Source organism: Schistocerca americana, chromosome 3 (assembly GCF_021461395.2).
Source record: "Schistocerca americana isolate TAMUIC-IGC-003095 chromosome 3, iqSchAmer2.1, whole genome shotgun sequence".
NCBI classification, from domain to species: domain Eukaryota; kingdom Metazoa; phylum Arthropoda; class Insecta; order Orthoptera; family Acrididae; genus Schistocerca; species Schistocerca americana.
The window spans coordinates 526,317,173-526,893,888 of NC_060121.1; the positions used below are offsets into that span (position 1 = coordinate 526,317,173).

Genomic DNA, 576,716 nt, shown 5'->3' on the forward strand with positions numbered 1-576,716 from the left:
TTTTTGGGAGGTGGAGGAGAGTAGTACCAAACAGAAATGTCATAACTTCCATCAGATTAGGTAAGGATGAGGAAGGAAATCAATTGAGCCCTTTCAAAGGAAATCTTGGGAAACTTAAATCAGGATGGCTGGATGCGAGTTTGAACCGCCGTAGTCCTGAATGTGAGTCCAGTGTGCTAACCACTGCAACAATTCACAAATGTTCTTGTGATACAATGGATATTTGTTATACTTGATTATGCATAATGTGCCTCCTGCATATTATCTACGATGTACTCACTATTAGGTACTATATAGAAGGGAGGACCAGCTTGATTTTAATGTTTTTTACTTTTGTCTGTGATAACACTTAAAAGAAACATTTTTTCAAGATACATTCCAAATGCAAATATTATTTATCAGTACATATGAAAATAAAAATAAATATGATTTTTTTTGAAATGGTGCTATGTTCCAACATCTGTTTGGTTCACAATATATAGAAGCCAGGGAATGCCATTTTGAAAATTTTTGATGCACTTTTATCAGCTGAAGACACTGTCAGTTATTACTGTCAACTGATAATTGTTCACAGGTTATGTGCTATTGTGAGATGTATAATTCATTTGTGGACAGGTGTTTATACTACATTTTTTTTTAAAGGAACCCATCCCAAAAGATTGACCAAGTGTTTTTTTTTTGTTTTTTTTTTTGGTACACCATATTCATATAAGTAGTTCAATAAACATAACCTGTTTATGCATTATCCATGAAATAATTAAGATATTATTTTTTTAATGCTCATTTAAAGATTGCCTGCAATAGTAAATTATGTATATTTGATAGCATGTGCTAGTAGAAACAAAGTTGGTTACAGATAACTGGTGTTTTTTTACATCCTCCTGCATTGGGCTGCTAAAGCTATACACCGATATTGTTCAGTTTACGGTTTATGTTGGTAGTCAACTGAACCAATCTCCATGAGAAATGTTCTCAAAAATTACTGAACCATTTAGGTGTGTGAGTATCTGCATTATAAGTCTATTTTCCCTTTGATTTTGGACCCTTGACACTTGTATGCCAAATTGCCCTTCACAGGGAAGAGTCCTACAGAAATAAGAAACCATACTGGAAAAAATACCTTTGTTTGCAATACTCCCCACAATTTTGGATACAAGGGAAAAAACTAAAGCAAAAAGAAGTCAAAGTAGGTTACTTTTTATGTAATGTACAGTTTTGACTTTCTTTTACAATTTGATGCTTTTTATACTGATGGAAAACTTATGTTTAATCTAATGTGACTATAATATTTACAACTTCAAACCTGCACCCCCTTGACTTTATGAATGTGACTTTTCTATAAATTGTGTAGAATCAGCATTTCAATATGTGATTTACATTTGTTTTCTAACTATGTCCAAAATATAATATATATTTTTCCTAATTTTCAGATTTCATTTCACTTCCTTTGTTCCAAAGGATAACAGATACAGCCAAAATAGCTGGAAAGAGAGGAAGCTAATGATTACAGTCTCTGAAAATTTCCAGATACAGTTCAGAACTTCAATTTATAAATGAATTTCTTTATTCTTACAGTTGAATCTGAAATGTGGGGATGTGCAGTTAAATTTAGCTTCATAAAGTGACTGCTTTTGACATCATTTTGAGACCTGCACTCTCCTTGGTCTTTGATTTTTAAATTCCTATACACATAATTACATTTATTAGGAATACATTGTGCGAGCTGTGACACACATTGAATATAATATTCTCTATACAACACATTTGTTCACACCAATGAAGCGATACTCATTTTCCAAATGTGTTAAAATTTAAGTCAGATGGTGATATTTGTACAAGAATGTTTATCTTTTTGCGAAGTGCAATAATACAGGAGTAATTCCCACTTTGGAACTAGCCTTTGTATTATTGCCCCAAGATATTTGCATCATAGAATCACTGATGGTGTAAATCAGTTAAGTGTTACCAGATATCTCAGCCTTTTCTAACTTTTACTATGAATTCTACAGTGTGTTAAAATGTTTGTACATGAAGTTTCTTGCAATGGAGAGAACAAAAAAAAAAAAAAAAAAAAAAAAAAAAAAAAAAAAAAAAAAAAAAAAAAAAAAAAAAAGAATTTGTATGATAATAACAGATCTGCTTATTGATCTACCTGAGAGAGTGCCACATGACAACAGCCCTCAGGGAAAATACATATTTGCTGATCCAGTGAGAAATCATATGTTGAAGGTAGATATCCTGTCTTGATATATCTATCTGAGAGTGTGCCACATTGCCACAGCCTTTCGTGGACTTTGGGTCATATCTCTCCAATGATCTTGCTCAGGACCCTCTTCTTGTGGACCAATTACACAACATCCCAGAAGTGGAGTGTGTCCAATGAGATCATTGCCTTGGTCCATCACACATACCTAGTTGAAAATAAAGAAACAAACTTAAGAACCAATTATTGTTCTACACTGATAAAATCTTAATGGTTCATGCTTACCTTAATAATTTTGCTTCTATTGTCTGTGCTATTCTGTACTGTTACATATTTACAGGAAAATGTATTATAAAGAAACATAAAGTATGGCAATAGTGTCATAGCCATAAATAAAATGTGGTTGAATATTAAGCTGAGGGGTCTTATTTTCAGTGGTGGTGAGCACATTAAACACATAAAAAATCTATCTGGAAGAGATGCAAAAACTTAGAGTATGCTGGAAATCAACAATGAAGTGTAATATGTAACACAGTGAAGTCTGATACACAGTGAAATACTGTAAGAGAGTACGGCCAAAAGACAGGGGAAGATATTAGGTAAAGAGTTGTAACCACACAAAACAAATATCAAAGAGTTAGTATAAACAATAAGGATGAGGAAAATAAAAATTCAAAGCAAAGTAGAAAATAAATTAAAAGGACACAATAAAAAAAGTAACAAGATTAATTACCAAGAAGAACCAAGGGAAAAAGATGACGACACAAGACCATGACCCTTTATGACCCTTTTACCTATAAAAGAAAGCTAAACTATTACACACTGACAGTCTAATGGTCGCGTGGGATCTCCCAGATACAAAGCTATGTATTCTTGTAATAGGCAGCCTATGCATGTGCAGACCAAGCTGCCCCCTTTTATATTCCTCTACCTAGTTGCAAGACTAGTGCCAGTCATGCGGTGATGTTGCCCACTTCAGGTTGACTGTGTGAGGCCATTTTGTATCTCAGGTATGTCAGGTGGCCATATTATCACTTAAGTCCATAGTGTCTGCTTATTGATTTTGATGCTTCATACAGGTCTTTTATGTAGGAATGTCTTTCACTTGTAGTTACTTACTTACCACTAAAATAGCATTGGCAAATACACATGCATATCCCACAAATGCAATGCAACTACATATATTACACCTGATATGTGGACTGTCTTTATGGATATCTGTGAATGTTTGTGGATAATAGTATACTATCATCATCTTATTACAGGTCAGTACGGGCACAAGAAAGAAATATGATTTCCATAAGTCTACTGACACAGAAAATATACATGAACTTGTATTTGATGGATGTAACACGAGTCCCAATAACATTTCTGGTGTGTTGGGTTCCTCATCAGGTCCTTCAGATGTAGTGCCAAGCGTACCACAAACAGTTGACAATGTAACAGAAGAAGACTGGGAAACGTATGCAGTGGAAATAATCGAGGAACATCAGGACAGTTCAGAAATGGAAGAAAGCATCATGGTGTTTCATCTGATGGCGAAGAGGATGATGAATTCTATGTTTGCCTTAAAGAGAAAGGCATGAAAGTAATTGACTCCATTTCCTGGAAAAAAACTCCTTATCATTCATTGCAAAGGAGGAAACATAACCTAATTAGGAAAATTCTAAGCCCAATTGGCAGAGCTCAGGTCATAAATACAATTTTAGACATGTGAGCTTGTTTATTTGATGGATATATGTTGGTCATCATTGTACGAGGGCAGTTCGATAAGTAATGCAACACATTTTTTTTCTGAAACAGGGGTTGTTTTATTCAGCATTGAAATACACCAGGTTATTCCCCAATCTTTTAGCTACACAACACTATTTTTCAACGTAATCTCCATTCAATGCTATGGCCTTACGCCACCTTGAAATGAGGGCCTGTATGCCTGCACGGTACCATTCCACTAGTCGATGTCAGAGCCAACGTCGTACTGCATCAATAACTTCTTCATCATCCGCGTAGTGCCTCCCACGTATTGCGTCCTTCATTGGGCCAAACATATGGAAATCCGACAGTGCGAGATCGGAGCTGTAGGGTGCATGAGAAAGAACAGTCCACTGAAGTTTTGTGACCTCCTCTTGGGTGCAAAGACTTGTGTGAGGTCTTGCGTTGTCATGAAGAAGGAGAAGTTCATTCAGATTTTTGTGCCTACGAACACGCTGAAGTCGTTTCTTCAATTTATGAAGAGTTGCACAATACACTTCAGAGTTGATCGTTTGACCATGGGGAAGGACATCAAACAGAATACCCTTCAGCGTCCCAGAAGACTGTAACCATGACTTTACCGGCTGAGGGTATGCCTTTAAACTTTTTCTTGGTAGGGGAGTGGGTGTGGTGCCACTCCATTGATTGCCGTTTTGTTTCAGGTTCGAAGTGGTGAACCCATGTTTCATCGCCTTTAACAATCTTTGACAAGAAATTGTCACCCTCAGCCACATGACGAGCAAGCAATTCCGCACAGATGGTTCTCCTTTGCTCTTTATGGTGTTCGTTTAGACAACGAGGGACCCAGCGGGAACAAACCTTTGAATATCCCAACTGGTGAACAATTGTGACAGCACTACCAACAGAGATGTCAAGTTGAGCACTGAGTTGTTTGATGGTGATCCGTCGATCATCTGGAACGAGTGTGTTCGCACGCTCAGCCATTGCAGAAGTCACAGCTGTGCACGGCCGGCCCGCACGCGGGAGATCAGACAGTCTTGCTTGACCTTGCGGCGATGATGACACACGCTTTGCCCAACGACTCACCATGCTTTTGTCCACTGCCAGATCACCGTAGACATTCTGCAAGCGCATATGAATATCTGAGATGCCCTGGTTTTCCGCCAAAAGAAACTCGATCACTGCCCGTTGTTTGCAACGCACATCCGTTACAGACGCCATTTTAACAGCTCCGTACAGCGCTGCCACCTGTCGGAAGTCAATGAAACTATACGAGACAAAGCGGGAATGTTTGAAAATATTTCACAAGAAATTTCCGATTTTTTCAACCAAAATTGGCCGAGAGAAAAAATGTGTTGCATTACTTATTGAACTGCCCTCGTACATTCCACAAACCAATATACTGGTACCATGTTGTTGTTGTTGTTGTTGTTGTTGTTGTTGTTGTGGTCTTCAGTCCTGAGACTGGTTTGATGCAGCTCCCCATGCTACTCTATCCTGTGCAAGCTTCTTCATCTCCCAGTACCTACTGCAACCTACATCCTTCTGAATCTGCTTAGCGTATTCATCTCTTGGTCTCCCTCTGTGATTTTTATCCTCCACGCTGCCCTTCAATACTAAATTGGTGATCCCTTGATGCCTCAACACATGTCCTACCAACCGATACCTTCTTCTAGTCAAGTTGTGCCACAAACTTCTCTTCTCCCCATTCCTATTCAGTACTTCCTCATTAGTTATGTGATCTATGCATCAAATCTTCAGCATTCTTCTGTAGCACCACATTTCTAAAGCTTCTATTCTCTTCTTGTCCAAACTATTTATCGTCCATGTTTCACTTCCATACATGGCTACACTCCATACAAATACTTTCAGAAACGACTTCCTGACACTTAAATCTATACTCGATGTTAACAAATTTCTCTTCTTCAGAAACGCTTTCCTTGCCATTGCCAGTCTACATTTTATATCCTCTCTACTTCGAACTGTGAATAATTATACTGGTACCATAAAATATAATTATTCCCAGGAGAGAGGTGTCAAACCCATTGTTGAAACAGAGTTGGCTTCTGTATATTAGTGAACACTGTAAAGCTCTCTCTGTCAGGGGTCATTTCCTCACTTGTTAAAAGTCACTGAAATAAGACCAGTGCATAAAAAGGGAATAACTATCGATATACAAAATTATAGGTCTATTTCATTGACATCAATACTTAGTAAATTGTTGGAAAGGTTACTTCCTGATCAACTTGAATCATTTTTCTATAAGTACAATCTATTAAAAAGCTCTCAGCATTGTTTCAGGAAAGGCAAGTCTACAATAACAACTGCAGCTACAGTTTTCAGTATTGAATAAACTTGATGATGGAAACAAAGTTATTGTCACCTTTTTAGACCCATCCAAGGCATTTGCCTTTGTAAATCATTCTGTTCTTGTATACAAATTAGAAGCTTATGGGGGACAGGAGACAATGTGTTAACCTGTATCATACAACTGGGGGACATAACAAACAGTAAAATCATCTTATAAAATTCTTAACTGTGGTGTCCCTCAGGGAAGCACTATCGGGCCTTTTATGTTTATTGTACATCAAAGATATAGTAATTTCTCAAAATTCAAACCTAGTAAATTATGCCAATGATGCCTCCTTCATAAGTTAGGACTCTACAAAACAGTTAGCAGTACAAAATAACACAGAACATTAGCCGCATCACAGAATATCTCACAAAAAACAAATTGGCACTAAATAAGGACAAGACAATTCTGATGGAGTTTCTACTAAATTATAAATCAAGACAAGTGTATACTGAGCTAGTTGTCAATTGAAACAATTGAAAAACATAAATTCCTGGGTATTGTAGTAGATGAACATCTTACATGGAATGAGTACACAGCTACAAGTGTAAAAGAAGTCTCCTGTAACACCTACCTGCTAAAATGCCATTCTAGCATAATAGTGCCACTTGCCTTAAGACAAGTCTATTTTGGAATTATACACTCCCATCTACAATATGGTATCGAGATTTGGGGTGGGGCACCAACAGTATACATTGAGAGACTTTCAGAGCCCAGAAAGGAGCAATTAGGACACTAGCTAGTATTAGTAAACATCAGTCCTGCAGAAAAGTATAACATACTAACAGTATACACATTGTATATTCTCAGAACTTTACTGTTTGTAAAAGAAAATATGACGCATAAAGTAATCAATAGTTAAACGTCTGCCCCGATAGCTGAATGGTCAGTGTGACGGACTGCCATCCTAAGGGGCCTGGGTTTGATTCCCGGCTAGCTTGGGGATTTTCTTCACTCAGGGACTGGGTGTTGTGTTGTCTTCATCATCATTTCATCCCCATCCGGCACGCAGGTTGCCCAGAATGTAATAAGACCTGCACCATGGCAGCCAGACCTGCCGCGTAAGGGGCCTCCCAGCCAATGACGCTAAATGCTCATTTCATTTCCGATAGTGAAATCCATAATTATAATACAAGAAAAAGAGAACATTACCACATAAAATTTAGTAATAAAAGAGCAACAGATCATTGTCCATTTTCTGCTGGAAGACATTTTTATAACAGACTGTTAAATAATATAAAACTGTTAAATGGAAAAATATTTCAGACAAAATTAAAGCAATTGTTAATTGATAAATGTTTTTACTCCATCAAGGATTTTTAATGTTGTTGCATATAATGCATCTTTATTTCTAAACTCTTGGTAACATTTGTATGTTTGTATATGGACTATGTCCACAACTGTAAAAGTCATTATTAGGCAAATAAACTATTTGTTATTATTATTAATAATAATTATGTTGTACTCAGTGACAAACTATAATGTATTTAAAGTGTAATCTGTGCATGTGTGATCATTCATCCTTAGATTTTACGTTATGGTCATCATTTGATGTAGGGAGCTGAACAGCAAATCTACAAGTCAGGTCTTACTAGAGCTGTTTTCTCTGATGAAGGAAGTTTTAATCTTTGATAGGATCATAGACATCATATAAGAGTAATTTTTTAGGAAGAGAAATCACAAAAATAGAAACTATGCCAAGAAAATGGATGACAGAATCTTGTAATATCCAATGCAGAGTGGATGGGTAACAGAAACCCGAAGCAATTGAGGCATGAATAATATTGCACCTCCTGATTCACGTTGAAGGACATAATTTAGTAATACATTTGACTGAGAATATGGCTGATGTCTACAAAATGAGGGTACCACAAGATTCATTCTCCCAAAATATTATTGTCATTAACTGTTTCATTACTAACATTTCCACATGTACATTTTATTTGTGAAAAAATTACATTTCTGGTGCAACAGAATATGGAATAGGTGTTGGTATACTTTTCAATCAGTTAGGACATTTCAATTCTCTCATCTCTGATCAAAAAAGAGGGCAATACATTTCATTGTGGTTTACGCTGTGCTGTGAAAGTATATAATTATTTTCTATATTTTGTTTATATCATTAGTGTTGTGTAAAGCCATTGTTCATAATAGGAATAAAGGTACACTTCTAACCAGGAATTTAGATTTTTGTAATAAAGGCTGAGATATGAGTTGGCTGCTTGATGTTAGTGAAAGCACAATATGACCATAGTATGACTCTTACTAATGGTACAGAATGACAAAAATATTCTGATTCTGATATCAGAATGGTGTTAAACTTCATTTGATCAAAGGTGCTTAAAATACCATTGTGCACCACTAAGGTAACTATTCATTTATATAAGTAATCTGTTCTTCAATAATACAAAACAAGATTTTATAACTATTCTTTACTTTTTATAAACTTATTTAGTTTTGCTGCCTGCAAATCTAAAGTTGTGTTACTTCTCAGTTGCTAATATCTTGTGGTGGGAAGCTCTCTAGCTATGTTTTGTGTTTTCTTGAACAATAAATGTACAATATTATGTTATAAGGATACTGCCATGAAGAATGTGCTTACAGTGACTTCATCGAAAAGTAACCATAAATGCATGTAACTTTTAGTAAGACAATAATTTTTTATGTAAACTTGTCATTTATTTAAGGCCAATCAGTGTTTAATCCCCCTCTCTAAAGACCATCATATATTCATTCTATGTTACATGCTTGAAAGCCAGAAAAATTGTTAACTTTTAGTGTGTTCCGTCTCCCTACAGGTTGACTTTTTCCACCGTGTGCAAACTCTAGGCATTGATCAATGAAGGATATGCAACAAAAAGGGTCTAATGAACTTATGTCTCGAAATGTGTGGTTTCCTTGCTAGAGACTATTTTTCCAGTCATGCATTGTTACAGAGACTGTGATCTAATATGTGGTGTACCATGCAGCCACAGTTACAGTATTTGTTGAAAATGGCTTCCATGTGCCTCAACACATGTGTGTATGCACTGTAGCATGTTCTGTTTCAAACTTTCACATCAGCGAGGCTGCATCCGAACAGTGTTGAAGGCAGCATGAATACACTGCTCCATTGTCTACACATCTGGAATGGGCTCTGCATACACAATACTTCTAAGATAGCCCCATAACCAGAAATCATATGGGTTGAGATCTGCTGAAAGAGCAGGCTGTGCAACTGGACCCCCTTGTCCAATCTATTGACCAGGGAAGATATGACTGAGATGTGTCCAGACATTAATGGTGAAGTGGGCTGGAGCTTTGTCATGTAGCAGCCACATAACCCTTTGAATCATCAATGGCACTTCTTTGAGCAGGGGAGGCAAAGTCACCAACAAGAAAAATTGATACGAGGGTGGTTTGAAAAGTTCTCGGAATCACCACGGGAGGTCAGTGATAGTGCAATGAGTTGTTCACGTGATATTCGTTGGACTGTTGCCTGTAAACACATGCCATGTCAATGCTCTTGGAAGAGAACTGTGGTGGTGACATGGCTCTGTTGTTGTTCCTGCATAGTGATTTGCAAAGGAGGAAAAAATTGAGATTTGAGCAGTGATTAAGTACTTCATAAAGAAAGCTATGAAAGCAAAGTACATTCATGCCACTTTCCAGAATACATTGGGGGACTCTGCTCCTTCATATTCAACTGTTGTCAAGTGGACAAATGAATTTAGATTTGGTAGAGAGAGTTTAGATGATTATCAATACAGTGGTCGGCCAAGATGTGTCACTACTCCAGAAATCATTGCAAAAGTGCACAAAATGGTCATGGAGTATCATCGATTGAAAGTGCGTGAAATTCCTCATGCTTGCCAGATGTCATCTGAAGGGGTATATCACATTTTAGCTGAAGAATTAGAAATGAAAAAATTATCTGCAAGATGGGTGCTGCTACTCTTGATGCTGGATCAAAAACGCATGAGAATGGACATATCGGAACAATATTTCGCCCATTGTAGGAGAAACGATCAAGATTTTTTGTGCCAGTTTGTGACCAAAGATGAAACTTGGGTGGACTACTATACCCCAGACACAAAACAACAGTCAAAGCAGTGGAAACATGCTGATTCTCTGCCACCAAAGAAAGCAAAGACAATTCCTTCGGCGGGAAAGATCATGTCTTCAGCATTCTGGGATGCGAAGGGGATTCTGTTTGTAGATTACCTCCCCACTGGGGTAACAATTACTGGAGAATACTATGCTAACGTCCTGGACAAATTGCAACAAAAGGTATGTGAAAAAAGGCCAGGTTTAATAAGGAAGAAAGTCATCTTCCATCAAGACAATGTGCATCCCCATACGTGCTGTCACTATGGAAAAATTACACAAACTAAGGTATGAATTGTTGCCACACCCACATTATCACCTGATATGGCTCCATTAGACTTCCATCTCTTCCCAAAACTGAAAATTTTTCTTGATGGATGAAGATTCACTTCAAATGAAGAACTGATAGCCGGAGTTGACAACTATTTTGTAGACATGGAGGAAACTCATTTTTGAGATGGGATGAAGGCACTGGAACATCATTGGACCAAGTACAATTATCTACAAGGGGACTACATTGAAAAATAAAAAAAAAAATGTTTCAGTGACGTAAGTACTTCTTTTCTACTCTGTTCTGAGAACTCTCCAAACCAGCCTCATAGTTCCTGTTTGTTAGGTGACATGGAAAGCGGACTGGTCCAATACAGTTGCCAATTATCCCAGCCCACACATTCCGGCTGTACAGATACTGATGATTTGCTGTCACCATACCATGAGAGTTCTGTGTACTATCCCATAGATGACTGTTATGAAAATTGAAGATACCACTCTTCTTGACCGAGCGGGGTGGCGCAGTGGTTAGACACTGGACTCGCATTCGGGAGGACGACGGTTCAATACCGCGTCCGGCCATCCTGATTTAGGTTTTCCGTGATTTCCCTAAATCACTCCAGGCAAATGCCGGGATGGTTCCTCTGAAAGGGCACGGCCGACTTCCTTCCCAATCCTTCCCTAATCTGATGAGACCGATGACCACGCTGTCGGGTCTCCTTCCCCAAACCAACCAACCAACCAACTCTTCTTGAAGATGACCTCATCTCTGAAAAGGATGGGTGACACAAATCCCAGAACTGTGGTTGCCTGGTGAAGAGACCAGTGACAAAACTGCTCCTGATGCAGAAAACCTGTTGCTAGTAAGTCCTGCACATGCTGTAAATGATAAGGATAGTAACAATTGTCACAGAGCATGTTCCACACTGTCATCTGGCTCACTCTGTACTGGGAGACCAACTGCCTGATACTGACACAGCAGTTGCCTTCTACAGTTTTAATCAGATTTTACTCCAAGTGTGGTGTCCGAACATTTCGGGTATGTGCTTCATGATTTCCTTCTTCCTGAAATGACCCTGTCTCAGAAAAATGGTGGAACACTATAGCAAACTCTGAATGCTGTAGTTGTTGTCAGCTGGGATAGGTCTCCTGATACAACCTTGCTGCCCACTGCTCATAGCCATTTGCCTTTCTGTAAGTAAACACGATGTCAGCAAGCTCTCAATTCAAAAACGAAACCATTGTGCACAATGATGTATAACATCCACTACAAGATGAGTCCGCAAGAGAAGGGAATCAGACATACTGACAATTACTATGGCAGGAGAGGGCACTAGGGCATGACATATGAGGAACAGTACCACCCTCTAGGAGGGAGCTATGCGCACTGTAACTGTGGCTGCATGGTACACTCCCTGTCACAAAGTATGTTTGAATAAATGGTCTACAGCATGGAAACCATGCATTTCTGGATGTAAGATCATTACACCTTTTTTGTTCCATACCCTCTCATTGACCAATCCCTAGAGTTTGTACGCAGTGGAAGAAATCATCCTGTATACAATACGAATACAGTTGATGACAACCTGGAGCTTTCTCAATGCTTCAAAGGTTGAGCATAATAGGACTGAGACTTTTTATGACTTATGTATGCCACAAGTAAATATTGGAGTAGTGTGGATATTTTGATAAGTTATGAATGCAACTGCAAGATCTTTCAAGAAAATCATGGGCTAGTGGAAGTTTGCTTTACAAACAAAATATCCAGTGACTAAACAAGAAAGATATTGTAGCCACCACAATGAATTACAGAGTACTCATTCACAAGAAGCTTTAGTTTAAACCAAAATGGTTCATCCTGTTAAGCTTGTACATTTTTAACATGTGTGAATAATTAGGTACTGTCAGTCACTATGAGAAAGTTGAGATCTCATTTGTACAGACATATATTTTTTGACTTTAAGTCAAGTGGAGATATTTTGAAATGTCAAGAAGGTGAAAGGCCTGCTTGCAAAGATACAATGAACTCATGTCAATAGGTTTCCAGAAATAATTACATTTTCCATTTAAAAAAATGACACAGTGCTATTCAAAGACATCAAGTTCATATTTCATATGATTTTGATTCAAATCCAACAGTGGCCTATGTGATTCAGAAATAACTGATTTCTCTAGATATTTCCAAGTAAGTTATGATGGCTCCTTTATTGGTCTTTGGGCTGTTCTTTGCTTGCCCTTTTACATTTGAGCTATAGATTAATTTCCAAAGATGACAGTGTGTTAAACCTTATGAGCGAATAAAAACAAATTCCATCCATCTCTCCCATCACAAGTCTCTGAATCTCTAACCATTTATTTGATTTTTGTGTATTATTGATTTAACAATGATTAACTTTGATAATTTCTTTGACAGTTAACATTGCTTGTCTAGGCAGTAATCCCACATTTTAGTGACCATTCCTAAGAGCCTGGTTTGGTATCTCTGGCTCTGCAGATATTAAATGTATAAAGAACAAATACTGTGGGCAGTTAGTTGTAAAGCTATGAGTTAAAAATTCAATTTTATATACAAACAGTATTTGTTTGTGGGACACATATTGATAATTAATTATCAGCTAAATTGTGGAAATAGGTGTGTATTAGACTTTCAGGTAATCAGCTTTCTTCAGGGTGATCAATCGTTAATGCAACCACTTTCATGGCATGCGACCAGCATGTGAGGCTGGGCTGCTGCATCCATGATGCAGCTGACAGGAGGTCAACAGTAAACACAGTACAGTTTGTCGTATAAGCTATTTCTAACATATGTAACATAAACACATAAAAAGAGATGTAAATTACTGATGTATATTAAGCAAGAAGATAACAGAACTGCTTCGCCTCATTGTCCCAGCATTTATGACACCTGATTAGGAAATTGTTCATTACATTCTGCAGTTTCCTCTGAAAAATGGCAGCAATTTCTTGATGAATGTTAGTTTTAAGTTTGTATAAAGTGTGTGGATTTGCTATGCACATTTTCTCGTTTAATGTCACCAGAGGTAAAAACTGCAGGCAGTTAAATTGGGGGAACAAGGGAGCCATATGATGTTAGTGACAACTCTAACTTGAAAAAGTCAAACCATTTCCTGTAATGAAAAGTTGGCTGTATGTGCAGTTGCAAAGTCATACTGAGGGCTCGTGAAAAAATGTTCTCTAATTAGTCACAAAAGGCTGCAAACAGTTTGCAACATACCTCTAAATGTTAACTGGTTCCTGGAAAAAAGGGCCTGTTGTTCTCTCAATGCTAATAGCACACTGTACTCCTCTTTACTGATCATGCGGAGATTACTTGTGTAATATATTAGGCATATCAGAACTCCAATAATGGTTATTTTGTGAATTAACATACCCATTTAGGTGGAATTGTGATTCATACGAAAACAAGGGTAGGTTAGGGTCATTTTCTCCATCATGCACCCTATTCAAAATCCTATCACAAAACCACAACTTTTTTCAGTGTCACCCAATTCAAGTTCTTGCGCTAGAGTACTTTATAGGGATCTAATATCAGTAACTCCACAGCCATTTGAACAGAGCTGTAGGAAATCCCCATGTGCTGAAAAAGATGTCAATCTGATTTTCTATGAGACCTTTCCAGAGTACGTGCTATGTTATCCAGAGATTCTTCTGTGAGTCCTATACATGATTGTTTATGTTTCCTATCAGGAACACATCCCATTTCATGAAATTTATTTATCAGTTGATGAACTGGATTCTAATTAAAAATGTGAACATCAGGATATTCCTCTTGAAATAACCTCCTTACAGCACAGGCTGATTCTGTGCACATGTGTGAATAATACATGAATACTCTTTGGTGAACAGAATACCTGTATTTCCCCATTTTACATGAAGTGCTTTCACTCAATACACTTTATTGCATTGCCTGACAAACATGTGCTACTTGGGCAAGATTTCAACTCACAATAAATCCTCACAGTTGGCGGGAAAAAAATTCCCCATCAGCTGGTTGCAATAAGGATTGATCACTGTGTATATATCCTGTGTTAACTATTTTAAAGTCTAAAACTTGCACATTCATGTATTTTGCCTCTGCAGCAAACATTGTTTATACAAGGGGCAATCAAAAAGTTTCTGTTCAAAGGCCATACAATCCAGAATTGGTATGCCAAGTAGGCAAAATGACTTTGAGCATTGAGGCAATCACCTTACCAATGCACCAGGTTGAAGTTACCCATTTGGCAAGACGGCTGCTGGATTGGTTGTATCTTGACATCGGCTCCATGTTCAAATGGTATTTTTGTGTGTCAAGTGGTTCCTGTACTCACAAGTAGTGGAAGTGTGAATTATTCAAGCGTGCATTTATGTTATGTTATGTGTAAACAGGGCAAGGTGAGTGAATTAAAGTTATAAGTGGGATCGATCACTGCCAGCATGGAGAGATCGTCACTCTCATTGGTGCAGAATGCACACCGGCACTTGTGCTGCGCCAGCCGAGGAGAGGCAAGTGGACCACAGCGCAGTGTCAGTTACACGCTGCTGCTACCAGCTGCTCTGCGGGCCCAATGAGCGACGACTGGTGTGAGGCAAGGCAAAACAAGCCACATCCAGTGTGTATGACGCTGGTTCTGGCGACTCAGCAGAAAGCGATGTAAGTAAGTCAGTGGTGCAGCGTAATGTGGAGAGGCCATGCACTACAGTGTGGCACTACAGGATAGCTACACAGAAAGGAACAATGGCGACTGACACAGCTAATTTAAATGGTAATGCCAAAGTGAAAACTGCAATATGAATTTAATGGGTAAAAGATGACACAGGCAACAGCAAGTGAATTGAAAGTGGAATTAAAGAAGAAAATATCACAGTGGGCAATACAGCAGATGTTTTTAATTGGCAGGTTGGAACAATTACAAAAAGAAAACAAAAGTTGTAGAGAAAATTCACAAAAACCAGGAAAAACGTAAGCAGGAGCAGTACTAAAGACGCCACGTAGTAGAAATGTAACGGAAACAGCTTCTGCAGCTAAAATAGTGGCAGCACAAACAATGCAGCAAAATACACTGTTCATAAAGTCAAGAACAAATGAAGAGGCAAAAATAGTGCAACAAAAACTAATGACTTTAATAAACCACAGCAAAGAGAAAATTTGTATAAGGAAGATCAAGCAAACCATTAATGTAGTCATTGTGGAAACTGCTACACAAAGTGACGCGGGAAAGATAATGAACAACAAAAAGGTGCAAGAGACACTGATTTGTGAACAACCTAGGAGAAAGAGTCCTTTAGGGATACTGTATGACATCCCAGAGGACACAGATGCAAAGACACTCAGAATGACAATGTACATGCAGAGCCTTGAAGATGAACTGACGAAGGAAAGCTTCTAAAGTGGCTTTACAGTACATCCAGAAGGGGAATATATTACTTTTCCTGTACCTGATTTCATAGATAGAATCCATTTCAGAGTGAAAAATCTGCAAATCTGCCAACAAAAGTGGAAAAAACTGGAGAAGTTGTTGAAGCAGGTTTCTACCAGAAGAAATGAATCATTCTTCTTAGATACTTTGTACAACCACTTTGTGATGACACATGGTCATATATTCTATAGTTACAGGCAAGTGGGGCAAGACAGTTGGATGTATACCCATCACCTCTAATGGAGATAAAGATAGAAAAGCTTAATGCAATGAGAAGTGTCAGCGTATTGCATGAGGCTAGAAGTGTGGCAGAACAGTTGCAGTTAGATGTATTATAAATCCAAGAGCCATACACGAAGGCAGGAAAGATCCCCATTATGCCAATAACTGCCCATGAAGTCACACAAGGGAAAGTCCTATGGCAGCAAGTTGCATCCAGGTGTCCAGTGTTTTCAATTTAGTGATAAGATCAATGACTATCTGCTAACACTAAAGGATATTAATTACCAAGGATGAACTAAGCCTCTTGTGTATTATGTTGATGCACATGCAAGGTCAATATTTTGACATAGCCAACTGACTGACAACTAGAAGAAGCTGTTGTGGAACTCAACCTACAGGTATTGAATGCATCTGACAATCTGCCAGCCTATGAAGGAGGGTCGGAGCAATGTCAATGTCAATATCAACATCACCGTAGCAAATATGGCAGTGGCATGCCATATGAAGGGCTGGAAAGTTGCAAGTTGAATGACAATGAGTGACCACAATATCGTACACTACACCATCACTGGAAGGGAAATCCAAGATGCCACAGCAAAAATGTGTGTAAGGTCCAAATATAAGATCAAGAATGCTAACAGGGAAGAACTAAGAAGAGTGTTTTAGTGTCCAACAATTCCATTGTTGGGTGGTGATGTAGATGTTAAAACACAAGAACTGACAGTGGCTATACTTAGAGCAATGGAGGAATCAATATCTATCGGCAGGTGTCATTCTAAAGGAGGACCTTGCATCTGGACTGAGGTACTGCAGAAATTAAGATGTGAAACAAGAAGAGCCAGGAAGCTACAACAGAGCAGCATGACTCAAGAAGAAAGAGTCTGAATGTTGCATAGATACAGGTATGTTAAACAATGTAAGAGTTGTGGAAAACAAAAATGGAATGATGGAAGAAATTCATGGAGGCTAACTTAGAAACCTATCTCTGTGGTGTACCATATAAAATAGTCTGCGAGAAAATACGGTCACCAACAGTGTTACCCATGCACAAAAGGAATGATGGGACAGTAACAGAAAGCTGGGAACAGTCAGCTGCCCTGCTAATGGAAAATTCCTGATGATGGAGAGGAAGGTGAGATGGATGATTGGTATAGGTTATGGGAAATGTTATGGGAAGAATATGGGAACAATAAATTTGTACACCCCTTCACACAAGAATAAATTAGGCAAACAATTTTAAGGCTGAAAAAGAAAAAATCTCCAGGAGTGGACGGAATCCCTGCCAAAGTAATACAAGTCTTATGTGATCAACTAGATAGTTACTTGTGTGATCTGTGCAATGGGTATCTCTTGCAAGGAATGGTGCCTGCACTGTGGAAGAAAGCTGAACTGGTAATAATTAATAAAGGACAAGATAAGGATCCAATGATAACCAGATTCTACAGACCAATTTGTCTTTTGAGACTTCTCGGCAAGCTATTTGAAAAACTATTATGCAAAAGATTACAAGATCACAGACTGCTACATGGGGTGAGCCCTCACCAGTATGGGTTTAGAAAAGGAAGGTCAACTGAAGACACAATTAATAAAGCTTTTGCTCGCAACAGATACTCATTCTAAGTACACTCTAACAGTGATGATTAATATTGCTGCCTGAGAGATTATTGCCACAGGTGACATGCTTCTTTAACATTCCCAGGAAAGAAAATAATGAAGACAATAACAAAAGGCTGTCTGCAGGGATCAGTATGTGGTCCAGAGTTTTAGGATGTGGCACTGGATTCCATACTACAGAAGTTACATGAAAGCAGGCTGATGGCATCTGCAGCTTACATGCTGTTCATCGCAAGTGGTTGAAGACAAATGTAATGCGGCCATCCATGAACTTGAGGGCTGGTTTTGAAGTGTTAAATTGTCTCTAGCAACTCGTAAAACAATGTACCTCCTGCTGAAAAGGAACCTAATAAGAAACCCTAAAATAAAATTAAATGATGTTACAATTAGGAGAAGCATAGTAACAAGATATCTAGGAGTATTTCAGGATGAATGTCATAACTTTGCATGTAGAGGAAGCAGTCAGTAAAGGAACAAATGTGATGAATAAAATTATAACCATTGCAAATAGACAATTTCAGCTTCCCTTGAATACATTCAGAGGATACTGCCAAACTATATTAGCACCAGTCATAGGATATGGTGCGAATGTCTGGGCTCATAGATTGCATCTAATGAAGCCAGCCTTAGCAGTGAGAAGAGTTGAACAATGCATGCTACTAATATTAATGGGCCCCTACTGCACTACCTTGAATGATACTTTGTTAGTATTTCTAGGAATATGCTCAGTGGACTTGGAAATTAGGAAAAAGGGTGGACTTGGAAATTAGGAAAAATTAAGCCTTTTACTGATTAAAGAAAGGAAATCAAATGGAAGTACAAAGGGTGCTTGGAACTGAGGCAAATTCGAAAAAGGCAATAAAAGATTGCACGTTATAAATGTGGAAAATGTATGGGACACTTCAGGTACTGGCAGGATAACATATGAATTTCTCTCTAACATAAAAGAGAGATTAAAAGTGAGATTCTTAACCCATCAAGTGGACTGATACCTTACCTGACTGGCCTTGGCCCTTACACCACTTATCTATACAAAATCAGAAGACAGATGAATGATAGCAGTGTGGGCACACTAGAACATACATTGTGGGACTGCAAACTCTATGAAGATGCAGCAGGTAATGAACACCAGGTATTTAGGAGATTGGATTCTAAAGCAGCACTAAGGAGCAAGCTGACCTGGTGCATCTTGGACAATATTGCAGCAACAGTATGAAGGAAGGTAAACATAATGAGGCATTTAACCATAAATCGACATGCTGCCATCCAGGCTAGACAACATACTCTGCAGATGAAGAGAAGATAACTGAGGTTAGCAACCACTGAATGAAATACTGTCCCAAGAATCTACATTGCATTGGTACAGATGATCATGGAAGTGTGGACTTTAAGAAATAGCAGTGATAGCTGGAATTACTTGCTACAGTGGAAATGCTGCTGATGTGCTGCCTGATGCCCAAGGAATCCAGCAGACTATGGCTGTTGACTGGGGTAGTATAAGGGTGGATCCAGTAATGAAAACAACTGTCTCCAAGTTAAATGCACCAAAATAAATGTACAAACAGAGAAGAAAATTCTGTAGTGTATGTAGTAGATTAGTAGGAGGGTAATTGATTCAGAGTTTTAATGCAGTTTTGTAGTAGTAGAAGCAGTTGTAGTTTTTTTTTAAAAATTAAGTATCAGAAATAAATAATTAATACATAATTTATTACTATCCAGTGAAATGTGAATTGTATGGCCTATTTTAGATTTTCAGATAATAGGCTGTAATTGTGAAAAATAAATAAAAAATAAATACCTGTTTGGTAAAACACTGTCCTGCTGTCTGAAGAAGACTGTAAGTGCTTGCTGCACATGTTTGTCCAACAGGAATCATCAGCTTTCTTAATGGACTGAAGGAATGGTAATTGCATGGAGAAAGATCAGGACCGTAGGGCTGGTGTTCAAGTGTCTCCCATTTGAGTTGGCATAAATTCTGTGTTACAAAATTTGTGATACAGGGACATGCATTGTTATGAAGCAGCATGGAACTTGGTGCACTATTCCACTGGTTTTTGACAGACAAGCTGCCTTGTACACAATCTTCATTCTCTGATGTATGTCTACCGGTGTTTGTCCTTTGACATCCAAGAAAAGAATAAGAGCATGTTGGTCCTGTTTGGACGCAATTGGTAATGTCACTACCATAGTTCATGTTTCTGCATTTACTGCATTCATGTCAGGAAGACACAAATGTCATACTAATCCCTTGCCTATGTGGTGGTGCTTGTATATCAGCATCAGAGTTACACTGTGTTGCACATACACTGCAGCAATGTCCTCAAACAGAAACTTTTTATTTTTTTATTTTTTTTATACTGTTTCTTCATATAAGTTAAAAGAAAAGAATTAATAACAAAATTTACTCACTTCTACAGCAGTCTGTGGTAAAATGCTTGATGCCACATTGAAAGTTAGAGCTTCATTCCATACTGGATTGCAGTTTGATTTTCTTGCTGCAGTCTTCTTTTTCTTCACTCTTTTACCACCATTTAGCAAGTACACCTTCACAAATGGATCTGAAAATGAAACAAGAAGTTTTTGCTACCAATTAAAATTAGAATATTATATTACTGCTCAACATTTTATAACACCCTTTACATATGTGAAAGTAGTTGTAAGTCATAAAGTGCAAGAAAAGTTTGTTCCTAACATCTGTAGTTCTTTGTTAATGCATAACTTGACTTGTGCCATATCCCTTAATGTCAGGTTCTACAACACATGATGATTGAGCAAATGAATGACTGAATAAAATTGTAGCTTCTAAGCAGTACAAAATCAAGTAAATGTACACAGTCTGTCAAGCAACATCATACATAATACACACAGTTGTAAAGAGAAGCTAATCATATGTGATAGATGTGTCTCCCGGTTTGAGATGCAGTGGTCACAACAGAGCTGCCTCGCAACATGGGCATAAGAGGTCATACGTTGTCATATAAGGGATTATATGCCCTCCATTCAAGAGTTTCATTTGTTGAAACCTATTGCAGTTTGAAGCAAGAGAAGTACCAAAATTCATTGTAAGTTGATTTCTAATGACAGGGCATGATGATAACTGTTTTTCTTTGATTAATATCGATGAGACCATGTAAATACCAGTACATAAATAGGAGGTAGAAACAGTCACAGAATAAAATGATGAAGCAGTAGCTCCTTCTTTCCCAAATTAAAAGGTTTCCTGTTAATTTAATACTTTAAATGTAGCCTGTGTACACATAAATAATGTGTACCAGAATAGAGTACTTTTTATTGTAAGAATGTAGTTAGTTTGACAATGAAAATAATCAGTTATTGACAATGTAAGTGGATAGATAAAAAATCTACTCACCAAGCAGTGGCAGGGGAACACACACACACAAGGATTTAACTTTTACAAGGTTTCAGAGCCAGAGGCTCCTTCTTCTGGGAGAAGAGTTGAAGGGTAAGGAAGAGGGGTGAAGGAAAAGGACTGAAGAGGTTTAGGGAAATGGGTACAGTTCAGAAAAGTCACCCAGAACCCTGTGTCAGGGGAGACTTACTGGATGGGATGAGAAGGAAAGACTGTTGGGGACTGCACTGGATGAGATTTGAAAACCTGAGAGCTGATAGGTGGAAGACAGGGTAATATGCTAGAAGGAGATTACTACTAAAACATCATGCACGAGTTAATGACAGTGCATGAATTAATAACACTGAAAAGCTAAATGCATTGTATGTAACGGAGGTTGGAGGGTGGACAGTGAAAAATAGACAAGGCAGAAAATGAAAGATGTAGAAAACTAAAATGGAGTGAAGAAAGGAGTGGTTACTGTGAACAAATGCTGTGACAGAAAGAATTAATGTAAATTAAGGCCAGGTGGATGTTGAAAACCAAGCACCACCCAGTTATCAGTCAGGATGAATGGGCATAGGCAGAGGGTGTATACAGGACACACAACTGTACGTTGCAGAGCATGCTTTACAACATGACAATCATGACCTCAGTGCCTGTTCCACCACATGTGCCATCTGGATTCTTCCCTCAGACACCAGTTTCTTAGAACTCCGCAGGTGGGAACTAGTGCTATAACATGTCCTTGGTTCTCGCCACCCTCCTGGCCTTAATTTACTTTGATTCCTTGTGCCTCAGCATTTATTCCCAGTAACTACTCCTTTCTTCACTCCATTGTAGTTTCCTACATCCTTCATTTTTTGACTTGTCTATTTTTTGCCATCCCCCCCTCCCACTCTGTTACACACAATGCACTTAGCTTTTCAGTGTTATTAATTCATGCACAACGTTTTAGTGATAATCTCTGTTTTGCGTATTACCTTGTCTTCCATCTTTAACTCTTAGGTTTTCAAATCTCATCTGGCGCAGTCCCCAACAGTCAGTCTTTCCTTCTTATCCCATGTGATAAGTCTCCCTTGACCCAGGATTCTGGGTGACTTTTCTGAATTGTACCCCTTTCCCTAAATCTCTCCAGGTATTTTCTTTCTCACCTCTTCCTTCCCCTCCAACTCTTCTGCCAGAAAAAAGAGCCACTGGCTCCAAACGTTTGTAAAAGTTAAGCCTTTTGTGTGTGTGTTATCCTGCCGCCACTTGGTGAGTAGATTTTTTCATCTACCCGTTTATATTATATTATCAACAATTGATTATTTTTGTTGTTAGATTAGCCCATGTGGCCATCATTCCTTCTTATGTGACCCTCCTGACAGTCTTTATTGTCATCTGTATTCTTGAAAGTATCATCGGTTTTCTGCCGATTGTGCTAGTATTCTGATCATTTATTTATCTGAACCACCCAGTTTTATCAATGCTTTGCCCCCTACATCTTTTCTCATAGTACTGGTTTCCATGCATATAGATGAGCCCATTGTTATTTGTGGATTTGCATATAAGAATTCTATGGTTATTTACAAATTTGTCCACAATTCACTACGGTACGCTATGGGCATTCTCCCGAACGTCTCTCACCGATTTATTTTCAAATTTGACCGCTACTTTCCTTCCTGTCCTCCACTTACTCTGTATATACACAATTCTTTCACATTTTTGTGCGTTTTTTTTTTCACCATACTTTTCTGATCGACTTTTACTACAGTCTCCTACATCACAGTCTCCTGTGACTTTCTCTTATGTCTGGCCAGTTTTTAAAATTTCTTCGCCTTTCACAACTTTGCCTATCACTTTTTTTTCTATTCATTTTTCGGAATCATATAGACCACTCTTGTGGCAAGAAGTACTTGCCCACTCACTGGCTCTTGTTAACCATTGTCTGTCTTCACGATTTACGTTCGTATTTTTCTGATTTTCCAAAATTTTCCATGCATTTCTTCCATTTTTCTATTTTGTTTCACCCTCTGCCTCTCGTTTTTGCCACTCTCACCATGTATGACACTCCAAACCGTCCTCTCTTGCTGTGATGAATCACATCACATATTGTTGTTGTTGTTGTTGTTGCGGTCTTCAGTCCTGAGACTGGTTTGATGCAGCTCTCCATGCTACTCTATCCTGTGCAAGCTTCTTCATCTCCCAGTACTTACTGCAACCTACATCCTTCTGAATCTGCTTAGTGTATTCATCTCTTGGTCTCCCTCTACGATTTTTACCCTCCACATTGCCCTCCAATGCTTAATTTGTGATCCCTTGATGCATCAGAACATGCCCTACCAACCGGTCCCTTCTTCTTGTCAAGTTGTGCCACAAACTCCTCTTCTCCCCTATTCTGTTCAATACCTCCTCATTAATTACGTGATCTACCCATCTAATCTTCAGCATTCTCCTGTAGCACCACATTTCGAAAGCTTCTATTCTCTTCTTGTCCAAACTATTTATCGTCCATGTTTCACTTCCATACATGGCTACACTCCATACAAATACTTTCAGAATGACTTCCTGACACTTAAATGTATACTTGATGTTAACAAATTTCTCTTCTTCAGAAACGCTTTCCTTGCCATTGCCAGTCTACATTTTATATCCTCTCTACTTCGACTATTATCAGTTATTTTGCTCCCCAAATAGCAAAACTCCTTTACTACTTTAAGTGTCTCATTTCCTAATCTAATTCCCTCAGCATCACCCAATTTAATTCGACTACATTCCATTATCCTTGTTTTGCCTCTGTTGATGTTCATCTTATATCCTCCTTTCAAGACACTGTCCATCCAGTTCAACTGCTCTTCCAAGTCCTTTGCTGTCTCTGACAGAATTACAATGTCATCGGCAAACCTCAAAGTTTTTATTTCTTCTCCATGGATTTTAATACCTACTCTGAATTTTTCTTTCGTTTCCTTTACTGCTTGCTCAATATACAGATTGAATAACATTGAGGAGAGGCTACAACCCTGTCTCACTCCCTTCCCAACCACTGCTTCCCTTTCATGCCCCTCGACTCTTATAACTGCCATCTGGTTTCTGTACAAATTGTAAATAGCCTTTCGCTCCCTGTATTTTACCCCTGCCACCTATAGAATTTGAAAGAGAGGATTCCAGTCAACATTGTCAAAAGCTTTATCTAAGTCTACAAGTGCTTGAAATGTAGGTTTGCCTTTTCTTAATCTTTCTTCTAAGATAAGTCGTAAGGTCAGTATTGCCTCACGTGTTCCAACATTTCTAAGGAATCCAAACTGATCTTCCCCAAGGTCAACTTCTACCAGTTTTTCCATTCGTCTGTAAAGAATTCGCGTTAGTATTTTGCAGCTGTCACGTATTAAACTGATAGTTCAGTAATTTTCACATCTGTCAACACCTGCTTCCTTTGGGATTGGGATTATTATATTCTTCTTGAAGTCTGAGGGTATTTCACCTGTCTCATACATCTTGCTCACCAGATGGTAGAGTTTTGTCATGACGGGCTCTCCCAAGGCCGTCAGTAGTTCTAATGGATGATGTCTACTCCCGGGGCTTTGTTTCAACTCAGGTCTTACAGTGCTCTGTCAAACTCTTCACGCAGTATCGTATCTCCCATTTCATCTTCATCTACATCCTCTTCCATTTCCATAATATTGTCCTCAAGTACATTGCCCTTGTATAGACTCTCTATATACTCCTTCCAACTTTCCCTCCTTTGCTTACAACTGGGTTTCCATCTGAGCTCTTGATATTCATACAAGTGGTTCTCTTTTCTCCAAAGGTCTCTTTAATTTTCCTGTAGGCAATATCTATCTTACCTCTAGTGAGATAAGCCTCTACATCCTTACATTTGTCTTCTAGCCATCCCTGCTTAGCAGTTTTGCACTTCCTGTTGATCTCATTTTTGAGGCGTTTTTATTCATTTTTGCCTGCTTAATTGACTGCATTTTTATATTTCTCCTTTCATCAATTAAATTCAATATTTCTTCTGTTCCCCAAGGATTTCTACCAGCCTTCATCTTTTTACCTACTTGATCGTCTGCTGCCTTTACTACTTCATCCCTCAAAGCTACCCATTCTTCTTCTACTGTATTTCTTTCTCCCATTCCAGCCAATTGTTCCCTTATGCTCTCCCTGAAACTCTCTACAACCTCTGGTTTAGTCAGTTTATTCAGGTCCCATCTCCTTAAATTCCCACCTTTTTGCAGTTTCTTCAGTTTTAATCTACAGTTCATAACCAATAGATTGTGGTCAGAGTCCACATCTGCCCCTGGAAATGTCTTACAATTTAAAACCTTGTTCCTAAATCTCTGTCTTACCATTATATAATCTATCTGATACCTTTTAGTATCTCCAGGATTCTTCCAGGTATACAACCTTCCTTTATGATTCTTGAACCAAGTGTTAGCTATGATTAATTTATGCTCTGTGCAAAATTCTACCAGACGGCTTCCACTTTCATTTCTTACCCCAATCCGTATTCACCTACTATGTTTCCTTCTCTCCCTTTTCCTACTCTCGAATTACAGTCACCCATGACTATTAAATTTTCATCTCCCTTCACTACCTGAATAATTTCTTTTATCTCATCATACATTTCATCAATCTCTTCATCATCTGCGGAGCTAGTTGGCATATAAACTTGTACTACTGTAGTAGGCGTGGGATTCGTGTCTATTTTGGCCACAATAATGCGTTCACTATGCTGTTTGGAGTAGCTTACCTGCACTCCTATTTTTTTATTCATTATTAAACCTACTCCTGCATTACCCCTATTTGATTTTGTATTTATAACCCCGTATTCACGTGACCAAAAGTCTTGTTCCTCCTGCCACCGAACTTCACTAATTCCCACTATATCTAACTTGAACCTATCCATTTCCCTTTTCAAATTATCTAACCTACCTGCTCGATTAAGGGATCTGACATTCCACGCTCCGATCCGTAGAACGCCAGTTTTCTTTCTCCTGATAACGACGTCCTCCTGAGTAGTCCCCGCCCGGAGATCCGAATGGGGGACTATTTTACCTCCGGAATATTTTACCCAAGAGGACGCCATCATCATTTAATCATACAGTAAAGCTGCATGCCATCAGGAAAAATTACAGCTGTAGTTTCCCCTTGCTTTCAGCCGTTCACAGTACCAGCACAGCAAGGCCGTTTTGGTTAGTGCTACAAGGCCAGATCAGTTAATCATTCAGACTGTTGCTCCTGCAACTACTGAAAAGGCTGGTGCCCCTCTTCAGGAGCCACATGTTTGTCTGGCCTCTCAACAGATACCCCTCTGTTGTGGTTGCACCTACAGTACGGCCATCTGTATCGCTCAGGCACGCAAGCCTCCCCACCAACGGCAAGGTCCATGGTTTGTGGGAAGGGGGGGGACATCACATATTATAGCTGTCATTTTCGAAAACATACTTTTGCACTATCAAAATTGAGGTCCCACATTGTATTTCTTGAAACCTGCTTGTCCCTTGGAGTTACTCCCAAAGGCCTAAAATTGGAAGTCCCTGTTTCTCGATGTAATCCTATTCTATACTAACCTCTTTTACAGTTTCAAATACAGCAATCTCTTGACTTACCTGACTAATCTGTGACCTATATACCTCATCTGCCAGTTTCCACTCCATCAGACTTCTCTCCTTCTACAAAATCATGCAGTTATCTGCCTCTTATGTTTCCGTGGATAGTATCATCCACCAAACCAACAGCAATCCAGACTCACCTCAAAAAGCTATCCCACCTTCTCCTAAACTACCTCAACAATGGCGTTTCCCTTCCTGCTGCTCTGCAGCTCCCAAACAGCCACACCAGCAACCACCACTCCTCTTCTACAAAAAGAGCTTGGCCCACCTCATTAACATCACAGAGCCTTTACCACTGGCTCACAGACCTGTAATAACGCATAATTACAAGAACCAGTCACAACAGTTCAGAGTTCTCAACCTCTCATCCAAAGCACTTGTCCTGTTGCATTTCTTAACTCATGTTTAAGGCACTCTAATGTTGAAAAAGAACATTCTCTGCAGTAGCCACCAGAAAGATCGTGGGAGGCACACATCGGCATGGCGTGTCAACGACAGTAGTTGCCACAAGTAAAGTCCCGTCCACCAGAGGACACGCAAGAATTCAGCCACACCCTCTGCCGTCAGACAGTTCCCGGTCTACAACATGTGAAGTGCGATGGGAAACGTGAACCGTGTTACTACACAATTGGCGACGAGTAGGGTTGTTCTTTCACGTGTTGCGTTGTTGTTCCGGTTTCGCAGCTTATCCACGGCATGGAGGATTTAGTGCGGGTTTTGGTTGAGCAGCAGACACAGCTCATGGCCACCATGAAACAAGTCCTTCCGGCGTTGCTCTCCACGTGGTCTGCTCCAGCGCCGTTCCCTCCTCCTTTTCCCCCGTATGATGAGACGGCAGAGGATTGGGACGCATATGAACATCGCCTTCGGCAGCATTTCTGGGCATTTCATGTTGCTGATGCGGAGGTATGTCATCCTCTTTTCTTGTCTTTGATATCTCCCTCGCTGTATCAAGTTTTGCGGCAGCTAGCGCCGTTGCAGGAACCCTCGTCCTTGTCGTTTGACGCATTGTGTTCATTACTGTCTTCCTATTATTGCCGCCGCACACATGTTGTGGCGGCTAGAGTCGAGTTCTATCAATGCAAGAAACAGCCCCATCAGTCTTACTGGGCATGGGCCGCTACCCTGCACGGTCTTAGTCGCAAGTGTCATTTTGTCACGGAGCAGTTGCGAGAATCGTAAGCCCACGTTATGGTGCGAGACGTCATTGTTCATTCGGCCCCTGATAGGGAGCTCCAGCAATGGGCCCTGCAGTTGGAAGACCCTTCCCTTGAGGAAGTCCTGTCCATTGCTCAATCGTATGAAGTCTCTAACACCGCAGGTCAACAGTTGGAAGCGTGGTGCGACATCGTGGCAGTTCAGGGTGGCACGGCTGCATCCACTGTATTGGGGGTGGACAAAGTGCAAGCGGTTCAATCTGGCCATTGCAGCCGCTCCCGCACATCGCGTAAACAGAGTTCCGGCCACTGGCCCCTGTTACTGTCCTGTGCGTCGTGTTATGTACATCACGATTGGTCAGAGTGCCCCCAGCGTTGGGCCATTTGTCGCAAATGTAATAAAAAAGGACACATTGCTAAAGTTTGCCGCTCAGCCTCAAAGGAATTGAAGGAAGCAGGTACAGAGGACATGGACGTGGACATTCAGGAAGTTTCATCGGGCCAGGCTCCCGATGTATCGACACAAACTCTTTATCAATGCGTCAGTTCGGTCGCGCCGATTACAACTGCAAGTAGAAATGGGTGCGGCAGCTTGCTTGTTGAATGCACAAACTTACTCCGACCTTGGGTCGCCCCCATTGGCGCCAGTTTACTGGCATCTACGTGGTTATGGTAAACAGTTCATTCCCCTACTGTGTCAATTCACTACCGACGTTACTTACAAATCAGTCACTCAGCTTCTTACTTTTATTGTTGTCAGTGATGCGAGCTCCGCTAACCTTTTTGGATTGGATGCCTTTCAAGCTTTCGGTTTTTCTATTGCTGACACCATACAGTTGGTCTCCGAAGATGTTCCCTATCAATCATTGGAATCTTTGATCTCTAACTTTACGGATATCTTTGAGGAGGGCCTGGGGCGTGTTTCAGACTTTGAAGCTCACTCAGCATTGAAGGTGATGGCTTGCCTGCGTTTTCTACGCGCGAGGCAGATCCCCTTGCCTCTCCACCCTCTGGTAAAAGCAGAGCTAGACCGGCTGACAGCCCTCAGGGTCATTTTCCCATTTCTTCTAGTGAGTGGCCTTCGCCCCTCGTTATTGTCAGGAAGCCCTTGGGAAAATTACGTCTTTGTGGTGATTTGAAGGCCACCATTAATTCCCAGTTGGTGGTAGACACCTATCCCTTGCCTCGTTCTGATGAATTGTTTTCCGCCGTGGCGGGAGGCCAATATTTTTCGAAAATTGATCTTTCGGAGGCTTATCATCAGATACCACTTGATGAGGACTCCAAAAGGATGGCGGTCATCAACACCCCGTTTGGCCTTTACCAATACCAGCACTTGGCCTTCGGAATCTCCAGTGCTCTGGCGATATTTCAGTGTTATCTTGAGCATGTCATGTCAACAATCCCTCATTGTATTAATTACCTGGACGACATAATTGTCGCAGGCCACAGAACAGAGGTCCACTTGCACAACCTTTGCACCCTCTTTCTCAAATTCAGGTCCGTGGGCCTCCATTGCAACCTGCGTAAGTCGAACTTCTTCCAACCGTCCATTGAGTATGTGGGCTACACCATCTCTCGGCACGACGTCCAGCCGCTAGGAAGTTTGATCCAAGGTATTGTCAACCTTCTGTGGCCTGCTTCGCTGAAGGAGTTACAAGCTTTTTTAGGCAAGATTACCTATTACCACTGGTTCATTCCCAGGGCTTCCACCATAGCCCACCCCCTGTACTGCCTTCTGCGCAAGGGGGTTCCTTTTGATTGGTCGCCTGCATGTGAGCGAGCATTCACCTCGTTGAAGGGCCTCCTCATGTCAGCGCCTTGTTTGGCTACTTTTTACCCCAATAAGCCGTTGGTCCTGGCTACAGATGCTTCGCAGTATGGGATGTGGGTGGTCCTGGCCCATCGCAACATGGATGGCTCCGAGCAGCCACTGGCGTTTGCGTCTAAAACTCTTAGTCCCACGCAGGCCCATTACTCCCAAGTGGAAAAGGAGGCTTTGGCCATTGTCTACGCTGTTACCAAGTTTCACTCTTTCTTGTATAGCACAAAGTTTCAGTTAATCACTGACCATAAGCCATTAATATCGTTATTTGGCCCTGCCTCTCAGATTCCGGATAGGGTGGCACACAGACTGCAGTGCTGGGCCTCATTCCTCTCTAAGTACCATTATGACATTCATTTTCGCCCTACTGGACAGCATGAGATTATGTGTTTTCAGTTGGATGTGGCGTCCCGCCAAGCGGTTGATGGCTTCCCAATCACTAGTTCTAGAGTCGCCAGGGAAACGGCAGCTGACCCAGTTCTCCAGCAAGTAGTTCACCTCGTTTAGCAGGCGTGGTCGTCGCGACCTCCAGGTCGGGCCTTGGACCCTCTTCGTAATTATTTTGTTCTACGAGACCACCTCTCAGTCTTGGAAGGAGTTCTCCTTCTGGCTACCGATGATACAGCTCCTCGCGTGGTTGTTCCTGCAAGTTTGCGAAGGGAGGTCCTCACGTTATTACATGAGGGACACTGGGGTGTTTCCCATACTAAAACCTTGGCTCACAGACATGTGTACTGGCCCGGTATTGACAGAGAAATTGAGCACATGGTGGCTGCCTGTTCTCAGTGTGCGAGCCAACAGGCATCTCTGAGGTCAGCATTCTCTTCATGGCTGCCTGTAACCCAGGCATGGGAACATGTTCTCATAGATTTTGCGGGCCCGTTTCTCAATGGATTTTGGCTCATTGTCATTGATGCTTATTTCCGATTCCCATATGTGGTTCACTGCTCCTCAACCACTTCAGAAGTTGCAATCCACGCAATAGCAAAAATCTTTTCTGTGGAAGGTCTGCCAGTCACCCTGGTATTGGACAATGGACCTCAGTTTATTTCGCAAACCTTCCAGGATTTTTGTAGGCATTTCAGTATTCGGCACGTTTTCTCTGCCCCCTTTCATCCACAATCGAATGGGGAAGCCGAGCGCATGGTGCGAACATTTAAGACGCAGATGAAAAAGTATGTGCATGAATTTCCTGCTGAGGAGGTGTTGACGTTTTTCCTGACGGCATACTGGACCACACTGATGGGAGAACGCAGCCCTGCAGAGCTCCTCCACGCACGCCAACCCAGGACTCTGCTGCACCTCCTCCGGCCTGGTCCTTGCCAGTCTCCGCAAAATGGGGTACCTGGCTTTCCACCGGGTATGTCGGTCTGGGCACGTGGGTTTGGTCGCAATCCACATTGGATACCGGCAGTGGTCCTACGCCACAATGGCCGCTGGCTCTATACCTTGCAGGCGGGGGACCAGGAGGTACGTCGTCACCAAAATCAGCTGCGTCCTCGTTTGGGCACCCACCCTCCGATCCCTTGGGCACCAGCCTCCCCATTGGCAGCACCCATGTTGTTTTCTCAGGGGACGGTACTGCCCCTCCCACCTGTGACTCCGCCACACTGCGATGGTTCTCCGCTTTGGCGGCCTCCAGTAGCTCCAGCACCAGCATCACCATCGTTAGAGATGCCCCGGCGAGAGCTGGCCCCCCTCGCAGGCCCGGTTTCTCAGGAGGCTGGTTCACCTGTGATTGTCCCTTCCCCATCGTCCCCGCCACTGGGTCTTGCCCCTCCCGAGGTGGACCGGGATCCGGAGTTTGATGGCTTGTCACCCGTTCTGTCCTGGGCTCCGGTGGTGGGACAAAGGGGGCCTCTTTGTGTAGGTCACTTCCAACCTTATTTGAAGGTTCCGGCTCGAGGGTTGGCAGATCCCTCTGACTCCAGCCTTCCAATGGATGTGGAGGTCATCGCTACTGCATGACGCTTCACCTTCCGATGCAGTGGATCACAGTGGTTTCACCCCCAGAGGGAGGAGGAGTGCAGCAGCCACCAGAAAGATCGTGGGAGGCGCACATTGGCACGGCATTTGTCAAGGACAGTAGTTGCTGCAAGTAAAGTCCCGTCCACCAGAGAATAAGCGAGAATTCAGCCGTGCCCTCTGCCGGCGGAACAACAACTCAAGCAGCACGGGCTGTGACCAGTCAGTTTACATCGGGCATGCCTAGCGGATAGTTCCCGGTCTACAACATGTGAAGTGCGACAGACTTCGTGAATCATGTTACTACATTCTCCACTGCAACTGGTGATCACAAAGACAAGTAAACATACAAGACTATTTCTGTGTTTGAGAGACACAATTACAATGAATTTTCCATTAAAAGTTTAAAACTGCACTTGTCTGGGTGGTTACTGTTGAGAACTGGAATTTTTTCAAGATCTCTTCTGCTGTTAAAGACTTAAATTGCTGAAGTATTCCAAATAGACTAGTCGTTTGATGGTATGCTTCCAAGCATTTAATTAAAGCAAACAGCACGTTATCAGTTATGACAATAAAAACCTGAATTTCAAAATGTTGATCAGGTGGTTGATTTTCTCCAACTTTTCCAGTGTAGCAGATCTGCTGAAATGCTCATACTTTGTATTTCACTTGTGCCAGCTTGAAGTCTGCTGCTTATATTCTTCACAGGCGGTCAACATTTAGTATTTTGCTGCAGCAAAGTGCTTGTCTCTTTCAAGCATTCCAGGCTTTCTTTCCAAGCCATAGTCATTATTGGCATTTGCAACTTACTGATTTTTGAAACTAGCCCATAAGCCTGGTTATGACATTCTGTCTTTGATCCATATTATTATATGTCATCCAGTTTGCTTGATCGTGGTACAGCCACACAGAATTGTTTTTGTAGCATCTGCTCCACCCAACAACCTTATGTCCAACGACCTTTTCAAAATTAGAGTTTTTGAACTAGTTTTTGCAGTGCCCTCAAATGAAGATGCCATCAATAAGAAGAAGTGTAAAAAAATGTACAGAGGCTTTCAGTCACAGCAATCTGCAGCACACTTGGCAGCCAAATTTAATGAATGTGAAAAGCAGGGAATGTAGTCTGTGTATTTACTTATCATCTTAATTCATGTTTCTAAACCACTGTACTTCCCACTCATGTTGTTGGCATTGTCATAGCTTCACCCATGACAATCTGTGATATCATTGTCATTCTCATACAAGAAATCTAGTAAGCTTTGGGTGAGTTGCTCAGCGGTATGGCCTTCCATGTCCAAGAACCTTACAAATCTGCCACTATTCCAGATGGCAGATATAGCACACTATCAGAGTCAGCTGGTCTGCATATGACATGTCTGGAGTGGAATCCAATGGAATAGAACAATATTTGTACCTCTTAGTTTCACACATAGTATGAACCTGTATGCTTGATGCAATTAGATGGATAAATTCTTCGTATGTTGTCTTTGATAAATATGAGACATATCCCTTTTCTTTATTAGGGTGAATAATTTATGTTGGACAAGAAAAATGTCAAATTTGGTTATTAATGCTAATAAACCTAAATAATTTCCACTGTGAAGTGATCCAACAATTTCATCTTTACCTCAAAATGCAAGACCTTTTTCTGCTAGAAAAAGCTATGACTGCAATAATTTGTTCTAAGAATATCCACCAGTTTGGTCTCACAAGGGACCCCTTGAGTGTGAGGTTGCAAAAGGCCAATGATGTTTATAGCATTCGATGCACTGCATATTGGCTACCATACAACCACAATTTTGGCTGCTAATGGCAACAAGGGGCAAGACTGGAGGTATTGAATGGTGAGTACAGCATGAGGATATAGAGCATAGTTGAACTGCTTATTCAATGAACTTACAACAGGGCTACAGTGTTAGTCATGTTGATACAAAGCAAAGCACTGGGAGCAATAAACAAAGCGAACATTGCATTATATCACAACAACAGTTGCCAATGTTGTCATTTTGTCAGAAAGGTACAAAAGGAATTTTGTAGAGTGAGAAAGAAGTGGCAAATCAAATATTAATGTTTCTGCAAGATGAGTCAGTGGAATGTGCAGTGTTGTATATGCTTGACTTGCAGATAATGTAGATGACGGGTATGATGATGATGATACATGCTTAACAAGTGAAAGTGATATTGAAACAAGTGTCAAGTCATTTAGTTTATCATCCTTGTCAAACAGAGTGCCAAATATCCCATCTGCAGTGAAATGTAGTAAGGACAACAATTGGCCAAGGAGCAAGTACAAACATAATTATATACATGGAGGATCATCTGCAGCATAGTAAGAAACAGTTATGAACAGACCTTGAGTAAGTCTGCAGATATATGACTGTGTAGTGCATAAGAAAAACTACAGATATTCAAGGGAGGACAAGGCGCACTTATTACAAAAACTGGTTTATGCGCTTCAAGGATTCTGCGTACAATTTACAGGATGTGCATGGTAGTGACCTAATACATTATGCCCATCAAATTGCACACAATATAGATTACAGTGACTTTAAGGGAAGCAGGGGATGACTGCATAACTTCAAACAGTACTACAGAATTGGAAGATGTAAGATAATGAAATTCCAAACAAAGCCTCAACTTGATGATGTGTGGCAAACTGCAGAATCAACCTGAAAATTTGTAGATGAGGTAAACCAACTTATCCCACCATTCAGTAAGAAAATTGTTTTCAACTCTGACCAACTGAGATTTGAAGAAGAAATATATATGGAAGGTACCAGGAGAGTTGTATCAATATCAACTAATATCAGTGTCTTAACACATTCATATACAAGTATGCCAACTGTTAGTCTGGATGGTGAATTGGCTGGGAAATTAGTTGTTCTGCTGTGAAAAGTTGGAGATCCTCTGCCCCCCTCTGATTCTTTCTTATGTGCATGATCTTGCAAGGACAGCAGGGAATATTTATTAAGCAGCAAGCAAGAGTGGGAAAATGGGCGTAAGATAACTACGTAACTACAACTATGGTATGTGCACTGCTATTGGCCAATAGGTAGTCAAAATAACTTGCTTTTGGTTGATTTCTGTTCTGCATATAAAAATCATACTTCTTTAGAGCAAACTATCCCTCCTGAAAAGTAATTTGTATCACCTGGAATCACTGGACAAATCCAGCCTCCGGGTGTTTGTTTTTTTCCATGCCTATAAAACATATTATCACACTATCTGCAGCTGCACCTTAAAGGATAGCCAGTTTCATGATAATCTCCATTACAGTCTGTTTTGCACTTGGTTGCATACCATCTGTTCTCATCATCTCATTGCACCAATATGATTCTATGTGCATTCTTTAAGTGTGAATACCTAGCTGAACATCCTGGTTTGTAACTCCCAAGGAGTTCATCTTCAACCTTGATAGTGTGAATCTTTGAGATCACTGTGGTGCCCCATTTTTCATTAGGTGTTCATGGTCCAAGTTAATAGTTTGTTTTGTACATTTCTTGAATGTTGCTGATGTCTGTTATGTGAAGTGTAGTACATATAGCCCATAGAAGGTTGATCTTGCACCTCACAACAATCATTTTCTGTCGCTGTCCTGATGCACATGATGACTAATTAGCAGCTAATACACTCCTGGAAATGGAAAAAAGAACACATTGACACCGGTGTGCCAGACCCACCATACTTGCTCCGGACACTGCGAGAGGGCTGTACAAGCAATGATCACACGCACGGCACAGCGGACACACCAGGAACCGCGGTGTTGGCCGTCGAATGGCGCTAGCTGCGCTGCATTTGTGCACCGCCGCCGTCAGTGTCAGCCAGTTTGCCGTGGCATACGGAGCTCCATCGCAGTCTTTAACACTGGTAGCATGCCGCGACAGTGTGGACATGAACCGTATGTGCAGTTGACGGACTTTGACCGAGGGCGTATAGTGGGCATGCGGGAGGCCGGGTGGACGTACCGCCGAATTGCTCAACACGTGTGGCGTGAGGTCTCCACAGTACATCGATGTTGTCGCCAGTGGTTGGCGGAAGGTGCACGTGCCCGTCGACCTGGGACCGGACCGCAGCGACGCACGGATGCACGCCAAGACAGTAGGATCCTACGCAGTGCCGTAGGGGACCGCACCGCCACTTCCCAGCAAATTAGGGACACTGTTGCTCCTGGGGTATCGGCGAGGACCATTCGCAACCATCTCCATGAAGCTGGGCTACGGTCCCGCACACCGTTAGGCCGTCTTCTGCTCACACCCCAACATCGTGCAGCCCGCCTCCAGTGGTGTCGCGACAGGCGTGAATGGAGGAACGAATGGAGACGTGTTGTCTTCAGCGATGAGAGTCGCTTCTGCCTTGGTGCCAATGATGGTCGTATGCGTGTTTGGCGCCGTGCAGGTGAGCGCCACAATCAGGACTGCATACGACCGAGGCACACAGGGCCAACACCCGGCATCATAGTGTGGGGAGCGATCTCCTACTCTGGCCGTACACCACTGGTGATCGTCGAGGGGACACTGAATAGTGCACGGTACATCCAAACCGTCATCGAACCCATCGTTCTACCATTCCTAGACCGGCAAGGGAACTTGCTGTTCCAACAGGACAATGCACATCCGCATGTATCCCGTGCCACCCAACGTGCTCTAGAAGGTGTAAGTCAACTACCCTGGCCAGCAAGATCTCCGGATCTGTCCCCCATTGAGCATGTTTGGGACTGGATGAAGCGTCGTCTCATGCGGTCTGCACGTCCAGCACGAACGCTGGTCCAACTGAGGCGCCAGGTGGAAATGGCATGCCAAGCCGTTCCACAGGACTACATCCAGCATCTCTACGATCGTCTCCATGGGAGAATAGCAGCCTGCATTGCTGCGAAAGGTGGATATACACTGTACTAGTGCCGACATTGTGCATGCTCTGTTGCCTGTGTCTATGTGCCTGTGGTTCTGTCAGTGTGATCATGTGATGTATCTGACCCCAGGAATGTGTCAATAAAGTCTCCCCTTCCTGGGACAATGAATTCACGGTGTTCTTATTTCAATTTCCAGGAGTGTATTTTTCCTGTCATAACTGTTAACACAACACTTTTAAATGACCCTCACTAAAGACTGAATTAGCAACCTCGCAGTCAAGGGATTCTGTGTCACTTTGACTCGAAACTTGAGAACTGAAATGCACATCCTTGTTTTTGCAAAATAACAATGAAATTATTGCTTGTCTATGTGAAGTGCTTTCTTTGTGCCTTTTCAACAAAATATTCATGCTCTTTCAGTCATCTAATCCATCTTTCATAAACTGTGATGAACCCTCTGAATACATAACTTTGCTAACAAATCAAAAAAGTTCCCATTTAGATTCTGGACAACACAACCAATACCCTACACAAGTTTTATACAGTAGTTTATGTGTATATGTGAAAAATGACTTTTGAGTGACTTGTGGTTTATTTTCTTTGTTGTACATTTTCTTTGAAGGCAAAAAATTATTGTCCGTTGCACTTCACTATTTGCATCAACAATCCAGTAATCTTGATCAAAGTTGCTCAGCCATTCACCAATATTGTTGGAGTACAATTTACTTTCTTTTTGTTTTTGGCTTGTAGAATATGTAATAACATCAGAAGCATGTAATGTACACTGTTCAAAAGAATTAGGGGAACATGTATATCAATATCCAGTATGTTAAATCGGTTTTGATGTGGGTGGTACCCATGGTCTTTTTGCATGTCTTGAGGTCTTTGCTTTCAATGCAGGCAACAAGTAATATCATTTAACATCTACTCACTGCATTGTGCATTACTACAGTGTCAGGTGACTCCTCAGAAGGAAGTGAGTACCAGTGTCCCAGTGTTTTCTAGTGAGGTATACAGATGGCAGATATCATTTGTGAATGTCTAGTCAACCAAGAATATGCAATGTTACACCTTAATGAAGTGTAAGGTGCAATGGCAGTCTGTTTGATCCAAAAAGGATGGTCTTTTGGTTATGTTGCTGCAGATGCCAATGCCTCTCTGCGTGTCATCCACAGACTGTGGACACACTACAGGGAGACAGGTCAGTACACAAGGCGAGTTGGACAAGGTTGCTAATGCATTACAGCCCAACACGAAGACCAGTATCTGGCCACCTCTGCATTTTGGCATCATATGGATACCACCAGAGCACTGCAAGATTATTTAGGAGGTCCGCTGGGGGAGCTGTGTCCAATCAGACTGTAATAAGCAGGTTACAAGAAAGAGCCTTATGACCCAGACATCCCATTTGAATACTCTGCTTGACACAACATCTTGTAGCTTGCCTTCAGCTATGCCATTCCCATGTCAACCAGCAACATCATCACTGGTGAAACATGTTATTCACAGATGAGTCCAGGTATCCTCTGATGCAAGGTGGTGGCTGTGATCGTCTGTGGAGACCAGTGGCGAGTGGTATCAGCCAAATGTTGTTAAGGAAATTGACAGATTTCCAAGGTTCTGTGATGTTCTGGAGAAGTTTCAGTGTTCATAGCCATACAGATCTTGTTGTTGTCCATGGTCACCTTACCACAAGGCAGCACACTGAACAGATCCTGTTTATCCATGTGATGACCCTGAATTCCTTCTAATGCCAGGGGATATGTAGTGGGCACCAGTGTGAAGTCACGTAAATTAAGTAATGGAATGGATAGCAGTGAGTCATGACCTGAATTCCATCATGCATGTGTGTAAAGTGCTTGTAAGAATTGTTGTTGTTCATCTCCTTCCACTACAGACTCTCATGAGCTCTCCATGGGGAATGGGAAGGAATACCACAAAGTGACCTCCATAGACTTACACAGATGATGCCATGTAGGTGTCAGGTTGTGATAAAAACTCACAGAGGGCATACATACAATTGAAGCTCTTGAAGTCTAATGAAAAGCACACAGAATGATGGGATGAGTGATTGTTTCCAATTTGTTTTCGACACCTGCTGGACATTCAGTTCATTTTATGTAAAAAATTGTGGATTCAATGATGTTTTGTTTTGTACTTAATTTGTGAAGGGTAAAGGCATAATTTGATAGCATATCCAGTGCTCATCTATTGCCCAATGAAGTATGGCAGATGCCCAAAGTCATGTTGCCTTAATTCTTTTGAGCAATGTACTTTCCACCTCTCGTTGGCTTGAAAACATCTCAGACATGAGAGGGCTTCCTGTGCTTCTAACTTCTCTTTAGTTGGAAGATGATGTAGCTGAAATGGGAGGAATTGCTGTCAGTTTGACTACAGTATCACTTGTAGAAAATGTGGCTGCATCAGGAAGAGTTGTAGTTTTGCATCACCACAGTTCCCAGAACTCCTGAAGATAGGCATTGATTGTGGATATTGTATCACAGACACAGTCTCTTTGACTGTTCAGACTTGTCACTAAACCCACCCCAAGATGTAAACAACCATGCATGAGCAGTACCTATTAGGCGGAGGGGGTTCGACAGCCAATTAATTCCAGTCATTCCACCAGGAAGGAGGTACGAGGTGGAATCCAAAATTTTCAGGACCGGTGCTGCCATCTGGAAAGTAGGAGTGGTAGATCTTTGCACCGCTAGGTGTAGGTGGCGAGAGCTGCATATCTGATCAGTCAGTGTGCGGAGTGGCTTTCAGCTGGGAGGATGTGTCGTGTGTCCACAGTGATTTCTGTAATGCTCTGTGTTTTGATTACAAGACACAGCATGTTGAAGTGTGCACAGACCCTCATCAGAACGCATCTGATGATCCAACCTTCTTGTCACAGGTTGCCACCGGCGATGGGAGCTAAATTTACGGTTATGACCCAGAGACAAAGCAACAATCGTCCCAGTGGAAGAGCCCAGGCTCTCCAAGACCCAAAAAATCGAGACTGATGAAGAGCATAATCATCATTTTCTTTGATACCAAAGGAATTGTGCACAAAGAATTCATTCCACCCAACCAAACAGTGAATTCCGCGTACTGCTGTGACAGGTGAAAAGCAAAGTGAAGAGCATGATCATCGTTTTCTTTGATACCAAGGGAATTGTGCACAAAGAATTCATCCCACCCAACCAAACAGCAAATTCTGCATACTACTATGATGTTTTGCGATGGCTCTGTGAAAACGTGTGGCAACGACGGCACAAAATTTGGCGTCAAGGGAACTGGTTGCTGCATCACGACAATGCGTCCTGTCACACGTCCTTGCTCACCAAAACCTTTCTGGCAAGAAACAACATGGTGGTTGTACCCCACCCACTCACCAGATTTGGAACCTTGCGGCTTTGCGCTATTCCCAAAACCGAAACTCAAGTTGAAAGGCTGTCAATTTCACACTAGAGAGAGGATTCAGGAAGCATCACTGGTGGAGATAAACTCCCTCAAAGAACAGGACTTCCAGAAAACGTCTGACCAGTGGCAGAAGTGCTGGGACCAGTGTGTACGTGTGGATGGGAACTACTTCAAGGGTGAAGGTGGTCATTAGTCCAAGGTAAGGTTTTCAACAGATGGCAGCACCAGTCCCAAAAATTTTGGATAGCACCTCGTACATGGCTCAACCATGCCTAGACGGTCAATACTGTGGTTTGATCATGTCTGCATTGTTACTTTGTACCAGGAAGGGCTCTCAACAAGGGAAGTGTCCAGGTGTCTCAGAGTGAACTAAAGTGATGTTGCTCGGACATGGAGGAGATACAGAGAGACTCAGGCTGCCCAAGGGCTACTACTACACCGGATGACCGCTACCTATGGATTATGGCTTGGAGGGACTCTGACAGCAATGCTACCATGTTGAGTAATGGTCTTTGTGCAGCCACAGGCTGTTGTGTTATGACTCAAACTGTGTGCAATAGGCTGCATGATGTGCAACTTCACCCCCAATGACCATGACGAGATTCATCTTTGCAACCATGACACCATTCAGTGCAATACAGATGGGCCCAATAACATGCTGAATGGATCGTTCAGGATCGGTTTCACATTCTGTTCACTGATAAGTGTCACATATGCCTTCAACCAGACAGTCATTGGAGATGTGTCTGGAGGCAACCTGGTCAGGCTGAACACCTTATACCTGTCCAGCGAGTGCAGCAAGGTGGAGGATCCCGGATGTTTTGGGGTGGCATTATGTGGGGCTGACATACACCTCTAGTGCTCATGGAAGGTGCCATAATGGCTGTATGATATGTGAATGCCATCCTCAACTAATAGTGCAACCACATTGGCAGGGCATTCGTCTTCATGGCTGAAAATTCATGCTCCCATTATGCACATTGTGTGAATGACTTCCTTCTGGATAACATCACTCGGCTAGAGTGGCCAAAATGTTGTCCAGACATGAACCCTATTGAACATGCCTGGGTAGATTCAAAAGGGCTGTTTATGGAGGACGTGACCCACCAACCACTCTGAAGGACCTATGCTGAATTGCCACTGAGGAGTGGAACAATCTGGACCAACAGTGCCTTGATGAACTTGTGGATAGTATGCCATGATGTTTACAGGCATGCATCAATGCAAGAGGATGTGCTACTGGTATTAGAGGTACCGGTGTGTACAGCAGTCTGGACCACCACCTTTGAAGGTCTTGCTGTGTGGTGGTACAACATGCAGTGTGTGGTTTTCATGACCAATGAAAAGGGTGGAAATGATATTTATGTTGATCTCTAACTCTATTCCAGTTTTCTGTACAGGTTCCGGAACTCTCGATACCAAGGTGATGCAAACCCTTTTTGATGTGTGTAGTTTATAGTGGGCCTATGGCAATCATCTGTACAATGAGGTGCAACTTCTGTGTTCTATACTTCAATTTCTTTAGATTCAGAAACATTAATTTGCGCATTTGAAAACCCAGACAGCTCATCTGTTTTCAATATAACAGGCTTTTTCTCCTTTTGTCCTTTGCTTTATGCTTTGCACTTCCAGGCCTGCTGCTCATGTTGCCTACCTCAATCTGCATAGAAGGGAAAATAAATTATGAAATAAAACAGAATTCTACCACTTAATGTGATGGCATTGCACATCGGTATTGTATTTTGTATCCATTTTGTGCTGAAGCCATGTCAGTTGGCTGCATCAGATGCAAGTTCTCAGAGGGTGAGACAACCTACACACTGGTGGAAGGTTAGATCTCAGGTTTCACAGCATTCAATTGTTCACCTTGGTGGGCCCATGTCTCAGAAAAATTTACAAAAATATTTTCTTGTGGTACAGTAGTCCTTTGAAAATATAGTCAATTTCGTAGGTACTTCCATAATGTTGATATACGCAGGCAGTAATGTTACTGAAAAATTTGAACATGCTGCCAGCAGGATAGGACAAAGGCCAGATCCAGTCAGATGTGAATGCAGTCATATGTGTGCACATGCCTGTACTCATTCATTCCGAACCAACGATGGAGTGCAACCAAATTGTGCAAAAATTATGTTCATTGAACAAAGTCCTTGCAAAGAAAGCATATATGCCCAGTCACTAAAAGGTACAAATATCGATTAAATTCTTGTTGGGAGAAAAAAGCACCTGCAGTTATAGGGAACAAATATCAATAATTTTTTAAAAATCAAGAAGAAAATCTTTTAAAAATTAATTTGTTTTCTTTTATGTGTGAAAATAAAGATATCACTCTTTGGAATATTCTAGTGGAGTGATGCCTATGCTGACAAATACCCAAAAAATATATAATTCATAAAACACTGTGATAGGATTTGTTTATATTTTACAGTTTACCCACAGTCACCATTTTCAACATTTGAAATCATTGTGCACAGTGAATAGAAAACAATAAGCTCGTGATAACAGACACACACACACACACACACATACATACACACACACACAAACAGGCACACTTATGCATAAGCAAGGATACAAGCAACAGACATATATTTTTGCAGATAGTCATGGGAGAGGAGTTACGGAAATTATGAGAAGAAATCACCCACACCTTAATGTAACAGGCATCATCAAACCAGGCACGCCATTACGCAAAATTCTGAAAAACAGTGACAACATATTAACGACGGGTAACAGCTGCATCATAATAGGAGGCGCAAATGATGTTTACTGTAATGAAACTTGGCGTGCAACGAGAATCCTAAAGGAAACAATCAAAAGGATGCCTCGAGTGCATTTCTACATTGTTAGTATCCCCAGGAGGCACGATCTGATGGAAAACTCGTGCGTAAACTTCGAGATTGTTGCAGCAAACAGGCTATTTGAGAAAATATGTAGAGGTTTCCAGAATATGACTTTCGTAGAGATAAACAGTGTTCAAAGAGAGCACTTCACAAGACATGGTCTCCACATGAATGTAAAAGGGAAAAAGATTATTAGTGCCGAAATACTTCAATTTATTAATGAGTCATCTGTAATGGAAGTGTCTCCAATCCCAATTTCGCCAAAGCAAGAGTTGTCTGTAACAGTGGAACCATCATTATCTGCAGTAGAGCTACAACAAACACCAGTAGCAGCAGCAAAGGCTCAGATATTCTCACCAGCAGTGTCAGATAAACCAATAGCAGCAGAATCACCACAATCATCAGCAGAGCTGTCGTCATCAGCAACAGCATCCAGAACAGCACACCCCATAATACTACCTCAAGGCAATGAAAATGCATGTGAAGAAAATATACAAAGGTCATTAGCCGCAGCAGCTAACAAAGAAGGGCAGTCACCAAGTCGGGGAGCACAGGAGCCACCAGCAACAGCAACCACACAGAATAGGTGCCTGAGGCCTGGGAGATCAACAGCAGAAGCAGCTTCCAATCAAGACAGATGCCTGAGAACTAGGAGACCTGCTACACTAAGTGAGGATTTTTTATGGTACCGAGTAAGCAGAAAGAGAACATGGAAAAAGATGTAAGTAAAACTGTCCATCTTAAATACCAGTGTGACAATAGTGAGAGGAATATAAACACTGGACAAAGATACGATCCAGGTTTAATGACACAAACTGAAAAAAATCACTGCATAGTACCAGAAGCAAAGGGATCAAGTGAAGTGCTTAGTATATTACAGGAAGGGGAACTATTACATTTAAAGCCAACTGCTAGAATACTTCACCAAAATGTTCAATACATAAACAATAAAACAGAGGAACTAGAGGTAATATTACAGGAGTATAGGCCAAACATTCTAGTAGTTACAGAACATGGGCTAAAAGAAAATCACATAGGAATTTACAACTTGAAGAATTATGTGAAAGTAGCTAGTTTTTGCAGAACTTCCTATAAAGGTGGTGGGGTTGCCATTTTTTCTAACTATAAATCAACTAAAGCCATAAATATAACAAAATATGCCATAGAATTGAGCTTTGAAGCTACAGCACTGGAAACTAAAATTGCTGGGAATTTATGTTGTGTATTAGGTTTGTATCGATCACCAAATGGTATAATTAAAACCTTCTTTGAACAGCTGGAAGATATAATCCAACACTTCTCAAAAACATATGCTTATTTGATCATTATAGGAGATCTGAACATAGACACGAGTAAAAATACAGACAATACTAAGACCCTACTGGACTTATTGTGCATATACAATCTAAAAATTAAAATAGATAAACCAACCAGAGTAACAAAGCATAGTGAAACTATTATTGATCATGTAATAACAAATATTCCTACATGCTATTGTGACACACAGGTAATAAACTCCACATTAGCAGACCATTTTGCAATCATGATAGACATAAATATAAAGACTAGTGATTCAGTGCAGAAGATATAGGAGATGAGAAGACAAAACTACCCACATAACATAAATCTGCTAAAAAAGATGTTAGAGGCAGAAAACTGGGAAACAATATATGCAGCTAAAGATGCAAACACCAAATGGAACCAGTTTTATTCTTTATTCAATTACACTACTGGAAATGGAAAAAAGAACACATTGACACCGGTGTGTCAGACCCACCATACTTGCTCCGGACACTGCGAGAGGGCTGTACAAGCAATGATCACACGCACGGCACAGCGGACACACCAGGAACCGCGGTGTTGGCCGTCGAATGGTGCTAGCTGCGCAGCATTTGTGCACCGCTGCCGTCAGTGTCAGCCAGTTTGCCGTGGCATACGGAGCTCCATCGCAGTCTTTAACACTGGTAGCATGCCGCGACAGCGTGGACGTGAACCATACGTGCAGTTGACGGACTTTGAGCGAGGGCGTATAGTGGGCATGCGGGAGGCTGGGTGGACATACCGCCGAATTGCTCAACACGTGGGGTGTGAGGTCTCCACAGTACATCGATGTTGTCGCCAGTGGTCGGCGGAAGGTGCACGTGCCCGTCGACCTGGGACTGGACCGCAGCGACACACGGATGCACGCCAAGACCGTAGGATCCTACGCAGTGCCGTAGGGGACCGCACCGCCACTTCCCAGCAAATTAGGGACACTGTTGCTCCTGGGGTATCGGCGAGGACCATTCGCAACCGTCTCCATGAAGCTGGGCTACGGTCCCGCACACCGTTAGGCCGTCTTCCGCTCACGCCCCAACATCGTGCAGCCCGCCTCCAGTTGTGTCCCGACAGGCGTGAATGGAGGGACGAATGGAGACGTGTCGTCTTCAGCGATGAGAGTCGCTTCTGCCTTGGTGCCAATGTTGGTCGTATGCGTGTTTGGCGCCGTGCAGGTGAGTGCCACAATCAGGACTGCATACGACCGAGGCACACAGGGCCAACACCCGGCATCATGGTGTGGGGAGCGATCTCCTACACTGGCCGTACACCACTGGTGATCGTCGAGGGGACACTGAATAGTGCACGGTACATCCAAACCGTCATCGAACCCATCGTTCTACCATTCCTAGACTGGCAAGGGAACCTGCTGTTCCAACAGGACAATGCACGTCCGCATGTATCCCGTGCCACCCAACGTGCTCTAGAAGGTGTAAGTCAACTACCCTGGCCAGCAAGATCTCCGGATCTGTCCCCCATTGAGCATGTTTGGGACTGGATGAAGCGTCGTCTCACGCGGTCTGCACGTCCAGCACGAACGCTGGTCCAACTGAGGCACCAGGTGGAAATGGCATGGCAAGCCGTTCCACAGGACTACATCCAGCACCTCTACGATCGTCTCCATGGGAGAATAGCAGCCTGCATTGCTGCGAAAGGTGGATATACACTGTACTAGTGCCGACATTGTGCATGCTCTGTTGCCTGTGTCTATGTGCCTGTGGTTCTGTCAGTGTGATCATGTGATGTATCTGACCCCAGGAATGTGTCAATAAAGTCTCCCCTTCCTGGGACAATGAATTCACGGTGTTCTTATTTCAATTTCCAGGAGTGTATTATTATGATGTTACATGTCCTGTTAGTAAAAGGCTTGTCAAACAGCAACAAAAAAAGAAAAGCTGGGTGACTGGAGAAGTAATCCATGCCAGAAATAATCTGAGAGTGTATTATGACCTCTCCAAACAAAAAAATAATGAAGCCTACAACACACTGTATAAAATAAAAAAGAAAGAGTACTGTAGTTTTATCAGAGAAACTAAAGCATCATTCATCAGGATGTCTATAGATAAGAGAAAGAACTACTCAAAAGGTTTATGGTCTTTCATTAATGGAGAGAGAGGAAAAGTAACAAATCGGGCAGAGGACATCTGCCCACTGATGAGTGGGAAAAGCAACGCAAACCCTCTAGAAGTAGCCAATACTTTTAACAGATATTATATTACTGTAGCAGACGAATTAATAAGTCAAAATAAAACAAATGCAGTAAGTAAATTGTTAAACCCCCCACATACAAATCATACTATGGTTTTCATACCTACAACAGATGCAGAAGTGTCAAACCTAATAAAACAACTTAAAATTAAACACTCTTCTGGCTTGGATGGTGTTACATCACATCTCATAAAGGAATGCAGAGAATGTATATAAAAACCATTGACACACATGCTGAATGCTGCGATAGAAGAAGGTATATTTCCAGATTCACTGAAAGTAAGTAAAGTGAAGCCAATATTTAAGAAAGGGAACAGGGATGAATTAGGAAATTACAGGCCAATATCATTGATCTCAACATTTGCTAAAATCTATGAAATGATAATAAAGAACAGAATTGTAAGTTTTATAACAAAGTACAGTATACTGCATTCATCACAACATGGTTTCAGAGAAGGGAAGTCAACAAAAACAGCATCAACAGATATAATTGAGCACATTCTTAATTTACTTGACAGACAGCAAAAGACTTGTGGGATTTTTATGGACCTATCTAAGGCATTTGATTGTGTGAACCACTCAAAATTAATTATGAAATTATATCAGTATGGAATTAGAGGAAAATGCTATGACATACTTAAATCATACATTACAAGTAGGAAACAATGCACAGAAATCAGACATACTAGTGGGGGAAATATAACAAACTACATATCAGAATTACAAGCAGTTAAACACGGTGTGCCGCAAGGATCTGTGCTTGGGCCAATACTATTTATACTCTACGTAAATGACTTCCCTAGCTATATAAATCAGAAACTTATAACGTATGCTGATGACACAACAATCATTTGCACAGCTGACACAAAGGAGGAGCTTGAGAAGGAAGCACTCCTGACTATTGAAAATGCAAATAAATATTTAACACAAAACAACCTGTTTATGAATCAGTCTAAAACAATGAATGTAGTATTTCAGACCAAGCATAGTGAAAATTATAATATAAATGTTAATATAAATGGAAAGACTATTAAAGAAGTAACCAGCACAAATTTTCTAGGAACTATAATAGACAAACATTTGGCATGGGGGGAGCACATAGATGCACTGTGTAAAAAGATAAACAAACAGATCTTCATCATGCATAAAACAGCTAAGACTGTGGATGATAAAGTCCTCAGATCAATGTATTATGGACTTGTCTTCCCACATTTGTCTTATTCAGTTCATATATGGGGAAATGCACAAGCTGGCTACCTAAAAAGAATATTCACAATTCAGAAAAGGGCAGTGAGATGCATTGCAAAAATACCACCAAGACAGACCTGTAGGCAAGCTTTTGTACACTATAATATTATGACAGTGTATTCACTGTATATATACCAAAGCATAATGGTGGTAAGGTCAAGTGATAAACACCTCCTAAATAAAGATGTACACAAACACGGTACAAGAGGAAATGAAAATTACTACATGATAAACAGAAATCTAAAACTGTCTATGACTGCCCCAGAAGAAGCAGGCAAAAGGTTTTTTAATAATCTCCCCAAAATCATTAAAAAAGAAACAGATCTAAAATGTTTTAAAAATCATTTGAAACTATATCTCACAGAGAAATGTATATATAGTTTGAGTGAATACTAAGATGGTGTTTAAATATATCATTACTGAAATGTACCTGTAAAAATTATCATTTCTGTATGTTTTTTGATTTGTGTGTACGTATAATGTGAAACATGTAAAATCTTTGTATGATTATGGACTATTTCTGTTTAATCATTTGTTTCATTTATATATATATATTAAAATCAAGTTTGATGTTAATAGGCTATTGTATGACACACCCAATACTCTCAGCTGGATTTTCAGCTGGAGTCCATGGGCAAAGAATAAATAAATAAATAAATAAATAAATGCAACTCACACACATGTGACCCCATTCTCAGGCTGCCAAGGTCAGACTGTGGGCAACAGTGCATGATGGGAGAAGCAACTGGGTGGTGGGAGTAAGGTAGAGGCTGGGCAGGGTGGAGGAGGGATTACAGGGTAGCGTATCAGTCCTTTCCAGAGGCCTCACATTCTGCCCCACTCCAAAATTCAATCATGCACAACTCGTTAAAGACCTTCTCTCCTTCTCCTGGTCCCTAAAAGGGAAATTCTTTTTTCTACATCTACATCTACATGATTATTCTGCTATTCACAATAAAGTACCTGGCAGAGGGTTCAATGAACCACCTTCATGCTGTCTCTCTACCGTTCCACTCTCAAATGGCACACGGGAACAACAAGCACTTAAATTTTTCTGTGCGAGTCCTGATTTCTCTTATTTTATTGTGATGATCATTTCTCCCTACCAATCAGACACAGTCAAAGGCCAATGTCAAACTCTGCTTTACTCAGTTCACTCCTCCATCCAACCATGATCCACTCCCACTGCCCTCAAATCGCACCGTGTGTGTGTGTGTGTGTGGGGGGGGGGGGGTTTGAAAGCTTTGTTTGACAGTCCTTTTGTTGTGCCTATCTGCGACTTGGCATCTCCACTATAAGGTTAGTAGCAACTATCCTTTTCATAATATTTTTATTATTCCCTCTTGGATTTTCTGTTGTTTGATTTATCAATACATAATTATGATGTAACTGTTAGGTTTCAGCCAACATATTGTAATATAGTGTTCAGGCTCCAAAAGTTTCTCTAAATTTAATTATTTATGTCAGTACGGCTTATGTGTGGTGTCCCTAAGGTACTGAATTATATATTAAATTGTAGATCTTAAGAAGATCTGTACAGGTGGTCAAACACAGACTGAAAAACTTATAAGTGTGTTGCAGAGTAGATTGTCCTGAGAAATAACAGTTAAGGAAAAGATCCAATACTTTGCACTGTTTCTGAGTTAGTTAGCAATGAAGTTAGCCAATCAGTCCACTGTGCATGCTAGTTCAAGCAGCCTGCCAGAGACTGTGTCACCAAACACATTCTTCATTTGTTATCCTAAAATTGGACAGGAGAGAAATACAAAAATTGGACATGAAACAGTAGGGAGGATCAAACCTGAGCAGTTTTGTGTGCTGTCATCTGCACTATGAGAACAACTGACACTAGTTGTATATCTGGTGGGCTGCTTGAATTTGCACATGCACCAACCTGATTGGTTAACTTCAATGCTTATTAATTCACAATCGCCGGCCGTGGTGGCCATGCTGTTCTAGGTGCTGCAGTCCGGAACCGCGGGACTGCAACGGTCGCAGATTCGAATCCTGCCTCGGGCATGGATGTGTGTGATGTCCTTAGGTTAGTTAGGTTTAAGTAGTTCTAAGTTCTAGGGGACTGATGACCTAAGATGTTAAGTCCCATAGTGCTCAGAGCCAATTCACAATCAACACAACATATCATATTTTTTTCGTAACAATTATTTCTCAGCACAATCAACCCTGCAACAGCCTTACAAGCTCTTCAGACTGTTTCTGACCACACTGTATAACAGTCCATGGCAGCATATATTAACTTTGATGGTTTATACACAGTCACCATTTTTTTGTTTGGTAGTTATGCGACCCACCTGACGTGTAATGTGTGTGATGCAAAATATAACAACTTTGAAATTTTACATGTACCCAAAGAAGTTTCTCTTCAAAAACAGATGAAAGCTTTAGGATTGTAAACGACAGGTCATTGGTTCAACTCCAGCAATGTGCTAATTTTTTTTATGATCTTAATTGAAATGTCTGTAGTCTTTATTTTTAACCATGTGATTTGGTTTTAAATATGATAATTATTTTATTTCATTTTGAATTCTTGCCCACATCATTTTAATCATGATATGAAATCTTTTATTTTGCTCTAACTTGTAGTTCCTTTTATCCATACTTTGTTTGAAAAATTATCTTTTATGCCATCATAATTACTACATTAAAATTAATCTACCACAATATTTAAATTTTAAAGGATTACCAGTATATTGATTAAAAATAGCAGATGAAACATTCTGTTTACAGTCTGTAAAAGTTTTAGTAAGCCTTGCCCAAAGGGGTACATGTGGAGAGTAAGAGGAGTACATAAATTTTCATGAGTGATGAGCACTGTGGGTTGAAAGCAGCTGCATCACAGCTGACAACATATGTTTCTTGATGATCCTCTGCTATGGCAGAAATGTCACAAGGAAGTTACAAAGTTTTGTGAAAGCTGATTATAAAGACACTCACATTCATATGTGGCACTTATTTGTAGTAATGAATATGAAATTAAACTGAACATGTCTACACTTCAGTTACTCAAAGACTGGTGGCAGTGAGAAGTAACAAAATGTGTATCAAATTATTCTGACATCTACCAAACAGAACTAGGATGGATAGGATCACTACAAGTTTTACAGACTGTATGTTTGAAAACAAAGTCTTTCTCAGTGGCACTATTGCATGAAACATTCTCAGACTCCTTGCTGTGTCATTTCAGGGTAAAACCTTGAACTTTCGATAATTACGCCCATTATCTCCAGCTGACTGTCAAAACTGCTGCTGTGATGGCCTTATATAACCCATAGATGGCATCCAGTTGGTTGGTAATTATGTAATACTGTTGCAGATGGTGTCGCTGTCAGCACTGGTGGTGCCACCACTCATATCATAGCATAGACCTCGAAATGGATATATCCAGCTCTTCTCTTCATTGAGAGCTCGCTTCCATGCACCACTAAGATTTACCTGCTGTCACTGTTGATGTTCTTCTGTCACACTCTTATTTATACAGCCTCCTTAAACAGAATCTCAGTATGTAGGAGCCTGGGATGAAACTTTTGCTACATCGAACAATATTTTGTGTTTGTGAGGAGGTGCTCAGCAACTGCACATTTCTTCATGCCTCGATTTTTAATTTGCAATTGATGTTGTGTGTAGCAGTCAGAAACAGCTTGGATGGACTGGCCAATGTAATTGCTTGTGCACTCACAAGGGATGTTATAAATCCCAAGTATCCTGAGGCCGAGACTGTCCTTAACAGTGTGTAACATGTCCTTCATTTTCTCAGGAAGTCAGAAAATTGATCTGATACCTCGTCTTCCCAGGACTCTGCTTATTTTTCTGGATGTAGAATAACAGAAAGGAAGGAATGTAGTCAACAGCTCATCATGTGAACATTCTACATGTTCAAATTTCCTTTCTTACAGAATGCTGGCATAGTGTCATGACCCATGTTGTAAAACCATTCTTTTGGAAAACATAGTTCAGATGAGTAATTTCAGAACCCCAGTGGTCCTCATCAGAAACAGTTCAGAAACAATTTTTGCTATGTGTGCCAGTGTATTCAAAACTGCTCTCTTCTGGACTGGATGGTGCACTGATATGTAAATCAATGTCCATCGACTTGATGAACACTGGGTGGCTGAGAAATCCATCCACACTTTCAATGTATCAAAACATCTACAAGTGGCAGCCTTCCTTCTTTCTATGTCACAACAGTGAACTGCATATTTTGGAGCATCCTGTTCATACATTCATGGAACTGCTCAAGAGCTTCTGTGCCATGTGGCCAGACAATAAATGTGTCATCAGCATAAAGATAAAATCCAGAAGGATGAAGAAGAGCCAAATTTAAGGTGCATTTTTCATAATACTCTATAAAAGATTACTGCTGGAGACAGCAGAGAACTTATAGCCATTCTGCCCATCATTTCATAAAATTTAGCACCATACAACAAGTAGGTGGTCATCATAATATGTCAGAACAACTTTATTGTTTCAGGAGGAAAATGCTCTGTCAGTAGTTTCAATGTATCCTTCAGAGGAACTTTTGTAAATAATGAGACTACATCCAGGCTGACTAAGATACCAATTGGGCCAACTGTAATCTGTTTAATTTTCTTAGTGAACATCTGAGAGGGTCTAATGTGATGTTCACTGTGGCCAACTATCAGAGTCATCAACTTAGTTAAATATTTGGCCAACCTGTTGGTAAGGGAATCAATAGCACTAACAAATGGTCTTAATGGAACACCTATCTTGTGGACTTTAGGTAATTCAAACAGCCTAGGAGGTCTAGGAGCTCGTGCTTTTGATGATGAGATCCAACTCTGTCATACAGGAGAAAAGCTATGGAGTTCCTGAAGAATTTTGGTCTACCACAGGATGTCATCATCCTACATCTACATCTACATTTATACTCTGCAAACCAGCATGGGGTGCATGGCAGAGAGTACATTGCACTGTACCAGTTAGTAGGGTTTCTGCACATTCCATTCACATTTGGATTGTGAGAAGAATGATTGTCTTACCCTCCAGATCCCTATGTGAGCAATATGTAGGGGATTTTAGTATATTCCTAGAGTCATCATCTAAAGATGGTTCTTGAAACTTTGTTAATAGACTTTATCAGTATATTATTCTTGCAGTTTCTTGAAGTTTTCCCGGTACACTGATTGTTCGATGAGGTTTCAGGATTGAAGCCGTATCATGTTGACTTTTTGCCATGATATTTCAGCTGGCAATCATCCAGCCTTCTTCAGGTGAGTGTCCATCACTGGAGACTGCAAGTTTCCAGTGTTGACTTTACAGCAAAAATTGGGTGTGGAAATGCATGCGCATTGGCGGCTGTCACAGGACCATCCTCTATCAAAATCTGTGCCATCTGGAAATACTGCTCTATCTGTGGTGCACAGATGTGTGCATAAAGGTGAAAACTACATGTCTGCCAGACTAGTCATTGTGAATAAACTGTCTTCTCTCAGAAGAAATTAGAGAGATCACTGCGTCCAAGCCTTGTCCAGTTGATAACCGCTGTCATGATTTATAAGATTTTGTGCTTGGCATATTTCCACAGATTCTTTAATTATTGAATCCCAAAAAGTTCTCACTGGAGCCAAGATTTTTGTGGCAGAAGAATCCATAGCGTGTCCTGTGGTAATACAATGCTCAGCTACGGCTGACTTACTGGGCTGTGAAAGGTGAGTGTGGCATTCATGTTCAATGCACCTTTCATGTCATGTGCATGTTGTCTGACTGATGTAAGCTATGCCACACTGACAAGGAATATTGTAGATCCACTTAAGTGAGTGAGACTGTAAAGTTCTCTGTGGTTTTTACTGAAGTGTTGGGACAATGGCCTTGTTCTGAAGTTTGCCAGAGTGACACATTTTATCCAAACCGCTGCTGCAAAATTGATTACACGAAAGGCAAGTTTAGCACTTTTAGCACTACAGAAGGAGAGGAGCCGGTTTACTTGCCGTGAACCAGATGTCATATCAAAACAACTGTTTCATCTGCATATGGGGATTGCATCCAGCTTACCATCACTTTCCTAGCCAAGGGTCAAGGTGTGACACGGGCAAAATTGGCGGCTGTCAGTAACGTTACTGCAAGATGATACTTTTCGATGCTCCATGGTCAATTTAATGGTTAAGGTTTTTGACAATGTAATATTGTTTGCACTTGGGAAAGGCTTGAACTTTGCACCTAGGCTGAGAACCATGCCTCTGACTGATTTTATTAGTGCTGTTGAGGAAGCTGTTAGGCCTCTTCCTAGTGATGCTGCAGAAGAAATAAGATGTGAAACAAGTTGTGCACTCACTAACGCTCCACCTCAGAAAAGTAACATTTCTTCCATGGAAAGGGCTGCACTACGAAAGCTACAAGAAGATCTTCATATGGTGGTCCTAGCAGCAGATAAGGGAAATGCCACAGTGCTGTTGCCAAGTGAGGTTTCAAAACAGAAGATTTATATCTTGAGGAGTGAACCAATGTGTTGTAAGATTGACAAAGATCCCACAGCAAAAGTGGAAAGGAAAAACATCAGCACTGCTGAATTCTTCTTCTGCTCCACAAGAAGTGTCCAAAAGACTAAGACCTCATAGTTCCGTGCCACTCAGGTTACATGGTCTTCTGAAGACCCATAAAAAGATGTTCTGTTATGGCTGGTCATCAGTAATATCGGCACCCCCATGTATGATATGGCAATACATCTCGCCTCTCTACTGAGACCCTTTTGTGGTGTAGTGTTCACAACTGATCTGGCTTTATCAATAGACTGAAGTCACTTCAACTCAGTGAAATTGACTTACTACTGAGCTACAATGTTATCTCACTCTTCACTAAGGTTCCTCCTATGGACTCTTTGTCACTCATCAGCAATAAGTTCACACCCTCCATAACAGCACTATTATGTCACGTCCTTTCCTCAACCTACTTTTTATTTAACAATGAATATTTTGAGCAGACTGTCGGTGTTGCCATGGGTAGTCCTCTCTCTCCTTTGGTAGCAAACTTTTTTATGGAAGACATTGAGGAAAGGGCACTTTATTTGGCAGAACTTAAACTGAGAGTCTTCTGGCAATATGTAGATGACACTTTTGTATTGTGGCCCCATGGTGAAGAAGAACTATGACGTTTCTTGCAACATCTGAATGCAATCCACAAGAACTTCCAGTTTACGATGGAAATAGAGAAGGATGGCTGCTTGCCATTTTTGGGCATCTAGGTTTCTAGGAGAGTGGATGGGTCATTAGGGCATTCTGTCTACCATAAGCCCACACATACAGACCTTTACCTGCAAGTGCCGAGCTGCCATCACCCTTCACAAACTACCAGCATCCTTAGAATGTTGGTGCACCAAGCTTATGTTGATTCTGATGGAGATAACCTTACAAAGGAGCTAGAACATCTACAGTCAGTGTTCAGAGGTATTGGTTACTCTCCACTTCAGATTAGCACACGGTAAGAAGGAAGAAACAGGACCACCCACAAAATGAAGAAGATAAGGACTTGTTCAAGTCCAGGGCATTCCTTCCATATGTAGGCAACCTTTCATGAAAAGTAGTCAGGATGCTAAGGAAACATCAAGTTAAAGTAGTCTTCCAGCCACCAGTGAAGATTAGTGGCCTTCTTGGTTTGGTAAAAGATGATCTGGGTCTGCAGAAGGCCGGTATCTACAAAATTCCTTGTCAGTGTGGCAAAGCTTGCATTGGTCAGATGACATGCACAGTACATGAAAGGTGAGCTGAACATGAGCGCCACACTCACCTCTTGCTGCCCAGTAATTCAGCCATAGCTGAGGATTGTATTACCACAGGACATGTTATGGATTTTTCTGCCACAAAAATCTTGGCCCCAGCGAGAACTTTTTGGGATTCAATAATTAAAGAATCTGTGGAAATACGACTAGCACAAAATCTTATAAATCGTGATGGCAGTTTTTAACTGGACAAGGCTTGGGACCCAGTGAACACTCTAATTTCTTCTGAGAGAAGACAATTTATTCATAATGACATGTCTGACGACATCTGATGTCTGGTTTTTAGCAATGTGCATTCTGTCAGAGAGTGGACATGTAGTTTTCACCTTTATACATGCATCTGCATGCCACAGATAGTACAGTATTTCCAGATGGCACGGATTTTGATAGAGGATGCTCCTGTGACGGCCACCAATGCACATGCATATCCGCGCCAATTTTTGCTACGTAGTCGACAATGGGAACTTGCAGTCTCCAGTGACAGATCCTCATCTGAAGATGGCTGGAAGATCACCACCTGAAATTCCATGGCAAGAAGTCAACATGATCTAGTTGAAATCCTGAAACCTCAGGATAGTTTATGTCTATCTTCAAAAGTGTTCCAGTTCAGTTCATTCAGTATCTATTTGACAATCTCCTATGATATAAATAAACATGGCAATTCATGCCATCCTTCTCTCTGTACTTTCAATATTACTTGTTAGTCCCATTTGGTATGGGTCCCACACACTTGGGCAGTAGTCTAGAACCAGGTGCACGAGTAATGTGTAAGCAATCTCTTTTGTAGACTGATTGCACTTCTCCAGTATTCTACCAATGAGCCAAAGTGTACCACCTGCTTTACCCACAACTAAGCCTATGTGATCATTTCATTTCATATTGCTACAAAGTGTTACACCCAGGTATTTGTATGATTTGGCTGTTTCCAACAGTGGCTCGTTGGTATTATGGTCATAGGAGACTACATTTTTTCGTTTTCTGACTTTCACAATTTTACATTTCTTAACATTTAAAAAGAAGTAGCCAATCTTTGCACCATTTTGAAATCTTATTGAGATCTGACTGAATATTTATGCAGCTTCTTTCAGATAGTGCTTCATTGCAGATAACTGCATCATCTGCAAAAACTCTGAGGTTACCATTAATATTGTCTGCAGGGTCATTAATATACAACACACTTCTCTGGGACACACCTGAAATTACTTCTACATTTGATGATGACTCTCCATCCAAGACTACATACTGCTGCTTCTCTACCAAAAAGTCCTCGGTCCAGTCACAATTTCTCTTGATAACCCATATGGTCATACTTTTGACAATAAGCATAGCTGTGGTACTGAGTCAAATGCTTTACAGAAATCAAGATATACTGCATCTACCTGACTGCCTGGGTCCAAAACTTTCAGTATGTTATGTGAGAAAAGTGTGAGTTGGGTTTCATGTGATGGATGTTTTCCGAATCTGTGCTGGTTGGCATCGAGGAGGTCATTCTGTTCAAGACACTTCATTGTATTTGAGCTCAGAATATGCTCTAAGATTCTACAACAAATGTCAAGGATATTGAATGGTTGTTTTGTAGATCACTTCTACTACCCTTCTTGTACCCAGGTGTGACTTGTGCTTTTTTTTTTCAAGAACTGGGCACAGTTTTTTGTTCAATGGATCGACATTACAGAGTCTGCAAGAAAAATGTATACACTCTTTGTCAGGCACCAACGAGATATCAATATTGTCATTCAATTTGAGTTATGAGTGTGTTGTAGTATGGTCTTTGGCTCAACAGATGTTAGTACAAGGTGTACAACTTTGCTTCCGCCGTTTCCCAATAGGTGGTGACAACGGTAAGTAGCGGTCGAAAGAAACAGATCGCAGACATCTAGCGGTTAGCTTGGACCTTGATCAATGTAACCTCAGTCAAACATTAGCCAATTTGTGTCTGCATCATAAAGTTGTTGTAGATTGAAAATGTCAGTTTACAAGCCTAATTCTCGTCATGTGTTACTGTTTTGTTTCAGTATGAAGAAAACAGCGGCTGAGTCTCATCAAATGCTCTCAAGTACATATGGTAAGGATGCTATTAGTGAAAGAATGTGTCATGGGTGGTTTCAATGCTTCAAGAATGGTAGTTGTAACGTCGTAGACTGGCATAATGGTGGAAGAGAGTATGTTTTCAAAGATGCAGAATTGGAGACATTCTGAGTGAAGACTGACGTCAAACTCAAGAAGAATTGGCACAATTAGTGGGAGTGACACAGAAAGCTATTTCAAAATGTCTCAAGGCTGTGGGCATGATTCAAAAAGAAGAAACTTGGGTGCCGTGTGAGCTGAAACCAAGAGACGTTGAACAGCATTTGTGTGTTTGTGAACAGTTGCTACAGAGGCAAAAACGGAGGGGATTTCTGCATCATGTTCTGAGTTGGGGAAGAAAAATGAATTCATTACAATAATGCTAAACACAAAAAATCATGGGGATATCCCAGCCATGCTTCCACGTTGACGGCCAAACCGCCTATTCACGACTCCAAGATCATGCTCTGCATTTGGTGGGACCAGCTCGGCGTCATGTACTATGAGGTGTTAAAACCAAGTGAAACAATCACAGGTGCTTGTTATTAAATACAATTAATGCATTTAGCAGAGCATTAAAAGACAAATGGCCACAATACAGTAAGAGGCACGATATAGTGATTTTTCAGCAAGACAACGCTTGACCCCACGTTGCAAAAGAGGTCAAAACGTACATGGAAATTTTAAAATGGGAAGTCCTACCCCACCCACCATATTATCCAGACATTGCTCCCTCTGACTATCACCTGTTTAGATCAATGGCGCGTGGCCTGGCTGACCAACACATCTGATCTCATGAAGAAGTCACAAATTGGATCGATTCGTGGATCGCTTCAAAAGATGAACAACTTTTTTGACGTGGGATTCATACACTGCCCAAAAGATGGGAGAAAGTAGTGGCCAGTGATGGAAAACACTTTGAATGATACATGTGTAACCAATTTGTTTCATTAAAGCCTCAAATGTTGGGGGAAAAACAGCAGAAGCATAGTTGTACACTTTGTAATTTCGTCTTGGTACTGAGAAAACAGGATGGCTGGAGCATGCTTGGCCTTCAAGCAATGAAAATGTATTGTGAAGTGATTTTTCAAGTTTGAAAGGCCACTGAAGTGCAGTGTCTGTGGAGGCTGGAGTTTGAAATAGAACTGACAACCCACCTAACAATTAAATGCATAATTGACAAGTTTGAATTGCATGGAATGATTAGTGATATTCACAAAAAAGATCAGGAAGACAATGTTCAGCTACAAGTCCTGCTTCATCGGCTCTCATGTTGGAAACATTTGTTAACTCTCCATAGAAGTGTGCTACACAATGTGCACATGAAGTGGGGGTTAGCAGTACAAGTGTACAAAGAATTCCCGAAAGCTAAATAGTGGAAAGTTTACATTCCGCAATTACTGCATGGGATTAATGGTGATAATCCTGATTGCCAAATGCAGTTTTACAAAAGGTATCAGAAAATGGTAACTAATGATGAACAATTTGTGACAAAGGTAGTGTGGAGTGATAAAGCACAATTTAAACTTAATGGGACAGTGAATCGGCATAACAGTGTGTACTGGGTATCAGAAAATCAACAATTTTATGTGGATAAAGCAGTCAATCTACTACGGGTTCATGTGTGGTGTGGACTATCATCTAGGGGCTTAGTGGACCCTTTTTCTTTGATGCTACCATCACTGGAGAAGTGTACCTGGAACTGTTATGCACATCAATTTTGCCAGGTATACATGCACTTTATGGAGCTGATGAAGAGGTCTTCTATCAGAAGGATGGGCCGCCACCACACTACCACATGCCCATACGAGCTTTCCTGGATGATAATTTTCTGGGGCATTGGATTGGACAAAGAGGGCCCATTGAGTTCCCTCCACAGTTGCCAGATCTAACACCTATGGACTTTTACTTGTGGGGAACTGTGAAAGATAATGTCTATTGATGTAAGCCATGCATGCTGGAGGAACTTCACCAGGAGATCACAGCAACATGTGCAGCGATCTCGAGTGTAACATCAACTGGCATAGTTGCGGTGACCGCTCATCATTCTGTTATGTGTATAGCCACCAATGGTGGTTATATTGAACATTTTAAGCAACCATGTGCTAAACTGAAGGTTGTACAACATGTGTGATCAATTCTTAAATGTAAAATAAACACATAAGTAGTACTTTTCATTCCGTAAATTGTGTATAGATTTTTCTGGCAGACCCTGTAGAATATGGTTAGAAGGGGGGCTAACTTGGCCACAAATTCAGTACAGAATCTGTAGCGATTCCATCAATTTTAATGATTTTATTTGTTTCCCAACACCACTGACACTAATACTTATTTCATCTAACCTTTAAATGGAACAATGATTAAATTTGGGCAATTCTCCTTTATTTTCCTTTGTAGAGGAACATTTGAAAACAGAATTAAGCATTTCTGCTTTTGATTTGCTACCCTCAGTTTTACTTCCTGCCTCATTTGCTGCAGACTGGACACTAACTTTGGTGCCTTTACATATGACCAGAATTTCTTGGGATTTTGTGAAAGATCATTTGACAATATTCTGCTGTGGAAGTTATTGAAGGCATCATGCATTGTTCTCTTGACAGCCAAATGCATTTCATTCAGCATCTCTTTATCTATAGCCCTATGCTTTGTTTTACACCTTTCATGCAGTAATCTATGCCTCTTTAGAAGTTTCTTTACAGTGACTATATACCATGGAGGTAATGTTTCACTATAAAAACTGTAATTTTTTTCTCTAAAGTTTTCTCTTATATCCGGAGATGAGTGTTGGTGGGTAGTAGAAGGATCAAGTTATCATTTTGAGCCCGCCCCTGATACTGAGCCTTGTCCAAGCAGTCTGACATGCAGCTCCAATTTCTATCTTGGTGGATCTGAGTTTCACGTATATGTGACAAATACACAAACAACAACCACTTCCAATTAGCCTGTCCTTTCAATATTATTTAAATTTTCCCCAAAAATATCACTGCTAGACCCACTATACTGTTCAAGGGATCGACATTACAGAGTCTGCAAGAAAAATGTATACACTCTTTGTCAGGCACCAACGAGATATCAATATTGTCATTCAATTTGAGTTATGAGTGTGTTGTAGTATGGTCTTTGGCTCAACAGATGTTAGTACAAGGTGTACAACTTTGCTTCCGCCGTTTCCCAATAGGTGGTGACAACGGTAAGTAGCGGTCGAAAGAAACAGATCGCAGACATCTAGCGGTTAGCTTGGACCTTGATCAATGTAACCTCAGTCAAACATTAGCCAATTTGTGTCTGCATCATAAAGTTGTTGTAGATTGAAAATGTCAGTTTACAAGCCTAATTCTCGTCATGTGTTACTGTTTTGTTTCAGTATGAAGAAAACAGCGGCTGAGTCTCATCAAATGCTCTCAAGTACATATGGTAAGGATGCTATTAGTGAAAGAATGTGTCATGGGTGGTTTCAATGCTTCAAGAATGGTAGTTGTAACGTCGTAGACTGGCATAATGGTGGAAGAGAGTATGTTTTCAAAGATGCAGAATTGGAGACATTCTGAGTGAAGACTGACGTCAAACTCAAGAAGAATTGGCACAATTAGTGGGAGTGACACAGAAAGCTATTTCAAAATGTCTCAAGGCTGTGGGCATGATTCAAAAAGAAGAAACTTGGGTGCCGTGTGAGCTGAAACCAAGAGACGTTGAACAGCATTTGTGTGTTTGTGAACAGTTGCTACAGAGGCAAAAACGGAGGGGATTTCTGCATCATGTTCTGAGTTGGGGAAGAAAAATGAATTCATTACAATAATGCTAAACACAAAAAATCATGGGGATATCCCAGCCATGCTTCCACGTTGACGGCCAAACCGCCTATTCACGACTCCAAGATCATGCTCTGCATTTGGTGGGACCAGCTCGGCGTCATGTACTATGAGGTGTTAAAACCAAGTGAAACAATCACAGGTGCTTGTTATTAAATACAATTAATGCATTTAGCAGAGCATTAAAAGACAAATGGCCACAATACAGTAAGAGGCACGATATAGTGATTTTTCAGCAAGACAACGCTTGACCCCACGTTGCAAAAGAGGTCAAAACGTACATGGAAATTTTAAAATGGGAAGTCCTACCCCACCCACCATATTATCCAGACATTGCTCCCTCTGACTATCACCTGTTTAGATCAATGGCGCGTGGCCTGGCTGACCAACACATCTGATCTCATGAAGAAGTCACAAATTGGATCGATTCGTGGATCGCTTCAAAAGATGAACAACTTTTTTGACGTGGGATTCATACACTGCCCAAAAGATGGGAGAAAGTAGTGGCCAGTGATGGAAAACACTTTGAATGATACATGTGTAACCAATTTGTTTCATTAAAGCCTCAAATGTTGGGGGAAAAACAGCAGAAGCATAGTTGTACACTTTGTAATTTCGTCTTGGTACTGAGAAAACAGGATGGCTGGAGCATGCTTGGCCTTCAAGCAATGAAAATGTATTGTGAAGTGATTTTTCAAGTTTGAAAGGCCACTGAAGTGCAGTGTCTGTGGAGGCTGGAGTTTGAAATAGAACTGACAACCCACCTAACAATTAAATGCATAATTGACAAGTTTGAATTGCATGGAATGATTAGTGATATTCACAAAAAAGATCAGGAAGACAGTGTTCAGCTACAAGTCCTGCTTCATCGGCTCTCATGTTGGAAACATTTGTTAACTCTCCATAGAAGTGTGCTACACAATGTGCACATGAAGTGGGGGTTAGCAGTACAAGTGTACAAAGAATTCCCGAAAGCTAAATAGTGGAAAGTTTACATTCCGCAATTACTGCATGGGATTAATGGTGATAATCCTGATTGCCAAATGCAGTTTTACAAAAGGTATCAGAAAATGGTAACTAATGATGAACAATTTGTGACAAAGGTAGTGTGGAGTGATAAAGCACAATTTAAACTTAATGGGACAGTGAATCGGCATAACAGTGTGTACTGGGTATCAGAAAATCAACAATTTTATGTGGATAAAGCAGTCAATCTACTACGGGTTCATGTGTGGTGTGGACTATCATCTAGGGGCTTAGTGGACCCTTTTTCTTTGATGCTACCATCACTGGAGAAGTGTACCTGGAACTGTTATGCACATCAATTTTGCCAGGTATACATGCACTTTATGGAGCTGATGAAGAGGTCTTCTATCAGAAGGATGGGCCGCCACCACACTACCACATGCCCATACGAGCTTTCCTGGATGATAATTTTCTGGGGCATTGGATTGGACAAAGAGGGCCCATTGAGTTCCCTCCACAGTTGCCAGATCTAACACCTATGGACTTTTACTTGTGGGGAACTGTGAAAGATAATGTCTATTGATGTAAGCCATGCATGCTGGAGGAACTTCACCAGGAGATCACAGCAACATGTGCAGCGATCTCGAGTGTAACATCAACTGGCATAGTTGCGGTGACCGCTCATCATTCTGTTATGTGTATAGCCACCAATGGTGGTTATATTGAACATTTTAAGCAACCATGTGCTAAACTGAAGGTTGTACAACATGTGTGATCAATTCTTAAATGTAAAATAAACACATAAGTAGTACTTTTCATTCCGTAAATTGTGTATAGATTTTTCTGGCAGACCCTGTAGAATATGGTTAGAAGGGGGGCTAACTTGGCCACAAATTCAGTACAGAATCTGTAGCGATTCCATCAATTTTAATGATTTTATTTGTTTCCCAACACCACTGACACTAATACTTATTTCATCTAACCTTTAAATGGAACAATGATTAAATTTGGGCAATTCTCCTTTATTTTCCTTTGTAGAGGAACATTTGAAAACAGAATTAAGCATTTCTGCTTTTGATTTGCTACCCTCAGTTTTACTTCCTGCCTCATTTGCTGCAGACTGGACACTAACTTTGGTGCCTTTACATATGACCAGAATTTCTTGGGATTTTGTGAAAGATCATTTGACAATATTCTGCTGTGGAAGTTATTGAAGGCATCATGCATTGTTCTCTTGACAGCCAAATGCATTTCATTCAGCATCTCTTTATCTATAGCCCTATGCTTTGTTTTACACCTTTCATGCAGTAATCTATGCCTCTTTAGAAGTTTCTTTACAGTGACTATATACCATGGAGGTAATGTTTCACTATAAAAACTGTAATTTTTTTCTCTAAAGTTTTCTCTTATATCCGGAGATGAGTGTTGGTGGGTAGTAGAAGGATCAAGTTATCATTTTGAGCCCGCCCCTGATACTGAGCCTTGTCCAAGCAGTCTGACATGCAGCTCCAATTTCTATCTTGGTGGATCTGAGTTTCACGTATATGTGACAAATACACAAACAACAACCACTTCCAATTAGCCTGTCCTTTCAATATTATTTAAATTTTCCCCAAAAATATCACTGCTAGACCCACTATACTGTTCAAGGGATCGACATTACAGAGTCTGCAAGAAAAATGTATACACTCTTTGTCAGGCACCAACGATATATCAATATTGTCATTCAATTTAAGTTATGAGTGTGTTGTAGTATGGTCTTTGGCTCAACAGATGTTAGTACAAGGTGTACAACTTTGCTTCTGCCGTTTGCCGATAGGTGGTGACAATGGTAAGTAGCGGTCGAAAGAAACAGATCGCAGACATCTAGCAGTTAGCTTGGACCTTGATCAACGTAACCTCAGTCAAACATTTGCCGATTTGTGTCTGCATCATAAAGTTGTTGTTGATTGAAAATGTCAGTTTACAAACCTAATTCTCATCAGGTGTTACTGTTTTGTTTCAGTATGAAGAAAACAGCGGCTGAGTCTTATCAAATGCTCTCAAGTACATATGGTAAGGATGCTATTAGTGAAAGAATGTGTCATGAGTGGTTTCAACGCTTCAAGAATGGTAGTTGTAATGTCGTAGACTGGCATAATGGTGGAAGAGAGTATGTTTTCAAAGATGCAGGTTTCCAAAACAGGGAGGTGGCGCCGCCCTTAGTGAAACACTGCTGGCAACGATATATCACAATCAAGGCCACACCGAAGAACATTCAGTTTTGATGTGAGATAATACAGGATTCCATGTTTTACTAAGAGGAAACCCATTGTCTCTGTTGATTAAATTATTTTTGGAATAGTGTCTATAAAGAGGCGATTGAAATTAGGTTGGCTGATAATTTAATCAACTGAGACAATGGGTTTCCTCTTAGTAAAACGTGGAATCCTGTATTATCTCGCATCAAAGCTGAACGTTCTTCGCTGTGGCCTTGATTTCAATATATAGTTGCCAGCAGTGTTTCACTAAGGGCGGCATCACCTCCCTGTTTTGGAAGCCAGAAACCGTGATGGGTGGTGCATGTGCCGTGTACTGAATGGTGTCCTATATAGGACACTGAATTGCAATCTTGCGTCAGTTCTCAGCGGGACTCATCAGTAGAAGCAGCATTTCCTGAAGATGACGAACAGTTGGATCGCCGAAATATCGAGTCAAGTTGATTTTAGGATCCGGCAGCAAACCCGAAGAGACTTTCAAGAATTACATTCATTCCTTTCTGTTGTTCTACATCCAAGAAAATATGCAGGGACCTGGGAAGATGAGATGCAAGATCAGTTTTCTGGCTTCCTAAGAAAATAAAAGAAGAAAAGGAGGTAAGGTCAGTCTCAACCTCAGGATCCCTGAGACTTATAACATCCCTTGTGAGCGCAAAAGCAATTACATTGGTCCGTCCATCTGTACCATTTCCAACCACCGTGCAGAACATCAATGACATGTTAACTATTGAGGAGTGGAGAAACCTGCAGTTTCTGAGCACACCCTCAACAAAAAACACAATATATTGTTTGATAAAGCAGAAGTTTTGTCCCAGACTCCTACATACCGGGATTCTTTAATTAAAGAGGTTGTAGAAATAAGAATGTGTGAGAAGAATTTCAACAGTGACAGGGGTATACTCTTATCGGTGCATGGAAGCGAGCTCTCGATGCAGAGAAAATTCAGAGATATTCTCCTCAATGTTTATGCTATGACAGGTTTGGTGGCACCATTAGCACTGATACTGACACCATTTGAGACAGCATGGTGCATGGTCATCTATGCAGTATATAAGGCCACCACAGCAGCAGTTTTAACTGTCAATTGCACCTGACAAAGATGATTGAGGTACTCATTGAAAAGTCGAGGTTTTACCCTGAACTGATGTGTCAAGAAGATCAACAGTGCTGTTACAAAAGACTTTGTTCTCATATAACTTCCCTTTAGGAGGAGGACACTGTGTGCCAGGTTTGTCAACTGAAGAAGCTGCACGTGAAATATGTGAAGTTGTAAAGTAATTTGGCATTTCCGTGATGCTGCTGGGACAAGGAGATGATATCCAAGCTTGATGTGGTTAAACATAATGTAAGATCAGCAGGCGTGAATAATATTTTACCGAAGACCAGACTGGCCATCTTGTAAGAACTGATACAACATGTGAGATACAAACTGGATGCTAATGCACGCAGTTTATATAATTGCCACCTCTTTTTATCTGAAGTTGTCTCATCTCTCAAATGTTAGTGAGTCAGTATTTTGATCATCAATGAGCTCATCAATAAGCTCACCAGGGCAAAACAACAGTTAAACAAACAAAGAAATTTGAGTGACTTACAATGATGCAAAGATTGGTGCCACTTCCTGGAATGTCTTGCACTGTCATCAACCTTTTGGAAAAGAACCTGGATGAAGGAGCCATCTTAGTCCTTAAAAAAGGACTGAATTTCACTCCTACAGAATCACTGTAATTATCATGAAGTTTATTAGTGGAGTGGAACAGGCAGTGCAGAATCTATCACATGACGATAGCCAATGAAGTTAGACTTAACACCACTCACATTTTAGCCTCAGCCAAGCTGCCCAAATCTATCATCAGCAGAGCAGAGAGATGTGGGCTCTGTGCATTGCAGAGAGATGAAGATCTTGTGGTACTTACAGCTGACAAGGGAAATCATCAGTTGCTCTGAATATCACTGAATATTACAACAAAGTGGCATCACTGTTGGAAGATAGAATGTGCAGATGCCTAAAACAGACCCAACTCTGTCGTACAACTGAAAAAAGGTGGAGCTCCTGAAGAATTCTGGTCTACTAAAGGATGTCATCAAAAGTCTTAAAACATGAGCTCATAGGCTTCCTAGGCTGTTTAGATTACCATAAGTCCACAAGGAAGGTATTATATTAAGCCCATGTGTTAGGACTATTGGTTCTACTACCTACAGGCTGGCCAAATATTTAATTACCTGCTGATTCCAATAGTTGGAACTCACAGATGTTCATTGAGAAAATTAAATAGATTACAGTTGGGCCAAACAAAGTCTTAGTCAGTCTGGATGTGGTCTCAATATTCACAAAAATTCCTGCAGTGGACACATTGAAATGTTGGTAGAGCACTTTTCTCCTGAAACAATAAAATTGTTCCAACATATTATAACAACCACTTACTTCTTGTATGGTGGTAAATTTTATGAAATAATGGACAGAATGATTACAGGTTGCCTACTGTTGTGAGCAGTGGCCAAATATTTTACCAACTATTTTATGAAACATCTTGAGAAATGTGCATTAAATTTGGCTCCTCTTCAGCCATCTTCATTATATCATTATGTTAACAACATGTTTATGGTCTGGCTGCATGGTGTAGAAGCTCTTGAGCACTTGCATGAACATATGAACACAATGTCCCCAAACATTTAGTTCACTATCATGACAGAGAAGGAAGGAAGACTACCATTTTCAGTTGTTTTGGTACATTGAAATTCAGATAATGTCTCAGCCACTCGATGTACTGCAGGCTGACACACACTGATTTATATCTTAATGCCCAGAGTTTTCACCATCCAGTCCAGAAGAGAGCAATTTTAAATACACTGATACACAGTGCAAAAACTGTTTCTGACAAGGACCACTGAAATTACGTGGATTACGTGTTCCCAAAGAATGGCTTTGGGTCACATGACATGAAGTCAGTGTTTTGCAAGAAAAGGAAACATGAAAATGTTGAATGTTCGCATGATGAGGCAGCAATTGCATTCCTTCCTTTCTGTGATAGTGCATACCATAAAATAGGCAGAGTCCTGGGAAGATGAGATATAAGATAATAGTGCATACCACAAAATAGGCAGAGTCCTGAGAAGATGAGATATAAGATAAATCTTCCAGCCTCCTAAGAAAATGAAATAGATGTTACACCTAGTTAAGTACAGGTTTTCAGAAATTACCACAACCAGTCACCTTTTTAAATAGATGCATTTCAGTATACCATGACTGGTTTTGAGCTGCCTAGCAGCTCATCACCTGGTGGTATACACATACATTCAGAGCTTCTTTGTTGTAGCTTTGTGATCCTTTTTGTGTATAGTTAATAGATTGTGTAGATATATATTTGTTATGTTTACCACTTTGGAAAACATTATTCACGTTTTTGAATTGCTTTCACACACTACAGTTAACAGACTTTGCCACAGATACCAACTTCCACGTTTCATAAATTGTAATCAAACCAAAGAGTGGTTTGTTTACAATTTATGAAATGTATACGATGACATCAGGCATATTGCTGAGAGTGCTTCTCACATTAATGTGAAGATTGTGTCACTGTTTGAGTGTTGCAACTAGTCCTGGATGAAGTGTTTTGCCAAATGTGTAAATGCTGACCTTCAGGATCTGCTTAGCATTGTATTAGTGACATGGGATCCCTCACCTGCTTGCACCACACCCAGCATGGTGTATTGAATGTTTCCAATAAAAGGTTATTTGTATGACTAATTTTCATGGACCCGATGACCTCACTGTTTGGCTCACTTCCCTGGAATCAACCAACCAACCAACTAATTTTCAGAAGCATTCAATGTAGTGGAGCATGCAGATCTGTTTGTACAGCCTCTGTGATTTTCATCATTTTTACTCAACCTTTTTGGAAAATTCTGCCAAATAACTATAGACACAGTAGCAACAGGAGCAACAAAAAATGGCAATTTAAACAGCACCAGAGTAAATATCAAAATACACTAGTGGCCATTAAAATTCCAACACCAGGAAGGAGAGTAAATATCAAAATTTTAATTATTGCACCTATACAGTATTGTAGGAAGCACACTTGATTAAATGTGTAGATGATTTGGGGTTATACAGAGTGCAAAATCTAAAACATAGATGTGTGCTCAATGTGCCTGCAAGTGGTTCACAGTTAACAGCATAAGTCTTCATCTCATAAGGGTCATATTATGAATTTCAAGCAAGCAAAAATAGAGCACCAGAAGTACACTTCAGTGGTCATACTGTGAATGAAAGTGTGTAAATTCCTCGGGATCGAGCTGAATAACAAGTTAAAATGAAATCAACACATGGATAAACAATGAAGAAGCTTATGTTCATTGGGTAATGCTCTTAGAAGCATCTCCCATTGTGTTGCCCCAATGACAAGACTGTTGGCTTATTTTGCATACTTTCAGGCCTTTTTGTCTTATGGAGGATCTTTTTTAAAGATCCTGAAATTCATTGATAATACAAGTGAGTTTCAACTGGACTATGATAGACAGAGTCACAATACAAGATTCAAAAATAATTTTCACGTAGACATTGCCTCCTTGTCCAAGTTTCAGAATGGAGTTAGATACTCCAGTGGTAAGCTCCTATCTAACGCAAACAACAGATTCAGAGTCCTTATCAATTCAAAAGAAAATTAAAAATTTAACTCAACAGCCACTCTTTCTACAAACTGTCCAAATAGCTACATTCATGGATTGAAATTTCCTGTTAGTTACATGAAAGTAACAGTGTAAACTCATATTACAAGTAATAATCTACTACAATGGTGTTTATTATAAACTTGTATGACAAGCAATAAAGTACTATAAATAGGACTCAGTATTAATACATGTAAAAAGAGTTTCTTTGAAACATACCATTGTAACCAAGTAAAAATTGAGCTACTAATTACAGACAAACAACAGTTATGCAGCATAATAGAGAAAGCAGTATCTCTTTTCAAAGTAGCAGTTTACTTATTAATTTATTCAAAAATTTAGATGACATAAATGTGACAGGCAGTAAGCAGTATAATGGTAGTTTATTGTTAATACAATTTACACATTAAATCTCTCTGATGCTTTAGTCTTATGTTAATGTATGTATTAACTTGTCACAAATCCCAGAAGGCTCTAATTCTTGATGGAATCTACAAAATGCAATGAATGAATGAATGAATGAATCAATGAATGAATGAGCAATTAATGAATTATGCTGACCAGACATCCCAGTTTTGCTGGAACAGTCTTGCTTTTCACATAAATGTCCAGGTTTTTAATTGAGAAACAAAATGCAAGCAATAATAGTTCTCATATAATCACATATATATGTAAAACCAATTTCCTAGAAGTAAGATGTTGTATGAATACATTTTCACAATATATACCACATCTGGTTTAACTTGTCTTATGCCTAAAGAATGAGTAAGAGATATGTTGAAAAGAAAGCAGGTATTACCTACCCTCCACCTCTAACTTGCCGGCCTTCCACTTTATGGCCCTCGAGACAAGTAAAACCAAAACAGGCATAAAGGAGCATCACTTGAACCATTTCTTCCAATGGGAAAGTTAATTTTGTGAATAATGTGAACAAGGGCACCCATACCGGGGGCAAGGTCTGCGGCTCTTTCCGACCCTGTTAAAAACCTACATAATACTGACTTTTAAATCATTTTTTGAAAGAAAACACCTGACTATGCTACATTTTTCCCTTTCTGTGAGATCTAGGGGTGGTTTGTGGCCAGATTTCAGGGAAAGGGAAAAATATAGTGTAGTCAGGTGTTTTTATTTCAAGAAATGATTTAAAATTCAGCATTATGCTGCTTTTTAACAGGTTTGGAAGTAGAGCTTTATTATGATTTCTTACAAATTGCCTTTTATCTTCCAAAATATTAAAAATACTTCACCCTGGTTTGGCCCCCCTCCCCCTTAAAAACTATCATATGGGAGCTCTTGAATGTGAGTGACACAGCATGTGTTAACAGTGCTTATTGAAGATTGTTGGACATGTATGCATGCTTGCACTGACAGTCAGCAGTCAAACAAAAGGATGGTGCCTTGCTGACAGATTTCACTTACAAAGCTTCAAGTCTGTCAGTTTTTGGATCAACTGACAACAATTCTGATTTTAGAAGTAAAAATCAACTGTATGGACAAAGTTCCTACCTACTATTGTTAGTAGTCAGTGAATGTGAATATTAAACTGAGAAAGTGTGGTGTCTGGTGCAAATGCCCAAGTGGAAAGATTCATTTAATGAAATGTTAAAAAAAGATTTTCCATTTTTTAAGAAAGTGACATAAATGATAAGTTCAGTGTGTGGTGTACAGATTGGTGTTTTCAATAGATCACACTGGGAGAAGCAGCGCAAAAGATCAGCTACAAAAGAAGAAGCACAAGAAAGCATCATCAGCATCCGCAAGAAGATGAATTCGTTTTTTAAGAGAAACAGTACAGGATGCCTGATTTAAATATGGCTGCTGAAAAAGGTATGTTTGCATATCATGCTGTCCATCACCATCATAACTTTCAATCAAATGCTTGCACTTCTTCTTTGACCCACAAGCTTTCTGACAGGCTGAAATATTGTTGTACTAGAACTAGAAACTGGAGAAAGAAAATTGGCATTCTACGGGTGGGAGCATGGAATGTCAGATCCCTTAATCGGGCAGGTAGGTTAGAAAATTTAAAAAGGGAAATGGATAGGTTAAAGTTAGATATAGTGGGAATTAGTGAAGTTCGGTGGCAGGAGGAACAAGACGTTTGGTCAGGTGAATACAGGGTTATAAATACAAAATCAAATAGGGGTAATGCAGTAGTGCAGGTAAGCTACTACAAACAGCATAGTGAACACATTATTGTGGCCAAGATAGACATGAAGCCCATGCCTACTACAGTAGTACAAGTTTATATGCTAACTAGCTCTGCAGATGATGAAGAAATAGATGAAACGTATGATGAGATAAAAGAAATTATTCAGGTAGTGAAGGGAGATAAAAATTTAATAGTCATAGGTGACTGGAATTCGAGAGTAGGAAAAGGGAGAGAAGAAAACACAGTAGGTGAACATGGATTGGAGGTAAGAAATGAAAGAGGAAGCCATATGGTAGAGTTTTGCACAGAGCATAACTTAATCATAGCTAATGCTTGGTTCAAGATACATAAAAGAAGGTTGTATACATGGAAGAATCCTGGAGATACTAGAAGGTATCAGATAGATTATATAATGGTAAGACAGAGATTTAGGAACCAGGTTTTAAATTGTAAGATATTTCCAGGGGCGGATGTGGACTCTGACCACAATCTATTGGTTATGAACTGCAGATTAAAACTGAAGAAACTGTGAAAAGATGGGAATTTAAGGAGATGGGACCTGGATAAACTGACTAAACCAGAGGTTGTACAGAGTTTCAGGGAGAGCATAAGGGAACAATTGACAGGAATGGGGGAAAGAAATACAGTAGAAGAAGAATGGGTACCTTTGAGGGATGAAGTAGTGAAGGCAGCAGACAATCGAGTAGGTAAAAAGACAAGGGCTAGTAGAAATCCTTGGGTAACAGAAGAAATATTGAATTTAATTTTGAAAGGAGAAAATATAAAAATGCAGTAAATGAAGCAGGCAAAAAGGAATGCAAACATCTCAAAAATGAGATTGACAGGAAGTGCAAAATGGCTAAGCAGGGATGGCTTGAGTACAAATATAAGAATGTAGAGGCTTATGTCACTAGGGGTAAGATAGATACTGCCTACAGGAAAATTAAAGAGACCTTTGGAGGAAAGAGAACCATTTGTACGTATATCAAGAGCTCAGATGGAAACCCAGTTCTAAGCAAAGAAGTGAAAGCAGGAAGGTGGAAGGAGTATATAGAGGGTCTATAGAAGGGCGATGTACTTGAGGACAATATTATGGAAATGGAAGAGGATGTAGATGAAGATGAAATGGGAGATAAGATACTGCGTGAAGAGTTTGACAGAGCACTGAAAGACCTGAGTCAAAACAAGGCCCCGGGAGTAGACAACATTCCATTAGAACTACTGACGGCCTTGGGAGAACCAGTCATGACAAAACTCTACCATCTGGTGAGCAAGATGTATGAGACAGGTGAAATACCCTCGGACATCAAGAAGAATATAATAATCCCAATACCAAAGAAAGCAGGTGTTGACAGATGTGAAAATTACTGAACTATCAGTTTAATAAGTCACAGCTGCAAAATACTAACATGAATTCTTTACAGATGAATGGAAAAACTGGTAGAAGCTGACCTCGGGGAAGATCAGTTTGGATTCCGTAGAAATGTTGGAACATGTGAGCCAATACTGACCTTATGATTTATCTTAGAAAAAAGATTAAGGAAAGGCAAACCTACGTTTCTAGCATTTCTAGACTTAGAGAAAGCTTTTGACAATGTTGACTGGAATACTCTGTTTCAAATTCTGAAGGTGGCAGGGGTAAAATACAGAGGGTGAAAGGCTATTTACAATTTGTACAGAAACCAGATGGCAGTTATAAGAGTTGAGGGGCATGAAAGGGAAGCAGTGGTTGGGAAGGGAGTGAGACAGAGTTGTAGCCTCTCCCCGATGTTATTCAATCTGTAAATTGAAAGGAAACAAAAGAAAAATTCGGAGTAGGTATTAAACTCCATGGAGAAGAAATAAAAACTTTAAGGTTCACCGCTGACATTGTAATTCTGTCAGAGACAGCAAAGGACTTGGAAGAGCAGTTGATCGGAATGGACAGTGTCTGAAAGGAGGATATAAGATGAACATCAACAAAAGTAGAACAAGGATAAATGAATGTAGTCGAATGAAGTTGGGTGATGCTGAGGGAATTAGATTAGGAAATGAGACACATTAAGTAGTAAAGGGGTTTTGCTATTTGGGGAGCAAAATAACTGATAATGGTCAAAGTAGAGAGGATATAAAATGTAGACTGGCAATGGCAAGGAAAGCATTTCTGAAGAAGAGAAATTTGTTAACATTGAGTATAGATTTAAATGTCAGGAAGTCATTTCTGAAAGTATTTGTATGGAGTGTAGCCATGTATGGAAGTGAAACATGGACGATAAATAGTTTGGACAAGAAGAGAATAGAAGCTTTCGAAATGTGGTGCTACAGAAGAATGCTGAAGATTAGACAGGTAGACCATGTAACTAATGAGGAGGTATTGAATAGAATAGGAGAGAAGAGGAGTTTATGGCACAACTTGACAATAAGAAGGGACTGGTTGGTAGGACATGTTCTGAGGCATCAAGGGATCACAAATTTAGCATTGGAGGGCAGCGTGGAGGGTAAAAATCGTAGAGGGAGACCAAGAGATGAATACACTAAGCAGATTCAGAAGGATGTAGGTTGCAGTAAGTACTGGGAGATGAAGAAGCTTGCACAGGATAGAGTAGCATGGAGAGCTGCATCAAACCAGTCTCAGGACTGAAGACCACAACAACAACAACAACAACAACAACAACAATAATGGCTTTTCCTTTTGGGGCTTCATTGAGGATGCAGTGTTTGTTCTAACCTTACCAGATTCTCCACCAGAGCTCAGACTTAGACACTACCTTGTAACCGAATGAGACACGCATGTCATGCTGTGGCGAATTTGGCAAGAAATCGATTTCAGATGGGATGTGTGCTACATAACCAAAGGAAGTCATATTGAAGCTGTTTAAGTAAAAGATGAAAAGTTGATGTATTTTGTTACAAAATTACATGAAAAACATGTCTGTAAGTTAAACAAATAAATCGATATGAATTTTCAAACTTTTCAAGTACTTTTTGATACATCTGTTATACAGTTACTGTGAACTTAGAGTTTGTTGCACAAACTGATAGTGCATGACAGTACATATGAACTGCAATTAAAATTAACGTAGAAAGTGAATAATAGACAGTGCATAATGTAGGAACAGCAGAAATGATTTTTTTTAGTAGTGGTATGGATTGTTGGGATAAAACATTCAAGTGGAAGCTGACAACAGGGAATCCACTTGCCAGCATGTGAGTTTAACTAATGTCACACCCCAGAACACAGCAGCCAATCAGTGTGGAGCACATCTGAATGTAAACAACATAGCGAGCTGAGATGATGCAGGAATATGTACAATGTCTCTGGTAGATGATATGATGGCAGCTGCAACTGATGCAAAAACTTATAAAGGTAAATTTATATTGTATTTGATTGTCAGTAGCTATTTGCAAAATGAGTGACAGTGAGGTTAAGAACAGTGTGTTAGGTAATAAACTTTCAGCTTTGAGGAGGTCCAGATTAATGCTACAGAGCATGAGACTGCAAAATCCAGGTCAGTTCTGTTGCATGATCTAGATTTTTGGGACATTTGAATGTGATGGTGGCCCATTGTTGGACTGCATGGGAATGTGAGTGTAAGCATACTCATTGAAAAGGTTCTTGTTGACTACGTCTGACCACCACAAAAGAGGATCACTGTATTGTGCAGCAAGCACATCAAAACTCCTTCACATCTGTGCCTGCCTTATGAGAACAAATGATGGACTTCCTCCATCATTCTATTACCCCACATGACAGGTCATAGACTACAGAGACTAGTAGTAGCTGGAATAGAGAATTACTGTCCCATGTGTGAGTTTCTGAGACTGGGAAGAATGAACTGCTAATGAATAATACACATTGTGTTCAGAAATGAATCACAGTTTTGCATTACCCCTTATTACCCACCGTTGACAAGTATGGTTGTGACCTGGGACAATGTACTGGAGAAGCAAAGTGGTGTTACTCCTAGCATTACAGTGTGTGGAGCCATCAGGTATAAATTTAGGTCATGGTTGATAGTGACAGAAGGAACTCTGATGGCACTATGGCACATTACAGACATCCTGCATCTTTGTGTGTTACGGCTCATGCTACATGGGGGTACCCAAAAAAGAAAACCAGAATAGCATTGCCATGGGTGGACCCTGTGTAGTATGCAATTTTGCTGCTAGGCGTGACCTGCGCAACTGATTACCATTTCAGTGCAACCTGTGTTGTTGACCTGGCTTCTTCTCTTCATCTGTAGTGATTGTTTTTGCTAGTGCTGTTTTGTTTTTTATTATGGAAAGCTTAAGTGAACATGTGCAGCTATGAAATTTTGTTTTCTACTCAGTAAAAACGATGCTGAAACTGTTTTAAATTTGAAAACAGCTTACCAAGATGACAGTATGGGGAAAACTCAAGTGTGCAAGTAGTCTGCTTGATTTAAAAATGGTGACATGTTGATTGATGACAAAACTTGTTCTGAACGCCTATCAGCTACCCAAATTGATGGAAATATTGAAAAAATTCGAGAGCTTGTGCACACAGACTGTCAACAGACAATTGATCAACTGTCAGAGATTAGTGGGTTATCTTGGAGCTCAGTTCAGCGAATTTGTGGCAGACAGGAGACCGCTTCTTCCACCATGACAACCCTCCTGCACACTACCATCTCTGTTAGGCAGTTTTTGGCTAAAAGTGACATGGTTCCACTGCCCCATGCACCTTACTTGCCCAACCTGGCTCTGTGCGACTTTTTCTTATTTCCATGCATGAAAAGGGGCATGACAGGACATCAATTTGAAAACATTGGAGCAGTCAAGGAAAAAGTGAGGGAGGAGCTGTCAGCCACTTCTAAAGATAATTACAAAAAAAATGTTCTGAACAGTATAAGCATGGGTGGGACAATTGTATTAGTTGTAATGGAGAGTATTTTGAAGAGGATGAGATTGATTTGTAAACAATTTGAAAATACAGTATACAGCATTTTTAGAAATTCCCTCTTTTTTTTGGTACGCCCTTGAATAGTATACTGGGGCAGTTTTTCAAAAGGACAATTCTTGTCTACACATCACATGGGTCTGTATAAACTGGTTGTGTGGTCATGGGATACTCCTGTGGCTAGCAGGATCCCCACATCTGTCCCCAATAGAACAAGTGTGTGATCAGCTAAGATGGCAACTCTTTCCCAGAGCCAGTATGCCAGATGTCCAGCACCAGTGACAAAAGCTGTGACCCAGTTTGTCTCAGGAGAGGGTACAATGGCTTTATGACATCCTTCCTATCTGAATCAGTGCATGCATCCAGGCCATAGAAGAGCAACATCATACTAAGTGGGCTTAACTACCAAATTCTTTGTAAATTTGTCTCTATTTAGTAATCACTGAAATAACACCACACACTCACACATGAAGTTTCATTTCGTTTCTTCCTTCCCTGTTGGGTGTTTCAATTTTTTGTTGCACAGTTTATAAAGCTTCCAAATCATGAAACAGAATACTGTTAAATATAATCTTAATTAAATCTTCTAATTGGAAATCAACATCGGGAAAGGCATCGAGACTAAAAATGTCAGTAGCTACTGGTGAAGACAGTACACAAAATTCAAATGGTCTGCATACGTGTTTACTGATAATATTGACTGTAATGGAGGTAAGACATTCACAGAAATGGTTCTAACCCTTAGTATAGGATGAGAATCTACAGTACGTTAGTTTTTTATGCGTTCTGAGAAGGCTTTGAAGCTTGTGCTAATATGTGGCCCCAGTGGTAGAATTGATGGAAACTGGCCGAAAGGCAGTTGGTGGGGTGGGATTGGGGGGATTGGGAAGGGGGGGGGGGGGGGGGAGTTGTGGGGAGGTGGGAGATAGTGTTTAACACTCACAACTATGTTGCTCTGTAGTTGTATTCCTGTTTACACAGTAAAGCATCTGATGAGGACAGTTGTGCCAGTACTAAGATATCATCCATTATACAACAAGCAAATCACAAACTAATCAGCAAGAATTTTCTAGGAGGTTTACTACCATGCACAATATTCATATGGGCACCTGCCAGACATCTTCAGGTGAGTCCGCAAAGACAGACATCTGCTATCCCCATTGCACAATTTATCAGTGCACTGTATGCATTTCACATGTGTGCCATGATCACAATTACAAGACCAATGTCACTGTCAGCAGGCAGCGCCCTTGATGGCAGAAACACAAAATTAGCTGTACAGGGGATTGCCTCTTGCCATACCCCTCCATGTTCTTTGTTGCTTCTAGTGGGAGAAAATAAATAAATAATTGGATTCCAGGTATTACTGGATTGATAGCCATTGTCCCAGTTAACAGTTACCTCCACAGACATTTTAGCAATGGAAACCCAACAAGAATTAGCAGCAGCAAAAAATATTGTTTTGTTGTATTCCACTGTATGCCCAGTGAATATACATGGCTCAGCAATGGCACACTTTATGGGTAGCAAAAGACAAATGCATCATTTATGTTCTGTGCGATGTTCTTCCAAGGAACATGTGGTCTGATTTACCATATTGGCAAGTTATTTTTTTAACTCTTCCAGGACTTCATGTGTAAGGTCTTGTGTGGCTTCTAGCATGAGACACAGTTAACAACTAGCATGAGACACAGTTAACAAGCTCTCCTCTGAAGAATGATTCACTGTTCTCTCATTCGGCAGTTTTACAAAAAACTTTTGAAAAGATCAGAAGGAGTGAAATGAGGTTATAATAAGAGGCAGTTGGTTTATCTTCAGTTTTATAAATGTGCATTACTACAGCATGTTTAAGTTTGTGGTTGACTGATTACAAACTTAGCTCAAGCATATTCTGCTAGAAACACCACCATAGCCATCAGAATTGCTACTTATTAATGAAGTGATGGATTTCGTACTCTACTTAGGACTTGTATTTTCAAACAGGAATGTTTATTGGTCTTGTTTGTTAGTGGCTGCAATATCTGCTGCCACTGTGAGGAGGTAATAATTGAATTTGGTTACTAATGATCTCAGTGTATCCTTATTTATACCACATCTACTTTTTAGGGCCTGAGTTTCATTTGCATTACTATTTTTGTTTAGTAGTATCATCCTTTGATTTGGGTAGAGGTCTGCCTTCATAACACAAGACATTTTAATTCCAAGACTCACCCATTCTTCGTCCTTGCTTCTAATCAGTTTTACCTTAAAGATGACTCAAAGTGCTATAGATATGCTAAGAAAGTTACATTTTCTCTCTAGCCTACTACAATTTCTTACAAATCTCTTCTCAGAATTTTTGTCCTAACTTATTTCTAGACTGTGCAGTCAGGTCATTGTTTATAATTCTATGATACATATATTTCTTTGAAGATCTGAACATAATTGGTCAGCATATTTTACTGTCAACATTTGAGCATTAATAGATAATCAGTGACTGCTGCTGTTACACACAAATCACTGAAGATAGTTGGGTGCAAGAACAAATTACCAATATTGTTTTTGGTATAGATGCCACAATCCTCAAAGGCAATTCTACTGTGGCGAATAATCCAAAGCAAGGCTGAATACCAAAAATTCAAGGCGTCCTTGATCAGTACTGTTTGACGGAAAATCAGCATTAAAATCTTGACAAACAATTAATTCCATATAAACCTACTTAAAATTGTTAAAAGTGTCTCTGTGTGTTTTGTGAAGCCTAAGATCCTTTCTGCTCATTGTCTTAAACTGTCAGCACTGCTAGCTTGTGTATAGCTCACTATTGTCAAATAGCATTCAGTGAATTATTGAACACAATTTTATTAACATGAAGGCCCTGGGAGTTAACTGCATTTTTAAAAATAAAGTAGCTTGTTCCCTCTTTCCACTTGTTGCCTCTAAAGTAATACAATATTAGACTGCTTCCATCAAAATACATCTGTTCCTTTTAAGTAATTTCCCTGTGGTGTTCAGGTTAGCACACAACAGCTTCTGACATTGGATCTGCCCTTTCATTTCCTCTATGAATATCCAAAAGTAAGTGTTGACAGACAATACATCTCCAGTTCAGTGCATATATATTAATTAATAATCTTTTTCAGTACTTGAAGAATCTTTATATGCATTTCATTGGCAGACTGTAAACTGTCAGTAGCCACCATATTTCCATATCAAATAATGGGCACAGTATTCATATAGATGTTGAGCTCAATATTTGTTATCCTGTAGTTTTCCAAATAGAAATTATTGTCTGATGAACAGAGGCGTACACATTTACTGTTCATAAAACATAAATAATTTTTTATTGACCTGATTTGGTTGCCAAGTGCACAGAAGGAACTCATCAATCTGGTACAAAAATTATTAATAAAATATGTAGATGTATGAGTCAAGACTTGGAGATTGTAGTTCTCTACCTTAGCATGAAAAATTTGGAATGCTTATTTTAAATGGGCTTTCCTTCTTGTAGAATGTAAATATCCCATCCTCAGTAATCAGTTACTCATGTGTCTATAATGTATTCATTAGTGGATCAGCAACAGTTGAAAAATGTAAACTGAAAACCTGCAACTTTTTTCAGGACACCAGTAGTTATTTTTCTCCGATTATATGAGATGTTCAATTATAACCATTTAAATCACAAGTAGAATGTAGCAGATGATTATTCCATACAAGTAATTGTTAATAACTAAACTACTGAAGGTATGGATTTACATTTCTGTTCCTTTCACCTCCCTGAAATTTTTCTTTTGAGAGAAGTTACACAAAATATGACGAGTGGCTGTGCTATATTTTATTCAGGTGTACATCAAGTAAAAGTGTAAACATCATATGATATTGTTGGCTGGTGTATAGTGTATGGGTTCAGCCAACTAAATAAAAAGGCACTCATGAGACACCATGGACCACATTAGGGGGTACTTGCAATGCATCAAGAAGTGCCCTCAAGAACAGCACATTGCCAGTATATAAGGATAGGCATCGAATATGCAAGCACACTTTGGATCATCAAGCAGCTAATAACATTGCCTGAACTGAACAAGGAAAACTGTCATTGTATGTTGACTTGAATGCATTTCTGATTACTACATTGGAGGACTTTGCTGTTATATATAATGGCTTTGGGCCCTTGGATATTCTGGTTAATCTCTCTTGTTCTGTTTTGCATGCTAGTGGTCTTTGACTTGGCATAAGCAGGTTATGAATTATTTCAGTTGTTTTACTTTGACTGTGTTGAATGAATCAGTGTATTCATCAAATACCAGCACATTGTATTGGTTCCACCTGCTTTTTTTTCTTCGTTTGTTGCCCCCAATGTTGTACTGCATTCCTAAATCAGCTGAAAAATGAAGTTCGTAATTTAGACACTGACTACTCTAAAGGGTCAACCTTCTCTATTATGAAAATACAGACTATATCCATATATACTAATGGTAAATAGTTAAAAGTAACAAAACAAATTTAAGGAGGCGGATGGAAAAACAAGAGGGGAATTAAAATTATCCCAGCTTGCTTCATCACATCATGGCTGCCAACTCTAAAATCCTACCATAGGGACTAATAAGCTTAACCTACCCCATTGATGGACAGACCACCATCAACAGTATTTTATGTTCTCATTTCATGAGGCACATTTCAAAGCTTTGGAACTTAATCCAGGATATTGTTGCAAAAGCTGGTAACCATGAGCATTATGCTACCAAATCTCCCCTCCCTTTCTAGCAAAATATTATTGGTGAAAATTCATTATTCTCTTTGTTTTCTCCAGTAATCTGTCAGTTGTTCACTGTGTTTTTTTTCCATCCTGTCTTCTGACTATGTCAGACCAATTTTTTTTTTTATTCTCCTATCTTGGATTCCTTCCATATTCAATATGCTTTCCCAAGCACTTCTCTGTCATTTGTTTTCTCAGCTTTTATATGATTTTTTTCTATATATTCTTTTATTTTGTGAATACAATTTGTTGACTTCCTATCCCTCAAATATTTGAAGATCTTTTTGGTTAATCTACTGCCTTGCATTTCATACAAATATCTTTAAGACACCAGCCTTCTTTTTCATATTACTTCTGAGACGTTGATTTAATTTCATTTTCATATCATTTATTTGGTCCTTCTTGATTCATCACATACCTAAATAGTATATTGAATACAGGACAAGTCAGACAGGTATTTTTCATTGTAAAAGTTTTTAGTTGTGCCATATGTCCTTCCCATTTCGTGTATCCTTTCCTCTATAACAACTGTTTCCAAAACATTTTCTTGGATTATCTCTCCAAGATATTTAAACTCTTTTACATATTTCATCTGGCAGATATCTGTTTTCAGAAATTAAGGTGCATCTTCAACATTTGTAAAAGTCTTGTTTTTATACTGCAGAAATTCTTAAGCTGGCCTTCCTGGCTGTTACAGCAGATAGTATAACAAAATCATATGCAAATGTAAGAAATTTTATTCCAAAATTATTGTTATCTCTTTCCAAAATTATTGTGGGAGTGTCAAGGGATGAAGTGGAGAGAGGGTAGGCAGCTAGGTGCAGTCGGGAGGTTAGGTGGAGGGTGGAGGAGGAGGGAGGAGTAATGAAAAAGGAGAGAAGTAAAAGGACTAACAGTGCGTTGGTGGATTAGAAGGCTGTGTGTAGTGCTGGAATGGGAATAGGGATGGGGCTAGATGGGGAAGGACCATAACTAATGAAGGTTAAGGTCAGGAGGGTTATGAGAATCTAGGATATATTTGCAGGGAGACTACCTGCCTGCACAGTTCATAAAAGCTGGTGTTGGTGAGAAGGATCCAGATGGCACAGACTGTGAAGCAGTCACTGAAATGAGGAATGTCATTTTGGGCAGCATCCTCAGCAGCAGTGTGGTCCAGCTGTTCCTTGGCCACAGTTTGTAGGTGGCCATTCATGCAGACTGAAAGCCTGTTGGTTGTGATGCCCATGTAAAACGTAGCACAGTGGTTGCAACTTAGCTTGTAAATCACGTGGCTGGTTTCATAGATAGCCCTGCCTTTGATGGGATAGGTGATGTCTGTTACCAGACTGAAGTAGGTGGTGGTGGGAGGATGCATCAGAGAGGTCTTGCACCCAGGTCTATTATAGGGATATGAGCCATAAGGCAAAGGGGTTGGGAGGAGGGATTGTGTAGAGATGGACAAGCACATTGTGTAGGTTTGATGGGTGGTGGAATACCACTATGGAAGGGTGGAAAGGATAGTGAGTAGGACATTTCTCATTCCATGACATGATGAGAGATAACTGAAACCCTGGTGGACAGTGTAATTCAGCTGCTCCAGTCCTGGGTGGTACTGAGTCACAAGGGGAATGCTCCTCTGTGGCCAGATGGTGGGAATTGGGAATCGGTGGGTGACAAAAGATATGGTGCAGAAGACATGTTTTTGTACAAGGCTAGATAGCAATTACAGTCTATGAAGGCCTCAGTGAGACCCTCAGTATATTTTGCGAGGGCTGTTCATAACTACAGATGTGACAGCAAGGATTATTAGGCCATGTGGAAGGGACTTCTTGGTATGGAATGGGTGGCAGCTGTCAAAGTGGAGATATACTGCTAGTTGGTGGTTTGATATGGACAGAGGTACTAGTGTAGCCATATTTGAGGTGGAGGTCAACATTGAGGAAGGTGGCCTGTTGGGCTGAATAGAACCAGGTGAAGCAAATGGAGGAGAAGGTTTTGAGGTTCTGGAGGAATGTGGAGAAGGTGTCCTCACTCTCAATCTAGATCACAAAGATGTCATCAGTGAATCTGAACCAGGTGAGGGATTTGGGATTCTGGGTGTTTAGGAAGGATTCCTCTAGATGGCCCACAAATAGGTAGGCATAGGATGTGCCCATAACCATACCCTGGGTTTTTGCAGGTAATGCCTTCAAAGGAGAAGTAATTGTGGGTGAGGATATAGTTGGTCATGGCAACTAGGAAGGAGGTTGTAGATTTGGAATTCATTGGGTGTTGGGAAGGGTAGTGTTCCACAGTGGTAAGGCCATGGGCATTAGGGATGTTAGTGCATAGGGAGGTGGCATCAGTAGTGATGAGCAGGGCACCATGTGATAAAGGAATAGGAACTGTGGAGAGTAAGTGGAGGAAATGGTCAGTATCTTTTATACAGGAGGGTAATGTGAAGGTAATGGACTAAAGGTGTTGCTCTATGAGAGCAGAGATTCTCTCAGTGGGGGCACAATAACTGGCCACAATGGGACTTCATGGGTGGTTGCACTTATGGACTTTAGGAAGCATCTAGAAGGTAGGAGTGTGGAAAGTGGTAGGGGCGAAAGAGTGATGGACTCAGGGGAGAGGTTCTGGGATGAGGCTAAGGATTTGAGGAGAGACTGGACATCTTGCTGGAATGGGGTCACTGTGGAAGGGTGTGGATGAATCTGACAGATGCTAGTGCCCTTCTATCAGGTAATCATTAGGGTCCAAACAACAGTGGTGGAGCCTTTGTCAGCAGGTGGGATCATAAGGTTGGGATCAAGTTTTTGGTTGTGGATTGCAATTCTTTCCATGGATGTAAGGTTCTTTGTTTTTTCTTTGGTCTCATTGTGTCTTCACACCAATTTCAGTTGGTTTTTGCCTTCCAATATCAGCCTACTCCCTCAGATTTCATCTTGTTTTGCCTTACTTCATCCATATCATTACTTTCATGTTTTTTCCCATGTTTTTGGGTGTTTTTCTACGAATTTTTTCGTCCATAGTTCTACATTATTTATGTATTTTTACGTGTTTTTATTCACCACCATGGAACCTTGCTCCTTCCATCCATGTCAGGGTACAATTTTTTTTTCTTGTTTTCACAGCAGGACCCATTTGGTTGTCATCCTTTGCACACTTACAGCATAGAGGTACATTGACGTTTTGTTGGAAAGTCATCCTGAATTTACATTTCAGCAACAAAATGCCCACCAGAGTTTTTTCTGCTTGTCTTTGTGCTCGCCAAATCCTACCTTGGCCAGCAACATCACTGGACCTTTCTCCAATTGAAAATGTTTGGAGCATTATGGGCAGAGCTCTCCAACCAGCTTGGGATTTTGATGATCTAACATGCCAGTTGGACAGAATTTGGCATGATATCCCCCAGTAGGACACCCAACAACACTGTCAATTAATACCAAGCTGAATAACTGCTTGCATAAGGGCCAAAAGTGAACTAACACATTATTGTCTTGCTCAGCTTTTGAAGCTGTTTATCTTGAATTAAAAATATAATTTTTGTGAAACTGTATTTATTTGTCTGTACACGTGCATCACTACCAATTTCTGTTCCTTCCTTTTGGATAATTCCTTCATGGTGCATCATTTTTGAGTGTTTATCATAGATTTAAGTTGGAGTGAGCTATACTTCTTTTTAATTGTTGTGCAGCATGCAGATTGTTTCTTTGCTTTGCATTCAGGGGATAGATGCTGCTGGATTTCAAAGTCTCTTTATTTTTCATAAAATTGCCTTCAAATTCCAGCAGTACTCAAAATCACAGTTCTGAATTATTTGCTACAGAAACAACAGTTATATAATTGTAGGACTCAAATTAAGACTCATTGAATATACACTCCTGGAAATTGAAATAAGAACACCGTGAATTCATTGTCCCAGGAAGGGGAAACTTTATTGACACATTCCTGGGGTCAGATACATCACATGATCACACTGACAGAACCACAGGCACATAGACACAGGCAACAGAGCATGCACAATGTCGGCACTAGTACAGTGTATATCCACCTTTCGCAGCAATGCAGGCTGCTATTCTCCCATGGAGACGATCGTAGAGATGCTGGATGTAGTCCTGTGGAACGGCTTGCCATGCCATTTCCACCTGGCGCCTCAGTTGGACCAGCGTTCGTGCTGGACGTGCAGACCACGTGAGACGACGCTTCATCCAGTCCCAAACATGCTCAATGGGGGACAGATCCGGAGATCTTGCTGGCCAGGGTAGTTGACTTACACCTTCTAGAGCACGTTGGGTGGCACGGGATACATGCGGACGTGCATTGTCCTGTTGGAACAGCAAGTTCCCTTGCCGGTCTAGGAATGGTAGAACGATGGGTTAGATGACGGTTTGGATGTACCGTGCACTATTCAGTGTCCCCTCGACGATCACCAGTGGTGTACGCCAGTGTAGGAGATCGCTCCCCACACCATGATGCCGGGTGTTGGCCCTGTGTGCCTCGGTCGTATGCAGTCCTGATTGTGGCGCTCACCTGCACGGCGCCAAACACGCATACGACCATCATTGGCACCAAGGCAGAAGCGACTCTCATTGCTGAAGACGACACGTCTCCATTCGTCCCTCCATTCACGCCTGTCGCGACACCACTGGAGGCGGGCTGCACGATGTTGGGGCGTGAGCGGAAGACAGCCTAACGGTGTGCGGGACCGTAGCCCAGCTTCATGGAGACGGTTGCGAATGGTCCTCGCCGATACCCCAGGAGCAACAGTGTCCCTAATTTGCTAGGAAGTGGCGGTGCGGTCCCCTACAGCACTGCGTAGGATCCTACGGTCTTGGCGTGCATCCGTGTGTCGCTGCGGTCCGGTCCCAGGTCGACGGGCACGTGCACCTTCCGCCGACCACTGGCGACAACATCGATGTACTGTGGAGACCTCGCGCCCCACGTGTTGAGCTATTCGGCGGTACGTCCACCCGGCCTCCCGCATGCCCACTATACGCCCTCGCTCAAAGTCCGTCAACTGCACATACGGTTCACGTCCACGCTGTCGTGGCATGCTACCAGTGTTAAAGACTGCGATGGAGCTCCGTATGCCACGGCAAACTGGCTGACACTGACGGTGGCGGTGCACAAATGCTGCGCAGCTAGCGCCATTCGACGGCCAACACCGCGGTTCCTGGTGTGTCCGCTGTGCCGTGCGTGTGATCATTGCTTGTACAGCCCTCTCGCAGTGTCCGGAGCAAGTATGGTGGGTCTGACACACCAGTGTCAATGTGTTCTTTTTTCCATTTCCAGGAGTGTATTAGCCAAGAAAATAATTGTTTCATTAAATTTAATGTAGAAATTTTCTTCCTCAGTTGTTTTGAATTATCAGTTTACTAAATTTTGTATTAAAAATATGTGTTTGCAGCAATTTGATTTATACAAAACATGTCAGTACTCATTTATGAACCAAACTGTGTATCCAAATTTTTATAAAGTTGTAAATGTTAACTGTAAATACATTTTCTCAGTCATGTAAATACTGTTACAAGAAATTATCATGTCCTCTGTTATATATAGATGGGTACCTAATCCTACAAAGCATGGAAGATTTGTTTTTGTACAAGGTCGTGAAGATAATTACGGTCAGTGAAGGCTTCAGTGAGACATAGTTAATTATTAATTATCCTCCCAACCTTGTACAAAAACAAATCTCCCGTGTGTTATCTTTCCAGTCCCCCGCCACCTCCCAAAGTCCCACTGTCCAGCTCAGTATCACCCAGGACTGGAACAAATGAATTACATTCTCCGCAAGGGTTTAGATTATCTCTTGTCAGGCCCTGAAATAAGAAATGTCCTTCTCACTATCCTTCCCACCCCTCCCATCCTCCATCCTCTGAATCTGCACAATATACTCGTCCATCCTCCCTGTAATAGACCTAGATGCAAGACCTGTCCCGTACATCCTCCCACCACCACCAACTCCAATCCGGTCACTAACATCACCTATCCCATCAAAGGTAGGACTACCTGTGAAACCAGTCATGTGGTCTACAAGCTAAGCTGCAATTACAGTGCAGCATTCTATGTAGGCATGACAACCAACAAGCCGTCTGTCTGCACGAATGGCCACCGATAAACTTTGGCCAAGAAACAACTGGACCATCCTGTTGCTGAAAACACTGCCAAACATGATATCCTTCACTTAAATGGCTGCTTCACAGTCTGTGCCATATGGATGCTTCCCACCAACACCAGCTTTTCTGAATTGCGCAGGTGGGAATTTTCCCTGCAATACATTCTACATTCTCATAACCCTCCTGGCCACAACCGCCATTAGTCACTGTCCTCATCCATCCAGTCACTTCCCTGTTCCCATTCCAGCACTACACATCCATCATTCCACCACCACACCAGTCTTTCTATTTCCCCCCTTTTCCACTTCTCCTTCCCCCCCTCCCCCCACTCTGCCCCCACCTCTCATCATCTCTCCCCTGCCCTCCATCTAACCTGCCGCACTTCACTGTCAGCCACCCCCATCACACTATCTCTCCCCCTCCCCACCCCAGCCTCCTCTTTACCCCAACTCAGTTGCCAATCCCATCATGCACTGGTGCTGCTGCTTGCAGTGTGGTTTCAGTTGCCTGGGTCTGCATTCGCGTGTGTGAGTTGCATTTGCATATGTGTGTGTGTGTGTGTGTGTGTGTGTGTGTGTGTGTGTGTGTATCTATTGTTGATGAAGGCCTAAGGCCTTTATGACCAAAAGCTTTAATAGTGACAGTCATTTTGTTGGCCTATCTGCGACTCAGCTTCTCTGCTATATGGTGAGTAGCGACTTCCCTTTTCTTAATATTGTCACTTGAAAATGGTGTTACAAACCAGAACTCAACTATTATCATTATCTACATTCAGAGTGACCACGATACATTACTTTGCTAAGTTAACATTTGCACCTTTCAGTTTCTTTACTACAAACCTGATATTTGAGAAGACAGTCCCTTGTGCTATAGTTTGCTAGATCACTAACAAAGGGGAAAAATAGGACATAATGACTGTGTATGGATTATGAAAGACAACTGAATTTTTATTGATTTTTAACAGGTTGGAAAATTTTAGTATATTACCAACAGTGTCCTTATCTGGAGGTAGGAAAAGATTTCTGGCCTTCAGCAAAACAACAGTTAGGCGTTCGGCAGATGGAAGGTAACTGAGCGACAGCAGAACTTCTTGTAATTCTTCAGGAGGCTGAAATGATATTGCATTCATAACTAACTATACAACTGACACACAAGTTATTAAAATGCTGGTATTTCGAGATGAAATATGTGTACAAGCCCATGTATTCCTGCTTAGTATTAAAAGTAATACAGAAAAATGGTAACCTTCTCAGTTCCTTATAGAAAATTATTTTTGATATTAACTTCCTTTCTTTCAGCAATCTAAATATAACTGCAAGTAAAGTTATACTGTTTTGATAATTGTAGCATTTATTTATAGCTAAATTGTGTTTTAAACACTAAACACACTTATTATACATATTTATAAGCATTATATTATATATTAAATACAAAAGGAATGTCCACTTGTTGGGTGACATATTCCAAACAGTTGAATTGTGTTAAATGTTCTGATTCAAAAGGTATCACAAAAAACTTGAGTTACTGGTATCACAGGGCTTCATCAGCTGTAGCACTTATATTTGATAATGATCTAAAGCAGGGTTATGTTGAAAAATTACCATCATTGTAGTTCACCAGGTGGCTAACTAGTGTGGTTGGTGGTCTCATGGCATAATTACTGCTACTTGTGGCAGAGCCACTAAACCAGTGATGCCCACGGCCTCTGCCGACAATGTGTCATCATCCATTGATATGAAAGATGTAAGTGTATAGATGCCATGATTGGACACTCACCTGCCTTGAGATGACTGGGTGTTTGTGCTGTCCTCATCATTTCATCATCATTCATAAAAGTGGTGAGATTGGACTGAGCAAAGGTTGGAAATTTGTATGGGCACTGATAACTGCATAGTTGAGTGCCCCAGAAACCAAATATCATCATCATCATGATTGGACACATGTTCAGTAGGCCTTATTATTTTGGAGCAATGAATGACAGGACACAATTATTTGGTTTTCTACAAAATTTGTTGGTTCAACAACTAGGAGACATTTCAGTGGTCACATGTCATGCAAGGTACTTCCACTGTAGCGGATCTCCTTTATATTCCACCTCAAGTGTGAGGCCAACATCTACTTCACTCCTTCTTTGACTGTTGATAGCTCTTGGTAGTTGTGTTATCTGGCCACAAAGATCTTCAGATCTAACACCATTATATTTTTGCTTATAGTGTTAATTAAGGAACAAGAAACAGAAGAAAATTTGGGAACATTCCCAAGTGTTTATCTCAGGAACTATTCAAATAGAGACAAAGCTTTATGAACATTTTACTTTGCCTACTGGCACAAGTGTAATCCAAGTTACTGTACCAGTGAAAATTTGAGTACTAGCAATTTCTAATGAGACAGATGTTAACAAACAATGTGGGAACTCTGCTCACCCAAGCATTAGTCTTATTGCTACATTATGGCACTACATGAAAACACTAATATTTTTCTCTGTTCTCTTTTTAATAACTGGTCTTCTCCTGTCCTCCCATCTACTTATGTTTTATGTAACTTTTGTATGCTGCTGTCACTACTAGATGAATCTAATTAATCATTTGTTTCTATGTTTATTCCATCAGTGATATTTTTTTCTTTCTGTCCTTTTTGAGTAACTTTATGATCACTCTCCACAGTGTCATTTTATACATACTGAAGAATAAGCCAGATGAACTTCATTATATGTGAGTAATTTACTTTCATAGATATTCATTTTTGCATTTCATAATTCTTCAGTTTTCTGATGTTTCTTAGAACTATTTAGCAAATTTTTCATTTTTGCTTAAATGTGTACTTCTTTGATTGGAACTGTTAGATTTGACTTATGTACTACAATTCTGTAACTGGCTCAATGAAATTAATATTTTGTGGCTTTCCCATAAGTTAGTATTATTTCTGAAGCATTTATCTTTGCGCAGAAACAGCCTGTAATCACCTTTTCTGGTTTCTCTTTAATGCTGATCACATCAATTTTAATGTTCATCATTCTTGATATTCAGGTGATTTGTTTGTGGAGAGGGAGTGAAAAACTTGAAGTTTTACTGTGAATGATCTCATATTAAAGTTCAAATGTTATTATTCATACTTAATATGTCATTTTCCATTGTCTCCTTCACCCTATTAAAAGATCTTTGTTTGTACAGCGCTACTTGTGATTTTCCAGTTGCCAACATTCTGAACCACATACTACTGGTGATTTAATTGCCAATCTGCACACATTCCCTTACACTTTCAAGAGATAATTATTATGTCTTGGAATTCACTACAATTCATTCATTCCCCTGTGCTCTCATTATACATTTCTTGTTTGTTACTTATTAATAATATTAGCACCATAAAGGAATCATTAGAGGGAATGGAATTTAGTCTGGATGTAACCTATAGTGATACAAAGAAATGATTACATTACAAATCAATAAAACAAAATTAAACAGTATTTGGTGAAGGTTCCACATGTTGCAATAAGAGAGAACCTTTTGTAAATAAGCATCTGGGAAATAAGTAGTATGTTTTATGCAGAAAATAAATTTTGACTATCTCTTGCAACACATAGCCAAGCATTAATTACTCTGTTGGTATCCTTCAGGAGTGCTCTGAAGATAGGGTACCAGTTTTGGTAGTATGACTTACCTGATATAGTGGTTTCTGTTGACTTGCGTTTCAGAACAGCTGGGCTCACTTATCATATCGAAAGATTCTGTCTACCATTTCATCACACATTTATATAACTATGTGAGACTGTATTCACAATCTGACATATTTCTATGACTGTAATCCAAATCATTATATTTGTGCTCTGTCCTGTGTCCCTATAGAAATTTAGATGGCAGGAGGGGAGCCAGTGAGTAAGCTATTGAGGTATATAACAGTAAAATATGCAGATGATAACAGGAACATAAGTGTAATGTGAAGATATAGCTGTTGTTCATCTACATCAAGAATATGGTGAATAACATTATAATTTTCTCACCAGCATTTTTCAAATAAGCTTTTGTAACAGTTCATGTTCTAACTATGTATTACTTCCAGGTAGCTAATATACACCATCAGAAAAAAATTAATACACCCTTTTAGAGGTTTCCAATTGTAAAGTGTTATTTTTCCTCAACAGAAATAGTCGATACCAAAAATATTTTTGACTTTTTAAACAGGTTATGTCAGCTGTTTTTCTAAAAGAATTTCACATGATCTCGTACACAATCTGGTGTAATTCAAGCTAAAATCTGCAAAAAGAAGTTACTTTATTTTTGTTATTACAGTTGATGTGTACAAGCTTTCAATGTACAGTTGAAATTATTTTCTTTTAGGAACATTTGAAATTACGAAATATTTGGTACACTTAAAATTTCTATTATTAATTACGCAATTTAGTGCAATTTATTACATTTATTTCTGAATTCATTTATAAAATAATTATAGAAATTAATATAAAAACATTTGTCAAGAAAATTTATAATACTGCAGAGTGGAGGGGTAGTGGGCACCCCTCTGATGTGATTGGATGTGTTTTTATTTTTGGGAATAACATTGTAATTTTAGGCTTTGTTGAAGTGGAAATTGTAAAGACAGTGTGATATAGAAAAATGTGGGAGAATAAAAGTAACATGAAAACAGAAATTACATAGCTGCTTACTTAAAAATTTATTATGTCACTTGGAACCATGAGAACCCATATTGTCAAAAATTTCAGCTTCAAGAATCAGATACTAGACCGAAGAACTGGAGCCAACTACAAGAAAAGAAGATAAGTATAAAGTTTATTGTAAATCCTACTCCTCCCAAAGCTTAATAGTTAATTATAAAGACAGAGAAATCAACAAATGATCTGAGGGAAGGATAGATTACACAATTCACTCAAGAGTTATTGCTGCAATGTTGCACGTGAAGTACATGAAATGATGATATTTACAGATCAATATCCAAAGTGCTTCTGAGGTACCAGGTATTGACCCATGCTGAAACACCGGAATTAGTATGTGGTGCAGCCTCCACAGGTGGCAATGCAGGCACTTACTCTGGCATCCAGTTGATCATACAGATGGTGAATACTGTGCTGGCATACAGTATGCCATGCCTGGTTAACCTATTAATGTAATTCTGCAAGTGTTGTTGGTTGACAAATCACATGTGTCACTTCTCATCCCATCAAATCCCATACAAGCTCGACCAGATACAAGTCCAGAGATTGTGCTGACCAGGTAAGTTGCTGCACATCTTGCAGAGCATGTTGAGATTCATGGGCAGTGTATGGATGAGTATTATCCTGTTGGAACAGCACATCACCTTCTTGTTGCAAGAACAGCAGAAGAATGGGTCTAACAGCATTCTGCACATACCAAGCACTCATTAGCATCCTCTTCCAGAAGCACCAAAGGTTAATAATAGTTGTAGCTTTTCACACCCCAGACCATCCCGGGTGACAGTGTGTCTGGAACAAAGCACTCTACAAGTCAGCCCTCACCAGATCTATGCTGTACATGCAAATGACCATCAATTGCATGCAGGCAGAATCCACTTTAATTGCTGAAGGCGACAGTGCATCATTCCATTTTCCATATGATCCTCTGACATCACCAGTTGATCCATGTACACACATCAAAACAAGCTTTGCAGCACCCTCATTCCCAGAACTCCCGAAGATATACGTTGACTGCAGATATTGTATCACAGATACAGTCCCTTTGAGTGTTCAGAGACGTCACTAATCCTGCCCAAAGATGTAAACAATGATGCATGAGCAGCGCCTATTAGACAAAGGGGGTCTGACAGCCAATCAGTTACAGCCATTCCACAAGGAAGGAGGTACACAGCTCATGTTGTCTGTAGTTCAAACATGCCTAAACAGTCAATACCACAGTTTGATCACGTCTGCATTGTTACTTTGTGCCAGGAAGGGCTCTCAACAAGGAAAGTGTCCAGGCGTTTTGAACTGAACCAAAGCGATATTGTTCAGACATGGATGAGATACAGAGAGATAGAAACTGTCAATAATGTGACTCACTCAGACCGCCCAAGGGTTACTACTGAGGTGCATGACCACTACCTGCAGATTATGGCTCAGAGGAACCCTGACAACAATGCCACCATGTTGAATAACGCTTTTTGTGCAGCCACAGGACATCATGTTGACTCAAACTGTGCGCAATGGGCTGCATGATGCGCAACTTCATTCCTGACGTCCATGGCGAAGTCCATCTTTGCAACCATGCAGCACAGTACAGATGGGCCCAACAACGTGCTGAATGGGCCACTTAGGATTGGCATCATGTTCTCTTAGAAAGCTGGTGCTACAGTGCCATGTTAGGAAGCAGGAAATTCATGTGGTGTGAAATGATTATCAGGAGTTTCAAGTCTGCATTCAGTAGAAGCCAAGGGTTTCAAGAGAAATTGTATCCACTGTGATTGTGACATTAAACTGAAATAGCAGAAAGAATTTGATGTCTACCTGTTTTCTTGTTTGAGACAAAGCTAGCCAGTATAAAAGTGCAGTTGAATGGTGGTTAGAAGAGGTTTTGGCAAACAAAAGCTATTTGTAGAAAATATATGTTTATTAATGCAGTCTCATTTGATCTTTATCTCATAGTAGACTTGGTAGCTCAACTATTGTCTGGAAAGTTTTCCAGCTATGAATGCCACAGGACTGTGATTTATGCAAGAAAATATGGGATTCTTAGTTAGTTTCATGCTGTATGGATCATCTGAATGATAAATTGTAATAATGTGGAATGAATCATTTTACATCCTCATCACAAATTAATTTGTAAATATGGTTACATGCTGAACATTTATAAGGTTTTCTTTTTTATCATCATCATCATAATCATAATCATAATCATTATTATTATTATTATTATTATTATTATTATTAAATATACAGACCTGAATTAGTAATTCCTATCCACCACCTTTTACACATTACAACAGTAAAATTGCTTCTACAGAATAAAAACTTTTTCAGTTTGTTTTCAAATTTTTATTTTCATCTGTCAGACATTTTACATCTTTGGGTAACTGATCAAAAATTTTAGCTGCAGTATTGTGATCACCTTTCTGTGCTAAAGACAACTTAAAGTGGAGTTATGAATGTAATTTTTCCCTCTAGTATTGTAGTTATGTGCATCATTGTTCCTTTTGAAATGAGTGGATTATTTACAACAAACTTCATGAGGGAATGAATATACAGGGATGCAATAGTCAGAATGCCAAACTCTTTAAAAAGATGTCTACAAGATGATCATGTGAGAGCACCACATATTATTCTTATAGTATGTTTTTTAGCAATGAAGACTTTCTTTCTTAAAGATGAGTTTTCTCAAAACATTATTCCATATGACATCATTGAATGAAAATACGCACAATATATCAACTTACTGATTTGTCTCTCTCCAAGATTTGTAATGGTTCTAAGTGCAAATGTGGCTGAACTAAGCTGTTTTAGGAGTTCTAAAATGTGCTTTTTCCAATTTAAATTCTCATCAGTATGGACACCTAAAATTTCTGAAGTGTCTATCCTATTTATTGCTTCCTCTCTGTGTGTTACACTTACCTCTAGATGTGCAGAACTGAATATGTCGTGTCCTTGTAAAACTGAGACCAGTCACAGAAAACCGGTAAATGACACTGTTAAGAGCATTTTTTTCATTTCTTATGTTTCTGCAATTATGCTTTGATTAATTACAGCACTAGTGTCATCTGCAAAAAGAACTAATGCTGTTTGTTGTATATTAGATGGAAGATTGTTTGCATATACCATATTTTATCGACTATAAAACATTATGGCCTATAAGACACGCCTTAATTTTAAGCATTTTTTTTTTAAATAAAATTTTTACCATTTTTATTATTAGATTGAAGCTACACTAAAAAAATTCTTAGTTGGTAAAACCAAATTGACATTAAAAATCCCTGAAAATTGTCATCTCAACATTCTTCTTCTACTTTGTCTTTGTCTTCTTGTTGTTCTCTTCATCATCATCATCATCATTGTTCTCTTTATTTGTAAGATGGTCTTCACTGCTATTGAGAGCATTGCTTATGCCACACTTCTTGAAAGATTTAACAATAATGTCTTCTGTCACTCTAGACCACAACTGTTTTATCCACTGACACACTTGTTTGATAGTAGAACAACAAAAACAATCATTTTCTGAATCAGTTTTTGAAAACAATCAATTTTGACTTTTTTATTTTTTTACCTTTCACCTTTACCTTTTTTACCTTCTTTTGTTTGATTGTAGGTCATTGCAATTGTGAAGTAAGTGCTCCCAGAATAACAGCAAGCTCTGTATTTCCCTGTCTCAGTTTCTCTTTCACAGAATTTTTCAAATGACTACTAAACTGATATAGTACAAGAAGAGAACTCCTCTTCAATAAAGCACCTTTCATTCTCTCCCACACTTTGTTAATGCATAATTTCATACCAGCTTTGGCCACAAAACCCTTGTCATGTATGTGAACAACACCAGCTGGTAGTATCTCAGAAAGTTTTGCATTGTTTTGTGCTTGGAAAAAGATTATTGGATTAAGTTTAGTTCCATCAGCACAACATGAAAGGACAACAGTGTAGTTTTTTATATCCACTAGTTTTTATAATCACAGTTTTAGCACCTTTCATGGCAACAGTTTTGTCACTTGGCACATCAAATGTCAGACAAGTTTCATCCATATTCGCTATTTAGCTTAGTTCCACACTGGTTTTCTTTTGATGTTGAATAAGAAAGCAATGGAGAAATAATATTTTCTTTTCATACTCTTGTGACATTCTTTGAGATATTTTGATTTTGGTTCACATGCTAAGTCCATGACACTTCATAAACTTGTAGCACCAACTACTCCACCCCTAAAGTCTGTTAAGTTCCACTGTAGTGCTAGCTTACACACATGTATTTGAATCATTTTTGTACTAATTCCAATGCCATTTTGTTGGTGTCTTTGAATCTATTTAAATACATTATCTTCTAGTTTTGGTCATTTTGCATTCAGTCCTCTATTTGCACTTTAAGTAATGCTCATTTTTTTCAGTCCTTCTTTACTAGCCGACCAATCATGAATGGTTTTTCTTGTTGGTGGAGGGCCAAAATGCTGCTCAGCTGATCTGTTTTGATGTTCATCTACATATGCCTTTACTTTCAATTTATAACTATTAACAAAAATATTGTACTGTTACTGATAACACAAATCACTTTTATTTCAATTTCAGTGGAACTATAGTCTGCAATATATCATAGGCAAGACAGTGTTCTGGGTTTGTGATGGTGGGGCAGGAGGGAGACATGTGAGTCTCCACAACTCATGTTGGTAGCATTGGTACACTGCTGCTTGTCAGTTGAATCCAATATTACCACATAGAGACAGGTTTCCTGTGGCCTTGAATACATAGCCATTTTTAAGACTGGCAGGTATTTTAAATCAAACACTGGACATTTTTATATTAATTTTGAGTATGAGATGCACCTGAATTTTGGAGGCAATTTTTTGAAGAAAAATGTGTGTCTTATAGTCGGTAAAATACTGTATGACGAACAATAGCTGAACTATGACTGTGCCTTGGGGAACTTCTTATGCAATTTCTCCCCAGTCAGAGGAATCTGCCCTGTTTAACTGGTTGAATTACTAAGTACAGTATCCTGCATTCTTTTGATTATACACTGTTCAGTCACATTAACGTGACCACCTGTCAAAAGCCTGAATAACCATGTTTTGCAGTGTAGACCACTATGAGACATCTACATCTACATCTACATCTACATTTATACTCCGCAAGCCACCCAACGGTGTGTGGCGGAGGGCACTTTACGTGCCACTGTCATTACCTCCCTTTCCTGTTCCAGTCGCGTATGGTTCACGGGAAGAACGACTGTCTGAAAGCCTCCATACGTGCTCTAATCTCTCTAATTTTACATTCGTGTTCTCCTCGGGAGGTATAAGTAGGGGGAAGCAATATATTCGATACCTCATCCAGAAACGCACCCTCTCGAAACCTGGCGAGCAAGCTACACCGCGATGCAGAGCGCCTCTCTTGCAGAGTCTGCCACTTGAGTTTATTAAACATCTCCGTAACGCTATCACGGTTACCAAATAACCCTGTGACGAAACGTGCCGCTCTTCTTTGGATCTTCTATATCTCCTCCATCAAACCGATCTGGTACGGATCCCACACTGATGAGCAATACTCAAGTATAGGTCGAACGAGTGTTTTGTAAGCCACCTCCTTTGTTGATGGACTACATTTTCTAAGCACTCTCCCAATGAATCTCAACCTGGTACCCGCCTTACCAACAATTAATTTTATATGATCATTCCACTTCAAATCGTTCCGCACGCATACTCCCAGATATTTTACAGAAGTAACTGCTACCAGTGTTTGTTCCGCTATCATATAATCATACAATAAAGGATCCTTCTTTCTATGTATTCGCAATACATTACATTTGTCTATGTTAAGGGTCAGTTGCCACTCCCTGCACTAAGTGCCTATCCGCTGCAGATCTTCCTGCATTTCGCTACAATTTTCTAATGCTGCAACTTCTCTGTATACTACAGCATCATCCGCGAAAAGCCACATGGAACTTCCGACACTATCTACTAGGTCATTTATATACATTGTGAAAAGCAATAGTCCCATAACACTCCGCTGCGGTATGCCAGAGGTTACTTTAACGTCTGTAGACGTCTCTCCATTGATAACAACATGCTGTGTTCTGTTTGCTAAAAACTCTTCAATCCAGCCACACAGCTGGTCTGATATTCCGTAGGCTCTTACTTTGTTTATCAGGTGACAGTGCGGAACTGTATCGAACGCCTTCCGGAAGTCAAGAAAAATAGCATCTACGTGGGAGCCTGTATCTAATATTTTCTGGGTCTCATGAACAAATAAAGTGAGTTGGGTCTCACACGATCGCTGTTTCCGGAATCCATGTTGATTCCTACATAGTAGATTCTGGGTTTCCAAAAACGGCATGATACTCGAGCAAAAAACATGTTCTAAAATTCTACAACAGATCAATGTCAGAGATATAGGTCTATAGTTTTGCGCATCTGCTCGATGACCCTTCTTGAAGACTGGGACTATCTGTGCTCTTTTCCAATCATTTGGAACCCTCCGTTCCTCTAGAGACTTGCGGTACACTGCTGTTAGAAGGGGGGCAAGTTCATTCGCGTACTCTGTGTAGAATCGAATTGGTATCCCGTCAGGTCCAGTGGACTTTCCTCTATTGAGTGATTCCAGTTACTTTTCTATTCCTTGGACACTTATTTCGATGTCAGCCATTTTTCATTTGTGCGAGGATTTAGAGAAGGAACTGCAGTGCGGTCTTCCTCTGTGAAACAGCTATGGAAAAAGGTGTTTAGTATTTCAGCTTTACGCGTGTCATCCTCCGTTTCAATGCCATCATCATCCCGTAGTGTCTGGATATGCTGTTTTGAGCCACTTACTGATTTAACGTAAGACCAGAACTTCCTAGGATTTTCTGTCAAGTCGGTACATAGAATTTTACTTTCGAATTCACTGAACGCTTCACGCATAGCCCTCCTTACGCTAACTTTGACATCGTTTAGCTTCTGTTTGTCTGAGAGGTTTTGGCTGCGTTTAAACTTGGAGTGAAGCTCTCTTTGCTTTCGCAGTAGTTTCCTAACTTTGTTGTTGTACCACGGTGGGTTTTTCCTGGCCCTCACAGTTTTACTCGGAACGTACCTGTCTAAAATGCATTTTACGATTGCCTTGAACTTTTTCCATAAACACTCAACATTGTCAGTGTCGGAACAGAAATTTTCGTTTTGATCTGTTAGGTAGTCTGAAATCTACCTTCTATTACTCTTGCTAAACAGATAAACCTTCCTCCCTTTTTTTATATTCCTATTAACTTCCATATTCAGGGATGCTGCAACGGCCTTATGATCACTGATTCCCTGTTCTGTACATACAGAGTCGAAAACTTCAGGACTGTTTGTTATCAGTAGGTCCAAGATGTGCAGGAAGAGAGTCAGTGAGGTTCTGGAAGATACCAACAGGGATGTGGAGCCATGCAACTCCAGTGCTGTGACCAGCTGCCTTAGGTTTCTCAGATGAGGTTCCCTAGTGTGAACAGCCTGATTGAGATTGTATCATGGATTCTTGATTGGGATATTCCCAAGGATAGATGCATACTTAAATTGATCCATTGTGCCTTCCAGAATGATGAGATCATGCAGGGAATGCCCTCCAGATTGGACACTTCTGATGACTGTTGCTGGGTGTTTGCTTTCTGACGTTTCATGACACACATGCCAACGACCATCTTTCTGATGGAGCATAAAATGTTATTTGTCTCAAATGGCCCCCTATGGGGGGCCTTGTTGTGTTATTGGTGAACAAATTCCAGTTTTTGTCACCAATGAACAGCAGTCAGCATGGGTCCATGAACCAGTCACCTGCTGCGGAAACCCATTCACAGCAATTATTTGCAGCAACTTTTACTGAATAGTCATTGAGGAAACAATGTTGGTAGCCCCTTGGTTCATCTGGATAGTCAGTTGCTCAACAGTTGTTCATCTATTCTCCTGTATATATCTCCGCAGCTGTCATTCACCCCTGTCATGGTACACCACAGTTGCCTCAGCATGAGTTTTGGATAGCACCATTTTGCTGTGCGTGGTATACTTTAACCCTGGCAGCACACAGACAGACTACAAACTTTGAACTTTGCCATTTCAGAAATGCTCCCACCCTTGGCCTGTAAGCCAGAGATCATGCCTGTTTGGATATCAAGTAAATCATTCTGTTTTCATATCACAACAATGACTACACTTTTTTCCATGTCCTCCCTGACATGCCTTATATACCATCCACTGCTAGTGCTGCCTCCTGCCAACTGTGAATGGTTTTTCCACATGTCAAAGTGACTGGACCATGTATGTGACATTATCTATTGGTTGGCTATGCCATCAGTTCCATAAAATCTCAGTTTATCTAGGAGGATATTGTGATTCACACAGACAAATGAGTCACAGATAATATAAACTGGTGCTGTTTTGTTATTTAATGGTTGTAAAATTTGTTGAGTGAACAGGTAAATGGGGTTCTCAGGGGAGGAATTCTTCAGAAATCCAGACTGATTTACTGGGGGATATTGTTGTTGCTCAGGTGTGATACTATTCTAGAACACATCACCTTCACAAAAAGTTTGGAAAATGATGTCAGCAGTGAAACACATCACTAGTTACTGACATCTCTCCTATGTCCTTTCTTATAGAGGGGTTTAACCATGGCATATTTCAGTCTCTCTCACAGAGTTGTCTTTAGTAACTGTGATTTGGTTACCTCTTAATGATTATGGTGTATAGTATATGATTATATTTTGCAAAACTATGAAAAATCATATAACACAGTGTTCTATTCTAAAATTACTAACCTTTTTGTGCTTGCTGATTTCACCCCACACTTCAACACTAGATGTCACATCTAGATCTTCCATTGACATCCTGACTTCACCTATTACATCATTCCGAGAAAATCTGTCATAGTCAAATACCTGAAACAATTTGTGTTGTCATAAATAATGTGAAAAATATGCCATATTGCTATAACTGTGTAGTAAAAAAGAGGTAAGTGAGTAATTTCAAAAAGTGCCACATATATTACACTTATATTGTTTGACATTTTATGATCCATTGTCTTGAGATTTTCAAGTAAGAATATTGAGATGATCATAAGATACTCCAACAGTAATACTATCTGAACAGAATAAACACCTCTGTAAAATTGTAATGGACATGACATGTCAACTGCCCAGCTTTTCCTATGGAGGCATTTCAGAAAATTCATGGCCATAACGTTTTACATGGTCACATTAGCTTTGCAAGAAATGTGAGATCCTGAAACCTCACAGAGTTGTCACTTAAGTCACATGACAGAAGTAAATTAAACATTCATCAAACATGGCTGAAATTGATGCAGGCTTTTCTCTCAGCAAAAAATACGAAATATGTTCTTATAGCTCACTCCTTTACCCTCCAAAACATCATTGGCAGCTTGAAATGTAACAACCACAGCTAGAGAGTTTTGTAGAATCTGATTCAAATGTTTACCAATATAAGCGTATCTTATTGTTCTATAGGCTGTTTCTTCAGGAATTAGACATTTTGTTGCAGATTTGAGTAGGTGGATAAAATTGTTAGATGCTAGTAAGGTTTTGCTTTTCTTTGAAATTATGTTTCGTATTTATGCAGACAAATAATGCTGGGACTAGGTACTCCATTGTTCATTGGTGTAAAAAGAACATTTTTCATATAAGGACATTACTTTTTGAATGTAGTAAACTCTCATGCTTTACTTGATTAAGAAGAACAGATGAAAACATGGAAAGGAGATAGGATGGGAAAGAGGTAGGTAAGAAATAATGACTTCCAGCTGCACAGGGCACTGTGGCAATGCAAAAGGAAGTGTCGAAAATTTGTGCCAGACTGGGACTTGAACCCGGATGTTCCTCCTTATTTAGAATGACTGCCTTCACCATTTCATCCATGTGGACATGCTTCTGGTCAGACCCAAATTCCCAACTTTTCGCTCTCCACATCGTAGAAACCTCCACTACTTAACCTCCTACTGGTAGATTTATGATTCCCGTAGAAGTTCAGACATTGGTTGCACTTACAGACTGAAACGTTTTTCATCAAACAGCCATCACACTCATATAATTATAGATATGAGTAGGAGGTTAATGGATGGGAGTATTTGCAGGTCAGTGAGTGGGAAGTTGGGAATTTGGGTCTGATGGGAAGCATGTCCACCTGACCGAGGTGGTTAAGGCAACTATTTTAGAGAAACAGAGCATCCAGGTTTAAGTCCAGGTGCAGCAAAACTTTTCAGCTCTCGCCTTTGCACTGCCGCAATGCACTGTGTGGCTGGAAGTCATTATTTCCTTCCTATATCTTTCCTGTCCTGTTTCCATTGCTTTCATTCCAATTAGTCATGAAGTGAGGAAGCCTATCAGAACTTCCTCAAAGGGCTTGAATGGTTTAACCAATCACTCTGCTGCCATGTTTGATACAGGATAAAAAGGGCTAGAGGTCAGGTAAAAGGAATAGAGCTCGTCCAATCTGAACTGTTGGCCACTGTTGAATATGGTGAGTGGTGTTACTTCAGTAGTAAAGGTTGCCCTGGTTCCCAGAGCATAGGAGTTAATGTCACTGACGGCATCTGGGCAGCATATGGGAAATTAGAGAGATCATCCATCAGAAATAAACACGTAGCTCCAAGCAAAGGTGACGTGCATATAGTCCTGTAGCAGATCGGGAATGGGCCATGGAGAGAAAAATTGAATATAGTGCTGGTTCCATACCTTTGGGTTGGCACTGAGGACAATCTGGACTCATATAATGTGCCACTTTTCAGAGTGTCAGGCCCTGATCTGTGAACCTAGAGTCTATCATGGCAAATTTGTCCTGCATGTTCATAATGTTTTCATCAAGCTGGAAAAAGTCCCTCTTGCTTATCAAATTTGTGATCAGGACTTATCAGTAGATGCAACAGGGCATGTGCTGATGCATTCAGCAGTGGGCCTACAGTGCATCATATAATGGTAGGTGCTTATATATAGAGCTCACACCTGTAATCTTTGGACCGTTGTAACTGCTAAGTTTCATTGAGGGTCAAAAAATGGAATTAGTGGTCTGTGGTAAGCGACCAGGAGGAATTTTGTTCCATATAAGAACGAGTGGAATCTCTTGATATTGTAAAAAATAGTCAATACCTCCTTATCTGTTTGGCTTAATTCACCATTGTTTTAACTGTGTGCCTTCAGGGGACTTACATAGCAGTGCGTGCCTACTACAAGCTCTGAAGTAAGTGTAACCACGACTAAATGTTTTCTTGGTACAAATGTGACCAGGCAGACAACAGACCTCACATATTTAGCTTCAAGAATGCTGCCTGACAAGTAAAACACAAATGAAACTGGACCATCTTTTCTTGAAGCTGATTTGTGCATCATTCAGTATAAATTTGTCATTATAATATATCTTGCCCAAAAGTAACTGGTGCTCCTTGAAATCTTTGAGTGGAGGGAGGTTGTCAGTCACCTTGGGATGGGCTGATGTGGGCATGTGACCATCTTGTTCAGTGTATGGCTGAGCTGGTGAATGTTTGGTCAGAAGAAACAAACTATACTTATTTAATTTACATTTAAATGCACTAAGTCTATTAAGCAATCATTTTAAATTGTTGCACTGTTGCTCCTTTATAGCTCCAGTGACTATAATGATGTCTGAATAATTTACAGCTTATGGTACACCTTATACAAGCTTCTCTAACAATCAAAATATTACTGGAGCACTTGCTACACCAAAAGGTAATTTATGTTACTGGTATAGTTCATAAGGTGTATTTATTATCACAAATGCTTTGGTTTTGCATTTGAGGATAACTGGAGCTAAGTATCAGCTAAGTCTAATTTAGAATAGACCTAGCTCCTGATAACTCTGCCAGTAGGTTGTCCATGACTACAATCAGATAAATATCTACATCAGATTGAGTGTTAGTAGATGATTTCAAACTGATAATAACTTGATGCCTATAAATTATAAAGTTTCACTTTAAATATTACTTTTAAAGCAAATAGCATGGGCCTAGCCTAGAAAAAATGAGGAGTCACATTAGCTTGCAATGACATACACTTCAAAGTTTTGTGCACAAAACTAATTAGCATCAAATAAATCATAGTACTATACACGAAGCTTCCAAATGTGCAAATGGAATACTGTTAGAGATTATGTGAACTGAATCTTACATTTGAAAACCACAGCTGGTAAAGGTGTCCAAACTGAAAATATTAGTTGCTACTGTTGAAAGAAATATAATTTTTTTATTGATTTACATACATGTTTGTATGCAACTTTGACAGTTGGCATTTTGAGGCTATAGGCTGATTGCTGTGTGACACTACATGATGTTTGTTTGTCTCTTAAGATAGTGAGCTGATAAACCAGTACCTCTTAGTGTTAATTAATGTGTAGTAGTGATGAATCATAGCAAAGGATGTGCACAACTTTAACAAATTTCTATTTGCATTCATAATCAGTTTACTTGCACTTTTGTGTGTTGGTGGCATGGAATCTGCAGATACTAACATTTTCTTATCAGCAATTGACTTTAGGAAATGACAGTGTCTAGGATGCACTTTATTAGGCCACAGTCAATAATGATTGCACAATGGGCAGCTGGCGAGTCAATGTTTATTTCATGTTGTGCCTCTGATGCACTTTCAAATGATGAGCTATGTGAAGAACCTCACTCCCACTAATAACACACTTTCTAAGAGCACTATTTCAAACTTCCTGGTTGGGAGCTAGACACACAATCACACCCCAAATAATAGAATTAAGCATAAGACATTTTACAATGTGAACACAGAAAATTATAATGTCAACTGAGACCCTTTAGGTCAGATGTGTGAGTCATCTAGCCAATGTGGGAGGTATCAAACTGTGAATTTTTATTGCTACTCTTAAATTTTCTTCTGCTTCAGTTTTTATCTGTAGTATTCATGCAACCACTATTGTGGCATAGATACCAAGTATAATCATTACAGCAGCAGATGATGTTTGTTCCCATAATATGTGCTGACAAAGAGCCCCTGCATGTCATCAGAACAGCCAACAAAGAGTGTTAGAGGGAAATTATATGCCAGCTGCAGGATGTAACCAGAGTTGGCCATCAACTAAGCACAATGTGCGACCTCTCCTCTCTCTCCTTATTGCTCTCAGATTTAGTTCCACTGCAAAACGACAACTTCCATGACCATCCTAGCTAAGAAGTGGTCAGTATTTCTACCCTGGCCATGCCCAATTGTATACTACATGTAATTGGGGAATATAATTAACAATGATTTTAAAACTCCCTTTTTATGTTAAATACTCCCTTTGGATGCCAATTTCCCTGACCATTCCTGAAATAAACTACCACCAGTTGCCATAATTCAGAGGACCAAACTGTGATTCAGACCACTTTCTGATAAAATCAGTCTTGAGAGAGAAACTGTCACTAACAAATGGCAACAGAATGGGAAAGATGATGAAATGGAATACAGACAAACTGAACATCCCTGATGAAGTAAAAAAATACCAAGCAACACTAAGCAGAAAGTTGAGCAATGAAGAGACCACAGAAGGAGTAGATGGAAGGTGGAACAGGTTTGAAAAAGCCATTAAGGATGCTGCAGAGGAAATAATAGGCATAAGAAGGAACAGAAGAACCCAGGAGTGGTTTGATGAAGATTGCAGGTCAGCAATAGAGGAAAAGAACAGGGCAAGAACAAAAATGCTACAGAGAGAAACCAGAAATAATGTGGAACAATATAGAGATTTAAGGAGAAGAGCTAACAGACTGTGCAAGAGAAAGAAAAGAGAGTGGAATAAGAAGAAATTTCAAGAACTAGAAGAACTAAAGGAACAGAGTGAAATAAGAAAGTTCTATCATGCCATAGGCAAAATGAAGAATAGATTCCAACCAAAAACAATGGCCTGTTCCAGTAAAGATGGGAAAATGATAAGGGAGGAAGAACAGATAGTGGGAAGATGGGCAGAATATTTCAAAGATACACTAAGCACCAGCCTAGAAGATGAAGAGACAGCTGCACAGGAGGGAAGAGTGGAGCTGGAAGTAGACAATGAAACCATTGAGGCAAGAAAACCAACACTACAAGAGGTCTCCCAGGCTGTGCACAAGTCAAAAAACAATCGAGCCCCTGGGGAAGACAGCATAATTGCTGAATTAATAAAAACTGGTGGTGAGGCTGTAATAAAGGAACTGCACACATTAATATCAGATATATGGGAAACAGAAACTATGCCAGATAATTGGAAAATTGGAATAATAGTCCCCATTTATAAGAAATGGGACAGAACAGCATGTGAAAACTATAGAGGTGTAACACTCCTAAGTACAGCTTATAAGATCTTCACAAGTATATTAAACGAAAGGATACGGAAGTGTGCAGAAGGCATACTAGGGGAATATCAGTGTGGCTTTCGACCGGGCAGAGGAACAACTGATCAAATATTTGTGATAAGGCAAATGATGGAAAAGTTCTATGAATATGATATAGATCTGCATTTCTTATTCATCGATTTCAAACAAGCCTTTGACAGCATAATTCGGCAAGAACTATACAGAGTACTGAAAGAAGTTGGTATATGTGCTAAATTAATAAGACTAATCAGAATGACAATGACAGAGACAAGAGCAAAAGTAAAGGTCCTTAGCAGAACAAGTGAGAGCTTTGACTTTAATAAAGGTGTGAAGCAAGGGGATAGCCTCTCCACTGTCCTATTCAACATTGCCCTGCATAGTGCAGTAAATAAAATCAACAAAAGAGGCACCATATTTATGAAAACTAGCCAGATATGTGCATACGCTGATGACATTGCTATAGTAGGAAGAAATACCAATACACTCCTAGAAACATACCGGGCAATGGAAACAGAAGCCTTAAAAATTGGCCTCATAGTAAATGTAAATAAAACAAAATATATGGTAATGTCACAATCTGAGGCCAGAAGAACCCCTAAAAACCTAAACATCAATGGGAAATGCTTCAATGGAGTGTCCTCTTTTAACTATTTGGGAGCCCTAATAACAAATGATAACAGTATTGGAAAGGCTATAAGGGAAAGGATACAAGCAGGAAACAGAGCTTACTTTGCAAATATGCAGCTTTTCAAAAGTAGCCTTGTTACAAGAAAAACTAAATTGCTAATATATAATTCCCTAGTCCGCCCAGTTATCACATACGGCTCAGAGGTATGGACATTGACAGAACACGATAAAAATGCTCTAAGAAGCATTGAGCGGAAAATACTACGCAAAATCTATGGGCCAATAAGGGAGGAAGAAGGCTGGAGAATACGCTACAATGCTGAATTACAGGAGTTAATACAAGGCAGGGACATAGTAAAATTTGTTAAATCACAGCGAATACGATGGCTAGGACACTTGGAGAGAATGGCAGAGGATAGAATTCCAAAGAAAATGATGAAAGGTATGATCCATTCAGTTAGGCGAAAAGGGAGACCTAGAAGAAGATGGATCGATGAGGTAATAACGGATATCAGCAATATGGGAGTCCGGGGGTGGAAAAGAGCAGCAAATAACCGAGAAGTGTGGAGGAAGATTGTTGAAGAAGCCAAGGCTCACCAAGGGCTGTAGAGCTACTGAAGAAGAAGAAGAAGAAGTTGCCATAATTTGGCGTCAAAAGTGGGATCCCCCACCTTTTGTTCCAAAGGGAGGCTGTGAAATCACAGCAAATGTTTGGCTATAGCGGTTTCTTCAAACGCTGGTTGGGTGGTGAGAAAAAAATCCAAGCAGTCAGTGCAAACTTGTGTGCCATGCTGCTGCCATTTCCTAGTTGTGCACCAGGGCATTCTTGCCTTGGCCATACTGGCCACACATTGCCTAGGTGCATACCACTGTCTGTGGTGAAACAAAGTCCACCATGCCATGGTGCACAACCACTACCATCCACACAGATGTAGCAGAAAGCCAACCAGCTCTGTCTGGGGCCATAGTGTCAGCACATACTGCAGCTGTTGCAGCCTACACACTATGATGTGTAGAAGCTGAGCAGCACTGCCACAGACCTGGATACTAAGTTACGCTGCCATCCTCTGCATGTCTCATCTCATCACATTGTGCTGCACGAACTACTGTAAGTGTCACAAAGACAATGATGCCCATTTGAAGATATCAAGGATTCATAAAACAATGGAGAAGAGAACTGTACTTATATTCTCAGTGTCTGGGCCGTAGGGAAATGGTGCAGTTTTCCTCCACATTTATAAATAGATTTAGTCTGAAGTTTTGAATGGAAACAATGCCTAATAAGCCCACCCAACTAGCTGCGTGGTCCAACATGCTGCTTCCTGAGCAGGAAGGCATGCTGGTCCCCAGTATGAATCTGCTCAGCAGATTAATGTCAAGGTCCAGTGTGGTGGCCAGCCTGTGGATGGTTTTAAGGCAGTTCTCCATCTACCTCAGCAACTGTGGGCTGGTTCTCCTTGTTCCGCCTCAGTTACACTGTGTCGGTGAATGCAGTGCAAACACCATTTCCACATACGCATACAACATAATTACTCTACCACACAAACATCTGGGGTTACACTCGTCTGGTATGAGACATTCCCAGGGGGAAAGACCGAGACTCGAACTCGGGACCTTTGCTGTTTGTGGGCAGGAGAGCTGCTGAAAAGTTTGGATGGTAGGAGATGAGATACTGGCAGAAGTAAAGCTGTGAGGATGGGGCGGGAGTAGTGCTTGGGTAGCTCAGTTGTGACAGCAGTTGCCCGCGAAATGCAAAGGTCCTGAGTTCGAGTCTTGGTCCGGCACACAGTTTTAATCTGCCAGTAAGTTCCATAGCAGTGCACACTCCACTCTAGAGTGAAAATCTCATTCTGTATGCATGAACTGTTTCATTTCATACCTATATCCTGGAATCATATGAGGAGAAATGATGTGTTACTCATAATGGCAGAAGTGAGACCACCAGATGCATTTATTAAAGGAATCCAGCCACAGATTAGTAAAGAAATAGAATTTCACTCATCCTCATCTTTAGAGACTGTGTGTCTCAACTGCTGAGAGAAGAGGCTAACCATTCTGTCTCATCATCTTCTGATAGTAATGACATCTACTGCTAGTTCACAAAGAAGACAAACTGCAAACACTTAGACACACTGCCAATAACTGTCGTGTTCCTTGATGTACTTACTGTAGAGAGATTAACCACATAAGTGCCGACTGCAACCATTCACATAATAGACAAAGCCAGGGCCACATGGGATTTTGTGGTTCCAGAAGCGTGTATTGGGAAATACGAGGTAGCCTAGTGTCATCGCCAACCTGAGTTCTTGGTAAAACCTGTTAATCCTATTAGTTTTCAGGTGTTAACTGTGGTGCAGACATGATTGTGAGGGGCAACATTAGAGGCAAATCAGTCAAAGTTTTAATAAACACAGGTACTGAAGTGAGCTTACTGCTTTTACATGTGAGAATAATTCAGCCTTCCTCTAGCACTTGGGCATCATCTGTTGTTATAGTACCTAATAAAAGCATCACTGGAAAGAAAACTCACCATCACTGCATGGATATGGGTGCAGTAAATAGTGTAACCATCCCAGACATACCTCCTTATATAGACAAAACACTTGACCAACTGGGAAATTCAAAATACTTCAGATATCAACAGTTCCTCAGGATAAACCAAACATGGCATCTGACGTACCTTCTGGGCTTTATGAGTCTTCCTCAGAATGCCTTTTCCTTTAAGAAATGGCTTCACTATTTTTCAGAAGCTTGCAGATTTTTTATTGTATGGATTCACACCATTCATGTGCTTAGTGTATCTTGATATATCATTGTTTGTTTGCAGATAACTGAGGAACATGTAGAATGGTTGGGAAGTGTATCATCAGGCCCAATAAGTGCTAACTAAAGTCTGAAACTGGAGGAGTGTTCTTTATCAATGCCTCAGATGCAGTATCAGGGCAATCTACTAAGTGCTGGCTTGAGCTTAAAGGGAGTTTGTGGCTTCTAAATTTAGAATGGTGCAATGAGCTGTAAAGCTGGGTGAATATGATTATGAGGACCATCATGAACCCAGAAACCTGAACCAAAATGTGGATACACTTATTTGGAAAGTCCATGTGTTACAAATGGAAGAGTATTTATTGTTGAACTGCAGGAAGGTGAAGAATGTCTGCAACTTGCTGCCCTGCTCTAATTTGTGTTCAAACTTGGCATTTTGTATTGTAAATCTCCAAGAGGAACCCAACTGAGAATACTGGAAGCACTTCAGTGTCATTTTATTCCACCAGCATCCAGACAGCATCCAAGCTTTTCATAGCAGAAAGTGTCATGAAGACTTGAGTGGCAACAAAATGCTGCAGAAATGGTCAACACATAATATTGAAGATTGCATCTGCCTGAATCCCTTGTGCACAACAAAATAAGCCCAGAATTCCCATGCAAGCATTACTTGAGGCATCCAGAACCTTTGAAATATTAGCTTTGGACATCATAAGAAAATTTTTACAACCATAGCAAGAAAATAAGTAGACTTTATTGATTATTGATCACTTTTAATGCCACATTGTTTTGTTACTGATTGCTGACATGACAGCAGAGACAATGGTCAAAGCTTTCGTTACACATTTGGTTCTACTTTTTGGAAGTAATTACACAATAATAATAGATGAAGGGGTGAATATCATGTCTTCATTACTCATTCACCTGTAAATTACTGTATGTTGAAAAATGGAGAATGATGCCTTTTCATCCCAAGGTTAACAGATGAGTTGAACATGTGCACAAAATTACAGCTAAAAGACTTTCTTATTATGTCAATAAAATTCACATATAATGGGATAAGTACTTTGTGTACATTGTATCTGCCTGCGACAGTTTGTGTCCATGAGGCAACAGGACACACACCCCTTATGAGGATATGTACGGACAGAAGATGAGCTACTTTTGTAGCAGGACTGGAAAAGCTGCCAGTGCGCAATGACTTGAGCAAAGTTAGAAGGTTAACAAGGAGACATAAAACTGTTTGGAGAAAGATACAACAGAATACTTCCATGGCAATCACTAGGCATGTAAAGAGGGATAATAAATATACCACTTAACTGACTATGCCACTCTACTGACATGGGCCAGGGCCCTACTGAGAAACCCTGCATTTAAAAAGGGAAAAACCAAGAAATTCTCCCAATATTTTGAGGGACTATATCTGATTTTGTGGCTCATGTCACATTTGAATGCTGACTTACAATTAGCAGACCCATCATGACAGGGTGAAACCCTATTATGGTTATTTAACACAGCCACCAGCTGTAATTGCTTTTGATCCTTGCTCATATATATATATGACCTCCATTATGACAGCTGCCACCCATTCTACATCAAACGGTCCCTTCCCTACAGCCTAGGTCTTCGTGGCAAATGAATCTGCTCCAGTCCGGAATCCCTGACCCATTACACCAACAACCTGACAACAGCTTTCGCATCCCGCAACTACCCTCCCGACCTGGTACAGAAACAAATAACCAGAGCCACTTCCTCATCCCCTCAAACCTAGAACCTCCCACAGAAGAACCACAATAGTGCCCCACTTGTGACAGGATACTTTCCGGGACTGGACCAGACTCTGAATGTGGCTCTCCAGCAGGGATACGACTTCCTTAAATCCTGCCCTGAAGTGAGATCCATCCTTCTTGAAATCCTCCCCACTCCACCAAGAGTGTCTTTCCGCCATCCACCTAACCTTCGTAACCTGTTAGTTCATCCCTATGAAATCCCCAAACCACCTTCCCTACCCTCTGGCTCCTACCCTTGTAACCGCCCCCGGTGTAAAACCTGTCCCATGCACCCTCCCACCACCACCTACTCCAGTCCTGTAACCCGGAAGGTATACACGATCAAAGGCAGAGCCACGTGTGAAAGCACCCACGTGATTTACCAACTGACCTGCCTACACTGTGACGCATTCTATGTGGGAATGACCAGCAACAAACTGTCCATTTGCATGAATGGACACAGGCAGACAGTGTTTGTTGGTAATGAGGATCACCCTGTGGCTAAACATGTCTTGGTGCATGGCCAGCACATCTTGGCACAGTGTTACACTGTCCGGGTTATCTGGATACTTCCCACTAACACCAACCTATCCAAACTCCGGAGATGGGAACTTGCTCTTCAATATATCCTCTCTTCCCGTTACCCACCAGGCCTCAATCTCTGCTAATTTCAAGTTGCCGCCACTCATACCTCACCTGTCATTCAACAACATCTTTGCCTCTGCACTTCCGCCTCGGCTGACATCTCTGCCCAAACTCTTTGTCTTTGAATATGTCTGCTTGTGTCTGTATATGTGTGGATGGATATGTGTGTGTGTGCGAGTGTACACCCGTCCTTTTTCCCCCTAAGGTAAGTCTTTCCGCTCCTGGGATTGGAATGACTCCTTACCCTCTCCCTTAAAACCCACATCCTTTCGTCTTTCCCTCTTCTTCCCTCTTTCCTGACGAAGCAACCGTTGGTTGCGAAAGCTAGAATTTTGTGTGTATGTTTGTGTTTGTTTGTGTGTCTATCGACCTGCCAGCGCCTTTGTTTGGTAAGTCACATCATCTTTGTTTTTAGATATATTTTTCCCACGTGGAATGTTTCCCTCTCTGCGTGCTAATCTATCCTGTGCAAGCTCCTTCATCTCCCAGTACCTACTGCAACCTACATCCTTCTGAATCTGCTTAGTGTATTCATCTCTTGGTCTCCCTCTATAATTTTTACCCTCCACGCTGCCCTCCAATGCTAAATTTGTGATCCCTTGATGCCTCAGGATAGGTCCTATCAACCGATCCCTTCTTCTAGTCAAGTTGTGCCACAAACTTCTCTTCTCCCCAATCCCATTCAATACTTCCTCATTTGTTACGTGATCTACCCATCTAATCTTCAACATTCTTCTGTAGCACCACATTTCGAAAGCTTCTATTCTCTTCTTGTCCAAACTATTTATTGTCCATGTTTCACTTCCATACATGGCAGAAATATTAACCCATTATTTGTCAAGTCCCCGATTCCTACATATTACTCCCTGATTTCTACATATTCACCTTTTTCTTCAACTCATTAGCTGACTGAATGTGTAGGACACAGTCAATGTTCACCACAACATTTCTTGAGGTTATCAGTCAGACTTGTACTTGCATACTAATACACAGCCCTGCACACTACTATAATATACACAACTGCAGGGCCACATGAGGATAGGTGCCAACTGCTGTCTGTAAAGGGACACCCTCCTCTAGCATTACTTTTCTTCAACAGGAGTAGTCCACACCAGAAATATTTTCGAATTTTGAATAGGTCAATATTATTTCAGCTGTTTTTCTAAAAAAATTAATATTATTTTGTATACAATGTGTTATGTTACAAGGTAAAATCTGTAAAAAGAAATTACTTTACTTCCTTTGTTACAGTTTATATGTACTAGCTCTGAATGTTTAGTTAAAATTATACTTACTTTTAGAAACATGTGAAATTATGAAATATTTGGTACACTTAATATTTCTATTATTAATTACACAATCTGATACTACTTATTAAGTTTATTTCTGGATTCATTTATAAAATAATAATACAAATTAATCGAATTTCATTTGTCAAGAAAATTTGTAAGCCCTTCAGAATATTGTTCCTACCACAGGGTGAAGTAGTAGTGGGCATGCCTCTGATGTGACCAGATGTGTTTTTATATTTGGGAAGAACAATATAACTTCGGCTTTGTTAATGTGAAAATTAAAAAGACAGTGTGATACAGAAAAATGTAAGGGAGTAAAATATTTGTGAAGATAAAAAATACTATGCAGGCATTCTTCAAAGTTAATTATGTCAATTGGAACCATGAGATCCTAAAATATGAAAATTTCCACTTCAAGATTCAGCCCTAGACATGAAGAACTGCAACCAACTATGAGAAAAGAAGATAAGTAAATGTTTATTGTAAATATTACTCCTCTCATATTTTTTAAAAAGAGACTATGGTAGTGACAACAATTCATGGTAGGGGGAGACTACAAGTTGCACATTGGAAGGCAGTAATGATAAAACATAGGACTGCTCTTTATCTTGCTGCTTCATGAGCCACATGAATAAAAGTTAAGATACAACTATGCCCTTGCCATATAAAAATTCACTCCCTGCTGCTGCTTGGTGAGTAGATTTTTTAATCTATCCAGTTATATTAATCAATTGAAAATTCAGAATGGGATAGCAGTATTATGACAGGATGGATATTTCTATTAACAATGCAGAGGAGATGTTGAGTTGAAAAAAAAAAAAAAAAAAAAAAAAAAAAAAAAAAAAAAAAAAAAAAAAAAAAAAAAAGCTATAAATTTCACAAGCACAACTCAAACACACATGACCACGATCTCTGGCTGCTGAGTCCAGACTGCTTACAGCCAACTATGCCTGATGGGAGAAGCTATCCATGGATTGTGGGGGGTAAAGAGGAGGCTCAGGCAGGGAGGGGCAATTATATTATATTTTATTATCATAAAGCACTCTAAACTGCTATCTACATGAAAGAGAAATTAGTTCATCACCTGCCATGACTTGTAACCTCTGAACCCAACCTCTATATATGTCTGTCTCCTGTGAACTCCTGTATTCAGTTCTATGAGATGCATGTGAACCAAAAAGAAAAGTGCAACGTTTTTCATTTACAGAAAACCCACTGTGAAATGAGCAGGTAGTCACATCTTCCCAGGCCATTTCTAAAAACCAGCCAGTGCCTTCTATTACCTCTACAATGGAATCAAATCCTGGACCCCCATGTAGTGAGTTCTGTTTTCATTACCCACCCTTAATGCACCAGAACAGTTTCAAAGACATTAAGACCCAATACTAATCTATTGAGTCACACTGCCAGCAATCATATGTGAAATTTAGAAAGGAAGATTTCACAGTGTGCATAGCTCACTAGCATATGTTGCAGCCAGTGCATTTTCACAGGCATGAAGAGTTAGCACATTGCCAGGAATCTTCGTGGTGCCCACTGGACTGTGTAATGTGTCATGAGCCCCGCTTTCCTCTCTGCCATTGTTGAGTGTGAATGAGCATTGTCTCAACAGTTTAAATGCTGTGCAACTCTGTTAACCACCAGATAACATATTGTCAGCATAGAGTGCTCTTCTCTGTCTCTTCATTGTTTCCATACTCCTGCTAGGAGCAGTTGCAGGATTTGTTTCAGTACATGAAGAAAGATATAGAAAATAGTTTTGTGCCTCCCCTTGCAAGGTCCCATTCAAACATTACCCTTCTGACAATAATGAATAAATCCTCTGGAAGATAAAATTTGTAATTATTTTCCTAATTTTTGTCCTTTACTCATGTGGCCTCTTGCGTGGAACTTAAGATAATTATGGGTGACTAAAGCACTAATTTCACTTTACAATTTTTCTATGCTGTTGTATTTTTTGTAAAACAATAGGGCCTTGTGAGAAAAGCTGCCTTTTTGATTATGTATTATGACTGTTTCAGCCAACAGTAATAATAAAATTTAAATAATGAGTTTTTGTGGCTGGGTAATGCCCCCCCATCTTCCCTTAAATTTCCAAATGTGCCTGTGTACACAGGTATTGCAGAACTTATTAATTTATGTGCCCTATGTAGAAGAGTAGGTCATTATCATCTACCATATTTTCCAGTGTGCTATGAGATTGAGTTATCCAAAATAGACTTGTAAATCGTAGGCCTCCATGAAGACACGATGTACCCTGCGATGAGGCATGCTGCCGACTGTGCGTCAGCTACCGGAAACATGCTATTTATAGACGACACATCACCCAAGGTCACGGACTTAGAAAAAACCTTAACAAAGCTTCATACTGGAAGGTATGTATAATGTTTTTGATGTTATGTTTTTGATATTATTTGGTCTGAATAACTATTGATGTTATCTGGTGTGAATAAGTGACAGTCTTCTTAGATAGAAACTAGTCCTTAGTGGAATATGATCTTTTAATTAATGTGTTGCCAGGATACTGACTTTGCTGAAATATCATGTGATTTAACAATTTTCATGTACTTTCAAAAACTATTCTTCTGTTACTTTTACATACCTAGATACAATTACAGTGGTATTAGAAGTCTAAAAACTGTTTGATTTATCTAGATGTGAACTTACCTGTTTTTCTTGAGAGTACTAAAGACCTGTCTCATGAGGGCACATGGAGCTTGCTTCCTCTTACCTTAACAAACATCTAGTACATACAACCACTAGTACATACATTTACTGTAGCGATCGTCTAAGAGTTATAACACAGTCGGTACTGTGAAGTAATTCATTTTAGTGTGAGGATACATAAAATATTTTATTATTTTCTTTAAATTTCAGTAATGACAAACTCCTCCATGTTGAAATGCACATTTTTACAAATGTTTTTATTTTGTCAGGTCTAATTATTTAAATACTGATATATAGTCAGGTTAATAGGATCCTCATGCAACTGAGAAAGAAAAGGTTTTTCATTTTCTGATGTGAATGAAAGCTGAGATAGATGCCCCCTCACTCCTCCTTCTTTGTCTTCATTTTTGGGAGCTCTTTTCAATTATTACAAATACCTGTTCTTGATTCACACAATTCAATTAATAATTAGCCTATGTCACCACTGAACAAGCAAAAAATGTCATAAATACCTTTCAGATGTAAAATTTCACAAACCTCATATTTTAAACATAGTTCAAGGATACTATGTGCATCTCCAAGTCTCTAGGCTCATAGTACTTGTACCAGTATCCAAGACTAACATTTGTGCTCGCTGCTCCCCTTGCAACCCAGTCACCTAGCACCTATAGCCATTTTACGACACCCCATCGCAGCCACACCATTTATCAACATCTTAAGGCCTCTGTGAAGGTCAGTATCGCAATAAAAAAAGAGTTAATCATTGTAAATCTTTGTAATCTCTTATCTTTTATGATGTTTGATTCATTCATTTGAAAGTGATACTTAAATACTACTTTCCAACAGAGTCTTCACACAAATTTAGGCACTTTCATAACAGCAAACGAGCTTTTTAAATTCCACTAACATAAAATTCTGCTGCCTGAGACTTTCAGCAGTTAGTCATGCCCTCCTGCAGTTCAGCTTCATTGTCACCTTCAGTGATCATGTTGTTTCCATATACTTCACATAGTTACCAATAAATTTCAATTCGTTTATGGTTTTTAGCCACAAAGAAATGTTACTACTGACAGCACTTCCCACCTAGTGGGATTTCCAGTTGTGGCACACATTTAAAACTTGTACTGGGAAATAACAGGAAATGCCACCAACCTCATATTGACATGGCTGGACGCTGACTGAACAGACAAATGCTCAGACATCTGTATCGCTGTGCTAACCCTGCCCATTGTTGCTGCAGGTGAAAATGTAATCTACTTTCTGGGTACTTCTTGCACATGTTACCCATAGCTATTAAGCACTCAACATGGGCTTCATAGGTAAGAGTAACATATATTTAAGCATGAGATACCCTAAAGCTTCTATAGAGAGAAGAGAGATGTGCAGGTCACCTAGCCAATCTGGGTCCGGGGGATATCATAAATTTTTGTTGCTAATTCAAAATTTTCTTCCACTCAAATTTTTGTCTGTGGTATTCAAACAACCACTGTTGTGGCCTATGTGCTGAGTAGAATTGTCATTTCAGCAGAGAATCTTTGTTGTTGTATTTATTGGTCCTGTTGTCTACAAAGCAGCTTAGGCATAAGACATTGGACAAATCAAGTTATAAGCATACAGCTGAAAGTCATTTCTAGGCATACGTGTTTAAGGTTACAGTAATACACTTTATACATAAGTATTTATGTAAAACACTTCATAAATTCAAATATTCTTCAATGGAGTAAAAGCAGTGTTCCCATAAAATATGCTGATCAAGAATTCCCTACATGCCACCAGAACAGCCAATAAGGAGTGTGGGAGGGAAATCTTGTGTTGGCTGCAGTATGCAGCCACAGTGTTGGGCCATGTACAAACATTCTATCTTGTTCTGGCCTCCAGCTATGTATGACATGCAACCTGTCCTCTCTATCCTAATTTGTCTCGAACTTTGTCCCATTGCAAAACGACATCTTCCATGACCACCCTGATTGTGTAGTGGTGCTTCATTCTACAGTGAGCATACTCAATTGGTATATCGTAATGAGAAAGATCTTTCTAAAACTCAATATTTATTTTAAACACTGCCTTTGGATTTTCACATCACTGACCATTCTGACATAACTCCCACCACTTGACATACAGCCAATCAGGATTTATATGACTGTTTCATTGTCTTCTGACACTGACTAAATTTAGTCTAGCTACCATTACGTATGGTTACATCTTGAAATGAACAAACTACGCAAGACACTGAATGATAAGATACTAGCCTCTGTGAGTGGTCATAGTTTGTGACACAGATCATGTTTCTGACAAACAGAAGACAATAACAAACCAGACTGAACATGTGTGTCAGAAATGTTCCTATTCTTGCAACGCAGTATAAATCATTGTAGATATGTATTCCAACTTTTCCTCAAATTGTCAAATGCCAGAAAAGTAGATGCTGAAAATGCTTGTGTATGTTTCAGTGTGTTGATGCTGATAATGGAACATTATCCTGCTCTGCTGTGCACTTCTGCAGGTAGCTCTGTTCTTTCTGTGGTATCTCAGTCTCTAAATTTGCTGTTGATAATTGGAGGGTCCTATGCCAGAGTGAACCAACTACAAATTACATGTTTCAAGATATTCAGCTCTAAAGTTCAACTACAGAAAAAAAAAATCTGATGAGATATTGAGGGCAGTAAATGATCTTCAACAGATTGCTAACATATACTGAATCTTGTTTATTGGCTTTTCAATCAAAACACACCTGTTACAGGACTGAAAAAATGATGGTGATTATAAGGAAGTGAAATAAAGTTTGAATAAGTACATTGTCTCAGCACAGATGTAACTATTAAAGCACTTTTGTTTCGTGACACGTGTTATGTTTATAGCAGTCTTGTCTCATTCTTCAACAGAAAACGTCGTATACTATAAGGAAACTGTGTCTGGTACATTTTATACAGAATTTTCGGGAATCTCATTCATCTTCTGATAACCCATCTTCACTGGAATTTCCAACTATCTCTGCAGCACTTCGCAAGTTCTTGTAAAAATCATGGCCGATAGGGGGAATGAAGCACAGCATTGACTTATCTTTCTTCTTTGCACTCGTAAGTGGTCTTCCTCTGGGATACTTGAGATTCAGTGCTATGTGGTGAAGATTGGGTGTCTGACCTCTAGCTCGTTTAGAGAAACTAGCTTCATAGTACTCCACATCATCATTGTGTGTGTACTTGAACTGCATTACATTGGGCTTCTCTTTGCTTATTCTGATGCATCTTATTTTCATCCAAGCTACAGTTAGTCCATCAACTATTTTCCTGTTTCTTAAAACTGATGTTAAGCTGTCAGAGCTGAAGAAATCATCATGTTTCATTTCCACCACACCAAACTTTTGTTTCTTGACTCTGCATGTTTTCATTATGTTCTGGATTTCATGCATATGGTAAATGTTTTGGTTGCATCTCATCTTGTTCTCAATATGTCTGAAATCAGTGTCATTGGGCAGATAATTGTGGCCTGGGATTAAAAATTTTTGATTTCTATTTTAGCCACCACATGAGTCTGACCAAAACACAACAGTTTCTTTCATAGGATTAGCATTTAGGTGTTTCAAAGACATGATCCTATCTCATCTGGTCCTTGACCTGCTATTCCCTCATGCCAAAGGTGCATAGTTCCTTCGGATGTACCCATATCAAGGATACCCAAATTGAAGCACGAAAGTTGACGTTTGTAAACACAACACCAGTGGGAACTTTTGGGAGCAAAATTGTCTTTTGCAGATCAAATGCAAGGACTGTGCATTCACCATTTATTGCTTTCTCTTTGTCTTTTCGTAGTGTTGCCCTTGCAAGTTCAACCTGTCGATGATGTAGCTCTCTTTCCATGTTTACATCTTCAAGAGCTTTCACATTGTCAGAAGTGTTCTCTAGTGCTTTTAGAGTGTTGGTTTTAATTTGAAAGATATCACATTTCTTGCATGTGTCTTTGTGTGGCAATTTCAATGAGAGGTTGAACTTAGCTTTGAAAACTTTTTCATACAACGATTGTGACATAATGTCAGACTCTGCATTTTCTGCTATCAGTTGCTCTTTATACAGCCTGTACATCAAGCTCAAATTGAGGTGACAGGAGAGATACTTCCTATCAGGACTATCCTTCCGACAATAGTGGCTCCTATAGCATGGAAATGAATTAATATGATCTCTGATGTGACAAATTCTTTCTACAGGAAATTTATTATGCGGCTCATGTTTTCCTCTTCTGTCTTGTAGTTGACCAGACTTCACTTTCAGAAGAGCTCTGTGAATCTTTGCAATGTGTTTAGGAACATATTTTTGCAAACCTTCACATCACCTGGTGTGGTAGGAATAAAGTAATGTCGAGTAAATGTTCTTAGGGGATCATCAGCATTTGATCTTCTGTCCTTCACAATGAAGGACTTTACAGACCGTCCAATCAAAGCTGTTTGTGTTCCATACCGTCCATCACTGTAATACATATCAAAAAATAACTGTCGATCCTGCAGCGAGACTTTTTCATAACATTTGTGAAGACATGTACAGCGGTAGTCCTTTAACGTTTTTCCCATTACTGTTTGTCCTGTTGATGATGTAAATGTGTTTCCGCTGTTTATGCGAGTCTTCCAAACATTCTTTTTCCAGTTACCTGGATGCGCTTCACCCTAATTGGTTCTTTGGATTCTGAAAAAAAATAAAATGTTACTTAATGTAAAACTATGGTGTACATGTTCTCCACTTACATAATTACGAATACAATTTAGCAAGTAAAATAGTTAAATAAAAGTTGACAACAGATGTGCAGTCAAAATGATGCGTTTGCATATATTTCATTTGCCAAAGTGTACCAACTGTGTTCCTAATGCTGACGGCATTCTTGATGTTCAGCAACTGTAACAATCGATCAGGAAATGTCCCTATCGGTAGTTGTGAGTATTCCACTATGTAGTTCACAGTTTACTCCCTAGATGGTAGCACAGCACATCATCATGTAGTTAGTTCACTTTTGCATGTGACAGCAGCCTTCAATAATCGCATGCAACGAAGTAATGTTGTACACCATTCTTAGCCAAATTTGTGCAGTTTTAAGTATAAAACATGCCTTGACTACTTGATTGACGTGAGGATGGCACATATTCATCACTGGAACCACACTCAATGTCAACATTACTGTCATTTGACTCTTCTGAACTCCTGTATGCAACTTCTTCTGCCATCTTGTTACTGGATTTAGTTCACTCTGGCACCAGAGATAAATGTAGATCTGAGACACTCCAGAAGTGCCAACATAAAAAAAAATTGCTCAGTGTCCCTCAAGAGTACTGGTTCATATTGCCATATGAATCTTTATAATTTTCTGCACCATTATCAATAGCTAACCTAAAATGACAAAATTTGTAGTTGGTTCACTCTGGCTTAGGACCCTCCAATTGGCGTTGAAGAATCAGCTGCTTCAGCTACAATTCAATAAACTTTGCATCCATCATGTACAATGGTTTAAGTTCCTCTTTGCCACTTAAGTTTTGTAGCCTCATATCAACTAGGCATGTCACACTGCCACTAACAATATGGATGTGGAAAGCGAGACTGACACCAAGTCAATAGCCAAAAATGAGTAGAACGTGAACTTTATGACCGCAAGTAACATGAGCATAATGAATGAAAGTCACACCACCAAACACTCTATAAAGTTCTGAAAGCAAAGCCCACATTCAGAAAGTTAGGTTAAAACAGTTTTTGAGATATATTACTTAGTAACAAAATATGAACTGCTTGATACACCCATCATCATGACAGGTATTTATTTATAGTAGAAGGCCAACAGGTATCATCATGTGACATGTTGGCCATGGCTCCAAGGCTTGTGCCTGCGAAAGTTGGATTTATGAGTCATGCAGATAATATCACTACCATTCTCTGAGTTCACCTCCATATTGCAGGAGTGCCAGAATTGCAGATAAATGCAAATGGTATACAGCTGTGTGTGACAGATTAATGTTACTAAAATGAACAGATTCAACAGAAGTTTCATTTTTACTTTTGTATATCCTGAATTGTTTCATATTCCTGAAAGTTCTGCTTGTGAAGGAATCTAAGAAACGCAATGACTGATTGAATGAATTATGCAGAAAAGTAAGCTCTTTCAAAATATTTGCGTTTTTGGCTGCTATTATCAACTAATGTACATTATTTTTTCTGCTTCCTGTTCGTTATTAAATAACAGTAATCCACAATGAATATCACTGTGTTTACTTATTTGTTTCATGTTAGCACAACTATTATTGCTTTTCTCTAAATTATTATTAATTGATGGAAAATATTACCTGCAATACAAGTGTTTTTTCCTGTAAATCCTGGTGTGATACAGGGAATTTGAAATGCTGATTAAAAAATGGATTTGGATCATGACGGTGTATGGCTGTTTGTCTTTTACGGTTGTCTACAGGTGGCACAAGACTGAGTCGAACGTATGGATCACTGAAGCCACCTTGTTCACTGCCTGCAAGGTCATGTGCTGAAAAATTCAAACTATGATTAGTTTATTAATATAATCAATATGCTTATATACACTATATAACTCAATATTACATGTGCTAGTTGTTATATTGAAAGCCACTGAATGGTAAAACTGAGGCAGTTTATGAGGAAATATGTGTCATCACTTTTATAGCATGAAAGAGAGAGAGAGAGAGAGAGAGAGAGAGGGGGGGGGGTCTCAAATGAACTGTGAAGGTCCTGGAGTATTAATAGCAAGGAAAGGAGGCGTTAGTTATCTATATTCATAGTGTTTATTAGAAAGAGCAGTACCTGAAATGTCATGACAAATTTTGGGATTACTGTTACATTTACAAAATCATACATAACCATGAATATTGACAGCTTCATATTATGACCATAATGACATTAAAAAAGGCAGTGCACAGATGCATGTAGGATTTCAAAAACTGTTAATATATATGTATGAATAAATGCAACTGTTTTGCAGAATACAATCACTGAACTCATATTTTCAATAATTATCAATAATTTATCATTAATTTCATTTATTACATATTCATCATGTTGGAAATTATTTTTCCCATATGTGCAACAAGGAGGTGTTATCATTTTCTTTAACATTTGCCTCTCCACAGCTCGTTTCTTGAAATCCAGTTTAATGTTATAACATTCAGGCTCAATATTTTGCAGGATAATCATCAAACAGAGGAATCATATACTATTTTCTGCCCTATGTGTCTAGCAAATGGCATGTAATTTTGTTGTAAGAGCTCACTGGCAAGTGCACCAATAATATGTTCATTGACTCCTAAGCACAGACTTATATTGTGATTGATTAATATAAAGAGGATTATAAAAAATATAAATATGAGTATCGCAAGGAAGTAAAGAGAAGGAAAGCAGAACATATTAGCAAACAGATCAGAAATTCTGATTGTGTCTGCTTGTGTCTGTGTATGTGCGGATGGATATGAGTGTTTGTGCGAGTGTATACCTGTCCTTTTTTCCCCCTAAGGTAAGTCTTTCCGCTCCCGGGATTGGAATGACTCCTTACCCTCTCCCTTAAAACCCACATCCTTTCGTCTTTCCCTTTCCTGATGAGGCAACAGTTTGTTGCAAAAGCTTGAATTTTGTGTGTATGTTTGTGTTTGTTTGTGTGCCTATCGACGTGCCAGCGCTTTCGTTTGGTAAGTCACATCATCTTTGTTTTTAGGTATATTTTTCCCATGTGGAATGTTTCCCTCTATTAATTCATATCATTAATATAGAGTTAAGTATACATAATGATAATTTTTCTGATCCTTATGTAGTTAGCAATATATTTAATGATTACTTTATAGATGCTATTGAAAATGATACTTGCATGAAACAGAAGAGCAGTTTAAATATGATATGGAAAAGGAACGGGACTTTTGTAAGCTACCTACAGTAACCATCAAGGACATAACTCAGGTAATTGACAGCCTAAAAAATAAAAGATCAGCTGGATGGGATGAATTTTCTCCTTTTCTCCTGAAAAAATGCAAGGGTGAGTTAGCCAGGCCATTAGTCAATCTAATAAATTGTGTACTTGTAGAGGTGTGTTTCCGAAGAAACTGAAACTTGCTATAGTTAAACCTTTATATAAAAAAGGGGAAAGAAAGCAACCACAGAACTACTGACCAGTTGCCTTAACCTCAGTGTTTGGTAAATTAATTGAAAAAATAATGCTAGAAATCTTAATCGAGCACTATAATACGAATAACTCAATAGGAGATTTCTAACATGGCTTTAGAAGTGGTCGGAGCACCATATCTGCAGCAGTACAGTTTGTACACTGTCTAATGGAGAACATAAATGAGGGTTACAAAACAGCAGGAATGTTTTTAGATCTTTCCAAAGCATTTGACGGAGTCCATCATGGCACTCTTTTAAGTAAACTTGCTTGTAATGGTGTCAGTGGGAAACTGTTGCTTTTAATAGAATCTTACCTTAAAGATAGACAACAACGGACAGAAGTTGTGTATGATAATGGAGAGGTAATCGAAAAAAGAATATCAAAGATAAGAAATATAAATTTTGGTGTGCCACAAGGCTCTATCTCGGGCCCCTTCTTGTTTATTTGCTACGTGAATGATTTCCCAGGAGTATTAGACTCCAGTCATCGTGTTACTATGTATGCTGATGACACCTCTGGGGTTTGCTGGGCACGTAGTAATGATGGCCTAAATTCCATGGTACAGAATTTTGTTGAAAAAGCCCAAAGAAAACCTGAGGGTCAATATTAACAAAACTAATTTAATTTATTTTAAGACAAGTGGCTCAAATAAAAATACTGTTGTAAATGAGGACATTCACGAAAATACCTGTTCAGAATGTAAATTTCTGGGGATATATATAGATGACAGACTTTCGTGGAATCAGCAAATAGATCATGTCTGTGGTAAAATAACATCTAGTCTGTATTTACTAAGGAGATTAGTTCAATATCTAGATATTGAAGCAATAAAAATAGCGTATTTTGGGTATCTTATGGCATTGTATTGTGGGGTGGGCGTAGCCAATACAATATAAGAAGGGTATTTGTATTGCAGAAAAGAGTAATAAGAACTATGGCAAAAGTAAGACCCAGAACTTCATGCAAATACCCATTTGCTAATTTTAATATTATGACTATCTACACAGCATATATGTTTCAATCAATATTATTAGTGAAAAAAGACAAAAAAAGTGACAAACAGGAATATGGAAATCCATGATTACGATACAAGACACAAATCGGACTTTCATATGGTGAGCAGAAGATTGAATCTAACAAATTATGCCCCAGTCATTAAGGGAGCAATATTTTATAATTCTCTGTCAAACAACCTGAAACAGCTCTCTGGTAAAATTTTTAAAAATGAGTTTAAAAAGTGGCATATATTGAAGTGCCCATACAGTATGGTGCTGACATGATTTGACCTCAGGAATGCTATGTTAAATATACTTCAATGATCTTTTACTTAATAGCATGTAATCTATATACATTGTGTATCAATAATCTAAATGTAATTATTATAACATTTCCCATGCATGTTAAATACATGTTTCGAGCTGTAAATAAATAAATAAATAAATTGTTAATATCTGTTTCCGTTCTTCCTCTATTATTAGTTAAATGCAGCAAAATAAAGTTCAATCATAAAAGATTAGCAGCAGAGGTAGTTATCTGTTTGTACAAAGTAAACAGCACGAAGATTGTTTACATCAGGCATGAAATTGAATCTAGTCACTTGAATTATTTCTGAATTTTCATTCTGAATGAATATATTCTCTAAGAATGAAGAAAAATGGATATATAATTGGTCTTTTGGTTCCATTCTTTCCCTGCACATTTACAAGAAAAAATGAATGAATTTCAGAGAAGACATATGCATTGAAACTGAATAAACATGGTCTGGAGGCAACAAATAAAAGTGTGCCAAAATTGAGTACTGGCACAATAATTTCATATAAGATTAAATTTCTTTGCCAGAACGGTTGAAGTGTTGCTACCATATTCCACTTTTCACAGCATAGTATGTAACATAAATATTTTATGTTTCTGTTACTATGTGGTCTCCCAGTATTAAAACTGAAATCATATTCTAGTAAAAAATGCAGTATTCCAAAACCCAGCAGAAGATGGTGAACATTGATTCGGTTTCAAGAAAGAAGCAGGACTGTTTGCAAATGTGTACTGATAAGTCTTCTCCTCCTCCTCCTCCTTCTTCTGATTGGCCTTTTCTTGTAACTTCATAGCTTTGGCATGTTTTTTTCAGCTTCATGTATGTTAGTGATAGAGGGTGGCTGAATGCCCTTCCTGTCACCACCAGTTATCCTCTCCCCTCCCAAACTGGCTGAGTTTATTGTGAAAGTGTGAGAATGTGTTCCAAATGTTATGAATCATGTAACTGAGGCATGACATAAGTTCCAGCACACTATTAAATCTGTTTTGATGTGGAAACTGCTGTGGGAAATGGGGTACAGGCAGTGTGTTAGCAGAATAGTGAAACAATGTAGAGATATGATTTCTCCACTATTTAGTAGTAAGCATATACCGTATTTACTCGAATCTAAGCTGCACTCGAATCTAAGCCGCACCTGAAAAATGAGACTCGAAATCAAAGAAAAAAAATTTTCCCGAATCTAAGCTGCACCTGAAATTTGAGACTCGAAATTCAAGAGGAGAGATAAGTTTTAGGCCGCACCTCCAAATCGAAACAAAGTTGGTCCATTTTAATATGAGACACAATTTAGGTCGAATGAATGACGATACAGCTACAGTAGTTTGGTTCGAGTCGTAAGCTTAGCAGTTAAGCTTTACCAGGTAGCCATTGCTATGCGTCAGGCGCTCCGTCCATATTTATACTGGTACCCTTCCTTTTTCACGTGTTTCGTCTGGTTTGAATGGATTGCTTATTTTTCTTTGATCTGATAAGCGCCATTTTTTGTTATAGGTGATTACGTCACTCTAAGCTGAAAATGCATTACTGTACTGTTTGCCGCATTCTGATAGTGCGTGTTTACGGCCTGTTGCCGCTCGCGGCATGGCTTGCTTTTCTGCACGCTACCGCAGCTTTCAAATTTATTTATTTTTTTTTTTTAAGAAAAGAGAGGAATCGTCTCATTAGGGAAACCAAGGCAAGAGACTGCTATTTGTTGTTACTTACACTGCTGCTTTCTTTGATAATGATCAACAAGAACCAAATAACAGACTGCGTATGATAGAAGATGTTCTGCACGAGAGTTTAGCAAAAATTTTTCCCCGTTTGAAAATCTTTGCAGACGCCTCTTTAGTACATCACATTACCTTCTGCACAGTAATTAGAGTCATCTTAGATTTAAAAATCGAGTCAATTGCTGTGCTTCATTTCTGACTGTATCACTATTAGCCATAAGAATAATACGAATATAAACATGACATGATACGTATATTCTTCCGCGTTTGCTGTTGTCTCACTCTAGTTTCGTAGTTTATTAGGCAGTCAGGATTTAAATGAGATAGCAGCAAACACGAAAGAATACATCGCAAAATGTTTATATTCGTATTATTCTTATGGTGAAGAGAATACTGCATGTGATTCACAATTCATAAAAGTTCCTATTAGCAACCATCTCTTCTCACAGGTAGGAAAAAATTCAGAATGTAGAGTTGGCCATATTGACAAAAACCCTGAACAGTCTTGCCAGTCGGATTTTCGCAGTACATTGAAATGCTGCTACATTCGAAGATGAACAATACGGAATTTGTATTTACTTCGTTGGATAACGTATGAAAATGCAGTGGTCGAAACTCAGGGCGGAGAAATAAGCTCTTCTTCCACCTTTTTTTAAATTTATTTACTGACGCAGAGGTTTTGGCGTCGGTATTTATCTTTGTGCCTGCAAAGCAAGCCTGTTTAGTGCTACATATATTCGACGGCAGAAGTTAGTTGTGGCGGCACCTACCAACATTTTTCAGAACTTCCGCTTACTTTGCACTCGATTCTAAGCCGCAGGCGGTCTTTTGGACTACAAAAACCGGAAAAAAAGTGCAGCTTAGATTCAAGTAAATACGGTACACATAACACATGTAAGTACCATGAACGTACAGAGCATACTAACTCTTAATGTCTCATGGGACAGCAATCCTCATTTACAGAGATAAAGATGTTATGCCGCCACAGAACCTCTCCCTTCCCTCCTGTGGTGTGGAGCGCATGAGGAGAGGCTGTGAAGGAGTGTCATCTGTCTGAAGTGATGTGGGCAGCTGTGTGATGATGAGCAGCTGAGTGATTCCACCAATCTCTTGTTGTAAAGCAGCCTTGATCTCACGACTGCTAGCATCAGATGCGATAATTGGACATGCATTGGGTGATGGGTGGGTGAGGGTCATGGCGTGTAACAGGTACTCTTTTATTTTGTCAAAGGCTCCTGCATTTGCAGTGTCCTCTTGAGGTGCCATTTACAATGAGGCAATTGGTTCCTGTAGAAACATATGACCCCTGAAAACCCATGCAGTTCTTGGTAGTTGTTGGGATTGGATCAGGTCAGTTTTCTCAGGAATAGGATGCATCCGAGACATGTCAACATGATGCCCGATACAGGCCGCGTGAGGTTGCTGAAGTTGGCACTTGTCATCATATATTACAATCCTGTGAGAGGCCAGATTATCAAGGATGATAAGCACATGGTCATCACGTTATTGCTTGTTTTGTGAAAAGATTATAACATCATCTAGATAGGCATAACGAAAAGGCAAATTGAACAGTATATTATCAAAGAATCTTTGACATATCGTTGCCATATTTTTTAGTCTGTACAGCATGTAGAGGAATGGCATGATTATCATAGTTTTGGTATACATTTGTCCGCAATTGGAATTTGCAGCTATGCTGTTTTTGCCCCAGCCAAGGCATGGGAAAAATAATGCATTTGGAATAGGGTACCTGTCAATGATTGTACAAGCACTGAGGTAGCAGTAGTCACCGCATATGCGCCAAGGACTTTTTAAGAACTAGTTTGTTTGGGGAGGCCCGTGCACTGTCTAATGGCCTGACTATGTCAGCTCACAAAAGTTTGTCCACCACAGATTTATCCTTAAAGTTTGTGGGGAACTAGGTGATGGGGGCAGTGATGGGCAGAGGTCCTGGTGTGGTTGTAATGTGGTGGACTGTACCATCTCACATGTCGCAGACTGTATGTGGTCTAATGCGGGACCATGGAGTGAGTCCAGGAAGTGGGGTGTGATGTGATTTACTGTCACTTTTAATGTCACACAGCATTCTCTCAGGAGCACACTTGAGTGGGGATTGTGTCACTCCACTAACCTGAGAAGTGTCCGTAGTAGCAGCGGCATGCTAGTGATCAGTGTCGAGATTATTAAGATTGTTGAGATGCTATTGGCCTGTATATAGTGATGTGGTGGTGTCCATGATTTGTCTCTGTGATAGTGTAAGCTGTTGCCAGCACACCGGTCGACAAAGAGGGTGCAAGAAGATCTATAATAGGCACTGAATCAAGCATGCCTATCAGGAGAGAGGCCAAAGACAGACCTGCAAGCAATGTGCTGCTAACACTCCCTCGACCATCAGTGATTAGAAAGCCATTTCAGACCAGAGGGCCCAGTCAGTCACAGTCAGAGAGAGTCAAGAGTCTCAGTCTCAGTCAGTAAATAATGACTGGAGTAGTGTTCATAGTGGGACTTCTACTTCACCAGCAGTGAGACTAACATGGACTATTATGGAAGAGCTTGTACCACAACACATGGACTAGCTTAAAGATAAGTAGCTTTCTGTTCTGGTAAATAAAGAACCCTGTTAATACAAGGGTGCAGCTGTGTTTGTAGAGAAAGGATACTGGCCATCAAACAACACCCTCTCCCTTGCTTCCCCTGGTACAAGATTCTACAGTGGCAATGAGTATAATTCTGTGCATATTGAAGTTAATCAATTTGGCCAAAGATTTTGATTGCTTCTCTTGTGTTTTAGTTGCAGGGGTGATCATTTTGCTAATTTGTTGTGTTCTTGAAGGGGTATACCAGGAGGGGAGCTGCAGAACTAATCAAATTTCTTTTTTCAGTGTCTTTGCTTGCATTTTTGCTATAACGTATTTGTGTAAACCATGGCTACTTCACTCCCACCCCCTGGCCCTGTGCCTCACCTGCAGATGGCCAATGTGATGGCTCTAATCAAGCTTTTCAATTTCAGAACCAACAAATTGCTGCCTTGCTGATGGAAATAAAACAACTAATGTCTGCACAAACTGAGTCGGCTGCACAACAACAACCGACTGACCGACCAGCCCAACAAATACCGCCGACCACCATACCAACGTTCGACAATTTAACAACACAGAAGAGGAATGGCTCAAATACCTAACACAGTTCCAAGCACATTGTCAAGTTCACCATGTTCAAGGGATTGTCAAGCTATAATACTTTCTTTCGAGTGTGGGGTACCCAGTGTTCAGGTTAATACAAAAACTATTCCCAACCATGTCTCCCGATGAACTCAGTTATGATTAAGTAACCGCTGTATTAACTCAATGTTATGACCAGCACTTCCAAGTAGCTGCAGCTAGATATTAGCTTTTTTGCTTGCAGAAAAAGCTGGAAAAGACAAAGCATAAGTGGTACTCAGAATTAATGGGCATGGCTTGGAAGTGTAAATTTAAGTGTAGTTGTGGCAACTTTTACAGTGATTTAAAGATTAGGGATGCAATAACATTCAGTGTCCCTGATAGTAGAATACAGGAACAGATCCTAAAGTATTCTGATCCATCACTTGCTCAAGTGTTGCAAGTCTTAGAGTAATATGATTCGGGTGCCATAGCGACCGATAAGTTTGACCAGGCTCTAATTTTTTGGGTCAAGTCATTCCTTGCTTGCAAGCACCCGGAGCAGCCACAACAATAAGTGTGTAGACAGGCAAACAGACTTGAACTTAGTGAAGTCTTGCCCTAGATGTTTAGCTCGCCTTAAAACACAGGTTTGCCCGTGAACATTGTGGTTTCCAAACCTACAACAGGGTCTGACAAAAGTAAGATTAATGTTGTGCCTACTTCTCACCCTAGTGTTGTGCAATGATGTTCTAACAAACTATTTGTCTCATTACAATTGCATCAGTAATGTTGCTTAATTGTGCCACATATGAACAGCTAGGCTCACCTTGCCTTTCTAAATCTAGCAAGCATCTCACTGTTTACAACAGACAGGAAATTCCTGTGCTTGGACAGTGTAGTTTGCCTGCCACTTACAAATCTCATACTAGGACAGTGAATTTTTCTGTGTTGATGTCAAGAGACAGTGAGAACATATTTTGGTAAAGATATCTTTGATTTGTTTGGCCTTAGCATCCACAACAATGTGCTGTCAGTCTCTACATTTGCACCAAAAGAGAATGTCGCTAGCTTGCTTAAAGAATTTCCTGAACTATTTTCAGAAGGAATGGGAAAAACTAATAACTTTGTAGCACATTACATTGAAAGACAAAGTAGCCAGTGAATTGAAAGAATTGCAAGATAATGGTGTAATTGCTCCCATTCAAGCTAGTCAGTGAGCACGTCCTCTCGTCTTGTTGCCTAAGCCTTCCGATCACAACTGCATTTGTGTTGATACTTATCCATTACCTTGCTCTGAGGAACTCATGGACATAGATTTGCATGATGCCTACTTGCAAATTCGATTGGATGAAGAATCACAGAAAATGTTTATAATAAATACACACTTAAAACTGTTCAAATATTTATGCTTGCCCTTTGGCAGCTCTGCTGCACCCTCCATTTTTCATACTTGTAACAGCTGACTGCAAAAGTGCCATTTTGTTCAAATTACCTTGACGACATTGTTGTCCCAGGTCTTACACGAGAGGAACACATTACCAATTTGCATACTCTTTTTCAACTGTTGTCAGAAGCAGGACGCAAGTGTCGTCTTACACGAGAGGAACACATTACCAATTTGCATACTCTTTTTCAACTGTTGTCAGAAGCAGGACGCAAGTGTCGTCTCAAAAAGTGTGACTTTTTTTCAAACTGAACTACAATACTTAGGTCATGTGATAAACAGTCAGGGTGTGCACCACCTCCGATCTCATTTGGTTGCAATCCTTGAATTGCCTATTCCCCACAATGTGTCTCAACTGCAGTCAGTATTAGGCAAAAGCTGCTCAGATCATGGTCCACTGCATCGCTTTGATTGCAAAAATATACCTTTTGTGTGGACTAAAGACTGTCAAGATGCATGTCAGAAACTCAGAAACACCTTGCTTAGTGACAGGTGTTTAGTGCATTTTGACCCTGTCAAGCAAGTAGTTTTGCAAGTTGATGCTTCTTCCTTTGTGGTGAGTGCTTTGCTTTCACACAGGATTGGTGTGCAAGACATACTTATTGCTTTTGCCTCAAAGTTGTTAACTCAAGCTCAGTGCAATTACTATCAAATAGAAAAAGAGGCTCTCACTGTTGTGTATGGTGTGAAAAAATGCAATTACTATTTGTATGATCACAAGTTCTTTTTAGTGACAGATCACAAGCCTTTGCAGTCCTTATTTCATCCATCAAAACTGGTTCCAATATGAACTGCTCAAAAATTGCAACATCGGGCTTTGGTGCTTTCGCAGTATCAGTATGAAACTGTGTACAGACCCACAGCAAAGCATAGCAATGCAGAAGCCCTACTGGCCCAGACTCTGATTTTGATGCATCTGCCACATCTTGTTGCCAAATCAATGCACAGGACTCTGAATTTATCTTTGAACTCTTCCATTTGTTCTGTGTTTGCATTAAAAAAAAAAACAATAATATGGGAGTTGTGAGTTTCCCTTGATGCCATAACATACAATAAATAAGATTTAAAGAACCCACTGATGATAGTGAGATTTGTCACCAAAACTAGTTTGGGGAATAAATAAGTAAACAAATAACAAAGTGTTTTGCATCAAGGTGCTCTCACAATTTCCATATTGTTGTTGGACTCTGAATTGCTGGAATCTCTTCCCTCACACTACAGAAAAATAACACAGGACCAGAAGCAGACCCAAATATCACGATTTTGTTGCATTACGTTCACAAGTCTTGGCCTCATCCATTGAACAATGTCCAGAACTGAGCTGTGCACTGATATTTTGCATGTCAGCATAACCATTTGATACAACAAGGTGTGATTCTAGTTCAAAATCACAGTGGACAATTGCATGTGCTTTTTCCCAAAGTGTTACAAAAGGATGTGTTGTGATTGCTCCACCAAGGACATTGGCGAATTCTTCACACTAAACAGCTAGCCTGATGGCACTGTACTTACTTGGCAGGGCATGGACACCCACACCGAACAGATGACGGCACAGTATTACGCATATGTGGAGAACCAATCCGCTCCCCCCACAAACATTCTCAACTTGGCACAAGATGCAATCGCCATGGCAACGAGTGCACATTGATATTGCATTTTGGACCTCTTGTTGGTTCATAGTGGTAGACTCTTTTAGCAAGTTTCCATTTGCAGTACCATTGAACTGAATATCATGTAGCACCATTCAAGTGTTGTCCCCCATATTTTGCATCGAACGTCTGCCAGAAGTACTTGTGTCAGACGATGGACCACAGTTCACTTCATGCGACTTTGAACAGCTTTGTGAACACAATGGCATTTGTCATCTAACAAGTGCTCCATTTCACCTGCAATCCAACGGAGAAGCAGATCACTCCATACTCACTATCAAACAACAGATGGCCAAGCTTCACACCACCCACACCCAGGAAAAGGCGCTGGAACTTTTTCTCACCTCTTATCACTCGCACCCACGAGACGGACCATCACTGGCAGAACTTCTGCATGGCCATCGTCATCGGATGCTGCTACACTTGTTACACCTGTCACAGTGTCCAGCGCTGCCAACGCTCTGCAAGTACCACTTTGCACCACAAGATCTTGTTCTTTTCAAGGTTAATGGCCACCATGGACGATGGAAAAGAGGCATGACCCAGGAATGCAATGGCTCTTTTATGTACTTAATTGCAGGTCTCAATGGTTTGCAGCACGGCCACCAGAGCCAAATTTGTGCATGTCATTTGCTTCATGATTCTACTGCTATTCTTCCCCCAGATTCACAGCCTCACAGGACCACGTGGCCTTCGCAGCTGCCCACTGGTGCCACCAGGGCACCCAACGAGTAGCGGATGGGTGATGTGCCCTCGCCCCCACTGTCCCCACTCACTGACCCAATGGACCTGGACCTGCCATGACCATTGCCTTAGCCATCATCACCCCAGGACATGCCCTCAGCCTGGACATGCCCTGGAGGCAGTTTTCTGGAGCATGTTCCTGTTGCCTCGCAAGTCAGATGGTGGGTTATGGTCAGGAGTACGCCGTCCTTCACAGTCATGGTTCCTGGCTCATCTCTACATCCGACATCCTGCCTCCCTCCTAGTTGTTGTTTGCAGCCTCCCTACATGACAATGGTGAGGCATTTGGAGGGGGGGGGGGTTGTGCTGGTGTAAGCTGTCACCAACACAGCGGTCGGCAAAGAGGTTTCAAGGAGATTAATAAAAGGTGCTGAATCAAGCACACCTATCAGGAGAGAGGCTAAAGACAGACTCGCAAGCAATGTGCTGCTAACGCCATCTTGACCGCCAGTGATTAGAAAGCTGCTGCAGACTAGAGGGCCCAGTCAGTCATAGTTACAGTCGCAGACACAGTCAGAGAGAGTCAGAGTCTCAGTCTCAGTAAATAGTGACTGGAATAGTGTTCATAGCGGGACTTGTGTTTCACCAACAGTGAGGCTAACATGGACTATTACAGAAGAGCTTGTACCACAATACATGGACTAGCTTACAGATAAGTACCTTTCTGTTCTGGCAAATAAAGAACTCTGTTAATATATGCGTGCAGTTGTGTTGTATAACGAGCATACCAGCACCAAACATCATCTCCCTTGCTTCCCCTGGTACAAGACTCTACAGTGACAACAATGAAACAAAAGTCGCCATAATTGTTCATTGGTGGTGAGGCATGTGACCTTGTTGTCATGATGTTATGATGCATAATTGGCTCTTTAAGTGTAGCTGGTTGGAAAGTGCTTCACTTTGTAGCTTCAGGTCAAATGGGGTGTCGAGAGGTGGCAGCATGACTGAAGGTGTTGTAGTGCCAGCAAGTAGTGCATCACTGACCGCACCATGGATCAATTACTGGCTGTCTCATCATAGTAGGAGGGAACTATTTAAATCTGACAATAGTTGGTAGTTCCTGAGGAAGTCAGCTCCCTGCACTGGTTCAGCTGTCTCTGCCATCGGTAATGTCCAAGGTATTTGCTTATCTGTGCCAAGATTGAGTGTGATGTGTGCAGTTCCAGAAACTGTGGTTACAGTGTCATTGGTTGCATGCCGTTGCAGTGGTGACAGAGACAGTGTAGCAGGCGTGAGAGTAGGTGATAGAGTGGTCACATTGGCCTCAGTATTGAGGAGGGAATATGTGTGCAGGCTTCTGTCATGGACAAATAGTCAGGAGCCACATGCCTGTTGAAAAAATGATTAGTGCTGTTTTGTTGTGGTGTGCAGAGGCATCTTGTTTATGGACAGTGGCCCAATGCACCTATGTCAGGTTGCTGTATTAGTTTGTGTCGGCACAGGGTTGCCTGTAGCTCTGTACATCCTGCCCAAATCTAGTATGAAATCAGCAGTAGTATTATTGTGTGTTGGGCATGGAAGCACTCGGTTGGCACGGCTTTTATTTATACACAAAGTCAGGTCAGTGGCCAGATGGGAGGGTGATAACCTCAGCTGTTGTGGTACATGACTTTTGTCTGCCGAGGCTGTGAAGGGCACTCAGGCTGGTAAAGGGGGAGAGGGGGGGGGACGTCCTGGTTTGGGTTGGTCTAGCTGTCATCCAGCAGTCAGCGGCAGCATGGAACGTTGGGGCAGCTCAGCTGGGGTTTTGCGAAATTGGTGTCAGTGAAGATGTACTGGGTGTCAACTGCAGCATAGTGCTGTTAGTTGTTGATTAGAATACAGTGTTGTGATAGTGCCTGCATTCTGTCAACAAGTGAAAGTTTAAACTCCAGCAGTGCCTCCTCATATGTTAGCTGTTTAAATGTTCTCTGGCAGATTTAGGAGCCAATCAATAGTGCACAACCAGGCAGAAACATTGGGTCAATTAGAATTCACTGGCAATGCCAGAGTGAAGACGGCATGTTATTGCTAAAAGTAGTCTCATTGATGACAAGTAGCAGTAGTGTCTTGGCAGTTTTGTATTTGTGATAAGCCAGAATGCCCAAAAGCAAGCCACTAATAAGGCCTGCACTGTCTCTAAGGTGATTAAGAAAAGTTGCAAACTTCTCATCGTCCCAAATTATGCCACCGACTTTCTTTGGGGTGGAGCAATTCTAATAGCTGGAAGGTCTATAAAAATCATTATTTACAATGAAAAAGTTGACATTCTCAGCTTACTTTCATACCATTATTCATTCATTCATGAATTTATTTCACCTGTCAAGACATTTTAGTGAGTTAACATTACACATTGCACATGAGCAGTACACACTTTAGAATAATAATAATAATCATGATGTTAAAATAATAATAATATAGTAATGCTAAGTCAGTCTCATTAACATTATGTTAAGTAATTTCCTCATTTTTTCATTTTCTTGTCAAATGTGCATAATGACATGTAACAAAAGGTATGGTATCAGTCTAGAAGGAATTAAAGGAAGACATTGAAGCAATTCAGATGCGAGCTGCTAGATTTGTTACCGATAAGTTTGTTCAATATTCGTGTATTATGGAGTTGCTTCATAAACTCAAGTGGGAATTTCTGGAAGAAACATAACATTCTTTCAATGGAACACTATTGAGATAATTTAAGTGACTGCCATTTGAAGCTGTCTGCAGAATGATTCTACTACTGGTAATGCACATTTGACATAAGAACCAAGAAGACAAGAGAAGAGAAACTAGGGCTCTTACAGAGGCTTACAGAAAGCCATTTTTCTCTTTCCTTATTTGTGAGTGGAACAGGAAATGAAATGAGTAGTTGTGGTACAAGGTACCCTCCTCCATGAATGATACAGTGGCTTGCACAGTGTGTATGTAGATACAGATGTGGAATCAGATCTGGAGAAGCAGTTGATTGGTCTAGAGAAAAGAGATAAATAATGGGGTAAACTTAGCAGGTGAAATGGAAGGAAGAAAACTCAAGTAAAAAGGACTGAGGAAAGCATGGACAGTGTTGACAAAGAGACCAAAATACTGATTTGTTGTTTGATAGAAAGGTGTACAGCTGGAATATGCTAAGAGGGAAGCTATGTCAATGGTAACAGGTAAAGTTTTACTCTCCTTTTGAATGCAAAATGGTTTTGGATGAGACATAGATTGCTGGATAGTGTCGCCTATAGCGCTATTTTCAGTGAATGTTCAGTGCTGAGCGTCCCCTGTCAGTGTTGCGAACAGCCACCATACTGTTGCTAGTTTTTTTTTTTATCTCGAGCGAACAGACAGCAGACTGTCGCCATGTCTTTTTAATTATGCCTGTCTACTTACTGTGTGACTTCATCCGCATCGTCGACGTCGTGTTTTTATCGCATTTTTTATACGTTGTTTGTTATCTTACCATTGTTAGTTTAACTCGTCTCTCGGCTGTAGAGCAGCGTATTAAACTGCTGTCAGCCCTTCCCACCCCCCCTCCCCGCCCCCGCCTGTGGGAGGGGAAATCGAAAATCAATAAAGGAAAAAAAAATATCTTGTGGTACTCCTGTAGAAAGTGGTAAATGAAATGAAGTGATCGTTTGGCATTGTTGGTCGGGATGTCCCATTCGAGTTCGGCCGCCAAGTGCAAGTCTTATTTCATTTGGCGCCACATTGGGCGACTTGCGGCCGATGAAGAGGATGAAATGATGATTATGACAACACCCAGTCCACGGGTGGAGAAAATCTCCGACCCGGCCGTGAATCGGACCCGGGCCCAATGCATGGGAGGTAAAAACGTTACCACCCAGCTAAGCAACGTTATTCGTCTATTACATTTGGATGTACCTATGAGGGCCCGTGCCCTGTGAAATTGTCCACAACAGCAGTGGTGGTAGAGTACATGTACGCAGCAGCCTTGCGGGTGGCACATCGCTGCTCACGCAGATATCTCGTTGCTCGCCGAAAATCTCTACTGGTCAGTTGTCCACATCGATATTCGAGTGGATTACTTGCGGTGGTGTAAAGTGAAAGCGATATTCTCTGAGTCGTCTGAGGACAGTAACAATGGTTCATTTGAGACAGAAATGTAGTTATTTACAGTTTATTTGAAATGTTATTGAAGCAGAAGTAGTTAAACCGAGGAAGATTTGGCTCAGCATTATTAACGCAATTTTTATGTAAGAGTGATTTGTAGCCTTACTCACTGTGAAGTAATATTTCGTCAGTTATTATTCACATCTACTTCTTGAAATACATCTACGAGTTCTTGATTTTCATCCTGCTATTTTATAGAATAAAAATTACAAGTTAGCTAAATCAGAGGAATTAATTTACAAAATTATTATACCAGCTCATTTGGTCTGCAACATCGCTCCGCGCACCGTTGCTCGCCTCCTCGCTGCTACAGTTCGCACCAAGCGAGGACATCAAGGTGAATTATAAACCTAGCGAACAGTTTCCCGTAACGAAACCATACGGGTGACTTACTTGCCACGTGAATGGTCCATTGTGCATCACATTTAGCTAACATTATCTTGTCTTGGAAAACTGACAGGGTTTCGGTGTGCGGTAGATGAAAATGTGACGTATTTTTAAGATGTTCACCTAACTTTTATAACAACAAATTCCCCGCATGTCGAAAATTCGGTTGACAGCCGCCAGCAAAAGAACTTTCGTAAACTGCCCGTAAATCGTCTTAATAATGTGTTGCAATAAATAATGTTAAAATGAAAATACAGTGCAGCTCTTCCAGAACACACTGCCCCCAGTTCCATATTCGTACACTGAATAGTCTGCCGGTTTGAATGATCTGTAAGATTACGTGTGTGTCCCGTGTGGGACGTGGCAACCCTCTTGCTCCACGCCTCCATGTGTTCCTGCCAAAGTGCCAATCCTAAAGTAATTCTGAACAGAGTATGGTTTGTGGCCACAGAGTGGTGTCGTGTGAAGGCTGTTTTTGGAAGCAATGTTCTGCTAGTGATGGCCCAGTGGCATTTAGACGCTGCCAGTGGCGGTAAGTCGTTAAGTTCATCACTGAGCGCCACAGAAGTGCCGTGACGCTGCGCGTCTGAAGGCGTTCGTTTAGACCACAGGTCCCCAGAGATAAAAAAAATGTTAAAATGTGTGTGAAATCTGGGACTTAACTGCTAAGGTCATCAGTCCCTAAGCTTACACACTACATAACCTAAATTATCCTAAGGACAAACACACATCCATGCCCGAGGGAGGACTCGAACCTCCGCCGGGACCAGCCGCAGAGTCCATGACTGCAGCGCCTACGACCGCTCGGCTAATCCCGCGCGGACCCCCAGCGATCCCTAGCTCTGAATCGTCAGAAGTAGATAGGATTCGGACGACTTAGTCCGCTTATAATTCGTCGTCTTCTGCTGCCAACCTCCGCGATGGGGTCGTTTCACACTTGTCTGGCTGCCGTGTAAACGACGTCGGTACACGGCTGTCAGGGGGTACATTGCACGAGACATTTCACACTTGCCCGACGCCTGATAAACGGCACGTGACTGCCTTGCTGCTGCTGTGTGAGACCGGCCACCCCCACTGCCACAACCGGCTGCCGGCGACGGCAAACTAAACTGTCAAATGGAGTACAGGCTATGTGGCCATTGTTAGCGGTCACATTTGGCGGTATCTGACGTTTGTTGATGTGGTCGCCAACGCTTTTATGTTCTCTCGCTTAAAATTATACTTGTTACTTGTTTTTATCACGGTAGACGTTGAAACATTTTAGAAATCAACACTGCTTAAAAGGAAAGCAAGCAAACCAGATCTAGTTCAATTTGAATTAATCGGTGCCTTGAAGCAAAAACCAGATATGCATACGTGGTTTTTCAGTGACATAATTCCGAACTTAAAACGGTTTCGACGACGATGAAGTAGTGAAATTTCAGCTGAGAGTGTTACGAATCGCTTCTGAAATAAAAGGCCAAACAAGGCCGTAAATGCAAGTGTGAATGATGTCCTACAATATCGTTACGAAGACTCCACATTTTGCGCATGTCCCACTATCTCAGACCACTCCGAAACCTCATCACTTAATTCATTCAATTTCTAAATTAAATGTTCAAATGTGTGTGAAATCTTATGGGACTTAACTGCTAAGGTCATCAGTCCCTAACCTTACACACTACTTAACCTAAATTATCCTAAGGACAAACACACACACACCCATGTCCGAGGGAGGACTCGAACCTCCGCTGGGACCAGCCGCACAGTCCATGACTGCAGCGCCTAAGACCGCTTTTTTAAATCTCTTTTTGTTCGTTTTCGTCCGCAGCTAGCCCTCTGACCGAACACGCTGAGCTACAGTACCGGCGCGACCGCTCGGCTAATCCCGCGCGGCTCTAAATTAAATACTTTACGTCTTAAACGTCACTTTGCATTTAAGATTTTTGTCCCTTACAATATTATATTTTAATACATATGTCTTTGCTTCTTGAATATTTTTTAAATACATTATATTAAAGTCCTTTGGAACAGGAACGGAAATTACAATAAAATTTAAAATTTTTCATTTTCCCTGATTGTGGCAGCCAACATACGTATAGGTTTCATACTTTCCCTGAAGGATGTGTTGCGGCGTGGATTGAATCCTTCGATCTTACAGGCAGACCGTTAACGGTTAGCATAATCGTCCTAAAATAGATGAGAAACTTATCAGCATCGTTTCTCAAGACCTCAAAACATACAATGAATGTTCCAGCATCGATCATCTCATCTTGATTGGATGAACCCATTGCACCCTATTTCTCCTTTTCTTTAGACGTCTACAAAAAACCACTAGAGGGATTTTTTTACTGCGATCAATTTCTTTATCCTGTGTCATACTTTAGGGACGCCTGACGTGCTGTTGTTGCGGCCTGTCGACACAGGCTACACCGCAGACTGCAGATGTCAGAAGTCCCTATCGGCATCCGTGCACCCGGCGCCGTGTTTTCGAAAGCCGGAAAAGTGTGAAACGATCTTAAAATACAGAGCCTTATATGTAGCCTTTGCGAAGTGGGGTTGTGCCGTGTTGTGTTATGTCACGAACTGATACACCTCTTGATGAGTGACGAAACGGTTTCTGGCCCGTCACGGGCAACGCCAGATACTCTTTCCATCCCTCTAAGAAGGACAAGAGGTAGTACGTTACAGAGCGGAGACAGAAAAATAATTAATAATGTCGTTGAATGTTGCGAGCGGAAGAGCGAAAGAAAGAGTTACTTTACCCTCTACCTCCACAAAAGGGACGAAGAGGAGTAAGCTTCAGCTCTATGAGAGGATTCTGAATTTTGGTTGCGACTTGCCTAAACAGGATTCACTTTCGTGGAACCCCATTTTCATCTGATGCAATCCCATTTTTTTTTCGCTCACATGGACCCCTTGCAGATTGGAGTAGACCCCCAGGTGCCTATACAGGATGTTAAGATAAAAGTAATTACAGACATTGGCTGCGAGTGGGCATTTGGTCGAAATTAATGAGGAAAGTTGCAAATCGGTATCGGACCGGGATTGGAACCCTGCTATCCTACTTACTAGGCAGATGGTCGGACCGGAACAGCCGCTTCTTAGCAAAATATGGGCTCCTTTGACATACGAAGGCATAGCATTCTCTGGAGTGTGTTTTGCGAATGTTGCTAACCGTGCGTTCCATGCTAAGCGGCATACAGAGGCATGCACTATTTACCCTTGGTGTTGTTGCTCTTCGTAACTTCATTGAGAAGTACAAGGCCTTCCCAACTCCAGAACGAAAGATATTGGCAGAGGTTTTCAACCTGTGGAAACCTCTTCGCTGATACTTTGTTCACATCAATGTGAAAAAAAATGGCTCTGAGCACTATGGGACTCAACTGCTGAGGTCATTAGTCCCCTAGAACTTAGAACTAGTTAAACCTAACTAACCTAAGGACATCACAAACATCCATGCCCGAGGCAGGATTCGAACCTGCGACCGTAGCGGTCCTGCGGTTCCAGACTGCAGCGCCTTTAACCGCACGGCCACTTCGGCCGGCATCAATGTGAATTTGAGTTACATTGTAAGAATAGTAGTATGTTGTGTAACATACAGATCTACAGTTAATGATCGAGAGATGTGGATATAAATAAAAATTTGTTATTCTTTAAAAAAAAAAAAAAAAGAAATTTCGCCATCTACTCTACCATTCCTCCCGTCTGATCCAGATTCTCAGCTTCTCCACACACTACGAATGTAGTGTCCCTTGCCCATTATGCTGATTAATCACGGCATTTCGCTGATGCCCATAAGAGTTCGACCCTTGTGTTTATCTGCACTGAAGACATCACTGATCGTCCTCACCCACTCGCAGCCAATGACTGTAACTTCTTTGTGTCTTAATTCTTAGTGGCTGCTGAATCAAAATAATCTGTGCTATCGGATGTATAATTAAGGTGAGGACGGTGAAGTGTCACGAGTAATGAGTGTAGTGGGCAAGGGGCATTACATTCGGAGTGCACAGATAAGTTGAGAATCTGTGTCTGACGGAAGGCGTGTTAGTATAGTCTGCGCAGTTGCGACAACCACTGTGTCCAGATGCTATCTGATAGTAAGCAGGAGACCCGGGTTCAAATCCCTATCAGACACAAATTTTCAACTTTCTCTATTGATTTAAATCAATACGTACTCGCAGCTAATGTCTGTAAGTCGTCTGTGTCGTAATTCATAGTGGTTGCTGGATGTACATCTACATCTACACAGATACTCTGCAAACCACTGTACGGTGCGTGGCGGAGGGTACCCTGTATCACTACTAGTCACTTTCTTTCCTGTGTCACTCGTCACTCGCAAATAGAGCGTGGGAAAAACGACTGTCTGTATGCCCTCTGGCGGGCGGGGAGGGGGGGGGGGGGGGTTGTCTACTCTAATCTGCAAGCGGTCCATGTGAGCGAAACAAAAGTTGGGATTGCATTAGATGAAAATGGGGGACCATGAGGGTGAATTCTGTTTAGGCAGGTCACAACCAAAATTGCAATTCATCTCATAGAGCTGTAGCTTACTCCTGGTACATCACTGTTGATTTCACTTGTGGAGGTGGAGGGTGAAGCAACTCTTTCTTTCGCTCTTCCGCTCCGTAATTTCTCGTATCTTATCTTTGTGCTCCGCACGCTCAATGTATGTTGGCGAAGGTAGAATCATTCGGCAATCAGCTTCAAATGGCGGTTCTCTAATTTTTCTCAATGGTGTCCGAAAGAACTAACAACATATTTATACATAGGATGTTCCGGAACTATTCCTAGAAATTAATACAGGAGGTAGAGAAAATCAAAACAAACATATTTAGTTATGGTACCCACAGTCCCTGACGACAATTTCTGACGCTGTGGGCAATTTACACAGAAGATAGTTTAGCATGCTAGTTACAACAGTGTCATTCACAGGACCTGCTCGAATGCGCTACCATTGGCCTGTATGCACGCAGTACATCGTCGGATCACCGACTTGGCGTCCGTTCGAAGATTCCTGGCATGACTGCAATTGTACCAGCAGCGACGGCAATTCTAGCGACAAAGACTTCTTCTGTTTCCACAATGGTTTCATAGACAAGCTTCTCCATATGTCCCCAGAGTAAGAAACCAAGACATATGAGGAAGGGTGACCTGAGTGGCTGTCCTTTGTCTAACAGTCAATGGCACATCCAACCAGTACAGTTAACCATCCATACACTGAGCAGCTTTGAATGTCAGTACACATTCCCACTCAGCGACACCGACACAAAAGCTTACGTCAGCACCACTAGCAAAATGTTCCTGACTTTACTAGTTGACTTCAGAGATTATACGTTCATTATCGAAAAATACTTGTTGTGATGTTCTCTATCACCCGCATTAATTTGAACGAATACTATGTGTTCCTTATCGAAATACAGGGTGTACATTAAGTCCGGGAACACTTTCAATTATTTATTGCACAAGAACCAAACATTGTACAGATATCATACATATGGCATTTTGAAGAGAAACCCTGAAAGTTTTTTTTCCATATATACCGCCACAGCGTAGTTTGATAATTTGCCGATAGTCAGAGCGAGTTCAGGTGCGGATCGAGCTTTCTGTGTGTTGGAGTTCGACAAAAACAAGTGTGCTACAGCTCTTCAGTGGATGTTTAGAAGCAAGTACGATAAGACGCCAACAACAAATTCGTTGCGACGGGTTGCTTGTGCCCGGCAAAGAGAGGCGGACATCCCAGTGTGAGTGAAGTGAATGTGGAGCGCGTACGAGAGACAGTCATAAGGAGTCCAAAGAAATCGGTTCGTCGTGCATCCCGTGAACTCGAAATGGCTCCAATGACAGTGTGGAAAGTCCTGCGACAGAAGCTGTCTGAAACCATTCAAATTGGAGCTAGTGCAGAAGCTCAATGACGACGACAAAGACAAGCGTTTTGAGCTTTGTTCGCAGTTGCAACAATTGAATGAGGATGGGAATGGCATTGTTGATCGCTTAATTTTTAGCGACGAAGCCACTTTTACACTAATGGGAAAGTGAACGGGCATAATTATCAAATCTGGGGTACAAAGCATCCACACGAATGTACTGAATCTGAGCATGATTCCTCAAAGGTAGATCTTTTTTGTGCCTTGTCACATCGAAAACTGTATGGGCCATTCTTCTTCGCCGAGAACACTATCGCTGGATATTCCTACTTGGACATCTTGCAGCAATGGCTGATGCCTCAAATGCAATCGAACTCTCTGTTCATCTTGTAGCAGGATGGGGCTCCACCCCATTTTCATCGTGAAGTTCATGGGTACCTGAACACGGAGCCGCCGCTTCGATGGATCGGCCGTGTTACAGAAGGGGACAGCTGTTTCATTAAATGGTCTCCCCAATCACCAGATCTCACTCCGTGTGACTTTTTTCTGTGGGGACCCATTAAAGATCTGGTTTATGTACCGCCTCTACCACGTGATGTAGCAGAGCTCCAGGAGAGAATACGGGAAGCGACTGCCACAGTCGACGATGCCATGCTGGCTCGGTTATGGCAAGAATTCGATTACCATATTGGCGTTTGGCAGGTCACTCATGCTTCGCATATCGAATGTTCGTAAAAAAACTTTCAGAGTTTCTCTTCAAACTGCAATATGTATGACATCTACATCTTCGTGATTACTCTGCTATTCACAATAAAATGAACCACCTTCAAGCTGTCTCTCTAACGTTCCAATACCGAACGGCACGAGCGAAAAACGAGCACTTAATTTTTTCTGTGCAAGCTCTGATTTCTCTTATTTTATCGTGATGATCGTTTCTCCCTATTTAGGTGGTGCCAACAGAATGTTTTCGCAATCGGAAGAGAAAACTGGTGATTGAAATTTCATGAGAAGATCCCGACGCAACGAAAAACGCCTTTGTTTTAATGATTGCCACTGCAATTCACGTATCATGTCTGTGACACTATCTCCCCTATTTCGCGATAATACAAACCGACCATCCGTCAGTCCCACCTGATGCTGATCCCACACCACACAGCAGTACTCCAGAGTAGGGCGGACAAGCGTGGTGTAAGCAGTCTATTCAGTAGACCCGTTGCACCTTCTAAGTGTTCTGTCAATGAATCGCAGTCTTTGGTTTGCACTACTCACAATATTGTCTTTGTGATCGTGCCAGTTTAGGCTATTTCTAATTGTAATCCCTAAATACGAGGGCATTTCGAAAAGTAGAGATACAATGGCTCGCAGTCCTTAAATAGAACATTTATTTAGAAAACGTAAGTTACATCTTATTAACTGGATTATTCGTTATTTCTCGACATAATCACCCCCGATGTCCAAACATTTGTTAAGTCGGTGTATCCCACAGTCATAGAAGGTTGCCGCCTGTTGTCAGAACCACATTTCAACTTCATCTTTGATCTCTTCATCGTCATGGAATGATTATCCACCAGGATGTGACTTCAGGTAACGGAAGACATGGAAGTCGGTGGGCGCAAGGTCCTGGCTGTATGGCGGATGGTCCAATACGTCCCATTTGAATTGTTTGAGTAGTGCTTTGGTTACGAGCGCTGTGTGAGGCTGAGTGTTGTCATGAAGCAAGCGGACTCCACAGAAATAATTGTCGTTCCAGGAGGCATAAATTTCAACAGAAGAATGCCTTGTCTGTCCCAAAAAACAGAAGCCATGATTTTCTTCGCTGAAATCGACGTTTTGCATTTCTTGGCTTTTGGCGAATTCAATAAACCCACGTCTCGTCACCTGTCACAATGTGATCAAGGAACTCATGACCTGCTTCAGAATAGTGTGTGAGGAAGTCGAGTTCAAAGCCCATCCTTATCTTTTTGTGTTCTTCCGTTAACAGTTTTGGAAACCCAGCGCGCACACAAATTCCTGTACCCTGACAGTCACTTCGTCATAAGGAGTTGTCATTAACATGTCCTGTATATGATGCAATTCTTTCAATGTGAGATGTCTATTTGCATGAATTGCTTCCTCCGTTCTCCAAACAAGGGCATCAAAGATCACAGATGGCCGACCTGTTCTTTGTCCGTCATGAATATCAGTCCTACCTTCAGAGAAATGACGACACCATTTCGTTACATTTTGTCGATTCATAATGTTCCCAAAAACAGAAATAATTTCTTTGTGAATATCCGCTGGTGGCTGACCTTTTGCATGAAGAAAACGTGTGACGGAGCGCACTTCGCATTTGGCGGGATTTTGAATCGGCGCAGCCATTTTAAACACGACCTTCTCCAACCAGAAGCAACGTTCAACTGCCGAACGACCGCGAGGAGAAAGCTAACGGTTCAAGGTTAACACCAGTGTTGCCAACTTCCTTGCCAAAACTCTTCTGTTCCTCTGGCGCACGGTGTATCTTTACTTTCCGAAATACTCTCGTATTTAGTTGAATTTACGGCCTTCAGACTTGTGTGACTTATCGCTTAATCGAAATTTAGCTGATTTCTTTTAGTACTCACGTGAGTAACTTCACACTTTTCCTTATTCAGGGTCAATTGCCACTTATTGCACCATACAGATATCTAAATCATTTTGCAAATCGTTTTGATTATCTGTTGACTTTACAAGACGGTAAATGACAGCATCACCTGCAATCAATCTAAGACGGCTACTCAGATTGTCTCCTATGCCGCTAATATAGATCAGGAGCAATAGAAAACCTATAACACTTCCTTGGGGAACGTCGGATATTACTTTTGTTTTACTTGATGACTTTCTGTCTATTACTACGAACTGTGACGTTTCTGACAGGCTGTGCTGCTGTTCCCGGCGGAGGTTCGTGTCCTCCCTCGGGTATGGGTGTGTGTTTGTCCTTTGGATAATTTAGGTTAAGTAGTGTGTAAGCTTTGGGACTGATGACCTTAGCATTCAAGTCCCAAAGATTTCACACACATTTGAACATTTTTTGATTTTTGTTTCTGACAGGAAATCACGAATCCAGTCGCACAACTGCGGCGTTACTCCGTAGGCACGCAGTTTGGTTAGAGGACGCTTGTGAGGAACGGTGTCGAAAACCTTCTGGAAATCTAAAAATAAGGAATCAAATTGAAATCCCTTGTCGATAGCTCTTATTACTTCATGAGTATAAAGAGCTAGTTGTGTTTCACATGAACGATATTTTCTGCAACCGTGCTGACTATGTGTGTTTTCTTCGAGGCACTTCATAATGTTCGAATACAGTATATGTTCCAAAACCCTACTGCAAAGCCGGCCGCGGTGGTCTAGCGGTTAAGGCGCTTAGTCCGGAACCGCGCGACTGCTACGGTCGCAGGTTCGAATCCTGCCTCGGGCATGGATGTGTGTGATGTCCTTAGGTTAGTTAGGTTTAAGTAGTTCTAAGTTCTAGGGGACTGATGACCACAGATGTTAAGTCCCATAGTGCTCAGAGCCTACTGCAAATCGACGTTAGGCCTGTAATCCAACGGATCTGTACAATGTTTAGTTCTTGTGCAATAAATAATTGAAAGTGTTAGCGGACTTTGTATATATTTGTTTTGATTTTCTCTAGCAGAAGTTAGAAAAAAATCTAGAAATTTGTGGTAAGTCCTATGGGACCAAACTGCTGAGGTCATCGGTCCCTAAGCTTACACACTACATAATCTAACTTCAACTAACTTACGCTAAAGACAACACACACATCCATGCCCGAAGGAGAACTCGAACCTCCGACGGGGCAGCCGCGCGAACCGTGACAGGGCGCCCAAGACCGCACGGCTACCCCGCGCGGCTGTTCTCTAGCGTCCGCATTAATTTGACCCTCTAACGGTAAGGTGAAATTTCCTGACATAAACGGTGAGGTGGGGTTGGATCAGACCCAACGCTCCAAATATCGATTTTTCGGGGTAAAATAAAAAATGAATAATGGGAAAAAGTTTTATTATCAATATTAAACACATAATATTTGTTATAACAACAAGTTTTTTATTTTTATAGTCAATAAGTAAGAATATCAAGTACTTTGTAAAAAATAGGAACTTGATTACAAAAAAATACCTTAATAGAAATATTCTCTATAAAATTATTGAAAACATAGTAAAAATCAATAGATTCAGTCATCAACCAGGAACTTGAGTGCTTTAGAAATTCTAAAGATAGGAACTAAATGAGAAACATCTCTTACTAATTGTAGAAAATAATTATAGTGTCAGCAGTTTCGAAATATAAAGTTCTCAATAATAAATGTCTTTGTACGCATAATGTAATAGGAACAAAAAATAAATGTATAATGTTATCCTGTAAACGATCACATACAGCCCTGAAAATACATATTTGGCACAATTTATCACATCTCAGTTTCTTTACAGCCAGAGCATATAATAACTTTATGCTCCCCACATATAGAATGATTACACTTGCTACAAAAAGCATTCCACGTCCTATATTTTGATCTGTCACAAAAATCATATCTTCTTTTCTTTAGTGGCTGTGCTTGGGTAGGCTTGTCTAGTTCGATTGGTTCTTTTTCTAAATGTTTTCCAATAGACGAACGGAGCTCACGGGGAAGATGTGTGTTATTCAACCTCTTTTCCAAAAGAGGTTTTGTCAAAGCGAGCGCAAGATTTTTGGGAAATGATATTCTCGCGCCATTTGAAAAGCTGTCCATTTTGCTATTGCTTTTGTAAATGATAAAACTATTTATGGCAGCGATGCCTAAAATAGCATAAAAGTACTGCATGGGCCATCTTCTCGATTTTCTTTTTGTGGTCCTGCTGGGGCAAAGCATATCTAATATATCGACCCCTCCTTTAGTTAGATTGTAGAACTCCACAATGTCAGGCTTATTTGATTTTTCATTTATCTCTCCAGAGAAGTGCATAGACGATATCAGTAAAACTTTTTAATTTTTCTTTGGGGTAAATGACACCAAAGTTTTGTCGTCCTGATACATAAATGTTGAAGAGCCAACTGGAGCGGAAAGCAGCATTGATGGTGGTATTTGGGGTTTGTTCCTCGTCAATGTACCTATAAATGTGAGTTTCTTTTGGAGGAGGGCGCCAGTCACCTCCAGTGAGGAGAACCGATTGTCCGCTGTAATGTTTCTATTAGAACCCCTGATAGATTCCGTCAGGCGCAAAACATACTGGGCAGGTAAAGGCAAATCTCCAGGTCTCCTATTTATTCTGTTGTCCTTGCCAGTGTATGGAATGCCACGCAAAAAATAGAATGTCCTTGCGTCGCATAGTGACATTATTTTCAACCCATATTTGTCGGGTTTCGATGGGATATACGTTTTGAACGGACAAGCACCCCGAAAACTCAGTAGAGTCTCATCTACTGTGACATATTCAGGGACCATAATTTTTTTCACTGTTAGATTCAAACATGTCCCACACTTCTCTGGAAGCCGCAAATTTGTCATTGATTTTTCTGGCCTCTCTGGTGGCTTTATCATCAAAACAGAGGTTTTCTAGAAGAAATGCAAACCTTTTCTTGCACATAGTGCAACGGAATACCGGAGGTCCATAGGTTGCTGAGAACATCTCATCTACACTGAGCATAGAATTTTTTAGGACACCACTCATGAAGAGAAGGTCCATCAACCCTTTTATTTCAATGCTCTCTGTTGGTGAATGAAACCACTGCACCGTAATGTACTGTTGCCTAGATTTCTCTATTCCAAGATTTGTGTACAAAACAATTTTTTCTATAATTTTCGAATATATAAATAATAAAAATATTTCCAATTCACTAGTGACCCTCCTTGCTTTCCCACGTGGACCAGGGAGATGAGTAATATAATTTTACGCTGGTGTCCTAGAAAATTTTGAATGGATGGGTTTGTTGGTCCATATTGTCTCTAAGTCTTCACCTAGCTCAAAATTTCTCTCATTATCTACATCTGACTGAGAATTAAACTCGACTGCTCCTGCCGCACAATGACATACATCATCCTCAAAAATGGTTCAAATGGCTCTGAGCACTATGGGACTCAACTGCTGTGGTCATAAGTCCCCTAGAACTTAGAACTAGTTAAACCTAACTAACCTAAGGACATCACACACATCCATGCCCGAGGCAGGATTCGAACCTGCGACCGTAGCGGTCGTGCGGTTCCAGACTGTAGCGCCTTTAACCGCTCGGCCACTCCGGCCGGCTCATCATCCTCGTCATCAGTATTAGATAATACATCATCCTCAGTTTCTGAACAGTTTTCTGCATCGATATTGTCGCCATCCTCTGACTCAGCCTCCTGTCGGAGAAACTCGTTGTATATCTCCTCAGGAGTTCTAAGGAGTTGATGCGCCATTTTAGTAAGATACTAGAAGAGAAAACAAAACTTAGATGTAATATAAACGTCCGCAGTTCGTGGTCGTGCGGTAGCGTTCGCACTTCCCACGCCCGGGTTCCCGGGTTCGATTCCCGGCGGGGTCAGGGAGTTTCTCTGCCTCGTGATGACTGGGTGTTGTGTGATGTCCTTAGGTTAGTTAGGTTTAAGTAGTTCTAAGTTCTAGGGGACTGATGACCATAGCTGTTAAGTCCCATAGTGCTCAGAGCCATTTGAACCATTTGTAATATAAACATCAATCTGGGGTTGAATCCTCCCCCAAAAGAAAGTAATAAGTGTGACGTAAACAGTAAGGTGGGGTTGGATCCAACCTGGGCACGGGTAATGTAGGTTTCGGACAGAGAGGGTAGCTGCAGGTCACTCACCAGACTGACGTGGCCTCCTCGGCGTTCTCGTAACGACTGGCTGGTAGTGTAGCTGGAACCACAGCGCTCTCAGAAAAGGGAGTGGGGAGTTATAAACAAAGCAGACTCGCTGGGGTCGGATCCAACCCCAACCTCGCCGTTAGAGGGTTAAACGAACAGTTTCGGAACATCCTGTATAGACCACTTTGGAGATCACTGATATGTAATCCTTCGCCAGAGGAAACGCCACCGAGAAGCGATTCTCGGTAGCTGCGTGTCAAGAGGCTATAGGAAGTGAGGGGGCTTGCCGGCGATGTGCGAGCAGCGAGGCTGTAGCATAAAAGTACAGCGAACCACTGGGGGTGCAGTCGAATACTCACCTTCGATGAGGTGTATGTGCAGGTCGGACTTGTCGAAGTCGTAGTGCAGGCGCAGGTGGAGGCGGCCGAGGCTGCGGCCGCGGGTGCGCGCGTCCAGGAAGAGCGGGCCGTCGCGGCGCGCGTACAGGTCGGGCTGCAGCGCGCCCAGCGGCGAGGCGGGCGGCTCGCGCGACGGCGGCGGCGTGCCGGGCCCCGCCGACAGCAGCAGCGGCGACAGGCAGCGGCCGGCGCGCGGCTGCGGCTGCACCTGCTGCAGCGACGGAGACGGCGACGGCGACGGCGAGGGCGACGGCCCGGGCCCGGGGCCGGGGCACGAGGGGCACGGCGAGGCGGCGCGCGCGCCCACCGGCGACGGCGACCGGTCCGGCCCGCCCAGCGGCGTGCGGATCACGGGGCTCGAGCCGCGCTGCGACCCCTGGCTCTGCCACACACGCAAAGCGCACACGCTCAAGCCCGAGGACTGGTCAAAGCCTGATCGACACGGTGCGAGGCAAGCCGTGGCATCGGAAACTGGCGACCCTGCTGTAGTACGACGCTTATACGAGGATAATCCAGGAGGGGAACGACTCTTTTGCTTTAATACGAAGGACATGCGTGAAGTTTTAATCGTCACCTCGAAAAACATAACGTTATATCTTATACACAAGGGGCAGTCAGATGAAAACTGAATAGCTGTCACAACGGGACCATGGAATATTAATCTCATCTGGAGACGAGACCATCAGTGTTTGTTTGGCAGAAAGTGGTCGGCCACTGGCGGATCCACAATCGCACCGGCTCTTCCACTTCCGCGTCCGACTGAAACTGACGTCCATGCATGTCTTTACCAAAGTCGCCAAAGATATGAAAGGCGAAAGATCCAAGCCATGAGGAGGATTTTGCAGCGTTTCCCAACCGTATCACCGAAGTGTAGCATTTCTCCGATTGGCAGCGTGGAGGCGGGCGTTATCATGCTACATGATGACTCCATCCGACACATCCCTCGGCATTTTCAGCCTATGGCGCATCGCATTTTCTGTCCAAAGTGTTCTCAAAGAGCAGCGGATTGATTGTGGTTGCACGCTGGAGGAACTTCAAGAGCAGAGGGGACCCTGCAGTCGAATAAGAGGGTCATCATAACCTTACTGGAACTTGTGTGAACAACATTGGATTTCTTTGGCGGGAAAGATGTGGGATGTTTCCATTGTTAGCTTTGCTGTTTGCCCTGGAGCTCTCAGAATGCTATTGAAAAGAATCATTCTGTTTCACGATAACATTCGCTCCCACACTGCTAATCCGACGAAGGATACGCTTCAGTGATTTGGTTGGGAAACACTGCAACATCATCTATACAGTCGGATCTTTCGACATGTCATTTTCACATCCTTGACGATGTGATGAAAGACATGCTTTGGCGCCTGTTTCACTCGGACGAGGAAGTGCAACATTGCGTGTGGTTGTGCGTACATCAGCTACTGACCGCGTTCTACGACCAGAAACTGAGCAGTTCATCTCCCAGTGCGATAAATGTCTTAACACGTATAGTGACTGGTTTGAATGCAACCATTCCATGATCCTGTTGCGGCGGGTATTCGGCTTTCTTTTGGCTGCCCCTCATATACACTACTGGCCGTTAAAATTGCTACACCAAGAAGAAATGCAGATGATAAACGGGTATTCATTGGACAGATATATTATTCTAGAACTGACATGTGATTACATTTTCACGTAATTTGGGTACATAGATCCTGAGAAATCAGTATCCAGAATTATCACCTCTGGCCGTAATAACGACCTTGATAGCCTGGGCATTGAGTCGAACAGAGCTTGGATGGCGTGTACAGGTTCAGCTGCCCATGGAGCTTCAACACGATACCACAGATCATCAAGAGTAGTGACTGGCGTATTGTGACGAGGCAGTTGCTCGGCCACCATTGACCAGACGTTTTCAGTTGGTGAGAGATCTGGAGAATGTGCTGGACAGGGCAGCAGTCGAACATTTTCTATATCCAGAAAGGCCCATACAGGACCTCCAACATGCGGTCGTGCATTATCCTGTTGAAATGTAGGGTTTCGCAGGGATCCAATGAAGGGTAGAGCCTCGGGTCGTAATACACCTGAAATGTAACGTACACTGTTCAAAGTGCCGTCAATGTGAACAAGAGGTGACCGAGACGTGTAAACAATGACACCCCATACCTTCACGCCGGGTGATACGCCAGTATGGCGATGACGAATACACTCTTCCAATGTGCGTTCACCGCGATGTCGCCAAACACGGATGCGACCATCATGATGCTGTAAACAGAACCTGGATTCATCCGAAAAAATGACGTTTTGCCATTCGTGCACCCGGGTTCGTCGTGGGGTACACCATCGCAGGCGCTCCTGTCTGTGATGAAGCGTCGAGGGTAACCGCAGCCACGGTCTCCGAGCTGATAGTCCATGCTGCTGCAAACGTCGTCGAACTGTTCGTGCAGATGGTTGTTGTCTTGCAAACGTCCCCATCTGTTGACTCAGGGATCGAGACGTGGCTGCACGATCCGTTACAGCCATGCGGATAAGATGCCTGTCATCTCGACTGCTAGTGATAGGAGGCCGTTGGGATCCAGCACGGCGTTCCGTATTACCCTCCTGAATCCACCGATTCCATATTCTGCTAACAGTCATAGGATCTCGACCAATGCGAGCAGCAATGTCGCGATACGATAAACCGCAATCGCGATAGGCTACAATGCGACCTTTATCGAAGTCGGAAACGTGATTGTACGCATTTCCCCTCCTTACACGAGGCATCACAACAACGTTTCACCAGGCAACGCCGGTCAACTGCTGTTTGTGTATGAGAAATCGGTCGGAAACTTTCCTCATGTCAACACGTTGTAGGTGTCGCCACCGGCGCCAACCTTGTGTGCATGCTCTGAAAAGCTAATCATTTGCATATCACAGCATCTTCTTCCTGTCGCTTAAATTTCGCGTCTGTTGCACGTCATCGTCGTGGTGTAGTAATTTGAATGACCAGTAGTGTATTATAAATGCAAAAGTGTGTTTATGATGAGTGTTTGTCTGTGTGAGTTAGTATATTTGTTACTCCTTGATGCTGAAAGGGCTACACATATCTGGATAAAATTTGCAATGGAGGTAGCTTGTACCTTGAATTATATTTACCTACCTATCAAAGGGGACAGTGTGAAGTGGGAAAGAAGAGGAGCCCACGACGCGAATACCTATGCTTTATTCAACCAGTATTTGAGAATGAGAGCACTTAGTGACTTGCAACAAACTTTACACACAAACATCATACCATTAAGGAACATTTCTTCTCTGGAAATTCTCACAAAATCAGGAAAGAAAAAATTTTATCGCTTATTATGTTTTCGCTGTTCATCAGTAAAACTGACGCGTATGAAGAATGATGTTTTAATTTATTACTAACTGTACTAGCCACAGATTTTGCAGGCAGAGTTCACAAAAACCAGTGAGTGTACCACCAAAGCTGTATAATTGTACGACACGTAGTTCAGCAGATATGACGCCATTAACATTGAGATCTGTGAAAACTTCCGCAGAATGTATTCAGGGTTTCCACATATATCGCTGAATGTCCCGTCAAAATTATATCATTGTGCGACAAGAAGTTCAGGAGATACAATGTCACAAACGTTGAACTGTGTGAAAATGAAACTGCAGGGTGATCGGTAGAGATACAGATAAGGTTTATACAAATACGTATGAAATATGTTTGACACGAGACACGGATAAAAAGCTCATCCTAAGCTCCCGGAACGATTTTAACCAAATTTGGTAAACGTATTAGTTACGATTTGGGAAGAGATACTGGAGCGGGAGGGGCGGTAAGAACCACTATACTCCAATTGGGATTAGGTTGATAACTTGGAGAGAGAAGGGAGAGGAGGAGTTGAGTAGTCGGAGAGGGAGAATGAGGAGATGGATACAGGTAGGGGGGAGGAGCAGGTGTACAGATACACTATGTGATCAAAATCATACGTTTTTCGTATTAGGTGCATTGTGCTGCCACCTACTGCCAGGTACTCCGTATCAGCGACGTCAGTAGTCATTAGACATCGTGAGAGAGCACAATGGGGCGCTCTGCAGAACTGACGGACTTCGAATGTGGTCAGGTGATTGGGTGTCACTTGTGTCATAGGTCTGTACGCCATATTTCCACGCTACTTAACATCCTAGGTCCACTGTTTCCTATGTGATAGTGAAGTGGAAGCGTTAAGAGACACGTACAGGCCGACCTCGTCTGTTGACTGACAGAGACCGCCGACGATTGAAGATGGTCGTAATGTGTAATATCTAGACCATCACACAGAAATTCCAAACTGCATCAGGATCCACTGCAAGTACTATGACAGTTAGGGGGGAGGTGAGAAAACTTGGATTTCATGGTTTAGCGACTGCTCACAAGCCACACATCACGCCGGTAAATGCCAACAACGCCTCGCTTGGTGTAAGGAGCGTAAACATTGGATTGAACAGTGGAAAAACGTTTTGTGGAATAACGAATCACGGTACACAGTGTGGCGATCCGATGGCAGGATGTGGGTATGGCGAATGCCGGGTGAACGTCATCTGCCAGCTTGTGTAGGGCCAACAGTAAAATTCGGAGGCGGTGGTGTTATAGTGTGGGCGTGTTTTTCATGGAGGAGTCTTGCACCCCTTGTTGTTTTGCGAGGCACTATCACAGCACAGGCCTACACTGATATTTTAAGCACCTTCTTGCTTTCCACTGTTGAAGAGCAACTCGGGGATGGAGATTGCATCTTTCAACACGATCGAGCACCTGTTCATAATGCACGGCCTGCGGTGGAGTGGTTGCACGATAATAACATCCCTGTTATGGACTGGCCTGTACAGAGACCTGACGTTAATCCTATAGATCACCTTTGGGATGTTTGAGGATGCCGAATTCGTGCCACGCCTCACCAATCGACATCGATACCTCTCCTCAGTGCAGCACTCCGTGATGAATGGGCTGCCATTCCCCAAGAAACCTTTCACCGCCTGACTGAACGTATGTCTGCGAGATTGGAAGCTGTCATTTAGGCTAAGGGTGGGCCAACACCATATTGAATTCGGGTATTACCGATGGAGGGCGCCATTAACTTGTAAGACATTTTCAGCCAGGTGTCCGGATACCTTCGATTACATAGTCTAGAGGGGGAGGACGAGATGGACGGAGAGAAGGGGGAACTGGACAGAGAAAGGGAAGAGTTGGAAGTGGACAGGGAGAGGGAAGAGGAGGAGATGGAAAGAGAAAGGAATAAGTGAATGAGAATGTGGGGGAGATAAACAACGGGAGGGAGGAAGAGGAGATTGGCAGAGAGAGGGGGAGCAAGAGTTGGACAGAGAGAGGGAGAGGAGTAGATCGACAGAGGGTGGGGGATGGAGGAGGTGGACAGAGAGAGGGAGAGGAGAAGATGGACTAATAGAAGATTGGAATAAATACTTACCTTTTTTTAAAAAAAAAAATAACCATTCAACCGCGGGTAACACCGAGGGGCGCAGCAAATAAACTATATTTTGTTTGTTTGTCTCCATTCCTGGTAAACGTAATGACTCCCGAGTCACAGTACCGTAGCAAGCCGGTAACGATCCGAAACAAAATGGCGCATACTTTTCATGAAATAGAGTTTTCTTCTCTTTCCTGACCTTATCCCGTATCTTCATGGGTTCGGCATGTTAATCTGGATTTGGTAGTGTTTGCTGTATTCCGCCCCCTCCCCTGGGACGGAATTTGTGTACCCACCCACCTGCGTCTAGCGTTATTCCATGTGAAAGTGTGAGAACGTTTCCGAAATGTTTGCTAATCTTGCAACAGAGGCAGGACGTTGGTAACAGCCCGATATTCACTGAGTCGGATGTGTGAAACCGCCTAAAATTGCACACCCAGGCTGGTCGGCACACAGGCCCTAATTTCGGAACCGGCGTGGTAAAGGGCGCATCTATCCGGGTGGGTCCACTGATGGAGTATCGTGCGCTAATTCGTTTTTGGCTGCAGCAAAAATATTACAGCTCTGTCACGTCAATCCAGATGGCTAAAGAAGTCATTTTGCCTTATTTGACACAGCTGCACCATTCCCACTGTTGTCGAAAACGAATTAGCGCACGATACTGCACCTTATCGATGGGCTGTGCCGTTTTATTTTTGCTGCTCTTGCCGGCCGGAGTGGCCGTGCGGTTCGAGGCGCTACAGTCTGGAGCCGAGCGACCGCTACGATCGCAGGTTCGAATCCTGCCTCGGGCATGGATGTGTGTGATGTCTTTAGGTTAGTTAGGTTTAATTAGTTCTAAGTTCTAGGCGACTGACGACCTCAGAAGTTAAGTCGCATAGTGCCCAGAGCCATTTGAACAATTTTTTGTTTTTGCTGCTCTTGCGGCGTGTTACGGTACTGTGGAATGGCGATTTCTACGTTTTCCATGGCTGCAGTCGTATACCTACGAACAAATAAAGAGTTAATTACACGACGTTATTTTTTCGAGGCGAATCACAACTTTGTGACTATTCCCCATTAATTCGAGAAGTATCGAAACACATGTCACATAGAAAATCGGAACTCACTTTTTTCTCTACGCGGTCACCTTCGTTATTAAAACACGTATGACATCTATCCATAAGTTTTAGAATTCCCATGTCATAGTCGGTGGCCACCTCTAAAAATGGCACATTTTGTCGGGTGTGATATCCAGTATGGCATGTCGAGTCCCTACATGATGCCGTATGTAAGCTAGTCGGCCTTCAGAATAATTATGGGCCTGGTATAGCCTGTTGGAAACGGCCAGATCTTTCGACTAAGCCGATTGGCCCTACTTTCCTGTGTTGGACGGGGCATGTATAGTGATGACAGCTCAAAAGAATGCCAGCGAGTGATGGGAGAGAACACGGAAAACGTCACGACAGCCGCACCTCTCGCTTCTTCCTACCCGCGGCAGCCTACGTTTGTCGCACTCGGTGCCACATTCCTGTCGGCATTCCTACGGTCCGATAAATCGCTGTGTGTGAACACAGCCCACTGTCAGCCCTCCCTCCCCTGCCCCCACATCAGGGCCTTAAACCTGCCTCCCCCCTCCCCCTCTCCGCCTGGGTCTCAACCCTTTCCAACTCGAATTTTTATTCTTTGACTTTGACACTTCACAATTTTGTTATATCGTCATGATCAACTGGAAATTGTTTTACTACAAAGAAAATGTGGAAAAACATATTTTGATCTTTATTTCATTTTCTTTTCGAAAGGGACTTGAGAGTGCCGTCGGGTCACAATGGTACTGTCATCGAAAAACATTACTTCTTGTGAAATGCTGATGATAAAAACAGTTCTTTCTCTCGTTGCCACAAACACCTTACATTGGGAACACTTTGAATGAGGTGTTGATTCTGTATTATAAATAGCACAGTTTTCACATCTCTTACGATTAGCAATAAAACCTAGCTATGAGCTCCAAGATTTTGGGTTCAGTATCAACTGAGAGTGAAAATTCCTTCTTCATTCTTTTGTCCTAAAAAGAGTAAGATGTTTCTTGCTATCACTGCTCTCTTCAAATTGAATTCTTTCCGCTTCTACAGAATAAGTGGATGGCATGGTGTGATTTCCCGTTTGTTTGGTCTCTGGATTGTTGAGTTTGAATTCTTCAAGAACTTGATACATGTCAGAATAACTACTTTCCTCAGTTGGTGAATCAATATCAGATGGAGCCCCTCCAATGTCTCCTTACGTTTCAACTTTCTTGCCATTTCAAACAGTCCTTAACATTTTTCTGCTTATAAACAATTATTATCATAAACAGAATTAGCACAAAATGGAGAAAAAGTATGAAGACTAGTTTATCACAGGAAACACTCAGAATCAAGCACAGACTGCCCACCTTGCAACTGCGCGCAACGAAATAGCGAAAGCACTGCACGTACTGTAATTCAAACAGCTTTGGAGCCATAGATAATACACCCATGAACATTCCGGATGTGTTAACGAGGTACCAGACAATGAGTACACGGAGCACTGCAGTCCTGTTTGGCAACTAGGAACTCTTTGACGTTCATAAAAAAGGTAAATTGCACGATTTGTTCATCACTTGAATTCTTCAAGAACCTGATACGTTTCAGAATAACTACTTTCCTCATTTGGTGTATCAATATCAGATGGAGCCGCTCCAGTCTCTCCTTACATTTCAACTTTCTTGCCATTTCAAACAGTCCTTAACATTTTTCTGCTTATAAACAATTATTATCATAAACAGAATTAGCACAAAATGGAGAAAAAGTATGAAGACTAGTTTATCACAGGAAACACTCAGAATCAAGCACAGACTGCCCACCTTGCAACTGCGCGCAACGAAATAGCGAAAGCACTGCACGTGCTGTAATTCAAACAGCTTTGGAGCCATAGATAATACACCCATGAACATTCCGGATGTGTTAACGAGGTACCAGACTATGAGTACACGGAGCACTGCAGTCCTGTTTGGCAACTAGGAACTCTTTGACGTTCATAAAAAAGGTAAATTGCACGATTTGTTCATCACTTGAATTCTTCAAGAACCTGATACGTTTCAGAATAACTACTTTCCTCATTTGGTGTATCAATATCAGATGGAGCCGCTCCAATCTCTCCTTACATTTCAACTTTCTTGCCATTTCAAACAGTCCTTAACATTTTTCTGCTTATAAACAATTATTATCATAAACAGAATTAGCACAAAATGGAGAAAAAGTATGAAGACTAGTTTATCACAGGAAACACTCAGAATCAAGCACAGACTGCCCACCTTCCAACTGCATGCAACGAAATAGCGAGAGCACTGCACGTGCTGTAATTCAAATTGGTTTGGAGCCAAAAATTTCCGCGATGTGTAAACAAGGTGAAATGAAATGTCGTGTGACTAGGGCCTCCCGTCGGGTAGACCGTTCGCCTGGTTCAAGTCTTTCGATTTGACGCCACTTCGGCTACTTGCACATCGATGGGGATAAAATGATGATGATGAGGACAACACAACACCCAGTCCCTGAGTGGAGAAAATCTCCGACGCAGCCGGGAATCGAACCTGGGCCCTTCAGGATTGACATTCTGTCACGCTGACCACTCAGCTACCGGGGGCGGACGTTAACAAGGTACCAGACTATGAATGAACGGAGCACTGCAGTCATGTTTGGTACCTAGGAAATATTTGACCTTCATAAAAAAGGTAAATTGCCCAGATTTCAGCTGTTGTCATCCGTTCGTTCGTCAGAGCCAGACGAACAGTCCTACGATCTTCTTGTGAGGAGTCCTTCAGGAAGTACCCGTACCTAATCTTGGCACATTGTTGTCCTTAGTTCGCTTTATCATCATTTGCTCTACAGTTATAGCAGTACAGCCAACTGTTTGTCCGATCTACCGGTATAAGTATCTCAGTGATTCGACGTTTCTCGAAGTCTGGAAGACAGAGATGAGCTAAACGTGTAACTCGTCTGGGAATAGTGTGCAGCAATTAGGAGGAGATTAGTGTTTAACACTGTATTTATTGTTTTTCATGAAGTATTTTTTAAAAAAGTTTTCTTTTAAACTTAACCCAAAATTTAATTCTTAGTAGTAGATGTATCTTTTTTCATAATGAATTCAATGTGGTCAAATTTGGGGCCTTACTTATCCGTCAGTATAAGTACCAATCCCCCACACACTTTGACGATACAAGTTAATGAAAATGCGTGGTATATCTAGCGTTGAAGAACATTCATGTCTTCATAGTAATAAGACAACATACTGTGCACACTCGGATGGGTGGAAACACTGCACTGATTGTCCAGAAAGAAAACTCAACATTTTACATAGAGCAGTTAAGGGGCCTACGCTAGATACTTTAGAACCTAAAACTCAGGCATGCAACATGCAAGAACCTGAAAATGTGACTCCCCCGGAGTTTCTTTCCCAGTGTTTTCGACGACCTGATCCGCCAGTGAAAAGTACAAGGACAGACTTGGAGGAAAGCGGCATATGACGGAATACAGCATCGATGTGGGGGCAAAGTGGCTGCACCGAGCTCGCCGCTTGCTGCTAAGGACTACGAAGGTAAACACAGCACCGATGCCGGTGCGAGTGCTGCAACGTTACAGCACCGTCCAGGCGGTGACATTGTTGCACTACGGTCAGTCCATTTGATTATAAATGTATTTTAACAGTTTTAATAACAATTGGTTGCTGCCATTTCATTACAGATGTAGTTTTTTTTCAAATGGGTTTTATTAATAACTTTCACTTTCTGGGCTTTACTTATTTAATAGTTTATTTAACATAGTTTATGTACACTGATGTAATAGGATGGCTATTTCCTACTTCACCCTCGTAGTCTACGGCATCCAGTATTTAGATTATGTATGGATGACTGTAGAAGACAAGGGGAAAGACAAAGTCCTGATTTGTAGCATAGCGTATTGCAAATGTTCAAATGCGTGTGGATTCCCAAGGGACGAAACTGCTGAGGTCATCGGTCCCTAGACTTACACACTACTTAAACTAACTTGCGCTAAGAACAACACAATCACCCATGGTAGAGGGAGGACTCGAACCTCCGGTGGGAGGGGCCGCGCAATACATGACATGGCGCCTCTAATCGCGCGGCCACTCTGCGCGGCATATTGAAAAATACCATCCCGACAGACATATGAGTCTATTAATATGGCAGATTATATATATATGTCATTTCAATCACGGAAAGAACTTGTTGAGGCTCACAACACGGAATAGCATTATTGCAGGCCTGCAGTCAGGCAAGTGATGTGGGGTTTTATGCTCTCATTAAAGTTATTTAGATTGTAATAACAGTGAGTTTAGTACAAATTACATGTCCGCCTGCTTAGCTGAGTGGTTACGTGCTTGCCTCCATTGCAGCTGGCCCGGATTAGATTCCCGGCCGGGTTGGAGATTTTCTCCGCTCGTGGATTGGATGTTGTGTTGTCCTCATTATCATTTAATCCTCATCATCGGCATGTAAATCACCCAGTGTAGCGTTGACTTAAACAAGACTTGCACTCGGCGGCCCAACTTCCCGAGATGGGGCCTCCCGGCCAACAATGCCACACGCTCATTTCCATTTGTTTACATATTAGATAGTGTATTAGTGTGTTTTTAAGCTTACTATAAAAGGCTTCTCTTTTCTTTACGTATTATTTCAGTAAACGTGAAAAGATCATAAAGTTTTGTTTACGTTTTCGTGTAGTGCTTGGAGGATCCCATTTAGTTCTTCTGGTTTTCTTTCCAGCAGTTTAACTAGTGTGTGTCCATTTAGTACACTCCTGGAAATGGAAAAAAGAACACATTGACACCGGTGTGTCAGACCCACCATACTTGCTCCGGACACTGCGAGAGGGCTGTACAAGCAATGATCACACGCACGGCACAGCGGACACACCAGGAACCGCGGTGTTGGCCGTCGAATGGCGCTAGCTGCGCAGCATTTGTGCACCGCCGCCGTCAGTGTCAGCCAGTTTGCCGTGGCATACGGAGCTCCATCGCAGTCTTTAACACTGGTAGCATGCCGCGACAGCGTGGACGTGAACCGTATGTGCAGTTGACGGACTTTGAGCGAGGGCGTATAGTGGGCATGCGGGAGGCCGGGTGGACATACCGCCGAATTGCTCAACACGTGGGGCGTGAGGTCTCCACAGTACATCGATTTTGTCGCTAGTGGTCGGCGGAAGGTGCACGTGCCCGTCGACCTGGGACCGGACCGCAGCGACGCACGGATGCACGCCAAGACCGTAGGATCCTACGCAGTGCCGTAGGGGACCGCACCGCCACTTCCCAGCAAATTAGGGACACTGTTGCTCCTGGGGTATCGGCGAGGACCATTCGCAACCGTCTCCATGAAGCTGGGCTACGGTCCCGCACACCATTAGTCCGTCTTCCGCTCACGCCCCAACATCGTGCAGCCCGCCTCCAGTGGTGTCGCGACAGGCGTGAATGGAGGGACGAATGGAGACGTGTCGTCTTCAGCGATGAGAGTCACTTCTGCCTTGGTGCCAATGATGGTCGTATGCGTGTTTGGCGCCGTGCAGGTGAGCGCCACAATCAGGACTGCATACGACCGAGGCACACAGGGCCAACACCCAGCATCATGGTGTGGGGAGCGATCTCCTACACTGGCCGTACACCACTGGTGATCGTCGAGGGGACACTGAATAGTGCACGGTACATCCAAACCGTCATCGAACCCATCGTTCTACAATTCCTAGACCGGCAAGGGAACTTGCTGTTCCAACAGGACAATGCACGTCCGCATGTATCCCGTGCCACCCAACGTGCTCTAGAAGGTGTAAGTCAACTACCCTGGCCAGCAAGACCTCCGGATCTGTCCCCCATTGAGCATGTTTGGGACTGGATGAAGCGTCGTCTCACGCGGTCTGCACGTCCAGCACGAACGCTGGTCCAACTGAGGCGCCAGGTGGAAATGGCATGGCAAGCCGTTCCACAGGACTACATCCAGCATCTCTACGATCGTCTCCATGGGAGAATAGCAGCCTGCATTGCTGCGAAAGGTGGATATACACTGTACTAGTGCCGATATTGTGCATGTTCTGTTGCCTGTGTCTATGTGCCTGTGGTTCTGTCAGTGTGATCATGTGATGTATCTGACCCCAGGAATGTGTCAATAAAGTTTCCCCTTCCTGGGACAATGAATTCACGGTGTTCTTATTTCAATTTCCAGGAGTTTATTATGTTCGTATATCTGGAAGTAGCGTAAATCTTAAGTTGTTTGACTTAGAAACTTTTGCACTACTAGTTTGTTTCAATACTGTTTGCTTACATAAAAGTTACATTAAAATTACGGTCTGTTGTGAATAAGTTAATTAAGAGATTTTATAATTAAGTGAGTGCTTAGTTCTTGTTGACAGGAAATAATTAACTTTTCACGTTATATCATATATGTGAAGCACTAACCTTTAGGCCTGATTTTTGCGACTCGTAAATAACTAAAACTGGTGTGGAGTGAAGTTTATTAAGTGGTCTAATTCTATTTTTAAACTGTAATTTGTGTTTCAATGATTGGTAAGTGTGGATGTTGCTTTAGCATAGTCAGACAGGTGTGTAAATTATCTGTTGAAGTTTCACTTGCGTGACAGTAGTGGAGAACTGAATGGACAACTCAACAAGACTCTCCAATGAAACTGCAAAAAAGACGAAAGAATCGCTAAACAAGAGGCAACGTTTTGTGCCCTTCAGAGAGAATTAGAAAATACGAAATATGAGCTAAATAGGTCGAAGGGGAAAAATACTGTAGGAACTTGATATAGGCAACAAGCAAAGGGAGAAGGGGAGCTCTTTAACTCCTTCATCTACACATTTGAGCTTACAGTATCGAATAAATTTGTCTTGTAACCTAAATTAGGACGGGAAGAGCCTCATCCAACTGTAGGTCATAGTAGGGAGAAGCAGACATCTATCATAGAAACTAACTGTAGATCGGTACCAAAAGAGGGTAGGAAGGAAAGAGTCTTGCTGATAGGTTGCAGCCATAGGAGGGCTGTAGGTCAGGTGGTAAAGGAAAGATTAGGAACAAGTTACCAGGTCACAAGTATTGTGAAGCCAATTGCTAGCCTTAGACAGTTGACAGAGGACACAGCGAATTTGTGCAAAAAGTTTGACAAAGAGGGTCTGGTTATTATAATAGGCGGAGCAGGGAACAACGTGGATAGGTTAGATGGCAGCAAGCAGTTAATATTGTGTGTTGAATTCAATATAGATTTTCTAAAGGATTCTGATCGGAGAAATAATTGGGAAATCTTGTTTGAATACTGCCATTTGACTTCAGTAATTAGCTTTCCAACATAGGTGAATAAAAATAGTAGAAACCTAACTGAAATGTTTTCTTTGTTGAAGATAGAGTAAGAAAACAACTTTTTACCCAGCACAAATGCTCTCTCTGATCATGAAGCGCAGTTAGTCAGGATAAAGAAGATAGTGCCTTACAGTATTCATATTCCTCAGTGTAAATGAGTTGGAATAATTAATGACTCCAGGACAAATGTTTTTAAGAATAGTTTACAAGAGATGACTTGGAATGAAATTTGTAATGAATCAAATGCTAACATAATGTGTAATATATTCCATGATAAATTCATGTCATTATTTGAAAATAGCTTTCCATATGAATTAAGTGGAAAGGACATGGAAAAAAACGATGGATCACTAGAGGCGTTAATGTATATCTGCTGCCAAGAACGAGTAGAGATCCTGCAGTGGTTAAACACCACAAAAAATTCTCAAAATTTCTAAGATAATTTATTACAAAGTCAAGTAACACGCACATAGTGTCAGAAATCAGTAATTCTGACCACAGACTTAAGACTGTGTGGAATGTATTGAAACGAGAGACAGGATAACTAGCCACAAAACAGGATAACATCACTAGTGAACTGAATGATGAGTCACAGGTTGCAAATATATTCAATAATCATTTCTTAAATATAGTAGAAAGTATAGGGACAAATAGTTAAAGAGGAAAATCATAGCATTTTTTTAAAAAGGCAACTCTCATAAAGGTCAGTCATATGAGCGTATCACCAACTTCTCCTTCTGAAATTATGAAAATTATGTACTCTGTCAAGAATAAAAGTTCATCTGGATTTGATATTGTTTCCAACCGAGTACTAAAGATTTATTAACAGTAATAGGCCCCGTCTGCTTGAAATATGTAATTAATCATTAACTCAAGGCATTTTTTTAGAGAGACTGAAATACGCCTTTCCTAACCTCTTTAAGAAATGTGTCAGGATTGATGTTTCGCTACTGATATTTTTTTCCAAAATATTTGAGGAGGTGATGTGTTCTAGAATAGAATCTCACCTGAGCAAAATAATATCGTCAGAAAATCAGTTTGGATATCAGGAACATTACTCTACTGAGAATGCCGTTTCAATGTTCACTCAACAAATTTTACAAGCATTAGGTAACAAAATAGCGCCAACTGGTATTTTATCTGACCTATCCAAGGCATTTGACTGTATGAATCACAGTAACCACCATTTATAAACAAAGTAAAAGAATTACTGAATGGTTGGTTGATTTGGGAGAAGGGTCAAAACAGCAAGTCATAAGTCCCATCGAATTAGTGAAGGATGGGGAAGAAAGTCAGCCATGCCCTTTTAAAGGAACCATCCTGGCATTTGCCTGAAGCGATTTAGTGAAATCATGGAAAACCTAAATCAGGATGGGCGGACACGGGTTTGAACTGTAGTTCTCCCAAATTACTAAACGACAAATCTTTGTGATAAATTTTTAAATATGAAGTAGGAAAAAAAATGTTGTGTAAAGAAAAATTATGTTCAGCTTACACATTCCACATCATTACGAACTGTCATGTTCATGATCTATGGAACAAGTGTTAATGTAATGTAATATTCTCTTAGATAAGCTGAAGTTTTGTGGGATTGATGGTAGAGGCAAGCAACTGATAATGTCATGTCTAACTAAAAGAGTGCAGAAAGTTGCACTTAGTAATTTAACCAATGTAATCGGGCGCATTGTTCTGACTGGGGAGAAATCACATATTGGGTTCCCCAATACATGATCTTAGGCTCACTATTGCTCCTCATACATGTAATCGACCTTCTGTCTATTACACTACAATCAGAATTAGCTCTTTTTGTAGATGACACTAGTGTTGTAATAAATCCAAGTAACAGAAGAAATAGTAATAATGATTCTTAAAAGTATCATTGACTGGTTTTCTGCGAAGAGTCCCATTCTCAGCTTTAAAAAGACCCAACATATCCTGTTCTGCCCATGTAGGGATGCAATACCAGTGATAAGTGTAACACATGGCGAGGAAAAAACAAATAGAGTGGAAACTTAAAAATTATTTGGTGTCCATACTGATGAGAGTTTGAACTGGAAAAAGCACATTTTGGAAGGCCTAAAACGACTTATTTTGGCCACATTTGCAATTAGAATCATTGCTAATCTTGGGGAGAGACAAATAATGAAGATGGCATGTTTATTCAATAATGTCGTATGGAATAATGTTCTGGGGTAACACATCTTAAAGAAGGGAAGTCTCCATTGCCGAAAAACGTGCTCTAAGAATAATGTTTGGTATACAGCCACTGTCAGCTTGTAGACACCCGTTTAAGGAGTAGGGCAGATTGACTACTCCTTCAAGTATATTTATTTCCTCCTGAAGTTTGTTGTAAACAAGCCACTGCAGTTGAAAAGGAACGCTGATGAATAAAACCACAAAAACAGAAGGAAAAATTACGTTAATTACTCCACATTAACCATGTTCTGTATCACAAAAAGGGGTGCACAATGTTGCAACTAAAATTTTTGGTAACTCACCCAGTGACATAAAATATCTGATAGAGAGCAAAGTAAAATTTGGAAACAAACTGAAAAGTTTCTCTTTGACAACTACTACACTGTAGAAGACTTTCTTTTATTTTAATGTATAACAGATGAAGGGTAGTAGCTACTAACTCACGTCTGTAAATTTAATAATCATAATGATATTAAAAAACAAAAAAAGAATTTATAAATGTTCGCCATGTAGCCATATTTACAAATTAATTTGTGACGTGAATGTTAACGAACTCGTTCCACATCATTACGATTTATCTTGCAAATGATCCATAAAACATGAAACTAACTAACATACTAGGTAAATTGTGGTCTGTGTATGCTGCCTCGGTTATTTTCATACCCAGGAAAGTTTAGATGCACATTTTTCTAGCAATTCATTGAGGACTGTGGAACAGCAGCCGGATATGATACTTCAATGATGATAATCAAAACCAATAGCTCTATTGTAATTCAACGTCATTTATTCAGAACATGTTCCCAATTTCGACACCGAAAAGCGTCATCTTCAGGGCCCTGTAGAAGCAAACATACATAGCATGATTGAGGAGTATCAGAGTACAGACAACAAAAATCAAAATTTATGGCTAAAAAGGGAATAAATTACATCATATAATCACATAATAAAAATGTACTATCGTTATCCAGCCGGCCGGAGTGGCCGTGCGGTTCTAGGCGCTACAGTCTGGAACCGCGCGACCGCTACGGTCGCAGGTTCGAATCCTGCCTCGGTCATGGATGTGTGTGATGTCCTTAGGTTAGTTAGGTTTAAGTAGTTCTAAGTTCTAGGGGACTGATGACCTCAGAAGTTAAGTCCCATAGTGCTCAGAGCCATTTGAACCATATCATTATCCATACAAAACTAAATTCTGGATCTAACTTCAATTGCTTAATTTCTTTTTTCCTTAATCCAGTACTCGCATACTCCACTGACGTAATGTAACCGAGGGGAACCCGAAATGTACAACGAATTACACCAGCAAAGCAATCGCAGTCACACGTATCACTAACTGGGACATCTACAAATATGGGATACGTGAATAATAGAAAACGAAACAAACTAATAACATAATACTAAATGGCTGGAGTAAACAAATGCAACAAAAACTTAATGAACAAACGGCACTGGAAATGCAAACCCACCGAAATGATAACATATACTCTAATGATCTCTAATACGTAACCGATGTAAAACATTGTATGAAGCCTGGTATAAGAATAGACACGTGCTTCACTGATGTTACTATTCAGCAACCCAGTCATATCCCAGAGGTCCACGACGCTAGCATAGCAAACGTGTATGTAACTTGGGTAAGTAAAAGAGACTAAATACATTATCTCCAAAGTAACGACGAAACAAGTCACCAATTGTAAAATGTAAACTTTCACAGCCAGAATTGTCACTATTAATAAAATATTCCGGGCTATTATGCCGTGGTCTAAGGGATATCACTTCAAAACCCGACGTTTCGTCCCCATCTGCGGAAGATATTTTCAAGGGGGATCGTAACTTTATTGAATGACTCAGTAGCGAACCAGGATGTAAACTGGACGTTCAAAAAGATGGGGACGAAACGTCGAGTTTTGAAATGAAATCCCTTAGACCACGGCATAATTGCCCAGAATATTTTATTAATTGTGACAAGTCACTTATGTTTCTTCTAATTGCAGGAAATTTACTGGACATAAAACAATGTTGCCAAAATTAGTAACATCCACCGTCAACAAGTACCCACATGGTTAAAAGTAAATAAGTGATACAAATCGACGAACAATTGCCAAATAACATCTCGCGTGGAAAACCCCCTATTTATAAGTAACAATAGCTTATAAAGTATCCTGTAAGTCATGCAGTAAACCCAGTAGCCACATGTGTGTAACATACACATACTGGACCACGAAATTAAAAATTTCCATATGAAATCCAAAACAAGAACACACACGAATTAACATACAAGAGCAAGACAATGAACTCCAAACATTCCGTAAGAATGTGAACACCAGCAATAACCTAAACAAACGTGACAAACGCTGAGTGCATCCTTATATGTCCTCGCTAACCTAAGAAATGTTGTGCATTTCGTCCCATACCCAATGGCAATCTTTGTGAAATAATATTAGACGAAATGCATAATTCATATATTACAACTCCACACATCTTAACTACACTGTGATAGCGGGACACCAGTGTAAAACGAAACTATGCGCCCATAAGCCACTTTGTACAGAGAAAATCAACGCTGAAACTTCTCCAAGTTACTAATGAACCATACTCAATTACACATTTGAAACAAAAATAATGTGGCGGTTGAAGTCGTTCATTACATAGCATGATATCTACTACAAAAAGGTCACAACTGAATAGTGCACAAACACACATAAAGTAGGAAAAGGGCAAGCAAACGACACATTCACACACCTTAAAAACAGGAAGCAGTCGTTATATATCCAGACCAAACTGTTCAAAAAACCATTCCAATACCACACATTAGGAAACTTGTAAGTAGCACACCTAGTAAGCATAAACTGCAAATGGCCTCAGTAGCCACGTGGAAATAAACACAACAACTGCACATATGTCAACCACCAAAATAAACATCTTTTAGACAAGCACCGCAGACCCTAAAAACATAAAAACTTTAGAAAACTCTGAAAAGTAAATACAAATTAACGCTGGGAATGGCAAGTGATTGGACACATATATGTATGTGTTTAAATGCAGATTAACAAAACATTTGAATGTGCGGAAAGTAGCGAGTGGCATACGCATAATCATCCGAAGCAATAACACAACCGTAAATGCGGAAAGTAAAGTGACACAACTTGGTACGTGGAACTAACCACAACACGACACTTCGTGACAGACAAATAGTACTACCAACAACGCAGATGCGTCCGAAAATAACAGGCCAGCACCATGGTCCGCGACAACTCAGTACAACAAACCAGGAGGCCGTATGTGCCACACACACCACCTACGACTCAGGAACACCCATCAGCCACAAGCAAAAACATTGTAATCACCGTTACTGGGTCATCTATAAAATACAGTAGAAGTACAGCGATAGACGTACGGCTAAAAAGTGCAAAGAATCACTATTTGTAACCGTAATGCCCCAAAACAACCACTTTCATCTAAGCAACCGTTAAAAGTTAATAAAACAAAGACTTATACGTGATCATTATTAATGTACCACTACTACAGGTGCAGTATATGCGAACACCTTCCGAATGAGAGAATGATATCCAGAAAACCACTGTGTCCGTACTACCAACAAGTACATATAACACCACCGACGATCAACAATAAGCGGTGGCAAATCCCACAGCCTCGGTACCCCTTAGAAAGTAAGAATAGACAGCGGCATCTACAAGGAACCTAGATAAGCCTTACACTAAAAAAAAAACTATAGGAGGAACGATACCCTCCTATACAAACCGCAGATAACAAGTGGTGGGCGTGAACACTCATTGTACAGTGTACGTTAAACGGACAAAACACATGATTCAAGGTAAAGCGGTCCAGGTATATTATAGGCACGCGAAACCTGTCTGCAGTGAGGACACATAACCATGAAGAAAACACTGTAACCCTAACAACTGATGGAATAAATTAAATCGCTTGGGCTGTTCAGTTACAGCCGCTTAAATTACCAGGTGCTTGTGTTACATAAAGTAGGAAAAGGGCAAACGAACGACACATTCGCACGCCTTCAAAACAGGAAGCAGTCGTTGACTATCCAGACCAAACGGTTCAAAAAACCATTCCAATACCACACATTAGGAAACTTGTAAGTAACGCACCCAGTAACCATAAACTACAAATGGCCTCAGTAGCCACGCGGAAATAACCATAAAAACTGTACATACGTTAACCACCAAAATAAATATTTTTAGACAAGCATCGCAGACCCTAAAAACATAAAAACTTTAGAAAACCCAAAAAGTAAATACAAATTCTCATTGGGTGTTTATGCCACGTAAGACGTAAGACGGAGCGAAACTTTTGACAGAAAACGATATGTGTGAAAATAAACTTCACAAAAGTAATATCTACCATCAGAGCTTTTTAAGTATCTTAAAACTTGATGACAGTGTCGTTTGCTGTAGGGAATACAATACTCAAATAGAAAAGCAAACGACAAACGTTTATAATAAATCAAAATGGACGAGTAGTACACCCCATTTATTTTTTTGAAAAAAGAGCAACGCACCACGAAGGAATTATGCAAATAGGACGGAAATTGGTAGATGTGATATACATGTACAGACAAACAAATGATTGCAATGTCAGAAAAAACTGGATGATTAATTCAAGAGAAAGAGCTTCACAAGTTGAACATGTCAACAGCACGTTTGTCCACCTCCGGCTCTTATTCAAGCAATTAGTCGGCATGGCATGGTAGAGTTGTCGAATGTTCTCCTGAGTGATATGATGCCAAATTCTGTCCAACTGACGTGTTGGATTGTCAAAATACCGAGCTGGTTGGACGACCATGTCCATAATGCTCCAAACGTTCTCAAATGGGGAGAGATTGACGACCTTTCTGGCCAAAGTAGGGTTTGACAAGCACGAAGACAAACACTAGAAACTTATCACAGGCGGGCGGGCATTATCTTGCTGAACTGTACGAACAGCATTGGTTACCACGAAGGGCAGCAAAACGTGGCGTAGAACATCGTCGACGTACCTCTATGCTGAAAGTCTGTCACGGATGGTAGCCATAGGGGTCCCGCTATGAAAAGAAAAGGCACGCCACACCATCACTCCTCGTTGTCGCGTTGTCGGACCGTATGGTGGCTAACTGAGCGCGTACACTTTTCGTGCCAGGAGAAATGTCCGCCAGACTTCGCCGCGAAAGCTCCACAGACGAACCGAGAACATTGCTAACACCTGGGTGTCGGAGACTGGAGACCACACGACAATCGAATTTTCCTAATTTTTTTCATATTTGTGGTACGTGAAGCTCAGAACTCTAATGTCGCTCACCCAAGACAGTTCGATGCAACTCTCAAAAATCCTCGAGAAAATCTACTTTGAAGTCTTCTGAGCACGTTTAATACCATATAGTAAGATTGAATTTCTGACAGACAATGTGGCACTGTGACAGAATGCTTGGCTTCGATTCTCAGCCAATGCATATTTTTAAACAAAAGTGCATGTTCTAAGAGCATTACCGTGAAGTAAAAAATAGATAAAATGGAAAAAGTTCAGTTGTGCTCGAGGCAGAAAATCGCTGCATTCGAGTCTCGTTAGGTCAGTATTTTTTCGTTTTTCCCGTTCAGTTCGAATACCTACATCGTTTAAATATAAAATGCATCAAATACGCGCTAATTAAAACATATCTAATTGTCAATTTTACGAAAAATGCATGTCCTCTTATTTACGAGGGTGTGCTGAAAAGTAAAGCCTCTGAATTTTTGTGGGAAAACTCTTGACGCTTATCAAATAAAACCAGCGTTATTAACATTCGATATCTTTATTCACTACGACTACATATTTGCAGCTGTCTGCCACTATAGAGCTTCGAATAGTAACATGGAACATGGCAGTGCGTAACGTAACTACGTCGGTGCTTGAGAAAACTGAAAGCACGAATTTGACGATTTCGTCCACACATGGATCATCATCTCCTTCAGTATAACAGTGCTAGACCACGCACGAACGTTGCGACGTCTGCACCAATCTGTCATCGATTATCCTCCTTACTGTCCCGAGTTGGCTCCATCCGATTTTCATCTGTTTCCAAAATATAAAGAACACCTTCGACGACTTCACTTTCATAGTGATAAAGAGGCTAAAACAGAAGTGAGGTTATGGCTCCGTCAAAAAGTCAAACTTTCTACAGTGATGCAAACTAGTCTCTGGCTGGGAGTAATGTGTTCGTTGCAGTGTTACTACGTTGAGAAATAAATACACTGATGGGAAAAAATCACAACACCAAAAAATAATTAATGTAGAGTAATGAAATTTCGGGAATAGATTTTTCTACGTAAAATATTTAAGTCATTAACATTGCAAGATCACAGGTTAATGTACGCGCGATATAAGCCATTGCAAATATGAAAATTTGTTATATCAATAACGAATGAAACCCTCAGACTGTTGAAGAAGGTTTCGTAGTCAGTATATCATGAACTTTCACTTGTCCAGAACCCCAAACAACCAACAGTTAAATACAAGACTTCTTGACCTCGCCTAAATGTTCAAGACATATGACAAATAGATGAAATCACATGAACATTCTCTACTTCATTTAGTAAATACCATTATGTTCGATTATTTCCTCCAAATGTTGTTGCACGGATAAAAGCTAAATAAACTGAAACGTTCTGGCTGGCTATTACATAAAGAGTGAGGTTGGCAGAACAGAGGGATCCATGCCTTAAAATAATTTATCAGTAAGATTAGATTAGATTAGATTAATACTAGTTCCATGGATCATGAATACGATATTTCGTAAGACAACCGCTCCTGTCAGTTTACATGAAAGAGGAGCAAACAGTAGGTATAAAATGCTCTATCATCTAACCCGCTGATTACTGATTATGTAATTTCTCCATCAAAACATACGTTGTCGGGGAAAAATCGGTAATACCAAAAAATAGATCTAGAGAAATGAATTTCGGGAATGTATTTGTCTAGGTAACATATTTAAGTGATAAACATTGCAGGATCACAGGTTAATGCAAGTCCGAGATAAGCCATAGCACAAGTGAAATTCTGGTACATTAATAACCCGTGTAGCCGCCAGAATGTTGAATGGAAGCATGAAAACGTGCATGTAATGTATTGTGCAGGTGCTGGATGTCAGTTTGTTGGGTAGAGTTCCATGGCCATTGCATTTAGTCGGTCAATACAGGAACTGTTAATGTTGTTGTGGTTGACGCTAGAATTGTCGTTCGATGATGTCCAACATGTGCTCAATTGGAGACAAATCTGGTTATGCGCAGGCCAAGGCAACATGTCGACAGTCTGTAGAGCATGTTGGAGTACAACAGCGGTATGTGGGCGACCATTAGCCAGCTGGAAAAAATCCCCTGGAATGCTGTTCATGAATGGTAGCACAACAGATCAAATCAAATCAGCAGATTGACTTGACGTACAAATTGACAGTTAGGTTGCGTGGGATAACCACGAGAGTGCTCCTGCTGTTGTACGTAATCCCACCCCAGATCGTAACTCCAGGTGTAGGTGCAGAGTGTCTAGCACGCAGACAGTTTGGTTGCAGACCCTCAACTGACCTCCTTCTAACCAACACACGGCCATCACTGGCACTGAGGCAGAACCAGCTCTCATCAGAAAACACAACGGACCTCTATCCTGCCCTCCAATGAGCTCTCGCTTGATACTACTGATCGGTGGTTTGGGGTCAGTGGAATGCACGCTACATGGCGTCTGGGTTCAGCGTTGTGGCGACTGTATTCACGACTTCAGAGAATACCGCACCACAGTCGATAAGCTGCACTCGAAACACTCATAGAGCAGCAGCTGTAAACGTTGGCAGTGCGAACACTACCGAGGTCAGCCAGGGCCGCAGTTGCCAACACGTGAGCATCACCTGTGTGGATAGCGATTGGTCGATGCCTCGTTAAATACCGGAGCACAGTTCTCTTCACTGCGTCGAAGCCAGCCGTGATGGCCGAGCGGTTCTAGGCGCTTCAGTCCGGAACCGCGCGGCTGCTGCGGTCGGATGTTCGAATCTTTCCTCGGGCATGTATGTGTGTGATGTCCTTAGGTTAGTTAGGTTTAACTAGTTCTAAGTTCTAGGGGACTTATGATCTCAGATGTTAAGTCTCAAAGTGCTCAGAGCCATTTGAACAATTTTGAACTGCGCCGAACCGCGTAGTCTCGAGTCACCGCCGAGTCTACAAGCTGCAGTTGTCCCCGAGACAGGCTTCGTAGGCACCGTAGACCTGCTCTGGATTCTACGTAGGCATCACTCAAATGTACGGTGACAAGACTTTAATATTTTAGAGGACTGGTAATAATTTCAAACGACTAATTGTGTTGTACCGTTCACAAGAAGCGTTATTTAAGTTTAGTATTTATTCATATTTAATAAATATCATTTTATTACTAATTGTTAGGAATATTTCTGATTGAAGATAACCTACACCGTCCTCCTGCATTCCAAACAGAGCTGTCCTTGAAGTAACCAATTTATAACAGTTGCACGATGCGCTAGAGGTATACGTCGAACACGTTGGTCTTCCCTCTTGGTAGTGCAACGTGGCTGTCCGGAGCCCAGTGTTATTGAGACGGTACATTCCCGTGACCACCGCTGCCAGCATTCCTGTACAGTGGATACAGTCCTGCCAATCTTCCCGGAATATCACATTAGGAACGTCCAGCTTCTCGTAGACCTATTACACAACCTCGTTCAAACTCAGTGAAGAGTTACTAGATTGAAATTTTCACTCTACCGCGGACCGGCACACAGTTTTAATCTGCCAGTAAGTTTCAGTGAGGTGTTGATAATGGTTCCATTTTCACCTTAAAGGCATTCTTGACCAACAACAACTCACCACATTCAATCTTAAATGCAGATAACGCACGCGACCGTTATAGCACGTACTTAAAGCAAACCTGATTTGCCTCCTCCTAGTGGCGTTACTCGGGAGAGCGGTGTGCTGACCAAATGCCACTCCATATCCGCATGCAGTGACGCCTGTGGGCTGAGGATGACACGGCGGCCGGTCGGTGCCGTTGGGCGTTCATGGTCTATTCGGGTGGAGTTTAGGTTAGTTTTGGTGGCGTTGCTACCGCCACTCATATGCGACTGGTGCGAAATTTGAGTAGACATCTTCTGTCAGATGTAGGAACACACCTGCCAACTTTCGTTCATGTCGCACAGCTCTTCTTGGTGTTGCGATTTTTTTCTGTCAGTGTATGTAGACATGAAGAATAAAGATGTAGAACGCTGTCACTGCAAGCATAAATTCTTAGTTACCGATCTTTTATAAAAGACAGTTAATAAAGATTGCTTGAATTAAAAAAACATTACTAACTGAATTATTTTTCATCTTTACGCATTTTACGCTTCACGGAAATGCTTGTAGAACAAGTGCCTTGTTTAAAAATTTGCGTAGGGCAGCAATCGACACGAGGCCCCTCGTGTGTGGCAGACGATCATTCCACGACAGAGCTGCGCAGCCTGTCGAAATATTGGTCTTACTTTATGGTATTAAATACTCTAGGTAAACTAAGTCGGTTTTTTCGAGACGTTTTGGAGGACCATTGAATTGTATTGGTAACTGATATTTGAATTCTGAATTTCATATACCATAAATACTCTACACGAAAAAAATAGTGCAGCTGTAAAGACGACATCGATTTTTATCCGATGACGTTACATGCCATTGAGGTATAGTAGATGTACTGATAAAGGTTTCAACATGGTACGCCGAAAGATGACGTACTGGCATAGCTAAACAGAGCGCCATCTGTGTCTGCCCTTTAATAGGGAACGCTCACAGCTAGAAGGGTCAGTGTGCGCAAACATGTGAAGCAAGCAGGCAACCATGCCACAGAGATGCATTCGTGCTTCCTACAGCCAATTGAGCGAGTTTGAAAGAGGTCGAATTGTGGCCTCCCGAGCGGCGGGATGGTTCTTCCGGAGAACTGTCACACAGGTTGGTTGTGCTGCGTCAGTTGTGCAACAATGCTGGTGACTGTGATCACGTGAACGTTCTCACACCCATGGACGAGACTCTGGACGTTCACAGAAGCCCGCAAGGGTCGTCGTATTGTAAGGGCAACAGTGGCAGATCGTACAGCTACCACCGCACACGTAAGAGGGCTTGGGAGCCAGATGTATCGACAAGAATGTTGCGAAGCGGTTATTAGCACTGGGACAACGGGCACGCATGCCTCTAGCCCGTTTTCCACTCACGCCACGGCATCGGCGTGCACGGTTAGACTGCTGCCGTTAGAGCAGTGCCGGCCACGGGGTGACAAACTTCACGCGGGCCGAGGCTCCGCCTGTATCGCCTTTTCTCGTTCCTTTCCGGAAGTATTTGGTAAAAAGCGACATTTCATTTACTATCACGGTGTAGCAGTTTTCGGTCTGCAGAATCGTGGCGTCAACGCTGTTTACCCTTCGCTATTTGCTCGTGGTATGAAGGACGTTCGCAGGTGTAGTGGATGTTTGCAGAAACTGAGCCAGTATAGCGACCTACCGTCGCAATCCTTTGAAAGAGAATAGAAAAACGGAAGAGAGATTTGACAATTCTCAATATATATTATGCAGTTGCATAAGTGGTGGGTACTGCAAATTTACTAGGAAACGGTATTACAATGCGATGCTGAAGGAAGTTAAAGATTTAGTTGGCAACAAGAGCAATGAATTACAACGATCGACAGATGGGATTCATTCCTCAGTATATCAATAATTACTTTGTGCTAACAGACTGCCTGTTCGCTTCTGTCTCTGTTTGTTCGGCCAACCTTGGTTGATGATTTTTTTGACGTTTCGCTAGCATACGTGGCTGGCATTGTCAAAGCTTCACCAGCAATGGAGAGTGGAAGCTATGACAATGCCGGCTACTCGTGCTGGTGAAACGTCAGAAAAATCATCAAAGAAACATTGGCCAAAGACCCCCAGACAAAAGCCATCAGCCAGTTTGTCAAGAAGTAGCCACGAAAGCCGTAACAATTTTGTAGGCATGCAGCACCTGAAAATATTGGTGGTATGAACAGTAAAATTTCCGATGTCGCATGCGTTATTCCACTGTTAGTTGCAACTATTTTAAGTCGAAGTTAATGAAGAGTATGGAGACTATTTATTACTGTAAAGTCAGCTAGTTAAGTCAGGGAGAAGCCTGGAACGATTTTTCGATTTAAAACTCATTACTGTTGAATTTATGAAGGAAAAAGGATTGCAGGAACGACAATTAGAACATCCGGAATAGATTGCATACCTCGTATTTTTAGAGGACTTGGCTGCACACTGCCCACAGTAAGATGATTCAAATGGCTCTGAGCACTATGGGACTTAACATCTATGATCATCAGTCCCCTAGAACTTAGAACTACTTAAACCTAACTAACCTAAGGGCATCATACAACACCCAGTCATCACGAGACAGAGAAAATCCCTGACCCCACAGTAAGATATTGTAGGGTAAGATACAATTTCTTTCTGATTAGATGGAGACGTTTAAAAAGAAAATCGCTTTATAGAAGGAAGACATTTTGATAAACACAGTCCAGTTCCCTAAGCTCACTGCCGTTAAAGAAAATGTGAAGTTTGAAGAATTCATTCCCACCTTGAAAGAATTATAAAAATGGTTTAGTAAACATTTTGAGGACAGTGTCAGTCTTACATCTGTTTTCAAGACCGTTTCAGTTGAAAGCGCCCCTGTGCATGAGCAGATGTAACTGATCGATCTGAAAGGTTATTCCTGTTGTAATGACAAATCCTTTTACGTTAGAACTGTCGAGGACATCTACAGAGCTTTCCTCAGGTAGAGTTCCCACTTACCCATAATGTGGTTGCAAAGGTGCTACAATATTTCGATCGACATATTTGTGAGAAAGACCTTTTCTCAGTTATGAAGCAACATAAGTCACGATTACGTGGCAACTTGTGTGAAATTGTCTGCATCTGTTCATATGACGACACTTTCTACCAGATAAAAATTATGTTTTCATTGCCTCAAAAAGTAAATAATACTGAAAATTTGTTTTGTTTGTGTTGCTGAGAAATCTGGAATATAAAACTAAGTCATATGCAGTGTGACTGCAGTGCCATTTAATGTGGTGCGTTCACAGTTACCCCCTCTCTTTGTGTGGCGTGGCGGAAGGGGGGAATGTGCAGCGAAGCCGAGCGCTGAGGCACTCGTGGCAGGACATGGCGCACAAGTCGAAATCTTGGCCGTCCCGACGTTAGAGGATCACTTGGAAGGTGGAACGGCGCGCTGTGATCTCTAGCGATGAAAGCAGATTCTGCCTGCGTTTAAGTGATGGTCGTTTGCGCATACGATGTAGACCTAGTGAAAGCTGCCTCATAGAATGCATTCGTCAGAGTTACTCTGGCCCCATCCCAGGCCTTATGGTCTGGGGTGCGATAAGCTACAACTTTCGTTCACCTTTGGTGTTTGTGGAGGGGACACTAACCAGCGCTCGGTAAGTGCAGAATGTTGTTAGACCCATTCTTTTGCCGTTCTTTCAACAGGAAGGTGATGTGTTGTTCCAATAGGATGGTGCTCGCTCACACAATGCCCCTGAAACTCAACGTGCTGTGCAAGACGTACAGCAATTTCCATGGCTAGCACGATCTCTGGACTTGTCTCTAATCGATCATGTATGGGATATGGTGGGACAAGAAGTGACTCATGCGACTTGTCAGCCAACAACTCTTAGAAAATTACGTGAAAAGGTAGATCAGGCATGGCATAACGTATTCCACGACGGTATTCGCCTTCTGTACGACTGGCCAGATGCCAGAGTCAACTCCGGCTTTGCAGCCTGTGGATGCAACACCACATACTGATGTAGATATATCAGCAATGGTCGATATCTGGTACCTCAGAACAGCTTGTGGTATTGATTCGTAAATGTAATCATTTCATGTACTCCGTATGCACTGCCGCAGCAATAAATCTTGAGTGAATTGCAAACCTCTAAACGGGTATACTAATTTTTTTCCGGTAGTGTGTAAGAAATAAAAAAAAAAATAAAAACCGATGCCGTGTGGCCTCCTTGCAAGACGCAAGAGCGGCGCCGCAGCCAGGACCACGTGTAAAGTGTTTGGTTGGCGGGGCAGCTTGGCTGGGGGACGGCGTGTAAATCTGCCTCGAGCGGCCATCAATGTTTCAGGAGGGCCGCAACAGGTGGGGCTGCCGGGCTGACGAACGGCTCGCAACCGTCTCCGGCCTGCGGGCGGCCGTGCATCGACAACACACCCGCCTCACAGCCGCCTTTTGTTCAGAGTTCCGCCCAAGCAGATATTCCCAAGCACACGTTACGATTTGTTTCTTTCATCGTTATTCAGACATCTCTCGTGCAGCTGGGCTCGGTGAGTAACAAAATCAGCTTTTCAGCCAAAGATGTACGTAGTTTTTGAAACCGTAAAATAATTAAAAAAAAGGTTGATCAGGTGCGTGCAGGACTCACGGTCTGAGGGTTCCGCACTGACTAACTGCGTACGTCGACAGTTATTCCATCCAGCAAGTCGAGAATCTAGACGACTTTTCCCTGTTATCGTCATCGATACTGGCTGGATGTCAGTTCCAGGAATTCCATGACTTTCTTAATGTTTTAATTTTAAGTTTGAAGTCGGGTAACAAGCGACAAAGGAAACATTTTTTCATGAGATAAAATTAAAAATTAACATTATGCAGAGAATTAGTAGACAGTATACTGCTTGACATTCAGTTTTGTATATGAGCTTATTTCGATTTTGTTGCCTTCATCAGTACATCTGCAAACAGTAGCATTTATTTAGATTTTACATAATATATAATAACAGGACTAATAGTTCGCTCATCTACATCTACATTTATACTCGCAAGCCACCCAATGGTGTGTGGCGGAGGGCACTTTACGTGAGACTGTCATTACCTCCCTTTCCTGTTCCAGTCGCGTATGGTTCGCGGGAAGAACGACTGCCGGGAAGCCTCCGTGCGCGCTCGAATCTCTCTCATTTTATATTAGTGATCTCCTCGAGAGGTATAAGTAGGGGGAAGCAATATATTCGATACCTTATCCAGAAACGCACCTCTCGAAACCTGGACAGCAAGCTACACCGCGATGCAGAGCGCCTCTCTTGCAGAGTCTGCCACTTGAGTTTGCTAAACATCTTCGTAACGCTATCACGCTTACCAAATAACCCTGTGACGAAACGAGCCGCTCTTCTTTGGATCTTCTCTATCTCCTCTGTCAACCCGACCCGGTACGGATCCCTCACTGATGAGCAATACTCAAGGATAGGTCGAACGAGTGTTTTGCAAGCCACTTCCTTTGTTGGTGGACTAAATTTTCTAAGGACTCTCCCAATGAATCTCAACCTGGCACCTGCCTTACTAACAATTAATTTTATATGATCATTCCACTTCAAATCGTTCCGTACGCATACTCCCAGATATTTTACAGAAGTAACTTCTACCAGTGTTTGTTCCGCTATCATATAATCATACAGTAAAGGATCCTTCTTTCTATGTGTTCGCAATACATTACATTTGCCTATGTTAAGGGTCAGTTGCCACTCCTCGCACCAAGTGCCTATCCGCTGCAGATCTTCCTGCATTTCGCTGCAATTTTCTGATGCTGCAACTTCTCTGTATATTACAGCATCATCCGCGAAAAGCCGCATGGAACTTCCGATACTATCTACTAGGTCATTTATATATATTGTGAAAAGCAATGGTCCCACAACACTCCCCTGTGGCACGCCAGAGGTTACTTTAACGTCTGTAGACGTCTCGTCAGAGTTGACATATGTCCGTTTACTACCGCAGGACGTGAGTAGAACATCCAATGTAAAAAAGAAAAAAAACCTTTATAAATTATATATTAAGTAAAATATAAATCATTGCGATTATAAGCAGATACAGGTACATTGATGAAATCAATAAAACCGAAATAAGCTCATATACAAAAATAAAATATCAAGCAGCATACTGTCTACTAATTCTCTGCATAATGTGTTACTGTGGAATAAATGTGCCGCAGTCCCACAATAAAGAAACTTAAAAATTAACAATTTTATGATTTTTTTCCTTTAGTTGCACTGTGAAATCTTGTTTCTTAACAAATTTCATGATTCCAGATCAACGGCAAGTTTCCTATAACTTTTAAAGAGCGAGTATTCGAGGGACCACAGACCTTAGCACATGACATAGATTTAACCTGATACGTTTGCTCGTTCCTGAGAAAAAGGTTTTTTTAACAGTCCGACAGGCATATGGGCAGACAGACAGACGGACAACAAAACTTCCTGTAAGGAACCATGGACCTCATGGACCTCACCGTCGGTGGGATGGCACGCGCTCCTCAGCGATACAGATTACAGATAGCCGCACCTTGGGTACAACCACAACGGACGGGTATATGTTGAGAGACCAAACAAACATGTAGTTCCTCAATAGGGGCAGCAGCCTCTTCAGTTGTTGTAGTGGTAAAAGTTGGATGACTGACTGATCTGACCTTGTAACATCAATCAAAACGGCCTTGCTGTGCTGATACTGCGAACGGCTGTAAGCAAGGCGAAACTACAGTCGTAATTTTTCACAAGGGCATGCAGCTCTACTATATGATTAAATGATGAAGGCATCCAATTGTGTAAAATATTCCGGAGATAAAATAGTCCTCAGTTATGATCTCCGGGTGAGGACTACTCAGGAGGATATCTTCATCAGGAGAAACAAAACTGGCATTCTACTAATCGGAGCTTGGAATGTTAGAGCTCTTAACAGGGCAGGTAGGTCAGAAAATTTAGAAAGGGAAACGGGTAGGTTGAAGATAGATATAGTGGGAATTAGTGGAGTTCGGTGGTAGGAGGAACAGGACTTCTGGTCAGTTGACTGCAGGGCTATAAATGAAAAGTAAAATAGGGGTAATGCAGGAGTGTGTTTAATAATGGACAAGAAAATATGAATACGGATAAGCTACCATGAACAGCATAGTGAATGCATTATTGTAGCCAAGATAGACACGAAGCCCACGCCTACTACAGTTGTACAATTTTATATGTCAACTATCTCCACAATTGACGAAGAGATTGAAGAAATGTATGACGAGATAAAAGAAATTATTCAGAAAGTTGAAGTAAACGAAAATTTAATTGTCATGGAGGACTGGAATTCGATAGTAGGAAAAGGAACGGAAAGGAAAATAGTAGGTGAATATGGACTGGGGGGGAAGGGAATGAAAGAGGAAGCCGTCCGGTGGAATTATGCACAAAGCTTAATTTAATCATCGTCAACACTTGGTTTAAGTATCATAAAGAAGGTTGTATTCCTGGCAGAGACTTGGAGGGACCGGAAGGTTTCAGATATAATGGTTAGACAGAGATTTAGGAAGCAGATTTTAAATTATAAAATGTTTCCAGAGGAAGATGTGGACTTTGACCACAATTTATTGGTTATGGACCATAGATTATAACTGAAGAGATTGGAAACAGATAGGAAATAAAGGAGATGGGGACTAGATAAGTTGAAAAAACCAGAGGCTGTTGAGAATTTCAGAGGGAGCTTTAGGCAACGGTTGACTAGAACAGAGAAAGGAACATAATGGAAGAAGAATGGGTAGCCTTAAGAGATGAAACAGTGAAAGCAGCAGAGGATAAAGTAGGTTCAAATGGCTCTGAGCACTATGCGACTTAACTTCTGAGGTCATCAGTCTCCTAGAACTTAAAACTAATTAAACCTAACTAACCTAAGGACATCACACACATCCACGCCCGAGGCAGGATTCGAACCTGCGACCGTAGCGGTCACTCGACTACAGACTGTAGCGCCTAGAACCGCACGGCCACTCTGGCCGGCGATAAAGTAGGTAAAAAGACAAGGCCTAGTAGAAGTCCTTGGATAACACGAGAGATATTGAACTTTATTGATGAAAGAAGAAAATTTAAAAATGCAGCAGATGAAGAAAGCGAAAGGGAATATAAACTTTTAAAAAATGAGACTGATAAGAAGTTAGAGGAAAAATGTAAGGATTTAGAACCATATTTCACTAGGGGGAAGCTAGATACCGCCTATAGGGAAGTTAAAGAGGTCTTTGGGGAAAAAGAGAGGCAGCTGTATGAATATCAAGAGCTCAGATGATAAGCCATTCCTAAGCAAAAAGGGAAGGCAGAAAGTTGGAAGGAGTATATAGAGGGTCTGTACAAGGGAGATGAACTTGAAGGTAGTATTATAGAAAGGAAAGTGGACATAGATGAAGATGAGATGGGAGATATGATACTATGAAAAGAATTTGACAGAGCGCTGAAAGACCTAAGTCGAAAGAAGGCTCCCAGAATAGACGATATTGCGTCAGAACTACTGATAGCCTTGGGAGAGCCAGCCATGGCACAACTCTTCCATCTGGTGTGCAAGATTTATGAGACAGGCGAAATACCCTCAGATTGTAGTAATGCCAATTCAAAAGAAATAAGTTGCTGACGGTTGTGAAAGTTACCGAACTATCAGTTTAATATGTCATGGTTTCAAATTACTAACACTAACTCTTTAGAGAAGAATGGAAAAACTGTTAGAAACTGACCTCAAGGAAGTCCAGTATGGATTCCGGAGAAATGCAAAAACATGCGAGGCAATACTGACCCTACGACTTATCTTGGAAGAAAGTTCAAGGAATTGCAAACCTACATTTATAACATTTGTAAACTTAGAGAAAGCTTTTGACGATGTTGACTGGAATACTCTCTTTGAAATTCAGAAAGTATCAGGGATAAAATACAGGGAGCGAAATGCTATTTACAACTTGTACAGAAACCAGACGGCAGTTGTAAGAGTCGAGGGACATGAAGGGTAGGCAGTGGTTGAAAAGGGACTGAGACAGGGTTATGACCTATCTCCGATGTTGTTCAGTATGTGCATTGAACAGCCAGTAAAGGAAACCAAAGAAAAATTTGGAATAGGAATTAAAGTTCAGGGAGAAGTAATAAAAACTTTGAGATTTGCCTATGACATTGTAATTCTGTCAGAGACAGAAAAGGATTTGCAAGGGTAGTTGAACGGAATGGACAGTGTCATGAAAGGAGGATAAAAGATGAACATCAACAAAAACAAAACAAGGATAGCGGAATGTAGTCGAATTGAATCAGGTGACGCTGAGAGAATCAGATTAGGAAACTAGATGTATTTTGGTATGCGGGAAGCAAAATAACTGATGATGGCCGAAGTTGACTGGTAATGGCAAGAAAACCATTTTTGAAGAACAGAAATTTGTTAACATCGAATATAGATTTAAGTGTTAGGAAGTCTTTTCTGAAGGTATTTGTCTGGAGCGTAGCCATGTATAGAAGTTATAGAAGTGAAGCATGGATAATAAACAGTAGATCACATAACTAATGAGGAAATACTGAAAATAATTGGGGAGACAAGAAATTTATGGCGCAGCTTCACCAAAAGAAGGAATCGGTTGACAAGACCCATTCTAAGACACAAAGGGATCATCACTTTAGTATTGGAGGGAAGTGTGGGGTGGGGGTAAAAATGGTAGACGGAGACCAAGATGTGAATGCAGTAAGCATATTCAGAAGGGTGTACTCTGCAGTAGTTATTCGGAGATGAAGAGGATCGCACAGGAAAGAGTAGCATGGAGAGCTGCATCAAACCAATCATCGGACTGAAGCTCACAACAACAACAACAACAACTTCGTTGATTGAGGCATGGAACTCTAAAACTGAAAATATAATATACTGTTTGGCTCGTCACTGGTTGACGCGGTCTGCCACGACCTTCCTTCCTGTGCCAACCTCTTTATCTGAGAGTAGCACTTGCGCCCAACCTACTCAATTATGTCATGGATATCTTCCAAGCGCTGTGTTCCAATACAGTTTCTGCCATTTACGACTCCCTCTAGTATTGTGTAAGTTACTTCCTGAAGTCTTGACTCGGAGACTGTAACTCTCTTCCTTTCTCTATTCAATTTTTTGCATACGTTCCTTTCTTCGATTCTGCGCACAACCTCCTAATTTCTTATTTTGTTATGTCATCCTTCTGTAATACCACATCACTAGCGCTTCGATCTCTTCTGGTATTCCCCAGTCCATCATTCACTTCCATACAATGACGCACTCCAGAAGTGCTTCTACACCAGTGTGTCTCAAATTCAAGCCTATGACACTAGTGAGTGGGCTTCCTGTAGCAAACAACGCCCACTTTGACTGTACTAAGCTGCTTAGTATATACTTCTTGCTTCATCCGCCATGCGTTATTTTGCTTCCAAGATAACAGAATTCCTTTTTTTCTTGCACTTCATGCTCCCTAACTGTGATGTTAAGTTTATTGCTAATCGCATGTTTGCTCTCATTACTTTCGTCTTTCCCCAGTTTACTCTCGATACATAGTGTGTGCTCATTATAATGTTCATTCCACTCAAGAGATCCTGTAATCCTTCCCCAATTTAACTGAGGATAGCAATATCATCAGTGGCTCTTATCATTGACACCTTTTAATTCTGAATTTTAATTCCACCCCGAAAAATTTATTTTATTTTTGTCACTGCTTCTTCAATGCATCAGTGAATATTAGAGCCGAAATAGAGCATCCCTGGCTTACTCTATTGTTAACCCATGCACTTCTTTCCTGCCCTAAAATTTTTGTTGTTCCCTCTTGGTTCTCGTGCATTTTGTGTATTGAACTGAGTTCCCTACAGTGTGTAACCGTTTCTCTCAGAATTTCAGACATCTTGCAACACTTTACATTTTCGAACGATTTCTCCTAGGTCGACAGATCTTGTGGAAGTGTTCTGATTTTTCTTAAGTCTTTCTTCAATCATTCAACATAACTAAGAGTTTTCAACTACATACAGATGCCAGTATCATGGTTACAAACAAGAAAACAATTTATTATAGCTAAAAATATGTAGGAATGACGATGTCCATGCTGCTACTAGGTGACGATCGTCCTGTGTGAGAACGGTGTTTTCAAGATGGAGAGGAAAAAAGATTGCTGTCGTATCATAAAAAAACTGCAGGACTCCTGTGGCCGTTGGCAGTGTTCGTTATTGTTTATTTGGTGGGAGAGGGGTTATTTAAGGCTGGCAGGAAGCGTAAGGAATATTTAATTAGATAGGTAAAAGTAAGAAACGTTACTCTTTCTGTGGAATTATAAATATTGTTTAGTGTGTTATTTTTCTGGGAGTTACAGCAACGAGTTATAGTTTTTTAAATAGAACATTATTTTTTGTATCATGGAGCTGAAGTATTTAAATCAACTGTCTACAAATAAGTTTAAATTAAGTTTCTATCAGTTTTATTTGGGGAGCTAGAAACGTTCAAACTTTCAGTGGTGGATGCAACATTCTGTAAATAACAGTCTCTGTTCAAATGTGTGTGAATTCCAAAGGGACAAAACTGCTGAGGTCATCGGTCCCTAGACTTACACACTACTTAAACTAACTTAAACTAACTAATGCTAAGAACAACACACACACCCATGCCCGAGGGAGGACTCGAACCACCGTGACATAGCACCTCAAAGCCCGCATCTCGTGGTCGTGCGGCAGCGTTCTCGCTTCCCACGCCCGGGTTCCCGGGTTCGATTCCCGGCGGGGTCAGGGATTTTCTCTGCCTCGTGATGGCTGGGTGTTGTGTGCTGTCCTTAGGTTAGTTAGGTTTAAGTAGTTCTAAGTTCTAGGGGACTGATGACCATAGATGTTAAGTCCCATAGTGCTCAGAGCCATTTGAACCATTTGAACCACCTCAAACCGCACGGCCACCCCGTGCGGCAACTGTCTGTGTTCAGACGGATTTTCCGGTGATGGTACTTTAATTTAAGTGAGCTGCTGTTCAGACGAATGTTCATTTTTCTAAATGCACACCACAGTGACGCTTCTAAACGACCTGAGGGTGAAATGACAAGTTGCTGGTGTCACTCAATGACAAACTTCCTCGATACGCTGTTTGAAGTCATGTTCGGTTAAACTGTAGTATGTATCCTTTCACTGCTGTATAAAAGGCAGGCAGGAAAGAGCAAGAAAACAATGTTCGATTTGCCACGGATACTGAAGAGGAATAAACATGACGAACGCTTCCTAAGAGTACGTTGACATATTGCTGATGTTTGGCGAATGCTAATAAAGCAGCCATGGCTTTCGTCTTGAGAGATTCTAGTCGAAGATCTGCTTCAGTCATTACGTTCAAACGTGCTGAACAACGAGACGCAAATAGACCAGCAAGAAGAGAGAATAGGGTAATTTTTTTTTATCTGAAATACTCCACGATCCTCTCGTCACCTTACGAGAAGTTGTTACAGTCACTGGTACAGAGTGCCCAGGGAAGCAATCCATGATTCCAAAATTAAATATCTCGAAAACTGAGATCGATAGACGGGTGCAAAAAAACGCGCGTTTATTGTGAAAGCTGCAATTATTTTATACATAAGTTTTACAGATGTTTCGTAATAGATCGTAAAGCTTTGCGGCTTTTACAGTATCAGCGTGCATAATTAAACTCGTCGTGTGCAAGCAGTCTTTGCAGTCACATCACACCACTATTTTACCGAAGTGACGCAGGCGAACAATGGAATTTGCCATCACATTCTGTAGTGTCTCAACGGAAATGGATTCAGATGCCACAAAAGTCGCCGATTCAAGTTCGTCCAGCGTGGGATGGTTCCGGTAGACAGTGTGAGTGTACCCCCACAAAATGGAGTCCCAAGGAGTCTGTTCTGGCGAATATGGAGGTCAAGCCATCAATTTGCAGTAACCCAAAGCAATGACTATATTCCCACAGTATTCATCAAGAAAGAGAAACACCTGTTCCGTGTGATGTAATCTGGCCCACCTTGCATAAAACACGCGGAGCTTGGAAGATCCTCCAACGCTAGCTGTATGGCAACAAATTATTTCAAAATTGCAAGGTAAAGTCCATCAACGATCGTTTCTCGCATGAAAACAAGGGCAACGGTCGTTTCTCGCATGAAAACAAGGGCTAATGGTACTTCCAACTACTTACCGCAACCCAAACAGTAACTCTGCGAGAATACAGTGGGGATATTAAGAAACCCAAACTCATCAGTTTTGTTTATTTACGACTCCACTCAATTAGAGCTGGGCTTTATCTGAACCGAATGCAGCCAACATAAAATTCTTCATTATATATCAGTGTTAGAATCTGGCTCTCAGAGTCAGCCGTCTGTCGCACAGCTCGTCTAGGTATAGCCTGATAGCCTTGGGTTTTTAATGGGAACGCGTGTAGGCTCTGTCTCAGTGTTTTCTGCGTGGTGGAAACTTCAAACCAGTCTCTGCTGCAATTCTTAGGACGAGTTTCCAGGGATTTTGCTAAATAATTCAGAACCCGTGGCGATATTTTCAAGAGTAGTTACAGTTTTCCCTCTCAGGAGACGCCGCCTTAGAGTAGCACTGTCCGTGCGGGCGAGGGGATTTGCGTGCTCCAGGGAAGCAGAGGGCCATGCCGGCGGTAGCGTAGCTATCGGCAGGACCTCCCATGTCGGACGGGCCTCTGCAGAGGAGCCAGACAAAGTGTGTCTCACAACGCCCTTTCTTTCCTCTTATCCTATCCTGTTCCCCATCTCTTGTCTTCGGAGATGCGGACTTCGTTAGCAATGGCATGCCATTTGTATAGGAGAGGGTCAACTCCAAATTGAACCCGGAATCGGCACTTCCGTTAGGCGCAAGTACGATCCAACCGGAAATGAGCGGTAATTGCGTGCAGCCAACCTAACTCCGCACGTCGCGTATTTTCGCTCCTGTGGAACCAGTCAGCTAGGCCTAGAGGGTGGCACGAATAGTGGGCAAACTCGCCGTCACCTAAAATCTGCGTCCCAGGCGCAGTAGCATCCACGGAGAGGACATTCCATCCATGTGAAAACAACACGTATAGCGGCAGTTACCGGTCATAAGCTCGCTCTAATGGGCGTAGGGGCGGGCGCCAGGAGTCGTTATTGATAGTGGGAGGGCCAATCGTAGGTCCACTGGCCAGTCACCGCCCGCTTCAAGCTGGGCAGCCCCCAGTCAGTTAGGTACTGGCCCGTCCTGGTGCCGATTGTTCCATTGGGTGTTTGGAACACTAGCACTGCTAGAAGTCGTCACCATAATATCGACACCCGTTGCTAGAAAAATAAAAATAAAATCGTTCATGGTGTGGGTTCCTGCAGTCATGTCCTAGTTCATGAACCACGAGCAACGTATGAGTGGCCAAGTAAGTGGTCTCGACAGTCGGGATACCAGTTACTTTGGAATAAGAATGGGCATCTCGGACATACTCTGAGTCGTGGTCACCTTTGTGCTCATACGGCACAGACTACCAAATCCACCGGTTAGTCCCTCAGCCGATAGGGGTAAAACCCAATGGGACTCGGGGCAAGTAAGGCTAGCAACCTGCTTCCCTGGTACTTTAAATGTGATGCTGGCAATAATCAGAGCAAAATGCCTCGGACCTTTGGAGGTGACGGAGTCCCACCTCTAACTGACAAGCCAGGGACTCCTAAGATACGACTTGGCAAACAAATGGTAATGAGATAGGGAGCTATTAATATCAATGAGGGCTACTCTGGGAAGAAGGTAGAGCTGGCAGAGGCTGCAGGTAAGATGGGGCTGGACGTTTTAGCTGTTAGTGACATTCGGGTAAGGGGTGAGAAAGAAGAGGAAGTGGGAGAATACATGGTCTACCTGTCAGGGGTCAAAGGAGGGATAGCACAATGGGGTGTAGGGCTTTACATCAGGAAAGAAATGGAACCCAGCGTAGTTGCAATAAGGTATGTAAGCGAACGACTGATGTGGATAGATTTGACAGTGTCTAGCAAGAAAATTAGGATTGTGTCAGTATATTCACATTGTGAAGGGACAGATCAAGATAAGATGGATAGTTTTTATGAGGCACTCAGTGATGTAGTTGTTAGAGTAAAGGACAAGGACAGTGTTCTGCTCATGGGTGATTTTAATGCCAGGATTGGAAATCGAACAGAAGGGTATGAAAAGGTTATGGGTAAATTTGGAGAGGATATGGAGGCCAACAGGAACGGGAAACAACTCTTGGATTTCTGTGCCAGTATGGGCTTAGTAATCACAAACTCCTTTTTTAAACATAAGAACATCCACCGGTATACTTGGAAAGGCAAGGGAACCAGATCTGTCATTGACTATGTAATAACAGATCAGGAATTCAGGAAGGCTGTTAGGGACACACATGTATTCAGGGGATTCTTTGATGACACTGATCATTATTTAATCTGCAGTGAAATTGGGATTGTGAGGCCGAAAGTGCAGGAGGTCAGGTCCATACGTAGGAGGATAAGAGTGGAGAAACTTCAGGATAAGGAAATCAGGCACAAGTACATAACAGCGATCTCAGAAAGGTACCAGTCAGTTGAATGTAGTCAATTACAGTCATTGGAAAAGGAATGGACAAGGTACAGGGACACAGTACTAGAAGTGGCTAAAGAATGTCTTGGAACAGTAGTGTGTAAAAGTAGGATGAAGCAAACAGCTTGGTGGAATGACACAGTCAAGGCAGCCTGTAAAAGGAAAAAGAAGGCGTATCAAAAATGGCTACATACTAGAACTCAGGTAGACAGAGAAAGTTATGTTGAAGAAAGAAACAAAGCCAAACAGATAATTGCAGCATCCAAGAAGAAATCTTGGGAAGACTTTGGAAACAGGTTGGAGACTATGGGTCAAGCTGCTGGAAAACCATTCTGGAGTGTAATTAGCAATCTTTGAAAGGGAGGTAAGAAGGAAATGACAAGTATTTTGGACAGGTCAGGAAAACTGCTGGCGAATCCTGTGGATGCCTTGGGCAGATGGAGGGAATATTTTGAAGAGTTGCTAAATGTAGGTGAAAATACGATCAGTAATGTTTCAGATTTCGAGGTAGAATGGGACAGGAATGATGATGGAAATAGAATCACATTTGAGGAAGTGGAGAAAATGGTCAATAGGTTGCAGTGCAATAAAGCAGCTGGGGTGGATGAAATTAAGTCGGAACTCATCAAATAGTGGACTGGACTGGACAAAAGCAGAAATCACACCAATCTTTAAACACGGAAACAGTAAAGATTGTAACAACTACAGAGGTATCTCTTTAATCAGCGTTGTGGGTAAAATCTTCTCAGGTATTGTTGAAAGGAAAGTGCGAGTATTAGTTGAAGACCAATCGGATGAAAATCAGTGTGGGTTTAGGCCTCTTAGAGGTTGTCAGGACCAGATCTTGGCTTACGGCAAATAATGGAGAAGTGTTATGAATGGAACAGGGAATTGTATCTATGCTTTATAGATCTAGAAAAGGCATATGACCGGGTTCCTAGGAGGAAGTTATTGTCTGTTCTACGAGATTATGGAATAGGAGGCAAACTTTTGCAAGCAATTAAAGGTCTTTACATGGATAGTCAGACAGCAGTTAGGTTGACGGTAAATTGAGTTCATGGTTCAGAGTAGTTTCAGGGGTAAAACAAGGCTGCAACCTGTCTCCACTGTTGTTCATATTATTTATGGATCATATGTTGAAAACAATAGACTGGCTGGGTGAGATTAAGATATGTGAACACAAAATAAGCAGTCTTGCATATGCGGATGACTTAGTTGTGATGGCAGATTCGATTGAAAGTTTGCAAAGTAATATTTCAGAGCTAGATCAGAAATGTAAGGACTATGGTATGAAGATTAGCATCTCCAAAACGAAAGTGATGTCAGTGAGAAAGAAATATAAACGGATTGAGTGCCAAATAGGAGGAACAAAGTTAGAACAGGTGGACGGTTTCAAGTACGTAGGATGCATATTCTCACAGGATGGCAACATAGTGAAAGAACTGGAAGCGAGGTGTAGCAAAGCTAGTGCAGTGAGCGCTCAGCTACGATCTACTCTCTTCTGCAAGAAGGAAGTCAGTACCAAGACTAAGTTATCTGTGCACCGTTCAATCTTTCGGCCAACTTTGTTGTATGGGAGCGAAAGCTGGGTGGATTCAGGTTACCTTATCAACAAGGTTGAGGTTACGGATATGAAAGTAGCTAGGATGATTGCAGGTACTAGTAGATGGGAACAATTGCAGGAGGGTGTCCACAATGAGGAAATCAAAGAAAAACTGGGAATGAACTCTATAGATGTAGCAGTCAGGGCGAACAGGCTCAGATGGTGGGGTCATGTTACACGCATGGGAGAAGCAAGGTTACCCAAGAGACTCATGGGTTCAGCAGTAGAGGGTAGGAGGAGTCGGGGCAGTCCAAGGAGAAGGTACCTGGATTCGGTTAAGAATGATTTTGAAGTAACAGGTTTAACATCAGAAGATGCACCAATGTTAGCACTGAATAGGGGATCATGGAGGAATTTCATAAGGGGGCTATGCTCCAGACTGAACGCTGAAAGGCATAATCAGTCTTAAATCATGATGATGATGATGATGAATAAAATAAAAAGTAATTTCATTACGCATCGGTACATGGAACATCCGTACTATGCTGCAAGGCTTCCCAGACACCTGTGGAAGCTCACAAGAGCTACGCAAAACGGCTGCTGTCGATTCAAATGGTTCAAATGGCTCTGAGCATTATGGGACATCTGAGGTCATCAGTCTCCTAGAACTTAGAACTACTTAAACCTAACTAACCTAAGGACATCACACACATCCATGCCCGAGGCAGGATTCGAACCTACGAACGTAGTGGTCGCGCGGTTCCAGACTTCAGCGCATAGAACCGCTCGGCCATACCGGCTGGCAGGCTGCTATCGACTTAGAGCTAGTCAGACACAATATCGCTATAACAGCTCTGCAGGAAACCAGGCTACCAGAAGAACGCTCAAAACAGCAAAAAAACTACACTTTTTTTTGGAAGGGTAAAGATTTTGCTTAACCCCAGACAGCATGGAATCTGTTTTGCTGTCCGCAATGACTTGCTGTGTTGTACCGAAAATCCGATTGGGATCTCAGAACGCATTATGACTCTGCGTTTCACAACAAATAGTGGACTACTGACGCTGATATCTATATATGCACCAACACTTACCTCAGCTGCAGATGCCAAGGATCAGTTTTACGAACAACTCAGCGATGTGGTACAAGGATTGCACTCCGGGGACCGTCTGTGCACTCTTGGTGATTTCAACGCTCGTATTGGTAGAGATTTTTGCACTTGGCTTGACTGCCTAGGCAAACACGGAGTGGGCAAGATGAATGAAAATTGTCTACGGTTGCTTGAATTCTGTGCAAAGTATCAGTTGTGTGTCACCAATACATATTTTATAGGCAAACTGGACCACAAGGTTTCCTGGATGTATCCCCGCTCAAAACATTGTCACCAATTAGATCTTATTCTAACTAAAAGGAAAGATCTGCGTTACTTTCTCCATAGACGTTCTTTCCTTAGTTCAGACTCTGACACGGATCATGCACTAGTAGCGACAAAAGTGCGCTTCGTGACTAAAATGTTTCACTCTGCCAGAACACCTTGCAAAACAAAAATTCATCTTTGACAAACAAGAAACACTGCTGCAGTAGAAGTATTTAGTGACGAGATACGAAAAGAGGTGGATCCCTGGTACCCAGCCACTCCTATTTCTGAAGACTGTCAGAAGATGTAATCGCTTCTTACCGTTATGGCTGGAAATGTGTTCGGTAATCTGGAAGCAAAATTCCAGGATTGGTTCATCGAGAACGTAGGTGTCGTGAAACCTCTCCTTGAGGCTAAGCGTCAGGCCACTGTCATCTGGCATAAAAACCTATGCTATTCTACACGCAGGCAGCTAAGCAAAGCAAAGGCAGCTGTTCAGCGTACTGTCCGCAACTGCATAAATTCCTATTGGAAGGAACTTTGCACTGGCATACAGGAGTGTTTAAATGCTGGCGACGTTGCTGGTGTGTACTCGGGCATCAAACGGGCCATTGGACCCATTCGAAAGAAGAGCATACCACACAAGGAAATAGATGGAAAAGTCATCATAGATCGAAATCGTCAATTGCACCGTTGGGTAGAACATTACTCCAGCCTCTATTCACGTCCTATCAACATTAGTCCAAACGCAATGGATGAAATTCCTCAGAGGACACCTTACCATGACTTGAATGTCACACCTACTATGGAGGAGCTTCATAGAGCAATTACCCAGCTTAAACGTAGGAAGTGCCCTGGCAAAGACAACATCTCCACAGAAATTGTAAAACTTAAGCCAGTTTTTCCGCTGCTGTTGAACTTCTTACTGTAGTCTAGGACTGAGGGTACCGTGCCGCAAGACTTGCGCGGTGCTCATGTTGTTACTTTGTACAAAGGTAAAGGTGATCGCGTCGATAGCAACTATCACCGTGGAATCTCACTTTGAGTATACATGGAAAAATATTTTCCAGTGTGGTATTGGGCAGACTTCGAAAGCTTGCCGAGCGCATATACCCTGAGGAACAGCGTGGGATTCGTACCCAACGATCTACAGTTGATATGATCTTCACACTCCGGCAAATTCAGGAAAAGTGCCTCGAGCAGAAAACCCCTCTGTTCATTGCCCTTATCGACCTAAGCAAAGCTTTCGACAGTCAACAGAGAAGGACTGTATGCAGTACTTTTGAAGATAGGTGTTCTCCAAAGTTCTTAAAGATGATCATGGCTTTTCACGAAGATATGGAAGATGCTGTGGTATTCGACCGAATCACATCTGACCCGGTTGCTGTGAAAAGAGGGGTTCGTCAAGGCTGCATATTGGCTCCCACTCTCTTCAATATTTTTTTCTCAGCACTCCTCAAAGTTGCTTTTGTTGAAACTAACCTGGGCATTTATCTGTATACCAGAGCTGACGGGGAGCTCTACAACATTTCTTTACTCAGATCCAAGCGCTTCCGAGAAGACTTGCTTGTAAATAGCCTTTTATTTGCTGACGATGCTGCATTTGTAGCGCATACTCAAGACTATCTGCAAGAGCTTGTGGATAAATTCTCTACTGCATGCAAGAACGTCTCCATGTCTGAAAACGTAGAGAAGACGGTTGTCATGGCACAATGATACACAATCAGCCTGTCATCAAACTGGACGGCTCCTTGTTGAAGGTAGTCGATAAATTCTGCTATCGTAGTTCAATAATGACAGAAGATCTCTCCCTGGATGACGAGATAAATGCACGAATAGGAAAGGCTGCCAGCACTTTCGAAAAGTTCCTCAAGCGAGCATGGGACAACAAATATCTTACATTGTCGACAAAAATACTTGTGTATCAATGATGTGTGCTGAGTACTCTCCTGTATGGAGCTGAGATTGGGACGTCGAATGCCAAACAGGAACGAAAACTCAACGTCTTTCACCTGCTGTGCTTACGGAACATCTTGGGAATATCATGGAAGGGTCATGTGACAAATGATATGGTTCTGAAAACTGCAAAACAACAGAGTATCACTGCCACACTCAAGCAACGTCGCCTGCGGTGGTTAGGGCATCTGCATCGTATGGACCACTCTCGTCTGCCCCGGCACACAATACTCAGTGAAATAGCAGGAGCAAAAGGACCTCGTGGAAGACCTTCACTACGCTTTAGGGATTCCGTCAAGCGTGATACATGCGCATTTAATATTGACAGTGACTAGTGGGAGCAATTCGCTGACAATCGCAGCAAATGGAGGAAACTGACTGCAGATGGAAGCAAGATGCACGACCAAGTATGGCTTAACAACTTAACTACAAAACGATCGCGCAGACATGAGCTTATGACTAACCCTCCTGCTGGAATGACACACATTTGCCTCGCTTGTGGGCGCCACCGTCGGCTCTCGCTTCGGACTTCTGAGCGACCGGCGAAAATATCTTCAGGATGCCACTTGAATCTTCCGACAGAAAGCACCAGGCCATTATATAGTTACAGTTTGCGTCGGGCTAACATTACCGGCTAGATCATCAACCAATCTGTTGTAATTTGGCGAAGAGCTTGCGAGTGGTTTCTCGCGTCAAGTGGCTTTGGAACATTGTGTTTGAAAAGTACACCATCTTGCCGTAGGACTGTTCTAACCTGTGGTATTCCATCGCCAGGAAACACATTGTTCAATGGAATACATGATTTCAACATCATCCTTTGGTACGTTAACCTCCTTGCACGTTTCAGCAGAGGAGTGGACAAGTTCATAACTTTTTTGGAAAAGGATGTCTCTATGTAACCCTCTTACGACCCGAGCTAAGTGGAACTCATTGCGCAACAATATTCTGAAGTAAGCTCGTACATAGGACAAATGGATCGAAATTTCAAAACTCGTTTCAAAGAGCACAGTTATAAAAACAATACTGCACTGAATTGTCACTTGGCCACCGAGATTCATGCCTCGGACCCTAACTGTGAAGCTTTAGCTATTTTGCATATCGAACCTAAGAGTACAGAGTTACACATTTTCGAAGGTATCGATTACTTTATCGACATATTGTTTTGAATGGAAGGGTTAACTCAAACTACAAATGGTTTTTCCATGTATTCAATGATTTCCTTCTTAAATGATTATCATGGTTTCTACAGTTGTATCTTATAAACATGTTACCCACAATTGTTGCCGTTGCAGCCATGATCATTTGTTACCATCCACGTACCAACCACCTCCATTCATACACTGCGCACTCACAATCCATCCCCGCCCCTATCACCTTTCCCCTCCTCTCCTCCTTTGTAGTTGAGCTCCCTTCCCTTGCCAATGTCTATTACTTTTAATGTCGCTTATTTATAATTTCAACATCCTCCTCCCCTCCCCTTCCCCCTCACCCCTTACTCTTCCATTAAAAATAAAAAACAGAAATAAAATTAAAATACACTACTGGCCATTAAAATTGCTACACCAAGACGAAATGCAGATGATAAACGGGTATTCATTGGACAAATATATTATACTAGAACTCACATGTGATTACATTTTCACGCAATTTGGGTGCATAGTTCCTGAGAAATCAGTACCCAGAACAACCACCTCTGTCCGTAATAACGGCCTTGATACGCCTGGGCATTGAGTCAAACAGAGCTTCGATGGCGTGTACAGGTACAGCTGCCCATGCAGCTTTAACACGATACCACAGTTAATCAAGAGTAGTGACTAGCGTATTGTGACGAGCCACTTGCTCGGCCACCATTGACCAGACGTTTTCAATTGGTGAGGGATCTGGAGAATGTGCTGGCCAGGGCAGCAGTTGACCATTTTCTGTATCCAGAAAGGCCCGTAGAGGACCTGCAACATGCGGTCGTGCATTATCCTGCTGAAATGTAGGGTTACGAAGGGATCGAATGAAGGGTAGAGCCACGGGTCGTAACACGTCTGAAATGTAACGTCCACTGTTCAAAGTGCCGTCAATGCGAACAAGAGGTGACCGAGACGAGTAACCAATGGCACATAATACCATCACGCCGGGTGATACGCCAGTATGGCGATGACGAATACTCGCTTCCAAAGTGCGTTCACGGCGATGTCGACAAACACGGATGCGACCATCATGATGCTGTAAACAGGAACTAGATTCATCCGAAAAAATGACGTTTTGCGATTCGTGCACCCAGGTTCGTCGTTGAGTACACCATTGCACGCGCTCCTGTCTGTGATGCAGCGTCAAGGGTAACCGCAGCCACGGTCTCCGAGCTGATAGTCCATGCTGCTGCAAACGTCGTCGAACTGTTCGTGCAGATGGTTGTTGTCTTGCAAACGTCCCCATCTGCTGTCTCAGGGATAGAGACGTAGCTGCACGATCCGTTACAGCCATGCGGATAAGATGCCTGTCATCTCGACTGCTAGTGATAGGAGGCCGTTGGAATCCAGCACGGCGTTCCGTATTACCCTCCTGAACCCACCGATTCCATATTCTGCTAACAGTCGTTGAGGCCGTTGGAATCCAGCACGGCGTTCCGTATTACCCTCCTGAACCACCGATTCCATATTCTGCTAACAGTCGTTGGATCTCGACCAACGCGAACAGCAATGTCGCGATACGATAAACCGCAAGGGCGATAGGCTACAATCCGACCTTTATCAAAGTCGGAAACGTGATGGTACGCATTTCTCCTCCTTACACGAGGCATCACAACAACGTTTCACCAGGCAACGCCGGTCAACTGCTGTTTGTGTATGAGAAATCGGTTGGAAACTTTCCTCATGTCAGCACGTTGTAGGTGTCGCCACTGGCGCAAACCTTGTGTTCAAAATGGTTCAAATGGCTCTGAGCAGTATGGGACATAACTTCTAAAGTCATCAGTTCCCTAGCAATTAGAACTACTTAAACCTAACTAAACTAAGGACGTCACACACATCCATGGCCGAGGCAGGATTCGAACCTACGACCGTAGCGGTCGCGCGACTCCAGACTGTAGCGCCTAGAACCGCTCGGCCACCCTGGCCGGCGCCAACCTTGTGTGAATGCTCTGAAAAGCTAATCATTTCCATATCACAGAATCTGCTTCCCGTCGGTTAAATTTCGTGTCTGTAGCACGTCATCTTCGTGGTGTAGAAATTTTAATGGTCAGTAGTGTATGTAACCAATGGACTCATGTGATCGTAGTTGTCAGTTGGCACATACACTAAGATGACAGAAAAGGGTGATATTTATAGCATTATATACATATACAGATGGTGGTAGTATTGCGTACACAAGACATAAAAGGGCAGTGCATTGGCGGAACTGTCATTTGTATTTACGTGATTCACGTGGAAAGGTTTCCGACGTGATTTTTGGCCGCACGACGGGAACTAACAGACTTTGAATGCGAGTCGGTAGTTGGAGCTAGACGGAAACCATTAGGGAATTCAATATTCAGCGATCCAAAGTGTGAATAGTGTCCGAAAATACCAAATTTCAGGCACTACTTCTAACCACGGACAACGCAGCGGACAGAGGCCTTCACTTAACGACCGAGAGCAGCGGCATTTGTTCGAAGTTGTCAGTGCTAACCGACAAGCAACACTGCGTTAAATAACCGCATAAATCAGTGTGGGACGTACGGCGAACGTATCCGTTAAGGACAATGCGGCGGAATCTGGCGTTAATGGGCTATGGCAGCAGACGAACGACGTGAGTGCCTTTGCGAACAGCACGACATAGGCTGCAGCGCCTCTCCTTGCTTCGTCACCATATTTTCAGTTGGCTAGAGCCGATGGTAGGGTTCGAGTGTAGCCGGTCGCTGTGGCCGAGCGGTTCTAGGCGCTTCAGTCTGGAACCACGCTGCTGCTGCGGTCGCAGGTTCGAATCCTGCCTCGGGTATGGATGTGTGCGATGTCCTTAGGTTAGTTAGGTTTAGGTAGTTCTGTCTAGGGGACTGATGACCTCAGATGTTAAATCCCATAGTGCTTAGAGCCATTTGAACAATTTTTTTTTGGTTCGAATATGGCGCAAATCCCACGAACCCATGAATGCAAAATACCAACAAGGCACTGTGCCAGCTGATGTGGTTCCATAATGATGTGGGCTGTGTTTATGTGGAATGGACTAGATACCCTTGGGCCAGCTGAACTGCTCATTGACTGGGAGTGATTATGTTCGCCTACTTGGAGAACATTTGCAGCCAAAGAACGATGTCATGTCACCAGGCTACAATTGTTCGCAGTTGAATTGTAGAATATTCTGTACAATTCGAGCGAATGATTTTGCCACCGAGATCGCCCAACATGAATCCTATCGAACATATATGGGACATAATCGAGACGTCAGTTCGTGTACAACATCCTACACTGACAACATTTTCCGGATTATGGATGGCTATAGAGGCAGCATGGCACAATATTTCTGCAGGGGACTTGGAACGACTGGTTGAGTCCATGCCATGTCGAGCTGCTGCACTACGCCGGGCGAAAGGAGGTCCGACACTATATTAGGAAGTAACCCCTGACTTGTCACCTCAGTGTCATATCAATCGTATTACCTACACATTGGTTTGAACAGGCTGAAATATGTAGATGTTCTTTCGATAATCGATGATTCCGTATGCATAAAATTGTCATGGTTTGTGCTGTCACGTTTTATGGGCATTCTACCCGCGATTTTTTTTATCAGTTGTTGATATAACTATGATCTTTTGTTATTACCTACCCACCACACACCTCTTTCCACCCCCCCTCCCCCCCCCACCCACCGCCCACCTCACCTTCACCAATGCACTCATGCATATTTTAAAGTCATGTGGTTACCTTTAACTTAGTGTTATTTTACACTCCTGGAAATTGAAATAAAAACACCGTGAATTCGTTGTCCCAGGAAGGGGAAACTTTATTGACACATTCCTGGGGTCAGATACATCACATGATCACACTGACAGAACCACAGGCACATAGACACAGGCAACAGTGCATGCACAATGTCGGCACTAGTACAGTGTATATCCACCTTTCGCAGCAATGCAGGCTGCCATTCTCCCATGGAGACGATCGTAGAGATGCTGGATGTAGTCCTGTGGAACGGCTTGCCATGCCATTTCCACCTGGCGCCTCAGTTGGACCAGCGTTCGTGCTGGACGTGCAGACCGCGTGAGACGACGCTTCATCCAGTCCCAAACATGCTCAATGGGGGACAGATCCGGAGATCTTGCTGGCCAGGGTAGTTGACTTACACCTTCTAGAGCACGTTGGGTGGCACGGGATACATGCGGACGTGCATTGTCCTGTTGGAACAGCAAGTTCCCTTGCCGGTCTAGGAATTGTAGAACGATGGGTTCGATGACGGTTTGGATGTACCGTGCACTATTCAGTGTCCCCTCGACGATCACCAGTGGTGTACGGCCAGTGTAGGAGATCGCTCCCCACACTATGATGCCGGGTGTTGGCCCTGTGTGCCTTGGTCGTATGCTGTCCTGATTGTGGCGCTCACCTGCACGGCGCCAAACACGCATACGACCATCATTGGCACCAAGGCAGAAGCGACTCTCATCGCTGAAGACGACACGTCTCCATTCGTCCCTCCATTCACGCCTGTCGCGACACCACTGGAGGCGGGCTGCACGATGTTGGGGCGTGAGCGGAAGACGGCCTAACGGTGTGCGGGATCGTAGCCCAGCTTCATGGAGACGGTTGCGAATGGTCCTCGCCGATACCCCAGGAGCAACAGTGTCCCTAATTTGCTGGGAAGTGGCGGTGCGGTCCCCTACGGCACTGCGTAGGATCCTACGGTCTTGGCGTGCATCCGTGCGTCGCTGCGGTCCGGTCCCAGGTCGACGGGTACGTGCACCTTCCGCCGACCACTGGCGACAACATCGATGTACTGTGGAGACCTCACGCCCCACGTGTTGAGCAATTCGGCGGTACGTCCAACCGGCCTCCCGCATGCCCACTATACTCCCTCGCTCAAAGTCCGTCAACTGCACATACGGTTCACGTCCACGCTGTCGCGGCATGCTACCAGTGTTAAAGACTGCGATGGAGCTCCGTATGCCACGGCAAACTGGCTGACACTGACGGCGGCGGTGCACAAATGCTGCGCAGCTAGCGCCATTCGACGGCCAACACCGCGGTTCCTGGTGTGTCCGCTGTGCCGTGCGTGTGATCATTGCTTGTACAACCCTCCTGCAGTGTCCGGAGCAAGTATGGTGGGTCTGACACACCGGTGTCAATGTGTTCTTTTTTCCATTTCCAGGAGTGTATTTACGTTTTAATAGATTTTGTTACGTTGTAATATTCCTTTCCATTTTTATTTCAAATGGCATTATTTGTTTTTATGTATGGTTGTATATAATGTACTTACGTTTCTCGTAATATGCTATTTACTATATTTGTCCTCTGTCTCCCTTTAAAATTATTATTCTTATCATAATTTCACAACTGACATGCCAATATTTATTCACTACACAGTGCCATTTAATAAAAATACAAATGTTTTAGACGTTGGCCACCTATATACCATATGTTAAAATAATTTAAGCCCTCAGCCATTGCATTAGTTTCATTTTATCTGTACAGATCAACCAATGTCGTTGACGAGTTATTTTATAGTTATATGTAGTTATTTTTGTTGCTCTTGTTCCTCTTAGGCAGCACTGGTTTTCAGCATCCTAGGTACCTCTCTGTACTCACTATCTGAATGCTGTCAGTCTTGTTATGTACGTTGCAAGTCAACCATGTAACTACGTAATCCTCTGGCTTTTATCTGAACCAGGGTAGGTATTCTTTTGTAAAGATTAAGGATTTTTGTAGTCTTCATGTACAGTGTAGCTCCATTTTGCTACATGTGTCTTATCAGTAATTATTTGCCGTACATTCCGTTTGATATATGCTAGCCCTAAGTGCCTCCATACATCTGTATTACATATGCATCCATTTCACCTGCCTACAAGAAGATAGCAAAAGTGATCAACAAAAGTACCGTCCAAAATCCTGTAGACTCTTAGAAAATATTCTGAGCTCAAACGTAATGAGGTATCTCGAACAGAACGACCTCCTTGATATCAGCCCACACGTATTCCGAAAACATCGATGACATGAAACCCAACTTGAACTTATATGATATCCTGAAAGCGATGGACCAACGCAATCAGACAGATACAATACTTATCGATTTCCGAAAAGCATTTGACTCAGTACCAAACCTTCGCTTATTATCAAAAGTACGCTCGTACGGGGTATCAGGTGAAATTTTTGACTGGACTGTCAGAGAGTCGGTTAGACATTCAATATAGGTGACTGCTTAAGTTCCTGCTGCAGAACAGGTGAGTACAGCGTTCGTTTGTGAATTACTTTTACGAGGTCCAAACAGTAGTGACTTGTTTTCAGTTACCTGCATGGTTACTAGCTTAATTTTTAAATTTATCGCTTGTTTTTGGTCTTACTAGAAATAGTCTAGCGTTTTGTTGGTTTTCGGAACAACATTTGGCAGGTCCTGCTCACCACGGGTCTCCGCACACGAACACGGCCATCACCTTGTGTCAGAGGGTATCTGGACTTGTCTATGAATAACACGTTGCTCTAGTGACGAAGTTGCCAGTTGGCATGAGAACAGTAGAAGTGAAGCCAAGCTGCAAGACTTTGTCGTGTCAACTGGGGCACTCGAACTGGAAATCTGGTTCCTGAGATGCTTTTAGTAACCTGTTCATTGCAGTCTGATAGGACAAGGCGGCTCCAGTGGCTCTTATGAAATCATCTTGCAGTGCTCTGGCGGTATACGTAAGACGCCGCAACGCAGAGATGGGCACATATCGGTCTTCACGTGGGGCTGTAATGCGACTGCAACCTTGTCCAACTCGCCTTGTGTACTGACCTGTCTCCCTGTAGCGTGTACATAAGCTGTGGATGGCACATGGAGAGGCATTGGTATGTGTCGCAACACGAACGAAAGTTCATTCTTTTTGGAGCAAACAAACTGCCATTTTAACTTGTGCTGCATTAAGGTGTCGCACTGCATGTATTTGGTTGAATACAACGTCCACAAATGACAACAGCCATCAATATACCTCACTGGACAACACTGGGAAACCGATACTCATTTCCGAGGGGTCACCTGACGCTATACAGCCAATAGATGGTGAATAATTTTGATTGTTGCCTACAATAAGGCGGTGATCTCAAGCCATGAAATAAGAACACAGGTACCGCCTGTAGCAAAGTACATTTAACATTTTAATTCTTTTGAACAGTGTATATATTGTTATGCGATCTAAAGTTTTCCCGGCGTATTTCCAATTTGAACAGTTCTCGGGTATCCGGGTAGCGTCGTAATTTCTCCACAATATTTCGGCAGACGAACACGCTGCCATCGAAATATTGTGGAGAAATTACGACGCTACCCGGATACCCGAGAACTGTTCAAAGTGTATATGTTAATCATTTTCCCAGTATCTTTCCTACTCCACAAACTACGCTTTACTTGCACAACACGCCGTGGTATGGTCTCGACTAATGTCTGAAGTAGTGCTGCAGGGACTTGACACTATGAATCCTGCAGGGCTGTCCATAAATACGAAAGAGTACGAGGCGGTGGAGATCTCTTCTGAACAACATCTCAGATGTGCTCAGTAATGTTCATGTATAGGGAATTTTATGGCCAGCGGAAGCGCTTAAATTCAGAAGAGTGTACCTGGGGCCACGCTGTAGCAATTCTGGACGTGAGGGGTGCCGCATTGTCCTGCAGGAATTGCACAAGTCCGACGGAACGCACAATGGATATGAATGGATGCAGGTGATCAGACAGGATATTTACGTACGTATCAACTGTCACAGTCGAACCCAGACGTATCAGGTGTCCATATCACTCCAACTGCAAACGCCCCACACAATTACAGAGCCTCCACCAGCTTGAACAGTTCCCTGATGACATACAGGGTCCATGGATTCATGAGCCGAAGAACATGAAAACCCATATCGATGATGTTTCGTTGAGTGGTTAGCATGCTGACACTTGTTGATGGCCCAGCATTGAAATCTGCAGCAATTTGCGGAAGCCTTGCCCTTCTGTCACGTTGAACGATTCTCTTCTGTCGTCGGTGGTCCCGTTCTTGCAGGATCTTCTTCTGGCCGCCGTGATGTCGGAGATTTCATATTTTCCGGATTCCTGATGTTGACGATACACTCGTGAAATGGCCGTAAGGGAAAATCCCCACTTCATCGTTAGTTCGGAGATGCTGTGTCCCATCGCTCGTGCTCTGACTATAACACCACATTCTAATTCACTTAAATCATAATAACTTGCCATTGTAGCAGCAGTAACCGATCTGACAACTACGGCAGATACTTGTTGTCTTATATAGGCGTTGCCGCCCGCAGCGCCATATTCTGCCTGTTTACATATCTCTGTATTTGAACACGCACGCCTATACCAGTTTCTTTGGCACCTCAGTGTATAACGGCCAATAAAGTTTTCTTTAAAATTTAAACTTGAAGTCACTATTGGTCGCTTATGTTTCTTTTGGTTTGAACATTTCATTGGCAGTTAGACACTTAGTAAAGGGGATTGCTTCCGTTCGTGCAGCAGAATAGGCGAGTACAGCGTTCGTTTGTTAATTATTTTCATGAGCTGCAGAGAGGAACTAATAATTTTCGGATAATTCAGTTCTTAAATTTATTGCACGTATGTATGCTAAATAGGCATAGTGTAGTGTTTTTATAATTGTGTACAGTAGAGTTTAAAGTGAATGGGGACTGTGCTGTATTCGAATGCAAGCTGAGTTGGTGACTCTTTGCTCACAGCTTTAGGCGGTACGCAGCTTGAGGCTGTTGCCAAAGGGCATCACTGTGCTGACGGAACATGGGTATCCGAGGGACGTCCAGCATGTTCCATGCGTCCCCGATCAGACCACTACTGTTGATGTCCCGGTTTACAGGCACTGAGATTAAACCCTCACCCGTTGTCGAGCGGGAGTTCGACCCAACGTGTAGCAGGCTGTCACTTTGCCTGTTTTAGAGGGAGCCCCTCAGCCTGCGAGATCCAGACTGTCTCAGATTGTGGGAGCTTCGAAGGCAGGCTCGTAATGGGACTTCTTATGGACATGGCTGCCAAGGAGCGGAAGAAATCCAGCGTGCACTCAGTATACAGTCCGGGGAGGACATCCAAGACGTGGAACGTGTCCTTCCAGATGCAATGGGGAACACGTGGTGCAACCAACTGCAGGTGGTGGCTCATGTCGGTACTAATGTTGTTTGCCACTGTGTATCAGAAGAGATTCTAGTTTCAGGCAGCTGGCTGAATTGGTAAATACTGGCAGTCTTACTTGCGAGATGAAAGCAGATCTCAGCATGTAACATCGTCGACAGGACTAACTGCGGACTTTTGGTACAGAGCCGTGTGGACCGCTTGAATCAGAGGTGGGTTGGAGACGCCTCGGCTTGGGACATAGAGTGGGGGTATCAGGTCCAGCTTATAGGTCAGGGGTCCACTGCACACAGGAGGCGACTACGTGGATAATGAGGCTGTGTGGAATTGACTGAGCGATTATTTAGGGTAAAGGGTCTCAGGAAAGAACAAGAAGGTTTGTATCTCAAAAGGTGCAGGTAAAACACAGGACAAGAGTAAACATAGGAATCATGGGTATTGGAGTAGTTAACTGTCATAGCTCTCTTGGGAAAGAACCAGATCTCCAGGCGCTAATCGACAGCACTGAATCACAAATGGCTATAAGTACGAAAGATGGTTAGACTAAAACTAAGCTCCATTCAAACAGGCCTCAGTTGCCCCATCGGTACTGGCCGGCCGCCGTTTCATCTTTGGCTTATAGCCGTCACTTGATGTGAATATGGAGGAGCATGTGGTCACACACTGCTCTCCCGGCCATTGTTAGTTTACGAGTCCTCAGTCAGTAGCCCTTCAACTGGCCTCACAATTGCTGAGTGCACCCTGCTTGCCAACAGCGCTCAGCAGACCCGGACGGTCACCCATCCAAGTGCTAGCTGAGACCGACAGCACTTAACTTGGGTGATCGGGTATGAACCGGTGTTAGCACTGTGGCAAAGCTGTTGGCGAAAGCTGGTTAAGGCTGGAGTTTAATTCCGCTGACATTTTTACAAAGGACCTAACGATGCTCATAAAGTATCGGTTAATAAATTTGGTAGGCGTATGTTTGGTACTGTTAGAAGTAGCCTATCTTGTAGCCAAACTGGAGTAGATGGTTCCTGTGATTTGGTCTGAGTAGAGGTCATACATGACAACTGGAATAAATTATTATTTGGTTCCTGTTTCCCACAGTACGACAGTCAGCGCGGAAATCCCTAAAATAGCACTAGACCTGCAGGCAGACATCATGTGCTTACAAGAACCCTATAACAGAAACGGGCAGCTGATATGTCTACCAAAACATGCTACCACAATAACAGGCAGCAATGACTGTAAGGCTGCAATAGTAATTCTAAATAGAACTTATAACGTAGTTAAGGTAACACAGTTATGCAATCAACACTTGGTTACCATAGAGATAACTAACGGGAACGTCACATGGGTTATTGCATCCATGTACGCCCAATACAGCCATCAAATACAGCCGTATGCAGACTACATCAGAGACCTAGTAATGTATGCCAGAGGCAAAAAATTAGTGATAAGTGCTGACATTAATTCCAGATCGACCCTCTGGAACTCAGACAGAACAGATGACAGAGGACGCATAATCACCGATCTAATACAAGAAACACAACTACATGTAATGAATACGGAAGGACCTATACCAACATATGCAGGGTTCGATGGTACGAGCAGTAATATCGACTTCACGCTAGCAAATAATGCAGCAATGGCATACGTAACAAACTGGACTGTACACGACAACATAACCAGTAGTGATCATAATGTCATAACATACACACTAACTCACACTCAGAACACAATGACCAAATCACACACCAGACACTTGCTGTTGCACAAAGCAGACTGGAACAAATTAACGGAAATTATACAACGACACGATCTACAAAACATCAATGGAAGTATCGATTATAGAGCACACAAGTTAACACAGGTGATACAACATGCACAAAACACATCAATACCGACAGCAAAGAACACAAATTGCTCACGAGTACCATGGACCAACGAACTTACGAGACTCAAACAAGACGCAAGACGCAAACGAAAATTATATCAAAGGGCGATAGCAGATAGGGACCGACGAATAAGACTTGAAGCATATAGGCATGCACAAGACTTATACAGACAGACCCTATACAACACGCGTAGACAACAATGGGAGCTATTTGTAACAACACAAACAGAGCAAAATATATGGGGGGAACCATACAAAATACTGACAGAGAAGATAAAAAACCCACTAGTTCTGGGAACGCTAAGGCAGGATGACGGCACGATGACGAGGGGATGGAGGAATACAGCGGAGTTTCTGCTGTATAAACTGCTCCCTGACGACGTTATCGATACAGACACACAATATCATGCAACACTAAGAGGAAACCTACACACACCATACAACACTGCAACTGTCACCTGTCCTTTTGCGCAAGAAGAGGTTGCGCTAGCAATCTCAGAGCTCAAAAACAAAAAAGCACCTGGACCAGATGGTATCCACTCGGAAACACTGAAAAAACTAGCACCGCAGATCACCCCGTTCCTAACAACGTTACTGAACGATGCCTTACGGCTGGGCAGGGTACCTACAGTATGGAAAACCTCCAAAGCAGTCATTATTAAGAAATCAGCGGACAGGGATCCTTCAGATCCAAAGACTTACAGGCCAATATGCCTAATAAACACCCTAGCAAAGATTCAGGAGAAGCTACTGTGTAAGCGCCTGCAAACACACAGAGCTCTCAGGGGTATGAGCCAACACCAGTTCGGCTTCAGAGCCGGCAGATCAATAGATGATGCGATCAACCAGGCCCTGCACATAGTTAACACCACAAAACAGAAATACGCCATGGCAATAATGATTGACATTGCCGGAGCATTTGATAATCTTTGGTGGCCAGCACTGTTTCAGAGGCTAAGACATCTGGAGGTACCGCAATCACTGTACAACAGTTTTCTGGACTACTGTAAAGACCGAGTAGTCGAATGGCAGATGGACAGCCGGAAAGTAATTAAAAGAATTACCAAAGGCTGTCCTCAAGGGTCGATCTGCGGCCCCATCTTCTGGGACATAACAATCGAACCCCTCCTACAACTTCTGGATGGGGATGACAGGTCAGACGGAATTGTCGCCTACGCAGATGACCTATTAGTTGTAGTCACTGCAAACAACAGAGCCCAGTTAGAAGAGAAAGCCAGTGGATTACTACAAACAATTACTCAGTGGTGTCACAACAACAAACTCAGGATAGCCGAAAACAAAACAACATACACTTTACTGAAAGGATCACTCCAAAGGAATCCTTCGGTTAAAATTGGGGACACAAACATCAAACGAGCACGCATTACGCGCTATCTTGGGGTACACATAGATGAAAAATTGAATTTCCAGGAACACATAAGGCTAACAACAGACAAAGCAGAAAAAATACTCCACAAACTGGTGAGGCTAAATTCAAAACAGTACAGACTACCTCTACCAGTCATACGTACATACCACTGTGCGCTCTTCGAATCAGTACTCAGCTTTGCAGCTAGCACGTGGGCACATAGACTGAACGTGGTCACCAACAAAGCATCCGTCAGACGAGGGCAGAGAAGTGTCCTACTTAGGCTATCTGGAGCCTTCGGTACCACCTCAGCAGATGCACTGTGTGTGGTGCTCGGAATATGCCCCATAGATATCACGATCAAATACAGAGCTGCAAGGTACTGGTTAAAGGTGGGGAGACTAGATAAGGTACACACAATAACCGGTGTGCACATAGAGACGATACGTCACCTTAAAAGTTGGCGTCTGGATACATGGCAAGGTGAGTGGGATGTAAGTGATAAGGGACGTAGACTGCACAACTTCCTCCCTGACATAAGGGAGCGGTTGAGAATGAGACATATCGATCCCAGCCGCGGTATGGTACATTTCTTAACCGGGCACGGACCTTATCCCACGCACTTAAACCGCGTGAGTCTGAGGCAGACACCTACATGCACATGCGGGGAAGAAGGTTCCCCAGAACACACTGTCTTTTTCTGCGGGCAATACGCGAACAACAGACATACACTACACTTAGATTACACAGATGCAGACATAGATATATACACAGCAATAAGAGACGAAGAACAATGGGCACAATTAAACGCACTGACGAACAGTATTTCAAAAACAACACATGAAGAGTATATGCGGACACGACGTCACAGACATGCCTATGTGCAGCGTAACAGAAATCTCCAGAGAATGGACAGCGACACCCACAGTGACAGCGAAAATAGTGACAATGAGGGGGAACAGGAGGAAGCTGAGATGTGACAGTAAATAAGCAAATTGCTGGCAATCTAGCCAAGAAAACACCAAATGCTGTACATGGATGCGCACCTAATGTAGTTAATACATAGGATTAGCAACAAATAGGATAAGAAACATTTCTCTACTAATAACCATTTGTGTGTGTGTGTGTGTGTGTGTGACTGGCGGTCAACGGCTCGATGAAACCATTCCGAGGTATTCACCGTCAGTCACACACGGTGATGGTACTAACAAATCTCTCATCTATCCTATCTTCTTTTTATATTCTTCTTAAAAACAACAAAATTTTATTTATATTTCAACCTCAAATTAATTTTATTTTGAATCATTCTTTGTAAATTTTGTAGATAAAACAAAAGGAAAGAAAACTGTAAAAAGATGAAAAACGAAAATTGTAAGATGTACGACCTGTTTTAAACATCAGGTAACAGGTCTATAATTTGGCAATAAATAAATAAATAAATAAATAAATTCCCACCTCCCGACTCTGATCATACAGTTACTGAACGGTTTAAAGAAGGCTTCAGTCTCATTTCAAATGGATATACTACTCATACAATTATACTTAGTGGTGTCTTCAATCTATCTTCGATATATTGTCGGAAATACATGTGTAAAGTCGGCGGCAGGCATAAAACATTATCCAAAATCGTATTAAATGCTTTCTTCGAAAATTATTTGGAACAATTAGTTCAGGAGCCCACTCGAAGTGTATTTGTTGCTAGGAAGTCGAGAATGTTTTCGCAACTATTTAATCCCGGGCAAATAGGGAACATTACGGTGGATACAGCGATTACTGACCACAAGGTAGTTGACGCGAGACTGAATGCAGTTAAAAACCAAACGCACCAAAAATAAACGAAAAATATACCTATTTAAAAAGCAGATAATAATGCGCCTGACACCTTCCCAAGAAAAGCCTTCATTCCTTGTGAAGTAACTGTAAGACTGTAGGCCACTTATGGCTTAAATTCAGATAAATGATATCAAAGTACTGGAGAGATTTATACCAAATAAATTAATGAGACGGAACTTACCCGCCATGGTACAGAAGACAGGACAGAACACTGTTGCTGAAGCAACCAACAAAAGCATACCAAATTTAAAAGAACTCAAAATTCGGAAACTGGAGCAGTTTTACAGAAGCCTGTAATTTATCGCGAACTTCAATGCGAGTTTCCATAACGAAACTCGGTCTCGTAATCTGACAGAAAAACCAAAGAAATTATCGTTGTATATGAAGTACACCAGCGGCAAAACGCAATCAGTACCATCAATGGGCGGCAACGATGGTAATGCTACTAATAACAAGGCCACAAAAGTGTAGGAAAGAAACTTAAATCACTTAATAAAGGCAATTATTCCAGTTCAGGCTGTATACCAGTTAGATTCCTTTCAGAGTATGCTGATATAATAGTTCTGTATTTAACAATCATACACAGCCACTCGTTGTCACGTAACGGGCAAGTTGTGGCGCCCTGAAAATATTCTAAGTTCGGAGTTGGCGTGGCTGCACGGGCCACTTGGCAAGCCGGGGCTGGTCAGCAACCACATGGTGCCGAACAGTAGCCGGAGCAAGAGAGGTAACCCCAGCACGTGGTCCAGGCCGACCACGTGGCTGACACTGTGACACTGTGCGAAGGTAAGTGCTTTGTATCGATGAAGGAGATTTGTATGCTGAGAGTGCCAAAGATGGGGGACTTTGTGAAACCATAATGGCAGACATTCCACAGTTCCTGTAGAAATTAATAGTAGCCAGAGGAATCATGATACACAAAAAGAAACATGTACATTACCATTATTTGCACAATGATTCTAATGGTGTAATCAGATTTTCAATATCTTTATTAGTTTGAAGTTTAGTATCTCACTAAATTATACAAGTAACACGCAGCAACGAATTTTCAAAATCTAAACGGTTCATTTGATTTTGTCGATCGATGTGTCTTTAGAAAGCTATTAGTGTAAACCTAAATTGGTATGAATTACAGGCATGTAACTTGAATAGTACTTGAGTTATTGGAGGTCAAAGTGGCTGATTACTATTGATCGCATCAGGTCATAAGTACTCCACAGTTACATGAAAAACGGTAGCAGCATGCTTATAGATATACACTCCTGGAAATGGATAAAAGAACAAATTGACACCGGTGTGTCAGACCCACCATACTTGCTTTGGACACTGCGAGAGGGCTGTACAAGCAATGATCACACGCACGGCACAGCGGACACACCAGGAACCGCGGTGTTGGCCGTCGAATGGCGCTAGCTGCGCAGCATTTGTGCACCGCCGCCGTCAGTGTCAGCCAGTTTGCCGTGGCATACGGAGCTCCATCGCAGTCTTTAACACTGGTAGCATGCCGCGACAGCGTGGACGTGAACCGTATGTGCAGTTGACGGACTTTGAGCGAGGGCGTATAGTGGGCATGCGGGAGGCCGGGTGGACGTACCGCCGAATTGCTCAACATGTGGGGCGTGAGGTCTCCACAGTACATCGATGTTGTCGCCAGTGGTCGGCGGAAGGTGCACGTGCCCGTCGACCTGGGACCGAACCGCAGCGACGCACGGATGCACGCCAAGATCGTAGGATCCTACGCAGTGCCGTAGGGGACCGCACCGCCACTTCCCAGCAAATTAGGGACACTGTTGCTCCTGGGGTATCGGCGAGGACCATTCGCAACCGTCTCCATGAAGCTGGCCTCAACATCGTGCAGCCCGCCTGCCTGGTGTCGCGACAGGCGTGAATGGAGGGACGAATGGAGACGTGTCGTCTTCAGCGATGAGAGTCGCTTCTGCCTTGGTGCCAATGATGGTCGTATGCGTGTTTGGCGCCGTGCAGGTGAGCGCCACAATCAGGACTGCATACGACCGAGGCACACAGGGCCAACACCCAGCATCATGGTGTGGGGAGCGATCTCCTACACTGGCCGTTCACCACTGGTGATCGTCGAGGGGACACTGAATAGTGCACGGTACATCCAAACCGTCATCGAACCCATCGTTCTACCATTCCTAGACCGGCAAGGGAACTTGCTGTTCCAACAGGACAATGCACGTCCGCATGTATCCCGTGCCACCCAACGTGCTCTAGAAGGTGTAAGTCAACTACCCTGGCCAGCAAGATCTCCGGATCTGTCCCCCATTGAGCATGTTTGGGACTGGATGAAGCGTCGTCTCACGCGGTCTGCACGTCCAGCACGAACGCTGGTCCAACTGAGGCGCCAGGTGGAAATGGCATGGCAAGCCGTTCCACAGGACTACATCCAGCATCTCTACGATCGTCTCCATGGGAGAATAGCAGCCTGCATTGCTGCGAAAGGTGGATATACACTGTACTAGTGCCGACATTGTGCATGCTCTGTTGCCTGTGTCTATGTGCCTGTGGTTCTATCAGTGTGATCATGTGATGTATCTGACCCCAGGAATGTGTCAATAAAGTTTCCCCTTCCTGGGACAATGAATTCACGGTGTTCTTATTTCAATTTCCAGGAGTGTATATATATTTATACCTCTGTGTCTTTGTTTATATCAGATACATACTATTCGTGAAGAGATTGGCCAAATATTTACTGTGTTTTAGAAAGCACAGAGACATAAGGCTACTGGCCTATTTTGCTTGTATTCCTTTGATATATGTTTATTTAATTTGTTTATGTATTTAATAATGTGTGTTAGAGCGTGTTTATAGTCCAGCCGTAGGAATATTTATTTAATTTCAAGTTATTTAAGTGTAAATCCAGTATTTAGTATGTGTTTCAATATGTTTGTGGGTGTGCGTTGGCTTGGAGACATGGCGGGAGCGCTGTAGACAATCACAACGCTCGTTACTACGGTAGGCGACTAGCGAAGTCAATGGAGAGACTGTATGGAAGAGGGGGAGGAGCATCGGGTCGCACAGGACACGAGGGTGTTTTGGACGGGAAGGCGCGACGGAGGGTTGCATGAAACACTTGGAGAGTGTTGAGAAGTTTGCGTGTGGTCGCGGGAGATAGAAATATTTCGTAGTACCGACTTGTGCACTTGTGAGATTTCCGTGGTTTCTCCAGTGAAGACGTAGTATGCACTTAGAAGCGAATATCTCGTGACCTATGTTGCTGTTCTAACTAATTACGTGACGTAGGAATCTATTGTTTCATTGTTACTCAACTTATATTTTATTTAATTGCTGGACCATCGACACCAATAAGTGTTTTGCAGAAATAAATGGCATTCTTAAAAGTACTTCTGCTACTGTACTCATCATTTAAAGCCGTTAAAATAGGACCTGAACATTTTATTTAATTGCAATCTTTCATTTATAAATTTCTATGTTACATTAAAAATTCGCAATTGCCGAGTGATAGGAACCTTCGATCATTTGATTCATGTGTGTATTCATATCGTATACTGTAGACTCAGCAGTATTTGGCATGTAATGCGGCAACTACGTACCCTACCCCCTAGACAACGAAACCAGCCAAAACTTTTAATATTTCAGCTCTGAGTCTGAGGGTACGTAGTTGAGCACCACATTTTTTTTTTTTTTAAATCCCGCATCGTTCAAAGAAAGATCCGTATCTAAAGACTGAAAAGTTACACATATCACACCAATACTCAAGAAAATAATGAAGTAGGAGTAATGAATTGCAGGCCCATATCACTAACGTCGCTTTGCAGTAGGATTTTGGAAGATGTACTGTGTTCGAACTTTATGAATTACCTCGAGGAAAACGATCTGTTTTCACACTGTCAGCACAGATTCAGAAAATATCGTTCTTGTGGAACCCAACTAGCTCTTTAATCTCATGAAGTAATGAAAGCTATAGATAGGGGATTTCAAATTGATTCCATACTTCTAGATTTCCAAAATGCTTTTTGATACCGTTCCTTATAAGCGGCCTATGTGTATCATCTCAGTTATGCGGCTACATTCATGATTTCCTTTTAGAAAGGACACAATTCGTAGTAATTGACAGAAAGTCATCGAGTAAATATAAGTGATGTCTGGTGTTCCCCACGGAAGTGTTATAGGCGCTCTGCTGTTCTTAATCTACACAAACGATATACGAGACAATTTAAGCAACCCTCTTAGATTGTTTGCCGATGATGCAGTCATTCATCGTCTAGTAAAATCTTCAGAAGACCAAAATAACTGTCAGTCCAACTAAGTACACTGCAGAGCCAAAGAAACTGCCTAATATTGTGTAAGCCCCCGCGACCAGAAGTATCCCAACACGACGTGGCATGGACTCGACTAATGTCTGAAGTAGTGATGGAGGGAACTGACACCATGAATCCTGCAGACTGTCTATACATCCGTAAAAGAACGAAGCGGACGACATCTCTTACGAACAGCAAGGCATTTCAGATGTGCTCAATAATGTTCACGTCTAGGTAGTTTGGTGGCAAGCGGAAGTGTTTAAACTCAGAAGAGTGTTCCTGGAGCTACGCCGTAGCAATTCTGAACGTGTGGGGTGTCGCATTATCCTGCTGAAATTGCCCAAGTCCGTCGGAACGCACAATGGACATGAATGGATGCAGGTGATCAGACAGTATGCTTACGTACTTATCAACTGTAAGAATCGTATCTAGATGTATCAGGGGTCCATATCACTCCAACTGCACATATCTCACACTATTACAGAGCTTCCACCAGCTTGAACAGTCCCCTGCTTACATGCAGAGTCCAGGGATTCATGAGGTTGTCTCAATACACGTACACGTCCATCTACTCGATAGAATTTGAAACGAGACTCGTCCGACAAGGCAACATGTTTCGAGTCATCAACAGTCCAGTGTCGGTGTTGATGGGCCCAAGTGAGGCGTAAAGCTTTGTGTCGTGCAGTCATTAAGGGTATATGGGTGGGCTTTCGGCTCTGAAAGCTCATATCGATGATGTTTCGTTGAATGGTTCACTTGTTGACACTGTTGATGGCCCAGCATTGAAATCTGCAGCAGTTTGCGGAAGGGTTGCACTTCTGTCACGTTGAACGATTCCCTTCAGTCGTCGGTTGTCCCGTTCTTTCAGGATCTTTTTCCGGCTTCAGCGATGTCGGAGATTTGTGGTTTTACCGGATTCTTGATATTCACGGTAGGCTCGTGAAATGGTCATACGGGAAAATCCCCACTTCACCACTACCTCGAAGATGATGTGTCCCATCGGTCGCGCGCCGACTATAACACCACGTTCAAACTCACTTAAATCTTGATAACCTGCCATTGTAGCTGCGATAACTGATCTAACAACTGCGCCAAACACTTGTTGTCTTATGTAGGCGTTGCCAACCGCAGTGCCGCATTCTGTCTTTTTGCATATCTCTGTATTTGAAAACGCTTGCCTATACCAGTTTCTTGGCACTTCAATGTCCCTAGGAAACACAATTATGACAACTTAAGCTGGAACAATCAAACAGATATTGTTGGGAAAGTGAACCAAAGACTGGGTTTACTGGCAGAACACTTAGAAGATACAACAGGTCTACTAAAGAGACTGCCAACATATGTTCTCTGGTAGAGTAATACTGTTCAGTAAGGGATCCTTACCAGCCAGGATTGACAGAGGACACCGAAAAAGTTCGAGAAGGGCAGTTTGCTCTGCGTTATCGCATAACAGAGAGGGAGTGTTTCACAGATATGACATGCGAGTTGGGTGGTTCAAATGGCTCTGAGCACTATGGCACTTAACATCTGAGGTCATCAGTTCCCTAAAACTTAGAACTACTTAAACCTAACTAACCTAAGGATATCACCACATCCATGCCCGAGGTAGGATTCGAAGCTGCGACCGCAGCGGTCACTCGGTTCCAGACTGTAGCGCCTAGAACTGCACGGCCACTCCGCCCGGCTTATGGGTAGGGACTGTGGTGGCTGTGTGTAGATGCAAGCCGATTTGGTGACACTTCGCTCTCAGCTCCAGGCTGTGATGGCTTCAGTTATGCAGCTTGAAGCTGCAGTAGCTGGGCGTCACTGTTGTAGGCCAGCTGTGGGGATACAACAGACATTCAGCACGCCTGAGTCCCTCCCATCGGTCCGCAACAGTGACCAGTCCAGTTACTGCTCGCCCTGACCCACCCACCTCCCCAGGAGTCGGAACTCCTGCCGAAATAATTAAAAATATGATCATAATAATACTAATGAAAAAGAACGCTGCATGGCTGTGTAAAACATGCAGTTGCCTCGCGTTAAAGTAAATGCAGGAGCTTAATTATATAAGAGCACTACAAGTCCTCCAAACAAGCAGTAGCTGCCTGCAAGCACTGATAAGAGCAGCGCCACATGCCACACTTCCTGCTGATAAGTAGAAGCTGGCTGGGCGCGGCAGGAAGTAGCGCACTGATAATCCAATATGGCGGCCGCTTCCTGCAATTTTCCAGCGCATCGCGCTCTGTTAAAACTAGAGCGCGATCCGCCCAGGCGCCTCGTGCTGCGACTAAGTCCTGTTCAAGGTCAGCCGCCAATATAGCGGCGCACACACCCATGCATGGCTGTGTGCGCCGCCATATTGGCGGTTGACCTTGAACGGGACTTAGTCGCAGCACGAGGCGCCTGGGCAGATCGCACTCTAGTTTTAACAGAGTGTGATCCGCTGGAAAATTCAGCCTCCGGTGCGCCATGTTGCATTATCAGCGCGCGACTTCCTGTCGCGCCCAGTTCTTCTTATCGGTGGGAACTTCTGCAGCACAGGCAGCTGCATGCTCATTTGACTCGAGGCAGCCGCACTGAGCACACAGCCATGCCGTACAGGAGGAGAAGGTATACAAGAAGATCAAGACTCCCGGTCTACAAGACTGTGGATACATTTAGTTTAACTCCAAATAATGTAGCAGAAGAAGAGCTACTAAACGGCCCTATTACTTTTGTAGGAGCTAAGATTCACTTTTCTTGTACAACTACAGAGGTTGTAACTGGTGATAGTTGGTTAACTATTGCTATTGTAAGGGGCAGTGAATTGTAAGGGTGGTGAAATGGGAGGTCGCTTCAGGATGTGGCAGGTGGCGAAAGACTTCCCAGGGGGCTGCACGTAAGATCTCCTAGGTTAGTCTGACAAACAGGTCCCAAGTGCTGTCTGTGGCTCCCACTGTCCCTCAGCAGATGCAGTCGCTTGTCCTGTTTCAGAGGAAGCCCCTCAGCCTGCAAGATCTGGGCAATCATAGAGGGTGGGATTATTGATAGCTGGGAGCTCCAACGTTAGGCGCATTTGGCTGCTAAGGGGGGGGGGGGGATTAAAGCCGAGATGCATTCCATGTGCATTGTGGGAATTAGCGAAGTTCGGTGGCAGGAGGAACAAGACTTTTGGTCAGGTAAATACAGGGTTATAAATACAAAATCAAATAGGGGTAATGCAGGAGTAGGATTAATAATGAATAAAAAAATAGGTGTTCGGGTAAGCTACTACAAACAACATAGTGAACGCATTATTGTGGCCAAGATAGACACGAAGCCCACGCCTAAAACAGTAGTACAAGTATATATGCCAACTAGCTCTGCAGATGATGAAGAGATTGAAGAAATATATGATGAGATAAAAGAAATTATTCAGATAGTGAAGGGAGACGAAAATTTAATAGTCATGGGTGACTGGAATTCGATAGTAGGAAAAGGAAGAGAAGGAAACGTAGTAGATGAATATGGATTGGGGGAAGAAATGAAAGGGGAAGCCGCCTGGTAGAATTTTGCACAGAGCACAATTTAATCATAGCTAACACTTGGTTCAAGAATCATAAAAGGAGGTTGTATACATGGAAGAAGCCTGGAGATACTGACAGGTTTCAGATAGATTATATAATGGTAAGACAGAGATTTAGGAACCAGGTTTTAAATTGTAAGACATTTCCAGGGGCAGATGTGGACTCTGACCACAATCTATTGGTTATGAACTGTAGATTAAAACCGAAGAAACTGCAAAAAGGTGGGAATTTGAGGAGATGGAACCTGGATAAACTGAAAGAACCAGAGGTTGTAGAGAGTTTCAGGAAGAGCATAAAGGAACAATTGACAAGAATGGGGCAAAGAAATACAGTAGAAGAAGAATGGATAGCTTTGAGGGATGAAGTGGTGAAGGCAGCAGAGTATCATGTAGGTAAAAAGACGAGAGCTAGTAGAAATCCTTGGTTCTTGAGGACAATATTATGGAAATGGAAGAGGATGTAGATGAAGATGAAATGGGAGATATGATACTGCGTGAAGAATTTGATAGAGCACTGAAAGACCTAAGTCGAAACAAGGCCTCGGGCGTAGACAACATTCCATTAGAACTACTGACTGTCTTGGGAGAGCCAATTCTGACAATACTCTACCATCAGGTGAGCAAAATGTATGAGACAGGCGAAATACCCTCAGACTTCAAGAAGAATATAATAATTTCAATCCCAAAGAAAGCAGGCGTTGACAGATGTGAAAATTACCGAACTATCAGTTTAATGAGTCACGGATGCAAAATAGTAACGCGAATTCTGTACAGACGAATGGAAGAACTGGTAGAAGCCGTCCTCGGGGAAGATCAGTTTGGATTCCGTAGAAGTATGGGAACACGTGAGGCAATACTGACCCTACGACTTATCTTAGAAACTAGATTAAGAAAAGGCAAACCTACGTTTCTAGCATTTGTAGACTTAGAGAAAGCTTTTGACAATGTTGACTGGAATAATCTCTTTCAAATTCTGAAGGTGGCAGGGGTAAAATACAGGGAGCGAAAGGCTATTTACAATTTGTACAGAAACCAGATGGCAGTTATAAGAGTCGAGGGACATGAAAGGGAAGCAGTGGTTGGGAAGAGAGTGACACAGGATTGTAGCCTCTCCCCGATGTTATTCAATCTGTATATTGAGCAACCAGTAAAGGAAACAAAAGAAAAATTCGGAGTAGGTATTAAAATCCTTGGAGAAGAAATAAAAACTTTGAGGTTCGCCGATGACATTGTAATTCTGTCAGAGACAGCAAAGGACTTGGAAGAGCAGTTGAACGGAATGGACAGTGTCTTGAAAGGAGGATTTAAGATGAACATGAACAAAAGCAAAACCAGGATAATGGAATGTAGTCGAATTAAGTCGGGCGATGCTGAGGGAATTAGATTAGGAAATGAGACACTCAAAGTAGTAAAGGAGTTTTGCTATTTGGTGAGCAATGTAACTGATGATGGTCGAAGTACAGAGGATATAAAATGTAGACTGGCAATAGCAAGGAAAGCGTTTCTAAAGAAGAAAAATTTGTTAACATCGAGTATAGATTTAAATGTCAGGAAGTGCAGCCATGTATGGAAGTGAAACATGGACGATAAATAGTTTGGACAAGAAGAGAATAGAAGCCTTTGAAATGTGGTGCTACAGAAGAATGCTGAAGATTAGATGGGTAGATCACGTAACTAATGAGGAAGTATTGAATAGGATTGGGGAGGAGTTTGTGGCGCAACTTGACAAGAAGAAGGGATAGGTTGGTAGGACATGTTCTGAGGCATCAAGGGATCACAAATTTAGTATTGGAGGGCAGCGTGGAGGGTAAAAATCGTAGAGGGAGACCAAGAGATGAATACACTAAACAGATTCAGAAGGATGTAGGTTGCAGTAGGTACTGGGAGATGAAGAAGCTTGCACAGGATAGAGTAGCATGGAGAGCTGCGTCAAACCAGTCTCAGGACTGAAGACCACAACAAAAACAACCAGATAGAGTCATTCCAGACGTAGAACGTATCCTTCCGGATGCCATGAGGAACACAGGGTGCAGCCGACTGCAGGTGGTGTCTCATGTCGCTTTGGTTCGGAAGAGATTCTCTCTGGTTTTGAGTGACTAACAGAAGTGGTAAAGGCTGCCAGTCTTGCTTGCGAGATGAAAGCAGAGCTGACCATTTGCAGCATAGTCGACAGGAAAGTTTGCGGACCTCTGGTACAGAGCCGAGTGGGCGGTCTGAATCAGAGGCTCAGACGCTTCTGCGACCGTGTAGGCTGCAGATTCCTCGACTTGTGCCGTAGTGTTGTTGTGTTTCTGGTTCTTCTGAGTAGGTCAGGAGTGTATTATACGCAGGAGGCGGCTACACGGGTAGCGGGGCTGTGTGTCGTGGACTGGGCGGTTTTTTAGTTTAGAGGGTCTCGGGCAAACACAAAAAGGGCTGCAGTCTCAAAGGGAGGAGGTCGAGCGCTGGAAGAACGTGGATCTAGGAACCATCGGTATAAGAGTTGTAAATTGTCGTAGCTGTGTTGGAAACATACCAGAGCTCCAAGCGCTAATAAAAGCACTGATGCTCAAATTGTTATAGGCACTGAATGCTGGCTAAAGCCGAAGTTCAGCTGAAATTTTTGCGAAGGACCTAATGGTGTTGAGAAATGATAGGGTAAATGCAGTTGGCGATGGCGTGTTTGTTGCTGTTAGAAGTAGTTAATCTTCTAGCGAAATTGAAGTAGATACTTCCTGTGAGTTAGTATTGGCAGAGGTCATTCTTGGCAACAGGTGTAAAATAATAATTGGACCCTTTTACCAACCTCCCAACTCAGATGATACAATTGGCAAAAGGTATAAAGAAAACTTGAGTTTAATATCAAACACGTACTGGACTCATACAGTTTTAATTGGTGAAGACTTTAATTTACCCTCGATATGTTGGTGAAAATACATATTTAAATCTGGGGTTACGCGTAAAACATCATCGAAGAATGTGCTAAACGCATTCTCTGAAAATTGTTTTGAGGAGTTCGTTTAATTGTCCACGCGAATAGTAAACGGTTGTGAAAACCCACTAGACCTCTTAGCAACAAATAATCCTGAGTCAATAACGAGCATCAAAACGGACACAAGGATTACTGAACACAGGATTGTCATAGCGAAGTTGAATATTGTAACCCCAAATCCTCCAAAAATAGACGGAAAACATACCTGTTCACAAAAACAGTTAAAAATTCACTTGACGCCTTCCCGAGAGATAATATCACCTCCTTACAAATTAACAGTGGAAGTGTAGGCCAGATGTGACTTGAATTCAAAGAAATAGTATCGACAGAAATTAAGAGATTTATAAACTAAAACTAAAAACCTCCCGAACAGGCCATGAAGGCCCAAAGGTACCGACCGGCCGCCGTGCCATCCTCAGACCACAGGCGTCACTGGACGCGGATATGGAGGGGCATGTGGTCAGCACACCGCTCTCCCGAGCCGGCCGGAGTGGCCGAGTGGTTCTAGGCGCTTCAGTCTGGAGCCGCGTGACCGCTACGGTCGTAGGTTCGAATCCTGCCTCGGGAATGGATGTGTGTGTTGTCCTTAGGTTAGTTAGGTTTAAGTAGTTCTAAGTTATAGGGGACTGATGACCTTAGCAGTTAAGTCCCATAGTGCTCAGAGCCATTTGAACCGCTCTCCAGGCCGTATATCAGTTTCCGAGACTGGAGCCGCTACTTCTCAATCAAGTAGCTCCTCAGTTTGCCCCACAAGGGCTGAGTGCACCCCGTTTGCCAACAGCGATCGGCAGACCGGATGGTCATCCATCCAAGTGCTAGCCCAGCCCGACAGCGCTTACCTTCGGTGATCTGACGCGAACAGGTGTTAACACTGCGGCAAGGCCGTTGGCCCAATTGAGAGATTTATACCAAATAAATTAACAAACGCCGGAGCTGATCAGACTTGGTACACAAAACGGGTCTGAACACTGTTGCAGAAACAATGAAAAAAAGTATGGCAAATTTAAACTAACGCAAAGTCTCCAAGATTGGCGATGTTTTACAGAAGCTCAAATTTTAGTGCGGAATTCAATGCGAAATGCTTTAACAGTTTCCACATCGTAACTGTGTCTCGAAACCTGGCGAAAAATCCAAAGAGATTCTGGTCGTATCTGAAGTATGCTATCGGCAAGATACAATCAATGCCTTCTCTGTGCGATACCAATGGAAAAACTATCGAAGACAGTGCTACCAAAGCAGAGTTACTAAATACAGCCTTCCGAAATTACTTCAAGAAGAAGATGAAGTAAACATTCCAGAATTCGAATCAAGAACAGTTGCCAACATGAGTAACTTCGAAGTAGATATCCTTTACGTAGTGAAGCAACTTAATTCACTTAATAATAAAAGCATGTCCTCCGGTCCAGATTGTATACCAATTAGATTCCTTTCAGAGTATGCTGATCGAAATAGCTACACACTTAACAGTTATATACAACCGCTCGCTCGACAAAATATTCGTACCCATAGACTGGAAACTTCCGCAGGTCACACCAATATTCAAGAAAGGCAATAGGAGTAATCCACTAAATTACAGGCCCATACCATTAACATAGATATGCAGCAGGAATACGGGTTTAGAAAACACTGTTATTGCGAAACACAACTAGCTCTCTACTTACACGAAGTATAGAGTGCTATCGACAAAGGATTTCAAATTGATTCCGCGTTTCTTGATTTACAGAAGGCATTTGCCACTATACCACCCTTGCGGATTGTAGTGAAATTTCGTAATTATGGAATATCGTCCCAGTTATGTGACTGGATTCGTGATTTCCTGTCTGAGAGGTCACAATTCGTAGTAACTGACGGAAGCCGTCGAGTAAAACAAATGATTTCTTGAGTTCCCTAAGGAAATGTTATAGACTCTCTAGTGTTTCTTATCTATATAAATGATTTAGGGGACAATCTGAGCAGCCGTCAAAGGTTGTTTGCAGATGATGCTGTCGCTTATCGTCTAGCAAAGTCACCAGAAAATAAAATCAAACTGAGAAACGATTTAGAAAAGATATCTGTATGGTATTAAAGCTGGCAATTGACCCTAAATAATGAAGAGTGTGAGGTCATGCTAATGAGTGCTAAAAGGAATCCGTTAAACTTCGGTTACACGATAAACCAGTCAAATCTAAAGGCCGTAAATTCAACTAAATACCTAGGAGTTACAACTGCGAACAAATTAAATTGGAAAGCACACACAGAAAATGTTGTTGGGCACGCAAACTAAAGACTGCTTTTTATTGGCAGAAGACTTAGATAATGCTACACATCTACTAAAGAGACTGCCTATACTAAGCTTGTCCGTTCTCTTTCGGAGTACCGCTACGCGGTCTGTGATCCTTACTAGATAGGATTAATGGAGTACATCGAGAAATCTCAAAGAGGAGTAGCACGTTTTGTATTATCGAGAAATAGGAGAGAGAGTGTCACTGTCATAATACAGGATTTGGGTGGACATCAGTAAAGCAAAGGCTTTTTTCGTCGCGGCGGAATCTTCTCACGAAATTTCAGTCACCAACATTCTCTTCCGAATGCGAAAATATTTTGTTGACGCCGATCAACATATGGAGAAACGATCATCATAATAAAATGAGGGAAATAAGTGCTCACATGGAAAGATATAGGTGTTCGTTTTTTCCACGCGCTGTTCGAGATTGGAATAACGGAGAATTATCCGGTAGGTGGTTCGATGAACCCTCTGCCAGGCATTTAAGAGTGGTTTGCAGAATTATCATGTACATGTATTTTTTCTCCATTTTTCTCATGGTCCATCTCTCTGCTTCGTACAGTGCAATACTCCAGATGTATCATTTCTAATTCCAAGCTTATCTTGCTGGTCACCAGAGTCCTCTTGTTGAATGCGGCTTTGACTATGGCGATTCTTGCTCGAGTTTAATGTGAGCACTGAGTATCCTTTGTCAACAAGCTTCCCAAATACTTGAACCGCAACACATTCATCAGTTCTCGATTTTCGACATTTATCTTCAAAGGTTTCTCCCGTTTTGATATCCGCATCACTTCTGATTTCTCGATGTTGATGTCCATGTCGTATTTCCTTCCAGTTTCTACCGACTGTTTCATCATGTCTTGCATTTGTCTTTGATTCTTAGTGAGCTCTACCAGGTCATCTGCATACTTGATGGTGTTGATGAGTCGTTCTGCTATCCTGAAGTTACCACATTCGTGCAGAGCTTCTCTCGGCAGCCATACTGCTTATTTGGCGAAGACAACCTTTTATTTTTGGAATATCCGAAGTCACTCTATTACGAATAACGTTATACTCCGTATTACACTCTCGACTTTGCCTGGATGTATATTTTAGCAATGGTTTCTCCTTCTGAATAGCTGATTCTCGAAGATCTTGCTTAAACCATAGGGTTCTGTATGTAGTACTGCCTCCTACCACGGAACTCTCTTCGTACCTAAAGTTTCATCTGCTGCCTCTTGTATATTCGATGTGTCTGGTACAAATGGCTGTATCCTTAGACCAAGAAGTTTTCATGAACTGTTGAAAGTGCCTGATCAGTAGAAAGCGGATTAGGCTCTGAACATCTTATTCGACCGTTTGCGTGCAATGCAATTTGTTATTCTAGCTAACGCAGGGGCTGCGTGGAACAAATAATACACACACCAAAAAATTTTTTGCGTCACCCCGGTTTCCAGAACTCCTGAAGACAGACGTTGACCGTGGATATTGTATCACAGACACAGTCACTATGACTGTTCAGAGATATCACTAAACTCCCCCACAGATGTAAACAACCATGCGTGACCAGCGCCTATTAGACGGAGGGGGTCCGACAGCAGATCATTTCCAGTCATTCCACCAGGAAGGAGGTACACAGCTCGTGTTGTCTGTAGTTCAACCATGCCTAGAGAGTGAATACCGCGGTTCGATCGCGTCCGCATTGTTACTTTGTCCCAGGAAGGGCTCTCAACAACGGAAGTGTCCAGGAGTCTCGGTGTAAACCAATGCGATGTTGTTCGGACATGGAGGAGATACAGAGAGACATAAATGTCGATGACATGCCTCGCTCAGGCCGTCCAAGGGCTACTATTGCAGTGGATGACCGCTACATAACGATTATGGCTGGGAGGAATCCTGGCAGCAATGCCATCATGTTGAATAATGTTTTTCGTGGAGCCACAGGACGTCTTGTTACGACTCAAACTGTGTGCAGTAGGCTGCATGATGCGCAACTTCACTCCCGAAGTCCTTGGCGAGGTCCGTCTTTGCGAAACATGACACCACGCAGCGCGGTACAAAAAAAAAAAAAAAAAAAAAAAAAAATGGTTCAAATGGCTCCGAGCACTATGGGACTTAACATCTGTGGTCACCAGTCCCCTAGAACTTAGAACTACTTAAACCTAACTAACCTAAGGACATCACACACATCCATGCCCGAGGCAGGATTCGAACCTGCGACCGTAGCAGTCGCGCGGTTCCGGACTGCGTGCCTAGAACCGCTAGACCACCGCGGCCGGCCAGCGCGGTACAGATGGGCCCAACAACACGCAGAATGGACCGCTGAGGGCTGGCATCACGTTCACTTCACCGATGAGTGTCGCATATGCCTTCAACCAGACAATCGCCAGATACGTGTTTGGAGGTAACCCGGTCAGGCTGAACGCCTTAGACACACTGTCCAGCGAGTGCAGCAAGGTGGCGGTTCCCTGCTGTTTTGGGGTGAAATGTGGGGCCGACGTACGCCGCTGGTGGTCATGGAAGGTGCTGTAACGGCTGTACGATACGTGAATGCTATTCTCCGACCGATAGTGCTACCATATCGGCAGCATATTGGCGAGGCAAAAATGGTTCAAGTGGCTCTGAGCACTATGGGACTTAACATCTGAGGTCATCAGTCGCCTAGAACTTTTAACTACTTAAACTTAACTAACCTAAGGACATCACACACATCCATGCCAGTGGCAGGATTCGAACCTGCGACCGTAGCGATGGCGCGGTTCCAGACTGAAGCGCCTAGAACCGCTCGGCCACCCCGGCCGGCATCCGTGTTCATGGACGACAATTCGTGCGCCTATCGAAAACATCTTGTGAATGACTTCCTTCAGGGTACCGACATCGCTCTACTAGAGTGGCGAGCATGTTGTCCAGACATGAATCCTATCGAACATGCCTGCGATAGGTTGAAAAGGGCTGTTTATGGACGACGTGACCCACCAACCACTCTGAGGGATCTACGCCGAATCGCCGTTGAGGAGTGGGACAATCTGGACCAACAGTGCCTTGATAAACTTGTGAATTGTATGCCAGGACGAATACAGGCATGCATCAATGCAAGAGGACGTGCTATTGGGTATTAGATGTACCGATGTATAGAGCAATCTGGACCACCACCTCTGAAGGTCTCGCTGTATGGTGGTACAACATGCAGTGTGTGGTTTTCATGAGTAATAACAAAAGCAGAAATGTAGTTGATGTTGATCTCAATTCCAATTTTCTCTATAGTTCCGGTACTCTCTGAACCGAAGTGATGCAAAACATTTTTGATGTATGTAGAATGCACAGGGGAGGTCGTGCACGAGCTGCCATAGGGTTGTGAAGGCTGACGATTCTCTGTGCCGAGCCTGTGTGCTGCGGACCATCGCGTGAGTGCAGGTCGTGAGCGCGCACCGGAAGGAGGCTATACCGTATAGCGGGCCGCGCCGCCCCCTCCATCGATCGCCGCCGCCACCACCGGCAGCACAGCGCCAGCAGGCCGGCCGCCGGAAGGACGCCGCCGGTGCGCCTGCCTAACCTCGCCTCGCCTCGTCTCACGCCCATAGCCTGCGTGTTCCAACGCCGACAATGTTTAAAACTCTCTGCCAACCACTCCTAGGAGCGGAAAGCGAAGCTGTTGTACGTGAAAAGGCGTAACGTTCAACGTACAGCAACTCAGAAGAAAAGACAGACCTGGAAGACAACAAACTACGTCTGCTGTTCGAATGACACTGGGACACGGGTGCTATCTAGCGTATTTATACAGTTGCATGCCCGTGACATGACGCAAGAGTGGCTGGTCTGTGCTTCGAGTATTTTTCTTGGCATCTGACAAAATGGCTCTGAGGAGTATAGGACTTAACTACTGTGGTCATCAGTCCCCTAGAACTTAGAACTACTTAAACCTAACGAACCTAAGGACATCACACACATCCATGCCCGAGGCAGGATTCGAACCTGCGACCGTAGCGATCGCGCGATTCCAGACTGTAGCGGCTAGAACCGCTCTGCCACTCCGGCTGGCCTGACATCTGACAATTTATACGTGTTATCTGACAATATACGAGGTGAAAAGAAAAAGATCAAAAAAATTGCCGTATTTGGCGGTTGGTATGCGATTCCTCATTCCAGTTCAAGACGAAAATATATGTAGCAAAACTTAGTCCAGCCAGTAGGTTGAACAGATTTAAAAAAGAGGCTCTGGCAACGCTGTAACTGCGTGCAGGTTGGCGAAGAACAGGTGGCACGGTCTCTGCTATGTGTTGGAGCTGTCCCACCAACTCAGTGAGACACGGCAGTACCGTGGGGAACGGATGTTCGAGCCGAGTTTACGCCAAAATTTTATTTTCTCCCGTTAAAGCATCAAATTGTATCCAATTTACATCTCCACGATATGGTACCTTGCGCATTTCTTTCTGTTACTATACCTTCATTTAAACATTAATACATATCATGCACTTCTTACAGACGTAAATGACCACTTTGTTTCGTTCCTGACACAAACAAATCTGATTACTGTTCCCTTTTGATGTGTATTGGCTGGGTAGTTTTGGCAGCGGACGACGAGTTCCTGTTTTCCTGGCCCGGAGGAGATATGTTTTCTTTCTGCTGCGGCGACACTTCCGTCGACGCACGTCTATGTTGGCCCGCAGTCTGCCGCCTGTACCAGCAACCTCGTCTTGCCTCAAGTAAATTTCATCGTTTGATACGTGCCGTGACGGAGTGCCGTCAATTAATCCGGAACCATTGATCTATTCAATATTGTGAATTCAGCAAGTGCATAACATTTGAAGCATGTTCTGCAGGCCCGAAGTTCCTCGTCACTATTCAAGTCAAATGGCTGTGAGCGCTATGGGACTTAACATCTATGGTCATCAGTCCCCTAGAACTTAGAACTACTTAAACCTAACTAACCTAAGGACAGCACACAACACCCAGCCATCACGAGGCAGAGAAAATCCCTGACCTCGCCGGGAATCGAACCCGGGAACCCGGGCGTGGGAAGCGAGAACGCTACTGCACGACCACGAGATGCGGGCGCCCTCGTCACTATTATCTGCTCTTTAACTACCCATTTAAATCTTGTCCCCTTACTGCATCTTAAATTTTAAAGCCTTTTACTTATGGGTATAAACTGTTGGTTTTTGCTTTTTAGCCGCCCGGTGTGGCCGAGCGGTTCTAGGCGCTTCAGTCTGGAACCGCGCGACCGCTACGGCCGCATGTTCGAATCCTGCTTCGGGCATGGATGTGTGTGATGTCCTTAGGTTAGTTAGGTTTAAGTAGTTCTAAGTTCTAGGGGTTCAAAATGGTTCAAATGGCTCTGAGCACTATGCAACTTAACTTCTGAGGTCATCAGTCGCCTAGAACTTACAACTAATTAAACCTAACTAACCTAAGGACATCACACAAATCCATGCCCGAGGCAGGATGCGAACCTGCGACCGTAGCGGTCGCTCGGCTCCAGACTGTAGCGCCCAGAACCGCACGGCCATTCCGGCCGGCTAAGTTCTAGGGGACTGATGACCTCAGCAGGTAAGTCCCGCAGTGCTCAGAGCCATTTGAACCATTTGTTTTTGCTTTTTACCACAGTCATTAGCTAACTCTACTCATTGTAAAACTTGTCTCCTTGTTGTCTGTTGGCTGTGATAGCTGCCTGCTGTATTTGCCAGCTTGTTTTGTATCTTGGGGAATAGTTTATTTATTTAATGTTTATTGCCAATGTTTCTGCTGGTGTGTACCTGTTGGGAGTCACATTCGCATTGTATGCCTTCCCAGCTTTGCTTGTGTTTTGGGGGATTGTGTATTTTATTGCTTAAGGGATTTTATTAAGGCTTATAGATTTTAAGGGATTTGCAATAACCACACTCAGTGGTGCGACTTGTTATCCTTTCTGTATCTTGGGTGGGCATTGTCTGTTTGTTTAAGGTGATCCACTCTTGGGAATTGTTAGTACATTTAGTCATCTGTAATTCATTTTACTGGTAAAACTCAGTTTTCTGAACTCGCTTGCATCCACACCTAATTGGTATGACTTCTGACTTGTATTTGGGGACTATGTATTTCTGGCTTCAAGCCCTGTTCTTATTGGTATAAAGTGTTAAAGTTTGTTACTAGTGAATTGATCCTGTTCAAGTTTTAAAAATTATTGTGAGCTTTGTTATTCTTTTGACAAGGTGTTTAATTTGTAATCGTAATGGTTGTTGTTAACCAGTAAAGTGTATTCCATGAAGAAACAAGCTAAAAAATATGTGGGTCCACATTCCATGTGTTTTTCGTTAAACTTATCCCAATCCTTGTTTTGAGTTATCAACCGTAGCAGTCGCTGAACGCCAAGTGGAACGTTTTCTAATGCATGAGGCAAAGTATTGAAAACAAACGTATGATACAGGAGCGCATTCAACTTTCCCAGCGGTAGGTAACGGTCCAAAAGCACTCATCTCATGATTCCAGCAGGAAGGTTTATGCTGAAGCGTATCACGGGTGACATGTGGCTTCTGCTTCGAACAGTAATGGCTGTTGTGGAATTTGAAAGTACCTTAATGAATGACGTTAAATACCTCAGTTCATATCACGTTATTTATAAAATATTCTTTATCTTCCTCTGGTGCAAAAGCCTTTCACAAAACTGAAATCTTTGAATGTGGTCTTCTGGCTCCTGGTATGGAGCGGATGTGTAACGATTTGGATGCAATTCTTCAATGTGCAACATTTCATCAACCAGTCTTTGAGATATCTGGAACTGCCTTGCAATATCATGAATACTTTGCTGAAGTGATTTGGGAACGGTTTCAAGAATTATGTCCTCTGTTTGTGGAGTACATCTAGCCCTTAGACGACCTCTGTCCATTACTTGTGGACGAAGATTACTGGTTTCCCTATGATGTTGCTCCAGGCGATGAAAACGTTCTTATTGGGATGGTGCCTTTGAGGATACTGTGCAGGATACGCATGGCCAGCAGCAACAGCTTGGTTATTGGGTGTACGCAGCACCAAAAGCATATGGACACATTAACCGGTTGTGTTCTCTATCAGGGAGCTGCCCTACAGGAACTTGACAGGGCCAGTTATGGTTGTACACTGCACGGTTATAAGGTACATGAGGCTGTTTAATGGATCCCACTCTCATATGATAGGCTATTATCATGTGCCAAAATGAAATAATGCTTGTAAACTAGGGAATCGAGTGTTAAAAAGGAGCCGTGCGGGGTAACCGCGCGGTCTTAGGCCACCTTGCCAAGGTTCGAGCGGCTCCCCCTATCAGAGACTCAAGTCCTCCCTTGGCCATGGTTGTGTGAGTCGTCCTTAGTGTAAGTTAGTTTAAGTTAGATTAAGTAATGTGTAAGCCTAGAGACCGATGACCTCAGACGAGAATCCGAACCATACATCCATTGTGGATGTGGGTTCGGCGTCCCAGCAGTCTACTCATTGTTCTACAATTGCTGGTATTGTAGTATGGTATGATACGCATTCTTCTGTACTTTCCAACGTATTGCATGATGTGCCAGTATTGGCACTCCTCGTCTTCATACAAGTTTTTCAAAATGAACACGATCTGATTTTGTAAGATAAACTTTTGTCTTAAATCTGGATGAGGAGGACAGGATGTTTTATTCACCGTGTATAATGTGGAGTGTATTTGTGTATGTCTGGGATCTTCCACCAAACCCTGGATCGATTTCAACCAAATTTGGCACAGGAACAACAGGTATCATGAGTATCAACATGTAGTATTTACATATTCCCAGCTCCAATACGAACGAGTGGCGATACGAACAACACTTTGTTTTTCTCCAGACCCTACCATATAGGTGCCCTACATGACAGGCAAGTGTGGGAACATTATCAGCTTCCCAAATCAGCCTGATTTGCACGGCAGCCTACAGGGTAGGGACAAGAAACAGTTTCCCAGGCCCTGACATCTAACTGCCATGCATGATGGGCGTCCTGGTTCAAAATGGCTCTGGACACTATGGGACAACTTCTGAGATCATCAGTCCCCTAGAACTTAGGACTACTTAAACCTAACTAACCTTCTAAGGACATCACATACTCCATGCCCGAGGCAGGATTCGAACCTGCGACCGTAGCGGTCGCGCGGTTCCAGACTGAAGCGCCTAGAACCGCTCGACCACTGCGGCCGGCCGGAGCTCCATTGCAGACCACACCTACGTGTTCACATGTTGACCCTGCGACATCATCAGTTACGACTGCAGCGGAGACGGGAACATCGGGATTCGACCGTATAGTAATGGAAACGTGTTGGCTCTTCTGATGAATCATATTTTTGTCATAATAGGTCGATCGTTGCCTCCACAAACGCCGGTATCGAGGTTAATGGCGGCTCGAAACGTGCACGTTTGTGGGAGCAGTATTATGCTGTGGGAGATATTCTCCTACCCTTGCATGGGACATGTGGTAGAAACCGAAGACACACTGTATCACTTCATGCGTGATGTCTTCCCCGACAGCGATGTCATCTTTCAGCAGTATAATTGTCCGTACTTCAGTGATTTGAGGACAATTATATTGAAATCACGTTGATGTCTCGGGGACGAAATTCGTTTGATGCAAATCCTATGGAACCTATATGGGTCGCTGTCGGGCGCCATCGCTGCGTACGTAAATCAGCGGCTTGTTATTTACGCGAATTACATGACCTGTGAGTAGACATCTAATGCCACATACCTCCGCAGACCTACCAACAAACTGTCGAATTCTTGATACGCAGAATCAGTGATGTACTTCGTTCCAAAGGTCGACAAACAAGCTATTAAGCAAATGGTCATAATGTCTTGACTCATCGGTGTACATCTGTCGTGATGCTGTAAACAGAGTCGAAACTCGCCTGAAAAGACAATGCGACACCACGACCTTCCAGCATGCTGGAGTAACTGTGGGTCAGCAACTTCTGTTGTACCCAACGAGAAACCAGTCCAAAGCTGCAAATTTTATTTTTGTATTCACTCGATGATCGGTTTCGGACCGAGACCCATTTTGAAATTATCGTAATGTAGTAAAAAATGATATTTCCGAAGATGTGAAAACCGTGTCAAAAATGTGCAACGAACAGTTACAGCGCTTACAGATAACTGTTAGTATGCGTTGTAACTGTTCGTTACAACGCATACTAACAGTTATCTGTAAGCGGTGTAACTGTTCGTTGCACATTTTAGACACGGTTTTCACATCTGCGGAAATACCATTTTTGCCTATGTTACGATGATCTGAAAATGGGTCTGGGCCGAAACTAGTCATCGAGTGAATAAAAAAGTGAAATTTGCAACTTTGAACGGGTTTTTTGTTGTATTAAATGCGATATCACTCCCAGCCCTGTGAGAGGGAGGCGTGGCGCTTGTCCCCTCACGCCGGTCTTCCCTTCCCTACACCCAGAACTCTTCGTTTGGTTTAAGTTCGCGGCCGACTGCCAGAAAAGTGTCCGCTACAACATGAGTGCCAGAACGAGAAATAATAGAGCATGCACAAATTATTCGAATCTGGATTTTGCGAAGCAAATTTAAAACTAAAAGCATTGTACTCACCAGAAGCAGCAAATTCTTGACTTTGGGGCGACAGCTTCAAAATAATTAGTAGGGACGATATTGCAAATCGATTCGTTGCTCCTTCTTGTTCGCAAATGGATCTGTCATCTCAGATTAAATGTTCAATTTCAAACACGAATGACTTTTCACACGATAGCATCCATAAAGCACTCAGTCATTCTTCTTTCATTATGCTTCGTAGGAACGTTTTGATTCTCTTGAGCTCTGAAAAGCACCGCTCAGCTTCTGATGTCGAGATAGGCGTCGTGATTAGCAGTTTCAAAACTTTAACAGTCTCGTCAAATGTGTCACGAAGTTCAGCCCCCAGAATCAGCGAAAGAAACGGAACTGCTCCAGAAACTGATCTCAACTTAAACCTAGCTCAGAAGACTTGAAACTCGCCCTTCAACTTTCTTTTTTATAGAAATGGATATGTGTCTTTAATTTCAAGGTATTTGTCCGAAAAATCTGTGATGTATATCTCAAACTGATTTACATCAAATAAGTTGGCTGCAATTAGGTGTCCAGTGAACTGAAAACGTAATATTATTTCAGAAAGGACTGCATCGCAGACTTCCAAAGCATCCCCTTTTTTATGCACATCAAGAATCCGTGGCTTCTTGGCAGGCATCGTTTTATTATTTTCGAAACTGATCTCATTAAGGCTGGAGTCAATGTCATCTCTGATGTTTTGCATTACCGCTTCAAAGTTCTGGTTGTCTTGCGTTGCTGTGGTCGGTTCGGTTCCCTTCTTCTGAAGCTGATTAAAAAGTACGTCTGCATGAGGAATTATCTTATAGAAAAATGATGGCCAGAAAATGAATTCGTTATCTTGCAGTCTTTGTTTGTATGAACCATCTTTCTCAATAGTAGAAGATTGTTTTATGTTCTCACTTGTTCCAGTGACTCATATAACACTAATAAGATTTTTCCCTGTTTTCGGAAACATCTTTTACTACTCGCGAATGGTAATTCCATCTCGTCTCACCCACGGGGCAAGCTTTTTTGAATAATGCTATGCAACACTTTTGATCTCTCCGGCGAGTTAAAAAAGAAAGAAGAATTACCTGAAAGGTGCACAAAAAAGATGTGGGCTTTGTGGTTAACAGAGGCTGCCGTAGACATAAAGTTGAAGTGATGCAGAACAATGGATGTAGTTTGCATCTGGATATTTGTCTTTAATTAATTTCTGAACCCCGTTAGACTTGCTACTCATAACGTTTGTACCATTGGAACTCTGAGCTATTAGATTTGCTCAATCATCGCCAATTAATGGTTCATAATTCAGCTATAGTATGAGCATTCTGACTTTCTGCATTAACAAAGTTCCAAATCTTTCAACAGGTTTTCCGTCAACAACATAACGCAAACAATAACCAACTGAAATTCGCACGGTACATCTGTGCTTTCATCCGCGATTACTACAACATAATCGCCACGTTTTATTTCTTTACGAACTTCATCATATTACACTTCTAACGCGCATTGCAGTAGTTCGTTCCAAACAGTCTTAGAAATTCCTTTGAACACTGATTCTTGAATGAGATGAACTTTAAGATCTTTATCCAGTTCCGCACTGAACTGAATTAGCTCGAGAAAAACCCCCTTATTTTGAGAGGCCCCTGAGAGCAAGTTCCAAAATACTACAGCATGGAATACAGTTTACAATTAAATTCAGTATATATCTGTTCTTTTCTATACGTTTGTTGTGGCTGTCAATTGATTGTCTCTATTGCTAACCAAATTTCTGCTGAATGTTGGTTTTGCCTAGAAATGAAAGACTAAGCACATTATTGATGTGTCGCTTTGACATTTCCTGCACTTTCATTTTAGAGCATATATGCTCAATATCGGCTATTCCGGTCTTACACCTATGAACATCTCCCCCAATTATACACAAGGAAAACAAAAAACAGCATTGTTTTCTTCACAACGACAAATTCATTTCTTATTTTGTTAAATTTTTGGATTGAACTTACAGCATCGATTTTTTGTTTGCTGCTACAGATTCAGATTAGGGAGTGGCCTACCTAGTGTTTTTTATCTGGGAGTCCTGTCGCTAAAGGGCGTTTTTAATAACTCATTCACTTTGTTCATGTTTGCTATTTTCACAGTCAACTGAATTTTCCCTTACAGATGGCCGGCCAGAGTGGCCGAGCGATTCTAGGTGCTACAGTCTGGAGCCGCGCGACCGCTACGGTCGCAGGTTCGAATCCTGCCTCGGGCATGGATGTGTGTGATGTCCTCAGGTTAGTTAGGTTTAAGTAGTTCTAAGTTCTAGGGGACTGATGACCTCAGAAGTTAAGTCCCGCAGTACTCAGAGCCATTTGAACCATTTTTGAACCTTACAGATGACACTGTGCAGACAGCTATATATGGTTAATTACCTGACCTCGCAATAACTTCAACGTGTTTGTACAGAACAGTATTACACGAACGCAACGAGTATAAACAGAAATACTACATCTTTGATTGAAAAACAGATGCTCAACATGTGGTGAGTACTTTAGTCTTTTTTGTTCTGTAGCAGTAGCCTGTTGTTGTGGGATATGCCAATATTGAAATAATTCCTCTTAGTTTCAAAATCTAAGGGCATAACTATGTTTAAATTACACATAGCTATTTACACTTCTGGCCATTAAAATTGCTACACCAAGAAGAAATGCAGATGATAAACGGGTATTCATTGGACAAATATACTATACTGGAACTGACATGTGATTACATTTTCACGCAATTTGGGTGCATAGATCCTGAGAAATCAGTACCCAGAACAACCACTTCTGGCCGTAATAACGGCCTTGATACGCCTGAGCATTGAGTCAAACAGAGTTTGGATGGCGTGTACAGGTACAGCTGCCCATGCAGCTTCAACACGATACCACAGTTCATCAAGAGTAGTGACTGGCGTGTTGTGACGAGCCAATTGCTCGGCCACCATTGACCAGACGATTTCATTTGGTGAGAGATCTGGAGAATGTGCTGGCCAGGGCGGCAGTCGGAACATTTTCTGTATCCAGAAAGGTCCGTACAGGACCTGCAACATGCGGTCGTGAATTATCCTGCTGAAATGTAAGGTTTCGTAGGGATCGAATGAAGGGTAGAGCCACAGGTCGTAACACATCTGAAATGTAACGTCCACTGTTGAAAGTGCCGTCAATGCGAACAAGAGGTGACTGAGACGTGTAACCAATGTCACCCCATACCATCACGCCGGGTGATACGCTAGTATGGCGATGACGAATACACGCATCCGATGTGCGTTCACCGCGATGTCGCCAAACACGGATGCTACCATCATGATGCTGTAAACAGAAACTGTATTCATCCGAAAAAATGACGTTTTGCGATTCGTGCGCCCAGGTTCGTCGTTGAGTACACCATCGCAAGGCGCTCCTGTCTGTGATGCAGCGTCAAGGGTAACCGCAGCCATGGTTTCCGAGCTGGTAGTCCATGCTACTGCAAACGTCGTCGAACTGTTCGTGCAGATGGTTGTTGTCTTGGAAGCGTCCCCATCTGTTGACTCAAGGATCGAGACGTGGATGCACGATCCATTACAGCCATGCGGATAAGATGCCTGTCATCTCGACTGCTAGTGATAGGAGGCCGTTGGGATCCAGCACGGCGTTCCGTATTACCCTCCTGAACCCACCGATTCCATATTCTGCTAATAGTCATTCGATCTCTACCAACGCGAGCAGCAATGTCGCGATACTATAAACCTCCATCGCGATAGGCTACAATCCGACCTTTATCAAAGTCGGAAACGTGATGGTACACATTTCTCCTCCTGACTCGAGGCATCACAACAACGTTTCACCAGGCAACGCCGGTCAACTGCTGTTTGTGTATGAGAAATCGTTTGGAAGCTTTCCTCATGTCAGCTCGTAGTAGGTGTCGCCACCGGCGCCAACCTTGTGTGAATGCTCTGAAAAGCTAATCATTTGCATATCACAGCGTCTTCTTCCCGTCGGTTAAATTTCCCGTCTGTATCACGTCATCTTCGTGGTGTAGCAATTTTAATGGCCAGTAGTGTATAAAGATATTTAAATGTATATTTCTGCATTCGATTTAATTAAGCTTTAATTAGCGTTTTAGAATGTATTAGCATTAAATTGCACAAATATTGTAAGACTGGATTACAAGAATTCTGCACCCCGATGTATTCTAACATGATCGCTAGATAGCAGATCGTGCTTCTATAGGTCCTACACTTTGCTGCTCTCCGGCAGAAGGAACGTAAAGCTCTTAGTCAGCCTGGCTGTGGCTCTACTTCCGCCATTAAGAAGGGTGTAGAAACCAACGGCCGAGCTTTTCACTCAGCGCGAATGAGGACAGACGGAGCCAATCTGCAGTTGGCTTGAAGCTTCAGAAAACCACCGTGAGAGCGTGCGCTGTGAAACGCGCCTCTTCATATCAGAAAATATACTCCGATACAAAGTTTTATGTGCAGTTCGCATTTCTCTTTCTTTCTTTTTTAATACAAGTGGTGCCGCGGCACAGTGGCACTACTTCAGAAGCCGCTCCTGCGTAACACAACTTTCTCACACGCTATCTGTTGTTACAGGGCGGCACTGCTTTCGTTCGGTTATTATTGTGGGTTCTTTAGTTGCTCTGGGAGAAGTCTGATCAAACTAGAACACATAAAATATTTGGTCCCTTTGTTACATAAATGAATAAAATATTTATGTGACTATGACACAGCTTTTTGCCACAGGATTGCTCGTTAATTTAGAACTGTCATTGAGTGTGAAAGCATCAGTTCATGCACTTATTAACAAACTATTCTCTCGAGGTACAAAAGTACAAGTTCATCAGGGACTTAACAACTCGTTGGTCCTACACTGTGATGCTGACTCCTTCAGATGAGGTCACGAACTGGGCTGAGCTCTTCCGTTCTGGACACTATATCGACCTTAGTATGAGGGCGCTGCTATGCTGAGAGGGAGGTGTGGTCTTTAGGAGTGGCTTCCAGTTGTTGTCGCAGATTGCAACGAGGCCTCGCTAATGTCTGTGGTAACGATTTTAGTGTGGCACTGCGATTTCTCGGCGATACCACACAAAGAACATTCATTCAGTAGTGATTTCTGCATGAGAAACCTGCTGAGTATTATTTTCTTATACACATACAGATGGCACTGGGGTGCGCACAAACTTATTTTACCCATACCTGAACAGGGAATGTGGCATGCGAGGTGACAATAGTAGTGGTAGTGGCTGTGTCGCGAACGGCCCCGAGCCGTAAGATAGGTGCACGTTGACAGCTTAACCTGTCGCACAAGTGCAGAGTATCGAGAAAGAATAGTTGCATAAAGAAAGAACCAACGGATGCAAACAAGTCAGTCTATGTGCTGCTAGAAGACATCTCATAAAGGGGAAAAAAACTAAAAAGATTTGTTTAGGGGACAACGTCGTTTACTACGATACTGACAATCTAAAATAAACAACATGTGTCACCTGGATATGATATGCCAGTCCCTTGATAACCTGTTCGGCAATTTCACCTAAAAAAAAATTCTTTTCCTTTCTCAGCTTCTTTCGTGAAGATAGCGAAGCCTTGGGGTGTACTTGTAGTTATGTCCGGCAATTCCTCCTCTTTATTTTTATTGGCAGACTGGAATAGCTAGTCGTTCCTGAAAACCTGTAAAGCTAATTTTTAATCAGATTTTTAGTTCGTCTGAAATAAATGTAACGGAATTGTATATTGCCAGGAGTGCCTAATTATCAATAACTGTCATGCTGTGATAGTCACATATCTTCGAGTGACACTCAACTACTTTTTTCTCACTTATTGGCTATTTTTGAGGAGACAGCAAGATCAGCTAACTTGGGAAGAAGGCTTCAAATTATCTTGTTAAGAAACGATTGGGCCAAGGTGTTGGTATAGTGGCGACCACACGAGATCAGTCACAGAAGCTCTGGAGAAGGCAAGTGGGTCGCAGGGGGCACTGCAGTTTGTGGAGGCAGTTGCGGTAACTTCTTGCTCTAATTCTAGTATTGACATGCGATTCCAACATTCGCCGTCGAAGAACAGCAGTCAGCGTGGGTGCGTGAACGAGACGCCTGTTTTGGAGTCCCGTACGCAGCAACGTTCGATTGAACGGTCGTAGAGGAGACGCTGTCGGTAGCTCCTCGGTTCACCTGGACAGTGAGTTGCTCAATATTTGCACGTCTAATCGCTCGTACACATATCCGCAGCCGTCTTTCAGCCCTGTCACCTGTGGCTCGTGTTGCGGCACAGTTACCTCGGCGCCGGCCTTAGACAGCGCACTTGTGGACAGCGCACTTTACAAACTAAGCCATTTCTTACAAACTAAGCCATTTCGTAAATGCTTCCGCCCTTGTCCCGAAAACCAATGATCATGCCCTTTTGGAACGTCAGATAAATCTCTCTCTTTCCTCATTATGCATCCGACGACACGCTTTATAAACCCTACACTTCTAACAGGCTGTGACAGATGTGTCTGGACTGTGCCGAGAGCTTCAAGTTTCAATGTTTTATGTGACAAATGGTTCAAATAGCTTTGAGCACTATGGGACTTAACATCTGAGGCCATCAGTGCCGTAGAACTTAGAACTGCGTAAACCTATCTAACCTAAGGACATGACGTTTTGCCATTCGTGCACCCAGGTTCAACGTTGAGTACACCATAGCAGGCGCTCCTGTCATTGATGCAGCGTCAAGGGTAACCGCAGCCACGGCCTCCGAGCTGATAGTCCATGCTGCTGCAAACGTCGTCGAACTTTTCGTGCAGATGGTTGTTGTCTTGCAAACGTCCCCATCTGTTGACTCAGGGATCGAGACGTGGTTGCACGATCCGTTACAGCCACGCAGATAAGATGCCTGTCATCTCGACTGCTAGTGATAGGAGGCCGTTGGGATCCAGCACGGCGTTCCGTATTACCCTCCTGAATCCACCGATTCCATATTCTGCTAATAGTCATTGGATCTCGAGCAACGCGAGCAGCAATGTCGCCATACGATAAACCTCCATCGCGATACGCTACAATCCGACCTTTGTCAAAGTTGGAAACTCGATGGTACGCATTTCTCCTACTTATGCGAGGCATCACAACAACGTTTCACCAGGCAACGCCGGTCAACTGCTGTTTGTTTATGAGAAATCGTTTGGAAACTTTCCTCATGTCAGCACGTAGTAGGTGTCGCCACCGGCGCCAACCTTGTGTGAATGCTCTGAAAAGCTAATCATTTGCATATCACAGCGTCTTCTTCCTGTCGGTTATACACTCCTGGAAATGGAAAAAAGAACACATTGACACTGGTGTGTCAGACCCACCATACTTGCTCCGGACACTGCGAGAGGGCTGTACAAGCAATGATCACTCGCACGGCACAGCGGACACACCAGGAACCGCGGTGTTGGCCGTCGAATGGCGCTAGCTGCGCAGCATTTGTGCACCGCCGCCGTCAGTGTCAGCCAGTTTGCCGTGGCATACGGAGCTCCATCGCAGTCTTTAACACTGGTAGCATGCCGCGACAGCGTGGACGTGAACCGTATGTGCAGTTGACGGACTTTGAGCGAGGGCGTATAGTGGGCATGCGGGAGGCCGGGTGGACGTACCGCCGAATTGCTCAACACGTGGGGCCTGAGGTCTCCACAGTACATCGATGTTGTCGCCAGTGGTCGGCGGAAGGTGCACGTGCCCGTCGACCTGGGACCGGACCGCAGCGACGCACGGATGCACGCCAAGACCGTAGGATCCTACGCAGTGCCGTAGGGGACCGCACCGCCACTTCCCAGCAAATTAGGGACATTGTTGCTCCTGGGGTATCGGCGAAGACCATTCGCAACCGTCTCCATGAAGCTGGGCTATGGTCCCGCAAACCGTTAGGCCGTCTTCCGCTCACGCCCCAACATCGTGCAGCCCGCCTCCAGTGGTGTCGCGACAGGCGTGAATGGAGGGACGAATGGAGACGTGTCGTCTTCAGCGATGAGAGTCGCTTCTGCCTTGGTGCCAATGATGGTCGTATGCGTGTTTGGCGCCGTGCAGGTGAGCGCCACAATCAGGACTGCATACGACCGAGGCACACAGGGCCAACACCCGGCATCATGGTGTGGGGAGCGATCTCCTACACTGGCCGTACACCACTGGTGATCGTCGAGGGGACACTGAATAGTGCACGGTACATCCAAACCGTCATCGAACCCATCGTTCTACCATTCCTAGACCGGCAAGGGAACTTGCTGTTCCAACAGGACAATGCACGTCCGCATGTATCCCGTGCCACCCAACGTGCTCTAGAAGGTGTAAGTCAACTACCCTGGCCAGCAAGATCTCCGGATCTGTCCCCCATTGAGCATGTTTGGGACTGGATGAAGCGTCGTCTCACGCGGTCTGCACGTCCAGCACGAACGCTGGTCCAACTGAGGTGCCAGGTGGAAATGGCATGGCAAGCCGTTCCACAGGACTACATCTCTACGATCGTCTCCATGGGAGAATAGCAGCCTGCATTGCTGCGAAAGGTGGATATACACAGTACTAGTGCCGACATTGTGCATGCTCTGTTGCCTGTGTCTATGTGCCTGTGGTTCTGTCAGTGTGATCATGTGATGTATCTGACCCCAGGAATGTGTCAATAAAGTTTCCCCTTCCTGGGACAATGAATTCACGGTGTTCTTATTTCAATTTCCAGGAGTGTATTTCGCGTCTGTAGCACGTCATCTTCGTGGTGTAGCAGTTTGAATGGCCAGCAGTGTAAGTGGCCGGAGCGTGAGCGTACCTGTCTGGAGAGGCTGGAGTCGAGGCTGCCCTGCGAGGACACGGAGGGCGTCCTGGCGAGCCTGGCGCCGCCGCTGGGGTAGGAGCGCGACTGGTGCGGCAGCAGCCCACCCGCCGCGGACGACTCGCCGGCGCCCGGCGGCGGCGGCTGCGGCTGCGGCTGAGGCGGCGGCTGCACCGCATGCTGCTGCTGGCTCACGTTGAAGTCCTGCAACACCGTACCACACCAGTCAAGTCACTCACATCCCAATTTATTTATTTTGCCTTAGATATGCCAGATACCATACAGTACTATACACATTCAGCATGGGAAACTTAAATTAACAAGCAAATGTAACAAAACATTATTCATTATAAATTTAGCTATACATATTAAAGTATTCATATACCTATAGTGCATACATGTTGCAATCTGTCAAAAAAATTAACAATTAAACATAAACAATTTACAATGCCAAGAATTGCACGGTCTGTGAGTCTATGCAGATCCTCTAGTGAACCGTCCCGAAAACCATAACTTTCACACTCGTTTATGTGCTGCATCTTCTGCATTTCGCCGCAGTCACAGTGAGGATCGTCCACGCAGCCCCACATGGCCATCAGCTTGTTGCACACTCGGACACCATTTCTCATTCTGTTTAGTGCCACCCGGCTTCTTTGAGGGATGTTGAGGCCAGGAATACGATCAGCCGGGTTCTTAAAGAGGTGTCCATTGTTAACATTTGCTTGTTGCCGTAGGTGTTTCACCGGCCGGGGTGGCTGAGCGGTTCTAGGCGCTACAGTCTGAAACCGCGCGACCGCTACGGTCGCAGGTTCGAATCCTGCCTCGGGCATGGATGTGTGTGATGTCCTTTGGTTAGTTAGATTTAAGTAGTTCTAAGTTCTAGTGGACTGATGACCTCAGAAGTTAAGTTCCATAGTGCGCAGAGCCATTTGAACCATTTGAACCATAGGTGTTTCGATTCTACTATGGTGCCCCGATTGTTCGAGGAGTGGTTCCAGAAGGGATTTCTTGACTTTAATAGTGTCGGGCCATGCAGATCGGCGTGTATTGGGACTGCGGTATCAGCAGCATTTTTTTGCATTTCTCTTTGGATTGTGTATCGTTCAAATGGCTCTAAGCACTATGAGACATAACATCTGATGCCATCAGTCCCCTAGACTTAGAACTACTTAAACCTAACTGACCTAAGGACATCACACACGTCCATGCCCGAGGCCGGATTTGAACCTGCGACTGTAGCAGCAACGCGATTCCGGGCTGAAGCACCTAGAACCGCTCGGCCACAGCGGCCGGCGATTGCGTATTGTCTGTGGAGTGAGGCAGATTCAGTGTTTGCCAGCACAGAGAGCCATGGTGTTGGGGTAGGTCTCACTGTTCCAGTTATTGTTCGCAAGGTGTCATTTAGGTAAACTTCTACTTTACTGACGTGCTAACTGTTGGCCCATACAGGCCCACAGTAATCTGCAATGCTGTAGACTAGAGCCAAGGAGGAAGTGCGAAGTGTCGTAGCATTACTTCCCCAGGTAGAGCCTGAGAGTTTCTGGATGATACTGACTCTGCCTCTGAGTTTTTGGCTGACGTACTGCAGGTGTTATTTGAATGTTAGGCTACGGTCCAGATTAACGCCCAGGTATATTCGTGCTCTTTCATGTCTTATATTCTGGCCTGCTACATTCAAGCGCAGCTTCCTGTCTGTTTGTTTATTATTCAGACGCATCACTGTACTTACTGTTTCTGATGCATTAAAGTTCAGATGCCAGGTCCTATAGTAGTTATGAAGCTGCTCCAAGTCAGAATTTAGGTCTGATTCCAATTGTTTGAATGACTCGCCATGCAAAGCAATAGCCAGATCATCGGCATATACGAAATTCCGTGATTTGACTTCCGGCATATCAGAGATGTACAAATTAAACAGTAACGGAGCTAGCCTTGTGGTAGTCCATTATTGAGGATTCGGGCTTTGCTTCTTTTTCCGTGAAGATGTACTCTGTACTTCCTTGTGGATAGCAGACTAAAAAAGAGCTTTAATGACTTCTTACATTTGACTACCGTAACAAGCTTGTACAGTAATCCTTTAAGCCATACTGTGTCGTATGCAGTTGAGAGATCTATACTACACTGGTCTTTTTCTTGTTCTGAAAACCACGTTCAATATACGTGGTTAGTGCCAGGACTTCATTGCAGTAGCTCATCTTCGCCCTGAAACCAGATTCTTCCACGAGTTTGTTGCATCTATTAGGGGGGGGGGGGGGTCACTCTTTTTAGGAGAATTTTCTAGAGGAGTCTGTACATCACACACAGCAGAGAGAGAGAGGTCTGTAGCTCTTGGGATCTCTCTCGTCCTTTCCAGGCTTCAAGATAGCTATTATCTTCGACTCCTTCCATTTGTTTGGGATGTTTCCAGTCTCAAGTATGACGGAGAAAAATTTGCAGAGTCATGTGCGTGCTCTTGGACCGAGGTTCTTTAGAAACTCCGGTAGGATTCCACCAGGTCCGGCCGCTTTCCTTGATCTGACGTCATTTATTGCAGTTATCAACTCTTCTTCAGAGATTGTGCTCACAATGTCTGATTGTTCTGCTGTGCTTCAGCCATGAGTTTTTTAAGGTCCTTCTTCTGTTGTGTAGCGACGTGGATCTTGGAGTTTTCATGTATAACTAAGCTTATTTTATTAGGGTTTACAGCACTCCGTTTGGATTTAGGATGTGCAGCACCCTCTAATTTTCTGAGAAGGCCCCAACTTTTACTGCTGGAATGTGTGAAGTCAACCTGCTCAACTAGCTCATGCCAACGTTTCCTTCTTTCTTCGTCAAGAAGCTTGGTGTGTGAGTCTGCAGTCTGGGGGTTTCCAGTGTTGTATTACTGAAGAAGAGATTCACATTGTTTGGTAAAGTCTGGTATGTATTGTCTTCTAGCTCCACGTGGGTTAGTTTCTTGGGCTGCTCGCAGCAGCAGTTTAGTAAACCGTTCATAGTTTATCGGAATTGAAGGAATTCTGGTCACAGTTTGTTCCACACGAGATTGGAATTTGTCCAGTTGTGCCTTACGAAGGTTCCTGCGGGTTGATTGGTGGTCTCTATATGATTGGTACCTACAGGCCAAACTCCACAATGACTGGTGAGTTTTGGCTTTTCGGCAGGCGTGTCAAAACAGTTCGCTTTGCTTGCATTGGGATTCCGTCATTACTCTTGGGCAAGTACAGAAAGGGCAACAGCCTCAACGGGTGCGGGGCAAAGTCAGGACATGCGGGGAACAAGCAGCAATCGGTATTCTAATTGTCAACTGTCGAAGCTGCGTTGGTAAAGTACCGGAACTTCAAGCGCTGATAGAAAGCACCGAAGCTGAAATCGTTATAGGTACAGAAAGCTGGCTTAAGCCAGAGATAAATTCTGCCGAAATTTTTACAAAGGTACAGACGGTGTTTAGAAAGGATAGATTGCATGCAACCGGTGGTGGAGTGTTCATCGCTGTTAGTAGTAGTTTATCCTGTAGTGAAGTAGAAGTGGATAGTTCCTGTGAATTATTATGGGTGGAGGTTACACTAAACAACCGAACTAGGTTAATAATTGGCTCCTTTTACCGACCTCCCGACTCAGCAGCATTAGTGGCAGAACAACTGAGAGAAAATTTGGAATACATTTCACATAAATTTTCTCAGCATGTTATAGTCTTAGGTGGAGATTTCAATTTACCAGATATAGACTGGGACACTCAGATGTTTAGGACGGGTGGTAGGGACAGAGCATCGAGTGACATTATACTGAGTGCACTATCCGAAAATTACCTCGAGCAATTAAACAGAGAACCGACTCGTGGAGATAACATATTGGACCTACTGATAACAAACAGACCCGAACTTTTCGAATCTGTATGTACAGAGCAGGGAATCAGTGATCATAAGGCCGTTGCAGCATCCCTGAATATGGAAGTTAATAGGAATATAAAAAAAGGGAGGAAGGTTTATCTGTTTAGCAAGAGTAATAGAAGGCAGATTTCAGACTACCTAACAGATCAAAACGAAAATTTCTGTTCCGACACTGACAATGTTGAGTGTTTATGGAAAAAGTTCAAGGCAATCGTAAAATGCGTTTTAGACAGGTACGTGCCGAGTAAAACTGTGAGGGACGGGAAAAACCCACCGTGGTACAACAACAAAGTTAGGAAACTACTGCGAAAGCAAAGAGAGCTCCACTCCAAGTTTAAACGCAGCCAAAACCTCTCAGACAAACAGAAGCTAAACGATGTCAAAGTTAGCGTAAGGAGGGCTATGCGTGAAGCGTTCATTGAATTCGAAAGTAAAATTCTATGTACCGACTTGACAGAAAATCCTAGGAAGTTCTGGTCTTACGTTAAATCAGTAAGTGGCTCGAAACAGCATATCCAGACACTACGGGATGATGATGGCATTGAAACAGAGGATGACTCGCGTAAAGCTGAAATACTAAACACCTTTTTCCAAAGCTGTTTCACAGAGGAAGACCGCACTGCAGTTCCTTCTCTAAATCCTCGCACAAACGAAAAAATGGCTGACATCGAAATAAGTGTCCAAGGAATAGAAAAGCAACTGGAATCACTCAATAGAGGAAAGTCCACTGGACCTGACGGGATACCAATTCGATTCTACACAGAGTACGCGAAAGAACTAGCCCCCCTTCTAACAGCCGTGTACCGCAAGTCTCTAGAGGAACGGAGGGTTCCAAATGATTGGAAAAGAGCACAGATAGTCCCAGTCTTCAAGAAGGGTCGTCGAGCAGATGCGCAAAACTATAGACCTATATCTCTTACGTCGATCTCTTGTAGAATTTTAGAACATGTTTTTTGCTCGCGTATCATGTCATTTCTGGAAACCCAGAATCTACTATGTAGGAATCAACATGGATTCCGGAAACAGCGATCGTGTGAGACCCAACTCGCCTTATTTGTTCATGAGACCCAGAAAATATTAGATACAGGCTCCCAGGTAGATGCTATTTTTCTTGACTTCCGGAAGGCGTTCGATACAGTTCCGCACTGTCGCCTGATAAACAAAGTAAGAGCCTACGGAATATCAGACCAGCTGTGTGGCTGGATTGAAGAGTTTTTAGCAAACAGAACACAGCATGTTGTTATCAATGGAGAGACGTCTACAGACGTTAAAGTAACCTCTGGCGTGCCACAGGGGAGTGTTATGGGACCATTGCTTTTCACAATATATATAAATGACTTAGTAGATAGTGTCGGAAGTTCCATGCGGCTTTTCGCGGATGATGCTGTAGTATACAGAGAAGTTACTGCATTAGAAAATTGTAGCGAAATACAGGAAGATCTGCAGCGGATAGGCACTTGGTGCAGGGAGTGGCAACTGACCCTTAACATAGACAAATGTAATGTATTGCGAATACATAGAAAGAAGGATCCTTTATTGTATGATTATATGATAGCGGAACAAACACTGGTAGCAGTTACTTCTGTAAAATATCTGGGAGTATGCGTACGGAACGATTTGAAGTGGAATGATCATATAAAACTAATTGTTGGTAAGGCGGGTACCAGGTTGAGATTCATTGGGAGAGTGCTTAGAAAATGTAGTCCATCAACAAAGGAGGTGGCTTACAAAACACTCGTTCGACCTATACTTGAGTACTGCTCATCAGTGTGGGATCCGTACCAGGTCGGGTTGACGGAGGAGATAGAGAAGATCCAAAGAAGAGCGGCGCGTTTCGTCACTGGGTTATTTGGTAACCGTGATAGCGTTACGGAGATGTTTAATAAACTCAAGTGGCAGACTCTGCAAGAGAGGCGCTCTGCATCGCGGTGTAGCTTGCTCGCCAGGTTTCGAGAGGGTGCGTTTCTGGATGAGGTATCGAATATATTGCTTCCCCCTACTTATACTTCCCGAGGAGATCACGAATGTAAAATTAGAGAGATTAGAGCGCGCACGGAGGCTTTCAGACAGTCGTTCTTCCCGCGAACCATACGCGACTGGAACAGGAAAGGGAGGTAATGACAGTGGCACGTAAAGTGCCCTCCGCCACACACCGTTGGGTGGCTTGCGGAGTATCAATGTAGATGTAGATGTAGATGTACTGGTAGTCACAAAAAAGAGATCTGGCGAAGCTGAAGTTTTCCATGCATTCGAACGTAAATGTGCCCTTGTCCTTATCATCGTATACGAGATGGATATTGTTGACATCAGCACAATCTGCTAGCTGGAGACCTTGGTCATCACTGGGGTGGTATCCCCATCTGAAATGGTAAGATCTGAAATCCCCAATGTAGACGGCTGGGTGGCTTACATCAGGAAGGACAGGAGATGCCCAGTTTTTGGATGGAGGTTTCTACACGTTGACCACCGTTAAGTCATTTACTTTTATCCCTGTGGCAAAGTCAGTGGGTATGGGAAGCTCTGTAGTATTATTCAATAGCTCATTTTTAATAAGTGTTGGGATTCCATGCTTTTCATGGCCTTTGGAGGCAACTGTGGTAAATCCTTGCACTTTAAGTTTATAAGGTGAACTCTCATCGGTATGTTTTTCCTAAAAAATATAGACAGAATGTCTATGGAGTGAGAATAGCGAACTGCACATGTCGTCAACATCGAATCTAAATTTTAGCTTGACTTTCCTATAGTATTATGTTTACATGTAGAACAGAATCTGGAACTAATATTACATTTATTTGTCCCGTTTCTGTACATTTATTTATTAGTTACAGCCATAGTGAAACTTTGTTGCTGGTAGAGATAAAAATCCAAATACATCATACAAGGAAAACCTACCTGTCATATGTGCACAGGGTGATTCAGCTGCCCCTACTGTTCTCGTTTTATGCAGCTCGCACCGTTATATGTGGCCTTCAAAAATCACAATCGAAATTCTCGTATTCTCTCGCTCGCTACGCGCAAACTACACTGAAGCGCCAAAGAAACTGGTATAGGCATGCGTATTCAAATACGGAGATATGTAAACAGGCAGAATACGGCACTGCGGTCTGCAACGCCTATATAAGACAAGTGTCTGGCGCAGTTTTAGATCGGTTACTGCTGCTACAATGGCAGGTTATCAAGATTTAAGCGAGTTTGAACGTGGTGTTATAGTCGGCGCACGAGCTATGGGACACAGCATCTCCGAGGTAGCGATGAAGTGGGGATTTTCCCGTGTGACCATTTCACGAGGGTACCGTGAATATCAAGAATCCGGTAAAATTACAAATCTCCGACATCGCTGCAGCCGGATAAAGATCCTGAAAGAACGGGACCACCGACGACTGAAGGGAATCGTTCGATGTGACAGAAGTGCAACCCTTCCGCAAATTGCTGCAGATTTCAGTGCTGGGCCATCAACTAGTGTCTGCGCCCGACTCATATAACAAAACATCATCGATATGATTGATTGTTAAATGTTTAAGTCCCACCCAGTGATTAAAATATGATTAAGAAGCTTACGTACAAGTGAACTGTGGTTTTCTCTGATGTTTCCGGTTTCATCGGGACGTAAGTCTAGAGGTCACTAGAAGGATCCTATTATAATTTTATGTCCATTTTTGATACTTAGTCTTTGTCAAACAATCTCACAATTCAATTTCTATATTGGTGTATTTGATTTTTTTTGTCTACTGCGTTAAATACACCCCTCCATTTCCCATTAGCCTATCGTTTTAGAACACGCTTCAATTTTCCCCAAGGATCTCACTGCTGTCAACTTCTGATTTTAACCAGATTTGTGCACCGTATCTAGTATTACGCTTTTCAGGAGATCTTCAAACTCTGTCACTTTGTTGCGAATGCTTCGGCAGTTAACTATTTGGATTTTAATACTCTCACCCGCTGGGAGCGTTTCTTTCGATTTTACGCTAATACATCCGGGTGTCGTATAGCTACATGGATTGGATGGAGAGTCACCTGTTGTTCACCCCATACACAGTGAGCTATCTGTGCCTCTGCTTCTGATGTCTAGAACTCACCTGTGCCATTTAGGGGGACGCTACAGTTCTCAACCCTATGGCGCAAGTATAGGAGACTACTGTCTAGCTTGACACAGAACTTTCGCAGTCTCTTATTCAAGCCTTCCGCTCGACTCAGAACTAGGGGGCCATGGTCAGCTCTAGACACAATGCTGCATCCGTGAGCTTCGTTGAATTTCCACGCACAAGGCTAGTACTCCCAACTTTGTCTAAAGACTAAGTTATCTGCACACCGTTCAATCTTTCGACCAATTTTGTTGTATGGGAGCGAAAGCTGGGTGGATTCAGGTTATCTTATCAATAAGGTTGAGGTTACGGATATGAAAGTAGCTAGGATGATTGCAGGTACTAGTAGATGGGAACAATGGCAGAAAAGAAAAACGGGGAATGAACTCTATAGATGTAGCAGTCAGGACGAACAGGCTTAGATAGTGGGGTCATGTTACACGCATGGGAGAAGCAAGGTTACCCAAGAGACTCATTGGTTCAGCAGTAGAGAGTAGGAGGAATCGGGGTAGACGAAGGAGAAGGTACCTGGATTCGGTTAAGAATGATTTTGAAGTAATATGCTTAACATCAGAAGAGGCACCAATGTTAGCACTGAATAGGGGATCATGGAGGAATTTTGTAAGGGGGACTATGCTCCAGACTGAACGCTGAAAGGCATAATCGGTCTTAAATGATTATGGTGATAATGATGATGATAGACCCTATCCATTTGCGTTTTCCTCGTCTTTGCACAGGACGCAGTTGCTCAGTTTCGGTTTCAATGGAAGACAGCACCTCGAACTTATTGGTTAGGTGGATGAGTGTAACATCGTCTGTTCCTGGTTCCTGTCTCTCCTGTACAGGACCGCTAGACTTATATGGGAACCCCACTCAGTCAAGTGGACGAGTAATGGTAGATCATATATTTCTTGTAGAAGAGAGAGTATCCGCAGGAGAGAATAGTACTTGAGTAAACTTTGGTGTCTCTAGTACCTGACTCGATAATCTCTCTAACACAGCAGCTTCCAATCGCTTGACAGTAGTACGGCGATTTCAGACACCAATCAGCTCATCTCCTGCTTGAGAATACTAAGCACAGTAGGGATGCATTACGCCTGTTGAAATATATTACAGAGCAGTAAAGAAACAGTTTTAAACTAACCTTGCTTTTAGTCTATGAGTCTGATATCCTAAAAGTATTGCCAGTAGCCTTTTGGAACTAATGCAATGAACAGGCAGAAAGGAATGTCTATTACAAGACAAAATTTATTACTAGGTTTATAGTTTCTCTGAAATGTTTTCCACGTTATGGCCACTAACAAATTCGACAATAACGTTTATTTACGATGACTGCAGATAATATACTCTCCTGTAAAAAAGAAAACTTAAGTGCCACGATATTTTATTTATTTATAGCAACAATAAATCACAAACGCCGGTTTTATACCAATGGATTAAGCGGGACATTTGCAATCGAAAATTGTCAATAACATGACTTTTTCATATAAATATGTAATGAAATTAGGGAATTTTTCATTTCGGCCGAGTTACAGCGTACGTACTGAAGAGTATTCAGCACCAATTTATACGAAAGCCTTAAGTTTATTTTACTTTATTTTAGCTATTTGCTTGTTTTCCGAATTGTTATTGGTAACTCTTATTATGGTATCTAACGAGTCAGTTTTACAAATACAGTAGACTTTCTTAATAAAAAATATGAAAATATCACGATTCTTATCCTTGTCTTAACATGTCATTCTTTTACATACAGTAATCAACAGTAAACTATGATACATGTTCAGTCTCTCTCTCTCTCTCTCTCTTCTCTCTCTCTCTCTCTCTCTCTCTCTCTCTCTCTCACTCACTCATTCACACACACACACAGACACACACACACACACCATATTTTTAAATGTTCATTGTTCATAAAGTCTTCAGTGTAGGAGAAGGAATCGCCAAGCACATATGATTTCAGTTTGTGCTTTAAGTTAATTTTATTATTGATCACATTATTTTCATCGCTGGGCAGGTGATCAAAGACTTGTATGTCTGAATACCTCACACTTTTCTCTGCCACAATGACTGAAGGATACTGAAAGTCGTTTGTTCTTCTAGTATTAAATTTTTGAAGGTTACTGTTGTTTTCGCACTACGATTAATGGCAACAAACTTCATGAGGCACTAAATGAACTTTGTGGATATTGTTAGCATGGCAAAATGACTGTCTAAAAGAGTTTGTAAAGTGGGCAACACGCATGATCCTTATTAAAAGCTTCTGTGCAACAAATGATTTTTTTCATCAAAGATAAGGTACCCAGAATACGATCCCATAAGATATTAGTGGATGGAAATAAGTAGAGTGATGTTTTAGACATTTCCATCCACAAAATCTATTAGCCATAATACAACAGTTGCAGAGTCTAGACGTTTAACGATATTTGGAACATGTGACTTCAATTTGAGGTTGTTGTCAATACAAACATCTAAGAATTTATAAGAATTTAGAATATTTTGTTTCACTTATTGATTTACCCTCAAGCATTATTTCTATCGTGCCGTGAGGCCGAGTGTAGGCGGGGTAGTAGCACTGAACACGCCAACTACTCTCGTCAACCTCAAAGTGGATGCCTGGCCGAGATGGGCTTCAAGTTATGGAGCTCTCTCGAGTTTATAGAACTACAGTTTGTATCCTTTCACTTGAAACATTTTATCCTCTCCTTTCTGCATGTGTTGTGAGAGTAATATACTACTGTAGAGTGACGTCACCCAGTCGGAATTGTACTAGACCTTCTTGTGGTCGGTGAATATCGTTGAATTTCAGAGCAGCCATAATCGATGGCGAACTGCAACTGTGATTTAAATTGGCGGTTTATTTTGGTACAAACTTGCAACAACTCGAACAGCTCGCTTTGTTGAGACGTGATACGAGTTATGTTCCATACCATTAACAAGTTTACCAGACACTACAGGTTCATCTACAGATGGAGGTGCTACATGCACATTATCTGGAAAGCTAGATGACGTGGTCGTTGTACTGGTAGAAATCACGAGAAGTTAGTTATTGGTGCAGTAAAGTTTATGAAATGGAAAAGTTGTTCGTTTTGTGTACTTGTAGTGCACATGCCAAATTTGTATTGGCAATGTACATTTTCGATTATAAATACACATACAGGCTGAATGTAAGGACAAAGGTTGTTGTTGTTGTCTTCAGTCCTGAGACTGGTTTGATGCAGCTCTCCATGCTGCTCTATCATGTGCAAGCTTCTTCATCTCCCAGTACTTACTGCAACCTACATCCTTCTGAATCTGCTTAGTGTATTCATCTCTTGGTCTCCCTCTACGATTTTTACCCTCCACGCTGCCCTCCTATGCTAAATTTGTGATCCCTTGATGCCTCAGAACATGTCCTACCAACCTGTCCCTTCTTCTTGTCAAGTTGTGCCACAAACTCCTCTTCTCCCCAATTCTATTCAATACCCCCTCATTAGCTATGTGATCTACCCATCTAATCTTCAGCATTCTTCTGTAGCACCACATTTCGAAAGCTTCAATTCTCTTCTTGTCCAAACTATTTATCGTCCATGTTTCACTTCCATACGTGGCTACACTCCATACAAATACTTTCAGAAACGACTTCCTGACACTTAAATCTATACTCGATGTTAACAAATTTCTCTTCTTCAGAAACGCTTTCCTTGCCATTGCCAGTCCACATTTTATATCCTCTCTACTTCGACAATCATCAGTTATTTTGCTCCCCAAATAGCAAAACTCCTTTACTACTTTAAGTGTCTCATTTCCTAATCTAATTCCCTCAGCATAACCCGACTTAATTCGACTACATTCCATTACCCTGGTTTTGCTTTTGTTCATGTTCATCTTATATCATCCTTTCAAGACACTGTCCATTCCGTTCAACTGCTCTTCCAAGTCCTTTGCTGTCTCAGAGAGAATTACAATGTCATCGGCGAACCTCAAAGTTTTAATTTCTTCTCCACGGACTTTAATACCTACTCCGAATTTTTCTTTTGTTTCCTTTACTGCTTACTCAATATACAGATTGAATAACATAGGGGACAGGCTACAACCCTTCCCAACCGAAGCTTATGAGTATGATATCTATCACACTTTGCCACATCAGGATCTTTGGCATGAGATGCATTATGTTACAGGATAAATATTTACAAGTTTTGGTAAGAGATGTAAGTAAATTTTGCTAGCTGCCGATGTGTCCTTATATTGGCAGTATCTTTATAATACGTATTAAAAAGTTACACAAAATATAAAAATCTGGAGTGGAACATTTAATACAAAATTAAAGAGTGAATGAGTTACTACCGTGCTTGACAGAGATTTTCTTCATGTCATCATGTTAATATAAATAATGAAGAGCAAGACAGTTATCAGTAGACAGAGTTGTTATATGAATAATTGCTACATGAATAAAAGAATAATAATTCATGAGGATGATGAATGTACCTTATTATTGTCTTTTCTATTTTGGTGACAGAACGTCTTAGAAATTCCGTTTTGATTCATTTCGTTCGTTAAGGATCTTTTAAGGTAATTTTAGCTTTGGAATGTAAATCTGTAATTGCTCAAGGAGATCCATCTATGACCCTTTGTCAGAAACGTGTAACACAGAAAGGTTGTCATTTATTTCACCATCAGATTGTTCATGACGAGCAAAGCTGGACGGGTTTACGGTTTTTAGTCAGAGTTCATCCATATGTTCTTTGTAGTGGATTGCAAAATTTGTCCCTCTTTCTCGTGCATTGAAGCAAGAATAAGGGCATGTGAGTTTGTATATGCCAGACTCCCGATGCCAATCCTCATTGGATTTGATATTGTGAATAGTTTTGTTTTATAATTTATTATTTGCATGGAAGTATATTTTTATATTAGATCGTCTGAAAACATCACCAAGCTTGTACAACACGTTCTCTTGGAATGGAAGGCTGTAAAGTTTTGATATTTCTGTTTTAACGTGGACTGATAGTTGTGACTGCTTTAGTGTATTTTGGATTTGTTCAACAAGGGCGTTTGTGAGAGAGGTATTATACTCATTATTTTGGACTATAGATTTAAGGATGTTCATTTCATTACATGTATCTGCTTGAGTGATGAGAATGAGGAGCATACCATTCACAGCTGATCTGAAGAAAGCAATTTTATGCTGGTTAAGTTGGCATAGGTGTTGTTAATGGCAACAGCAGTGGTAGTGGATTCTTGTTATTGTGACTGGAAACGGCTATATCAAGAACATTAATTCCTTCAGTTCTCTATTGTTTGACTATCAATCTGGTATTAAATACATTTTATTCATTTCATTTGCTGGGTTATTTAGTTCTTCCTGTGGATGACTGAAAAGTATTATTGTGTCACCCATATGTTTGTTATAATTTATAATTTTATCTGTAATTTGGGGACGAGTTAAGAAGAATTCTTGTTTCTGGTCATGTATAAACATGTTAGTAAGCAGGCCTGCATAGCCGATGTTCAAATGGAATGGAAAACAATTATGTGAGAGGTTTAATTCATGTTACATGATGAGTTCATAAATTTCTACATTGCTTAGCTTTGTGTATGTGATTAAATTCTTTTGAATTCTTGTGAGTGTGTCTTTTTCTGGGATTCTCTATTGGTCAGTAGAAAATTGCAGATTTTAAGCAGCTTTTTGAGCTTATCTTGGAACTTTTGGGTGTGGCCTGCTTTTAGTTCACTGTTCAGTGATACTGTTGGCTTCAAAAAATTTCGTTATTGCAGTGTCTCTGGTACATCAGTACAGCTACGTTGCTTTCATCTGCCTTTATTATGAGGGCTTCATGGCTAGTGGGATGATACTGTAAATTCATTTTCTTTAAGCTTTTTCTTTATAATTTCATTTGCTTTATGTGCTGTGGCATTCTGTGTGTTGCGGTTTAATTTGGGTGTGGCACAGTTCGCTTTGGTGCTGATAATTAAATTCTTCATCTTATTCTTCTTTACTCTGGGAGCAATGTTATATTTGAGTCGTTCATTCAGCAAGCTCAGCTGAAAGTTATATCAATGATGTTCACAACTCTATGATAATATATGTGTGTATTGGAACGATATGTAGATTCGTTGTCTGTTTTGTTTGAGGCAAGATCTGAAAATTTTTATTTGGCATAGATTCTGCGTATAGTTGTAAATTGTTAATGTGTGCATGAATACTGACATTAAACTGCATAAGGCGACATGGGTCAATGACCTTACAAATTTGAAATGCAATTCATTAAGCTGTTTAGTTAGCAAGACTGTCCGTTTGTAGTGCATTCTGATTCCCGATTTCAGTCAGAGGATTTCACATGGCTTTCTGTGCTGACTTGCTGCTTTTAAGGTTTTGTATCAAACAAAATTTATTTGTACTATCATGGCAACATAAAGGAAAGCTCTGTCGTATATGGTAGTAACTCATTTAGTCTATGATTACGTAGTAAATATTCCACTCTATTTGTTTATATTTTGTGTAACTCTTTATTCCATATTACATGTACAGTGCTATTGTCACAACATACATGCGGCCAGCAAGATTCACCTTCATCTATTATCTATACTTTTAAGTATTTTTCTTTAATGTAAGGCATCTCAGGCCGAAGATCATAACTCGTTCCACAATATTTCCATTAAAAGTCATTCAAATGATCCACGGAATATGTAACTGAGTATCTTAGGCCACACGATGCCATACCAGAGAAGGGTGAATTGTGTTTCGCATGACCGATGTTTGCGGAATCCATGTTGGTTCGCACAGAGGAAGTTATTTTATTCGAGATACTCTTGAAGTTGTGACTCAGGACAAAATTCTACAACTGAGGAATACCAATGATATTGGACTGTAGTTTTGTGGATGTCTTGTGCTACTCTTCATGCAGACGGGAATGTCTTGCGCTTTCTCTCATCCATTGGGAACATTGTTTTTTTCCGAGGGATCTACGGTATGTAATGGTTAGAAGAGGGGCTGAGTCCGCCACAAAATCAGCATCTACGTCCATACTGTGCAAACTACTTTGATCTACAGAGATTCCAGCGGACTCTGGAGCCTTGCTCAATTATAGTGATTTCATTCGTTTCTTAACGCTACAGACTCTATGTTACTAAGTTTTGGAATGGTGTGGGAATTAAACTACATAGTACTCTTGGATCTTCCTCTGTAACGGAACATATGAAAATGGAGTGCATAATTTCTGATTTGGTTTTGGTACGCTCAATTTAAGATCGTTTGTCATGCCAGAGTGACTGGAAATTAGGTTTGGTGACAAATTCTTAACAAATGTTACGGTTTCTTGCAGTTTCATTCCAGATGGAGAGTGTGAAAATAAACTGCTTGCATGATTCTGTGCGTACTATTACCAGTCCAACAATATATGTAGACTACTTCCTCAAAACCAATTCTTGTAGTAGGATGCTAGGAAATGCTTTACGTCTGTCGCTGAGTATTTTCCATTTGAATCTTTTTAGCAGTTTCGCTAAACTGACTCGCGAGGCGAATAATGTGCCAGTAAGATCCCGGTAATGAACTGGAGCTGGCAGTTTTACTTACTTTCCTCAGAGTCTAGTTCCACTTGATATCTCCACGAAATGTTAGTCTCAGACAGCTGTATGACACAAATTGACTTATCGTGATTCATACATTTTGTTGTCAAGAACTATGAAGTTTTAGCTTTTCGTGAAATGCAAAGTCATAAACTTTTCTGCATTAAGAACCGATTGGCAATATTTACACCACTTTAATATTTAGCAATGGCGGTCCAAGATTTCCGGTATAAAGAGTGATCCTCGTCCTGCCAACAGCCTTGTCAAAAGGGTGGAGGAACAGCAAGAGTTTCATGCCAAAGGCTAGAGAATGTACAACGATCAACGATACGAGATTTCAGAAGGCAAAGGAAACAGCTCCATTAACTATGCATAATGCGTAACCGCGGGACATAGAAATACTCGTGTGTCGTTTAAATATATACCACTGTTATTTAAATGACAGATACACATCGATATAGACTCATACAGGGTGACGGAGTAAAATTACGATACGAGTAGCATTTGAAAAAGGTACATCGCCGAGATCATCTGATCGTGAGCTATAAATGACTGTGATTGTACAAAACCCAAGGTGAAAATTGGAATCGTCTTTTATTAAATTTGAGACTGTGGCACGTGATATGAAAAAAATGTATTTATTCCATTTATAAGTTTACTGCAACGATATTTTTCAATTAAATTGCAAAAAAATTTATCTAAATCAGGTGAAGTATTGTGTGCTACATAGGGACGGAGAAGAAATATAAATTACAATTAAAAATTGTCTGACAATCTAATTAAAAGAATCGACAAAGTAATTACTAAATTTCGTTGTTACCCACTGACTATGGATCTCTACATAAGAGGTATAGATACTCGTGTAATTTCAGTAGTGAATAACAAATTGTATTAGATGGTGCTGACGTTAAGAAATTGGATTTATTATGCTTTCACGTCATACTCCAACCATGTGACTGACAATAACATGGCGCTCCCAGTATGATAAAATAACGAATGAAACGTCAAATGGTGAATTCATTATCATTTAAATACACTGCGCAACGCAATCAAAGGGCCATTTTTAAACCCCTTAATTGACTCCCTTTGCGACGCCGAAGTTTGAAATTTGGTTCAAAGGTGCCAACGACCTTCCTTTGTAATGGTGCCAAAGTGTGGTGCCCCGTGATGTCAGCCCAGGTCTCGGCTACGCTTCGAACAGCAAGGTGTCGGTGCGTGTGAAAAAAAAAAGCCCAGAGTTCAGAAGTTGATGCGAGGTGTAAGGTGGGTTAGTAATGTCTCATTGACGCCAAATTTCACCACAGTTCTGCCCATCGCCACCCTAAATATGCCACACGATGGGAAGATCGTCACATCCCTTCTTCGCCGGCCGCGGTGGCCGTGCGGTTCTGGCGCTGCAGTCCGGAACCGCGGGACTGCTACGGTCGCAGGTTCGAATCCTGCCTCCGGCATGGGTGTGTGTGATGTCCTTAGGTTGGTTAGGTTTAAGTAGTTCTAAGTTCTAGGGGACTTATGACCTAAGATGTTGAGTCCCATAGTGCTCAGAGCCATTTGAACCATTTTTGAACATCCCTTCTTACCTACATCTCTTCCCTCTCCCCCTTTGTCTTACGCCTCTGCGATGAAGGTCAAAATCACAACGCACAGTGCCTGAATCACGTGTTATAGGTGGCCGACGGAAACATTTCAGACACATCGACACAAAAACTGCCGCAGCGTCTACAAAAATGCATCGACAGAAATGGTGATTATGTCGAAAAATAGCTAAATGTTCAAGCTGTAAACTGATGTAAACCATTGTAGAAATAAACAGGTCTATGTGCTTGTGAAAAATAGGAGACCTTACTTTTGGGATTACCCTCGTACTTGTTGCCCCGTATTTTTATCTATGCAGTCATCTTGAGCTTTGGTTTAAATACATTGACGGAAAAAGAAATGGCAGCACCAAGAAAGAGTTGTGCGACATTAACGAAAGTTAATAGGCATGGTTAGACATCTGAAAGATGATGTATATTCAGATTTCGCACCAAGCCTATAAGAATGGCGCTAGTAGCGCCACTATGAGAATGCAAATCAGGTATGCTTTAAATACATGCTGTAAAGGACGTGATTACTTTTGGACCTGGTGGGTTGATTTTACTCAAGAATATCTTTAAGACGATGAAGACGTCATTATTGGCACCTCATTGAATTTGAACAAGACCGTATAATAGGGCTATGGGAAGCTGGAGGTTCCTTCCACGATATTTGCAGAAATACTTGGCAGGAAAGCAGCAACTGGACATGACTGCTGGCAGCGATGGTCACGAGAATGTACGGTAGCAACAAGAGCAGCGTCTGGACGGCTACGTAACACTACCGAGAGGGAAGACCATCGTGTTCGGCTTATGGTTCTGGCGCGTTTACTGCATATCAACCGACAATCTGAGAAGCAACAGGCACCACAGTGACACTACGAACTGTTACAGATCTGTAACTTCAAGGAGAGCTCCGAGCCAGATGTCCTGTAGTGTGACAACTGACCCCAAACCCCTGCCATTTGCGACTTCAGTAGGCACATTTATTTATTTCACTAACAGTTCAGAGTAACCCACCCCCTTGAAGCGTAAGGTGGGTCGGATGCTTCTGACTTTAACAGCAAAGACTTCTCATTGTTACAATCTTATTGATATACAGTTGTTAATGCTTTTTTTAATAATATAAAGAACATAATATTGAAAGGTGGCTACACTGTGCCACTGCGCCAGAGATTGCGCCAAAGAGTACTATTAAGCCGCCTCCACAGTGCGTGTTAGGAGTTCGTGGTTGTCAGTGGTTGTCGAGAGTTCGTGGAAGTCAGTGCTAGTAGAGAGCTTGTGGAGGTCAGTCGTACCCAGAGGTGCTAGTGGGCACTGCTTGTCGTGAAGTCGGAGTGAGATGTGGTAGTAAAGAGTGTTGTTCCATGTTTTATGCAGTTATTTGATGGGAGAGATAGCAGATGTTATTGTAATGAGTGCATTTCGTCAATATATAAGAAGGTGAAAACCACATTGTTCTTTATTATTTGTGTGTCCGAAATAATGCGTCATTACAGGTTCAGTCAACAAAGCATCTGGCTTGTGTTCTTGCATTAGAGTGTAATTCTGGTTTTCTTGCGTAATTATAGTTTTTCTAATTGTCTTTTGTTACGTCAGTATAATTGGTATTAAGATTCTTGTCTTGTTGAAGAAGAACCGTGCCAGATGTGCGTTGAGTCACACTCCCACATACAGAACAGTTACATTTGTGCTTGGATTTTGTAGGTTTTATAGTTGCTGGGGACTTAATTAATTAACTGTGTTTACGAAAATTTTCTTACATTGTTTGTTGCAGTCAGATTGCGTAATAATACTAGTCAGGGCCAACCGTTTACGAGACACTGCGTAATCGGACATACAGCTACAGCTACCTAAATCATTTTCAATCATATATTTAATTAAGCCCCCATGCACGTGGCGACCGCTGCTTCGGATCGTCCCTTGGATTCTTCTGATTGTGAAAATTGTAGACTGTAGTATTGTTGTAGTAATTTGTAGTTAGTAATTGTAGTCTATTTTGCATGTGTAGATTTGGTAATTGTCATTCTTCTAATGGTATTTTTTTCTCAGAATTAAATTTGTTGTCTTGTCAACGGGTTTGACAATTTAGTGCAATTATTTTAATTGTTCGATTGATCGTGTTTGAGGGAGTCATTGCATTTGAATGGTATTGTTGGAGATAAAGAGTTATTGTGTGTAATTTTCGTACAGTGACGAATTTTTTGTATGTTTTGCAAATGATTACGCGATCGATGAAAAAGGCAAAAATGATGAATAGTGAGAATAACGAAATTGTTGACATGGCAAACTCGCCAACAGAGGAAAACAGTATGATGGATAATGAAGTGGAAAACAATGTAATAAGTCGGGAAAATAGTCCAGAACCATTTCAAAATTTTTCTCAATCAGAAAATCCACAGAATCCGAGATTAACGATAGAAGATTCTGGAATAGTATCGAACACTGATAGCTTTACAGCTATGACGAAGGAAAATAGTTTTGCGGGAGATGTTAGGGGCGAAAAGAATTCTGAACAATTTAATATGGAGCAGTTGATGGGTGCAATATTAAATCTGGGATCACAAATGGGAACAATGGTAACACGAATGGAAACAATGGAAACACGGTTTGGATCTGAATTAAAAACAGTGGGATCAAGAATAGGAACAATTAAAACTGAGATGGGAACAATTAAAACAGAGATAGGAACAATTAAAACAGAGATGGGAACTTTGGAAACGCGGTTAGATTCAAGAATAGGGACATGTTTCAAAAATATGAAAGATGAATTAAAGAAAGAAATCAGAGAGGAAGTACAACCAATTTTGAATGCTCACAATAATAGATTAATTGCAGTAGAAATCAGACAAAGGGAACAGGATAGAGAACAGGAAGAAAGAGATCGCGTGATAGTACAGAATTTTTCAGAGTTAAATTTACAACGTGCAAAGGATAAGGAAGAAATATTTGAGAGAATCGAAGGATCCGTACCAAATGACAGATTAAACAACCTAACACAACAATATGAACAGCTAGCTACCAAATGTGTCAATACTGAAACCCGAGTCGCGACACTTACGGAAGATGTAAACAAACAGAAAGAAAAAATAGGTGACTTATCGGAAAGAGTTGAGGAAATTTAAGATAAATTGACAAATCTTAGTTTACATGGGGACAGAGATTCGGATGATACAGCCCCATTACCATTTGCAGAAACCGAAGAGTATCAGAACATAAATAAGCATGTTGAGAATCAGGGAAAATTTAATGAACGCGTGAAAAAGGAATTTGAGGCATTACGGAAGCAAGTCAAACAAATTGAAGGCGAAATTGTAGGAAAAGATAGCAGAAGGAACTTAGAATCACAGGTAGCAGAGGGGTTTGAAGAAAATAATTTGTTTCATTTACGGGATGCAACAAGAGAGCGCCAGGCGCGCGAACTTTACAATAATCGACATTCGGACCGGGACAGACGCGGTAGGTCTTTGTCGCCACGAGGCGAAAACTTTGATTATAAACACTTTTTGACTGTCCGGAAATTTAAGATCTTCCGCAATTCTAAGAATGACATACATCCATGTGCATGGTTAGATCAATTTACGTACGCACTTCCGCCAGATTTGCCACAAAGTCACAAACTAGAAATTATGTGCAGCTATTAAAGTCCTCAGGGGATTCACTACTCTAAGTGGATATGTGCCGTAGCGAGCATAGGGCCCCGAGCTGTAGTGGTGCTATTTCTCTTTTAGTTTTCTGTACCGCTGCCTACTCTTTTACTATTCTTTGCATCTGTCAAAACAACTCTTCGACTATCAATCTATCTAGACAGTAGATAAACAATAACCGGATATGACTACTTGTACCTAAAAGTGATTTCGTAAATTACCATTTGGACTTATTGTACCTTCAGCAGCATTCATTCGTAGCTTAAATGAAATTTTACCTTTTTATCTTCGTGACAACATTACTTCTTATGTTGACGACATTCTTATTGCTAAACGTTCTTGGAGTGAACACAACAAAATTTTGGACTCATTATTACGTATCTTTGCACGAGTTGGCATGACAGTGAACTTAGAAAAATCTGAATTTGGTCGTTCACAGGTGAAATTTCTCGGTCACATTATTTCTACAGAAGGTATTCTTCCTGATCCAGAAAAATTAGATGCTATTCGTAATTATGCTGTTCCTACTACAAAACGTGATGTTCGTAGTTTCCTTGGTGTCTGTAATTTTCTTAGACGCTTTGTTAAATTGGACGATTTGGCCACACCTCGTTTATGTGAACTATCTGGAAAGAAATCTAATTGGTGTTGGGATGAGGAAGCTCAGTCAGAATTTGAACAGCTTCGTGATGCTTTAGTTGCTGCTCCACTTCTTTCACATCCGAATTTGTCTAAAGAATTTTGTTTGGCAACGGACTCATCATACAAAGGCCTAGGTGCACATTTATTTCAAGAGATAGAAGAAAACGGCGTTGTAGTACAGAAGACTATTGCATTTGGAAGTCGCGTTCTCTCTAAATCCGAAAAGAATTATTCGATTACGGAACTTGAAGCTTTGGCTGTTGTTTGGGCTTTCACAAAATTTCGCACATTTTTGTTTGGCAGACATACTAAGGTTTACACCGATCATCGAGCTCTGGAATTTCTTATGTCAACAAAATTAACTCATGGCAGATTGTCACGATGGGCGTTGTACCTACAGGAATTTGACTTTAGTATTGTTTACATACATGGTTCTTCAAATGTTGTTGCTGATGCTTTATCACGTGCACCTATGGGTTTGAAACAAAGTGCTGAAGAGGACTGCAAAGAAAACAATTATTGTTTGATGTATATTCAAGGTGTTGCGTTTGAGAACTTTATCTCGTCTTCGCTCCAGGATATCGCTAAGGAGCAAAATAAGGATCCAATCTGGAAGGACATTAAGGAGAAGTGGAGGAGAAAGGAAAGCGTAGCGATTAGACAGCATTATCTAGTTCGCAATGACATTCTTTTTAAACGGAAATCGGTCGACAGCTTCGTTTGGTTAGTTTGTATTCCTGATGAGTGGGTTAATAAGCTGATTTGGTATACGCATTTCAGTTATGCACACTTTGGTCCCAGAAAATGTTTTCATAAATTACGAGAAAATTGTTACTTCAGTAATATGGAAAAACGTATTCGATCTGTTCTTGCCAAATGCAAATTATGTCAAATGGCTAAGCCTCCAACGATTTCTCACAGAGCACCGTTGTCTCCCATCATTCCAGCGAAATTAAAGGAGATGGCTGCAGTCGATTTGTTTGGTCCAGTGGTTCGATCTACTAATGGTTTTGCGTACATTTTCGTAGCAGTGGAGTTGACATCAAAATATGTGTGTTTTACACCTTTACGCAAAGCAACAGCTCGTTCAGTATCGAACGCTTTCATCAAACATTTTCTTAAAGAAGTTGGTCATGTTGATAAGGTTATATCAGATAATGGATCACAGTTTCGTTCTAAAATTTGGCTTCGTACACTACACCGTCGTAAAATTAAACCAATTTTCATTTCACTTTTTCACCCTCAATCTAACGCTTCAGAGAGATGGATGAAGGAAATCAATAAATTGTGCCGTCTTTATTGTCATCAGAATCACAGAACTTGGGATCAGTATCTTCATATTTTTCAAAACATTCTGAATGAACTTCCTAATGACTCAACTTCTTTACCGCCACTATTGATATTAAAAAATAAAGTACCAACAAATCGCATTTCTGAAATCGTTCCTTTTCCGCCTTCACGGAAACTGCGGCATTCTGAAGTTGTCAACCTGGCTCTGCAAAATATTGCATCTGCGGCTGCTAGAAGAGAGAAATCAGCTAGACGTCCTGGTCGTTCAAAATTCTTGTCAGTTGGTCAGAAGGTATTAATTAAGTCCCACCGTTTGTCTCACAAAGGAAAAGGCTTGTGTCGCAAATTTTTTCTGCTTTATAACGGTCCATATAGAATTCGCAAAATTATACATGATAACACGGTCGAAGTAGAAACTCTTAAATCACGACGCTCTAAAGGAATACATCATATATCAAATGTTAAAATTTTTGTGGAATGACATACTTGTGAGAAACTAACAGCTAGATGTAAACATGCGGAGAGTACAAGGATACCGCGCTGTGTTTTGGCGGCGGCACATACTCAAAGCAACAGTGAAGTCTGCGCGCCGCACAAGGCAGTCGTTGACCGCGAACAATAGCTTCCTACGTCACGCGCCTACAGCTGATCGAGCGCTCAGTGCGAATGCACTGACAGCCGTAAACAAACACACAGTCTAATTTCTCCGACTAAATTCAGTATAAAGCTATAGTGACTTGATGAATTCTGTTATTAACATTCAGTATTTTCCAGGATACGGTTGTGTAAAATATTTGAGAACTTCAGGTAAATTCTGTGTGTCTCCGACGTTAAGACGACTTGCTATCGAGAAAATTTCAGGAAGAATGTAATTTCGAAGAAGAAACTAATAAACTAAAAAGGTAACTATTAATGGAGTTTATTTTTCAGGTGACATATTTCCACTTAGGTACGTACTTTAGACGTAATTTGCTGCTCGCGATTACGTGATGTGCTACTTTCATGTTCTATGAATTTACTTGTGAAGCGACGTGCTTGCGTACGTTAACTGATTTTGACAATGATTATTAATGAACTGGGTTGTGACTTGTATATATTATGCATCGCTTGGCTGCACTGCTTTTTCACTGATGTCATATTTTTTTTTAGTTATGTGCCTGCTGTGCTTATTTATTTAAATTATAATTGTAACCTGATTTATTGTGCTGACTGTGATTATGTATGTATGTTATACTTTGTGATTTATCTGCTTGCGCCTCCATGTTTACTTGCTAAGATGACATATGAACATTTATTTGCTTATGCTGATATGATGCTAATGGCCTGTTTGCTGCTATGCGTATGTATTACATATTTACACATTTCTGTCTTGTTGTCATAACTACTCTTCAATTTAGAATATAGAAATGCTGATATACTGTGTATAAACATAGAGTTTAGGTCACACTATTGGATTAATTATAGATTGTTCGCTTGGCAGAGCCTCGTTGTAGGAATTGTGCTGCATCCACTTGTTGACATTCTGTTCTCTACTGGTATATTTACTCGCTATTGCATGTTTTGCTTACGCTCAGTGCCTTATATTTTTAAGATAAGAAAATGAACTGCTATAATTCGACGAACAACATTAGTACAAGAAACTTCATAGAAGTCACATGAGCTGGAGGTTTTATGGAAGCTGTATAAATGTATGCTAATAGGAAGGAAGCTAACGACATGACAGACCAAAACTAGGTTTAGACCATTGACAGTATCACACTGCATTTTTCGTGAGCAATTGAAATAGGAAGTGACACTTGACACAAGAAATACTCCACATGTTTGCTTCTGTCTGCCATAATTCTTGAAGTGGTGTACACACTGTGAAATATTATGATCATTCACACTCCGTAATCGTACTTAATTACTGAGAGTTATTCGAACTAAGTCTGTTAGAGGTCAGGTATGCATTTCTTTTATTTAATGATGGACAAGGAACCAAAATGTATCTTATAATTTATAATGAGTAGAAAATTTGGGTCAGATGGATTACACAGAGGTTGTGTGTTGACAATGTGTCTTCGGATTGTATGGGATGATGAGGTTTGCATTAGGATTTTATCTGTACTTGTTCGAGGAGACTGACTAGAAGAAAGAGTTGTGTTGGAAGTGAGATGATATTGGCAATAAGGTTCACATTTATCGACGTATTATTGAGGTATAGAGATTATATGAAGTTGATGATTATTGGAGTTTTTGTGGACAAGAGGTAAGGTAAATGATATTGATGATAAGAGTTATATGTATCGACGTATTGAAGAAGTGTTAGTGACGTATTGAGATTATGTGATGCTGATGATTATTGGAGTTTTGGTGTATAAGAGGTAAAGTAAGTGAGGAGCATATTTTTTTTGGTTGGTCTTATGGAACAAAGAGGATGAAAATAGCAGACTAGAACACTAAAATAGAAGGAAGATAGTCTATACACACACTTTGTTAAATCACTAAGCAGTATATACTTTTTTTTTGGAGAGAGGAAGTAATTGCATATCTTGGCTCACTGACAGTTGTTCAACAACAGTACATTTTGATCTGGCTTGGCAAACATTGGTCTTGACATGATGACTATGACGTTGACTAACTATTATTGACTATTATACATTGCTGCCAGTACTACTTGATACACATGATGAACATCAGATTTAGACAGAATTTCATTTACACAATTAACACTATTCAGTTACACAGTAGTACTTAATGTGGATGAGAGATGAGTGAGTGTGTTCTGTGTGTTTTCCTTTACTAATCCTACCCACCTATCTCCTAAATATTATTTTATTTGTTTGTAGTGGCTTGCACTGACACCCATAAATATTATAGGTTTACTGGTATTTGTGTATTGTAATAGTTAATAGGACAATTATCTAATATCATTTGTGTGTTTGTTATGATTTGTATGTTACTGTAAAAGCATTTGTATGTGCATTCAAACTATTGTTCATGCCTGAACTGTCTGATTAGTGAAGATAAATATTCTGAACTGTTACCTGCACTTTTCAACATGATGTGTGACATTTGGTCGTGTTTAATTTCTGCTGATGAACTGTGTGATCAGTGATTGCAAAAATTATGGACTGTTACCTGTACCTTTTCTACATGATTGGTGCCACTAGGACATGTTTAATTTCCGCTCATAAACTCTGATGAACAGTGTGATCAGTGCTAGTGAGTTTTATGGAACTGCTTCTGCTGAGAGATGTGACTTTTTGCTGTTTACACCTACTCAATATTGCTGGGTGCCACTGATGGACTGCTTCTACTGAAAGGATGTCCCCTGTTGCTGTGTGCACCTGATCAACATTGCTGATGCCACTAATGGACTGCTTCTACTGAAATGGTGTCACTTGTTGGTGTCTGCACCCGCTCTCAACATTGCTGGGTGCAACTGATGGACTGCCTCTACTGAAATGAAGTCACTTGTTGCTGTCTGCACCTGCTCAACATTGCTGGGTGCAACTGATGGACTGCTTCTACTGAAATGATGTCACTTGTTGGTGTCTGCACCTGCTCAACATTGCTGGGTGCAACTGATTGACTGCTTCTACTGAAATGATGTTACTTATGAACTGTTTCTACTGAAATGATGTCACTTGTTGCTGTCAGCACCTGCTCTCAACATTGCTGGGTGCAACTGATGGACTGCTTCTACTGAAATGATGTCACTTGTTGGTGTCTGCACCTGCTCAACATTGATGGGTGCAACTGATGGACTGCTTCTACTGAAATGGTGTCACTTGTTGGTGTTTGCACCTACTCAACATTGCTGGGTGCAACTGATGAACTGTTTCTACTGAAATGATGTCACTTGTTGCTGTCTGCACCAACTCAACATTGCTGGGTGCAACTGATGGACTGCTCCTACTGAAATGATGTCACTTGTTGGTGTCTGCACTTGCTCTCAACATTACTGGGTGCAACTGATGAACTGCTTCTACTGAAAAGATGTCACCTGTTAGTGTCTTTTTTTTTTTTGTTTGTATAAACTAATCATTGAAATCATTTTATGTGAACATTTGTATAAACTGATTTTTTGTATATTGTGTAAACTATTATGTAAAGTCACATGTATAAAAAGAAGTTGTATTGCTTACTGTATTTCATATGTTAGGTTAGTGAAAGGTCAGTGCAAAGCCAAAATTTTTAACTAATTATGTGATATTTAGGTATTAATATTATCTTTTATTTTTGTCTGTATTTTTCTGGACGAATTTGGTGGTATTTTCACCACCAATGCTGGCAAAAATACCATCAAATTCTGGCCTGTGGAGGAGGGGCATATGAAAGGTGGCTACACTGTGCCACTGCGCCAGAGATTGCGCCAAAGAGTACTATTAAGCCGCCTCCACAGTGCGTGTTAGGAGTTCGTGGTTGTCAGTGGTTGTCGAGAGTTCGTGGAAGTCAGTGCTAGTAGAGAGCTTGTGGAGGTCAGTCGTACCCAGAGGTGCTAGTGGGCACTGCTTGTCGTGAAGTCGGAGTGAGATGTGGTAGTAAAGAGTGTTGTTCCATGTTTTATGCAGTTATTTGATGGGAGAGATAGCAGATGTTATTGTAATGAGTGCATTTCGTCAATATATAAGAAGGTAAAAACCACATTGTTCTTTATTATTTGTGTGTCCGAAATAATGCGTCATTACAGGTTCAGTCAACAAAGCATCTGGCTTGTGTTCTTGCATTAGAGTGTAATTCTGGTTTTCTTGCGTAATTATAGTTTTTCTAATTGTCTTTTGTTACGTCAGTATAATTGGTATTAAGATTCTTGTCTTGTTGAAGAAGAACCGTGCCAGATGTGCGTTGAGTCACACTCCCACATACAGAACAGTTACATTTGTGCTTGGATTTTGTAGGTTTTATAGTTGCTGGGGACTTAATTAATTAACTGTGTTTACGAAAATTTTCTTACATTGTTTGTTGCAGTCAGATTGCGTAATAATACTAGTCAGGGCCAACCGTTTACGAGACACTGCGTAATCGGACATACAGCTACAGCTACCTAAATCATTTTCAATCATATATTTAATTAAGCCCCCATGCAATATATAAAGATTTCTCTGAGGTTACAGCGGATTGAATGCTTAAGAATTGTTAAAATGGTTCCATATAATTTGTTACTACTTATTTGATTAGAATATAGTAGGCACAAGCGAGAGCACATTGAAGGGCAGGGTGGAGGTGCGGTATGTTTTCTAATGGAAGCTGGTTGTGCCTCGGTGCCAGTCCAATGACGACCGTGTGACGGTTAGAAGGAGGCCAACTGAGGACCTGCAGCCAATCTGTCAGTGTGCTAGACATACTGGACCTACACTTGGAGTTATGGTCCGGGGTGCGACTTCGTGTGACAGCAGAAGCACTCTCGTGATTACCCCATGCACTCTGATTGCGAATTTGTACGTCAGTCTGGTGAGTCGACCTGTTGTGCTGACGTTCATGAAAAGCATTCCAGAGAGTGTTTTCCAACAGGATAACGTTCGCCCACATACCTATGTTGTAACCCATCATGCTTTACGCAGTATCGATATACGTATAGTCTTGGCCTGCTCGACCACCAGATCTGTCTCCATTCGAACACGTATGGGACATCATCGTTCGATGTGAACATCATCCATTAAGAGCATCAACCGTCCCTCTATTGACCGACCAAGTGCAACAGCCATGGAACCTCCATCCCACTAACTGCCATCCAGCACCTGTGCAACACAATGCATGCATTTTTGCATGCTTACACTCAACACTCTGGCGGTTACACCGGTTATTAATGTATTAATGTACCAGAATTTCACTTCTGTAGTGGACTATCTCCGACAATGTTTGTCACTTAAACACTTTACCTAGACAAATATATTCCTGAAATTTCATTTCTCTACTTTAATTATTTTTTGGTGTTACCGATTTTCTCCCGACAGTGTATGTTTTGATGTGGAAGTTACATAATCAGTAAACAAAGGTTATTTTATGGAGCATTATATGTCTGCTGTTTGCTCCTCTTTCATGTAAGCTGACAGGACCGGTTGCCTACGTTTGCTATTAAATTATTTTAAGGCATGGATCCTTCTACGCTGCCAACACACCTCCTTATGTAATAGCCGGAACGGTTCAATTTACTTAGCTTTTACCCATGCAACAACATTTAGAAGAAATAATCGAACAAAATGGTATGTATTAAACGAAATGGACAGTGTTGACGTGATTTAATCTTTAAAAGTTATGCGAGGTCAAGAGCTCTGCTAGTTAACTGTTGGTTGTTTGGGGTCCTGGGTGCTGTTAAAGTTCATGATATACTGCGTACGAAATCCTTTGGGGGCCAGTCAAATAGCCTTTAGGGTTTGGGTAGCACACGAGAAGATTAAACTCGGAGGTGTAGAAAGAAAGTGGGTGTATAATGTACAGCGCGAAATGGAAAGAGAGAGGATCATGCATCGCGTTATCTTACACCGTCTGCAAATAAACGAACATTGATATGGACAGAAAAAGTGGAGAAGAGAAACGTAGGTAGATTAGAGTTTACCGTCCCATCTATATCGACTCATTAGAGACGGAGAAAAAGCTCGGAATGTTTCAAGGGTGGGGGAAGAAAATTGACCGTGCCCTTTCAAAGCAACCATTCTGATATTCGTCTGGAGAGATTTAAGAAAATCGCGGCAAGCCTAATTCTGGATAACAGGACGCGTATTTGAATCGTCTTCCGTTGTGGTAACCGCCGTGCCACCTCGCTCGGCAGAGATAAATGGAGTGATATTATAGGCCTTATACTTTCTTTTTGAGAATTTTTCTTCGTAAAGATGTATGCCTCAGGTGTATCTCACGAAAAAACCTTAGCAAAGCTACATTGATAAGTGGGTAAGCTGGCATATTAGTGTTGGGGATAAGTACGTGAAGAAATGCCAAATACCAGTTTCATGAAATTTGAAAAGAATTATTTAGCAGCAGTGCTACAGTTAATTCATAAAATTGTGTGTGTGTAAACAGTACTGAAAAACATATTATATTTTATTGCGTTCTATAGAGATGTTACTCGTGAATATCATCTGCGTACATGCCAACCGCGGTGGAAGGGTGCAGCTTCAGCACTCTTATTACTATAAACGAAACGTGCTGTGTAGTCATTTGAAGAAGCTGAACAAAGTGTATGCTACATAAGTTGTGCGGATGCCGCGATCTCCGGAGAAGAGGGCTGCCGCACAAGACAGGTTTTTCTGAACTGCTGGAGACCAAAGAAAGGAGCAGCGCAGAGAAGAAATGCCGAGTGAACGGATCGCCTCGTGGTGTCGTCTTGGCGAACGAAGGCGTCTCAAAGTCACGTGGGAGATCAAAGACGCAAAACGAAACAGGATTCCCCCGGTGTATACACTTGCAGTGAACTCTTCCTGTTCGCTCGATACTCCCGACCAGCAGCTCATTGGTATTGATCTCCTCTGTCAGAGCTTCACGGAATCTACAAAGTTTGAAGTTCTGTGTCGGCCGAGCTCAGATTCAAACAGTGCAATCTGCAATACCATGTGGTGGAGGGGAGGAATTGTTTCCAGTTGCGCTTATACAGTCACAGCGTATTGTGCATCTTCTTATTTCGTTTATGACATGACTGAAATCCTGAGAGTTTACAGGTTATAGCTCTTAGTCTTACACGACTGGCTCTTACATTTAATACGAGCGCAAGACACGACAGGTAAAAATGAATATGCGAGGCCATTATTGTGCTTAATGGTTATGCCGCAACGAATCAGTCCCCGCTACAGAAACTGGTTGTTTCCTTGTACGGCGGAAGATCCTCAGCTCTTGCGAAGCACTTATCCCGTTGTCGTGTTTCTTCGCACTCACTATACCACGAGTAAGCAACACAGGAAAAATTCAGAGGAAAAATAAATGATCCAGAAGTCTCATGTCTTACTCCCAAACGAGTATGAAGCTGTGTTCCAGAAGTGTCTAAATTCAGTTGTCATTGAAAGCTTGCTATATTATTTACAAATCGGGAAAGTCATTTAAAGTTTGGAACTGACACACGACTGGTGAAACATCGTGCCAATTTTTCACCCTCGGTTTATTATTGAGACATAAATTTATTTAATATGTATTTGCACAGGAGATGCAACGATACCAAATCCTTCTGTTGTTTATGTGGAATACAGCAAAACACAGAGAGTAAGGGTGAAATTCATCATTGATTTTTTTCCGAAAAATTATTATCAGAAAAAACATCGTTAGTGATTGTTCTGTGGTCATCAAACTGGAAATAGTACGCTCTAAATTAATCAAGAGCGTCCACACTGGTATTCTGATATTTTCGTTGATATGCTCCGTAATCCAAAGCTTACATATGCGATGTTTGATAAGTCCCAAGATTTCTTGCGACACTCAGTACATTCGGCGTTACACTGAAATGACTATACCCTTCCCGAAGCCAAATACGATGTTCGCAGTAAAAACTGTAGTTATAATTTTTATAAGTATCGGTTGCATAATTTTTAATTGTATTATCGGTTTCATGTATCACTCATGAGAGCAAGCTGGGTAGCAGGGGCGGTTAGCGGCATAATACCTAAGCGAGTCTTGTATTGGAATCAATGAGAACCGGAACTGCACTTCCTCAACTGATTCATGGTTACAGTACAATCGAACAGAAACTTCAGGACGTCAATTAACGAAGTGAACAGACATTCGTGTAACAGAAGACTTACAATAAAAGAAACCGGATGTGTTATGCGAGGAGGGAGTATTAGCAAAAATGTATTTAGTTTTGTGAAAAAATTGTAAGATATCTTTGCTTCATCAATATCTGCGCGTGTTTCACAGAACCTGCAAACAAACGTAGACCCCACATGTGTAACGTCGTTGCAGTCTAGTTAGAATGTAAGGTTTCCAGGGAAGGCTGAATATAAACATACGCTATCTTTTCTTCTTCCCTGTTCATACCAATGTAAAGAATCTCTTTATAAGATATCATCGTCATCGCCATCGTCATCATCATCTCCTTCCAAGGATTAGGTGTTGTAATCACCTGCTCCGGTATCTATTATCCATCCATCCATCTCTTACGAGGTCTATCTTGTTCTCTCTCTCCAGTTGGCCGGTAATTGATTATCTTTTTCTGGTAGTCTTTTTTTTGTCATTATATCAACATGAGTTTTCCACTTCATTCTATTCTCTTCTATCTTGTCATTAACTGAAAAGATTTTTAAATCTAATCTTATTGTTTCATTCTTTGTTTTATCAATTTTATTACAGCCTCTCACATATCTCATGAACTTAATTTCTGCTGCTTATATGCATAATTTTTTTGTTGTTACTGTACTCGATTCGGAACAATATACAAGAGTAGATACAGCAATAAGTTATAGAATTTCATTTATGTTTCTTTTCTTATTTTCCTTCCCAAAGTTTTTCCAATTGTTCTGCAGAGAGCTTGATATTTATGTACCCTAATTTTCAATGTCCTTGTCACAGTTAAAACTAATATCACATCCTAGATAACTGAAGTGGGATACCTGTTCTAAAATTTACTCTTTTATTATTATTTTCAATCTAACTGGCTTCTTTCCTTTGGAAGCTATTATTGCGCAGATATAGTTAAATTGTAATCTATTGCGTTTTGGCTATATACTGCCCTTTGCAAATTATCTTCCGTTACCTGTATAATTATCTGATATCAGCATATAACAGAGTATTTAATGATACGTTAGATACTAGTTTAATTCCTAAGCGTATTTCATCTTTCCACTTCATAACAAGGTGGTCAATATATAAATTAAATAAAGTGAGTGATAGATTGCACCCTTACCGAATATCTTGTTTTATTAAAATTTCATCTGACATTTTCGGACCTGAACTTTTAACTATTTTTGTATTTACATATTGGCTCTTTATCGTATTAATAAGATGTTCAGGAAATCCTTTTATTTTAAATATTCCCTGTTTGTTTGGTTTCCTTTCGTATTTTCAAAGTATAGTCGTCGACGGTTGTCCTGTTAACAGTTTTACATGCGTCAAAAGTTTCGAATTGTTTCCGTTTCCTTCATTTGGAGGTGAAGGCTCTGCTAATTCATAATATTCATCGCTCGTAACTAGCTACGGGGTTATACATCAACAGAAAGAGAAAATCATAGCTCGTTTCCATTGTCGCATTATGTGAAAGCTTCAGACAGTGATCGTACAACAACGTCCATTGACTGGTAATGCTGAAATAAACAGTGTTTAAGAGACACACTACGTGGACGCCCTCGAGCGTGATCGACCTTCGAAAGAAGCATCATCATAGTGATAATCACCATACTGATCATCACCATCTTTTTTCAATGATTAGACTCAACAGCCTCTTTCCGTGCCAATCGCTCCCTAGGTCTTGTAGGTTACCCACTGGCGGAAGTTTGGGCGTTCAAAAAATGGTTCAAATGGCTCTGAGCACTATGGGACTCAACTGCTGAGGTCATTAGTCCCCTAGAACTTAGAACTAGTTAAACCTAACTAACCTAAGGACATCACAAACATCCATGCCCGAGGCAGGATTCGAACCTGCGACCGTAGCGGTCTGGCGGTTCCAGACTGCAGTGCCTTTAACCGCACTGAATCTCTTCAGTTCTGACCACGTCTTTCCTACGACAAACTTTTACGCCTCGAAGGTATCTCAATTCAATAGTCGGCATTATAGATGCTTCCCTTTTTGCGTGTAACGGGGTCGCAAGCTATATTATTTTAAATTTAACCTTGGTTCTTTTCTTTTCTTCTCTTGTTATTCAGGAATTTTTACATTATACTACCTGACTGATTCAGCTTGGTTGTTCTTGTAAAGGTTTGAGTACCTCTATTAAAAATTAGTTTGCATCCTGGATATTCGAAGTATGATACTTACTCAATTATATGATTTCCAGCAATATTTTCGTTCCTACAGAATCTTTAATAAAGAACGCTACAATCCTTGTATTACTGTTGGGTACGGTAGTTGCTCCATTCTTTGAATCCCTGAAAACATCGTTCTCAGAAATATGGAAGATGCAGAACAACCTCGTCCCTTCCTTTTGTGAGACAGTTTATATCTCCTCTTCTTCTTCTCCTTCGAGTCTACAAAAAACCATATGCATCGCACCTCTGTTAATGCCTTGTGTTTTTCAAGATATCTAATATCTACTGTGATTCACACTCCACACTGAAGCGAAGATCCACGCATAACTGATTAAAAAAGGCGATGGCTTGGTCGTAGGAATGCAGATCTGAGCGAAGTTTGTCCGGTATCTGAATCGAGCGAACAGACACATTACAGGATGTAACTGTTGAATAATATATCGAATGCAAAGAGTTGCTTCGACGTTCTTGCGGTCTACTTAGGACGAGGTCACTTCAAACTTTACTAGAAGCAAAAAATAGTGTTGGAAAGAGACCACGACTGGGCGTAAAACTTTGCGTCTTCTTGCGTGTGTGACCGACGCGCGAATAACTCTGGCGGTGGTCGAGCGCCTGGGCGCCTCAGACAAATGACTCTGCTACGCTCACAGCAGTCACCGCTCAGAACAAATGACGGCAGCTGTCACTCCCCGCCACGTAGGGAGAGCAGCGGTGGAGGGAAGGTCGTTCTCCACAACACAGCAGCCGTCATATGCCGCCGCCAGAGCAGGGGAGAGGTCGTTGAGACCATCACACTTAGTCTGGCGAGTATGGAGATTGCGTTTTATAACTTTATACTATCCCCCTCTCTCTCTCCCTCTCCCTCTCTCTTTCCTACCGTAGAAATCGACAGGTACACATTTGAAATATATACTTTATTTTTTGTTTAATTTTGTGGCTGGACGCCGTTCTTGTAGCCATAGTCGTCACATGACCTAAGTGAGCGAAGTACGTCTCTCTGTGTATCATGTAAACTTCGTTCTGTGCGTTATCGTCCTTTAAATGTCTTTGTATCGTATTTTATGGGATATGGATTGGAGACATGACCAGAATTTTCCGAAACGACCGCGTGAAACCACCTAAGAACTACGGTTAGACTGGTTAGTGTACCAAGCCAGCGAATTTACGGTGTGGATTTGATTCGGATGTGGCTCATCCCCCAGCTCCACAGACTGGCCCACTGTGCGTTAAGTTGCACATATACGCTGATCAGCCAGAACATTATGATCACTTACCTAACAGCCAGAATGTCCACCTTTGGCACAGATCGGCGACGCGTCGTGGCTTGGTATCAACGAGGCCTTGATACGTCGCTGGAGGGAGTTGGCACCACACCTGCACGCGCAAGTCACATAATTACCACTAATTCTGGGGAGGGTAGCCATGACCTTTGAAGTCACGTTCAATCACATCCCAGATATGTTCGATCTGTTTCAGATCTGTCGAGTTGGAACGTCAGCACAGCAACTGAAGCTACTGTGTTTCTCGAACTACTCCATCATACTGCTGACCTCGTGACATGGGGCATTATCTTGATGAAAAATACCACTGCCATCGGAAAACATGATAGTCATGAAGGAGTATACGTGGTGTGCAACTAGTGTACGATACTTCTTGGCTGTCATGGTGAGCTCCGATGGACGCACTGATGTCCACGTGAATGTTGTTCCCCACACATAATGGTGCCGCTGCCATCTCGTCTCCGTCCCGCAGTATACGAGTAGATGTCAAGGAGGTGTTCCCCTGGAAGACGACAGATTCACGTCATCCCATAGGCATGGGGAAGAAAGTATCGGGACTCATCACACCGTGCAACACTCTGCCACTGCACCAACGTCACGTGCCCATTTCAGTCGCAATTGCCGATGTCATGGTGTTAACATTGGCACATACATGGATCGTCGGCTGCGGAGGCTCATTGTTAGAAGTGTTCGGTCTACTTTGTGTTCTGACACGCTAGTACTCTGCCCAACATTAAAGTCTGATGTTAGTTCCGCCACAGTTCGATGACTGTCCTGTTTTGACAGACTGCCCAGCCTACGACTTCCGAGGGTGATGAGGGATGGTCGTCCAACGCCACGTGGTTTCTCCTTGATTTCGCCAGGTGTTTAAGACACTGATCACAGCACTCCTCGAACAACAGACAAGTCGTGTAGTTTCCGAAATGCTCGTGCCGAGCCTCCGGGCCATTACAGTCTTCCCTCGGCCAGACTCGGATAGATCGCGCATGTTCGCCATTCTGCACACGGATAGCAGGCTCAGTGATACTATGTGCACCGCGGGTGCGTCTGACCTGCAGTCATTCCTCGCCAGGTGACGCTGCTACGGTTTCATAGTGGGTCGGTGACCGAAACGTTCTTGCTGATCAGTGTACACCTGCTTCTTCATCTACATGTCTACTCTGCAATTCACACTTAAATGCCTGGTTCATATAACCACTTTCAGACTATTTCTCTACCATTCCACTCTCGAAAAGAGGGTGGGTAAAACGAACACTTAAATCCGTGGGAGATCCAGTTTCTCTCTCTTTTCTTTTTCTATTTTTCTTTTTTATTACGATGATCATTTCTCCTTACGTAGGTTGGCGTCAACAAAACATTTTTGCATTCAGAGGGGAAAGTTGTTGATCGAAATTTAGTGACAATATCTCACCCGAAGGAAATACGACTTTATTTTAATGGTTGCTACATCAACTCGCTTATCATATCCGCGATACTCTGTCCACTACTTCGCGATAATACAAAACGAGTTGCCTTTGGACTTTTTCGATTTTCTCCATTATTCCTATTTGGTAAGGGTCTAATAATGCACACCAATACTCCAGCAAAGGATGGAAAAACGCAGGCAGTCTCTTTAGTAGACCTGTTGCATTTTTCTAAGTGTTCTGCCAATAACAAGCAAATTTTGGGTCGCAACCCCACAACAGCGATCGTTTCAGTTCAAGTTGTTCGTAATTGTAATTCCTAGGTGTTTATTTGAATTGTCAGTCTTTAAATTTGTATGATTTATCGTGTAACCGAAATTTAACGGATTCCTTTCAGTATTCTGCGCCATAGTGAAATCTTACCTAAATAATTTGACAATTGCTTTTCATCTTCTCATGACTTTACTAGGCGGCAATTGGCAGTATCATCTGCAAATAATCTCAGAGTTCTTCTCAGACTGTCTCTTAAATCGTTTATATAGATTAGGAGCAGCGAAGCGTCTACAACACGTCCGTGGGGCACGCCGAATATCACTTCTGCGTTACTCGATGATTTTTCATCGATTACTACGTACTTTGACCTTTCTGAAAGGAAATTACGAACCCCTCGCTCAACCGAGACGAAACTTCATAAGCACACAATTTGATTAGAAGTTGCTTGTGAGGAATGGTGTCTAAAGCCTTCTGGAAATTTGGAAATATGGAATCAATTTGAGATGCCCTGTCGGTAGTACTAATTAGTTCGTTTGAATAAAGAGAAGAACGATATTTTCTGAATCAGTACTATGCATCAATAAATCGTTTACTTCCAGGCAAATTATAATGTTCAAACAGAAGATACTTTCCAAAATCCTACTACATACAGACGTCATCGATGCGGGTATGTAATTCAGCCGATTGCTCCTATATCCTTTCTTGAGTATTGTTGTGATCTGTACAGCTTTCCAGTCTTTAGGTACAGATCCTTCGTCAGGGGTGTTGTTGTATGTGACTAATAAGTATGGGGTTATTATATAAGTATACTCTGAAAAGAAAATTTAGCCGCGAGGGGTAGCCGCGCGGTCTAGGCCGTCTTGTCACGGTCGGGGCGAGGTTCGAGGTTCGACTTCTCGCTCGGGCATGGGTGTGTGTGTTGTCCTTAGCGTAAGTTAGTTTAAGTTAGATTAAGTAATGCGTAAGCTTAGGGACCGATGACCTCAGCGGTTTGGTCCCATAAGACCATATCACAAATTTCCAGTTTCCAAAAGAACATTACTAATATACGAGTACGATCTGGACCGTAAGACTTGCCTTTATTAAGTGATCTAGCGGTTCTAGGCGCTCAGTCCGGAACTGCGCGACTGCTACGGTCGCAGGTTCGAATCCTTCCTCGGGCATGGATGTGTGTGATGTCCTTAGGTTAGTTAGGTTTAAGTAGTTCTAAGTTCTAGGGGACTGATGACCACAGATGTTAAGTCCCATAGTGCTCAGAGCCATTTTATTAAGTGATCTCAGCTCCTTCGGCTACACCCTGATATCTAGTTCTAAGTTGCCAATTTTGGCAGCTATACTTGGTTCGAGTTCTGGAATATTTATTTCGTATTCTTTCGTGAAGGAATTTCGGAAAACCGTATTTAGTAACTCCACTTTTGTGGCACTGTCATTGCTAACATTAACACTGCTATTGCACAATAAAAGTTCTGATTGTATCTTGCCGCTGGTGCATTTTACATACAACCAAAATCTCTTTGGGTTTTCTGACAGATTGCGAGTAAGAATTTCGCAGTGGAAATCATTAAAAGCATCTCGCATTGAAGTCCGCGTAAGATTAGAGCTTCAGTAAAACATCGCTAATCTTGAAGATTCTTTTAAATTTGGAATACTTTTTTCGTTGCTTCTGCAACAGTACTCTGCCCTGTTTTGTGGTTCATGGGGGAGCAGACCCACCTATTAATTTATTTGGTAGAAATCTCTCAATTGACTTTGAATTGAAGCCAGATCTGGTCTACACTTACACCGTTAATATGTAAGGAGTGGAGATTGTGTCTCAGGGAGGCGCCAAATGAATTTTTATCTGATTTTTTTGAATAAGTAGTTATTACGTAGTTATTTTGGAAGGAGTAGAAACTGTCTCTTAGGAAGTCGCGAAGCGAATGTTTTCTTTATTTTTAAACATAAATATTTTGCGTTTATTTTTGGTGGATTTGGATGTTACGGTATTCAGTCTCTTTACACGACCTTGATGCTCCCTAATTGCTCAGGATTATTTTTTACTATGATGTAATTATGTTATCACAATCATTTACATTTCGAGTGGGCTCCTGTACTATGTATTCAAAATTGTTTTAGGAGAAAGCATTTAGTACGATTTCGGTCGATGTTTTATGCCTACCACCGACTTTAAACATATATTTTCGCCAACATATCGAATATAAGTTAAAGTCTTAAGGATTTTTAAATAAAACATAGGTTATTACCATACTAAATCTTTATTCTTTATGTCTAGATATTGAACACATTTCTCGTAACGAGAGACCAGTTTGTTCATGCCGTCACTGTAAGATATATGACCTTGTTGGAGGAACCATAACATCACTTCTGCTTGCAACGTTTCATCTTTATCAAAGTGATTTCCTCGAAGGTGTTCTTTAAGTTTTCGAAACAAATGAAAATCGGATGAGGCCAATTTGGTTCTATGAGGGTGATCGATGACAGTGAAACTTAGGCATCGCATTGTTGCAAATGTCGCAGCGCAGCTCAGCATTGTCATGCCGAAGGAGACAATGCTCAATGTGTGGATGAACTCCTAGAATTCGAATCTCGATTACAGCAAACTGTTTCTCATGTGCCGGTATAGTTACATAACACACCTGCAATGTTACACACTGCAGTTCTGCGCTGCGAAGCACTCTAGCGGCAGAGGGCTGCAAAAAATGTAGTCATGAAGAATAAAGAGACAGAATATTAATAATGATTGTTTAAAAACCTTTAAAAGTCTTCACATAAAATTCGGGGGCATTGCTTTTCTACTTACCCGCTGAATATCAGGAACAAACATGACGTGGTACTTTGTAACAGGTTTGTTTCTGATATTCTGATGATGGGCCATTGATCAAATTCGTAAATAAATTTTTTTTTATAACAAGTGGATTCTTCTTATATATCGTCTGAGACAATGTTCAGGGCGTACTTAGTTGACTGCGTTTGCGAGTATTGCAGTAGTTATTGCTGAATGCCATGTTCAGTTTGATTTGTTGTGTTTGCGCTGTTGATGCTAGAGTGAGCGATGAATCAGTTCCTGGTTCTCCGAGGTCGATAGCTACCTAAAATTCACGGAAGCAAACCTCACTATCTTTAGAGCCGGTTGATGCCCGGTACCAATAATAAAGTTTTGTTGTAGTGGCTGCACTGAGTACACAAAAATATTCTGGTGATCACGTTGTGTGCTTAACATAAGGAGTCCGAATAAAATGTTGATTAAGTAATAATTAATTAAATATTTTCACAGCAGTAGCATCTGAAGGTACTAACAAGAAATGATGCACCAGCTGCTGAAATACAATAGAGGTACGTAGGAACTTCAGAAGGTAAGTTACACACACTAAGAACATTGCTCAAAAAGAGTGGCACATTGTCAGAAGAGAGTACATGTACCTAGTGTCTTGCGGATATAGATCTCCTGCAGCGCGGATAACAGATGCCCCACAGTGTGGAAGTGAAACGGCGCATCACAGTTTGCGAGTTAAATGGCGTGGTGTGACCTTTACACAGGGGGCTTGTCGCGAAGTGAATTATCAGTTTATAGCTCTTAGCCACAGATTATGTACTTACGACTAATGTCACGGTCAGAAATCTAGACCAGAAGTGCTCTCTGTCATTCTCTAGAGCTCCAGCGAACATGCGACTGAGCGTACTTTGTATTCAGTTGGCCACATTTTATATTTTCATTCCTACCAATCGTACTGTTTGTTAAAACAGCTCCAATCTTGGCCGGTTCCTTATCTTCGCATCTTCTCTTAAAAAATGTTCCCCTCTAGAAATAACAATCAGCGAAATTTTTATATTCTTTCAAAATTATCACACTTTCCTAGACTTGAGAGCATAAGGGTTTATAATCGCAGCTGATCTCGATCTTCGTCTCCCTGAATCAAAATTTGCCGGGTACTTCCCTACTGCTCAGCAAAACTGGGATTCCCCAGTGTGCGTATCATTCTATCATATGATGAAACAGACAGTGCTAGTGTTCTCAGCATTCCAAGTTATAGAGACAGAGCAGTGTGCTCACAGAAATTAAATTTGCTAAGAGGTTTCTTTCAGTTTTGTTGTCAGAAATGCTTCTGCCAAGATAAAAGTTCTACGTCTTTCTTTTCGCAAGTTTAGCAGTTATGAAGCAATGCACTACTGTCAACTTGTTGTTCTCTGCGAAATAATGGAGCCCGTTTCATTTTTATATTGATTCATCTTATATTTATCAATGTTGGTGGTATTATGCTCCAGTATTGACTAACCTGCTCCTGTAGCATTAACATGCAGAAAGTTTGCTTACCAAGAAGATAAAATATCTCTGTGGAAACGGTTTATAAAATAAAACAACGTTTTTTAGTTTCCGTCTCTGTCCTGAAAAGCAATGCACCTCTTTTGATTTGTTATTCTTTCTTCACTTAGCCTACGTTTGAGAGAGTACTCAGAGATCTTTTATTCTGAGGTGACTTAAGTCTACCATTCTGCTCATCATCAAGAATTCCGGTTTCTCCAGAACGTGGCAATCTTTAATGTTAGCCTGGATCAAGACACAGCACCATAAGCGGTGTTTCGATATACATTAATTCCTTTTGGTATGGATTACGCTGTACGACAGTGTTAACATATTAACTGGGTTCTGTGTTTTCCCCTGAAGATATTTTTTGTGCGGCAGTTTTACATATGAAAGGTTAATGAAAATTAGTTTATTTTATTTGAGATCAGATGCTAGTAAATTTCTTTTTACGTTGTGAACTTCTTATCCTATTATTTTTATCTTCACATATCTGAGTTTCAGATTTACACAAACACAGAACAAACATGTAAAACAAGGAAAAATACTACTGATAATAAAAAGAACCATTTGTTTCAGGACGCAGAAACAGGTCACTGGAATTTCACTGTTTTCAAATCTTGCAGATTGGTAGATTTTTACCTAAGTTTCACAGATTGCAACAAGAAGTTCGGGGCGTAAAACTTTGGAAAAGTGATGGACTAGTACGGTTAAGAACGCAGAATGAGAATATGCAATAATCGATGCAAAAGTGGAAGTTCTGGTTGCAAGGATTAAGTATAATCGGGAAAAGATAAAAGAGAAACGAAATGGTTGGTTAACCAGTGGAAATAGCGGTCGAGATTCCCTCATAGACCGAGATCATTTGGCTTACATCAAATACGCTCGAAAATGACGATCGTGTTTGCTGTTTTGTGGCGAGCGTACTTAATCTTTTGGGGTAAGTTGTAACATCATGTGACTACGATGCAGTTTAGACCTTGTCCTGCACGGCTAGAATCCTCAGAAACTCGACAAGCAGGCAATGTTGAATAAGCAGGCAGTGTTCCACTTCAATCAGTACGTTTTTGGTGGTGTCTTGTTGTTGAGAAAAATAATGCTAGATGTGTACAGATCTAGAGATCTTCATTGGTGATGGAACAGATAATATTAGCGCTCAGAAATACAGGTAAGACTTGCTGCAACTATATTTGCAACTTTGCACAGGTGTCGTTGGATCAGACTTGCTCAGGCGAAAAGTCGCGTCCGCATCAGACATCTCTGTTGAGAGCAAGGTCTTTGCATTGCAGTTGCATAGAACACATTTAGTATGCAGACAGGAGGTAATCGGTTGCCAGAGGAACCCCAGAAGAGCCTCACAGCAGATCACGTTATGCCTAGTAATGTGTAGCGCTAGTCGCGTCCGTATCCTTAACTGACGTTTTGTTCTTGTTAATGCGATTTACGATTTTGAACAAAAGGTTTTCGGGCTTCCAGCCGTGTTAAATGGTTAAAATGCTACGAGAAAGCATACTTAGGTCATTATGAAGTGGAATGACTGCTAAAGGGGTACTGATACACTCTCACATAGGGCAAGGCAGCAATGACAGGCCACGTGAAGTATTTCCAGAATGAATAAATATATCGAGCTGCGGCTTTTACCAAGTTATAGCTAACAATATGGCGAATTCCTTACGTTGACAAGTAATTTTTATCGTTTATTTTCACCGACTTACGACATCGACTTTGATTTTTTTATTGTTTTAATGGCATTTAAAAGAAGCCGCGCGGGGTAGCCACGCAGTCTTAGCTGCCTTACCACGGTTCGCCCCCCCCCCCTCCCCGTCGGAGGTTCGAGCCCTTCCTTGGCCATGGTGTGCTTCTTGTCCTTAGTATACGTTAGTTTTAGGTTAAGTAGTGTGTAAGCCTAGCGACAGATCGATGACCTCAGCAGGTTGGTCCCATAGGAACTTTCCACCACCAAAATCTTGAAAGAAGCTTGTAAGAGAACTTCAAGAACATAACATGTATGGGACTTGATCAAATAGTATCAGGATAACTGCGCCGCAAACGACTGTCCCCCTGAAGCAGAAAAGGTTCCACAAACGTCTGCCCTATTATAACAAATATAAGAAAACAAGTAACTCAGCTATGGCTCTGGTGTATAGCGGTGCGCAGCCTGTGTTCTGATGTAGCTCGCAAAGCTACTGAAACATTCACAACACAACAGTCGAAAAAGTGAATATCGTTTAAACTGAGTGTAACCAGACAATTAGAGAAGCAGCGCGGTTGTTCGCTGACGGGTATGCAGAACACTCCAATCTCTCACGATCTGCCTTTGCAAACGTTATAAAAAAAGTTCTAGAAACTGGAAGTGTGGAGAGTAAAATACGCTAAGAAAAAAGTAGAGCAACTCATGGAAGAAATGAAACTAACATTTTAGCAGTTCTAATTCACAACGCAAATGTCACTGAGAGGCATCTCGGGAGTACGACAGGGATCAGCCAAACGAGTGTTCTGCGAACACTACATTCCAACACGCTTCATCCTCTTCACATTTCGCCACATGTACAGCTTCGTAGCAATGAATTCCAGAATTGGTTACTGTTCTCCGAATGTTATCTATGAAAAGTGCGAAGTTCAAATGGTTCTAAGCACTATGGGATTTTACAACTGAGGTCATCAGTCCCCTAGACTTAGAACTGCTTAAACGTAACTAACCTAAGGACATCACACACATCCATATCCGAGGCAGGATTCGAATCTGCGACCGTAGCAGCAGCACGGTTCCAGAGTGAAGCGCCTAGAACCGCTCGGCCACAGCGGCCGGCAAAAGTGCGAAGTGGTGCGGTATACCTATGCAAAATTTTGTTCAAGGAAGAAACATGGTTTACAAACCACGTGCGTCCACTAACTTAAATCCGATTGAATATGCTTACAACGTCATAGGCAGGAGCATTGTAAACCCGACACCGCCACTTCAGATCATTGGTGACATCCACATAGCGCCTGATCAGCAATAGTAGACTTTATCACAGTCCCGCACCAGAGAACTGACACAACACACAGAGTTTGCGATGCCGGTTTTTCAGTATACCAAATATCCGTATCAGTATATCATGTGCAGCAATTTTGTCTGTACAGTTTTTAAAGAACTCATTATTGCCGCTTTTGTTGCTCTCTTGCGAAACTTAGATAACTGTCACAGTTTCTTAAAGCTACTGTATTTTTATTAGTGTTGCTGGATCTAGTATATTTGGAGTGAAATATTAAACACAGTATTATCATAAGTAGGCGAGTGAGAAAAGATTTTGTTAACTGCCACTTTATTTGCTTCTTCGCGGTTACTGATAAACATTATGGAGAATTTCTTCCAGTGGCTTCGGACCTTTTTCCAGTGTAGCCTCTAACCCCAGATGAAGTATTACTCAATTTCCTACAACGCCATCACATGTCTTCTCTTATTGCTGACAAATGAAACTGAGGTGGCAGCAGAGATGTAAATATTCAAGCAAGCTACTAGTTGATGGAAAAATGCGTCAAGGCGAAAGCAAAAGTAATGCGTTGTTGCAAATCCAAAAACTGAAAGATCAATTTACTTTCGCTGTCGGAGGAGTTATAATATGTTAGGGTGGCCTACATCTTGTATGCCTACATGTCGTTACGTGGAGGTCGAAGATCACGTAACTTATGGGCACGTGTGTAATTACATCTGTACTCCCTGGGCAATTTCGAGACTCACGGGACTAACTTGTAGCGGGGAAGCTGAGGTAATTTGTATTAACGAGGCGCGCTTTGTTTTCCACCTCACAATTCACACGCCATTGTGTGTGATAAAGTGAAAGCGGCCAACGCGAAACAGACTGCATTAGCTCTGACAGCCACACAGGAATTGCAGTGTGATTTATGCGGAGCGACGGTATGTAAGCGGTAAAAGTAATTTAAACACTGTATTGTGGCCAACAGCAAACACGGTAGCTGCTTTCCAGCGCTCTTATGTAAATGAAACATCGTGTATGTGGCGGAGAAAACACATAGATATTTTGTTACAGTTTCGAGATTCCTACCTAACGCACAATCGAAGGACCATATTTCAGACAGTCTGCTTCGATGTTAGAGATTGTAGAGAGGTAAGATTTTTGTTCTTTTCTGCTGGTGTTTAACTTTTTCGTTGAGACGTACAACTTAGAGATATTGCACCGATGTAGCTTACGGAACATTGATACATTAATAAAACCTTTATTAGGAATGATTTACACAATTAGGGGTAAGAAAAGTATAATTGATGATAATTCTGAGCTCGATTTACGCGGATATTTAGTCCCTTAATACAATCATCCAGCTCCATATACGATTTCATTAATTCACGATTGTGCGGTGAGTTAAGTCCGCCTGGAAATAAATTTTCACGACCAGCATTTGACCAGCAAGAGAATGAAGGGTGTTTACAAAGTTTCTGGTAACCAGAATACCACCCAGTCCCTCCGCAGCATGATATCCTGTGAGGAGATGTGGCGCAGTTGATTGGGGAATGTAGGTAAAGAACACCCTTGGAGGAGAATCAACAGTTTACTATTTTCTCGTTTCCGTAATGGTCCACCAAAGAAAACACTGCGCAAGATCTCAGCGAGTCTACTGCACGACACTGATACAAACTGCGCTGAAAGTCTGTCGCAGTAAGCGCGCTACCAGACAGTAAATTAGTCACCCCAGGAGACTAATACCATGTAACTCCACCTCCAGTCCTGGGAATGACTTCGCTTTGGCGACTGTGTGTTTGTAGGTTTCTGAAAGTATTCTATATCCAGAAGAAGCCACTCATTGCTGATAAGATCCCTTGGAGCTACCAGATCTCGAGGCTGTTAATTGCTACATTTCATCCGCTGTTGGAAATTCTGTGAGATTACGATCGGGTGGTTTAGCGAGATAGTCGATGTACGATGGGGTGTTTGAGTTAGGGAGATTGATAAAATATCGAGACATCGATATTATTCCAAAGAAAAATCGATATATATGTATATATATCGGCGATAATTTTTCACCGGTATATCGATATATCGGTATCAAAATAGCAATATCAAGAACAGATATTTTTATTTTATATTATATTTTTTCACAATGTCGAAAAATAATTAAAGGTGTTCCTTTGAAATTGTAGTGGACCATAGTTTTGCTTTCACTGTGTGGAGCAGTCTTACCACTTTTTGAGCTTTCATCACGTCCCGACTCTCTCTTTGAACGGGCGAAGCAAGTATTCAGAAGGCACAACGAAATAATCCGAGTGTGAATGGAGTAACAAGATATCCGATGTGAAGAAATAGCGCATCAATTGCGTTGAAAAAAAAAAAAAACTTTCACCACAACTAGTGTGCTATTTCTTCACATCAGTATTCTTCAAAAACAGTTACTGAAACTCATGAACAAAAATCGAAATGACAAGATTTGCCTTTGTGACGGATGCAGGTGCTACCGACAGAAACTGTGTCATTTAACTTCACCACGCAATTTTTGCACTACAACTGCTAGGCCACTGGCATTTGCAAAAATCAAAATACAGGGAAGTCGACATGAAGTGTTACCGAAAAATGTGATATGTGACGGAACCGAACGATGGATCCATCGGACACCTTTTATTGCGCCACTTACCTGCAATTACAATTTTAGCAAAGTGATTATCGCCAAGCATGAACGTGCATCGTTTTCCTTTCTGTTCTTGCTTTAAGGGGGATATGCAGGCTGCTAGCTTGATGATGTACAGAATATCTAATAATAAATCAATACTTAAATATGCATCACTAAAACTGGCAGCATATTTACAATATGCTGCCGATATTTTTTTTGACCGGTACATCGATATTTTTTCTGTGGATGTATCAATAACTTTTTTGTATATATCGAGGGCAAATAAGGATATTTTTTAAAATATCGATATATCGGATTCCCGATATTTTAAAAAATATCCAGTCCTAGTCCGTTCATCGAACTGGGAATGTACGCCTGCAGCCCTGTGAACACGGCTGTTGCCATATTGGAAGATAGGTGGGTCCACTGCATATTTATCATCTGCACGTAAAAGAAAGGGGCAACACTTGATCTCCGAGAATGCTGAAATATAAGGGGAGATAAAAAAATTTCCGTTCGAAAGCCGTACAGTCCACAATTGGCATGCCGATCAGGCAAAATCGCCGTGAACATTGATACAAGCATCTCACTGAAGTACTAGGTTGAAGGGTTGAAGGTACTCCTTTGGTAGAGCACCTTACCTGCTGCTTGAAGAATTCCGTAAGTGTCTACTTTACTTTTTCACCAAACAGGAATCGCTGACCCTTCAAGGCCTTCCTTAAGTGATCAAAGGTGCTATAATCGTACGGGGAGAGATCAGGACCATAGGGTCGGCACGCGAGTGTTTCCCACTTGAGTTGGTCCGTAATGGGTGAGGCTGGCCTCCCAGATGGACCGGCGTCTTGGGTCGAACTGCGAGCTTCAAAGGAACTTGGCGTACCATTCCACAAAGTCGGTTTTCGACTGACATGCTGCCCCATACACAGTCTTCATTCTTCAATGGATGTACGAGACCGATGTTTGTCCTTTGGCAGTCGGGAAAAGAATAATGGCACGTTGATCCTGTTTGGACGCATTTGGTAATAACGTCGGCATGGTTCACGTTTCCGCATTTAGCGCTCGCCACAATAATCCCTTGCCTACATGTCGGTGCTTATACACCCGCGTCGAAGACATGCTAAGTTGCATACAGGCTTCCGCAAAACCCTAAAACGGAAACATTTTGATCGCCCCTTATATACATTATGGTTCATGTTGACGCTAACCTGAGTGAATGGGCTGAAGACGTGGTACGAAAAATCTCCTCAAAACGTCACAGAACGACTTCCAGCTTCAGATTTCCGTCAATGCTGTCGACGCGTTGCCTCGTTTCAAAATAAGCAAAATTACAACTCACAAGACCAGCAAAACACACCTCCAATCAGATACTGCCCAGTCTATGAGTAGTTTTTTCTACCATAGACGTGCAGCTTTATGTGCTGCTGCGAGCAATTGTCTTTTGCGACGTACGCAGTTCCAAACGTCCTTTACATGGACATGCATTCACTGCCAGCAACAATTCCTATCTGGTCTGAAACCAACCGACTGTCATCAACAAGCGGTGATACTTGTCTCTGGCCGTTGCCTGTTGTGATATTTTTACGACCACTGTTGATAGGCCTTTTTACAGGCTGCGAGTGATACACATTCTCTTGTAGACATGTTGGAGAATTTATGTTGAGACACAAACAAATCCAGCAACTTAACTGATGATGTGGTCGTGGATAAACTCAAACACAACAGCTGCTTCCGTCAATTGTCGACGTCAATCCAGTTCACTGTATTTCTTCCATATAATCGACTAACACATACACACGATTTTGCTATCATGAACTATGTCACCAGTGGAGGGTCACATGATCGTATGGTACCAATTATGTACCATCTACAGCGGTACAAAGCAACTATTCTAATCTTTTAAGGGGGCGGCTAATATTGTATCTAGAATACAGCGCTTTGGTTGGAATGATCTGCTACTATGTCACAGTATCCGCAAAGTTCACTCGGTTTTTATTGAATTTTTGTTCGAAATTAGCGGCGTGGCTATTACGTTGACACTATTGTGACAAAATTGCTGAAAGAAACATTAATTTATGAAGTTACCAAAAGTGAAAATTAGTGGATTACAGTGTCTAATTTAATGGACGTTTATGTTGTTTACGGAGCAGTCTTCCAGCCCAGTTTGATATGAACTACCATACTGCTGTTACCGACTGCTCACTTACTGAATGACTTCAAGCCGAAGTGTCCAGTTGGTGGCAAGTTCGACATGGACTGTCGAGGCGAAAGGTTTTCCCATTGTGTTCCGTACATGAATTGATGCATCGAGGCTGGATGGTTCGTAGCACCACGTATATGTTACGCAGAAGGGCTGCGACTTTTATTGACTTAAATTCATTGAGATTACCGAATTATTACGGAAGAAGATGGAGGATGATAGTTGTAAGACAGCCTTAACTATTCTCAGATGTCTGTAAAAAAATGTTTCAAATGGCTCTGAGCACTATGCGACTTAACTGCTGAGGTCATCAGTCACCTATAACTTAGAACGAATTAAACCTAACTAACCTAAGGACATCACGCACATCCATGCCCGAGGCAGGATTCGAACCGTAGCGGTCGCTCGTTTCCAGACTGTAGCGCCCAGAACCGCACGGCCACTCCGGCCGGCCGATGTCTGTAAACCTTACTTTATTTGGTACATTACAAGATCTACTGTACAGCACTTAAAGGTCATGCAATATTTTTTCTGGTGAACTGAGGGCCAGAATTGGAATTTTTCATGGGATATACGGTAATGTCACATCCAACGTAAGGGAAAATCTGGTAATAATTCTAGAACTGTCATCTTCTCAATCGTTGGTCGTCGGTCGTCAACGGTAATACAAGGTGCACCGAAACATCGTGACAATTTTATTTCAGTGTAATGTTGCTAAATATATAAAGGGTGTTTCACAGTAACTATTACAGAATATTAGGGATTGCAGAGGGAACTTACAAGGGGAGTCCACGACCTTAGGATCACGGGTTTACTTCAAACTTTGTACACCTTTAGTAGACCATTAAACAACGTAATGGGCAAGTAGTAAGGTGTACTGCTCTGGTAATTGCGAGAAACTCGCAAGAGAAGTTTTACGCGTCCATTTCGTAGCTGATGTACCAGTGCGTAGGTGCCGGACGTTAGGCTTCAGAGTGGGCTGGTGGTTACCGTTCGAGTTTCATAAGACGAAAGTGTAGGAAGCGACGATTCGAATCCCGCTGAAACCTTCGTTTTTAACTACAAGCGCAAATTCTGTGATATTCAAAATCATTAGCACCTACAGTCCTACACTATTCGTTCTCGCTACATTAGCAATGTCTGACCGTTGTGCAGGCTAACTGCCAAATGAGGCCTGCCTCTGTATCTGCAGTTCGAAGTGTCGAGGGCAAAGTTGTTCCGGGTACTAGATTACATGTATAATAGATTTCGCAAAACTCGACAGGCATACATTTTTAAGAAAACTCTATGTGTTTCTTCATTTCAGCAGTCCGGTGTGGCCGAGCGGTTCTAGGTGCTTCAGTCTGGAACCGCGCGACCGCTACGCTCGCAGGTTCGAATCCTGCCTTGGGCATGGACGTGTGTGATGTCCTTAGGTTAGTTAGGTTTAAGTAGTTCTAAGTTCTAGGGGACTGATGACCTCAAATGTTATGTCCCATAGAGCTCAGAGCCATTTGAATAATTTGAATTTTCTTCGTTTCCTTGTCGATAGCTATAAATATGTTTGTTCTAATAATTAAATTTAATTAAAAATAGTAAGTAGTCAAATAAAATGAAATTCACCAGAACTTCATGAAAATACACGTGGCTTTTTAATTACGAGTATATAACCTCTGAAATGCTATATAAAATAAGTAATATAACCAGTGACGAAAAAAATATAGATTAAAAATTGAGTTTGAGCCGGAGTCGAACCGTCGCCTCATACGTGTTTACTATACCTATGTTATGTTAACCGGGGACCTAGAAACGACGGAGAGGCTCCGTCCCCGCCGCAGCCGCAGCGGTCCGCAACCCCACGACGACTACCGCCGTCCACTTCACCCCTCCGCCGCCCCACACCGAACCCAGGGTTATCGTGCGGTTCGGCCCCCGGTGAACCCCCCAAGGAACGTCTCACACCAGACGAGTGTAAGCCCTATGTTTGCGTGGTAGAGTAATGGTGGTGTACGCGTACGTGGAGAACTTGTTTGCGCAGCAATCGCCGACATAGTGTAGCTGAGGCGGAATAAGGGGAACCAGCCCACATTTGCCGAGGCAGATGGAAAACCGCTTAAAAACTGTCCACAGACTGGCCGACTCACCGGACCTCCGGCGCTCCTTCTCGCCCGGAAACCCGTGTGTTAGACCGCACGGCCGCCCGGGCGGGCTACTATACGTAACTCAAACGCTAACCACGTCCTTTTTTTATATTATATTTGGTCGTAGCGGACGTCACATGACATCCGTTGAAGTTCGTTATAGATCCCTTCACTCAGTTTTTTTTATTATAGAGACCAGCCAGCTCTCTGACCGTACACACTGAGCTACCGTACGGGCCCACTTGGTCATCACAAACGTAAACGTTCGGCACCTACACACAGATACATCAGTTACATAATAGAGGCGTAAAACTTCTCTTGCGATTTCCTCAGAATGGCCAGAGTAGTGCATCTTACTACTTGTACATTATGTTGTTTTAATGGCCTGCTACAGGTGTATAAAGTTTGAAGTAAATCTGTGATCCCAATGTCGTGGCCTCTCCTTGCTAGTAGAGAAAGATTTCATAAGGGACCCATACCCAGAAATCTTTTGGATGTAAAATAAATCTGGGGATTCGGATCTCGAGCTTCAGTGTGAACACACAATAGAGACGATGGGCACTGTGCTGTGAGCTCTACAGGAGCTCATGGCATGGCCAATATTTCGAGTAATCGTCGTCGGTTTCTCATTTGCGTTGCGAAGGACGTCCTCTCCAAAGTCGAGAATGAAATGTGTCGGTGGAGTACCACAGTCACACCGGCTAATAGCGAACGTATCACTTTCTCGTACCCTTTATTGTAGTCGGACGTAAGTGGTACGTCATAATTTCAATAGGGGCGGACGACAGCGCCCTCTTCTCTGCATGCGTCTCGTGAAGCTAGAGTTTTCAAAGTGACACGAGCTTCAAACTTCTTTTATATCCGAAGGACAGATTTCTGAGCATAGCTTCCTAATCAAAACGTTATCTATTACGTCCCCTCTGCAAGTCCTATAAGTCTATTTTTTTAATCATCAGTCTTCTGTGTTGTAATTTTTGAGAACATTTCTCGTGGAGAACAGCCGTCTGCCAAAAACGTTAAAAATGAGCGCAAACAGTCTCGACAATTTATTTTGTGGTATGAGGTCTGAAGACGGTCAAAAACTGACCGAAACCGGTTACCACAAAACAAATGTTTTTGCTTTCGAGACCGTTTTTGTTCATTTTTAAAATAGTCTTCTGACTGGTTTGATACGACCCGCCACGAAGTCTTCTCCTGTATCAAACTCTTCATCTAAGAGTAGCACTTGCAACCTGTGTCCTCAATTGTTTGCTAAATGTATTACAATCTCTGTCTCTCTCTACAGTTTCTACCCTCTACGGCTTACTCTAGTACCGTGGAAGTTATTTCGTGATGTCTTAACGGATGTCCAACCACCCTGTACCTTCTTCTTGTCAGTGTTTTCCATATATTCCTTTCCCTGCTGATTCCGAGGAGAACCCCCTCATTGCATACCTTATCAGTTCACCAATAAACGTGCGCTCTAAAGTGCGTACCTTAACAGCTATGAACACATGCTCAGTAGAGGAGATGTGTTTCACATTAGCGAAGATGAACGAATGGTCATAGCTCCTCAGGTATGTAATTTGAGCTCACGTTTATTGGACATTTTTTCTCGTTTTTGTCCACATTACCACCACTGAAAGTTACCAACCCTACACTCTTCGCAACACAGGAACCGGTACATGTATTCAACTGTCAGAGGTATCAGAACGGTTTTCGTTTATAACTTTCGACTCGTTCGTTTCCGGTACAGGGATCCTTACTTCAAATTAATACATTTATCGTTCTCCATCATCCTAGAAAGCCTGTAACATCATCACGGAATCATCCCGTGTATACGTACATTTACAGACGCCCACGCCTATAACTTTGACGCTCTGTAGTCTCGTTGGATGATGTTTCCGGACATGGGTTCCTATTCAAAATACGATGTACTCACTCCCCTTTGCAAGTCCTAGAAGTCTGTAACGGGATTTTCCGACCACCCTGTATATATACTTCTCTGCAAAGGTTAGGGACGAGCTAGATAAAATAACACAACATATTAAGTACCTCGTGGCAATCAAAGAAAGTGAGAGAGCGTGTTGCCAAGGTTTTTTCAGTCGTGCAGAAAAAGCTAGGCGTTATATGTCGGAAGGTCAGCGAGACTATAGCGCCAGGTAGGGCTGATTTCGCAGCACGAAGCAGTTAAATGAACGGGAAAAGACAGTGTATGTCAATCAGCGAGCAGTTACGTTGCGCTGTGGTGGCGTTCTTCATTACAACGTAGCCCGGAAACAACAGTGTGCTGACTTCACATGGGGAGGAATCATCGGAGAACTGGGAGGAGGAGAAGTGTTACAAGTGTAGAACAGTAGATTGATATTGTCCACAGCATTGTTTCAGGTGCATGGGATTCGTTCCGAACTACAGGCACTGTTGCCCGAAGGAGAGGAGGTGGTCGACTACGCTCAACTACAGCAGCACAGGACCGCTACATTGAGCAAAATACGTCAAACAGGCGATGAAACTGCAACAACATTTAACAGGATTGCAAGAATCGCAATATGACGCGCCACAGTAGCACGGCGACTGCTCTGGAATGGTCTCTTTGCCCGACGACCAGTCTGTCGTGTTCCATTGACCCCCGAACATTGGCGAAACTGTTTTCAATGGTGCATAGGGAGTAGACCAACGAGGAGATTGGTTGTATGATCTTCTCGCACGAGAGCAGTTTCAGTCTGAATAATGGTTGTGTACGTATCATCATCTCGTTAAAAGCGGGAACAACTAATACACCAAGGAACACCGTCGGTCGTTATTGTGACCCGGGTCTTATGGTGCTGGGAGGCGTAATGTTGCGTGGCCGTACTGACCTTCAAACCTTTGAACACGGTACACACATTGGTTAACGTTATCGTGACTATATTCCTTCCGATGTGGTTCTTTTCAGGGGTGCTTTCGCCCTTACTTCGGTTTTATGGGAGACAATTCGTGACCCCATCGAATAGCACAGGTGAGGAGCTCTTGGAACGAGATGACATTCGACGGACGGACTGGTGTGCCCGTTGCCCCGACTTAAATCCCAGGGAACACCCTTTGGGTTAGCTGGAGGACATATTGCAGCACCTCCTCCATACATCAAAGACCGTCCAGAAGTTGTCAACAGCTCTGGTTTTGGAACAGATCATCCTACTACAATGATTCCTTACTATCCTTGTATCCGGCTGGGAACCACATTGTAGATGTATTGACGTCCGTAGTGATCACACACATTATAAAGGACCATGTCCACCATTCTGTATTGTCCACGGAACCATCATAAATCAGCTCTTTGAATAAGAGCGTCATGTCTGTTCGTCTCATTGCGTGTTTCTTTCAGTTACTTTCTGGAATATAGTTTAGGAGTACGGTCCAAATGTCATCCAGTTATATTAATTGGCTGCGACACATCATGCGGAAGTTACTTTCGTCCTTAAGTTTTGAGTACCAGTGTGTATAGGGTGTTTCACAGTATATGGGAAAACATTTGTTGAGACAAATTGTTCGCTGAAGCTTCCCAACGGCATTATGCATCCATTAGTATTCGCTCACCCTGCGACATTGAAACGTCACCGTTCTAGCAGTTTCTACTAACCAGATGTGCAGTATACATACTGCCTATCCTAGCTAAGTAGAGTAAAAAAAAAAAAAAAAAAAGGAGAAGCGCTAGTGAACATTTTGATTCTAACAGAAGTTATATCCCGTGACGTAATCACACACAACTAGTTGTTTGTCACTATGAGGTCACATGACAAATGCTATGGAACAGCGCTACACTCATGACTGTGGTAGCACCACGTACACAAGGTATAAAAGGGCAATGCACTACATTGGCGGAGCTGTCATTTGTGCTCAGATGATTCATGTGGGAAGGTTTCCGACGTGATTGTTTTCGCACGACGGGAACTAACAGACTTTGAAAGCGAAATACTACACTCCTGGAAATTGAAATAAGAACACCGTGAATTCATTGTCCCAGGAAGGGGAAACTTTATTGACACATTCCTGGGGTCAGATACATCACATGATCACACTGACAGAACCACAGGCACATAGACACAGGCAACAGAGCATGCACAATGTCGGCACTAGTACAGTGTATATCCACCTTTCGCAGCAATGCAGGCTGCTATTCTCACATGGAGACGATCGTAGAGATGCTGGATGTAGTCCTGTGGAACGGCTTGCCATGCCATTTCCACCTGGCGCCTCAGTTGGACCAGCGTTCGTGCTGGACGTGCAGACCGCGTGAGACGACGCTTCATCCAGTCCCAAACATGCTCAATGGGGGACAGATCTGGAGATCTTGCTGGCCAGGGTAGTTGACTTACACCTTCTAGAGCACGTTGGGTGGCACGGGATACATGCGGACGTGCATTGTCCTGTTGGAACAGCAAGTTCCCTTGCCGGTCTAGGAATGGTAGAACGATGGGTTCGATGACGGTTTGGATGTACCGTGCACTATTCAGTGTCCCCTCGACGATCACCAGTGGTGTACGGCCAGTGTAGGAGATCGCTCCCCACACCATGATGCCGGGTGTTGGCCCTGTGTGCCTCGGTCGTATGCAGTCCTGATTGTGGCGCTCACCTGCACGGCGCCAAACACGCATACGACCATCATTGGCACCAAGGCAGAAGCGACTCTCATCGCTGAAGACGACACGTCTCCATTCGTCCCTCCATTCACGCCTGTCGCGACACCACTGGAGGCGGGCTGCACGATGTTGGGGCGTGAGCGGAAGACGGCCTAACGGTGTGCGGGACCGTAGCCCAGCTTCATGGAGACGGTTGCGAATGGTCCTCGCCGATACCCCAGGAGCAACAGTGTCCCTAATTTGCTGGGAAGTGGCGGTGCGGTCCCCTACGTCACTGCGTAGGATCCTACGGTCTTGGCGTGCATCCGTGCGTCGCTGCGGTCCGGTCCCAGGTCGACGGGCACGTGCACCTTCCGCCGACCACTGGCGACAACATCGATGTACTGTGGAGACCTCACGCCCCACGTGTTGAGCAATTCGGCGGTACGTCCACCCGGCCTCCCGCATGCCCACTATACGCCCTCGCTCAAAGTCCGTCAACTGCACATACGGTTCACGTCCACGCTGTCGCGGCATGCTACCAGTGTTAAAGACTGCGATGGAGCTCCGTATGCCACGGCAAACTGGCTGACACTGACGGCGGCGGTGCACAAATGCTGCGCAGCTAGCGCCATTCGACGGCCAACACCGCGGTTCCTGGTGTGTCCGCTGTGCCGTGCGTGTGATCATTGCTTGTACAGCCCTCTCGCAGTGTCCGGAGCAAGTATGGTGGGTCTGACACACCGGTGTCAATGTTTTCTTTTTTCCATTTCCAGGAGTGTAGTTGGAGCTAAACGCATGGGACATTCCTTTTCAGAAATCGTGATGAAATTCATTATTCCGAGAAACACATTATCAAGAGTGTGCCGAGAATACCAGATTTCAGGCATTACCTCTCACCACGGACAACGCAATGGCTGACTGTCTTCACTTTACTGAAGGAAGCGACGTTGGCGTAGAGTTGTCAGTGCTAACAGACAAGCAACACTGCGTGAAATAACCACAAAAATCGAAGTGGAACGTACGACGAACGTATCCGTTAGGAGAGTGCGTTGAAATTTGGTGCCGGCCGAAGTGGCCGTGCGGTTAAAGGTGCTGCAGTCTGGAACCGCGAGACCGCTACGGTCGCAGGTTCGAATCCTGCCTCGGGCATGGATGTTTGTGATGTCCGTAGGTTAGTTAGGTTTAACTAGTTCTAAGTTCTAGGGGACTAATGACCTCAGCAGTTGAGTCCCATAGTGCTCAGAGCCATTTGAACCATTTGAAATTTGGCACCAGTGGGCGAATGCCTTTGCTAACAGCACGGCATCGTCTGCAACGCCTTTGATGTGCTCGTGACCATATCGGTTGGACCCTAGACTACTGGAAAAGCATAGCTTGGTCAGGTGAGTCCCGGCTTCAGTTGAAAACAACTGATGGTAGGGTTTGAGTGTGGCGGAGACCACATAAAATCCTCGACTAAAATTGTCAACAAGGCACTGTGCAAGCTGGTCGTGGCTCCATAATGGTGTGGCTCCATAATGGTGTGGGCTGTGTTTACATGGAATGGCTCCAACTGAACCGACCCCTGACTGGAAATGGTTATTTTCGGCTACTGGGAGCCTATTTGCAGCATCTTCCCAAACAACAGTGGAATTTTTATGGGTGACATTGCGCCCTGTCACTGGACCACAACTGTTCGTGATTGGTTTGTAGAACATTTTGAACAATTCGAGTAAGTGATGTGACCACCTAGTTGTCCCGACATGAGTCCTATCGAATATTTATGGGACGTAATCGAGAGGTCAGTTTGCGACCAAAATCCTGCACCGGCAACACTTCCGGAATTACGGACGGTTGTAGAGCCCACATGGCTCAACGTTCCTGCAGGGAACTTCCAAAGACTTGTTGAGTCCATGCTACGTCGAGTTTCTGCATAACGCCGGGCAAAAGGAGGTCCGACACAATATTATAAGGTAAACCATGACTTTGTCACTTCAGTGTATGTATCGACTGAACTCTACTGGACTGAATAAAGTAAAATTTTATCATTTCTGAAACTCCAGGCAGGTCAAATCCTTTATCTCTGTGATTTGACTTTCTTTCTGCAGTCCGATCATGTCCCTGTTTTCTTTGCAGTTTTGTTCTCTGAATTCACTTCCCTTGTGTCCCTTTTTGGACTTTACGAGTTTCAGTGTAAAACGTCAAGGGAATTTATGTGGGCTCCGAATCTCTCTATCCCTCTCTCTGTAAAGAGTATGATTTTACGATTTCTACAAAAATACACCGTATTTTTTAAGTGCAGAATTTAAGGGTCGATCAAAAAGTTTCCCTTTTAGGGCGCTACTGCAGCGTATATGCAACCCAGGGCGATTTCGAGCGAGTAAGTTATATTAGCGCCGGCATGTGGGAAAGGGGTTAGAGTGGCCTTCGAACAGTAACTTTTTGTTCGTCTCTTATACTTCCTGTGGATAGGTGAAAGACACAATTCGTGTCCTTCGCCCTTGTTTCAGGACAATGGGTGGGTCTTTATTTGAACACAAGTCCATCTGACTGCTTCTGTTCAGAATACTGAGTCTTCTTCACTGTATAATTTTATGTGGTGGTCTGTTGAATTACGAAGCCACAGACGTGAAATGTGTGGCATATAGTAATTCCGTATCTGAACTAAAGCTCTGAATTAAAGGAATAAGTGCCAGTGATCTGTAGAACAGAGGCCAGATGAGTAACTCTACGTAATATTTCACTAGTTCCTCAGAATTGATGCCTTGACCTAAGAAATGCCTTATGATAGCTCTAGATCATGTAGTAACATGAGTTTTTTTTAAGGCAGTAATGTAGTTGTGGTAGAATGAACTTCAGCTGCATAACGTTACCGATAGAAAATTTTAATCAAACCTATATGAGTAGAAGAAATACTGCTGAATTAAATGTATCAACGTCGCTTTTCGAGGTCACAATTTTCTTCACTATACAGGGTGATTCAAAAAGAATACCACAACTTTAGGAATTTAAAACTCTGCAACGACAAAAGGCAGAGCTAAGCACTATCTGTCGGCGAATTAAGGGAGCTATAAAGTTTCGTTTAGTTGCACATTTGTTCGCTTGAGGCGCTGTTGACTAGGCGTCAGCGTCAGTTGATGCTAAGATGGCGACCGCTCAACAGAACGCTTTTTGTGTTATTGAGTACGGCAGAAGTGAATCGACGACAGTTGTTCAGCGTGGGGCACTGAGAATTCGCGGGAAACAACTCAGTATGAACGTGACTCGCCTAAGGTGAACGTTTTCTGTGCCATTTCAGCCAATAAAGTTTTTGGTCCCTTTTTCTTCGAAGGTGCTACTGTAACTGGACTACAGTATCTGGAGATGTTAGAGAATTGGCTGTTCCCTCAGCTCGAACAAGAAGCACAACAATTCATATTTCAGCAGGATGGAGCGCCACCACATTGGCACTTATCTGTCCATAACTACCTGAACGTCAACTACCCGAGGCGATGGATCGGCCGCCAGGCAGCCCGTGACAGAGCACTTCATCACTGGCCTCCAAGAAGCCCTGATCTTACCCCCTGCGATTTTTTCTTATGGGGGTATGTTAAGGATATGGTGTTTCGGCCACCTCTCCCAGCCACCATTGATGATTTGAAACGAGAAATAAAAGCAGCTATCCAAACTGTTACGCCTGATATGCTATAGAGAGTGTGGAACGAGTTGGAGTATCGGGTTGATATTGCTCGAGTGTCTGGAGGGGGCCATATTGAACATCTCTGAACTTGTTTTTGGGTGAAAAAAAACCTTTTTAAATACTCTTTGTAATGATGTATAACAGAAGGTTATATTATGTTTCTTTCATTAAATACACATTTTTGAAGTTGTGGTATCCTTTTTGAATCACCCTGTATTTTCTGAATCGATCATGCCCTAGTGAAATTTCTTCATCTGTTTGTAATATTACACCTTATGTATTGTGTTCTGTGCACTGCATTGCATGCATATGAACAGTCTCGAACCGAAAAAAAGATGACAAATCAGTTGATTAGCAATTTTTTCCAGTTGTTACTCACATTCTTGTTGTCTTGTGGTAGAATTTGATACAGTGGTGGATTCTACGGAAGTTTTTTGCCAATAATTTTTTTTCTTATCTTGGAATATTCCTGTAGCACCTTTTCAGTGTCGCCGGTTTCCTTCACTAAACATTATATGCAGAGTTTCATTACAACTTTAATAAACGAACAGGAAACAAGTTGAAAAACCGTAAGAGTTAATATTTGTCTTTAGTAATCTTTAAGATATTTGTTGTTAAGTGCCGCGCGGAGTGGCCGCGCGGTTTGAGGCGTCGTGTCACGAACTGCGCGGCCCCTCCCGCCGGAGGTTCGAGTCCTCCCTCGGACATGGGTTTGTTTGCTGTTCTTAGCATAAGTTAGTTTAAGTAGTGTGTAAGTCTAGGGACCGATGAGCTAAGCAGTTTGGGCCATTAGGAATTCACACACATTTGATCATTTGTTGTCAAGTGTCTCAGAGATCAATATGTTCGATGAATGCCACCTTTTCACATGCCCTCTACGCGGGAGTAGAAGGATGGGGGAGAGAAAAGGAGATATGGAGACTGGAACGTAACTAGTTTGAAAACGGTCGTGAGATGAGAGCGAATATCTGTAAAAGTTATTCAAATGGCGATGAATATGTGAACTTGTTCTCCGATAAATGAATTTTTTCTAGATTTGAAATAAGGCTGTGGAACGTAGCGAAGTGTTGCGGCCGGCCGGGGTGGCCGGGCGATTCTAGGCGCTACAGTCGCGAACCGCACGACCGCTACGGTCGCAGGTTCGAATCCTGCCTCGGGCATGGATGTGTGTGATGTCCTTAGGTTAGTTAGGTTTGAGTAGTTCTAAGTTCTAGGGGACTGATGACCTCAGAAGTTAAGTCCCTTAGTGCTCAGAGCCATTTGAACCATTTTGAAGTGTTGCGTATTTATTATCCTATCACGTGTTCAAAAATGGTTCAAATGGCTCTGAGCACTATGGGACTTAACATCTGAGGTCATCAGTCCCATAGAGCTTAGAACTATTTAAACCTAACTAACCTAAGGACATCACACACATCCATGCCCGAGGCAGGATTCGACCCTGCGACCGTAGCAGTCGCGCGGTTCCAGACTGAAGCGCCTAGAACCGCTCGGCCACTGCGGCCGGCTATCAAGTGTTACGTTGCTACCGTACAACTGAATCAAAGCAGAATGAAACAGTTGTACAGTACACTACCTAAAGGAAACTGTAATTATTAGCCTGCGTGAACGATGGAGCGAACAGGCAGGTAAGCATTCTCTTCATTAACATTAATAGTAGTGAACTGAGAGAATCTAAAAGAGAAGTATTGTGGTAGCAACTGGCTAGCTTACAAAGTGTAACACATTATTTATCGTAACACAGTTATAAACACAAATGTTACTTCGTATCTGCTTGATTAAAAAAAGTCAATCCACCTGTGTGCCTCAGTCGGCTTATGTCCAATGATTATATTTTAACGAAGCTGTGCGTTGGGGCTTCTGTAAGTTCGTTAATGATACTTAATTGTTCCACTGATTTAGCGGAGAAGAAATATCATTTGTGCCCTTTTCCATTTTAAATAGTGTTTAGTACCTGTTCCCTCTTCTCAGTGGAGAAGCAATTTGATTTGTATCCCTTTGCATTTTAAACTGGATTTAGTATCTGTTCTATCTTCTCACTACAAAAATGAACATAATATTATTGGATGGCTGCGTTAATCTATTACAATTTTCATCTTAATTCTAGTAATTTCGAGAGACTACCAGTTGAAAGTCTCTTCGTGGAGCACAAGTTATAACACGTCAATAGCCCACTCCTGCCAACACATGTTTGTCAACTGTTGAGAAGAATCATATGTCACGTCTCTACCCCTGCCGGGTAGTCCACCACTGAGTAGAGCGGCAGGGCTAGGAGCGGTGAAAACTTCAGCTGGTGCCTCCAGGCGCACTATTTTGCCGCGCCTCGTCACGTGCGCCGATCTTGTACAACGATGACATCATCATGCTTCTGGAGCCCATGAGTGAGGTGCACGTTATCACCCACGTCATCAGCCCATTGCACGGATTCAGTGTAGTCGTCCGCGCCGTTTTCTAACTCCTGGCTCAGCGATTTAGAGACCAGTTCATCGGGAGTTCAGCAGATTCTTCATTTGACCGAGCCGAGAGTTTAGAATTCCTCGACATACAGCAGTTTATCATAGGCAGCCAGTAGTTCATTTTCACCAATTCTCGGTCAGAGGGCATCATCCGCACAGGCCCGAGCTCCCATTAGCAGTGGCTGAAAGGGAGTTGCAACCAGTCCGGAATCTGCTGCCCACGTATAAGCAGCGCTTGAGGTTATGGACACCACAGTCTTGCAGCGATGTGGTAACTTTGTCTCTGGAAGGGTGTTTATTCCGGAAGTGACTGTTCGTTATTAGGACAGTTCTCAGCTTGGAGCGATTCACTGCGTTTAACCCGAACTGGACATACGTCTCTCTTACTATTGCAATAGCCGGCCGCGGTGGTCTAACGGTTCTAGGCGCTCAGTCCGGAACCGCGCGACTGCTACGGTCGCAGGTTCGAATCCTGCCTCGGGCATGGATGTTTGTGATGTCCTTAGGTTAGTTAGGTTTAAGTAGTTCTATGTTCTAGGGGACTGATGACCTTAGAAGTTAAGTCCCATAGTGCTCAGAGCCATACTATTGCATTATACAAATATAGAACAGTGGCGCAGTCGTACGTATTAACGAAGCTACGCAACACTCGCTGTCAACCAGTTACTTAGAACCGGAAAGTGCACTCACAGGCAGCCATCGAAGAGGTCATATTTTAGTAGAAATTGAGTGCACTGCACTGAAGTGGTACAGTATTTCAAGTTTCGAGGGTGCGCGGTTCATAATATTTTCTGCGTTTACTGACTCATAGTGTTGACTTGCTTTTCGTGGATCTTAAGACCGTTCTACTCGTAATTACGATCTCTGGATTTTGTAAATTTTCTTGTTGAAAATTTCTTGTTGGACGTTTTCCGGTTAGAATTTTCGGTAGTGTCTTATCTCATTATGCTATCAAGTTGGCTGAGAACAATTATCTGTCACAGATACGTACCAGATGGCGCAGTAAAGTGATTTTTCATTGCCACTGTTGTACCTATTCCAGTGTATTACTGCTTATATGGAACAATTGTACTATCCAGCAAAAATTAACGGTCGGAGGAACGAGAAAGACGGCAAGAGGACATCAGGCGGATGCCACCGGCTTTCTACCAATTCGACCCAGCAAAGAAACTACGTATACAGACGAAATCAACACTACATGACACAGGGTACTTCAGGTGACGTAACCAAACGTGCTTTCGTACTATCAGAAGCTGGTGCTCAGGTTTATATCTTGGTGCAGCAACTATTTCCGGATAGGAACACGTGTAAATTAGGACATATCGAAGTAAAGGACAAATTAGCTGAATATTTTGTGAATAAGATTCTACTGGCGGCGGCATTCTGGAAATTTTTTACGACATGCAATAAACCAGGACAATTCTTTAAATAATGGGCTGCCGTGTTGCAAGGTCTCACTTCGAATTGTAAATTCAAGCACGAAAACCAAGACTGTAATTTTTCTTATGCCGATACAACGGTTAGGGATATGCTTGTCGTTCATGCTCCAGACGAAGGGCTGCGTAATGATCTTATTCGTTCGAATAATCCCACGTTGGCAGTACGTTTATTGGTTATTCTAGCCTTTGAACAAACTGAGCAAACAGAACAACCTCCCGGAAGCAGAGGAGACGAGGTTTTCCGGACACACTTTCACGATGGCGACACGCATTTCAGTCGTAAGGGTTTACAGTAAAACCCTCCTTAGGTCTAAGAATAGTTCCACCCCTCAAAATGCGTGCAAATCAGAATCCATTGCTCACGTATCCAAAATTAAATCTTGGCGCTCAGTGCTTCGTGGTTCATGATAGACTACCGGAAACAAGACCATAAGACTGATGTTTATCCACAGAAGCAGTGCCGCGCCGTGAAATGGTTCAAATGGCTCTGAGCACTATGGGACTTAACTTCTGAGGTCATCAGTCCCCTAGAACTCAGAACTACTTAAACCTAACTAACCTAAGGACATCACACAATTCCATGCCCGAGGCAGGATTTGAACTTGCGACCGTAGCGGTCGAGCGGTTCCAGACTGAAACGCCTAGAACCGCTCGGCCACTGCGGCCGGCGCACCGTGAAATATTTTTCTTGTACCAGTGACGCAGAATGTGCGTTGGATAAGATTGAATTTGATGTTCACGACCTTTTCTCAAGGTGATAAAGCGATGTTAGTAGACGTTGAGCAAGATGGGCGCAACATCCAGTTTGACGCTTGTTCCTCGAAAAGTACCATAAACAATGCTTCATATAGTTTTATTGGTGCTCCACAGTTATCCAGTTTTCAGGGAAACCTAACGAGTTACAGTGATCAGACTGTTCAAATCAAAGGTTGTTGTATTGAGAATGGAAGGTATAAAAACAAACAGGCCGTAGCTCCATTGCCGGCCGGGGTGGCCGAGCGGCTCTAGGCGCTTCAGCCTGGAACCGCGCGACCACTACGGTCGCAGATTCGAATCCTGCCTCAGACATGGATGTGTGTGATGCCCTTAGATTAGTTAAGTTAAAGTAGTTCTCAGTTCTAGGGGACTGATGACCTCAGATGTTAAGTCCCATAGTGCTCAGAGCCATTTTGGACCTAGCTCCATTTCTCGTGACACAGTCACGTACAGCTGCAAATCTGATTTCATGTGATTGGCTTCACGGTCCAAGATTCAGCAAAGCATATCGAGGTCACGGATGTGGAAGTTGAATGTGCGCAAGTCGACTCCAAATGCAGAACGCTTTCCTCAGGATACCTTAGTGGCGTCAAGTACTACGATGTACTCATCACCTTGCGCCCTGACGCGATCCTCAAATTTTTTGAGACTCGCCTCGTCCCTTATGTCTTGCAGGAGTAAGTCAAATAGGAGTTGGACAGTCTGGAGGCGGATGGTATCATTGAACCTTTCTCTTACAACCTGCGGGCCACCTCGTTGGTCATCTTCGAAAAAATCACGGGAATCCTCGTATCTGTGCAGATTTCAAGTAAATTGTTAATGTTCAGTCCGTGACAGATAATACTTCATTCCTAAAGCAGAAGAAACCGTGGAAATTTTGGGTCATGGATGTTTCTTCTTCCACATCAACTTAACGGATGGATACCTGCAACTACCTCTCGATGAGGAGGATCAACAGATGGTGGTCGTAAACACGACCTTTGGGCGCTCTAAGAGACTCCCCTTTGCGATCAGTTAAGCTCCAGCATGTTCCAAAAGTATCTTGAGTATCTGATCTTTAAGGTTCTTGGATCCACCAGCTACCTCGACGACGTCATCATCACTGGAAACATTGTCGCCGATCACGTCCGCAACTTGGGCGAGTTGTTATACACTTTATACCAGAATGAGATCGAGTACCTGGGACACATTCTCTTGATGGAAGGCATCTGGCCCACAACCAAACACATCGAAGCCTTTGCTAGGCTACTGGTCAACATTAAACCACTATTATTCACCCTGCGTCAAATCGGATATTACGTGAAGTTTATAACAGTGTTGACCAAGATTGCAGAGACTTTCACAAATTGCTCAGGAATGTCGAACGCTGGGAACGGCCATCAGAACGTCTCCAGGCGTTTGAGCAACTGAAGGGGGCCTTACCGAATTCCATGTGTTTGGTCTTCTACGATCCAAGGAAACCCTTGATCCTGGCTATGGATGCGTCAGACATGGGCATTGGGGTAGTATTTCCCACAGGACGGGAACAGCAGACAAGCCCATTGAACGCAACACAGTGGGGTTGTTCACGAACTGAAAAGGAAACCCTCGTCCAGATCTTTGTAGTAAGTTCCACAAATACGTATATGGATGAAAGTTTCTACTGCAAGCAGACCACAAACCCTTGTTATCTTTTTTTCCATCCAGGGGCTCAGATTACCATCAAGACACAACAACGTCTGCAACGTTGGTCACTTTTTTGTCGGCATACAACAATGTGGTTGTGTCTGAAACGATCTGCAACCACAGTAATGCCAATGTTTTATGTGATTGTGTTTCGAAAATATTCCAACCACAGTAATGCCGAAGTTTTGTCACGGTTGCCGGCAGGCAGCATTGCAGTGCATATCTGGAAGTATGTTTCATGGTCCACAACCTCTCCAGCCAGGCCCCGACTGGCCTCCCGCCAGTGTCGTCGCCGACGCTACCACAACAGATGGTGCGGATCAAACACTTAATGCAAATACAGTGCCCTTCATGTAAACAGCGTTGACTCATCTCGACCTGCCGTATTTTTGGTAGAGCAAGGTGTGGGTAGTCAGCCCCATGAAGCTACGATCAAACGACTTGAAGCTGCTGCGTAGGCGCCATTATGGCGTCGTTTACCACGAAGTGGATGGCTTGATAACATCTATGTTGGAAAGAAATGGAATAGGATGCTTTGTCGTAGCTAACAAGCGGCACCGCCAAAATCCTACTTTCCTTGGTCCCATGCAGTGGAATAGAATCCACCTGGATTACACAGGTTCAAAAATGGCTATGAGCACTATGGGACTTAAATTCGGAGGTCATCAGTCCCCTAGAACTTAGAACTAGTTAAACCTAACTAACCTAAGGACATCACACACATCCATGCCCGAGACAGGATTCGAACCAGCGACCGTAGCGGTAGCGCGGTTCCAGACTGTAACGCCTAGAACCGCTCGGCCACTCCGGCCGGCGATTACGCAGGATCTTTCCTAGGGACGAATTGGCTGATTCTCGTGGATGCCCATACAAGTTACCCTTGCCACGTCAGAATGAACAGTACAGGGACACCCAAAAAGGTCAAATACATTTTGGCTCCAGATGGGAGGGCCTCCATACAACTGTAGCACCAGCTGCAGGCAGTTCATGACTCAAGAATGTTCAGTGTAGCCTTTGGGATACAACACCTGCGCACTGCTCCGTTGCATCATGAGTCTGAGTTGCTGAACGCTTCGTTCAGACATTCAAGAAGAAAGTGAAGAAACTCATGGCTGACTATGCCTTAGAGGACACTTTACTGATGTTTCTTAATTCTTAAAGAAGATCGACGCACAAGGACGCAGCTCCAGCAAAAGTGTTGCACGGTCAGAAGACGAGGACCCCTATGTCCCTCGTCGTTCCTTCCCAATGGTGGAACACAGTCACCGGCAGATTTGACAACAGAAAACGCCATTTTGAGGTCTGTGCCAAGGACGCATATTCAGAGGTACGGTAAGGGAAAATGGAATAGTATCCGGGGACTGTGGTTTGTTGTCGGAACGACGCCACGCGATGGAAGAAGGTCAATCAGATTCGACCACGAGTCGATGTATCTACCCTCGTGGGCGTGATAGATCTGATTCAATTCAGGCATCCCCAGACAACGTCAATCTGTAAATGAGCAGGATTTACACTTAGGAGCCAAAAAATTGCGACCTGCGCTCACCCCAACGTTGGATGCCACATGGTGGCGTTGCGGGCACCTGACGCGTTAACAAAAGTCTGTAAGCGCCACGGAATGGGGATCACTCTAGCGAAGATATGGGCTGAAAATGGGGAATTCCAGTGAGATAAGCGACTTTGACAAAGGGTAGATTATCATTATCCAGAAACTGTGAGCGAGAATCTCGAAAACGGCAAAGCCGGTCGAATGTTCAAGTGCTACCGTCGTGAGCATATACGGAAAACGTTAGGACAGTGGAACTACCATTAATCGCTAAATGGTTGGATGTCCACAGCTCTTCACAGAACGTGGGGTTCGGAGACTTATCTGCTCTGTAAAGCAGGATAGATGGTGATCTGTGACATCTCTGCCGAAAGATCACAATTCTGGTTCACACACAAGTATTTTGGAGCTCACCGTTCATCTTATATTGTTGAACATGGAGCTCCGCAGCATGTCAACCCTGCGTGTTCACATGTTAACCAAATGATTTCGCCAACTACGATCGCAGTGGGCACGGGGCCATCGGGTTTCGACCGTCGATCAGTGGAATGGTGTCGGCTCTTTGCGTGAATCACATTTTTTCTCCATTAGGTCGATGGTCCTTCCTGTTGTGGATTGGCAAGAGAGCCAACCCACTATGAGAGGAAGCCGAAAGGCACGCGTTTTAGCTCACGCAGGTTGGCGTGAGGTCTGGAACAGGACAAGGTCTTTATAGTAGCAAAAATAGTACGTAGCTTCTGGAATACTTAACTTTAATCCATAATTGGTGAACATCGGCCTGACGGTACAGGCATCACAAGATAAATAGCAATTGATAATGGCGCCTTGCTAGGTCGTAGCAAATGACGTAGCTGAAAGCTATGCTAACTATCGTCTCGGCAAATGAGAGCGTAATTTGTCAGTGAACCATCGCTAGCAAAGTCGGCTGTACAACTGGGGCGAGTGCTAAGAAGTCTCTCTAGACCTGCCGTGTGGCGGCGCTCGGTCTGCAATCTCTGATAGTGGCGACACGCGGGTCCGACGTATACTACCGGACCGCGGCCGATTTAAAGGCTACCACCTAGCAAGTGTGGTGTCTGGCGGTGACACCACACTTCCCACAAACACCGTCATCGAGGTGGACGGCGTTTCGAAACGTGCAGTGCGCCACGGACGCAGGCTGGTGGGAGCAGTATTATGCTGTAGGAGAGATTCTCCTGCGCTTTCATGGGACCTGTGGTAGTAATCGAAGACCCGCTGATAGCTGCGAACCAACTGTATCCCTTCATGTTTGATCTCTTGCCCGACGGCGATGTCACCTTTCAGCAGTATAGCTATCCTTGTCTCGGAGCCAGAACCGTGCTACAGTGGGTTGAGGATCATATAGTGAAATATTGATATCTCGGCGACCATATTCACCCGACGTAAATCCTATGGAACCCATCTGGGTCGCTATCCGGCTTCGCGTATGCAAACCAGCGACCCGTTATTATGTGAATTACAAGACCTGTGCCTAGACATCTGATGCCACACACCTCCACAAACCTACCAACAAACTATCGGATCCTTGAGACGCTTAATCATTTATGTATTTCGTTCCAAAGACGGACAAAACAGTTATCAAGCAAGTGGCCGCAATATTTTGGATCATCAGTGTATACGTGGATAATTACGACTGTAAGTTCTACAGACGTCAGCCAAAACATTAATGGTGCTTGTACAGTTCCCTAGTAGCTCGTCAAAGATTTGGTGTTCTGTGCAGTTCGTACCACAGTGTTTCGATGCTATCGTCTTTATATAACGTTACACGCTTTCAGGTACGCGTCTCTTGTTAAGCTTCCTGCAAGTGTATACCGAAATTCTGTTGTTTTAATCTTCTTAATTCCTGTGTTTTTTCTAGCTTAATCTCAGTGCGTACTGCCAAAAGCACTGGATTCGTTCAAGGCTCTCTATTGAGAGACTGTATACTGTAAAAGTTCTTATTTAGGTTCTAATGCGTCACCATCTTCTCCTCAAATGCCCCTAGAAACTGCGTCTCGTTCAGCGGCTCCTATAAGACAGGCCCACGCGCCGGCGTAATTGTGTAGCAGGAACAATGGACGCCACTCGAGGTTGAGTGCCGCCTGAGCTGGAAGAGTGGAGCCAAGGGCGCGCGGGTCGCGACAGGAACACGACTCTCTTCAGGCGGCAGGTCTTCCTTTTGTTGTCTGAGGGGCAGCTCCGCTAAACACATTATCTGCACTAGTTACGAGGAAGTGTTTCATACTTGAAATAGAGGAATGCTTCATCAGGTCTTATTGGTCAAGAGGTTCTTGCAATGTTTGGGGTACAGTATTACAAAATTTTACTTGGCGCTCGTCAGATGTGCCAACACATGGGCTTAGAGAAGGGTGCCGACAATTTTTAATATATCTATTGACGATGTTACCGATGAAAGTCAGGAGAAATATCGTAAAAATTTTAGTCATTTTCGATACCATGCACATTTAGCTGAAGTAAAGGAAGACCTTCAACAGCAGCTGTATACCACCATGAAAGTATCAGCGTAGTGTAATTTGGAAAGAAAATGAGATTTAAAGAGAGACTCTACAGGCTGATATATCAGCAAACAGATTAACAGATTCTTATATCCAAGTTACGGTGTGGCGTACATATCCATTGATGCCGTCTGTAGAGAAAAGTTCTGTGAGCACATTCATGTAGAGCTTCGAAAAAAAGATATCGGGGACATACCACAAATTTTACAAACAATGACTTTTTCTGGTATTTTTCGTTTACACGCCGTGGGGTAAGTCAAGCTGTTTGATTTCCGGCCCACAGAACAGCGGTTCTGTTCAGACAGATGTAGGTGAGCTGGTCGTGGGTCGGAAGCGCGTTGTAGCGTTGCTCTTGGGGGACGAAAATAAAAAGAATTGTTACTTTTTTTTAATGTCGAAAAAGTGAATATTTTTGGTGGGTCACTTGGCAACAGAATCAGGGATTTATTACGCTATTATAATAACATACGTTGACCATTAAATACCTGAATAAGAGCAGCATATTGATATATATATTTGAGATCGTTCGGAAGAAACATTATCATTTCTGTGCATTTTTTATAGTCGCGATGTAGTCATACCCGGATCAACACTAAGGGACCAGAAGATTTATAGACTTTAAAATAAATGCAACACTACACAAAAAAGTTGGTTCAGAAATAATAGGAAAACGATAATGTTCCTTCTGTCTCATGCTGCGTTCGACCCATCAGCGTGATCGTAATTTCTGATGATGAAGTAACACAAAATAATTATCATTCAGGTAAATAAGGAGATGGAATCATCAACGTTAATTTACGAAAATAAGCACACTTATCTTTAACACACGTTTTTTTAATGCTACCTACCTTTTAATATTAAATTACAATAGATGACCATAGTGGTTAAATACTTTATACATAACAGTCAAAATGTCCTCTTGATGCTGTCTGTTCGTAATCAGTTACCAGAAACTACATGCTTTCTGATTGAAAAAAAATAACATTTAGCATTTTCACTCAATATTTTCACATAGAATATAAAATACAGTTGCGGAACGCAGCAAGTCCACGTCCGCCTTTCATGGAATACAAACAGTAAAAGGTGAGGCGCCAAAAGCCTCATTTGTCTGGAAACAACAGAATTCTTTTTTATACCATTAATCGATACATGTACATAGAGATTTACTGGCAGCGCGCAAGAACGGCAAAGATAAAGAATAATAGATTCTGTCGCTGCTATGTGATGGTTCATTTCTTTTACTTTACAATTATTCGATAACTTTAGGCCATCAGGCATTTACTATTGAGCGTATATTAATGTTTGTGAGGCGAAAATTACTAATATTACACTGCCTCCCATGAGGAGGGAAGGAATACCGAAGGTATTACTTTCATCCTCATGCCCATTGGAATATTTGTAATTTTCGGGTGTAACATACAGGTTATTAAAAGTTTCATTTCATATTCATTCCATAATAAAAGAATTAATGTTTCAATTTGTAATTCCCAACTGGGAATAAATGGAAAAGAATTACCAATGCCGGTATTTACCTTACAACTATGGGAAATCTCCCGAAAACCTTGCTTGGGACGTGGGATTCTAACTACTTTTAATTTATTTGTGATGAGATGTCCATTGATAGGATCTATGTACAACATGTATGTATGTTCCACATTTCCTAACCCACTGGACCGGTTTCAATCAAACTTCGTAGACATATCACTCACTGTCTGTACATCATCGTCATGGGTTAAAACCACCTACCTATAAAACGGGTGGGTTGGGGATGAATAAGCAGTGTAGCCCACGACATGCGGATACCAATACTTCAGTCATCCAGTACTTGTGGATGAGAGTACTTAGAGGCTTGCAACAAGCTTAAAATATCATTTCAAACATTTACGAAACTTTTTCTTGCGGACGACCCCAACAAAAGAATGGAAGGAAAAAAGTTTATCGCTCATTTTCGCAGTTCATGCAGTAAAACTGCCACATGAAGCATGACGTTTTAATTTATTACTTCTTTGCTATTAATTGTAGTCACGAGACATTTTTTCAAACAGTAATCACATGTACTACAGAATGTACCAGAAAAATGATATCATTCTACGACACATAATTCAGGAGATGACACGTCATAAACACTGAGACATGGGTAAAAACTGCCACATCATGCAAGACATTTTAGTTTATTGCTTCTTTACTACTGACTCTACTCAAAACACATTTTGTAGACAGTAGCCACACATACCACTGGATGTAGCTGCAAAATATTAACATTGTACAGCACATAGTTCAGGAGATAAGACGCATGAGCAGTAAGCTGCGTGAAAATTAAACTGCAGGGCGAAATTCGCTAGAGATACAGGCGATATATGTGTAAAATACGTCTGAAATATTTTAAATATATGTGATTGACATGTGCGTACGTGGGAAAAGCCACGGCTAAGCAGCACAGCCTAAACGTCTGAGACGATTTCAGCCAAATTTATTACAATCTGGGAAGAAATGCTGTAGGGATAAGAACCAACAGCCTCCTATTGGGACGAGCGTGATAACGTGGAGAGAGAACCGGGAGCAGGAGATGGACAGACAGTGAGGGGGAAAGAGAACACGGTCAGAGATGGGCTGGAAGAGGAAGTAGACAGAGAGAAGGGAAGGGGGAAATGTACAGAGAGAGAGGAGATGGAAAGAAAAGAGGAGATGAACACGGAGAGGACGATATGGAACTAGAGGAGAGGGAGGACGAGAGGGTTAGGGGGGGAAAGAGCAGATGGAGAGACATGGAAGGCGACAGGAGATAGATTAATAGACGATTGGAATAAATACATACCTGGAGTAGTTCGGTAAAAAACCCAAAATCGCTTTATCTATTTATATATAGTTCGGTGATTTATTAGCAACGTTTACTAACCAGATGCATTCTACCTATCTCAATAAATTGATAAAGCGATTTCAAAAAATCAAACCAGAACGTTGAGAATCTCTAAGCAGAGAAAGATATTTTAGGAGCGAATCAGGAACTTTAATTTTCCTACCATATGGAGCTGAACTGTAGACAACATACAAAACACGTACAAATCGGACAGTGGCTACGCTCCGATGCTCCTCAGAGGGCACAGAAATACTAAAGGACCTCAGGGATCGCAGGTAAGTGTCACTGAACAGTTTGTCTCTAACAAAAGTTGTTCCTCATGACGTGATCTATCACCACTAGACATCTGATGCAAAGACCGTAAGACAAAATAAATATGTCGCAACACAATTAAATTAACACCGTTACTGTCTCCCGTTGCGACGCGGAAGTTTGAGATTTGGCTCAAAGGCCTTTACAAAACGTGGCGTCACGTGGCTCGGAGGCGCTTCTGCATCTACACGGATACTCCGCAAATCACAGTTAAGTGCCTGGCAGAGAGTTCATCGAACCACCTTCACAGTAATTCTCTATCATTCCACTCTCGAACAGCTCCAAACATCAAGGTGTCGACACATGCAAAAGAAAAGCCAGATCTCAGAAGCTCATGTGACGTGTAAGATGGGTTCATGGTGTCATACTGGCACTAAATTTCACCACAATTCTGTCTAGTGCCACCGGTGGCATCTAACACGACGGTATGGTCAACACACGCTGTCTTACATGCATTTCATCCCCCCCCCCCTTATTTTTTCTTTTTTTTGACGTCTCTGCTATGGAAGTCAGAGCCATTGACATCATGCTGTTTCCTTATGGCTGGCCGAAGAAAGCATGTCTCACACCGCCGCTGAGAATGGATAGGAAAGGCCTCAGGTAGTGGGTGTCAATGAAATGCCCCTTTACTAGGGGCGCTGGTTACCACACATTCACAAAGCGAGGTGGCGCAGTGGTTAGCATATTGGACTCGTATTATGGGGGACGACGGGTCAATCCCACGTCCGGCTCTCCTGAATTAGGTTTCCCGTCGTTTCCCTAAATCGCTTCAGGCAAATTCCAGGGTGGTTCCTTTTAAAGGGCACGGCCGACCTCCTTTCCCATCCTTCCCTAATCCTGTGAGACCGATGAGCTCGCTGTTGGGACTGCAATTTTTTGCTCTTGTATGCAGGGTGGAATCTTTGGCGTTCAGATCTTAAGGACGAAAGTAGCTTTCGCGTGCTGTGTCACTGCGAAGTAATATAGTTCGATGGCACTTGGACCAGACACAGAAAAGCTGCTACAATGTATTATATGTATTATAGTATGTACAGAATGTAACACAAAGAAATACCCAATGAGGTGAAAGAAATGACACTTTTATTAAAGTAACTACACTGAAGTTACGGGGATTTATGGTGGTTCCGTGGACTTTACAAATGCGGGAAATGGTTCTTAATAGCGTGTTTGTGATTACAACGAACGTCAATGCATGCTCTGCAAGGCGCTCCGATGCTGGCCACAAAGTTGGTAAGGACTTCTTGTGATAGTCCATTACTCCACAAGCCTGGTTAACAACTGCTGGATGGAAATTAGAGAACGTCATCTACTAAAATACGTCTCCCCAACACATCTCACACATGCTCTGTAGCATTTAAGGCGTACAAACCAGTCCATTCACCGACTATCCCCTCGTTCCAAGAGTTCCTATTCGAGCGCTGTTCGATGTGGTCGCATATTATCGTTCATAAAAATGACGTCAGAGCCCATTCACCCATGCCAAGACCCATATGGGGAAGGAGTGTAGTGTCATAGTAATGTCGACCTGTGAGCGTACCGTGTTGAAAGTTCTGGAGGTCAGTTCCCTCTGCTACATTATTCCTCTCGACGCTATAGCACCTAGACCATCAAAACGATCATGTTCGACTATGGCGAGAGAGAGGAGCGCTTAATTGACTCAGGAAGATTGTGGAACGTGAGAACATAAGGAGAAAAAGATAAGTATCGAACGAATACGCCATCCAGTGCCACGTTTAATTGTTTCCATGTCTGGCTATGTACTCCAGAAGCCACCATATGATTCGTGGCGGTACAGTCATGAGATGTTTCAGAACGAATTTCCCGCTGCCTTTTCTGTTCACATATGTTGCTTCGATAGAAATGACTTCGCGTATGGATAACTGTCAGCCGTGTCGCTCATCGGACTATCGCGTCATGTTTTCGTGTGTGCTTATTTTTGCCTAGAGGGCGTCCAGGGCGGCTTCTAAGAGGTCTCTGGCGAGCTCGCTCTCTCGCAGACAGTCCGCCGTGGTGGTATGTGGTGCCTAGCTGAGAAGCTCTTCGGGCATGCGGGGCATATGGCGGCCCGGGTTTGGCGGCTATGCTTTCACGGCGGGCGTGTGGACCGCGTTCCGCCGTAGTTGGTGGTACCGCGGAAGAGAGGCCTTTTCCTTCACGCTCTAAGGACTGATGCTGCAAGCCGCCGTCTGTGCCAGAGTTCTACTCTATGTATCGCCATGGGACCTCTAGCTGCATGTTTACGGCTTTCCTTTAATACCCGGTGAGCAGCTTGACGTTATAGTTTACATTTACATATAGTGCAGCATCGCTGTTGTAGCTGCAATTACGACACTTTATACCAGCTGAGTGCCTTGCAAGGTGCGCTAATTTGGGTAACGCTCGTTAACTGGGCGGACCTCTGAGAGAAACCGATGCCCGCTAATTATCATCTTGCTATTTAAATCATTTGATTTGTTTCAGAAGGTTCAGTGCCTCGTGGTAAAACTTCCTTCCAATTACATGCATGCTGTTTATTGCGTTGGTCCTTTGGTGAGACAAATGGATAAGGACATACAACCTGACACAGTTAATTTTGCCGTTGTGTTGAGCGTAAAGTTTGGTGAGACTTTTAACGCTCCGTCTGTGTTGTCGCTGCAGCCTTATGGAGTTGGCCCTGCCTGGACTCTCTTAATATTAACGGAATTGTCTGTTTAAGACCGGCAGTGCAGGTGTTGCAACCCGAAAGATTTCTACTTCTTGTAAATCCAGAAAATTTATATTAACTTATTGTAGCTTTCTGTTATATCACCTGCTACCAGTATTTTTTTCATGTCCTTTCTTATATTGTCGAACAGAGTGCTATTGAAGGAAGAGGGCGCATCTAATCCCTAAATCTAATCCTCAGAGTATGAGAGTCAGCTATTTGTTGCCACACTATAATGCGTAAGTTAGTTTTATTTTTTTGTAATAATAGTTGGTTGGTTGTTTTGGGGAAGGAGACCAGACAGATAGGTCATCGGTCTCATCGGATTAGGGAAGGGTGGGGTAGGAAGTCGGCCGTGCCCTTTGAAAGGAACCATTTTGTAATAATAGTCTTGTGTGTGTTTTAGAACCAGTTAATTTGGGCTACTGGGCTTCGTTCTTGTGGAGAGTCACGGGTTCTACACCCGGTGCGCACCGCTTGCAATACCAAAATGTTGCTCTGAATATTTCATAAAAAATTCAGCTTCAAATTCCTTTTACAGTTGTCGTATACGCAAAAGTTTCACCTTCAAATTTTATCACAGTTGTTTCATACATCTTTTCTTAAAACATTCTTTAAATCGATTAAAATGTGAGTGGTTGTGCCCAGTTAAGGTTCAGTTGGTTGTTACTGTGAGTTTGAGTACGTTATTTCACGGACTGCTAGAAGCTTTTAAGAGTTGTTTGATTTTATTTAAAGCCTATGCCGTTAAGATAGTGTGATTTCACTTTCAAATGCTCATTGATGTAAAGAATATTTGGTAAATTTTATCATAGCTAAATCTTTACCTTGCAGTGCTCTTAGTTTAGAAATTGGTAACTAAACCCTTTGATTTTGGAGGTCATCCTTGTGTTGGGAATACGAGCCGTAGAAAATACTTCAAAATAAAATTCGGGAACTTCGTATGAACTAGAATGTCTTTGATTTTTCTGTTGTAGTGACTTCGCGAGGTGCTTGACTATTTTTGGAACTTAAACTTTCGACATTTCAACAGTACCCCACACCATGACCCATTAAGGTCTCTCTCGTAGGGCCTACTACTAGAACTAGAAGAACATCTCTGTGACGCTCTTGTGTTGCTATTCCTTCTGGAACATAATCACTAGAAACCAACATGCTGTAAAAAAAAAAAAAAAAGAAAAAGGCAAATGGAACATAGCATTACATTTCAAGGCTTGTGGACAGGAGCAACGATGAGCATTTGTTGGTTTTAGATGCACTAAACTGTTTTCGTTTAGTGCTACGCCATCCACTGCGGAAAAAGAAAAACAAAATATAACTAACCAATTTTGTGACTAGATTGGAAACTAATTAATGGCAGAACGCAGCACATCATCTTAGATCAGTGGTTCCCAATCTGGGGGCAATTACCATCTTGAGGGATAAAATTTATTTTCTAAGGGTTGAAACAAAAGGGTGAAGTTGTGTTTCTGTCCTGAAACCAAATTATTTTTAAAAGATGCTATTACTACTATTTACTAAGACTATAATTACTTAAGTTAAGCATAATTGCTTCATTATACAGTTTGCAGCAGATAATCGAACATATTGAGGGTACAACACAACAGTAACTCTGCAATGGCTGCTACACTGTATTATTATTATTATTATTATTATTATTAGTGGCAGTAGTCAGATACAAAGCACTGGCAACCTGAAGTCTTCCAGTTTGTGTCAGTCCAGAAATGAGTCCAGCAATGGCTGATTTAGTACGTCAAAGTGTAGTGCACACGTTTTAACTTGATTGACTTTAAAACGTGGTTCCAGGGTGTGGGTGAAGCAAGTGTCGCTAGGGAGAGGAGTGCTGCAGGGAATCCTGTTTTTTAACAAGTGTCTACCCTCAATGCAATTTGAACAGTTAGCTTTCGTTTTTGGATAAGAGTTGCTACGTAGGACTCGTAACAAATCAACAAACTGAGAATTGTTTTATAACGCTTAAAAAAAGGAAAAAAGAAAGCTTCTGGAAACAAGCAGTACTAATTGTCTCATTTACTCATTCGTTTATTGCACAAGATTTGGTATCTAAGACATCTGCAACTGAGCGGCATGGTAATTAATTTAGAGACATCCCCTTCAGTTATACTGATTATTCACTCAAACCTCGACCGGTTTCTGGATTTTAAAATCCCATCTTCAGGAGAATGAGTACGGTGTTTACTCTCGGTTTCCTTTTCCTTCGTCCCATCCACAAGGACCTTATATTTTTAGGTCATTTTGATTATTAGGCCCCCTTCTTTTGTCTAGTCCCGCCAAGATGCAGTGATTTGGAGTTCTTGCACTGCCGGCCCGGCCACGTGTTATGCGTTATCAAATTCAATAATTTCATAATTTGAAGATGGATTTTATAATCCCGAAACCGGCCGTGCTTTGAATAAATAATTAGTACAACTGAAGCGAATCTCTCTAAATTATTACTATTTCGTTGTTTATAAAAATCATTAGTTGGGCATTAATGTTGATGACCGGAGGGGAGGGGGGGTGAAGGGGGTGAAGTAGAGGAACTAGATAATATCCGATTGCACTCAAGGGTAATGGTCTCAGTAAGATTGGGAACCGCTGTTCTAGATTTCGCGTTTGATCGACGAAGTGTTATGTATTAATGATTAATGACATAACAGGCAGAATTTGTTTTAGTCTCAGGGACCGACGATGTGAGAAGAAAATTGCACTGAGATTTGGACTAATTGTCTACAGGACAAGCTGTTTACACTACCTAAATGAAGAGGATTTAAAAATTGTGTGCTTCACGAAATGTACCAAGTGTTGTATTAGATTACGCGGTTCGTCAGACACAAGTGAAACATGTTAAATCGTTTAAATATACTTTAGTAACACGATGTTGCAACATTTGGTCGATCAGGCAGCCTTCGTTGTGGGTGAAGCGGCTAACATGTTTGTCTAGAAAGATATCGCTTACAAAAAGCTTATATGCCCTCTCTGGGATGCTGCTGTTGTGCACGAAATCCACATTAAGCTTGCACATCGCAGGATAGGAGCGTATACCAAGAACAGGAGCACGAATGGTCGCAGACTTTCCTGGGATGCCTTGTGAAGTATACGTGAAAGTAAGAAATTTTGCTTCGCACCCTGACCTCCTCCCTCGCCCTGTCATCCCCCACTATCCCATTACATACTGTGAATACACTCCTGTCTGCAACTTCGTACATATTTTTTGAATGAAAATGAAATCATTGCCGCCATTTGACCGCCAGTTTTTGTTATTCGTTCACCACACTATCGTGAATTAGACTGTGGAGCCATTTTCAAGAGCGAAAAAAGTCAATAAATATCCGATTTGCCTCAATGAAATGTCGTCGAAATATTACAATACATATGTGCGCTTGTATACCAATCGCACTCAGATCTTATGATGAGACGACTGACCTACATGTCCACATATGTGCTGCAATATTACGACGACTATTCATTGAGGCATGTCGGATATTTAGTGACTGCTCTAGAAAATGCCTCTACAGTCTAAATCGTTATCGTGGAAATAATGAACAATAAAAACTTACAATGAAATAGTGTCACTGATTTCATTCAAGAAATATGTTGTGATTGTGGTCCCCAACCAAAGAAAAATCGTTATCCGTTGGTATCGTTTCTGTAGAGAGCACGAAAGCAGAAGCAGTGTACCAGCAGCACGCTCAGATGCAGACTGGCAGTCATACTTCTCATGCGCCATCTGTGAGTGGCACGAGGAGAAACACTGTCTCTTGTGCCCATGGCCCTGTTTAGGATCTGTAAACACATAAGCTGAACATGTGGTATGGGCACTACCAGGGGAAATACTGTGATAGCTAACAAGCAGAAACCGCATTTTATAGAAATGTTCAGTACAACAGCGTATAACTCAATGTTGGAGGTATTTTATTTAATCGTCTTAAAGTTTGCTGTAAGAATTATGATTTAATTCATCAAATTTAAAAAAAAATGAAATAATTACATATTCTACAATGACTCATATACCTTTTAAAAAAGAACAGAATGGTGACCTTAAAGTCTATACAAAACGAGCATTTCAATTTTAAAAATAACATACTGCAGCAATTAGCAAATATATTTTCACGGCATATGCAAGATGACAAAAGGAATATATCAGCAAATTCCACATTTTCCAAAAGAATCAGCCCCGAAATGAAAGTTTTAAGAAATCTAATTGGTTTGCACCTACACTCCATACTAATGAAGCTACTTATACAAGCTGACAAAGCCGACATTGACTAGATATTAATTTTGCCAGTTTTGTAATAGAAAAGAAAACAAAAAATGAATTGGTTTTGTAAAGTAATATAGAAAACAATTTCATTTTCGTGTATTCTTGAAGACATCATTGAAACAATGAAACAGTTTCTGTACGCTGGGCGCAGCTACATCGCGTGTCAACAACGCGATTTTGTAAATGTCTCTATGGCAAAGCCTCTTCATAGCTCTATAAAAGGTTATTGTCTTTGCCTACAGCAGTTTGCCGTTTGCAGTTGAAAGCTGTCAAAAGCACTGCCAAATGTCAGGGATTTTCTTAAGCTGACTCGACTGAAGGAGTGTCCTTATAGTAAAAACAAGTGTACTAAAACTTCATGGATATTGTGCAATTTTTCACACTTCTGTTTTTATGACGTCCTACTCCTGAAATATGTGTCGTCTAATCACAAATTTGTGTATGTACGCTCAGCGGCATATGTAGATTCTGTGTGAGAAATATATTGCGAATAGAGAAAGTAGCAAAGAAATAATAAATAATGCATGATCGGCAGTGTTTCACGCATGTCATTGTTTACGACGCCATATCCCCTGAACTATGCGTGGTTCCATGATATAATTTTTAGGTGTATTTATCAGGATATGTGGATACTGTCTACAAAATTTATTTCGAAAAGATTAAGTAGCACACAAGTAATAAATTTAAACGTCATGTATAACGCGGCAGTTTTTGATGCATCTCATTGTTTATGGCGTCATATCTCCTGAGCTGTTACAGTTAGGTGTTTCTTACCCACATAGGGATTGACTAACAGAATTTGTGTACCAAGTTTGGTTGAAATAGGTGCAGCGGTTTAGGAGGAGATGTAGAACGTACACACGTACAGAGACACCAACGTACTAGTACTCATATACTGTGTGATCAAAAGGTCAGTATAAATTTGAAAACTGAATAAATCACGGAATAATGTAGATAGAGAGGTACAAATTGATACACATGCTTGTAATGACATGGGGTTTTATTAGAACCAAAAAAATACAAAGTTCAAAAAATGTCCAACAGATGGCGCTTCATCTGATTAGAATAGCAAAAATTAGCATAACAAAGTAAGACAAAGCAAAGATGATGTTCTTTACAGGGAATGCTCAATATGTCCACCATCATTCCTCAACAATTGCTGTAGTCGAGGAATAATGTTGTGAACAGTACTGTAAAGCATGTCCGGTGTTATTGTGAGGCATTGACGTCGGATGTTGTCTTTCAGCATCCCTAGAGATGTCGGTCGATCACGATACACTTGCGACTTCAGGTAACCCCAAAGCCAATAATCGCACGGACTGAGGTCTGGGGACCTGGAAGGCCGAGCATGACGAAAGTGGCGACTGAGCACACGATCATCACCAAACGACGCGCGCAAGAGATCTTTCACGCGTCTAACAATACTTCTTTTTTTGGTTCTAATAAACCCCATGTCATTCCAAACATCTGTGTCAATTTTTACCTCTCTATCTACATTATCCGAAGTTTATTACGTTTTCAAATTTATACTGACTTTTTGATCACCCAGTATACACATCGACTTTTATAATATGTATGCATTCAAAGCTTAGTTATCTTAAAACATACCTTTTAGCACTGCGTGAAGCCAAAATGTTCAGCCTGCCTTATAAAAAGAAGGTTCGAAGTCCGTTTTTATCAATTTCAGTTTTGAAAAAAGGACATTTTTCCACCGTTTCGTAATTGACAGGTATGTTATTGCAACGATCTAGGTATTAGAAAAATAACTTTGACGTTTTATGGCCCCTAGTTTGGATGAATTGAGTTATGGAAGGAATCTCATTTCCAACTGCTGAAATTCTGTTAACGGTCCTCTTAACAGCCTTAACAGAGTTCGCCGACTGAAGTGCCAAGCGTTTGAGCGGTTGGCACCGAAATTGTGACTCGAGAGGGCAGGGGCTTTGAGAGGCGAATGCTGATATAATCAATGTCAACAGTCCACTGAAAAATTCAGCCGAATAATTCCGTACAAACGGCAACGTCTTTAACGACAATAAGGGCGCCCGCAACACTGTCTTCAAACTAATATATTTTTTGGTTGGAAGAACAGTCTAGATAGCAGTGGTATTTATTTATTATGAACGGTTTCATATTCAGACGTGGGCCCGCTATGGCTGATGCTGGCGGCTCCTCGGTTGTTCTGTGGTAGCAACAGTCATACAGCGCCCACATCTGAAGATGACTTTAAGTTACAGTCGAAACCGGTCATAATAAGTAAATATAATTGCAATATAGGCTGTTATTTTAGCCAAATTATACAACCAGGTCGCTGTTCTCCTATGGACAATGTTGTCTAACTTTAAGATTTTTTCATAAGAAATTTTTGTTGTTGTGTGTGTGTGGGGGGGGGGGGGCATCTTGGTTGCAACTAAGGCTGTGCTTAAACGAGACCCTGTTTGCACCAAAATAACCTTTGGTGCGTACATTGTAGTGATTGTGTCTACGTAGGCATAGATGTATCATTATCAACTATATGCGTAAGTAAGGCAATTCTCAAATTCACATGTTCGAGATAGTAGGACAGCAGGAAGCCATTTGCTTGTACGGAGTGTGTGGCTGTTGTCGCGGGCTGTGACGACACGTGGTTGACCGGGGGCGTCGCCCCGCCCCTCACAGTTTGTTTGTGCCGCCATGGGGCGGGGGCGTGGGGGCACGGGGGCGGGTCCAGCCCACCAGCAGCAGGCCACCGCCGCCGCCACCGCCACCGCCACCGCCGCCGGCCTGCGGTCGATAGTTGACTGGTCGACCCCTGACCTTTGAGTGGCGTCGCCGCGCTGACCGACACGCCACCGGCCGCCACGGCGCTCCTGCGGAATTCGCCCTTGGCTGACGTCACTCTGTGGAGGACACTCATCCCCCGCCTGTACGGAAATGTTTTGGTGTCTGTTTACACCACTGCTGTACGTCGACTACGGTACATGTTCGCTGCCCTTGTCGGCCGAATACATTACTCTCGTCAGTGTGTACGTACCTCGTTCATACATCCACCTCGCTTGCGTCCTTAGTTAATTTGTACGAGAAATATATTGGTGTTAGCCAGCTAGCAAGCTATGTTTTCTGTTTTCTGAAACAGAGAAAGGGGAAAGAAATGGAAAGGGAAATCATGACAGTCATGATTTCACTGTGGTATTGCAATTGCGAGAGTTGAAAATTTGTGCCGGACGGGACTCGAAACCGGATGCTCCCTTCTCTAGAACTGTTGCCTTAGCAGCCTCGGCCACCGAAACACGTCTCTCGCTGACGGCATGCTGCATTGCAGCGTACCTCGGCGATTACGTCTCCTACTCGCAAATTCTTGATGCTTCTAGGGGCTCGAATTTTATTTGTGTATCCGCAAGGACATATATGTCACGGAGCCGTCGCTCTCGATTGTATTAATGCAACAGAGCATCGTCTATTCTGTCTGACATGTCCAACAGGACAGACAAAACTCAGTTGCGTTAGTACATTTTCTGTCTCTAAATTAGCTTTTCGTGCTTCCCTGACCATGGCCTTTCCAAAAGTATAGAACAGTTTTTGTGTAGATCATTTTCATTTCAAATAGTACAATGAACATCATTGTCTTCCATTCCCAGTATAAGTCCAGAGAGCAGAAGGTGTGAACTACTGTAAGACAAATTTGATATCACTTGTTTTTTTGGATATTATCATGAGATTACCAACGAATTATTATTAATACAGAGCTGTAATTTCTGACACTTTTGTTAGCAGTTCGGTGCTTATTCCGAAGTTACACGGCACAAAGGGGTAGGAATTTTACGGTCATATCGCCGATGTTAAAGATACGCACGGTATATTTTACATCATGCATTGCGACGTCTGGTATTATAGTCAGAAACTGATATCATATATCTGAGATCTTTTCCGTAAACTGAGCAGAATCTTATGACGGGCAGTCAAATGAATGGAACCATTCCATGGTCCCGTTGTGGTGGGTATTCTATTCTCATTTGAACACCCGTTGTAGAAACAACTACACTGTTTGATCAAAAGTATGTGCACACCTGTTAGCAGACATTAGAAGAGGTGTGTCCACCCTTTCCCTTTATGGGAGCTTGAACTCGGCTGAAGTGTTTGAATGTCTGTGAAAGAATGACAGTTGCTGCCTGGGTGGATTGCTTTCTTAATCGCAATAAGGTGACCACATCTTAACCGAGGAAAAAAAACCCATACCGTTACACCAGCTCCTCTTTGCTTCGCTTTTGGCACCACAGATGGTGGTACGTGACGTTCTCTAGGCACTCTCAGGCATCGGATTGCTTCAGGGTCCAGTGTGACTCTTCATTCGTTTTCAGTCATACACTGTCCTGTGACATCGCTCCTTACACCACCTCAAGCGTCGCCGAGTACTGACTGCATAAGTGTGTGGCTTTTGAGGAGCTGCTAGATCTTTGAACCCTATTCTTTTTAACGACCTGAGACGCCCTGCTAAACCCACAGGACAGGACAGGTAGTTTAAGTTGTGGAAAGGGGCCAAAATAAGCGGCTGTCAGTTACACTCGAACATACAACCTTTTATTTGATCAAACATTACAAGAGCCAAGAAAAATAAAAAAAAACACAGCTTTAGTTTTGGAACTTATTTAGCGGCTTAATCCGCCGTACAATCTCATGCCTTAAGGGCAAGACCACTTTAATTTAAAAACAGCTCAAAGCCAATAACTTAAAGCTCAACCAAAATCAGAAATTTAAAAGGCAAAGCCTTATCTCAAAACAGTTCCTTAATTAGGCTGAAGGCCCAGAGAATCTGACACTTTGAGAGAAAACAACTTAAACTCAATATCGGCTGAAGGCCCAACACTTAAGACTCAATGACAATAATTTTAAAACTGCCAAAGGCTTTACGTAAAACAATTCTTAAATTAGGCTGTAGGTCCACGCCATCTGATGCCTTAAGGGCAAAACAACCTTAATCTAAAAGTCGGCTAGAAGCCATACGAGTACAAACAAGAACAACAAACAAGAAAAGGCAGTACACTCAAGGGCGCTCAGAAGTTGCGAGCGTTGGCCTGGAATTCAAACACTAATGCTCACTTAGGTGAGACAGGCAGTTGGCCCAATCATACTCGATCCGGCGACAACTCAACCGACAGACAGTCAACGGACCCACTAAAAAGATAAATTCCGCTCCACCCGACCAGCACACAAAAGGGAGTTCAATGGAACAACTTAGAAGGTACTGGTGCCCACAACCAATTATACATTGAGCTGTCAAACTACACACCGTGCTGGATAGCGACAACACGATGAGGAAAATACACCGTACACCGTCTGAATTTACGTCAATGGGCAGGGGAGGTAACCGGAACGTTAACGGCCACAAGGCAGAAGTTTCCGCTGGTGCATTTCAATTCAAATAACCAAGTACAGTTAAACTCCACCGGAGGGTGGCTAAAATTTGTCAACTTGAAAACACACGTTGTTGCTCGCGGGAATATCCCAACAGCCGACAACGAACTACAAACGACACAATGTGAACAGTCGTGACTTGCTGATAGATTAAGTCAAAACTCAACTTTCATGTCCAGGATCGATGAGCCACGAAGCTCGTAGCATTGGGAACAGCACCACACACTCCGACACCGCATACAGGCCACCAGCGGGCCCGGCCAAACTACGCGCCGCGGAGATTTCCTCGCCGCTCCACGCCAACCGACCAACTCCTAGGCCTGGAAACGGTGGAAGGACCAGATATACGTCGGCCGATAAGACTACCAACCAACGGTCGTCCTGCTCCAATCTCCTTCCTTCGGACATTTCATGTGGGTCGCCAGCGGTCGGCGAGCACTGGCTGTCCGCGCCTCACCGGCGCTCCGTCCCTGACTTCACTGCTGCTGCGTCCCGACTACACTGCTGGTCCGTCTCCAACTGACTTTCAGACATACGACGACCCGGAAATACTGTCGGTCGCTCCAGAGATGATACGACAGTGCACTTATCGATATCCGTTGCTGCTGCCGCTCACGGGCAAGTAAGGCAGGAAGTTAGTGACGCCAGTAAATGAAATAAGAAAACGACGTGGCAGTACTGTAATAGAAGATGACAAACAATAAATGGGATAAACGCGAGTCGTGCACGGCTCACTACCTACGCACAGTCCTGTGGTAGCTGGATAGCTGGTAGCACTTTGGAACTCACGAGTGATCCCTTTCTCTGTATTCGAGCCATTTTTTAGAACCGCCCTCCGTAATGTTCGACGGTCTCTATCCGTCAGTACATGCGGTCTGCCCGGTCTTGGTTTAGCTGCTGAGAAGTGCTGCAAGGTCGATACTTTGCTCCCGACTGGCGAGTATGTCTGAGGTGCTGCGATGTGAGACTCTCTTTGTTTTGCAGGTTGGGGCAGAACACGAGGAGAGACTTCTGGTGGTCGCCGTTGTAAGAGGTCCCTGCCGGTCTGTTTTGGCTGCGAGGCGCTCGGTTCCGAAGGACTCTGGAGCTCGCTGGGCGAGTGAAGAGAAACAGCGTAAACACACCAATGAGGACGTTCGTGCACTGGGTACGCGCCGCGACCAGAAGATCCAGATCTCGCTGTTGGTGCTGGTTTCTCCGGAGGACGAAGCCTTGCTGCTCCTGGAGTTATTACGACTGGATGAGCGCTACAATTATCCTTGTGCGCTGGTGGTTTTCCTCAGATCTGGGCAGAGGAGTGTTTATCATAATTCTCGGAATATTGTTCGGCAGCTTGCCCACTTGTCCTATTGTGGCGCATCACTTTTGTGTTTATTTCGACACATGTCCGTACTGCTTACTTAGTGCATCTTTGGTGTGTTCATGTCGATCTAGCAACACTATCCTGAGCCTCCCTCTTTGATATAATCTGTTTTCGCTTGTGACTTCTACTGTCGAGAGTTTCTGTTTTGTTGTATTCACCTGTTGATTGGGATTTATATGTTATCATGAACGAGTTAGTGTAACCACAGAAATTTTTTTTTAGGCTTGTTTGAATTGGTTAAAAGTTGCAGCCTCTCTTGAGGCACCCCCTTTTTCAGCTACGTTAAAAAGGGCGGTTGTAATACGCGTTTTCGTACTTGTCTTAAAGAGTTTTGGTGTGTTAAAGAAGTTAATTGTACTCTGGCCCAAACGCCAGCCTTGGCGTGGGCCTGAGCGGACCCTGCGCGTGCCTGTTTTGTTTGACGTGTCGCCTGGAGCACTGACCGGCTTTTGGACACGTTGTTGGTGACCAAGCATCACAGGTACCTGTTCTGTTTGATATTTTTGTCTTTCACCGTTTTTAAAGTTTACTATTGTACGTGTTTTTTCATTAACTAAAGACTCTGAAACCTGTTTCTTAAGAAATATGGATCAAACTTAAACGAGTCTTGAAAGAGCACCCAAATTCTGTTATCTATCTTGTAAGTTTTAATGGTTCTGTTTTTGTTCTTTCTAATGAAATAGCTATTCGATAGGTAAAATCACTTTAATTCACAATAATTACCTGGTGCTCAATTTGCATTGTAGTAATAATAATAATAATAATAATAATAATAATAATATTAATAATAATAATAATTTTGTGGCCCAAGAAATTTAAAAATATGTTAAACGAGCAATGCTCACTCTCACACTATGGTCCAGCCATTCCTAATATGTTTAGTTGAACACGCTCAGTGGTACCGTAGTGCCACGCTATGGCTATGACTGTTGCTTCTTATTTGCACTTAAATCGCGTCACTAATTGTCAACCTGGGCAGATTTAGAACGTATGAAGTGTCCTTGATGGATTTGTTTCTCACGTGAGATGTAATCATCACACCATGTTCGAGTTACTGAGTTCTCCTGAGCGCACCATTATGCTTCTCGACTGACAATACAACAATTACACATTTCATCGGATAGTGTACGTGTTCTACCTGGAGTGTTATGAAGTTTATTTATTTACGACTGTGATTTTACTAACACTCCAGGCAGAACATATACACTGCCTGATAAAAATGTCGGGGCATATAATGCGTAATTGATCACTTCTCACGAGAGGCCATTAGTCAATTTACAAAGGGCGGAGGAGTTTTGAGTTGACAGTAGAGAAACAATAGCAGCGCAGTGGGTAGGATGTTTATTTACAACTCTGATGGATCACTCGTGGTTTAGGGATAGCGTCTTTGAGTAGTAATCGAACCATCCTCGGTCCCCAGTTTGAACCTCACCACCACTTAAATTTCCAATGGAGTTCATCAGCACTGGCGGCCGAAGACTTCCGGCATAAGGAGTCACTCTTCATTCAGCCAACGACATTATCAAAGAGAGCGGAGGAGCGGACAGAGATTCAAGGGACTTTCTTGCCCTGGGGGTGGGAAACTGGCCCAATTGGTGGAAGAATCAGCAATGATCAACGGCATGAGGATGCAGAAGTCAATGGAAACCACATCATTTAAGACACATAATGCGTATCCACAGAACTTGTGGTGTGTAATTAAAAAAGTGTCATGATGGCCTCTCCGTTGGCAAAAGATTCTGGACTAGTCTCCCATTCGGATCCCTGGGAGGGACTGCTAAGGTGAAGGTGACCACGAGAAAAAGACTGAATAATCAACGAAAGGATAACGTCCTACGAGTCAGTGCGTAGAATATGAGAAGTTTGAGCGTGGTAGGGAAAATAGAAAATCTGAAAAGGGAAATGCTAAGGCTCAGTCTAGATACAGTGGGGGACAGTGAAGTGAAATGGAAAGAAGGATTTCTTTTCAGATGTCTACAGGGTAATATTAACAACAGGAGTAAATGATGTAATAGGAGTGGGATTTGTTATTAATTGGAAGGAAGGACAGAGAGTAACTGTGAACAGTTCAGTGATATGGTTGTTCTCATCAGAATAGACAGCAAACCAACACCAACAATAACAGGTTAGATATAAATGCCGACGTTGCAAACCGAAGATGAAGAGACAGGATATTGAATGGTTAATCCAGTATGTAAAGAGGGAAGAAAATCTAATAGTCGCGGGGGTTTGGAATGTGGTTGCAGGTAAAGGAGTAGAAGAAAGGGTAATGGGAGAATATGGACTTGGTACTAGGAATCAGGAGTATGATTTTCTGCAATAAATTTCGGCAAGTGATAGCGAATACTCTGTTCAAGAACCACAAAAACAGAAGGTACACTTGGAAAAAGACCAGGAGATACGGGAAGATTTCAGTTAGATTACATTATGGTCAGGTAGAAATTCCGAAATCAGATACTGGATTGTAAGACGTACCCAGGAACAGATAAAGACTCAGATCTCATTTTTAATGATGAAGAGTAGGGTGAAGTTTAAGAGACAAGTTAGGAAAAATCAGTGAACGAAGAAATGGGATACGGAAGTACTAAAGAATGAAGAGATACTCTTGTTCTCTGTGGCTATAGATACTGCAATAAGAAATAGCCAGTAGGCAGTTCAGTTGAAGAGGAATGGATATCTCTAAAATGGGCAATCACAGAAGTTGGATAGAAAAGCGTAGGTACAAAGAAGGTAACTGCGAAGAAACCATGGGTAACAGAAGAAATATTCAGTTGACTGATGAGGGAAGGAAGTACAAAAATGTTCAGGGAAATTCAGGAATTCAGAAATACAAGTCACTTAATAATGAAATAAATAGGAAGTGCAGTGGAGCTAAGGCGAAGTGGCTGCATCAAAAATGTGAAGAAATCTAAAAAGAAATGATGGTCAGGAGAACGGACTCATCGTATAGGAAAGTCCCACCTTCGGTGAAACTAAAGCAAGGATGGTAACACTAGGAATGCAATGCGAATTCCCCTGCGGGTAGGTGGAAAGAGTTCATTGAAGGCCTCTATGAGGGGGAGGATTTGTCTGATGACGTGACAGAAGAAGAAAGATGAGTCAGTATGGAAGAGGTAGGGGATCGAGTATTAGAATCAGAGTTTAAAAGAGCTGTAGAAGATTTAAAATCAGTTAAGGCAGAAGGGATAGGTGACATACCATTGGAATGTCTAAAATCATTGTTGGAAGGGGCAACAAAACGGCTATTCACGTCGGTGCGTAGAATGTATGAGTCTGGCGATATACCGTCGAAAAAAAATTCAGGCAGTTCCAAAGATTGCGAGGGCCGACAAGTGCGAGAATTATCTCACAATCAGATTAGAGGTTCTTACATCCAAGCTGCTGACAAGAATAATATACAGAAGAACGGAAAAGAAAGCTGAGGATGTGTCAGAGTTTGGGTTTAGGAAAGGTAAACGCACCAGAGAGGCAATTCTGACGTTGCGATTGATAATGGAAACAAGGCTAAAAAAAAGTCAGGACACATTCATAGGATTTGTTAACCTGGAAAAAGCGTTAGACAGTGTCAAATGGTGCAAAGGAGTAAGCTATAGGAAAAACAAGGCAATATAGAATATATACGAGAATCAAGAAGGAACGATGAAGCGGAAGACCAAGAACGAAGTGCTCGAATTGAAAAGGGTGTAAGATATGGATGTAATCTTTCGTTCCTACTGTTTAACTTATGTGTCGAAGAGGCAATGACTTAAATAAAAGTTCAAGAGTGGAATTAAAATTCAGAGTGAAACGATATCAATAATAAGATTTTCTGATGACATTGCTATCCTCAGTGAAAATGAAGAAGATCTATTGGATGGAATGAACAGCTAATCAGTACAGAATATGAACTATGAGTAAATCGAAGAGAGACGAAAGTAATGAGACGTAGCAGTAATGAGAATAGCGAGAAACTTAACATCAGATTTGGTGATCACGATGTTGATGAAGTTAAGGATTTCTGCTACCTAGGTATCAAAATAACCCATGACGGACGGAGCAAGGAGGACATCAAAAGCGTACTAGCCCTGTCATAAATAGCATTCCTGACCAAGAGAAGTTTATTAATATTAAAAGTAGACCTTAATTTGAGGGTTAAACCTCTGAGAATGTACATTTGGAGCACAGCATTGTATGGTAGTGAAACATGGACTGTGGGAGAACCAGGAAAGAAGGGAATCGAAGCATTTGACATGTGATGCTACAGAATAATGTTCAAAACTGGATGGATTGATAAAGTAAGGACTAAGAAGGTTCTCCGCGGAATCGGCGAGAAAAGAAATAAATGGAAATTACTGAAAAGAAGAAGGGACAGGATAGTAGAACACCTATTAAGATATCAGGGAATAACTTCCATGGTACTAGAGGAAGCTGTAGAGGGTAAAAACAGTGCCATTCTTAAGTAATAGCTGATGTGAAATGTTGTTAAATGTTACACGTGGTGCATGCACCGTGATATATAAAAGTACTGTGTTACATGACTTCGGTAGAAATTATTATACGAAGTGCTACGGTCTTTTATGTAGACGACGAGGAACATTGTTTTCTGATGTAATTCGAGGAAAAATGTCTAAGCGTGGAACAATATATTTGAGTGTGGTTAAGACGTTAATAAAGATGCATTCACGCACTTCGTTGTGGAGCCTTTACTTGAGAACTGCACACACGCCAAAATTGTTATTGTAAAAGAATAAATTTGACAACGTTCCAGGTTGGACACCTTATCGTTTTTTGCAAATTTCAGTCGTTGGCAGGGCTGCAGGGAACGCAGTCCTGTGGATATTTAGGGGAGAGAAACTTTGATCCAGATTGTAATTAAATGCTATTCATTTTGCTTTGCCATTATCGATGTCGCGGATTCCAGTCTCATTATCAGATGAATCTTTTCACGGTAAAACATACAATAAATCAGAGAACGTCTCGCATAAAAGACGATGGAAAACATTAGTCTTTCAAAATTCCGGATCTTTGTGGGGTTCGTTACTGCTCCGACCTGCCAGATCTTCGTGAAGTTCTACATAGCCAATAGCTCTAGCGTGGTCCGTCTTATTATCTCCTCTTCACAGATACCCGAGTCATGGGTGGTTGACCAAAGATAGATAACAGGACGCTCGACTTACAGTTCCTTTAATCGACCTATCAGTTGAACCCGGACTCCTTGATCAATTATCATGCATTTGGACTTGCTGCGATTGGGGACTGATCAATATGATAGACTAATGTCTTTTACTTTTGTTAATATCTCAGCAAGTTGATCTTCGCTGTTTGCAAAAATGACCGTGTTATCAGTAAATCAATGGTTCTTAATGGTTCTACCACCAACTGAGATTACTTTAGAGTTGGGGAGGGGGGGACGGGGGGAGGGGGGGAGGGGGGGAGGGGGGGAGGGGGGGAGGGGGGGGGGAGGGGGTGGGGGGAGGGGGGAGAGGGGGATAGAACACAACCCTATCTGACACGATTCGTGGATTTATTCTGACTTGGGAGTCTGTAAACAGTAGATGGCACAACTCAGAGGCCAAACCACTGCTCCAGTGTAATACGTTAGTGACACGCTGGCCTGGGGATACATCTGAATAAGCAAAAGGAAAAAATATCTTTATTACATCACAGATCTTTTTCGTGTTTTCATGCCTTTGAGTTTTGTGTTAAAATTCCTGCACCATCCACAGAATGATTTACGTAAGCCTTTATGGAGTTCCCGGAGCATGTTACGCAATATCGAAAGCGCGCTGCAGCTGAAAACAGTGTTGATGGAGTGGTCTACTTGTTTACTCCTTCGTCTGCAAAGTGCCTTCTCGCTACCCATTCCCACGCCCCTGCCTCAGACCGTCGTTCCTTGTGTGCACGAAAGGAACGAATATTCTCGTCCGAGATAGTAATGGTTCGTTCTTCTTCTGTCCCGTGTTTATACAAATGTGGGTGTTGAGAATAATGTGATAATGTTATTAGTAATTTTCAGAATTCTGTTTGAACAATCTGGTTTGTTTCGTATTGCAGATTATGGCATTATGATTAGTGAATTTAATGTACCGTACAGGATCTTCGCTTCATTTAGGATAATAAGCTGATTTTTTTTCTATGGAAAGGTGTCAAAGGTTTGCTCTTAAGCAAAATACAAGTACATTCAAAACTAAGAATCAATGACACTGTTATTCTCTGCCTATTGCAGACGAAATGGTGTAGGGCTCGAAGTTCTCTGAACAGCGTAGCTAACGGAAACAGGCTATTACGTGCACAACTAACAAGGGGAGGCCACGACCTTGGGATCAGAGATTTACCTTAAACTGTATATACCTTCAGTAGGCCATTAAAGTAGTACTCTGGCAGTTCCGAGAAAATAGCGAGAAGTTTTACGCGTCTAGAATATGGCTTATGTATCTGTGGGTAGATGCTGGATGTTTGAGCTTATGTGGTCAAGTGATTGGTATTAGAGCTTCATAAGATAACGTGGATGAGGCGACGGCTCGACTCCCGTTCAAACTCAATTATTAATGGACTTTTCTCATCACTGGTCATATTATGTAATTTACACGACATCTGAGGGGTAATATAATAAAAAAAGGAAGTGTATTTGCATGAAGTATCTGTATGATATTTCAATTTGTTTTCCATGTCTGTATGATAAACACCATCCTGCAACGTGTGATGTCGAGAGCTCATCCTACGAGTAATTGTACGTTATTCTTCTGGTCTGGCACATTGTGACTTACTATGTTATTGACTGTGAGTAACGTCATTCGCATCATTATTTATCGAGGGTTGACTTGGGCTTTCCAAGCCTGTCCCTCGTCCATGAACACTCAATTACAAGTAGTAAATAGACAAGCGACATATGAAATTTACTACAACTTCATGAAAATGCACGTAGCGTTTTTTTCAGAATATTACTCTCAAATGTCATTTATATTAAATAATGTGACCAATTAGGACAAAAATATAGATTGACCACAATAAATTCTTGAGACTATCAGCTTCGCACAAATAAATTATTTACATACCAGACGCGTAAAACCTGTTGCGATTTTGTCGGAATTGCCAGAGTAGTGCACCTTACTATTTCAGCATTGTAGGTGAATGTGGACTGGGGGAAAGGAATGAAAGAGGAAGCCACCAGGTAGAATCTTGCACAGTGCATACTTTAATCATCGGTAACACGTCGTTTAAGAATCATGAAAGAAGGTTGTATACACGGAATAGACTTGGAGACGCCAGAAGGATTCAGATTTAGTGATGGGACAATCCACTGTTTTTACCAATCGATTGATAAGTAGATTGTTTTGTCGCTCAGTGAATTTTTTTAATGAAACAGCTGAATGAAACTAGTTTCAGCGGCCATTTCAGCTACACACATCAAAAAATGTTTTGCATCACCCCGGTTCCCAGAACTCCTGAAAACAGACGTTGACTGTGGATATTGTTTCATAGACACAGTCCCTTTGGCTGTTCAGAGATGTCACTTAACCCGCGCAAAGAAGTAAACAACCATGCATGAGCAGCGCCTATTAGGTGGAGGAGGTCCGACAGCCGATCAGTTCCAGTCATTCCACCAGGAAGCAGGTACACGGCTCGTGTTGTCTGTAGTTCAACCACGCCTAGACGGTCAATACCGCGGTTCGATCGCGTCTTCATTGTTACTCTGTGCCATGAAAGATTCTCAACAAGGGAAGTGTCTAGGCGTCTCGGAGTAAACCAAAGCGATGTTGTTCGGACATCGAGGAGGTACAGAGAGCCAGGAACTGTCGATGAAATGCTTCGCTCAGGCCGCCCAAGGGCTACTACTGCAGTGGATGACCGCTACCTATGGATTATGGCTCGGTGGAACCCTGACAGCAACGCCACAGTGTTGATTGGTTCTTTTCGTGGAGCCACAGGACGTCGTGTTACGACTCAAACTGTGCGCATTAGGCTGCATGACGCGCAACTTCACTCCCGACGTCCATGGTGAGGTCCTTCTTGCCAATTACGACACCAGGTAGCGCCGTACGGATGGGCCCAACAACATGCCGAATGGACCGCTCAGGATTGACATCACGTTCTCTTCACCGATGAGAGTCGCATATGCCTCCAACCAGACAATCGTCGGAGACGTGTTTGGAGGCAACCCGGTCATGTTGAACGCCTTAGACACACCGTCCAGCGAGTGCAGCAAGGTGGAGGTTCCCTGATGCTTTGGGGTGACATTATATGGGGCCGACATACGCCGCTGATGGTCATGGAAGACGCCATAACGAATGTGCGATACGTAAATGCCATCCTCAGGCCGCTAATGCAACCATATCGGCAGCATATTGGAGAAGCATTAGTCTTCATGGACGACAATTCGCGTCCCCATCGTGCACATCGTGTGAACGACTTCCTCCAGGATAACGACATCGCTCGACTAGAGTGGCCAGCATGTTCTCCAGACATGAACTCTATCGATCATGACTGGGATAGATTGAAAAGGGCTGTTTATGGACGACATGACCCACCAACCACTCTGATGGATCTACGCCGAATCGCCATTGAGGAGTGGGACAATCTGGACCAACAGTGCCTTGATGAACTTGTGGATGGTATTCCACGACGAATATAGGCATGCATCTATGCAAGAGGACGTGCAATTGGATATTAGAGGTACCGGTGTATACAGCAATCTGGACCACCACCTCAGGTCTCGCTGTATGGTGGTACAACATGCAGTATGTGGTTTTCATGAGCAATAAAAAGAAATGGTGTTTATGTTGATCTCTATTCCAGTTTTCTGTACAGGTTCTGGAACTCTCGGAATCGAGGTGATGCATCACTTTTTTTGATGTGTGTATATGAATGTTTTCACCGAATCACCGTGTTTGAGTGATTTTACTCACTATGAGACAACCGACTGAAACAAGTCTCCGTCGGTTGCAGCCGTTATAAGAGTGTTTTCGCTCCTCATCGGGTGTGAGTGGTTTCACTGAACGCCTGATAACCGGTTGAAACAAATCTACGTAGCTTTCTGCCGTTATGTGATGTTTCCATTCACTCATCGGGATTGAGTAATATACTTACATACTTTTTCAGCGGTTTTGGATATTCATGAAACATGACTAGAGTTGAAAAGTTTTTTAGAGACAAATGAGGGATCTTATTTCAAGGAGATGTGAATAAATAGTATATTTCTTAGAATAAAGTACATTCAAAATGTTCGTATTTAGTTACTGAGACACGGATTTTCGTTCTTTTGTCATTAAATATCAATTTTTGGTTGGATTTAAAAGTTTAATATCTGATGCTGAACAATAAATTTGTGTATATATAAATGAACAATCACTTATTAACACGTTTTTATTGGGTCGGTTTCTTGTCTTTTTTTTTTGTGCAAATTTTGCAATTGATTTTAAACTAGTTTTCCTATAAACTAGAGGCCCGAAACTTTCAACATAGCTCAGAACTGGGTGACAACGCAATATTAACTCGCTTTCTTTACTGGTGTCCGCCCCCGGTAGCTGAGTGGTCAGCGTGACAGACTGTCAATCCACAGGGCCCGTGCTCGATTCCCGGCTGAGTCGGAGATTTTCTCCGCTCAGGGACTGGGTGTTGTGTTGTCCTAATCATCATCATTTCATCCCCATCGACGCGCAGGTCGCCGAAGTGGCGTCAAATCGAAAGACCTGCACCAGGCGAACGGTCTCCCCGACGGGAGGCCCTAGCCACACATTTCATTTCATTTCTTTACTGGTGTGTGACGGAGAGTAGGTACTCAGTGTACCACTGCTATTTCCGTGTTTTCTGGTTCCAGTTGCGAAATGTTTCGCATTTAAGAGCGATTGCTGCTAAGCTTCCCTATTAACTCGATTCTCTCAACTTTTTACATTCGCGGTCTTCTCGCTAGATATGCCAATGAGGAAGCAATATATTGGTTGATTCATTTGAAGAGAAACTGAAATAAACCTGAAGTTTACCACATATCCTGCTGTAATCTCATCAAACCATTTGAAATCACCTGAAAAAATTCACGCACACAAGAATAAAAAGCAGAAAATAACTACTTAAATAGAAAAAAAACTTTTTAATACAACACGGTTTTAAAACAGACTAATAAATATTAAATAATCTGTCCTAGCCACACACAAATTCCTAAAGCCATACAAATAGTCCTGAATATTTGTGCTTTTGAATTTTTAATAGCTATGACACTACCTAGAAAACTGAAAACGTGGGGCGTACATATGTAGCTGTGGCGTAGTTTTCTGCACAAAATGTTTGCCTCCCACACAAGTAAACCAGTGAATATTTAAATGATTTTGCATTTGTGGGCATCATCCGATATTGCCTATAAAACGTACGCCAACTGTCACTAAAACAAGACAAGGTTAGTTTCTTCTTCATATATCCTTAAGGGAATAATTGCACTCATCTTTTCACCCCCAACTAAGGCTGCAATAAGTCCGGATTTCCCCGCATTGGTCCTAGTTTTCAGGATATACAGAGGCAACCTGGGAGATTTTTATACAACTGTCCGGACAAACCTGGACCTTTTCTCGTGCCAGTGGAAATTAATTTGCTTGGAAATAGATTATAATAAACCTAAAATTCATTAAAGGAGGACTTTCGTTTTAGTCTCTTAAAAACGCAGCGGCAAGCACGTTTTGCCGCTCTCCTAATCGCATATAGTATGTCCTGAAATTGTCTATACCACTTTGATCGCGTATATTTCTTGAAACGGGAATAGGTAGAAGAGCCCGGTTTACGGCATAATGTTCACACACATCTAAAGATATTTCTTGTATTATTGTCCAATGTTAGTTATTGACTGACCGCCCTCCAGCTGTTGGTACAGTGTGCGGAATCGTTTGTACAGACCAGATTTGACACCCAGATCCTGCGGGCCCCTTTCACATTTATTTCTTCGGACAGGATTTGCCTGAACTGTGAGCTCGCATGAGAGCAGTAATAGCACACTTTAATGAGGACATACCTGGCCGTACATGGAACTGCTTAGATAACCTGTGTGCTGCAAACGGTGCACTCGTTTAACGTGACTATCCTTCCCCTCGGTCCGGTTTTTTCGTGACGGTCACGATTTTTCTAATTCTGTCCCGTTTTGTTTCAAAAGTAATACGGCACATCTATTTGTCCCAGACTATGAAACGATTTATCCAGAATTTTATGTTCATTTCACCTGTATCGGTATGCTGTTACTGAAAAGGAGCTTTCCCAAATGTGTAATGGGTGGAGCACAGTGACAAAACACTACGAAAGCAATGTTAGTAACTAGAATGAATTATTATGAAACTTGTGTTGAATGTTTTCATCACGCTTTTGAAGAATACCGACATGCTGCAGAAAATTTACAGAACTGATAAATACTGTACTCCTGCTCGCACTCCTTCATCTTAGAAGGTGCTAATAAAATATAAATTAATTTACTTTTTGCAAAAAATTAAAGTCATAGTTTGCATTTATTACGTTCAATTTAGACTCTTTTTGTAATATGAAAATTTTTTATGTCCCGAATTTGGCTCTAGAAAAAATGGTCACCTTAACACACTGAAATCTGTTAAGTTTTTACCAGAACCTTAGTTGTTTATGAATATTATGCCTCAAACCACACTTTTCTACCTATCCCCCATTTGTAAAATATACACTGCTGGCCATTAAAATTGCTACACCAAGAAGAAATGCAGATGGTAAACGGGTATTCATTGGACAAATATATTATACTAGAACTGACATGTGATTACATTTTCACGCAATTTGGGTGTATAGATCCTGAGAAATCAGTACCCAGAACAACCACCTCTGGCCGCAATAACGTACGCCTGGGCATTGAGTCAAACAGAGCTTGGATGGCGTGTACAGGTACAGCTACCCATGCAGCTTCAACACGATACCACAGTTCATCAAGAGTAGTGACTGGCGTATTGTGACGAGCCAATTGCTCTGCCACCATTGACTACACGTTTTCAATCGGTGAGAGATCTGGAGAATGTGCTGGCCAGGGCAGCAGTCGAACATTTTCTATATCCAGAAAGGCCCGCACAGGACTTGCAACATGCGGTCGTGCATTATCCTGCTGAAATGTAGGATTTCGTAGGGGTCGAATGAAGGGTGGAGCCACGGGATGAAACACATCTGAAATGTAACGTCCACTGTTCAAAGTGTCGTCAATGCGAACAAGAGGTGACCGAGACGTGTAACCAATGGCACCCCATACCATCACGCCGGATGATACGTCAGTATGGCGATGACGAATACACGCTTCCAGTGTGCATTCACCGCGATGTCGCCAAACACAGATGCGACCATCATGATGCTGTAAACAGAACCTGGATTCATCCGAAAAAATGAAGTTTGCCATTCGTGCACCCAGGTTCGTCGTTGAGTACACCATCGCAGGCCATGCGGATAAGATGCCTGACATCTCGACCGCTAGTGATACGAGGCCGTTGGGATCCAGCACGGCGTTCCGCATTACCCTCCTGAACCCACCGATTCCATATTCTGCTAACAGTCATTGGATCTCGACCAACGCGAGCAGCAATATCGCGATACGATAAACCGCAGTCGCGATAGGCTACAATCCGACCTTTATCAAAGTCGGAAACGTGACGGTACGCATTTCTCCTCCTTATTCGAGGCATCACAACAACGTTTCACTAGGCAACGCCGGTCAACTGCTGTTTGTCTATGAGAAATCGGTTGGAAACTTTCCTCATGTCAGTACGTTATAGGTGTCGCCACCGGCGTCAACCTTGTGTGAATGCTGTGAAAAGCTAGTTATTTGCATATCACAGCATCTTCTTCCTGTCGGTTAAATTTCGCGTCTGTAGCATGTCATCTTCGTGGTGTAGCAATTTTAATGGCCAGTAGTGTATATGATCAAAGTTGTAAAGACAATTTTGTAACACCTTGTATTTTGTACAAATCTTTATTGAGACAATGAGAAGCCGCCGACAATGGTCGACCGCTTCCACCATGATGCCACCTGACTTGTCACACAACTGAATGTCTCACGTCATTTGCCTTCAACTCATTGAGCTGTGTAAAACTGATATCATTTATGTTCATTTTTCTTACTGCAAATTAGTACTACGTCTGAATATGCGGGTCTCTACGTGTACTTTTACAAATGCTTGTTGCTCTCATGTGTAATTTATGTCCGCACCAACTGGCATAGTCAGCACTGAAACGCAAGCGAGGAAACATTGCCCCTCTATGTCTCCGCTCCCTACGGAACATCGTTTCCATCGGCCAACTTATCGTCTACAGACTTTTAGTGGCCCGGAAAATAATCCAGTTTGACCCACATGTCCAGGGGTTTCGAAGTTTTTGTCTGGGGTCGGCAATTTAAGTCATAGCAGGCCTACCACAGTGATTCTTCAGGTTAATTAGTTACGAGTAAAGGCACCTGGAGCAATGTAATCCACAACAGTATATGAATCACTTTTAAATGATGAAAAGAAAATTCATTCCACTCAGTTTATAATTAAATGAACAAGTGTTCCGCTTATGTTAACTTCGGCGTACCCCTGAGATACGCCTTCACTTAGAATCACCCTCTTCACTATAACATAGCACTGCTTTAGGTCAGCTAATTTAAGTATTTCAGGCTGGTTTCACTCAGAAGAATGAATGGATAGCTCGGTCAGCTAAAACACTAAAGAGCGGTTTCAGTTAAAAGAATGGGTACATGATTCAACAGACAGAAAAATTATTGACTTTTTTCCCTTGAAAAGTAAAAGTGAATAATTAAGTCTATATGTAAAGCTACAACGGTGTTGAATCTTTTCATTCGATTCCTCCCACTGACTGCTTTCACTTAAAAAAAAAAAAGAATGAATTATAATTCAACCGACAGGTGAAACCACAACAGACTGACACGATTGTTTTCATTCAGTCCCCCCCCCCCCCCCTCCACATACTAGATGCATTCAAAAGAATGAACGAGTAGTCCAACGACTGAATTGATCGTTTTCATTACGTTGCTCCCACAGACTAGTTTCACGTAAAATAATGAAAGAGTCATTCAATGGATATGTATAACTACAACCGAATGAGTTGATTGTTTTCCAACAACTGAATTAGTAGGTTATTTTCCAACAACGGAATGAATTAGTTGTTTTCATCACTATTGAGACTGATTATACGTACACTGGTAAGACAGAGATTTCGGAACCAGATTTTAAATTGACCACAATTTATTGTTTATGAACTGTAGATTAAAACTAAAGCTACTGCAAAAAATTGGGGAATAAAGATGGGACCTGAATAAGTTGAAAGAACCAGAGGTTCCTGCGTCAGGGGGAAAGAAATAGGGCAGAAGACTAATGGGTAAATTTAAGATATGAAATAGTGAAGGAAACAGATAATCAAATGGGCAAAAAGACAAGGCCTAGTAGAAATCCTTGGATAACACGAGAGATATAGAATTTCTACATCTACATCTACGTGATTACATTGCTATTCACAATTAAGTGCCTGGCAGAGGTTCAATGAACCACCTTCATGCTGTCTCTCTACCGTTCCACTCTCGAACGGCGCGCAGGAAAAACGAGCACTTAATTTTTTCTGTGCGAGCCCTGATTTCTCTTATTTTATCGTGATGATCATTTCTCCCTATGTAGGTGGGTGCCAACAGAATGTTTTCGCAATCGGAGGCGAAAACTGGTGATTGAAATTTCATGAAAGGATCCCGTCGCAACAAAAAAGTCTTTGTTTTAATGATTGCCACTGCAGCTCACGTATCAGGTCTGTGGCACTATCTCGCCTATTCGCGATAGTAGAAAACGAGCCGCCCTTCTTTAAATTTTTTCGACACCATCCGCCAGTCCCACCTGATGCGGATCCTACACTGCACAGCAATACTCCAGAATAGGGCGGACAAGTGTAGTGTAAGCAGTCTCTTTAGTACATCTGTTGCACTTTCTAAGTGTTCTGCCAATGAATCGCAGTCTTTGATTTTCTCTACCCTCAACATTATCTACGTATCGTTCCAGTTTAGGTTATTTGTAATTGTAATCCCTAAGTATTTAGTTGAATTTACAGCCTTTAGGTTTGTGTGACTTATCACGTAATCGAAATTTAGTGGATTTCTTTTGGTACTCATGTGAATAACTTCACACTTTTCTTTATTCAGGGCAACTGCTACTTTTCGCACCACACAGATAACTTATCTGAATCATTTTGCAAGTCGTTTTGGTCATCTGATGACTTTATAAGACGGTAAATGACAGCATCATCTGCAAATAATCTAAGAGGGCTACTCAAATTGTCTCCTATAAATTGTCTCGATAGTATAGATTAGGAACAATAGAGGGCCTTTGACACTTCCTTGGGGAACGCCGGATATTACTTCTGTTTTACTCGATTACTTTCCGTCTATTACTACGAACTGTGACATTTCTGACAGGAAAACACGAATCCAGTCGCACAACTGAGTCGATATTCCATAGGGATGCAGTTTGGTGTTGAAAGCCTTCTGGGAATCTAAAAATATGGAATCAGTTTGACATCCCCTGTCGATAGCACTCATTACTTCATGAATAGAAGAACGATGTTACCTGAATCCGTGCTGACTAAGTGTCAATAAATCGTTTCCTTCGAGGTAATTCATAATGTTCGAACACAGTATATGTTCCAAAACCCTACTGCAAATCAACGTAAGTGATACGGGCCTGTAATTCAGCGGATTATTCCTATTTCCCTTTTTGGGTATTGGTATGACTTGAGCAATTTTCCAGTCTTTAGGTACGAACTTTCCGTGAGCGAGCGGTTGTATATAGTTGCTAAATATGGAGCTATTGGATCAGCATTCTATGAAAGGAACCCGACTGGTACACAATCTGGACCGGAGGCCTTGCCTTTGTTAAGTGATTTAATCTGCTTTGCTACACCGAGGATATCAATTTCTATGTTTCTCATCTTCGCAGTTGTTGTTGATTGGAATTCAGGAATATTTACTCCATCTTCTTTGGTGAAGGAGTTTCGGAAAACCCTGTTTAATAACTCTGCTTAAGTGGCACTGTCATCAGTGACTTCACCGTTGTCATCGCGCAATGAAGGTTCAAATGGTTCAAATGGCTCTGAGCACTATGGGACTTAACATCTGTGGTCATCAGTCCCCTAGAACTTGGAACTACTTAAACCTAAATAACCTAAGGACATCACACACATCCATGCCCGAGGCAGGATTCGAACCTGCGACCGCAGCAGTCGCGCGGTTCCGGACTGAGCGCCTAGAACCGCTCGGCCACCGTGGCCGGCGCAGTGAAGGTATTGGTTGCGTCTTGCCACTGGTGTGCTTTATATGTGACCAGAATCTCTTTGGGCTTACTGCCATATTTTGAGACAGAGTTTCGTTATGGAAATTATTAAAATCATCTCGCATTGAAGCACGCGCTATATTTCGAACTTCTGCGTAACTTCGCAAATCTAGGGGATTTTGCGTTCTTTTAAATTTGGCAGGCTTTTTTAGTTGTTTCTGCAACAGCGATCTGACTCGTTTTGTGTACCATGGGGGATCAGTACCATCACTTATTAATTTATGTGGTATATATCTCTCAGTTGCAGTCTATACTATCTCTTTGAAATAATTCCACATCTTTTCTACGCTTACGTGATGAGATCGGACGGAGTGGAGACTGTCTCTTGAAAAGGCGTTAAGAGCATTTTTATCATCTTTTTTAAATAGATCTACTTTGCGTTTCTTTTTTATGATTGTGGGTGTTACGGTATTCAGCCTAGTAGCAAGTGTCTTGTGGTCCCTAATTCCTGTATTCGTCGTGATACTCCCTCTATGTCCAGGATTATTTGTTACTAAGAGGTCAAGTATGCCATCACAACCATTTACGCTTCGAGTGGGCTCATGAACTAATTGTTCAAAATAATTTTCTGAGAAAACATTCAGTACAATTTCGGATGACGTTTTACGCCTTCTTTAAACGTATAATTTTTCCAGCATATCGAGGGTAGATTGAAGTCGCCACCGACCATGATTGTATGAGTGGGGTATCTATTTGAAATGAGACTCAAGTTTTCTTTGAACGCTACAGCAACTATATCTTCTGAGTTGGGGGATCGATAAAACGATCCAATTAATAGTTTAATCCGATTGTCAAGTATAACCTCTCCACATAGTATTTCGCAGGAACTATCTAATTCAGTTTCACTACAAGGTGAACTACTTCTGAAAGCAATAAGTACTCCACCACCAACTGTATTTAATCTATCCTTTCTGAACACTGTTAGGTCGTTTGCAAAAAATTCGGCTGAACTTATTTCCGGCTTTAGCTAGCTTTCCGCACCTATAACTATTTGAACTTCAGTGCTTTCTATTAGGGCTTGGAGCTCTGGGTCTTTTCCAACATAGCTACGACAATTTACAACTACAATACCGATCGTTTCTACAACTACCTTGCTGTGTTTTACGTGGGCCCTTTTAGACGAACGCCCTTTCTGTTGTTTCCTGAGACCCTCTAACCTGCCCAGTCCCTTCCACCCGTGTAGCCGCTTCCTGCGTGTAATGGACTCCTGACCTTTTAAGCGGAACCCGGAAACTGACCACCCGATGGCGCAAGTCAAGGAATCTGCAGCCTACACGATCGCAGAACTGCCTGAGGCTCCACTCTCCTCTGCACCAAAGGACCACAGTCGGTTCTGTCGACAATGCTGCAGATGGTGATCTCCATCTTAATCTTCCAAGCAAGACTGGCAGTCTTTACCATTTCCGCTAGCCACCCGAAAGCAGAGAGAATCTCCTTCTATCCAAAGCTACAAACGCCATTGTTACCAACATGGGTCACCACCTGCAGTTGGCTGCTCCCTGTACTCTTCATGGCATCCGGAAGCACCCTTTCCACAACTGGAATGATTCCCCCTCCCTGGTATGCACACGAAGTGCACACTGGATTCCTTTCCCTTTTTGGAAGCCACGTTCCTAAGGGACCGCATTACGCGCCTAACATTGGAGTTCCCAGCTGCCAGCAAACCCACCCTCTGTGAACATCCAGACCTTGCGGGCCAAGAAGCTTCCTCTGGAAAAGGGTGTATCCGGCTCAGAGACATCGTCAGCCACACAAAACGCCCGAAACTTGTTCGTCAAACTAACCGGGGAGGCACTACTATCGGCCCCTTGGAAAGTCTTTCACTGCCTGCCAGACGTTATAATGATCTCCCACTCGACCATGGGTGAGCGGTCAGCCTCAGTGCTGGCAGTACCCGGGGCGGCCGCAGTAGTGGACTGATCGGGGGACACGTGAGACGTCCCTCACATCCCGGCGTCCGACCTCCCACAGTGATGCCCCTTGGCAGCATCCTCAAGCTGTGTGACGGAAGCCAACACTGCCTGGAGCTGTGAGCGAAGGGTCACCAACCCAGTTTGCGTCTGTACACAGCAATCACAGTGCCTATCCATTTCTGAGGTCGCTCCTGTTTGAAACTCGTAAAAATATGCAATAAACGAACGGTGTACTCGCCTTATTTGCAGCAAGAACACGAGCGCCTCTGTACTGACGGTCTAACCGACACTGAGCTGTTCTAAGCAAAACAAATAAAAGCCTGTACGATACGAATTTAGCTGATGAAACGAGAAAATTTAAAAATGCAGTAAATGAAGCAGGTGAAAAAGAATACAAACGTTTAAAAAACTAAATTGGTAGGAGGGGCAAAATTGCTAACCAAGAATGATTAGAGGACAAATGTACGGATTTAGAAGCATATTTCACTAGGGGAAATGTATATACTATCTACAGGAAAATTAAAGAGACCTTTGGAGAAAAGAGAAAGAGCTGTATGAGTATCAAGATCCCAGATGGAAAACCAGTCCCAAGCAAAGAAGGGAAAAGTGAAAGGTGGAAGGAGTGTGTAAAGAGTCTACACAAAAGAGATGCACTTGCAGTCAATGTTATAGAAATGAGAGAAGACATAGATGAAGCTGAATTGGGAGACATGATACTGCGAGAAGAATTTGACAGATCTCTGAAAGACCTAAGGCGAAATAAGCCCTGGAAGTAGAGGACGTTCCGTGGGACCTACTGACAGACAGGGAAAAGTGAGCCATGATAAAACTCTTGCATCTGGTGTGCAAGATATGAGAAATCGAAATACCATCAGATTTCAGGAGTAGTGTAGTAATTCCAATTGCAAAGAAATCAGGTGCTGACAGATGTGAATATTATCGAACTATCAATTTAATAAGTCATAGCTGAAAAATACTAACAGAGATTCCTTACAGAAGGAGGGGATAACAGGTAGAAGTCGACCTCGGGGGAAGATCAGTTTGGATTTCAGTGAAATGCGAGCACACTCAAGGCCATATTGACACTACAACTTAACTCAGAAGATACGTTAAGGTAAGGCAAACCTATGTTTACAATGTTTGTAGACTTAGAGAAAGCTTTTGATAGTGTTGACTGGGATACTTTCTTTGAAATTCTGAAGGTAGCAGGACTAAGACAGAGGGAGCGAAAGGCTATTTACAACTTGTAAACCAGACGACAGTTATGAGCCGTGGAACATGAAATGGAAGCACTGAGCACTGATTGAGTAGGGCGTGAGACAGGGTTGTAGCCTATCCGCGACGTTATTCAGTCTGTACACTGAGCAAGTAGTAAAGAAGACCGAAGAAAAATTTGGATAAGGAAGTGGAGTGGAAATAAAAACTCTGAGGTTTGCCGTTGGCAATGTAATTCTGTTAGAGACAGCAGACGACTGTGAAGAGCATTGAACGGACGGACAATGTTTTGTAAGATGCGTATAAGGTGAACACCATGGAAACCAAAACGAGGATAATGGAATGTAGTCGAATTAAATGAGGTGATTCTGATGAAATTAGATTAGGAAACGAGACACCTAAATCAGTAAATGTGTTTTGTTATTTCAGCAACGAAATGATGGTGGCCAAAGTAGTACATAAAATGCAGACTGGCAATGGCAAGAAATGCGTTCCTGAAGGTAGGAATTTTGTTAACACTGAATATAGATTTAGGTGATAGGAAGTCTGTCCTGAAAGTGGTTGTACGGTGCGTAGTCACGTATGGAAGCGAAACATGGGCGATGCAATAGTTTAGACAAGAAGAGAATACAAGCTTTTGAAATGTGGTGCTCCAGAAGAACGCTGAAGATTAGACGGATAGATCGCGTAACTAATGAAGAGATACCGCATAGAATTGGCAGGAAAGAAATTTATGCCACAACTTGAGTAGAAAAAGGGATTGGTTGATAGGTCACATTATGAGATACCAAGGCATCACCAGTTTAGTATTGGAGGGAAGTAGGAATGGTGGGGGGGGGGGGGGGGATTGAATTCGTGGGGGGAGACCTAGGGATGAATACAGTAGGCAGATTCAGAAGGATTTAAGATGCAGGAGTTATTCGAAGAGGCTTGCACATGATAGTGTAGCATGTAGAGCTGCATCAAACCAGTCTTCGCAGTTAAGACCACAACAACAGAAAACAACAGCAAACATAACACAGCATATAATTCCGTGGGCGGCCAGACTCTGTTGACATAAGAGTTTCCTGACTATGGTACAGCGTCATAATGTAAAAAACTGTACCTGAGAAACCAATGTTTCGGCCGCTGTTTGTGGCCTTCTTGTGGGACTACTCGTGTCAGAACGCAGCATGTCATTCTTAATGGCGGGAAATCTTCAGACGTAAAGGTAGCGTCGGGAGTACTCGAAGGGAGTTTTAAAGACTGTTACTTTTCATGATGTATCTAAACGAGGATAATACTTTCTCTAGCAAAGATCGCATAAATTAGTCTTTATCGTTGACAAATGGTATCGGCAGTTGTAATTGTCATCTTCTGGCATTCAAAAGTTTTTCTTAAAATACGTGTTCCGTTGTGAGTTAGTACCTCATGCCATGTTGTCATTATGGTGGATAAAATACGGCGCATTATACATAGTTTCGTCAAAAATAAAATCATTTACCACTTTGATATCGAAAACAGCAAACGTTGCAAGATTAATTTTTTAAAAATTTAAGTGGTGACTAATTTCGGTTTACCTGAACCCATTTCCAAATCATGGAAACAGACAAAATGATATGGATGATTTGCAAATGGTTTCAGGTAACCCGAAACTAGTCATCAGAAGAACAGTATCTTCCAACTTTGGTGTGTTCTACATCGATCTGGTCAAAACAAGTTGCTGTCCCAATATTAATTAAATCCACAAAACCATTTACATTTAGGGAGTTAAACGTCCGGTCGACGCCGAGGTCATTTATTTACGATTAAAAAGCATCTTGAGCACATGGTCATGTTCGCATACGTAGCGTTAACAGATGTTTGTTAGTTCTCAAAACGCACGTTATACGGTAAAATGCACATTTTTACATATGTTTACGTTTAGCGACATGTCACGTATAGAAGCACAGGGTAATCCGTCACAGCACAATCAACAGCACATACGAGGGCTAGTATATGAACTATCATATCATCAATAAGCAGCACCATCTTCTTTTGTGTTCTCTAGCGCGCTATGGCACTGTGTCGCGGCGCTTTCAATGTGTAGTTGGACTGCACACATTCACGTGCAAATAAACAAAAAATTAACTGTGTACTTTCATTTTTTCGTTCTGATAGCTAAAAATTTGTAACCACTCCCTCGTACTAATCCGAAAGTAAGACAAAGTTATCAGCAAAGTAAGCTACGAGGTGCGATCAACCCGATGAAGTGTACCGCGAATAGGATATGATACGCCTGTAGTTGCACTTTTACAACGTATGTAACGCGTCAGTAGGACTCCAATTACAAAATTTCAGTGTTTGTTGAGGCATATTTTCTGGATATTTTGGTGAGTACTACCGAACTGTCAGTTTAAGCCGGCCTGGGTGACCGAGCGGTTCTAGGCGCTACAGTCCAGGTTCGAATCCTGCCGTGGGCATGGATGTGTGTGGTGTCCTTAGGTTAGGTTTACGTAGTTCTAAGTTCTATGGAACTGATGACCTCAGAAGTTAAGTCCAATAGTGCTCAGAGCCATTTGAACCATTTTTGTCAGTTTAATGAGCCATAGTAGCAAAATACTAACGTGGATTATTTCTAGAAAAAGGAGAAATTGGTAGAAACTGACTTCGTTGACTATCAATTTCGATTTCGAAGAAATATAGGAACACGCGAGGCGATATAGACCCTACGACTTATTTTAGAAGATAGACTGAAAAAAGGCTAACCTGCGTGTATATCACTTGTAAATTTAGAGACAGCTTTTAACAATGTTTATTGGACTACATCGTTTGCAATTTTGAAAGCAGCAGGGAGAAAATATTTATTTAGAACTTGCACAGAAATCAGACTCCAGTCAAAGGACATAAATGGGGAGCAGTAGAAAGAAAGGAGTGGGATAAGGTGGAAAGAGTCGCCAATGATATTAAATTTGTAACTGAGCAAGCAGTAAAGGTCACCAGGGAGAAATGTGGAAAGGGAATTGAATTTCAATTTGGATAAATAAAAACTTCCTAGTTCGCCGATGACGTTGTGATTCTGCACAGACACCAAAGGACTGGTGGCTTATTTACAGCAAAAAAAAAAAAAAAAAGTTCAAATGGCTCTGAGCAATATGAGACTTAACATCTATGGTCATCAGTTCCCGAGAACTTAGAACTACTTAAACCTAACTAACCTAAGGACAGCACACAACACCCAGTCATCACGAGGCAGAGAAAATCCCTGACCCCGCCGGGAATCGAACCCGGGCGCGGGAAGCGAGAACGCTACCGCACGACCACGAGCTGCGGACTTACTTATTGCAGTAAATACACCTTGTAATCAAAAGTATCCGGACACATGCTGAAAATGACTTAAAAGTTCGTGGCGCCCTTTATCGGTAATGCTGAAATTCAATATGATGATGGCCCACCCTTAGCATTGATGACAGTTTCCATTCTCGCAGGTATACATGCTATCAGGTGCTTGAAGGTTTCTTGGGGAATGGCAGCCCATTCTTCACGGAGTGCTGCACTGAGGAGAGGTATCGATGTCAGTCCGTGAGGCCTGGCACGAAGTCAGCGTTCCAAAACATGCCAAAGGTGTGCTATAGGATTTAGGTCAGGACTCTGTGGAGACCAGTCCATTACAGGGATGTTATCGTCCTGTAGCCACTCCGCCACAGGCCGTGCATTATGAACAGCCGCTCGATCGTGTTGAAAGATGCAACCACCATACCCGAATTGCTCTTCGACAGTGGGAAGCAAGAAGGTGCTCAAAACATCAATGTAGGCCTGTGCTGTGATAGTGCCATGCAAAACAACAAGGTGTGCAGGCCCCTGCCATGAAAAACACGACCTCACCATAACACCACCGCCTCCGAATTTTACTGTTGGCAATACACACGCTGGTAGATGACGTGCACCGAGCATTCGCCATAGCCACACCCTCCCATCGGATCGCCACACTGTGTACCGTGATTCGTCACTCCACACAATGTTTTTCCACTGTTCAGTCGTGCAATGTTTACGTTCCTTACAATTAGCGGGGCGTCGTTTGGCATGTACCGGCGTGATGTATTGCTTATGAGCAGCCGCTCGACCATGAAATTCAAGTTTTCTCACATCTCGCCTAACTGTCATAGTACTTGTAGTGGATCCTGATGCAGTTTGGAGTTGTCTGGATAGATGTCTGCCTATTACACATTAAGACCCTCTTCAACTGTCGGCGGTCTCTGTCCGTCAAGGACAGATCGCTGATATGGAGTACCCGATAGTAGGTGGCAGCACAATGCACGTAGTATGAAAAAAGTGTGTTTTTGGGGGTGTCCGGATATTTTTTATCACTTAGTGTAACTCGACACTATATAGCGAGGTTATCACGAGTTCAGAAAGTGAGTTAATGTGGGTGAAGTTAAGCTGAAAAGATAGGTCAAAAAACGGATAATAGGATGCTTTTATAAACCACCTGCGTCTGGAGTTGTTGCAGAGCATTTCAGAGAGAAGTTACAGAATATCATTAGTAAATTTCTTGCTCGTGACGTTGCAATATGGGGTGCCATCAAGTTGCCAGGTATTGACTGCGAGTGTCATGCGATCAAAACTGGAGCCAGAGACAAGAATTCGAGTGACATCATTCTGAATGTCTTGTCCGAAAGTTACTTCAAGCAGATAATTAGTGGACTAACTCGTGAAGCTACCATCTTAGACCACAAACAACAAAGAGACCTGAACTTATCGAATCAGTAAACGTTGAGGAAGGTATCAGTGTTCACACAGATTCATAATAAATAAGACTACGGGCATTACAAGGAATATTAATAAAGGTAGGACATTATGAAGAAGTTGAAAAAATCATCCAACCAGTTGCAAAACAAAGCTGACCTAAGTTTCAACATTACTATAATTTTTTTAGAAATATCGAAACCAAGGTCAAGGGCTAATAAGCCTTTGTTCTGGAACTGGTTGGCTGATTTTTTTCAACATCTTTAGATTTACATAGCTGCTCTTTCGCAACCATGTTTAAGATTTAAGAAAAAAGTAGGAAACTATTTTGCTTAGCGTGAGTGATAGGATACAAACTGCAGAGTGAGTAGTCACGATCAAGTACTCACTGTTCAGGACGAAGATGTAGAGCACAAACAGAAAAAAATTCAAAAGCACCGTTCGTTACGCTTTAGACAAATATGTTCCAGGCAAGGTCTGAAGGCATGGAAAAGACCCATAGCCGTATTGGAAAAGCAGGCCTAAGTGGCCGAGCGGTTCTAGGCGCTACAGTTTGGAACCGCGCGACCGCTACGGTCGCAAGTTCGAATCCTGCCTCGGGTATGGATGTGTGTGATGTCCTTAGGTTAGTTAGGTTTAAGCAGTTCTAAGTTCTAGGGGACTGATGACCTCAGAAGTTAAGTCCCATAGTGCTCAGAGCCATTTGAACTATTTTGAACCGTGTTGGAAAACTCCTACATAAACAGAGCTTCGTCACTGACTGAAGAGAATTCAAACCCTAGCTGAGTGTAACGAGGGCAAAGAGAGAATCGTTCAGTGAATTCGAAAGTAAAATTTAGCGAGCCGCTATGGCTGAAACCTCTAAGATGTTTCGTCTAAGGTAAAACATTAAGCGGCTCGAAATCATCTATTTATTCAGTGATCATTCTGGCACCGAAACGGATGATAACAGAGGGAAGGCCGAAATACTGAACTCGGTCTTACGAAATTGTTTCATCGCGGAGGATCATAACATGGTCCCTCCTTTCATTGTAAGAATGTCGAAAAGGCAGATGTTGAGGCAACCGATAGAAAAGCATCTACTATCGCTTAGTAGTGGAAAGGCCTCAGGACTTGAGGTACCATTTTTTTTCTTTTTGAGTGGTCAGGCTTCTGACTGGTTCGATACGGCACACCACGAATTCCTCTTTTGTGCGAACCTCTTCATCTCGGAGTAGCTCTTGCTATCTGCGTCCTCAGCTGTATCGGTGAGTGCAGAAACCACTTCAGTCACAAAAATGCGAAAAATCGTTTCCGATGAAAAGATGCTTAGAAAGGTAAGATGCGTATTGGGTGCAAGAACCACGTTAGTCTGTTGAGTAGATCCGTAGATACAGGGTGTCTTTTTCGAACGTTGAGCGCAGAAATAACATGAGTCAGTGACTGAAGTGGTTTCTGCTCCCACCGCATGCCCGTTTTACTAAGCGCGTGCCATGTGTTTACAAGCCTGAACAGCTGCTCTTATCGAAGGCTTTGTTTTGTTGATTGTTTTCAACGTGTTCCAAGTTCGTGCTTAACATTTCCTGTTCTGTGTTCAGTATGTCTGTGAGTATCACAAACAGTGAACGTGACCACGAAACAGCTCCTAAGAAGAGAAATGACGAAAAGCATCGAAGATACGTCATTAGAACCTCTGAAGTTCGTAGGGTTGAACACATGAACTGGAAAGGGTGTCTCATCCCATCTAGAACAACAGGTGCTGCTTGTAACTGTAAATTACAATGCTTTACTAAGTTCTGTGATGATGAAAAATCTGAATTTCTTCCTAATTTGGATCAGTTGAAATCAAAAGACGACTAAGATATTTTCTTACAACAACTGATTGAAAAGCACACCATGAAGCACCGTAGACCTCGTTCTGAACAGCCTAGAGAAACAGCACCCAATTTCGAATATTTCCAACTATACAGAAGGGCAAAGAAAATGGTATGTAAGAAAGCCTTTATTTCATTCTAAGGCATTACTGAGGGCAGGGTTCGAAGGCTTACTGATCTCCTAATAGAGGGTAAATCACCTCAAGATAAACGAGGTAAAAATCTCAAGAACACTATTTCTGCCAAAGTTTGTTCTAAGATACATGAACATATTTCATCAATCCCCACCGAGATTACTCATTATGCCACCAAAGATATCGGTTATCTTGATGCCCGCCTTGATGTTAAAAAAATTCATTCCTTGTTTAAAGAAAAGTACCCTCATTTGGATGTAAAATATGAGTTTTGTCTTACATATTTTCATGACAACTTTTCATTACCGTTCGGACGTCCGCAGGCAGATACCTGCATAAAATGTGAAGAACTTGATGTAAAAATCAAGAGCTCCTCTATTGATGATACAGCTAAAAGGGCTGCTCTTGCTGAACGTACTATCCAGACGAGCCAAGAAATTTTACAATAAACTTCGAAGCGTCACCAAGTTATGTGCCGAATGTGGAGACACAATCGCACTTTCATTTGATTTTATGCAAAATCTCCCCCTTCCAGCGATCCCAGTTCAGGAGATATTTTACTTGAGGCAACTTTGGGTGAACTATTTTGGGACAATAAACCGAGAAACAATGAAATCTGAAATATTCCTGTACCACGAAAGAGTTGCCCACAAAGGAGCCAATGAGACATGCAGCATTGACACTAATATTCCATCAAATGTTAAAAATCTGTATTTATCTTCCGACCTCACCTGTGGACAGAATCTGAATCACACCATGATAAGATTCTGCCTTGCTCTTGCAGATACAGGGCGTTTTGAACAAAGGTTCGAAGGCATTCATATCTTCCAAACGATCAAGATTTTGGTACTGTTAAGAGGATGATACGTAAAAATGATCGGATATATACACATGATGAATATGAAGAGTTGTGTGCTCAGTCCAGTAACAACTTTCACATCGCAAAGCTACTCATCACTGACGTAAAAGATTTTGATGGTTGGTGGAAGGAATTACACGAATTACACGAATTACACGAAAAACCCATTACCCAGAGAATGTCGAGGGAGGAGTGTACGAAAAGAAGCAAAATTCAAGTTTGGTCCCACTCGATAGAGAGTTGCGCTATAACTCTAAAGAAAAAGGGGTAATTGCAGCATACACTTCCACTGATGGATTACAAAAGCACAGCTATCAGCCGCTGAAACCTGCTCCCCGGAACGTAGGTATTGATTTTCCTTCAAGTATTGCAGCCTACCCATCGGGGAAAGTTCCAATCAACATCAAAAAATGGAAGACATCAAGAAGATGATAATTCATATTTCTGAAAACTTCAAAGTTTTTTATGATGCCCTATTTACCTGGCCAACCACTGCACATGACAATCATACATTTCTCTAGAATGATCTATTTTAAGAGCGTTTTGCTTTGTTATATTCCTGTTTTCTGATAACTTTGCAATACTTCATTTTTATATAATATGAAAATAATATAGACTTTAAATGAGTGATTACCTTTTTCCAAGATTTAAGCTGTCTGTAAAAACCAGTTGAGTGCAGAAATAGCGTAAATCCGGATCAAATTTTAAATTTTCCTGAGCCTAATTTATGTCAAAATTAGGAAATTTTTGCGTGACAGCAACATAAATGCATGTTATAACAGAGGGGAAGAAAAAGGTTAAAATATTTGATAATTTGGAGGAGTTATGACGTTTTTTCTCTCTCCTGAAAAATTTACAATTCGTGACTGAAGTGGTTTCTGCACTCACCGATTCAGTTATTTTCTGGATGCACTCTAATCTGTTTTCCTCTACAGTTTTAACCCTATACAGATCCCTCTAGTACCATGGACGTTATTCCGCCATGTTTTAACAGAAGTTCTACTATCCCAAACCGTTCAGTTTTCGGTGTTTTCCACATGTTCATTTTCTCTCCGTGTCTCCGGAGAACCTCCTCATTCCTTACTTATCGGTATATCCAATTTTCAACAGTCTTCAGCAGCGCCACATCTCAACTGTTTCGATAATCTTCTTTTCCGGTTTCCCCACATTCCATGTTTCACTGTCATACAGTGCTGCGCTCTAAACGTACATTCTCAGATATAAACTTATGATTCCGTAAAGATTATGTGAAAGAACTTCTTCTCCTTCTAGCAGCAGTTTATAGTAGTTCGCTGGAGCAATGAAGGGTACCTAACAACTGGAGAAATGTGCAGGTCATTCTCGCTTACAAGAACGTTCGTAGAACAGGTGTGCATAATTATAGGTCTATGTCGTTGACGATAGTCTATTGTAAAATTATTGAACATGTTTTATGGTCAAGAATTATTACTTTTTGGATAACGAAATTCTCTTCTATAAAAATCATTAAAAATTTCGCAAACAGAGATCTTGTGGAACTCAACTCGTTCTGTTCCTCGATGACATTCATAATGATGTAGACAACGGCGCTCAGAGTGATGCCGTGTTCCTTGATTTCGGGAGGCATTTGATACCGTCCTCCGAGAAAAAAATACGAGCTTACTACAAGACCAAATTTGCCACTGAATTCCAGACTTCTTGCTGACAGAATTCAAAAAGGCTCTCTTAACGGAACAAATTCAGAGATGTAAACGTAATTTCCTGGAGTATCCCAAAGAAGTGTGATAGGACTGTTACTGTTTAAAATGTATGTAAATAATGTTCTGGAAAGCGTCGGAAGCTCCTCAAGACTTTTCGTAGATATTTGGGTTGCCTGTAAGAAGACAGTGTCGATTTGCAGAGTGATCTACAGAGAATTGATGAATGGTTCATGTTTGGCGGTTGGCCTTGAACGTAAATAAATGTAACCCAATGCGTATACATAGGAAAATCTATCAGCACTGTACTTCTGCACTATTGACGATACGGTTCTGGAAACAGTAACTAACGTAAGATATCTAGGAGTCACGATCCAGTGCGACCCTAGTGGAAGGGCCACAATATAACGAATAGAAGGAAAAGCAGATACCAGACTGAGATTCGTAGGAAGAATCTTAAGGAATTGTATATCATCCATAAAAGAGATGGGTTACAAGGCGACTGTCCGACCGATTCTAGAATATTGTCCGACAATCTAGGTCCTCATCAGGTATGGCTGATAGAGGAGATAGAGGAGATACAAAGAAGAGCGGCGCGTTTCGTCACGGGATCGTTTAGACGGCGAGAGAGCGTTATAGAGATGCTCAACAAACTCCAGTGGCAGAACTTAGTGCATCACGTAGAAGTTAACAACTGAAATATCGAGAGTACTTCCCGTGAAGAGTGGGAAAACATCTTTCTTTCTCCAACGTATTTCTCGTGAAATGACCAGGAGAAAATTCGAGAAATTAGAGGTAGTACAGAGGACTGTCGACAATCATTCTTTCCAAGCGCCATTCGCGAGTGGATCAGGGAACAGGGGATCAGTTAGTGATATTAGATACACTCTCCCTCACACACCGTCAGGTGGCTTTTTGAGTATTGTTGAAGATGCAGTAGTAGATGTAGATGAGCAGTTGAACGGGAGCAGTTAAACGGGAACACGAAGTAAACAGGGTAACGGATGTAGCCGAATTAAATGGGGTGATGCTAAGAGAATTAGAGTAATAAATGGACACAAAACGCAGAAGGTGAGTTTTGGTGTCTGAGGAGCAAAGAAACTGATAACTGTCGAAATAGAGAGGATATAAAATGGAGCCTGCGAATGGATAGAAAAGTTTTTCTGAAAAAGAGAAACTCTTAAAATCTCATGGAAATTTGTCAAAATGTCCTTTCAGAAGGAATATGTCTGCTGCAGTGTAGCCTTGTATGGAAGTGAAACGTGGTCGACAAATAGTTCAGCTTTTAAAATGTGGTGCTGCAGAAGAAAGCTGAAGATTAAATTAATAACGGATAAGGAAATACTAAATAGCATTGGGAGAATGACACAATTTGGCTGAAAGAAGGGATCATTTTATAGGACACACCCGTAGGCATAGCGGAACGGTCAGTCTGTAAGCAAGGGAAGTGTGCGGCTAAAAATTGCAGAGGCTCAGATACAGTAAACGGATTCAAATAGATGTTTGTTGCAGTCGTAATGTAGAGATGAAGATGGTTGCACAGGACAGGCTAGTGTGGAGAGCTTTCACAAACTCAGCTTCGGATTGAAGCCTACAAACAGAAACGCTCTGGTATTCGGGAACAGTGATGACCGGCGCACGTATAAAACCACTAATCCTGAATTTAACGTATTTTATTTCCATTGGTACACAGTCCAAGAATATTATTGATTCATATTTCACTCCTTTCAGTGCAGAAGCCAGATATCTTTCTTTCTGTGCTTATGACTAAGTGTGTTATTGTAAAATTCAAGTCGGTCGATAACATAAATTTCACCAGTGAATAAATTTGCTAGGAGACTGTAATTAGTATTTCCAACTACTTAGTTTGGTATTATGAGATTTACATGCATGACCTTCAGAAATAATCCTAATTACTCTCCTTTACGAAATAAACATTTTTGACTAAGTGCAGAGATATCCTGAAGTATTATACCGTTAGACATCAACGTAAGTGCGTGTAAAATATTATCTCTTTGATTCCAAAGCCACAAAAAGAAGCATTCAAAGAAAAATTATCAGAATTTATACGTTTTACCAAGCTTTCTGAATGAACTTCTTTCAGTTTACATTCTGAGCAGTTTGCTCACTCAAGACTTTGCACTACCTGCTGAAAATTATCGGACAGCTACTAATGGGCATAAATATGGAGTGTGTCCGTCTTTGTAACCGCTTGAGCTGGGGAAGCTCACAATGGCTGGGGAATGGCAGCCCATTCTTCCTCAAGAGCCGTAACCAGAGAGGGTAGTGATGTAAGATGCTGGAGCCTCGAGTGTAGTCTGCTTGCTAACTCATCTCGAAGATGTTCGATTGAGTTCAAGTCGTAACTCTGGGCAACAACCCAGTCCAGTTCACATATACGTTGATCAACCAGAACTTTGTGGTCACCTACCTAATAGCCGGTATGTTAACCTTCGGCACAGGTAACAGCAGCGACGCGTCGTGGGCCTTGTTAGATTGCTGGAGGGAACTGGCACCACAGCTGTACGCACAAGTTACCTAATTCCCGTAAATTCCGGGGAGGGGCGACAATGAGCTGTGACGCCACGTTCAGTCACATCCCAGAAGTGTTCGATCGGGTTCAGATCTGGCGAGCTGGAGACCACCTGTACGAAGTTTCACTTGGTTTCGCTACGTTTTGAAGACACTCACCACAGCACTCATCAAATGCCCGCCAAGTCATAGTGTTTCTGAAATACGTGCGCCGAGCCTCTGGGACATGAAAATCTGCACCCGGTCAGACTCAGACAGATCGTGCACCTTCCCCATTTTACACACGGACAACATGTTCAGTTGTATTACCTGCATCGTGCACGTGTCTGACTAGTAGTCATTCCTAACCAGGTTGCGTTGCTATCACATGGACGGGTTTATGTCGGTAGTAGATCGGTTGTCACAACGTACCGGCTGATCAGCGTGCATGGCGACGACGCAGGTAGAAGATGAAAATTATGAGGATATTGAACGAATAATCCAGTACGCAAAGGGAGATGAGAATCTAGGGCAATTGGAACGCGGTTGTAGGGGAAGGAGTTGAAGAAATGGTTACGGGAGAATATAAACTTGGTACTAGGGATGAGAGAGGAGGAAGGCTAATTGAGTTCTGCAATAACTTTCATCTAGTAATAGCGAATAATACTCTGTTCAAGAATCACAAGAGGAGGAGGTATATTTCGTAAAGTCCGGTAGACAATGAAAATTTTTACTTAGGTTACAATATGATCAGGTAGAGATTGCGAAATCAGATACTCTTCTTGGATAGTAAGACGTACCCAGGACCAGATAGACCCGGATCACAATTTAGTGATGACGATGAGTAGGCTGAAGTTTAAGACACTAGTCAGGAAGAATCAGTGCTCAAAGGAGTGGGACACGGAAGTGCTATTGAATGAAGATATACGCTTGAAATTCTCTGATGCTACACATTCTGCGGTAAGTAGTAGTTCAGTAGGCATTTCAGTCGAAGGGAATGGACGTCTCTAAAAAGAGAAATTACAGAAGTTGGAAAGAAAAACATAAATACAAAGCAAAGAAACGATGGGTAACAGAAGAAATATTTTAGTTGACGTATGAAAGAAGGAAGTAAAAAATGTTCCGGAAAATTCAGGAATACAGAATGCAAGTCGCTTAGGAATGAAATAAATAGGAAGTGCAGGGAAGCAATGGCGAAAAGGTTGTATGAAAAATATAAAGAAATCGACAAAAGAAATGATTGCGGGAAGGACTGACTCAGCATACAGCAAAGTCAAAACTTTAGATGAAATTAAAAACAAGGGCAGTAACATTAAAAGTGCAATGGCAATTCCATAGGAAAGAGTACACTGAAGGCCTCTTTGAGGGGAAGGACTTGACTGATGACGTGATTGAACAAGAAATAGAAGTCTACACGGAAGAGATAAAGGACCCAGTATCAGAATCAGTGTTTTGAAGGGCTTTGGAGGAATTAACATCAAGGTAACATTCCATCAGAATTTCTAAAATGATTGAGGCAAGTGACAACAGAACGAGTATCCACATTGGTGTGTAGAATGTATGGGACTGGCGATATACCATCAGACGATCGGAAAAACATCATGCATGCAATTCCGAAGAGTGCAAGAGCCGGCAATTGCGAGAATTATCGCATGTTTAGCTCAACAGCTCATGCATCCAAGTTGCCGACGAGAATAATATACAGAAGAATGGAAAAGAAAACTGAGGATCTGTTAGATGACGATCAATTTGGCTTTAGGAAAGGTAAAGACAGCAGAGAGGCAGCTCTAACGTTGCGGATAATAATGGAAGCAAGACTAAAGAAAAAGACACGTTCAGTAGATTTGTCGACCTGGAAAATGCCTTAACAATGTAAAATGGTGCACTATGTTCGAAAAACTGAGAAAAAAGGAGTAAACTGTAGGGAAAGACCGGTAATATACAATATGTACAGGAACGAACAGTGAATAATAAGAGTGGAAGATCAGGAACGGAGTACACGAATTGAAGAGGTTATAAGACAGGGAAGTAATCTTTCACCCTGCCATTCAATCTCTACGTCGAAGAAGCAATCACGAAAATAAAAGAGAGTTTCAAGAGTGGAATTAAAATTCAAGGTGAAAGGATGTCAGTTTTATTCGCTGACATTGCTATCCTCAATGAAAGTAAAGGAGAAATACAGGATCTGTTGAATGGAATGAACTGTCTAATGAGTACAAAATGGTTCAAATGGCTCTGAGCACTATTGGACTTAACATCTGAGGTCATCAGTCCCCTAGAACTTAGACCTACTTAAACCTAACCAACCTAAGGATATATATCACACACATCCATGCCAGAGGCAGGATTCGAACCTGCGACCGTAGCGGTCGCGCGGTTCCAGACTGAAGATCCTAGAACCGCTCGGCCACATAGGCCAGCTGTAATGAGTACAGAATATGGACTGAGAGCAAATCGAAGAAAGGCGAAAGTAATGAGAAGTAGCATTAATGAGAACAGCGAGAGACTTAACATCAGAATGGGTGATCACGAAGTAGATGTAGTGAAGGAATGCTGCTACCTAGGCAGCAAGTTATGCATGACGGACGGAACAAGCAAGACATAAAAATCAGAGTAGCACTGGCGAAAAGGGAATTCCTGGACAGGTGAAGTCTACTAGTATCACACGTTGGCCATAATTTGAGGAAGAATTTTCTGTGACTCTACGTCTGGAGCACAGCGTAGTATGGCATTGAGACGTGGACGGTGGAAGACCGGAACGGAAGTGAATAGAAGCATTTGAGATTTAGTGCTACAAATGGCTCAGAGCACTATAGGACTTAACATCTGAGGTCACTTTAAGAACTTCGGGGTTATTGACTGTTTGCAACGCTCACGTTAATATTTGATTTTACATGTTGCATGAGAAGGTTGGCTGGCTTCATAGGTGGCGTAGAACAGGCCATGTTCTAATAGTTTGTTTGATGCGTTATAGAAATTTGGTGCGTTTTTTAAGCTGGCTGGGCTACGCCTCACGCGTTGTCTCGTGACCAGTTCAACTAAGTGGATCTACTACCGCGGAAGGCTGCTAAGTTTCAGCAGTACTGTAATTGATGAATGTATTCTACCTTTAAGACATTTTGTCTGGTTTAAAACTGTAGCTTGTAATCAATGTTTTTGGTGTTTTTCACCATTTTAAGGATGTCAAGCCCTTTCAGAGCCACCAGGCTTGTTATTCGTCTGTCAAATAATTTTGTCTAAAGTATTTGCATTGAACAAGTACAATATCTGTAAAGACTTTTCTTAAAACTTTTTTTGGAAAAAAAAGAAAGATATATTTTACAACTTAATTTTGTCACAAACAAAAGCATAAGTTCCTAGTTAAAAAAATCTTTGTTTGAATGAAGTCACTGCCATTTGCCTTAAATTGAGATATATATTCTTAAACGTTGCACTTGTTGCTTTGCAAGAGTTTTCTGAAATACTGACTTTGGGTATTATTTGAACAAATAGTAACTTGTAATATCATTGTGTGTCTATGCTGTTATCAGCATTGGCTGTTTCTATGCCTGATAAATAAAGTTTGTTGTTGGGAATCCTCTGTGGGCTTCGTCCTTTCACTCCCGGCAGCTTTGAGACCTTCTAGCAACATACCAGCACATCGGGGAAGAGCCGTTGCACGTAAACTGCTTAGTACTTTTTCCTAAGTTTCTGTCTTCACTGTCGTCTTGATTTAATTTCGAGCCAAATGAGGTAAAGCGATTTTTATTACTGATTTGCAGGTTAGAGGAACGGCACTGAGGCCAATTAAGTTTGTGAAAAATCATAATTAACGTGTGAACCATGACATTCCATTTATATCCTTGACCACTTAGTTCGCTCACCTCGGTGTGGGGTGGTTTGTACTGTTATTCGTAATGGACAGTTAGAGACATGGTTTATCGTGACGGTTGCTTACCTTACCTTATCTGATTAGGTTAAATAAATAAATAAATAAAAATAATTCGCGAGGAAACTGGAACACAACTACGTGCAGCCTTTATGGAGACAGCTGGGAGATCGCAGGAGGCAAGCAAGCAGTGCTACCACTAATAATAATAATAATGATGATGATGATGATGATGATGATGATGATGATGATGATGATGATGATAGTGGCACATATAAAAGAATACAAAGAATTTATAGCTGTACAAAATATATATTTCTGATATAGCGAGTCCTGGGGTAAGGAAATTTAAGAAGACTGTAGCAGCTAAGAATACTAGTAATACTGGGAAATGAGGAAAATCTTGTTGAAAGGAAGGATGTAAAGAGGTAAAGATTGCGTACAGGGACAATGCTAGACATTATTGTTGTTTCAGTAGGTACGTCATTGTCTTCTGAAGCTGGAAAATGCGAGAAGTTACTCCACAGTCGGGTTGCTGCTACTGGGAAGGACTTAAGAGAAAGTGGCTGAACGATGGGGTGGAACAGAAAGTATTTTGCTTTGATGGAAACGGCTGTTTCTGAGAAGATTGAGGAAACATATGAGGGTTAGTTTACTTTGATAAGACAATGCAGAAGTCAGAGGGCATGGAAATCTTTGTGCTTGTCTGGAAGCAGCCAGGATAGCTGTCCATACTGTGTGGAATATGATCGAAGAGTCGGACATCACAGATATTACAAACACAGGCATTCGTAACCAGTATCAGGTGCTGTGAGATTTCCTGGAAAAGACTCCCAGGACAACATCGTTGTAATCAATAGTTGGAAGTACATTTGTACAAATTTCATTATCAGGTAAAGGGGGAAGAGCTTTTTATATTTTTGTAGGGCAGGGAGAGATGCTGATGCCTTCTTGAACGTTGCAGTTATCCAGTATAGATTATCAACTATTTTTATTCCTAGACATTTTGATGGCGTAGAGAAGTTGATATCTGTCTCATTTAGAAATAAAGATGGTAGGAATTTTTCGGGCTAATGAACCTAGAATGACCAATCAGAACTGCTAGGGTTTTGGATGGGCTGAGCTTTAACCCTAAGTTAAAGTGCCCATTTTGATAGTGCGTTCAGGTCGATGCTGAGATTCTGGATAGGTTTTGCGCTTAGATGCGACCGGAGGTCATCAGCGTACATGTGGTATTTGCAACAGCACAAAACGAATGACACATCATTGATATACTGTGATGAGAGTGTAGAACCTAATACTGAGCTCTGGGAGTCGCCTGATGCTATCTGACTCCTTTGTGACTTTATGGTGCCAGTAATTACGCATTGCTGGCGAGACGTCAGGTATGAACGAGAGCAATGCATTACACTTGGCGAGAAATTTAGGCTGCCGATTTTGGAAAGTAAAACGTCGGAGTCTATAATGTTAAAGTCTTTGCTGGAATCTAAGAAGCAAGTAATAGTCGCCTCTTGCGCATCCACGTCAAGCTTCAGGTCATCTCTTACCTTCATTAAGGCAAATGTTGTGCTTCAATGTTTATGGAAATTTGATTGATATCCGTCTAATAGGTTGCTTATAGTTAAGTAGTTAACATGGTATACACATGTCTTATTATTTGTATAAAAATTCTGTGGGTGTAAGACCGTCATAAAGTCCAAACAGCCAGGAATGTTGATGGATGGCATAATTTTGTTGCAGGATAATGACCGTAGGCATGCTTCCAAGGTTTCTTCGACTACGCTGCAGGTTTTCCGATGGGAAGCCGTGATACATCCTCCACACTGTTTCGATCTCTCGGCACGGGATTTCCGTATTTTTGGAGCCCTGAAGAAAGACGTTTGTGGCCTTCGATTTGCTTCGAACGAAAAGGTGTGCACCTGAATGTGTTCGTGGTTCCGCAGGTAACCCCAAACATTTTTAATGAAGGCATTGGCCAGCTCGTCTCGCAGTGGGATAAATGTATTGACGGTTATGGCGATTAATGTTGAAATAATAAACAGTTTGCTTGCTTCTTTCCATGTGCCTTGGAAATCGGAAATTTGTGGTAAGAGCTTATGGGACCAAATTGCTGAGGTCATCGGTCCCTAAGCTTACACACTATTTAGTCTAACTTAAACTAACTTACGCTAAGGACGACACACACACTCATGCCCGAGGGAGGACTCGAACCTCCGACGGAGGGAGCCGAGCGGACCGTGACAAGACTCGGCTAGCCCCGGCGCGCATGTGCCTTTTTTTTCATTTGACTGGCCCTTATACATAAGACAGCTGACAATAAATGCCTATTTTTTTAAAAAAAAGATTTGTGATTAATTTTTGTGATGTCAAACGTTTTGACGATATTACATTACAGTTAAAATATGAATAATGATGATAACGTTTACAATGCGACGGTATTGTGGTGATGCTGGTCGTACATGAAAATGATCAAGGTCAAATGGAGGTGGAATGAGGAATGTGACAGGAAATCAGTGCGTTGGAGAACGGCGGAGGGAGGAAAATCTGAGAGTGCCGTGGGGTGAAGCGTTATGACTAGAGCTAGAAAGAAGAATATATCTCGGGACGGATTTCATCGTTGGGTAGTTGGAGTTGGTTGAAATTCCGGCGGGAGAGGATGGATAAGGCATGAAGGTGCAAGGAAGGAAGAATATGGATTTAGTGGGGCGCTTATCGCGCCGCGCAGCCCACATAAATGGCCGGTGGGCGGAATACCGAGCGACGCTCTTTTTCCACCCGCGACAGGCGAAGCGTAGTAGGGCGGCGAAGGAATTGCCCTCTGTAGGCCACACCGAACTACTGCTTTGATCGTACATCGTCTCGCCGCTTAACGTCTGCATAGGCAACCGGAATGACGTTGATGTAGCGCGTGTAGCCTCTACGCCTGTGAGATACAGCACGATGTCTCTGTATCTCCAATTCTAGGGCTACGCCCCAGGCTCATCCGGTACGTCTGGTTAATTTTAGATACGTGAAACGGCCATTTACCTCTTCTTGTAGTAACACTGTGCCCATGTACTCGAACTTATTCAAATCCAATACTTTCCACAGTATATATCAGGATATCTCGACTGATCCTCCCACTGACTTGACAAGTCAGAAAAATTATACTGAAAGGAAGTATGCCAGTTAATGTACGAATGTGCTCGAACTTACCCACATTGGATATTTTGCACAAAATATGTTCGGATATCTTTTTTGAAGGGTTCTCGGGTGTCCAGCCGGGTACGATTCTCGAATGCCCACGATATTTCAGCAAATAACCGTTCCACCATCATCAGGTGGTATTGATGGAATGGTCTGTCAGCCACCTGCCGCTAGTATTTATCACTCGCGGGTCCAGGTGCGATTCCGCGCGTCGACGGCTCACGGCGTGCCGGTGGTGGCGGAAGCAGAGGCTGGGTTAGATGGTGGTGGGGGACCACAGTATCTCTTCAGCAGCCATGGCGGAATGATCTCGTGTCAGTTTGCACCGTCGCTTCTTGATAGAGCGTAGTATTGGTTCCCAGGCCTTACTGAGTTGGTAACCAGTGTCCCTGTTGACGAGGTTGTCGGCTACGCGAATTTCTATGGCCTCTTTGAAGATGCAGTCCCAGTAGTTGTTTGTGGAGGCCAGTACTTTTGTCTCGTCATAATTCGCAGTGTGTCCAGTGTTTACGCAATGTTATGCTAGGGCAAACTGGCTTGGCTGACTTAGGCGGGTGCAGAGTTGGTGTTCTTTGCATCGATCTTCCACCGTACGAACTGTCTGGCCGATATAGTATTTGCCACAGCCGCACAGAATTTTATATACGCCCGCATTCGTGAGGCCGACGTCATCTTTGACCGTTTCTAGTAAGGCGTGAGTCTTATCCGGTGGTCGGAAGACTGCGTCGAGCTTGTGTTGCCTCAATAGTCTCCCTATTTTGGAAGACAAAAGGTAGAAACGTCAGGCTTTTTTCTCTTCTTCAGTCTTTCATCTTGATCCCTACTGCGCTTTCGGAAGGTCTTTTAGATTTTACGGTTGCCGTATCCATTCTTGTTGAAAAGTCTCCAGATATTTGAGTTTCGTCGAGAGTTTCTGTTCGTCCGAGATCGTATGCGATCTGTGTACCAAGGTGTTAAGGTCTCCGTTTAGCTGAGCCAGCAGGTAACAGCAGGAAGCATGTAGGTACAGATCAGTGTCTGTGGTCTTGCGGTACACACTGTGACCTAGCGAGCCATCTGATCTGCGCTGCATTAGGACATAAATAAGGGAAAATTGTCCTAGCTTATCGATTTCCGTAGTGAACTGTATGTGATTATGGATGGAAATTAGATATTGTAGAAATATTTGTAGTTGATCCTTTCCATGTAGCCAGATTACAAATGTGTCGTCCGCATATCGGAAGAAACATACAGGCTTCAGTTCGGCGGTTTCCGGGGCTAGTTCTTTGAAAATCTCCATGAATAGGTTTGCTACCCACGGCCACGCCGTCGGTCTGCTTGTATTATTGGCCGTTTAAGACAAAGTAGGTCGATGTTAACATACGCCTGAAACGTTGTCAGGCCTGCCCCGAATTTCTCACTGATGAAGTTGATAGAATATTCCAGGAGGACTCGTGTAAACAGTGACATCAGGAGGGACACATACTGGATTCATTCGAGAGCAACACTGGCCAGAATCAATATCTCCGGAGCGGAAAGAACAGCACTACGCAACCTCAGAGAAAATACAGAGATAGTCGTTCTCCCCGCTGACGAAAGGAACGCTACTGTCATTCTTGAGAGACCCGACTATAAAAAGAAGATGCTGTAATTACTGGATGATCCAGCATATCGGAAAATTAAAACAGACCCAACTAAGAAGATACAACGAAGCACTTTCAACTTGCTGAAAAATGGCGAGCTCGAGGATAAAGACATCAAGGCACTTCGTCAACGGTCGGTGGTAGCACCGAGGACATATGGCCTTCCAAAGTCGCACAAAGATGAGATGCGACCGCTAGTTAGCGACATAGGGCCACCGATGTACCCCCTGGCAAAGCATCTGATATGCCTGCTACTACCCTTCGTGGGCAAATGTGCGCAGCGCATCCGGAATTCGACGGACTTCATTGGCTTCCTAAAGGAGCTAACTTTCAAGAATCCGACATTCGAGCTGTCAGAGGTGTTCACAGAAACATTTTGGTTGTTTATTCTTTCAAAATTCGTTTTGCCATTTTATTTAGAACTTTTACTATGATTGTTTTGTGTGCTGAAATTGCGAGTCACGTACTGTGACGTCACGCATTTAGTACCGTCCACTGTATTTTACAACACAGAGTTTCACAGTACCGCTTATTTAATATACAGTTTTTCGTGTTCTATTTGTTTTGGTAAAAGTTTGTTCAGATACAGTTACACAGTTCAGATAGTTTCGGTGACTCTTTCTATCAGATAGTTTCCGTAATTACACCCCTTGCATTGTTCAGGATTACAAAAAGGATACACACTAAGTTAAAAATAGGAAACCAGTTCAGTTCAGTACAGTTATAGTTCACGATACTCACCATATTATTTAATTTTATTCATTAAAGTTAGAATTGTTGTGCATTTTGTTATCTTCTTTATACGAATCCCGCCACCTGCTACTTGAAACCAGCTGTGGCAGTTTTGTTATGTGAAATTTTATATAACATTTTATTTAATCTGTAGCTGTAGTTGGCGACCTTATACTCACTGCGCTGACCCACCACTTTCCTCACATCCTTATACAATGATGGCCATGTGAAAGTCTCTTCAGTGCTGTGGATCGTTTGGCAAATGCCGAGATGTCCTCCTTTGACCGACTCATGATAGGATCGGAATACAGCAGTACCAGTACGACCAGTACCCAGGCAAATCTTTAACTACCCATCCTACCTAGCACGGAAGCAGAGAATCCCTTTCTTCAACTCGGAAGCAGGGACGTCTTCACCAATTTCCAAACGACGCTTGATAAGCCCAAATGCAGAATCCTTTCCTGCTGCTCACTTAGGTCAGTAAACAAGCTTGGCACCTCGTTAAGCACCGCGCTAACAACCTCGCCTCCACCTGGATCCTCGGCGAAAGAGCACTCGCTCTCTTCCCCGAACATTCGAGTAAGGGTGTCTGCCACCACATTCTCCCTTCCCCTTATAAGTCTGACGGAGAATTTGAAAGTGGAAATCCGCAATGCCTAGCGGGCAGTGCACCTAGTTTTATGACGCCATGCCCAACACCCAAGTGAGGGCTTGGTTGTCCGTCTCAAGCATGAATTAGCGAGTCTGTAGATAAGACTTAATTTCTCGGTCGCAAACAGCACAGAGCGAACCTCAAGCTCGTACTTTCAATGGGCGTCAACGAATGGGATGAGAGGGGGGACTGGCCCACGCTTTCCGTCATGCTCCTGCAACAATACTGGCGCTACGCTTGAGTTGAAGATGAAAGAATGGTCAAAATCTGCTGACAAACAACACCAGAGCGTTACTTAATACAATCTTCAAGCAAAGAAGGCTGCCTATTGGCTCTCGTTCCATTTGAAGGGTTCTCCTTTCCGATGCAACAGATTTAAATGCGTAGCCAGTTCTGCGAACTTTGAAATGAATTTTAGAAAATAACTGACCATCCTAACAAACCTCGCTATTCCCTTTTTGGTTTTGGGAGGCCGAAAGTTCTATGTAGTTAGAATTCGCGAGTGACCAAACCTCACCCAGTTGGCCGAGACCAGATGCCCAAGGAAAGATATCTCCTGACACGCAATCACTACATCATCCAGGTAACTGTACACGAATCGGAAGTGAATGTCACCCAACACTGAGTCGAGAATTCTAGCTGCTCCCGTCGACACACTGAGGGGGATCAAGTGAATATCAGCCAACACAGAATCGAGAAGTCTAGATAAAACAGCCGATCCCGTCGACAACCCGATGGGGATCCGACCAAACTCGTACAAGTTCCAATGCGTGGTAAATGCAGTGGCCCCCTTACAATCTTCCGCCAGGGGAATTTGGTAATGCGCTTGGTTCAAATCGAGCGCTGTGAAATACCGTGGCCCTGCGAACCAAGTGAAGCAATGATGTAAAACTGGAAGAGGAACGGACTTCAGATCCACCTTACTATCCGCAGCCCTATAATGGACTACTGGTCTACACCCTCCATCACTGCCCTTTGCCACCAAAAAATAGTACAAGCTACTAACTCTACTTCTATTCTACATTTTCGTCAGTGTTACTTCGGGAAAGAGATTATTACGTGTCAAGTATTACGTATTGAGAAAAGTATGGTAAGGAACAAGTGGCTGGAGAAGGATTACTGGTATTCACTCATAATTTCCTGAAGAAAATATCAAAATACAACCCGTGGTACACTATAAAAGAACAAGTGAACGATCGTCTGGACTGCACTTTTCACTTGACTCATTCATTATATTGCTTCCTTCTACGTAAGTTGTTGTGATATTCAGTCTGAAGACTGTAGTATTGGAACGTAAACTGGCCAATGTGGACAAAGAGTCTAGGTGTACCTATTAGTAAGTTTACACTACAGATCTAATTCCGGTCTAAGCACTATTTACGCGGTAGTTCGACGTAAACACCAGGCTTATTGCGCCGAATTTAGAAGTGAAGTGGTTGCGTTATCGTATTCCAACGGGTTGCCTGACACGGATTTAGCGCTCTGAAGCCGTGTGACAAGCCGTTCTTCGCTGTGAGGAGTGACTGAGACAAGGGAGCGAGGCGCGCGCTGTTTCGCATTTGTGAGCCGTGTCCGACCCTGGGTGTGCGATATTAGAGTGGGCGGAGCCGCAGCGGGGAGAGACTAGCCCTGTCTCTCCCACCCCCTGCCCCCCCCACTTCTCCAGTCCACTTCCACTTACGGCTGCCGCTAGCGATATTGCATTCCGAGCCGAGACCGTGGACCGCGGCCGTGCCACGGGCCGGCCGGACGAAAGCCTGTGAATCAGCTGGCTGGAATGCCAGCCTGAGTGTTTATCTCGAAATACAGCGCCGCATACAAGCGCCAGTCTTTATTTGAGGCCGTGAAAGCTGCTTCGCTTCACTGTGATACGACTTCCTCTCACGATGCGAAGCGCACTCAGAAAATTAGTTGTACAACTTACCTCTTACGGATTACGGACACTCTATATGGTCAGAAACGTATAAGGATAGATAACAGTAAAGAGGTAAACTATACATGCACGATTTGTATACTGAATGCGACACACGTTATCCGATTTAAATCGTACATGTATTTTCACAATCACAAATTCTCAGGACTATGTGTATGGGGTCAGGATTTTGCTAGGAGAAATCTTTTATGCCTTAAGTTCTATTTTAAAAACAGTGCTACATTAAAAACTCACTTTCATTCAAATAATTACGCATTTTCCGCCTTCGTAATCTGGCGTGTGTGAATTTTTTTATCTTTTTCAAACATTTTGATGAACTTGTAGCAGAGACATGTGGTAAATTTCAGGTTGTCTTCACTTGACTGACCCACTATTGTTTCCTTCTACTTAATTTGTTGTGGTCTTCAGTCCGAAGACTAGTTTGGTGCAACCCTCCATGCTACTATCCCGTGCAAACCTCTTCATCTCTGAATAACTGCTGCAACTTACATCCTTCTAAATCTGCTTACTATATTCATTTGTACGCCCCGATCTAAGATTTTTATCCCCCACGTTTCCTTCCAGTACTAAATAGATGATCTCTTGGTATCTCATAAAGTGCCCTGCCAATCGATCCTTTCTTCCAGTCAGGTTGTGCCACAGATTTCATTTCTCTCCAATTCTGTTCAGTATCCCCCCATTAGTTATGAGATCTATCCACCTAATTTTCAGCATTCTTTTGCAGCACCACATGTCAAAAGCTACTCTTTCTTCCTGTCTAAAATCAATATCGTTCATATTTCACTTCCATATATGGCTACACTCAATAAATATTCTTTCAGAACAGACATCCTCTCACCTAAATCTATATTCAATGTTAGCAAATTTCTTTTCTTCAAAAACGCTTTTCTAGCCATTGCCAGTCTACATTTTATATCCTACTTTTGCCATCGTTATTTCGTTGCCAAAAAAGTAACAATCATCTACAACTTTAAGTGTCTCATTTGGAGTAGGAGCTCATTGTGTCTACCGCGTTTGCAGTTAAAATCGTAGCATGTAAGATCCGCCAGTTATGTAAAACACAGTTTCTCCGAAGTTCCCAAGCATGTTTCAGCACCACTATGCCGTCTTCTGTGGGTTTCCTTTTTATTCAGTTTGTAATGTGAACATTTTTACTAAATGATTAAAAAATTGTGTGGATATTTACTTAAATCAATAATTCGTTTCTTTTTGTTAATACTTTTATACTTGGTGTGCGTTATTTTTCAGGATCACTTGTGCATTATTTAAAATCATGCACACCAAATGTAAAGGTAATAACAAAAAGAAACAAATTATTGTTTGAAATAAATGTCCACATAACTTTTTAATCATTTAATACAAATGTTCACATTACAGATCGAATAAAACGGGAACCCACTGATGATGGCACAGTGGTGCTGAAACATGTTTGGGAACTTGGAAAAAACGGTGTTTTGCATAACTGGCGGACCTCACATCCTAAAACTTTAACTGCAAACATGGTAAACACAAGGAGCTGCAAATCCAAAAGATGAATATCTCGTCGTCCAGCCAGGCATTTCTCAGCAAGCTCTACAATAAATACAGGAACACCTTATTGAAATTTCAGAAGACAACCCTCAATATACAGTTTAATAAAAATTGCCTAGATCATAATGTAATTCCAGCCTATATCAAAATTCTGTGAACAGCATGTCATCTGCACCAAAGAAAGTGAAAAAGGAGGAGGAGATTTTGTGGCTAAAGCAAGAAATTTGGGAATTATGTGCTAGAATGCAATCATACATCACTGAACTTTACCAAACACGTTTAGAATTGGCCAACAAATTTATAATACCAGCTCACTTTGAGAAAATAAGAGAGAGAAAAGGTATACATACAGAAAGTAATTCAGGAACAACAGGAGAAACGAAACAGAAAACTCAACAGAATAATTAACAGCACACACACACCTATTGAAAACAATCACAACCAACAACATAAATTCTGTGACAGAACCATTAATTTAACTGACATAAATCTCACCAAACAAGAAAAGAGCCTACTAGAAAAAGAACAAAAACACAACATTAACACAAACATATCACACAAAACAATAGGTAACCCCTTAACAGAAACGGAACACATTATAAACGAATAAGAAAGACTGAGCACACAAAATTTTAATGAAAACTAGACAAGAGAATTAGTAGCTGCAGAAATAATACAGATAATCAGAACACACAAATCCACAATTATTTCTAATCATAGAACATCAGAGGAAATCACAACGAACAAGCTAAAACAAAAATTAAAACAGAACAATGCCATAGTAAGAAGAGCAGACAAAGGGGATATTACTATAATTATGGATGGAAAAGAATACATAGAAAAAACACTAGATTTTCTCAAAGACAACAACATCATAAAAATGACCAGTGACCCAAAAGCAAGGTACCGGAGAAAACATTCCACAGACATTAAAAAACATAAAAAATTCATTCTCAAAAGGCCAGGTAATATGGATGACACAGAAAAATCCAAAAGCACCCATCCTAAATTTCCTACCAAAGGTTCACGAGGATAATATCCCATCAAGGCCTGTCAACTTCTGAAATGCTTCATCCTACAACCTAGCCCACCAAATGCACGCACTACTAAAAAAAATGTACATTTTTGGTAACAGGAGCCTGGAAAACTCAAGGAATTAATAGACAGAATCTTTAATATACACATACCACACACACCAACACTCATGTCATTGATGTATTATGAATCTACACTTGTATTCCAATAAATGAAATAATCAACATCATCATCATCAAAGATTAAAACAACAAGGAAACACTCTGGATACACACATCAATGAAATAACAACCATACTCAAGACCATAACATCACAAAATTATTTTGCGTTCAACAAAGAATTTCATTCTCAACATGGACTGCCAATGGGTTCACCAGTTAGTGGCCTCCTAGCTAACATATTTATGAAAAACCTGGGGAACATAATCTTCAGACACATGATAAAACCAAAAAACTACAAAGTTGTATACTGGTACCATTATGTTGATGAGATAATATGCCTGATTGATGAACTACATACATACATAGAACAGCTACAGAACGAAATAAACAACTTACACCCAAAAATTAACTTCACATTAGAAATAGAAACTAATAACACACTACATTTTCTAGTTCTCACCATACATAAAACAATCAACACACACAGCTTCACAATATTCAGGAAACTGACAACCACAAGCACCACCATTCACAACCTATCGAACCACTCATTGACATATAAGCAAGGCAACTTCAGATTCATGCTCCATAGATTAAACAGAACACTCAGGAACAAACAGAACTACACACGAGAACTAAACACACACACACACACACACACACACACACACACACACACACACACACACAAATAAATCCTCACCCAACACAGAACAACGCAAAACACAAACAGTGACCACAAACAAGGCACAACAGAGCAACAACACACACACAAAACGAAATGCACATACTAACCTACAATAACAAGGTTGTTCACAGAATAGGCAACACATTAAAGAAACAGGGATTCCAAATAGGATACAGGAAAGAGAACACTACACAGAAACAGATCAGAACGCAAACACACTCGGATAAATTTAACAGATCAGGAATATATGAACTCACATGCAACACTTGTCAGTTGGGGTATGTAGGACAAACATTGCAGAAACTTCAAAACCAGATATTCAGAACATCTCAAGCTTTAAGAAGCAACAGCTCCCATAGCACATTGGCTGACCACCTTATAGCCCACAATTACCACCCAACTAAAATAGAAACAGACTTAAGAATACTAAAACCCAACCACAACCTATACAGCAAACTGACCATTGAGGAAAACTTCCACATAGGGAAGGTAATAGCAGAAGGAAAACGGGTCATAAATAAATGCACTACACTCTGCAAGGCGCACTATTTAACACATTAAAGGGACTTTACAAAAAAGACAACACAAACAGATAGTCTACACACACACACACACACACACACACACACACACACACACACATAAAATGTAAACAAAATTCAAATTTGTCGCTAAGTCACTGGTGACCAAATGAACAGTGGCTTGGCTGGGACACACAACAACCACAATTAAACTGTGTTTTGGTGACGTACAAAGTGCTTTTACGACCTTGTTTGTGAAAATACGTGTAATATTTACATGCGCATCACAACGCCTCACCATGATGCTGAGAATAAAAGGGCTTGCCACACGAAAACTAAAAAAAAAAAAAATAAATAAATAAAAAAAAAATATAAGCGCGAAATATTACGAAAAACTAAATTACGGTTAGATGATAGGTTAATTCCCAACAAAATTTCTCATCAACATCGTTTGGTTGCAGTTGACAAGCTATCTGTAATAAATAATACACTCTTGGTCCTGAAAAATCATGCTCATCAAGTGTAAAGGTGTTAACAAAAAGAACCGGATTACCGTTTGAACTAAATTCCAAATTTTGTAATCATTTAGTAAAAATGTTCACATCGCATACTAAATAAAACGGAAACCCACTGATGATGGCACAGTGGTGGTGAAACGTGTTTTGGAACTTGGGAAAAACAGTATTTTGAATAACTGGTGGACCTTATATCCTACAGTTTTAAGTGTCTCGTTTCCTAATCTAATTTCCTCAGCATCACCTGATTTAATTAGACTCTATTCGATTATCCTTACTTTTCTTTTGTTGATGTTTATCTTATATCCACCTTTCAAGGCCCTCTCCATTCCATTCGACTACTCTACAAAGTTATTTGCTGTCTGTGACAGAATTACGATGCCGTCGGCAAAACTCAAGACTTTTATTGCTTTTCCCTAAACTTTAATAGCTACTTCAAATTCTTCTTTTGTTTCCCTTACTGCTTGCTCAATGAACAGATTGAATATCATCGGCGATAGTCTACAAGCCTGTCTTATTCTCTGCTCAACTACTGCTTCCCTCTCATGCCCCTTGGCTCTTAAACTGCCTTCTGGTTTCTGTACAACTTGTAAGCAGCCTTTCGTTCCCTGTATTTTGCTCCTGCTACCAGCAGGTGAAAAGACGGTGAAGGTAAAAGTTAGAGAGATTTCGAGCTCACACAGAGGCTTAGCAGCAATCGTTCTTCCCGCGAACCATCTGTCTGGGGAGAAAGGGTGTAGTTCACAAAGTATCCTCCATCAGAAACCAGACAAGCAAGTGAGTTAATATCTCATTTTCATACAATTATGAGCTTTATTTAACGTTTCAGGTCTCGAGCTCATTGGAAATTTAGTTTAGAATCTTTTAAAAAATTTGCACTGAACAGATAGACATACAACAAAGCGACGTAATAAAAACGTGGTAAAATAGATGTTCCGTGCACTGTAAATTGTGTGAATGATGTTGATGTAGCTGAGTTACTGCATAAAAAGACTACAAGGAATCAGTAAGTAGAAGTTTTTCCAAACTCGCCGTTAATTACATAGTAATATCCACCATCAGTTACCAAATTGGACGTCTTTATATACTTCTGTACAGGTTCCAGAATAACACAGCACATCACACATAAATGACATAACACCGAAAAACACACTTGAGAATTAGGGTCATTTGCCATGAAAGAAATAATGAAATGTGATCATTTCCGTCAATATTGACGTCATTGATATTCATACGACAAGAAGCATGAAAAAGTAATTCATGGATAACATAAAACTGGCTATTTACAAGGAAAAATGCTCATAATGATCGTGAAATATCTAGCTTTATACCCCACTGGTCTCTTGTTAAAGAGGTCGGCGATTCTAAAACGCGTCCGGCGACCAAGATTAAGTTTTCCATGATCTCCCTGAAATCCTTAAGCGAATCCACGAATATGTCCGCCGACGGTAGCTCAAAAAATACCCAGGAAGGAATGACTGAAAAAGTTTATATATCAAAGATTAATAATACATCTACACTGGCATGAGTGGAAGCAAAACATAAGTCACTTCTTGAAATAGTACTTCTGGTGGCTGAAATCTGAGTTCATAAAACACACTATAAAAGTCAATATCCAGTAGGAAACTCAGTGTTAAAGTACATATTGAATGAACGAAGCTTATGTTCCTTAGAGAGCAAAAGTGTTCGTGTCTGGCATGTAGAGATTTGAAAGTTAAATAGGAACAAGTCTGCTATAATGACAGTCCCCTTCTTCTTTGGGAAGGAGACCACGAATACCAAATCCGCTGGCAGCTGTCGGGGTGGCGAAATAAGACGTTAGTGGCAGTGACGTCGTAATGCGGCTCACGACTGTGAATCCTGATTGATGGAATCTTTGCGGAATCGGCCCCTGGCACGGGAAACTCACTCAGTGTGAACTGCTCTGGCCAGACACGCAAGATCGGAAACAAAAGGGAATCTACCGTGTACTTTCCGAAAGAATCATCAGGGCATTTCCCACAACTGCAGGAAACTTTGGATTTGAATCAGTTCCATGTGAGTGCGTGGGGAGCAGATAGATCTGCCTGACGGATGAACACGTAAAGCTCTGTTGGTGCCTTGGTGCTCTCCCAGGGAAGTAGGCAAGATGCTGACATTGGCCTTACCTCCTGTAATCTTTTTGCTATTTCTTGTTATAGTATGTCGTGGTGCGGGTGGAATACCGGGACACAAAGGAATATCGGGGTAAAGTAATCCACTTACTGTCCCGAAGACTCTAGACTGGTGACACAGCAAAGCTGCTAACCCTAAGGCATTACATCAGCGTATGACAAGTCTTCTGTAATAACACGCTGCCGCAGAATTTACTCACTCGGTCGTACATACCGTCTGAAGTGAAACAGCAAAAGAAGTCGGTGCGCGGGCGCTACAAGTAGTCAGCCCTGACTGCCTACCAGCAGCAAAGTGTCCGGAGGACCTGTACGTCGGGTCAGTCAGTCTCCACTAGGCTGCATCCTTGGAATCCAGTGAACGATGGAATCCAATGAATGCAGCACTGGCAGCTGTGACCATTGTGCCACTCTTGTGGACATGGTCGTTGTGTGCCCACCAGCTGACCGTCATCATATCGCTTCGTCAGCGTCTGCCACCAGCGTGGTACGAGGCCTTCAAGTAGAGGTGCCTCCGCCCGCGTGACCAAGGACGCGCATCTCTGTCTGCTCCAGCTTGATGAATGACAGAACAAAAAGATTGAAACCTCCCGTTATATTCAAACTATGGGACCCGATCGCAGGGTCTTTCGCGGGCAAGTGTTCCACATACTGCGCTTTCCAAGCACGACTCACTACCCGCCCTCCCATGTTTACTTCCACCAGTATCTCATCTCCTGTTTTCCAAGCCTCACGGAAGTTCTCCTGCATACCTTGCGGGACTATCAATGCTGGAAGGAATGGTACTGCGGAGACATGGCTTAGTCACGGCCTGGGGGTCGCGAGCCGTGTTTGGATAAGTCAGTCGGTTCAGCACTTGCCCACTTGCACTTACTGCAGGAACAAAGAGTGGAAGTTGCATTTGAGCTCACTAGCAACATTACTCGCTGCCATTGATCTTACTCTCATTAGCCATTGTAGATACTAGTCACTGGGGATTGGATTGATGGGAGACTATAATTCAGTGATCACTTTCCAACATGTTGTCCACATGTATACGTAGCAGCACCTGAACATAAAGTAGCAAAATGTATACCTGGAAAGTCAAATTGGAAGTAGCACATCTGCACTGATGGGCCAAACCTTTATGACCACTAGCGACCACGATCTTGAATGCTGCCTGATGGCGATGCGGTCACAAGACGCGGCAAGGGAAGTATACAGGGTGTTCCGAAACTACCGTATAAGTGAGACGAATGGTGTGTTGTACCGGACGAAAATACACACCTACTAGACCTTTTCACGTAGTTCTTCTGTAAGTTCATGGTTGACTAGTCGCACAATTCACTTATCGTCCTGTCATATCCCGCACGTTCAAATGGTTCAAATGGCTCTGAGCACTATGGGACTCAACTGCTGAGGTCATTAGTCCCCTAGAACTTAGAACTAGTTAAACCTAACTAACCTAAGGACATCACACACATCCATGCCCGAGGCAGGATTCGAACCTGCGACCGTAGCGGTCTCGCGGCTCCAGACGGCAGCGCCAGAACCGCGCGGCCACTTCGGCCGGCATCCCGCACGTGCTCGAATCAAGTCCAGAGATGGTGCCGGCCAGGAAAGTTGTTGCACGCCTTGCAGAGCACGTTGAGTTTCTCGGGCAGTGAGTGGACGATCATCATTGGAACAACACATCACCTTCCTGTTGCAAGAACGATAAAATAACGACACCAGTCGAAGATGTGGCGTGAGTGGAAGACGGGCTAGAGCTGTGCATGTCAGTAGCCCACTACTAATAACCGGTTCACGTCTGTGCTGTGGTAGCTGTACGGTCTGCTACTACTACAATACGATGATCCTGGTGGGCGTCAGTGCAGCGTGGGCGTCCAGAACCTCGTCTACGGGTGTAAGAATGTTCACGCGACCGCTGATGTCAAGCAAGAAGTTGCCCAACTGACGCAGCATGTGCAATTTGTGTGGCAGTTCTCCGAAAGGACTATCCCACCCACCAATCGGAAGGCCACAATTTGACACTTTGCGAACTTGGTTAGCTGTAGGAAGCACGATTGCATCTCCGTGGCACGGTTGCTTGCTTGCCTCACAAATTAGCGCCACACTGAGTCTTCTGGCTGTGAACATTCCCTGTTAAATAGTAGACGCAGCTGGCGCTCTGGTAGTTATACGACCACGCTATCTGTTGGCGGACGGCGTTGAAACCATTATCCGCATCTATTATCCCCTAGATGGAATATGCTGCCATCGGATCCAAATCGAGGTCGTCTTTCCCGTTATACTAATTTTTTTCCGGCAGTGTCTGTTCTTTTCGTTTTTCTTAGACGTATCCAGTATCCTTGTGAAAGTGATCTACGAATGAATGAAACTACTGCGACTACTACTACTGCTCATTTCGCAAAGGGCCGAATCGTGCGGCCCGGCGCCTGGGAACTACCACGTCAGAAATCACGAAGCTGGTTGGCTGTTGGTGTGCTGCCGTCGACAGCATGTATGGAAAGTGATTGAAGTAATAGGAACGGCCCGGCATTCGCCAGAAGTAAGTTAAGGAAACAACAGTAAAACCGAAATCAGGATTTCTGGATGAAGGTTGCAGCCTCCACTCTCCCAAATACAAGGCCACTCTGTTTACCATGGTGCTAAGTCTTTTGGTTTGCCCCTAGTGCACAGTACTGTTCTACAAATAAATCATTTAATGACCACAGAAGACTATTGCCGCACTAATCATTCATTTCTCACTCCCAGTCACTACACACACTACTCACACCATACACAGATTTCCAACCGGTTATCCTGAAAAGCTGAATCAGCATCCCGCTGTGACGAGTGGGATGTTGACTCAGAAAGAAGGTAAGGTGATAGTGTTATACACTGCAAAACGTTGGGAGTAAGAATGTCCAGAACAGAAGAAAGAGGAGGAAAATAGTATGAATGTGGTATGTGGAATATTAGATGTTTTACTATTGCTGTTATTATTTGTGTTAGTTTTTTACCAAACGCCTACTCTGTATTATTAAGTAATCTTTCAATTACTAGACTGTTTCGGTTAACAGGTACATTTCAACTGCCTTTTTAAATAAGTTTGATTTAGTAATTTCTTTAATCTCCTTTGGTAATTTATTGTGTAGTTTTATACCTTGGTAAAATGCTGTTTTGAGTTAACTGATGAACTGGGGCTCCGTAGTAGATAGCATCCAAGTGTTCTCATACTGACCCAACAACATATCCAGTTACAGTTTCTGAGGACACGGGATAATCGAGATCGTACCGTAGATCAACGGAAAAGTGTCGTCTGGATTGAAGGATCACGTTTTCTCTTACAAGAGGTCAACAGTCATTTGTGGATACGCCATCATCCAGGCCGACGGCTGCTCAAAATGGGCACTGCGCCACAGACTCAGGCCGGTGGGGGGGGGAGTGAGGTGACAAAAGTCATGGGATAGCGATGTGCACGTATACAGATGGTGGTAGTATCACGTACACAAGGTATAAAAGGGCAGTGAATTGGCAGTGCCGCCATTTGTCCTCAGGTGGTTCATATGAAAAGTTTTCCAAAGTGTTTATGACCACGCGATGGGAACTAACAGACTTTGAACAGGGAATGGTAGTTTGAGCTACACAAATGGGACATCCCATTTCGGAAATCGTTACGGAATTCAATATTCCGAGATCCACAGTGTCAAAAGCGTGAAGACAACTTAGTGGCCTATGGCCTTCACTTAACGACCAAGAGCAGCAGTGTTTGCGTAGAGCAGGCAGTACTAACAGACAAGCGACAATACGTGAAATAACTGCAGAAATCAGTATGGGACGTACGAGAAACGTATCCGTTAGGACAGGGCGGCGAAATTTCACGTTAAGGGGCTATAGAAGTAGACGACTGACGCGGGTGCTTTTGCTAATAGCGCGACATTGCCTGCAGCGCCTCTCTTGAGCTCGTAACCATATCGGCTGGGCCCTAGGCGACTGGAAAATCGTTGCCTGGTTGGTAAGAGCTGATGCTGAGTGTGGCGCAGGCCCTACGAATCCACGGACTCGAGTTGTCAACAAGGCACTGTGCAAGCTGGTAGTGGTTCCACGATGGTGTGGACTGTGTTTGCGTGGAATGAACTGGTCCAACCGAACCGGTCATTGACTGGAAATGGCTATGTTCGGCTATTTGGAGACCACTTGCGGCCATTCGTGAACCTCATGTTCCCAAACTACGATGGAGTGTTTATGGATGACAATACGCCATATCACCAGGACAAAATTGTTCGCGATTTGTTTGAACAATGTTCTGGACAACTACCGCGAACGAATTGTCCACCCAGTTCGTCCAACACGAATGCCATCTAACACTTGTGGGAACGTAATCGAAAGGTCATTTCAGCCACAAAATCCTGCAGCGACAACACTTTCGCAATTGTGGACGGCTATAGAGTCGGCATGTCTCAATATTTCTGCAGGGGACATCCAACGACTTGTTGAGTCCACGCCACTTCAAGCTGCTGCACTACGCCGGGCCGGCCGGGGTGGCCGAGCGGTTCTAGGCGCTTCAGTATGGAACGGCACGACTGCTACGGTCGCAGGTTCGAATCCTTCCCCGAGCATGGATGTGTGTGATGTCCTTAGGTTAGTTGGGTTTAAGTAGTTCTAAGTTGTAGGGGACTGATGACCTCAGCAGTTAAGTCTCTTAGTGCTCAGAGCCATTTGAACCACTACGCCGGGCAAAAGGAGGTCGGAAACGATATTAGCAGGTATACCATCACTTTTGTTACCTCAGTGTACGTGACATTCAACTGAGTTGCCATGGATCTGTGGTAGTAAGTTGCCATGATAACTGTTGATTACGTGAACATTATTGCGGACAAGCTGCATCCATTCAAGTTTTATGTCATCCCCCACAGCGATGACATCTTCCTGCAGCACAACTGTTCGTGTCACAAATGGTGTTACATAGTTTGAGAGGCATTGTAGAGAACTCTTGATGACGTCTTGGCCACCAAACTGGCTTGACTTGAATCCGATGGAACACATCTGGGACGTTATCAGGTGCCAGTTCCGCGCCTACACCTTTTTAAAAAGAAGTGTAGCCCCTCCACGCAAACACCGGCACGTTGCCCAACTCAAAAGGTCAACTGCCATCTCTGCACAAAGGTTTAGTGTTCACAAAAGTGAGGTGTCGCAGGATGTGGGTACTGCGATGTTTGCGTACGTCTGGCTAAGGTTAGCCATTTATACTCTCTCATCTGGAGATAACCACCGGCCAGTGATTTATAGGAGTTACGTGACCTGTGCATAGACTTCGGGTGCCACACACGCCATAGACCTATCAGCGACTTGTCGAATACATATCAGGCAGAATCGCTACTGTATTGGGTTCCAAAGATAGATCAACTCCATATTAAAGAAGCGGGGATAATATTTCGGCTCATCAGTGTATGCGGACTAAGTGATTGGTATACTCTATAAAACTGTTGAGGTACGCGTAGCAAGGTCATCTTGTAAGGAAGGTCGTTCCTTATTGGAATGAGTAATGTCGTACTGCAACAAGGGGCTTGCGGACAGTACCGTGAAGTTTCAAGATGAGCTTTATGTATTTTAGTGAAGCTAGGCATTAATCCCCAGTGAATACTGATGAGCTCGAAATGAGATAACTATACGTGTTGTTCGACAGCATTAGCCGATACATTTCATCAACAAGAGTATGCAAGAAGGAATTTAGGAACTGAGGGATAGTTCAGCTCACTGTCGTACTGAGTAAAGCGGTGTGCACGAAGACATCACATGATTTACGTCAGTTGATGGCGAAACCATTTTGCAGCATTACATCCCCAATGGCACAGAGTTTAGCCTTTCGTCTATAACGCGAAATGACTCAGATGGAGAAACATAATTTTAGTTGATTTAACTATGGATTATCTACATCCAGGAACTCTGCTTCAATGTGCTAACGATATTAGAACTCCAGTACAAAACATAAACAAATAAAACTTATCAAAACATATGTGATTCCCGCCAAGGTAATTATCCTTGCTATTTTTAACAAAACTCGTTTTAGGACAAATATCCTAAGTCTTTTAAAGAGCTATTAGGATGCATTACGAAAAAGAAACAGGAAATGGACGCTTATATTGAAGCAGGCTTCATAATACAGTCAGACAGAAACCATCGTGCACGTAATATCTTATGAAGGTTGGAAAACATAAATATTAACTGCCTGTTTCCAGGGAAGGTTCAGTAAACACCAGCACAAACTCTAGAGTATCACGTTACGGAGACGGTTGTGCAAGAGCCTCCCGTGGGGAAAATAAATATAGCAGGGATTTTCTTTTCTCATTCATTAGGTATACGAGTTCACTTTTAGGTATCACACCATGCTTCATTTACAAGAATCGCTCTTCCATGGTCGCTCCCCTCCTATTCTATGAGATTTTTTGTCTCTGCGCAATGTTATTTCAGATATAGGACAAAGATATTCCTCAGTGGAAAGCTTCAAACGTCACCCCCCTCTGCAACAATAAACATGCTAAAGACACAATTACTGCAAACTTTTACATCTACATTTACATATATACTCCGCAAGATACCGTATTGTGCGTAGTGGAGGGTACTAGTCATTTCTCCACTCGCAAACAGAGCGAGGGAAAAACGACTGTTACATTTATTCTTATGAGCCCTAATCTCTCCAAGCTTGTCTTCACGGTCCTTAGGTGAAATGTACGTTGGCAGTAGTAGAAACATTCTGCAGTCGGGGACAAATTCCGGTTCTCAAAATTTTTTCAGTTGTGCTCCTCGAAAACAATGTCGCCATCCCTCCAGTGATTTCCATTTGAATTCTCGAAACATTCCCGTAATTTTTGGGTGTTGTTCGAATCTACCGGTAACAAATCTCACAGCCCGCCTTTGAATCGCTTCGATGTTCTCGTTTAACCCGATCTGGCGCGGATCCCAAACACTCGAACAACACTCAGCAATGGGTCACACTAGTGTCCTATATACGGTTTCTTTCACAGATAAACCACTCTTCCCTAAAATCCCATCAACAAACCAAAGTTGACCATTCGTCTTCCCTATAACAATTTTTACATACTCATTCCATTTCATATTGCTTTGCAACGTCACGGATAGGTAGACCTTCAGAGTTCCGGTTGTCTCTTCGTGGTGGAGCAGCAGATGCCTGGATAGTAAGTATCTGACAATGCACAGACATTCAGGTTGGTCTGCTCAAATGTGGGTACAATACTAAAGGTACTGATAGATTTTCAAGACTTTTTTCCTGTACTTGAGTGATCCGTTGGCGTAGACTAGTCAAAGAGGCAGAATCCAATCCGAGCAACACGGTCGATCTCCATACCGTTATAAGCGATTTGAGAAAAAAAAGAGGATTCAATGGTTAAAAACAGGCCGATGTGAGTGCAGCCTCAAAAATGACTTATCAAATGATAGCTCAACAGTACTGTCCCAATAAAGAATTTACCCTTGTTGCTGTCAGTTACAGTGTTTAGTGGGAAACAGAAGAAAGAGAAGATAGTATTCTTTCAGAAACTCAAACGAGCTGCCTTATTGGACCCATTGACTCCATCTGATAGTTAGCAGTTGCTAAATTAAGAATTAAGTGGGGCCGCACAAGATTTCATTTGTGCAGAGCCCACTTGCATGAAATCGGAAGATTTCTATTTTGCTGAGCTATTAGGACCGTGGCTTTGTACGAAACAGAAGCTGATTGATTGTTGTAGAGAAGGAAACAGCAACCACTCTTGTATACAGCTATTTAATCACACAAATAGCATCGTTAATGATTACGAACCACTAGACTGATAATCAGACGTCTGTTCATGCTAAGATACATAATAGTTGTTTACTTTAGTTTTCACTTTTTATTCCCCTTTCTGGTCAAAATTTCTTGCGGTGGGAGTGCCGTCGAAAATCCCGCGTCATTATGCTGCAACGATAACTGCTTCGGTCCAAGCAGCAGTGAATATGAAGCCCTTGTTTGATATACAGGGTGGCGCACGAAATATGTTACCAATTGTTTCTTCACAATTTACGACGCACATTAGATATCCCGCTGGGATCTCTACAGCAGTACCAGCACAGCTTGGAAAAACAAATGAGTTACGAAATGACGTGTAATTCACGATACTGCCGCTAGGAGACTAGTAAGCAGCAATGGCTGACAATGGAGGACTGACAACACAGCAACGATCGGCAATTGTGTTACTTTTTCATGAAACGAAAAGCCTTGTTGTGACTCAGAGGCGTTTTCGACAACAGTTTAACATACGATGGGTCCCTTGCAAGAAGACCATCCACAGGTTGTACGATAAATTTGTACAGGAAGGAACAGTATCGGAAGCAAAGCGACCTCGGCCTAAGCCTGTTTGTTCGCCGGAGAATATTGAAGCGGTACGAGTTGCTGTACAGAGAAGTCCCGGGAAATAGTGTATAAAGGCAACAGTGCAACTGGGAATATCCAGACGCTCCGTTCAACGCATTCTTAAAAGTGACCTCCATATGTACCCATACAAGATGACCTGTGCACAGAAGCTCAGTGAAGAACACAAGCAGCAGAGACCACTGTTTGCTCAGTGGGCGGAGGATAGGGAAGAATCTCTCAACAACGTTTGGTTTTCAGACGAGGCGCATTTTCATTTAGACGGTGTGGTTAACAAACAAAATGTACGCTTTGGGGCCACTGAAAACCCACAAGTGCTTCATGAACGACAACATTATGCTCCGAGGATTACAGCGTGGGCAGCAATTTCCAGTCACGGACTTATTGGACCCTTCTTTGTTGTTGTTGAACAAACCGTGAACAGCGAGCGTTATTTGAGCATGCTTCGCAATAGCTTCATTCCACAGCTTCTTGCTACTGCCTTGCCCTTCAACACGCAGTGGTTCATGCAAGATGGAGCAAGGCCACATACTGCAAACACTGTGTTGGAGTTTTTACACGCGCATTTCGCCGTGTGGATCATTTCACTAAGGTTTTCAGGTCGCTTCAATGACGGACAAAATTGGCCCCCCAATAGTCCAGACCTCAATCCATGTGACTTTTCTTCTTTGGGGGTACCTAAAGGAAAAAATTTTCCCGAAACGTCCACGTGATTTAATGGAGCTCAGAAGACTTATTCTTCAAGCTTGCAGTGAAATTACGGAAGACATGTGCCGTAGGGTAATCACTAACTTCAGTGTTCGTTTGAAGGAAGTTAGGAAACGAAATGGTGGACATATTGAGCATGTGCTGAGTTATAACAAATTACTATGGACGGCTCTTCATTGTAGTATATGTTCCTTTCAGATTGTATTGACAAAGTTTATATTAAAAAACAAAATGGTAACACATTTCGTGTGCCACCCTGTATATGTAAACACGTGTTATAAAGGACCACACACACACACACACACACACACACACACACACACACACACGGAAGGAATCTGCTTCTGCTTCTGGAGAACCATGCCCGCACTGATCAGCGAACTCTGAATGCAGTAACAAAACCACACGTTTATTCCTAACCGAGTATGGGTGAGGCCATGGAATACATGGGCAGATATCGAATTTTTTCGGTTTGTGGTCTAAGAAGTGTATATCATCTGACACTGCATGCACATGATCAAGAGTAAATTTCATTTGTTATTGAAACAGAACTGTATAAATATTCCGCATATGACTTGGACTTCAGTTTATGCCAACCACATTTCAGCAACTGATGGATTCAGTTTCACGAGGGTTCACTCCAATGCAAAAACTTCTCTACCTTGAAGACGCAATAATTTCCGGTGAGAACACGAGGGAGCTTACTGAGAGTTTTCGATTGTATAAGAAGTGCAACACAGTCTTTATTAATGGATAATGTAATTTTGCACAAAGTCAAATGAACTTCCTTAGGCTTGTTATAATCAGTGAAGGTGTATGCCATGATCTAAAATTAATTGAAGCTGTCAAGAATATTCTGGAACCACTGAGTTTATGAAAACTATGATCATTTTTGAGATTGGTGAATTTCTGCGGACGTTTTATAACTAGTTATGCAAATGCAGCATGCGCGGTGATACAGATACTGGAAAAAGGATTCGTATTTGATTAGGAATGCAAAAAGGTGATGGAAGAACTCAAAACCATCCGAAACACAGCTCCGGTGTTATATCATCTGGAGTGCAGCAAGCCCTTCATTCTGTCAACAGATGCTTCCGATTTTGCTGTTGGCGTGGCCAAGCAGTTCTAGGCGCTTCAGTCTGGAACCGCGCGACCGCTACTGTCGCAGGTTCGAATCCTGCCTCGGGCATGGATGGGTGTGATGTCCTTAGGTTAGTTAGGTTTAAGTAGTTCTAAGTTCTAGGGGACTGTTGGCCTCAGATGTTAAGTCCCTCTAGTGCTCAGAGCCATTTTTTGCTGTTGGCGCTATTTTGTCACAGGTAATTGATGGTAATGGAAGTCCAACATCATTAGCTTTCAGATAATTTAACAAAGCAGAACATAATTATCCTACTACAGGAAATGAGGTTGTGTTTTGGTTTCTGGTGTAACACATAAAGATGCTTCTTTACAGGAAGAGAAGTTATAGTGATTAAAAGCCAAGCCACACTGAAGAGGTTATTGATCTTGAAGGACCTAATTTCCAGATTAACAAGGTGGCCATTAACACTGATTGAGTTCCAGTTCAAGGTTATTCACGGACCTCGTAAACACGTGAATGCTGACGCCATGAGCCAAAACGTTTGTTCGCGTTACAATAATCGCGAGGAAGAGTCAAACATAGGCCCAAGAGGAGGATCCAAAATGCTAAATATGGAAAAATGATAGTTTTGTCGAAATAGATGGATTGCTGAACAAAATAGTAAAGGCAACAACATAGTTATTTCGGAAAGAATGAGAGAATAAATCATGATGGAATAACTCGATTACTTGTGTCTGGACACTGCGGTAAAAAAGCAATAAGCATTAAAATAGCTGAGATATCCTGCTGCTCAAGTCGTAAACCTGACGTTTTGGAGTTTGTTTCGCAGTATGATTCCTGTAAGAGACGGAATAGTTTGGGAAAACCTAAGGCACCCATACAAGATTTGCCAGAGACTAAAAAATCATTCGAAAGAGTAGGAATGGACGTTGCTGGACATTTACCTAAGGCTAAGGATAGAAACAAATACATATTGACCATGTTAGCCCATTTCTGCAGATACCTGCACAGAATGCCAAGACTGAGGCTAACGTTTTTCTAAAAGGGTTGATTCTAATGTATGGGTCACCATGAAGCACAATTAGTGATCTAGAGCGAATTTCGTTGAATGACTGTCTTAAAGAGACTTGTTAGCTGATGCAAATAAAACAGCTGACAAATGCACTAGCACACCCTGGAGGAAATGGCCATGTTGATTGAGTCCACAGAACAATCACTAAGACAGTGAGCCACTACGTGTGCAGCAAGCATGATAAATGGAATGTCTGTCTTGCGTACGTCGTGAGTGCTTGTAACGTACCTACAACACATAAAGCCTATGTTCGTCTGTGAAAATGGACTCGATAAGCAACCTGAGCTATCAGTAATCGGAATCTAACCTGCATAACACTGTGTGCGGGTTTCATGAGAGTCAGTTTCACTGTCATTTAAACCCTCAACAGATCTACGCATGAAAAACTTAAAACTAAATTATGGATATGCTCTCTATGTATTTGAATATGAAAAACTACAGGAACGAATGAACCTGTGACAATGAATAACTAAGCTTCCTGACTGCGTATTTGAATAAGAATTTTTTACAAGTGATACGGAATCCGGCTTGTGCAACGGAATTTACCAGATTAGAGTACATGACATGTTGTGGTGCGTCAGTGTCTCTGTTTTGGCCCTAAGTTGTGCACTCATCTCTTTAGATGACTGCATTTTTCCAAGTGGTTTACAGCAATTCGCAGCAGCATCGGCTGAAGCTTATTGTTACTAAGAATGAATTTAGTAAAAAGGAGTTTGCTTGGGTCCTGTTAACAACTGTATAACTTGTAAGAAAGGGTTTCATAAATTAAGTCTACTTAAAAACTTCAGAAATCATCATGACCAATAATAGCTTGACAAGTATTAATAATGGCGAAATGCCTGACAGTGACCTTACAAGTATCAATAATAGCTGAGTGCCAGAGTAACAAATTATTTCAATTTCAAAGTTACATTAACATTTAATAACCACAGCATTAGATGTGGAGAATAATAATTATTATTTGGAGGATAAGGAGGCTTCTTTATCTGACAAGCAAAACATGTGATTATTGCAAACTCGGACTAACAATCACGACCCTAACCCTGCAATTGCGCTTTACTCTATGCTTTGCGAATTTCACCTTGAATTCCATCTTCAAGCGTAGTTAAGCCATCTAAATCTCTCCTGGCCATAGAAATGAAATCAGGCCTTGAGTGTGATAAGATCAGTCATCAACGATGTGAGAGCAGCGTGACACATCTTCTGAGTTCTCTGAGCTCGACCAACACTACTGAAATTTTACTCTCGCAGACAGACCTCGTCTCACAACAATGCTTAGAATCGCGCTCCCATGTTTCACTCTGATTGTTACTATCGACATCTGACTGTTTATTTATTTCCATAGAGAATCGCAAAATCTTACACAGTGCAAAGAATAGCCTTAAGTTGGCTATATTGTTTTCGATACTCATCGTAATACTTAATTAATGTAATGGAGAGTTCTGAAACACTCCTTACATAGATTCTGTGTCACTTGTAAATTCTTATTCAAATATGCAACCAGATAGCTTAGGTATTCATTGTTACAGGTTCGTTTGTTCCTGTAGTTTTTCATATTCAAGTACGCATGTAACGATCTGTTGAGGGCGTAAATGACAGTGAAACTGACATTCATACAATACGCACACAGTGTTATGCGGGTTAGATTCCAATTACTGATACCTTTGGTTGCTTATCGAGTCCATTTTTACAGACGAACATAGGCTTTACTTGTTGTAAGTACGTTTCATGCTTTGAAAGCAAAAGCGCATACCTCAACTGGCTAAACTCCTTATAAAGTTGTTTATGGGTGGAGAATGCATTAGTCGGCCGGAGTGGCAGAGCGGTTCTAGGCGCTACAGTCTGGAACCGCGCGACCGCTACGGCCGCAGGTTCGAATCCTGCCTCAGGCATGGATGTGAGTGATGTCCTTAGGTTAGTTGGGTTTAAGTAGTTCTAAGTTCTAGGGGACTGATGATCTCAGATGTTAAGTCCCATAGTGCTCAGAGCCATTGGACCATTTTTGAGAATGCATTCACCCTTGGACTTTGCCTAATCGACTGCTGGAATCACCAACGACCAGGTAAAAGAATTAGCGCACGAGGAAAGGAAGCATGGAAGGGAGTGAAACAGCGGAATGATCAGTTCTTTCTTGAGCATAAGAAATAGCACGATCTCCAAACAGTTGCGCCACAGGATTGAGTTGGAGACCTTCTCTACCTGAGCAACGTATTGTTAAGGAAGAGCTAGTTAAAAAGTTTAAAAAGATTTGAAAAGGTTTTACTCGACCTTAGGAGGTGTTGTCACCAGTCACTCTTAATCTGAAATTGCCTTTTAGTTCGATTGTCGTTCAGGTTAATCGCATAAAGTCATTTTTGTGTTGATTTTCCGTAGCATCGCAAGACGACAAGGACCAACCGGGGGGCCGACCAGCTGTCCTAAATCCAGGAAGCGTAAAGCCGAAGCCGCAGTCTACACTTCGAAGAAGAGACATGCCCATACATCGGTCCCAGACAACCCTACAGTCTTCGAAGACGTCTTTAGTGTGAGTGAGAGCAATGCGTGTATTAATTTTTCGGTCATGTGCATATGTGAATGTGTTGTGCAAATATGTGCTGTGCAAATATAGATTACAGCTACACTCCTGGAAATGGAAAAAAGAACACATTGACACCGGTGTGTCAGACCCACCATACTTGCTCCGAACACTGCGAGAGGGCTGTACAAGCAATGATCACACGCACGGCACAGCGGACACACCAGGAACCGCGGTGTTGGCCGTCGAATGGCGCTAGCTGCGCAGCATTTGTGCACCGCCGCCGTCAGTGTCAGCCAGTTTGCCGTGGCATACGGAGCTCCATCGCAGTCTTTAACACTGGTAGCATGCCGCGACAGCGTGGACGTGAACCGTATGTGCAATTGACGGACTTTGAGCGAGGGCGTATAGTGGGCATGCGGGAGGCCGGGTGGACGTACCGCCGAATTGCTCAACACGTGGGGCGTGAGGTCTCCACAGTACATCGATGTTGTCGCCAGTGGTCGGCGGAAGGTGCACGTGCCCGTCGACCTGGGACCGGACCGCAGCGACGCACGGATGCACGCCAAGACCGTAGGATCCTACGCAGTGCCGTAGGGGACCGCACCGCCACTTCCCAGCAAATTAGGGACACTGTTGCTCCTGGGGTATCGGCGAGGACCATTCGCAACCGTCTCCATGAAGCTGGGCTACGGTCCCGCACACCGTTAGGCCGTCTTCCGCTCACGCCCCAACATCGTGCAGCCCGCCTCCAGTGGTGTCGCGACAGGCGTGAATGGAGGGACGAATGGAGACGTGTCGTCTTCAGCGATGAGAGTCGCTTCTGCCTTGGTGCCAATGATGGTCGTATGCGTGTTTGGCGCCGTGCAGGTGAGCGCCACAATCAGGACTGCATACGACCGAGGCACACAGGGCCAACACCCGGCATCATGGTGTGGGGAGCGATCTCCTACACTGGCCGTACACCATGGTGATCGTCGAGGGGACACTGAATAGTGCACGGTGCATCCAAACCGTCATCGAACCCATCGTTCTACCATTCCTAGACCGGCAAGGGAACGTGCTGTTCCAACAGGACAATGCACGTCCGCATGTATCCCGTGCCACCCAACGTGCTCTAGAAGGTGTAAGTCAACTACCCTGGCCAGCAAGATCTCCGGATCTGTCCCCCATTGAGCATGTTTGGGACTGGATGAAGCGTCGTCTCACGCGGTCTGCACGTCCAGCACGAACGCTGGTCCAACTGAGGTGCCAGGTGGAAATGGCATGGCAAGCCGTTCCACAGGACTACATCCAGCATCTCTACGATCGTCTCCATGGGAGAATAGCAGCCTGCATTGCTGCGAAAGGTGGATATACACTGTACTAGTGCCGACATTGTGCATGCTCTGTTGCCTGTGTCTATGTGCCTGTGGTTCTGTCAGTGTGATCATGTGATGTATCTGACCCCAGGAATGTGTCAATAAAGTTTCCCCTTCCTGGGACAATGAATTCACGGTGTTCTTATTTCAATTTCCAGGAGTGTATTATGTAGAGTACGCACGTATAACTAAAACTTATTCTGCATGTTACCACAAGAGATCATATGTATTTGTTCATCGTTTAGTTTTTTGAACTAAATAACTATGTTTACTATGAGAATGTGTTCCATTAACGCTCTATTAGTAGTACCATAGGAAACAGGTGTTTCTGAACCACTATCAGGCATGGTAATTTCAACAGGCAACGCTAAACTTGTGATTAAACACGAGGGGCGTTCAATAATTAATGCAACATTTTTTTCGTGGCTTGTCTCAGTGGAAAAATTCCTGAATTTGTTGTGGGACATTATAGAATATTCCCGCTGGAGCCGCTATAGTTTCATAAAGTACCGATACGTGGCGATGCTATACGCAGCCTGCATAGTGGTGTCTGTAACGAAAGTGTGTTTTTTTGGCGGAAAACCAGATATTCATACGCGCTGCAGAATTTGCACGGAGGTGGCAGCAAACAAAAGCACGGTGAGTTGTTAGGCGAGGCGCCTGTCATCATCACAACATCGTCGTGCAAATCTGTCCGATCTCCCGCCTACCGACCGCCAAATGCAGCTGTGACTCCTGCGTCGTTGAAACGTGCAGACACTCTCATTCGAGGTGATCTATGGATCACAATCAAACACCTAGCAGCTCAACTGGACGCCACTGTTGGTAGTGCTGTCACACATGTTAACCAGTTGGGGCACTCAAAAGTATGCGTTCGTTGGGCTCCTCGTCCTCCAACAGAAGACTGTAAAGAGCAAGAAAGGACCATCTGTGCGAAATTACTTGCCCGTTACAAGGTTGAGCGTGACAATTTTTTGTCGAACATTGTCGCAGCAAGACGTTGGCTTCGACGTCGACCATGCGGGCGTACAGGCCTTCCCAGTAAGGTGGCGTAAGGCTGTCACATTTAACGGAGGTTATGTTGAAAAGCAGGATTTTATAGCCAAAAGAGTGGGGAATAATATGATGTATTGGAATCTTAAATGAAACAAACCTGCTTTCAGAAAAAAGTGTTGCATTACTTATTGAACGCCCGTCGTGCAATTTGAGTGATATTCAGCGACAGTTCTGTTAAGAAACAAATTGATCTAACTTGTTCCGTGAAGGATAATGATACTGTTTTGGAAATTGAAACGTCTTGGCGTAACAAGTGGTTCACAACCAAGATGTATGAAGAGTCCATATTTGCTAATTATGAACAAGAGATTAACTGTTTTTTAAAGTATTTGCCACAAAAACACATTGATTAGGCGCGAACGTGTCTAGATTGACATTGGAGGTAGTCCCCTTGGTACTGTATTTGGTACGTTAACCAACCAAATCTACCGGACGTTAAAAAAAAAAGAAAAAAAAGATATTAACACTTGAACGACACTCTAGTATGAGTACAGCGATCCTCTCTAATGAAATAATTGTATTAAGGAACATGCAAAGGACAATTACCAACCACACAGTTTTTACTGAGCAGATTGTAAAGCAATTCATTACACGTTTCAACATAATTTGTCGTGAGATGAATGCAAGCGTCACGGAGTTGTTTGAAGGATTGCATTGTGTGAGTGCTGACTTAAACATCCTCTTGTTAAGAATTATTGACAGTCGATCAAATGCTAAAATTGATGATCGTAGCTTAAGAACAGCCCTAGAAAGTAGGTCGGACGATTTTTAAGCAGTGTGCTGTTGCATATAGAACACTTGTTACTCATCCTATTATAAGTGGAAGGTAAGCTATATGTATCTGCTACGATTTACCCTGTTAATTTTTAGAACTGATGTGCGTACTACAAGACAAATACCACATACTCTTTAATGATTGACGATAAGTTAACATTTATTGTTTCTATACCCATTGCTGGATCAAAGCATAATTTTGAAATGTGTAAGATATATGCTTACTTTGTCATGTGCAACAGGCCAGAATTCACGACACGTATCAACTAAGGGATTACTGATCAGTAATTATCGATGATATTTTTTGTCTCTGAAAGAGCATTATCTGCACATACTTATAATTTGCCCAGAATCAGCAATATTCTTAGACAGTATGGCATACAACTGTGAGAAGGACTGATTATGAATTATCCTCCAAGAGATGGTTGTCCTAGGAATTTAATGCATCTGTATCAGTCAGGTCTTAACAATCTTCTGGAGATATAATTTTCTCCTTCGATTTGACTCTCGATATTACATTTACAAGTAAAAAATTTGGTACACCTGAAATATCTTTCACACTCAAATTGTATAGTAGCTGATTAATTCTAAATGCTACCCTCTGTAATTTACCACGTGATCTATTTGATACGCCTTCTGTATTGCCAAGTTCTTTCCATGAAGCTGGAAAGCTTTCGTTAGCAAGAATGTTAGCCGTTGACTGTAGCGAATAATACATTCTAATATACGCAAACCGTTCCCTGTCCGGTTTCTCCAAGGAAATTGTTTGATTGCTTACGATGTATTTTCAAGAAAATGTAATGACTGCTAACAAAAACTTAAATTTCATTCATCCAGCAAATAGGATTAAGTATTCCGAATTTTCGGGCCATGTTAATCCATACTTACATGTCAGTATTTTGCTCTTATGACTTTTATATTTGTCTTGTGTCTACAGCGCATGTAAAGTACCATAGAGTTATTTTAAAAGCCCGCTCTTCACTAAGAACCGTTACTGTGTCTGCAAATGAAATAAACGTTGCATAGCCTTCTAATGCAGTAACTGGCGAAAGACATTCATGAGGTCCAGGTGGTTGTCTTTGAGCCGTGTTTGGTAGCTCCTCTTCTGGGGAGGGGGGGGGGGGGGTTGATATAAGGGGTAGAGGCTCTGTACGCAGTGGTCTTGTGTGTACACGCGCACGGGCTGGCTCTGTCTCGGAATGGTGGTTTCAGTATATGCTGGCCGCCGAGCGCCTTCACGTACACCGGAGTCACTGGCTGCTTGCATGTAGTAAATCAGCGTTAACTAGCGTGGCACTGAGGCGGAATAATCGTATTTCTCAGCTCTCAATGGAGTTGCGATAAGTCCATAATAATTATCTGGTGCTGGGGTGATAGATGCAATGATGACGTGTCCGCGTAATGTGCGCATTACTATAAACTGTTTTGTGGGTGTAAACTGGTGAAAGTCAGTCAGCGTACACGTACCACACGGATCTAATGTCTACATTTTCTGAAAACTAGCACGTACACTCCTGGAAATGGAAAAAAGAACACATTGACACCGGTGTGTCAGACCCACCATACTTGCTCCGGACACTGCGAGAGGGCTGTACAAGCAATGATCACACGCACGGCACAGCGGACACACCAGGAACCGCGGTGTTGGTCGTCAAATGGCGCTAGCTGCGCAGCATTTGTGCACCGCCGCCGTCAGTGTCAGCCAGTTTGCCGTGGCATACGGAGCTCCATCGCAGTCTTTAACACTGGTAGCATGCCGCGACAGCGTGGACATGTGCAGTTGACGGACTTTGAGCGAGGGCGTATAGTGGGCATGCGGGAGGCCGGGTGGACGTACCGCCGAATTGCTCAACACGTGGGGCGTGAGGTCTCCACAGTACATCGATGTTGTCGCCAGTGGTCGGCGGAAGGTGCACGTGACCGTCGACCTGGGACCGGACCGCAGCGACGCACGGATGCACGCCAAGACCGTAGGATCCTACGCAGTGCCGTAGGGGACCGCACCGCCACTTCCCAGCAAATTAGGGACACTGTTGCTCCTGGGGTATCGGCGAGGACCATTCGCAACCGTCTCCATGAAGCTGGGCTACGGTCCCGCACACCGTTAGGCCGTCTTCCGCTCACGCCCCAACATCGTGCAGCCCGCCTCCAGTGGTGTCGCGACAGGCGTGAGTGGAGGGACGAATGGAGACGTGTCGTCTTCAGCGATGAGAGTCGCTTCTGCCTTGGTGCCAATGATGGTCGTATGCGTGTTTGGCGCCGTGCAGTTGAGCGCCACAATCAGGACTGCATACGACCGAGGCACACAGGGCCAACACCCGGCATCATGGTGTGGAAAGCGATCTCCTACACTGGCCGTACACCACTGGTGATCGTCGAGGGGACACTGAATAGTGCACGGTACATCCAAACCGTCATCGAACCCATCGTTCTACCATTCCTAGACCGTCAAGGGAACTTGTTGTTCCAACAGGACAATGCACGTCCGCATGTATCCCGTGCCACCCAACGTGCTCTAGAAGGTGTAAGTCAACTACCCTGGCCAGCAAGATCTCCGTATCTGTCCCCCATTGAGCATGTTTGGGACTGGATGAAGCGTCGTCTCACGCGGTCTGCACGTCCAGCACGAACGCTGGTCCAACTGAGGCGCCAGGTGGAAATGGCATGGCAAGCCGTTCCACAGGACTACATCCAGCATCTCTACGATCGTCTCCATGGGAGAATAGCAGCCTGCATTGCTGCGAAAGGTGGATATACACTGTACTAGTGCCGACATTGTGCATGCTCTGTTGCCTGTGTCTATGTGCCTGTGGTTCTGTCAGTGTGATCATGTGATGTATCTGACCCCAGGAATGTGTCAATAAAGTTTCCCCTTCCTGGGACAATGAATTCACGGTGTTCTTATTTCAATTTCCAGGAGTGTATTTCTTCAGTTGAGGACAAACCGCTTTATTATGTAAATTGAAGTTGTAGGAGGGAGAAAGGAAGGGAAAGAGAAAGAGCTAATGATATCAGCTGCATTTGGAATTAATGCGGAATGAGTAGCGATGAGGGAAAATGTGTACTGGACTGGGACTCGAACCCAAAATCTCCTGCTTGCTATGGCGGTGCGTTAACCACTGCGCCACCTAGACACTCTGTTTATTGCAAATGAGCGGACTATGTGGGCACACACACCAGCTGACCCACACTCCCACCCAGTGCCACCTATGCGCAGCCCTCATTTATGTTCTCCATGCTCGCTAATTTTAGATTCCTGCTGAAAGTTGTGGATTCATTGCCCACCGAAACGAATTAATTATAGGAATACGCTGTGTCTCTTCTCTCGGACATGACCGAAAGAACAGACATCACACGTAATCCGCGGTGCTGTGATACATGTTATGTAAATTGAAGGTGGAGAGGGGAGAAAGGAAAGGAAAGAGAAGGAACTAATGATATCAGCTGCATCTGGACTTTATGTGGAATCAGCGGCGGCGAGGGAAAATGTGTGCGGGCTTTGGACTCGAACCGGGAATCTCCTGCTAAAATTAACGAGCTTGTAGGACATGGACGGGACTGTGGATAGATGGCGCTAGGTGGGAATGTGGGTCAACCAGGGAGCGTGCGAGATAGTTCGTTCATTTGTGATAAGTTCTGTGTCCCGTTGGCGGAATGGTTAACGCAACGGCCTAGTAAGCAGGAGATCCTGGGTTCGAATCCTGGTCCGGCGCACATTTTCACACGTCGCCGCTGATTTCGCATAAAGCTCCCATGCAGCTGATGTCGATAGTTCCTTTCCTTTCCTTTCCTTTCTCCCCCTTCCACTTTCAGTTTCTGTAGTATTGTTAAGGTTGTTGATTTTGTGTGTTGTCTCTTCTTTCGAACCACGTATTCATATAAAATCCCTTTATACTCACAATCAGATGTCCTACACACCGTGGTATATTTATCACACAACAGGTCGTGGCACCGAATATAGTCTCTCTACGTTCCTTTGACTTCCTAAATTTAGATGATGGATTGTAAAAGTAAATATTTGTTACTTACTGCATAATGTGTGTGTGTGTGTGTGTGTGTATGTGTATATGTGTGTGTGTGTGTGTGTGTGTGTGTGTGTGTGTGTGTGTGTGTGTGTGTGAAAATGCGTAATAATTTCCTACAAATAACATTCATCTAATACGAGGAAAACCACATCCCTGAAAAACTATGTGGGGAGGGTGAAAAGTGAAAATAACTTCTCCTCATGAAAGTCAGGCAGGAAATGTGTAATTAAACAGCATAGCAAACGATACTGACAGACGACGGTGGGAAAGGGGGAAGTAGTGAAATGCCTTAACTTTTCTCAAGTTGCTAGGTTTAATGGACTGAATTAAAACTTGTATCTCTGTGGCTGTATACTGCTCTAGTGTTTATAATGCTTGTATCATTACAGGAAGCGTTTGTTCTGACTACAAGTACCGGTATGTTCTTCCAGGATGACAGAGCCTTTGCACATTGTAATGCTCAGGTGACAAATCACCTAAACCTTACACTTTCCGAAAGATGGATCAGCAAAAGTGGTCATATTTCTAAACCGCTTAGGTCACCAGACCTTACCACTTTTGATATTTGCCTCTCCTGATATTTACTGCCCTACTAAAAGGACGTGAGACGACCTTAAAGAACCTAGGCGTGGTGCCGTTAAGAGAGTTCGAAAACAAATTGAAGTCGTAGGTGGAATTTTCGGGAAGAAAGTTTGAACTTATTCTTAACACTTGTATTTTGGGTTACATTCTAACAGCTGTATCTCTGTAACCAATGACAAATCAGGTTCGTGTTATGTGGAACGTTAATTCGTATTAGTCTGTACTACCACCTTCTAAAATATTAACTAATCCTTCTGAAACACAGCGTGTTTCTGGATATTTTGGTGGGCCTGATAAATGCGAGTGGAGTGTGTTAACTCTTAGTCCTTCGCCCGATGTAACTGTTTTTTTTTCTTGCGTTTCCGAGGCGCAGATGAGAAAACATTGCAACATTTTCTTCAATAGATGAGGGAAGCCTTCTGGAAACTACATCCAGGCATGTGAAACAGATCAAAATCCGTTAATCAGGCGGCCGGTCTCGATTAGACGATGGGAGCCATTTTGCATCGCAAGCTGGCGCTTTGTACATGTTACGTTGTAAGTCACAGTAGTACGAGTGTTATTCGGAATGTAAAGTTCGACAAGAGTCAGAATCCAAGAAGCGTTGCCAAGTGTGTTGGGCAGCGTCTCTAGTACGCCCGTCGATCGCGTCACGTCACTATTTTCAGTTTTGAGCGCACAGTGAGCACGTAAAGATGCCTAGAAAATTGTGTATTCTCGACAAGGATTGCGCCTGATTTCATGCAGCCCACACAACGTAACTGTCACGCATTTCCTCCTTCATGACAATTCTCGGCCGCACACCACAGGAGCAACGAGAACGTTCATGGAGCGTTCTCGATGGAAGGCGTTTGATCACGCGCCATCCGGGCTTGGCTCCATCACATTTTCATCTCTGCACACATGAACCGCTGGATATGAAGACAAAATTTTTGCACAGAAAACGAGCTGTAGACCTGTGCAGGGAGTTGGCGGAAAGCACAGGCGGCTGCCTTCTGTGACGAGAGTCTTGGAAAGTTGGTACAACGCTACCACAAATGTCTAAGTCGGAACGACGACTATTCAGAGTATTACCCGGGAGGTGTAGCTGTGAATGAAACAAAAATTGGAAACTTTGGTTTCCATTTCACGACCGATCGGGCCTTTCTTTCTGAATAGTCCTCGAAGAAAACTTAAATATGGCGGGCAGTTTGTCTGGAAATTGGGGAATGTGATGGAAAAAAGATTACAAAAGGACGACGAATAAAAAAAGTGTTTTTAAAGCCGGAACTGGACATTAGTTTTCGTAACGTGAGGTTTCTGAGCGCCGTGCGGCGGCCACAGCCACCTGTGCTGGCGCTCCCTCCGCCTCCGCCCCCGCCCTATCGCCAGCTGTGGAACGGCTCGCCTTGGGCAGGCACGCCCCCCCAGCCCGCGTGCATCGGCTGTATTGATCTGGCGAATTTCCAAGCCGCTCATAAGGAGACGCTCCTCAGCGCCAAACAAACCACTTCTCGCCGATCACCAGCTACCGAAACGAGTCGGTCTAACAATTCGCACGAGCAGCCACCTTAATACGATGGCCCGAACTAGAAACAAAGCATTGGAAATGCGACACGTGAAGCACAAACAAGATCACTGAAGTTTTTACGGGCATCCATGTCCTGTCTGCAAACGGTAATTTGAAATGAAAGCGTTGGCACTTTGAACCTTTTAACAGAATAACCTGATATAGTAATTACAGTCGACTGATATAAGGAGCGCTCAGAGTCGCCTACAGCCGATCTACTAAACAAATGAATATATAATAAACGTAGTAACACGGTACTACGAAAGATATGACGCTCTCAGAGTTGAAGGGGGCGTGTTAGTAAAGCAGGAGCTCAGCAAAGGTAACATGATAGGTAGCGGTGTTTCCGCAAATTTAGTGGAAATGCTTATTGTTACTGTGTCTCGTTCAAAACGTTGCATACATTATACTATGTGAAATACTGGGAACACCATGTACAAGGCACTAGGGAGAGGTGTAGAGGTGTGCTTGCAGTACATCTGATAATCTGTAGGTCCATAGTCACTGAAAAGCAAACACTATCCTGTGGAACATTCATCTGATTGCAGTAAAAAAAGAAAAAAGGAAAGATATGAGAAGGGAACATGTCAAAGCAGGCAGGACGTCACAATAATGTACTAGGTTATACAAAGGGACAGGGAAATTGAAAGGCGTTTAAAACTTATATTGAGCTAATCAGAAACAATCAGTTAAATATTTCTTTGCTGTGTGATAACGGTCGAGACTTGCCTTCACCCAGCTTTCGTGTGGCGCTTGTTGCATAATTACCAAGGGAGATCGATCTGCTATGAGTTAGGGAAATATTGTAGCTTTGGGCAACGACAGCACCATGACGCTAGAAACCGAAGTGCTAGAGTTTTGTTTTGTTTTTTAGATTTTTCTTTTTTTATTTGCTAGATTTTCTTTTGCTCTGTTATTAGTATTATCATCTCATTAAGTTGACGAACATAAAAAAATTTAATTTCATATTATTGTCATGTGTTTATACTGCCCGTTTTAGGTAACTAGGAAACAGGTCATCTGTATTGATTAAAATAGTGTGCGATGTATTAGTTCCCGTAATTTATTTCGTCTAGACAAAGGCCAGAAACAGCCAACACAGCATTACCTTTCTTAGGAATTAAATCAAGAAAATATTACCTGGTGATATTAAGTATTATTGCTATAGATTACACTTGTGAATAAATCGTTATTCCATAATATGATGCCTCAGCTTCTGGTTCTAAAACGAGTAGAAACAATTTTAAAATGACGATGATGTGCCATAGTTTGCATTAATTAAAGACGCTTCTGTTTATGGTACGAAATTGCAGCACGCACTTGAACAGACTGATGAACGCACTTATAATTTATTTCGTATTACCACGAAAAAGATAATATTGTAGCTGTACCATGCTTGGTAGACACTGGAAGCTTCGCGTTGAGACTTACGCAATATTTGGCCTCTGAACAAGGGGAATATACGGAAGAATTTGTGACAAGTAGTCTCGTTACTGGCGGAGTGGAACCCTAGGATTCCATTCCCGATGAACGTATGAGATTTTTCTAAGATAGGAAGGTTTGAGACTGGGTCCTTAATAAGCGAATCTAGTATGCAAAGCGGCGGATCAGCCTCCACAGTCCACAGCCGCTGAGCTCATGACATTATTTTTCAAAGCGACTGCGGAGAACGTTATAAATACTGAGTCAGGACAGTTGATGCTTTGATAGGAGCAGGATCACTTGGCGTAATTTACTATATCTGTAAACACAGATGTAGAAAACTGCACAATCCGCAGTAGTGAGCAATTTCGGGTTGCTGACTACCACTGCAACAGAATACGGACAAAAGGTCTTAAGGTGTTGGATTTTTCTTTCGTTTCTACTTCACACTTCAGGTTTTATTTCACAATTACAGTAATCTGTTAACATATCTGTAGGTGTTCAATACTAAATGTCCAGTGTCATCTTGAAGGAAGAAATAGGTGTAGAATATAACGACCCTTCAGTTGTAAACGTATCAAATAAATAAACAAATAAATTTGTCAGCAGGAGATGAATCGACTGAATAACAACTGAGAAGTGCGGTTTTCATCTAGGAGTCCTGGAAAGCAGTGTCAAACTAAAAGTGAGCGTCTCATAGATTATTCGTCGCTTCCTTACTCCTGCGAAATGTGTTAGTAAAGGCGCATCTCGTGTGAGTGCTGAGGGACGGTATCTACGAGCAATGCTAGGCGCGTCTGACCTTGTTGCGCTCCCTGGCGAGGCGAGCCCACGTTTCGAGCCCCTTGTGCGTGATCCAGCAGCCTGCAGGGCCTAGCCCGCTCATAGCGAGGCCGTGCGTCTACTGCGCGCCACGGCGAGCGCGCCCTGCTGGGGCAGCGGCGGCGGCGGCGGCGGCGGGGGCGGCGGCGGCTGTCGGTGCGTCCGCGGCGCGCATCGCGGCTGCACTGGCCGCGCTCCGGCCGCCGCCATCCGCAGCGCCGCCTCCGCCGCCGCCGCCGCCGCCGCCGCCGCCGCTCAACAGGTAGCGCAGCGCCGCCCCTCCGCCCCCGGGTGGAACCTTCCGGCGCGCCTGTAGGCGAGTCCACACAGCGCCCCTCGGGGGTGGTCGCCCTCTCCACTTGCCTTTCGTCGCTCCACCTCCACCACGTACCGTCAGATTCAACGATGTGTCATGTCTCGCAATTCTCTAACCCCAGCAATACCAACGTATTTTCCGTAACGTGTAATAACAAGAAGAGGTGGAGTACTCTGTGCCAACCACCAAAAAAACCTATAAAAACAAATTTCGTTGAGTTTTTAACTTTTAGCAACAACGTACTTCTTAAATGGATACTACTGTATAAGTAGGGAACAGAACCTGAAAATATCTTTTAGGACAATCTTAGCAACACCACCGCGTTTACCGACTGGAGGGGTACTTTAAGATAACAGCCCAAAATTTAAAAAAAATATAAATGTCGTTAATTGTCGTTGATTGTCATTCACAACATACCTTACACAGACATGTGAGAAAGATGCTGCCATTTGTTGCGAACAGTCTCATTCACTACTAAAACTTAGCTTTTTTGGCTGCGTTTTACTAAATATAAAACTTTTGAAATCTGATATAAGAAATCATTAAAAACAACAAATATTTTTTTTCAAAATTTTAAGTTGTAAACTACCAGACTAGATTACGATACATACCTCCTCCCTTGGTAATGCGAGTGTTGAATCCTGTCGAATATTTCGTTTGATGTCCTCTCGTGTTTATGGCGTGTCCGAGATGTCTCCATATATCTAGACGCTTCAGAGCCAATAGTGAGATTGTGGGGCGATACCTCAGTCCGCTTATTATCAATTGGGTACCTACATTTATTAGTACGTTACGCCGCCCCCCCCCCCCCCCCCCCCAATAGATTAGCTGTAGTAAGGGCCCTGTGGGTTGGCCGCCAGCTCTGAAGTACTGATCGCTGACGGTCGGGACACATCGTGTCGACCGATCTCTGTTTCAGATAGCTACCACCCTCGGCTAACTTCTGACAATGTAAGAGCCTTACAGAGTGTTGCGTGAGCGGATGATTAATTAATTAATAATAACAATTGTACTCATATTTAAATGAATTATGAGACATGACCACAAATAAAATTTGATTAGCAGTACATCCGCTACTGAACACCGTGGAATCAGATAATAAACCAATTTAAGTAGTTTGATTGGTTCAATTACGACTGGTTTCGGTCAACTATAAGCCAACAGGCAGGTAAAGAAGACTGCAAAGGCAAAATGTAAAAGCTCTAATAACACTGTATGCCACTTAACACTTGTTTGTTATACGTAATAATATTGGGAATCCTTGCCCAACTGTAAATGTGAAGTTGATACGGTCAGATCAGTCAGAATAAAAAATGGGTGTCGCACCTCGTAATCAACAAAAAGACCGAAAGGAGTGAGTGGTCAAAAGAAGAAAAAACGAGAAAATTAAGAGAATATCGACGGACAACGAAAGAGAACTTAGACTGTCAGGCGCGTGGCCACCACAATCTGAACGCCAGGCTGCGGACAGGAGAAAGCCGTACGTGAAGCCGAGATACGGTGTGATGTAGCGGTAGAAGGCAGCCATGGATGAAAACTAGCGACAGTCGTACTTGCAAGGGACAGTAAAGTCATCTAGAGTCCAACAATGCCGGAGCTGACTAGCCCGATCGTTAACATATGGTGGATACATAATACGCAACTGAATCAAAGATAGATGTCGTTGTCAAACTATAAAAAAATCTAAAAATTATGTACTTGGGCATAAATAGTTAGACACCTCAAACATCGGTTGAAAATGATATAAACTTAAAGTCTAAAATAAAAAAGCCCCAAATGAGCCAATAGTGGCAAGCTGGACAAAAATAAATATAGCGACAACTGGGTATCCACAAGGAGAAATGGTTCCACATGGCGATTAAAATTAAAGGGATGGAAAAAAATTACAATTCCTTTGACAGGGAAATTTCAGCGGCAAATCGACGAGGTTTGAGCGCTATTTCAAAAAAGAATACTTATTTAGAAGATAAGTGTGCTTCAGCCGTCATTTGCTCATTTAGGGTTGTTGAAAGGTTCGTATTTAAATTGTGCATAATTTCTATTGCTTCTAATAAATTAAGGACGCAGCCTTTGTGGTGACGATGGAGGATACTCGTATTTATATCCCCAACAGAGTGCCCTTTGACTTTCAAAAAGACTGCCCAAAGGGGTCTCAGAATTATTAACATCCGAATGTTCCTTGAACGGGATGAGAAAAGTGCGACACCTGTGTTTCATTGTACTAACCTGCCTGTATGAACTTATTATTTACAGCTGGGCAGCGAATTCCCATTATTGTTATACAAAAACAAGTGTTAAGTGGTATAAAATCTCTTATTATAATTTCCGCTTCACCCCCCTCCCCCCTCCCTGAACGATGGACCTTGCCGTTGATGGGAAGGCTTGTATGCCTCATGCCTCAGCGATACAGACAGTCGTTCCGTAGGTGCAACCACAACGGAGAGGTATCTGTTTAGAAGCCAGACAAGCATGTTGTTCCGGAAGAGGGGCAGCAGCCTTTTCAGTAGTTGCAGGGGCAACAATCTGGATGATATGATCTTTGTAACATCAACCAAACCGGCCTTGCTGTGCTGGCACTGCGACCGGCTGAATGCAAGGGGAAACTACAGCGGTAATTTTTTCCGATGGCATGCAGGTCTAATGTATGATTAAATGATGATGACATCCTCTTGAGTGAAATATTCCCTGTGGCAAAGTAGTCCCCCATTCGGATCTCCGGGCGGAGATTCCTCAGGATGTCATTATCAGGAGAAACGAAACTGGCGTGCTACGGATCGCAGAGTGGAACGTCAGATCCGTTAATCGGGCAGATACGTTAGAAAATTTAAAAAAAAGATGGTTAAATTAATGTTGTATATAGTGGCAGTTAATGAAGTTCGGTGGCAGGAGGAACAGGACTTCTGGTCAGGTGAATACAGGGTTATAAACACAAAATGATATAGGTGTAATGCAGGAGTAGGTTTAATAATGAAAAAAAAAAACAGAACTCGGATAAGCTACTATGAACAGCATAGTGGGCGCATTATTGTAGCCAAGATAGACTCGAAGCCCACACCCACCACAGTAGCATAAGTTTATATGCCAACTAACTCCGCAGGTGAAGAAGAAATTGAAGAAATGCATCTTGAGACAAAAGAAATTATTAATATAGTTAAGGGAGACGAAAGTTTAATAGTGATGGGGAACTGGAATTCGATAGTAGGAAAAGGAAGAGAAGGAAAAATAGTAGGTCAATGTATATTGAAGGAAAGAAATGAAAGAGGAAGCCGCGTAGCAGAATTTTACACAGAGCATAACACTTGGTTCAAGAATCATGAAAGGATTCTATATAAGTGGAAGGGACCTGGAATCACCAGGAGGTTTCAGATTGGTTATATAATGATAAGACAGAGATTTTGGAAGCCGATTTTAAATTGTAAGACGTTTCCGGAGGTAGATGTGGACACGGACCGAATTTTGTTGGTTATGAACTGTAGATTAAAACTGGAGAAACTGCAAAAAAGATAGGAATTTAACGCGATGGGAGCTACTTGTATAAACTGAAAGAACCATGGATTGTAGAGAGTTTCAGAGAGAGCGTTAGGGAACAGGAGAAAGGTATACAGTAGAAGAAGAATAGGTAACTTTGAGAGATGAAGTAGTGAAGGCAGCAGAGTATCAAGTACGTAAAAAGACGAGGGCTGTTAGAAATCCTTGGGTAACACAAGAGATATTGAATTTAATAGATGGAAGGGGAAAATATAAAAACGCATTAAAGAGCGGCGAAACGGAATACAAATGTCTAAAAAATGAGATTGAAAGAAAGTGCAAAATGGCTAAACAGAAACGGCAAGAGGGCAAATGTGAGGATGTAGAAGCATATATCACTAGGGGTAAGAGAGGAACTGCCTGAAGGAAAATTAAAAAGACCTTTGGAGAAAGGAGAACTACCTGTATGAATATCAAGAGCTCAGATGAAAAACCAGTCCTGAGCAAAGAAGGGAAAGCAGAAAGGTGGAAGGAGTACATAGAAGGGTCTATACAAGTGAAATGTACAAGAGGGCAATATTATGGAAACGGAAGAGAACGTAGAGAGAGATGAAAAGGGAGATATGATACTGCGCGAAGGATTTGATAGAGCACTGAAAGACCTAAGTCGAAACAAGGTCCCGGAAGTAGACAACATTCCATTAGAGGTACTGATAACCTTAGGAGAACCAGCCATGACAAAAATCATCCATCTAGTGAGCAAGATGTACGAGATAGGTGAAATACCCCCAGGCTTAAAGAATATAATAATCCCAGTTCCAAAGAAAGCAGGTGCCGACAGGTGTAAAAATTACCGAAATATCAGTTTAATAAGTCATGACTGCAAAATGCTAACACAAATAATTTACAGAAGTACGGAAAAACTCGTAGAAGCCGACCTCGGGGAAGATCAGTTTGCATTCCGTGGAAATGTTGGAACACGTGAGGCAATACTGACCCTACGTCTTCTAATAGAAGATAGGTTAAGGAAAGGCAAACCTACGTTTCTAGCACTTGCAGACTTAGAGAAGGCTTTTTACAATGTTGACTGGAATACTCTCTTTCAAATTCTAAAGGGAGCAGGTACAAAATACAGGGAGCCAAACGCTATTTACAATTTGTGCAGAAACCAGATAGCAGTTATAAGAGTTCAGAGGCGTGAAGGGGAAGCAGTGGTTGGGAAGGGAGTGAGACAGGGTTGTAGCCTACCCCGACGTTATTCAATCTGTATGTAGAGCAAGCAGTAAAGGAAAAAAAAGAAAAATTTGGAGTAGGAATAAAAGTACAGTGAGAAGAAATAAGAACTTTGAGGTTTGCCGATGACATTGTAAGTATGTCAGAGACAGAAAACGACTTGGAACAGCGATTGAACGGAATGGACAGTGTCTTGAAAGGAGAACAAGATTGACGAATTAAATCAGTTGATGCTGAGGGAAGTAATTAAGAAAATGTGGAGAGAGGGTATAACAGTAGACTGGCAATGGTAAGAAAAACGTTTCTGAAGAAGAGAAATTAGTCAATGTCGAGCATAGATGTAAGATTCAGGGAAACTTTTCTGACAGTATTTATATGAAGTTTAGCCATGAATGGAAGTGAAACATTGACGATAAAGAGTTTAGACAAGAAGAGAATAGAAGCTTTTGAAATGTGGTGATACAGAAGAATGTAGAAAATTAGGTGGGCAGATCACGTAACTGATAAGGAGGTACTGAATGGAACTGGGTGGAAACGAAATCTGTGGCACAATCTGACTAGAAGAATGGATCGGTTGGCAGGACACATTCTGAGACATAAAGGAATCGCCAATTTAATACTAGAGGGAAGCTTGGGGTTAAAAATCATGTAGGGAGACCAAGAGATGAATACAGTAAGCAGATTCAGGAGGATGTAGGTTGCAATAGTTACTCGGGGAGAAAGAGACTTGCACAGAGTAGCATGAAGAGCTGCATCAAACCAGTCTTCGGACTGAAGGCCACAACAACAACAGTTTCTGCATTTTCCTGTTGCAGTCCTGTTCACCTGACGATGAGCTGAACATGAACTAAAGAAGTTTATTACCTGATTCCACGATCACAAATGCTAAATGTTTAGTATGACATTTTTCTTCTAGTCCTTGCGAAGTATTACAACAGCCTTAAGATAATTTCATATTCCTTGCTACAAACATGTCCCACATTTTGAAGATGACTGTCTCTATAGTGCGCGTCCACGATCAATGTTACTTCGAAGTCAAAATGTATACCATAGTAGCCGGCCGGAGTGGCCATGCGGTTCTAGGCGCTACAGTCTGTAGCCGAGCGAATGCTACGGTCGCAGGATCGATTCCTGCCTCTGGCATGGATGTGTGTGATGTCCTTAGGTTAAAAAAATGGTTCAAATGGCTCTGAGCACTATGCGACTTAACTTCTGAGGTCATCAGTCGCCTAGAACTTAGAACTAATTAAACCTAACTAACCTAAGGACATCACACACATCCATGCTCGAGGCAGGATTCGAACCTGCGACCGTAGCGGTCGCTCGGTTCCAGACTGTAGCGCCCAGAACCGCACGGCCACTCCGGCCGGCGTCCTTAGGTTAGTTAGGTTTAATTAGTTCTGAGTTCTAGGCGACTGATGACCTCAGAAGTTAAGTCGCGTAGTGCTCAGAGCCGTTTGAACCATTTTATACCATAGTAGTTGACGTGTACGAGTCACACAACCCGTGGCTTGACAGTACTGTAAGTCCAACATTCCTGCTATCAAATCCTCTCACCCCACAATGACCACGCTATTACCTCCCTGGCCCGCATCTCGTGGTCGTGCGGTAGCGTTCTCGCTTCCCACGCCCGGGTTCCCGGGTTCGATTCCCGGCGGGGTCAGGGATTTTCTCTGCCTCGTGATGGCTGGGTGTTGTGTGCTGTCCTTAGGTTAGTTAGGTTTAAGTAGTTCTAAGTTCTAGGGGACTTATGACCACAGCAGTTGAGTCCCATAGTGCTCAGAGCCATTTGAACCATTTTATTACCTCCCTGCCCCTGAGGTAAGTGGCCAGCTTTACTTAGCTCAAGGCCGAATTCACCAACATCAATTACAATTAAGCACTGCGCAGTTGTTATATGCCTCTTGGAGTCTGCTGTAGCTGACGAGGAGCAGTCGCCATTTTAGGAGGCTTATAAGCACTGCTAATCCAATCTAATCTAATCTAAACTAATCTAATCTCGGTGGTTGTATGCCTCCTAGAGTGGCATCTGCTCCACCCCAGCTTCAGCAAACGTCCATGTAGTAAGTTATCTGATGATGACCAGAACAGTATTCGAAACCGGTCACCAGTAAATAAACATCCTTATTCGGTTGGGACAATTTAATTATATGAAAAAATGATGATATATATATATATATATATATATATATATATATATATATATATATATATATATATATATACACTCCTGGAAATGGAAAAAAGAACACATTGACACCGGTGTGTCAGACCCATCATACTTGCTCCGGACACTGCGAGAGGGCTGTACAAGCAATGATCACACGCACGGCACAGCGGACACACCAGGAACCGCGGTGTTGGCCGTCGAATGGCGCTAGCTGCGCAGCATTTGTGCACCGCCGCCGTCAGTGTCAGCCAGTTTGCCGTGGCATACGGAGCTCCATCGCAGTCTTTAACACATCGTGCAGCCCGCCTCCAGTGGTGTCGCGACAGGCGTGAATGGAGGGACGAATGGAGACGTGTCATCTTCAGCGATGAGAGTCGCTTCTGCCTTGGTGCCAATGATGGTCGTATGCGTGTTTGGCGCCGTGCAGGTGAGCGCCACAATCAGGACTGCATACGACCGAGGCACACAGGGCCAACACCCGGCATCATGGTGTGGGGAGCGATCTCCTACACTGGCCGTACACCACTGGTGATCGTCGAGGGGACACTGAATAGTTCACGGTACATCCAAACCGTCATCGAACCCATCGTTCTACCATTCCTAGACCGGCAAGGGAACTTGCTGTTCCAACAGGACAATGCACGTCCGCATGTATCACGTGCCACCCAACGTGCTCTAGAAGGTGTAAGTCAACTACCCTGGCCAGCAAGATCTCCGGATCTGTCCCCCATTGAGCATGTTTGGGACTGGATGAAGCGTCGTCTCACGCGGTCTGCACGTCCAGCACGAACGCTGGTCCAACTGAGGCGCCAGGTGGGAATGGCATGGCAAGCCGTTCCACAGGACTACATCCAGCATCTCTACGATCGTCTCCATGGGAGAATAGCAGCCTGCATTGCTGCGGAAGGTGGATATACACTGTACTAGTGCCGACATTGTGCATGCTCTGTTGCCTGTGTCTATGTGCCTGTGGTTCTGTCAGTGTGATCATGTGATGTATCTGACCCCAGGAATGTGTCAATAAAGTTTCCCCTTCCTGGGACAATGAATTCACGGTGTTCTTATTTCAATTTCCAGGAGTATATATATATATATATATATATATATATATATATATATATATATATAGGTACTGAGGAGGAAAACAACAATTTTAAGAAGCTCTTAACGTTAGTTAACATTTTTGGATTCGACTGTTAGTTGCTGGATGCATATTACTATAAAATACAGCTGAGAACCGCGGGCAGCAGGAAGACATGATTCGGACTGCAGTTTGAGGACCTCTGATCTGTATCTCAATCTTTGGAAATCGTTTTATAGAACAACTTTCATATTATTTCCCCCCCCCTCCCCCCCCCCCCCCCACTCCACTCTCGATTAGCACTTAGCAGAAAAGATCACCTAAATCAATCCGCACGAGGCTCTGATTTTATTATTTTATTATTATGGTCTTTTCTCTCTGTGTAAGTGGCAGTCAATAAAAATATTTTGACAGTTGGAGGAGAATGGTGGTGGTTGAAATTTTGTGAAAATTTACTGCAACGAAAAACCGTTTTGTTTAGATGAATGCCACCCCATCTCGCTTATCATTTCTCTATTTCAACCTTTGTATCACTTAAAATATTTTCGAAGTCTCACTGGATGTTTGGGAAGCTTTTACAAGTAGTGCAGTAGACATCTGCATCATTTGAAAACAGTCTGAGGTTACTATTGATACTGCCTGACAGGTCATTAACATAAAGCATGACCAAGAAGACTCCCAACATACTTCTCTGGGTACGCCTGGATATACTTCTATTTCAGTCGATGACTTACCATCTGAGATAACGTACTGTGCCACTGAACCACTCTCCATTCATCGAGTAATTCCCGCACCTGACTAACAAAATGTGCTGCAGCTGCACCTTGCTGTAACTGCACGTGATTCATAGGCTCCTTCTCTTTAGGCTGAGGTATGAAACACGTTTGCAACATTCCCAAATAAAAATGACCATTCGCGCATCCTTCAAGAAAATGTGTTCCGAACAGGTATCATGACGACATCTCGGTCCATATCATACCATAAGGTGGATTCTTTCCAAATCTTGCACACAATGTGGATCTTTCTTAGACCAGAAAACCATAGTCATCGTGTGTGTACTGCGATATATTACACATTCATCGAAAACAACATTTTCGTGCGAGATACATTTGGGAACACAGCAAGCTGAAACTCGCTGTTCCATGTCGTTGTCAAATAATTCATTCATAAAAATCGGTGCAAACAGTTTCATTTTCAAATATTTTTTGTTGTTGCCATGCATTGTTAGCCGCGGTACTTAAAGTGCAATTGGACTTATGCGAATGGATTTCATTGTACCCTGCTCAACTATTTCAGTGATGGCAGCAAGTTAACGGGAGTACGGGGACTTGTCGGGCACTCTTTAACCTTTCAGTTACGCTACAAGGATTACGGAAAGATCTTAGAATAAACACACATAACAGTAAGCTTATATTGGCAACGTCAGTTTGTTATGGAATTTTTGAACACGCTTTAGTGTCTCAGGAGACCGAAAAATCTCCTTTGTAGGAATCAATATGGTTTCTGGAAAATACTAACATGTGAAACCCAACTCTCTCGGTTCGTCCAGGAACCCAGCAGCCACTATATGTGGGCACCAAGATTGATTCTGTATTTTTTAACTTCAGAAAGCTATACAGATCCGTTTTTTCAGTTGGTGAAAAATATGCGAAAGTACGAAATTTCTGACAGCCTGTTTGACTGTACTGAGGAGACCCAACAAACAACACAGCATTTCAGTCTTAACAGAAAGAAATCTTCAGACGTATTTTCGCGCATACTCGAATGGAGCGTTATAGCAGCGTTACTGTTCACGACGTACATTGGTGTGCAATGACGAAAGTAGCTTCCGCATGATGTGTCACTCCCAAGTAACATATCTCGTTCAAACTTATACCAGACATAGAAACAACTGTTAAAGTATACTGCAGGAGGTAACTGAAAGAAATAAGCAACTAGGCGAACAGGAAAGAGAATTTAATTCAAAGACTTTAATTACAGTGAAGTCAACGCAATTTATAGTGGTCCCCTGGACATTATAAAAGGTGACACTCGGTTCTTAATAGAATGTGCGATGACTGAGAAAGGCAAAGCATGCTCCGCGGCATGCTCCCATGCTAGAACGTTGTCAACGAATTCTTGTAGAGTGACGTTCCATTCCTTCACCAGCGCGGTTTACAGCTGCTGGACAATCCTTGGTTCATGTGATCGTGTTGCAATACGTCTGTCCAATACATCCCACATATGCTCGATGGTTTTAAGTTGAGCAGGCCAGTCCTTCGCCAAATAGCCTCTCGTTCCGAGAGTTGCTCCACATGCGCTGTTCGATGCGGTCGCGCATTGTCACCGATAAAAATGAATGTACCCCTGAAAAGACACGTGCGAGGAAGGAGTACAGTGTCAAAATAATGCTGACTGGTGAAGATACCATATTGAGAGGTTTGGAGGACAGAGCGTCTCCCAACACCATAATATCTGGACCACTAAAACGATCATGTACGGCAATGTTCCTGGGTGTCTTACATGTTCCCACCTCTCGCCATATGAGGATACGTCCAGAATCACCATTCGTACTGAATCTGCTCTCATTCGAGAAGAATACGCGAACCGTCTCGTCAATGGCCCAGTCGCTAAGCTCTCGGCACCACCGCAAATGGCACCGCTGATATACGGGTGTCAAAGGAACACAACGTACTGGTCGTCGGTCAAAGAGACAACTCCATTCTCTGACACTGTGGAGCGCGAGATTGCGTGCCTTTCAGCCCTGTTAAATATAGTTGCATTTGCATCCGCTGTTTGACGCGGCCCCTTCTTGCCTGTTGCACAACGTAGCGTTGTAGTTGACTGTGGTCAGCCACTTTTCTCCTTCGGGCAGAAGTGTTTGTGATTCAGAGCATTCTTCCCAGGGCTACACTCGTTATACTTCGTTATTCTTCTAGTTTACCGATCATTCTTCTCCGTGAGAAATCATCCAAATGTTGTCTCCCGCCCATAGAATAATGAAGATTCTCGCTACCGTGCACCGTAACTGTTCGCTGATTCACACACAGACACACACACACACACACACACACACACACACACACACACACACACTCACACTCACACTCACTCCCGCGCGCTCTTTTGCCGCTCCTTGAACTGCCTCATACTGCGAGGCCATCTCCATTTAGTGCTATAATCACGCTGACCTCACGCCATATGACGGCGGTCTTTTTGTGCACGACTGGGAGACCTGTGTCAGTATCGTACTTCCATTAATTTCTGCCGAGTACTTAGTATGTTGTGTTATTTTATCCATCTCGTCCTTAAGTTTTGCAGAGCAGTGTATATAAATGACATTGTAGAAAATGTCGCAAGCTTCATGAGCCAGTTCGCAAATGAAGGTGTTACGTGTATGAAATGTCGTGTGGCGAGGGCCTCCCGGCAGGTAGACTTGATCGCCTAGTGCAAGTCTTTTGAGCTGACGCCACTTCGACGACATGCGCGTCGATGACGATGAAACGTTGTTGATGAAGACGTCACAAACACCCAGTCCCTTCGGGACAATATGAATACACACATGAATGAAATGGTCGAAGGTTCCCATCACTAGGCAATTGCGAAATTTTAATGGAACATAGTAATTTATAAATGAAAATAAAATCTGCAGGTACTATCTTAACGACTTTAAATGATGAGTACGATAGCAGAAGTACCGTTTAGAATGCTGTTTATTACTACGAAACACTTATTGGTGTCGATGGTCCAGCAATTAAATAAAATATAAATTGAATAACAGGGAAACAATAGATTCCTACTTCTCACAAGCGCACAAGTCGGCACTACGAAGTACTTCTATCTCCCGCCACCATGTGCAAACGCTTGCACTCTCCAAGTCTTTTCTCGCGACCGTGCGTCCGTCGCGCCCTACTGTCCAGGACTCTCCGTGTCCTGTGCGTCTGTCCCTCGCACCTCCTGTCCAGCACTGCCTCGTGTCCTCTCCAGAAACGATGCTGCTCCACAACTTCCATACGTCTCTCCACGTGTCCTTTTTGGAAACGATCGCTGCGATTGGTTAGAGCACTCCTGTCCTGTCTCCAAGCCAACGCACACTCACAAACATAATGAAACACATTCGAAATACTGGATTTACATTTAAATAACTTGAAAGTAGATAAATATTCCAACGGCTGGACCATAAACACGCTCTAACACACATTATTAAATACATAAACAAATCAAATAAACATATATCAAAGGAATAGCAAGCAAAAGTAGGCTAGTAGATGAATGTCTCTGTGCTTTCTAAAACACAGTACATATTCGACCAATATCTCCATGAATAGTATATATCAGATATAAACAAAAACATAGATGAATAAATATATTTATAAGCATGCTGCTAACGTTTTTTCGTGTAACCTTGGAGTACTTATGGCCTGACGCGATTTATAGTAATTGGCGACTTTCACCTCCAATAACTCATGTTATGATGCTTATAATTTATACCAATTTAGGTTTACACTAATAGCTTTGTAAAGACACAACGATCGTCAAACTCGGATGAACTGTTTAGATTTTGGAAATTCGTTGCTGTTCGTTTCTTGTATAATTTACCGTCAGATACTAAACTTTAAACTAATAAAGATATTGAAAATCTGATTAGACCATCAGAATTTTCGTGCAAATAATGGTAATGCACATGTTTCTTTTTAAAGTATCATGATGCATCTGGCTACTGTTAATTTCTAGACAAACTGTGAAATGTCTGCCATTAAGGTTTCACAAAGTCCGCCATCTTTGGCACTAACTGCATGTCTCCCTCATCGACGTAGCGTCACCATGGAATTCCCAGCCACGCGGCTGATGGACCACGTGGTCCGGCCGTCGTGTGGTATCACGCGATTGCTAACGAGCCGCGCCTTGCCGAGCCGCCCTAGCCGTGGTTGCCAACTCTGAACACAGAACATTTTCAGGGCGCCACAACTCGCCTGTTACCTCACAGACTATTGTCGTCAAATGCCGAAAGACCTGCAGAGGATCGATGCTTGATGCAGGGATTTGCAGGTGACCGTTAACATAAATAAATACACTCCTGGAAATTGAAATAACAACACCGTGAATTCATTGTCCCAGGAAGGGGAAACTTTATTGACACATTCCTGGGGTCAGAAACATCACATGATCACACTGACAGAACCACAGGCACACAGACACAGGCAACAGAGCATGCACAATGTCGGCACTAGTACAGTGTATATCCACCTTTCGCAGCAATGCAGGCTGCTATTCTCCCATGGAGACGATCGTAGAGATGCTGGATGTAGTCCTGTGGAACGGCTTGCCGTGCCATTTCCACCTGGCGCCTCAGTTGGACCAGCGTTCGTGCTGGACGTGCAGACCGCGTGAGACGACGCTTCATCCAGTCCCAAACATGCTCAATGGGGGACAGATCCGGAGATCTTGCTGGCCAGGGTAGTTGACTTACACCTTCTAGAGCACGTTGGGTGGCACGGGATACATGCGGACGTGCATTGTCCTGTTGGAACAGCAAGTTCCCTTGCCGGTCTAGGAATGGTAGAACGATGGGTTCGATGACGGTTTGGATGTACCGTGCACTATTTAGTGTCCCCTCGACGATCACCAGTGGTGTACGGCCAGTGTAGGAGATCGCTTCCCACACCATGATGCCGGGTGTTGGCCCTGTGTGCCTCGGTCGTATGCAGTCCTGATTGTGGCGCTCACCTGCACGGCGCCAAACACGCATACGACCATTGGAACCAAGGCAGAAGCGACTCTCATCGCTGAAGACGACACGTCTCCATTCGTCCCTCCATTCACGCCTGTCGCGACACCACTGGAGGCGGGCTGCACGACGTTGGGGCGTGAGCGGAAGACGGCCTAACGGTGTGCGGGACCGTAGCCCAGCTTCATGGAGACGGTTGCGAATGGTCCTCGCCGATACCCCAGGAGCAACAGTGTCCCTAATTTGCTGGGAAGTGGCGGTGCGGTCCCCTACGGCACTGCGTAGGATCCTACGGTCTTGGCGTGCATCCGTGCGTCGCTGCGGTCCGGTCCCAGGTCGACGGGCACGTGTACCTTCCGCCGACCACTGGCGACAACATCGATGTACTGTGGAGAGCTCACGCCCCACGTGTTGAGCAATTCGGCGGTACGTCCACCCGGCCTCCCGCATGCCCACTATACGCCCTCGCTCAAAGTCCGTCAACTGCACATACGGTTCACGTCCACGCTGTCGCGGCATGCTACCAGTGTTAAAGACTGCGATGGAGCTCCGTATGCCACGGCAAACTGGCTGACACTGACGGCGGCGGTGCACAAATGCTGCGCAGCTAGCGCCATTCGACGGCCAACACCGCGGTTCCTGGTGTGTCCGCTGTGCCGTGAGTGTGATCATTGCTTGTACAGCCCTCTCGCAGTGTCCGGAGCAAGTATGGTGGGTCTGACACACCGGTGTCAATGTGTTCTTTTTTCCATTTCCAGGAGTGTATAACATATTATACATAAACAGGGGAAATATCCAGCATTGCATGATTACACTATTGCCGACCAAATCACTGAAATGGGTTACATCGATTAAAGGTCAGGGATTATTCTTAGTGTGATTTAAAGTTGGAATGATTACATAAAGCTAATCATAGGAAACACAAATGCCGGATTGTGATTCGCTGAAAGCATCCACAGGAAGTATACTCCATCCACCAAGGACGTAACATACAAAACCCTGCGTTCGACCAATACCTGAATATCGCTCGTCGGTCTGGAATCCCTACCAGATAGTACAGCCCGGCGAGTTGTGTTGACCTAGGCTATTTGCATGGTACTTCTCGGAATAGAGCTATTAACAGCAGGGGCCGCAACTCACCCGCGGTGCAGGTCTGTAAGTGTGGTGGCCTCGTCGCAGGGGCGCTGCCATACTCACGAGAGCAATTCATCGCTGAACACAATGCGACGCCATTCATTAGCACTCCATGCTTCCTAGCAGAGGCAACTTTCCATACCCCCCCTCCCCCCCAAACCCCCCCCCCTCCCCGCCCCCGTCGGGTTTGTGTTGTGGTAGTAACAGCAGCCTACACGTGAGACAGTAATTCTCCATTCCGGCTGCTGGTATTCTCCGACCAATGATGTGGGATGAAACAAAACGCTGCATGGAGTCCATTACTTGTTTTCGGGTCGCAGGTGCAGATGTGAAATGGTTACAACGTCTTTGGTCCACAAGATGATGAGCATCCCATGTGGTGGGCCAGACGTGGTCGAGGGAAACTTGACGACGAGTATGTCTCCATCGTGTCCCGATGCAGTCCAACATCGGATCACCGCAACATCAGGATACCCCAGAAACCTAGACCTCGCACGATTCGTCCAGCCTGCCAAATGGGGCCCACAGTGAGTCCACTGTCGAACTCTGTCAGGTGCTGATAAAGCTGTCACACGAGCTCGCCGCATCTCCGTCGCCCTCACAGCAATTACTCAACATCTAACGCTATTTGCGCCCGTTCTATCTCCGACCAGGTCTGGTGATACGAAAACTAAACACGAACAACCCTAAGGCACTGTGATGGCCGTTCAATCGGCCACAGCGGATTGAAACTCTAATCATTTACATACCCGCCACTGATGCGTACGTGTACGAAATTACGTTGGCGTCCGGCTATATCTTCTGGATGCTACACACTCTTTTTTTTTTTCAGGCAGTGTATTATGGTTTCTTCCCGTTCTATCTCGTATGGAGCACGAGAAGAATGATTTCTTAAATCTGCATACAACTACGCAGTGTAGTGTCTAATAACGTTGACGGTCTGTACGGGAGCAATTCGCAATGGTTTATAGAGTAATTCATAGATCCTCCATTTACTATTGACTCTTAAAACTTCATAAGAACGTTTACAATGGGTAAAGCTAAAATGTCAGCCATTACAGATTATTCGTAATTTCCATTACGTTCTCCGTAGAGTCAAACAGCACTGTGGACACAAGTGAAAAGAAAATAATCAGACTTCTTTTCATGTCGCAGTCGTGCTGGGATAATGGGTGTGGACAAATGTGTGAGTGAAAATATTTAGGCCAAATGGGGAACGTCATTCTTTCTTTGAATACAGTCCATTAATAAATACTCTTGTTTCATAATTATTTTGCCCTAATTGTTCAATAATATTAAGTAATATTGACAAGTGTATCTATATTTCTTTTAATCAACGACGTGCTAGATCTATAAAGCTGTTCACTTACAAGGGAAGACCACCGCGCTGGGACCACAGATTGACTTCAAACTCAGTACACTTTTAATAGGCCATTTAAACAACATAATGTGCAAGTTGTAAGGTTCACTACACTGACAGTTCCGAGAAAATCGCAAGAGGAGTTTTTTCGACTGTTATGTGCCTTATGTATCTGTGAGAGGTTCTGGCTGTTAGACTTGATTGTGGTCAAGTGATTAGCGTTCTAGCTTCATAAGAGTGTAGGAGGCGACGGTTCATCTCCCACTCAAACTTGATTAGTAGCTATTTTTTCTTTTCTAGTCATATTATTTAATTTCCATGACATTTGAGAGGTAATATAAAGAAAAAAACCACGTGTATTTGCACGAATTTTCAATTTGCGGTTTCCATGTCTGTATGACAAATACCATCCTGCAACGTGTGATGTCGAGAGCACATGTGACGAATAAGTGTGGATTACTCTTGTGGTCTGGTACATTGTGACTTACTATATTACTGACTGTGAGTAACGTCACTCACGAAATTATTAATCGATGTTTGACCTGGGCTTTCCAAGCCTGTCCCTCGTCCTTGAAAATTGAATTATAAATAATAAATAGTCAAATAACATGAAATTCACTACAGCTTAATGAATATGCATGTGGCTTTTTTGTTGCATTACCTCTCAAATAAATTTAATTGTATCACAAGTGGTGAAAAAATATAGATTAAGAAACAAGTGTCAATGGGATTCGAACTGTCGCCTCGTCCACGACGCTTTAGCACAGCGCGAATGCTAACCAGTTCACCACAATGATTTCTTACGGCCGCCACCTACGTACAGATACATTGGTTACATAACAGACACGTAATACTTCTCTTGTGATTTTTCCGCAATTGCCAGAGTAGTACACAATACTACTATCACATTATGTTGTCCTAATGGCTTACTAAAGGTGTACAAAGTTCGATGTAAATCTGTGATCCCAACGTCGTGGCCTCGCTTTGTTAGTTCTAGTAATTAATACATTGGTACAAGATGATTTCTAACAAATGTGTACGCCTGTATGTGAAGGAAGGAGATTTAGGAGTGAGTTAGAATTTTGCTATGCTGTCCGCAGACTGGCACAGCAGCTGTCTGTCTCATTATTATTTGAAGCTGTTAATGCTAACCGATACCTCAGTGGTCAATGTCTCTCGCCGCTGTACCTCAGCAATATCAGGGAGTTTTCCTTAGTGGGAGAACTGGAACGGGGTGCAGTCAGGTTCGTGAGGCCAGACGAGGAGCTACTTGATTGAGAATCAGCCGCTCCAAAGTCAAGCAAGCCGACAAACGACCGGATGAGTGACGTGCTGGCCCAACGCCTCTCCGTAGCGCAACCAAACAACTCCATTGGCAGAGGGTGTCTAGGCGGTCGGTTTATATCTACATCTCCATACATACTCCGCAAACCACGCTATGGTTCGTCGAGGAGGGTGTCTTGTGCCACTACTAGTCTTTTCCTTTCCCGTTCAACTCGCAAATAAAGCGAGGGAAAAACGACCGTCTATGTGTCTATATCAGGCCTAATTTCTCTAATCTTGCCTTAGTGGTCCTTAAGCGAAATGTGCCGTGGCGGCAGAAGAATATTTCTGCAGTCAGCTTCAAATGCCGGTTCTCAAAATTTTCTAACGTTTCTTGAAAAGAACGTCGCCTTCCCTTTAGAGATTCCCATTTGAGTTGCTGAACCACCTCCGTAATACTTGCATATGACAATACATACCGGCAACAATTCTTGCAGCCTGCCTCTGAACTGATTCTATGTCTTCCTTTAATACTACCTAGTGATGATACCAAACACTCGAGCAGTACTCAAGAATGGATCGCAGTAGTGTTATATATACGGTTTCGTTTACAGATGAACCACGTTTTTAAAAAATTCTTTCAATAAACCGAAGTTGACCATTCGCCTTCCACGATACGATCTTTACATGCTTGTTCCATTTCATATTGCTTTACAATGCTGTACACAGATATTTAATCGACCTGATTATGTCAGGCAGCACACTACTAATGCCGTATTCGAACTTTACGGCATTGATTTTGCTACTCATTTTTCTACATTTAGAGATAACTGACATTCATGAAACTACCTAGAAATTATGGCTAAATTATCCTGCATCATTATACAGTCACTCAGCTACGACATCTTCCCATACACCATAGAAACATCAACAAACAGCCGCAGATTACTGCTCACCCTGTCCGTGAGATCATTTATGTTTACAGATAAATAATAGTGGTTCTGTCACACTTCCGAAGGACGCTACTGATGATAGCCTGGTCTGTAATGAGCATTCGCTGTCCAGGACAATGTACTGGGCTCTTTTTAGCGACGCAAGAATCTCTGCAAACCTTCGCCTATTATCCTTATGCTTCCTCTTTTAAACTGAGAGTGTCACAGACTTTCCTTTCACAGTATTTTCCGAATTTTGTTATTAAACCATGATGGGTCTCTTCACTCTTCAGTCCACTTACTCGGCACATACTGCTCCAGAGCTCGATTTACAATCCGTTCAAACTTTCTCCATAATTCCTTTACGTCTACCATACTGAAACTGAATGATGTCCATTCATGGTGTAAGTGGGATACTAACAACTGCTTAATTGCTCATTCTAGGAAAAAAAACATTCTCCTGGCCTTCTTGATTGATTTATTAACTTCAGCAACCATCCTCGCTACGACGGCTTCATGACCACTAACTCTGTCTTTCTACTGCTGGTTCCAGTTGGCGCGTCGGGACCAGAATGCGGAATACTAAGGATAACTGCACATGTCTTGTGTATGGGAGCAGGGCTGGACGAATATGTGGGTACCTCGTACTGTGACCACTGCTGCTGCCCTTATTTGTATACGTGCAGTATTCCCCGTTATTCCTGTTCTGAACGGATCCCAGACAAATCAGCAGTACTGTAGGATAGTTTGCACGAGTGTCATGTAAACAGTCCCTGTAGAGAGATTATTGTTTCCCAATTTGCTATTAGTGAACCGAAGTCTGTTAGTTGCTTTACTTACGGCTATTCGATTCAATACTCTCAAAAATGGTTTAACACAGGAAGCGCTTCATAAATGTGGCACTTCACCAAGAAAAATATTCACTAAAGTATCTTGGTTAGCGTTTGAAATGAGCTACTTGATGAATATCGTATTTACGTTGTATACTTTTTAAATAATTTTTGTATTAAATGAATGGATATAATCAGCCGACGAGGCTTGTCATCTCACACTGGCGTGCAATTTAAATAAGGAAGGAAGATCAGAAATTTTTTCGTCAGTAAGGTCACTAGAGACGGAACTGAAGCTGATACTGGGGACGTATGAGGAAGGGAATCAAAGTCCTTCCCAAAGGATCCATTCCGACTTTTGACTTAAGAGATTCAGGGAAACCGCGGATGAACCTAAAACTGAGTGATCGGACGAAGGTTCGAGCCTCGCTATCAATCTGCTGCCCCTATGTTGCGCTCTGTACCCGCCATGTGATACCTACTGAGCTGGTTCAAAATGGTTCAAATGGCTCTGAGCACTATGGGACTCAACTGCTGAGGTCATTAGTCCCCTAGAACTTAGAACTAGTTAAACCTAACCAACCTAAGGACATCACAAACATCCATGCCCGAGGCAGGATTCGAACCTGCGACCGTAGCGGTCTTGCGGTTCCAGACTACAGCGCCTTTAACCGCACGGCCACTTCGGCCGGGTTCTGAGCTGGCTGCTGCACGTTATTAGTGATACGTGTTATACCCATCAGAATGGTCTGAATCTCTTTAATTGCAGCCTTTTGAGATTATATCTACAGAGGATAAAAAATTAGCGTAGAATGGAAATTTCGAAACAGAACTATTCGCACTTTATTTTATTAGTTTCGTCATTGAAGGTTCCATTTGTCGTCTTCAGGTACTTATTGTCTACAACATCTGGTTTTAATGATTTTTCACAGAAGTGATGTAAGGGTGGACGTCTGAAGTAAGGTTATTTTGCCTCTAGTCATGAAGAAGAGCACGTCGTGATCGAACACCACTCAGATAGACATCAATTTCACGATGTAAGACTAAAGGGCGTGAGTATCAAGAACGAAATCTAGAAAAACCTTATCGTCTTCATGAAATGGTTTGTTACAGAAAAATGGTTCAAATGGCTCTGAGCACTATGGGACTCAACATCTATGGTCATCAGTCCCCTAGAACTTAGAACTACTTAAACCTAACTAACCTAAGGACAGTACACAACACCCAGTCATCACGAGGCAGAGAAAATCCCTGACCCCGCCGGGAATCGAACCCGGAAACCCGGGCGTGGTAAGCGAGAGCGCTACCGCACGACCACGAGCTGCGGACAGGTTTGTTACAGATTATGAATTTCTTTGTGTTTATTGTACTGTGTTTTACATTGTTTACTAAATGGTTCTGACCATCAACATCAGGATTTTACATAAGTAAAGAACGAACTTGCCAGAAATTCTAGACAGAGTGCTGTGTATGTTACATATTACTGTGAGAGTGAAAAGCCTTCCTGCGTGAACGTACTTGCCACTTAGAAATCGTATGGTGATGAATATGTTCCATAAATACACTACTGAATCATGAGCTACCGCTTTCCCTACTCATCCGTCTTAACACCAGGAAAAATACAAGCCGTTTTGGAAACAATGATATTCCTGGCGAACAGGAAACACACATTGATTATTTTGAAAATAATTTATTGTCCGCCACAATCGTATTGATTTCAAAACCACAAATTACCCGTTTCGGCCATCACCGGCCATCCTGAGATCAAAAAACAGGTGCCGTGCATCAATCCCGTCACTGTGAAAACGACATTGCCAATTAACAAATCGCAATTTGCTTTCCTCAGTGGTTTTATGCGACGATAAATTATGTCCATAAGTCATTTTACTTATTGTTATTTACGGGATGTGCAGATGCATTGTAATCGTGGATGTAAGTGCTTGCATGATTCGAAATTAAGAGGATTCAGCACTTCGACCGCGCAGTGGTTAAACATTGGCTGCCACTTTGGTTTGCTGTAACACTATACCGTGCCGTTATGACAGCAGCCACTTAATCTTGCAGTGCGTGGGTCCATTTGTCATTTAAATGAATCGCTAACCATATCGACTTCGAAGCTTTCTGATATGTACTATGTGATCAAAAGTATCCGGACACCTGACTGAAAATTACTTACATGTTCGTGGCGCCCTCTATATGGTGTTGGCCCACCCTTAACCTTGATGACAGCTTCCACTCTTGCAGCCTTCCTTTCAGTCAGGTGTTGGAAAATTTTTTGGGGAATGGCAGCCCATTCTTCACGGAGTGCTGCACTGAGGAGAGGTATGAGGCCTGGCACGAAGTCGGCGCTCCAAAACATGCCAAAGGTGTTCTATAGGATTCAGCTCAGGACTCTGTGGAGGGCAGTCCACTACAGGGATGTTACTGTCGTGTAACCACTCCGCCACAGCCCGTACATTATGAACAGGTGATCGATCGTGTTGAAAGATGTAGTCTTCATCCCCGAATTGCTCTTCAACACTGGGAAGCAAGAAATTGCTTAAAACATCAATGTAGGCCTGTGTTGTGATAGTGCCACACAAAACAACAAGGGTTGCAAGCCACCTGCATGAAAAACACGACTACACCATAACACCACCCCCTCCGAATTTTACTGTTGCCACTACACACGCTGGCAGATGACGTTCACCGGGCATTCGCCATATCCACACCCTGTCATCGGATCGCCACATTGTGTACCGCGATTCGTCACTCCACACAACGTTTTTCCACTGTTCAGTCGTGCAGCGTTTACGCTCCTTATAACAAGCGAGGCGTCGTCTGGCATTTACTGGCGTGATGTGTGGCTTAAGAGCACCTGCTCGATCATGAAATACAAGTTTTCTCACCTCCCGCCTAACTGACATAGTACTTACAGTGGATCCTAATACAGTTTGGAATCCTGTGTGATGGTCTGGATAGGTGTCTGCCTATTACACATTGCGACCCTCTTCAGCTGTCGGCGGACTGTCAGTCGATAGACGAGGTCGGCCTGTACGCTTTTGTGCTGTACCTGTCCCTTCACGTTTCTACTTCACAATCGCATCGGAAACAGTGGACCTAGGGATGTTTAAGAGTGTATAAATCTTGCATTCAGACGTATGACACAAGTGACACCCAATCACTTGACCACGTTCCTAGTCCGTGAGTTCCGCGGAGTGCCCCATTCTGCTCTCTCACGACGTCTAATGACTACTGAGGTCCCTGATACGGAGTACCTGGCAGTAGGTGGCAACACAATGCACCTAATATGAAAAAAGTATGTTTTTTGGGGGTGTCCGGATAGTTTTGATCACATAGTGTAGATAAAATTGTTCAACTTTCTCATGCCGGTCGCACCAGAAATCCCACAGAGGCCACCTTTTTTGCACGGGTTTTTCTTGTCTTAACTGCCCACATTTGTGCGAATAAAGATGACAAGATTGAAGGTAGTTGTTGTGCATAGTATTGGAGGAATAACTTCTTCTTAGTAAATTTATTCATGTCATCAATAGAATACTTGAACATTTTGTTTTTGGAAACACAGTATGTCACTTGTACAATAATCACTTCTGGTCGGCTGTTATTACTTTTAAAAGCAAACAGTCGCACATGTCCTTGAAGATATTTTCTCTGATAGTTTGCTTTATGTGTATCCCGAGATAAAGACATGTAACGCTTTGGACGTGGATAGACATCTGCCTTTCAACATACGAGACCGCACTTGTCTTTGTCCAGTAATACGCTGTCCCCCGCCTTCTACGGTTTTTATTTGTGAAGAACTGCAACGGAAGATATCAAAGCTGAAAATGTTTAACGAAGTATTTCGAAGTTTAGTAATGACTCGAATAGTCACATCGTTATTTTAGCGTTTCCAATGGTTGCACTATATGGGTAAGGTAAGGTCTATGAAACCATTAAAGAACACAATGTTCATTTAATGGAAAAGAAATTGTTTCGAGAGCGGATTATATCCCTCAACAAGAATTTGCGCCTAACCGTAGACCCGGAAGTGTCCTAGATTCAATTGATGAGCACGACGGTGTAATAACAAGTCTTCCCTGCCATTCACAATCGTCAGAATTGGGAATTATCGAGTGACCGTGATCTGTATCGGAAAAGTAACTAAGGGCTCGTTACTGTTCTCGACCATCTCTCAAGCAACTGGAACGCTTCCTTTGTGAAGAATGACACAGGCTTCTGTCAACCACCAGTCAGATACTGTATGCATAGGCGGGTGGAACGACAAGTCAGGTAAAACATAGTGAATAATAGTTATTTACTAAAAAAAATATTTCTCTGAAAACCTTCATTTACGAGAATCTAGTACACCTCCACATAATGATAGGTTATAGTAGGAAGAGTGTTATATCTGGAAGATAGTGTACTTAGGAATACATAATGTTTCCTGGTCAATGTTGTTTTTAGTGATACGGATTATACTAACGTCCAGTCTTCAGCAGAAACTTGACAGATGACGGGCATTCGTTTATTGATTTGTTACTATTATCATTACTGTTATTCTGATTAGTATTATTGTTATTAGTATTGGTATTATATCAATCACGGTTTAAATGTCAGTCAACAACACAAAATTACAAAAAGATGTATATTTATACGCAAAATCAGCGTCCTTCATTCTCAGATAGGTGTTACAGGTCTCAGCTTCGCTCCGCTAAAAGGCTGATCATTAGACAAATCAAGTGCTTTTGAGTTGCTACAGTCTTCTGTGGACATACTCCACAATACTGATGACAATTTGCGTAGCGCTGCATTTGCACAGGTCCCATTTGATGTCCCATTAACCCTTGTATTATCCGTATCCAGTGTGGTACCTTCTTAAATGACACAACGTTGTTGCGGTACTTGGACTGTGAAAGACCAGATGTTATACTTCGTACAAGCATATGCACAGAAGCGCCAAAGGAATTGGTATAGCAATGCGTAATCAAATACATAGATATGTAAGCAGGGAGAACACGGCGCTACGGTCGGCATCACCCATATAAGACAAGTGTAACAAGTGTCTGGCGCAGTTGTTAGACCGGTTACTGCTGCTACAATGGCAGGTTATCAAGATTTAAGTGAGTTTGAACGTGGTGTTGTAGTCGGCGCACGAGCGATGGGACACAGCATCTCCGAGGTAGGGATGAAGTGGGGATTTTCCCCTACGGTCATTTCATGAAAGTACCGTGAATATCAGTAATCAAGTAAAACATCACATCTCCGACATCGCTGCGGCCGGAAAAAGATCCTGTAGGTACTGGACCAACGACGACTGAAGAGAATCGTTCAACGTGATAGAAGTGCAACCCTTCCAGTAAGTGCTGCAGATTTCAATGTTCGGCCATCAACAAGTGTCATCATCGATATGGGCTTTCGGAGCCGAAGGCCCACTCGTGTACCCTTGATGACTACACGACACAAAGCTTTACGCCACGCCTGGACCCGTCAACACGGTCATTAGACTGTTGATGACTGGAAACATGTTGCCTGATCGGACGAGCGGATAAACGTGTACGAGTATGGAGATAACCTTATGAATCCATGGATCCTGTATGTCAGCAGGGGACTGTTGAAGCTGGTGGTGGCTCTGTAATGGAATGGGGCGTGAGCAGTTGCTGTGATATGGGACCCCTGATACGTCTAGATACGACTGAAGGGTGAGACGTACGTAAGCATCCTGTCTGACCATCTCCATCCATTCACATTCATTGTGCACTCTGAGGGACTTGCCAATTTTAGCAGGACAATGCGACACTCCAGACGCCCAGAATTGCTACAGAATGGCTCAAGGAACACTTTTCTTAGTTTAAACACTTCCGCTGGCCACCAAACTTCCCAGATATGAACATTATTGAGCATATCTGTGATGCCTTGCAACGTGCTGTTCGGAAGAGATCTATACCCTCTCGTATCTTACGGAGTTATGGACAGCCCTGCAGGATTCGTTGTGTCAACTCCCTCTAACATTACCTCAGACATTAATCGAATCCATGCCGCGTTGTGCTTCGGCACTTCTGCGTGCTCGAGGAGGACGTACACGATATGAGACAGGCGTGCCAGTTCTTTTGGCTCTTCAGTCTAGTTATGGGCCTTTCTTATCGTTTTCTCTTCCAATAATGATCATGTTGACAATCAGTTTGTAATAACGTAGGTGATGGTATCCTTGAATTAAATCACTTTAGTAGTAGAGTCCGATCTCCCAGCCCACATAGATCTGTCTTTGTTGTTAATAATTTTTTCTCACTCATGCCGAACAAACGTTCCCCTTTAGAAGTGTGCTGTGCTAATCAACTGACGATGTCGCGTAACTAAAAGGTAACTATAGCTGAAGAGCTATATCTAGATGGTCTTAGTGATTGCTTTTATAGTTGCATATCATTCTGGCCTGTATTACGACACCTCAGAAAAATAAAAGAACATTCCTTGAGCCTGTTCCTGATTTTCAACACGACACGTGCTCTTACGTCTCCTCAATATGATCTGCAACATGGTCGCCCGAAAACAATACCCTCAGATGAAATAGTCAAGAAAGTGGGAAGTGTAGAATTTTGTTACAGGAATTAAAGTCCTCAAGACACGAATTTTAGAGAGAGGAGCAGGGTATATATCAAATGAAGACTTAATTACGTGGAAACGTTGATCAAGGTGTGTGTCACACTCGTTCGGTAGTAACCAGAAAGAAATGCGAAAACGAACTGTTTAAATGTGATTACAATAATTTTTTGCGACCGTTTAACAGATGTGTTAATCAAACGTGAGAGTAAAAGTTAAGAAATGAAACTCGGCGACCACACCCTAAGGACTACACGCTGCCGAAAGCCTGCCGTGTGATCTTTGTGACAATAACGTCATTTTTTTTTTTTTTTTGAATCTTATGGGACTTAACTGCTAAGGTCATCAACTATCCTAAGGACAAACACACAACCACTGCGGTCCTGCCTCGGGCGTGGATGTGTGTGATGTCCTTAGGTTAGTCTGGTTTAAGTAGTTCTAAGTTTTAGGGGACTGATGATCTCAGTAGTTAAGCCCCATAGTGGTCAGAGCCATTTTGAACAAAAACACACACCCATACCCGAGAGAGGACTCGAACCTCCTCCGTGACCAGGCGCACAGTCCATGACTGCAGCGCCCTAGACCGCTCGGCTAATCCCGCGCGGCCTTGAATGCTCTGTGGAGAGGCTTTCTCAGTCCCCGACAGGTTTCCGGACCGTGCAGCCGCTACTTGTCATTCAGGTACTCCTCTACTGGCATCACGATGCTGTGTTCTGGCTCCAGTCTTCACGACAAAATGATCCCTGGAATTTCCGAGTATCAATCCAGGGTCTTCCGTTGACCATTGAGCTACCTTTTTTGTATCATACTGACATCCTCCGCCATTTAACATTTAATATTCTGTAAATGAATCTTTTTTCTCAAAGCTGGGAAATGTTTAAACTTTAGAGCTTTTATTCTTTCCAACTTAATCAATTTTTTTCTCATTAAATTATGAGTTGTATCCTTTCTAATATAAAGTCGTACCTCATGACAATATTAAACTTTTCATGTTTATAAAAATAAAATTCTTGCTCCTTTAAAAATATTATTTTTATCTTTTACCTACGTAAAAAGAAAACACAAGTGAAAGAACTCTGTTGTTCAGAAAGCAGGTTGGTTTTATTCCGAATTCCAATAGATCATATTATTCCGCACTCTTCTGGCTACAAAATCCTATTTTTCAACACAACCCACGTTCAATGCGACGGCCTTACACCACCTTACTGGATGTCCTCAAGGTACCACTCCACTGGTCGACGTCGGAACCAACGTCTGGCTGCATCAGTAACTTCCCCATCACTCACGAAATGCTTCCTGCGGAGTGCACCCCCCGTTGGGCCAAACAGATGGTCCTTTGTTTCCCTTTATGGTATTGTGCTAGGCGGCGAGAAATCCAGCGGGCACACACCATTGAGTACCCCAAGTGGTGGACGAGTGTGTCAGCACCACTAACAAAGACGCCCAGTTGAATAGCGAGGCGACTGTGATCCGTCGATCACCTCGGCTGAGAGTGTCCTCACGTTCCAACATTACTGAAGTCACAGCCGTATGCGGTCGGTCGGCAGGCTGGTGATAGGCTAAGTCTGTGCGGCCTTGCTGCGATGGTGACAGACGCCTCGCCCAAAGACTCACCATGCTTTTGTTCACTGCCGGGTTTTCGTAGGCATCCTGCAAGCGCCTGTCAGTATCTGCGATGCTCTGGTTTTTCGGCAAAAGAAACTCAATGACAATGCTCTGCTTGGAATGCACCTCAGTTACAGACGCCATTTTGAATGTTTATAGCGCTGTCACCTGTCGGAACTACGTGAAAATGTAGGGGCTGAACCGGAAACATTCCACTTCGTCCCACAACCAATTCCGCCCTTTTTAACCGAAATTGGCCGAGAAGAAAAAGTGTTGCATTACTTATTGAACACCCCTCGTATTTCTGTCGAGAGAGGAGGTAGTTTTAATCACACCTGGGAAAAAATGAAGTTGATGATTAATTTTTTTATTTACGAGCAAATGTCTTGAACGCTGATACATGTTAGATATGGGGAGGCTGGCTAAGCTTATAGGTGACAGTGTAGTGGGTGGTGGTGATGGTGGAGGTGGTGGTGGTTGTGGTGGTGGTGGTGGTGGTGGGGTCACTCATGGAAAAATTCCTGTAGTAGTTGGTTCAAATGTTCAAATGTGTGTGAAATCTTACGGGACTTAACTGCTAAGGTCATCAGTCCCTAAGCTTACACACTACTTAATCTAAAGTATCCTACAGACAAACACACCCACCCATGCCCGTGGGAGGACTCGAACCTCCGCCGGGACCAGCCGCACAGTCCAAGACTGCAGCGCCCTAGACCGCTCGGCTAATCCTGCGCGGCTGTAGTAGTTGGTGTTACAGCTGCACCTTTTTTAGATTGAAGTCAGCTGATAGGTATACCTGCTTAAAGGAAGTCCCTCTAACTAAGGGCTCACCTTCCGAGGATGTAATGTTTCTAAGTAGAGGAGGAATTAGCATATTTCATCAAAATGTAAGAGGTATTAGAGATAAAGTTAGTGATCTGCTTATAGATGTTGACTCTGAAATTATTAGTACATCAGAGCACCACTTAAATAATTTGACAATTCAGAGACTTCCTTTACCAGGATACAGATTAGCTGGCTGTTTCTCAAGGAGTTCCTTGCTGGCTGTGGGAGTGGCTATGTACGTAAAAAAAAAAAAAAAAAAAAAAAAAAAAAAAAAAAAAAAAAAAAAAAACAACAGTATTCCGTTTGAGTCTATAGACGTATCATGACACTGCACTGAACAGATGAACAGATATACGAATGTTGTGCAGTGGCAGTTGAATTTATTGAAACTAAACTTCTAATTGTTGTTATTTATAAGTACCCTAACTCCGACTTCAGAGAATTTCTGCTTAAGCTAGGAGGGTTTTTGATTCACTTTGTAGGAAGTACCAGAAACTAGTTATATATGCTGACTGCAATATTAATTTTGTATATGACGGTGCAAGAAAAAGGATGTTGGTAGATCTCCTAAATTCACATGATCTGATGCCGACTGTGTTTTTTTCCGATTAGGGTGCAGGGGAACAGTAGCACAGCCATAGACGATATTTTTATTCATTCTTCATTACTAGATGGGCATTTGTTAGTAAAAGCGTGAATGGGCTTTCAGACCATGATGCACAAATTTTAAACATTAAAAGGCTTTTGTACTCAAACAAATGTCATATTTAATTACAAACTATGTAGGAAAGTTAATCCAATAGCAATAGAGTTTTTTAAACCTTGTCAAGGAAGAAGAGTGCCAGGATGTTTATAGTGCCGATAACATAGATGATAAATACAATGCTTTCCTTAACACATTTCTCATGCTCTTTGAGAGTTGCTTCCCATTAGAACGTTCTAAACGGGGCACTAGCAGTAATAGGCAGCCCGAGTGGCTGACTAGTGGGATAAGGATATCTTGCAGAACAAAGTGGGAATTATATCAAAATGTTAGCAGTCACAATCAAGCTACAGTAGCCCATTACAAACAGTATTGTAAGGTGCTTAAAAATGTTATTAGGAAAGCAAAGAGAATGTGGTATGCAAATAGAATAGCTAATTCACAGGATAAACTTAAAACCATATGGTCAGTTGTGAAGGAAGTGTCTGGTCAACAGCACAAGATCGACGATATAAAGTCAGTTCGCAGTAAAAATATTTCTGTTACTGATAAATCAGATATATGTACAGTATTTAACAATCATTTTCTGGGCATGGCTGGTGAATTAAATAAAAATTTAGTTTCTACAGGGAATCATATAACTTTCTTGGCAAATGCATTCCTGAGATTGATGTCTGAAATACTCCTCTGTGATATAGACAAGATGGAAATTGAGTCAATAATTAAATAACTGAAGACTAAGGATTCTCATGGTTATGATGGAGTGTCAAGCAGAATATTAAAGTACTGTCTTGCACATGTTAGCCCTCTATTTAGCCATATTTGTAATTTTTCTTTTAGGAATGGTCAGTTTCCTGGGCGCGTAAAGCATTCAGCAGTAAAGCCGCTTTATAAAAAGGGAGAAAGGGATAGTGTAGATAACTTTAGACCTATTACTATGTCATCAGTGTTTGCAAAAGTTATTGAAAAGGCTGTGTATGTAAGGATAATTGATAATTTTATATCACACGATTTGCTATGAAATGTACAGTTCGGCTTTAGAAGTCGTTTAACAACTGAAAATGCTATATTCTCTTTTCTCTGTGAGGTACTGGATGGGTTAAACAAAAGGTTTCGAACGCTTGGCATATTTTTTGGTTTAACTAAGACATTTGATTGTGTTGGTCACAAAATATTGCTCCAGAAGTTGGACCAATACTGAATACGGGGAGTAGCTTACAATTGGTTCACCTCTTACTTTAGCAACAGGCAGCAAAAGGTCATTATTCGCAATGATGATAACGGCTGTGATGTGGGGTCTGAGTGGGGTACTGTCAAGAGTGGGGGGGGGGGGGGGGGGTGTCCCAGGGATCTGTGTTGGGGCCACTCCTGTTCCTTATTTATGTAAATGACATGTCCTCTAGTATTACAGGTAACTCTCAAATATTTCTGTTTGCTGATGACACTAGCTTGGTGGTAAAGGATGTTGTGCACAAAATTGGCTCGGTTTCAAGAAGTGCAGTATATGACCTAAGTTCATGGCTTGTAGAAAATACACTAAGGCTAAATCACAGTAAGACTCAGTTTTTACAGTGTCTAACACACAGCACAACTAAACCTGACGTTGTAATTACACAGAACGGGCATATGATTAGTGAAACTGAACAGTTCAAATTTCTAGGTGTTCAAACAGATAGTCAGCTGTCGTGCAAAGCCCACGTTCAGAATCTTTACCAAAGACTTAATGCTGCCATTTTTATTATTCGAACGGTATCTGAAGTGAGTGATCATTCGAGACGAAAGTTAGTATACTTTGCTTATTTTCATTCGCTTATGTCGTATGGCATTATATTTTGGGGTGACTCTTCCCATTCTAAAAGGATTTTTTTGGCTCGGAAACGGGCGGTTCGGGCAATAAGTGGTGTAAGTTCACGAACCACTTGTCGACTCCTCTTCGCGAGTCTGGGTATTTTGACATTGGCCTCTCAATATATATATTCCTTACTGACATTTCTTGTTAACAATATTAGCTTATTCCCAAGAATAAGCAACTTTCACCCGGTTAATACTCGGCAGAAACAAAATCTGCATTTGGAGCGGGCTTCCTTAACTTGTGTGCAGAAACGTGTGCAGTATACTACTGCATCCATTTTCAATAAGCTACCACTCGAATTCAAAAATCTTAGCAGTAATCCACGTGCTTTCAAATCGAAACTGAAGAGTTTCATCACTGGTCATTCCCTCTATTCTGTCGAGGAAAAATTGAGCTGATTCTTATTGTATTGTTGATTGCGTTTATTTAAACTTGTGGACTGACCTTTTCCATGCTCCAGTTCTTCAAACAAGTCAACGGGAGAGACGTATACTTAACTTTTGACGGGACACCAGAAAGAAAATTCCTGAGGATTGAGGTCAGGTGACCTCAGAGGTTAAGGTGCAGGTTGATCTTGACCTACCCATCTTACACCATACTGGCGCGTTAGATGTAGTCGCACATCAACAGCAAAATGTGCTTTAGTCCCATCATGAATGTACAACATCCACAACACTGTGCAGCGTAATATTGGCCATGGATAGTAACATAATCATATTATAGGTATCTTTCAAGCACATTTGCACAAACTAGAGCAGTATTTGATACCACACCTCCGCATTTACCTCGCAAACAGCTCGCTTGTTTTATTGTATTATTTTATATGCCACCATATTTTAGTGTTAACTGTGATCCGCTCTGTGTACAGGATGACAGCGTTTATTTGAAAGCTTTTAAGGCGGCGGAAAGGGGGGTTGAATCACTAAATAATATGTCGATTATGGGGAAAAATGTTCTCGAATATCCCCTGTACTACACTATCGGAGTCGGCCGGAGTTGCCGAGCGGTTCTAGGCGCTACAGTCTGGAACCGCGCGACCGCTACGGTCGCAGGTTCGAATCTTTCCTCGGGCATGGATATGTGTGATGTCCTTAGGTTAGTTAGGTTTAAGTAGTTCTAAGTTCTAGGTGACTGATGACCTTATAATTTAAGTCCCACAGTGCTCAGAGCCATTTGAACCATTTGAACACTATTGGAGGGCAGGGGTTTCATTCCATATGAGAACTGCAGACATGTTAGTTTCATGTACTATAGATCATTTTAACGAGTTTTTTAGTGTTAATGTTAATTACCACATTAAGTTTTAGTCCTACTCATGCAACTATAATTAAATACAAGTTTTATAAACATTGACAGGCTACTGGTTTTTAAACTGAAGTTCGCCCAAGGAACTGACAGGGTTGTCCAGGAGAAATGATTACGAGGAATGGATTTTAAACTTGCTTTGGCGCATATGAGACATTTTATGTTATTGCGCAAATGACAAGAAAATTTTGTTGCTGCATAATGAAGTCTTTTCGGAGTCACTGACAGCTTTAACAACGGATATCAAAGGTAATTATTCCCTCCAGTGTTGCAGGTATGGTCATTACTATTCTTCTCAAACTGTGAGGATTAATGATGACGAATTTCAGTTGCGAATATATATATTTGGATGACGCAGTTAAAATTCCTAACTCCTTGATGAGTTACCTACATGGCGATTATTCTTATTGCTCTCTTGTGAGCAATTATTACTTTCTTTCTAAGTGATGAGCTACCCCAGAAAATTATTCCGTAAGACATTATCGAATACAAATATACAGAATATGTCAGGAGGCTGATTAGTTTCTTTCCAAGACCAGCAAATTATATGAAGAGCAAAAGCAAACGAACTTAATTATTTGAGAAATTCAGTAATGTCCTTCTTTTAGTACAACTTTTCATCAGTATGTGCACCCAAAAATTCCGCTCCTTTCATGTGCCAAGTCAATTGTTTGCATCGCTCTATTAGTTGTACAAAACTGATAATAGTGTATTTTCTCAAAATTTAGGGAGAGTCCATTTTCAGGGAACAATTTAATTCTTTGAAAAACACCATTAACAGCCTCTTCTGTGGCTTTCTCTCTAATAGGATTTATTGTAAGACTAGTATCGTCAGAAATAAATAAAAATTTAATTATGTAAAATTATATTTTTGGAAGTAATAATTAAAATTTAATTACTAACCCGCACACATAAAAGAAATAAGAACAATTTACTCCACTTGGGCCACAACGTTGTGGTCAAGAAACAGCTCCAGAATATACACACATCAAAAAAAGTTTTGCATCACCCGGTTCCCAGAACTCCTGAACACAGACGTTGACTGCTGATACTGTATCACAGACACAGACACAGATGTAAACAACCATGCATGAGCAGCACCTATTAGACGGAGGGGGTCCGACAGCCGATCAATTCCAGTCATTTCACCAGGAAGGAGGTAAACGGCTCGTATTGTCTGTAGTTCAACCATGTCTAGACGGTCAATATCGCGCTTCGATCGTGTCCGCATTGTTACTTTGTGTCAGGAAGGACTCTCAGCAAGGGAAGAGTCAGGGCGTCTCGGAGTGAACCAAAGCGATGCTGTTCGGACATGGAGGAGATACAGAGAGACAAGAACTGTCGATGACATGCCTCGCTCAGGCCGCCCATGGGCTACTACTGCAGTGGACGACCGCTACCTACGGATTACGGCTCGGGGAAACCCTGACAGCAACGCCACCATGTTGAAAAATGCTTTTCGTGCAGACACAGGAAGACATGTTACGACTCAAACTGTGCACAATAGGCTGCATGATGCGCAACTTCTCTCCCGACATACATGGCGAGGTCCATCTTTGCAGCCACACCTTTCAGCGCAATACAAGTGAGCACAACAACAGGCCGAATGGATCGCTCAGGGTTGGCATCACGTTCTCTTCACCGATGCGTGTCGCATATGCCTTCAACCAGACACTCGTCTGAGACGTGTCTCTAGGCAACCCGGTCAGGCTGAACGCCTTAGGCACACTGTCCAGCGAGTACAGCCAGGTGGAAGTTCCCTGCTGTTTTGGGGTTGCGTTATGTGGGGCCGACGTACGCCGCTGGTGCTCATGGAAGGCGCCGTAACGGCTGTACGATACGTGAATGCCATCCTCCGATCGATAGTGCAACCATATCAGCAGTATATTGGCGAGGCATTCGTCTTCATGGACGACAATTCGCTCCCCCATCTTGTGAATGACTTCCTTCAGGATAACAACATCGCTCGACTAGAGTGGCCAGCATATTCTCCAGTCATGAACTCTATCAACATACCTGGGATAGATTGAAAAGGGCTGTTTATGGACGACGTGACCCATCAACCACTCTGAGGGATCTACGCCGAATCGCAGTTGAGGAATGGGACAATCTGGACCAACAGTGCCTTGATGAACTTGTGGATAACATGCCACGACGAATACAGGGATGCATCGATGCAAGAGGACGTGCTACTGGGTATTAGAGGTACAGGTGTGTACAGCAATCTTGGCCACCACCTCTGAAGATCTCGATGAATGGTGGTACAACATGCAATGTGTGGTTTTCATGAGCAATAAAAAAGGGCGGAAATGATGTTTATGTTGATCTCTGTTCCAATTTTCTGTACAGGTTTCGGAACTCTTGGAACCGAGGTGATGCAAAACTTTTTTGGTGTGTGTATGTAGGGCTGCTATTATTTCGTCACGTGAGGGATCTTTCGTTCGAAAAGTGAACTCATTTTTACCAGAACAATGTACGGACGTCTCGCTAACTGTCACTTGACTGGTGCTACCATCTATTATCACTTTCTGGATTTACTTCGGAAAAAAAGTAGCGAACGTAACAGCTACTGTCGCAATTGACTCACAAGTAACACTACCCATGTGCCACTCGCCGATTCCGGTACACTTCGAATACGTTGTAGTCTAGGTCAAAATATCAGACACGTATTTTTTTATACGTGCCCATGTTGTCGTTGAAATGGTGAAAACCCTCCCGCAGAAAACGCGGTTGTTATCTTTCTGACCACATATTGTCGGAACGGTGGGAGATATAACAAAAATGTTGAAACATAATTCCCATGGTTGCTGCTGTACGTTACAACAGTGCTGTCACATCATCAAACACTTTGATATATTTCGAAATCCTCCCCTGACTTCACAATTTTTTAAACGGTAAAAAGTTTATGTGTAATGAACCTAATTTTCTGCTTAACAACAAATACAACCATATATGATAAAGTTCCATCCCGAATTCACAGCAGTCATATATATGTTTGAACTACCCCTATATAGCGCTATAGCGCGCGCTCTGTCCACCGTATGATGCTCGTCATGCGTGACGATAGTGTTGTTTGCAATTTCACAGTGCAACCATAAGAGACGGGTTCCTAAAGGATTTAATTTAAGCAGTGAGGTCTCCCTCTCTGTTGATTCCGTAAATAACCAACGTGGAAGTGCCGAGAGGCTATTACCGTTTTGTTTTCTCATGGTATTTGTTTTATTTGTTTTTGTTAATTTTGTTTTGTTTGTTTCGTCGTTTGGTTTTGGACATTACGTTTGACATCCTCTTTGTTGTTTTACAGTGATTAGATTGCGTTGCATTATCTTTGGTAGTGAGTGCAATAATGAGGGGACGTTGTATTTTCCATTGGAAAGAAATGCTGCATACACATACACATTGCGCACGTCGCACATCTGATTGTTGCAACAATATTGACCAATTTACAGCGTTTATCACAATTTTTAAAGCAATAAATAAAAGGGGTTTCACATTTATCAGGTTTTTCTGTGATGTCTCGCCGGCCGGAGTGGCCATGCGGTTCTAGGCGCTACAGTCTGGAGCCGAGCGACCGCTACATTCGCAGGTTCAAATCCTGCCTCGGGCATGGATGTGTGTGATGTCCTTAGGTTAGTTAGGTTTAATTAGTTCTAAGTTCTAGGCGACTGATGATCTCAGAAGTTAAGTCGCATAGTGCTCAGAGCCATTTGAACCTGTGATGTATCCGCTCTTGAACCACACATGACTTCATAAACATTGAGCTACATGAAAACGAAAATGCAGGACGAACTTCGCTAGAGATACAGGTGAACTATGTGTACACCATGTGTGAAATGTGTTAAACATATACGAAATATATGGGACATGTGCAGATGCGAGAAAAGCAACAGGTGGAAAGTTTCCCCTGAACCACTGGATCTATTTCAACCAAATTTGGTTCGCATATAACGTGCTTATTGTCTGAAAATAAATACTATGGATGTAAGAACAAGCACGCTACTATTTGGGAGGGGATGACAACTTGGAGAGAGAAAGTGGTAGGAGGAGATGGACAAAGATTGGGAAGGAGGAGACTGACACATATAGGTGAGGAGGGTGAGGAGATCAACAAAGAGAGGGAAGGGTGAATGGTTGAAAACGGAAGAGGCAGAGATGGAGGGAGGGAGGGGGAGAGAGATGGGGGGGAGGAGGAGGTGGATGTAGAGGTGGAGTAGTAGCTGAACAGAGAGGGAGGAACAGATGGACAGAGAAAGGAAAGAAGATGGACAGAGACAGGCGACAGGGGAGAGGTGGAAAGAGAGGGGAGGAGGAGGTGATAGAGTGGGGGTGGAGGAAATCGAAAGGGAATAGGCGATAGAGGGGGGAGGAGATGGAAAGAGAAATGAAAGGAGATGGACAGATGAGGAATAGAAGGGGATAGACAGCAAGAGGCAGGAGTAGGAGATGTATGGAAAGAGAAAGTGGAGGAGATAGACAGTAAGGGGAGGAACAGAAAAGGAAAGAAAGAGGGGAAGGAGATGACTGAAACAAGAGGGAAGGAAGAAATGGAGAGAGAGAGGCAGGGGAGGAGATGGACAAGGAGAGGGGAATGAGGTGATTGAAACCAAGGGCGGGAAGAGATGGACAGAGAGAGGGCTGAGAAGGACAGAGAAGGAGAAGAGTAGGAGATGGATATAGGTAAGGGAGAGGAGATGGACAGAGAGGGGTTGGAGGAGGAGATGGACATAGGTAGGTGGATGGACTTAGTGGGTGAGTAGCAGATATTTCCTTGGAGAAGGGAAGTGAGGACATGGATAGAGGGTTAAGGTGCAGTTAGATAGAATGAGAGAGGAGATGAATAGAGACGGATGAGGAGGAGATGGACAGAGAGAGAGGGGGAAAAGGAAGACATGGACTAATAGAGGCTTAGAATTCGCCTGCATAGCTGAGTGGTTACGAGCTTGCCTCTCATGCAGTGCGTCCGGGTTCGATTCCCGGCGGGGCTGGACATTTTCCCCGCTCGTAGACTGGGTGTTGTCCTCAATCATCATTTCATCCTCATCACCAGCACGCGAGTAACCCAATGTGGTGTCGACTGAAATAAGACTCGCACTCGGCTGCCGAACTACCCTGGATGGGGCCTCCCAGCCGGCAATGCCATACGATCATTTCAGAGGATTAGAAGAAATACATATCCAGCTAATGCCAGGTACTCAGCCTGTAACTAAAATAAATGTTGAAAGGTTAACCTTGAAGCTAGATCCTTTTTAGAACACACTGAACTTTAAGATATGTCAAACAAGAATAAGATAGTAACACTTTAAGTAATGGCACAAACAGTTTTCTGGGCTGAAATTCTTGCGACCTGTAGAGTGCCTAGTGAGGAAAGAGTGAGTATGACGTAATATTAGATAAAGTTGCCATTACCCCCGCGCGTGTGGACGACACAGTGGTGTGGGGGGCGGCGGTGATCCGTCGCTTGTGGCGCAGAAGCCGCCCCCGGCAGGATGGATGAATTGGGTCGCGGTGGTGGGCGCGGCGCGGCATTGCTGGGCTGCCTCTGCTGGGCAGGGGCGGCGGCGACCGGCGGGGTGGCGGAGGGGCGGCGTCCGCTTATCGACCGGCGGTGGCACAGCCTGATGGGCCTCGCCTCGCCTCACCTCGCCTCGCGAGCCGCTGACGAATTGCGGACGCCGCCCACGGCCGCGCCGGACAGCCGCGCATTGTCCACAATAAAGGCCCGCTACGCGCACTACCCGCCATAAACTGTCTCCACACACAAACCGGCTCCTCTCCACGCCCCGCCCTTTTGTGCCACGGTTAAAAAATTTGGATCTAACGGTGCTTATTCTCACTTTAATCGAGAGCTTTTCATTACAACTAGAGTTGTGTCCTACCAGAACTACGGTTGGGTAGTTTCGATACAAAATGTAAACTTTCAGGGCCGGAAATGTCACAATTAATAAAATGTTCCGGGCTGTTATGCCGTGGTCGAATGGATTTCACATTAAAACCCAACGTTTCGTTTCCATCGTTGGAGGAGATTTTCAAGGAAGATCGCAGCTCCTTGGAATGTCCGATTCACATCCTGGTTCGCTACTGTCTGCAGTAGCAAGCTACGGTGTGAAACGGACATTCCAAGAACCTACGATCCCCCTTGGAAATTTCGCCGCTGATGAGGACGAAACAATCGGTTTTAATGTGAAATCCATGCGAACGTAAATATAATAGCCCGGAATGTTGTATCAACTGGTTTTTGTTACAATACGTAAATGACGTAGTAAATGCTGGGTTTACTATAGTTTTGGTAGCACTGGGATAGCGAAAGAAACATAACTGAACGTGTGTGAGAGAAATTGCAAGTTGACGACTTCTGTTTCTTGTTTGTTTTGCACATAATTAGAACCACACATCATTCAGTGTTAGCCCATTGTGTATTTTGTATCCATAAAACTTCTCCGCTTTTATGGAACCAAAGCAATTACTTGTGATGCAAGTGTAGGTTACATGCACAGATATGAGAAACTACATAATTATTGTTGTTATTTTGTATTCAATTGAAGGTTCTTCAATATGATGAAAGGAAAGAGTTTCTTTTCGTATTGGTAAGTGCAAAAGCTGTTTATGAATAACAGAACTGCGCGGCCCCTCCCGCCGGAGGTTCTAATCCTCCCTCGCGCATGGGTGTGTGTGTGTGTGTGTGTGTGTGTGTGTGTGTGTGTGTGTGTGTTGCTCTTAGGATAAATTAGTTTAAGTAGTGTGTAAGTTTAGGGACCGATGACTTCAGCAGTTTCGTCCCTTAGAAATTCACATACATTTGAATATTTGAATAACAGAAACATGTTTTATACAAGCTCAACGAAGTACTGAAACTATGATTGTCTGTTTTTGTTTTGCGTTTTTTCTTAATTTTACATGTGTTTGAAGGAATTGCGTTTAATAGCACCGTATGATAAATCTGTATTGTTTTTTATTTTTACTAAAGTTCTGTTTGTTTCACGTTACAAATCAAATATTTACTATTAAAACCTGATTTAAACACTGGCACTTTTAATTTTGCTATAAACACTGGTCATTTTTATGTAACAAACGGGAGGATAGCTACATACAACAAAAATATTCTGTAAGTTACGAGGCTCTTTATATATCCTCACCCAGTTTGTAGATGGTTCACTGTTTCCGGTTTCTAGGGGAATTCCGTAAGACACCGATGGCATCTGCAAACAAAGCGATCGAAATGAGGTGACCCTGATACGTATGCAACACACCTAACTAGAGGTGACGCGATTACGATCATACCTGACAGAGGCTACTAGGAAAACTACCGTAGTCTGCGCTTACTTACGATAGTCTACGGTAGTTTTACAAGTCTGACTACAGCTCTTCCACGATGGTCCGTTGCTTGTTTGATATTGTGCACTTCGATCGATATTCGAGATTTCTGGAAACAGAACAACAATTTTCAATACTTCTCGATACTAGTACACTGAATTTTAAGTTTAGTAAAATCTCTTTTATCCGAAACTCATTAACCAGAATTAGTGGTTCACCAGGATTGGCTTCTTTTTTTCTTTATCTATTTTCCTTCAGTTCAGTACTACACACTCGACTAATTGAACATAGCAGTTTTTATAAGTTTTATTAGATAATTTTTCGCATGTACGTAATGTTTGTTTACATTATATATGCGAAGTATAATCTGTAGGTATAGCTTACCGTAGGTTACTGTTTAATTCTTTAATAATGTTCACTAGATAGCCCCTAGTAGTTTACTGTAGGTCACTGTTTTGTTTTTTCTTTAGTATTCACTAGATAGCCTCTAGCAGGAAAATAAGCACCAGATTTTGCTTCCACCAAACATTTTTATTGTATTTCACCGTCGAGTGTCCTTTCTGCCAACTAGAGTGTAGCTGTTAACCTTGTGTGGCAGTAGGTTTCCTTATGCTTCTTATAGTAAATCACATATTAACAAGATGGATAGGGACTGTGTCTGTTGTTGGCGGATGCACTAGTGGGCTGCAGTCCAAACGCAGTTCGAAGCTTTGTTGGCGACAGTCAACAGACTACAGAGTGCCACCTTGAGGTGCGGTGGGGATGGGCTGCCTGGGGCAACCCCTGCTGTACTAGATGTGCAGGGGGGGGGGGGGGGATGTCACAAAACTCTGTCACTGAGCCGACCTCAGGTGCGTCTGAGCCGGCCAGCCCAGTCTCACCTCAGTGTAGGTGGCAGACTGTGTCGAGGTCTCGAGCCTCAAGGCGAAGGCTGCATGGGGGACGCAGGCTCCTGCCAAATCCCATGCACTTTGCTAATAGTCAGTGGGTTATCTGATGCTGGGTGATAGGGAGGGGAGGTGGGGGGGAGGGGAGGCGGCTGAGCCGTATCAGAATGCACCATCTGCCAGGACAGTGGCCGCTCCTTCACTCCTTCAGCAAGGTCCAGACAGACACGTGCGGATACGGGTTTGTTGGTTATTGTGAGCTCCAATGTTAGGTGGGTCATGGAGCCCCTCAGGAACATAGCGGCTAGTGCGGGTAAGAAGTCCAACGTTCACTTGGTGTGCTTGCCGGGGGCCTTGTCCGGGATGTGGAAGAAGCTCTTCCGTCTGCTATCAAGCGTGCAGGTTGCAGACAGCTGCAGATTGTTGCACATGTCGGCACCAACGATGCCAGTCGTCAGGTTTCCGAGGAAATCCTTAGGTGTTTTCGGCGGCTGGCTAAATTGGCGAAGGCGATCTCCATCTCTCGAGGAGTGGAAGCCAAGCTGACGATTTGCAGCTTTGAACCCAGGGTGGACCGGGGTCCTCGGGTTTGGAGTCGAGTGGAGAATCTACACCAGAGGCTACGTCGACTCTGTGACGAAAATGGTTGTAGATTCCTCGGCCTACGCTATGGGGTGGAAGGTTGTAGGACGCCCCTCGATAGATCGAGGGTGCACTACACGCAGGAAGCAACTACATGGCTAGCACAGTACTTGCGGTGTGCATATGGGTGTTTTTTAGATTAGCTTCCTTCCCACGGGAAACAAATTGTTGTCCTGAGAAATTACCAGTTCATGACACTGATTGGGTGTGCGAACCGTAAAAATTGTTAGTTCCCCTAAACAGGTCATTCCAAAGGATTTAAATATGCTAAATCTTATGTTAGTAAATTTTCGAAGTGTCTGTAGGAAGATCCCCGAGTTCCTCTCCGAAATAAACAGTAGTAATGCCAATACTGTATTAGGTACCGAAAGCTGGTTGAAACTAGACATAAATAGCAGTGAAATTTGGAACCCGTATTGGACAATGTTTCGGAAGGATAGGACTGATGCTATGGGAGGTGGTGTGTTCATTGCAGTTAAAAGCTGTTTAAACGCAGTTGAGATCGATAGTGGATCGGACTGTGAAATAGTCTGGACAAAGGTGTCAATCAGACAAGGTGTGACCATTGTATTATGATGTTTTTATAGACCACCAGCATCCTCAACGAACGTCGCAGAACGTTTCAGGGAAAGTCTTGAGTACATAGGAAATAAATATCCAAATTATTCATTACTTATAGGTGGAGACTTTAATCTTGCGTCCATTGATTGGGAAAAGTACACGTTTATCACAGGGGGCAGAAGCAAAGACTTGTGTGAAGTTATTCTAGGAGCGCTCTCAACATACAACCTTGAGCAATTGGTTAGAAAACCAACTCGAGATGGGAACATATTAGATATCTTGGCGACAAACAGACCTGGTCTTTTTGAGGAAGTTACTCTAGAAGAAGGTATTAGCGACCATAATATCGTTGTGGCTTCTGTCAGTGGAAGTTTAAAAAAAACCAAAGGAACAACGTAGAGTTTTCTTGTTTGCGAAAGGAAATAAAAGTGTCATTAATGAATATCTTCATTTTCAGCTCCACGCATTCACCGCGCGACACAAATATATCGAGCATCTTTGGTCGGAGTTTAAAGGTATTGTCCACCAACCACCTGCTAGAGAAATATGTGCCTAGCAAAAATATAGGGGAGAGAGATGATCCACCTTGATTCAACAAACATATTAGGAAGTAGCTGAGAAAACATAGAATTTTGCACAGTCATTTTAAACGTAGTCACTGCCTTACTGACAAACAGAAATAATGCGAAATGAAAGCACCTGTCAAAAGGTCAATGAGAGACTCATTTAACGAATTTGAAAGCTATATTTCATCTACAGATTCTAAAAATAACCCCAATAAATTTTGGCCGTACATAAAATCTATGAACGCTGCAAATAATTCAATACCTTGTCTTGCTGACAGTGGGTAATGTAACGGATGATGACAAACAGAAGACCGAAATTCTAAACCTAGCATTCAAAAACTCGTTTACGATAGAGGACTGCAGCACAATTCCCCCCCTTCAATTATCGAACAAACGAAAGGATGGCTGGCAAAGTGTTTAGTGTATCTGGGATTGTAAAACAGTTAAGATCCTTAGACGCCAGGAAGGCATTTGGCCCAGACGGTATCCCAGTAAGGTTTTATGTTGACTATGCTACAAATATATCACCATTCTTATCCATTGTCAACAGAGATCATTGGAATAGCGGAAAGTTTCATGGGACTGGAAGAAGGCCCAGGTCATAGCAATCTATAAAAACGGTAGGAAATCGGATGCACATAATTACCGACCGATTTCACTGACATCGATTTGTTGTAGAATCATGGAAGATATTTTGTGTTCACACAAGTGTAAAGTGTAAAGAAGAGTCCAACGCGGAAACTTATCTGTTTCAAATATTTAGCTTTTATCTGTCACAGAGCTTTATTTTGAAAATATTTTATATCTATACACATACTATAAAATCCTCTGTAACAGTAACTAGTTAGCATTGTACAATACGTCAGGAATTTTTCCCTTCCAGTCGCTTGTGGAGCGTGGGTAGAATGACTGCTTAAATCCCTCTGTGCGTGTTGCAACTAGTACAATCTTTCCTTCTTGGCCCTACGGCCTAGACTCTGATAAGTTCATCTGCAGAAACCAACACGGTTTTAGGAAACAGCGGTCATGTGAGACACAGTGGCCCTCTTTGTGCGTGATATACAATAGGCTCTAGATACCGGCTCTCAGGTAGATGCCATATTTCTCGACTTTCGAAAGACATTCGCCTCAGTTCCGCAGTATCGCTTGCTCCAAAAAGTGCACGCTTACGGTCTTTCCGATGACACATGCGATTGGATAGAAAGTTTTCTAACAGACCGAGAGCAGTATGTCGTCCTGAATGGGGGAACCTTCAACGGAAACAAGCGTAACGTCAGGTGTGCCCCAGGGCAGCATAATAGGACCGCTGCTTTTTACGATTTACATAAACGATCTGATTGATGGTATTTACATCGGCATTAGATTGTTTGCGGATGATGCTGTAGTCTACAGAAAAGTAGTATCACACGAAAGTTGTGAACAAATCATGAGGATTTGCAGAAAATAAATGCGTGGTGTAATGCCTGGCAGTTACCTCTCTTACAGTTAGTAAGTGTAACCTACTGCGTATAAAAAAATCGAAAATACCCATTAATGTACGAGTACAAAATAAATGCCCAGTCTTTGGAAGTGGTAACATCCGTCAAGTATCTGGCTGTGACTATTCGAAATGATCTCAAATGGAATGATCAGATTACACAAGTAACGGGTAAGGCGAACTCTAAATTTCGGTTTATTGGTAGAATCCCGAAGCGATGCAGTCAAAAATGGTTCAAATGGCTCTGAGCACTATGGGACTTAACATCTGTGGTCATGAGTCCCCTAGAACTTAGAACTACTTAAACCTAACTAACCTAAGGACATCACACACATCCATGCCCGAGGCAGGATTCGAACCTGCGACCGTAGCAGTCGCGCGGTTCCGGACTGAGTGCGTAGAGCCGCTAGACCACCGCGGCCGGCGCGATGCAGTCCTTCAACAAAAGAAATTGCGTACAATACTTAAGTTTGTCCAGTCTTATTGTTCGTCTGTATGGGACCCTTACCAGTTGCGTCTGATTCAAGAGACTGAGAAGGTCGAAAGAAGAGTGGCAAGATTCGTGACTGGTACATTTAGCCATTCGAGAGCGTTACAAATCTTATAGAAAGTTTGAAGTGGGACACACTTGCAGATAGACGATACGCTAAACGGAAGGGTCTGCTCACTAAATTCCAAAATCTGATCTTCACCGGGGATGTAGAGCATATATTATTAACACCAACTTTCATATAGCGCAATGATCACCATTCAAAGATAGGGGAAATTAGAGCTCGTACTGAGGCGTTCAGACAATCGTTTTTCCCTTGCGCGATCTGCGAGTGGAACAGAGGGGGGAAATATGACTTTGGCGCGAATTGTGCCCTCCGACACATACCGTTTGGTGGCTAGCAGAATATATATTTAGATGCAGTGGATCTGATACTCTGGACACGATAGCGATTGCAGTCTATGTCGAGAATCATTAAAACCAAATTCAGTCAGCTGCTGCATACAGATCCCAGCAAGTAGTTCTATTGTTTAAGCTAATAAGTTTGTTCTTCATAAACCAAATTTATTCAGCAAGAAATATGAAGACAGGAATTAAACTTATAATGTTTTCAGCTAATAGTTTTTTTTCCTTTATTGAATCTCGATTTGCCCCAAAGGGGGCGGGCTGGCTGCAGCTTAGTACACCGCTCTTCAGCCTACAGAATTTTGAAGCCAGAAGAAGACAATAAACAACAAAAGCAGGCGATAAAAACGGTGACTTAAATTGTAAAATGGTGGAAAATTGTGGAAGATAAAACATAAAACAAAGGGGCGCTTCTAATAAAATACATAGGAAGCAGACAGGTAAAAACTAGACAGACAATTAAAAAACACGGTGACAGTCCTGTTTCTGTTCGCAAGAGGTGTAAAAATCACACCTGGCGACAGTATGATTTCTGTTTGCAACCCTCCAGAAAAGACGCACAACACTGAACACTCACTTAAAACACTGCACTAAAAAGTTGGCTCAAAGATGTCACACCACAACCAAGGGCAGATGGGGGGGGGGGGGGACCAGGACAGATGAGGGGAAAATAATAAAGGGGGCAAAGAGAGGAAAAACTAAAGTTGGGGGGGGGGGGAGGAGCCGACAGAGGGAGTGGACTCATAAAAGGGGGGGGGGGGGCAGGGCAGATGTGAGAGGAAGTGGGGAAAGGTTGAGGAGGGGAGTGCAAAAGGACTCGCCGGAGAGAAGGGAGGCAGAGAGAGAGTAGGTGAGGAAAAACAGGATGGAAAGGGGGGAGAGAGAGCCAGTTAAAAGGATAGAGGAAGGGAAGGGGAGGTGAGGATCAGAGTTGATAGGATAGATGGAGTGAGGGAGCGCATCATCAGGGAAGGGGAGTCTATGGAAGCCACTTTGTGAAAGGAGATGAAGGGTGTAAAGGTGGAGGGTAGAGGGGACACAACGATGAAGGGGCAGCAGAGGACGGGGGTTGAAGAGGACAGGAGCAACCAGGGGATGAGGGGGATCAAGGTGGCGGGAATTGCAGAGGATGCGGATATGTTCGAGGAAAAGGAGCAGATGGGGGAAAGGAATCAGGTCATAGAGGGTCCACATGGGGGATGGGATCAGCTAATAGGTTCACACTGAGCTGTACAGTACTTATTGTCTATGTTTACTGCAATCGTAAAATGACAACAAGGAGGGAGCGAGTGGAGGTGTCCATTGACAAAAAGTCAGATGCATTGCATAAGACGAATAAAGGAGAATCGTTGGTAAACATTTCTCCTGAATTTCATATTGAAGTACACAGTCCAGTCAGATTAATGAGACCACCGCCTATGTTCAGCATCTATGTCAACAACCACTCACAATGGTAGGTGGCAGCACTAGCAGTGGAAGGTATATAAGGCGTGTAGTGGGATGTGTAAAACAGTGTATTCACTGTCGCAATGTGGGGACGGAGCGATTTATCTGACGTCCAAAAGAGCATTGGCTTTTGGGGCAAGGGTGGAAGCATTTCTGGAATGGCTAAGTTCGTAAACTGTTCGTGTGCCGCCATGGTTAAAGTATACTGTGCATGGCAAAATGGCATTGTCCAAAACTGGCGCCAAGGCAACTGTGGTGCACCACTGGCCATAGATGACAGTGGTGAACAATGGATCCAGAAATGTGTACTGGCGAATAGAGGTGCAACTTTGAGCAGCTGACAGCCCAGATTAAATAAAGGTCTAGCAACAGTGCCTCCTTAACGACTGTTTGGAGAACGTTGCTGCTTATGGGCCTCCGCAATAGGTGCCTGGTTCATGCACACATGTTGACTGCTGTTCATCAGCGACAAAGACTGGAATTCGCTGCTACTGATGCCCAGTGAGTGGCAACTGGTGGCCTTTTTAGATGACTGCTTTTCATCCTCCATTGGACAGATGTACGGTGAAAATGCCTGAAAGCAAACACCCTGCTACAATTGTCAGAAGCATCCAGGCCGGAGGAGGGAAGGTCTGGAGAATGTATTTGTGCCGTTCCCTGGGTGATCTCGTCATTTCGGAAGGAACAATCGATCAACACAAGTATGGATCTATACTCGGGACAACGTGCAGCCCCACATGCAAGTTGTATTTCCTCGGCATGATGGTATCTACAGCAGGACAGTGCAGCGTGTCACACACTCGCAGTCTTCGTGCATGCTTCATAGAGCACCAGGATGAGTTTACCGTACCCCAGTGACCACCAAACTACCCAAATTTAAAGCCAACCGAGAATCTATGGGACAATCTCTATAGGGCTTTTCGCACCATGCATCCTCAACCGAGAAACCTAGCACAGGTGTCCACGGCACTGGAGTAGACGTAGCTTCACATCCCAGACGGCACCTTCCATCACCTCATTGACTCTTTTCCTTCACGTCTCGCAGCGGTCTGCGCTGCAATTGGTGCTTATTGAGGCTTTTTGCATGCAAAGATTCCAAGATGCTCGAAAGAAGGTGACATAGACTGGTTGCGAAATGACAATGACGCTGACGACAGTACAATTTATGACGACGATATTACCGCCTTTCGTTGGTGCACAGACAGTGACTACAATGACGAGGAATTAGCTGAATAAATTGGCGCTCTACGTCCAGACTCTGACACATACAGAAGCAACAACGCAGCTGCACATGAGACGCCCTGCTAAACCTGCAGGACAGGACAGGTAATTTAAGTTGTGGAAAGGGGTCAAAATAAGCGACTGTCAGTTACACTCGAACGTACAACCTTTTATTTGATCAAACTTTACAAGAGCCGAGAATTTTTTTTAAATACAGCTTTAGTTTTGGAACTTAATTAGCGGGTGAATGCGCCGTACAATTTCATGCCTTAAGGGAAAGATCACTTTAATTTAAAAACGGTTGAAAGCCAGTAACTTAAAGCTCAACCAAAACCAGAAATTTAAAAGACAAAGCCTTATCTTAAAACAGTTCCTTAATTAGGCTGACGGCCCAAAGAATCTGACACTTTAAGAGCAAAACAACTTAAACTCAAAATCGGCTGAGGGTCCAACACTTAAAATTCAATAACATTAATTTTAAAAATGCCAAAGGCTTTACATAAAACAGTTCTTAATTTAGGCTGAAGGCCCAAATCATCTGACACCTTAAAGGCAAAACAACCTTAATATAAAAATCGGCCTGAAGCCATACAAGTACAAACAGGAAGAACAAACAAGAAAAGGCAGTACATCAAAGGACGTTCAGTTCTGAGGATCAGCCTGGAATTCAAACACTGATGCTCGCTTAGGCGAGACAGGCAGTCGGACCAACCATTGTTGATCCGATCGGCAATCCAACCGACAGACATTAAAAGGACCCACTGACAAGCTAACCTCTGCTTCACCCAATCAACACACAACAGGGAGTTCAATGGAACAACGTAGAAGGTATTCGCCCCCACAGTCAGTTATTCATTGAGCTGTCAAATTACACACCATGATGGACAGCAACAACACGATGAGGAAAATACACTGCCTGAATTTACGTCAATGGCCAGGGCACGTAACCGGTTCGTTAACGGCCACAAGGCAGAAGATTCCGCTGGTGCACTTCAATTCAAATAACCAAGTGCAGTTAAAATCCACTGGAGGGTGGCTAAAATTTTCCAACTTGAAAACACACGTTGTTGCTCGCGGGAATATCCCAACAGCCGACAACGAACTCCAGACGACACAATGCGAACAGTCATGACTTGCTGATAATTAAGTCAAAACTCAACATTCATGCCCAGGATCGGCGAGCCATGAACATCGTAGTAATGGGAACAGCACCACACACTCCTACACCGCATAAAGGCCGCCAGCGGGCCCAGCCAAACAACGCGCCGTGGAGATTTCCTCGCTGCTCCACACGAATTGACCAACTGCCCAGGACCGGACACGGTGAAAGGACCAACTATACATCGGCCGATGAGCCGACCAACTGAACGACCAACCAATGGTCGTCCTGCTCCAATCTCCCTCTGTTGGACAGTTCATGTGTGTCTTCATGTGTGTCGCCAGCGGTCAGCGAGCACTGGCTGTCGGCACCTCACCAGTGCTCCGTCCCCTGACTCCACTGCTGCTGCGTCCCGAACGCACTGCTAGTCTGTCCTGAACTGACTCCTAGACACGAGACGACCCGGAAATACTATCCGTCGCCCCAGAGATGGTACGATAGTGCACTTATCGATATGCGCTCTGCTGCCGCTAGCGGGCAAGCATGGCGGAAGTTAGTGACGCCAGTAAATGGAATAAGAAAACGAGGCGGCAGTACCGTAATAGAAGATGACAAACAATAAATGGGATAAATGCGAGCCGTGCACTGCTCAGCATAAATTATGGTTTACTTCAAATGACACGTGGACGCATTTTCTGCAAACTCTTACTGGTGGAACGTCTATGTGATCGTGCTGCACATTAACGAAGTACGATTCTGGCTCAAAAGAAACTCACTGATTATTTACGAGTATAGAACGCTTTGTTTTTTTCCCCAGTATCTGGTTAACATGCGTGTTAAAATAATGTATAATGTATGTCTTTAGTGAATACGAATTTTAGTGGCTGTGTTTGTAGCATTTAACATATGTAATTATGTTTTTCTCTGGCCCTCCGGATTATCCAGTTGACTTACTCTCCCACCTAGTCCCGATAAACGAGGTTATACTGTAGTAATTTATTAGTTATATTCACAAAAATAGAGATCCAAACTTTGATTTTATAGTGTATTATAATATCCATGTTATCAGATTCAAAAGTTTTGGTAAAAATACGTTTTTCTTTTTTCCTTTGTCTATTTCTGTTTCATTATAAGTGTTTCTTTATTTAAGTTCAAAAACATATTATAATAATTACAGTAATGACGTCATCTTAAAATACACCTATGTAAGTCGAATGTGTTACACCATGTAACACCAGCCTGTGTAGATGTTTGTCACATAACATGATAGAATGTGGATTCCATTTGGAACCGGTACCCATCACCAATATCAGTTTGATGCACAAGGAAACAGTGCATGGAAACAGCTTCTGAAAGATCGTGATATTTCTCACCACAATTGAATCAAATCCTACGTCAGTTCATGATGATTGCTGTTTAGAGGCTGGTATAAAGTCTTCCCATTGTATACCAGAAATTCTCTATGGATGAAAAATCAGGGGTATGGCAGGCACCTCATGGATCCGCACATTACTCGTGAGATATGCACTATGCAGTGTAGGTTCTTACATTATCCTGCTGGAATATAACCTTTGCATGGAGGGTATGGGACAGAGTAGCTTTCAGACTTCCTTTAACAAATTACAAATAAGTCCTGTAGTTTTATCCAATACCACCTCACACTATGATTTCAGGCTTTATAAAGGTGTGGGTCTTCAGAACGACTACTTCCCTTGACCTTTCCGCAGGTCGCCTATGGACACATTGGCGTCGATCTGACTGTCACAGTCAGAAGCGAGGCTTATCACTGAACATCACAGAATGGCACTCATTATCCCAGATGACTGACTCTACACCATTCCAATCTATGAAGTCGGTGTTAAGGCGACAGCGATAAATGACGCATGGCAACTCCAGAGCTGCAGTCAATTTCCAGTCGTCTGCTTCTGTCCGTTCGAAGTGACACCCTGCCCAGCCCGCAGAGCAAGCTGAGCAAATCTTCAATCTTCTCGTGATGTAGTCTTTATCGAAAGATCTATGCCTTCTACCCCTGCGACGTCTATCCAGCTCTGTAGCCATCCACTACAGCCAAGCGTCAATGTGGACTGTCGTTATGATGCTCCAGTGTCCCTCATGGCACTGATTCTAACTTCTGATTCTAACTTTTTCAAAATATAAATAATGGTGGTAACCTTCACCCACGCGACCTCTTAACATTCTATATTTCAGTCAGTTAGACACACCCAATTAATATGTATGCACACAATTTTCTCCTCTTTTCTGTGCATAAAATAAGTTCTCAAAAGTATTAAATTTTAATCAACATATGCCACAAGTGTTTAAATGCTAAAGTATGAGTTCGGTAGCATTCAATCAAGGCATTAATGGTGTAATTTTCTTGTCCTGTCATCATTCTACCATTGCTACTGCACTTTGATTTTAATATCAGGTATTATTCTTTCTTAGTTCTGCATTTTATTACCTTTATTACATGAAGCTTTTCAACTGGTGCTTAAACTAGTTGTGTCGATTCTGGAATGTTGAATTTCAGGAGTACATAACAGTATTTTATATACAGGGTGATATGGCAACCGCCACTGATGTTGTTTTATGCAACCTGCAATGTCAATCTGGCTTTCAAAAACCACGTGTGAAATTTTCATATTTTCTTGCTCCCTAAGGGCAAACTATTAGTCCTACGCAAAAAATGAACGGGACCTTTTTTTAAAGGAAATTTAATGTAGATAAATTTGATACTGGGATACGTTTTGCTAGAGGCCATCGTTTTCGACTTATTCAAGAAAATCGTACAAAAGTGATCTTACAACGCACAAAAGCTCTCACAATCATCCCCCATAAATCAGTTTTTCTAGAATGTTGTTTATATCACTCCCTCCTATCACTGTAAAAACATTTGTGATTGCATGAATTATACTACTGGCCATTAAAATTGCTACACCAAGAAGAAATGCAGATGATAAACGGGTATTCATTGGACAAATATATTATACTAGAACTGACATGTGATTACACTTTCACGCAATTTGGGTGCATAGATCCTGAGAAATCAGTACCCAGAACAACCACCTCTGGCCGTAATAAAGGCCTTGATACGCCTGGGCATTGAGTCAAACAGAGCTTGGATGGTGTGTACAGGTACAGCTGCCCATGAAGCTTCAACACGATACCACAGTTCATCAAGAGTAGTGACTGGCGTATTGTGACGAGCCAGTTGCTCTGCCACCATTGACCAGACGTTTTCAGTTGGTGAGAGATCTGGAGAATGTGCTGGTCAGGGTAGCAGTCGAACATTTTCTGTATCCAGAAAGGCCCGTACAGGACCTGCAACATGCGGTCGTGCATTATCCTGCTGAAATGTAGGGTTTCGCAGGGATCGAATGAAGGGTAGAGCCAGGGTTGTAACACATCTGAAATGTAACGTCCACTGTTCAAAGCACCGTTAATGAGAACAAGAGGTGACCGAGACGTGTAACCAATGGCAACCCATACCATCACGCCGGGTGATACGCCAATATGGCGATGGCGAATACACGCTTCCAATGTGCGTTCACCGCGATGTCGCCATCATGATGCTATAAACAGAACCTGGATTCATCCGAAAAAATGACGCTTTGCCATTCGTGCACCCAGGTTCGTCGTTGAGTACACCATCGCAGGTGCTCCTGTCTCTGAGGCAGCGTCAAGGATAAACGCAGCCATGGTCTCCGAGCTGATAGTCCATGCTGCTGCAAACGTCGTCGAACTGTTCGTGCAGATGGTTGTTGTCTTGCAAACGTCCCCATCTGTTGACTCAGGGATCGTGACGTGGCTGCACGACCCGTTACAGCCATGCGGATAAGATGCCTGTCATCTCGACTGCTAGTGATACGAGGCCGTTGGGATCCAGCACGGCGTTCCGTATTACCCTCTTGAACCCACCGATTCCATATTCTGCTAACAGTTATCTTGGAGGAGCATCACTTCACGCAGTTTTTCTGGTCCTTGTTCTTGTAGTTTATCTGCAAGACGTCTTAATTGTTGACAATAAATGTCAGCAGTGATGTTTTCACCTCGGGGAGGCAATTCCTGGTACACCACACCGTCGCTGTTCCACCAGACGGTTAACACTACCTTTTACGGATGCACGCAGGTCTTTGTACCGGGAGTTGCTGTTTTGTTTTGATTCAAATATTCCTTTCTTTTCCTTGTGTTAGCATAATGTTAGCATAATGACACGAATAGTTGGTGTTGTTCACGAGCCAATTGATGAAGAACATGCAGAGATGCACATATGGCCACTCGCTGATTTTTGTGATTTTTAGGTTACAGCATGCGATACCCACACACCCGAATTTCGAACCTTCCCCATTGGATACAAATGTCACACGATGGTGGAATGATCACTGTTCACCACATTTTCCAGTTCTCGAGTACACTGACATGAATCATTGTGGATTATACGTTTAAACGATCTTCATGAAACCCCGAAGGTCTTCCTGAACGTGGAGAGTCACTAATGTCTTCTTTAAAAGGAGTTAATCATTTTCTTGTCTTGCTATGTCCAACAGCATTATCCTCATACACGGATCAAAAGGTTCTGGCTGCCACCGTGGCTGTTACTCCTCTATTGAACTCGAACGGAAGAATATATCGGAAATGTTACGATTTCGCCATTTTCCCCTCCATTTTCTGGCGTCCATAGCTCAATTCGCTATCTCCAAATGGCAAAATGACAATATATAAACTCAAATAGCAACAGTGAACTACTACAAATAAAAAAACACCAATAATTAAACGAATAACAACTGGAATACCAACATACAAAACAAAAACGCTACGAACTTAAGCTGCAATCTAATAAAACTGCGCCGGCCGGAGTGGCCGTGCGGTTCTGGGCGCTGCAGTCTGGAGCCAAGCGACCGCTACGGTCGCAGGTTCGAATCCTGCCTCGGGCATGGATGTGTGTGATGTCCTTAGGTTAGTTAGGTTTAATTAGTTCTAAGTTCTAGGCGACTGATTACCTCAGAAGTTAAGTCGCATAGTGCTCAGAGCCCTTTGAATAGAACTGCAACGTTTTCCCACATCAGTTGGTGTAAGCAATCCTCCAGTTTTGAGGTGGTTGAAAAAATCAGCCAGCCAGCTGCAAACCACACTTTATTTAAGCTATGACCTAGGTTTAGATATTTATAAAACTATCTTTTTCAGTGAAATTGGGTCTTGTTGCATCACTTCCTTCTGAAGGAGATATTTTTATAAATATTGGACGTAGGTCAATGGCTAAATAAACCTTTGGTTTGGAACTAGTTGACCGATTTTTTCAACCTCTTCAAATTTATATGGCTGCTGAATCGCAGCCATGTTTAAGACCTTTAATTTTGTTTACTACCAATAAAAACTATTTTCGATGTTTTAGTAGTGTGTTTTGTTTACTCATTGTTGTGTTCGACGATATGCGCAAATGTGCTCCCATAGATGCGTAAATTTGCACAATATCCGGGAGACGTTTACACACCTTGACTCTATATACAATTATTTTGAACCATTAATTGCAATGTTGAGGTGTACGTATATTTACCAACTTGTTTTTTAAAAACCGTGCCGGCCGTGGTGGCCGTGCGGTTCTAGGCACTTCAGTCCGGAACCGCGTGACTGCTGCGGTCGCAGTCTCGAATCCTGCCTCGGGCATGGATGTGTGTGATGTCGTTAGGTTAGTTAGGTTTAAGTAGTTCTAAGTTTTAGGGGACTGATGACCTCAGATATTGAGTCTCATAGTGCTCAGAGCCATTTGAACCATTTAAAAACAGTGTTGTAAGACTAAACAAGTTTTAAAAATCCGAAAATAAATCCGAGTAATTGTGCCCCGTCTCTACCAGTCTACGATTCGATACCCTCAACATATTTGTGGTAGCATGAAAAATTATACTTACTGTCCTGTATTCCATACATTTCCAAGACCAACTTTTTTTGCGGTTCACAATCATTTCAGTCCTTACAAAGTTTTCTGACCATACACCACTGTAATACATCTCATTGCTAAAGCTGTCATTTCTGCTGCGCCTTTTCTGTGCGTATATTGAAATAATTCTAAAGTAAGACCATCCAACTTAGCAGGCTTACTTCAATTCATTTTCTTGACAGCTTTTTCTATTTTTGGGGTCAGAATTGAACTTCCGTTTTTTTTAGGTTATATCTCATCTTCCATTTCAATCGTTAGATCTGGTTCCTCCTTTGCTATGTTCGAGTATAAGTCTTCCATATAGCCATTCCACCTCTTTCTTACGTATTATTCCTTTTACTGTATCTTATCATTTTCATTCTCAATTTATCTTCCACTACAGTTCATTGCCCAATTATCCGAAGTAACTCTCCGCACCTTCTTAAAAAGTAGGTCATATTGTCCTTTTCAATCAAAGTTTTCTATATCATTGCTGTCTCCGTTTAACCACTCTCTCGTTTCTTCAGTTTCATTTCTCAACTGATTATTTAATCGTTTGTACATTTTCTTCTTTCTTCTGTTTCATTTATCATTTCTCTTGTTACCTACGGTTTCTTTGATCTATTGCCTTTGAAGCATCTTGTTTATTCTTCCGTTGCTTCGGCTAAAACACTTTTGCTATCCGTCCATGTTTCCTCTAACTTTACCTTTCTTCCTTTGTCTTCTTTTATGATTTAGGCTTTCCTCACCCAGTGTTTGATTCCTTATTCTCTTATTTTCTTGTCTTCCCTTCGTATGCTATCTTCACTTTTTGCATTGTTATGCTCATTTGCATCATGGCTAACATATGAACAGTATTAATGTCAGCTCCTGTTAGTCTGTGAGAGTTTTACACTGCTTTGTTGAATCTATTATCCATAAAAATATAATATGTTCGGCATCCGATTCTAGCACCTTGTGATATCCACGTATAGCGCCGCCTTTTGTGGTTTGTAAACCATGTTTTAGTGACGAACAATTCATTTTGCTAACAAAATTAAATTAGCTCGTCTAAACAAATTTTAAAATATTCAGCCATTGGGATAGAGTTTCTATGTGTAATCCTAATGTTTATCCAACATAATGTTGGTCCTATAGCTTCGATAATTTGTCGAGTACAGGCGTTTTATAAACAGTTTCACAGTATCGTATCTTACGAGTAGATTGAACCAGTCATTTGATCTGTCTTAAATATTTTATGTGTCTTTCCACTTCACATCCCCGTTGACGCTCACGGTTGAATGTGTCACATAACTGACAAATGAGACTGCTAAATGATGCAATCAAGGGTTGACATGTCCTGCATTTCGTTATCTGTACATAAGTTAGATACAGCTAACAAAATTCGGGCCAAATTATATCTTGTCAAGATCTTGCTGGACACCTGATAAGCTTCTCATACAAGTCTTCAGCATATATACCAACTGCATTTGAAACAATTCAGATGCTTCAGTTATCATCTCTCCCACACAGAAGATGAAAAATAATACTTCATCTCACTTTTCTGAATCACACACAAAATTTCGGTGTTTCTCCGTTATGCGTGTCGGATAGTATTCATTACCTCCATCCATTATCTGTGGAGATCGCTAGCTGTATTTCGCATGGAACTTATTTTCGAAGCCGATTCACGCAATTAAGAAGTCATTTAGTTCCAAACATTTCATTATCAATGAAAAAGACGTATGATCTAGTGGAATTCTGCTACAGATATTCATAGAATTGTCATTCACTGGTAAATTCTCACAGCTTCCTTGGTGAAAGATATGGCTTGTGCTTTCGCACACTCCCAGGAAAAAAATTCTATGGTGTGGTTATGTATTAACCATCACTGCATATGTAACATACAACTCGACGAGTACTGAATCTGGTCCATGGACTATCTTATGTCGTAACAATACGTTTTTCGACATCATATACAAACATCAAAATAGTTTTGCATCACCTCGGTTCCGAGAGTTTCGGAAACTGTACAGAAAATTGGAATAGAGATCAACATAAACATCATTTCTGCCTTTTTATTCCTCACGAAAACCACACATTGAATGTTGTACCACCATACAGCGAGACCTTCAAAGCTGGTAGTCCAGATTACTGTACACACCGGTACCTCTATTACCCAGTAGCACGTCCTCTTGCTTTGATGCGTGCCTGTATTCATCGTGGCATAGTATCCACAAGTTCATCAAGGCACTGTGGGTCCAGATTGTCCCATTCCTCAACGGTGATTCGGCGTAGATCTCTCAGAGTGTTTGGTGGGTCAAGTCGTCCATAACCAGCCCTTTTAAATCTATCGCAGAAATATTCGATTGGGTTCATGACTGGAGAACATCCTGACCACTCTAGTCGAGCAATGTCGTTATCCTGGAGGAATTCATTCACAAGATGTGCACAATGGGGGCGCGAATTAACTTCCATGAAGACGGATGCCTCGCCAATATGCTGCCGATATGGTTGCACTATCGGTCGGAGGATGGCATTCACGTATCGCACAGCCGTTACGGCGCCTACCACGACCACCAGCAGCGTACGTCAGTCCCTCATAATGTCAGCCCTAAACAGCTGGGAACCTCCATCTTGCTGCACTCGACGGACAGTGTGGCTAATGCGTTCATCCTGACCGGGTATCCTCCAATCATGTCTCCGATGATTGACTGGTTTAAGGCATATGCGACACTCATCGGGCCGGCCAGGGTGGCTGAGCGGTTCTGGAAACGCGGTACTGCTACGGTCGCAGGTTCGAATCCTGCCTCTGGCATGGGTGTGTGTGATTCCTTAGGTTAGTTAGGTTTAAGTAGTTCTAAGTTCTAGGGGACTGATGACCTCAGAAGTTAAGTCCCGTAGTGCTCAGAGCCATTTCAACCATTTGACACTCATCGGTGAAGAGAACGTGATGCCAATCCTGAGCTGTCCATTCGGCATGTTGTTGGGCCCTTCTGAACCGCACTGCATAGTGTCGTGGTTGCAAAGATGGACCTCGCCAAAAATGTCTCGAGTGAAGTTGCGCATCATGCAGCGTATTGCGCACAGTTTGAGCCGTAACACGACATCCTGCACGAAAAGCATTATTCAACATGGTGGCGCTGCTCTCAGTGTTCCTCCGAGCCGTAATCCGTAGGTAGCGGTCATCCACTGCAGTAGTAGCACTTGAGCGGCCTGAACGAGGCATGTCAACGACAGTTCCTGTCTCTGTGCGTCTCCTCCATGTCAGAACAACATCGCTTTGGTTCACTCCGAGACGCCTTGACACTCCCTTGCTGAGAGCCCTTCCTGGCACAAAGTAACAATGCGGACGCGATCGAGCCGCGGTATTGACCATCTAGGCACGGTAGAACTACAGACAACGCGAGCCGTGTACCTCCTTCCTGGTGGAATGACTGGAACTGATCGGCTGTCGGACCCCCTCCGTCTAATAGGCGCTGCTCATGCATGGTTGTTTACATCTTTGGGCGGGTTTAGTGACATCTCTGAACAGTCAAAGGGACTGTGTCTGTGATGCAATATCCACAGTCAACGTCTATCTTCAGGAGCTCTGGTAACCGGGATGATGCAAAATTTTTTTTTTTGATATGTGTATCATGCGTATGTCAGCAATCATTGTAATGTGGTACGATAATAGAAAGGGGGACGATGCTGATTAATATTCCTCTACTAGAAACATTTAACAGGGGAATTACTTCTTGATATTGTGTTTTTTAGTTTCATCATCACAAATACTATTTACTTTATACACCTTCAAAGAACAAGTTAAGATGTTTGGGGTCTATCCCGTTGGAAAGGTGATTCCAAAGGCACCAACTGATGTGAGGGGTTGATATTGTCAGTGGAATTATGAAACGGCACATGAACGACTTAAGTGGGAAGTAAATTTATAACTATCAGTCAAATAAGGGCCTAATATGCCTGTGGTACATGAACGTTGAAGTACAGTGTAACTGAGGAAGACCGAGCAATAACAGACAAAAACTGGGATTTTGTGTTAGGTCAGGATAGTGTCGGAACTTTGCATTCTGGCAGTTAACGCTAACGATATTTAGTCTGAAGTGAAAGGAGTACGTCTAATAGGTAACAAGCATCGCTTACTCACGAGTTACTTCAAAAAACCATATATAGGGGTAAAACAATATGCTTGTGTCGCGGGTTCATCTGCATCGATATCTACAGTCCAAAGGCTACGTTACTGTGCGTGACGGCGGTACTTGGGCGCCACCGTTTTTTGCCACTTTTTCTGTTCCATTCTTGAGCGGCGTACGTGCTCAGGAAGAACGAATGCTGATAAGACTACCGATGGACTCAAGTTTGTCTGTAATCACCGTCATCATCATTTCGTGAGGTGTACGAGGAAGGAAGGAATGTGTTGCCTGGCACTTCGTGCAGTGTAGACTAGGGACTTTAGTAGTTAACATCTACTTGATGCACAAAGCTTCTCCCTGAGCGTCTAAACTGTAGAAAGGTGAGAATTGCCGTGATCTTTTCGAGATTTCTTAATGAAACAGTGAGAATTTTTTCTTTCTTTTCCATAAATTCTATCTATCCCAAAAACGGTAAAAAAGCTACACTTCTTACTATAACTTCATATTTATGTATCACTGCACATAATCTTCATGCTTTTTGTTTTTTGATTCCAGTCCGTTATTTACATCTGACAGTTGAATGTTCTGCTCGAGTACTATCTCTACGTGCAGCAATGGTAGATCATTAGATGTATCAAGAGTCGCTATTGATCTTCCTTACTTTTTCTTTATAAATCAGTCTGTAAAAGCTCAATTCGTGCAAAGGAATTCGCAATACAGTAATCATGTTAAGGAACGATGACATGACGTCATTTCTTATGGGCCTCACGCATCTGCTTTTTCAACACTGAAATCTCTTAACGTTGTCATCTCGTTGAATTAGAGGTAACAAAGACCATAAGAAGCTTTGTTTCGTTTCTAAACGAAAATTAAAACATTTGTCTTCATCCTCTGCGTTTCCGTAAATTTACCAGAATTCCGAGAGAAGCTAATCAACGACCGCCACCACATATCATTCACGCTGTCAAGTTCAGCAGTATTTTCAGTTCATCGTTGTTATTGTCATCTGTTGTAACGAGAGGTGGGACAGTAGGAATTCTGGGAGGAAGCTGGGGGTATGACGACCGTTCCAATCGATTTTGAAATCAAACTACGCTGCTTGCCATTAATACTTCAGCACCACGAAAACAGCGTGCAATTAATATTAAGCTGGCATGAATTCCACCACACGCATGGGTACGCAAATGATTAACCTGTCAGCCCAACCGTACAAAGTTAGCAGGAATAGCGCAAACTACATTGAAATTCCGTGATAAGATCCTACCGCAATGAAAACGCCAATGTCTTAATGATAGCCACCGCAGTTCCCGTACCATATCTGTGGCATTTTCTCCCCTGTTTCACGATAATACGTAACATTTTAGATGTCCTCCCTCAGTCCTATCTGGTAACAATACCATACCGCGCAGAAATACTCCAACAGATGACGTACAAGCGTAGCGTAGTGTTGGAAGTCTCTTTAGTACAGCTGTTACCTCTTCTAAGTGTTTTGCCAATAAATCGGAGTCTCTGGTTTGCTTTCCCCACAACATTATCTATGTGATCGTCCCAATTTACGTCATCCTTTTAGTACCCATATGTATAACTTCACACATTTCATTAGTTAGTATCAATTACCACGCTTCGCACCATACAGATGTCTGGTCCAAATCAGTTTGCAATTGGTTTTGATCATCTGATGACTTTGCAAAACGGTAAATGACAGCTTCATTTGCAAACAGTCTAAGACAGCTGCTCAGGTTGTCTCCTAGATCTTTTATACAGATTAGGAACGATACTCTATGGGCATACAGTTTGATTAGAAATCGCTTGTGAGTACGGCCTTAAAAACCTTCTGGAAATCTGAAAACATGGAATCAATATGAGATCCCCTGTCGACGGCACGCTTATTTAATTTGAATAAAGAGGTAGTTTGTGTTAGACAAGAACAATATTTTCTGAATTCATTTTCGAAAACAGTGTACTACTGCAAGTCTACATCAGTGCTATGTATCTGTAATTTAGTGGAGCACATGTGATTCCTTGTGATTCTTTAAGTTTTTCCGGCGTACTGAATATTCTACGAGGCTTCGGGATTGCAGCCGGATCATGTTGACTTCTTGCCACAATACTTCGGCTGGAAACGGTCCAGCCATCTTTCAGATAAGTGGCCGCCACTGGAGACTGTTATTTCAAGGTGTTGATTAAGCGTTCTCCTTAATGTATCGTGTACGCATAACAAGTAAAATGAAGTTATTTGCTATCCTTCCTGATGTTGGGATTTTAATGGCCATTAGTGTACCAATCGGGAACAATGATCAGGCGAGATGAAGAACGCTTACTGCGTTTCATAAATATCTGGCGTGTGGTCCTCAAGCGAGAAACTGTTACCATGCTCTACGCATATGTTGTAGTACGTTAATCAGACAAGATCACTTACGGGTAAAGGATAATTAAAATAACTTTTTGTACGAGAGCCTGCTGAAAGCTTGAGCCATTTCATGTCACGCACACTGCTTGGTCGACTTTCCCGTTTCGCTGACGCAAGTTGCAACTCTGTGTCGGTAGAGGGCTCCGGTCTGCAGTTTGTAACATGACAGTATGTAACGTAACTACGTCAGTACGTGAGGAGGAGGAGGAGATTTGTGTTTAACGACCCGCCGACAACGAGGTCATTAGAGACGGAGCGCAAGCTCGGGTGACGGAAGGATGGGGAAGGGAATCGGCCGTGCCCTTTCAGAGGAAGCATCCCGGCATTTGCCTGAAGCGATTTAGGGAAATCACGGGAAACCTAAATCAGGATGGCCGGAGACGGGATTGAACCGTCGTCCTCCCGAATGCGAGTCCAGTGTGCTAACCACTGCGCCACCTCGCTCGGTGTCAGTACGTGAAAAACAGCGTGCTGTAATAGGGTTTTTGAACGCAGAAAACACACCTCCAATTGAAATGTATAGAAGAATGAAAGCTATGTACGGTGATGATTCTATCGACATCTGTAACGTGCGACGTTGGGTTTTTAGAGTTCGTAATGGAGGAAACGGTGATGCTAACCTCAACGTTTGTGGCTGAGCTTGGAGTGGTGACCGCTTGCGTCAACCTACGAGACTTATCGGAATCGGGTTGATGAACTCATCAGAGAAAATCGTCGCATAACACATATCACGAGAGCGTGTACTGGCCATCAGTGCGGAACTGGGATGCGGAGAACAGTGTCCACTGTAGGTGCCTCGAATGCTCATTCCTGATACGAAACAGAGGAGACTGCATACCTGGTAGCAAATTCTTATCTTGAGGATGAGAGTGATGGGTTCCCAAACAAAATTTTGCCAGTTGATGAAAGTTTGGTTCACCATTTTGACCCAAAAAACAAGATATCATCAAAGGAACACGGACGCCGAAAAACGTTCAAGGCCGTGCCATCAGCAGGGAAAGTCATGCTTCCACTTTTATGGGATTTTCAGCAAGTGATGCATTTGGAATTCATGCCTGATGATACCATCATACACTCCGCAAGGTACTGCGAGACCCTCAGAAAACTGAAACCACGAATTGACGAGTTGGTTCACATACGGAGCACCCTCTCCTTCACCATGACAATGCCAAACCACACACTAGCTCTGCGATATCTGCAACCATACTATGTACAACTCTTCCCTTAAGGTAGTGATGAAGAATTATGTGGGCAAAAGACAGATTTCTTATTATGATTTTGACATTAATATATGTAGAATCGTTGTCCGCTGCCGGAATAATAGGCTCGCAATTTATAGTTCGCGATGCGTGCATGATAATTATTACAGGTAAGTCAATTTGGTCGCGCTGAGACATCGAACGTCGTTGAGAATTAATAGCTGCAGGCTCTGAAAATGTCTGTTGCCGATGGTAGTAATCTGCGTAAGATGTAAAAAATGCCGTTGTCGTCATATAGGTCACAAAAACAGTACATTTCCGACAATATTGCCGACTACATAAATCGCAGTCACATGCTCGACAACATTGCTGGCCACTTTTAGCTAGGAATGTTTGTGACAGTAGATTACCAGACCAGAAATGTTAACACAGGCCATAGTGAAACTTCCTGACAGATTAAAACTGTGTAGAGCGCTTACCCGCGAAAGGCAAAGGTCCCGAGTTCGAGTCTCGGTCCGGCACACAGTTTTAATCTGCCAGGAAGTTTCATATCAGCGCACACTCCACTTCAGAGTTAAAATCTCATACAGGCCATAGTATTTGCGAAAAGCAGACGAAAGCGAGCCAATGGAGGTGAGTTCGGTTCCCATGCATTTCATTCCACAACGAAAGAAGCTAACAAGAGAAACAGAAATCGGGTTTTGCGATTGTGTTATTTTTTTAAATGAGAAAACTGCTTCCGAAACTTTAACTCATGAACTTATGCTGGATACGTACTGCAACGTAGCAGGTAGCAGATTATTCTGAGATTGCGTCCCTTACAGTATAGTACGCGGTGTTAGTGTGTCTCTTGTTCTGTAGCTACGAGAGAGAGTAGCTTTTTTTTTTCTCCCGCATCTGCGTAACTGATCCTGTGCCCTAGGCAGTGAAGTTGTCTGGCATTTGATCGAAATGTGTACTCACACTACCTAAGAATCTAAAGTAGTATTGTCAATTTTTATTCGATCTGTCGCATATGCAGTTTTGTGTTGCTACTATAACTGCACTGTAAGAATCTCAGTTCATCATATTCAGTACTATGGAAGATATGAAAATTTCCCGAAAACAGTAATTACTCTTCTCGTACTACAAAATAGAGCTGGGATTGTAATATATTATAATCTCATCTAAAAATATATAATTAAAAATCACCAGTTCACATAAACTGTTCACGTAGAATTTTCCTGCTTTCGTTACAATTGTGTGCTGACATAAAAACAATCATTTCAAAATTCTTATTTAATTCCTTTTTGCAGTGTAAGTACTGTGGAAAGAGTAAGAGAGTGTATGCCTGAAGTGTGGATGTTTTATTTTTTTGAGAACTATGTAAAAGTGTGCCTGGGAAAAATACTGTGTAATAATGAACCGTGTGTCGTACGTCCAGTGTGCATGATTTTGTATAAAAGCAACCAGAAGCAAAGTCAGATGTTAAATGGATTAATATTTTATTTCTGGAATAATTCGGACTTCGTTCAGTTTTTATTTCCATACATTCAGACTTTCATTCATGTTAAAAGGAGCTTTTATGTTTGTCTGTCAAGATAATCCGAACAGGAAGCGGAAAGCATTTCCCACGTTTAGTGTGGTGCTTTGTGCTGCTGTTCTGTATCTCGAAAAGTCCCTCGTGAGCCGTCTTAGTGAACATAAAATGTGGAACAGTGCTGCACAGAAAAAGACATTTATTCTTTCGGTTGTTTCACCGTAAATATGAAGCGACTAAAGTTTTAAACATTGTAGTGAAAGTTTCTGAACTTTGCCGGCCGGAGTGGCCGAGCGGTTCTATGCGCTGCAGTCTGGAACCGCGCGACCGCTACGGTCGCAGGTTCGAATCCTGCCTCGGGCTTGGATGTGTGTGATGTCCTTAGGTTAGTTAGGTTTAAGTAGTTCTAAGTTCTAGGGGACTGATGACCTCAGAAGTCCCATAGTGCTCAGAGCCATTTGAACCATTTTAGAACTTTAGGTTAAAGAGTTTGGAAGTTATTTGCTTTTAAAATTTCGGGTTGCTTTGCAATTCCACGTGGCGCGTTTCGTTAATATTCCCAGAGTATTACGGAGAGTACTTCTTTTAAAGTAGACCACTGAACGCCTTGATGCAATAACTTGCGAATACCTGTGCGTCAATGACTGTTCAGAGTGTGGAATTTATTCGGGTTGTACTTGTATTCTGGCTGCTCTACGTGTGAAGACTTGCAGTAAAACAGTAACAAACTTGTTACGATAATAGTTCTCGGCAGTAAAGACGGACTTGATAGCCAATTAAAATTTGTTTCAGAGCCAATAAAGCCTAATTAATTGAACTTTGGATCTTTTATGCAAGTACTTAGAAACCCGAATGGTCAATATATTCTTACGATCTTAAGAATACTGCCTCCAAGCTCGAATTATGCGGCCTTTGTTTAGTATATATTTAGTCTGTGTTTCTTCAACGCTGCTTTTCATCCATTTAGTCAGTACATATTAACAAAGAGCGCAGGGAGTTGGACTTCAAGAACCCTATAGAGGTAGGTGGACTGAAATTTCTGCACCGAAACTCAAAACAAGGACTTTTAGGCCCAACTGTGATCTGTAGTAGGTGTAGAAGGTTAGAGGCAAGAGCCCACTCGACCATAATACTTTTTCCAGAAAATACCGTTTTGAATATCATAAAAGCAATTTGAACGAGAACTGTTAAGACCAATAGAAGTTTCAACAATGTTGTCGACATTCAATCAATTTTTTGGTACTAGCGATTCACAAAGAAGTTTGATGTACCATTTTAAAGCACACTCCTCATCGATATGCCTTTTGGTTCCAGACGTCTGCAACAGTTTGGCGGAAGGCTTAGACAGTTTGATATAACGATCAAATGTTATTGTGGTTCAATAGCTTAATGATAGAATTTCGATTTTCATAAATACGATGCTCCTACAATCAGAATTACTGGATGTGAAAAGTAATGTGTACAATGGTCGTAATAAAAAAAAAGACATTTGGCAAGTTGCTGCCTATGCACATAGAAACAAACGTGATGAAGCTCCAAAAAAGTTTACAAATCTTAAGAAATTATTCGGAATACAATTACGCACATCTTCTATTATGAACACGAAAAAGTATTTTCAAACTGTAGGCATATATTACGTTCTTTGTTACATAACTCTAGGAAGATATGTAAGTATAATATTTCCAAAATTCATGGTTCTGCCGTTTGCCCACTTCTACATCCTCGTAGACAATAAACAAATCGAGTGCCTCTGTGTACGCGTGCCATGTTTCGAACTGAAGTGAAATAATATGCTGCTCACATTACGTAACTTTGCGGTGCAGCGCTGTCGGCATGAGAAAGAGGTAGCAAAGCTGAGATGGACGCATTTACAAGGACAGAGGCAAATACGGCCAAGCCATAAGCAATAATCTTTAACATTGGGGAACAACACAGGGATTACCACGGCAACTACTCAAACATGCTACTCCAAAAGCAATGTTGCCCGCCCATGCAGCAATATTCCCGTTTAGTAGAAGCACATTGCACCAATGTTGGTGACAACACTACTGCGACCACACATTGTTGTAAAAGATGACTCGTGTAAAGGCTCTTTTAAACCCTAAATATGTATTTTTCATTGGTGAAATGTTAAGTTCAAAAATCTTAATCCCAGTTACGTAAGCTAATGGAAATCATTGTTATAGCGAAAATAATAATACGTACATACAACAGTCATGAATCTTACACAAAATGTTATCTCCAGCTGAAAAATGCTCCTACTGCAACACAAAGGCTGATACATTTCTGTTTTAAAATGTCGTGTGGCTAGGGCCTCCCGTCGGGTAGACCGTTCGCCTGGTGCAGGTCTTTCGATTTGACGCCACTTCGGCGACCTGCGCGTCGATGGGGATGAAATGATGATGATTAGGACAACACAACACCCAGTCCCTGAGCGGAGAAAATCTCCGACCCAGCCGGGAATCGAACCCCTTAGGATTGACAGTCTGTCACGCTGACCACTCAGCTACCGGGGCGGACATTTCTGTTTTAAAAGACTCTGACTGAAAAGTGGGTTACCAGCTGTTGCATTCAACTTCCTTAACACCTTCAAAAATTTTCCCACAAATTTTGGTATGCGAACATGTTCGCGCTCTTTTTATCATGCAGATTACCTCTCACTCCCACAAACTCCCCTAACTGTAACTCTCTAACTCCCACTAGCCCATCGCTGTAAATCGCTCATACCCATCCATTCCGATTTGCCCCTTGTTACTCACTCATTCGGCCCAATTCATTGCCATTATCTCTTTGTGTCTTTCTGTCACTGTCTGCTTTCTGACATCCACCGTCTGTGTCGTTCAATTCTACTGCTTCTGTCTTCTGTCACCGTTACTATCTTCCTCCAGCTCGCTCTTACTGCTAATTTACCATTCCTTCCTTCCTACCGCTGCTGTCGCTTCTCACTGACTTTATCGCTCTGTTTTTAGTTCACAATGTAGTAGACTCTGAGATCTCATTGTCACTGGCTGTCACACACTTCTATTTTCTCCAGCTCTTTATTCCTCTCCCACTGGCACTGTCACCTCTACTCTTTTCCTAGCACTGTTTTGTCATTGTCAGCTATGTTCCACTGCCACTGTGTCCCTCTCCTTCTCTAACACTGCCATAGTCTCCTTCGCTCGTTCTTCAACAAAACCACTGTTTCCTGATTCCTGTGCGTTTTTCATCTCTTTCCCACTGCCGTATCTTTTCTCTCAGTACAAAACAGCGCGAATATTTTCGCCAGCTAAAATTTTTGGGAGAATTTTTAAGTGCTGTGGAAAGTAGAACGAGGTAGCTCGCACACCACTTTTCGGGGTCCTGGTTCCCTTCTTTTTCCAGCCAAAGCAGGGCATGTCAGTCATATATATGAAAAGAACTTTATGGGCCAGTGACATTTTGATAGGTTACCTACATGAAATTTAAATAACGCAAAACTAATTTTTCACCTCACACCTGATTTCACGTGTACAAAAATTTCGCATATGATTCAGTACTACAAAATGGGGTTACCAGAACCCTTCTGATGATAACGGAGGCACTTTACAGCAAATTTATTCATGCTACATTGCTTTATAAACTACGTTTTCATCTGCAGCCGGATTTTACGTGCGTTTCTTACTTGTAAAAGCTGGGTACATTTTAAAGTCGTATCTCGGAAACGGATAAAGATGTCAAGAAAATTTTCAAGGGTGTTCAAGGTCAGGACTAGGAATATATCGTAAAAATTTCAGCCATTTTCTGCACTGCTCTGTTTTGGTACCCAAAAACGACGTCTTCAGATTTTGTTCGCAACTGCCCATCAACTAAATGGTACCTCCACAATCCCCTTATGCCGCACGATGGATCACATATAATGCAGGAAGAACCAACCGATTTGCTTCATTTGACTAAGGGGGAGGAAGTGTGTAATATTCAAACTTCGACCCTGCACTGTAGGGTAGTTACAGTAATACGACAGATGGTCCCTAGCCAAAGGGATATCCAAAACAATTGACCGTTCCTTTCTATCACCAATAGAACCCAAGGCTTGGGCGCAGGAAAAATCTCGTTAATATGCACGGCATTTTGGAACATATTAGGTAGCGCAGCATACGCTGTCGCATGCATACCGATTAACACAAATAACATGATCGTAAACCCCATACTATGGGTGCCATAAGAAATCCATGGCCTAACTCACTCCTCATCCGCAGTATCGAATCTGTATGTTGTGCACTGGTAAATTTAGTTACAACAACCTCTTTACAGTTACAACATTTTGTATATTTAAAAAAGAAATGGTAACATAGAACCTGGTTAAAATAAGGAATCGGTTGCTAAGAGACATCCTGAGGCATATGGGAGCAGTCAATTTGGTAAGAGGTCAGCGTGAGAGATAAAACTTGTAGATGGAGACTACGGCTTGAACCTGGTAATCTGGTTGTCGTATCTCGGTGAGGTACGCCTGGGAAGTTTGGCTGTACCGCAAAACATTCATCCTGCTGGCGACTGTCTGGCCACCACTCGATTGCCAGTAATAAACACTAGAGCCTACACATCCACTGACCGTAAACACAAGCAAATTTACCGGCTGTCTTACGGAAAGCTCCTCAAAGCCACGATCACAAGCTGTTTTCCTACATCGATCACGTGCCGCCTGGAAACCGATAGTATACTCCAACGCCGGGTGTGTATATAAGCAGTCGCCCGATGCATAGCCATTCCGCCTTGCCTTCTGTATCCGCCTTCCTTCCCCCACATGGCTCCTGTATGAACTGATCCCCTTCCCCCACCTCCTCCTGTTCCTCCAATATCTCCGCATCCTTTACATTGTCCGCAGGCTTGATCGCCCCCAACCTCTGGTTTCCTCCTTCCTCTCCACCCCACGCCCATTGCCGCGCCTCAATCGCTGTATCCCTCCCTCTCTCGACCTCCACACCCTCCATCTCCTTCATCAGGGCAATTTCCAATGCCTCCCCCTCCCGGATGATGAACTTCGCCGTGACATCTACCCTTCCTTCCAACTATAACCTGGCCTTGTCCCCCCCCCCTCCCCAGGGCTCCCTTTTTTCCTCTTACCTCCTTCTCCCAGAGCGGTTTTTCCTCCTTCCCCCCCCCCCCCCCTCTCCTGAGACCCTGCACCCCATACTTGCCTCTTTCCTTCCCACATCCCTCCCTACCTGGCCCTCTCCAGCGTGCCCCCTACTCATCTCCCCCATCTCTTACCCTCCCTCTCTTCTTCCAGTCTCCCTCATCTCCTTGCGCCTGGCAGATCCTCTGTTTTGATCATCGTCAGTGTGCCACATCAATGCTGTGTTTAGTGCTGTTTCTCCTGTGCGTCAAGAGGTTTGATTTTAATTGTGTACTGCCTTGAGGTTCGCCATCAGTGTTTGTTATGTGCTACACCATCCGTCGATACCTTTCATGCTCAAGTCATACTGTGCCTTGTGTTCTTTTAATTGTCGCAGTGTGTGGCCTTTTGTGTGTGCTACTTTTAAACAGTTTTTTTTATCTCCATTTTACAGTCACCCCGTTTTTTGTCTATTGCCTTCCATGATGTTCCCCCTTTTTTATATCTATGTTCACCATATTCTCTCCTTTGTTCTTTTTAAATGTCTTCTATTGTTTGTTCTATGTCTTTCGGCTGAAGAGCAGCGCATATGCTGCTCCCAGCCCGCCCCGATGGGGAATTGAAATACAATAAAGAAAAAAAAAAGCATAGCCATCAGTGTCCCCGCCGAGCTGCAGGGAGCATCAGCTGTCTCCAGGAGCAGCCAACCAGTCAGCAACGCCGATCACAGCTTCGGAGGACTCTGCCTGCAGCATGCCCCTAAGTCGCCTGGCTGTCGTCCCGACCGGTCTCTGCCCTCCACCGACCGTCTCCCTGCACACGCCACGAGCCACTAAGCCGTCTCCGTGTAGCTGCTGCTCACCCGGCGACCACGGACTCGCTTGACGCCACTTGCCCGGCGTCCTTCGACCCGCTCAGCCGCCACCAGTTGCAGTCATTGCTGACCACTGACTATTGCCTGGTGGGACTTGGCATTTATGAACGCTGTGAGACATTTCCTAAGTAAGTGATCGAGTCTGGACTCTCTGTCAACTTTCTATTGGATGCTACAGAGTTAAACTTATTTCGTATTGTGAACCAGTGACTTATCTGTATTTTCTTATAGTCAAGGAGTGGCTCTTTATTTTCTTGTTTATATTCTATGTCCAATGACACAATAAAGCATTGTTCATCACTACCCTTGGCATAAGTGTGTCGTTCCCCTTGTGATCATGCGTACAAAACAAGTTGCAGTACTTATGCAGAGATGAAGAGACTTGCACTGTATGGACTAGCGTCGAGAGCTGCGTAAAGCCAGTCTTCGAACTGAAGACAACAACAACAATAAAAGCAACAACAACGTAGAAGATAAGAAACGTACTTCCTTAAAAACAGAGTTAAATTAAAATAAAGTCAAATATTTCAAGATCAGGTACAATTCTGCCAGGAATGCAGCCGTATCTTAATTGTGTTAAATTATTGTTACACTATTTCATAATTGCACCCAAAAAACACCAACACAGACGAATTAATTCTGACGGCGGGCTTACAGGGAAGTTGTGACTATATTAAGCACTTACATTCACATTTATGAAATCATGTTTTCGTCTCTTCTTCGATTATTGCAATACACTAATAGCAATATCATCGAGGAGCCAACAAATTGCGGAATGAAAGCGTGTCTGAATTAGTTTATAAGGGGTGATCAAAAAGTTTCTGTTTGAGGGTTTGCTACAGCTTATAAGCAAAGTAATAGGCAAGGGATTAATGTGGGATTCGTGTCTTTCCGACGTGCGTGAGGTAAAATCGGAAACGTGAACTATGGCGAAGTTATTACCAAATGCGTCCAAACAGGACCAACGTGCTGTTTTTCTTTTGGCTGCCGAAGGATATACACTTTGTAGACATCCATCGGAGAGTGAGAAATATGTATGGGTCACCATGTCTGTCGAAAACCATCGTTGTGAATTGTGAACCAAGAGGTGCTGCTGCTTCATGATAACGCACGTACCCATATTGCATAAGTTAAGTCAACTGAAGTAGAAAACACTCAAGCACCCGCCCTATAGTCCTGATCTCCCCCATGCGATCATCACACCTTCGGTCCCTTAAAATAGGTCTTGAAGGCTCGATGATTCCTGTCGACAAGGACGTACAGTAGGCACTAAGACATTTCTTCACGCAGCAAGACCCTACCAAAAGGTTATCTTCAATCTGGTGCGTCGAGAGATGGTTCCACAATGCTCACGGCGATTTTGCTTGATTGGCATGCCGATTCTGGACTGTACGGCCTTCGACCGGAAACTTTTTGATCAGCTCTTAAACAGTAATGCAACAGCATTGTAAGTGGAAGGCTATTAAATTCTTACACAGCCGAAGCTACTTACACACATTAGCGCGCTGTCGTTACCCTGAAGTAGGATTGAATGCTGATGATTGGATAAAACCTTCATCGCCAGAATCGGCTCGAAAAGAGACGAAACGTGACGTGTGCAACAGAATATCGCCAATCTGTCCACAAATATCTTGGCGTTAATTCCTAACCTATTTGCAGTGGCCTAATGGAAGAAAGAGTCTTACGATAGTATCATCTGGAACTTCCCTCCAAGCTATCTAGCCTCGTTGGACTGGTTTTGTTCCTTGTCAAACATTGCCTCCTTTCCTTCGATATGAGTATAACACATGTCTTACGTGCATCTGTTCAGCGTAGTTGACGATTCTGCTGGCAAATAGTGTAAAATGATATTGATAACGATTTGTGAAAACCTGTACACCATCTGTTGCCATCAGATTCTAAAGATGAAAATATCTTAGCAGGCTGAATTTTGAACCAAGTTGTGCGGCACTGCTATAACGAGTATCTCTGACTTGTACGATTCCGTGATGTAAACCCAATGTGATCGGAAAATTACAATTAATGATGTCGCGTGCTGAGACACTGCGCACCCAATAACTGCAGCAGTTTTAAATGTAAGAGGATAGAAATCTGTTATCGTGACGTCATCCTGCTTTCTTAAACGGACAAGAGAATTATTTGAGACTAGCTACACAACGGTGCTTTGTACGTAAGTTAAAGAGGGGTCTTTGGATACCATCGCTTTTAATGGTTGGGTGTCCCCGGCTGCAAAAATGGAACCCTTATAGGATCAGTTGGTCAATTTGCTAGCCAAGAGGCCAAATATAAATGAAACTTATCGAGAGTACCAAAGCAATTTCGTTAAGTTGCACAAAGTGAAATCAGTAAATCTATATATCTAGTCAAGTAAATGGAATGTTAGTTTATATTCGAAAAGGTAAGCCTCCGGCGCTTAATTCTATCACTGATGTAAACTTCCGAACATATTTCTACCATAGAGGTAAAAAAAATTAACAACGCCATCTACTGGTTCTTTGATGCACTACGAAACTAATAGCGCCAGCTATTGGTTTTTGAAAGACTACGCCGTCGATAAAGTAAACATTTGAATTACCAAGATGAGCAGGCTCCTAAAACTTATTACGATATACGCGATCCGGTTTTGATGGAGTAAAGCCTATACATTGCCCCAAGCTACGCTCAGATTACCTGTCAAATCCGTCGTGAAAATTCGTCGTAGTTTTCGAGATTGGCGTGTTCAAGCAGACATAGGCAGACATGACAGTTTTAGAGCTTCATTGTTGTACTAGCTGAGAAACGGGGCGTTGCACGGGTATTTATTTATGACTGCGCTTGAGAATTCGTAATGTGGGAATTATTTTTGATTTATAAAGCTTATTTACTTGCATACAACGACTAAAGTCGCATGATTGGGGACATGAACGAAGAGCTTGTTTACTTCACTAACACTGGAGAGAGGCACGTGGAACTGGATGTGCGGAAAGAAAGTGATAGTGGGTCAGGCGCATATTGGGACGCAACAGACGAAGGGCAGCACAGAGCAGCGAAGGAAACTCTTCGCAGCACAGTGCGTGCGCATATTAGGAGGCAGTTTAGCCACTGTCACGCAGTCTTTCCTTGTTGACCCATTGCGCTCTCCTTCCTTGTGAAGGTTTGGCTGAACTCATGAATGTTAGTTCTGACCTGGATTATGATGAGGAAAAGGACAAGCTACTGATGTTATAACACTTAAAACGGAACAAATCTGAATGGAAAAGCGGATACATGATCGAGAGAAATACTCGTGGTGAATTCTCTTTGATATCGAGAGTTTTGAGGTAAGCAGTTCCGTCTGGACCGGAATCATTTCCACGAGATTTGTGAGCTTGTGTGGAAGCTTGTATTTTATGAAGGGTGTACTAACCAAAACCATCTGGAAGTGAAGAAAAACTCACTGCATTCTTGAGGTAAATTTCTTACAAAGTAAGACATAAACATGAGTTACACAGGTTACATTGAAAATTAGTTAGGGATATTGTTACCATTCTTGAGTTGTCCGTAAGATCCAGCAGTTGTACTTGAGGGCACGTCCACTGAGTTCTCAGAAAATGTCAACGACATACCACTGGCTTCCGTCGAGTACAATGGATATGAACCACCTATTGTGTCGTAATTTCGAGGTGTTTCGAGTTCATGAGCTGGAGGACTGTGAACTGCTCGCAGAGATGCCTCAGTTTGCGACATCACTTTACATACTTTACCTCGGATGAAATGTAGACTTGTTGGTGGGAGATTTTTAGTTGCTTGGTACATCAACATGAAGAAACTATAGAGCGGGTAGGTAGCAGGTATTGAAATTTAAATCTTTTTATGTTCAATTGCTCTTTCATTTTCCCTTCGTTCACGCTGCCAATGACATGTTGTATAAGCCTGGTACCATCAAGTTTCTTCATTTTCTTGTGTTGTTCTGTACAGCATCGTGCTTGATCGATGAGGAGCTGTCCAATTCTGCAGAACCTTCAGTTTGGGTTGTAACTTCCTCGTAAATACAAATATTTCCTTCATTGTTGTCATTCTGAGACAACATCCGGCGGGGACGCGTGTGACGGTCACGCAGTAAACTGTGCTCCGAATACTTCGCGACGAAGGCGGAAGCAGACACTGTGCTACCCTGCCCTAGTCTGCGTCTCAGTCTGCGCTGTTGTATTTACAACTATGAGGCATAAAAACCTTCGCTTCGCTGCCCTGCGATCCTCTTCGTCGGCCCCCAGTCTGCCAAGCATTATGTGACCATCTTGGCTGATCAGGTCGATCCTACGGTACAATGTTTCTTCCCTGATGGGGAGGCTATGTTCCAAGACGACATCGCATCGTGAAGATTGATTTTGTGTTCTGCGAGCAAGAGGATGAATTATCGCATCTCCCCTGGCACTACACTCAAAAGGTGTCAATATTATTGATCCTTTCTGGTCTACTTAGGACGGAAGGGTATGCGATGGCTATCAACCTCCATCATCGTTACCTGAACTTGCCATTATTTTGACGGAAGAAGGGTATGCTAAGCGTGATAATGATCAAAACTAGTAGCGAATTGTGCAAAATAAATGACAGCTAAAGGTTTCAGCATGAATTTTAACTATCTCCACTTGCAAACATACATAAAGAATGAGAATCCCTTTGAAACCATACAGGACCTGTATTTATCCATTCCGAGACGACTGGAGTCTGTTTGGGACGCCAAAGGCTTTCCTACATACTATTATGCATCGTAGTACGTTGTGTTTGCAGCGTTTCCAGTTCAGTCCACCCCCTGTACAATATAGCTTTAGCACATGACATCTTACAATGTAGTCGCTCTCGAATCTGGGTGCACTAACACACTCTTTTCTTCTGCGAGCTAAAAGTTCTTTCAAACACCCCGCGGTCGTCTCTTATCATGACAAGTCGGTAAAATTCGCTGCTGGAGGTCTTCTACTACATCAACCAGAGTACTGTACACTTCACTTTCGGGGTAATCCCAGCCAGAAAAATACAGAGGATAGAGGCTAGGCGAGCTTTTGGCCAAGGTGGAGGCCCTGTTCGATCTCTTCAAGGGCGCAGACCATACTGGCGCATTGGGTGTAGTCTCACAACAGCAGCAAAATTTCCGGTACTTCATCATGCGTGTGCCACGTTCCTAGACCATGTTTCCGTTGGTGACCTTTCAATCCAGTGAGATGGTGAGCTAATAGAAAGGTTTACATTTCAAACCCATTTCTACTAACCAAGACAATATTTCATGCTTAAGTCAGTGGCGGCTTCCAGCCACATATTAGCAAATATCTCGTTTAGGACGCATGTTGACTGGAACATTTTTCTTATAATGTCTTATACTTTTATTCTTTTCAGTCTTTTTGCTGATAATACCCTGTAAAATATTTCATCCAAATGGATCATGAAACGCGAAAAGTATTCGTCAGTTATTGTGTTACTTTTAGGAAAGCAATAAATATGAAGAATAGATGTTGCACCTCAGGAAACAGCAGCCAAAGATTTCTGTCAAATAAAATCGAGTGCATATTTTTTGTGCGTGCTCCTCGGCTTCTTCTCTCTGGTCTGTTGCTGCTTCAGGAGTGAGGTGATGGTACTTATACTAACAAATCGGTGCCTGAATCAAAAGGACTCGTTTTAAAATCCAAGTATCGCAGAAAAGTTCATTTTCACATATGCTTCTCGTCAGCATCTAACGATTGTGGCAGCTATCTTCTCCCAGGTAACTCTGCAATTTCTCGTGATGCACCTCCAATTGTTGATCATGCAATAACCATTCCTCCAACTTTTCATTTGTGAATTAGAAGTTGAGTCGTCCTTCGCATGGATCATATTCAGGGGAAATACTGTATTTTACGATTTACCCACCCGTTTCTTAACTCCTGAAAATGAAGAGGTGGACTTCGAATGAAATTTTGTGATTTTGGTTAAACCTGCTGGTGACAAGTCGTTCGAAACGATGAAGGTGTGACATTCCTGTTTATCTATTTTATTTCTCTGACACTACTTCCGGCTTTCTACGGTGTACGAACTTCTCATGTTGCTTTTGGGTTTAAGTAATATTACTAACATTTCTTCATTCCGCTACCAAGTCCAGAAGACCAGTTTTCAGTCCTCTTCTGCCATAAGCAGTCATCTGGACGCGGTGTTGAAGTGCATGTGGTCAGCATACCACTCTTCCGGCCGTTGTCAGGATCTCAGACTTTGGAGCCCCTATTCTCGATCAAGCAGCGCCTTAATTGCCATCACGAAGCTGAGTGCTCCCCTTTTCAGTCCTTCCTGAGAGTAAAAATTCCTGGGAGTGCCGGGATTGACCTCGGATCTTTTGCATTACATCTGTCTTGAAATTTATAGTTTTTTAGCGAAGCATTCGAAGAAACTCTGCGAAGGTCATTTATATCTCTTTAATTATCACTTTACAAAAATAAAGTTACGTAATCAGCTTTTTGTTAGAAGATAAAATCTCAGTTGTTTGGTCGTGTCGTGTAGCTCTTCAAAATTCTTCTTACCGAAAGCTAACATTCCAAAGATGTTCGGGTTCACATGCGGTTCCACTTCGTCGAAATGTCTTGGGTCAAACTCGTCTAGCGGTTGAACCGCACGTGTCGCATTACGCGTCCTAAATTAGACGCTTGTGACCCTTTGGCTAAATTGTCTGGCTAATGGCAAATTTGTGAAATACAAAGTTAATACAACATATAATAACAGTAATAATAATATCTGGAACTAAATTAACGACTCATAAATTATGTAGGCCACACTGTTGCGATTTGGTTAGAATAATGTTTATTCATAAAGCAAACTAATAGCGAAAGTAGTCGTATTTAGAATTAATATTACACTCTAGCGCATATCCATTTGACACTTCGATCATTCACAGTCTCATTTCGAATTACAAATCGAATACTCCACCTCGTTAACTATACGAAAAGTTAGAGTTCACACCAGGCGCGCGGCTGCTCACCGCTCTCGCGATACCACACAACGCGTAATTTTCTCAGTCGTTTCACTTGGCAACCTAAAGACCGACCGTCCGCTTTCGCGTCTCCACCAGCACTGTCCCTCTGCCCTTCTCTGGCCGCGTCCCCCCGCGTGCCGAACATCGTCGCTCAACTGACTAGTGCAGTTTCCTTTCCTGAAGCCGTCCATCTGATTGGCTACAGCTTATTCTTCATTATTTTACATTTTAACATATTTAAATAATCAGAGCTTGGCCACTTTGACATTCTGTATAAAGTAACAATAATATCCATTACATAATAAACGTTAAATTCTTTTACATGAAGCCAATTTCCTTCTTAACTTTAAATGTCACGGCCAGTATCCTTGCACTAACGTGCTTTTCGATCAACGAACAAAAGTAACTATTATGCACTAAACTTTACATCAAATATTCTATTACCTAATGATTCAATAAGGTGTCATGTTGTCTTTGTTCAATGTGTTTTGTGTGGAGGAAATGATGATCTGATGCTTAACTGAAAATACTGATAATTTAAATTTAGTGTATCTTCTAAACAGCTAAAGTTGCAGAGTTGATATTTACCATATTTGTCATTTTAAGGATGCGCTTCTATATGAAATGTCGATCGTTAACATCGACCAAAGCGTTCAGATTTTAGCATTCAGGTTTTGTTACAAAACTTGTTAATTTCCCTTTAACAGTAAATCCTAAACTATTATAGATATTGGAATCACCATGAAAATTTAAGAAAGATGGTAGATTAAAATTACTGCGGCTTCATTACCTGAACTACTACAGACTTAAATAGTTTTCATAAATATTTCTCTTTATGGCCGATTTTAGGTCCGCCATATTTAACACAAATGGTTTCTACGGGATTTCCCTATGACGTAGGTTCTCGTCTGTCTCACTCGCACACTACAGTGCTCGGACCTCATTCAGCACAACAGACGTCTGTGAATTTCACCATCTCGTGGCGAATCTGCGCTCTTTGTGGCCTATGGTCGTCAACGACAAGGTTCGTTTCACAATTCCTGAGGCCTGACTCTTTCTGTCATATGCTTAAACGAGAGCGAAATACTCGTTAACTCACATTACACAGTCTACTTTTCGACTTTGCTGCTTGGGTCTTCTTCAGGATCTTATAGTGTCCCCAGTTGGTTGAACACTAAGTGTTGAGAAGCATCTTGAACTCATACGAGCATACATTTTTGTTTGACTGTGCCACTGGTTCACATTGAAATCCGTGCACCACAGTACTGTTGCGCGCCGTTGTAGCAGCCAAAACAATACGGCGCAGTCCATCTCCACTTCATAAATGGGACGAGCCATTTCGTTTTCTCTGATGCCGTGCTACCGCACTTTGCTATACAACGGGAAATGAACTTGAAGGGAATATTATAAAAATGGAAGAGTAAGAGTAGATGGGATATATGACAGCCCGAGAAAGACTGACAGAGCACTGAAAGGCCAACGTCGTAACAAGGCCCCTGTAGTAGACGACATTCCATCATACCTTCTGATCTCCTTGGAAGAGCCAGCTATGATTGAACTATTACAATTAGTATGCAAGACATATGAAACCGGCGAAATACCCTCAGACTACAAGAAGAATGTAATAATTCCAAATCCAAAGACAGCGAGTGCTCACAGGTGTGAATGTTACTCAACTATGACGCCAATAAATCAGAGTTGCATAATACTGATTTATTTACAGAAGAATGGAAAAAAACTGGTAGAAGCTGATACCTGGGAACCTAACTTTGGGTTCCGGAAAAATATTGGAACTTGCGAGGTAATAATAACCCTACGTCTTCCCTTAGGAGATAGGTTAAGGAAAGGCAAAACTACATTTATAGCGTTTGTAGATTTGGAGAAAATTTTTGATAATTTATGATGCTAGCAGGAGTCAAATACAGAGACCAAAAGGTTAATTACAATTTGTGCAGAAACCAGACAGCATTTGTAAGAGTCGAGGGACATGGACGGGAAGCAGTGGTTGCGCTGGGAGTGAGACATGGTTGTAGGCTACCCCGATGTTATTCAAACTGTGTACTGAGCAAGCTGTGAAGAAAAGCAAAGAGAAATTGGGAAAGGAAGTTGAGGTAGAAGAAAGATAAACTTTGCTGTTTGCCGACGACATTTTGGTTCTAGTAGAGACAACAAAGGACTTGGAGGTGCAGTTGAACGGAATGGATTTTGTCTTGAGAGAGGATATAACATGAACATTAAAAAAGCAAAACAAGGCTAATGGAATGAAGTAGTATAAAATCACGCAGTTACATTACAAAACGAAACACCTAAAGCAGTAGATTAGTCTTGCTATTTGGGTCGTAAAATAACTTAGGGTGGCCGAAGTATAAAATGTACAATGGCAACGGCAAGAAAGGCGTTTCTGAAGAACACAGATTTGTTAACATCGAATATAACTTTAAGTGTTATATCCATCGTATATGGACGATTGACACTTCTGTGTCTCAACGCACTTAGGCTCAAAGCGAGACGTGAGACCTGCACATGCGTACTACTATTGTTTACTGATTTAGACGTTTGCCAAGGCAAGGCAAGCAAAAAACTTCTTTCCATACGAATAATACACCAGGAAAAATGTTGTCCGTATCATTACGATAGGTGTCATAGGCGGTCAGTCTCTTTTTTTTTTTTTTTTCATTTATTGAATTTCAATTCCCCCCGAAGGGGGGCGGGCTGGCAGCAGCTTAGTACGCCGCTCTGCAGCCGACAGATTTTGTGACAAAGATCAAGAAAACAAATAATAAAAAACAGGCGATAAAATCGGAGACTTAGAGAGTAACAAGGCGAAAAGAAATCGTGGAACTTAAAACAACAACACAGGGATGATGACACTAATAAAAATACATACGAAGCAGACAGGGAAAACAATAGACAATTAAAAAAACACGGCGACAGTCTGGATTCTGTTCGCAGAGGACATAAAATTCACACCGAGCGACAGCATGGTTTCTGTTCGCAACACGAGAAAGACAAACAACACTGAATAGTCACTGGAACACTGCACTAAAAAGTGGCCAGTCTCTTCCATTCTTCCAGTGATTTATTTCTTAGCAATTTTGTTCAGAAATCTGGATGTAAAACGACAAACCTAATAGAACTGGCAGCAACAAACAGCAAAAATATGTAACCGTCATTGGACTGTACAACAGGTTATTCCACGGTCTAGATTTCGATCTCAGGCCATTATCAAGTGTTGCAAGCATTTAAAATCGTTATACTTGAGTAGCACACAGGTCATCATCAAAAATACACTGTGTCTAAGCAGCTACTGACATAAAAATGTAACGTTTGTTTATGTAAGTGGCTGCTTAGACACAGTGTAACAAAGTTTAAAACCTGTGATTTGGTCATCTATTTTATTCCACAACCGTATCAAGTGAGGACGTCATCCTAACTGCCAGTAAATTAGCCTATTACGCAAATGTTCTCGCATTTACTTTTGACAAAAATTGATTGTATAAGCGAAGACATATGTTTTGACGATGATTTGTGCTCTATTCAAGTCTAATGACTAGCAATATATGTAACACTTGACAATGGTCGAAATATGGACTGTCGTACAGTAAAACGGCGGTTATATCTTTCATATGGTTTTAAATGACTGTGGTTCTACACGAAAGTAAAATCAGCAGAAACATGATTCTTCTTCTTTACAGCCAATGCCTGTCATCTGAGTTCTGCTTAAAGCTTAGGAATTAACACACATTTGAAGCGAAGCGTTGTCCTAAACTTGTTCTTTTTCAGTAACTGTTGTTGTGGTCTTCGGTCCAAAGACTGATTTGATGCAGCTCTCCATGCTACTCTATCCTGTGCAACCCTCTTCATCTCCGAGCAACTACTGCAACCTACATCCTTCTGACTCTGCTTAGTGTATTCATCTCTTGGTCTCCCTCTACGATTATTACCCCCCCCCCCCCTCCCCCCAGGCTTCCCATCAATGCTAAATTGGTACTCGATGCCTCAGAACGTTTTGTACCAACCGATCCCTTCGTCTAGTCAAGTTGTGCCACTAATTTCTCTTCTCCCCAATCCTATTCAGTACCTCCTCATTAGTTACGTGATCTACTCATCTAATCTTCAGCATTCTTCCGTAGTGCCACGTTTGTGCCTCTAGAGTCTTATAACTGTCATCTGGTTTCTGTACAAACTGTAAGTAGCCTTTCGCTCCCTGCATTTTAACCCTGCCACCTTCAGAATTTGAAGAGAGTATTCCAGTCAAAATGGTCAAAAGATTTCTTTAAGTCTACAAATGCTATAAACCTAGGTTCATCTTTTGTTAACCTATCTTCTATGGGAGTTCATAGGGTCAATATTGCCACGCGTGTTTCTAAGTTTCTAAGGAATCCAAACTGATCTTCCTTGAGGTCGACTTCTACCAGTTTTTCCATTCGCCTGCAAAGAATACGTGTTAGAATTTGGCAAACGTGAGTTATTGAACTGATATTTAGGTAAATTTTCACATCTGCCAGCACATGCTTTCTTCGGAAATGGAATTATTATATCCTTCTTGAAGTCTGAGAGTATCTCGCCTGTCTCATACATGTTGTTCAACGGATAGAAGAGTTTTGTCATGGATGACTCTCCCAAGACTTTCAGTAATTCTAATGGAATGTTGTCTGCTCCCAGGGCCTTTTTTCGACTTAGATATTTCTGTGCTGTGTCTAACTTTTCACCCAGTATCCTACCTCCCATCTCATCTTCATCTACATCCTCCTCCATTTCTATAATATTGCACTCAAGCACATCGCCCTTGTATAGATCCTCCAAATACTGTATTCCCTCCGCCTTTGTTCTTGCAAAATATGAAATAATTACGATAACGCAAATTATTTCCATAATTTTTGTGTACATAGGTTTCCAATATTTTTTGTGTTTCACGAAATTAAACGGAACGTCTATTTCCACCGCATTTTTGTATGAAGAACTGACTTTCTTTGTTTGCATTAGTTACGGTTAACGCTCATTCAATGTGTATTGCGTTTACTGCATTGACGTCCTGAAAATTATCTGTCGATGTACATATGGAACTTACCTGGAAAGTTTTGCCTTTGTAAATGGTCAATTTTGTATCGAAACATCCACGTGGTCGATATAGAGGAGAGCCGCTATGTGAACATTCTCAGCGTCATAAGACCTGCGATTACTGCGGATCAGTCCCTAGACTGCCTGGACGCTGTGGTCTATGGACGATGCCCGTGGTGTTGCTTCCCGATCAACATCACCCAAGTGTCCGCGACTTCGGTCGAATTGTTGGCAACATTTCTCTATGGCTGACCGTTACATTGCAGTTGCTCCACATTTCACTAGAATGTGAATCTGTGTGCAATTTAGATATTTTGGTCACCAGAATCGTACTGTCTGGCAACGGCCTTGCCGCAGTGGATACGCCAGTTCCCGTGAGATCACCGAAGTTAAGCGCTGAGGAGCTACTCGACCGAATAGTAGCGGCTTCGGTCAAGAATACCATCATAACGACCGGGAGAGCGGTGTGCTGACCCCACGTCCCTCCTATCCGCATCCTTCTCTGAGGATGACACGGCGGTCGGATGGTCCCGGTAGGTCACTCGTGGCCTGAAGTCGTAGTGCTTTTTTTGGAATCGTACTGCCTCGAGTACTTCACCTTTAGAGTACGTTTCCAATTGCCGCGCCATTTCACTCCCGGTCTGTGAAGCAGCAATTAACCGCACCGGAAATGAACTGCGTCTGTGAGAAACTCAGGATACATACTCTTTCTGAGAGGGCGCCACTCTGGTTGCGAAGTGGTCTTTGTGTAACTTACTTTTCAAGACCGCTAATATTTGTTGGATGTATTCCAGTCTACGTCTTCCCCTACAGTTTTTACGCTCTACAACTCCCTGAACTATCTTCTTCTTATTCTACACTTCAATGGTCAGAAAAAACGCCTGTTCTCTTACTCGGTCGTCGTACCTCCCTTCCTCCTGAGAGGCTGTACTTGCTTACAACGACTGGAATTCTATCTTTATCCATCTGCTTCATCTGTCATGCAGATTATTCACTGATGTCTTAGCAAACGTCGTATCATCCTGTACAGTCGTCTTGTCAACGTTTCCATATGCTTTTCTTCTCGCTTCTGCGGAGAACTTCTTCATTTCTTAAGTTATCGGTCCACCTAATTTTCAACATATTTTTGTGGAGCCACATCTCAGACATTTAGATCATCTTCTTTTGCTGTTTTCCTGAAGTCCATGATTAACTTCTACACAATTCTATGTTCAAAAAATTCTATGCTGGTTTCGTGCATTGTCAGAAATATCTCCTCCGGACGTTAACGCCGACCTTCGATACAAGTAAACTTACTTTGGCCAGGAATGCTCTCTTTATCTGTGACAGTCTGCTTTTTACGTCCTCCTTGCTTCGTCCGTCGTGTGTTACTTTGCTTCCAAGGTTGCAGAATTCTTTCTCTTCGTCTACTTCGTGGTCGCCAATTTCGATGTTATATTACCGCTAACCTCATTTCTATTAGTCCTCATTACTTCCGTCTTTCTTCCATTTATTCTCAATCCGTAGTGTGTGCTCACTAGACCGTTCGTTTTACCGAACAAGTCCTGCGATCCACTGAGGATAGAGCGTCTATGCATACTATGATTTTAACAGTGAATAGTCATCCGATAATTACCCAGTCGCTTCGAAACCAGTAAGAGAACTACATGTTCCTAAAAAATGGAATTATTATAATAGCTGGTTGCTGTTTTTACTTTATTGTAAGAGTTAAACTGTGTTTTCTCACGGCCATGGTGCCACTAAGTCAGTTTTAGATAAATTATCATTTCCCTGCGAAGCTTGCAGGGAAGGGTGAGCACGTTGTGTGGGGGTGCGGGTAGCGGAAGGCGCGGCGCGGCGCGCGGCCGGGGCGTGCCCCTGCCACCTGTGAGATTACCTGTGGCTGCCCCAGCTGCATCGACCGCGCGCTGCCCGCGACAATTGCCCGGCAACAACGCCGCGTGGTGCTGACCCAAGCAGGAAGCAGAGGGCGGCCGCTCTTCTTCGCCTGCGTCTCGGCTCTTACGTCACGAAATTCCCTCCGTATGCACAGCCACTGATACAAGGCGTGAAAGATATTAATCATGCTGCACTGTCCAAGATGCAGTGCTTACTATTGTTATTATGCTAGGTACTCCACATTCGCTTCTCTTCTCCTTTGGCGTTTTCCCATTTCTTCTACGGGATCGGCATTGTTATATAGTTTGTGACAATGTTAGTGGTAGTTTATTGCCGGATGTCCTCCCTGACGTCACTACAACCTTCGGGACCGAATATCTGTACTCTATTTCTCCACAGCGAAAGTAAATCTGGTATGGAGCTACTCACGGATGTCCAAAGTGAGCTGTAATTATCACATGGCAGCGAAGCTTGGTAGATGTTCTAGTGCGTTAAAACGGAACCGTTTTACGTTGGAAAACAAATCAGTTCCAGTTGTGGCCACCAGGTGCAAATCTGGCACTGTACACCGTTGGCATGGTGATACGAAATTCACGTTGTCATTTGGCCATAACGTGTGTGAGCGGTATTGCTATCGAGAGGAGAGACCGTGGTGAAACGGTTTTATGTGAAAGGCCGCAATTAGGTTGTTACACTGAGACAGTATCGTCGACGTAAAGGTCTGAGGAGTGGCCCAATCTCCTTAAATGGTTTAAAAATGACGATGATGAAATCGAAAACATGAGTGAGTTTGCTACGGCAGTTGGAAGAGAAAGGCGTCCTATCCCGGTGGAAGCTGTTGACGAGATTGCTCTTGCCGTAAGTGACGATGCAGCTCGTGGCCCGGTTAGCGCCAGTGCACGTGTAGTGTCACGAGAATTGTCCATCCCATGGTCAGCAGTACGTAAAGTTTTGCTGTCTGTTTTACACTGGTACCCGTACAAGATCCAGACGGTACAGCATCTAAAAACTCACGGTCCGCAACGACATTCTAAATTCCCTCTCCGGTTTCTGGAACCGATCGAAGTTGATGACGCGTAGCCGGGAAATACTCTATATGGTGAGGAGGCACTCTTACACTACAGGCTGAAGTGAATAAACAGAACTGCTCGAATTTTGGGTACTGTTAAACCGCGTGTTGTATACGAAGAGCCATTGCACTCCCCATACGTGACTCAGTCGTATGGATTCACAAGCACCTTTACTCTCGTACTGTTATTCTTTGAAGAGAACACATCCAGAGGGACTGTCATATCTACAGCGACTTCTGCACCTTACCGAGACCTGCTTCTGTAGCATGTGATTCCTACTTTGGAAGAGCGCAGCTGTTGAAAACCAACGTTTTCATGGAAGATAAGGCAACATCCCATATCACTCGCCCAGTGAAAGATCTGCTTAGTGCAACATTCTCTGAACCTGTGTTATCTCCAGACGTTCTCCAAATGCATGACCCTTAGGATCACCTGATGTGAATCTATGTGAGTTTTGCTGTAGGGTATCTGCAGGCCGCGTTTACCAGTGACACATTCGGAGTCTACGTGATCTGAAGGTGAATATACAGGAACACGTCGCTCAGATCCACCAAAACTGCTGCGAGAACTGTTAATAAAATGACTTTTTTTGTAATATTAATATTTATATGTGTCTGGAGAGAGAGAGAGAGAGAGAGAGAGAGAGAGAGAGAGAGAGAGAGAGAGGGAGAGAGAGAGAGATTGATTTTTGATTGAGATTTGTACTTTATGTCGTAACTGGTACCTGAATTTTGGTTGCCGCCTGGTCCCGGTAGGCCACTCGTGGCCTGAAGACGGGGTGCATCCTTGAATGATCAGCTTCCGCACCAGTTGGTGACGTATTACAATTCGTTCTTTAAGGTTTAAAATACGATTCTGTTAGTTACTTGGCCGTATTGCGGATAGCTTTGAGTCCAATTTTTCATAGCTTTTCATACTTAAGGGACCACTGTTGTAAGTAAATAAGATCAAACAGCAATCTGCTTTTCGTGAGAAAAGGAGATCGCTCAGCACACAAGCTTCCTTCAAACTACACGTCCTGCTACATCAAAATTGGTCAGTGGAGTTCAGCACCATACTATTGTACAAGAACATAATCCAATTACTGTAACTAATAAATTATAATAGGTTGTTCCTTACTGAATGAAAACTATAGAAAATGCATTTCTTTTCCTGTATTTTAGTGAACTTCGTACACTTACAATTCTGTCGATTGATAGACGGCGACGACAATGAAGGTCACCACCTTTTCCAAAAACAAGATATTTTCTATTCTTCACTTCCAGAATATCTGTATACATAAATGTTTGGCAACTGTTACACATACTTTACTCGGTTTTATCACTGAAATATCAATTTTCATTCAATGTAACAATACGTTCTGAGCGACGGCCTAGCAACACGTCCTCTTTCCACAAGATATAGATTAACAGTTCTCTTTTTTCTTAATAAATCAATTATTTTTTTAGAGTGCATACTGAAAGATTTACATCTACTATCGTTGCGGAGATTGCGTGCTAAAGAGTTTGTCGCTGTTCAGTTGCGCTTCACTTCACTTCAAGTACTTTTTGAATCAAATTTACATTTACGGTATTTACATACATTACTGAGCTTCTCAGAATAAAATCAGGTACAAATTAGTTAAAAAAGAAAAGCAGTGAGGCACACGCAAAATTACAAGTTGATCATGTCAATTTACAGATGCAGCATCTTGTTGACGTCTTCCGTGCTCATACTGAACAAACTGTGTAAGCGATGGTTAACAATGTAATCAACATTGTGTCTTTCTGACTTGTTTGAGCTTTTCTGACCACATCCCGTTCCTAATCCATGTTATTGTTGTTGTGATCTTCAGTCCTGAGACTGATTTGATGCAGCTCTCCATGCTACTCTATCCTGTGCAAGCTTCTTCATCTCCCACTACCTACTCCAACCTACATCCTTCTGAATCTGCTTAGTGTATTCATCTCTTGGTCTCCCTCTACGATTTTTACCCTCCACACTGCCCTCCAATGCTAAATTTGTGATCCCTTGATGCCTAATCCATTACATATGGAAATATTTCTACAAATATTTCTTACATTCACAGTGTCGGATTTGCACCTAGTTTCCAAAATTGGAACTAAGTTTTCCGTCGTAAATCGGTTTCGCATTAACGCATAAGAATATCTGCTAACATTAGCTGCCATATGATAATTATAGCCCACCTGAATCTCTGTGAGGAGCTGCAATTTAATTATAAGCATCTGGTATATTCAAGTGCAAGAGAATTTTCTAAATGTTTGTGTTGCGTGTATCCGAGGCGAGAAGTGGGTACTAGCCCCGTATTTACCTAAACAGACGTGGAAAGCCGCCTAAAAAGCACATCCAGGCTGGACGACTCACCAGCCCTCATCGTTAATCCACGAAGCGTATTCGATCCGGAGGAGGCCTGTCGCCCCGTGTTCGGGAAGAGGCGCTGTTACGTGTTGCGATATCCAGGCGGCTCTTTTGAATACATACACTGCGGGCCATTAAAACAGCAACACCAGACTGAATTTCAAACAGGAATTTTAGTTACTGTGCGTAACCATTATAATAGAAAGAAAACATTATTAAATTTGTAGGTATATGGTGCTACACAGGGTGCGAAAATCTGTAGACACGTATAACACCACGGCTGCCCTGGGATGGTGTCGAATGGAACTGAACTTGGATGACAGCTTCAGCACAGTGCTATGGTCCGTTAGTCGCAGTGGCTATCGAGTGGTGGCTTTCTGTTTGTTGATGTTCCAGTTCCTGCCATACCCACCGTATTCTCCTCTCGTATCCCCTTCTGATTACCATCTATTCGGGGCAATGAAGAGAGGACATCTTTGTGCAGGTTTCTCAGAACTGCGAGCAACTGTCCTGCGTTGGGTGCAACAATCTCCAGAAATGTGGTTCGAGAAGGTCTGCAAAAGTTGAGGGGGCTAAGTCTGGAGAGAACAGCGGGTGTGGCAGTATCTGGAATCCCATTTCAACGATGCAGCCGTGGTTTTCTGACTCATATGGGGACGAGTGTTGTGTTGCAGAGCACTCTTCGTGACGGTGTGCTCTCTCCATACACTGTCACCACTCGCCTGTGAATATCTGCCCTGTTTGGACCCTCCTTTCACAGGAAACACGTCGTCCAGCGCTGTCATTGATGATCACACTCTACGTTGTCCGTTCACGTAATGACAGTAGTCGGGAAAATGGGGTGTATTGTGTGAGGGTTACACTTGCTTCGATTGTCCGTCACCTGCTGCTAGTCTGAAGTACTATATACTTGCAACTGCTATGCGAGTCAAATGGCGCACAATGAATGATGGTAAAAAATAAAGTACAAATCAGTATCGAAAGCCCCTCATAGACACAGTAAAGTAAATTAATTTTAATTTCATTAAGAGTTATCTTTCTTGTTCAGACTAATTTTTTTCTTTCTTGTGATTATGGTATTGTAATGTCAAATGAAAACTATAGAAGAAAGAAAAGCGGAATCTTAAGATGCTTCTACGAACGACCAATAGAATACGTTGTTTACTGAGAAATAATGTATCGCAGCTGTCTCTGAAAATTCATGTACAGCAGTCTCACTGCCATGCTTCTAGAACATTTCGAACACTAACAATACGTTGTGCTGCCCCGCGCGCTCGTAAGTGCAGCGCTAATCACTTTCTCCTGGATTCATCACTTAAATCTGGTTCTTGAAACGTTGTAACTAGGCTTTCGCGAGATAGTTTTCTGGGTATCTTAGCCGGCCGCAGTGGCCGAACGAATGTAGGCGCTTCAGTCCGGAACCAAGCGACTGCTACGGTCGCAGGTTCGAATCCTGCCTCGGGCATGGATGTGTGTGATGTCCTTAGGTTAGTTAGGTTTAAGTAGTTCTAAGTCTAGGGGAATGATGACCTCAGATGTTAAGTCCCACAGTGCTTAGAGCCATTTGAACCATTGTGGACCATTGTGGGCATCTCTCCATCATGCTCTCCCTCGGATGCCACAAACTAGTTACAAGTCGTGCTTCTGTACATTAAATTCGTTCCAAATCCCCTGCTAGCCATACCTCATTGAGCAATGTGCTTCTATGGACCGCACGAGTATTTTGTATTTCAGTTGTAGGCTTCCTGCATTTTCCAAGTATCCTACGAATGAACTGGAGTGTGCAGCCTGGTTTTCCTACGACTGAACCTATGCGGTCGTACCTCTTCGTAGCACTACAAATTTTACACACAGTTATTACTATGACTGTGCTGATTCCGGTTGTGACTCATTCTTGTTTTATTCATAGAATACTACGCTTTTCGTTTTGTGAAGTGCACAGTTCTGCATTTCAGAACATTTAAAACAAGTTACCAAAATATGTACTACTTTGAATCTTATCGAGACCTAACAAAATATTTGTGGAGCTTATTTCAGACAAAATTTTAGTATAGATGATTATATTATGAACAGCAAGGGTCCCAGCATACTGCCTTTCGGGAAGCTTTTCCATCCAAGATAATTTCATTCCCTCCCTATCAAGAATACCCTAAATCCAAATTTCGTTAGATACTAAGACGATCATATTTTCGATAATCAGCGCCTGTGTGGAGTCAAATACTTTGCGGAAGTCAAAAAACACTACGTGGGTGCTTCCAGGATGTTGTATGAGGAAATCGTGCGTTGGGTTCCATATGACCTATGTTTTCGGAAACCATGCTGGTTGCCGTTCAAAATTCAGAGCATGTGCGAAAGCTTTAAGTAACAGAACACACTGATAATCCAAAACATTATGACCATTGCCACCGCGACGCTGGATACCGCTTGGTGGCGTTGCGGACACGTGACGCGGTAACAGAAGCGTGTAAGCGGAGCAGACACGGACGGGGAATCACCCTAGCGAAGATATTGGTTGCAAACGGGGAAATCCATTGAGATAAGCGACAATGGGCAGATTATTATTACGCAGAGTATGTGAACGAGTATCTCGAAATCGGCAAAGCTGGTCGAATGTTCAAGTGCTACCGTCGTGAGGATCTACGGAAAGAGGTAGCAGGACAGTGAAGGAGCTTAATGGTTGGACGTCCACGACTCTTCAGAGAACGTGGGGTTTGGAGATAGCGATTTGTGACACCTCTGCTGTAAGAGCACAATGCTGGTGCACGCACAAGTGTTTCTGAGCACACCGTTCATCGTACGTGGTTGAACATGGAGCTCCACAGCAGACCACCCCTATGTGTTCACATGTTGACTCACCGGCATCGCCAATTACGATTGCAGTGGGTACTGGATCACAGGGTTTCGAGCGTCGATCAATGGAAACCAGTCGGCTCTGCGGGCGAATCACGTTTTTTTTTTTTTTTTTACACTAAGTTGATGGTTGTCTCCACAAACGCCGTCATCGAGGCAAACGGCTGCTCGGAATGTGCAGCGCGCCACGGACGCAGGCTGATGGGAGTAGTCTTACGCTATGGAAGACACTCTCCTGCACTTGCATGGGACCTGTGGAAGTAGTCGAAGACACGTTAACAGCTGCGAACCACCTGGATCCCTTCTTCCCCGACGGCGTTGTCATCTTTCAACAGTATAGTTGTCTGTGCCTCGGAGCCAGAAGAGTACCACGGTGGTTTGAGGAGCGTTTAAATGAGCTCTCGTTGATGGCTCGGCGAACAAATTTGCCTGATGTAAATCCCATGCAACCCATGTGGGTCGCTATCGGGCGCCACCAGCGGGTACACAAATCAGCGGCCCTTTATTTACACGAATTACATGACATGTGGGTAGACATCTAATGCGAAATACCTCCACAAACCTACCAACAAACTGTCTGATCCCTGAAACGCGGAATCATTGACGTATTTCGTTCCACAAACAGAAAAACAATCTATTAATCAGGTGGTCGTAATGTTTTGTGTCATCAGTGTTTGTCGCCTTCAGCACTAGAAGTGCGAGAAAAAGCAAACATGAAACATACGTCAAACTTGAAAAGGTGTCGTCTACAGGAGTTTGCACCTTCTTAAAATTGACAGTGTGATAATACCACTCGGCATGCTGGTATGGCTGCACGACATTGCATTAAACTGGGGGGATTAAAATTGTCTCGGTTTGAGCCTACCCTATTATGTATCTCATCAGGTTACCTTCCATTCGGAAAGTGGGTGCACTCAGCGACTGTTACGTGGCTTATAACTTATAGAGTTTAGCAATCAGTCGTCATTTTTAGATTTCACAATCTCGAAAAATCACACTCAGATTCGTGAACATAACAGATACATAGTCCTTCTTTTTTAGATTTTATTACGCAAATCCAGATTTCGGCTAGTGGCTAACCATTCTCAATGCACTATTTTCTATTCTCGATGCATGTAAGTCCCTGTTGTTCGGGCGTCAGTCACATTTCTTTGAAACGTAAATTGATAACGGCTAGCCACTAGCCGAAATCGGGATTTGCGTAATAAAATCTAAAAAAGAACGACTATGTATCTGTTATGTTCACGAATCTGAGTGTGATTTTTCGAGATTGTTCATATTCACGCAGACAAACACTGACCTGAGTTGCATATCACACAAGCAAGACAAAAATGTATATTCCAACACATGTTTGTTAAACTCTATTTATGCCAATCAGTGTTATGAGACATGAAAATAATGCTTAGTAACTATTGATGTGAGCACATATGATTTTTTTATAGATGTGTGTTATATGTATCAATAAAATTGTGTCAGAGTTTTCCTGATCTTGTTCTCTCCATTTTCATTTTGAAGGAAGATTAAACAGAGGTTCGTTTTCACTTGTCATTTTTGTTAACGGCCAACAGTATTTTCTGATTTCCGATTTTTCCCTACTTCAGACTTTTCATATTCAGTATTAGCCTAACATATTGGCATGTGAATAAATATCTTTTCTCAATATTTTATTGCTTTGAGCGTTTCATTGGGTACATGCAAAATTTAATCATATAAGGATATATTTTCAGTTTATAATCTTCAGACATGTGTCACATCCCTAATCATTTTAGTAATACAAGAAGGTGTACTTTGAAGATAATAATGAAATAATGAAGTCATGTTTACCTTCAAATATCAAAGAAAATTGCCTATAAAAATACTGAGAGGATAACCGTTAGTACTCTGGGCTATAACATGTTTTTTCGTCTCACATAAAATTTGGATCATGTGACAAGACATGTCTCGAAGCTGACCGACTCTTTTATATCACATATGGCAAGCTCAGAGTCTTGTCTGCCCCCCTCCTCCTTCCACCTCCCCCCTACCCCTCTGTCTAAGGACGCCCATATCACGCATATGAAATTACATGTTATAAGATCCAAGGCGCCAAGAAAATATGTTTCTCATCGCTTATACACAGTATGCTGTAAGGGGTGCTGTCGTTATTTATTTATATATCGTCCAAAAATGCACTAGGTATACGAGGCTGTAATGGTATGAAGCATACGAACTTTTAACCATGGTTGCAAGATGCCTTAATCACGGCAATCAGCATATCTAAGTATAATACCAAGGCTACTTAAATGAAGTGAAAATGATGTCGCGGATTGATTATGGTTAGTTGATAATACACTACTGGCCATTAAAATTACTACACCACGAAGATGACGTGCTACAGACGCGAAATTTAAGATGCTGTGATATGCAAATGATTAGCTTTTCAAAGCATTCACACAAGGTTGGCGCCGGTGGCGACACCTACAACGTGCTGACATGAGGAAAGTTTCCAACCGATTTCTCATACATAAACAGCAGTTGACCGGCGTTGCCTGGTGAAACGTTGTTGTGATGCCTCGTGTAAGGAGGAGAAATGTGTACCATCACGTTTCCGACTTTGATAAAGGTCGGATTGTAGCCTATCGCGATTGCGGTTTATCGTATCGAGATATTACTGCTCGCGTTGGTCGAGATCCAATGACTGTTAGCAGAATATGGAATCGGTGGGTTCAGAAGGGTAATACGGAACGCCGTGCTGGATCCCGACGGCCTCGTATCACTAGCAGTCGAGATGAAAGGCTTCTTATCCGCATGGCTGTAACGGATCGTGCAGCCATGGCTCGATCCCTGAGTCAACTGATGGGGATGTTTGCAAGACAACAACCATCTGCACGAACAGTTCGACGACGTTTGCAGCAGCATGGACTATCAGCTCGGAGAACATGGCTGCGGTTACCCTTGACGCTGCATCACAGACAGGAGCGCCTACGATGGTGTACTCAACGACGAACCTGGATGCACGAATGGCAAAACGTCATTATTTTCGGATGAATCCAGGTTCTGTTTACAGCATCATGATGGTCGCATCTGTGTTTGGCGACATCGCAGTGAACGTACATTGGAAGCGTGTATTCGTCATCGCCATACTGGCGTATCACCCGGGGTGATGGTACGGGGTGTCATTGGTTACACGTCTCGGTCACCTCTTGTTCACATTGACGGCACTTTGAACAGTGGGCGTTACATTTCAGATGTGTTACGACCCGTGGCTCTACCCTTCATTCGATCCCTGCGAAACCCTACATTTCAGCAGGATAATGCACGACCGCATGTTGGAGGTCCTGTACGGGCCTTTCTGGATACAGAAAATATTCGACTGCTGTCCTGGCCAGCACATTCTCCAGATCTCTCACCAATTGAAAACGTCTGACCAATGGTGGCCGAGCAACTGGCTCGTCACAATAAGCCAGTCACTACTCTTGATGAACTGTGGTATCGTGTTGAAACTGCATGGGCAGCTGTACCTGTACACGTCATCCAAGCTCTGTTTGACTCAATGCCCAGGTCTATCAAGGCCATTATTACGGCCAGAGGTGGTTGTTCTGGGTACTCATTTCTCAGGATCTATGCACCAAAATTGCGTGAAAATGTAATCCTGTGTCAGTTCTAGTACAATATATTTGTCCAATGAATACCCGTTTATCATCTGCATTTCTTCTTGGTGTAGCAATTTTAATGGCCAGTAGTGTAATAGAGGAGACGGGGTCGAGGTGCATAAACGGAAGGTAATTTTAATCGTTATTGTGCAGTGAGATGTAAACAGTTGCAGTGCTGCAGCTCAACACTCTGGATGCTCAGTGGAGGTTAAGAAGTAGCTGTGTGTCATGTGATTTTAGCGGAGTATTTACAACGGAGCAACGCCGGCCTTGCGAGTTCGTTAGCGACCAGCACTACTGCAACTGGCTGTTGCTCGGCGGAATTTTGTCTGGAGGCTAAAATGCATAAAAATTTTGATATAGACTCCCTTGTGTAAATTCCTCATCCAGGAGCTAATTTTCTGACTTCTCTGTATCGTATTGCGTTTGTTTTTTTTCCCTCTTTCTAATATAACGTTCTTTGAAATGTTCCATGCCACTAGAATGTCTCCGCTGAACTTACCTACCGCCGCATGGAGACATGAGAGGAGATGGCTCTACAGACTTGCTTTGAAGCCGGCGCCGCCATGTTAGATTCCCCAAAACATTAACAAACTACTTTTCACGATTGATTCTTGTTCCTAATCTCTGTCGTGTGCACTCAACAGTTGTTTCAAATACAAGATGTTACAGTGCTTTCGTGAATAACACATAATCTGGAAGGCGTTTTTCAAATTTTTCTCTGGCTTCCAATGCATATTTAATCCAGTGGTACGATGCGTTTCTCCTCACTTACGTAACTCCGCTTTTGTTACACGTTTAGAATAACCGAGAAGAGAGGTGTGTAATGTGCAAAGGTTGCTTCTGTAATGCAGCAATTTTCATTAATAGGCACCGACGAAACTGTTGTTCCGTCTATGTTCTCTTCCTGAAAATGCTGAAAACATTTTTGCTCTCAGTTTCCAATCTGTCCTCACGGAGTGCACCGAGAGAGATTTTCGGGTTGGACTGATACGAAATTTAAAGTCAAATTACAGAAATGAAACCAATACAGCAAAAATAGTCACCCAACTAAAATTCATGTACATAAAAGAAAACATGGCTTGAACGAGTCCACTTGAGAATGAAATGTGATTGCTTTAGACTATAATCCGAGTGATTAGTATACCTGTAAATGAAGCAATCTGGCATTCTTGATCAAAGTACTTCCAGTAGAAGCCAATGCTTGGGGCAATTAGCATGAAGGACGTCAGCTACAAGTTTGTGACGTCATCACAACTCTCCTTATAACACCTCCATGCCCCTTACAGACTTTAAATGGGGCAAAATGTCGAAGTGCTCTGATTTCGTACATCGGTGATACAAATTTTTTGGTATATGTAAGGCTACTATACCCAGGTTCATGACAGTATAGTGTTCAGGGTAAAAGGTAAGCGGCAGGAGATTAAGAAGTTTTATTCTTTTAATAATAAAATTACTATCACAGAAGCGCTTACTGCTCTTAAAATGTAGAGGGCATTGTATCAACGAAATCGATTTGACAGAATCGACGATTCCACTTTTACACTGCTCCCTTGTACAGGAGCATTTACTCAAGAAGGCGAAAATCACCGGAGCGTTCGTGTTGAATTTACGTTTTCTTAATTTACACCGTAAAAATGGGTACTGTCCCTGCTGTTAGTTGGGCTGCTGTGATGACGGAGAGAACATTTAGCCGAGCCTCATACAGGTATTACACTGGACAAGCAACATCTGCACCTGTAAGGTTATATTTAGCAGTTGCAAGAGTTGTGAGCAACTACCCTTAATTTTTCATTTGTATGCATGAATTATTTTTGCACATGTTTCGATTCTCTAAGGTAGGGTATTTACATAGATGACCTACCGTGTTGTTGTACGATGGTCCGTTGGTTATGATATCTGCTAGTCACAGGTATATCTATATTAATTTTATGTGTTGGCTGATTTGGGTTATTGCTCACTTGGAGTTTTAACGATTACTAGTCCACCAATGAAACAGGTTTTAAATTGATAGTATGAATACCATTACAGACTTTATACATACGTCTCTTAGTGTTACATATCCACAGGTCTAAAACCGAAAAAGTAAAAAAATACTAATTTCAGCTTTACTGTTCAATTTTGATCCCTGTTTTTGGTAACGCAGCAAAATAATCTAACTGAATTACAATACGCCTTGTTATTGCAAAGTATATTTTAATAGTTTTGTACTATGATATCTAATTACTACAGCTGATCTCATTTTGTGGCAAAGGAAACATTTGGAAATGAAATTTAGATTCTTGAAGACGGACTGGTGAATGAAAATACCCTGACTGTGGCTATGCCCGGATGGTTCATTCTCGATCTGAATTATTGCACTAGCAGACCCGACGATCTTAGATAGCTAACAGCTCAAGATTCATGAAGTTTCGAAGAATTTTTTAAAGAATTTTTATTATTAGGTTAGAGAGTTGTACCTTGGTGTACTTTTCAGACATTTACCGCTACATAGTAATAGAATCTGTCGAAAAAGAAACTAGTTATACGACGTTTTTAACGACTTCATATCAGCTAAAGCTATACGCAAAGGCTGGTGCCTGGATTCTAGTGCATCAGGACATATGTCAAAGTACCCATGTGATTTGAATTCCACAGCGTCAACGGCCAATTCACAAGTGGACATGGCTAACGACTAAAATTTACCCGTTAAAGGCACAGGGTGTATGCATATTGAAGCAAAAGCAGACAGAGAAACGACAAACATTAAGGTGACAGACGTTCTCTATGTCCCTCAGCTGAGTACAAATTTACTTCCCGTCAAGAAAATAGTGAAACAGGGCCCTCAGTTGAGGAAAAATTTACTTTCCGTCAGGGTCACAGAGGCTGCCAAATTCGTGATGCAGAGAAGAAATTGATAGCACAGCATAGTTAATCAACGGAATGTATAAACTAGATCAACCAAGTAATCACAATGTTGGAATCAAAGTGTGTGTCTGTGGCTAATGATGCAAATGTATGATACAGAAGATTAGGATATGTACACTCAGATGAAATGGAAGAATTACGGAAAGGTTTGGCTAATGGCTTCACATACAAAGGAGCTGTCGACACTCCGTGCACTACGTGCCTCGCAGGTAAGCAAACTAGATTTTTCTTCCCACATTCAACTTCTAGAGCCAAAAGATTTCTGGAGTTCGTACATTCAGATTTGTGTGGTCCAATAATCACCACATCATTTTAGAGAGCTAAATACTTTCTAACTCTGATAGATGATTTTTCGAGAGGAGATTTTTTTGGACGCTGTCAGTAATAAACTCCAAGTACCTGATATTATCCGCAATTTTAAGAAATTTGCAGAGAATCAGACAGGTGAAAGACATTGTATATTAGGAACTGATAATGGAAAGGTGTATGAAAACGAGAGATTGACGAAATTCTTAAGGGGTTAGACATCAAACTACAGTTCACCACACTCCAGAATAAAATGGTGTAGTAGAAAGATAAAACAGAACGATCCTGGAGAAGGCAAGATGTATGTTATTTGACGCGAAATTACCTACGAGATTTTGGGGAGATCCGTACCATCACGTTTCCGACTTTGATAACGGTCAATTGTAGCCTACCGTGATTGCCGTTTATCGTATCGCGACATTGCTGCTCGCGCTGGTCGAGATCCAATGACTGTGGGTTCAGGAGAGTAATACGGAACGTCGTGCTGGATCCCAACGGCCTCGTATCACTAGCAGTCGAGATGACAGGCATCTTATCCGCATGGCTGTAACGGATCGTGCAGCCATGTCTCGATCCCTGAGTCAACAGATGGGGACGTTTGCAAGACAACAACCATCTGCACGAACAGTTCGACGACGTTTGCAGCAGCATGGACTATCAGCTCGGAGACCATGGCTGCGGTTACCCTAGACGTTGCATCACAGACAGGAGCGCCTGCGATGGTGTACTCAACGACGAACCTGGGTGCACGAATGGCAAAACGTCATTTTTTCGGATGAATCCAGGTTCTGTTTACAGCATCATTATGGTCGCATCCTTGTTTGGCGACATAGCAGCGAACGCACATTGGAAGCGTGTATTCGTCATCGCCATACTGGCGTATCACCCAGCGTGATGGTATGGGGTGCCATTGGTTACACGCCTCGGTCACCTCTTGTTCGCATTGACGGCACTTTGAACAGTGGACGTTACATTTCAGATGTGTTACGACCCACGGCTCTACCCTTCATTCGATCTCTGCGAAACCCTACATTTCAGCAGGATAATGCACGACCGCATGTTGGAGGTCCTGTACGGGCTTTCTGGATACAGAAAATGTTCGACTGCTGTCCCGGCCAGCACATTCTCCAGATCTCTCACCAATTGAAAACATCTGGTCAATGGTGGCCGAGCAACTGGCTCCTCATAATACGCCAGTCACTACTCTTGATGAAGTGTGGTATCGTGTTGAAGCTTCATGGGCAGCTTTACCTGTACACGCCATCCAAGCTCTGTTAGACTCAATGCCCAGGTGTATCAAGGCCATTATTACGGCCAGAGGTGGTTGTTCTGGGTACTCATTTCTCAGGATCTATGCACCCAAATTGCGTGAAAATGTAATCATATGTCAGTTCTAGTACAATATATTTGTCCAATGAATATCCGTTTATCATCTTTATTTCTTCTTGGTGTAGCAATTTTAATGACCAGTAGTGTACGTACGCACAGCAGATTGTCATAAGGTATGAGGGCATATTTTAATTATTCGCTCCTAGAGTTGCATTCTGCAATACTTGTGTTCTCAAGTATTTCAGAATTGTTCTCTTCCCCATATCAGGCAATAAGATGAATACGTTGTGTATAATTTGGAGTTTCTGCTTTCTTTATTTTATGCGAGCATTTAACTTTATCGTGGTGCCCTTACAACATTGACATGAATGATTCGAAACTAATTTTATCAGGACGCCAGACAATTCATTGTTGCCTACTGCTACCTCGAAATTAAAGAGTTGTCAGAGACGTGAAACTCTCATTTCCAAATGAGAGAAAGGAGGGTTTAAATAACAAGCGTGTCATTTTCAGTCGTGGTTTTTCATGGCTTTGATGTACCACGCCAGGCCAAACAGAGGAAAGTTACTTCACCAGGACGATGAATAAATCGTTCCCTGAAATTGATCAAAATGGAACTAGTCATCATTATAATGCTATTGTAGTCAAAAAATTATAGACGAATGTTCGTAGTTACAAACTTTATTAACTTAAGAAGAATGTAAAGGGACACAGTTTCGAGATTTTATATACAGCCAATAGGGTTACAGTTGCTCTTGATACTCTTTTGAAATTGTGACTATACTAGGAACGAACCCTTCGAATTCTAAATGCTAATGTGAAATTACGTAAGATAGGTATCAAAAAAGAAAGAAATACATATTAATCATTCATATGTACAAGAATGGAGAGAAAGTAAAAAGCAGGTATTAAGGAAATACGAATTCAGTCAACTATTATGCAGTTGTTATGAAGAGCATAAGACAAAAATGTGGTTAAAAAAGTATGTTTGGAATGAAAACGATACATTGGCGTCATTTGAGATCGAAACTTGCCTTGAGTTGTGACTCTTAAAGCTTACCTGGAATTACAAATTTTGAACTGAGTAATATTATCTGTCTGTAGAAACTAAGAAGACTGCAAAGTTTTTAGCATGACTTAAATGTACACTGTTTGTGCCGTAAACTACAATAATTCATAATAGAAGATATTTAAATCATTATGTCAAAACAATGAGACAGTTTCATACCGCTAACTGTAACAACTTCCTGATTTATCACGGTTTTGTTATCTTTGATACTCAAAATGATCCACAGCGTTTAGAAAAATTGCCAATGATGATTGATTAAAGACTAGCTCCATTGTTAAAATAGACATAATTGTTTGGATGGATTGTAGCAATAATGCACTCACTAAAATCCTCATGTCGTTCCCTGCCCTATGTTGACCATTTATTCAGTCACTTAAGAACATGTCAGGACAACAGAGTTGCTATATCTGTGGAGTGTGTCACCAACTTGAAATTTGCATTGTTACGTGACCTTCGCATAACGAAGTTTGTTTATACTTGGTGCTAGTGTCAAATGGAAATGAAGGAACGGCATTGTGGTGGTAAGGGGGGGGGGGGGGGGTCGGCAGCCGAGGGCAAGTAGTAATTCGACGCCACATTGGACGACTTGCGCGTCGGAGATGGGGATGAAATGATGATGAGGACAATACAACACCCAGTCCCTGAGCGGAGAAAATCTCCTGCCCCAGTCGAGAATCGAATCTGGGCCACTTGGCATGGCATTCCGCTGCGCTGACCACTCAGCTAACGGGGGCGGACAAGTGCTAGTGTCAAAACTTGGATATTATTTATATCTGCGCCATTGTTTGTTAGTAACAGCAATGGTAAATGGTTTTTGTTGCTGCGGATGCAATTCGAAAGTAATCAAAAGGGGAAAAGTTATTTTTCGTAGGTAAGTGACATAAACATCTAATTATGATTACCAAACTGTATGAGGCGGTTTATGTATTGAAACTCATAGAGAGAACGTGTAGTAAAGATCTCATATCGCATGGATAATTTCTGTGACTCCATGACCATATATTTACGAGACAGTTCGGTTGTGTGAGAATATGCTACCAGTTAATCCGTTAAATGTATAAACTTTTTGAGCAATTTTCACCTGCAGATATGACTTTGGGAAATTGTACTATGACTTGAAGAACATTTATGTGCGATTAATGTTATTGTTTCTCTAAGGATGAATTGCTATTAAAAATATTTTACCAGAAAGAAATACGGAATAATTTGGTATGTGAAAAAGATTACAAAGCATGATAAATTGCTAATTTTCTGCATGTCGAAGGCCAAAATTCTAATTTATTCGGGTCACTTTCCCTTTGGCGTACTAGCAAGTTATTTCAAGCTGCTACCACAACATAATTTCTTAAAGTAGAGGCTCGGCAATATATTAAAATACAAAAACTAAATTATCGTTACCATCTTTGTCGGAAACGAGCAAAATACCCTTGCATCTCTCTCTCCCCTTTTTTAAACCAAGTTCATTTGATATCGAATGCAAATTGTCAAGATGTGTATGAATCGCGAGTACAAAGTTCACGATAATTTTAAGTGGTATCTGTTTGTACTAGAGATGTAAGACATTCAAAATCTGCAGGGCTCTTACGGAAAATCTTACGCTGCAAATTTTGTTCTGCGCAACTGAATGCCCTCTCCGTAAATATTCTTGCATTATAGTATGGACCAATTCAGTATTGGAGGGCAACGCGGAGGGTAAAAATCGTAGAGGGAGAGCAAGAGATGAATACACTGAGCAGATTCGGAAGGATGTAGGTTGCAGTAGGTACTGGGAGATGAAGAAGCTTGCACGGGATAGAGTAGCATGGGGAGCTGCATCAAACCAGTCTCTGGACTGAAGACCTCAACAACAACAGCAGTATGGACAGAGACATACATTACTATACAGGCAATGCCGTATACAGTATCACTGGTGTCACTGATGCCAGCACATTAGAACAGCATTTAGCCATAAGACGGCGAGTGCAAAGGGCGTAGAAACAGCCGTTTGTTTACTGATAAAACAGTCATAAGAAATGGTGATAAACTGAGGTAACTGCATTACCTTTAGAGTTTTGACAAAATGGTTAATACATGCTTTGTGTTAGGCTATAATTTCTCGTGCAGCAGACGGGAGGTACAAGGAAAGGAACATGTCACAATAGAAGAATAACTAGAAACATATTACTAATTTTTGCTTTTGTGCTGTATGTAATGCTAAATACTTACATTGCAGTTTGTCTCGTATGAAATACCGGCAGTGATTAAATAGTTTATGTACATTTTAGGGGGTTTCATAAATTTAATATTAACAGACATAACTTAATGATGTGTTTTAACCAGTTTGGATCAACTTCGGTCTTTCTACGAATAGTATGCTCGTTAAGTGCTCCTATAAGTAGAACGTGCTATTTGTCGTTAGTAACAAGCATTCTTACGAAAACTACGTTCTGCTTTAAACGTGTGTGTATGTAACTTGACGTTCTTCTCCTAATACGATTCTACAATGTATGGGCTAAACACAACTAGTACGCGAATATTTGCTCAACTGCAGAACTTGATTAGTATATCTCGTAAAGGTTAAAACGTTATTTGATTTCAGAAAATCTTAGTAGTACCACCATACAGAAACTTGGTGTCACAGCTGTCTTACTTCACCAAACGTCAGACTTCACTAAAAGTTGCAGCTTTGTAAGGCTAATGTAAGTCTGTGAGTTTGGAACATAGAGGTATGGAATGAGTACTGTCCAAAGTCCTTGCTAGAAGAGTCTGAATAAATCCCTGTAGTTTCAAATGACATCCTGTAACACCAAAATGACGGAAGACAAGCACGACAAAGTATGAAGGAAAGACTGTCTGTCCTAATGAAAGACGAGATCGTTTTTTATGGTACAGTGTGCACCATGAAGATTTAATGTGTCTATCTTTTAATAAACAAATAATTTTGGAAAGACACAGAGGATATAACAACATATCAATATGTCAAGGGTGTAGTATAAATCTCATATAATTGTAGTAATTTACAAGAAAAACGCCTTTTGCATGTTGCATATAAGTTTTTATTTTATTTCAGTATGCTAAGGTGCAGTGTACTTATGCGCAGCATGCAAAACGCATTTATCTTGTGATCTACTGTAATATATTTACAGCTGCTGTGGAACTACAACAAACAACTGTGTTTTGTAAAGACGGATCTCCGTCATTAAAAATCATATTCAATAAATGTCAACTAAATGAACCTGTACAAATATAATAATTATCTGTGATGTACAAGTGAATTATGATCGACAATAGACAATGCAGAAATAGTGTTTGGATGATGTAATAAGTAAATCATAAGCTAATTGTAGATGCTTTCATCTGTCAAAATTCCCATCTGGTTTTCTGAAACATTTTTAATTCTATTAAATATTTTCTTCATTGTCATTTTCTTTTATATGTGGCTATTAGAGTGTTTTAAGTTGTAATTTAGGCTCGGATGATGAACAGTTTCTTTAAAAATAGCTGTAGAAAAAACGAACCACCTCTGAATTTTTGAAACATGACTTCCAACTATGATTCGTAATCTGCGCCACTTTGCGCGGGGGAGGAGGGATAATAACAAGTTAGATGCGGTGAAGTGCTAATGATTGTCAGAAAATAGATATGATATGACTGTTGCATCAAGAACGGTTAGAGAAAAACTGACAGCAAATTCGACGAGACCGCGGAATACGAGAGAGCTTATGCGAAGTAATTCCGCTGGCAGCACCACCGCATTACAGAAAGTAAGGCGCAGCGCCACTAGCAGATGGCAGCACAAGCGTTACTTCCGCCGCTGCTAAGAGATGGCGTGTGCTGCGCTACTGGTCTAATGCGGGTCCGTCTTCGTGCATTGGAAAAGTGAAATCTGTCCTAATGACGAATGGTGCGTTAAAATACCCATTCAACTCTTTCTACCAATGACGTATTGAATAATTGTGCATCACTACGAACGGGTTCAATCTGGAAATTTGTGGAAAATGTGCAACACAGAAACATATTGCATACGGCATTTCTTTTCATCCTTTCAGGGCTTTCTGATGAATATAATTGAAATCTGCGAACCGCTATCAGGGGGCGTAAATACGGTGAAGGTGGCCCTGATTCAAATAACGGAAGTGTGGCTATCTTATTGGTCGGCCTATAATGTGGCCCACACTTTGTTCCTCATAGTCAGTTAACCACATCCCCTGGGCACTCTTTCCTTCCTCTTTTACAAAGTAGGCCTACTTACACAAAAAAGTCTTATTCAAGAAACAGTCTCTCACATTCTTAATATAAGCAACCTGAAATAAATTTTAAAAACTTTTTATTTATACGCTACTCAAAGAGGTAGATAGCTTCTCGTCTACACATGATTACAGTAACAAGTACCGTACTGTAAATACACGAATGGATTTGTAATGAAAAACAAAAGTAAAGAATGATTGATGAAACAAGAAGACCAAAAGCGAAGGAATTGAAATTATTACGCAGATCACATTCGGCCAAAACGAATGGAGAAAAAGGAAAGTGCTTTACGAAAATTAGTTTCAGCTATACAGACAGCCTCCTTCCGCTCAGAATTACAGCGTCAAAAATTAATTACAGTAAAGAATAAACGCAGAAAACGGGATTTAGCACAATTTCTGTGACAAAGCAAAAGGATAAGATAAATATATGTAACTATAAATATCGACATTAAAATATGAACTCAAATGAGTAAGAATGGCTATTAATATTACCGTATATTAAGGAAATTTGTATGCTTACTAACTTAAATATATGTCTTTCTATTATTTTAGAGTAATCAATATTTTAAATTCGTTCAGTTTCATGTTTTTTATTTTTAGTCCAGGTAACTGCTACTGACACACATCGTACAACTTAAATTCATATTATATTTAATATGCGAAAGGAACGTTCACCTTTAGGAAAGATCACTGGCATTGTTAGATACTACAGGACAGCAGCGTATACGTCAAGATAAAGCGATATCAGCGAACTATATATTACTAATAAAAACATTTCCAACACGTCTATAGATAGTTTTGACATTTTTGATTTAAGTGTTTCTCACATTTCCGAAAGATTTCCAGAATCTTCTTCGATTATTTTGACACAGCGGGACTTAATTTAACATATTCTTTGAGATGAACTGAACGATGATCCATGTAGATGGACGAGTATCCATGTAGATGTAGGTGTAGATGATCTCTGACTGTCTTGGTTATTTGGTTTTTAACGAGTCATAATCTCAAACAAACTATTTCTTTCTGAGCTGAGATACATACTTCAGAGAGAAATGTGGTTTGGTTCAAATGGTTCAAATGGCTCTGAGCACTACGGGACTTAACATCTGAGGTCATCAGTCCCCTAGAACCTAGAACTACTTAAACCTAACTAACCTAAGGACATCACAGACATCCATGCCCGAGGCAGGATTCGAACCTGCGATCGTAGCGGTCGCGCGGTTCCAGACTGAGGCGCCTAGAACCGCTCGGCCACACTGGCCGGCAGAAATGCGGTTTCTTCCAGAAATTATATCAGTATTGTATCATAAATGACAAGCAGTTGGTTGGCAGAAAGAAAGTACTCCGTGTTTCAGTCCTTGATTTTGTTGCTTTTTGCCATGGAAGGGAAAACTCTGTGAATGAGCCATTAGCTGTTATTTCTAAGTCAGTACACTAAATATGCGGTTATAATTCGTTGTTTTGTAACATTTCATTAGCTGCTCTATACCATATCCACTGCTCGAAGATGCCTCATACATTTGCAGGAGACTGTGTCTGCATATGCGATGGAAACCTATCGTATGAATGTGAAGAGCCCCTTGTTCTATTTCTGCCCAATGTATTTTGAGATATTGCAACACAGTTTTCAAGAATGAATGAACACATTCGACACTGTCTATAGTACCACACACAGACACACTCACACAACGAAATACCTAAGGAGCCGACTAAAATGCCCAAAAAAGGTTTAATGTCACATTCATGTCTTGCATAGTTTGAGTGTTTTTTTATTAATCGAAAATCCCTTTCAGAAGAACTCTTTTTGACAACGGGTAATTTCTATGTAGAACCAGGTGTGTAAAAACAGTGTGCATTCTCTGTGCAGTTTAGCAAAGCACGGTGTGATTCCAATAGTGAATGAGGCAATATGGTCCCTGCACATAGTTCAGTACGTCAAACATGACTCGAAGGGTCGTCCCATTCTTAAACTCAACGTCCATTGGCCCTTAACGGTAAGGCGGGTTGTCAGTACGAGAAATGGTACACAAATCGGTGTACTCCATAGTGACGAAATTCGACACTCAGCCACTATCATGAGACACAAAATCTGATCTTCCTCTGACTGGTCGGCCACGGTCGAGAACACATCATCTCTACCCACAACTTCCGGCTCGCGGAAATACTTTGAGGAATGAAACAGAGTTGTGAATTAAATTTTGGAGGCAATGATAAGGGGGTGCGTAGGCCCAGAAAGGTCACAAATTCGTCCATACCATCGATTTTGTCTCTAGATGTCCGTTAAGAACAACACTACAAAGCCCAAGGACAGTGGTGAGTGAAGAAAACGGGCAACGGAACTCTGGGAATCGAACCTGGATCATTAGATGCTACCTGGCATTCCGAAAGAAGTTTTATAGGACCTCTGCTGTTGCTGATCTATGTAAACGATTTAGGAGACAATCTGAATAGCTCTCTTAGATTGCTTGTGGATGAGCTGTCATTTACCGTCCTGTTAAGTAATCGAATGACTAAAACCAATTAAAAAGTGGTTTAGACACGATATCTGTACAGTGCGAAAAGTGGCAATTACCTCTAAATATAAAAAAGGGTGAAGTCATCCACATGAATACTAGTAGAAATCCGCTAAATTTCGGATACACGATATAGCACACAAATCTAAAGGCTGCGAATTCAACTTAGGAATTACTGTCTGAAAGCACTTAACATGGAACGATCACAGAGGCGATGTTGTGGGGAAAGCGAACCAAAGACTGCGATTCACTGGCAAACACATAGAAAATGCAACAGGCCTACTAAGGAGACTGCCTACACTAAGCCAGATCGTTCTTTTCCAGAGCATTTCTGCGTGGCGTGGGATCCGCCTCAGATCGGAGTGACTGAGAACATGGAAAAAGTTCAAACAAGGGGGGCTCGTTTCGTATTGCCGCAAAGTAGGGGAGAGAGCGCCACGTGTATGGTACACGAATTTGGATGGCAATCATAAAAACAAAGCCGTATTTCGTTGGGGCAGGATCTTCTCATAAAATTTCAACCATCTTTCTCCTCTGAAAGCGAAAATACTTCTTTGGTGTACACATACGTAGAAAGAAATGATTATTATAGCAAAATAAGAGAAATGAGAGCTCTAACGGAAAGATGTAAGTGTTCGTTTTCCCGCACGCCGTTCGAGACTGGAACGGTAGGGAAGCAGCGTAAAGGTGGTCCAATGAACTCTTCGCCAGGCACTTAATTGTGAATTGCAGAGTAATCATGTAGATACAGATGAAGACTCACCGTAGCAGGATTTGTTTGACGCCTGGTGATCATCGCGGAGGAGCCCATGAACTAATGAGCATTTCAATGCTGTCCCATGTGCTCACTAGCGATATGCCCCAGTCATGTTTCGGGACGGTTCATTGTCTGATGACTCTCATCGCTGTCGAGTGTAACGAGTATGTCGTGCTGTATAGGGACAACAGCTTCCAATGTACCGTTCGATCCAGCTGTCAAAACTCGATGATATTTTTGCTTTTCAAGACGATAAAGCACGAGCTCGCTGCAGCTAATCTGGGATCTCCGTCTTTCAGGAAGTAATAATCAAAGGAATGGCCTGCGGCATTTGCTAATAAGAATTCAGTTGCGAACGCTTGAGATCAAATCAAATTTGTAGGGCATAGTCACATGTACTCTCTACACACGCTGCATGACGCCTACCCCGAGATACCAGTAGCAATCTTCTCAGTGGTGTTGCTGCAGCCCGCCTGCAATTTCATCTACTCCGCAAGCCACTGTGTGGCCCACGAGGTTAGGGTACATTGTACCACTACTAGTCATTTCCTTTCCTGTTCTGCTCGGAAGGAGAGTGAGGGCAAAGACGACTATCTACATGCCTCTATACGAGCCCTAATGTCTGTTATCTTCATGGTCCTTATCCAAGATGTGCGTTGGCGGCAGTAGAATCGTTCTACAGTCAGCGTAAAATGCAAGCTTTCTAAATTTTCTCAAGTGTTTCGCGAAAAGAGCGCCATCTTCCCTTCAGGGATTCCCGTTTAAGCTCACGAAGCACCTCCATAACACTCATGTGTTACCTACTGGTAACAAATCTAGCAGCCCACCACTGAATTACTTCGATGTCTTTCTTTAATCCGATCTGATGGGGATCACAAACATTCGAACAGTACTCAAGAATGAATTGCAGTAGTGTTCTGTTCGCAGGATCCTTTATAGATCAGCTATACTTTTCTAAAATTCTCTTCTCTACTACTGTCCTGACGTGCTCGTTCAATTTCAGCTCGCTTTGCATCGTTATGCCCAGATATTTAATCAAAGTGACTATGTCAAGCAGCACACTACAAACGCTGTATTCGAACATTATGGAATTCATTCCTACTCGTCTGTATTAACATAAATTCTTATACATTTAGAGCAAACTGTTATGTATTACTACAAAACTCTAAACTCCGTGTGAACAGGCAAAGAAGGCCCAATTGTAACGACCTATTGCTACGTGGTCCTCAGCCGACAGGCGACACTGGATGCGGATACGGAGGGGCGCGTGGTCAGCACACTGATCTCAAACAAACTATTTCTTTCTGAGCTGAGATACATACTTCAGAGAGAAATGTGGTTTCTTCCAGACAGCACTGAGACATCAACCCGACTGTGTCCCGACAACCAGGGGTGATGGTCTGGGGTGCCATGTCGTGTAATAGTACGATCCTTTGACTCTGCACTCTTACAGCACAGCGGTACGTCGACATTATTCTACTATTATTATTTTGTTTCCCTTCAGGGCAAGCCATTCTGGGATTACATTTCAGCAGGGTAATGCCTGTCTGCACCCTTTCTAAGCCCTTCCTTGTTCATCGAGGTCACCGGATCTCTCCCCAGTTGAGAAAGTTTGGAACATTATGGGCAGGGCCCTCCAACCAACTCGGGATTTTGACGATGTAACTCGCCAATTGGACAGATTTGGACACGATATCGCTCAGGAAGAGGGCCACAGCTGGACCAATGCGTTAACTCAATTTGTGAAGCTGTTTCTCTTGAATAAATCATCAAATTATTCTGAAATTGTAAACATTTATTTTTCTGTACGTGTACATCACTCCCACCGATTTCCGTTCCATTCTTTCGTTTTTGTCTCAGAGTGTATTTTTTTATTCTGCATATTTCTAGTCACCAAGGTGAGGTCTTGCCCACTCATCTCATATAGGGTGTGTAAGACATGCTGCGTTTTCGGAATGCTATACAACAATTCAAACAAATAACATCAGTAGTTTTACTTCATTAAAGCAGATTGACAATACTTAACTTTGAAATAACAACGGTGTCGCAAGCGATGGGCGACATGCAACGTAAATCCGAGTCCTTTGCTATATATAGTTCATGCAAGTTTGAGACACAGTTTGTTGATCACTAATAACTGCTATCGTAGTGTTCTCTGCTAGGACTGTCCGGATACTGAGCCGATACTGAGCGGCCGAGGCTGGGAGGAGCGCCGCTTACACTCTCCTCTTGTAGAGGCCGCTCCTGTCGTGGTGCGGTCCTAATCGGCGCACCATTGGCCGACGTCGTTTTTCCGCCTTCTCTTGTGTTCTTCATCTTCGTTCCGGCGCTTGTGGTTACGCCAGAACAACCAAAGACAGAAAACTTCCAGGTTACAAAAACGTTTTACTGGACTGATATTTGGCAATATGAAGGAGTGTCAGTATGTATATTGTCCTGCTGATGACAAGGTCATTAGGGCAGAGGTTGAGAATACCGCTTCAGTTGTAAATTACTTTATTTTCACACGACCGGTGCGGAGTGCTATAAGCCCGTCCTCAGGTGTCGCACTGGAAATGGAAAAAGGCGGGAGATAATTTTCGCACGCCGCAACACACATAAAAAACAAAAAATAAATTTTTCTTCGTTTTAAATGTAAAACACTAAATTCAAATTGCGAAAGGCCGGGCTAGTGGCCCCGTGTTCTTCTCTCCGTCAATAGATGGCAGCAGTTTTGCCACTCCGGTTTACCAATTTACCTCCTCGTTCGCATCCGCTACTCCCTGTTCTGCTCTCATAGGCAACACACCGCGCCTGGTACACGCGGCGCTCGGGGACCACAGCACTGCGTAAGTGTCGTGATATCATTTGTATCTTTCCCTACCCAGGCAATCGTCCGTAGTACTGTCTGGTGCCACTTAGATTGACATAGGTTTCATAGCACCTAGCCCGACCGGCGGTTTCGAAATGTTTTTTTTAATGTTTTTGAAACGTTTAGAAAAATTTGTTTTTTGTTTTTATGTGCGTTGCGGCCTGTGAAAATTATCTCCCGTCTTTTTCCATTTCCAGTATGACACCTAACGATGGGCTTATAACAGTCCGAAAACCGGTCTTGTGAAAATAAAGTAATTTACGGTTGAAGCGGTATTATGCTATAATACTCAGTTGCGGATGTTCTGCCAACAGAATTGTTTGAAGGTCATTGGGGATGGAGCACAAGTCCAGGCAGGGTAAGGGTGGGGAAGGATATCTGCTGTATTATTTTGAAAGGTACAATCCAGGTATTTGTGAATAATGATTTAGGAGACCAGCGGAAACAAGAACTTAAGGTCCATATGAGAAGCTGAGCACCAGCGTAACTACTACTGTATATTTATCAGGTGTTAATTCTACAAAATCCTGCTAGCGTGCAAAAATTATGAAAGAGAACTTATTTTAATGACTGTTTCACAGTAAATACAGAGGGTTTAAAAATGCATCCGATTTTAAAAGATCACATCTTCTACATGTATGAAGACAGAAATTTGTGATGAATTTTTACTTATGCAGTGCACTAGCAACTTCTTTTTTAAAACGAACTATCATGTTTTAAAAGGGTGTTTTTACGTGGGTGCGAAATCACCCATGAGGGATGTCCTACAATTACATTAGAATCATTTTTCATTTACGTTTCACATATGTTCAACGGGCGTATGACAAACATACAGGTGACAATCACAGTTGTCCGATACTTCTACGAGCAAATTTGGAGTTACTGCATATGTCATCGCATTTCGCCCAAAATTGTTAAAAGAGGTCTTTCATAATCTCTACCACTCCCCCCGCCCCCCTCTCTCCGTACCTAAATAAGTCACAGACTGGGAGATTCTGGAGACCAATGGTGCCTTGTGATATCCGTACGCACTTTACGGGCCATCCATGGTTGAGGCAGCTCATTCTCAAGAAATGCCCTCATCACGCAGGTTCTAATGCGAAGGTGATTCGTCCGGTTGAAAAACTAAATTTTCGGCCTATTCTCTCAGACGTGTAATGAGCGAGTAAGCGAGCGAATTAGTTGCTCCAGGGGGACGCTTACCAGCAAACATACAAACTACTAACTTACAACCGTGTCAAAGGAAACCAATAATTTCACTAAATAAGTTAAAATCCCTCTAAATTCCTATCTTCATTTCATGTAGGATATATAGCACTGTGAAATCCCACGTATCGTCTTGAAACACCTAATATATTCGTTATTATTTTTTTATCATTAGTAAATTACACATAAAGTAGTGGAAACTATAATTATAATACCGTGGCCAAAGGCAACGTCTATAACAAGATTAATAATTTAAGATCTGTATACATATGAGCCAGACAGGTGTAGGTACATATACAGTGTATTAGGGGTATAAGTATAGGTATTTTTGATCATTATTTTCAACAACTGGTTTTAAAGAACGTTGATGTGAACAAAAAGCACACTAGTTGCGTTAAAAATAAGATTTTAACGCAACTACTTTACTGCTTCTTCACATCAGAAATTTTGTTATTCCATTCACACCGCCAGCGCCCAGTGGTATCAGACTTCTTCTTTTGTACCACTTACACTTGCTTCACACAGTCAGAGAGAAAGACTGGCTGTGATGAAAGCTCAAAAAGTAGTGACTCCTTCACACAGTGAAGCAAAATTATGTTGTACTACAATTTTTAAAGAACAGCTTCAAATATTTACCGAAAATTGTGGAAAAAAATAAAATATAAAATAAAGATATCGGTTCTCGATATTGCCGTTCTGATGTCTATATATCAGGGAAAGAAACAAATGAATGTCGATATATTTGGTTGGGAAACTTATCGATATATTGATATATAGCAAACCACTCTGTGTATATTCGACGACCTGCCAGAGCCTATAAATGTTTTGTAAATAAACATAGAGATAAACAGTGGAGTTTAACAGGAAGTTAATAAATTTTCAGAGGGATTCTTAAAACTATCATTTTTGTTTCAAAAATACCTCAAATTACCATTGTAATGTTAAAGTTCCCATAAGTAAGTCTATCATCTTGTAATCCACTTAAATAACGTGCATATCTTTGTCTCCTTTCAACATCCTGGAGTTCTTTTCCGTGCCCTCCGTAGAATATGATCAGTATAAAGTGTAATATAATGTCACTCATTAATCACCGATTGTCCACTCATTTTTGAAGCTCGTCCAGTTACCTATAGAGGAGTGCATTTGATTCTCTTAGATGCTTATGCCGTTGCTATTCATCAGGTTAAGTTGGCACAGTGGTTACCGCATCTGCCTAGTGAGCAGTAGACTCTGGTTCGAATCCCAGCCTTGGTACAAATTTTCATTCGCCACTTCAGTCTGCATATACACATTACAGACGTTTGAGACTTGAAAAGGTCTCTGGAACCAAATAGTTTCATTTGATTAAAGCACCTATGCCTGCGGTTCGTGTAGGATCCCCCATTTCGTTCGACGCTGCCATTCGAATACAGTTGAAGAGCCTCTGTAATGGTGTTCGAGCTTAGAGAGTATACCAATCGGGCTGAGGCGTGAATAGGAATTTGGCTGTGCATTTGTGAAAAGCCACCGCGTCAGGGTGGCGTAGCAACAAATTTTCATTCGTTACTTCAGTCTGCATATACAGTTCATAATAGTCCGTTTTAAAAGTGAATCTCTACGCCCCCTGCGATCCCAAGTTTTCCCGTCAATGAAAGTCCAGTTATTGGTTAATACTCACTTTCTCCATTTCGTAGTAGCAGCACATTTGCATACATCCAAATGGCTCTGAGCGCTATGAAGACTTAACATCTGAGGCCATCAGTCCCTAGAACTTAGAACTACTTAAACCTAACTAACCTAAGGACATCACACATATCCATGCCCGAGGCAGGATTCGAACCTGCGGCCGTAGCGGTCGCGCCGTTCCAGACTGAAGCGCCTACAACCGCTCGACCACATCGGCCGGCGCCACCTTTATTTATATGCTTTGAAATGCATTGAAACATAATCATATACTCTCATCATACTCTGATCATAATAGAGGAACAACTTAGTATGCCTCGTCTTTCATCAGTGACTGTAACATACACCTCGTAGATATTGTAGCCCCAAACCCGTTGTGTGGCATTTACAACGAGACGAAAAGGTAAGAAAAATTGAGTATAGGATCAGTCATGTTGTTAAATACAACCTTTTCTGCACTAAAGAGATATCCATGAGTAAAATAAGAGAAAGTCGTCTCACGGATCAGTTACAATTCTACCCAACCCACCCAGGCAGTCGAAAACGCAGAAGTTGATGTCTGATAATTAGTTGATGAAATTAATACTTAAGACATGCTCCACTAAACCGTATTTCTCCTTTCTCAGGTTATCATCTGCTCATTTTATAGTTCGAAATTTTGCAAAATGACTACCCATGTACAAATACATACCAAGGTTCAATTTCGTACAGTAATTTGATTTTTTTAAGACTGATGATTATCTCATCGCAGGAAATTCCACGTATTTCTGTCCGCGCTCCATATTTTATAATGTGAAAACGTAGTTAATTTCAAATTTTAATAGGAACCTATGAAAATAAAATGTCGTCATTCAACACACCTTGTATCCAGCAACGAAGTTTTCAGTCGCTACAAAAAATTATGACCTTACGCTTATAGAATTTTGGAAATTTTACAAACTGCAAGTCTTTATCAAGACTCTCCATCCTCATAAAATTCTGTGAACATCATGAGCCTTAAGGTATATAGCAATTTGAATGAAACAAGCTGTAACATACAAGTCATGGGATAGCGATATGTACATATACAGATGGCTGTAGTGTCGCTTTTGCAAGGTTTAAAAGGTGGTGCGTTGGCGGAGTTGTCAGTTGTACACACGTGAAAATGGTTCCTATATGATTTTGGCCGCACGACGGGAATTGACAGATTTCAAACGCGGTATTGTCATTGAAGCTAGACCCTTAGGACATTCCATTTCGGCAATCGTTAGGGAATTCAATATTCCTAGATCCACAATGTCAGGAGAGTGCCGACAGTATAAAATTCCATGCATTACCTCTCACCACGGACAACACAGTGACCGACATCCTTCACTTAACGACCGAGAGCAGCGGCGTTTGCGGAGAGTTGACAGTGATAACAGACAAGCAACAATGCGTGAAATAACAGCAGATATCAATCTGAGATGTACGGCGAACCTATCCGTTAGGACAGTGGGGTGAAATGTGGCGTTAAAAGGCTATGGCAGCAGACGACCGAGGCGAGTGCCTTGCTAGGCACGACATCGCCTACAGCGCCTCCCCTAGGCTCGTGACCAGGTCGGTTGGACCCTAGATGACTGAAAAACCGTGGCCTGGTCAGATGAGTCCCGATTTCAGTTGGTAACAGCTGAAGGTAGGGTTCGAGTGTGGTGCAGACTCAACGAAGCCATGGCTCCAAGTTGTAAACAATGCTCTGTACAAGCTCTTGGTGGCTCCATTATGGTGTGGGATGTGTTTACATGGAATGGGCTCCTCTGATCCAACTGAACCGATCACTAACTGGAAATGATTATGTTCGGCTACTTGCAGACAGTTTGGATCCATTCGTGAACTCCCATGTTCCCAAACAACGATGGAATTTTTGTCACGGGGCCACAATTGTTCTCGATCGGTTCGAAGAATAGTCTTGAGAATTCGAGCGAATGATCTGGCCTGCCAAATTGCCTGATGTGGTACGTAACAGAGAGGTCAGTTCGTGAACGAAATCCGGCAACGGCAACACTTCTGCAATTATGGACGGCTGTAGAGGCAGCTTGGCTCAATGTTTCTGCAGAGGACTTCCAACGACTTGTGAAGTCCATGCCATGTCGAGCTGCTGCACTACGCCGGGCAAAAGGAGGTCCGCCACGATACTAGCAGGTATTCCATCACTTATGTCACCTCACTGTACATCAGTACATACAAAATTCTACATTTGCAGAAAGTAATATTAAAAACACTCACGAATCGCTTGTCTTCTGTTCAAATATGTGCGTGCATTTATACGCTGAGCAGACAGCAGGCATGATTCCGAAAACAAATTCAGCACTTGTGTACCTTATAAAATCACATACGATGTGTCTCACTTTCACAACAACAGCAGAACGACGACAACATAAAATAGTACGGCCTGGTTCCTCAGAAAGCGCTAAATATTGTGCCACAGCCTCTCCACGTATTCGCTATGTCTTTGGCATCGACACGTCGGTGCATATCAGAATCATCTCCTAAAGCATACGGAGACAATCAGTTCAAATAATTAGATAAAAACAAAAAATAGCAAAACTACACCGAAACGCAAATTTAACGGGTGTACAAATTTTCAGAGGCAGAAGTGTTGCCCACGTTAACTTTAACATCAAGAATTTCTGAGGCAGTTGGGTGGGGCTTTTGTTCACTCTCTCATAATGTATGCAGACCGTGTAAGCCAGCGAGGGCGTAAAAACATGGCTGCGCCACCCCATTATTCAGATTTCTCTCCGCAGTCCGCCAGCCGGAGGATAATGTCGAGGAGCTGCCTTCGCAGCTACCAGCTTCACGTTCTTGTAGGAATGGCCAGGTCTGAAATGTTCACTTTGGCACTGCAGAGCGTATCTTAGCCTCTTGCGCAATTTACTTTATTTCGCTTACTTGTGTCATTGTACTTTATTAATTATCAGTGTTAGTATTAATCGAATATATTCGTTATGAATGTAATGAGTTCCTGACCGTAGGCCAGAAACCACCCTGCCAGGATTTGATTCAAATGGGGTTGGAAAAGGGGGGGGGGGAGGAAGTGGGTCACAATTTATTCTGTTCTCCTTCTCCCCTCAAATATAACTTTGTCGTTAGTCACACTTTTAACGTGACACAGACGCTTATGTTTTTAGTAACAGTACAATGCCCGACAAAAATGTTTAGTGCCTATAAGACATAGCTGGATGTCAAAGTAACATAGTACACATACACATCATCGCCGGGTATGTAAATTATCAGAGTTGCAGTTTTCTTAGATTAGTAGAACGGCCATCAGAGTGCATTTGTGTTGTAACAGGCCTGTTAGGGTACATAAGGTGCATGGACAAAATGTGATGTTGAGTGATCACTGTGAAGAACACGGCCGACCGGGGTGGCCGAGCGGTTCTAGGCGCTGCAGTCTGGAACCGCGCAACCGCTACGGTAGCAGGTTCGAATCCTGCCTCGAGCATGGATGTGTGTGATGTCCTCAGGTTAGTTAGGTTTAAGTAGTTCTAAGTTATAGGGGACTGATGACCTCCGAAGTTAAGTCCCATAGTGCTCAGAGCCATTTGAACCATTTCTGTGAAGAACACGGATATGCGACGTACTCTTGTGAGTCAGTGGGGTCAGCAGCTGACAGAACTTGAAAGTGGTCCCATTGTGGGTCTCCATCTGACCATCTTGTCGGATCACGCAATGTCCAAATTTGTGAGGCCTACGGATGTGACAGTGTCTCGATCTGACTGCATAAAAACATGAGGTCAGGCATAGTCGTCGTTAAGGTTCCGGTCGATCACGTCTCACAACGACATTGGTCGGGGAGCTAGCAGCAGCCAGACCAAGTAATTACCGTCCCATTCATAGTCTTTCGTTTACACCACACTACCAACAGCTGCGTTTGGAGTGGTGCCGTGACTGAGAAGAATGGACTGGTGATAAGCGGTGACGAATTGTGTTCATTGACGAATCACAGCTCTGTACTAGGCCGAACGACCATCATCGTTGTTTAAGGCGGCGAACTTGGGAGAGGTCCCACGGCGGTGTTATTCTTGGTGCCATAGTTTAGGGAGCCATCGGGTATACTTCAGGTCGCGGCTGGTAGTGACTGAGGGAACTCTGACGGCACAACGGCACGTCACGCATATTCTGTGCCGTCCTCTATTTCCTCTTGTCCGACAGTGACATGATGCCATTTTTGAACAGGAGAATGGCCATCCGCACGTGGCACATGTGGCTGTGAACAGTCTGTGTAATGTTGAGGTATTTCCGTGGCCACCAACATTCTCAGATCAGTCCGCGATAGAACATGTATGGGACAAGCTCAGACATCATGTTGTTGTTCTGGTCTTCAGTTCGGAGACTGGTTTGATGCAGTTCTCCATGCTACTCTATCCTGTGCAAGCTCCTTCATCTCCCAGTACCTACTGCAACCTACATCCTTCTAAATCTGCTTAGTGTATCCATCTCTTGGTCTCCCTTTACGATTTTTACCCTCCACGCTGCCCTCCAATACTAAATTGGTGATCCATTGATGACTCAGAACATGTCCTATCAACCGATCCCTGCTTCTAGTCAAGTTGTGCCACAAATTTCTCTTCTCCCCACTTCTATTCAATACCTCCTCATTAGTTATGTGATTTACACATCTAAATCTTCAGCATTCTTCTGTAGCACCACACCTCGAAACCTTCTATTCTCTTCTTGTCTAAACTATTTATCGTCCACGTTTCACTCCATACATGGCTACACTCCATACAAATACTCTCAGCAACGACTTCCTGACACTTAAATCTATACTCGATGTGAACAAATTTCTCTTCTTCAAAAACGCTTTCCTTGCCGTTACTAGTCTACATCTTATATCGTCTCTACTTCGACCATCATCAGTTATTTTGCTCCTAAAATAACAAAACTCATTTACTACTTTAATGTCTCATTTCCTAATCTAATTCTCTCAGCATCACCTGATTAAATTCGACTGCATTCCATTATCCTCGTTTTGCTTTTGTTGGTATTCGTCTTATATCCTCCATTCACGACACTGTCCATTCCGTTCAATTGCTCTTCCAAGTCCTATGCTGTCTCTGACAGAATTACAGTGTCATCGGCGAACCTCAAAGTTTTTATTTCTTCTCCATGGATTTTAATTCCTACTCCGAATTTTTCTTTTGTTACCTTTACTACTTGCTCAATATACAGATTTAATAACATCGGGGATAGGCTACAACCCTGTCTCACTCCCTTCCCAACCACTGCTTCCCTTTCATGCCCGTCGACTCTTATAACTGCCATCTGGTTTCTGTACAAATTGTAAATAGCTTTTCGCTCCCTGCATTTTATTCCTGTCACCTTGACAATTTGAAAGAGAGTATTCTAGTCAACACGTTCAAAAGCTTTCTCTAAGTCTACAAATGCTATAAACATAGGTTTGCCTTTCCTTAACATACCTTCTAAGGTAAGTCGTAGGGTCGGTATTGTCTCGCGTGTTGCTGCATTTCTACGTAATCCAAACCGAACTTCCCCGAGGTCGGCCTCTATCAGTTTTTCCATTCATCTGTAAAGAATTCGCGTTAGTATTTTGCAGCCGTGACTCATTAAACTGATAGATGGGTAATTTTCACATTTGCCAACACATGATTTCTTTGGGATTGGGATTATTATGTTCTTCTTGAAGTCTGAGGGTATTTCGCCTGTCTCATACATCTTGCTCGCCAGATGGTAGAATTTTGTCGGGGCTGGCTCTCCTAAGACTATCAGTAGTTCTAATGGAATGTTGTCTACTCCCGGGGCCTTGTTTCGACTTAGGTCTTGCAGTGCTCTGTCAGACTCTTCACACAGTATCATATCTCCCATTTCATTTTCATCTGCCTCCTCATCTATCTCCATTACGGTGCCCTCAAGTACATCGCCCTTGTATAGACCCTCTGTATACTCCTTCCACCTTTCGGTTTTCCCTTCTTTGCTTAGAACTGGGTTTCCATTTGAGCTCTTAATATTCGTACAAGTGGTTCTCTTTTCTCCAAAGGTCTCTAATTTTCCTGTAGACGGTATCTATCTCACCCCTAGTGATATATTCCTCTACATCCTTATATTTGTCCTTTAACCATCCCTGATTAGCTATTTTGCACTTCCTGCCGATGTCATTTTTGAGACGTTTGTATTCCTTTTTGCCTGCTGCATTTTTATATTTTTTCCTTTCATCAATTAAATTAAATACTTCTTCTGTTAGCCTAGGATTTCTACTAGCTCTCGTCTTTTTACCTACTTGATCCTCTGCTGCCTTCATTACTTCATCCTTCAGAGCTACCCAGTCTTCTACTGTATTTCTTTCCACCATTCTTGTCAATCGTTCTCTAATGCTCTCCCTGAAATTTTCTACAACCTTTGGTTCCTTCAGTTTATCCAGGTGCCATCTCCATAAATTCCCACGTTATTGCAGTTTCTTCAGTTTTAATTTACAGTTCATAACCAATAGATTGTGGTCAGAGTCCACATCTGCCCCTGATAATTTAAAACCTGGTTCCTAAATTTCTGTCGCAGCATTATATAATCTATCTGAAATCTTCCAATATCTCCAGGCCTCTTCCGCATATACAACCTTCCTTCATGATTTTTGAACCAAGTGTAGCTATGATTAAGTTATGCTCTGTGCAAAATTCTACCAGGCGGCTTTTTCTTTCTTTTCTACCCCCAATCCATATTCACCTACTACGTTTCCTTCTCTTCCTTTTCCTGCTATCGAATTCCAGTGACCCATGACTATTAAATTTTCGCCTCCCTTCGCTATCTGAATAGTTTCCTCTATCTCATCGTACATTTCTCAATCTCTTCGTCATCTGCAGAGCTAGTGGGCATATAAATTTTTACTACTGTGGTAGGCGTGGGCTTCGTGTCTATTTTCGCCACAATAACGTGTTCACTGTGCTGTTTATAATAGCTTACCCGCACTCCTATTTATTTGTTCATTATGAAACCTACTCCTGCATTACCCCATTTTGATTTTGTACTTATAACCCTGTATTCACCTGACCGGAAGTCTTGTTCTTCCTGCCACCGAACTGCACAAATTCCCAATATATCTAACTTTAACCTATCCATTTCCCTTTTTAAATTTTCTAACCCACCTGTCCGATTAAGGGAACTGATATACCACGCTCCGGTCCGTAGAACGCCAGCTTTCTTTCTCCAGATAATGACGACCTCCTGAGTAGTCCCCGCCCGGAGATCCGAGTGAGGGACTATTTTACCTTCGGAATATTTTACCTAAGAGGACGCCATCATCATTTAACCATACGGTAAAGCTGCATGCCCTCGGGAAAAATTACGGCTGTAGTTTCCCCTTGCTTTCAGCCGTTCGCAGTACCAGCACAGTAGGGCTGTTTTGGTTATTGTTACAAGGCCAGATCAGTCAATCATCCAGACTGTTCCCCCTGCAACTACTGAAAAGACTCCTGTCCCTCTTCAAGAACCACACTTTTGTCTGGCCTCTCAATAGATACACCTCCGTTGCGTTTGCACCTACGATACAGCTATCTGTATCGCTGAGGCACGCAAGCCTCCCCCTCAACGGCAAGATCCATAGTTCATGGGGGTGGGCGGGGTGGGGGCAGACATGATATATGTTATAGTATCCAGGATATCAATGACCACTTAGAGCATTTGTGGACTGGCTTGCCTCAGACGTGTATACAACGCCTTTATGACATTTCGAACAAAATCGGTGCTTGCATCCAGCCAGAGGGTGTGCAACATGATTCTAAAAAGTGGGCTCATAGTGCCAACTTCTTCGTAACTTTGATTCAAAAATGGTTCAAATGGCTCTGAGCACTATGGGACCCAACTGCTGTGGGCATAAGTCCCCTAGAACTTAGAACTACTTAAACCTAACTAACCTAAGGACATCACACACATCCATGCCCGAGGCAGGATTCGAACCTGCGACCGTAGCGGTCGTGCGGTTCCAGACTGTAGCGCGTTTAACCGCTCGGCTACTCCGGCCGGCCTAAGTTTGATTCGATTTTCTAATTGCTGAATTACCATGACGTACCCTCCTTACTCGTGAAGTTTCATTTCGTTTCCTCCGACCATTCTGGGTGATTCACTTTTTTGTTAAGCAGTGTAATTTGCTTATATTTCGTTTAGTACATTACCTTAGTATAACTTCCAAGAAGTGACAGTTCAGAGACTGATCAAGAAATGTAACAGCATCAATCTCTCAAAATTTTTATAACGTCATAATTTACTCAGCGTAGTCTCATAGTGCGTTCTCATCATTATCACTATTTTAGGTATCATATGATGTATCATGCAGCGTAACTTGCTGTGACAGTGCGAGAGAGAGAGAGAGAGAGAGAGAGAGAGAGAGAGAGAGAGACAAAATTATTGTTTATTACTCTGTACCGGTCAGCGCTCACATAACTATTCTTGGGATATAGAGCTTTTGTTCTTCTTAAGAATAAATTTTACTAGAGGAGAGCCATTCTTGTGATGTAAAAATTGACGCCATTGCGAGTTTTTGATTCACATTGTGAAATATATGTGTATATGGAAGGAAATCAGTTAATAGAACAGTAAAATATTGTTCATTTCAAGAAGTTCTAGTGAAATAGTTCGATGTTTTCTTCGGAAAAGAAGTCACTTCATGGATCATTCAAATCCACAATAGTACCTGGACATTTCTCAGAAATGAAAGCAATCTGATTGCTATGCAACAGAGCCCCGAAGAATATTTCTCCGTACTTTGGTTACCACTTTCAGCTCAACATGGTATCTGCAGCATCTGGAGCAGATTTCTACAACAGCGGAAGCGTGTAATCGCTATCAGTTTCCCACATCGCCCTGTGTGCGCTGTATGTATTTACCCACAACAGTGAACATACATTTACTCACACACATAGAAAGACAATACAAGGTTGTGTGGAGAACATTTCAGTATAAAGGTCCTGTAGAGCTAAACAGTAATTAGCCTAGTAGTAGTAGTGGTAAACAACAAATTTTTTCTTTTTTTTTTTCAAAGGAGCCTTTATCATCACTACAATTGTGAACAAAACTTAACATACCATGGCTATGCGAAGGCGAAAATGCGGGTACGCTCAGCTTGCACTTATGCGCCGTTTCCTGCCCTGAAAATTCTCTACAGGCTGTCGGTACGCAAACGCATATTCGTACACTAGCCCCCACGTAACCAGCTGAAGAGTGTTGCGAGTTAGAACAGCTCAATTTCTAGAATCTCTTGCGATATTAGAAGTTGATAGTTGTAATACCTACTTTATTCTTCTAATAGTGGCTTAGAAATCTTAAAACTTGTCTATGTAAAATAACGACGTTTTGACTTTTGCGGGCCGTGTCATGACTTTCGTGAAACTATGCCCCTCCCATTTTCCATCTTCCCCTTCCGTCCTTCCGTTGACAGTGAGTTCCTTAGAGCCGGAGGACAAGCTCGGATTGGGGGAAAGATTGGAAATCGGTCATAGTCTTCCACGGGAATCCTCTAGGCATTTGCCACAAGAAATGTAGCGAATCTGCGGGAAAGCTAGCTCTGGAAGAGAGGACGAGAATTTTAATCACCGTCGTCGTCCGGAATGGGAATTGAGTGCGCCAACTCTCTCTGTAGAAACGAATCCGGAAGGCTGCTCCGAGTTCGTCGTTGTAGTTCCACGCCCTGACGTTCTCATGTAACTATCGCGTTAAGCTGAGGTGACACTGTCATAGGACAGAAAATGCACATACCCGTATACATTTCGCTATAGCATCGCATACAAAAGATATGAAAAGGCATTACACTGGCGAAGCTCTCAGTTTTATTCAGATGATTCACGTGGAAGGGTTTCCGACGTGATTATTGCAGCACGACGGGAATTAACAGACTTTAAACGTGGAATCATAATCGAGGCCATACACATCAAACATTCCATTTCGGAAATCTTTGGGGAATTCAATATTCAGAGATCCACAGTGTCAAGAGCGAGCCGATGATACTAAATTTCAGGTATTACATCTCTCCACGGACACCGCAGTGGCTGATGGCCTTCTATTAATGAGCGAGAACAGCGACGTTTGCGTAGAGTCGTCATTACTAGCAGACGAGCAACACTGCGTGAAATAACCGCAGAAATCAATGTGGGACGTATGACGAACGTATCCGTTAGAGCAGTGCGGCGAAATTTGACGTTAATGGCAGCAGTAGACCGAGACGCCCCTGCTAAGCACGAAATTGCCTGCAGCGCCTCTCCTGGGCTCGTGAGCATATCGCTTTGACGCTAGGCGACAGGAAAACCGTGGCCTGGTGAGATGAGTCCCGGTTTCAGTTGGTAACAGCTGAAGGCAGTGTTCGACTGTGGCCCGGAGCCCGCGAAGCTATGGACTCAGCTTTTCAATATGGCACTGTGCAAGCTGTTGGTGGCTCCATAATGGTGTGGACGATGTTTACGTGGACGATGGAATTTTTATGGATAACTATGCTCCATGTCACCGGCCACAGATGTTCGCGAATGGTTTGAAGAAGATTTTGGACGATTCGAGCGAATGAAGTGGCCTCCCAGATCGCCACACATGAATCCCAGCAAACATTTATGGAACATAATTGAGAAATCCTGCACCGGCAACACTTTTGCAGTTACGGACGTATGGAGGCACATGGCTTCAGGCCACGTCGAGTTGCTACACTACAGCGGGTACAAGGAGGTCCGATAAGTGCAAGGAGGTATCCCAGACTTTTGTCACATCCGTGTATATATTATCTTATGAAATGCGCAGAAAATCGAAAGACGGTGTGAGATGTAGAAATATTATGTTCATTTGCTAGAATCTGTCACGCGAGACAGTGCTACTGACGAATCACTTGCACTGAATATAACGATGCACAAAGATATCCGGTTTTCCGGTCCCATCTGTTCTTCCTGTCCTCAGCTACTTGTATATGATTCTACAAAGGCAGTCAATGATGCCTAGTTAGCTAAAATCCTGCTATCACAGCGAGCATCTGTCCCGTAAAACATTAATTCCAATAATTTCGCCATCAATTACTGTCCCATATGAGTAAGTGGGATAAGATTTTACTGAGTTCCCTCCAAAAACAACACGTCTAAATATGAGTAACACAAAACTGTTACTCGGGATACTCAAAACATGATTAAACATGGACTCGCTATCAGTGATAAGTTTTTGGCAGCGACCTCAACAGCCACATACATCCTGAAAACATAAACAATAAATAGATAAAAATGTCACATTACGTATAAATGTAGTTTGGTATTGCAGTTACAAATCTAGTCTGTATCTGTTTCAGTGCCAAGTTCAAATGTCCATTATGTGTGATTGTAATTGTAGACTGCTCCCTTGTTACAAGTTGCAGTTCGTGGGATCCACTGGTTAGCACTGAAAAGTGTACTCCGTGAATATTTTTTGTGGTTTTTCACAGTTTATAGTGTCGAAGTTGAGACGGAATGATGGTGTGGCACTGACGGCCGGGAGTCCCCGCTTGGCCAAGTTCGGTCGCCGATTTGTCTTTTCGGTTGACGCCACATTGGGTGACTTGCGAGTCGACGAATATGAAATGATGACGAGGGCAACACATCATTCAGTACCCGAGTGGAGAAACATCTCCGAAAGGGCCAGAAATGGAACGCTGGCCAGTGCATGGTAGTCAGGCGCACTGACCACTCAGCAAACGGGGCGGACAGTTTCTAACGTCATTTGACTTTGGATGGCTCAAATGGCTCTGAGCACTATGGGACTCAACTGCTGAGGTCATTAGTCCCGTAGAACTTAGAACTACTTAAACCTAACTAACCTAAGGACATCACACACATCCATCCCCGAGGCAGGATTCGAACCTGCGACCGTAGCGGTCTCGCGGTTCCAGACTGCAGCGCCAGAACCGCGCGGCCACTTCGGCCGGCCTGACTTTGGATAACTGTGCTTTAATTCCTAAGTGCCACTCAGGATATCCTTGCCACACATGAAAGGAAAATTAGGGTTGTACCTTCCAACAGCACCGAAGTCATTAGAGACTAAGCACAAATTCGAATTGAGGACGGATAGGTAACGACATTGGCTGTGCTGTTTGAAAGAAACCAAGCTGTCATTTACCGTAAGCTATTTAGGGAAATCAGAAACTTAAATCTGGATATTCGGACGGAGAACACAACTTGTCGCCTCCCGAATATTAGTCCAGTGTCTTACCACTATGCTAACTCACACGGTTTGCCACACCTAAAACACTTCGACGGTTACCACTCGTTCACAGCTGACGTAATGTTACATTTCATGGATTTGAAATTTCTGTGCCTAGAATTTAAACGATTCTGCCGCTATGCTTCTTATACCTAATAAAGCCTGCTCAGTTTAGAATAATTTAGCTTGTCCATTGAATGTGTCGTGTCATCGTTCAGTTTTCCACCAAGTATTACCACAACTTTTTATCAGAACACAATTTTTATGCACTGTCGAAATCCCATTCCCTCAAAAACGACAGATTTTCTTTTTTCAGTGCATCAGAAATTTTTGCTGTCATGTATGACTTGACGTTCTCTCTCAACACACGTTTCATTCATTACACCTTAGGCAGCTTCTTTCTTTGGGCAATGTGCGTTTTACAAGTTATTTATGTTAAGCATTTTTCTCCTTACAGAGACATGTAGATTTAATAGATGTTGAGTTCGATCCCAAGTCACTCCCAGGATTTTTTTGTGTCGCTTTTCATCTCTTGCACTTCTGGAAATGTTTGTTGAGTTGAATAACGTCGAGTTGCGCCGTGGCTCGGAGCCCACAAACTGTAGGCCATTCTTTAACTGGATGAGTAGGTCACTTAAAGTTCGCACGAAGGCAACTAAATACTCCTCCAACCGAACCGTGGCTAGTAAAGCACTGTGGTGTTCGGATCAATCTTATAACTGTTGATAGCTTTACTTATAGATTCCAGAGGATTACAGAAAGTTATATCGTCATTTGGCGAAGAGTTCTCGGGCTTCCAGCCGGGTGGCGGTGTCTTCAAACAGCGACGTTTCGACGAGTGACATACTCATCATCTTCTGGCGACATCATGGTCCTCCCAGCAGACAAGGGAAATGCGACGGTGCTGATTCGCACAGTCGACTACCAACAGAAAATCTGCTCTCTGCTGCAAGACCCAGCCTACAGGAAGCTCAACAAGGACCCTACATCGACGATGACCAGGAAAACCGTGGCGCTACTGAAGGACTCAGATCTACCAGAGGCAGTGCAGAAACGGCTGTATCCCAGAGCGCCAACGACACCGCGCCTGTACGGGTTGCCCAAGATTCACAAAGATGGGGTGCCTCTACGGCCGATTCTGGACACTATCAACTCGCACAGTTATGGACTGGCCAAATACCTGGCGACACTATTGAAACCACTGGTGGGACACTGCAGTCATCACGTGAAAAACTCCGCGGATTTCGTTAGAATACTGAAGGACATCCGAATACAGAGTGATGACCTACTCGTGAGCTTTGACGTCACCTCCTTGTTCACAAAAGTACCGCTACAAGACGCCTTGGCGCTCCTTAATCGGCACTTCGAGCCTGAAACAGTGAAGCTCTTTGAATATGCACTTACGACCACCTACTTCAAGTGCAATGGAGAGTATTATGAACAAGTGGATGGAGTGGCCATGGGATCTCCCCTTGCTCCAGGGATCGCGAATCTTTATATGGAACACTTTGAGGAGGTGGCACTACAAACTGCTCACCGTAAACCCAGGCACTTCTTCCGCTATGTGGACGACACTTTCGTGATTTGGCAGCATGGCAGGCAGGCACTGGAGGAGTTTATGGACCACCTAAACGGCATACATGAGAATATAACCTTCACGATGGAAGTAGAAGAGAATGGCTGTATTCCATTCCTGGACATACTGATCAGGAAGAAAGCGGATGGCACGCTGGGCCATTCAGTATATAGAAAAAAGACACACACAGACCTGTACCTCCATGCAACCAGCTGCCACCATCCGGCGCAACGCCAGTCAGTGCTGACCACCTTGGTGCATAGGGCGCACGTCATTTGTGACAAAGAAAGCCTCTCAGACGAATTACACCACCTAAGAGAGGTATTTCGGAAAAACGGGTACAGTGAAACACAGATTGGCAGGGCCTTCAAGAGGAGACAGGCTGACCAAGTTCAGGAAGAGGAAGAGGAAGTTAACAAGAGACTCGCCTTTCTTCCATATTTGGGGCCCACATCAGCCAAAATCGGGAGGCTATTAAGAAAATCTAACATAAATACCGTCTTCCGACCACCGCCGAAGACGAAAGAGCTGCTGGGCTCAGCTAAAGACCCACTCAAACTAAACACACCTGGTATATACAACATTGCCTGCGAATGTGGTGTGCAGTACATTGGTCAAACGCAGCGCTGCATCTCAAAAAGGTGCGAGGAACACATCAGGCATGTTCGACTTGGACAGATAGAGAAATCTGCTATAGCTGAACATAGCATCAAAGAAAACCACACCTTTGACTTCGAAAACACCAGGGTGCTATGCCGAGCCGGGAGCTATTGGGATAGCGTCATTAAAGAATCAATAGAAATACGGGTCCACGAGAACCTTGTGAACAGGGACGAAGGCTATCAACTGAGCGCGGCCTGGAATCCAGCATTAGCCGCAATACGCCAGGAACGCAACAAGAACCGTCCAGCTCACGAGACGCAATCAGAATGCTCTGACGGAGACACGAACGGCGCACCCGCTTCCCCCTCCACCTCGCCCGCCGGCTCCTCTGGACCCAGCCTCCCGCGGCCAGGTGGTGGGGGGCACACCGCAGGTATAAAGGGACCGGCATCCGCAAAGTCTCGGCACTTCGCCAGAAGATGATGAGTATGTCACTCGTCGAAACGTCGCTGTTTGAAGACATCGCCACCCGGCTGGAAGCCCGAGAACTCTTCGCCAGCTGTATACGCCGGGAAAGCATACACTCACATTTATATCGTCATTCTTCTTAGCTGGTTACACTCTAGAACGCGAGAGGAAAATACAAACGTAAAACAGAGAAAAACTCACCAATATCAAACCGAAATTTTCACATGACTTCAATATATCGCCTCTTTACATTTTGCGCTAAATAGCGATTTTAATATTAGATTTATTTAACCCGTTTTTATACGTGTTCTTACTAGTAACACTAGCGGTGAATAATTAATCCTGCTACCGATTATCAATGAAATCTGTTCAGCAATTCAGCTATAGAATAAAAGGAATTATGAGGCAGAATTTGCTTTTAATATAATTTCACTTTATATCAGTATCTGATTCGTAAGGAATGTTATCCGCTGCGTTTGTAGTAGCATGCTTTGCTCCCTCTCTGTATTAAAGTAAGACTAAATACTGATCCTGGAAATCACTTCTGTCGCTAATGTTACATGTATGAATGTTATTATTAGTTTAAATCAAGACCTTATCTTAATAAATTTTATAAGAAAATAAATGTACTATGCAGTCGTCGTTACTATGTCTAGTATTTTAAACAGTATGTATGCGGGCATCGACGATGTGCCCTAGATGAAACGTATTAAGTCCTCCTTAAAGCAACATAAGATGCGTGGCCGATAATCCATGACCATGAAGAGAATACTGCAACACCTGTGGAAATACTGAACCTCGTTATACCAAACTAACAGAGAGACATCAACCTCAGCTCATATGATGCATTACATAACTGTAACAAACTTAAAAACTACATGCAGCTAAAGAAACTGAACATTCCTTGATTTAGGTACACAGTTTGTTCCATCCCTGTAACAGACTGTAAAAAAAAAAGAAATATATTCCTCAAACTTTGTAGTGCCTAACCGAGTTTTAACATTCATAACGCAATGGGTGGTTGTATATTACCGAAATTAATTACTTCGAATTCAGTTGGGAACGGAATTTTTGTTTAAAATGGCGCCACCTCAGTACCGTTTTACGAGAAAGTATCAACTAAACGAAGGGAGAAGAATATCTGCACGTACTTGGAATACACAACTTGACTAAAGAAAGATGGGACGGCATAGAAGCTGCTGACTAAGAATGTCGATAACACCTGACGTAACTACACCAAGTATTATGGCATGACGCTCTGTCTACTACAAGTCGGGGCTATAGATATAATACGAGTCAGTGAAGTGAAATGGATGGTGGTGGTGGTGGTGGTGTGTTGGGGCTTATAGGCGCTCAACATCGAGGTCATCAGCGCCCTGACACACATTAAATGGAACGAATGTGGACAGACCTAAGAAAACTAAAGCACACACTCAAACAAAGCAGGAAAAGAGGGAAAATGCTACCTAAGAAAGTAAAACCTACGGAAAGGGGAAACATAGCAACAAGAATGTCACAGAAAATTGTTATTGGCTGGCCACTTACATAAAATATGGGCGAGCTTGTCACACAGTGAGCAAATTAAAATCCTCTCCCTAAAATCTTTGTAAAAACATTTGACAGGGCACAGAACTTTAAAACTTTAGCCACATTCGTCCGAGTGTTGCCTAAAAGAGATGGCAGGTCCGCTGGCAAGTCAGCCGCGACCCGCTGGTCAGAAAATAAAACGCAATCCAATAAAACGTGGCGCACAGTGACCTGGACGCCGCAAGCACCACACATTGGAGGGTCCTCTCGCCGGAGAAGGAAGCCATGCGTCATAGGGCTGTGGCCTATTCGAAGCCGAGTGAGGAGAACCTCGTCCCGTCGATGGGGCTGAAAGGAAGTACACCACACACGCGTTGTGGGCTTGACTATACGGAGCTTATTGTCAGACACTTCCAGCCACTCATCCTCCCACCGACGCATGACCCGTGAGCTCAACAGCGAGGTGAGTGCGTGCAAGGGGATAGCACACTGAGATACTTGTGGGGCGAGACACGCCTCCTTGGCTGCGAGATCTGCCCTTTCATTCCCAGCAATGCCAACATGCCCCGGAACCCAGCAGAAAGCTACAACTTTCCCCAGTCGCTGTAGTCGGAGGAGGGCATCCTGGATGGTCTGGAAAGAATGCAAGGATTTCTGGTCATATGAGTATGGGGTAATATCAACAGCCGCAGAAAGCCGTGTAACAGGACTAGGAATCGTTATGAATAGGAAGGGGCAATAGAGAGCGTGTTACTGCGAGTAATTCAGTGACAAGGTTGTTCTTATCAGAATCGACATCGATAGTGCAGGTATACATGCCGATGTCGCATGCTGGAAATGAAGAGATAGAGACAGTATATGAAGATACTGAAAGGGTAATACAGTACGTAAAGGGAGATAAAAATCTAATAGCCATGAGGGACTAGAATGCAGTTGTAGAGGAAGGAGTAGAAGAAAGGATCACAGGAGAATATGGGCTTGGGACAAGGATTGAGAGAAGAGAAAGACTAATTGAGCTATGTCATAAATTTCAGTTAGTAATAGCGAATACTCTGTTCAAGAACCACAAGAGGAGGAGGTATACTTGGATAAGGCCGGGTGATACAGGCAGATTTCAGTTAGATTACATCGTGGTCAACAGTGAATCCGAAACCAGATACTGGATTGTAAGGCGTACCAGGATAAGATGTGGACTCAGATCACAATATAGTAGTGATGAAGAGTAGGCTGAAGCTTAAGAGATTTGTCATGAAGAATCAAAACACAAAGAAGTGGGATACAGAAGCACTAAGGAATGACGAGATACGTTCGTAAGTTCTCTAAGACTGTAGATATTGTAATAACGAATAGCTCAGTTGGCGGTACAGCTATAAAAGGCAGTCACAGAAGTTGGAAAGGAAAAAGAAGGTACAAAGAAGGTAACTGCGAAGAACCATGGGTAATGGAAGAAATACCTCAGTTGATCGATGAAAGAAGGAAGAACAAAAACGTCCAGGGAAATTCAGGAATACAGAAATACAAGTCTCTGAGGAATGAAATAAAGAGGAAGTGCAGGGAAGACGAAATGACTGCATGACAAATGTGAAAAAATCGAAAAAGAAATGGTTTTCGGAAGGACTGACGCAACATATGGGGAAGTCAAAATAACCTTCGGTGAAACTAAAAGCAAGGGTGGTAACATTAAGAGTGCAACGGGAATTTCACTGTTAAATGCAGAAGAGAGAGGCGATAGGTGAAAAGAGTATACTGAAGACCTCTATGAGGGGAAGACTTCTCTGAAGCGATAGAAGAAGAAACAGGAGTCGATTTGGAAGAAATGCGATCCAGTATTAGGATCAGAATTTAACATAGCTTTGGAGGACTGAAGATGAAATACAGCAGGAGGGATAGATAACATGCCATCACAATTTCTAAACTCATTGGGGGAAGTGTCAACAAAACGACTATTCACGTCAGTGTGTAGAAAGTATGAGTCTGGCGACATTCCATCTGACTTTCGGAAAAATATCATCCAGACAATTTCGAAGACTGCAAGAACTGACAAGTTCGAGAATTATAGCACAATCAAGAATAATATACAGAAGAATGGTAAAGAAAACTTAGTATGCGCTAGATGAAGATCAGTTCGGCTTTAGGAAAGGTAAAGGCATCACAGAGCAAATTCTGACGTAGAGGTTGAAATGGAAGCAAGACTATAGATTTGATGACCTAGAATAAGCTTTTGACAATGTAAAATGGTGCAAGATGTTCGAAATTCCGAGAAAAATAGTGGTAAGCTATTGGGAGAGACGGCTATTACACAATATATTGAACCGCTTTTTCCCCTCCTTCTCTGGCATCACCACGTTAACCGCTTGGCGCCGTGTAATCTTGTCTTCCGGCTTGCTCGTCTCTCAGCGAAGGAGCGAGGGAGAACGGCACGTAGAGTTTCGGTAAGCGTGACTATTCAGTTATTGTCCTGATGTGGATTTGTGTTTTTAATTAAATTTTCTTTTTTTTTTATTAAAGTCTGATCACCATTACCAAAATTCCGACAGGTATGTAGTGTACTGGCATTCAAAATTCAAAAGACTGGTTTTACGTTAAGAAAATCGAAAAGCATTGAATACGTCGAACTGCGGTTTATTGACCTTCTGAAATAAAACTGCAGTCACTCTGCATCCACTCATCTTAAATAGTTTGATTTCCTTGTTGTTGTTGTTGTGGTCTTCAGTCCTGAGACTGGTTTGATGCAGCTCTCCATGCTACTCTATCCTGTGCAAGCTGCTTCATCTCCCAGTAACTACTGCAACCTAAATCCTTCTGAATCTGCTTAGTGTATTCATCTCTTGGTCTCCCTCTACGATTTTTACCCTCCACGCTGCCCTCCAATACTAAATTGGTGATCCCTTGATGCCTCAGAACATGTCCTACCAACCGATCCCTTCTACTAGTCAAGTTGTGCCACAAATTTCTCTTCTCCCCAATCCTATTCAATACCTCCTCATTAGTTATGTGATCTACCCATCTAATCTTCAGCATTCTTCTGTAGCACCACATTTCAAAAGCTTCTATTCTCTTCTTGTCCAAACTATTTATCGTCCATGTTTCACTTCCATACATGGCTACACTCCATACAAGTACTTTCAGAAACGACTTCCTGACATTTAAATCTATACTCGACGTTAACAAATTTCTCTTCTTCAGAAACGCTTTCCTTGCCATTGCCAGTCTACATTTTATATCCTCTCTACTTCGACCATCTTCAGTTATTTTGCTCCCCAAATAGCAAAACTCCTTTACTACTTTAAGTGTCTCATTTCCTAATCTAATTCCCTCAGCATCACCCGACTTAATTGGACTAGATTCCATTATCCTCGTTTTACTTTTGTTGATGCTCATCTTATATCCTCCTTTCAAGACACTGTCCATTCCGTTCAACTGCTCTTCCAAGTCCTTTGCTGTCTCTGACAGAATTACAATGTCATCGGCGAACCTCAATGTTTTTATTTCTTCTCCATGGATTTTAATACCTACTCCGAATTTTTCTTTTGTTTCCTTCACTGCTTGCTCAATATACAGATTGAATAACATCGGGGACAGGCTACAACCCTGTCTTACTCCCTTCCCAACCACTGCTTCCCTTTCATGTCCTTCTACTCTTACAACTGCCATCTGGTTTCTGTACAAGTTGTAAATAGCCTTTCGATCCCTGTATTTTACCCCTGCCACCTTTAGAATTTGAAAGAGAGTATTCCAGTCAACATTGTCAAAAGCTTTCTCTAAGTCTACAAATGCTAGAAATGTAGGTTTGCCTTTCCTTAATCTAGCTTCTAAGATAAGTCGTAGGGTCAATATTGCCTCACGTGTTCCTATATTTTTAAGAAAGCCAAACTGATCTTCCCCGAGGTCGGCTTCTACTAGTTTTTCCATTCGTCTGTAAAGAATTCGTGTTAGTATTTTGCAGCCGTGACTTATTAAACTGATAGTTCGGTAATTTTCACATCTTTCAACACCTGCTTTCTTTGGGATTGGAATTATAATATTCTTCTTGAAGTCTGAGGGTATTTCGCCTGTCTCATATATATTGCTCACCAGATGGCAGAGTTTTGTCAGGACTGGCTCTCCCAAGGCTGTCAGTAGTTCTAATGGAATGTTGTCTACTCCTGGGGCTTTGTTTCGACTCAGGTCTCTCAGTGCTCTGTCAGACTCTTCACGCAGTATCATATCTCCCATTTCATCTTCATCTACATCCTCTTCATTTTCCATAATATTGTCCTCAAGTACATCGCCCTTGTATAGACCCTCTATATACTCCTTCCACCTTTCTGCTTTCCCTTCTTTGCTTAGAACTGGGTTTCCATCTGAGCTCTTGATATTCATACAAGTGGTTCTCTTTTCTCCAAAGGTCTCTTTAATTTTCCTGTAGGCAGTATCTATCTTACCCCTGGTGAGACAAGCCTCTACATCCTTACATTTGTCCTCTAGCCATCCCTGCTTAGCCATTTTGCACTTCCTGTCGATCTCATTTTTGAGACGTTTGTATTCCTTTTTGCCTGCTTCATTTACTGCATTTTTATATTTTCTCCTTTGATCAATTAAGTTCAATATTTCTTCTGTTACCCAAGGATTTCTAGCCCTCGTCTTTTTACCTACTTGATCCTCTGCTGCCTTCACTACTTCATCCCTCAAAGCTACCCATTCTTCTTCTACTGTATTTCTTTCCCACATTCCTGTCAATTGTTCCCTTATGCTCTCCTTGAAACTCTGTAAAACCTCTGGTTCTTTCAGTTTATCCAGGTCCCATCTCCTTAAATTCCCACCTTTTTGCAGTTTCTTCAGTTTTAATCTACAGTTCATAAACAATAGATTGTGGTCAGAGTCCACATCTGCCCCTGGAAATGTCTTACAATTTAATACCTGGTTCCTAAATCTCTGCCGGCCGAAGTGGCCGTGCGGTTCTAGGCGCTGCAGCCTGGACCGCGAGACCGCTACGGTCGCATGTTCGAATCCTGCCTCGGGCATGGGTGTGTGTGATGTCCTTAGGTTAGTTAGTTCTAAGTTCTAGGGGACTAATGACCTGAGAAGTTGAGTCCCATAGTGCTCAGAGCCATTTGAACCTAAATCTCTGTCTTACCATTATATAATCCGTCTGAAACCTGTCAGTATCTCCAGGCTTCTTCCATGTATACAACCTTCTTTTATGATTCTTGAACCAAGTGTTAGCTATCATTAAGTTGTGCTCTGTGCAAAATTCTACCAGACGGCTTCCTCTTTCATTTCTTCCCCCCAATTCATATTCACCTACTACGTTTCCTTCTCTTCCTTTTCCTACTACCGAATTCCAGTCACCCATGACTATTAAATTTTCGTCTCCCTTCACTATCTGAATAATTTCTTTTATTTCATCATACATTTCTTCAATTTCTTCGTCATCTGCAGAGCTAGTTGGCATATAAACTTGTACTACTGTGGTAGGCGTGGGCTTCGTGTCTATCTTGGCCACAATAATGCGTTCACTATGCTGTTTGTAGTAGCTAACCGCACTCCTATTTTTTTATTCATTATTAAACCTACTCCTGCATTCCCCCGTTTTGATTTCGTATTTATAAGCCTGTATTCGCCTGACCAAAAGTCTTGTTCCTCCTGCCACCTAACTTCACTAATTCCCACTATATCTAACTTTAACCTACCCATTTCCCTTTTTAAATTTTCTAACCTACCTGCCCGATTAAGGGATCTGACATTCCACGCTCCGATCCGTAGAACGCCAGTTTTCTTTCTCCTGATAACAACGTCCTCCTGAGTAGTCCCCGCCCGAAGATCCGAATGGGGGACTATTTTACCTCCGGAATATTTTACCCAAGAGGACGCCATCATCATTTAACCATACAGTAAAGCTGCATGCCCTAGGGGAAAAATTACGGCTGTAGTTTCCCCTTGCTTTCAGCCGTTCGCAGTACCAGCACAGCAAGGCCGTTTTGGTTAGTGTTACAAGGCCAGATCAGTCAATCATCCAGTCTGTTGCCCCTGCAACTACTGAAAAGGCTGCTGCCCCTCTTCAGGAACCACACGTTTGGCTGGCCTCTCAACAGATACCCCTCCGTTGTGGTTGCACCTGCGGTACGGCTATCTGAATCGCTGAGGCACGCAAGCCTCCCCACCAACGGCAAGGTCCATGGTTCATGGGGGAGTTTGATTTCGTATACAACTGTAGTTGTGCTGAATGAATCACGCACCCTAGCAACGGAATCAGTATGCTACTCCGTATTGCCGATCATTTCAAAATTCAATATTTTAATACTTAGCGCGGGTGAGTCTTTAAATCTCTGCTAATTATTTAGACACCACACTATTGTTTATCGCGCGGCTATTCAAATCTGCGTGTTTTCAATTAATTCGGCAAAATCTGTCGCACACAATGCGTCTGAGCGCGTCCTATACCAAAGTGTTATTTGTGTTCTCTCTGTGAATTTAAACTACTCTCGTCGACGTTATCACACGACAGAACTGGATTAATGTACCAATAACACAATGTAGCAATTTTCCCTAGAAATAATGCTGGCAAATCACCAAGACGAATTATTGATTCACGCACACGTCTTCGTCCAACAAAACAGAATAAAGCAAAAGCACTCTCTCCACTGTCCACGGAATAAACGCGGCACTTACATCTCATCTTCCTCTGACGTGAAAATCCAAAACACTTCAATAAAGATATCTACGCAATTCAAAGCCAGACAAATGTCAAAACAAATGTTCTACTCTAAATAGAATTATATCCCGTAATTACATCACCATGGGGCAAAAATTTAATTCCGAGATCGTCCACTTTGCAAGCAAGAGCCAATTTGATGTTTTGGTACTTATCTCGAGTGCAAATAAACTCTTTCTCGAAATTCATGTTAAATTGATGACATTGCTGTCCTGTGTGGAAGTGAAGGAGAATTACATGATCTGCTGAACGGTATGAGCACTCTAATGAGTACAGAATATGGATTGAGAGTAAATCTAAGAAAGTCGATAGTAATGAGAACTAGCAGAAATGAGAACAGCGAGGAACTTAACATCAGAATAGATGGTCATGAAGTAGATTAAGTTAAGGAATTCTGCTACAAAGGCAGCAAAATAACCAATGACGGCGGAGCATGGAGGACATCAAAAGCAGATTAGCACCGTCAAAAATAGCATTCCTGGCCAAGAGAATTCTTCTAGTATCAAATGTAGGCCTTAATTTGAGGTAGAAATTACTCAGAGTGTATGTCTGGAGTACAGCATTGTATGGTACTGAAACATGGACTGTGGGAAAACCTGAACGGAAGAGAATTGAAGCATCTGAGATATGATGCTACAGACGAATGTTGAAAATTAGGTGGATTGATAAGGTAAGGGTTGAGGAGGTTCTGCGCTGAACCGGAGAGGAAAAGAATGTGTGGAAAACACTGACAATGAGATGGGTCGGGGGCGTCCGTATCATCTTCTATTTAGTGTCGTTTCTGGGAACCTAGTTTTAAAGATGTAAAAGCATTTCCTGTTTTATGACTTTAGTATTTTATCCTTATTATCTTAAAAGTTTTATTGTTGTTATTACTATTGTTCTAGTTGAAATGTATTGCTACAGAAGTTCGTCAAACTAGAGAGATGGGATAAATGACGAAATGAAAAATTGCTGAAAATGACAGCTGAGTAAATGTACTGCCTGATAAGAAAAGTGAAGCATGAATAAGACATGATAATTGTCTATGTACCTTCGTACACGTACACACCATCGGCAGTTATGTAAATAATTACAGTTGCAATTCTCCGTGCTTTTGTGTGCTTGTAGCATGAGGCCGTAGAAGTCCCGCGTGACCTTGAGCATGGCCTTCTGAACTCGCGTGGCAGTCGTCGGAGTCCAACCAATGTGAGCAGCAATATCGCAGAACTATATACAGCAGACTTGCATCCTGAATAGAAACTAGCGATAAAAGTCGAGGGACATGAGAGGGAAGCAGTAGCTGAGAAGAGAGCAAGACTGAGGTGTACCATATCCCCGATAATCTCTACAATGCCCAAGCTGAGAAGGAAAGAAGAAGGAATTCGGAAATAAAGTTGAGGAAAAAATGAGAAAGCTTTTAGGTTTACCGACAGCATTTATATTCTGTCAGAGAGTGCAAAGGTCTTGGCAGAGCAGTTGAACGAAATGGATAATGTCTTAGAACGAAATTATCAGATGAACCAGCACCAAAGGTAAAATAAGCTTAATGGAATGGAGTCGAATTAATTCAGACGTTGGTGTGTGAAATAGTCAGGAACTGATACACTACAACCTGTAGGTGACTTAGGCTGCCTGGGATGCAAAATAACTGATTGTGGTTCAAGTAGGAAGTCTGGCAATAGCAAGAAAAATATTTCTCAAAAAGAGAAATTTGTTTCCATCGAATTTAAGTTTTTACATTAGTAAGTCATTCGTGTATTGTAGCCTTGTACGAAAGCGAAATGTACGAAAGTGAAACGTGGACGACAATCATTACATATAAGAAGAAAACAGAATATTTTCAAATTTGATGCTACAGAAGAATGCTGTAAGATGGATAGCTCGAATAACTAATGAGGAGTTATTGCATCGAAGTGGGGAGACGAGAATTTTATGGCACAAGCTGATTACAAGATGGAATCGGTGGATAGGACACATTCTGAGGCATCTAGAAATTACTAACTTGGTAATGTAAAGAAGTATGGAGAACAAAAATTGGAATGTATGTCCATAGCTTGACTACACTAAGAAATTTCAGATGGATGTAAATTGCATCACTTACGCAGAGACGAAGAGACTTGCGCAGGACAGACTAGCGTGGGAGCTGCAACTGCCCGTAAGATGATTTACTGCAGAAATTAACTTAACAATAGTGTGTTACGATGCACGCAAGCTGCCACAGATATTTTTGATTTCGGATATCATGCTCCTTTTCAGACGTCGACACTTCTTTTACTATTGTACTGTATTCGCCAGCAACATATAGCACTGTACCAAAAAAAGTGCAGCTGTCTGAAGATGGAAATGATAGCCTGAAACCAATAACGGGAAAGCTTTTCTAAAAGTGTTCGTTGCTGGTTTCTTTTTCTGTCAGCAATCCCTGATTGAATAACAGCCACGAAATTCTATAATATCCAGCATGGAGAAATAACATTAATCAAGTTAACAATCTTTTAAAGAAGCTTTCAGTATCTTGATTTATCTGAAAAAGTGTTTTTAGTAAATGTCAAATTCATTTTTTTAATTTTAGAACGAATACAATAAGTTCCAGTGTTCCGCATTTGTATATTTTCTTGTTGTTGAAGTTACTGCAGTTTTAGGTTGTTTATTGAATTTAACTTAATTAATTCTGTGTGACATGTAAAATAGTGACCGATAGGAAATCACGAGGTAGAAATGCACTGTGACGTTCAAAATAAAGTATAAAAGAAAAAAAATTCGGAGCATATACAAAAATAAAACGAAAATCCCATCTTTTCGTAAAATTAATTGACCAAATGTCATGTCTTATTATCATCCTGTTTCATTATTTCTCTTCTTGATTATAGCGCCACATTGTTTCGAGCTGTATAAAATAATTTGAAAGTCAGTACCGCCTTCACTGAACCTGCTGCCGCAAACCACTGGCACCGCATTCAAATTTAACATTGGTCAGAGGTAATACGTAAAGTGAGATGTACAGAATAATCGAATAAGCTATACCGGATATGTGCTATAAAAATGGACGTTGGACAGAGAATCGCCTTGTCGCTGCAAGGCTTCTTCCCTAAAAAACTTTAACTATCTAATAATTAGGCATCAAGTCTTGATTTTGCCAGTGATCTCTGCCAATTAATGTTACGAAGAGTATAGTGATATTTTTCAACGTAACGACGTTACTATTAACTTTAAATTTTACAGTTTACCCCGTAGCGCAGTTCAAATATTGTCAATTATCAATAAAGTTTTAAACAGCTGCTTCATTTTGTTGTGGCATACATTGTCTCTTTCCACTCTCTGTGAATTCACCTTCATGGTAGTACGTATATGTGGCATATGAAGGACAGAGGGACGAATGAGAGAATACGGCATGACGTTCATTTATTCTGAGAGCAAATAATTTTATCAGGCTATTCATAATTACTTATGTAGTATCAGAAGACGCTTGCACAAAAGCTACAAGACATGCAGACAACCTACACACATCAGTCGATAAAGCAACTCTCCAAGTTTTTAACTCACTTCCTCATTACGGGCACCGTTTGTGACGCGGCAGCTGTCAATCCGAGTGGAGCAACTAACTGAACTCACTGCTGCACCTATACTGAAATACACGACGACAGCCACCCTCTATGGAACTCTGTTCATTAAGTAGCCTATGGTCAGACGTGAGCTACATCGATACTACTACGGAACGGAGCTTTTGTCTGGATGTTATGACTCGCCAGCAACTGTACAATGGCACATATAACGAATTTAAACTCCTTCATGGTAGTATATGATGAACAAAAGAATATTGCCAAGATACGTAGTTTCGAGTACACTGCAGAAGTTTCGCTGGAAAGCCCTTATGCATCCTACATACAGTCCAGAGCTCTAAAACTGAACTCAACCTGGACAGGCCTCGGAAGGTCCGACGTACCGGCCTACCTCCGTCTCACCCTCAGCCGACAGGCGTCAATGGATGCGGATATGAGAGGGCATGCAATCAGCGCATCGGTATTCCGGCCGTTCACCACGCCCGACAGCACTTGGGTGAGTTAACGGGAACCGGAGTTACTACTGGACCAAGGCCTTGCGTTCCCGATCTCACCCCAGACGATTTTTAAATTTTTGCAGTTCCGAAGAAAGATATTCGTGGCCGTCCATTTGCTTCGAAGGAAGATGGGCAAGCCTGGGTACAATCATTCTTCCTTTTGAAACGCAAACATTTTTCCATGAGATATTGACCGTCTTGTCTCACAGTGAGATAAATGTAATGACAGTTATGGCGATTACTTTCGAAATAATAGTTTACATGCTCTTTTCTGTGTTCTTTTCATTCGAATGTCCCCTTTAGTAAGAAGAGCTGAAATGATACAATTACGAGTATATCGCGACACATCTATACTGACGGCGTGTAGCGGAGAGTGGTTCTGGTACCACTATCCTATCCCTCCTTGCCTGTTCCAATCGCGAATTTTCTCGTTGTGGTAATTTCGTGAGACGTACGTGGGAGGAAGGAATATGTTGACCGACTGTACCCGGAATGTACTGTCTCGAAATTTCAACAACAAACCACTTCGTGATTCAGAACGTCGCTCTTTGGAGTTTTTTTGGGTACTTCTGTAAGACTCTCACACTGATCAAACGACCCTGCGACGAAACGCACTGCTCTTTATTGGATCTTATATTGCGTAAAGCACCGTTCAGCTTCTCGACTATCACGATAGGCGACGCCCAACGAATGTGCCCAATGGGAGGAAGGATGCCTTCGTCTTGTAAGCGGTGAAGTTCCACCTGGAGCCTATCTCAGAGAGTAAAGGGGACCGGGCGGGCCTTAAAAGAAAACGAGGAACAACAGAGGGAAGAAGCTGAACATGCACGGTGAAACCCTTCCCCCCTGGTGTGGGCCGGCCGCGATGGTCTAGCGGTTCTAGGCGCGCAGTCCGGAACCGCGCGACTGCATCGGTCGCAGGTTCGAATCCTGCCTCGGGCATGGATGTGTGTAATGTCCTTAGGTTAGTGAGGTTTAAGTAGTTCTAAGTTCTAGGGAACTGATGACCACAGATGTTAAGTCCCATAGTGCTCAGAGCCATTTGAACCATTTGAGCCTGGTGGGGAGGATGAGAACGACGTTTGGTATTTGCTGAGCAATGGGGCGAGGAGGGTATCCGATGAGGAAATAGACACCGCCTGTACCACGTCCTGCACTGATAAACCCAGACGACGAAAAGTGTCCACACCCAGAAGATTAGTAGCGCCGGGGGATCCGACAACCAAAAACTGAGCGGTGAAGGAACGACCGTTGTAAGAGATTGGTGTGGAAAAAACGGCCTAAAGTGATATAGGGTGATTACTGAAACTGCACAAGACGCGAGTGTACGGGGATAATGCCGGCGAGCCCAAATGTTGGTATGTGGTTCCACAACAGGACCGGGTGACGTCGAGTCAATTTGAAAGCCTACCGGATTATGCGTGACCTCCAAGGTAAGGAGGAAACGGGCACCCGACTGGGAAATGATGGAGAATACTTGACCGTCAATGGAATGCTAGGTTTCCAGGTCGTGAGGGGACGATTCGTAACGAGCCTGTGGGTCCGTGATATTTCTGCGAAACCTGACACACCACGGCGATATGGGCCCGCATCTTGCTCGCTGGAGGGGGCACTCCGACTGTGAGTCCGGAAACAGACCGGATGGGATGGAAGCCGGGTGGAAGACTTCCTGACACAGAGTGGACCAACGGATCGACGAGGCTACCGCTCGGCTCTAGGCAACTGGCGAGCCGCGAAAACAGCTGGATCAAGACACGCTGGTTGTCGCCGGTGAGACTGTTCAAACGTACCAATGATCAGCAGACAGGTATCGAGGGACGGGTCCCATAACTTCAAAATATCAGCCAGAAGACCCTCGTCTGGTGTGTGAAGCACCACCATATTGCGAATCAACGAAGAGGCATAAGACTGCTTGCAGGCAACGTTGGCGCAACGGAATTTACAATCGCGGGAGAGATCCTGGAGCGTCTTAATCCACTCCCGATAAGTCTGACCTCGAGACTTTCGAGAAGAAAAGAAAGTCTAACGGGAGGAGGTGATGTGCATTTGTGCGTTAAAGTACTCAAAGGCAGTCCTTAATGTGAGTAAATGAGAGACATCTAGGGGACTGTTCAGGGTTCAATTGTTGAATTAAACGTTACACCTGTGGACTGACTGTTGCTAAAAAAAAAAAAAAAAACTCGACTTCGATTTTCGTCGTGTGTGTGCCAGTAAATGTCGTTCCAACCGTTCGACATAATTTGACCATCGTTCGACAGACCCGACAGATCTATCGAAAACCAGAAACGTTGGCGGAGCCACTTGCAAAGTGTTCAATCGACTCTATGAGCTATCTCTCGCAACGCTGGCAACTGAGAGCGAATTTCTGAACGCGTGATCGTTGCCTGAATCTGCTGTAGAGTTTCCACCAAGGATTGGAGAAGCTCCTAGGAGGAGGACATTCTGTTCGAAAATGAAAATCCCATCCTCGTCGCCAATAACTGTAGTGTCTTCTGGTTGGCAGGAAAGAATTAACAGTCGATTTGAACACACTTTAATATAATTAAATAAAAACGCCTTCTTGGCTTACACTAAGTGTCAAACGCAAGAACAGACAGAAAAAAACCTTGCAACTCTTGTGGTGAAGAACTACATAAGGAAACGAAACAATAGAAGAAAATACTGACCAAAATCTACACTACAAAATACAACGTGCTACTACAATTCTAGGGCCGGCGTAAGTAGTGGCCAGAACTGTTCCTAGCAGCTGGTAAACACTGCCGGTCTGACGGTCTAGGCGTGCTTATAAAGCCAGGTCGGCGGAGTGTTACATATGTGTTCCGAACGGTGAAAGACTGTCACATGTTGTCTGGCGAAGTAGTTTCATGTTTATTTGGAAAGTCTGTTATTGTTTCTGTCCGTTGCGACGTCTCTCTCCGCGCTCCTGGAAGGGGGTCGGCAACCCATCTTGCGTTTGAGTTGTGCGGGCCCTCTAGCAATAAGGGGCCGCTACGATAGAACGTTGATTAATTCAAATGACATAATGTTTTTATATTATTATTACTACTAAGAAAAGTTAGAGGATCCTTGAAAATGCTGGCAGCTCATTACTATACGTCCCATGGTAGAGTAATCTGAGTATGATGTCGAAGATTACAGAATCGGAGATTACTAATGCAGAAAATAAAAAGTACAGGAAGTATAATTTTATCAGTGTTATTCTGATACTTGTTAGTAATCTATATATCTTTGTTTTATAGATACATATGGATATTTCTATGTTGATGGGAAAAAATTCAGAGTAAGTGGAGAGCAAAAATAAATAAAATGAAAAAGAGGTACTCTAGTGTGAATAAACAAAACGAAATAAATCTACGCTTTGCCTGTAACCAATAAGAGGAGTTCTCTATCAAGGTTAAAGTGTTTTTCAATTTATGTTTGCGTAACGTCCCATACGACTACTAAAGGAAGATCAAAAGTACACAAACGCCAGAACAAACTTTCTTCGAATCCTGCCTCGGGCATGGATGTGTGTGATGTCCTTAGGTTAGTTAGGTTTAAGTAGTTCTAAGTTCTAGGGGACTGATGACCTCAGCTGTTAAGTCCCATAGTGCTCAGGGCCATTTGAACCATTTTTGTAACAAACTTTCTTCCCGCAGGATTACTCCAGGTGCATCTGTTAATCACATCTGTACAACATGTCACTTAAGTCTAATTTTCGAGAGAAGATGATAAATTGAAATCGATAGTATTGCTCGATTTCTTCGGAAAGTTATTGTGAGTACCAACTGTCTGTCAAGGAATAAGAAACATTAAACATAAAAGACAATAATTACTTACATGTAGCGGAGGTTTGCAGTGCTTCATTTTTGTACACTTTTACAGGCATGCGGTATGCATTCGCATAGAGAAATTTTTGACGTCTATAGTTTCTAAAAATGTAAGTTCTGTTTGGAATATCCCCTGCTTCTGCAGGTTTGTATATTTACAGGGCCAGTATAGCCTTTTCGATATGTATTTCTGTCTTTACAGGAAGACCGACCGAGTTAACATGTGGAAATCAAAATTCTGTGGCTGTAAAAGGAACAAATATACTTTATTCTACTGACACTCACTTGTTTGTGAGTACTGGAGCATTAATAAAATCCTGAAATATAATTGTGTGGTAGGCTTTCCAAAAATTTTAGAAACCAATTAACATTCACTTGCTTTAGGTAAATGCTGACTCACTCCATATGGAAGTCTGCCTAGGGGAACAATTGTCTCCTGCTGCTGGTATAAAGTACAGTATGTCTGACAAGGACCAGGAAAAGTTAATAGAAATAATTCTACTAAATGATTAATATTTACACTCTTATCCAATATTGCCTTAGTAATGAAATAAATTTTTATACTGAAGGGGTTGTAGGGTGAGTAGTGAGCTTGTGGGCACACTTTGCTGACAGTTGAGAACGACTTTCATTAATTCCAATACATGATGTGAACGAGGAAAACACCATGCTCTCGGTTTTCCCTAGCTGGAGCTGACGTATAGGCGGCGGTTCCCACCATGTATGTTGAGCGGACGCCCCACAATGCTGACAGATGGCTCATGATAGGTGTACAGCCTTAAGAGAAGACAAGAAGTGGCCCCCTGCCTGAAAATTCAGACTTACTTACACATCTCTGGCGCAAATTTGTTGTACTAAAGCCGGGTACTTAGTCACTTCGTCCATAACATGAGACTTGCCCAGGTGTGGTGGCATCGGCCAGCTTGCTACACAGTTACCGCTGCGTGGTGCAGTTTACTGCTGGGCTCGGTGTCCTTGCCTTGAAAGCCTATGCATCTCTGTTATTGTGACCCGCACGTTGCCGCACTGGCGGCTACCTACTTGTGGCTGCAAACGCAATTCTCTACGGTTGATTTCACGCTACTCCTTACTACTTTTGCCAAAGAACTTAAGCTTTCGCTCCGAGACTGGGTAGCGGCGCTTTAATATTCACCTCTTTTTTGCGTCAGCAATGAGTCCGTTTATCGTATGGTTAAAACTCAAACTTGGAGACCTCATGTGGTTGTAAGGAAATTTTTGATTAAAATAAATTTTAATAAGGGAAATACATGTTAGCTGTGCATGTACACATCTGAATCCGAAACAGAAGAAAGAAGTAGACCTTAGTGATTGTGTGTGATCGAATGTGAAATGGTTTCCTGATTGTGTACAGTACCGTGATGTAGTTCTGCAGCGTACACTATCCTGTACTAGCCTCGTCGTTCTGGTTGACTATTACAATGGACATCGACTTCAATGTGCTCCCTATGCTCAGGACTTGGCCTCCCTCTACAATTTTAGCCTTTCACACTTCCCTCCGTTACCAAATTCGGTCGTGCCTCAGCGCGTCCTTTATCAGCCTCTGGCAGCTGTTATATTTTGATGTAATATTTTTTCCTCAGAGTTACCAAACGTGGCTCAATATGGCTCAACACGCTTTCGAGTCTTTTACACAGAAAAGACAGTCACTAAAATAAGATCGAACAAGCAGCCTGTCACCTGAGAGGCATATTCTAACAGAAATCTTTTATCTTCCGATGTAAACTCTTATACTCTTATATTTGTTACTAAATAAGATTGAAATGTTTTATTTTAGACAAAGAAAGTGGATATAAAATTTTTGTACTGCACAAAGATCTCAAGCATTAGCGTAAATAGACAGCGTGAAAAACGACAGGTGAGAGTGTTTCTTGATGGGGCCAGTGAGTGATGGAAGAGACGCAAGAGTGGGTCCTTCGTGAGAGATATGCAGGCAGAAGACTGTCGGACGTGGAGGTTTACCGCTGTGTGTCGGCAAGATATGGGACGGCAGCAACAGCCAACAGAGACCTGCGACTGTGAAGGCGGCACCCGCCTTCACTTGAAGCTACCATTTTAAGTGACACATCTGTTATCGTTTTCGTGACTTCTTCCAGAACTGCGTGCAGTTTCAGCTCTTAACAGCTACGTTGCATGGATTACATAGGTATGCCTCGCATTTGCTGCGTCACCATCTTGTGAAAAGATTCCTGCAGCTTCAAAGACTTGCTGGAAGACATTTCACTAACTGATTTTGAAGCTGTAGGGATGGCCATGAATTGCAGTTCTATAAACTATAGGATAGGGACGAAATTATTGAAACACCTCAAACACAGCACGTTACAGTGCCTGATAAAGTTTAGGAAAAACGTTGACATTCAAAACAGTTTTCAATCGTCTCGCAATAGATAAGTACAGGTCCAGAAGGCTTTTTAAGAGAAAACTATTCAATTACTTCAACAAAATAGTGGCAACTTCGAGTAACGATGACGGTGGACAGCGATCATGCAAACTTTTCTCCAAAGTAGACCACAAAAGCTCAATAACGTTGGGATCTGGTGGCTGTGGTGGCCAGGAAAGAAGCGACAATTCATCCCCATGCTGGCAAAACGAGCCCTGGATGGTACGAGCTGTGTGAACAGCGGCCCTGCCGTCTTGGAACATAACATCACTATTGGAGAGCAAACAGCTTTCCATGGGTTGGACCTGATCGGCCACAATTGTAACATCATCCTAGACAGTAATACGATCATGCTGAGTGTCCTTGGAGCCCATGGAATACCACGATATAATTGCCCAGATCATCCCCAAACTCCGGCCATGAAGGTTCGTGGTACGTAGACTCTGGCAGAAGTTGCAGACAGTGTGAAACAAGACTCATCCGACCAAATTACTTTCTTCCATTGATTCGTAGTCCAGGTATTCTGGCTTTGGCACCACGTTTTCCACTTACGGGTATGTCTATCATTGGTAAGTGGTTATGGAATTCCATCTCGCGCTGTGATGCCCTTCTTAAGAGCTCCCTTCGCGTTGTTTCGGTGCTGACAGGATTCGTGAGTGCGGCAATAACTTCCGTAATAATTTTTTGTAGCTGTTGTCCTCCTACTTTTCGGTAAAAATTCTCTTCGAATATCTTCTGTCTCGATCACTCGATGTACAATTTCGTCCGCTTTGTGACGTAGCTGATGATGTTAAGAGCTTTCCCTGTGAGTGGAATAAATCTTCGATATCATCCGTCTTGAAAAAACAAATACTTCGGATTCCTTGGTTACAGAAGGATCCACCAGTCGAGCACAACTAATTTGCCGACTTTCGAATTCACTTATCCCCGACATAGTGCACTCACATCTAGGCAGAACACTCTTTGACCATGACTGAAACTTGCAATGTATTGAGGACATTGCACAAATGTAGTTCGTGGTTAAATGCAACAGAGTAATCTGGAGGCTTGGCTAGCATCTGCATTAATATTCAAGCATGCATTTCTCGCGGTGTTTTCATGTTTAGTCCATCCCCTATACCATGTTTAACACTTAATGGGAATACATCATTCATAATATCCGTGCTTTATTGTCTCCCTAATTCACTGTAAATTACTGGCTCTGCCAATTACAAAAAAACTTACAGAAAATTTAAGGGGGAATGGTATCAGAGTAGACAGGAGCTGCCTGGTGTCATTTCGCGGAAATAATGCTATGAAGACATCGTAAGTAAGTGAACTTTTCGACTAGATAGAGCAGTGACAGTAAATCGTAAACAATAGATTTAACTGCCTCAAATATAGTTCACTTGACCAATTCTCTCACTGTTGTGGCTTGGCGCCGGAGCTTAAATGACTAATTTCTTTCTATAATATTTCTGTATTATAATTAGTAATAAAATATTGTTTTTCGTTGCAGTGAACTTGGCTTTTTCCATGAAGCTGAGATTCACCTTTCAGCATTGCTGTGCAACGCACTGTGTTCAGAGACCAGGTTAATGTGGAATAGGTATATGAATGTATCAAATTTTACTTTGCGAGAAGTTCTCTACGACCAGATGTGACGAAGAGAGGGAGAGGCTGAAGAGAATGAAAGTGGAGAAAGTTGAAGTCTGCTCTGTTGCCAGTGCGAGTCTTACAACCTCAGCGCAACGGGGACAAAGACCGACATTTGTCTGCACAGAACGCGCTTTTCTGTCATCGTTAACTGCGCTCACTACGCAGATGTTATAATACTGTAACTAAAACGAAGCCCAATAGACGATGAATTGTTGCCACATCAAAGAGAAGGCAGTATTTGTTACAGTCAACGTTTGGTGAATTACAGGTCACGATTTAAATATCACAAGCGTTATCAAAAGTTATAAACCGACTCCTTCTTTTAGTCAAGTTGCACCGTAAAGCTTTTTCCTATCCCATTCGATGCAGCAACTGGTCATCAATTATCTAATCTACCAGATGATCTTCTTCATCCATCTGCTGCAACACATTCCTGTATGTACGAGATAGCCGCCATCTTTACAATGGATTGATATCGTCTCCGCGCTCAGATATCGTTTCCGTGTAGTAGAACTGCTATTTAACAACTGATATTTACTCCCGCAAGTGGCAGAAGTGAGATTTGACATAGTGAGCGATATTTGAAAGAGGTATAAAGTTCAATTAAGGCGGTACGAGAAATCAAAGTTTTGAAGAGCAATCGGTAACCGCTGGCGTGGAGGTGTCTTCGGCCTCCCGCGGTCATCTGCGCGAGCCGGCTCGTGCTGCGTCACGCGTCGCGCATCGTCAGACAAGCTGAGGGAACAGTGACCAGTGCTGCGTCAGGCGGTCCCAGCTGCCCAGCCTTCCCTGCCAGCTGCGGGCGGCTCAACAGACGCCGACTGTAGCGCTACGTTGAGGAGTAGCATACCAACAGCAGTTTGTATTTTCACTGCGTGCGCTATACGACTGAATACGCCAGCTGCCGCAGTAGGTCGCCTTCTACAACGCGAACTTTTAGTGTTTTAAGACCTAAATTATGTCCACTAGATGAGTAACTGAGAATTTGACTGTTAAACACTAAGAACTATCTAGTGAGGTAACTATTCCTTATTTCTATGACTAATAACGGAAAGATGTGGCAAGCTCTAAAATAACCTTCGCTCCATGTCTGCGTTTAACAGTGCGGACAACCGCGAGACTGCTACTGTCGCAGGTTCGAATCCTGCCTCGGGCATAGATGTGTGTGATGTCCTTAGTTTAGTTAGGTTTAAGTAGTTCTACGTTCTAGGGGATTGATGACCATAGATGTTAAGTCCCATAGTGCTCAGAGCCATTTGAACCATTTGAACAGTGCGCACACTGGAGCAAACAAATTGGCGACAGCTGGTGGAGGCGGCAAATTTTGCTCGTGGTGAGGGTCAATCCCTGCCATGTAACCTTATCGTCATGTCGTTCGGGCGAGATGGTTCTGAAGTGCCAACTGGCAGAACAACACATGAAGTCAGACGCATTAATTCGATCGAAGATCTAGAACTAAAAAGCACCAGCATTGACTCCATAATGGTACTGTTGTGTACATAGTTCCATGTAGTCAGTGCATACACAACTCTCCCACTAGAGCGCACCCCGCTATGCACAACAGCGCAAGCGCAACGCTCGTCCGTCTTCGCACTACGAGATGGAGCTGCCTTAGAGACGGACCAAATTCTGCTTCCGCCGTTCCACGTATTAATATGTATCGCAGCCAATGAGATTGCTGCTAACGTAGAACCTTCTCTCCTCGCAGATCACACTCGCGCGGTGATACCTGAACGTGCAAGGTATTATAACGAGTGTACAGACCTCTAATTAGTCAGTCTGCATTAGTCTGTACGAGTCTGCATTTATCTGCACCTGTCTGTACCAGTCTACATTAGTCTGCACAGTCTATAGTCAAGTTTCAGTCTGTGCCTAATAAGATTATCATATTCCTGTACATAGCCATGAAGAGAAACGTATAGATACTTTATCAAGTATCAGAGATATGTGAGAATAAGGTTAACGTACCAAGACCAAAGGAACTTCAGATTGTCAATTGTAAATAGCATCCATAATCAAGTTCTGTTTAAAGTTGGTCACCGTCAATCTGCTACTCTAAGTGTGCAAGTGGCATTTCTATCGTCTGATCTAATGGCAGAAGATAAACACGCCACGATAAGACCACGAGACATATTGCTGACACTCGCCTACTTCGTTAGAGCGACAAGTCAAATAATCTGATGGTGTGTGTACTGAAGGTCTTACAGTACACACACCACAGGTACAATAGTCGATGACATCTTGGGAAAATTGCAGGAAGAGTTTTGACTACAATAGGAGCATCTTTTAGAAGCAAGATATGGGGTCCTTGGCAATCGTCAAGGCGAAATTATATGGCCAAACGAAAAACTTCGAATTGACAGTGACAGACCACGCAGAGACCTAGCACAAACAAACACAATACACTACAGAAATGAATTATCTTAAACGAAGCAGACTGGAATGAACTTAAACAGATAATTGAGAACTCACTTTTAAATACAATTCAAGGCAATACCGATTACCAAGCAGAAATCATAAAAAATATGGTAGCAGTAGCACAGAAACAAGCAATTCCAATAACACAAACCACAAAAAAAGAAGTAGCGCCATGGTCGACCATATTGACAGGACTGAGAAAAGAAACACTAGAAGAACGACGTTATTACCAAAAATTGAAGACAGCTCAGGAAAGAACTATTAGACTACATTACTTAGACGCAAAACAACGATACAAAAACGAACTCCAGAAGACCATATAACACCACTAGGGCAAATTTGTGGAGACCAGCACATAAAACAATCTCTTGGCGGCACCTCTTAAGATACACACAGGGGGTTTAAAGACCTCAGCAGTACCGTCAACGCATAGAGGACAGAACGGCACGTTCACGAAAGTTTGGGGATGCTCTGCTCAATACATTTTGAGCAAACTCCTTACTGATGACGGCTGTACACAAGGCAAGCGATAACATACAAACTTACGCAGACAACTAACTGAACTATATGCGCATAACGGAGTCACTGCCCCTTTTGCAATTGAAGATGCTGCCTTGGCAATCAGAAAATCAAAAAATAGGAAAGCCTCTGGCCCAGATGGCATTCACTCGGAAACGATCAGAAACGCTGCTCCACAAATTATGCCGTACCAAAAAGAACTTAATAAACTACGCATTACTAGAGGGGAGAATACCAACATATTGAAATTGTAATAAAATCTAGACCTTTTAGTTGCTTACAGGCGTTGATAAAAACGGGGACAGTTGAAAAATGTGTGCCCCGACCTGTACCCGAACCCAGGGCCTCTTGCTTACATGGCAGACGCTCTACACGACTGAGCTACCGAGGACACAGACAATAGTGCAACTGCAGTGACTTATCTCTGGCACGCTTCCCGTGAGACTTACACTTGCCAACTTTCTGTCTCCACATGTCCCCGCTGATATTTATCAACGCCCGTAAGCACCTAAAAGGTCTAGATTTCATTATACGTTCATTCTTCTAGAGCTGCAAGATCACCAATGATATCTGTACAGATACCAATTTCATACCAACATATTGGAAAATTACCAACGCAGTAATAATTAAAACGTCGGACGACAGAGACCCGACAGACCCAAAGACCTACGGTCCCATATGCCTTATCAACAACCTAGCGAAAATACAAGAAAGACTCCTATGTCACAGACTGCGATAGCACAGATAGCTAGTCGGACTAAATCCCCATCAGTATGGCTTAAGACAACACAGATCTATAGACGACGCAGTAAACAGACTAAACTCCTCCCGAATAGGCTATGCAGGCCCAACGGTACCGACCGGCCGCCGGGTCATTCTCAGCCCACTGGTGTCACCGGATGCAGTTATGGAGGGGCATATGGTCAGCACACCGCTTTCCCGGCCGTATGTCAGTTCCTGAGTCTGGAGCCGTTACTTCTCAATTAAGTAGTTCCTCAGTTTGCCTCACAAGGGCTGAGTGCATCTCGCTTGCCTACAGTACTCGGTAGACCGGATGGTCACCCATCCAAGTACTAGCCCCGGAGTAAACAGAGTAATAGAAATAATACAGACCATTGAAGATAAATGTGCAGCAGCTATACTGATAGACATTGCTGGGGCTTTTGACAACCTCTGGGGACTGGCTTTCTTCAGACGACTAAGAGATACAGGGACTGCATCAGCTTTGTATAATAGTCTCGTAGACTACTATAGGCACAGACTAGTTGAATGGAAGTCTGGCCACCGGACGGTTATCAAAATTATTATCAAAGGATGTGCACAAGGGTCCGTTTGCCGGCCAGTATTCAGGGACATTGCCATCGAACCTCTAGTGAATAAAATCAGTGAGGATAGCAGAGAAAAAGGGGTAGTGGCACGCACTGACGACCTGTTGGTTGTAGTGTCAGCAAATTCAAGACTAGAGTTACAAAGAATGGCCACACAACTCCTTGGAAGTATTAACAACTGGTGTACAAACAATGAATTGCCAATAGCAGATAGCAAAACAGTGTACCTGTTATTAAAGTGGACTCTTAAAAGAAAGCCTATAATGAAACTAAACAATATCTCAATTAAGAACGGTGAAGTAACTATATATCTTGGAATACATCTGGATAGTAAGTTAAACGTCAATGAACACTCAAGACAAATTACTGAGAAAGCGATGACAATAAGGCACAATTTATGTAAACTGAACAAGGTCCAATTTAAACTTCCACTATAGACTATGCTGATCTACCGCATGCCACTCTTTAAGCCAACAGTTTGTTTTTCTGCGAACGCCTGAGCACACTGCCTCAGACTGACCACATATAAAAACACTGTAAGACGCGGGCAAAGGAACGTACACATCGGAATATCTGGAGCTCTTAGAACAATATTCGTAAGGGCACTGTGTGTAGTCATGGGTGTGTGCCCCATCGATATCACTATTCGTTACCGAGCAACGACATAACGGTTAGAGAAAGGTAGACCAGACAAAATGCGAGACATAAATGGATGCAACATAACAGATCTAACACAGCTTAACAGAGGGCGGACTGAAACATGGCAGGAGGAATGGAATCAGACAGACGAGGCACGACATGTCTACTCTTTTTCCCTAATATACGAGAACGCATAAGACTGAAATACATAGTCCCCACAAGATGAATGATCCATTTCCTGACGGGACATAGCCCACACGCTGCCCATTTCTATCGTGTAGGTCTAAAAGAAACTGACACTTATCAATGTGGTGAACATGCCCTGTTGGCAACACATTAACATACCTAAGAACGAATGTAGAATTACAAGACTGAGGAAACAAAATAAGAGATCAAAACAAATGGCACATACTGAACAGACTAGCAAATGACGTATGTTAAACCCTTCATGAAGCTTAGAGACAAAGTAGACCATACTTAAGAACGCTGAAATACGCAACACGAGAACGACAAGAAAACACGTAGCACGAAACAGACACCCACACTGGCACTGAATCGGATAAAAAAATAGATACAGAAAGTGAATGTGACATTCAAATATTAATGTAATTATCCATACAAGGTCATAAGACCAATGTGATATAACAGATCGTAACAATACAACAGATAAAATAGTATAGTATAAAAACTGTGTAATTAACATTAGATTTGGATTAATTCACAACACAATTAATAAAACAAATCTGATGTGGAAAGCAAAAGATATCAGTTGTAAAGTGAAATACTTGTAAAGCTGTTTCAGTGACGACAGGCTCGAAGTTTTCTCGAGCCCTCATCACTGTAACAGGTACGACTTCAGGGACAAATTTTCTAACTAACTTCCCTCACACCTTTCCTTACAATAGTAATAGTAACAGTAATAGTATTCTCTTTAATAATTATTTATTCATATTTAACAATCTTTGTATTTTATTTTATAACCTGTATTTATATCAACAAAGAGTTCTAATTGTTAAAATACTGTCACAGTAGTAATTGTATTAGTAGTAATACTGCGCACTGTTATGTAGATACTGGGATAATTGTAGCAAATAAATAAATAAAAATAAATGAAATGGTCGTATGGCATTGTTGGCCGGGAGGCCACATGCAGGGGAGTTCGACCGCCGTATTGCAAGTCCTTTTTAGTTAACGCCACTTCGGCGACTTGCGGGTCAATGATGATGAAGGACACACAACACCCAGTCCCCTCCTGGGATCGAACCCGGGCCCCTTGCTTGGTAGGCGGTAACACTACCGCTACGCTAATGACGAGGACATAAAAAATAGATAAATTGCTGTCTGTACCTTTTATTCTATGATCCACTTCCATACAATGGTACACCAGAATCAAATACTTTTTAAAGAAACAACACTTAAATTTAAATTAACTCTTAATGTATTTATGATTCTCAGGAACACTGTTCTTATTATTTCCGGTGTATATTTATTATTATTTCGTCTAATTCAGCCTTCATGAGTTATTTTTCTGACCAAACAGTAAAACTCTTCTACTACTTTTAGCATCTCGTTTACTAATCTGCTTCCCTCAGCATTACGTTAGTAAATTCTTCTACACTTCTCTACCCTTTTTGTACTTTGGTTGAAGTTCGTGTTGTAACCTTTTTTCTAGACAGAATGCACTCACTGATCTGATATTCCAAGTCCTTTCTCGTCTGGGTCAGGCTTATAATACCACTTGCGCATCTTAAAGATTTTATTTGTTCGCCTTGAATTTTAATTCCCTTTCCAATTTCTTTTTGGGTTTCCCTTACTGCTTCCCCAATGTCCAGATTGAATAACGTGGGAGATAAACTAAACCCCTGTCTCACTTCGCTCTCAATTACCTCTTTCATACCAATCGACTCTTATCATCGTAGTCTGGATTATCGCAAGTTGTTCATAACCTTCATCTACCTGTACGTTATTCCTTCTACCTTCACAAATTCAAAGAAAGTATTCTAGCTAATACAGTAAATAAGTTTCTCCAAATCTAAGACAACTATAAAGATAGGTTTGCCTTTATTTTCAGTCTATTATCCAATTTAAGTCGTAGAGTCGGCATTACCTCAAGCTTTCCTGCATTTCTCGGGAACCCAAACTAGTCTCCTTAGAGATTGGCTTCTTCCAGTATTTCCGTTTTTCTGTAAATAATTAGTGTCAGCATTTTGCAACTATGAGTTACTGAACTCATGGTTCGATAATATTCGCAACTATCAGCACTTCCCTCCTTTTAAATTGGGATTACTACGTACCTCTTGAAATCTGAAGATATTGCGACTGCCTCACAGATACTGATGAGCCAAAACATTATGGGCTCTGCCCACCGCGTGATTAAATGCCGTGGCGTAGCGGGCACGTAACGTGTAAATAAATTACACTCTCTGATCACGCATCTGGGTCGTGCATGTTAACCGCTTCCGGGACGGGGACGTCTATTGGCCCCAGAGCGAATCCATCCAACGGATTAAAGGCTCGGTATGGTTTTTAGGCAGTTTCTTACAGTTCACTAGGTGTACACCGGGCTGGTGCACACGTTCCGCCTCAGATACCGATACGCAATCATTTAGAACAGTTCCTCACACAAAATTTATTGTATACGAAGACAGAATTGGTACACAGCTTCTATCCTTTCTGTCCTTCGGGGGGAGGGGGGATAGGCGGAAGGAGGTGAGTACGAGAGTGATGTCGCTGGTCGTGTTTAACACCTACTCAGCATCAGCACTATCTGATGAAAAGTACCTGGATTGAGGTGTGACCATGCTTTGCTTTTATAAGGGCTTGACCTCTACTGGGGAAACTTCGAATGTGCCTGAACGTCTGTGGACGGATGGCAGCTCCTTCCTTTTTAACAGCCGAAAGTAGAGACGGTTGTGATGGTGGACACTGAGGTCTGGAGAGAAGGCGACATTCAAATTCATACCAAAGGAATTCTGGTAGGTTCAGGTTGGTATTATGGACAGGCTAGTTCATTTCAGGAATGTTATTATGCAATAACCAATGCCTCACAGACGCTGCTTTGTGAGAGGCTGCATTGTCATGTTGATACAGACAGTCTTCGTGTTCGAACTGTTCCTCTGTTTTGCGCGGTGCACAATGCTATAAAATGTATTCATACCCCTCCACATTTAGCGTTTTCTTAAGTACAATAGAAGGAAGATACTTTAACAATAAAGTCACTCCCATACCGGAACATCATCTCCTCCGAACTTCACTGTTGGCGCCACCCATGATTGCAGGTAATGTTCTCCAGGCATTCGCCAAACCCAAACATTTCCTTCGGATTGCAACAAGGTACATTGTGATTCATCATTCCAAATCAGTCATCCACTGTCCAGTGACCAATAAAACAATACCAATCGCCATTATTAGGTTTTATTTTTAGGCTACCGGTTTCGACAATATACTATGTCTTCAGGCCTGCTTCAATTGAGTAACCTTCGTGTTAAAAAATACAACAGCACTTTTAGCTGGTCTCTTAACGATTATTAAGGGCAAGCGTGCTCCTTGGATATTCTATATTTCTGATTTTCTTTGGGATTACTAACACATTATATGATTCTTGGGTCACAGAGATTCGCGAGAAATTCTCCTGTACTGAAATAACATAAGGCGCACTCACGTTCGAGAAATATGTTCCTACTGAATGTAAGAAGAAAAATAAACTACTGGCCATTAAAATTGCTGCAACACGAAGATGACGTGCTACAGACGCGAAATTTAACAGACAGGAAGAAGATGCTGTGATATGCAAATGATTAGCTTTTCAGAGCATTCACACAAGGTTGGTGCCGGTGGCGACACCTACTAGTGCTGACATGAGGAAAGTTTCCAACCGATTTCTCATGCCTGGTGAAACGCTGTTGTGATGACTCGTGTAAGGACGAGAAATGCGTACCATCACGTTTCCGACTTTGATAAAGGTCGGATTGTAGCCTATCGCGATTGCGGTTTATGGTATCGCGACATCACTGCTCGCGTTGGTCGAGATCCAATGACTGTTAGCAGAATATGGAATCGGTGGGTTCAGGAGAGTAATACGGAAGGCCGTGCTGGATCCCAACAGCCTCGTATCACTAGCAGTCGAGATGATAGGCATCTTATCCGCATAGCTGTAACGGATCGTGCAGCCACGCCTCCATCCATGAGTCAACAGATGGGGACGTTTGCAAGACAACAACCATTTGCACGAACAGTTCGACGACGTTTGCATAGCATGGACTACCAGCTCGGAAACCATGGCTGCGGTTACCCTTGACGCTGCATCACAGACAGGAGCGCCTGCGATGGTGTACTCAACGACGAACCTGGGTGCACGAATGGCAAAACGTCATTTTTTCGGATGAATACAGATTCTGTTTACAGCACCATGATGGTCGCATCCGTGTTTGGCGACATCGCGGTGAACGCACATTGGAAGCGTGAATTCGTCATCGCCATACTGTCGAATCACCCAGCGTGATGGTATGGGGTGCCATTGGTTACACGTCTTGGTCACCTCTTTTTCGCATTGACGGCACTTTGAACAGTGGACGTTACATTTCAGATGTGTTACGACCCGTGACTCTACCCTTCATTCGATCCCTGCGAAACCCTACATTTCATCAGGTCCTGTAAGGGCCTTTCTGTATACAAAAAATGTTCGACTGCTGCCCTGGACAGCACATCCTCCAGATCTCTCACCAATTGAAAACGTCTGGTCAATGGTGGCCGAGCAACTGGCTCGTCACAATACGCCCGTCACTACTCTTGATGAACTATGGTATTGTGTTGAAGCTGCATGGGCAGCTGTAGCTGTACACGCCATCCAAGCTCTGTTTGACTCAATGCCCAGGCGTATCAAGGCCGTTATTACGGCCAGACGTTGTGTTTCTGGATACTGATTTCTCAGGATATATGCATCCAAATCTCGTGAAAATGTAATCACATGTCAGTTCTGCATTTCTTCTTGGTGTAGCAATTTTAATGGCCAGTAAAGTAAGTAATACTTTAATGTCCGTTAGTACATGAAGTCCGCCTGGTCTTCGTTTAGCTTTGGTTGCAACTTTACAGTCACGTCACCAAAAGTCTGCTTCGGGAACTGACGGATTTGTTTCTCAGTGACATAACCGCGCGTCTAGAAACAGCGAGGCTGGTCGGCTGGTCGGCTGTTCGCGTGATAGCATCGTGAGCGTCTACTGATAATGGATGAAGGACGACGAGATCCACTAGTAGGCGACAAAGCATCCACGCATCACAGAACGTGGAGGTCTGTGGCTTGGCCGCTCTGCAGGCAGGATAAGCTGCCAGCTGTGGCAAGTGAATATGGTACAATAGAAATTCTGAACGTCACAGAAGAGTAACATAATTCCTGAGGAGGAAAACGATTTCCTTAAATGGTCTAGTTCTGTTATTGTTGAAAATCAGAAGAAAAAGATAGGTAACGTATAAAAAGCTACATATCTAATGGAATTATCGAGATGATAATTCCTTAGGAAAATCAAACGTGATGAAACTCGATTTGTTTGCAAGATACACCGATGAGACAAAACTTTATTACATATTCCTGACATGGTCAGTCTGTGGGCGGGCTACGATGTGCGGTAGTTAGCTAAATATCCACAAGCCAAGATCGTTAACAAAACATTATACTGTACGGCTAGTTTTGACAGAGGTATTCTGCCATCATTGGATCTTACGCTTTTGAAGTTTTACAACACATTATTCACTAACATATTATTACATTGCAAACCTTATTATAGTTAGGTTTATGTTTGTATCTAATAACTTTACATTTGATATGGCGATGTGTCACGATCTTCATGGAAGTAGGTTTGGACGGAGCTATGTTATCACTGGATCTTATGCTTTTGAATTTTTACAAAATATTATTCACCAGTGTTACAAGTTATTAAGTGCTAACATAAACCTAACTATACATACGTTTGTAGTAATCTTCATGGTAGTAGGGTGTACACGTGCAATGGGAAGCGACTTGTAAACTGATGAATAATATGTTGTTAAATTCGAAAGCATAATATCCTATGATGGCAGCATAGCTCTGTCGAAACCCGTCATCCAATAAAATGAGTTCTAGCGATTTTGGCTTGTGAAGTTTGCTTCAGTTACAAAACTTTATGACCTCTTGCTTAATAGCGTGTTGGTCCACCTTTGTAACGCAGAACAGCAATGATAAGCCCTTGGTAGGTTTCCGGTGCACAACACGTCTAAGTACAGATCACGAAAGTCCCATAAATTACGGATAGGTGGTTTCTGGGCTCCAAGCTTGCGTCCGACAGCATCCAAAATGTGTTTGATCGGGTTCCCATCAGGTGTTTTCAGTAGCCAAGGCCTCAATGTGACTTCACTGTCATGATCGTCAAACCGTTATAGAACAAGTATGACCCTGGGGAGTGGACATCTATCCAGCTGGAAGTAGCTATCGTGTTAGGGAAGACATGAAACGTGAAGAGACGTAGGTGGGCCGCAATAACGTTCACGTACTCCACGGCTGTATTGGAACCTCCTGTTACTACCATAGGCAGCTGCTCTAGTCTTCTGTCCGAAAGTTTGGCCAATGAGAAAATTTTAGAAATTTATTTACTTAGAGTGACGTGAAATTCCATCAACCAAATCCGTAAACAGATGTTATCTCAATGCCACTTAGATAAGAACGCCTAACCCAGTACACGGAGCTCAGAGTGGTGAAAAAAGTGGTTTCCGTGGAGAAAGGTTTAGGGAAAGTTACCTGCCCGTATATGAATGGGGACAGAAATGTTCAGCCGCAGACAGCTGGGTACTGTCTATTAACCGGGCTGGGTAAGAAATCATTTAGCTGGATGAACTAAGGTATTGGGGGAACCCACAGAAACAGGTATTGGGGATTTACAGAAACAGCTAAACTTAAAATCCCAAGCTAACGACGGCTAGACGGAAATTCCGCTCAGATACACTGAATAAGACTTGAAAACACACCACGGTATGCAAAATTAGAAACCTCATTTCCTTTCCTCACATCCATTACGTCAATGTAGGAACTGTGCAGAATTCTTGGCTAAACGTGTAACTATTGTTCGAAGTAAAGTATTGATGAAATAAATGATCACACGTATTTTACGTTGTACATTAGTAGTAACATATAGATTTAATTTATAGTGGTTTAATTTACCATTTATGAAAAGACTAACTCACCAATGATGAAAACTATTAATATAACATTACACAAGAAATAATTTACTTGTACGTTGTGTAACATCGAAGTAACATTTGATTTAGAGCGCTTCATATAACATGTCATCTATGTAAATCGAGCACCAGGCTCTAAAATTGTTTCAGTGTTAAGATACTTCACTTGTGATGTCGTCGCTGTGTGAGGTGCCGGTTAAGCTGTTTAGCATACCTCCAAGATGCTATGAAGTCGATGCCTACTGAACCAGAGAGAAGAGAAGCTCCCCATGAGATCATGAGAATTTCAGAAAGGAAATAATTTCGTGCAATAGCGAGCCCTTACTGAAGGAAACCTAGTAGGGATAGCCAAATTAAGCATGAAAATATGAGTACCACAACACACATGGAGTCGTCCTGCTTATCTGGGTGGTAACGTGCTTGCCTCCCATGCACTGGGCCCAGATTCGGTTCCCGGCCATGTTGGAGATTTTCTCCGCTCGAGGACTGGGTGTTGTGTTGTCCTCATCATCATTTCATCCTCATCATCGACCGCAAGTCGCCCAATGTGGTGCCGACTGAAATAAGACTTGCACTTGGCGGTCGCATCCGAATGGGGCCTCCCGACCAAGAATGCAATACGATCATTTCATTTTTACCATACATGGATATATTAATGAAGGGGCTTGTCTATGTGCAACAGAAACGTGTGACCACTGTAACAATTTGGCTTATTATCTTAAAGCAGCAACATACGAATTACCTAAACATTTAATAAAGGGACGGATAACGCCAATGACTACAATAATAGTTAGAGGTTTAAAGAAAGAACCCAGAAAAATAAGTACGAACACCAGCAGAATCGCCGAAGTGCACAGTGGAAGCAGCTAGCTGGCTGCCAACGTTAAAACAGTGCAAATAAACGCTGATGAAAGTTAACTAGCCTTGCGTCCCCCTTGATTCAGCGATTGCATCGCCGACTCATCTTACCACTCCTATAGGATGTGAACATCGCATGCAGATAGCAGGAGCAACAGCTGGAAATTCCGATTTCAGCTTCAGTTCTTCACTCAGATCTAACATGGAAACATCCTTATGTACGGCAGCCAATCTCGTCTCTTTGGTCGCCTGCCAGCAAGTGTTTACTCACCCGTCTCCAAGGAACAAGTGTCCTCTAACTTCCTGACACTCGGATGTTTCTACAGGCGTAGGATCCATCAGACCCTGAGAGCTCTGACCGATAATAATTTTAAACTCATACTGTTGCGGATTTTGTCACAGCTAAGCACTGGTGGGCCGGAGTGAGGAAGAAGGCAGGAAATCTCTTCCCCTCCAAGACAGGAAAGACAGGTTTCTAACCCTGACCTATCAAATAACTTATACATGGGAACATCTGGGAAAATGTGCCTTGTACAGAAATCATTATTGTGAACCAATGAGAGAGCCTCTTACAAGAATTTTAAACGAATATTTTTTTCGTGATGAGACTGCAGAGAAATGGCGGATCCCGCACTTCTCTCCTTCACGTGGCTGCCTCTGGCTTCACACATTATCCTTTGAGAGAGACTTCTGTAGGCATCGTAACATACAGATAAGCCGGTCATTGGGCTGTCTGCTGTGCTGAAATGGGATGAAGCGAATTTAGCGTCCTCTACCTGCTCTAATTGCCAGCTCTCAGCTCTGAACACGTTTGTTACCCCTCCTGATCCTTTTAAGTAAACTTCTATGCCGATTGAGTCAGTTACAAACCCTCACCATAGTAAAAACAAAGGAAGAGAAGAAGTAATTAGTTTAGCAGTCACGGGTTGTATTGAATACTGTCTGCATTTATGATTCAGTGTTAAAGAATCTACCGACTATACTGACCATGGGGATGTGCATTTAACATTATAAATATGTTACGTGACAGTCTGGGGAAAGGCTGTCACATAACAGGTGGAGGGGAGGCAGTAGGAAGTGACAGCCGGTGACAGGCTATATGACTGTGGAACCAGGAGAGCGCATGGGATGGAAGGGTTGCATGAGAGCTGTCCTTTGGGAATGAAATAGGAAACTGTTCTTGGGAGCGTACAATTTTTTCTGTGTGATGTTGGACTGACGACTTCATGTGGTGACACAAGGCCCACAAGTTGATCTTCTTAGTCTCTGGATGGCAGACAGTCACATAGTCAAAAGTTGTAAGATCTGTGAGAGAGGTACGAGTAAGAGTGGGACTTATATGCTCTTTGGAAAGTGTTTTATGTTGTTAACACTAAACCCTTTCGTGATGTATCGTGAAAAGGACTAACACGTGTAGGAAATGAGCTTATTCGTTTATTTAGTGGTATTTAGAGAAAGAGAGTGTACGTTGCTCGCCAAATTGTGTTACCATCTTAACAGTCTTTAGTTGAACAAGGATTTGTGTTGTTTTAAAGGTAAAAGTTTTTACTTGAAATTATAAACTATATTCTCGTGTAGTTTAATCAGTCATATTGACTTCACCTGCTTACATTCATTTAATGGTGCATGTCACTAGCTCTGCAGATAAACGTTATGAACTTTAATTTAAAGAAGGGAACTATTTCGCACTGCTTTGCTTTTGGCACGTATGTGTTATTTTACAGCTAAATACATTATTTAAAAACCAGTCGTGAGCTCGAATTCCCCACGCAGCTTGTCAAGTCGTAAATCAATTTATAAATTATGTGTTTGACAGGTGTTTTTAAAGCTTGCCGTCGTCATAGGAACTAACAACTTCTGTACCTAGGTCATTCTCTTCAGTCGAAATCTCTGTGCCGTACGCACAGAGCCCACAGGATTATACGTTGCCAAAATTTCTCTATATTCATCCACATTTTGTTTCGAATGGTTTGCGTTTGGAAGTTCATTGCAGCGATATACACTGAAGAGCCAAAGAAACTGGTACGCACGGGTAATACTGTGTAGGGCCCTCGCGAGCAAGCAAAAGTGCCGCAACACGACGTGGTATGGACTCGACTAATGTCTGAAGTAGTGCTGGAGGGAATTCACACCAAGCGTCCTGCAGGGCTGTCCATAAATCCGTAAGAGAATGAGGGGGTACAAGTCTCTTCTGAACAGTTCGTTTCAAGGCATTCAAGATATGCTGAATAATGTTCATGTCTGGGAAGTTTGGTGCCCAGCGGCAGTGTTTAAACTCAGAATAGTGTTCCTGGAGCCACTCTGTACGAATTCTGGACGTGTGGGTGTTGAATTGTCCTGCTGGAATTGCCAAGTCCGTCGCAATGCACAATGGACATAAATTTACGGAGGTGATCAGAGAGGATGTTTACTTACGTGGAGCCTGTCAGAGTCTTGTCTAGACGTATCAGGCGCCCCATATCACTCCAACTGCACACGCCCCCCACCATTACAGAGCCTCCATCACCTTCAACAGACCCATGCAGGATCCATGCATTCATGAGGTCGTCTCCATACCCGTACACGTTCATCCGCTCATACAGTTTGACACCAGCAACCAAGCAACCCGTCTCCAGTCATCAACAGTCCAATGCCGATGTTGACGGGGCCAGGCAAGGCGCAAAGCTTTGTGTCGTGCAGTCATCAAAGTTACACAAGCAGGCCTTCAGCTCCGAAATCCCATATCGATGATGTTTCTCTGAATAGTTGTCACGCTTGTACTTGTTGATGGCTCGGCACTGAAATCTACAGCAATTTGCGGAAGGATTGCACGTCTGTCACGCTGAACGATTCCCTTCAGTCGTCGTTGGTCCCGTTCTTGCAGGATTTTTTTCCAGCCGCAGCAGTGTAGCAGATGTGATGTTTTACCGGATTCCTGATATTCATGGCACACTCGTGAAATGGTCGTACTGGAAAATTTCCACTTCATCACTACCTCTGAGATGCTGTGTTCCATCGCTCGTGCGCCGATTATAATGCCACGTTCAAACTCACTTAAATTTTAATAACCTACCATTGTGCATGCAGCTTTACTGTATGGTTAAATGATGATGGCGTCCTCTTGGATAAAATATTCCGGAGGTAAAATAGTCCCCCATTCGGATCTCCAGGAGGGGACCACTCAAGAGAACGTCGTTATCAGGAGAAAGAAAACTGGCGTTCTACGGATCGGAGCGTGGAATGTCAGATCCCTTAATCGGGCAGGTAGGTTAGAAAATTTAAAAAAGGAAATGGGTAGGTTAAAGTTAGATATAGTGGGAATTAGTGAAGTTCGGTGGTAGGAGGAACAAGACTTTTGGTCAGGCGAATAAAGGGTTATAAATAGAAAATCAAATAGGGGTAATGCAGGAGTAGGTTTAATAATGAATAAAAATATAGGAGTGCGGGTTAGCTACTACAAACAGCATAGTGAACGCATTATTGTGGCCAAGATAGACACAAAGCCCATGCCTACTACAGTAGTACAAGTTTATATGCCAACTAGCGCTGCAGATGAAGAAGAATTTGAAGAAATGTATTATAAAATAAAATAAATTATTCAGATAGTGAAGGGAGACGAAAATTTAAGTCATGGATGACTGGAATTCGGTAGTAGGAAAAGGGAGAGAAGGAAACGCAGTAGGTGAATATGGAATGGGCTTAAGGAATGAAAGAGGAAGCGCCTGGTAGAATTTTACACAGAGCACAACTTAATCATAGCTAACACTTGGTTCAAGAATCATAAAAGAAGGTTGTATACATGGAAGAATCTTGGAAACACTGACAGGTTTCAGATAGATTATATAATGGTAAGACAGAGATTTAGGAACCAGGTATTAAATTGTAAGACATTTCCAGGGGCAGATGTGGACTCTGACCACAATCTATTGGTTATGAACTGTAGATTAAAACTGAAGAAACTGCAAAAAGGTGGGAATTTAAGGAGATGGGACCTGGATAAACTGACTAAACCAGAGGTTGTACAGAGTTTCAGGGAGAGCATAAGGGAACAATTGACAGGAATGGGGGAAAGAAATACAGTAGAAGAAGAATGGGTAGCTTTGAGGGATGAAGTAGTGAAGGCAGCAGAGGATCAAGTAGGTAAAAAGACGAGGGCTAGTAAAAATCCTTGGGTAACAGAAGAGATATTGAATTTAATTGATGAAAGGAGAAAATATAAAAATGCAGTAAATGAAGCAGGCAAAAAGGAATACAAACGTCTCAAAAATGAGATCGACAGGAAGTGCAAAATGGCTTAGCAGGGATGGCTACAGGACAAATGTAAGGATATAGAGGATTATCTCAGTAGGGGTAAGATAGATACGTCTACAGGAAAATTAAAGAGACCTTTGGAGAAAAGAGAACCAATTGTGTGAATATCAAGAGCTCAGATGGAAACCCAGTTCTAAGCAAAGAAGCGAAAGCAGAAAGATGGAAGGAGTATATAGAGGGTCAATACAAGGGCGATGTACTTGAGGGCAATGTTATGGAAATGGAAGAGGATGTAGATGAAGATGAAATGGGAGATACGATATTGCGTGAAGAGTTTGACAGAGCACTGAAAGACCTGAGTCGAAACAAGGCCCCGGGAGTAGACAACATTCCATTAGAACTACTGATAGTCTTAGGAGAGCCAGTCCTGACAAAATTCTACCATCTGGCGAGCAAGATGTATGAGACAGGCGAAATGCTCTCAGACTTCAAGAAGAATATAATAATTCCAATCCCAAAGAAAGCAGGTGTTGATAGGTGTGAAAATTACCGAACTATCGGTTTAATAAGTCACAGCTGCAAGATACTAATGCGAATTCTTTACAGACGAATACAAAAACTGGTAGAAGCCGACCTCAGGGAAGATCAGTTTGGATTCCGTAGAAATATTGGAACACGTGAGGCAATACTGACCCTACGACTTATCTTAGAAGAAAGATTAAGGAAAGGTAAACCTACGTTTCTAGAATTTGTAGACTTAGAGAAAGTTTTTGACAATGTTGACTGGAATACTCTCTTTTAAATTCTGAAGGTGGCAGGGGTAAAATACAGGGAGCGAAAGGCTATTTACAATTTGTACAGAAACCAGATGGCAGTTATAAGAGTTGAGGGACATGAAAGGGAAGCAGTGATTGAGAAGGGAGTGAGACAGGGATGTAGCCTTTCCCCGATGTTATTCAATCTGTATATTGAGCAAGCTGTGAACGAAACAAAAGTAAAATTCGGAGTAGGTATTAAAATCCATGGAGAAGAAATAAAAACTTTGAGGTTTTCCGATGACATTGTAATATTGTCAGAGACAGCAAAGGACTTGGAAGAGCAGTTGAACGGAATGGGTAATGTCTTGAAAGGAAGATATAGGATGAACATCAACAAAAGTAAAACGAGGATAATGGAATGTAGTCGAATTAAGTCGAATGATGCTGAGGGAATTAGATTAGGAAATGAGACACTTAAAGTAGTAAAGGAGTTTTGCTATTTGGGGAGCAAAATAACTGATGATGAAGTAGAAAGGATATAAAATGTAGTGTGGCAATGGCAAGGAAACCATTTCTGAAGAAGAGAAATTTGTTAACATCAAGTATAGATTTAAGTGTCGGGAAGTCATTTCTGAAAGTATTTGTATGGAGTGTAGCCATGTATGGAAGTGAAGCATGGACGATAAATAGTTTGGACAAGAAGAGAATAGAAGCTTTCGAAATGTGGTGCTACAGAAGAATGCTGAAGATTATATGGGTAGATCACATAACTAATGAGGAGGTATTGAATAGGATTGGGGAGAAGAGAAGTTTGTGGCACAACTTGACTAGAAGAAGGGATCGGTTGGTATGCATCAAGGGTTCACCAATTTAGTATTGGAGGGCAGCGTGGAGGGTAAAAATCGTAGAGGGAGACCAAAATATGAATACTCTAAGCAGATTCAGAGAGATGTAGGTTGCAGTAGGTACTGGGAGATGAAGAAGCTTGCACACGATAGAGTAGCATGGAGAGCTGCATCAAACCAGTCTCTGGACATTGTACCAGCAGTAACCGATCAAACAACTGCGCCAAACAGTTGTCTTTTGTAGGCGTTGCCGACCCCAGCTCCGTATTCTGCCTCTTTTCATACCTCTGTAATTGAATACTCATGCCTATACCAGTTTCTTTGTCGCTTCAGTGTATATTTCGGGCGCAAATGGGATATTCAGTTGATAGAAGAAACTACACTCAGCTGAAAACTAGTCCTTCTTGAGATCCATCTTCTCTACAATCGCAGACGGCTCTCTGTCTGAGGCTGTCGTTGGAAACACGATACCATAGCGCTACTCGTAGCTCCACCGTTGTCGTGTCGCAGCCCACTTGGTTTTACTAGAGCTCTTTTATCCCGCTATGGTGCTCTCCGCAGTGCACGCCAGAATGCCCTGACAAGTAGTGGCGTACGACGTGCTGGGTGTGAAAAGCCAGACAGGCATTCTGCGGCGGAGAGAGCGGCGCTGTCTGGCCATAGAGCGGGGACACGTAATGAAGGCCAGGCCCTCATCTGCATAGCGGCCAAGCCAGGGCTGCGCAGCGCAGCGCAGCGCCCCGCGGCGCGGCCGCACTGCTAGGGGCCAACTGCCGCTGTTGTCGCCCGGCGCTCCCTCTGGCACGGCTGTGGCTGGCAGTCTGGCGCCGTTACTGTGGCAGCGCACTCGTCTGCATTACAAACAACTACGGCCATTAGATTTCACATTCGTCTTGTTTACACAGGATGCTCCCACGATGCCAATAATAATTTTCAGGGGTGAGGAACAAGAGTTTACGAAATATACAGGGTGAAAAGTATTTAAACCGACAAACTCTGGGAGGTTGTAGGGGACATCAAAACAAATATTTTTCCCTAATGTCATTCTTTCCTATGAGGATTATTTAAAACGGTGGAGGCCGTATTACGCTCTTCGATTGTTAGAGGCCGTATTACGATCTTTAGTGGTTAGAGGGCGTATTACGCTCTTCAGTTGTAGGTAACTGCTGTCCACCAATGTAGTAGTGCATTGTCTCTGCTTACTAATGGACCGATACACCTGGAGTGAGGACACTGATATGGTTGGTGCGTACTACGTAGAGCACTACAACAGACGATCTGCGCAACGGGTTTATCAACAACAATATCCTAATCGCCGTATCCCACATCATACGACCTTTGCTGCTGAGTACCCACGTCTGCGTGAGACCGGGTCATTTAGCAGATTTCATGGACAAGGACGCCGTCGCACTGTTAGAACGTTGCGATTTGAGGAAGCTGTCTTGCAGCATGTGGAGCGGGATCCTTCAATCAACACTCGTGTAATTGCACGTAACATTGGGGCCGAATAAGACGAATGTAAGAACAGTCCTTTGAGAGCAATTGCTACGTCCATTTCACTTACAGCGTGTAACAAATTGGAACAAGTTGATTATCCACCCAGTTTTCGCAGTGGTTCCTGGAACAGTGTGAAATGCATCCTACATTTCCATCCTCTGTGTTGTTTACCGATGAAGCAACATTCGGGTTTTTCGCAGTGGTTCCTGGAACAGTGTGAAATGCATCCTACATTTCCATCCTCTGTGTTGTTTACCGATGAAGCAACATTCGGGTGTGGTGGAGTCTTCAACTTGCACAATTCGCGTGTTTGCAATGAGGATAACCAACGTACCACAGTTACTAGAACTCATCAAGTGCGGTTCTTCGTTAATGTGTGGGTCGGTGTTGTTGGGGACTGTTTAACTGGACCGTATCTGCAACCTAGGCCATTAAATGGCAGGCACTATTACAATTTTCTCGCCAGAGCATTGCCAGAATTGCTAGAACATATCCCTTTCCCTACATGACAGCGCATGTGGTTCCAACATGACGGGGCGCCGGCACATTTCAGTCGTCGTGTGCGTCGATTCCTGGACCGACGGTTCCCAGAAACGTGGATTGGCAGAGGTGGTCCTGTACCATGGCCTGCTCGATCCCCAGATATGTCCCCTCTGGACTTTTTTTGTGTGGGGAGAGTTGCGCAACCTTGTTTACGCAACTTCTGTTGCGTCAGAAGAGGATCTGGTTGCCCAGCAGCAGGAACAATTCAAAATACTCCTGGGGTTTTTGCCCGTGTCAGACAGAACATGATCCGACGGTGTAACCTTTGTTTACGTGTCAATGGAGGCATTTTTGAAAATCTACTGTAATTGAAATTGGGTTGTGTTAATGTGTTGTCTCTTGGCCATAAAAAAATGGAAAAGTGTTTGTTGGTTTAATTAATTTGCCGCCAGAGAAATCTTTCTCTACCGGTTTAAATACTCCTCATGGGAAGAAATGACATTAGGGAAAAATATTTGTTTTGATGTCCCCTACAACGTCCCAGAGTTTGTCGGTTTAAATACTTTTCACCCTGTATTGAGACGTGAAACCCTAGTAATGAGTGACAAGGATAAAGGCCTCAGACACGGGACACCGACTTGGCTCATATTTGACACGTCGCTTATGTACAACCTAAAATGACAGATTTGAAGATATTGTTGACGACCAATCGACCCAGAAATGACAGTATCCATAGATAATTGAAAACTGAACATTTTTCATCAACATATATGGAATCCGAAAACGCATATTTTCCTAGAAATCGAGGAAAGAAACTCTTCCGACTTCCAGTTATGGACTCTTAACGTATGAGCTGTTAAACGAATTCACAGATGGCATACGTCCAACCCATCTGACTCGACAGCAGAGAATCTGTGTCGATCCCTAGCTGCATTCTGCATTTTTTTGTGTTTGTATTTTTCCTGCATTTTAGCTGGTAGGAATAGCAGGGTTGTGAAGGTAAGTAAATCGATAAGGAATAATGTCCGCCTCGCTAGCCGCAGGGTCAGCATGGCTGGATGCGAACCGAACGAGCCCGGGTTTGATTCCGGCTCGGGCCTGGGATTTTCTCCCCTCGAGGACTGGGTGTTGTGTTGACCCCATCATTGTTTCATCATCACCGACACGCAAGTCGCCAAACGGCGTCAGCTAACAAGACTTGCACCGGCGGCGGAGCGTCGTCACACGAAAGAGAGAGAATAAGGAGTAGTAACAAAGTAGATAAGTAAATGATTCTAACAACTTGGATTAGAAAAGACTTAAAATCTCAAGCATTGTTATATAAGACAATTCCGAGTATGAGTACTGCGAAGATAAGCAATCGGCGCTCGCTATCGTGAAAGGGAGAAAAATCAACCCTTGTCGCAGTTGTTGGTCGCAACATCTGCGGCTCTTTCTTTGAACAGCTCTTACCCTAAAGGTACATAAGCGGCAGTCGAAAAAGCTTGCGTCTGCGGATCCCGTATATGTTGATGAAAAATGCTCAGTTTTCAATTATCTGTCGATCCGTCTATTCTGTATCGATTGCTTGTCATGAACTTTAGGGGTAGTTTTCTCAAAAATGGGTTGTTTTTGAGCCTATATGTAGTAGAGTATTTTGATGTACACAAGCGACCTGACAAATGTGAGCCGAATCGGTTGGCTGTGTCTGAGACCTTCCGCTTGTGAGTGCAAAAGCCTTCCTCAATTTAAAAACTTTCTATTAAATTTTTCCAAATTTTCCAAATTTATTTATATATTGTCTCATCGCGTTTAACGTTAAAAATTTCTTACGAACCGATCACCAGTTTTCATAGCTTAACTACCATCTTCAGATCCCGTTTAGTGTTATATATGCACTAGCAGTGTACATCGTCCATAACAGTCTTATTTCAAATCTCAGAGTAAAATCTTTTATGTGCAGCCACGCTATTTGTATAGAAAGTTTTCAAAATTTTTGTAATTTTGCTTTTGATTATCTGCTTACGATCACTTTCTCCTATTCTGACAATTTCAGATATATTCACAAAATTTTTAATTTACGCTCCCTCTTATTATATTTCTATTTTCCTGACTATTCGTGCTGTTAAACCTCGCGCAAGATAACGTGGCGTTTTTCGTCATGAACGCTTGAGATTTCAACCCGCTGTTCCACCTTGTTGACTGTCGTCTGTCGACCTTGACACTTCGAGCGGTCTCGAAGCAGTTTCTTTACTACAAAGCAGGGAACGGCATTATTCGCTCACCTCAAGTCCAGGGAAAATTCTTCTTAATCTAGCACGTATGATTATCTGCAGTGCCTTTAATTTTCGTCGGAAGAGACAAAAGAGGAAGCAAAAACTAGAGTAAACAATGTGCTTGAGAGGTCTCCAGGAACCATTAGCGATTCCTATCGCTAAATATAGACAATGAAGTATAGCTACAAGTTCATCACAAGGCATCACTACTTCGGAGAGCCGCAGAAGAAGGAGAAGAAAATTTTACTTTTAATAATATTGTGGAACAGGTTTTCAGAGGACTGACGCACAATTTCCAAGTGGCACATCTTATTTTACATTGTCAGTATCGTAGCATGGACGTTGTCCGCTACTCTATAAACTTCACTCCTTTTATGGTCTAAGAAATTTCCTTTTGGCAGCATGTGTGAGACTCGACGAGGGCGCTCAGACAATAATACCACATTTTTTAGTCAGTCAGCGACTGTGGTTCAAATGCTTTACTTTAGGTATGGATTATTTAAAGTTTACCGAGTCCGCACGCAAATTTTGCGTTTCCTCCAACAGATAGCGTAACTGCAGCTATGTTTCAAAATGGCGACTGCAAGGGATATACGTTACAAGCAGTGTGTTGTTAATATCTCACTGCGAAGAAAGAAAGCCGGCCGCGGTGGCCAAGCGGTTCTAGGCGCTACAGTCTGGAACCGCACGACCGCTACGGTCGCAGATTCGAATCCTGCCTCGGGCATGGATGTGTGTGATGCCCTTAGGTTAGTTAGGTTTAAGTAGTTCTAAGTTCTAGGGGACTGATGACCTCAGAAGTTAAGTCCCATAATGCTCAGAGCCAGAAAGAAACTGGGGGAGCATTCACAAAGATTTGACTGCAGTTTATGGAGCACCTGCAGTCGACAGAAGTACGATTGGCCTCTTGGCAAAGACGGTGAGGCTATTACAAGGAGGCGGTTAGGCAGAGCTCCAAGATATGCAGTGTCCGGGGAGGCGATGCACGGCTGTCACACCTGGCAAAAGATGCAGCTTGTAGATGTGCTCATTCGTGTTGACAGCAAGGAGCACCATTGATTCTGAAGTGTATGTGAACACATCGACCAAACTCAAGAAGCGCTTCCAGTAACTTCGGCGCAATAACAACCCAGATTATTGTTTGATTGAACATGATAACGCTCCGTCTCACACATGTTTGACGACTCCGTGGAAGACATTTTGAAGATGACGAAGAGGTGATTCGCACACTGAAGAAATACCTTCGTGACCAAAGCAACAGTTGTACCGAAAGAGCATCAACGCCCTTGCGTCTCGCTGGAAAAAGACCATTGCACTGTAAAAGGATTATGTGGTAAAATAGGGAGTGTAGAAAGAAACATCATTCTTTCTTGTGCGTATGTTTCAGTAAAATAATTGTTGAGAAAAAAGATGTGATGCGTTACTTTTTGGACGAACCTTGTATTTACTTTGGATAGAAAAATTTAGACGTGCATTCTTACAACTGCACATGAGTAATTTTACCTGTGTACTCGAGGCGAAATAATCCCTGCAAACAGTGATTATGTAATATGGCTGCTCACTAAGGAACCATTCACATAACTAGTATTTTTCTGTAGCTACATCAGCTCAGTGTCACAGGTCTAGGACTGAAATAAATGTTAATGAAAAAGGAATAATGTCTATTTTGCTGTACAATTTGTAACGTGATAAAAGCAATTGCAACTAGTTCCTCATCACTACCTCAAAGTTACCTGCTAGGAAAAGAATCTCGAACACTTTCTTTTTTTTATGTCTGTTTACTTCCTCCCTTCCTCAACTTAAGTATTAATTGCATTTGAGAACACATAAATTTAAATTTAAGTTGCATTCGAGGACATGTGAGTACTTACTCCTTCCTCACGCGACTGTATGTGTTTTCAGTTTGGAAAAACTGTTGTGTAACAAACAAACGTACATTTCTAATGGCAATCAGTTATTTATAAGAAAACAAAACAGAAATACACTTACACAAATTTCATATAAAGACAATTATTACTTTATGTTCAAAGAAATGCTCTTCTCTTAGACGGTCTTT

General features: G+C 42.3%; 1 protein-coding gene across 1 annotated transcript; it reads right to left on the minus strand.

The window, feature by feature from the left end:
* Positions 1-2,189: 2,189 nt before the first annotated feature.
* On the minus strand, positions 2,190-243,866 carry LOC124606191 (synaptotagmin-5). Its single transcript, XM_047138159.1, has 9 exons — positions 243,684-243,866; positions 243,235-243,381; positions 175,372-175,405; positions 151,379-151,603; positions 122,070-122,260; positions 100,439-100,558; positions 88,011-88,131; positions 20,291-20,439; positions 2,190-2,411 (listed from the first exon to the last, which is right to left on the minus strand). The coding sequence occupies exons 1-9, from the start codon at positions 243,864-243,866 to the stop codon at positions 2,253-2,255; spliced, it is 1,329 nt and encodes a 442-aa protein (XP_046994115.1). The 3' UTR covers positions 2,190-2,252.
* Positions 243,867-576,716: the final 332,850 nt, after the last annotated feature.

Coding starts and splice junctions, on each gene's coding strand:
- LOC124606191 (XM_047138159.1), bottom strand. CDS start 243,866: ATGAGAAATGGTGTCCGAGTGTGCAACAAGCTGATGGCCATGTGGGGC. Junction 88,132..100,438: donor AAATCAGCAAGCACAAAAAG/GTTAGTAATTTT, acceptor ATATCATTTCAG/CCTCCTGAAGAATTACAAGA. Junction 20,440..88,010: donor TCCAGATAAGGACACTGTTG/GTAATATACTAA, acceptor TTTCATTTTCAG/ATCCATTTGTGAAGGTGTAC.